At 56.3% G+C, this 437,319-nt stretch overlaps 115 protein-coding genes across 115 annotated transcripts; 62 read left to right on the top strand and 53 right to left on the bottom strand.

Annotated features, from left to right (window-relative positions):
* Window positions 1–1,144: 1,144 nt before the first annotated feature.
* On the top strand, window positions 1,145–2,226 carry E0L32_000115 (uncharacterized protein; the record flags this gene model as incomplete). Its single annotated transcript, XM_031134203.1, has 3 exons — window positions 1,145–1,240; window positions 1,294–1,918; window positions 1,985–2,226. The coding sequence occupies 3 exons, from the start codon at window positions 1,145–1,147 to the stop codon at window positions 2,224–2,226; spliced, it is 963 nt and encodes a 320-aa protein (XP_030997492.1).
* A 1,337-nt stretch (window positions 2,227–3,563) lies between these two features.
* E0L32_000114 (uncharacterized protein) lies at window positions 3,564–5,417 on the bottom strand (the record flags this gene model as incomplete). The annotated part of the gene is made up of 2 exons (XM_031134092.1): window positions 3,564–5,197; window positions 5,291–5,417. The coding sequence occupies 2 exons, from the start codon at window positions 5,415–5,417 to the stop codon at window positions 3,564–3,566; spliced, it is 1,761 nt and encodes a 586-aa protein (XP_030997491.1).
* Window positions 5,418–6,094: 677 nt separating this feature from the next.
* On the bottom strand, window positions 6,095–7,950 carry E0L32_000113 (uncharacterized protein; the record flags this gene model as incomplete). Its single annotated transcript, XM_031133982.1, has 2 exons — window positions 6,095–7,142; window positions 7,502–7,950. 2 exons carry the CDS (start codon window positions 7,948–7,950, stop codon window positions 6,095–6,097), a joined length of 1,497 nt encoding a protein of 498 aa, XP_030997490.1.
* Window positions 7,951–10,921: 2,971 nt separating this feature from the next.
* E0L32_000112 (uncharacterized protein) lies at window positions 10,922–11,846 on the top strand (the record flags this gene model as incomplete). Its single annotated transcript, XM_031133872.1, has 2 exons — window positions 10,922–11,355; window positions 11,444–11,846. The coding sequence occupies 2 exons, from the start codon at window positions 10,922–10,924 to the stop codon at window positions 11,844–11,846; spliced, it is 837 nt and encodes a 278-aa protein (XP_030997489.1).
* Window positions 11,847–13,144: 1,298 nt separating this feature from the next.
* On the top strand, window positions 13,145–14,548 carry E0L32_000111 (uncharacterized protein; the record flags this gene model as incomplete). The annotated part of the gene is made up of 3 exons (XM_031133761.1): window positions 13,145–13,920; window positions 13,990–14,252; window positions 14,367–14,548. The coding sequence occupies 3 exons, from the start codon at window positions 13,145–13,147 to the stop codon at window positions 14,546–14,548; spliced, it is 1,221 nt and encodes a 406-aa protein (XP_030997488.1).
* Window positions 14,549–14,684: 136 nt separating this feature from the next.
* Window positions 14,685–16,128, top strand: E0L32_000110 (uncharacterized protein; the record flags this gene model as incomplete). The annotated part of the gene is made up of 5 exons (XM_031133650.1): window positions 14,685–14,939; window positions 15,013–15,053; window positions 15,107–15,158; window positions 15,216–15,369; window positions 15,425–16,128. 5 exons carry the CDS (start codon window positions 14,685–14,687, stop codon window positions 16,126–16,128), a joined length of 1,206 nt encoding a protein of 401 aa, XP_030997487.1.
* A 1,269-nt stretch (window positions 16,129–17,397) lies between these two features.
* E0L32_000109 (uncharacterized protein) lies at window positions 17,398–18,492 on the bottom strand (the record flags this gene model as incomplete). Its single annotated transcript, XM_031133539.1, has 1 exon — window positions 17,398–18,492. The coding sequence occupies one exon, from the start codon at window positions 18,490–18,492 to the stop codon at window positions 17,398–17,400; it is 1,095 nt and encodes a 364-aa protein (XP_030997486.1).
* A 3,294-nt stretch (window positions 18,493–21,786) lies between these two features.
* Window positions 21,787–22,008, top strand: E0L32_000108 (uncharacterized protein; the record flags this gene model as incomplete). Its single annotated transcript, XM_031133428.1, has 1 exon — window positions 21,787–22,008. The coding sequence occupies one exon, from the start codon at window positions 21,787–21,789 to the stop codon at window positions 22,006–22,008; it is 222 nt and encodes a 73-aa protein (XP_030997485.1).
* A 1,653-nt stretch (window positions 22,009–23,661) lies between these two features.
* On the bottom strand, window positions 23,662–24,547 carry E0L32_000107 (uncharacterized protein; the record flags this gene model as incomplete). The annotated part of the gene is made up of 2 exons (XM_031133317.1): window positions 23,662–24,405; window positions 24,518–24,547. 2 exons carry the CDS (start codon window positions 24,545–24,547, stop codon window positions 23,662–23,664), a joined length of 774 nt encoding a protein of 257 aa, XP_030997484.1.
* An 848-nt stretch (window positions 24,548–25,395) lies between these two features.
* On the top strand, window positions 25,396–26,479 carry E0L32_000106 (uncharacterized protein; the record flags this gene model as incomplete). Its single annotated transcript, XM_031133206.1, has 2 exons — window positions 25,396–25,914; window positions 26,096–26,479. The coding sequence occupies 2 exons, from the start codon at window positions 25,396–25,398 to the stop codon at window positions 26,477–26,479; spliced, it is 903 nt and encodes a 300-aa protein (XP_030997483.1).
* Window positions 26,480–26,683: 204 nt separating this feature from the next.
* Window positions 26,684–27,739, bottom strand: E0L32_000105 (uncharacterized protein; the record flags this gene model as incomplete). Its single annotated transcript, XM_031133095.1, has 1 exon — window positions 26,684–27,739. One exon carries the CDS (start codon window positions 27,737–27,739, stop codon window positions 26,684–26,686), a length of 1,056 nt encoding a protein of 351 aa, XP_030997482.1.
* A 1,311-nt stretch (window positions 27,740–29,050) lies between these two features.
* E0L32_000104 (uncharacterized protein) lies at window positions 29,051–33,314 on the bottom strand (the record flags this gene model as incomplete). Its single annotated transcript, XM_031132984.1, has 2 exons — window positions 29,051–30,168; window positions 30,230–33,314. 2 exons carry the CDS (start codon window positions 33,312–33,314, stop codon window positions 29,051–29,053), a joined length of 4,203 nt encoding a protein of 1,400 aa, XP_030997481.1.
* Window positions 33,315–39,944: 6,630 nt separating this feature from the next.
* On the bottom strand, window positions 39,945–41,573 carry E0L32_000103 (uncharacterized protein; the record flags this gene model as incomplete). The annotated part of the gene is made up of 4 exons (XM_031132873.1): window positions 39,945–40,043; window positions 40,114–40,341; window positions 40,424–41,013; window positions 41,111–41,573. 4 exons carry the CDS (start codon window positions 41,571–41,573, stop codon window positions 39,945–39,947), a joined length of 1,380 nt encoding a protein of 459 aa, XP_030997480.1.
* Window positions 41,574–42,099: 526 nt separating this feature from the next.
* Window positions 42,100–42,924, top strand: E0L32_000102 (uncharacterized protein; the record flags this gene model as incomplete). Its single annotated transcript, XM_031132762.1, has 1 exon — window positions 42,100–42,924. The coding sequence occupies one exon, from the start codon at window positions 42,100–42,102 to the stop codon at window positions 42,922–42,924; it is 825 nt and encodes a 274-aa protein (XP_030997479.1).
* Window positions 42,925–48,853: 5,929 nt separating this feature from the next.
* E0L32_000101 (uncharacterized protein) lies at window positions 48,854–49,761 on the top strand (the record flags this gene model as incomplete). Its single annotated transcript, XM_031132651.1, has 2 exons — window positions 48,854–48,958; window positions 49,159–49,761. 2 exons carry the CDS (start codon window positions 48,854–48,856, stop codon window positions 49,759–49,761), a joined length of 708 nt encoding a protein of 235 aa, XP_030997478.1.
* A 9,301-nt stretch (window positions 49,762–59,062) lies between these two features.
* Window positions 59,063–60,443, bottom strand: E0L32_000100 (uncharacterized protein; the record flags this gene model as incomplete). The annotated part of the gene is made up of 2 exons (XM_031132541.1): window positions 59,063–60,327; window positions 60,416–60,443. The coding sequence occupies 2 exons, from the start codon at window positions 60,441–60,443 to the stop codon at window positions 59,063–59,065; spliced, it is 1,293 nt and encodes a 430-aa protein (XP_030997477.1).
* Window positions 60,444–64,501: 4,058 nt separating this feature from the next.
* E0L32_000099 (uncharacterized protein) lies at window positions 64,502–66,504 on the top strand (the record flags this gene model as incomplete). The annotated part of the gene is made up of 2 exons (XM_031144885.1): window positions 64,502–64,687; window positions 64,786–66,504. 2 exons carry the CDS (start codon window positions 64,502–64,504, stop codon window positions 66,502–66,504), a joined length of 1,905 nt encoding a protein of 634 aa, XP_030997476.1.
* Window positions 66,505–66,922: 418 nt separating this feature from the next.
* Window positions 66,923–67,825, bottom strand: E0L32_000098 (uncharacterized protein; the record flags this gene model as incomplete). Its single annotated transcript, XM_031144774.1, has 1 exon — window positions 66,923–67,825. One exon carries the CDS (start codon window positions 67,823–67,825, stop codon window positions 66,923–66,925), a length of 903 nt encoding a protein of 300 aa, XP_030997475.1.
* Window positions 67,826–73,312: 5,487 nt separating this feature from the next.
* E0L32_000097 (uncharacterized protein) lies at window positions 73,313–78,627 on the top strand (the record flags this gene model as incomplete). The annotated part of the gene is made up of 7 exons (XM_031144664.1): window positions 73,313–73,384; window positions 73,491–76,034; window positions 76,129–76,228; window positions 77,561–77,796; window positions 77,841–77,931; window positions 78,065–78,354; window positions 78,475–78,627. 7 exons carry the CDS (start codon window positions 73,313–73,315, stop codon window positions 78,625–78,627), a joined length of 3,486 nt encoding a protein of 1,161 aa, XP_030997474.1.
* Window positions 78,628–80,306: 1,679 nt separating this feature from the next.
* E0L32_000096 (uncharacterized protein) lies at window positions 80,307–81,980 on the top strand (the record flags this gene model as incomplete). Its single annotated transcript, XM_031144554.1, has 5 exons — window positions 80,307–80,514; window positions 80,707–80,738; window positions 80,851–81,129; window positions 81,210–81,877; window positions 81,953–81,980. The coding sequence occupies 5 exons, from the start codon at window positions 80,307–80,309 to the stop codon at window positions 81,978–81,980; spliced, it is 1,215 nt and encodes a 404-aa protein (XP_030997473.1).
* Window positions 81,981–82,907: 927 nt separating this feature from the next.
* Window positions 82,908–84,466, top strand: E0L32_000095 (uncharacterized protein; the record flags this gene model as incomplete). Its single annotated transcript, XM_031144443.1, has 2 exons — window positions 82,908–83,166; window positions 83,598–84,466. 2 exons carry the CDS (start codon window positions 82,908–82,910, stop codon window positions 84,464–84,466), a joined length of 1,128 nt encoding a protein of 375 aa, XP_030997472.1.
* Window positions 84,467–84,733: 267 nt separating this feature from the next.
* On the bottom strand, window positions 84,734–86,625 carry E0L32_000094 (uncharacterized protein; the record flags this gene model as incomplete). Its single annotated transcript, XM_031144332.1, has 3 exons — window positions 84,734–85,943; window positions 86,007–86,109; window positions 86,187–86,625. The coding sequence occupies 3 exons, from the start codon at window positions 86,623–86,625 to the stop codon at window positions 84,734–84,736; spliced, it is 1,752 nt and encodes a 583-aa protein (XP_030997471.1).
* A 1,722-nt stretch (window positions 86,626–88,347) lies between these two features.
* E0L32_000093 (uncharacterized protein) lies at window positions 88,348–89,942 on the top strand (the record flags this gene model as incomplete). Its single annotated transcript, XM_031144221.1, has 2 exons — window positions 88,348–88,648; window positions 88,882–89,942. The coding sequence occupies 2 exons, from the start codon at window positions 88,348–88,350 to the stop codon at window positions 89,940–89,942; spliced, it is 1,362 nt and encodes a 453-aa protein (XP_030997470.1).
* Window positions 89,943–90,477: 535 nt separating this feature from the next.
* E0L32_000092 (uncharacterized protein) lies at window positions 90,478–92,826 on the bottom strand (the record flags this gene model as incomplete). Its single annotated transcript, XM_031144110.1, has 1 exon — window positions 90,478–92,826. The coding sequence occupies one exon, from the start codon at window positions 92,824–92,826 to the stop codon at window positions 90,478–90,480; it is 2,349 nt and encodes a 782-aa protein (XP_030997469.1).
* Window positions 92,827–95,740: 2,914 nt separating this feature from the next.
* On the top strand, window positions 95,741–99,492 carry E0L32_000091 (uncharacterized protein; the record flags this gene model as incomplete). Its single annotated transcript, XM_031144000.1, has 5 exons — window positions 95,741–95,896; window positions 95,959–96,003; window positions 96,070–98,326; window positions 98,391–99,142; window positions 99,232–99,492. 5 exons carry the CDS (start codon window positions 95,741–95,743, stop codon window positions 99,490–99,492), a joined length of 3,471 nt encoding a protein of 1,156 aa, XP_030997468.1.
* Window positions 99,493–101,276: 1,784 nt separating this feature from the next.
* Window positions 101,277–103,273, bottom strand: E0L32_000090 (uncharacterized protein; the record flags this gene model as incomplete). The annotated part of the gene is made up of 3 exons (XM_031143890.1): window positions 101,277–102,281; window positions 102,390–102,965; window positions 103,271–103,273. 3 exons carry the CDS (start codon window positions 103,271–103,273, stop codon window positions 101,277–101,279), a joined length of 1,584 nt encoding a protein of 527 aa, XP_030997467.1.
* Window positions 103,274–107,092: 3,819 nt separating this feature from the next.
* On the bottom strand, window positions 107,093–110,601 carry E0L32_000089 (uncharacterized protein; the record flags this gene model as incomplete). Its single annotated transcript, XM_031143779.1, has 3 exons — window positions 107,093–109,812; window positions 109,871–110,136; window positions 110,192–110,601. 3 exons carry the CDS (start codon window positions 110,599–110,601, stop codon window positions 107,093–107,095), a joined length of 3,396 nt encoding a protein of 1,131 aa, XP_030997466.1.
* Window positions 110,602–113,415: 2,814 nt separating this feature from the next.
* On the top strand, window positions 113,416–115,050 carry E0L32_000088 (uncharacterized protein; the record flags this gene model as incomplete). Its single annotated transcript, XM_031143669.1, has 2 exons — window positions 113,416–113,840; window positions 114,030–115,050. 2 exons carry the CDS (start codon window positions 113,416–113,418, stop codon window positions 115,048–115,050), a joined length of 1,446 nt encoding a protein of 481 aa, XP_030997465.1.
* A 72-nt stretch (window positions 115,051–115,122) lies between these two features.
* Window positions 115,123–117,009, top strand: E0L32_000087 (uncharacterized protein; the record flags this gene model as incomplete). Its single annotated transcript, XM_031143558.1, has 1 exon — window positions 115,123–117,009. The coding sequence occupies one exon, from the start codon at window positions 115,123–115,125 to the stop codon at window positions 117,007–117,009; it is 1,887 nt and encodes a 628-aa protein (XP_030997464.1).
* Window positions 117,010–118,131: 1,122 nt separating this feature from the next.
* E0L32_000086 (uncharacterized protein) lies at window positions 118,132–120,711 on the top strand (the record flags this gene model as incomplete). Its single annotated transcript, XM_031143448.1, has 5 exons — window positions 118,132–118,538; window positions 118,642–119,477; window positions 119,570–120,170; window positions 120,226–120,353; window positions 120,428–120,711. 5 exons carry the CDS (start codon window positions 118,132–118,134, stop codon window positions 120,709–120,711), a joined length of 2,256 nt encoding a protein of 751 aa, XP_030997463.1.
* A 626-nt stretch (window positions 120,712–121,337) lies between these two features.
* E0L32_000085 (uncharacterized protein) lies at window positions 121,338–123,137 on the bottom strand (the record flags this gene model as incomplete). The annotated part of the gene is made up of 2 exons (XM_031143338.1): window positions 121,338–122,681; window positions 122,877–123,137. The coding sequence occupies 2 exons, from the start codon at window positions 123,135–123,137 to the stop codon at window positions 121,338–121,340; spliced, it is 1,605 nt and encodes a 534-aa protein (XP_030997462.1).
* Window positions 123,138–124,198: 1,061 nt separating this feature from the next.
* On the top strand, window positions 124,199–126,258 carry E0L32_000084 (uncharacterized protein; the record flags this gene model as incomplete). The annotated part of the gene is made up of 4 exons (XM_031143227.1): window positions 124,199–124,484; window positions 125,144–125,242; window positions 125,519–125,573; window positions 125,643–126,258. The coding sequence occupies 4 exons, from the start codon at window positions 124,199–124,201 to the stop codon at window positions 126,256–126,258; spliced, it is 1,056 nt and encodes a 351-aa protein (XP_030997461.1).
* A 2,657-nt stretch (window positions 126,259–128,915) lies between these two features.
* Window positions 128,916–129,388, top strand: E0L32_000083 (uncharacterized protein; the record flags this gene model as incomplete). The annotated part of the gene is made up of 2 exons (XM_031143117.1): window positions 128,916–129,075; window positions 129,153–129,388. 2 exons carry the CDS (start codon window positions 128,916–128,918, stop codon window positions 129,386–129,388), a joined length of 396 nt encoding a protein of 131 aa, XP_030997460.1.
* A 7,309-nt stretch (window positions 129,389–136,697) lies between these two features.
* Window positions 136,698–139,105, bottom strand: E0L32_000082 (uncharacterized protein; the record flags this gene model as incomplete). The annotated part of the gene is made up of 2 exons (XM_031143008.1): window positions 136,698–138,460; window positions 138,553–139,105. 2 exons carry the CDS (start codon window positions 139,103–139,105, stop codon window positions 136,698–136,700), a joined length of 2,316 nt encoding a protein of 771 aa, XP_030997459.1.
* A 1,927-nt stretch (window positions 139,106–141,032) lies between these two features.
* E0L32_000081 (uncharacterized protein) lies at window positions 141,033–141,458 on the bottom strand (the record flags this gene model as incomplete). The annotated part of the gene is made up of 1 exon (XM_031142897.1): window positions 141,033–141,458. One exon carries the CDS (start codon window positions 141,456–141,458, stop codon window positions 141,033–141,035), a length of 426 nt encoding a protein of 141 aa, XP_030997458.1.
* Window positions 141,459–145,779: 4,321 nt separating this feature from the next.
* E0L32_000080 (uncharacterized protein) lies at window positions 145,780–147,124 on the bottom strand (the record flags this gene model as incomplete). Its single annotated transcript, XM_031142786.1, has 3 exons — window positions 145,780–145,954; window positions 146,153–146,573; window positions 146,659–147,124. The coding sequence occupies 3 exons, from the start codon at window positions 147,122–147,124 to the stop codon at window positions 145,780–145,782; spliced, it is 1,062 nt and encodes a 353-aa protein (XP_030997457.1).
* Window positions 147,125–148,536: 1,412 nt separating this feature from the next.
* On the top strand, window positions 148,537–150,085 carry E0L32_000079 (uncharacterized protein; the record flags this gene model as incomplete). Its single annotated transcript, XM_031142675.1, has 6 exons — window positions 148,537–148,558; window positions 148,615–148,644; window positions 148,717–149,289; window positions 149,400–149,749; window positions 149,809–149,982; window positions 150,038–150,085. The coding sequence occupies 6 exons, from the start codon at window positions 148,537–148,539 to the stop codon at window positions 150,083–150,085; spliced, it is 1,197 nt and encodes a 398-aa protein (XP_030997456.1).
* Window positions 150,086–151,800: 1,715 nt separating this feature from the next.
* Window positions 151,801–153,903, top strand: E0L32_000078 (uncharacterized protein; the record flags this gene model as incomplete). The annotated part of the gene is made up of 1 exon (XM_031142564.1): window positions 151,801–153,903. One exon carries the CDS (start codon window positions 151,801–151,803, stop codon window positions 153,901–153,903), a length of 2,103 nt encoding a protein of 700 aa, XP_030997455.1.
* A 1,626-nt stretch (window positions 153,904–155,529) lies between these two features.
* Window positions 155,530–157,517, top strand: E0L32_000077 (uncharacterized protein; the record flags this gene model as incomplete). Its single annotated transcript, XM_031142453.1, has 6 exons — window positions 155,530–155,810; window positions 155,880–156,032; window positions 156,106–156,181; window positions 156,245–156,349; window positions 156,421–156,870; window positions 156,951–157,517. The coding sequence occupies 6 exons, from the start codon at window positions 155,530–155,532 to the stop codon at window positions 157,515–157,517; spliced, it is 1,632 nt and encodes a 543-aa protein (XP_030997454.1).
* Window positions 157,518–159,374: 1,857 nt separating this feature from the next.
* On the top strand, window positions 159,375–161,393 carry E0L32_000076 (uncharacterized protein; the record flags this gene model as incomplete). The annotated part of the gene is made up of 3 exons (XM_031142342.1): window positions 159,375–159,536; window positions 159,703–159,901; window positions 159,982–161,393. The coding sequence occupies 3 exons, from the start codon at window positions 159,375–159,377 to the stop codon at window positions 161,391–161,393; spliced, it is 1,773 nt and encodes a 590-aa protein (XP_030997453.1).
* Window positions 161,394–162,256: 863 nt separating this feature from the next.
* E0L32_000075 (uncharacterized protein) lies at window positions 162,257–162,709 on the top strand (the record flags this gene model as incomplete). The annotated part of the gene is made up of 1 exon (XM_031142232.1): window positions 162,257–162,709. The coding sequence occupies one exon, from the start codon at window positions 162,257–162,259 to the stop codon at window positions 162,707–162,709; it is 453 nt and encodes a 150-aa protein (XP_030997452.1).
* A 303-nt stretch (window positions 162,710–163,012) lies between these two features.
* Window positions 163,013–163,608, bottom strand: E0L32_000074 (uncharacterized protein; the record flags this gene model as incomplete). Its single annotated transcript, XM_031142121.1, has 3 exons — window positions 163,013–163,330; window positions 163,398–163,456; window positions 163,512–163,608. The coding sequence occupies 3 exons, from the start codon at window positions 163,606–163,608 to the stop codon at window positions 163,013–163,015; spliced, it is 474 nt and encodes a 157-aa protein (XP_030997451.1).
* Window positions 163,609–164,200: 592 nt separating this feature from the next.
* E0L32_000073 (uncharacterized protein) lies at window positions 164,201–165,542 on the top strand (the record flags this gene model as incomplete). The annotated part of the gene is made up of 3 exons (XM_031142010.1): window positions 164,201–164,386; window positions 164,449–164,530; window positions 164,596–165,542. 3 exons carry the CDS (start codon window positions 164,201–164,203, stop codon window positions 165,540–165,542), a joined length of 1,215 nt encoding a protein of 404 aa, XP_030997450.1.
* Window positions 165,543–165,933: 391 nt separating this feature from the next.
* On the bottom strand, window positions 165,934–168,978 carry E0L32_000072 (uncharacterized protein; the record flags this gene model as incomplete). Its single annotated transcript, XM_031141901.1, has 1 exon — window positions 165,934–168,978. The coding sequence occupies one exon, from the start codon at window positions 168,976–168,978 to the stop codon at window positions 165,934–165,936; it is 3,045 nt and encodes a 1,014-aa protein (XP_030997449.1).
* Window positions 168,979–170,168: 1,190 nt separating this feature from the next.
* E0L32_000071 (uncharacterized protein) lies at window positions 170,169–174,623 on the bottom strand (the record flags this gene model as incomplete). Its single annotated transcript, XM_031141790.1, has 4 exons — window positions 170,169–170,428; window positions 170,489–174,128; window positions 174,193–174,381; window positions 174,450–174,623. 4 exons carry the CDS (start codon window positions 174,621–174,623, stop codon window positions 170,169–170,171), a joined length of 4,263 nt encoding a protein of 1,420 aa, XP_030997448.1.
* A 1,940-nt stretch (window positions 174,624–176,563) lies between these two features.
* On the top strand, window positions 176,564–178,030 carry E0L32_000070 (uncharacterized protein; the record flags this gene model as incomplete). The annotated part of the gene is made up of 5 exons (XM_031141679.1): window positions 176,564–176,839; window positions 176,892–177,049; window positions 177,104–177,635; window positions 177,688–177,883; window positions 177,942–178,030. The coding sequence occupies 5 exons, from the start codon at window positions 176,564–176,566 to the stop codon at window positions 178,028–178,030; spliced, it is 1,251 nt and encodes a 416-aa protein (XP_030997447.1).
* Window positions 178,031–178,755: 725 nt separating this feature from the next.
* On the bottom strand, window positions 178,756–179,427 carry E0L32_000069 (uncharacterized protein; the record flags this gene model as incomplete). Its single annotated transcript, XM_031141567.1, has 1 exon — window positions 178,756–179,427. One exon carries the CDS (start codon window positions 179,425–179,427, stop codon window positions 178,756–178,758), a length of 672 nt encoding a protein of 223 aa, XP_030997446.1.
* Window positions 179,428–180,600: 1,173 nt separating this feature from the next.
* Window positions 180,601–184,035, top strand: E0L32_000068 (uncharacterized protein; the record flags this gene model as incomplete). Its single annotated transcript, XM_031141456.1, has 3 exons — window positions 180,601–180,660; window positions 180,755–182,669; window positions 182,720–184,035. 3 exons carry the CDS (start codon window positions 180,601–180,603, stop codon window positions 184,033–184,035), a joined length of 3,291 nt encoding a protein of 1,096 aa, XP_030997445.1.
* Window positions 184,036–184,395: 360 nt separating this feature from the next.
* E0L32_000067 (uncharacterized protein) lies at window positions 184,396–186,904 on the bottom strand (the record flags this gene model as incomplete). Its single annotated transcript, XM_031141345.1, has 2 exons — window positions 184,396–186,022; window positions 186,144–186,904. 2 exons carry the CDS (start codon window positions 186,902–186,904, stop codon window positions 184,396–184,398), a joined length of 2,388 nt encoding a protein of 795 aa, XP_030997444.1.
* Window positions 186,905–187,287: 383 nt separating this feature from the next.
* E0L32_000066 (uncharacterized protein) lies at window positions 187,288–188,246 on the top strand (the record flags this gene model as incomplete). Its single annotated transcript, XM_031141234.1, has 5 exons — window positions 187,288–187,374; window positions 187,434–187,841; window positions 187,907–187,941; window positions 188,007–188,108; window positions 188,171–188,246. The coding sequence occupies 5 exons, from the start codon at window positions 187,288–187,290 to the stop codon at window positions 188,244–188,246; spliced, it is 708 nt and encodes a 235-aa protein (XP_030997443.1).
* A 10,951-nt stretch (window positions 188,247–199,197) lies between these two features.
* On the top strand, window positions 199,198–201,686 carry E0L32_000065 (uncharacterized protein; the record flags this gene model as incomplete). Its single annotated transcript, XM_031141123.1, has 2 exons — window positions 199,198–200,415; window positions 200,478–201,686. 2 exons carry the CDS (start codon window positions 199,198–199,200, stop codon window positions 201,684–201,686), a joined length of 2,427 nt encoding a protein of 808 aa, XP_030997442.1.
* A 4,644-nt stretch (window positions 201,687–206,330) lies between these two features.
* On the top strand, window positions 206,331–207,261 carry E0L32_000064 (uncharacterized protein; the record flags this gene model as incomplete). Its single annotated transcript, XM_031141012.1, has 2 exons — window positions 206,331–207,135; window positions 207,224–207,261. 2 exons carry the CDS (start codon window positions 206,331–206,333, stop codon window positions 207,259–207,261), a joined length of 843 nt encoding a protein of 280 aa, XP_030997441.1.
* A 6,508-nt stretch (window positions 207,262–213,769) lies between these two features.
* E0L32_000063 (uncharacterized protein) lies at window positions 213,770–215,029 on the bottom strand (the record flags this gene model as incomplete). The annotated part of the gene is made up of 1 exon (XM_031140901.1): window positions 213,770–215,029. One exon carries the CDS (start codon window positions 215,027–215,029, stop codon window positions 213,770–213,772), a length of 1,260 nt encoding a protein of 419 aa, XP_030997440.1.
* Window positions 215,030–223,726: 8,697 nt separating this feature from the next.
* Window positions 223,727–230,373, bottom strand: E0L32_000062 (uncharacterized protein; the record flags this gene model as incomplete). Its single annotated transcript, XM_031140790.1, has 4 exons — window positions 223,727–223,768; window positions 223,834–229,653; window positions 229,708–229,999; window positions 230,066–230,373. 4 exons carry the CDS (start codon window positions 230,371–230,373, stop codon window positions 223,727–223,729), a joined length of 6,462 nt encoding a protein of 2,153 aa, XP_030997439.1.
* Window positions 230,374–236,298: 5,925 nt separating this feature from the next.
* Window positions 236,299–238,357, bottom strand: E0L32_000061 (uncharacterized protein; the record flags this gene model as incomplete). Its single annotated transcript, XM_031140679.1, has 7 exons — window positions 236,299–236,362; window positions 236,422–236,621; window positions 236,706–237,072; window positions 237,132–237,707; window positions 237,767–237,887; window positions 237,940–237,964; window positions 238,025–238,357. The coding sequence occupies 7 exons, from the start codon at window positions 238,355–238,357 to the stop codon at window positions 236,299–236,301; spliced, it is 1,686 nt and encodes a 561-aa protein (XP_030997438.1).
* A 5,967-nt stretch (window positions 238,358–244,324) lies between these two features.
* Window positions 244,325–247,090, top strand: E0L32_000060 (uncharacterized protein; the record flags this gene model as incomplete). The annotated part of the gene is made up of 1 exon (XM_031140568.1): window positions 244,325–247,090. The coding sequence occupies one exon, from the start codon at window positions 244,325–244,327 to the stop codon at window positions 247,088–247,090; it is 2,766 nt and encodes a 921-aa protein (XP_030997437.1).
* A 290-nt stretch (window positions 247,091–247,380) lies between these two features.
* On the bottom strand, window positions 247,381–247,944 carry E0L32_000059 (uncharacterized protein; the record flags this gene model as incomplete). Its single annotated transcript, XM_031140456.1, has 3 exons — window positions 247,381–247,548; window positions 247,653–247,768; window positions 247,836–247,944. The coding sequence occupies 3 exons, from the start codon at window positions 247,942–247,944 to the stop codon at window positions 247,381–247,383; spliced, it is 393 nt and encodes a 130-aa protein (XP_030997436.1).
* Window positions 247,945–249,262: 1,318 nt separating this feature from the next.
* On the top strand, window positions 249,263–250,657 carry E0L32_000058 (uncharacterized protein; the record flags this gene model as incomplete). The annotated part of the gene is made up of 2 exons (XM_031140345.1): window positions 249,263–249,545; window positions 249,615–250,657. The coding sequence occupies 2 exons, from the start codon at window positions 249,263–249,265 to the stop codon at window positions 250,655–250,657; spliced, it is 1,326 nt and encodes a 441-aa protein (XP_030997435.1).
* Window positions 250,658–251,161: 504 nt separating this feature from the next.
* Window positions 251,162–253,522, top strand: E0L32_000057 (uncharacterized protein; the record flags this gene model as incomplete). The annotated part of the gene is made up of 1 exon (XM_031140234.1): window positions 251,162–253,522. The coding sequence occupies one exon, from the start codon at window positions 251,162–251,164 to the stop codon at window positions 253,520–253,522; it is 2,361 nt and encodes a 786-aa protein (XP_030997434.1).
* A 1,149-nt stretch (window positions 253,523–254,671) lies between these two features.
* E0L32_000056 (uncharacterized protein) lies at window positions 254,672–256,716 on the bottom strand (the record flags this gene model as incomplete). Its single annotated transcript, XM_031140124.1, has 7 exons — window positions 254,672–255,090; window positions 255,163–255,423; window positions 255,486–255,692; window positions 255,776–255,860; window positions 255,934–256,007; window positions 256,074–256,383; window positions 256,681–256,716. The coding sequence occupies 7 exons, from the start codon at window positions 256,714–256,716 to the stop codon at window positions 254,672–254,674; spliced, it is 1,392 nt and encodes a 463-aa protein (XP_030997433.1).
* A 1,646-nt stretch (window positions 256,717–258,362) lies between these two features.
* E0L32_000055 (uncharacterized protein) lies at window positions 258,363–261,422 on the bottom strand (the record flags this gene model as incomplete). Its single annotated transcript, XM_031140013.1, has 1 exon — window positions 258,363–261,422. One exon carries the CDS (start codon window positions 261,420–261,422, stop codon window positions 258,363–258,365), a length of 3,060 nt encoding a protein of 1,019 aa, XP_030997432.1.
* Window positions 261,423–262,448: 1,026 nt separating this feature from the next.
* E0L32_000054 (uncharacterized protein) lies at window positions 262,449–263,391 on the top strand (the record flags this gene model as incomplete). The annotated part of the gene is made up of 3 exons (XM_031139902.1): window positions 262,449–262,696; window positions 262,808–262,975; window positions 263,100–263,391. 3 exons carry the CDS (start codon window positions 262,449–262,451, stop codon window positions 263,389–263,391), a joined length of 708 nt encoding a protein of 235 aa, XP_030997431.1.
* A 1,714-nt stretch (window positions 263,392–265,105) lies between these two features.
* E0L32_000053 (uncharacterized protein) lies at window positions 265,106–265,936 on the top strand (the record flags this gene model as incomplete). The annotated part of the gene is made up of 1 exon (XM_031139791.1): window positions 265,106–265,936. The coding sequence occupies one exon, from the start codon at window positions 265,106–265,108 to the stop codon at window positions 265,934–265,936; it is 831 nt and encodes a 276-aa protein (XP_030997430.1).
* Window positions 265,937–269,092: 3,156 nt separating this feature from the next.
* Window positions 269,093–269,835, bottom strand: E0L32_000052 (uncharacterized protein; the record flags this gene model as incomplete). Its single annotated transcript, XM_031139680.1, has 3 exons — window positions 269,093–269,404; window positions 269,479–269,643; window positions 269,716–269,835. 3 exons carry the CDS (start codon window positions 269,833–269,835, stop codon window positions 269,093–269,095), a joined length of 597 nt encoding a protein of 198 aa, XP_030997429.1.
* A 5,999-nt stretch (window positions 269,836–275,834) lies between these two features.
* E0L32_000051 (uncharacterized protein) lies at window positions 275,835–277,674 on the bottom strand (the record flags this gene model as incomplete). The annotated part of the gene is made up of 4 exons (XM_031139569.1): window positions 275,835–276,247; window positions 276,354–276,458; window positions 276,527–277,224; window positions 277,307–277,674. 4 exons carry the CDS (start codon window positions 277,672–277,674, stop codon window positions 275,835–275,837), a joined length of 1,584 nt encoding a protein of 527 aa, XP_030997428.1.
* Window positions 277,675–278,163: 489 nt separating this feature from the next.
* Window positions 278,164–278,772, top strand: E0L32_000050 (uncharacterized protein; the record flags this gene model as incomplete). Its single annotated transcript, XM_031139458.1, has 4 exons — window positions 278,164–278,254; window positions 278,329–278,363; window positions 278,439–278,496; window positions 278,591–278,772. The coding sequence occupies 4 exons, from the start codon at window positions 278,164–278,166 to the stop codon at window positions 278,770–278,772; spliced, it is 366 nt and encodes a 121-aa protein (XP_030997427.1).
* Window positions 278,773–283,087: 4,315 nt separating this feature from the next.
* Window positions 283,088–286,167, top strand: E0L32_000049 (uncharacterized protein; the record flags this gene model as incomplete). The annotated part of the gene is made up of 6 exons (XM_031139346.1): window positions 283,088–283,132; window positions 283,218–283,906; window positions 284,002–284,226; window positions 284,286–285,263; window positions 285,329–285,971; window positions 286,024–286,167. The coding sequence occupies 6 exons, from the start codon at window positions 283,088–283,090 to the stop codon at window positions 286,165–286,167; spliced, it is 2,724 nt and encodes a 907-aa protein (XP_030997426.1).
* Window positions 286,168–289,724: 3,557 nt separating this feature from the next.
* E0L32_000048 (uncharacterized protein) lies at window positions 289,725–291,761 on the top strand (the record flags this gene model as incomplete). The annotated part of the gene is made up of 1 exon (XM_031139235.1): window positions 289,725–291,761. The coding sequence occupies one exon, from the start codon at window positions 289,725–289,727 to the stop codon at window positions 291,759–291,761; it is 2,037 nt and encodes a 678-aa protein (XP_030997425.1).
* Window positions 291,762–294,501: 2,740 nt separating this feature from the next.
* E0L32_000047 (uncharacterized protein) lies at window positions 294,502–296,376 on the top strand (the record flags this gene model as incomplete). Its single annotated transcript, XM_031139124.1, has 1 exon — window positions 294,502–296,376. The coding sequence occupies one exon, from the start codon at window positions 294,502–294,504 to the stop codon at window positions 296,374–296,376; it is 1,875 nt and encodes a 624-aa protein (XP_030997424.1).
* A 303-nt stretch (window positions 296,377–296,679) lies between these two features.
* On the bottom strand, window positions 296,680–297,881 carry E0L32_000046 (uncharacterized protein; the record flags this gene model as incomplete). Its single annotated transcript, XM_031139013.1, has 3 exons — window positions 296,680–297,039; window positions 297,214–297,504; window positions 297,747–297,881. 3 exons carry the CDS (start codon window positions 297,879–297,881, stop codon window positions 296,680–296,682), a joined length of 786 nt encoding a protein of 261 aa, XP_030997423.1.
* Window positions 297,882–298,993: 1,112 nt separating this feature from the next.
* On the bottom strand, window positions 298,994–301,806 carry E0L32_000045 (uncharacterized protein; the record flags this gene model as incomplete). Its single annotated transcript, XM_031138902.1, has 2 exons — window positions 298,994–301,036; window positions 301,474–301,806. 2 exons carry the CDS (start codon window positions 301,804–301,806, stop codon window positions 298,994–298,996), a joined length of 2,376 nt encoding a protein of 791 aa, XP_030997422.1.
* Window positions 301,807–307,628: 5,822 nt separating this feature from the next.
* On the top strand, window positions 307,629–309,352 carry E0L32_000044 (uncharacterized protein; the record flags this gene model as incomplete). The annotated part of the gene is made up of 2 exons (XM_031138791.1): window positions 307,629–308,935; window positions 309,040–309,352. 2 exons carry the CDS (start codon window positions 307,629–307,631, stop codon window positions 309,350–309,352), a joined length of 1,620 nt encoding a protein of 539 aa, XP_030997421.1.
* An 892-nt stretch (window positions 309,353–310,244) lies between these two features.
* Window positions 310,245–312,135, bottom strand: E0L32_000043 (uncharacterized protein; the record flags this gene model as incomplete). Its single annotated transcript, XM_031138680.1, has 2 exons — window positions 310,245–310,331; window positions 310,456–312,135. The coding sequence occupies 2 exons, from the start codon at window positions 312,133–312,135 to the stop codon at window positions 310,245–310,247; spliced, it is 1,767 nt and encodes a 588-aa protein (XP_030997420.1).
* Window positions 312,136–314,535: 2,400 nt separating this feature from the next.
* On the top strand, window positions 314,536–315,715 carry E0L32_000042 (uncharacterized protein; the record flags this gene model as incomplete). Its single annotated transcript, XM_031138569.1, has 2 exons — window positions 314,536–314,580; window positions 314,663–315,715. 2 exons carry the CDS (start codon window positions 314,536–314,538, stop codon window positions 315,713–315,715), a joined length of 1,098 nt encoding a protein of 365 aa, XP_030997419.1.
* A 267-nt stretch (window positions 315,716–315,982) lies between these two features.
* Window positions 315,983–317,940, bottom strand: E0L32_000041 (uncharacterized protein; the record flags this gene model as incomplete). The annotated part of the gene is made up of 4 exons (XM_031138459.1): window positions 315,983–317,320; window positions 317,401–317,413; window positions 317,471–317,570; window positions 317,652–317,940. 4 exons carry the CDS (start codon window positions 317,938–317,940, stop codon window positions 315,983–315,985), a joined length of 1,740 nt encoding a protein of 579 aa, XP_030997418.1.
* A 1,536-nt stretch (window positions 317,941–319,476) lies between these two features.
* On the bottom strand, window positions 319,477–321,781 carry E0L32_000040 (uncharacterized protein; the record flags this gene model as incomplete). The annotated part of the gene is made up of 3 exons (XM_031138349.1): window positions 319,477–319,941; window positions 320,000–321,391; window positions 321,473–321,781. The coding sequence occupies 3 exons, from the start codon at window positions 321,779–321,781 to the stop codon at window positions 319,477–319,479; spliced, it is 2,166 nt and encodes a 721-aa protein (XP_030997417.1).
* Window positions 321,782–322,674: 893 nt separating this feature from the next.
* On the top strand, window positions 322,675–324,069 carry E0L32_000039 (uncharacterized protein; the record flags this gene model as incomplete). Its single annotated transcript, XM_031138237.1, has 3 exons — window positions 322,675–322,696; window positions 322,771–323,915; window positions 324,016–324,069. The coding sequence occupies 3 exons, from the start codon at window positions 322,675–322,677 to the stop codon at window positions 324,067–324,069; spliced, it is 1,221 nt and encodes a 406-aa protein (XP_030997416.1).
* Window positions 324,070–324,843: 774 nt separating this feature from the next.
* E0L32_000038 (uncharacterized protein) lies at window positions 324,844–325,041 on the bottom strand (the record flags this gene model as incomplete). Its single annotated transcript, XM_031138128.1, has 1 exon — window positions 324,844–325,041. One exon carries the CDS (start codon window positions 325,039–325,041, stop codon window positions 324,844–324,846), a length of 198 nt encoding a protein of 65 aa, XP_030997415.1.
* Window positions 325,042–328,039: 2,998 nt separating this feature from the next.
* On the bottom strand, window positions 328,040–328,893 carry E0L32_000037 (uncharacterized protein; the record flags this gene model as incomplete). Its single annotated transcript, XM_031138017.1, has 2 exons — window positions 328,040–328,714; window positions 328,828–328,893. 2 exons carry the CDS (start codon window positions 328,891–328,893, stop codon window positions 328,040–328,042), a joined length of 741 nt encoding a protein of 246 aa, XP_030997414.1.
* A 1,552-nt stretch (window positions 328,894–330,445) lies between these two features.
* Window positions 330,446–330,778, top strand: E0L32_000036 (uncharacterized protein; the record flags this gene model as incomplete). Its single annotated transcript, XM_031137906.1, has 2 exons — window positions 330,446–330,542; window positions 330,621–330,778. 2 exons carry the CDS (start codon window positions 330,446–330,448, stop codon window positions 330,776–330,778), a joined length of 255 nt encoding a protein of 84 aa, XP_030997413.1.
* A 673-nt stretch (window positions 330,779–331,451) lies between these two features.
* E0L32_000035 (uncharacterized protein) lies at window positions 331,452–334,739 on the bottom strand (the record flags this gene model as incomplete). The annotated part of the gene is made up of 1 exon (XM_031137795.1): window positions 331,452–334,739. One exon carries the CDS (start codon window positions 334,737–334,739, stop codon window positions 331,452–331,454), a length of 3,288 nt encoding a protein of 1,095 aa, XP_030997412.1.
* A 1,670-nt stretch (window positions 334,740–336,409) lies between these two features.
* Window positions 336,410–337,333, top strand: E0L32_000034 (uncharacterized protein; the record flags this gene model as incomplete). The annotated part of the gene is made up of 1 exon (XM_031137684.1): window positions 336,410–337,333. One exon carries the CDS (start codon window positions 336,410–336,412, stop codon window positions 337,331–337,333), a length of 924 nt encoding a protein of 307 aa, XP_030997411.1.
* Window positions 337,334–337,478: 145 nt separating this feature from the next.
* Window positions 337,479–338,690, bottom strand: E0L32_000033 (uncharacterized protein; the record flags this gene model as incomplete). Its single annotated transcript, XM_031137573.1, has 2 exons — window positions 337,479–338,627; window positions 338,685–338,690. 2 exons carry the CDS (start codon window positions 338,688–338,690, stop codon window positions 337,479–337,481), a joined length of 1,155 nt encoding a protein of 384 aa, XP_030997410.1.
* Window positions 338,691–339,520: 830 nt separating this feature from the next.
* E0L32_000032 (uncharacterized protein) lies at window positions 339,521–340,554 on the bottom strand (the record flags this gene model as incomplete). The annotated part of the gene is made up of 3 exons (XM_031137462.1): window positions 339,521–340,049; window positions 340,112–340,299; window positions 340,354–340,554. The coding sequence occupies 3 exons, from the start codon at window positions 340,552–340,554 to the stop codon at window positions 339,521–339,523; spliced, it is 918 nt and encodes a 305-aa protein (XP_030997409.1).
* Window positions 340,555–342,012: 1,458 nt separating this feature from the next.
* E0L32_000031 (uncharacterized protein) lies at window positions 342,013–343,347 on the top strand (the record flags this gene model as incomplete). Its single annotated transcript, XM_031137351.1, has 1 exon — window positions 342,013–343,347. The coding sequence occupies one exon, from the start codon at window positions 342,013–342,015 to the stop codon at window positions 343,345–343,347; it is 1,335 nt and encodes a 444-aa protein (XP_030997408.1).
* A 355-nt stretch (window positions 343,348–343,702) lies between these two features.
* Window positions 343,703–346,111, bottom strand: E0L32_000030 (uncharacterized protein; the record flags this gene model as incomplete). Its single annotated transcript, XM_031137240.1, has 5 exons — window positions 343,703–344,181; window positions 344,268–344,732; window positions 344,783–344,983; window positions 345,169–346,027; window positions 346,079–346,111. 5 exons carry the CDS (start codon window positions 346,109–346,111, stop codon window positions 343,703–343,705), a joined length of 2,037 nt encoding a protein of 678 aa, XP_030997407.1.
* Window positions 346,112–346,452: 341 nt separating this feature from the next.
* E0L32_000029 (uncharacterized protein) lies at window positions 346,453–348,934 on the top strand (the record flags this gene model as incomplete). Its single annotated transcript, XM_031137128.1, has 7 exons — window positions 346,453–346,468; window positions 346,581–346,662; window positions 346,784–346,849; window positions 346,907–347,043; window positions 347,119–348,328; window positions 348,377–348,659; window positions 348,731–348,934. 7 exons carry the CDS (start codon window positions 346,453–346,455, stop codon window positions 348,932–348,934), a joined length of 1,998 nt encoding a protein of 665 aa, XP_030997406.1.
* A 163-nt stretch (window positions 348,935–349,097) lies between these two features.
* E0L32_000028 (uncharacterized protein) lies at window positions 349,098–349,511 on the bottom strand (the record flags this gene model as incomplete). Its single annotated transcript, XM_031137017.1, has 1 exon — window positions 349,098–349,511. The coding sequence occupies one exon, from the start codon at window positions 349,509–349,511 to the stop codon at window positions 349,098–349,100; it is 414 nt and encodes a 137-aa protein (XP_030997405.1).
* Window positions 349,512–350,095: 584 nt separating this feature from the next.
* On the top strand, window positions 350,096–352,747 carry E0L32_000027 (uncharacterized protein; the record flags this gene model as incomplete). The annotated part of the gene is made up of 1 exon (XM_031136906.1): window positions 350,096–352,747. One exon carries the CDS (start codon window positions 350,096–350,098, stop codon window positions 352,745–352,747), a length of 2,652 nt encoding a protein of 883 aa, XP_030997404.1.
* A 3,446-nt stretch (window positions 352,748–356,193) lies between these two features.
* Window positions 356,194–358,586, top strand: E0L32_000026 (uncharacterized protein; the record flags this gene model as incomplete). Its single annotated transcript, XM_031136795.1, has 2 exons — window positions 356,194–358,493; window positions 358,553–358,586. The coding sequence occupies 2 exons, from the start codon at window positions 356,194–356,196 to the stop codon at window positions 358,584–358,586; spliced, it is 2,334 nt and encodes a 777-aa protein (XP_030997403.1).
* Window positions 358,587–359,834: 1,248 nt separating this feature from the next.
* On the bottom strand, window positions 359,835–361,640 carry E0L32_000025 (uncharacterized protein; the record flags this gene model as incomplete). The annotated part of the gene is made up of 1 exon (XM_031136685.1): window positions 359,835–361,640. One exon carries the CDS (start codon window positions 361,638–361,640, stop codon window positions 359,835–359,837), a length of 1,806 nt encoding a protein of 601 aa, XP_030997402.1.
* A 2,705-nt stretch (window positions 361,641–364,345) lies between these two features.
* Window positions 364,346–365,539, bottom strand: E0L32_000024 (uncharacterized protein; the record flags this gene model as incomplete). Its single annotated transcript, XM_031136574.1, has 1 exon — window positions 364,346–365,539. The coding sequence occupies one exon, from the start codon at window positions 365,537–365,539 to the stop codon at window positions 364,346–364,348; it is 1,194 nt and encodes a 397-aa protein (XP_030997401.1).
* Window positions 365,540–369,308: 3,769 nt separating this feature from the next.
* Window positions 369,309–370,163, top strand: E0L32_000023 (uncharacterized protein; the record flags this gene model as incomplete). The annotated part of the gene is made up of 2 exons (XM_031136463.1): window positions 369,309–369,485; window positions 369,570–370,163. The coding sequence occupies 2 exons, from the start codon at window positions 369,309–369,311 to the stop codon at window positions 370,161–370,163; spliced, it is 771 nt and encodes a 256-aa protein (XP_030997400.1).
* Window positions 370,164–371,607: 1,444 nt separating this feature from the next.
* Window positions 371,608–372,339, top strand: E0L32_000022 (uncharacterized protein; the record flags this gene model as incomplete). Its single annotated transcript, XM_031136353.1, has 1 exon — window positions 371,608–372,339. The coding sequence occupies one exon, from the start codon at window positions 371,608–371,610 to the stop codon at window positions 372,337–372,339; it is 732 nt and encodes a 243-aa protein (XP_030997399.1).
* Window positions 372,340–373,286: 947 nt separating this feature from the next.
* On the top strand, window positions 373,287–374,466 carry E0L32_000021 (uncharacterized protein; the record flags this gene model as incomplete). The annotated part of the gene is made up of 2 exons (XM_031136242.1): window positions 373,287–373,400; window positions 373,477–374,466. 2 exons carry the CDS (start codon window positions 373,287–373,289, stop codon window positions 374,464–374,466), a joined length of 1,104 nt encoding a protein of 367 aa, XP_030997398.1.
* Window positions 374,467–378,296: 3,830 nt separating this feature from the next.
* E0L32_000020 (uncharacterized protein) lies at window positions 378,297–380,105 on the top strand (the record flags this gene model as incomplete). Its single annotated transcript, XM_031136131.1, has 3 exons — window positions 378,297–378,378; window positions 378,540–379,722; window positions 379,793–380,105. The coding sequence occupies 3 exons, from the start codon at window positions 378,297–378,299 to the stop codon at window positions 380,103–380,105; spliced, it is 1,578 nt and encodes a 525-aa protein (XP_030997397.1).
* Window positions 380,106–381,674: 1,569 nt separating this feature from the next.
* Window positions 381,675–383,305, top strand: E0L32_000019 (uncharacterized protein; the record flags this gene model as incomplete). Its single annotated transcript, XM_031136019.1, has 3 exons — window positions 381,675–382,563; window positions 382,627–382,804; window positions 382,870–383,305. 3 exons carry the CDS (start codon window positions 381,675–381,677, stop codon window positions 383,303–383,305), a joined length of 1,503 nt encoding a protein of 500 aa, XP_030997396.1.
* Window positions 383,306–383,993: 688 nt separating this feature from the next.
* E0L32_000018 (uncharacterized protein) lies at window positions 383,994–384,807 on the bottom strand (the record flags this gene model as incomplete). The annotated part of the gene is made up of 2 exons (XM_031135910.1): window positions 383,994–384,460; window positions 384,564–384,807. The coding sequence occupies 2 exons, from the start codon at window positions 384,805–384,807 to the stop codon at window positions 383,994–383,996; spliced, it is 711 nt and encodes a 236-aa protein (XP_030997395.1).
* A 691-nt stretch (window positions 384,808–385,498) lies between these two features.
* Window positions 385,499–386,397, bottom strand: E0L32_000017 (uncharacterized protein; the record flags this gene model as incomplete). The annotated part of the gene is made up of 2 exons (XM_031135799.1): window positions 385,499–386,107; window positions 386,194–386,397. 2 exons carry the CDS (start codon window positions 386,395–386,397, stop codon window positions 385,499–385,501), a joined length of 813 nt encoding a protein of 270 aa, XP_030997394.1.
* A 545-nt stretch (window positions 386,398–386,942) lies between these two features.
* E0L32_000016 (uncharacterized protein) lies at window positions 386,943–388,007 on the top strand (the record flags this gene model as incomplete). Its single annotated transcript, XM_031135688.1, has 3 exons — window positions 386,943–386,952; window positions 387,026–387,568; window positions 387,718–388,007. The coding sequence occupies 3 exons, from the start codon at window positions 386,943–386,945 to the stop codon at window positions 388,005–388,007; spliced, it is 843 nt and encodes a 280-aa protein (XP_030997393.1).
* Window positions 388,008–389,081: 1,074 nt separating this feature from the next.
* E0L32_000015 (uncharacterized protein) lies at window positions 389,082–392,285 on the bottom strand (the record flags this gene model as incomplete). The annotated part of the gene is made up of 1 exon (XM_031135577.1): window positions 389,082–392,285. The coding sequence occupies one exon, from the start codon at window positions 392,283–392,285 to the stop codon at window positions 389,082–389,084; it is 3,204 nt and encodes a 1,067-aa protein (XP_030997392.1).
* Window positions 392,286–398,179: 5,894 nt separating this feature from the next.
* On the top strand, window positions 398,180–398,914 carry E0L32_000014 (uncharacterized protein; the record flags this gene model as incomplete). Its single annotated transcript, XM_031135466.1, has 2 exons — window positions 398,180–398,365; window positions 398,432–398,914. The coding sequence occupies 2 exons, from the start codon at window positions 398,180–398,182 to the stop codon at window positions 398,912–398,914; spliced, it is 669 nt and encodes a 222-aa protein (XP_030997391.1).
* Window positions 398,915–399,655: 741 nt separating this feature from the next.
* On the bottom strand, window positions 399,656–400,390 carry E0L32_000013 (uncharacterized protein; the record flags this gene model as incomplete). Its single annotated transcript, XM_031135355.1, has 1 exon — window positions 399,656–400,390. One exon carries the CDS (start codon window positions 400,388–400,390, stop codon window positions 399,656–399,658), a length of 735 nt encoding a protein of 244 aa, XP_030997390.1.
* A 540-nt stretch (window positions 400,391–400,930) lies between these two features.
* E0L32_000012 (uncharacterized protein) lies at window positions 400,931–402,038 on the bottom strand (the record flags this gene model as incomplete). The annotated part of the gene is made up of 2 exons (XM_031134757.1): window positions 400,931–401,451; window positions 401,831–402,038. 2 exons carry the CDS (start codon window positions 402,036–402,038, stop codon window positions 400,931–400,933), a joined length of 729 nt encoding a protein of 242 aa, XP_030997389.1.
* A 3,913-nt stretch (window positions 402,039–405,951) lies between these two features.
* Window positions 405,952–406,785, top strand: E0L32_000011 (uncharacterized protein; the record flags this gene model as incomplete). The annotated part of the gene is made up of 1 exon (XM_031133649.1): window positions 405,952–406,785. The coding sequence occupies one exon, from the start codon at window positions 405,952–405,954 to the stop codon at window positions 406,783–406,785; it is 834 nt and encodes a 277-aa protein (XP_030997388.1).
* Window positions 406,786–408,305: 1,520 nt separating this feature from the next.
* On the top strand, window positions 408,306–409,466 carry E0L32_000010 (uncharacterized protein; the record flags this gene model as incomplete). Its single annotated transcript, XM_031132540.1, has 2 exons — window positions 408,306–408,951; window positions 409,012–409,466. The coding sequence occupies 2 exons, from the start codon at window positions 408,306–408,308 to the stop codon at window positions 409,464–409,466; spliced, it is 1,101 nt and encodes a 366-aa protein (XP_030997387.1).
* A 6,176-nt stretch (window positions 409,467–415,642) lies between these two features.
* On the top strand, window positions 415,643–417,097 carry E0L32_000009 (uncharacterized protein; the record flags this gene model as incomplete). Its single annotated transcript, XM_031143889.1, has 1 exon — window positions 415,643–417,097. The coding sequence occupies one exon, from the start codon at window positions 415,643–415,645 to the stop codon at window positions 417,095–417,097; it is 1,455 nt and encodes a 484-aa protein (XP_030997386.1).
* Window positions 417,098–417,658: 561 nt separating this feature from the next.
* Window positions 417,659–418,237, bottom strand: E0L32_000008 (uncharacterized protein; the record flags this gene model as incomplete). Its single annotated transcript, XM_031142785.1, has 2 exons — window positions 417,659–417,967; window positions 418,076–418,237. The coding sequence occupies 2 exons, from the start codon at window positions 418,235–418,237 to the stop codon at window positions 417,659–417,661; spliced, it is 471 nt and encodes a 156-aa protein (XP_030997385.1).
* Window positions 418,238–418,934: 697 nt separating this feature from the next.
* On the top strand, window positions 418,935–420,858 carry E0L32_000007 (uncharacterized protein; the record flags this gene model as incomplete). The annotated part of the gene is made up of 2 exons (XM_031141678.1): window positions 418,935–419,480; window positions 419,533–420,858. 2 exons carry the CDS (start codon window positions 418,935–418,937, stop codon window positions 420,856–420,858), a joined length of 1,872 nt encoding a protein of 623 aa, XP_030997384.1.
* Window positions 420,859–422,342: 1,484 nt separating this feature from the next.
* On the top strand, window positions 422,343–423,059 carry E0L32_000006 (uncharacterized protein; the record flags this gene model as incomplete). The annotated part of the gene is made up of 3 exons (XM_031140567.1): window positions 422,343–422,463; window positions 422,691–422,899; window positions 422,979–423,059. The coding sequence occupies 3 exons, from the start codon at window positions 422,343–422,345 to the stop codon at window positions 423,057–423,059; spliced, it is 411 nt and encodes a 136-aa protein (XP_030997383.1).
* Window positions 423,060–423,430: 371 nt separating this feature from the next.
* On the bottom strand, window positions 423,431–424,300 carry E0L32_000005 (uncharacterized protein; the record flags this gene model as incomplete). The annotated part of the gene is made up of 1 exon (XM_031139457.1): window positions 423,431–424,300. One exon carries the CDS (start codon window positions 424,298–424,300, stop codon window positions 423,431–423,433), a length of 870 nt encoding a protein of 289 aa, XP_030997382.1.
* Window positions 424,301–425,696: 1,396 nt separating this feature from the next.
* E0L32_000004 (uncharacterized protein) lies at window positions 425,697–426,742 on the bottom strand (the record flags this gene model as incomplete). The annotated part of the gene is made up of 2 exons (XM_031138348.1): window positions 425,697–426,238; window positions 426,286–426,742. 2 exons carry the CDS (start codon window positions 426,740–426,742, stop codon window positions 425,697–425,699), a joined length of 999 nt encoding a protein of 332 aa, XP_030997381.1.
* A 631-nt stretch (window positions 426,743–427,373) lies between these two features.
* On the bottom strand, window positions 427,374–429,289 carry E0L32_000003 (uncharacterized protein; the record flags this gene model as incomplete). The annotated part of the gene is made up of 2 exons (XM_031137239.1): window positions 427,374–427,482; window positions 427,578–429,289. 2 exons carry the CDS (start codon window positions 429,287–429,289, stop codon window positions 427,374–427,376), a joined length of 1,821 nt encoding a protein of 606 aa, XP_030997380.1.
* Window positions 429,290–429,731: 442 nt separating this feature from the next.
* E0L32_000002 (uncharacterized protein) lies at window positions 429,732–435,473 on the top strand (the record flags this gene model as incomplete). Its single annotated transcript, XM_031136130.1, has 4 exons — window positions 429,732–430,193; window positions 430,893–434,540; window positions 434,593–434,812; window positions 434,959–435,473. 4 exons carry the CDS (start codon window positions 429,732–429,734, stop codon window positions 435,471–435,473), a joined length of 4,845 nt encoding a protein of 1,614 aa, XP_030997379.1.
* Window positions 435,474–436,621: 1,148 nt separating this feature from the next.
* E0L32_000001 (uncharacterized protein) lies at window positions 436,622–437,319 on the top strand (the record flags this gene model as incomplete). The annotated part of the gene is made up of 2 exons (XM_031132539.1): window positions 436,622–437,146; window positions 437,206–437,280. Coding segments are annotated over 2 exons (600 nt in total), but the record flags the coding sequence as incomplete, so codon positions are not given.

Below are 437,319 nucleotides of genomic sequence, written 5' to 3'. Positions count from 1 at the left end.
CTTTGCCGCCATGAAGAACAGGCTTTACACGTGGCGTCCATGTTTTGACCAAGATCAGGAGCACCCAGACGTGGACCATTCACTGTCGTTCAACCCACTTTGATATCGGGGCTGGAAGATGGACACCCAGCGCCCGGTTCGTCACTGACCTCGATCCGTGGCATGACATCAGGATCGACTGACCCAGCGAGGTCAAGTGAACTCTCTAGTTCTGAAGTCAGACTGGACAGCTTCCTACTCCCCCCCTGGGGACCCTACGTGCTCCTACCCGCCCATGCATGAGCCTGCGTCAGGGGCTCAGGCATTTCGGTGGACTCGACGTCTGTTTAGGCTGCGACTAGGCAACATTGTGCACAGGAGCACAATGCACAAAGTTCCTTTCAGAGAACCGCGAGCACGAGGGTACCGTGAGGTCAGAGGCATGCAGGATCCAGAGACTTGCAGCACACGATCACGACCCGATCGTGAGGGCAAGCCCAGATGTCTGGCACCTGAAGCAATGCCGGGTGTCACACAACTTCCATCACGGGTCTGCGGCTGTGAAGCTACCGGGGTCCAACTGCGTCTCCTGGGGTCCGATTCGCCATGAGCGTTACGGCGACCGCCGGTCCACTTGGCCTATCTGGTCATCCAAGTTCCTTTGTGGTTCCTGTGAACGAAATCTTGTTGCATGTCTTGTGCTTCCCTTCGACGGTCGTCCCGGCTCCACCGTCCTTTGAACTTATTCTCTCCACTATCAATGACAGCCTGGGTGACAGGTCTCCCCCCTTCTCCTACCCACTCCTCCCCGAACCGCGCCAATCGTCGGCGGAAATCTCATTTGCTTCAGTAACTGCCTTGCTCCGGCGTGGCCATTGACCGCACGGCATTTACTTGACTCACGGGGAGTGTGGAGGGTAATCCGGACCACACCCGTTGCAGGTCATATCATTCGTCCGTGGACACGCATTTGTCCGTGGAAGAATCTGGGTGAAAATGTCTGTAGGTACATGACCTTTCTCAATCACGCCCTGCCACAGTACCTGCCTGTTTCGCCTTTCACGCAACGTATAAAGATCCGGTATGTGGTCTGGGAGCTTTGTCTATTCTGCTCTCAGGACATCTCAAGCATCTTCCGTGAGAACAGACAAGCCAGACAGCCATGATGAGAATCGCGATTGCCGGAGCCGGCGGGCTAGGTTACGTACTTGCCCAACAGATATCTCAAGGAGCTCATGCCCTGTTGGTGCTATCCACTCGGGTAAGTGTCAGAACGCCACCAACTCCCAAAGGCTGACTCTGACGGGCCCATAGGAGCATCCAGAGTATCAAGAGAACCTGGGAGTCCAGGTGGCCGTGGTGGACTACAGCGACGTCGAGAACCTACGATACACCCTTCAGGGGGTCGACCTGCTTATTTCCACTATCGGAGGCAACGAGCAGCTCAATTTGATTGACGGAGCTCGTCGAGCTCGCGTCCGCACTTTCGTTCCATCCGAGTTTGAAGGAGACCTCGCTCATCGTCCGGACGGTAACGACACCCTCGACCGAGGAACCAGTAATGTCTTGGATCTCCTTCGCCGTTGGGCCCAGTCCAAGACGCACAAGATGCAATACACCGTCTTCTCCTGTGGCGTCTTCATGGAACGCTTTGCCTACGGCGGCCTGGCCAGCTTCAATATCGGCCACTCCCAGCCTGGTGGCACTCCGGCCCAAGGTGACTATCTTGTCGATATCGGCTTGGCTTCTGCCGAGATTGTCGACACCAATGCATCGGGGCGCTCTGCACATGTCTCTATGACCTCGGTCTATGATCTGGCCCGGTTCATGGCAGCTGCTATCGAGCTTGGTCTTTCCAACTGGCCACAGGAATACCGGATGCGGGGAGATAACCTTACTCCCCGCGAGATCGTCCAGGCCTGCAAAGACGTCCGGCGAGGTACTTCATACCCTTTCATAGAAACTATTCACTTCGTCTTTTAACATTGTACCTAACTTCATCTAGTGCCATTCACCCTCGTCTCCCACCCTTACGGCAACATTGAGTCGCACCTGAACTACTACGAGCAGGCTGGCGACTACGCCCGATGGATGTACTTCCAGAGACTGCAGGCCACAGCTCAAGGGCGGTACAACATGCGCGACACCAACCTCAACACGGCGGTGAACCGCAGCAGCGCTGTCAATGTGCAACCCTTGACGTTCCGGCGATGGCTCGAGCAGAACTGGGGGCCGGCAGAGGAGTAGAAATTGTGCCCCGGACATGTCTAATACCGCCGAGCTGAGGGGCTTTCTTAAGGCTGATTTTCGGCCTCGCGAATCCTTCCTTCTCTTTCTTGTCTGTTGTTTTTATCAAACTTTTCCAGATTTGGAAAGCAAACCCGGTCCTGACCGCTTCGTTCAGACTTGTTCTGCCTTTTCCAAGTGGCTTCACTTTGTCAAATCGCTCTCTCGGTGGTAGTTGTTGTCTATTTTGGCACCTCGGTGTCAACCCCCAGCTCTTCCCCAGTCAACTCTCCTCTCTAGAATCCAGAACCGCAAGGTCGGTGTTGCCGTATCCACAAAACATATCTTGGCAGACAATTGATGTTTCTGAAAACCCAATGAACTTCCTATTCGGGTCGCTACACGGCGCTTTCGCCCCCAATGATAATCGTGCTAGGATTGAGGCTGTGCCTGGCTGGTCCGCCAAACATTAAACGCTACGCGCGGAAAACGCCCAATTGACCTATGAAATCCTGGCTGTATCTCCAGGGCTCCGGATGACATGTCACAGATGCATGTACCCTTGACCAAAGTGACATTGTGGATGTCTGCAAGGGGTCGTGTATCGGTCATTTAAATCCTTCTGCTGCCAGGGATCCGAGTAAGCTTCGAGTCGGGCTCTTAGTCATGCAGTGGCTCAGGGCGTTGTACAGCAAACACATCTGTCTGTCTCTGAGGATCGTCACGTTCTTGAATAGCTGTGAGCATCATTTGCGTGAACATAGTATATGCCTTGCGACCGTCGAGGTCTACAAACCTTGCTGTCCTCTCCTCCCCCGGCTCTAATGGATCGTTCTGTTGAACCCCCAATCTCAAACTCTGCCCGTATACGCTTCCCGCGGCGTGTTCAAGATGGCATGATACCTGACCAGAAATGCATTCGCCAGATCATGTTGAATCCCCCACTGTTTCGCCTCATCCAACTCTTGGTTGAAAAGCCATGAATGTAGTGCGTGGTTCCGGGCGATCTGCATGACTTCGTCGTAAAGTAAATAGATGACCCAACGCCTGTTTCCGTTACATGCTCATGATGAATGACCTGAGTGTTGCCCCTGTGTATGTTGAAGATAGCGTCCCTCGTTCAGTGTCGAGATTTCCCGTTTCTCGTGTTTGCCACACCCTTTCAAGTGGCAAGAAAGGGACACAAATGCTTTCTCGTTTCAATCCGTATTTGTTTCCACATATCATTTTGTTGTTGGTGTTCCCCCCTCCTCCTTTGCAGCCACTGCAGCAGCTGTGCGCACTCTTATCCAAATTCCCACCCCGATCTCACTGCCACGCCCGTACCCTCGCCGCTCCTCCTACACACACTCCGGTCTCTACTCCTCGTCGCCATCGAGATACTGTTCGCCGTATTCGTCGACGATCCACAGGCAAAACTTCTCCCACTCGACCCCCCACTGCTTGAGGCGCTGCGCCTTGGTGCCAGAGCCCAGGCTCGCCTCGCGGATGTCGCGCGACCACTCGTCGGCGGTCTGGTCCTCAAAGGCAGCCCAGCGGACGCTGTTCTCGGCCAGGGAGCCCAGCCCGGCGAGGCCGAGGTTCTCCCAGCCCTGCAGCGCCTGCCAGAAGTCGTGGGTCATGCCGGCGGCGTCCTGGCCCAGGATGGCCGGGTCGTCGTTGCTGACGGCGCAGGGGACGCCGCGGGCCAGCAGGGCGGGGAGCGGGTGGGACAGGATGCTGCCGCAGAGGCGCAGGACCTCGTTGCTGATGGGGCACGACTCGACGAGGATGCGCCTGTCGCGGACGAGGTCGACGAGCAGGGGGTGCTTGTAGAGGCTGAAGCCGTGGCCGATGCGGCGGGTGCCGAGGAGGACGGCGTCGAAGAGGTTGGAGTCGGTGGCGTCGCCGTCGCCGAGGCACTCGCCCGCGTGGAAGAAGAAGGGCAGCTCGACCCCTTCGGCGGCGCACTGCTTGCGGAACCAGAAGAGCTCCGGGAGGAGGTCGCGCAGGGGCCGGCCCAGGTCCTCCTGCCCGACGAGGTCGTAGCCGGCCACGGCCTCGGGGAACTCCATCTTGATGGTGATGCAGTGGTCCATGTCCTCGACGATGGCGCGCGTGTCGAGCCGGCGGATGGCGGTCCAGATGAGCCGCGCGCCCCAGAAGCCCGGGTGCTCGGCCTTGAACTTGGCGACCTCCTCCTGGAAGGCGATGACCATGTGGCGGTGGTCGGGCTCGGGCTTCTCCACCCCGGCGCGGCAGTAGTTGAGGGCCCAGGTGAAGCGGACCTCGGCCCAGCTGACGCCGTCGTCGTGCAGGTCGGCCATGAGGCGCTGCAGGAAGGCGCGCCAGATGGGCTCGTAGTGGATGATGGTCCCCAGGCAGAGGAAGCAGTTCATGAACTTGCGCCAGATGTGGTCGACGCCGTGGTGCTGCTCGACCGAGTCGGTCTGGGAGATGGTCACGCGCGTCTTGAGCCAGGCGAGGAAGCCCTTGCGCCCGCCGCCGCCGCCGCCCTCACCGCCTTCCTCGGGGAACTCGTCAGCCATCTTGGTGAGGAGGAGGGGCGTGCCGGGGACGTAGTCGGGCGTCCAGATGCTGGGGCAGTCGTCGACGTGGTCGCGCTCGCGGAAGCAGAACTGCACGACGCCCCGCCGGCGGGCCTCGCCGTCGGCGAAGTGCGCGTCGGGCGAGAGGATGTGCATGCCCGGCGTCGAGAGCAGCACGTCGAAGAGGTAGTCGAACTGGACCATGGCGTCGCAGTGGGCGTGGAGCAGGGCGCCCTTGGGCATGCGGCGCACGATGCGCCAGAGGCGGGTGCGCTCCATGAGGCCCTTGGCGTGGGTGAACATCATGCCCGGGTGCAGGCAGGCGCCGGTGGTGCCGGCCGTGCTGGCGAGGGCCTCCTCGAGCGAGGGGTTCCAGATGGCGCGCTTCTCCTCGTCGCGGATGCGGGCGACGACGGCGCAGGCCTTGCGGGCGATGGGGGAGAGGGCCTTTCTGAAGTTGGCATCTTGTCGCGGGAGGTGGTGGTCCTGTTAGTCTGGTGTCTATGCATGAGGGGGGGGGTGGTGGAGAAGCTTGTCTTATGGAGGTCCTCACTCACCGCTGCGTTGCTTCTTCTCCTCGGCGATGAGGGCGTCTCGGCCTTGGAGGTATTTGGTGATGACGGGGTCGGCGGCGTCGGGGAGGTCCTGAGACAGCTCCTGCCAGTCCTCTTCTGTGACGGGCATATTGGAGGTTATCTGGTGCCCGATGTGCCGCAGCCTATTGAGTATGGTAAGTAATATATGGTCAGGGAGAATACGACTGGCAGTCTCTGATGCATATGTCGGTGTCCAGAGATTGCAAAGAAATCAAAAGAGACAAGTTGTGCCGTTTCTGCCTGGTTGATTGATTGACTGAACCAAATGCCTTGAATGGGGGGCTTCGAGTCAACTGGAGCGGAGCAGAACCCTTGCCGAATCAGGCAGTTCAGCGTCCGAGCTGGGCGGCACCATTCGCTGGCTCCGGCGGACGGCGCGGGGAACGGGTGGGGGCGAGGGAAGCTTAAACCCACTGTAAATTGATAAGCTGACCGGCACTTTTTACACGTACAACCCTTATTAACTGACGAGAGGGGAGGAGATCCTTGCCTGGTAGGGATCAGCTACAGTGTTCAAAGGTGTGGAATCGCACTTTATGCTCCAGATGCTAAGAAAGGGATGCTTAGAAAGGCAGAGTATTCTTTTTTTTTTTCATGTTTGCCTTTGCTAAAGTTGTTGATGCTTGCATCGCAGCCCTGATGAAAGAAGACGGAACGAAGAACACCATCCAACTAATCTAACTAGTTAGGTCGTAGACTATCTATAAACATCATAGATTCATTCTCATTCCATCTTCTCACTCTCACTCTCACTCGCCCACTCCCTCACTTGCTCACGCCGCGCTCCTGGCAGTACTTCTCCACCTCCTTGGCCAGCGTCTCCTTCTGCCGCGCCGCGTGCTCCAGGATGCCCGCCACCTTGTCCCCGAGGTCCGGCTCGCCCATGGCCCGGTGCACGTTGACCATCTCGGCCAGCACCGCCGACAGCTGGTTCGGCAGCCACGTCACGATGGGGCTGCCGCCCGTCGCCGTCGGGTGCGACGTCATCTTGAGGATGTACTCCTTGCCGAAGCACCAGTGCCGCCACCGGAAGTCGCGCACCTGGTCGATGATCTGGATCCACAGCGCGCGCGACTCCTTCAGCAGCTGCCTCTCTGCCTCGTCGCCCGGCGCCGACGCCGACAGCGCGTGCCGCCCGAGCCCCAGCGCGTAGGCCTTGGCGTCGACGGCCAGCGACTCGTCGCGCACGTGCACGAGGAACTCGCGGTGGTTGCTGGGCCGGTACTTGCGGAAGTCCTTGAGGATCTCGGTCAGCGGCGTGTCGGGCATGGGCACCTGCAGGAAGTTGTCCATCATGGGGATCATCGAGTCGTTGGCGCCCGACTCGCCGCGGAACTGCTGCGGCTCGTCGCCGTACAGGCCCTCGTAGACCACCCCGCGGGGGAACATGCTCTGCGAGGTGATGCCGAAGATGAAGGTGCGGAAGCTGTGGTACCCGCGCGGCTTGGACTTCATCCACATGGTCTCCATGGTGGCGTTGATGCCCTGCAGCGACGACAGGATGCCCGCGAGCCCGGCGTTGAAGGCCCGGCGCTTGTCGGCGCCCGCGAGGCCTCCTCCTCCTGCCTTGTTGTTGTTGTTGGCGGCCGCCTCGAGGCAGGCGCAGGTCCCCGCGACGAGGGGCCCGGAGTTCTTGACCATGTCGACGTGCACCAGCACGAAGCCGGCCTCGGACGACGTGGGGTCCAGGCCGAGCTCAAAGGCCCGGATGAGGCGGAGGTTGTCGTACTGCAGGCCCTGGGAGGGGTCCTCGAGGCGGTAGTTGTACAGCGCGTAGCTGCCGGCGTACTCCATGAAGGGGAGGAAGCCGGTCCTGGATGATTGGGAAGCAAAGAGATGAGTCTGTGGCTACTAACATGGGGAAGGGGAAGGGAAGAAAGGGGGGAGAAGAAAGGGTGATGGTGGTGATGACTATTTGACCTATCCTCTTGAGTGTCGTGACCACAAACTGCCTACGGCTTTAGGTAGGCACGCTAACCCTCTCGCTTTGAGTGATCTGTTGTATGACTGGACAACAGACTGGGACTGCGGTCACGACACTCAAGGGATAGTCATACTTTGTATAGGACAGGCCATTACCTTTGAAAGTATAGGGTAAGGGAGGCCAAGACGAGGAGACGAAGAGACGAAGAGATGAAGAGACGAAGAGACGAAAAAAAAAAAGGGACTTACAGCTCGGCACAGCGGGCAATGGGACGGGAGATGTTGCGAGGCAGGGTCTGGCGGCCCAGGCCGTAGTCCTCGCCGCGCAGGAACCGCAGGTGGCACGGCTCGAGCAGGTAGGCCGACGCCAGGAAGGAGTAGTCGCGGTAGAGGGCGTTCATCAGCGGCAGGTTGTCCTTGTAGAGGTCCATGGCGTCGGTGAGGTCGGGCAGCTCCCTGGCCAGGGCGTCCCCGAGCTCGCCCGCGGCCAGGAGGCCCGGCTCGCCGTCGAGCCTCTTGATGGGCATGCGCGTGAGGAGGGACTCGAGGGCCCGGAACTCCGCCGGCAGCTCGACGATGGGGTCCGCCCGCGGCAGGAAGCCCCTGGTCTTGGAGACCATGAAGGCGGGCAGGGACGTGTCGTCCGGGCGGGCGTCGTCCAGCACCTCAAAGGTGGGACGGTCACCAAGAGAACCCATTATGTGTGTGTAAGTGTAAGGGGCAAGGACGTGTTTACCAAGAGGCAAGGCAAAGAAAATACGTGTTGTGGGCCAAGGGCGCTGATAAGGGGAACAGGCTTGGGCAGTTGGATTCAGTCTTGAGTTTTCTCATTTTTGGTCGGGACGCGAGCGTCGTTAATATACATCGTGGCCGGAACGATTCCGGCCACAGGACCCAGCGAGAAAACCCTCCCCCTATCTCACTAAACTGCGTTGGTCTTGCGCGAAAGAGGGGAAATTCCAGGGATGATGTGTATCTCGCACCCGACTGGTGAAGGCCAAGGGACCCAAAACGATCGATATCTCCGCGATGCTCAACCACAACGCCGAGCGGTTCACGGCGTCGCCTATCGCGTGTCACTAACACCGCCAGTCAGCTGGGTTGGCCCCGGTTCGGACAACACAAGAGAGCCATGTTCACTTGAAAGGATCGAATATGGGCGAAGGACCGCTCCTCACAGCCCCGAACCGGCGTTCTGATCTCGGTAGTCGTCTGAGCCGACCGGAGACGGTGGTGGCGATGACTTATTGGGGTGATTTCACTCGCGCTTGGGTGGCACCCGTGACGGTGTTGTGGTGGTTTTGGCATTGAGTAATGGATTCCTGGGCCCCGCTTTTTCTGCGTCCGGTCGAAACCGATGGAGGGCATGGCCGGAATTGTGCCGGCCTCTGGGTCGGCCCCGGCGCCGGGTCACGTGACAATACTCGTGACCGGAACCCGGAGCTCATGGGCCAGGCCTTCTGTCCACTTGGACAAGCGACGGCCACAAAGGGGAAGAGAAGCAGGATTGGCAGGAGGTCCGAGGAGCAGACAAACAGATGCACTGGTCGCCCTTGCGCAGGGTTTCGGACTGTACATCGCTGTTGGCACTGACAAACGTGACTGGTGCGACCCGTTAGCGACTGAAGAGACTGTGGAAAAGACAACCGCAGTGTGCGCTCACAGCTTGAACAGCAACGGACGGGCTTGACAGCGGCTGACATATTTCTCTCTCGAATCTGATGTTTAGTAGTGATATCTGATGTCTGACGCTTCCTATTCCAAGGTTCCTCGGTCGTTCGAGCTGTCAAAAGACGTTGCAGGCCTAAAATGGTGCGCTACATTGTGTTCCGATGCATCTACGGCTCTTGAGTAATATCGTGAATACTTTGAGATATAAAGTTCAATGGGTGGATGTCAGAGGCATAATTCATCGATCGGTTTCTCTGCTTCCCATCAAGTGTAACATAAGCGTGTTATAACGAGGTTGAATCCGAGCTTACTGACTTGCTGGTGGACTAGTTTCGGCATGCACTGAAAGTCTGATGGCCGCACATAATGACCCGTCAGGTCGGCGAAGGAAAGGGGCACCGCCCGAGGTTGGTGACCAAAAGCTAAATGAATATGGGTCCAGGAGCACGTTGTTGCCGATGACAAGGTTTGGCGATGGTTAGTGGTCCTCATCAATTGACATTTGTGGGATCGTCATAGGTATCGTGAATGAGCAAGTATTTGCGCTACTGGGTTTGAATGACGCCCCTCGTAATGTGTGGTTCCCGACGAAGCCGCTGAGCCTTTTTTTGTGCTGCTTATCGAGATGACCCGGGAGTGCGGGAATTCGGGTTCAATGCTGGCTGCGGAGATGTTGTGGCGAGCTTTTTAGTCGCCGAGTTGGCCATTTGCGGCCATTCTTGGTCACCAGGTTCTTGTTCCCACGAGACTTGGATGTGAGACTGGGTATTGTCTTGGAGTGCAACGTTATTATTGATAGGAGACAGAGAATGGACGGCAATGTCCAAACCAAAGACATGGATGATGGAAGCTCTGGCGACGCAGCGGAGGATTGGAGGCAGTGAAGAGCAGCGCCATCGCAGATTCAGGCACCGGTTTTGGGGCAACACATTGCTGACTCTTGCGCTGTGGATGCTCAGCTTTTGGAGATGAAGCCCTTCTAGGCTGGGTTGTTGGAGCACGGCATCAAAAGGAAGTTGCGAAGCAGGGGGGCCGTCCTTGGTCTAGCCCATTTCGGGTGGACCTGACACAGGGAGAGGACTCGCTGTGATTGGATGAGAGGCCCTGCACGGATCAGTTTCTGGCATGTGCCCGTGGAGATCTCCTGGCCTGAGGCAGCGGCCAATAAGACCAACCCCAAGAAAAATCAAACCCGCAGCACGGCCCTTCGCTTGTGAGGGAGCAGCGCGCGCGGTGAAGACTGAACACATACTCCAGCCCAGCATTGTGAGCGAATCTGCCATTCTCCTAGGTTGTCACGCCTGGCCGCCTCTTCGCCATGGCCGCACTCGTCGCAAGACCACGGCCCCAAACTTTTACCAGAATGCCTCCCACTCCCAATCACAATAAAATGGAATCCCCCCCTTCGCCTTTCCATCCCATCCTCCCTTCCTGCCATCCTCCCCATCATCCCCATCATCCCCATCATCCGCCAGCCATCACCACCACCATCACCACTTTTGCTTCCCACGCCCGGCTACTGCCGCATCACCACCGCCCCAGGTAGCGCACTCGCAAATACAAATAGACACAGGCTGGCGTGTGTCCACCCGACTCCCACTGGATCTCCAAAACGCACCCACGCACCACCCGTCCTCACCACCACCTAGCCCGATCATCCTGAGTCGGACTTGTCTCTTCCACTGCCGCTCGATTTTCAACCCGTCGCCCTTCACGCACGCTGCCGGGCCAAGTGGATCATTGGTCACCCCCTTCGTGCAAAAGAACAATAGTCAGCCAGATCTCCAAAAAACAAGGGCACCGTCAGACATTAAATGGTAGCCAAGAACAGCGACTCGTGATTACAAAGGAGACCAAATTCCACCGCAGCCGTCGATTTTCTCCAAACCTCTTCTATTATTATCACCGAGCTCCTGCAACACAAAACACCAGCCCTCTGCGCCCTCCCGTTTGACGAAGCCACCGAACTGCACATTTTCGCACCCGACCATCTACACGATGGCTCCCTCCAGCAAGAATGCCGGTCCCAAGGACCGCCGCAAGTCGGACAAGCAGGACAGAGTAGACAAAATCGAAGACAGCTCATCGCAGTCATCACTCGTCGTCACGCTCAAGGTGCCTGCCAAGAGGCTCAAGGCACTGTTTGAGTCGACGCCCGATCCCTCTACCAAAGAGGAGTCGCCGGCTAAGGACTCGCCGGCCACCAGCGCAACGCTCCAGGCTACTGCACCCTCCAATGCCGACAATGCCTCCGACTCTACACCCAACACCCCGGCTGCAGGTGGCACGCCCGCCCCTTCATCAACAATGGGCCCTCCGGTTGAGGGTCCCAAGAAGAAGGGCGTCAAGCGATCGGCCGCCGGAGCCAACGGAAGCAGTGATCCTCTGGCTAAGGTTCGAGGCAAGCCTGGCCCCAAGAAGAAGCAACGACTGTAAGTCTTTCACCCCCCCCTGCTGCGCGCCACGCGTCCGACATTCCGAAACCATCTCAAACGCCTGCGACTAACACAAGCAACACAGTGACGACGGCACCATCGACCCCAATCGTTCGGGTGGCCTCGGTGCCTCCCACAAGCTCGGCCCCAAGGCCAACCAGGGTGCTATCAACGCCGGCCTCCGCGCCCTCGACCGCTCTGGCAAGCCTTGCCGTAAATGGGCCAAGGGCAACTTCACCCTCAAGAGCTTCACCGGTGTCATCTGGGAGATTCCCCGCTGGACTGCACCTCCCAAGCCCACCCCCGAGGAGCCAGCCGTTGAGGAGTCGGCTTCGGCCTCGGCTGAGGGCAGCAACAAAGAAAACAAGGAGAACGACCAAGTCAAGAGCGACCCCAGCAACAGCGGCGGTGATGTCGAGATGCAGAGTGCTCCTCCCAGCATCCCTGCAAGCTCTCCCGCACCTATTGCTATTCCTGCCGCCTCTTAGGGAGACAGCCATCACTGGCTGGGACTGATGTTGTATATCGACACGCATGTTGTCTTTTGTTATGAATATTTGGGATGGCGTTCGGATCGAGGGGGCTACTGTGCCGATGACAGGTGTCCGGCTACATGGGTATCGGAAAACGGAGTTGCGATTTGGGCGCGTAGAGGTTCGATTCTCTGCACTTGGTTGGCATAGCAGGCGTTACGGACGGCATCGCAGATTGTTAGATGCCTCTTGTGAGGGAGGGCATTCACGCTCCACTTTCATGGGTGTACTCTGCGAGATGAATTTTGTTTTGAAACATTGCTTTTGCGGCATGGCACAAAAGAAGAAAATAGAGCTTATTGCCAGTCTCAAGCTGGCATGTTTTGAGTGAGACTTTTCTTGTCAAAAAGTACATGACAATGATGAAGCTGGCTTCCCATACGCTCTCGAGCTCACATGCGAGGGTGGATCTTGTTGCCAGAGACGTCCACACTTGTCTTTGAATACTCACATAGTAGACACTAGCTCATCATGCGTGTTCTCATGAGGCAATCTACCACGATAATGGCAAAATGGTCAGGAAACCAAGGTGTTTCGAGAGTGTCCTCCCGGGTGGTTGGGGTTGGGATGTCGCCATCCATGATCCAGGGCTGGTTCGCCCAAACAGACGAGAGTGTTGGCTCAGGCGCAGGTGGTCACAGGGTCGCTGGGTGGGCGGCTTCAGCGGTCCACTCTCCCTAACTCTAATCGGTAGCCACCAAATGCAAACCCCCTAGGCTCCACTGAATGACGGCGGCTGTCCGTCTGTGTCGCTGCCCCATCTTCCCTTCCCAACCTTGACGGACGGCAACCTCAAGCCGCGACAACCTCCAAGAGCACAAGGCCGGACTCCCTCCTCTCTGTCTTCTCACCGGGCGAGCAGCAAAATCTCGCCAAGGAGCCCTCGACTGCCAGTGATTGTGGCTATTGACTACTGCACGTCCACCTCGACCTCCTATCAGTTGGCTAGATTATCGTCCATCGGATGGCATGTGAGCATCTATCTATGATATAACCAGGGCGACTTCGCAGAGGGCCCGAGAGCTCTGAACCGACATCCCCCCTCCCCCCCATCCCGCCTCCCCGATAGCTCGACGATAACGCACTCGACAATTCTAGACGCGAGAAATCAGTCCTGCAATCCGCCTTGCAACGTCCCGGGCAGCTCTCACTCTGCCCCGGGACTTGGATCAGGGCAACCTGTCATCCCGCTATCAGCCTCCCCCCAACCCCAAACCTAATCACCGAACCAGCCCCCAACACGACCCCTCACCATGGCGAATCCGCATCAACCCGGCTCGCCGAACATCCAGACAGACCCCAGTGCCCTCCCGTGGTTCAGCCGGGGTCGCTCATATGCCTTTGTCGCCTCGGGAGCCATCAGCTACGAAGCCCCGGGCCCCTTCTCCCACCTCCTCAACCCCGTCCAGGACGGTGCCGACGGCCAGGCCCACGACGCCTACACTGCGGACGCGCGGGACGGGGCAGAACAAAACGGCGGTCCCCCGACACCATGGATGATGAGGTATCCACAGCTGCCCTCCTACTCGAGGGCGTTTGAGCCTCTGATGCGCGGGCACCCTTCGGACGGCCTCTTTAGCATGACCGCCAACAACAACACGTTCTTCACGCCATCCTACCTGCAGGACTCGGCGTACGCACAGAAACTAGAGGAGGTCCATAAGAAGAGGCTATCGGCACAGAGGGACGCGCAGCAGGCTGGCGGGCTGGCGAGCAGCGGGAGCAGCCTCAGCCTGCACGGCAGCAAACTGGCGCCGGCCACGCACAGGGGCATGGCCTTCGAGGTCGTCGAGAAGCCGCCCCCGTTCGAGGAGCAGGAGGGCGTGGCGGCCCTGCCGACGAGGTGGAACCACTTTGACAAGCACCCGAGCCTCGAGGTGCTGTCCGACGGCCTGGAGATCAAGTACACCGGGAGCCGGAGCTCGAGCGACCGGGACCACGAGGCGTACGCCATCCGGGCGAACCACTACATGCCGCCGCAATGCGGTCTGTACTACTTTGAGGTTACAATATTGAAGAAGTCCAACGAGTATGGTTTTTTTTTTTTTGGGTCCTTTGTCCTTTTTGCTCACATCAATCAATCTACGTAAACACACAGTCATATACACAGGTTACTGACTGTCGCCGTCTGGTCTAGGACTACTATCGGTATCGGCTTCATGGACGGATCGGTCACACTGACACGAGCACCTGGATGGGAACCTAACTCGTGGGGCTACCACGGCGACGATGGTAATGTCTTCGCGTCGCAGAATGTAGGCAAGCACTACGGCCCGACGTTCACTGCCGGCGATGTCATCGGCTGCGGCGTCAACTTTAGGACTGGTACCGCCTTCTACACCAAGAATGGGCAGCATCTAGGTAAGGTTTTGATCACCAACGGGCAGGCACAACAAGTACCCTTATCAAGAGTCTAACGAAAAACTACTATCACAAGTAATAGATAGCATGCTGACTACTGTGTCTCTATTGTAGGTGTTGCTTTCCGCGATGTCAAGGGCTCGAGCTTGAAGCTCTTTCCCACCGTGGGTCTCAAAAAGTCTGGGGAGCATATCCGGGTCAATTTTGGCCAGACTCCCTTTGTGTTTGACATTGATCGTGTGATGAAGGCAAGTCAAGCCATTCTTTATATCATACTCATTCACATATCACTTTAGGCGTCACTTTACACATCACTTTGCACGTCACTTTGCACGTCACTCTGCACGTCACTCCATTCTTTGTATCCCACTCATTCACGCACCACTTCACGGTTGTACCATCTTCACACCTCATTCGTGATTATTCTCAACCATGGCTGCATCACGCAGGGGTGTCCCAGGCGTATTCAACGAGGTCATGAGCGAGGTTATGGTGTCTGGTGATATCGATGAAATGGCGGCCATGATGCGGTTCGCAAGCACACACGCACGCGAACAGCTCGTTGATATCGGTTCACATTGTTTCGCCAGAGGTGCTTTCAAAAACTACCTCCGCCACATACACCTTGAATCTCGTCAGCGTTTCCTTCAAGATGCAGCCATGTTCGCATTGCTCGAGTGGGGTCCAGTGTGCCGCACCGCATGTTCTTTCTTCTTGTTTCTTTCGCCGGCCAGTACTTGAGTACTAACTGTGATTATAGCTTGAGAGGAAAGTCATCGTCGAGAAGATCAAGGCAACAAGGTAAGCCCGCCTCCAGTTGAGGGAGATCTAGAAGTATCGGCTGACCCGAGCAGTACCGCAAGCCTCGCGCCACCTCTGAGCGAGACCGAGCTTGTCCAGCAATTGGTATGACTCTCGACATGGATGCTGTCATTTGGAGCCAGTGGCTGATACCATTCACAGGTTCTGCAATTCCTCCAGCATGATGGCTATGTAGAAACGGCTCGGGCTTTTGCCGAGGAGATCCAACAAGAGAAGCAGGCTCTGAGCCCGGACCAGGACGCCGAGATCAAGGGCATCAGCATCGCAGATGACGAGAATGCGAACAACAGACAACGTGAGCTTCCTATTTTGCCCACTCCATTCCGACAGGCGAACTAATAGACGTGTAGGCATCCGGAGAGCTATCCTGGAAGGAGACATTGACTGGGCTCTTCAATTGACCCAGAAGTTCTACCCCCGAGTCCTTGAGAACAATGAGCAAGTGCACTTCCGGCTCCGGTGTCGAAAGTTCATCGAGATGATCCGCCGGGAGGCCGAGCTCACCATGACGGGCAGCAAGGGTGTTGTTGGCTCCGCCGGTGTCAAGAGCAACGGCCACCATCACAACCTTGCCATGGATATTGACAGCGAGGAGCAAGAGCAAGGAGATGAGGACGAGGACGATGATGAGGACGATGACGACGACGCGGCTATGCACGGACAACAGCACGAGCAGAAGCACCAGAGCAGCGCGATGGAGCAGCAGATGGCGGCGCTCGAGTACGGACAGAAGCTGCACGCCGAGTTCGGGAGTGACCCGCGGCCGGAGGTTCGCAAGGCGCTGGACGAGATCTTCTCGCTCATGGCGTACGCCAACCCGCTGGGCCAGCAGGAGGTGGCGTACCTGCTGGACCGCAAGGGCCGCGCGACCGTGGCCGAGGATCTCAACTCGGCCATCCTGCAGTCGCTGGGCCTGTCGTCGCGGGCGGCGCTCGAGACGGTCATGGCGCAGACGACGGTGTTGCTCGAGGACCTGAGGCAGGACGGCGGCCCGGGCACGTTTGTCACGCTGCGGGACGTGCTGGGCCAGATTCCTGCTTCGCAGCCGTTTTGAGGCTGCTCTATGAGCTGCTTCCTAAGGTGTTTTATAGCTCTGGTCTTTTCTACTTTGTCCTCGGTCTGTTACATATCGTTTTGTTTCCTCATCATCATCGGCTGGTGTTCTGGCTATGGTCTTTGACGCTCTTCGAAAGCCCGTCTCTGCTAGCTGGGCAGGGGTGTGCCTTTTTTCACACCTCTTCCTGCCTTGGACTGGGGTAATACGTTGTTGGTTTCATTCAAGAGGTGTGGTTCTTGTCCCTTGTTGATTCGTGGTTCTGTTTTGCACAATCCCTTCCGACTGGATCGACCATTCACCGACAATGTCTGGCGTTATTGGTGCTAGCTTTCCCAACCCCCCTCGACCCGCACTGGACGCAATCTAGTCTTGAGTTGTCTTTCCTTTCCTTGTTCTCGTGTGTTTTCTGTGAGAGTTTCCCGGCACATCTCTTCTCCATCATTGAGCACGAAGATCGGCTTTTATCACTTGTCTTCCGCCGACGTATTCGCGGGGGAACAAGGAGCTGTCCATAGATCTGGAACGGCCGGACTACCCTAATTTGGAGGCAGAAGACGTTCATATTCCCACCCGCCGGGTCTCTCTGAAGGCTTGTCTATAAGTTTGTCAAGCAAAACGTCCAAATGTGGAAAATGGGGTGTTTACAAATGGGGTCTCTGGAGCGCAGTCTGATGATACATTGGGGGTTCTTTCTCTGTGGTGGTAACTCTTTCTGCGTTCTATACAAAGGGCGGTGGTGTTGCCGTCCGGATGGCTTGACTCAACTCGACCCGACTCGACTCAGCGCAGCGCAGCGCAGCGCAGCGGTACAGACAGAATAGCAAAAACAAAAAAATACATTTGTTAAGATAGGTTAGCCTTCAGGTCAGCGGGAATAGAACAAGATCATTTCAGTTCAAAAGACATGAGATGGCCATGGTTGTGTTCTTGATGTTTCATCTGTATTTTGTATGTGTTTTACAGTGGCTCTGATGCTCGAAGCATCAGGACCATGCCAGTCTGGGCGATCTTCCGGAGCCGAGATGCCCAGCTGGTTGCGTTTATGCTCATCTATGGCTTGCTATTCGTACATTCGGTGGTTCTCCTCTTGGGACATTATACACACGCTCGGGGAGGACTTGCTGCGTCTCAAGTCTGAACAGGGCCCCCCTCCCCCGGGGCCTTTCATATTATCTTTTTTGCATCTCTATGCTTTTTTCCCCTCCTTCTCTCCCCCAAAAAAACTCGCCCCCCTCCCCACCCTCTTCTTCAGAAAGTAAGTAAGCATCACGCGGACCGCCCCCAGCACGCCTCGTACACCCGCCGCCTGTGCTCCACCAGCGCGGGGAACTCCTCGGCCGCCTGCGCCAGCGAGCGGTCGGCCCAGGCGAGCTCGCCGCCCAGGAGGAGGTGCGTGTAGGCGAAGACGGAGGCGTCGAACAGGCCCGGCCCGCCCTGGCCGTCGCCGCCGAAGAAGAATGTTTCTTTTCGCTGTTGCTGTTGCTGCTCCTGCTGCTGCTCCTCGCTCGCGGTGCGACTGTTGGCGGACAACAGCTCCGCCAGGGCGGCAAAGGCCGCGCGCGCCTCGGCCAGCAGCCTGGCCGGGTCCTCGGCGTCGAGGGGGCTGCGGCCGCCCGACGCCGCGACGACGGCGCGGCGGACCTCGGCCTCGGCGGCGCGGCGCAGCTGGCGGGACAGGGAGGCGCGGACGGGCCGGGAGCGGGTGGACGGGTTGACGTAGAGGTCCTGCATGAGCGGGGTGTTGGCGGTGACGATGTACAGCGCGTGGAGGTAGGCCGGCCGGACGGCGGTCTCGAGCAGGGCCGCGTACAGGGCGGCTCGGGGGTCCTGGGCCGGCTGGTCTGCTGCTGCTGCTGCTGCTGTTGTGGGCGCGGCGGGCGCGTGGCTGGCGATGTAGGCTGGCAGGGCCGAGGCGGCGATGTACTTTGGCTGCTGCTGCTGCTGCTGCTGTGCGGAGGGAGAAGACTTGGGACCCGCGCCCGCCTCCGGCGCCGGGGCGACGAGCAGGAAGGGCAGGGCGCCCGAGGGGGAGGCGTGGTTGGTCGAGGGCACGGTGCGGTGCGGGACGCGGCGCGCGCGCAGGTAGGTCTGCCACTTCAGGCAGGAGGGGTTGAAGCTGGGCGCGCCGCGGCGGGCGGCGTCGTCGGTGGTGAAGACGAAGAGGGCCGGGCCCTCGTCGGGGGAGGGGGAGGAGCAGGAGGAGAAGAAGGACAGACTGGCGGCGGCGGGGAGGGCGTTGGCGGGGAGGGTCCGGAGCGGGAAGAGGTCGAAGAGGCGCTGGAGCGGGGCGGGCACGGGCGGGAGCATGGAGTAGCCCTTCCCTGCGGAGGAGGGGGGTGTCCGGGGCGGTGCCGAGGTCATTGTGTGTCGGTGTGTGTGTGTGTGTAAGAGGTGGTTTATCGGTAAAGCTGAGGTAGACTGGTAGGTAGCTAAGCTACCGGGGAGCTCTCTTGGTGTACTGCTGCCAGAGAGCTTGGTCCTCCCCCCCTTGTTCGCAAGCTGATGCGACAAGAGGCCCGCGGTTGGCCCTATCTCTCTCTCTCTCTCTCACACCGCAACGAGATTGATGCTGGGCTCTCAACACACCTGCCCTTGGCATGTGATGGGTGACAAGAGGCAATTTGGCCGAATGAGGCGGACGGCGGTGATGGGCTCCGACATGTGGTCCCGTCAGCGTTGCGACTGGAGTGTTGTTGATTTTCTCCGCCGTATCTTATCGGCCCTCCTCGCCTGGCTCTAGTCTTGTGTGCACAGACCCGGTTCAAATCGCAGGATAAATTGTACAATACGGTCAGCAGCACGCGCGCCAATTATATTGCACCATCCCTTGACCCAGATGATACGGTGAGCACTTGTGTCCGCCCATGTCACTTCCCGTATCTACACATGGGATATTGGGGAGTCGGTCCTGCATCACAAGCAAATTGCAGAAAACAGGCGCAGGCGATTCTTCTCTGATGGATAGTCTCTCCCGTCCAAGGGCTTTCCCCCCCCCCCGGTCGGGCGGGTGTCGGTCGGCTGTCTGTTGACTCGACCACCACGGAGAAGCCGTTTGCGAACGGGGAGAGACGGCAACCAGACGGGTTGCCAAGCTGGGACGGTCTGGATGTCCAGCAGTTTTAGGGGACCTGTGGAGACTCTGGAGAGCCTCCACTTGTTGCTGACTTGGGGCCCTTGAGGCCTTGAGTGGGCCAATCAATTCCAGAATCCGAAATGTTCCGTGGTCGATGAAGAGCACGCCAGCAATGGCGCCGTTTTCAATGGGGGGTCTGATAGGTACCTATTTCCCTTTTCCGCTCGACGGAGAATCAACCACTACGGAGTACCCCAGCCATCTCGGTGTGTACAAGTACAAGTAGGTATGCGATTACGAGGCTCTGCATTTGTGTCGGGTGTGTGTTTCCCCTGGCGCCCTGTTGCAGGAGCACAGGCACCCCATCCGGCCACGTTGGCGCGCGGAAAGCTTATCGCCTGTGCCTGAGCTGGATGGATGGGTGGATGGGTGGATGGGTGGATGGGTGGATGGGGAGACTCTGTCGATGAGGCGCGAGGCGAGCAATGCGCATGCACTTGTGTGATCCCCATACGAGTTGGAACCAGCGTGACGATCATTCTGGAGAGAGATAGAGAGCGGAGAGAGCGGAGAGAGAGAGACAGAGAGAGGGGAGCCCAGAAGCAAGTCGTCAAATCACAGAGCAATCCGCCCGAAAGGGTTCGCACGACCGGCAGCCGATCGCCTCGGGATTGTTGCGACTGGACTGGACTGGCTGGTGTTGAACAGTGAAGCTGGCTGGGGCTTGGTGGTAGTGGTGGTGTCTGTCGGATGTTTGCTGGCGGTGCTGCCGTGCTGTGGTGGTGAAGAGAGTGAGTGTGGGGGAGACAGGGTAGACAAGCAGACAAGGCCCACGGCATCCCCAGTTGGCATCCCAGTTGGCATCCCCCATCATCCCATGGGACAGATCCGCCAATGCGCGCTAGCAGCACAATTCTTACCACAAGCAGGAGTAGGGCGTGCGCAAGTGCTGAGATCCCGAGGTACCTGGCCTGTACTTGACTCGCGGAGACTGATGGCTCCTCTTCCTTCTCTCTGGTCCGGTCGTCCTCCTCCCGGCGCCCTCTCCCGAGTTGCCGGGCGCATGTACCCTCGAGGTTCCCGGACGCACCCTATCTGTGGCTTTTCGTCATGACTTCCAAGGTTGGGCTGGGCATCGAAAAATAATAACCCGAAGGACGAGGAGCTGGGGGTGTGCTGGAAGTGCTGGGAAATGCTGGGCAAGGCGACGAGCCAGATCTTAATAAGTTAAGGTACGGACGGAGCAGCAGTGCCAGCCTTGCCTCGATCGGCAGCCAATTGCCCATTCACCAGACCAGCGATGGCCTCGGGTCTCACTGTCCCTGAACTGACTGGCCCATCCTTGCCGTGCTTGTGATTCTGCCTGCCCTGCCCTGCCCTGCCCTGCCTATTGTTCCTTGTTTTCTCCTCCTCCCCTCCTGGCCTTCTCTTCTTGCATTCTTTCATTCCATCATCGCCATCGTCGTCATCATCAGTCCATCCACTTCACTCACCGCTCGCCCCACGGGAAAACACACACAAAAGTGATACGAGGAGGCCGACAGTGTAATCAAAGCGCGACCGAGGGTGCTAGTTTACGGTGCAATCATCGGCCGGACATACCTCGCTGTCACCCTCCCCCCCCCCCTCAGGCCTCAGATAGCGACCCCCACTCGACATCACCACCGGCCGGCGAGCCAGCCTTATTGCCCATCTCTGCAACCGTAAAGGAACCGTAACCGACGGTCTACCTACCTAATAATCCCCCCTCCCCACCTTGGCCTTGGGCTCTCTTGAAGTCATCCTACATATAATCCACCACCCACCACCACCACCACGCGAGTGTCCGAGGTCCGGCCCAAAGACAGGCACGCTGGCAACCCAGATATATGCCAGACATCCAAAACTCAATCTCTCCACATTGTCTGATCACTCTGTCTCACTCCCCTCCTCCCTCTCCTCCCTCTCCTCCCAATCCAACATCCAACCCCGATCGGCTCTGCTGCAAACCTGGCTTTTCTTCCTTTCTTGCCTTCTTCCCACCATCATCATCACCATCCCATCAGAAGCAAAGCAAGCAAGCAAGCAAGCAAGCCAGCAGTCAATCAACTGGACGCAGCCCGATAAATACACCACACCGCCCGACATCCTCCCGCGCGCCCACGTTCTATCTATCTCGAGAGGCTAGGCAGACATCGCAATCAATCAGACATATTGCCTTCGGAGTCGCTCTTTAGCCGGATCGCCGCCCTCTTGAGCCACCGCGCCGCATGCTTGTCTCGGTCGTCGACGGACAAAACAGACTGCTTGGAAGAAAGAAAAGAGACCAGATCTACCGTCTCGACACACTTAGTCTCTTATCTAATACCGACCTCGCTTCGTTTCACACATAAGCGCCTCCGCATCTGCATCGGCATCGGCATTGGCATTCATTCGTCTCGCTGGTCCCCAATCCGAAGACCAACAACCAACGACAACCACACCTCGATTTCTCTCTGTCTCTTCCTCTCTCTCGCTGTCGCTCTCGCACGCTCTCTCTCCTCTTCACTTTGTCCATCGCGAGACATCAACTCTTCACACACACACACACACACACACACACAATGGACGCTCCCATCTCTTCCCCACGAACCCATCAGACCTCGGCGGCAACGACCTCGGCTCGCACGTCGCCCGCCAACAAGATGGCGCCGCCCCCGCCCGCGGCCATGTCGTCGCCCTCGACCGACGCCTTCCTCAAGGACTTCACCCTCGTCGCCGAGGCCGCCAAGCGGGCGCAGATGGCCGTCATGATGCGCGACTTTGAGAGCGTCGGCCTGTCTTGATTTCCCTCGCCCGACATTCATCATCGCTCGCTCCAAAAAGGAAAAAGAGGCTGGAGAGATTTCCACTTTTTTCTTTTCTTGCGGCTCTATGGGGCCTTGCCGACAGTCCACGATGGCGCCATAATGCCCACTCCCTCGGATGACACACATTTGCCTACGACAAAAGCCGCCACTTTTTTTTTTGTTTCTCTTTCCTAGAAAAAGGGATCGCACCAAACAAGTCCGAAAAAATGGTTTCACGAGGATAGACTATGTTTTCTCGTCAGTTTTTTTATCGTCGGTCTCGACCTTGACGGCCTCGGGGAGGAGGAAATCGATACCCAGAGCGCGCAACTCGCCAGAGGCTAGGATCTCGGCAAGTGGAGATTCGGGGAGGAGGAGCCCATGCAAATGCGAATTTGCTGCAGGGTCCTCTCTTTTCGCAATGCGTTTTTTTTTCCCATTGTCGGAGCGACGTGAAAGGACACCGTTCGGAAATTCGAGAGTGGCGATGTGGAACCCCCGAGTCGGGCCTGCACCGGTCGGTCGGACGGGAACTTGAAGATGGTGGGTGTGTCGAAGGCGACGAGAGGTTTCGGAGACGGTTCGGTTTGTTCACAGTCGCGGAGGCTTCGGGCGTGATGTTTTCGACTTGATTTTCGTCTTGACACAAGAAGACTCATTTGCATGGTTTGATCTCGGCAAGCGCGATGGAGTTCTATGGTCCTTTTTTTTTTTTTTTTCCCCATCATCCACATTTTCATTGTTCATATATATCTTGCTGGCTCTCATTTGCTATCTCATATATACCCGGGTTCCTTCAATTTGCTAGAACCTCGAGTCCTTTTTTTTTGTCTCTTTTTCCTTTTCCTATCCTCTTTCTTTTTATATGTGTACGAATACAGGGCGGGCGGGGGTGGAGGCAGATTGCAAAGAACTCGGAACGTCACGATAGACTGGGTCGTTTTTCTTGAAGGGCTGTGCGGTGCTTGACGCGGCAAGGAGGATAAATAGTAATACAACCACATGATCGTTACTCGCGTCTGTATGCCCCCTGGGGATGTGTTTATGGAGTAATGGGAGATGGGAGATTGCTCAAATCGATCGTACTGAGAAGGCTCGAGAGCCTTGTGCGGACGACCACAGTGCATACTCATCACACTCGTTACTGAGAGTAGTTGGACGCAAGGAAGTCTCTGACATGATGATGATGATGGGGATTCTCTGTCAATCTCTGATCCTTCTGGGATAATTGAGATTGAGAGTGTACGAACGCATCTGATAGACGAATCTAGGACAATCCTGGCTCCATGAAACCGGATCCCTAACGCTGCAGCATGCTGGCTGGTCTACGCCAGGTCTCACTGACATCTCGAGGCCATAGCCCTTTAAACTTGTTTTTTTAAGACCTTCATCAGATTGGAAGAGTCACACCCGGCGAGACGAACCCACAATCTACATACACACACACATCGCCCTGACCACAGCCCCAGCTCACATCTTTGCCATCAGCGAGATGCCGCCGTCCAGCCTGATGGTCGCCCCGTTGACAAAGGCACTGTTCCCCATCGCACACAAAACGTCAGTCACATCGCAAAACACACACACACATATCAACCACAAAACATTGAGGAAGGGAAAAGCAGAAAAGAAAAGGGGGGGGGGGAGAACAGCTCACCCGGCCCGGCTCGCCAGGAAGAGGCACGCGCCGGCGACGTCCTCGGGCGTGCCGATCCGGCCCAGCGGCGACGTCTCGCGGATCGAGTCGCCCATGTCCTCGAGCACGCTCTTCATCATCTTGCTCGGGAACGGGCCCGGGGCGACGGTGTTGCTCGTGATGCCCCGCGGCCCGAGCTCGACGGCCAGGGCGCGGCTCAGCTGGTGCAGGCCCGCCTTGGAGGCGCCGTAGGCGTAGTTGGCCAGCACGGGGACGCGGATGCCGTCGATGGAGCCGATGTGGATCACGCGCGCCGGGTCGGCGACCGTCCCCGCGGCTGCGTCGGCGGGCACCGAGGCCTTCTCCAGCAGCGGGCAGAGCAGCTGCGTCAGGGTGAAGGTGCGGTGCAGGTTGAGCGTCAGCAGCTTGGTCCAGGCCGAGTCCGGGTGCGCGTCGAAGGGCGCGCCCCAGGCGGCGCCCGAGTTGTGCACCAGGACGTGCAGCCCCCGCTGCGGCTCGAGGCGGGCCAGCTCGGCGGCGAGCCTCTTGCAGGCGTCGAGGGACTGCAGGTCGGCGGGCAGGGCGGCCGCGCTGCCGCCGGACCCGGAGGCCGCCGCGGCGGCGTTGAGCTCCGCGGCGGCCTGGCGGCAGGCGGCGGCGTCGCGGGACGAGATGTACACCCTCGCGCCGTTGGCGACGAAGCCCTCCGAGATCATGCGGCCTATGCCCTTTGCGCCTCCTGTGACGAGGACGACTTTGCCCTGTGTGAGGGGGGGAGTGCCGGGGTGGGGTTGTTAGTATGCAAGGTGTGTTTGTGTGTCTTGATGATATATCTTGGGTTGTTGTGGTGAGAGAGAGGCTGGCTTGGCTTACCTTGACGTCGAAGAGCTGCTTGATGTCCATCTTTGGTGGTGGCGGGTGTTTTGAGTCGCTGTGCTTTTACGTCGGTGCCGGTGCCAGTGCAGGGCTCTTGAAACAACTCTCAAAGAGAAAAGGATAAAAAGACAAATTTGCTAAATGCCACGATATATCAAAAACAAAATGTCGACATCTCCGCAAAGCAAGGGGATGTTGTTGCAGTGAATCTCACATCTCGCCCCCCCAAGATCTCCCCACAGTCCGTATCGGGAGCCGAGGCACGAGGCAGGCATGGGTGGGTGGTACGGACTACGGAGGTACTTGTAACTACGTGCATGAATTCAGGTTCAGTCAGACCCCAGTCCAGCCTTTCCTTTCCGTCTTTCTTGTCTCCACCAAAAGCCATCAAACGACACTAACAACACTCGTTACAGCTCCTCCCTACCTATTCTCTCGCTGTCTTGATCTAAATGCCTCTGCTGGAGTCTTTTAGGTTTCTTGGGCGCTGGCACTGTACATATATCTAAATCGACTGCTCGTCAACGGATGCAGACGACTAGCCCGTGGCTTAGTAGAGCATGACCAAACATCACCGCTGTTCCCCGGGCTCATAAACGGCTCCGTAGTTCAAGAAGCTTTAAACTGCCGACCGCCGGCGGCATCACATAACGCCCTCGAGACGACTGACAAATAGATCCACTGACGCTTCTAACCTCCAGATATTATAGAATACTCACTCCATCTCCATCTCCATCTACATCAACATCTGCATCTCAACCTCCCACACAACAACAACAACAACAACAACAACAACAACAACTTCATCATCGTCACACCATCCCTCACCGCCACCACTCCTCCTCTCCACAAGATCGTTATCACCCACCTTCACAATGTCCCTCCCAGACGACCCGACCCCCCTCCAGACCGCCTTCTACAACCAGCCCCTCTCCGCCCACCTCTCCACCTGGGACAGCCTCTGGGAGGCAAACAACACGCCCTGGGACCGCGCGGGGCCCAGCCCGGCCCTGCACGACCTCCTCGCCGACCGCGCGCACGACCACCTCTTCGCCTCCTGCCGCCCGTCTCCTCCTGCCCAGGGCCAGCAGCGGCAGCGGCAGCGGCAGCAGCCGCGCAAGAAGGCCCTCGTCTCGGGCTGCGGCCGCGGCCACGACGTCCTCCTGCTCGCGGCCCTGGGCTACGACGCCTACGGCATCGACTTCTCCCCCGTGGCCATCAGGGGCGCCCGCGCCAACGCCGAGGCCGTCGCCGCCGCCGACCCGGAGGAGTACCGGCCCCGCGACCCGGCCGTGGGCAGGGGCGCCGTCACCTGGCTCGAGGGCGACTGGTTCAAGTTTGACTTTGCCGCCGAGGTCGGCGTCGACAAGTTCGACCTCATCTTTGATTACACCGTAAGTCTATCTTCTATTTTCTCCCTCCCCCCCCCCTGTCTTTTTTGCCCCCCTCTCTCTTATCATCTCATCCCCTTCTCCTTGCTCTATTATCATCACATGCCATGCCATGCCATGCTTTCCCTCTCTCATTTAAAAAACACCACCCTCACATGGCACAAAAAAAAAAACCGAACAACAGTTCCTCTGCGCCCTCCCGCCCTCGGCGAGGCCCGCCTGGGCCGCCCGCAACGCCGCCCTGCTCCGCCCGGACGGCGGCCGCCTCGTCTGCCTCGAGTTCCCCCGCACCAAGCCGCTGCACCTCGCCGGCCCGCCCTGGGGCCTGCGCTCCCACATCTACCTCGCCCACCTGTCCCGCCCGGGCCGGGAGCTGCCCTACACCGACGCCGGCGACGTCGTCGCCCAGGAGGAGGACGAGCTCGGCGACGACCCGGTAGGCGCCACCGCCGACGTCGCGGGCCGTGGCCTCAAGAGGCTCGCGCTCATCGTGCCGCCGCGGACGCACTCGTGCGGCGTCAGCGAGGACGGGACGGTGCACGACCGCATCTCCGTGTGGGGTCACTAGGTCCGGGGCCACCGCTTCCCTTTCCCTTCCGGATCGTCTTTTCTTGCATAGCACAGCAGACCATCTGTAGCAAGGAGGGGGGGGGGAAACCATACGTTGTCCACCTACACACAAGCTCGTAATATAGTAAATGAAACTTATTCACGCCCTCCCCTCGCTTTGAATGAATTTCCCAAGGGAGCAAAATGTAGCCCAGTATGCAACCTAAGCAGGCGGCGCCTTCCTCAGCGAATTGTAATGCTCGCCCAGCCCGTACCCATGCCGGTAGTACGCCAGCCACACCGTCTTCCTCTTGCCTCCCGCTCCTCCTCCTGCTGCTGCTCCTCCGTCGCCCGCCGCCGGCTCGATGACCTCGGTCCGCCCGTCCTGCAGCACGCGGATCTCGACGCCGTACCGGCTCGCCAGCGCCGCCAGCTCGAGCTGCCCGCCCCACTCGGCCGTGTCGCGTATCCGCGCCGCGTACGTGCCCAGCGGCTCCTCGAGGAAGGGCGCAAAGTCGTCGGCGTGCTCGAGCATGTACCCGGCCGCCGCCCTGCGCACCGCCCGGTACGGCTCCACCTCGTCTCCCCCTGCTCCTCCTACATCCTCGCCGCCGCCGAGCAGCTGGTCCGCCACGGCCGAGAACAGGCAGTGCCCGTCGGGCCGGATGTCCTTCTCGACGAGGCCGTGCGCCGCCATCTCGCGCCGCATGTAGGCGCTCTCGCGGCCGCGGTGGTCCACCATGCCCGCCGCCTCCTCCTCGGCGGCGGCGGCGGCGGCCTCCTGCTCCGCGGCGCGGCGGGCCAGGCGCTCCTTTTGCCGGTTGCGCTTCTTGCCCCCGGCGCCGCCGCCTCCTCCTCCTGCTCCTGCCGCCGCGCCTGCGGTGGTAGTGGCAGTGGGTGACGCCTGCTGTCTCTGTGCTGCGGTCGTGTCGCCGAGCGACAGGCCGTTGACCCCGGCCGTGACCTGTCCTTGCCTCTGCTCTGCCCCGTCGTCCTCCCCATTCTTCTCCTCTTCGTCTCCCTCCCCCTCCTCCCCCTCCTCCTCCTGTCCGCCGCCGAGCCGCCGCAGCTCCTCGGCCTGCCTCTCCCGCAGCCGGCGCTCCAGCTCCGCGCACTCGTCGCCGACGCCCTTGCGCGTCTTCTTGGTCGCGCTCTTCTTCTTGTTGGTCACGCGGCCCTGCAGGTCGCGCTGCTCCCGGCGGTGGCGCGCCTGCATCTGCTCCAGCGTCTCGGCGGCGGCGGCGGCGGCGGCGGCGGCGGGCGTGTCTGACGGCTCCATTTTTTTGCGTTCCTGTCTCTGTTGTCTCCCTCGGGCCGCTTTACGCGTGTGTTGTATGTGTGTCTTGTCCTCCTCCTGACCCCGGCAGACTTCCCTGCTTGTATAGTCAAGGGTGGGAAAGGGCTTTGTTGGGCGGTTGGGTAGGGTAAGAATTCGCCTGCAGGTTCCGTCGTAGTCCCTGCGTGCGGCGTCCGGGGAATCCTAATCTCTGGCTCGCGCTTGTTGCCGACGACTCTCGGGCCACTGGGGCGGGTTTCGCCACCTATGATACGATGGATTCAACCTCTTCTTTCCCGTAAGCTCGCTGGTCAGAAAAAAGGGTCACTCGGCGCGACGAGATTGCGACCTCGAGATCGGCTATGTTGCACGGTTGGTTCCAAGACACACGGCGGGTAGAGCTCTGCCCAGAAGCTATCGAGATTAGGTTGCTGGTGGTGGGGTTCGTCCAGTCCAGCAAGAAAAAAAAAAAGATTAGATATCCGGTGGGGTACAATATATGACATTATGCCGCTTGTCTGGGGGGGGGGGTTTTGCGGGTGTGCACCGCCTGAACCACACTTACACACACTTACAAGACCCAAGACGAACGCTGCATGAACGACGATATTCTCGTCCGCCCAGAGGCGCGCGCAGATCCCGGTTCGCTTCGACGCCTGCTCCCGCTCGTACCGGAGCCCACGGGAGGCCACATACACGAGGACAGGAGCTGAGCCCGAGTTATTAATAAAGCCTACGAAGACTTGGTTGATTGATTGCTTGCTTGCTTGCCACCTTGTTCCTCCATTTCCCATAACCCGGCCAGTCTTTCGGCTTCATGTTGCACACCTACATACAAAGCACCCGCCTGAGAAGCACTGCGTGTCAGAAAAGCCATCTTTCAGAATATTGCACTATATACTACAGACAAAGGTAGATAAAAGTAGATCGTTCGGATCTCTCATTCTTGCTATTTACAACTTTTGATTTTGCTCGGCGTCCTGGGCACGCCTACGAGTCCCTTCATCTGCCCTCCACGCTCTTCAACGCGAGAGGGACGCCGATGGAATAGAAACGAGAGAAGAAAACTCCGATACTCCTTACACTCCCCCAAAGCCGCCCTCGCAGGCCAGCATATTCCTTTGATTCTCCTCCTCTTTTCCCATGAAAAAATAAAAACAAAACACACACTAGAAAAGGGAAAATAAATACAAAAAATGATCGTACAAGGTCGGTGGGTATTCAACAACCTCTCTCCTCCTCCTCCTCCTCTTCCTCCCCTTCCCAACATCTCACTCTCCCCTCCCCCTCTCAACCCAACCGCAAAAGCGCTAATCAAAACCCCTTAAACGGATCATCCCGAAAGAAATAATCCTCCTCCCCAGCCGTCCTGCTCCCGCCGCCGCCGCCGCCGGCAGAGGCGTAGTACTCGTCGCCCCTGGCCCCGCCCCCCCGCGACTGGTAGCTGTCGCGGTGCCGGCTGCGGCTCGCCCGCCGCCGGATCTCCTTGCTGCGGCGCCGCGCCCGGTACCGCATCTCCTCCTGCTCGTCCGGGTCGCCGCCGTCGAAGCGGGAGAAGGCCAGCGGGCTGATGAAGGCCTCCATGCGCACCGTGCCGATGGCGTCGAAGAAGTTATTCATGGCCGCCCCGCTCGGCCGCGACGACGCCTCCGACGTGCGCTGCGAGCCCGTGCTCATCGCCCACGTCATGTTGTTGGTCGAGCCCTGCGACTGCGAGATGTCCGAGTTGCCCGCCGTGCTGTTGGTCGACGCGTGGTGGTAGCTGCTCGAGGCGCTCAGGGGCCCCGAGAAGCCCCGGAAGGACAAGGGCGGAGGCACGTGGCCTCCAGTGTTGCTCCTCTTGCGGCCGTGCACCGTGGTGTGGTTCACCCGGTCGTGGAACCGAGGAATGGCCGGCGGCTCTGCCGTGTCCCTCGATAGGTCACGGGTGTGCGTCGAGGGGGCAGACACGGATGGAGGGACCGACGGCACCGAGTACGGCGCCGAGTACGCAGACGGCGCTACCGACGGAACGTAGGGAGCCGAGTACGGGACAGAGACAACCGACTCTGGTATCCTGTAGCTGGGGATGCTGGGCGGCACAGAGTCTGTGTGGGACGAGGCAGCACTCATGGGACCCCGAGGCGCGTTGGCCTTGCCCTTGGCCAAGCGGATCGAGTCGCGAATGCCCGCCTTCCTGCCCTTGGGCCTCGAGTCAAACTCGGGCAGTTGCTTGGGTGGGTTCATCTGCGCTACAATGTCCGGCACCGCTTGCTGCGAATGGGCCAGGAAGGACAGAGACGTCAGCCAGATGTAGTGGCGTTCGGCACTGGCCGCAGTGAACTTGAGGGCTCGTTGCGGTGTCAGGATGAGGATCGACCGGTTGAAGAGCTGGGTGACGCCCTTGGGCGGCGGGTTGTCATCCTTGACGTCCAAGACCGACTGGATGGTCACTATCGGCCAGGTTAGTATGAACTGAATTGGCCCATCGATCGAGGCGGGTTAGTTACTCACATTTGCGTCCAGACTTGCCCATCAGAGTGCTGTTGCTAGATGGCTGCTTGCTGCTCCACAGAATGGCCCGTTCGTAGGGCGCCAGCCATACCCATCGCTTGTGGCGGTCGTTGCTGCTGTCGTCCTTGCCGCTGTCGGCAACCCCAAAAGACTTGCGCCTCCGGACGTACTTGTGCATCCACTCGCCCACCATCGTCTGGGCGATCGCATCGACCACGCCGGTGGCCTGGTTCGAGCTGCCGAGCGACTCGCCGCCAGTAGTGTTGGTGTTGGTCGATGGCTGGTGCTGGTGCGTCTTGTACTTGGATCCGGGGTAGCGGGGAGAGGTGATGTCGTTGCTGGGCAGGGGAGGCAAGCCTGGGCTCTCCGGCTCCTCCAGCTCCGAGAACGGGGGCGGCGAGCGGCTGCCCTGCCTCCTGCTCCTCTGGTTACGCGGCAGATTCGCGGCCGAACGGACCTTGCGAATGCTGCCGGCCCGGTAGTGGCTGCGCCCGACGCCTCGCCTGTGCCAAGCCTCTCCTCTGGTCGGGCTCTGCTGGCCATCGCTGGGCGCACTGACGCTGACCGGAGGCTTCCTGGAGCTGGCGCGAGTCGGGATGGGGAAGGGAGGATCCTGCGGGTCGGGAAGGCTCGGGCTTCTTGCGCGGCTGTGCGTGGCAATGCCGTTCTGAATCATGGCAGCCTTGCGCATCACGCTCGACTTATTCGAGCTGCCAATCGACGACGGCTTCTCGTATCCACGGTTGATAGCCTTGGAAGACCGACCAACTACAGAGTCTCTGCTATCCCGTCCATCCGAAAGCGAGTACTTACTATACGTCTCGGGACCGCCAATCTGCTTCATGGAGCTCCTTCCAGAGCCCTTTCTGGGCAGGGAAGGTTGCTCCGGCGAGGTGAGTACGGTACCTCCAGAGCTGCGCTTAGCAGACCTGGATGACCCCGACTTCGGCTTGGGAGCTGACAGCGCCGTTCTGTACTCGGAGTCACTCATGTCGATATCGGCAAACTCGTCCACCTCGTCCGAGCTGTTGCCGTCAAAGCCGGCGAACAAACTGCTGATACGGGGAGGCCTGCGCATCGGCGCCTTCTGGCTCGATAGCGGACCGTCATCGTTGTTGCCAGGATAAGTGTCATGCGTCTCTTCCACAGCAGCGGGCGAAGCGGCTGCTGGAGGGGATGAGGTGAGGTCTGTGAGACTCCTCTTGGTCGTGAGGCGCCTCGGGTTTCGTGGTGGCAGAGCGCCAGGCACGGGGGTGAAGGACTTTGTCGGGTCATCCACAATAGGCTCAGGAGCCGCCGGTGAAGTTGGTCTTGATGTGATGGTCGACGGGTGCAGATGCGCAGGAAGTCTATCCAGGCGCGTGTCGACCCGGATCTCCTCAGTCTGGACAGCGGTAGATTTGGAAGGCACTGGCGCAGAGAAGTTGACCTGGCAGCCAAAGTCCTTGAACAGCTGCGGCAGACGGGGCTCCCGGGGCGTTGTGGGGCGCGAAGTAGGGGGATGGATGCTGATGCTCGGGATGAGCATGGGGACTTCGGCGGGAGGTGCCAAGGCGGGCTTTTCCAGCGGCGGAGGCATGTCCGTCTGTGTGGAGGACGACACCATCACCGTGCTCACCCTCTTCACCGACACGGGCGACTCTGGCGCGTACGGAGATTTGGGCGTCTTGGGTGGACTCAGGGGCTCCTCGGCAGTCTGAGCGGCCGACGAGACCATGAGCTTGGTGGCAGTCACCGGCTCGATGGTCAAGGGTCGGGCGATGTAGACCCTCTTTCTCCTCTGATTCGCCTCGATCTCCCAGTCGCCGCGTGGAGAAGTCTCGACCTCCTGTGCCCTGTCCAGCCTGGTAGGGATGGCAGGCGGCTCGGGGGTCGATGGCTTCGAAGGCAGCAAGGTAGGTGAGGGTGGGGGTGAGTACTGCACGGCACTGTCCGCGTAGCTGACTTTGCGTGCAGGCGGAGGCATCTCTTCTTCGTCCTCTTTGATGATGCCGTCTTCGAGTCGTTCCAAGACTGCCTGGTTCAGGAAGCGGCCCCTGGCAACGCTCCCAGGCCGGATGAGACTATCATTGCTGTGGTTGCGCCGGTGAGTCTTTGAGAATGCGCTGTCGCGGCTCGTGTTGCGCATGTGGAAGTTGTTTGCGTGGTTCGACAGAACGCTTTCCCGGCCACCGGGGTCGGTCTCGTAATCTGTCTCTCCGTCAAAGTTCAATTCATCCGCCAGGGAATGGCCGACCGGCCGGCCAGCAGTCACAACAGAGAAGCGAACGCTATTCGTCATGCTCATTGTGCGCACGCTGGCGGCGTCATTGTCCTTGCCGGCGTCGTCAGTCTCGCTCTCCGGGGCGTGTTGGAATCCATTGGCCTGTGCGGCTTGGAACGCGGCGACCTCATCAAGCAGCATCTTGAGCCGGCTCTCAGCAACGTGGACTTTGCGTTCAAATTTGCGCTTCTCCTCTTCCCACTCATCCTTCTCCTTGGCCCACTGCTCATGCACCCTCTGCGAGTCATCTTCTTGAACGCGAAGGCGCTTCTGGACAGCATCCAGCCGCTTTTTCGTTTCAGTAGCAGTGTCTACCGCTTCGTCACGCTCGCGGGCCAGCTCGCCAAGAGCCGACGATGTGCCTCCCTCCAAGAGCGCAAGCTGGCGCTTCAGGGAACGACTCTCCTTGGACGTGGTCGTTAGGGTGGTCTGGAGAGACTCTTGTTCTTCCCGAGTCGTATGCAGCGAGGTTTCCAAACTCTCAATGATCTTTGTCTTTTCTTCCTGGTCCCTCCTCAAGGCGAGTATCTCGGACACGAGATTGGCGTGCAGCGTAGGGGTGAACCGGCGCGGGTCCAATATGCTCAGAGTCTCATCTGTCGCAATGTCCTTGGAGGACCGTTTCGAGCTTTTGTCGGTCTTATCTGTGCCGGGGATAGGCGGGGGCGGCGACTTCTTGCCCGGGGGCGTGACCGATCGCCGGGACTTCTTGGAGTTGCGCGAGGCAGTTCGAAATGGCGTCTCCGGCGAGGTCGGATGCTCTGTCGGAACATCCGTGCCGCCATACTCGTCCTCGGTCTCCCACACAGCCATGCTAGACATTTTGATAGGCCTTGCGAATACGCTTCAAACAAACACGTTAGTCGGACCTTGTCGATTGGGTCATATCGGAATGGGCGTTTCTCGGCAAGTCGTCTTGGACGCGTCGGTGATGTTATATCTTGCAAGATTCGTGACACGGAACCATCACATGCCACAGTCTTGTTCTTTGATGAGGTGCATGGGTCGCGCAGGACGGTTGCACTGCAGCTGTACGCCGTTGGATGCGACTCGGGGTCTGCACGGTACAAGACGGGGGTGCCACTCAGCGCCAGGTTGAGTTCACGTCGTGATACGGCTGCGACGCACCTCCAATTCGGTGCAGACGTCGCGAAGGCAGGCCGGTTGAGCAGAAAGGAGGTTTCGATTTCGAATCGAGCAGTAAGTTGAATTGTAGAGGTGAGCCCTCAGACGTCTATCTGTCGGTGCGACACCCTATTAGCATGGATCGCTTGTTTTATCTCCGAGGACCCTGGCATATATCGGGGCCTCTAAGGCTTTCAGTACCAAACCGGCACTGCGAAATTGCGGTTCAATGCGCACTTACTGAAATGGAACAGACGAGACAAATCCGGGTTGGTACTACAGCAAGAGGGGTCACCGGCGATCAAGGGCGCGACAGACGGCCTCTGAGCTGCGATGCTGTGCTTGGTGGTTGATTTCACTTGTAAGCTGGTTATAAGCCGGCTTAGAGCCCCGCGTCCGATGTGCAAAGAGCGTATCAGGGAACGTGTTGGAGCTCGGATAAGACGTGATAGTGCTCAATTGACGATTTCATGAGATATTCTGGCCGCGGTTCCTCTGGCAGATTTGCGAGGGGGTTGGATGACGATCAATTGGGCCGTGTGTGGGGGAACCGTTGGTGGTCAACTCGTACGCATTGAGCGAGGAAAAAGCAAGCAGAGGCAGCGTTTCGAAGCTGAGATAAGAAAAAGCAAGGGGAACTGGAGTCCGCGGGAGAATGAGTCGGCGATCGAGTAAAGGGGGAATCTTGGACGCGATCAAAGCAGTGGTATCGAACTGAAGACAAATGCTGGACAGGCGGAAAGGGTATCTCGAGCTGTATGGCAGAGCGCGGTCCAAGCAATACGAAGGTATCGGGTTTGCAAGCAGGTTTGAAGGAACGGCGGTGATGCACGGAGAAGCAGCACCAAGCTCACGCACGCTGTGTCGCTTTCACGAGTCGACAACGGCAACGATGACGACGACCACGAGAGGGTATCAGGAGAATGGCAACAAAACGAAGCGGCCTCGTCGCTCGAAGTCAAAAGAAGAGAAAATCGAACGGAGGAGAAAGAGGAACCGACCCCATAGCGAGCAGGGCAGGTGCAGGTGCAGGTGCAGGTGCAGGTGCAGGTGCAGGGCAGCTTAATTACAATTCGGACAGGCCTCGATATCCACTTCTGCTTCGTCTTTAATCGGACCTTTGGGTGTCACACACGGACCAGCTGCAGATTCAATTCACAAGGACGGACAGCATTAGGAACAGCAGAGAGCGTCGCAGCAGGGCGATGCCAATCCATGCTGTAGCACGCTGCCGGCGCCGCCGCCTCGTTGGTACGGGAGTCGATAATAAGCAGGGCTCCCCTCCCGTGGCTCCTTTTTTTTCTTTATTTTTCCCCATCCCCCATCTCGTCCGACAAGGGTCTCCCCAGCTAGGCCTTGGGCAAGGTGCCTGCATGTGGTTCCAGGCCAGGAACGCGAGCAAGCGAGGTCTGCTCACCCCACGGCTAACCCAAATCCGTCGCTCGAGGTGAGGGTACATAATCCGTATCTGCAGGCCCTTTCCACACAGACTCGCAGACACACAGACAGGAAGGAAGGATTGGGGGGCACGGTGATGAACAGATCAATTCCCCAACGGGACTGATAGACTGGGATCCAAGACGGTGTAAACAGAGCTGGATAATGGGGCCTTCTCCAAGACTAAGACCAGACCAGACCAAACCAAACGGGACCACACTGGACTGAGACCAGACCAAAGGAACGGGCCTTCTCGCGTGGCCCAGCACAAGTCCAACCCTCGCCCCGATCCGCATCAGAGACAATGGGTGACGAGCTCCAGTCGTCGGCCCCCCTCGAGCCAGGCCGTTTTGCTAGCTCGAACGAGGTCAAGCCACGCGGAAGTGCTGTCCAACCAGGACCTGAGATGAAGGACGCCACTGTAGGCCCCCCTAAACTCAACATCCTCGAGACGGACGTGGCAGTGTATCGATTGGTTCTCCAGGCTGATCAGCGAGGTTGCAGTTGGGACAAAATGAGGTTTCCTGCCGCAACCGTACAGTGCGCCTTTCAGGGGGGAGGAGACTGCTGCAGGGGTCTCGGGGGTCCTGGAAGAGAAAGCTGGAAGTCGCCCTGCAGAAAGAGGGATCCACTAGGCCTCGTTGGTTCCAGCTTCTTGTGATGGCCCCTAAAAACGTCGAATGACGACCCCGGCCTGTGTTCGCGACTCCAACTGCCAATTTCCTCTGCCGTTGATCACCAACTCCTTTCAGACACGCGAAGGTGCAATGAGCACCGTCCGGGTCCCGATCCTGGCTCTGGCCCTTTCATTGTCCCCATGTGATCTCTCCCCTTTGCAGTCGTACCGCAGGGGGCGTTGCTTGATCGGTTTACGAAGAGCAAATGGGACGGATGACACGAACGAACGACCTGGGGATCTTGCCTGGCCTGCATGGCGGAGAGACTTGCATCGTCACAGACGCCATCAGGGATTTGGGAAACAGCTCGCTGCTTCTTGTTTGTCCTCGGCCCAGACACAAACATCACCACAGCATGAGCCCTTGAAGCGGACAGTGTTCCCAAGCAGAACAACGCGTTTGGGCGCTGCAAAGTACAGTGCATGCAGGCCGGCAGGCTCACGACGCCAGCCAGCGGATGGCAAGCCCAGGAGACGCCCACGCGGCGTCGCATTCCCCCTGCTCATTTCCCTTGTTGGATCTAACTATCTCAAAAAGATTGCGAGCAAAGCAATCCTTGCGCCTGTCGGCTGCGTCTGCTTGGAGAGCTAGATCCGCCTGTCACTCGTCCCACTGCAACCCACCTGTCCCATGCTGCAGGGCCACTAGCCATCTTGGTCTCGCTGAGAGAGCTTTGTCATGATCGCCGGCCAGGTACTGTCTACTACTGTGCAATGCATTTCATATCAGCTCTGTTCGAGCATGGCGAAGCCATCTCGTCACGCTTATCACTGGCGCTCTGTATCCTGCCGGCATCTTTCCGGTGTCAGGGGCCTTGCAGCATGCCAGTAGGTATCCGAGCGTCGTCCGCGTACGTGCGCGCAGATTAGGGCTGCAAAGTGACAGGTCGGGAGGGTTGAGGCACGAACCATTTCCCTCCTTTCCCACGTGAATGAGATTTCTAACCTCGGGTGTCAATATGGTCTATCTCCTCTCGGCCAGGGCAAACACTTCGTATAATTCCATGCCCCAGCAAAGGGGCTTCGAGAACTTTTGGAAATCCCCTCGCAGACCCATTGAGAATGCTACAGTATACAGACGTTGGATGTGTCGCCAGGGGGGGAGAACAATCGTACCAGGTGAGGGTATGAATCGACTGGAACCTCTGCAGACTGCGTCAGTACGGAGTAGGTAGGCACGGCAGAGGAGGCCCAGTGCCGTTTCTGTCAAACAACGGCACAGACGAGATGAGGGTCGACATCTGCAGAGCTGGGTCCTCCGTCTGACCCAAGCGGTGCCAGGCAAATCGTTAGCAACTACTTGTAAAAAAAAAAAGCGGACGCGGCTCTCAAGGATTAGTTTGCTGGCGCGTTTCGAAACAAGGAACCTTCCCCAATACAGTGAGGCGCCCCTGCAAATCCCGCGGTGCACTTTCAGCCCGGCGGTGATGTGTTGCCAATCTTCCGCCCGATAGGCACCCAGCGAACGGTCACGGTGGGCGTTCATCAACTTGATCAGGAAATCCCCCGGGACATGCTTGCTTCGCGGACAAGGGTTTCTACAAGCTTGCACCCTCGTTCGGCCCATGGACAGGCCGTCTCTGGGACCGAGCAGGCTCTGGTCGTCTCGTTTCCCGGTTATTTACCGCCACTCCCGTGGGCTCCCAACAGATTCAAATGGAACGGTGACAATGATCTTGCTCCATGCTCCCACAGAACTGGTTTTAATCGCGTTTATGTGGAAAGCAGATCGTAACTAGTCGAGTTGCAGCAATGACACCAGACGGCGGCTCGGGAAGCGGTCCACTGCGGTCTCGAGGGTTGGTCCGTCCCGTCAGCCCCGTATCGGGCAGTGGGATGTCGGCCCTGGTGCAAAATGTTTTGGTGTGAGGGAATTGGAGCATCAGTTCTCAGACTGGGGCATTTTAGGTACCTAATACCCCGGCGAGGGCCGATCCTTCCGTGCTAAAGTTAGAGGCTGGGAGTCGAATTGCTCGGACGCGGTTTGCTAGGTAGTGAAGACTTGCTTCACTCGATCTGTCAAACGTTTCGAGCGATTCAGACAGGACAGGAGCACAACAATCAATGCGAGGTATCCAACCACGAGTGTGATACGAACTCCATTTCGACCACTTTATCTGAAATCCGTGCCGAATTCACAGTGGTGAAGACCTTGGTCATGGTGTGATATCAATCCTGTCATAATATCACATTCTTATTAAGGGGACCAACGTGCCGCACGATCTGACGTGCAATCTTCGGGTCGATGCGGGGTGCGCGGCTTGTTCTCATAACAGGTATGGAGTGTTGTGCACAAGAGGAGCGTGAAAGGAGACCTGGTTCTGGCCGTTTCTGCCTGTCATATCACATTGCTTATTGCGACGTTGGGCGAACGACACCCACCCACACACACACACACAATTACTTGTACACTTATTGCACTTCACACTACGGAATCATCCCCGGTTTCGTAGCTACCACACCGTTCGACCAAGTTGCACACCCACAGCACACAAGCGCGGAGGTTAGCTCCTGGCCGGCCGGTTGGGCAGAGGCCGTTCATGTCCCCCAACTCGGCCAGCCATCCAACCGTGCCAGCAAACGTTTGTGGAGCATCCGTCTACTTGAACCTACCACGACGTACGCCGTACGGTTCAAGCCGATCACCTTCCGTGTGCCTAGCCCCAGCTTACAACGCGACATGGCTCTCCCTGCCTGCGGCTTAGGTTCCGGCTGGCCAGATTCTCCCGGGCTTCAGGGCTTCCTCTGGTGAACCTGGGCGGTTGAAGGAGCGAGTGGCTCCGCAAATGAGATGCCGATCTTTCCTCACAAAAGGACTGCTACAAGGACGTCTCGTCAACCTAGTAAAGTATGTACTTGTATTCGGTTGGTCAGCTCTTCCAGGATCCTCGTGGCCAGGCTGGGCGTGGCCGTCCGAAGCTACTCGTCCGCCTGGTCGATTGTTCACTGTCAACTTGATCACGCCAAAGGAGGCGCGTTCATCGAAGCGAAGCCACTGGGGGAGGAGTAGATGCCAAGGTGGTGATACCTAGCAATGGCAAAGGTCTGCCTCGACCCCCTCGGGTTGCAGCATACAACTACAACGGACTTGCCCGTTGCATCACCATTGTCTTCGTCGCATGGCGTCGCATGGAGGTAACTACGTTTATGTGCTCGACTCAACGGTCGCATGCGCCGATCAACCCAAACGTGCAGCTACTGCATGCAAGTGCTTCTGCACTGCAGGCCCCCCGTTCATTTGTCACTTCATCTCAACTCTGCATACAGCCCATGCACCCGCCTGCAGCTAGAGCCTAAAATTGGGGAACACCGTGCTAGGGTTCTGGCCTGGCCTCGGGGGGCCATGCATGCATGCAGGACAGGTATGTGATCGGATTGACGACGGGCATCAGCCTTGAACAATCATCGATCTTCAATTGTTCATGACGAACACTTGCCGGGCTCACTAGGTGGATGCAACTCGCTTTCCCGCCTTGACCTATCCGCAATTGACTCTTCGTGTCCTCCGGCCAGTGGTCAAAACACCCGAATCTGGAAGCAGGATGAATGCGAGAGGGGGCCAACGAAGTGCTATCCGGGTTCGGCTGGGTGAACAAGCCCATGCATACCAGGTACCCTTGCTGCACAAGATACGAGCGCCCGTGCGCCGTGGATATCAACTCATCGTGGGGGAGATATCGCGAACGTGCCTCTCGATGATCTCGTCTCTCGACAACAGTACAATTACATTCCTTCTTCATGAACCCGGGGGAGGGTTCTCGAATATCCATGACGCAGTTGCTCGAGTACATCTCTTGGCCAGTAAGATCGAAAGGAACCCTTACGACAGAGCAACTCCCATCACCAGGCTTCTTGGTCTTACAGTTGTACTTGGAGTGGAAGCCCTCGACCTGTGACATGATCTGATGAGTGTGACCTTGAGTTTTGAGGGATATTGAGCATGTTGAGTATTTGAATCAACACATGCATGAGGTGAAGGGTTGGATGCTTCAGACTGCAAGCACTTCTTCGGAAGCGGGATGTACTGTTGACGAGTAGCTTATGGAATGTCGTCTCTTCAGAATCAGCTGGCTGCCACATTCAACAGACTGGTGAGCTTCCATTCCATGAACAAGATGAAAAAAGAACTGTTTCGCTTGCTCCGTATATCTCTAGTTTATGTAGATGTTACAAGATTTTACACAATTTTTCGTACAACCATGCTGCATCCCAACTCAGCTCATGCTTTCTATCCTGGCTATATCCGACATCTTGTCCACGGCGGTCAAGGGATACTTGTCCAGACTTTCATACCACTGGATGAGACTGCCGATCTAGAAAGACAAGACGAAAATAGATTAGTCTTCCCGCTTCAGCACGCAAAGGAATGAAAAGCACACTTACCAAGAAAGCCCACGACCCGATAAAAGTCGACAAGGTAGAGGCATATTGGATGGCATCCCTAGTACCGCCGAACCCGACGGCACCACACGCGGTAAAGCCCAGAGCGCCGATAAAGTTCCAGAAACCAATGTGCCAGCCGAGCACCTTTGGCGCCGGAAGCCACCACTTCTTCTGCGTCTCGAGCATGAAGAGCAGGCTGGACACGATGAAGCCGGTGCCTCCGATGACCTGCGATGCATGCAAAAATCAGCTCCGCCCCTGCAGAACGCAGTGATATCAAAAGGACTTGAGATATGGGGTCCACACGAACCTGAGGCAACCAGAAGATGCCGTTCTGCGCCGGCACGGACAGCGACGACAGAACGGGCGGCAGCCCGGTGAAACCCGAGATCCAGAACACGGTCGCGCCAAACATCTGCGACGAGCAGGCCAGGAACCCGATATCGCGGAAGTAGTGCGTCTTGAGCTCGTACCAGGTCGGCCACCAGGACCACGTCCGCGCCTGGGTCTTGGGCGACTCCTCGTCGGCGGCAGCCTCTTCGTCGGCAGCAGCGGCGTCCGTCTCCTGACGCGGGTGGTGGAAGAGAGACCACTTCGAGCGATGATGATGGGAGCAGTCGGCGCGCTGGCGCAGCACGAACCTCCCAGTCGCATGAGCAGTCGCCGCCGCCGCCGCCGACCGGCGCCTCTCCAGGGCGTCCTCGAGAGCCCACCCGAAGCAGTCGGAGCGGTTCTCGTTGACGGCCTCGAGCATGAGAAGCACGGAGCCGAACTCGAAGATCGTGGCGCCGACGCACGCCGTCACGCCGCCGCCCATCGTCGTCTCGCCGGGGAACTCGGTCCCGGGCGCGGCGAGCGGCAGCCAGACGAAGAAGGCGTTGATGACCCATACGACGGAACCTAGAGCGAGCCAACCCCCGTTTAATCGATCGAGCGTGGCAACAAGAGAGAGAGAGAGAGAGAGAGAGAGAGACAGAAGAGAGGAAAAGGGACTTACCGAGCGTGAAGACGACAGCGACGTCGTACGACACGTCCCACACGGGGAACCGCGCAAACATCTTGCCCACGCCCGCGAGGCACGGCCGCAGCGCGTCCGTGGCCGGCGGCACCTCGTCCGCCCCGGCCCGGTCGCGGTACGCGCGCGTCACGGCGACCGAGTGCCGGCCCTTGCGGTTGTCGCGGCTGCGCCAGACGTGGTAGACCTCGCCCTGCGCGCGCTCCGGGTGCTGCTCGCGCTCGCGCTCGCGCTCCCGCGGCGGGGACTCGGCGCCGGCGGCCGCGGTCTTGGCGCCGCCGGCGATCGTCTTCGCCTCCCCTTCTCGCTCGACCGGCAGGAGCCGGGTCGTCGGGTTGAGGAAGGAGACGGGCCCGGCGACGTGGCGCGCCGCGCCGACGCGGCCTAGGAAGTGCTCGCCCCTGCGGCGACGGCGCGAGCCTCGGCGCTGCTCCGACGTGGCCATTGTGCTGGTGTGTCAGGCCCAAGCGGTCGGGCTGGATATGTCCACGGAAGGGCGCCGCGCGGCACCTGCGGGAGTTGCGCGAGTTCTTTAGTGACGAGAATGGACTGACCCTGCCTGCATATGTGCGGCACGTAAGATGGACTGCTGACTGCGAGTATTATTGGGTCTGTATTTAGTATCTGTCCACCAATTGGCGAGAGACTTGGGTGTTTGGTTTGTCTTGGCAGATGTTTTTGTGTGTTTTGGCTACTTTGTTGTACTTGGGAATTGGCATTTGACGTCAGCAAATGGGAATAGTCAACTCTGTTTTGGTTAGTGAGTAGTGACTCAACTACTGCACTCGGCCGAACCCTTGTCGGAGCATCGGACAACTTCCGAACTTACACCAAATATGACTGATACATATATGTATGAAGCACTTCACAGAGCATGAATTGATATCAAAACATTTAGAACACCAGGTACTATAGTCCTTTACAACTCTGACTTAGTTGATATACCAACTCATCAACTCAGAAGATACAACATGCCCCCGCAAGACGCAAAGGCAGCCCTGGCCGAGGTAAAGGCCCTGACCTTCGACGTCTTCGGCACCGTCGTCGACTGGCGGACCACCGTGACGGCGGAGCTCCAGGCCGCCGCCGCCGAGAAGCTGCGGTCCGCGGCCTTCGCGGCCCTGCCGGCGGACCTGCAGGCCCGCGCCCGCGCCGCGACGCCCGAGGACTGGGCCGCCTTCGCCCAGGCCTGGCGCCAGTCCTACACGGACTTCGTGCAGGGGTTCGTCGCCGGCCAGACGCCGTGGAAGGACGTCGACGCGCACCACCACGACAGCCTGCTCGGGCTGCTCGCGGCGCGGGGGCTGGCGGGCCTGTACGCGCCCGCCGAGGCGCGCGCCCTGAGCCTCGTCTGGCACCGGCTCGCGCCCTGGCCCGACTCGGCGCCGGGGCTCGCGCTGCTCGGCCGCGCCGGGCTCGTGACCTGCGCGCTGTCCAACGGCAACCGCTCGCTGCTGGCGGACCTCGAGGCGCACGGCGCGCTCGGCTTCCGCCGCCTGCTGTCGGCCGAGGACTTTGGCGCGTACAAGCCCGACCCGAGCGTGTACCGCGGCGCGGCGGAGCGGCTCGGCTTCGCGCCGCCCGGCGGGATGGGCCGCGTGGCCATGGTGGCGGCGCACCTGGGGGACCTGCGGGCGGCGCGGGCGCAGGGGATGCGCACCGTCTACGTCGAGCGCGCGCTCGAGGAGGCTTGGGGCCCCGAGGAGCGCGAGGCGGCCAGGGACTGGGTGGACTTGTGGATCCCGCTCGAGGAGGACGGGTTCGTGGAGCTTGCGAGGCGGTTGGGCGTGGCTTGATGGCGTAGTCGTCACGGTGGCCCCTTTATCGTTGGATGGATCGGTGGCAGAGGGCTTGTGTGAATCTGCGATATCCTGCTCGTTCTCCTGGAAAGGAGGCCAAGGAGCAACATGTCTGGTAGACTTGATTTGAAATTGCTCATGATGAGGCCAACCGAGTTGCTACAGCGGTGATATGTGCCAGGCAACAGTTGTGGTACAACCGCCAACGTACGAGTTGTTGATCATTCAGACAATTTCCAGAAAACAGAACCAGTTCTACCGGGAGATCAGTCACACAGTCAACTCGTTTTGGATGGATACCTAGTGTGTACCATGTTCATACGGCACGGGGGTTGTAGGCGCCACCCACTACAGACCCTCTACTGCGACTCCCTTTCGCCGCGGCCTCGGGGCTTTAAAGGCCAGTTGATGCGGCTCGTCTAGAGGTGACTTTGGAAAAGCAAAGAGACACGGCACGCATGTGTCGAACCATGGCTTGAGAGCGGGGACGCACGAGGCGTGCGAGAAAACGCGGCAAGTCTGGGCGAGCCACCCGCGTGGGATAGAGAGGTGGTACACACGAGAGCAAACCTACGCAGCGAAGGGCCGGTGTGAGTTTCCTGCTGCATGCAACCCGAGGCCTGTGCTGGTATCAAGTTGAACAATAATACCTACAGACTTGTAGTCCCGGAGTAGAGCGGCAGTCAACATACTGGCGACACGCCCTCCTCGTAGAGTTATAGAATTCTGTCATGGCTGTGCCCACAGCTATACAAGTGGCACAACTTCGCACCTTCTGGGGGTGAGGTTTCACACCGTTACGTCTGCTATCTGGCAGCACAGTGACAAGGTGACACAGAAGCTGACATTGGTTGCCAAATTGGGCCGCAGAAACACAAAAGACGGGCTGAAAAGGCGGCTCGTATGCCAGAGCTGGGTAACGATCCAGAGCTGACATGTAACGGCTGCAGTCACGAAGAAGCAACGTAGCGCCAAGTACTGTCAAGTCGAGCAAACACGCGGCCGGGACCGGAACCGGGCCTTGACGAAGGAGACAGTCCAGATGGCAACACATGGCCATGGCTCACGGCCCGCGGCGAGCGAATGGCCACCATGCTTCCCGTCGAGGGAGGCAACAGGCACGAGGACAGAGTACGTGCAAGGGTTGCCGGATAAGGCAAGTTTGTGTGTACGAACGACTGTCTCTCGAAAGGGAAAAAAAGAAAGACTTCTGGTCCAGGACACGGTTTGCTCGGGCGGGCCTCCGGACGGTCCATTCATGCACGAGCATCAACCTGATCTCGGGCCTGAGGATCACGGCTAGACGCAGGATCGATCAGAAGATCTCGAGCGCGAACGGTGGGACTGTCATGTTTCAGATGCGCAGCCTTGACGGTTCAGATGAAGCATCCGATCCCCCCAAGCACAAGCAAGCACAAGCAAGCACAAGCAAGCACAAGCAAGCACAGACGTACGTGCACGCGCGGGTAAAAAAGACTTGCAGTCGTCGAGAGCCAGGAAGTGGGAAAAATACAGCGAGCGTCGCGGGGAAGGGCGAGCGAGTTCCAGGTCGAGTCGCCTGAAGAGGGGGCCTTTCCGGATAGCTAGCCGAGGGACGACACAGGCTGGCTGTGACACACGAGGTATTTGAAGTCGCCTCAGGACGGCTCGACAGACTCCGGAAGAAGGGAGAGGGCCGCCTGTAGCAGAGGGTGTGAGCCTGTGTGCTGTACCGTGGATCTTCCCAGGCCAGCGAGAAGATCGAAGGGGGACGAGGACGAGATGGCAAGGCCCTCGTCAGCTCTGGCTCGTCTTGTTCTTTTTCGGTTTCACGTGGTGGACGGTGGCAGGAGCCGGCTCTGGATCATGTCACAGTCAGGTGGTATTTGTCGAGGATGATCGTCTTTTTCGCGGGGTAGCTTGACGATGTCACTGGTCGTGCCGTGCTGTGCCTCTCTGTGCTTTACGCCGAAAGCTCACCGGATACAATTTTGCTTGTGATAATCCTGTCCAGAAGCAGAAGAGAGGGAGCAAGACAGAATGAAAGCTGGTTGTGGTTGGCGAGCTGGACATGGTCGCATGTCGTTCGCTGTCATGAGGGAGGATGGATGGATGGAAGATCGATCCCTCGTTCGTCCTCTCAAAGAGGTACGTACCTACAGCAGGTCCTGCACCTCGACGAAGCCTCCCCACATCTTCTGCCACAAAAGAGTCCAAGAATGGCCGTTCTTGGACATGGCGTCCGGCAAGCACAGATCAGAGCTGGCCCCAAGCACACATCGCCCATCACAGCACTGCACAGAGCATCAGACAGACCCATCCGCCCCTCCCTGAAGCTGGCTGTCCCGGTGGGGATCAAACTGCCCGTTGGGAAGACCAAGCACCGTCCTGGTTAGTGCGAGTGGGCGGGTTGCAGGATGGTGTATCCGCTTTCTCTTGTTCCCGACAGACTCCTTCGACCACGACGGGTGACGCTCCTCGCGAGCTGCATAACGTGCTCCGTACAGGTTCAGCGACGACTCAGGTGGCTGCAGGCCTAGCGGCATTGGATCGGTGAGCTCCTGCTCCGTACGTCGACCTGCTTTGGCTCCGTCCGTATGGGAATGGGGAACAGCGCAACATCGTGTCTCTCCGTGGCTGTCCCTCGCTCCATCACGACACCACGACCCCCCTCTCTCTTTCTCTCCGCCTCTCTCTCTCTGCGGTATGATGGGGTATCACCGCCGGGAATGATGAGGAAGCTCTCAGAGAGGTGCGTGTATCTGTCTATCTATCTATCCACCTAGGTCCCTAAGATGCGCCCGTGCTGCCAAGCCGTCTGGATGCCGGCCTGCACTGCCTACCTACTTACCAACGTTAGTATACGGTCTGGCCTTTCACGCAACTCCATCGATCCCATCCCGTCCCTCTCCCGCAGAAACAAACTGCTCCGTCAGACAACAGGCTAACCCCGGCATCCATGCTCTCTCGTCGTCTTAGTTGCAGGTTGCTTGCTCTAGCAATGCTGCACGGACCAGACGCCCGCAAACCGTCGCTAAAGTACCTAGGTACTCTAGTTACGTCCCGCATGGGTTCTCGCGGCGCGACGCTGGTCTGTGTTTTTGGGTGTGTGGTTGGTTGGCCTGCCTGCCTGCCTGCCTGCCTGCCTGCCTGCCTGCCTGCCAGAGAGGTCCCGCGGACAGCGACTTTTCCTCGCTCGCAAGGTAGTTACAAGTAGACCAGAGACCGGGGCAGGCCAAGACAAAGTGCCATCCAGGGCGCGGTACTAGCAGGCTTCGGGCTCGTTTTAGCGCTCTCTAGGCGGGCTTGCTAAGGCAGAGACCCTGGGCCATGTCAGAGCATGCCCAGTCAAGTAAGGAATTGGAAGTACCAGGTGCAGCTAGTTCCCTTGCAGAAGTACTTGCAGCTTTAGTAGCCGGATGGGGCATCCACCAGAGCTCTCCAGCGCTCTTCGCACCCTCCAAGTGCAGTGGGTGCCGCTGCTGCAAAGGCCCCGCCATCCAGCGAGCCGGCCAGCCAAAGGAGCCCACCGGGCCTGCAGCCAGAAGTCGTCCGTCAATGCTGCTTAAGTAGGTATGAGGTGGAAGTTGAGGGACAAGCAGGGTGTTCATCGTGCTCAATGCTGGTGCTGGTGCTGATGCTGCTGCATCATCTGCATCTGCATGGGCCGCCAAAGTACCCCTGTGATCCTGGGTTTTTGACCTCTGCAGGGAAGTTACTTATTGTACCCCAAACCCATCTAGGTATGTCTTCCCACTGGAATAGGTAGAGAAAACTTTTTTGGTTTTTTTTTATCACAGTGACAAAGGTGTGAGATTACATGCAACATGGAATTTACACCAGCCATCCGGACCGGGTCGAACCGGCTTTTCATCGTGTTTCGTCACAGGACACCTGGATTGACTTTCTTTGCCCACCTGTGGTGGTGGTGTGTGTGTGTGTGTGTGTGTATGTGTCTGGTGCTGTTTTGAGGATATTTTCCCCAGCCTTTTTGGCCAGAGCCGTTCCCGTCTTTTGACCCAGTTGGCGGTCTCCACGGGTATCAAAGCTTCCCAGCCCACCTGCACCAAGCCTACACCCCTCTCTCCCATCCCCAATTGAGTTGAAGGTACTCCGTACAAGCTCGCTCTCTTGTCGAGCAAAGTCTGGTGTCTTTTATCCACCATCTTAGGCAATCCAGTCAAGACTCTTTGCCTGAAGTTCGAGCCTCACGATTGTTTCGGGCCCGGGCTTGCTGCACATCATCATCATCATCATCATCATCATCGCCATCGTCCCGGATCAACCAGAGAGTATTCCGTCTGTCTGCCGTCCAGAAGGGGACGTGCCTGTTCCGAAAGAGGACGACAGACACAGAGAAGGGAAACCATTTCACATTTCACTCCAATCCCTTCCCACCACCCATCCTGAATCTGAACCAAAGTACACTCCCCCCACCCCGTCCTGGCCTTGGGTTCAAGTTCTCTCGTCTTGCCCTTGGGTAGCACGGGTGGGTAAGCCCTTCCCGTTAGGGGGTTCGCCCAGGCTCCTCCAGCTTGGAGACGAAAAATTCAAGGCCCCAGCCAGAAACATCAAGCTCCTCTCCCCCCTGACCTCATCACATTGCGTACGGGAAGAGGTACCTACCTCCAATCCCCCGCTCGCTCGAGTCTTTGTTGGCACCTCGAGGGAGGAGAACAGAAAATAAGTACCTTGACATAAGATAATTTTTTTTACAAAAACAGCGACCGGTATACCTACTACAGGTACCTAGGTAGTTGCCGACCCTTCCCCTCCCACTTCGCAGCACCAAGAGTACCTAGCTCCCTAGTACCTAAGCGCAGCAGGAAATAGCACCAGAGCAACATTGGACAGACTCTTCTTCCCAGACGACCTTCAAGCTGGGTCCGTTCTTTTCGAGCAGCTCCCGCCCGCCGGTCTGTCGATCGCTTGTGCCTTGCGAACCACAAAAATACTCTCTTTACCCCTTCTCGACAAGTCTTGTTTTGGGGGAGGGGGGAGAGAGGCTGCTGCTGCGTCACCCTTGTGTCCAGCCCACGGTGCCCAGGTGCCCCGGAACCCACGAGCGAGAGGAAAGCGAAAAAGGGAAAAACATCGGTAAAAAGTGCGTCTTTTATGTTTTCCACCCGCCGCCGCCGCCGCCGCAACAGGGAACTGACTGCAAGGGAAAGGAAAAGGCAAGGGGTGTGTGTGTGTGTGCGTGTGTGCGTGTGAAAGGGCATATTCGTGCTAGTGTGGTCTTCCCGCCGCCCAAAGTCGAAGACAACTCTAATGACTTGTACCGACCCCAACCGTGAGTTAGTACTCTAGATACAAAGTAAAATCCCGCCGTCCATAAAGTACCGTAAGGTTAGGTAGTTGGAGGAGTAAGGTGAAGCAAGTGGAAGTGATCTTGGGTGCTTTTTACTTTTGGCTGCTTGCTGCTGCTGCTGCTGCTGCTGCTTCTTCTTCTTACCTACCTTACCTACCTAGGTACCTACCTTAGGTATTACTCTTCGCTGGCCCTGCTGGCTGCGACATGCTACGACGCTGTTACCATCAATCGGGTTCGCGCCTCCGCTTCGCCTAGGCCCTGTTGTTCCGGTATCATCTCTCCCTATCTTTTTGCACAAGACGCCTAATCAAAAGCTTAGGCGTGCCCACTTTACTCCACCTCTCCTCGCAATCCTCACTCTTCAGCAACAGGAATCCCACCACCTTCACTACCACAAGCAAACGACCCCCGGCTGCTTCCCAATTTCACATTTCTCACCTCTGGCCGGCCCTGGACTGCAGCCAGGAATTTCCGTCGCCTCCTCCTCTCTTACCACTTTTTCTCTGACATCATCCACCATTCACCCGCGCACACGACGCCTGCCTGTCCGGGCTTCACACTCAAGCAAGCTTCTCTCTTCCAGCAGTCCCTCGGCCAAAGTCCTGGCGTGCCTGCCCACTGTCGCCGATCATCATGGCGGGCAAAATGGTTCTGTACAAGCTGGTGGTGCTGGGAGACGGCGGCGTGGGCAAGACGGCCCTGACGATCCAGCTCTGTCTGCAGCACTTTGTCGAGACGGTAAGTCGATGAAACCCCCTCTCTCATTGCCTCGGTCGCTGAGCCTCGTCGGCCCTCTCCCCCCCGCGGCGCCCTCAAACTGTTGCTGTTCCCTCGGGACTCGGCGCCCGCCTCCCGCCCCCAAGGCGCACCGTCTTTGTGCAGCATTCATCGTCTTCGGCATCTCGATCCCCGCACAGGCTGACATGGATTCGATATAGTACGACCCGACGATTGAGGACTCATATCGCAAGCAAGTGGTCATCGACGGGCAAGCGTGCATGCTGGAGGTGCTCGACACCGCAGGCCAGGAGGAATACACGGCGCTGCGGGATCAATGGATACGAGACGGGGAGGGCTTCGTGCTGGTGTACAGCATCTCGTCCCGGTCGTCCTTCTCGCGCATCAAGCGCTTCCACAACCAGATCCAGCGGGTGAAGGAGTCGACGGCCTCGTCGCCCTCGTACCCGGGCTCCCCCATCGCCGTCGTCAATTCCCAGGCGCCCGTGCCCATCATGCTGGTCGGCAACAAGAGCGACAGGGTGACGGAGAGGGAGGTCTCGACGCAGGAGGGCCACGCCCTGGCGCGCGAGCTGGGCTGCGAGTTCGTCGAGGCGTCGGCCAAGAACTGCATCAACGTGGAGAAGGCCTTCTACGACGTGGTCCGGATCCTGCGCAGGCAACGGCAGCAGGCGACGAGGCCAATGGCGCCGACCAACCGCACAAAGACCACGGGCAGCGACAGGTCATCAGGCCACCGGGGGGACGACAGGCCGTACCGGGGCAGCGGCAAGCGGGACAAGAGCAAGTGCGTCATCCTATGAGCAGCGGCGGCACCGCGGCTGCGATCATCGAGAAGAGCCTGCGTCCTCCTCCGCTGCCGCCACTCGGCGCCTTGCGGACGGACATGTGTGTGTGTGTGTGTGCCAGGACGACGCGGGCCTTTATTCACGAGCTGGAAACGGCCGCACGAGAAACTCTACATTGACGATACGAATACGAACCTCCTCCGACGAACTCTTTCTGGCGTTGCATTACCAACCTTTTTTTCCTATTCCCCTCGCATTCTACTACCTCTTCCATCCATCTCTACATGAACCCGCTACCGATTTTCTCAACGTGGCGAACGGCGTACGATCGAAAAAGAAAAGTGGCATCGTTTTGGGCGCAGGAATCTCATGTCCCTTCCTCTGAGCTGAAAGACCGGAACGGGTCGGGGTCGGGGTCAGGCCGCAAAGACTTTTTATTCCACCAAAGAAAAAAGAGATGATGATTCCGAGATCTCAAACTGACAACTAGCTATCGGTGTTTTGGAGTCCGGATGTCCCCTGGGATTTTGGCGCCCTTGTCTATATAAAAAGAACCATTTTTTTTTTTTTTGGCATTTTATTTATTTTTCCAACTCCCTTCTCTCTGCCAAACTTTTTTGGTGGTGGTGAATCGATTTACACTGGGGAGGGATTTCCTGATCGCTTCATTGCGGGGGTGGGAAGTGGGGAGGGGGGTTTTATGGGTGTTGCAAGCATTGTGTCTCTCTCTCTCTCTCTGGGTGCCCAAAGCTGCCCACTGCTCACATGAAAGGCAAAGGAAAAAAAAGGGGAGAGGGGGAAAAGAGAGGAGGGAGGGAGGGGGGGGGGACCGGCGCTCAGCTTTTCGTTCCCCCGATCAAAGGGGACGCCGGGCAAACAGGAGCAAAAAAGAGGGAGGAACAACGACTTTTGCTTGCTGTTGCATATCTAACTAACTAAAACCCAGCATTTTTTGGAATTTATACGAGGTGATTCGTTCTTTGCGAGGCTAGAAGACCACCACGCCCCCTTCCTTTGGATTGGGCAAGACCAAGGCGGGAGGGATGGGTGATTTATATCGCTTCGCCTTTCTCCCTCTCTCCCTATCAATAAGTGAATCTGTGAACCACACCCCATGCACACACACGCACGCGCGTGCGTTGAATCAAAGAAAAGGGTGCCCCAGCCAAACGGAAGAGTCGAGAGAGAGGCTGGCTTGACCACCACTCTGCGTCGAGGGGTAGCCGCCAGGATTTCGGCAACCTACCTACCTAGCCCAGCGGCTCTCTCTCTCTCTCTCTCTGTCTCTCTCTCTCTCGTTGTGTGTGTGTGTGTGTGTCTTGTCTCTCTCAAAAAGCTGAGGACGAACCGGGAAAAGACCAGCATCCGGCATCCATTGGCTTGCCGCGCTGATTGATGTTGCTTGCCCTGCCTGGTCTGGCGGCCGTTTGTCGCTTAGCAGTACCTCCATCTGGGATAGCTAGCTCTATGGTCTAGTTACGGTCTACCAGAGTCGAACGGGGGACTGGGGGAGGTTGGCCCCACCCTGGGAGGCGGGAAGCTATGGCACCATTGATTGATAGTTAGTTACCTTGGGTTGGGTAGTTCTTCTCGTCATCAGCATTCCGAGGTACACCTTTTTTTTTGTTGCTTCGTGGTTCTTCCGGGACCACTGTCAGTGATGTCCTCTTTCCTTTGCGAGATGTCTTGATGTCTTTGACCCAAAGTTTCTTCTTTTCCCCACCCCTTCGTTCACTACAGGTACATACCTTTTGTGTGAAACCGACTCAGCCTCATTCGTTCCATCCATCGGTGTCCGCGACGGGTTTCGACGAGAGTTACCTCCTGTGGAACCCACAAGGCGTGTGTGTACCTACAAGTAAGAGAGAGAGAAAGAGAGAGAGTGTGTGTGACACCGTTAGGCACGGAAGGGGGCGGGCGGGCGGTGTTGTTGAAGAAGAAGTACACATAGTTACAGCAAGCACAGCGAGACGCGCGGGCCGTTTCGGCGGGAGAGATACGCGCGAGGGGGGGGGCTTGCTTGCTTGGTTGCTGAAGAATAACTTACATGTACCGTACCGAGAGCTTCCGCGTGGCGCGCGGGTGGGTGGGTGTCTTGCATTCGGCTTCTTTCTTCTTCTCCTCTCTGATACGGGGTTTCGGGTGTCTCTAATTTGCACGATTGGTGATTTGTTCTAATCTAGTTACGTTTTGCCTGGCATACCATTCTTCCCTTGCAAGTGACCTACCCTACCTTAGTCTAAGAAGTGGCAAGGCTACCTTTTCTGGAGGCAGCCACCGACGTAGGTGGTGTTCCTGGCGGTGATGATGATGACGACGATGGCAACAGGACCTCTTTTGTTGGTGCTTTTGTTCATGATGTTGTCTTTGTGGCTTTGGGGAGGGGCTGGACTAATGGTATTTGGCGATGCCCGCCGGCCCTGCCTGTAGAGCTGGTACGTGTAGCGGCAGTGGCTGGCTGCGCGGCCAGAGCCGGCTATGATGCCTTAGGTTCCTCCAACTGTGATAGAAGAGTTGAAATCCCGCCCGAAGGAAGCCGTTGCGTTGGCTTGTTAGCGTGCTGCTGCTACTGCTGCTGCTGAGATATGCTGTAACTAGTATGGCATCATCCCAGCTGAGCTGGAAGCGAGCTTTTCTACCCAGTGTTGTGCAGTTAGTTGACTGTTGAGTTCCTGCGTCCCCCCCCCCCACTCCACAGCTGTTGTTGGTCCCGTCCCCATCGCCCACTTTGAGAGCTGACGTCGGGGTGGCCGTTAGTTAGCAAGATTGGGGGGGAGAGGGGGAGAACAAGGTCGGGAACGCCTTGGGGCTTTTTCCAATAGTCTGGACGCAGGTACGAAAAAGAAGCTAAAAAAAAAAAAGACATGTAAAGGGCCCGAGATCTGAGCCGCAGATCCTCCTGCAGATCAGGCTATGGGGGCGTGAAAACGTCTTGTTTAGACGACCTTTCGTGCAAAGCCCCATCGCAGATAGTTCTGCGAACCAACTGCTACATGCAAAAGGCCTCTTCTTTCGCTCTCTCCTCTGATGCTTGTGCTCTTCCAGCTCCCCCCATCAGCCCTTTTCGTGGTTGCATATGATGCAAGGCCTTTGTATCAGGGCCAAAAGCCACCGGGGGGCAGTCCCCTCATCCTATTTTTTGTCCCTCAGCCTCGCTCGTTCTGGTTCAGCTTGTTCTTCTCGACAGGTTGGGCTACCTACGGAGTAGATAGAGCCCGGTTGCAAGAAATGCGAACTGCATCAACCACGTTCCAACCCTCGCTTCCACCGAGCCTTTTCCCGTCGTGGGACTTTTGACATTATTGCCTTTAACCCTGACAGTCATGACTACTAGATAGCCAACACCCACAGTAGGTAGGTAGGCCGTAGCAGCTCTGTTCAGCTCTGCTGGACGCTTGAGGTGGGGGGAGCGGTCTCCTCCGAAAGAACTAGACCGACACTAAAGGCAGCCCGACGCCAGCGGTCCGCCGGGCGCTGTGGCTAGTTCCTCGTCCGCCTGCCGGCCACCGGCCGGGGCAGCTCGGGTGGCGGAGCACGACTGGAGCAATCCCCATTCCTACAGTTCCGTACGGGCCACTTTTGTTAATCTAGCCGGCGTTGGTTTTATCTTCAAAACAGGATCCGCCACTAAACAAACGCAAGGCACCGCCAGAGAGATGCGGACTGACACTCCTCGTTGGCGGCCCCAACTACTTGTACATGGTTTGCTTCTACGCAAAGCGTGCCTTGTCCACCATTGTGCCCAGTGCTTCCTTTTTCATCTAGTTACAGGGCTAAGAGCTCATTGCCTTCTCCAGGATGGAAGACTTGAGCGCTGCTAGGATGTGCAGGTCTGATTGGTCCGGATTCCTGACAGTTCTTTTCCTCCTTTGACCGATCGATTTCTGACGACGCAGGACACGCTTGGAGCGCAACCTGGCATGCATGAACAAACCAGGGTTGCTGCTGCACATCCCTTCCGCGGGGAGATAGCCTCGGCCAACATGCCTTTTTGACCGATGATGGGACCGGGGGGGGGAGGGGGTGTGTATGCGGCGGCATTGACAGGGCATGCACTTGCGTGCTTCTGGCCACGGGTGGCAGATCGTCATTACGAAGAGTCCGCGGACCCCTGCGACGGGCAAGTGTGTTTGTGTACCACTTGTACGTTCTGTCCAACTAGTTACCTGGTCAATTCCATCACACCAACACACCAGACCAGAGTGCTCAGTAGGGCTGCTCGATACCTACTCAGGTACCTACCTACATATTGTACGACCGCTGGAGAGGGCTTCAGCCAGGCAGGGGTGGACAAAGCCGGAATCGACGGTTCTTCCTCTTTCCTTCTGCTTGACCAGGAGGGGGGGTCCAGCACCGGCTCTCTTCCGGGATGTGGCAGCAGGCAAACTACTGGTCCTTGCAAGTAGCAAACCCCCCAACGGTCCCGGCCCCCCCATGTATGCATCGCATTCTTGACCAATTTCGGGGACGATGGGGCTGGGCATCTTTCGTGTATGTGGGTGGGAGCGGCGCCGTTTGAGCTCGGTGGATCTCGACCCTGGCTGCTGGGTTGCCTGACTTCTTCGACTTGTAGTCATTCCGCTGTTCTCTTTTGCATGGTCTGTCCAGTTTGCAGTTTGCCCTCTCGTTTTGCTTGCCCACCCCCCTTGTCTCTCTGTCTGTCCATCATGGTTAGGCATATATTGCTTGCGTTGCTCTGCGTGTCACCCACAGTGTGGTGAGGGCACGTGCGGTGGGTGGCCTTTTCCCAACGGTGACGACGACGACGACGGTCAGAGAGAAGTATATCATGAACTACGGGACTGTGACGACACATCTCCGAGGCCTCCAGATCTCTGGAGCGGATCACTCGTGCTCTCTACTTGTACTACGTACGCACGCGAGTCCTTCCGAAAGGTTGAAGCGGTGAACCTCGCCCTCAGTTATGAGACAATTGCCTGACCGGTGTACTTGTGCCTTGATGTGGATTCTCAAAAGGGATCCCGGTGAGATCCTCTCCCCGAGGCCCTGGTAACAACCTCTTCCGGGATGTGCTTCCGGTGCGGAGACTCTTTCTGCTTCCCACTTCCTCCCTACGAATTACAAGTCACAACTTTTCCACCAAAAAGACGGAGCGAGTCAAAAGGCCCTTCTTGAGAAATTAGCATTGCTGTCTTGCTTCCAAGCGACCAACTGCCGAACGGATTCGGGCCCTCCCTGTCTCTGGTCGATCACCCGCTCCCCCCCGAGAGGCACACTGTCCTCCTCGGTCCCCCCCTTATCCTCTCCCCACGCTCCCCCAAACGCAAATCCCTGGGTCCGAGATGGAGCATACGCACGTAGATGGCTGCGATGCAGGCCCTTGCCCGAAACAGAACAGATAACAAGAAAAGGAAAAAGAGGCTCCATCCATCCAGGAAGCAAGCGCCAGGCCGCGGCCCGCGTCCCGCGTCTCGGCGGCCATAGGGAGGGGGGGGGGGGGGGGGGGGGGGGGGGTGTTAGAGCACCCTCCCCATTCTCTTCATCCTTGCATCTGTACCTCTCACACACTCTCTCAGAGGCTGTCCAGGGCTCTCTCTTTGGAAACGGATGCGGAAGGTCGCTACCTAATCAGAAAGAGCAACAGTCCCATAACTATGCGCTCTCTTCCATCCCAGGCCTGCCCGCTGCCTCTTGACAGGCGCCTCTCTCTGCTGAGAGGACCGCAGCGATAGCCGGGGTGAGTTAGGTCGACAGGTCCGCGTTCTCGGACTCGGCACGCATAACTATCTTGTCTCGTCTGATTCGCGAGCTGCTCGTCTGTCGACAGTGGTGGTTTTGTACACTGGTCAAGGTAGGCAGAAGAGAACTCCGCCTTCTCCGCTCTCATCTGTTTGAGTTTGGGGACAAGCTTCTGATACCACTTTCTCACTTGCTTCCCCTCCCCCCTCTCTGTCTCTCTCTCTCTCTCCGACGCTGCAGACCTTCTCGATGCAGACTAGCATGGCCCAGACTGCGACTCTTTTTTTTGGGCGGCGGGCATAGAGACTGAGATATAAATGCGTGAAGCTGCAAGTGCGAGCTGCATATATCACACATCGCACAGGAGGGAGGGAGGGAGTCCTTGGTCGGCGATGGCCTGCAGCACGCCGACTGTCTTCCGTCTCTGTCGCCTGGCCTTCCCACAGCACAGCACAGCGACAGACAGAACTACAACATCCCGGAATCCGGAAGCCGAAACTCTCGCCCCGTTCCCTCTTCTCGCCCAACGCCAACGACATTTCCTGACATGTGCACGGCCCATTTTCGGACCTGCCCGCTCCAAGATTTGGAGGTCCCATCAGGGAAGAAGAAGAAGAAGAAGAATGGTCGCCCAACTGCACAGAGCTCGAACGGGGGTGAGCAGTGAGAGAATACAAAGTCCCTCCCCTCCCCTTTCCCCCCCACACTCTCCCGATCTGGAAGAGAAAAGAGAAACGCAAACCCCCACGCCGGCCCTGGCGGAGCAAGATGCCTGTCCAAATCCGCCTCACCGGTTTCCAGTCTCCCTGCACGGACTGTCAGACGTTACGATGCGAATCTGACGTACGTCAACAAGGGGAAGGGGGGAAAAAAGCAGCGGGTAGTGGCACGACCGAGCCCAAGACCCCTTTCCGTTCTGCGTGGGGGACGGACGGGAGGATGGATGGGAAGAACTTGGCCGAATGCCGAATGATGAAGGCGAGGCCGTGCCCTACACGGTGCTCACCGCGCGCGCCGGCCCTCGTCACGGGTCTTTGCCGCTGAGCCCCCCTCCCCTATATGTGCGCGAAAGGGAATATATACCTCAAGAAGGGGGACTTTCCCCGATTGCTTGTGGGAAAGTGCCGGGCGCTTCTGTCCTGCCGGTCGCGTGTGTAACCCTTCTCCTCTTCCTCCATCGTGCGGGTCGACTCGACCAGTGTGTCTGACGTCTCCCCCCCGAGCCTCGGTGTGAGACACAAAAAAGAAAAAGTGCCGTTATGGGTATGTAGGGAGGAGGAGGGGGATCCTTTCCAAAGTTCCAACGGCAGGAGCACACCCAGATCTGCGGAACACACAAGTCAGTAGTCGCCGTATGTACATATGTATGTATGTACATCGGGCCGCCCTCCCTCCCGGCCCCTGAGAGGCGGATTGAGAGATGCTGGGAAGGCCCCGTTCCCTTCCGAGGAGCAGTGCTCGGCTGACATGCTCTGCTCAGCTAGGTAGGTCTAACTACCGGCTCACTAGACCGATGGCATTATGCGGCTCGTGTGGTCTCGAAGCCGGCGGATGCTTTTCGAACCGCTAGGAGTCAGGCCGAGGCGGCGGCCCCTATCATTCATGTGGCCCTCGTGCAGAGCAAACCGTCAGCAGTTTTCCGGTGCTGGTGTCCGGAAGTCGCGAACAGCAACGGGGGGGGAGGGGCCTCGTTTGAGATTCCTCAAGGGGTCCAGACGAACGCGACAGTTGGCCGCTCCGGCTCCCGACTGGATCAATGGAGCGGTTGGCTCGTTCAGAGATGTCTGTCTGTGCCGTGGCGGTTGGTCGTGCATGCGTCAATAGCAAGTGCGCGGTGGCCTGCCCGCTCGCAAGATACATCGCGTCTTCCAGGCATCGTCACGTCTTCCCATGAAGCTAGTTGCTTTACCTGAATCGCTCATGCTCCTGTTTCTCTCTCTCTCTCAACTAACTAGGCAGTAAGTAATTAGACTACTTAACTTCAGAGTGATTCGGGATGTCCTTCCCTCACGGCGAGCCACGTCCAAGTGAATCCGACTCTTCTTCGTCTAGACTTTTGACAACCCATGATCATAAACCATCGTAGTACTTGCCTGTCTCTCTGCCCACTGCTGCTGAAAAGTCCACCAGATAAAATACCTTTTTGATGATGGGCATCGCCTGTCCCTGCCCCTGTCCATTGACCAGTCCCTCGATAGATCACGGCGAGAGCAGAAATCGGGGCGCGCGTATCGATCCCGATCCGAGAGCAAAAGAGTCATATGTCACGCGCGTCCTCGGCAGACCCCCCAACCCATATCGCCCCTAGACTCACACACAGACCGGCATCACCACAGGATCTCGGCAGTCGCAAGCAGGCTCGATCATCTTCAGCAGCGCGCAGCAGCCGCAAGCAGTCCGACCCGGCCCGGAACTTCGACAACCAACCAGGAAAACACACAAAACACACACACGCGCGCTCGGGGGGCGTCGGTCACCAGCCCAGCCAGTGCCTTACTCGGCCCTCCGCCCTCTCCCCCTCGCCGACAGCTTCCATGCCACACAGAGGCAAACCGGTCCCCCCCCTTTTCCCCCGATACCTAGGTACCTACCTAGACGAGAGATTCTTTGCTCCTCTCTCGTTGCATCTCTCCCTCGCCCTTTCCCTTTTTTTGTTGTTGCTCTCCGCCCTCCAGACAAGCAGAAATATGTCGCAGAGCAATTAATTACACACCGACATGGGGCCAGAACAAAGTGGTCTCCCGGATCTGTGCCGACTGGGGGCAGTCAAGTGAGAATTGGGGAGAGCGCAGGTGGCTGCACATCTTTCTCGGTAGAGCTGGAGCGCCCAAGATACCCGGGAGGGGAACAAAAAAAGGAAAAGAGCACCAAGATCAGCAGACAATCGCACAACACACGCATCGTCGCCACTTCACGATGGACCATCAGATACACACACACCCGGAGAGAGAGAGGGAGAGAGCCGAGGAACAATCACAAGTCTATTCCATCGAAAAGATAAATCCGTCTCGCTCGCTATATATCGTCGACAACGCAATCCAACGGCAATCCATCGACCTTGAGAAGAGATGATCAGGGAGCAGCGGCCGCAACATGAATAGCTTTGGCATACGTCGTACGTCAACCGTCAACAGTGTAAGCACTAGGTAGTAGTAGTCATCCCAGCCAGTAAGAGAGAAAAAAAGAAACAGTGATAGTCCAGTGTCGTTTGAACGTGCCTGAAGCACCTGGTCCGAGTTCGAAAAGTGTATCCCCAAAGTTTGTACGCCAGGCCATAAAAGAAAAAGCTCAAAAAATATCAGAAGGCTCGGCTGAGGGGTCGTCGTCTCTCCGAGATCAATCAAGACCCCTCCCACCCCTTCTTCATGCTATCCACACAGGCGACTGTTTGGTAGCCAAAGCAGCTCGTGGAGGGCATATTTAAACAACCGGGGCATCACGCGGTCATCTCCATCTGCGCTGGCGTGTTTGACAAGGCAGATTGATGCCGGTCCTGTCCTGGTTCCGATGGAGAGAATAGGTACTGTAGAAGCGAAGATTTTGTGTGTGTGGTATAAAAAGAGATGTCCCGCGGAGGGACCAGAGACGAAAATCAGTGTGTGATATGGCATTACATTCAGTTGTCGTTCGTGGCATGCTCATCCCCAAAAGGACTGCGCTCGCGGCCCGAAGAGGTCCCGAGAGTATTCCTCTGGGATGCTCTCCTGGTGGCCTCTTCGATCACCGCGCTCAGGCTGCCTGTGCTCTTGTGTCCTTTGTGCGCGGGAGGGTCTGAGAAGGGCCCTTGATCGGGTGATGGCGAATCGTCGATCAAAGTGACAGCCGCCGAGGCTCTTGCCTTGTTGTTTGGTGAGGTGGATGCCGAGTTGTCCTCATCGGCCGATTCGGCCTCCTTGACAGTGCCAATCTGCTTCACCTGGCCACTGCCTACGCGTACGACCTGTGGGCGAGCAGTCATGGCGGTGTGGGCACTGGCGTTGTTCAGGAAGGTAGATCCAACACTGAATGTGCTGCCAGCGGGGCTGGGAGGCCGGGCCACCTTGTTGTACTTTTCGTAGTCTACAGAGGGAACGGGGGGAGTGCTGCCGCCCGATGCCGTCGTGGCAGCCGACTTGACGCTGACCATGGCCGGGCGAGCGCGCATGCCAGTCTGTGCCGGTGCGACAATGACTGCGTTCTTGCCGTAGATGGTCGAAGCGATACTGGACCGAGGTGCATACGACGTGCGGGCATACGACGTCCTGTCGGAGTAGCCCGACAGAGCAGAGTAGGTCGAGTCGCGGAGGTCGCCAGGGACGAAAAAGTGCTGCTCCTCGCCGGTAGCCGAGGGGCTGCTCGCCTGGGAGACAGCGATAGGGATTGGGGGAACAGGGGGGACGAGAAGGGTCGGGGAGGTCGGGGTCGCGCGGTTGGTGACGCCGGGGATGTAGGCGATCTGGATGATGTTGGAGGCCCGGGTCAGGACGGTCGAGGCGATCGAGTGAGCCGTGTGCGTCGATGAGCGCTGGTCTCTCCTCGCGGCAAACGACTTCTCGGCTTCCATCGCGGCGGTGTCGTGCTCCTCATCCCATTGCTCGACCTCCATGGGCTGTCTCTTGGCCTTGATGCAGAACCTCCAGACCAGATAGGTGACGGCCGCAATGACGACCAGGCCACCAATTACGCCACCCGCGATGGCACCTGCACTCGGCTTGTTGCTAGGCGCCGGGGCCTGCGTGGGGGCCGGGTCGTTGACTGCGCAGTAACTCCTCGGGCATTCTGTGCACACCAGAGGAACGGTGATCTGACAGCTCTGGCCGGCGGGACAGGTTGGACACTCGGGAGTGGCATCGAGACATTTCACACAGCCATTTTGCCTAGGCAGGAGGTCGTCGACAGCGACTGTACGAATCGTGTTAATGACAAGATAGACAAGAGCCAGGCGGGAGGCCGGGGAGCGAAGGAGGTTCAGGCCCGATGGCTGACTTACCAGCTGCGTCTCGAACGGCGTAGGCCATGGTGAGGATCCGATAGTCTCGTCAACTACGGGGTAATGGGGTATCTGATTGCCCTGAAGAGTACTCGACCCCGGACTACCGTATAGACGATCGGCGTAAAAGGAAGACAGGAGAGCCGGGTATATTTATTGAAGCGTCGATCCGCTTCGTTGTCTCTGTTCCGGCTTGGCCTGGAGAGGGGAGGGGTGCAGGGGAGGATGCGGTTGTATCCGGCCTGTCGAGTCTCAACGGTGCGAAGGCGTCGAAATGAGAGAGGCCTGGCCTGGAGCTCCTGGCGAGAATCCAAGATTGGGCGCCCGACGGGAGACGTCGCGTCGCGAGGGAGTTAGGTAGGCAGAGTGGGCAATGGGACCGGGCAAGAAAGGGATGATCGGTTGGTATGCGGAGGGGAGGGTGCACGCGCAGACCCGTCAGCACGAAAGGGGAGTGAGCGATAAAACTGGAAAGGAACGAGTGGACAGAGAGACTAGCTCAATAGGGAGGGAAGGAAATGCTCGGCTTGAAGCGATGATTTGAAAAGGCTCAGCGAGACATCTGGACGATCTCGCAGCAGCAGCAACAGCAGCAGAGAAGCAGATCGAACGTGACTCTCGGAGTTGTCGAAGGGAGGAAGAGAGTGAGAGTGAGATTGAGTGGGCGTGGGCGTGGGCGTGAGCGGTTGGTCGATCTGCTGGGTCTGTCGGGCGGGATGGAGAGACGAAGAGGGAGTGGTGTGTGTGTGTGTGTGTGAGAGAGAGAGAGAGAGGGACAGGACAACGGGGTGGGCGGCCAACCAAGGGATGGATGGATGGATGGATGGATCCGTCTACGAAGTACATACGGAGTAAGGTAGTCAGTCTGAGCGACGAAGAAGACGGCAGACTGGGAGAGCGAGAGGCGGCGTGAGAAGAGGGAGGAGGGGAGAGGGAAACAGGAAGACAGAGAGGGGGGCAGGGCAGGGCCAGGGGCCTGCAGGTGGTGTGGATGCACCGCAGCTGGGCTAGCCCTTCTCTGTAGGCGCAGGCACGGGACCGCCACCGTCCACGGGTGCCAAAAAGGGGAGACAAAATTGGATTTCCCCTGCCGTTGTGGATGGGATCCTGGGTCCTGGTCCCCTGGAGAAATGAAGAGTCAAAGGTCCTTCAAGGTCCTTGGCAGTCCTGCGCTGTTAGGGGGTCCGGCTGCCCATCATACTGCTGCCTAACACGAACAAATTGAGGGTGACTTTCGCCTTTTAGCGAAACACCGAACAGGGGTTCGCCAGTCCACTGTGCATCGCCATTCGCCCACTAATATTTCAAGCACAAAGTACGAGTGAGCTGGACTTCCCTGACCACGACCAGGGGGGAATCCATGGATGATACCGTATGTACCTCCGTACATGACGGAACTGAACTCTTCAAGGCCTGGTCACGCTTGATCAATTGATTTCCCATCTCCATCAGCCCAATCCAGCTTGAGCCATCCAGCCAGCCATCCAGCCAGCCATCCAGTCCCATCACAGCCATGTCAGCCATCTGGCCAATACATGTCCGTCGTCGTGCTGACAGCTTGAGTTTGGGGTTCAATTCTTACGGAGTACCTGGGCAGTAACATCCATCAGAGAAGAGGCCCACTGATTTCTTCACTGGTCCGGCGCCTGGCTGTTTGAGAAAACCACACCGTGAACCCACCCCCCGTTGCGGCGAAAGGAGGAGCGAGCGCGATTGTGGCGCACTCTTGGATAAACAGCCCCTCCGTCTAGTTATCTGGCCAGGCATTGCAATCTCGATTAATGTGCACCAGACGTGAATCGGGACCAGGTCCACAGCCGAACCGGCGGAGCAGATCGTCCACAGGGGACCAACGCGGATCTGGCAGGCGAATCGCTGCACGGTCCAGCTCTTATTGAACGACGACGTCCGTCAAGCATTGATCGACCCTGGTGACGCGGAGACTGGAATCAGGGTGTCAGCGTTCACGGGCAGACTGGCTGTTCTGTCTGTCGTGCCTGTCATTCGCTGCCAACATGACCATTCATATTCATCTACGCCTGCATTGAGGCCCGCGGCCACGGCTGGGCAGCCCAAATTAATCCCGGGCCCAATCAACCGGCCGGCTCCCTTGCCGCATATTGACCGTCCGTCTGGGGACTCTCTGTGGCCCTTCTTTATTGCCGCCTCTCAAGGGTTTTCGGGGGCGTTTATGCTGCATGCAACGTTGTGCCCAGGCGGATCCGTCATGTATGCAGAGAGAGTGCGGCTCCCGACGACTGCAGGCTTGCGCACTGGGTTCTCATGGGTTGGGTCCCTCTGGATCCCGCCGCGATCAGGCAGAATGCGATGACATCAGAGCTACGCGGGCGTATGCCAGGGAGGGCTGTTGTCGATGGTGATTCAATTCCGCAAATGATGCATCGGCCACCTGCGAGCCCAGTGACATGACATGGCGTGGATGGATCCCACCTCTCTCACAAGTTTTGCGCCAGGTCGATCAACAGTTCCAGTTTCGGGCACCTCTCAAAGTACAGATATCTACAAAAAGATCAACACCGAACCCCAGCCAGACCCCAACAAGACCCTGGTCAAACCCTGGCTAGTCCTTGTGATTCAAGGCCTCGTTGGTGATATTACCTAGATCATTGGATAGGTCATCTACAGGGCTAACAAGCTCCTGTATAGAGAAGTGATTATTTTGCCACTCCGGGCATTTCAGAGCCTCCTATTTGACAGGACCCTTGAAGGTGCCACTTTGCTACGAACAGTCCGCCTTCCCGCAGTTAAGTGGACAAGTATCCTTGAGCAAGACACGGCAATGATCCAGGCCACACAAGCGTCTGCGGGTCTGTCGCTCTGGCTGCTGTGGTCGGGGGGCATCGCCGGTGAGAAACCCCCGGCGAGAATCATGTGCCGTCCGGCGCACAAGCCCCCGAGGTACCCTCACGCATGGCCGGCCCGTCTTCAGACGGTGTATCCCCTTGAGCGCCAAAACGTGGGTTTTTCGTACCGACGTGGTGCCTACCAGGGTTCTATCGAGAGCCTCTTAAACGTTCAAGAGTGGGAAAATAATCACTTCAGAATAGAAGAATTCCTCAGCCCTGTCAATGATCTAGGTGTAATCACCAATGAGGGCTACAACTGCTAGGATTAGCCAGGGTTTGACAAGGGTCGAGCCAGGTATGTTTGTTGTAGATATCTGTACTGTGGAAAGATACGAAAAACCCACGTTTTGGCGCTCAAGGGGATCGGCATAATCCGTCAGAATTTGGGACAGCCAGTATGTAGCAACTGCGAAGTCGGGCTACGGCTTGCCTTGTCGTCAGAGCATTCGGACGGCCGGCTCAATGCCATCCAAGGTGCTGGCTTCCCAGCCTCACAGCCGTCGAAAACACACGTTGATCGCAAAGAACACCGGGCTTTGTTTCTGTTTCAAAACTCCAAATAGGTAGCGTCGGGCTAGCGTAGCACTGAGCATAAAAGCATCACCTTCACGCCTACACGCCTATCAGTCGCCTTTCTTCCTCGCTCTCTTTCCCTTTCTTTGGTCTTCTTTTTTTTTCTTTGTTGCCCGCCGTGTTCTGCTGGCCGTTAGCAAACGCTCCAAAATACGATCCATAGGCGCCACGAAATTTCAGAGGAATATGGTTGATGCTTGCATAAGTTCCTTTGTCACAGTAGTGCATATACACACGAATGCATCCACCACATCCATCTAGCTGTATCCGTCGTTGTTCCTCTTTCAACACTTTTCTTCTTTCTTCCTGCATTCTTTGTGCAAGGTGATAAAAAGAGGAGTAGGGTGCCTCCAGTAGTCGGTTTGCATCAGCTTGCTTGGCGAATTCGCCCGCCATTCCCGCAACATTCGCGCTCTCTTCTTGTATCATTTGCGCCATATTCCTCGACTCTCTCGCCCTCCTTCGTGGGTCACAATGGCAGTCATCTCAGTCAATAGGTAGGGTTAGTAGCTGCAGTGAAAAAAAAAGTATATAATTGTCGCAACTCCCCCCGTTTTCTGAGTTCCGAACATCGCTGCCATCAAACTACCAGATTGCAACTCGACCGTCATAACCACACTGCACTCAACTCACCTACCCTGACATCATGTATCCCCAACTGCCCAAGTCCCCTGCCGACCTGGTACCGTTGCCTCTGTGCGAGGGCCCCAAACTGAAGCCGTTCGACTTCAAGGGCCCCCAGGACATTGAGTTCATCGAGGAACTTGGATCCGGCCAGCACTCCTTTGTCTTCAAAGTCAGGATTCGCAACAAGCTCTATGCACTCAAACTGGTATCTCCCCTTTCCCCTCTTTCTCCCTCCCCTCTTTCTCTCTGTTCTAGAATAAACAAAAAAGTGAAAGCACTTGCTGACCAACACTCGCCATGCAGTTTGTATTCACTGAAGGCTGGCATTTGTCAATGCCAGGAGTTCCGTCCGATAGTAAAGAGGCCATGAGCGCCGTATACCAATACATGGACACCTTCAACCGCGAGTGCCGCGCCTTTGGCCGCCTGCAAGAGTCGGGATGGCAAGACCTCGGCATCGAGTGCTTCGGTTACGTCCTCCTGGACAACAAGCACGAAAGGATGCTCAGGGACAAATTTCCCGACATGAACTGCGTCAGCGACTGGTTCCCTTCAGGGGCCTACGATGAGCCTGTTCTCGAAGATTGTCGTTTTAGACGGCGCCGCGACGCCTGGTTTGACGCCTGGCTTAAAGCCTGCAAGATAGATCAGCAGGCACTGGACCGCCGCTTCCCGGTGTTGCTCGACGGCGACGCCGGCGCCTGCGGCCCGCCCATCCGCGGCATCCTCAAGGCCCTTGGCACGCTCACCAAGCCCGCATGCAAGCGCGACGACACCCGCTATTTCACGGATCTCTGCAAGATGCAGCAGCTCGGCATCACCGGCCTCGACCCAAACGACGGGCAGCTCGTCGATTGGAAGCAAGCCGACTTTAGCATCGCCATCACGACGCCACACCCCCTTCTGACCCCGTTCGAGATGAACCCGCGCATCGGGCCCGAGTGGCTGCCCCTGCTGGAGTTCAACGCCTTCTCGCGGACCTCGTTCGACTACAATTGCTTCAACAACGCACTACATCACCGCCCTGCGTTAGAGGATCGCGACTGGAATCCCAAGACAGACGCGCCGCCGGACTACGACTGCCGGGGCAGGCCAGGCCGGTATGACCTTCGCAAGATGCCGCACCGGCACCCCTTCGCGTTTGTGGACCCGCGCAAGTACGACTGGCGGCCCGCGGTCCGCGGTCGTGCTACGACCCGGGCGAGCTCCAATGGCAGCAAGGCAGGCCGGCCGCGCGGTATCTCCAAAGCCTGCAACCCGGGGAGGCTGCAGCTTAAAGACAAGCCGGACAGATGGTATCTTGAGTACCGGCACCCGACGTACGACTGTGAATTGGCCAAAATCAAACCCAAAATCACCTGGGAGTACCGGGGCGGCCACTTTTTCCCACGCGGGTCGGCCCAAGAGGTCGAGGACGAGTTGATGTGGGATTCGGAAAGTATAAAGCACAGGAGGGAGAAAGACTGGGGGCGGGTGGTGGCCGAGGCCAAGACAAGAAAGAAGTTCGAGCTGATCGCGGAGCCCCAGCCGAGGCGGAGACTCATGTCCGAGGCTGATTATATCATGCGTCTTTACTACCCGAAGTGGTGCAGCATGAGTGCGGAAGAGCAGGCCCAGATTCACGAGAAGACCTGCCGTGAATTAGTTCGTGAGTTTTGGGCGCCGGAGCGGGGCCTGGCCCAAGAGCCAGAAGAGGTGCAAGCGCAGATAGATCGGCTCCGCCAACTTCACTCCTCGCAGCTGAACGCGACCTACCGTGCATGGAGCATGAAACAACGTGTGGACAAGGAGACTGAAGCGGAGAGGATCGAGAAAGGGCAGTCTTTGGAAGAGCGGGCGCCAGGAGAGGGTTTTTGCGGCTGGCTTCTCCAGTACTCTAAAGAGATATGGCATGCGGAGTTGTTGGGTTGGGAAAAGCCTGCGGTTGCGTCGTTCGTCGACTGGACGAAGAAGTATCTTCCCGAGCTGTGGGCTCTTGAGGTGCAGGCTCGTGATGCGGAGGCTCGTGATGCGGAGGTTTAGTGACCGGGAGATAGTTCCTCCCAGACATCGTTCCCACTTGGATAGTTGCCCGTCTAGTTTGTCAAATAATGCCTACGACTACACATACAGGTCCAGGACGCTGATATGGGCAAGGAGTTTGGGGGATTAAAGAAATCCATTTTGTGTCTAAGCTAAGGATAACTAATGAAAGTGTGTCTGAGCTAAGGATAATGAAAGTGTGTCTAAGCTAAGGATAATTAATGAAAGTGTGTCTAAGCTAAGGATAATGAAAGTGTGCAATCTAGATCCAAGTTCCCGTCGATTTCCACCAAGTACAACGCCGCCCGTGCCCTCTTCCTGCGTCTCAACAAAGCCCTACCACCGTCCAGCCACGTGCGCTCCGACCCACGCCTAGATGGGGCCGTGAAGCATTTCCTACCTATCCTGGCCAGCCGCCTCAAAGAGGAAGATATCTGGTGAAGCCAGAGTAGTAATGGTGCTGCGCTGCCAGAAGAAAATCCTCAGAGACGGGGTCACTCCATTTATCGAGGGGTACCATGTCCTGCTCCGCACAGATCCTCCGATTCTCTGGGCCGGAGATGGCGAGCATGCAAAGCCACCAGAGGGCGAGATTCGTGGTCAGGTGGTACTGGCCGTCGTAGTTGGCCCAGGAGATAGCATTCAAGGTCACGCTCAAGGTCTCATCGGCAGCCTTGCTGAAGCAGAACACGACAAGTTCCTCCTCCGTCTGGATAAATCCATAGCGGGTTCCAACCCTGCAGCATGCGTCGGCCAGCTGCCTGACCGGCCATAAGTGATTGGCTCTAATGTCAAGTCCCGCCTTGATACGGGTAGCAAGCGTATTACCGGCCCATTGGCTGGTCAAGCGGCGTAAGCCGACCACGAGATAAGGCTCGTCAAAGCCGGCGAGTTTGATGACGTGGGTTTGACGAGGGGCGATTCCCAGGTGATGGTTTGTGGGCGGTAAATATTCGACGTTGCCGCGGATGGGAGATGGCAGCTTGCCTTTGGCAAAGTCGACACTGCACTTCAAGATGCTGTTGTTCCACTTGCTCTGCGGTTCGAGGTGTTCGGGTAGTTCGGCGTTGGTGATTTTGCCAACGTCTTCAGCCCGGGGGATAGTGCCGTATGTTCCCGCAGGATTTGCCGCGTCGAGGATGTGTCCATAGCTCTGGTTTAGAGTTTCCAGAGTGAATGCTTTCCAGATGGTGGGACGGTTGATTCGTGGCCATGAGTTGTTTACGGCAACACCGTCCGTAGGGCCGAATCCTAAGGTAATGGCCGGCTTCTCTTGGCTCAGGATACCCCGAAGAGTCTCATGTCCCATACGTGCGGACATGTTGGGTGCGTCAGAGCGATGAGGCGCGGGTACAATAGGCTTGAGATTGGCGAAGATGAAGGAGAGAGATGTCTGAGTTGTAGTGATACCAAGAAGGTGAACAAGGGCTGGGAGATAGATAGGACTGAGCTACAGAGGGAGTTGCTTGGGTTTGAGCTGGAAAAAAGAGAGAGTTCTGAGTCCAGATCTGGGAGAGGGATCGTGAGATTTATAGAAACCTCACAGAGTCCCTCATCCCCCATGCCGCTCTGCTCCGTAGTCCTGAGCTGCGCGTGCCAAAGGAAGTCAGACACGCGAGCGCAGTCTTGATTCCCTCACCGACCGGATCTCTTTTCGCAGGGCATGACTCAACACCGGGCTTTCCCAGAGCCTAGAGCCAAGCCACCGAGACAGAGCGTAATTGTGAATCTGATACATCATACTGGGAGCGTCTCGTGATGGAAAGCGCCATCAAGCGAAGTGTCAGAACGAGCTGGCGGAAGTCCACCAGGAGACGCCTCAATACTCACTGATGCATAGCCTCTGCGTGGAAATTGCAAGGGCCATCCCATCACCAAGCAGCGAGGAGGTGGATAGGCACTCAAGCACTTCTGTCGACAGCCTGTCGACAGCCTGTCAACCCATCTACCTGATCCTCGCTTGTCGATGAGCTAGCTCACAGTTCGGGCCTCAGGGAAAGGGCAGCATCCGAGCCGTCACGATAGCGTCGCATATCAAGGCCGAGAATGGAAAAGTCAGGTTTGCATGCGGCTGATCAGAAGGAACTATCTTCTCCTCTTGGCCAGTCACCAGGCGTTCTGCAAAGGCGACATCCCCCACCTGAAGCGGCCGGGGTAGCTCTCCCGGGTCGGCAAGATGCAGATTCCACCCACCCACACAGATTCCACTCACCCACAAACACACACATCCACACACACACACACACCCCTCTCGTAGGGCTAACACCAACTCGCGTGGGGGGGGCACAGAGGCGGGTTTGGCCGACCCAAGGAACCGGGGTCGAGCAGGTTGTACAAAAACAGCTTGAGGATGAATAGGGCATTGGGACTGGCCTATCTCCTTGATGGGCGGGACTGCACTTCCCCCCTTTTCAGCTAAAGTAGGGAGCTAATCTCTGTGAAACGACCCAGCACCAATGACATCGTCCATCACTGAGCGGCCCAGTGGGAGGTGCAGCTCCAGCCACCAAAAGATCAGCACAGCGAACATGTTCTCCAGCGGGGCACAAGTCGCATCCTACCTAAGTACCTAGGTGTGCTGGTGCTCGCAGTCACACGTGGGCGGTGTGCCGGGAGCTTCAACATCCCCAGGGGCTTGGTCCAACTGGATAAAGGACTCTCATCGCATTGGGGCTGTCAAACTACCTACCTTACCTACCTGGGTAGCACGCCGTGTGGAAGGGGTTTTGTAAGCAGGGACCATTTTGAACATGCCAACACAAACATGGTGTGAGAGGAACAGGCTGCTTAGCAAGTTGAAAGTCCTGTTCACGGTATTAGAAAGCCTATGTGAAGGAGCAGCTGTTGAAGTTGCGAAATAGTATGAGCACGGTGGACGGAACATGCTGTTGCAGCCAAAAAAGTCCTTGCCTGAGTCTGGTTGAATGGCTGCCCAAAAGGTCTGGCCGGTGTGAATGCCCGTAAAATCACCCTTGCCCAGTAAGTAGGTAGGTAGGTTGGTACCACAGACCGTCAGATTACCAGCGGTTCTGTGGGAGTTGCAAGTATCGTTGTCAAGACAGAGCGCTAAGTACCGCTGGCAAGCCACAAAAACTAGATACCTGGGGCTCTGGAGCTATTGCGGCCAATCATGTGCAGGGTGTGAACCAGTTGAGGCCGATATAGTGGGGCCCCTGGAAGGACTGTGGCCAATCCTGTGCTGGGAGTGAACCACTTCAGGCCGAGATGGCAGGGGGAGGCCATGAAATACCCACAAAATCAGAGGTACAGGTGGGGCTGTGGATCTGGATCGACAGTGATAGGTACTTATACGCCCCACATTAAGTCAAAAAAATGCGGACTCCAAAGCGTAGTGCCAGAATCAATCAACGATATCACAGCCAAAACTCAAGTAAATTCTATGGAAAGACTTTGTGGGCACCGATAAATGTCTTGTTTCTGGACTGACGGAATTTCTAAGCTTTTGAAGGAACCGCAACGCCCATTTGATGGCTCTTAGACAAGAGCATATCCAGAGCACGGTGGCGTTTGTGACTTTGGGAGTCTGCTCTTTTTGGACATGATGCTCGCTTGCTTGCTTGTCCTGCCAGCCACGTTCTGTAGTAATACACGCTGGCTCCACAACAAGACGGCAACATACACCCTGGCTCGGTGGCTTACTGGGGTTTTGAGAGTTAGTGGTGAGGCCTGGAAAGTCGGGTTGTTGCAGTCTCCGGAACGCAGAGTGCCAAGTGTTGCTGGCCAAATGGAAACCAAAAAAACAATGCTCCCCTTACCAGCTCACGAGACTCATGATCTGCAAGATCGGAGATGCATTAGGATAACAGCACAGATTTTGTGCATATTCCCCTTTCCCAGAGCAATCCCAGCCAAAAAAAAGCACAAGGCCTGGGAGGATGAACTTACTCTTCACAGCTCCTTACCTAGATACGCTGGAGAGCACCGGCTTGGCCGACTGTGGCAGGCGGGCCGGGGCCAATTTCTAAATGCCTACTGGACTGGCGACGGTAGTCTCCCAGGGGCAGCGGCTGAGATCTGACATTCCCTGCAATTCAAGAGCTTGGAGGCGGTCAAGATGAAGCTTGTCTCCATCCACACCCTGTACGTTCGACCAACGGGAAACTCCGTCGCGCGCATTTCGCGACTACGGACTATCACATGCGACCCCGCGACCTGCGACCTGTGAGCTGGGCGAGCTTGTCTGCGTTTTCTCGTGCTTACGTCCGTATGTGCTTTAAATTGCATGAGAAAGTCTATTGCCGCGCTAGACAGGGGCCTTTGCTCACCTCTGCAGTCTTGCCGCGCCTCCTGGATAGTTGATTTCGTGGAGGATTTCTGGCGATCTCTCACGCTGACTGACGTCAATGCACTATGTGCGATGATGCCTACCTAAACACGCATCCCTACTGGAGAAGCTTGTTTGTTTTTTTTTCCTTTTTTTGAACAGCCAAATGAACCGCCCTTCAATCAGGCTCAAGCAAGCCAATTTCTGTTTTGCTATGAGCTTGTCGCTGACTTTTGTGTGTTCGGGTCAGTTCTATCCTCCCAGACAAATATTCCTTCAGTCAGGCTTTTTGACGCCGCGAGCAGAGAGGGAAACTTGCTACACAACCTGGTTTCTTTTTTCCACAAGGCTGATGATGGGCAGGAGAGCATGTCTCAGGTGGTCCCTGTGCAAAGCTTACCGAGCTGCCGGGAATGAGGCCCCACAGAGGGGAGGGCCTGGCCACTTGGCCAGAGATTGATGCGGCTATTTTTGTCGTTTGTCTGTGCTCGTCGCAGTGCGGCGCAAAAAGTTGGAGCAAAGGGGCAAGAAGAGCACGCGAGAGATGCACGACACGACAGCCCTGGCTGGAGTGAGCGACATGATGTGAAATTGCAAAGCTTTTTCTTTTTTCCTTTTGCTTTTTCCCTCCCTTCTCTCTCCTCTCGGGTTTTTTCCCTCCCTTCTCTCTTCTCTTGGGGTTTCGTATCTCCTGATGAAAGCTGCCTGCAGTACTGCGTGCCTGCAGGTGAGGGAGCTAGCGGGATGCTAGATGCCGAAAACGGTCGGGGGATTTGGCTAGTGCGTGTTTTGGGGCGTGCGCGGCTACCTAGCACGCCTAGTAATGCGGCTCCCTCAAGCGTTGTCTCAGCTGCCATCGCTCAGCCGTTTTTCTGGGTATGCCACGCCACGGCACGCCCCCACCCCTACCCCCTCCCCCCTTTTATTTCACGCGGCATTAACTACGGAGTACAGCTAGGTAGGTAAATGTGACTCCCCGAAATGGTGGACCTCAGGATCAAGATCGACACCCATGCGATCGCTTCAGGGTCCAGCGCCATCGATTCGTGGAGGTTCACACGTCGCTGGCTATCGTGTTGCACTCCATGGGAGGAGAGAGGAGAGAGGAGAGATATGCGACCGGGGACAGGCCGTCGTATCTGAACAAAGTGCTGGGAAGAGCCAGAGCCAAAGGGTTCTTCCCTCACAGGAGTCGCTCGAAGCAAAGCTTTTTTGGCAGCTATGAACAGGTAAAGGCAAACACGCTCCTCTGAGCAGTCCAATCTCTTCTTGGGCCAGATTGCTCGGCGCGAATACGAGATGACGACGAGCTGGCCCAGGACAGGCGCGGTTGCCCCACTATTTGTGCGACTTTCAGAAATCACCATGCCCTGCCCCCCAAGTCGGTGAGGTCCAAACAAACAAACCTACAACGGCCAGTGGTGCTCTCAGTCTCAATAGCGAACGCTCCCACGTGTAAACCTTGGCTGTCGTCTCCTCTCGATCTCCTTTCTCCCCTCCCTACTTGACCTTACGCATGGAGCGCGCTGTATTCCAGCGGTGAGAAATGCAACTGTGAGGCAGCCTGGGCTAGTTAGCGTGCGGCTGCGCTGTCGGTGCAAACAACTCTGGGCATTGAGCAGGAATCCTTGGGATTGAAGGCAGCGCATGGTGCGCTCGCTGGGTTCGGGACTGCTTCGTAACTTTACCTTAGTCTATACGTAAGTCGGCGGCCCCGTTCATTTAGATGGTATTGGCCAGTGACGTAGGAGCTTCCAAGGATCCAGGTCGGTTGTTTCGGGGCGCAGACCTCAGACTTCCAAGGTTATTCTGGGATCTGGGGGGGCCGCTACATCCCTCCAGAGCGAGCTACCTGCATGCGCCTCTGCCTTGCTGGGGAATGCCGCTGATGGGGCTCCTCCTGTGCTCCCAATCGTTTACTGGGCTCCGTGCGCGCCCGCCTGCCCGCTTGGTGGATGGTCGGCGTGGCACCCACCGCCAACCCTTTTTCTCCCCTGGACTTCTCCCTAGTGGACCAGAGCCAAGCTAAGCCACCGCCGCAAGTCTCTGACATTGCAATCCACTGAATCTCCTTTTCGCCCATCCCCGTCTTGCCCATCCAAGATCCATCCATCCAAGATCTTTTGCACTTCCTTCCCTCGTTCTCGTTCCCATGATCCTTCAGCATTCTTCTGGCTTGTGACTTATTCCTTTCCGAAAGCCATCTCGCCAGGTCGCCGCAATCCCAGACGACCATAGCCTAGCGCGTCTTGGGCGACCGGCTTTCTCTTTGTTCCAGCACGATCATAGCAGCATTGAGTACCTATACCTGCTTTCTTCGGGTACCTACATTTTCCAGCTTCTTTGTTTTGCAGTAGCTCGTTTCATCGACACTCCCTCCCACCCGTGCCCACTAGACAAGGACGGGCACTTGACACTTTTCCCACGCTCGCATTCGCAGACAGCCATTCCTACATTTCATCGCTCGCTTCACGCCTCGTTCATCATCGCCTCTACTGCCTGAAACAAGCCCATCCTTCCAAGATGGCCTACAACAACGGTCGGGGAGGTGATTTCGAGGGTCACCGGATGCAAGACCTCAACCCCAATGGCCAGGTGCGTATAGATCCCCCTTCCCTCCCCCTCTCTTCCCCTAAACCTGCCCCCCCAGAGAGTAAAAGCCCCGCGAGAAGTGTCCATGTCCTGACGTTCCGGGCTTCAGTACCACATGCCCCCAGGAGAGGAACATGAAGACGATGTCCAACGCTCTCTGCTCGGCCAGGCCCCTGCTGCCTACGACCAAGATCGGTTGGGAGCTCACACTCCCCCGGTCAGACCCGTCTCGGCCTACAGCCTGACCGAGTCCTATGTCCCGGGTGCCCCCACCACTCGGCCGGGAGTTGCGGTGCCCAATGCCCCCTCTCCCTTCCAGAACGAATATGGCCAGTCGAGCCACTACGGCAACGACATGCAGGACCCTTCGGGCGGCTTCGCCATGGGCCGGCCGGCCTCCACGGTTGGCGACGTCGATGAGAGCTGGCTGCAGCGCCAACAGCAACCCGCGGGCGGGTTGAAGCGCTACGCCACTCGGAAGGTCAAGCTCGTCCAAGGCTCCGTTCTCAGCATCGACTACCCCGTCCCCAGTGCCATCCGCAACGCCGTCCAGCCCAAGTACAGGGACGTCGAGGGCAACAACGAGGAGTTCACCAAGATGCGGTACACGGCCGCCACCTGCGACCCCAACGACTTCACCCTCAAGAACGGCTACGACTTGCGGCCTCGCATGTATAACAGACACACCGAGCTGCTCATTGCCATCACCTACTACAACGAGGACAAGGTCTTGCTGTCCCGCACGCTGCACGGCGTCATGCAGAACATCCGAGACATTGTCAACCTGAAGAAGTCGACCTTCTGGAACAAGGGCGGCCCTGCCTGGCAGAAGATCGTTGTCTGCCTCGTCTTTGACGGTATCGAGAAGACCGACAAGAACGTCCTCGACGTCCTCGCCACCATTGGCGTCTTCCAGGACGGTGTCGTCAAGAAGGATGTCGACGGCCAGGAGACTGTCGCCCACATCTTCGAGTACACCACCCAGCTGTCCGTCACCCCGAACCAGCAGCTGATCCGCCCCATGGATGACGGCCCCTCCACCCTGCCCCCCGTCCAGTTCATCTTCTGCCTGAAGCAGAAGAACAGCAAAAAGATCAACTCCCACCGGTGGCTGTTCAACGCCTTTGGTCGCATCCTGAACCCCGAGATTTGCATCCTTCTCGATGCTGGTACCAAGCCCAGCCCCAAGTCTCTTCTCGCCCTGTGGGAGGGTTTCTACAACGACAAGGACCTGGGAGGTGCCTGCGGCGAGATACACGCTATGCTCGGAAAAGGGGGCCGCAAGCTCTTCAACCCGCTGGTTGCGGTGCAGAACTTTGAGTACAAGATCTCCAACATTCTCGACAAGCCGCTGGAGAGTGCCTTTGGCTACGTTAGTGTGTTGCCTGGTGCCTTCTCGGCCTACCGCTTCCGCGCCATCATGGGCCGGCCCCTCGAGCAGTACTTCCATGGCGACCACACCCTGTCCAAGATTCTGGGCAAGAAGGGCATCGAGGGCATGAACATCTTCAAGAAGAACATGTTCTTGGCCGAGGACCGCATTCTCTGCTTCGAGCTCGTCGCCAAGGCCGGCCAGAAGTGGCATCTCTCGTACATCAAGGCTGCCAAGGGCGAGACGGATGTCCCCGAAGGAGCTGCCGAGTTCATCGGCCAGCGTCGCCGTTGGCTCAACGGCTCCTTCGCCGCCAGCATCTACTCGCTCATGCACTTCGGCCGCATGTACAAGAGTGGACACAACCTGGTGCGCATGTTCTTCCTGCACATCCAGCTCCTGTACAACGTCGCCAACGTCATCTTCTCGTGGTTCTCTCTGGCCTCCTACTGGCTCACCACCTCGGTCATCATGGACCTCGTCGGCAAGCCCTCCGAGCCCGGCCAGACCGAGCGCCACGGCTGGCCTTTTGGCGATACCGTGACCCCCTTCCTCAACTCCGTCCTCAAGTATGCCTACCTCGCGTTTGTCATCCTGCAGTTCATTCTTGCCTTGGGCAATCGTCCAAAGGGCTCCAAGTACACCTACATCACTTCCTTTGTCGTCTTCGGCATCATCCAAACGTACATCCTCGTCTTGTCTGGCTACCTGGTAGCCCAGGCTTTCCAGAAGCCCATCGGTGATCAGATCAACACGGACAATGTCTCGGACTTCCTCGGAAGCGTGTTTGGCTCCAACGCCGACCCGGCCGGTGTCATCATCTTGGCTCTCTTTACCATCTACGGTCTCTACTTCCTCGCGTCCTTCCTCTACTTGGACCCGTGGCACATGTTCCACTCGTTCCCCTGCTACCTCGTGCTCATGTCGACCTACATCAACATCCTGATGGTCTACGCCTTCAACAACTGGCACGACGTTTCGTGGGGTACCAAGGGTTCGGACAAGGCCGAGGCGCTGCCCTCTGCCCAAGTCACCAAGGGCGAGAAGAACGAGGCCGTGGTGGAGGAGATCGACCGGCCGCAGGAGGATATCGACAGCCAGTTCGAGCAGACTGTGCGCCGCGCTCTCGCGCCCTACCACGAGGAGATCAAGCCGGAGCCCAAGGATCTGGAGGACTCTTACAAGTCTTTCCGAACGTCCCTTGTCGTCTCTTGGCTCTTCTCCAACTGCCTGCTGGCCGTGGTCATCACCAGCGATAACTTCAACACCTTTGGCATGGGCGTAAGTTCCCTCGTCTCTTGTTCAAAACCCTCGCCTCTCTCTCTTTTTTTCTCTTTCTCTCCCCTACGCAGATGCTGACCTGTTGTATGTCTAGTCCAATGCTTCCAGACGCCAGGCTTGGTTCTTCAAGTTCCTCCTCTTCGCCACCGCCTTCCTGTCTCTCATCCGCTTCATCGGCTTCCTCTGGTTCCTGGGTAAGACCGGTATCATGTGCTGCATCTCCCGGAGATAGAGCAAGCGCGGCAGAGACGCGGAGACGGTGCTGCTCACGAAGCCACGAAAACGTCCTTGTTGATTTGGCGAGCATTATGCAACAACAGAGATTTGCGTTTTTTTTTTTTTTTTTCTTTCTTAATTTGTCACATGATTCTAGTCTTGAAATCCCTTGTATCAAAAGAAAGAAATCGCAGTTCAGCAAAGGTCTGTCAAGCTGGCAGAAACGGCGCCATAGCATGGTGCCACCACCAAAATGTCCACATGTCTAGGAGATATTGACTCGGAAATTTGGGAAGTTGAGGAGGGCATTGGCTCGGGCGTTTTTTTTTTTCTTAATGACTTTTTCCCTTTTCCCATAACTCCGAAGAATTCACACCTATAGTAATCTGGAAAGCCTTTGGTAACTCGACAAGCTGGTGCGATCGATCTCTCGTGGGTGTCACTTCAGGTCAAGAAATAAAAAAAAACACCTGACTGATCTTGGGTGGAATGGTATGGGATTGACAGACATGATTCCTCCCCAGTTACGGCGGTGTCTATACGCAAGCGACCCAACACTCGGAGGAGTAGCATGGCCTGGGTGTGCGGTGCCTAAGGACATGACTACTTTTATCTCGAGATAAGTTGCCTTGGTACTGTGCTTACCTCCAAGTAGATTGGTCGATTTGTATTATACAAATTTGAACAAAAGCGAGCGCGTCATCTTTGACTCAGCAAGAGGTTTTCTTTCTACTAGGTACGATCAAAGTCAACGACGGGCGTGCCGGCACAACCAGGGCGGTGTAGCGTGGTGGCGGGTGGGTGGCGCCGCTGCCGGCTTGGGGGGTGGGGGGGGGGGGGGAGTGAAAGCCCGCCGCACGGGTGCCTGATTTTGGGCTGCACTACGTGAATTCAACGATTCTTCTGGGCCATCCACCCCGCGGTTTCCTTTCCGCCGTCTTCCCCCGAGTCCAGCTTTTGAGGAGACCGACGACGTTTTCACTGTTACATTTCACCTCATATCGAGGAGGTGTGTCGCTTGCTCTTTTCTTCCTCTCCTCTTTCCTTGAGGTTGTGTGTCTGCGTGTGTGTCGGCGTGTGTGTCTGCGCGTGCGTGCGATCGCAATATAGAACCGCGCCCTCCTCGTCATCAACCTTTCCCCTGCGGTTTCGCGCCTCTCTCTGTTTCCCTGTCGACGGTATAGAACTGTTCTCGAACGTGCTGCCTTGGGTATCGCGCCTCGCGCTCCGGCGGCCACAGTTTCGACCTTTTCTTCTTCTTTCTTTACCACCCCCTTTTACCCTACAACAGGCCAACCTACTCCGGATAGGTGTCTCGGGCCGTCTTGAAGAAACGTCGGGCGACTCGGTACATTTTTGTTTTTACGAACGGGAGCCCCGCGCAGTCGGCATCCGCGGGAGGGCAGAAAGCCGGGTTCAAGATGTTGAAGATTTGGTCCATGGTAAGCCGGCGCCGAAGAAACGACGACGGGGCTCGCGGGCGCGCGCACACACACGGCGTCGCACGCAGGCTCCCCTTCCCCCCCCCGGAGAACACGAAGAAGAGGTTAGCAAAGCTGACATGGAGTCCGTTCCGCCCCGGGCATGTAGAAGAAGGAGCAGCAGAAGGCTGAGAATGCTGAGGGCGCTGCGGGCGGCAAGAAGAAGAAGGTGACGGCGGCGCAGCTGCGCGTTCAGAAAGGTGCGTGCTCTCCCGGTTCTCTTTCTTTCCTCCTCTTCTTTTCTGTTGTGCCCATCCGCGAGAAAAGAGCCACCCTCCCCCAACCACGGCCTGACTGCTCAACCTCTGCTGACGCTGCTGCTGCTGCTTGCAGACCTCTCAGAGCTGTCGCTGGGCTCGACGATGAAGACCGAGTTCCCGGACCCCGACGACATCCTCAACTTCAAGCTGATCATCGAGCCGGACGAGGGCATGTACCGCGGCGGGCGCTTCGTGTTCAGCTTCAAGATCAACCAGAACTTCCCGCACGACCCGCCCAAGGTCGAGTGCACGCAAAAGATCTACCACCCCAACATCGACCTGCAGGGCAAGGTGTGCCTCAACATCCTGCGCGAGGACTGGAAGCCGGTGCTGAACCTGAACGCGGTTATAGTGGGACTGCAGGTATGTGGGATCTCGTGGACGTCCCTACAAGGGCCTTTCTTCTTTTTTTTTCTCTTCCTCTCTCGCTCTTTTTTTTTAGTATGCTAACGTTTTGGGGGGGGGTGGCTCCTCCGTGAACAGTTCCTCTTCCTCGAACCGAACGCGTCGGATCCCCTGAACAAGGAGGCCGCGGAGGACCTGCGGGAGAACCGGGAGGTGTTCAAGCGGCACGTGCGCTCGTCGATGGCCGGCGGCTCGGTCAGGGGCAACACCTACGAGAGGACGCTCATCTAGGCCCCGAGAGCGCCGGTCGCTGTCTGCTGACCTTATATTGAACTGTGGGGTTTTAACTATGTGACATGGGAGAATGGGAATGGGAATGGGACAGGGACAGGGACGTTCTGGCACATAAGGGGCGCCACCAGAGGCATGTGCTTTCTATATGGAGCAGTCTGGGGGTGGGATGGGGGGGTTATACCGGGGTGCCCTTTAGACATGAGTGCATTTCATGGCGTTTATATCCCGTCTTTCTGCAAATGCATTATGAGATTCACACGGCTTGGGGTTCTGAGATGCCCACGGAGATCGTGACGGTGACTTTGTTTCTTTGATCTGGAAAGGAGAAGAAGGGGATGTGCTACGACGGAAGTGGTTCGGGAACGGATGTGAGTCGAGGCGAGTCGGGAGAGATGCGCCGCACCTCTAGGGACCAGGACGAGGTTGGACGACTCTGCAGATGTGAACCCTCGTACGGCTACGCAGATGTATGGAGATCATGCTACCTACCTAGGTGCTTTACAATACCTATACCTACTATTCCAAGTTGGTGGCTTCTATCGCCAAATGTATTGTACCTTGCCACAGCACCGACCTGGCCTTGTCCTACGGTATATGGGAGTGATGCTTTAAAGGTCCAACAGTTACACTCCTCCACACACACAATCACATTCTCTACCGGAGTTCAGAATCAGATGCTGGCTCGGCTGGTGGGGGCTGCTCGTGGCCTGGCGGTTGGTGGGATGTCCTGCTGTTGAAAAGTGCCGAGCTACCTCCTTTGGGGCATGCTGCAGCCATGTGCCGAAAACACTTTCCCCCGGATTAACCTCTCTGAGGCGACGGCGGGGCTGAGGGGCGGTTTGAGGCTGCAACACGCCGACTTAGTTCAAGCATTTGTGCATTGCTGCCGGTCGGACAGCGCCGGGAATGGATACACACGAGCACAGCTTACCCGAGAGCATGGATCAAAGACAGCAACAGAGAGGCACTCAAGTGATGGTCAGATTAGTTGACGGACTGCTAACAGAAGTACTTGGGCATCCATCAAGCCCATCGGTTTTAGGTAGTGGGATAGCCCCTTCCGAGTTCCAGGGCCAGGAGGTGACAAGGATATTGACTGTGAACGTTGAGGTAGCTCCTGATGAGCTTCCGTCAACTACAGTATTCAGACGCTCACTTTGGCACTGAGTGGTTCCCCGAAGTCGGTGAGCCCCAGCGTCTCCTAGCCGTTCCTTAGGGGACCCTGCACCCACCGACGCGGCCACCTTTGGCGAGCTCCAGAGGCTTTGGTAGGCTCTGGCGTGGGAAAAGTGCGAGATAAATGTGGGGGCGCCGCGGCCGGAGTCGCTCTAGCCTCCCCGAAGATCCTGCACCCAGCCCGCTGAGCAGCCAGTCTCTTTCCCCCAATTGGGTGCCTTTCCCCACCCCCAAAGGAAGCAGGGCCAGGGTAGGTCCCGACTCAATTGAATCCTCTGTGTGGCAGACTGGAAGTTAGCTTTTTTCCCTCCCTCCTGCTCCGCTCCGGACCAGACCAGATCGGAAAAAAAATAGAGTCATCCCAAATCTCCCACCACCACCACACATATAACCTCTCTTCTTTGCTCCCCTCCTGCAAGCCCTCTCTCTCCAACAACAAATCAACCCCAATCTCCACTCTGTTCAACCTCTTCACCAGCTGCTTTCCTCTCTTCCAGACCATGTCTTCCCGTAGCATGTCCAAGACCCTGCGGCCTCTGGCCCGCCAGCTGGCCACCTCGGGCGCCGCCCAGCGCCGCACCTTTGTCGCTGCCTCGAGCGCCGTCCGCGCCTCGGCCGTCAAGCGGGCTGCCGTCGCCGGCCCTGCCCAGCAGCAGGTCCGCGGCGTCAAGACCATTGACTTTGCTGGCCACAAGGAGCAGGTCTGGGGTACGTGTTTTTCTTTCTCCGACGATATCGCTCAGCACCGCTTGCTGCTTGCTGTTTAGGGCCTTTTTTTGCCCCATTCGTTGCCGAGCTAGCTTGGTGTGACTTGGGGGAGGCGGTCAGGAACAGAAGCAACAGCAGCAGAGCGAATTGTGTGCATCCAGACGACGTGGCTGACTTTCTCTTGTTTCTCAGAGCGTGCCGACTGGCCCAAGGAGAAGCTCCTGGTAAGCAATTGGCCCACCTCCCCCCTCTCTTCCTGACGAGCATCGGTTTATCCTGTCGTCTTGGATTGAAGAAAAACGGCATATAGCTGACTCGGCTTGATGCAACCCACAGGACTACTTCAAGAACGACACCCTCGCCCTCATCGGCTACGGCTCCCAGGGCCACGGCCAGGGCCTGAACCTCCGTGACAACGGCCTCAACGTCATTGTCGGTGTCCGAAAGGGCGGCAAGTCGTGGAAGGATGCCGAGCAGGACGGCTGGGTTGCCGGCAAGAACCTGTTCGAGGTCGACGAGGCCATCTCCCGCGGCACCATCGTCATGAACCTGCTGTCCGATGCCGCCCAGTCCGAGACCTGGCCTCACATCAAGCCCCAGCTGACCAAGGGCAAGGTAAGAAACGATATCCCGCATTTGCCAAGTCCCGACTATTGGGGAAATATGTGCTAAACGCCAACCCCCCCTCAATCTAGACCCTGTACTTCTCCCACGGTTTCTCCCCCGTCTTCAAGGACCTCACCAAGGTCGACGTCCCCAAGGACATTGATGTCATCCTCGTCGCCCCCAAGGGTTCCGGCCGCACTGTCCGCTCCCTCTTCCGCGAGGGCCGTGGCATCAACTCTTCCTTCGCCGTCTACCAGGACGTGACCGGCAAGGCCGAGGAGAAGGCCCAGGCTCTGGGTGTCGCCGTCGGCTCCGGCTACCTCTACAAGACCACCTTCGAGAAGGAGGTCTACTCTGACCTGTACGGTGAGCGCGGCTGCCTCATGGGCGGTATCCACGGCATGTTCCTCGCCCAGTACGAGGTCCTCCGCGAGCGCGGCCACAGCCCCTCCGAGGCCTTCAACGAGACCGTCGAGGAGGCCACGCAGTCTCTGTACCCCCTGATCGGCGCCAACGGCATGGACTGGATGTACGAGGCCTGCTCCACCACGGCCCGCCGCGGCGCCATCGACTGGACCCCCCGCTTCAAGGACGCCCTGAAGCCCGTCTTCAACCAGCTGTACGACGCCGTCAAGGATGGCTCCGAGACGAAGCGCTCGCTCGAGTACAACGGCCAGAAGGACTACCGCGAGAAGTTTGAGGCCGAGATGGAGGAGATCCGCGGCCTGGAGATCTGGAGGGCTGGCAAGGCTGTCCGGTATGTTCTTTAGTTTCCCTTCCTTTACTTGTGTGTGTACTGCCTGAATCTTGCTGACCTGCTCTCCTTCCACAGCTCTCTCCGCCCCGAGAACCAGAAGTAAACAGCAGCTGGTCGATGACAGTCTGGTCGAGGGAAGGTTCAGTTGGTGAACAAGGTCGTGCTTGTTTTTTTTTTTGTTATTAACGGGTTTCTTACGGGTTTTACAATCTGGGGATCAACGCTTTTGTACTTGTATATCTGGGTTCCGGGACGGGACCCGGGGGCTGCCGGTCCAAAAAGTACTTTTGATTGCTTTTTTCCCTCTCGCATTCCGGTCGCTCATGAAATACCAAAGAAATTGAGTCACGCTGTGCAAAGATTACGATCAATGTTGATTGAGATCAGAGTGAGAGTGAGTCATGGGCCATAAGCGGCAAGCAAATTCGACTTGCAAGCCCTGCAGCTCGCGTGTCTCGGTGTCGAGATGAGGAATGGTGATGATCTACCTACTGCGTAGAATCTGTAGTGAAGTGCGTCTCTGAGCTTCCACCGTTGTCGGCCGTCGTTCTCGTGCACCGAATCCGACCTAGCGCTGCCCCCCGTTTTCCCCACCTTGCTGGACGACATGCATCCATGGGTTGGATACAGTCGATAAGACCGGCCGGACGTAACTTGGGACTTGACTTATATGTCGGAAGTTTTCGCGCATCAAACGCTTTAAAGTATATATATAAAGTCTGGGAATCGAGGGAGAGGTTTTTTTTAACGACTGGTTGAAGGAGCTTCTGGGAGTCTTTGGCTATTCTTCTCACTGTCATTGTTCCCCTTTCGTTGAATATCAACCAACCGCCTTTCCCCCATTCTTGACAAAAGAGAGCCCACGAAGAAGGGAAAGGTTGCTGAAAAGAACGGGAGAAAGAAAGAGAGAGAGAGAGATAGAGGCATCCGCACAGCCATGGCCGACATATCCACGTGCCCGCCCCTGACGCGGGAGTCAGTCGTCGCGGCCCACGAGATCGTGCGGCCGCACGTCCACCGCACGCCCGTGATGACGTGCAGCACGCTGGACCGGATGGCGTCCTCGCCCTCGCCCTCACTCTCGCCGTCCGGTACGGCAGGGGCGGAGGCTGATGCTGAACCGCCGAAGCCGACGCCGAATATCCGGCTGTGGTTCAAGTGCGAGAACCTGCAGCGCGTCGGGGCCTTCAAGGTCCGGGGCGCGTTCCACGCCGTCGAGCGGCTGCGGAGGGAGCCCGGGCTCGTGGAGAGCGGAGGGTGGGAGAGGGGGGTTGTTACGCATAGCAGTGGTGAGTTGGATTGTTTGGGGTTCTTTTTTTCTCGCTTTTTTTTGTCACTCTTGTTAGTGTTTGGGGTTGTGGTTTCTTTTTCGGTGGTGTGTCGAGATGATGTTGGTTGGTTGACTGGTTGGTTGGAGGATGAGGTTGTGAGCTGGGTGGTGTGGCCGAGTGGCTATCTCGCATGATGAGGTTCGGGCTTCTTGAGGTCCTGATGTGGTGAATCTCTGCTGGGTTGGAGTTGTGGTCCCAGTCATTCTTTGCTTACCCGCTACGGGAGAGTCACTTGTATGATAGATGGACCAGGCCGAGTAGTCCTCACCCGGCCATTCATCTCAAACACTTCCTATCTCTTCCTTTCATCTTCACCCCCCTCCTCGCACCTGAAGAACCAAAGCAGCTCGACTCCCCCTCTTACTCACCACAAATATACACACACACAGGCAACCACGCGCAGGCGCTCGCCCTGGCCGCCCGCGAGGCCGGCATCCCCGCGCACATCGTCATGCCCGACATCTCGCCGCCCGTCAAGATCGCCGCGACGCGGGGCTACGGCGCCAACGTCGTCTTCTCGGGCCCGACGGCGGCCGAGCGCGAGGCCGTCGCCGCCCGCGTCGTCGCCGAGACGGGCGCCCGGCTCGTCCCGCCCTACGACCACCCGGACATCATCCTCGGCCAGGGCACCCTCGGCCTCGAGCTGCAGGAGCAGGTCGCCGAGGCCATGGAGGCCGCCGCCGGTGGTGGCGGCCACCACGACCCGACCACCACCAAGAAGAAGCGCGGGCTCGACGCGATCATCGCCCCCTGCGGCGGAGGCGGGATGCTCTCGGGCGTGGCGCTGAGCTGCGAGGGCACGGGCATCCGCGTCTTCGGCGCGGAGCCCTCCTTCCAGGGCGCCGACGACGCGCGCCGCGGCGTCGCGGCGGGCCGCCGCGTCGAGGCCGTCCGCACGCTGACCGTCGCCGACGGCCTGCGCACGCCGCTCGGCGCGCACCCCTGGTCCGTGCTGTACGAGCGCCGGCTCGCGGCGGGCTTCTACGCCGTCGGCGAGGAGCAGATCCTGCGGGCCGCGCGGCTGCTCTACGAGCGCGCCAAGCTCGTCGTCGAGCCGAGCGCCGCGGTGCCGCTCGCCGTGGCGCTGTACGACGACGAGTTCCGCGCCGTGGCGGCGCGGGAGGCTGGGCCCGAGGGGTGGGACGTCGGGATCGTGCTGTCGGGCGGGAACGTGGAGATTGATAAGCTGGGGGATCTGTTTGCGAGGGTCGCTACTGGCAGGGAGGGAGGGGAGGGAGGGGAGGAGGGGGGTGCTTGATGGAGAGGTGGAAGGGGGAGTAGTGGAAGGGTTGAGATGTGTGTGTGTGTATGTGTTTTCGTCGGGGTGCCGTGGTGAGTTTTGAAGGGGGAATAGGGGATGGGACGGACTACAGATGGACTTTTTTCAGACTTTTTTTGGCTTGATAGATACAGAAAAAGTAATGGCTTCATATTTCGTTTCTCTTGACACGAGTATATGAGAAGATGCTATGCCTGAAATGCTATATACAACGCAGGACTACCTACCAACCCCCTGTCGTCATCATCAGTCCTGATGGTTCAGCTTCTCGTCCATCTCCTTCCTCCACCGCGGGCCCCACCTCCTCAGCGCCCAGATGGAGGCGTTGCCCCCGACGAACGCGACGATGGCCAGCATGGTGAACAGCCAGCCGGGCCCGCCCATGGCGTCGAGCAGCGGCTGCGTGACGATGCCGCCGACGCCCGAGAAGATGTTGCGCACAAAGTTGTTGACGGCGATGCCGCTCGAGCTGCGCCGCGGCAGGAACTCGGTCAGCATCGTCGTCGCGGCGCTGAAGACGAGCATGCTGCCGACGCCGAAGAAGAAGTTGGCGACCGAGGGCGCGGCCCAGTGCACGCCGCGCTGCGCCGTCCAGCCGAACCAGACGAGCGCGGCGGGGAACAGCGAGGCCGACAGCCAGGCGTTCTCGCGCATGCGGTCCTCGGGCAGGAAGACGAGGCGGCCCTCGCCGTCGTAGCGGCCCGCGCGCCGGGCCTCGCGCTGCATGATGTTGTCGATCCAGCGGCCGCCGAGCAGCGAGGCGAGCAGGTAGCCGAGCGAGGCCGGGATGTAGAGCAGGCCGACGACCATCTCGGAGAAGGCGTAGGGCGGGGCCGAGAAGACGGCCTGGACGGCGACGTTGAGCACGTAGAGCGCGCCAAAGGTGACGGCCGCGTAGCTGACGGTCAGGGCGATGGGCGGGTGGCGCAGGTAGCCGAGGATGCAGAGCGGGTCGATGAAGGAGCGCTTGAGGAAGACGGCGGCGCGGCGGGTCTTGATCTCGACGGAGCGGGCGGTGGAGATGCGGGACAGAGCGGCGGTGGTGCCTTCGGGGCCGGTGGTGGCGGCCGGCTTGCGCTTGGCGAGGGTCTCGGGCAGGCAGAAGAGGATCATGACGACGGTGACGCCGCCCTGGATGGCGAGGAACCACATGGTGCTGCGCCAGCCCCATTTCAGGGCCAGGGCGCCGCCGATGATGGGCGAGAAGAGCGGGCCGAGGAGCGGGCCCAGGTAGAAGATGCCCATGGCGCGGCCGCGGTGCCTGGGCTCCCAGATGTCGGCGATGGTGCCGGCGCCGACGGCCTGGACCGAGGCGCCGGCGCCGCCGGTGAGGATGCGCATGATGATGAGCATGGTGATGTTGACGCTGACGGCGCTGAGGACGGCGAAGAGGAAGTAGAAGACGAAGGATATGACGTAGATCGAGCGCCGGCCGAATTGCTCCGAGAAGGATGACCTGGGTGTCTGTTAGAAGGTACTCGGAGTGAGACACGCCCCGTGGAATAGAAATCAAGCATACCACCACAGCGGGAAGATGGCCATGCCGAGCATGTAGGTCGCCACGGCCAGGTTGATGACGGTTTGGGAAGCGTGCAGGTCGGTCGACATCTCCTTAAGCGCAGCTAGAGCACGAGAATCATCAGTAAAGGCTGCCTGTCTGATATTCCCCAAAGAGCCGTAAAATTGGTGTTTGACGTACGATAGAAGATCCCCGAACCAACGGGCCCGGCCGAAGCTGCCACGGCAACGACGAGGGTGATCATCCATTTCGTCTTGTCCGAGTACTCCTGTGGCCTCTCGACCTCGGGGATAAGCGTGATTTGTGCGAGCAGCCCCCGGCGCTTGGACCGAGGCACGATGGTGACGGCCCTGGATCTCGTCGACGAGGCCCTGGACAACGGCGGCTGTCCGAGTCCCAGCCCGGTGGCCGGACCTGCTGTGTCGGTCGGCTCGGCGTCCGCGGCTCCGGAGTTACCCTCCGCCTCGGCAGACTTCTCGTTGACTGTCTCCGGCTCCCGGGCGGCGACATCTTCTTCGCTGCTCACGCTGACTCGTGAGCTGGATGAGCTGCTCAGTCGCCCGGCAGGCTGCGCCGCATCGTCGAGGTCCCCTGGCCTCTTCTCCGGGTCGCTGGCCATGGGGACCGAATCTCCACTGATAGCTCGAGTCTCGTCACAGATATATCGACTGCCCAAAAGACAAGTGACGTTGTTTGTATGTGTGTGGTGTGTTGACTCGCAGAACTTTTATTCCCACGGTTGGACCCGGTCTAGCCTCGACAGCATTTCATCTGTATTTCGGAGACACCACGGGCTCAACCAAGCAGGTTCGATGCGTAGCAACCCAGCGGGAGGAGGGGTGTAAGAAGGCATCTCAAAAAAACAGCAGGACAAGGCGAGATAAGTGCCAGGCGAGAGAGCCCCAGGCAATGAGGGTCGGCACTTTGGTAGCATTCTGTCGCCGGGGTCGGGGAGTTCACACCCATTTTTTAGTGACGCTTAGCCTACTCGAGAAGAGGCCGGCGCTCTCCATCGACAGAGAGCCTTTGGGGTCAAGTTTCGGCCGAGGTTGGTCCCCCATCAGCACTGATTCACACACACACACACACCAGACAGCAGCACCCTGATGGGTCAAAGGGTGGTTGGAATCGCCCGCGCGGGGGGCGACCACACCTCGCGCCAATCGGCCCCTTGTCGAGCTCCGGTTTACGGGGAACTTTTGCAGACGTGCGCAATCGCCCTCTCGGCCCACAACCACTAGACGTGTTTCTTGATGGTCATGCATCATTATTGACTCGACTTGCATGGCATTGCGTTGTTACCCCATGATAGAACATGGCAGAGAGCGGTACCGGTCCGGGGTAGCCGGCCAACGGACGGGTGAGGCTGGGGTTGATGATGTTCCCTGGTCGTGCCGCCGATCAATTCCCGGAGCCAACGTCCAAGTGCATCACCATCGCCTTGCGCACCGGTCTCTAATGCCGGAACAAGACTTGTTCACTTTATTCACTTGCTAGGTTCAGACAACGCCTGGCATTGACACCGTGTTGTTCCGGCTTTTAATGGGACAATGTTCTTCTCAAAGCTACCAAGCAGCAATCCTGCCTTCGGGAATAAACGACGGTAATGGGCTGGCGTCTGCCCGTGCACAGAAGGCATGCACGGTTTCCATCAGGGCCCCTGTGCTCGCAATTATCTGAATCCCTGTACCTTCAGCATGCCTCACTATTGCGAGCTCAGGCGTCGTGTCTCGTTCCGTAGGAGTCGGCAGTGCATATTTTCAAAGCCGCTTATTGTTTGGTTTCAATCCTTGCTGTGACAGTTACCTCTCGACTCACGGGCAAGTCAGGCTGTCGAACACAGCCCGTACCTACCAGGGCAAGGTCCACAGGATTGCAGGAGACTATGCGAAGAAGTCACAAAGGGAGGACAATTAAGAAACGGCTCTGCAATACACCCACGATTCGTCTTGTCCAATCGTTCAAGTGTCTACAAGATTGAAGGAGAGCATGGGATAAATTAACGTTAGACCAACTACAGCCGCCTCCACTGTACTCATCTACTTGTACCTATTAGTGCGAGAAGGCTAGGTACAAGTAGACCTGTCTCCACGAAAAGTGCTACTTAATATGGGGAGAGACGGAGCCAAGCCAAAATTTTGGCCACCCGCGATATAGCACCTTCACCGGAAAGGTGACTCAGAACGACCCCGTCTACAACAATATCAAACTCTCAATCCGCGCCACGACATCCCGCCTACACTGGCACGCAACATACAGCGGCAGGCCCGACACAAGCTCTGGACTCTCGATACAGGCCTCGTCAGCGTCAAAGAGCTGCCGCCGGTTAGGGCTTACAACCATGTCCCTCACCAACGCCAGCCCCGCCGACGCCGCGTCCGAGGCCAAGTCGGCATCGCACGTGCTCGCCGCCCTGCCGGCCTCGGCCCGCAACGATGCCCTGACGGCCATCCACGCGGCCCTCGGCGTCGCCAGGGACGACATCCTCGCCGCCAACGCCCGCGACCTCGAGCTGGCCCGCAAGGCCGCCGCCGACGGCCAGCTGAGCTCCGCCCTCGTCTCGCGCCTCGACCTGGGCAAGAAGGGCAAGTGGGAGGACATGCTCAAGGGCATCCTCGACGTGAGGGACCTCGAGGACCCTGGTGAGTCTTCTTGTCTGTCTTGTTCTGGTCCTGTTGTGTGTAGTGGTGGCAGTTGGTGATCCATTTGGTTCATTTCACACCGCGACTCACTCACCCACTCTCTCAACTCTCATACGTCCTCCATGTCTATGTCCATATCCACCCGTCTCACTCACCTCCTCTCATAACCCCCCCTTCCTTTCCAACTCATCATACTCATCAGTCAAACCGTACACTAACCAACACTCGTAAAGTCGGCAAAGTCACCCTCCGCACCCGCCTCGACGAGGGGCTCGACCTGGAGCGCGTGACCTGCCCCATCGGCGTCCTGCTCATCATCTTCGAGGCCCGGCCCGAGGTCATCGCCAACATCGCCTCCCTGGCCATCAAGTCGGGCAACGCCGCCATCCTCAAGGGCGGCAAGGAGTCGACCGAGTCCTTCGTCGCCATCGCGCGCGTCATCTCGGCCGCCCTCGCCGCCACCCAGGTGCCCAACGCCGCCGTCCAGCTCGTCACGACGCGCGACGTCATCCCGCAGCTGCTGGCGCTCGACGCCCTCATCGACCTCGTCATCCCCCGCGGGTCCAACGAGCTCGTCCGCTACATCAAGAACAACACGCGCATCCCCGTCCTCGGCCACGCCGACGGCCTCTGCTCCGTCTACCTCGAGGCCTCGGCCGACCCGGCCATGGCCGCCGACGTCGTCGTCGACGCCAAGACGAGCTACCCGGCCGCCTGCAACGCCGTCGAGACCCTGCTCGTCGAGGAGGCCGCCCTCGCGGCGCCCTTCCCGGCCGTCGCCGCCGCCCTGCTCGCGCGGGGCGTCGAGCTGCGCTGCGACGCCGCCTCCAAGGCCGCCCTGCTCGCCCCCTCGTCCGGCATCCCCGCCGACCGCCTCGCGGCCCTCGTGCGCGACGCCCGGCCCGCCGACTTCGACACCGAGCACCTCTCCCTGACGCTCACCGTCGGCGCCGTGCCCGACCTCGCCGCCGCCGCCGCGCACATCAACGCCCACGGCTCCAAGCACACCGACGTCATCCTGACGGCCGACGCCGACCGCGCCGAGCGCTTCATGAGCGCCGTCGACGCCGCGGGCACGTACTGGAACGCGAGCACGCGGTTCGCCGACGGCATGCGCTACGGCTTCGGCACCGAGGTCGGCATCAGCACCAACAAGATCCACTCGCGGGGCCCCGTCGGGCTCGAGGGCCTCATGATCTACAAGTACAAGATCCGGGGCCACGGCCAGGTGAGCGCCGTGTACGGCGAGGGCGAGGGCAAGAAGAGGTTCTTGCATCAGAGCTTGCCGTTGTGATGGTGGGGAGACAATACAAAATGACAGGAAAACCGGGTGATTAGACAAAATATAATTCGGGGGGCGTTCTGTGGTAGCTCAAAAGAAGAGAAAATAGTGGCTTTTTGATCAATAGATGAGTTTGGGACTTGATGAGACCAAAAAGCCAAGTGAACATGACGCTGCAGAAACCTGTCCCGCAAGTATGTTTCACTGACCATGAAACCACCCAACGTTCTCTCATGTGCAAAAGGTTATTGTAAAAGAAGCCTCAATTCCATTGGAAAAAAGGGCTACATCCCCATGGGGAAGGAGAAAAAAAAAGAATAAGACAATAAGCAGTCATACTTCTTGACTCCCAAACGTAATAGATACAGGAAGGCAGGCAGTGGTTCTTCATTATCATACCCCGTTATCCAGCCGGTATCTCATGCTCCTCTCGCTCCCGCTCTCCTACACACACACACAAACACACACACGCAGACACAACCAACTCATGAAAATCATGGGCACGTTCCAACCTGTAGTTGTTCATCCCCTTCTCTCCATTCCCTTCTCACTCTCCCCTGCCCCGATAGGCGCCCATCTTCTCGATGGAGCTCATGATGCCGCTCCTCGACCCGGATCCGCTACCCGGCCTAGGGATGCCGACCGGCCCGCCGCTGCTGAACTTGCGCTCGTGACCGGGGGGCCGGATACCCGACCTCGCGATCGAGCTCGGCGCCTTGAGGCCCGAGATGCGCTTCGCGCTGCGCGGCGCCGCCAGCTCGGCCGGCGCCGGCACGGGCGCGACCGTCTGCCGCCGGGAGGGCGTGCCGATGACAGAGTGCCGCTTGTTAGGCGTCGCCCGCGCGGCGGACGGCGTCGGAGCGGGCGCCCGCTCCCGCTCCCGCTCCCGCTGTTCCCGCTGCTCGCGCTGCTCGCGCTCCTGCGTCGTCGCGATGAAGCTCTGCTGCTGCATGGCCATCATCTCCTCGGCCAGCTGGACCAGCTCGCCCTTCTCGACGCGCTCGGCCTCGAGCAGCGACCGCAGCTCGCCGTTGTCGCCCTGCACCGTCTTGACCACGGCCTCGAGCTTCTCGACCTCGGCCTCGAGCTGCTTGATCTGCGCCGAGTCGCGCGCCGCCCGCGCCTTGCGCTCCTCCTCGGCCTCGGCCTCGGCCGCCGACGGCACGGCCACGCGCGTCATGGTCGCGTCGCGGCCCAGGCGCAGCTTCTCGTTCTCCTCCGACGCCTCGACGATCCTGGCCTCGAGCTCGCGCACCCGCTTCTCCCAGCGGCTCTCGTAGCTCTTCTTGAGCGCCGCCACCTTGGTCTCGTGCTTGGTCTTGTAGGCCGCGTGCAGCTCGCGCGCCACGCGCTCCACGGCGACCTCGACCTCGCGCTGCGTCGAGGACGCGCCGCCGCCGCCGCCGCCGCCGGGACTCCTGACCCTGTCTGGCGAGGCGGCCGCCTCCGCCGAGGCCTTGCCGGCGCGCATGCCGGCCATCTTGGACTCGGCCTCCTGAGCCATCATCTCGGCGGCCTCGCGGCGCTGCTCGGCCTCGGTCAGCTTGGCCTCGAGCTCCTCCCTCTCGCGCGAGCCGATGACGATCTCCTCCTTGACCTTGCGGAGGACGTTCTCCATGTCGCGGCCGCGCTTCTCCCAGCTGTCCTTCTCCTCGCCCAGCGCCTCCCGCAGGCTCCTCTCCTCGCGCAGCTGCTCCATCGACTGTCCCACGCGCTTCTCGGCATCGCCGACGGCGGTCTTGAGGGACTGCACTTCGGCCTCCTTGCCGCTGAGGGACGCCTTGAGGCTGGAGATCTCCGAGAGGAAGTTCGACTTGAGGCTTTCCAGCTCTCGCGGCGTGATGGTGGGGATACTGCGTGGTGTGGGTAGAGGCGGGATATCAAAGTCGAGCAGGTTCACGAGGTTGGATCGCTGGGGCGTCTGGGGGACCTGACCGGGAGCGCTCTTGGAGGGAGAGACACGTCCATTCCTCGGTGGAGACTGATTCCTCTGGGCGACGCGAAGCTGCTCTGTGAAGTCCATGAGCAGGCTTGTCGTGTTGCCCGTTGACTCGTAATGGGCTGTCCTGTTGGGCAACGGGCCCGCGCGGGGTGTGCGTGATGGTGAGGGCGGGCCCCTCGGTGCTCGCGGGGTGAGTCCGTCGCCAAACTTGGTTGGGCTCTGGCCGAGTTTGGCAAACATTGTGAGGTTGGGCAGGGCGGAGAATGTGCTGAACGTGCTGACCATGGTGTCATCGATACCGGCAGCAGCATCGTCCTCGTCCACCACCTCGTCAGCTGCGTGGTGAATCACCGAGTCATCGCTGCCGGCGTGGTCATCGTTGTCAAGGACTTCGCTGTCGTCCTCGAGGATATCGATGGCATGCTTCAGGCCGGGGTTCTCGTGGATGATCTCCTCCAAGTTGGCTGTGCGCTCTTCTGCTTGCGCCGCCCGGGGCGAGGGATGTTGTTGCTCCTGCTGTTGCGGGGCCGGCGATTGCGGCGTGGAGGGCTGCTGTCGCGGCGCCCTCGGGGTCTCGTCGAGCGAGACCTTGACGGGGAATCGTTTCTCGGGGATGAACTTGCGCGGGCTCCGAGCAGGAGGCAGAGTGGCGCTCCCGGGGACGCTCAGGTCGCCGGCGGACGGAGCCCGGTCCTGCAGGATTTTAAGGGGGGAGAGCTCGGTGCCGGACATGATCCTCGAGGCAGGGCGCACCTTGGCCGGGACGATGTTTTCTTGGTTGTCGTCCTGGACAGTGCTGACAAAGGGGGAGGAGTCCCCCTCGTCGTTCCCTCCGTCTGCCATGTCGGAATAGGTGGTGTAGGCGCGCACTTCGTAATCGTCGTAGCGGCGGCTGGTCGCGGGAGTTGCGCAGTTCAGGGTGGAATGGTGGGCGGGCGTCAATGGGGATGCCATGAGTCCTCTTTTAACGTAGGTGTGCGATGGTTGCCCAGGGATGCTTTGGATCCCCAACAGTCAATTGAGCGGTTCTGCGGTGGTGTGCGGGATCAGTGGTCCATTGCCGGTGTTTGCTTGTTGCTGGCATCACCACGCACGCCCTGCAGATGGTCACGGCGTTGACTTTTGTTTCGAAACGCGGCAGCGGTGTGTGTGTGGCCACTGGCGGGCCACTTTAGGGGGGGAAAAGTTGGCATGGCAACCCCCTGTCAGTTCTGGCCAGCCGATTGGGGGAGTCACGTGAAGGGTAGTTATTAGTTCAGGGACAGAAGTCATGCAGGCAGATCCCCCTGAGGCCCTGGCATTAGGTAATCACCCCTCGCTTACCTCATGCCCTTTCTTGTCCTTCCTTACCTTAGTACCGCCACCCACCTTACCTAACCCCCTCTCCCTCCAGCACTCCTTAGTCTCCAGGGCCCCTCCTCAGCGATCGAGTGTGCAGATGCCCATGGACTAGAAGCGGCTGACGTGCCTTACGTAGCACTCAAGCTCAGCCAGACAAGCTCTCGAGCCAAGAAACCCCGTCGCAAACCGGGCCGCACGTCACCCCAGACTTGGTGGTGTATCCTCCTTCTGCATCCGGACGATGCGTCTTGGATTCTGGGTCGGCTAGTTTGCAATAGGTAGGCCGTTTCCAATGCCGCCGGAGTTGATGTCGAGCCCGGGCTGAACCACGCCGACTTATATCCGTCCCCGACAACGCTTGATAAGCTTTTTGTGGCGTGCGACGGAGCCATTTGCTGAGGGGGAGAATTAGCTTCTACATGGCCGCTCGGCGGTGTTGTACGAAGCACGAGGTAGGAGGGCAAAGAGGAGCAGGTCTGGGCGAGAAGCTCAGTCGCATCAATCGCAAGGCGCCTTCGTCGATGCTCCTGGTCTCTTGTCACCCACAATCGGTTGTACGGCACTCCAGCCCCAGCATGCATGTCGTGCTTGCATGCTGTCTTGCATCCCTTCTTTCAATCACCCCATTTCAATGCAGCTTACTATGGATATGAGGGCCATCATATACTTCCCGCTGGGGGGACCGAGGAGTCCTGGGCCGATCGAACAGGGCACGGAACGTCAAATTGTCGATCTGTGCAAACAAGGTGCGGGAGGGACAGGGCAAGGGCAGCGGTGATGCGCCTCGCCAAGCGGTTCTGGCATGCCTCGAGACATAATATTGAAACCATGAGCTGCTGTCGAGGCCACCCACAGCACCAGGACATAAACCATTCTCCTACTCCGTACAAAACTCAGGGGCACAAGGTATGTATGAGGGAGAAAAGGGGCCGCACACGGCAAGCAGACGGCCATCCCATTGGCAAGGGTACGGCAGATTGAAGCCGAAAATGAGCCCCCGTCCGTCGTAGATTTGATACAAGCGGGCCAACGAATGGAAAGCCACGATCCTTAGAGCAAAGCTGCAGGCAAAAATAGAGCCCATTATTGAGCCAACCTGTTTCGAGAACACCCCTCCTTGCTCAACTGGAAATGACGCGTTAAGCTGGCTGTGGACCAGGTTGAGCAAAGAAAAGTACGGAGTAGGTAGCGTGTACGCGCGCATAAAAGCCACGGAGTTAGGAGAGGCTACCCTGCTGACGATCTCTCTCGATCGCCCGAGCCCCCCCCAGAACCCACAGAAGGGCCGTAAGACACGAAGTGTTGGGGCTCTCTCGACGAGCTTCCATCCCGAGCCCTGCGAGGCCATGCTACAGGCTGCATCGTACCTACAACCCCGCCATATCGGGTAGCGTCAGAGCCAAGAGTCGCCGCCGTTAACACGGGGCCGCAGCCTACCCGTACTTGGTACTTGGCCATGTGTCGGGGCGCTACAGCACAGCCAAGTAGACTACCTGGCTGGGGAGTTAGGCGGCTTCTCAGCTGTGGTGGTGGCATTGGCGTTGGGGGCTCAATGGGTGTAGGTACCTAGGTAGTAGCCTGTAGGTAGGCTGGCAGCCATAAGTCCCATGGATGTGGGTGGGTCGTGTGTTGGTGTGGGAAGAGTCCAACCTGTGACGTTACTGATATTTGCACTGCCAAAACGGGGAAAATCCTCCCCACCCAGCACTTGCTGCTGCTTGTCAGACGGCAAAGCCTCACTTCTGTTTGCTATTTTGCCAACTCCGCGAATTCATCGTCGCGGATATAGCTCTATGTGCAGATTTCCCTCTCTTCTCATCGTGACGACCTTGACTGTTTCCCCAGGATTCCCCGATATCCCCGAAGCGGAAGTGTGGCTGGATCTATTGCCACGACTCGTGGGGACTCGTCTTCTGCAAAACCCCATAACCACTAAGTGGGAATCAGCTGCGTCTCTACCAGGTTAGACATATTATCCTCCAACCTCAACAAGCCCTTAATCCCTCGAGGCGGTATGGGCTCCGAATTACCCATACCGACACTTCGCTCAGCTGTATCTCTGGTTCCCTCGTACAAGTCTGGCATGGCTGACCGTCTGAACAATTGATCCAGCAGACCTCGAAAAACCCCCCCCTAATTCTCCAATCTAGTGGTGACTTCCCCATCCGCCTCTTCCGCCGGCCTGCTTCCAAGAACTGGAGCCAAGCGGGGGGGAGCTCTGAGCTGGATGACGTTCACCCTTTCCCGACTTCCGAACTGCACCTCGACCAAGTAGGAATCTCCGTCTGAGCGATATACAACTCGACGACTGCCTCTCCTCTGCTCCTCTTCGGCAGTTCGATCGCCAATCACCGTCTCCAACTCTATTCCTCCAAGATCGGCCTGCCTGCCTACCTCCGTCTATAACCTCCAACGCCTCCTGTTCGACCGAATTCGCGCACCTGGCATTGCTATAGCCTAATAACGTGTACCCTTGGGGTCGAGCTTGACAAAGGCACAAGATCTCGCCCGAAGCAACTCGATCGCCATGGTTCGCATCATCCCCAGCCGGCTCAAGCCGGGTGCAGGTCACTCGGCAGCCAATTCCACCACCAACAGCCGTAGTGCCAGCCCGATGAGGCACCCCGCGAGCCCAGAAGGCCCCAAGGACACCGGCCTAGTTCTGGCGGTGGTCATCATGAAGGTAAAAACACTCTGAAAGAGTACATAATGAGCTGGGCAGGACTAATATGCTGCTGTGGATAGGCACGGAACCTTGCAGCTAAGGATCGTGGAGGCACTTCTGACCCGGTGAGTAGCTTCCTGACCATCTCAGTGTAGGTTTCCTGCTCTTGAGGCTAACACGGAAATGCACAGTACCTCGTATTGAACCTCGGCGAAGCCAAACACATGACGCACTCCGTGTCCAAAACCCTGAACCCCGAATGGAACGAGATCTGCCAGCTGCCCATCACTGGCGTCAACAGCCTCCTCCTCGATGTTTGCTGCTGGGACAAGGACCGGTTTGGCAAGGACTACCTCGGAGAGTTCGACCTCGCTCTAGAGGAGATCTTTGCCAACGACAAGACGGAGCAGCTGCCCAGGTGGTTTCCTCTGAAGAGCAAACGTCCCGGGAAGAAGTCGAGTCAGGTCTCGGGAGAGGTTCTGCTGCAGTTCAGCCTCTACGACTCCACAAACAAGCAAGCAACGGACGCTCAGATCTTTGAGAAGCTCTACACCATCATCAAGAGCGCACCAGAGGCGGATATCCCCTCGCGCGCCCCTACGCCTGCGCTGACTCCCCTGAACGCGCCCACTAGTTCCCCTTTCCAACCCGGCCCGTCACCATCTCCCCCTCCGGGCGGGGCGACCACCGACGACAACGATGATGATGACTTTGAAGTCTATGAGGACGACATGCCCGAGGACGAGGACCCCTCCAAGCCCGAGACCATCGAGAAGAGGAGGAGGCGACTACGGATCAAAGGCCTCAAGCGCAAGAAGAGAGACAACCCTTACGAGTTCGTCAACGGCGGTGTCGACGTGCAGGGCATCATCTTCCTCGAGATTCGCAACATCACAGATCTGCCTCCCGAGTCGAACTTCACCAAGACTAGCTTTGACATGGACCCCTTTGTCGTCGCATCACTCGGCAAGAAGACCTATCGCACCAAGACGATCCGCCACAACCTGAACCCAATCTTCAACGAGAAGATGATCTTTCAGGTTGCCACTCACGAGTTGTCGTACTCCTTCTCTTTCACGGTCATCGACCGCGACAAGTACTCTGGCAATGACTTCATCGCCTCTGCCAACCTTCCCATCAAGGAGCTGATGGACCGGGCCCCCAAAGCAAACGAGATGGGCCTCTACGAATTGCGCGACCCGCCAGAGTATCAGCCTTCGCAACGTTCCAGATTCGCCCGGCTTGGACTGTCTCGAACATCTTCCGCCCAAAGCCTGTCCAAGAGTGCCAGACCCTCTCTGAGTAAGACGCCATCTGCATCTTCCACCATAAGTCCCCCAACCTCGGTGCCTGCCCCAACGTCCGCACCGGCAGTGTCCCAGCCGAGCGGTGACTCTGCCGCTGACGTAGCTGCCGCTCCGCTGCCGAGTCCCGGTCTTCTAGCTCCGACAGATGTTGCTCCTCCGTCTATGGCTGCAGCTGCTGGGGAGCTGAATCCCGACTCGGACGACCCTGACTTCAACAACTACACCCTTGCCTTGAAGATGAAGAATATTGACAAGTGGGAGGACAAACACAACCCCCAGCTCTACATCCGCGCCAAATATATGCCCTACGCGGCCTTGAGGCAACAGTTCTGGAGGGCCATGCTGAAACAGTACGACACTGACGAGAGCGGCTGCATTAGTAAGGTAGAGCTCACGACTATGCTCGATACGCTTGGCTCGACCCTTCGCGAGTCCACGATAGACAGCTTCTTTCAGCGGTTCCCACACAAGAACACCAACGGCGAGAACGGCATTGGCGATCTGACGGTCGAAGAGGCAGTAATCTGCCTCGAGGACCAGTTGCAGGCCAAGTCGAAGCCCCAGACGATGACTGATCGCATGAGGGCCATGCTTCCCGACGCAAGCAAAGTCAAGAACTTGCTGCCCGTGCCCGGGACCACTGGCGGCGACGGCACTGCCACGCCTACTGAAAGCACGGTGTCTGACGATGCGTCGAGCACTCTGGCCATCCCCGAACAGGGTTCTCCCGGGGAAGAGGGCGAGAACTTGAGGAAGGAAGACCTCAACGATGACATGGGCGAGGAGCACGTCGTCGAGATCCGAGAATGTCCCATCTGCCACCAGCCCAGGCTGAACAAGCGCAAAGACACGGACATCATCACCCACATCGCGACCTGCGCAAGCCAGGACTGGCGGCAGGTCAACAACCTGGTTATGGGCGGTTTTGTCACCGCCTCTCAGGCGCAGAGGAAGTGGTACTCCAAAGTCGTCACCAAGATCGGCTATGGCGGCTACAAGCTGGGTGCCAACTCGGCCAACATCCTGGTGCAGGATCGCATCACTGGCCAGATCAACGAAGAGAAGATGAGCGTCTATGTCAGGCTGGGCATCCGCCTGCTCTACAAGGGCCTGAAGTCCAACAATATGGAGAACAGGAGGAGTAAGTCGCTTGGCCCTCCGCGTATCACATGTGCACTGTACCTCTTGTACTGACATATATCTAGTTCGCAAACTCCTCAAGAGCTTGAGTATCAAGCAGGGCAAGAAGTACGATGACCCGGCTTCCAAGGCCGAGATCCAAAAGTTCATCGACTTCCACGGACTGGACATGTCGGAAGTGCTCCTGCCCGTCGAGGCGTTCAAGAACTTCAACGAGTTCTTCTACCGCGCCCTGAAGCCCACGGCCCGCCCCTGCTCGGCGCCCGACAACCCGAACATCATCGTCTCGCCCGCGGACTGCCGGAGCGTGGTCTTCAATCGCCTCGAGACGGCCCAGAAGATCTGGGTCAAGGGCCGCGAGTTCTCGATCAAGACGCTGCTGGGCAGCGCGTACCCCGAGGACGTGCAGCGGTACACGGGCGGCGCGCTGGGCATCTTCCGCCTCGCGCCGCAGGACTACCACCGCTTCCACGTGCCCGTCGACGGCGTCATGGGCAAGCCCAAGCCCATCAGCGGCGAGTACTACACGGTCAACCCCATGGCCATCCGGTCGGCGCTCGACGTCTACGGCGAGAACACGCGCGTCGTCGTGCCCATCGACAGCGTGGCGCACGGGCGCGTCATGTTCATCGCCGTGGGGGCCATGATGGTCGGCAGCACCGTCATCGAGCGGCAGGAAGGGGAGCACATCCGGCGGGCCGAGAACCTGGGCTACTTCAAGTTTGGCGGCAGCACGATCCTGCTGCTCTTCGAGGAGGGGCGGATGAAGTTTGACGACGACCTGGCCAACAACTCGGCCGGTGCGCTCGAGACCCTGGTAAGCAAGCCCTCTCTCTCTGGAGACCTGGGCACATCTATTCTCTTTGATTTGGGGCTAATTTTGGTTTGTTTGAAATCTCGTGACAGATCCGCGCGGGCACCTCGATCGGCCACTCGCCCAACGAGCCGCAGTGGACGCCCGACATGCGCACCGAGGACAGGCAGCTCACCGAGGAGCAGAAGCGCGACGCGCGGCGGCGCATCCAGGGCAGCGTCGGGGGCGGGGAGTACTCGCCCGACGACAGCGGCGAGGGCGACGCCGACGTTGACGACATCGACGATAGTGGCAACAACGGCGGCGGTGGGATCCCGCCGGCCTCGGCGCACGTCGCGCAGTTTGCGGCCTAGGAGGTCTGCATGCTGACGAGGAGGTTGCGTACGAGTGAGTGAGTGAGTGAATAGGGGGGTCGAGGGAGGGGCTGAGAGTGTAGTGAAGATGGTTGGGGGTGGTTGTGTTAGATCTGTTGTTCTTTTTGAGGGAGGGGGAACAGTGGTGATACATAAAAAGAAAGAGAAATGGAAAAACACTTTAGAGAGGAGAAGCGAAGCATTCTTTTGGTGTGTTTGAACAGGTCTCTCAAGGACCTAGTTGGGCTCTGCTATCGTCTTGCGGCTTCGAGTTCCTGCGAAGGGAGTAGGCGGGCGGGCGAGGTTGTGTCAGCTTCTTCGTGTCGTTGTGTTTTGGTCGTCTGGGTGCACACATACATACATAATGTACTTGGGCAACGCGCATACGTGCTTTTCTCGGAGGTTTCCTGCTTGGTTTTCTTCTCCCGTTCTCGCTGGACACTTGAGTGTGTCGATGACGGAAAAAAAAAAGCAAAAGATGATTTTGCATGATTTTTGCAACAGGTACATAACTTTATATGCTACACAATGCAATGCTACGTACGGAACATTACAAGGTATTCATGTGGTACCTATCCAAGAGAAACGACGAGGAGTGGCATGCAGCCAGCCTACAGTGCAAATATCGGTCGTATATATGCTGAATTGGCCTACCAGGACGGACTGCTCTCTTGAAAAGGGGCTTGGATTGGCATGCATGACAGAGCTTTCCTTCTGCTCCCCGTCTCGTCTCCTGGTATAGCAGGAAAGTGAGCCTGGGCAAGTCCAAACTCCCGCATACGGCTGGTCATTTCTCGAGCAGTCTCTCCGAAATGCGCCTCGAGGAACCATGGCCAAAAGTGACAGTGATGTACGGATAGGTCGCATATCCCGGGGAGCCTGGACCGCCGTCGCCGTCGCCGACCGCCGGCGGGTAAGAAGACCTGCAGGTACCGCAGGTAGGCCTTTAGAACCACAATTTCCATCAAACAAAGAGTCTTCCCCACCGTTCTCGCCCACCTGGACTTCTTGGGGCCTTGGCCGCCTGTTATCTGATCCGACGACTTGAGGTTCCCCCACAACCCAACGGCCCACCCGGCGTCCAAGCCCCTGGCCAGCCAACCGACCACCACATCAGAGCATCAACTTGCCGTCTTCCCGGAAGAATTTCTCGGGATGGAGGCGTCCCGGGGGTTCGAAAGGTGGGTCTGGTGACCCGAGCCCAAGTTCCACCAAGAAAAGCTCCTGATCAGATAAAAAAAGAAACTCGCGGATGCTTCCGTTCAAAAACAACACCCACAGGGAAGAGCTGGGTTAAGCCCCGTTGGGATCAGCGTTCAATTACGTAAATCAGGGTGTAGTCGGGGAAGGGACAGGGCCAGCGTGGGCCCGGGAAGGTCAACGTCCGGGTGGATGCCGATCGCGCCATCTCGATGTTGTTGTTGTTGTTGCTGGCCTGGTTTGTTTGGGGATCCATCCTTTATACGAGTAGATGGGCGCTTGCCTGTTCTCGCGATGCTGAAAAGACTCCACAGTGACCCCCGAGGGCGGGCGCATGTCACACCTCTCCTCTCAAGCCAGGGAATCGTCCATCTCTGAGAGGCCAGAGCGTGCATTTTGAAACCCCCTGTCCCCATCCTTGCACAGGTGCGCGTTGTCCCCTTTCCGGCGCTGTGGCGCCGATGGAGATGACATGCCCAGGACTCCCGGTCCTCACACCAGGCTTATCCTCCGGATCTCCGGGCCCCGGTACTCGGGCCCCGGCGTCCCGTCGCCCAGAAGCCCCGCGCAAGCCTCCCCCCGCATCAGGCCGGGGACGACCGCGGGCCCGACCACCAGGTATCGGCCAGTCCGGCTTGGGCGCAGGACCACGGGCATGGAGCAGCCGAGCAGGACCCAGATCTCGTCCCCCCGGCTGCGCGGGGCGGGCCTTGAAGGCGGACCAGGAGGCGCCCAGCCGCTTGTTCTCCGTCCCGATGAGCCAGCCGGTGCAGCCCGAGGATGAAGAACTTGAGGGTCCTGTTCTCGGGATGCTCGAGGTCGGGCCCCAGCGAGGACTCGACGTCCATGGGGTCCGAGTCTTCGAGGCCCTCGGAGGAGACCAGCCCGATCAGGTCGACGACGTGATCCCTAAACTCGTCCCGAGACAGGTCCTCGAGCTTGACATCGCCGAGGGCCCACGACTCGAGGAGTTCCAGGAAAGGCGCGCTTGCGAATGGATCGCTTTCAACACCGAGCTCCGCAGATATGGCTTCGAGTTGCGTGATCAGTTCCGAAATGGTCATAGAGAAATTCGGGTCGGCAGCCCTGCATGAAACTCTGTTGCATCTGATACCTCGTAGAGCCATCAGCCTGCCATCAAACTCTACGATGTCCGAGCTCACAGGAACAGCTGTCGACTTGGACGCGAAGTCGGTCGTCAGTAGAAGGGCTTCGTGCATTGGAAGCCAAGTCGGCAAGGACCGGTCTGTGCTTCCCGACAGGTAGTAGCAGAGGAAGTCGACAGATTGGTATTTGCGTACGTAGTGTTTCACGACCAAAGAATAAGTCTGGAAGCGAGTGAGGGTGTAATCCGGCGCAAAGTCCCCCTCGTGGTAGCCCAGAGCAAGGCCGACAAACCCGTACACCCAATCCCTAGGGTCGCTTGTCTTGAGGCCCATTGATCTCAAGAACAATCGAAGTAACGTCGGCACGGCGCTGCGGACTTTGTATTGTTTTCTCATCACCCAGAAACCAACACTCATAGTGTAGAAGAGAAGCTTTCGAGCCTCGCGTACTGAATATACGTCCTCGTTGTGCCGTAAAAGGTGCTGTGAGGTCAGCCATTCAAAACGGATAAGCACGTCCGGATGTAAACTGCCTCGTGGGAAATGAAACCGTAAACTGCGTGCGAGATACAGCTCCTGCTGAGTCTAGACTCTTTCCCAGTATGTGTGAGCGAATATCTTGTGCATTGGGGCCCAGAACTCCGGCTCATGATCTGTCAGTTCCTTGGTCTGGCCAAGGTCCGAGGAACGAGAGCTTTCATCATCGAATTGAAAGCAGTTCCGTGACGCCTTCAGCTGCTGGGCAGCATGGAAGGCCGGGGATGTGAGATCGACATCGACATCCATCCAGATCCGTACGCAGCGGGCCCTGGAGTAGACGTCCTTCATCATCCCGACCTGATGACCCCGTTCTTGATCATCGCCCTGGTTGATGCAGATGGCATCGATCCAGAGCACCCTAGGCTCGTCCTTCAGCCGCAAACAGGGGAGGGCCACCTGTAGGCTTTCCGTGATCAGGATGGTCTGACCGTCGTTGATGATGAGCGGGAAGCGGAGCTGGGGATCGCCCCAGACATAGCTGACTGCATCATACTGCGGGTTCGCGTCCAGCGACACGGTCGTCAGGCGCCCGCGCAAGGCATCGTCTTTCTCGCCGGGGAGGAGCTCGAACAGGCGAATCTCGCGCTGGTCCTCGTCAAGAGTCCCGTAGCAGCTGGTGTTTTGCCGCTGTGTGGACAGTGTACCGATGCATTCTGCACAGGGATCAATCTCGGCCTTGAGTCAGTCGTGGAGGGCGACTGGCTGTGGCGGTGAGCGCTGAGGTCTGCGCCTTTTGACGGGACATGGCGCGAATACCAGTGAAAAGACGAGATGGGTGTTGGACAAGTGTATTGAACTACGATTTGAAACCCACTGCTTTTGAGCAAACAATCGAAGAACCAACGAATTGAAGAACGGCGCTGCGAATCAATTGCAAGAAATCAAGATGCGAAGCTGGCTAAGCGCCGCCCTCGAGGCAGCCAGCTGCCTACCATGTGAAGGTTGCGATGGATTCATGCTGAGGCTGCAATGTCCCAATTTGGGGGCTTTGCTACCTCCATGTTCCAAATGCGGCACAGGCCCTCCAGCGCGTCTCCTGTCATTGGGCAAGGCACACCATTCCTGAAACAGACAACTGCTGGACTACCAAGTATGGACGAGACCTCTCCATAGATGCTTGCAGCATGTCACCGACTGACGGTGTTAGACGTTGTCCTAGGATGTTCATGGGATATTTCTTGGATTTGGACCTCAAAAAGAGCTAGGGTATCTATGTAATAAGAAGAGAAAAAGTAGGAATTAATGTCGTGCAGGGTGAAACTCAACCCCTCACGTTCTCTCCCGACAGCAAGACCGGGGAGTCTGTCCCGGGTTCGGCGCTGAGGAATGACCAAAAGAAAAAGCGAAACTCCAATTCCCATGCAAAGACTCCCAAGGGGGAAAAGATATAATCCCAGTTGTGAGGTTGATGTCGTCATCTGCTCGCCGTGGCACGGAATGTCCCAACGTCCCCTTTTCTCCCCGAGGACAAGCACCAAGGAGGAGCCCCGCCCAACTTGGCGGTGCAGAAGGTGGGCATCTCCCCGCAGGACACGCGGATGGGCAGCCGACGACCTGACGACGGGCGGAGACCCGACTCCCGAGTCGTTCGATGGGAAGTGGGCGTAGACCGGCGGAGGGTAAATCAGAGAGCAGAGTGGAGTCCCCACTCGCACCACCACCCAACTTTATCGAGAAGGATGGATTGGCGGTCTGGTGGGCCAATGGCGTGTAAGACCGTGGGACCAGTGGTGCCATTCCGCCAAAGAAATGTACAAATTGCACATTCTAGTCACAAGGGCCCCTCCGAGGGGAGGAGAGGAAGGTGTTGTAGCCTCTTTCTCTCGCTCGCTCGCAACGCGTTGAGTGCTTGTTGACGGTGGTTTTCGTGTTTCGTGTCGAGATTCGTAGTTTCGTTGCCAGTATCCTAGCATGCTTGCTTTCCATAAAGAAGATCGACGGTAATGTAGCAATGGCAGGCCGGGGACAGCGCATATGCATGGCTAGTTCCCGGCCGCCGCTGTGCGACTTGCAGCCTCCCGTGTCCGTCTTCAACGTCATGTCGTGTTTTTCGCTGCTGTTACACCCCAGAAAGTTCCTCCCGCAGGATTCCTCGAGCCACTCCGCCTCTTTAGTGGCCGTTGAAGCGCCAACTTGAGTTGGAGTTTGGGCGCGGCATCGGGGCGGAGGTGTCGCTGCGGTCGCTGTCCATGGAGCGCTTCTCGGGTGAGGGCGATCGGCGCTGCTGAGGTGGGAAATAGCTGCCGGGAAGCTGAACTTGGGGCGAGGTGAGCTCGGGCGAGGTCTGGCGAGTCTGACGCCAAGAAGAGTAGATTTGTTTGCACAGATGTGCCGACATCGTGTACGTGGGAGACATGGTGAGGCGGGTGGCAGTTGTGACTGGGTGGTATAAGACGGGTCAGGGTCCCGGAAGAGGTAGACTGGTATGGGTTCAAGGCGTCAAGGGCGTTGAATGCTTTCGTTGTTTGTGAGCTGGTGCAGGGTAAAGTAGAACAGACAGTGGTCACGGCTTTTGGAGACAAGCTGACAGAGATCCAAGTGGAAGAAATCGTGAATGGGAGGGGAAAACAAAGGAAGAGAGTGTATGGAAACCGGGGAGCACCGCCGTTTTATTTGATTGCCAAAGAAAGTACAAAGTAACATACAGTAGGTAATGCACGTATTGTGTCTGAAGGGACGAACTAAGGGAGGAAGGAGCAAGTGACAAGGCAGCGACAGAAAGGGCAAGAGGCAGTGTGGGAACCGGGTACCTGAATTTCGTACCAAGTACGGAGTATGGTAGGTACCACACTGCTTAGTTACTGGATTCAACTCGAGAGTCACAGCCCACAGCCCAGCCAGCGAGCGAGCAGGCACAACTGGCGGGAGGAGTTGGACGGGAACAAAGATCCACCTGGCACATCCATGGATGAAAAACCGACCCATGAGCACCTAAAAACAGGCCACATCGAGCCACCACCAGCCATTCAGCACTCATATCTGCACTACCAGGCCCACCCACACCCGCCCAACTCTGTCCTCTATCTCTTCTCCCCCCCCATCAAAATCTCGTCCCAACTGCGGACCGGTTCGAGAACAGGCTCGAATTTGATCCTGTCGGCCCCTCCTGTCCTGCCTTGTCAAATATGGGCTTGGAGGGCATGCTGGCCAATGAGGGCAGACACATTGTCAGCACACCGTTCGACAACGCACCGCCACAGGGTGCAAATGGCCTGATGCGTATGCACGTCGATGTACTGGGAGTGTAGGGTCTTTGCTGGGCATCTTCAGTGCCTGTTGGTGGTGATCGTCCACTGTAGCTAACTGAGATCCGGTCTGGCTCCAGGGCTCTTGGGTGGGTCTCAAGTGTCCGCTCAACTGCTTACACTTGGTGACTTGCGCGACCTGAGAGGCTCGACGGATTATGAAATTCCGAGCCCAGCTGCTGCACAATCCCACGGATACCTGTCGTTAATCTGGGATATTACGTAGCCTGTGGCTTGGGAGCTCCTCTCTCTCTCTCACTCCTATGGGCAAGTATCAGCCACGCTCTGAAACAACTACAAGTAGAGATGGCTCACGAGGAGCCCCGCGGGCATGGGGCCTCAGCGGCGGATGGATCGCCTGGATCGGCACACCGCTGGGGATGAACCAGTTGTCCCAAACCCGCTGGATCACCGTCCGTAGCCGACGCCCACTCGCATTTCAAGGGCTGGTCAAAACAATGCCGGGGCTCCTCTTCATAATGCAAAAGGGTGCTTGTCTCGGAGAGGACTACCCCAACCCAGACTTCTCAGACATGACGGCCGCATTGACACATGCATGCATCGACGGATTTCCCCCGCATCTGGCAGGGAAATACTCTTTGCCGGGAGCACGACCAAAGAGTCTAAACTGTGCCGGCCCCGCCCTCGTCCGGGGAGTTCAACCCCAGCTGGAGTTGATGGCCGACCTCGCCGCACCCGCTCCTCTCCCGAATCAAACCAATGGCTGGCACCTGGACGCCAAGCCCGGGGAAAGAAGTGAGCATGTAGAGGAATCCTAGTCGGATTGCCCGCCCTTTGTGATGTTTGAGAGTGATCTCGCCAAGGCCGGCGCCGGAGGATAGGTTTCTACAAGTAGCCACCTGGACGCGGGAGATGACTTCATCGTGCCTCAAGGTGAAGCACCGAGAACAGGGGGGAGTGGCAGGGGATGCCCTCGCCTCGCGGGGAGATGCTGTCATCTTATCAGATCTTCCTACGCCGATCTACAAGTCCCTACGGGCAATGAGCCCACCCACTTTCCAGACGATGGTACCTTGGAGTGGTCAGGGAGTTACTTAGCCTTCTATGAATTGTAACTACATCATCAACCTGACGCGAGGATACTAGGTAGCATACTTTTACGACATCATGAACTACCTTGCTTCACAATCCGGTATCAAAGAGTCATAGCTTCTTTGGCCATTGTCATCAATCATCAGCATGTTGACATGGCATCTAGCTATCAAAGTATATCGTATCAAAGCCATGTATCCAAGCACCATTCATAATGAAGAAGAAAAGTAGTAAATATAGATTATCAAACATCTCCCATACCAAAGAATATAGTAAAATTGGGGGTGAAAGAGCATGTATATCTAATAGGGTTTCCCATAACCCATTAAAAATATTGTTGTAAGAAAAAGAAGAAAGTCAAACCCGTCTAATGAACCCTCTGCACCATGTTGTCTATATGCCTCCCCACCGCACATACCTCATGAGTAAATGACTGGTAGCCTTGCAAAATCACGACTACAGCAGGAAAACAGCAACAGCACCGAGCACGACCATCAGGCCGGCGCTGGCGCCACCCGAGGACCGGACGCCGGCGCCGCGGACGACGCCGCAGTCAGGACCCTTGCAGCCAGGAGCGGCGGTGGAAGAGGAAGAGCCCGTGGTGCCGTTGCCGCCGGAGCCGTTGCTGTTGTTGAAAGTGCCGCCGCAGTTGGCGCCAGTGCAGCCCGACGCCGACGAGCCCGACGCCGACGAGCCAGACGCCGACGAGCCGGCGGTGCTGCTGGCCTTGGCCGCGCCAGACGTGGCAGAGCCGCCGCCTGGCGCGCAGTTGGCGCCGCTGCAGCCGCCCTGCTGCTGCTGCTGCTGCTGCTGCTGCTGCTGGGACGGGGACGAGGGGCTGACATTCTGCGCGGTGGAGGCCGCGACGACCTTGGTCTGGATGGTGGAAGCACCGCCGCCGACGCCGTTGTTGTTGTTGCCGGGGTTGCTGCCGATGGGGCAGACCGTCGTCGTCGTGTACACGGCCGAGGTGACTTTACCGACAGGGCAGTCGGTCACCGTGGGCTTGCACGAAGTGATCGTGTAGGTCTTGGTCACGAGGACGGTCGAGGTGGTGTAGCCGCTGGGCAGAGGCGTGCTGGCCGGCTTGATCGGGCACACCGTCGTGGTCGCGTACACCGTCGAGGTGACCTTGCCGACGGGGCAGTTGGTCACGGTCGCGCTGCACGACGTGATAGTGTAGGTCTTGGTCACGAGGATGGTCGAGGTGGTGAAGCCGCTGGGCAGAGGAGTGCTGGCGGCCATCGAGGTGGGAGTCGCCACGGCGGTGACCGGGCAGACGGTCGTCGAGATGGCGATGACCTTGGTGACGACCTGGCCAACGGGGCAGTTGGTGACGGTCGACGGGCAGGCCGTCACCGTGTAGACGGACGTCGTGAAGATGGTGCTCGTGGTCATGGCTCCCGTCGACGTCGGGTTGCCGGCGCCCGTCTGCGAAGCGCTGCCGCCGGTGGTGACACCCGAGGCAGGTTCGTTGCCGTTGCTCGCTCCAGCAGTGCTGCTGGATGAAGAGCCCACATTCGTGGCCACGGCAGCGATCGAGCTGACGGATGAAGAATCAACACTGGTGGCCACGGCAGCGATCGAGCTGCTGCTACCAGATCCGCTGCCGGAGCCGGAGCCAGAGCCAGAGCCGGTGCTCAAAGGAACGCCGGTTGAGGACGCCTGGCCATTGGTACCGTTCGAGGTTCCCGTGGGCAGAACGGTCGCGGAACCGCCGGTTCCAGTGATAATGGGGTGTACAATTGTGGCAATGGGAATGATCTCGGTGGTCAGTTGGCCCAGGCTCTTGTAGCAGTCACTGATGGTTGTCGGGCAGTAGCTGATGGTGAAGATCGAAGTGGTATACAGGATCTCCGTGGTGAGGTTCGGGTCACCAGTCACAGTCGAGGAGGAGACAGTACCGCTGGTGACGGTCGTGTTGGCAAAGGGAGGCAGAACGGTGGAGCTCGAGGACGCCACTGATGTGGTGCTCGCGCCCGTGGGAGTCGTCTGCGTCGAGGTCGGCAGATCCGTCGACGTGGCATTGATGACCTGAGTCTGAGTCTGAATCTGAGTAGAGGAGACGATGGTCGTGGTGTTGGTGAACAGCGGAGCGGTAGAGGTCTGGTTACCAGAGGGGTTACCGGAGGGGCTTCCGGTGGGACCAGACACGCCCGTGCTGAGAGCAGCCGAAGTAGTGACAGCATCTGACGTGGTCGAGTTTCCGAATGGAGCCGTCGATGTTGGGCTAGCCACGATAGTCGTAGACAAATCAGTAGCAGTTGAGTTGCTAGGCAGCGTGCTGATGGGGTCCACAGTCGTCGTGTTGGAGAAGGGTGGAAGGCTGGTGGTTGAGTTTCCAGATGGGCTACCAGTAGGACCAGACACACCAGTCGTCAACGGAGCACTGGTGGTTGAGATTGGATCCGATGACGTTGTCGAATTCCCGAATGGAGGGAGGCTGGTGGTCGAGTTGGCCGCAGGTAGGCTGGTAGGATCAGACACACCAGTCGTCAGCGGGGCGCTGGTAGTCGAAGCCGGATCCGCTGACGTCGTCGAGTTGACAAAGGGAGGGAGGCTGGTGGTTGAGTTGTTCACAGGGACGCTGGTAGGGTCAGATGTTCCAGTCGTCAGAGGCATGCTAGTCGTGGTGATCGGATCCGTGGATGTTGTTGAGTTGCCGAAGGGAGCAGTTGTCGAGTTCGTGGGCAGAACCGTGGCCGTGGGATCCGTCGTGTTGGCCGGGATGGACGAACTAGTAGTAATCACAGACGACGTAGACGACGTAGACGACGAAGTAGTCGCCGTCGTGGTGGTGCTGCTCTGGGTCGTGTTGGTGACAGGAGTGTCCTGGAGCTTGAACACCTTGATGCCACCGATCTTGAAGAAAGCCTGGTCGAAGGCCTCGGGGTTCTTGGCAACGTAGGCGGCACAGGTAGTCTCCTTGGTCGCAGCCTCGCACCCACCGTAGTGCCAGATATCCTTGTTGCCAGCTGTGACACCGCAGAAGTCGATGTTGAGGACAAGCTTCTGCTGCGAGATGACACCGTCAAGGTTGCAAGTGGACTGGGAGATGTAGAAGGCGGGTGTGCCCCATGAACGGGGGTTTGGAGAATCAGTGAAGGCATCCGCAGGGGCGGAACCACGCGGCCAGCTCCAAACGCTGATATTCTGGCTGCTCCACTCCATAGCATCTGATCCATGTCGGGTTAGTTGAATGATCCTAATGTGGTCTGGAAGGAAGGCACTTACAAACACTGCCACTATCGTAGAACTGGGGCGCCAGGGGCTCGTTGGCGCTGCAGCCAGAGCCCGCATACTGCACTGGAGGGTTGCTGACATAGTTGTCACAGTTGGGACCACCAAGGACACCAGTCTGTCCCGTACCGGTGAGCGTGCAAGAGCCAACCTTGGACGAGTTGTCGGCGTGAAGTGTGATCGAGTTGGCACCAGCCAGGTTCCAGTTCTCGTAGATGTCAAACTCGCCGACAGTCGGCCACGGGTCACCATACATCCAGCTAGAGTTCTGTGTCAATAACAGGTCCGAAGTAGAGTGAGCTGACCAGGACCTACAATGCAGGCCACAGACCGCAGGTAGGCTTGGGCAGATGCGTAAAGTCGGCGATGAAAAGGCCGTGTGTGTAGCGGTCGATACTCTCGATCCGGACACTATCACGGCCCTTGCCGTTCGGATCGGTGTTGTTCAGCACATCCTTGTGGTTGACACCCATGAAAACTTCGGAGCCCTGGGTGGCAATCAGGCCGAGGTCGCTGGCGTCTTGCCGGCTGCGGTAGTTGATGTAACCGCTAGAGAGGTCGACGTCGTTGTAGTTTCCGGTGCCATACTTGGACTCAACGAAATTGAACTTGTCGAAGAAGTTGCTGGCATTGTACGAATCAAACAGCTGGTAGGATTCGATGGCAGCCACACTTGTGGAGCACGCCAGGACAGCGGCACCCAACTTGAGGAGAGAGGGAGCCATTGTGACTGGAGTGTGTATATGCCGTGAAGGAATGACAGGAAGTGGAAAAGATGGAAGGAATGACTTGACGTGCGATACGTCAGAGGACGAGCAAAAGGGATGCTCAGGGCTTGCTGGAAGCGCAGCAAAAGGTGACTTGTCGAGGGCAGAGGCGCGGTAGGAGAGAAAAGAGAGATCACCAACCTCGAGTCTTCCCGGGTGGCAGCCATGTCCCTTTTACATCGCCCATAGATGGATGGCCAACCTACTTGGCGATGCGGTAGCCGAGAACACAACCCCTGGCACAAGAAAAGAAAGCACCGGAAGCTTGACGCGAGCCGGAGTGGCTGGCTGTGGCGGCTCTGCTATTGATGTGCCCTACCTCGACTCGTTCACTTGATCGAGATGGAGTTAGTGTAGGGCTTGCCGGCCTCAGCCCAGGAGCACAGCACAGCCCATATCAATAGATGCGCGAGTTCTGCAGGGAAGAGCCGAGTGGCTAGACCCGCAGCGTAGATTACACGCGGTTGTGGATGGGATGGCGCGAGGATGCGAGCGTGGGAGCGTGGGTTCTCTGCAGAGTATGGCGGGTGGTAATTAGGCAAGAACAGGCAAAGAAGCACCTTCGCCCATCTCCTTTTCGATACCCGGACCCCCTTTCGAGCATGGAGCTTCATCGTCACAACGCGGGCCGGGTCTGAACAGGGATAGGGCGATATCGATGTTGGATAAGTCCAGGGCCGGACCGCATGGGCGGCAGGGATGGCACCGACCATTTCCAGGCTGACGGTGCGATGAGGTCCACTTCCATCTTGCCATCCTGGTCTCTCGCCAATGGCAAAGGGGCCCCTGAGCCAACAAGGGCGCTGGAGCTGAGGCACCGGACTGGATCTAGTGATTTTTAGTGCCGGTTCCAGGCCGCATTCTCTCTTATTTTGACAGCCGGATCGATACCTTGGTGCCTGGCTTTTGCCCTACTGCAGGAACCACAGCACGACGACACATTGGGCGGATGGGATTGGATTGGCGCTGCTGAACAGTCGAAGAGGTTGACGCCGCGTCTCTAGCCTGTGCGTTTTTGCAGCGGATTCTCGCGCTGGGGGGCTTGGTGCAATTTCCCATCCTGTGCTGAAGGGATCGAATGGGGATGGATTATTGGCACAGGATGGTGTTTTGCTTTGCTTCGCCATCCTCTTGTCCTGTGGCGTCCGCAAAGGAGGCCATGGTGTTTGCTTTTTGGTGTTAGCAGTAAACAAGTGCATCGATGAGGCTGAGGGACAGCGAGTCGAGACCATCTCGGCGCACCAGACGGTTCTTCCCAATCTCTTGGGCTAGCCAGGGTCACGCAGAGTCGCCGAGGGAAGGGCGGGTGGCCTCTAGTTGGCGATGTGTTAGACAGTTCTTCATCCCTGAGCGGTGTTCGACCTCACCACTGTAACGACCGGCTGCTGAATCAACCTCCTTGCATTCTCTAAAACCAGTCAAGGGATCATGGAAGTTGGTTGCAGACTCCAGTCAGTGGCACACCGCTGCCGAGCCCAGATGCTATGGGGGCACAATTGCACTGAAGGAAACAATCCACTTGGCTCGCGGCAGAGGCGATAGCGCGGTCCGACCTAACCCCTTCGCCGGGTCCAAAGCTGGCGTTTCGGGCCTAACCGTCGTCAGTGATTGCGCGTTCAATAGTGTCGCAGGGCCGTTCTTCCCGGACCCATTTCATTTTATCACGCCCTCCGGTCGTTCAAGGCCCAATCATTGCGTGTTGTTCTGTGTCCCGGAAAGCATGCTAGAACGGTGGAAAAGGTGGAAGGCCACAGTATGTGAGCACAAGCGATGTTCTTGTTGATTAGTACCGGTCTCTTCTCCGGAAGAGTTGCAAAGGGACCGCAAATGCGGCGCGTTGATTGAGAAGCGGCTCAAAGTGACAGGCTTCTCCGATAGAGAAAGCTTTGATGTGTGCACATGTGGCGTGTAGATCAAGCTTCAGGCCGTTCTATTGAAGAAAACGGTGCATCACTATCGAAACCATGAAGCAGCAGAGGTTGGTGCAGCATGGTGAGATGATTATCTTATCACCCGAAAAAACTAATATCGAGGCAGCCACATCACCCGCTCCCGAGGAAGAGATATTGGGCGAAAGGGCAAGTGCGGCACCTGTTGCCTCTGATTCGTCTACGAAATGATTGATGATGGGCCAGTGTCTCGGAATGCCCTACGGCTTATTCAGAAATCGAACCTTCGCTGTCTTGTGTGAAAAGCTTATCTTGGGGTAATTGAACACGGACTCGTCAAGGAGAACGGCCCCCAGGGGCCTGTCTTGATGTATCTGAGTGCCAGTGATGCTAATTCGGCTCGACTTTGCAACTCTGTTTGTTTCTTTCCAGCACGGTGTTCCGTATCTTCCACTGCACCTCATCCCGCCATGGTAGACATTGGATCATCTGATGCTCTGGGCAGCTCTTCAACCGTGGCTCCCATGTTTACACTACTGATCCTGGATGCTCAATGAGCACAGATAGGACTTCCCCGCGACCAAGTCCTGCCGAGGCAAGTAGTGTGCAGCGTGCCTGCCGAGTTGGTCAATTCCGTATTTGGAGTCACGCAACTGTTGCTCTCAACTTTGGGTATCAAGTGATTTGGACAAGCATGTACAATTTGACAGTCTACCACCGATACTCCCTATTGATACTCAAGTGACACCTCTGAATTCCATCCTTCAATTTCCTACAATTCCACCCGTATATCCACCTGCTACAAGAAGCTTCGTTCAACGAGCCGGGAACTTGATTCATCTATAAGGATCAACACAGCGCGTTGTCCAATCTGCAGAGCGCGATGCCGCAGCGCTCGGAGTTTCAACGCGTCCCAGGTCTCAGACACCGCTTCCTGAAGGCCAGACAGGCCAGCACCACCACTATCCCAGCTACCCCGATTCCTCCACTGCTATCACCGCCTCGAACTCTGTCGGGAGGAAGACCTAATCATGGAGATCTCCCTTCCAAAGAGCCCGTTAAGGAGGGACCTATGGGAACATCCTCCAAGTCGGATCTTGTACCTGCTTCTGTTGGCATGACGACACGCACAAATACTGTTAGCAACGAAAACGAAGATGGAGGCGCAAGCAACCAAGCTGATCCAAAGACTTCTTCATCTTCTCGCTCCAGAAGTTTGACTCGTGTTGATACCGCTCGTTCGGTCAGTGGGGAGACCGGAGCGGCGCTCGTCACTGGCAAAGATGATCTGTCTGAAGAGGTCCAACAGTTCTTACGTGATGTGGAATTCGTCGCCCGACGTGCTCGAATATCTCTGGACTCAACACCTGAATCCCCGTTCTATTCTGAAACCTCGGACCCTCAGATAGACAACTAGCAGTCGACGTCACAGGAGTCGGCCGAAACAAGCGGCAGTCAGGAGGTCAGATCACATGCGAACACAGACTCTAGATCTAGACCGCAATCTTCGCAAACACGACCAAGGTTTCAATATGACGACTCTCAACTACAGTTACTCGAGCCCATTCCAATCGACACTGGGGCTTATCCATTCGGTTTCGTGCCTGTCGATGCTCCAAGTCCACGAGAACCCCGCCGCCGTAGTCAAAGTCGACAAGAGAGCGAATCGCAATCAACTATCAGAGCAGAAGATTCTTCTGGCCGGGGTTCACCATACCATGTGCCTACCAAACCTTGTACTCCAACTAGCGAAGTCACCGCTGTTGTATTACGACCGAGCGGCAACTCGCAAACAGTGATGACGCCAACGAATGAGGAAGAAAGCGCTACAGGTGACCGTAGACTCGACTATCGGGCCGTTGCGAAACACACAGTGTCGCCTTTAGGATCAGCAAACAGTTCGATCCACGATGGGTGCTGCGGGAGTCAGTCACTCTGGCAGAGATTGTGCGAGCGAGGGCATCTGAGGAACAGATTGGAAGCACTTCAAAAGGGCAAGTCTCGACAACAACAAATACTCACCAGGAGGCCACATTGCAATAGAATCAGGAAGAAGCAAAGCAAGGTAGTTGCAATTGAAAACCCCCGTTATCCTACACGAGAGACCAGTACGCCTCCCTATCGAGATCCAACCACTGCCACCCGGCATTCAACATCTACAGTACTGCTGTTTGAACAAGATTTCCAGATCGCTCTCGAGCGCCTAGAGGGGCTCATGCATCAAGCGCTGATTCTAGCCGATACTATCCAGGCTCACGAAGGGCAAGACAATGCCGACAAGCATACGTCAGTCCCGAGTGGCGCTGAAGGCAGCTCTTTGAAGCCTACTGCCGAACTGATCAACTCCGAGGACAGGCGTGATACAGCCCAGCCGCAAGCTCCCAATACGGCAGCATCTACCCATGAGCGGAAGCCTACTAGGAGGCCGAGGGACATGGATGGTGCCCTGCCAGATTCGGGCGATCTAGCATCCGAGAGCGACAGTCGCAGCGGGTTTCACTCTGCTATCTCACTCTAGGAGGACCAGTACAGCTATCCTGACCCGGAATCGGGAAAAGTGCAAGACTTGGAGGGCGGTGATCCAATCGATATGAAGGGGAGATCTCACGTCAGTCTAAAAGAAACCCAGGGAGTCAACGTTGCGCATCTCTACAATGACCGAGGAGTGGCTCGAGATTGGTCACCACAACGGAAACGATGTGTTGCGACTGTGGCCTGCATCAGCACGGCCATGATCGGGGTGCTCATTGGTATCTATGCTGGGCTTGTGCCAGCTCTTCAATATTACATCGGAGACGACAAGCATTACACAATCCTCGGCAACGTCTTCTTCTACCTCGGGCTGGCAGTCACCACATTGTTATTTTGGCCCCTGCCCTTGCTCCACGGCCGCAAGCCTTACATCCTTACCAGCCTGATCCTCGCAATGCCGCTGCTCTACCCACAGGCCATCTCTGTGGCCGAAATACGATCCCCTTTCGTGCACACCTGGAGATGGTGTCTCTTGGGGTCCAGGGCTTTCATGGGCTTGGTGCTTGGCTTCGCGAGCATGAACTTTCACTCCATCTTGACCGATCTCTTTGGCGCTTCTCTGATGAGTTCATATCCCCACCAGGAGTTGGCGGACAAGTATGATGTGAGACGGCACGGCGGCGGAATGGGCGTGTGGCTAGGTATCTGGACTTGGTGCTTCATGGGCTCTCTCGCTGTTGGGTTCTTCATCGGAGCAGCCATCATCAACACACAGCACCCCTCCTGGGGCTTCTACGTCAGCATTATCATTCTCGCATTTGTCATGGTGCTCAATGTCGTTTGTCCAGAGACAAGGCCATCGGCGTACAGAAGATCAGTGATGGAGGTAAGAGACGGGGACGAGATCTCGACACGTATTGCCCGCGGGGAGGTCATGATGCATCGCGTCAAGACTGGACCGAGGTGGTGGGGAGAGGAGGTCTACCACGGTCTGAGACTCTCGGTGGAGATGATCTCTCAGCCTGGATTTGCGGCCGTGGCTCTCTATTTTGGCTGGACGTATTGCCAATTCGTTCTGATCATCATCTTACTTGGGTCGTTGACCTCGCGGTACTACTCACTACGCTCTTCCCTCGTCGGACTCTGTGTTGCAGGGGTGGCGGTGGGTGCGCTCGTTGGCGTGCCGTTTCAAAAGGCAAACATCTTCTCCAGAGCTCGATATCGACAGAAAGATTTGGCTCACCAATCACGCGCGAGGAGAGTGGCCTGGACATCGCACCTTCTTCGCCGTACAGTCTTTACGGCCTTGCTGCCGTTGATGAGCATGGCCTACTCTCTGGCGTCCCGAGGCACTTCTACCCCTATTGTCATCCCTGTGGCTCTGGCCGCCGTCATCGGTTTCCTCTCCTGTCTCGCCGTGGCGGAATGCAACGGACTCATCATGGAGACGTTTGACTGTTCCGACCTGCAGCCTGCAACGAGCCGGCGCAGGCGTACTGGTTCGCCCAAGCGCTTGAGGAGGAACTTCTCTTCTTTTCCTCGTGTCACGGCCGGCTTCGCCATCAGCCACGCAATTGCGTTCATACTCGCCGCTGGGACGACTGGTGTTGGCGGCCTTGTCCGACGCAGGCTCGGTCAGCAAGCTGCCACGGGCGTAGGCTCGGGCATCTTGGTCGCACTGACGGCTCTGTTCTCTGCCGTCCTCGTCCGGTTCAAGACGGTGCAGGTTGTCCCCGAGACGGAGACGTCCAAGATGGAGAAGTGGGACGAGGTCCGCCGGCACAGCCTGCGCCGACGTTCGGCCGCCCGCTCGGAGGGCGGTGGACGCACAGCTGGGGATGACTTGCAGGGGGCGCTGCAGGATGCAGAACCTTGGCGGCCGCCGCTGGTCCTCGGCAGCCCAACACACCCGACGCGGCGGATGAACCTGCTGGAGCTCGGGTCGATGACTCGGTGGAGCGAGATCCGGCGCAAGAACAGGGTGATCGATGAATGGAGCAACTAAAACTACGAGGGAAGTTCCGGCTCGTTGTCGAGGAACAAGTTTGCTGGGGGATGCGCTGGAGCCTTGTCAGATGTCAGACGTAGAGGTGAGCACGCAGAGTGGGTTTTGCTCAAGACTCAGGGGGGGGTCGATCATCTGCAGGTCTCACCCAGCCTGCATTATCCTAAAAGCACATGCAGCTCTAGTAAAAGAATTGCTAATTCTGAGTTATGCGGTCTTCGAGATGGCCCGGCTATGCGACCATTTCCCCTACCGTGGTATGCCCTATCCACCGGAGCCTGTCCCGTCTCGCCAAGTGCTCTTGCAGACTTGTCAAAGATAAGAAGAAGGTGTTACTCGGCAGGATGACAACGTGCAGTCAGTACTCAAGATAAAGTTGATGGCATCAGCGCACTGTCCACTGCATATCCGTAAATGACAACCCGGCCAGTTGCGTAATCTGGTCCCTCTACTCGGCAGTCGGCAACAGGATCAGATGTCTGGTTGTCTGTCCCCCTTTAGGTTGGATCTGCTGGGCGACTAGGATTAGTTAGTTGGCATGTGCAAGTGCCAGCAGCAGGTCTGAGTCTGTGTCGCTCAGATTTAGGCTTCATGACAAGGAAAAGCCGGCAGGCTTTTAGCGGGTCTGGCAACTCTGAAGCCCGCCAATTGAGCACTCGCAGTTGGGCCCTTGTAGTGGCCCCGCCCCCGCCCATAGGTGCTGTTACGTAGGTGGGATTGGGCTGTCGCGCGCAGGAAAAGCTGTAGGGTCTCCCAGCAGCACAGGTCTCACTCTGCCAATTTTTTCCCGCAGCTTGCATCGCCAGTCACTGCTTGAGTGGGGTTGCATGCTCCCTCCCTCCCAATACACCCCCCCCCCTCTATGCGTAACTAACTGCGTATGCGTGAGTGAGTTGCGTCCCGCCCTGCCTTTCCCGCTTCGCATCCCCAAATCCACACCTCACTCAACCAACACGCATTCTGATCAGCCAGCCAAGCGAGCTGCGAATCCACCTTTACCACGTCCCCAGTGCCCGATACGGAACACCTTGCCTGTCCCTGGGGCACAAGTCATATTTTTTTTCTGGCTCTGGTCAATTTAAACTGCCCTGCCCGCCTCCTCGCCCTGGTTCTCGGCCCACCATGGCTCCCCGTCCCTTCGACGACGAGGAACTGTCCATCTCCCTCACGCCTGCCCAGAGCCGCAGGACCAATTCCATCAGCCGCCCGACCCCCGAGGTCAGCGTCACACACCACGGCGATTCCGGCGGCGCCATGAGCGCGGCTCCCTCCCTCGGCGGCCATGGCGGCGCCCCGCACGCCGACCGCATCAAGAGCAGCGACACCCGCCTCGACCAGTACTCGATCGTCAAGACCCTCGGCGAGGGCTCCTTTGGCAAGGTCAAGCTCGCCATCCACAAGTCCACCGGCCAGAAGGTCGCCCTCAAGATCATCTCCCGCAAGAAGCTCATCAGCCGCGACATGACGGGCCGGGTCGAGCGAGAGATCGAGTTCCTCCAGCTGCTACGGCATCCTCACATTATCAAGCTGTACGTGCCGCCTCGCGCCCCACAAGCAACACCTCGTCGCGACTGCTCCGCCCCTCCCCAATGATGGCATGATGGACCATGACTAACACGCTTTGTCCTATAGATACACCGTGATTAAGGACACAAATGATATTATTATGGTGCTCGAGTATGCAGGCGGAGAGCTGTTTGACTACATTGTCCAAAAAGGAAGGATGGACGAGGACGAGGCAAGGCGCTTCTTCCAGCAGATGCTCTGCGCTGTCGAGTACTGCCATCGGTACAGAGTGGTGCACCGCGACCTGAAGCCCGAGAACCTGCTGCTGGACGAGAACCTCAACGTCAAGATCGCCGACTTCGGACTCAGTAATATCATGACGGACGGCAACTTCCTCAAGACGAGTTGCGGCAGCCCCAACTACGCCGCTCCGGAGGTTATCGGCGGCAAGCTATATGCCGGTCCCGAAGTTGATGTCTGGAGTTGCGGAGTCATCCTTTATGTCCTCCTGGTTGGCCGACTCCCCTTCGACGACGATCACATCCCGAGCCTGTTTGCCAAGATCGCGCGTGGTACCTATGTAATCCCGAGCTGGATGAGCCCCGGGGCGGCGGGACTGATCAAGAAGATGCTGGTCGTTAATCCCGTCCAGCGCGCGACCATTGAGGAGATCCGGCAGGACCCGTGGTTCATGAAGGACCTGCCCGAGTACCTGAGGCCGCCAGAGCAGCCCTTCTTCAACACGGGTATCGATCCCGAAAAGTCCATCAAGCCCAGCGACATTGCGCCGCATGCGCCTGTCAAGGTCCAGGAGAAGCTGCACAACGAGGTCACCGAGAAGATCTCCAAGACGATGGGTTACGGCAAGAAGGATGTCCAGGAGGCGCTGGAGGCTGAAGAGCCCTCGGCCATCAAGGACGCGTACATGATCGTCCGCGAGAACAAGCTGATGCAGATTGCCCGTAAGTTTCATCACTCCTGCCCACCGCTACATTGCATGTTAGACTGGGTAGGATGCCCATGCACAGGACGTCCTTGACTGACTTGACGACAGCACATCTTGGAAGTGGCAGTGAAAACCCGTACTTTGCGACATCACCACCCCCGGCCGAGCCGGACATAAGCGCCCTCGCAGCAGGCATTGGTGCTTTGAACAACAACGCAGAGACCGGCTCCCAAGCCAGTCCACTTGCTAGCATGTCGTCCGCGCGCTCCATCACCTCCGCCAGCACCAACGCTTCGCCGCGCCAGTACGTCTCCAATATCGGTATTCTGCCCAGCAGTCTGCCTACGTATCACAAAGACTACATGGAGCGTGAGCGGGCAGGTGGCGATGATTCGTACGACGCCCCTTCGGCACCAAATGAGCCACCCGCACCGGCGAGGACTCAGGCGGAGCAGGAGGAGACGGCACGGCGGCTCCGACCTCACTCACGCGGCAGCCAGATCCGCCTCGACCAGAGTAGCCGGCCGCCCCAAGGTCTCACGCCAGTGAACCCGCCCAAGAAGTCAAAGCCTGCGCGCTGGCAATTTGGTATCCGGTCCAGGAACGCGCCTTGGGAGGCCCTTGTGTGCATTTACAAGTCGCTTAGCAAGCTCGGCTGCTCTTGGGTTCTTGACGAGGAGTATGATAAAGTCCACGGACCCGAGGATCAGTTAGTTCTGCCTGTCTTGACGAACATTGTGCTTATCACTGACATGAGTTTACAGAAACGAGGAGGACAATTATGTCGGATCGCCACACTCACGTGGCCGTGAGAAGGCGCGGAACGACCCGACCAAGACCTACAAGCTGCCAGCCGATCCCTGGCACATCCAGATCCGCTGGACCACCAATGGTATGTCTATTCTTATCGGTTTTCGGGACAATAGTACTTGAGCTGCGGGCTGACAAGATCTGTGCCCCATGTAGAACTCCGCCGGCAGGCAGGCAACAGTGGGATCTTCAGCTCTGACGACTTCTCTGCGGAAAAGACGAAAGTACGGACGAAAAACGATTCCGAATACCAAGTCGTCTCGATGCGCATGGACATTCAGATCTACGAGATGGACCACGGCGTGTATCTGGTCGATTTCAAATGCGATGGCTACGAGACCTCGGACGGGACGGTCCTCGAGGAGAAAGAAGTTACCAGCCCCTTTCCCTTCCTGGACCTTGCCGCAAAGTTGATCATGCAGCTCGCCGACGCCGACTGAGCGAGCTATTGTGGCCTACTCCGACGTTTATGTCAGTTGTTTGACTATTAGCCATGCTTCCGTTTGGCTCTTAGACTCAGACCACACAGCGGGAGTCTCCATTCCATTCACCTTCTTTCCCAGGGCCATGCATGGGCCCCTTTATCACTGCTTCGATATCACTTCTTTTCCTCAACTTTCCATATCTTGTCGTTTGTTGTCCACGAACTGGCTAGAATGTAATTGATGGACCTCATTTTTCTTCTTTCTTTCTATTTTCCTCCTTTTGTTGACGAGGGCTTTGACTTGGCTGGGCAGCGGGCGGAACTTTATGGCGTTGGGAGGATATAGCATGATGCGTGGCGGCTTTTGTCTTGGGATACCCATTGTGGATCTAATGAGGTTCAAACATTTGTTGGTTTGGGGGGTTTGCGGGTAGAGAGCGGGTTTTATTCCTTTTGCGTTCTGGTCACGCCGCCTATCATATAAGCACCATATTCGCATTTTCGGAACGGTCAATAGAAGGGAAACCCTTGGGCGGCTCTCCTGCGCCGGCCCATATATGGATTCTGACAGCCTCTTTCTTTTGGCTTCTTGTAGATTCGTCCTGCCAAGTGTGTTTCCTAGAATGGTAGACACCATCTTTTTCAAGTACTCGAGACCAGGCTCACGGGCTTTCCTGCGATGACCATCAAACCTTTCCTCTCAAACTCGGCTATCGTGTCCCACTCGTCCCTCGCCCGCCGCAGCCTCTGTTCCGTCATCACCCACGACGCCGGGAGCTTCTCGGGCTGTTCGCCGCCGTCCCCTGGTGTCGTTGTTCCCGTCATCATGTTGACCACGGCGCGCGCCGCCAGCGCCGCCACGGGCATCCCGTGGCCCGTGTACGCGGCGCACAGGTACAAGCCGCCGGGGCCGTCGGTGCCCGTGCCGGTATCGGTGCCGGTGTCAGTTGGAGGCTCGGGATAAGCGCAGGCCGGCACCGCGCCGACCCACGGCCTGTGGTCGCGCGAGAAGCCCATGATGCCGGTCCACTCGAACGTGGCCTCGAGCGGCGCGTCATCGCGATCCCGGACAGGAGGCGCGGGGGACCCGGGGTCGGCGGACATGTCGAGCGTGCCGGGCAGGGCGGCGCGGAGGTGCGCGCCCACACGCGGCTCGACCTCGTCGTCGCGCCACTCGCCGACGGCCATGTTGCGGGCGTGCTCGCGGCCGCCGCCGAGGATGAGTTCTCCTCCGCCTCCTCCTCCTCTTCCTCCTATGGTGGTGGTGGCGGCGGTGGGCTCCTTGGACAGGGGCCGCTGGATGAGGTAGTCGTCGCGGCCGTGGGGCGGGTCGGTGCCGAAGAAGACGTACGAGTGGGATATGTCTGCTACTCCTGTGGTGGTGGTCACGGGGGGAGGGGTGAGGGCGGCGACCTGGGAGCGGCACGGGGTGATGATGTCGGACAGGCAGGGCAGGAGGCGGGACGTGTAGCCGTTGGTGGCGAGGAGGACGGTCGCGGCGGCGACGCGGCCCCGCGGGGTGTGCAGCGTCCACGGGTGGGTTTGGGAACCGGCGGCCCGCTCCAGGCGCGTCACGGGCGTGGCGGTCTGGAGGTTGAACGACGACGGCGACGAGGGGAACTCGGCGAGCAGGGACTCGAGCACGTGGGCGACGAGCTTGTAGGGCCAGAGGGAGGCGGCGTTGCGCTGGACGACGGCGGCGCGGGCCGTGGGCAGGCGCAGCTCGCCGGCGAGGCGCGCCCCGTCGCGCACGAGCTCGACCTGCGAGGCGATGTCCGGGTGCGTGCGCTGCAGCACGGCGATGTGCGCGGCCACGAGGCCGACGAGGTCCTCCGACAGCAGGGCGTGGACGCCCGGGCGGGACTGCCAGTCGCAGGGGACCTGGCGGGCGGCGACGAAGTCCCGCAGGAAGCGGTAGGTCTCGAGCTCGAAGTGGGCGGCCTCGGGCTCGGCTGTGTAGAGGAAGGGCTGGCAGTGGCCGCCGTTCTAAGGGGCAGGGGGAGCAAGGGAAGGTTAGTTGGTGGGTAACGTGTGTTGCTGGGATCTCTTGAGGTAAAGAAGCTGAGCAGACGCGGCCGCCATGGTCTTCTGCGACTTGGTCTCGTTCTCGCTTGAGAAGGCACTTCATATCGGTCTTCAAGCATATGTGTTTATATGATAGCAAGAAGAAAAAAAGCATACCCGTCCCGTAGCACCCCAGCAGGCCTCCCTCGCCTCGAGCATCACCACGCTTGCTGCCCTGCCAGCGCCGTTCTTGAGGAAATGCGCCGCGAAGGCGCCGGTGATGCCGCTGCCGACAATGACGTAGTCGGCCTTGTCGGGCAAGTCTGCGGTCGTGCGGTGGCCCAGCAGCTTCTCGGAGGGCTCCTTGTGCCAGTACGACTTGGTCGAGTCCGGGGTCGGCAGTCCGGCCTGGCCGTCGACGACTTGGCGGATGGCCATCCTTCTCTCCCTGATCCTAGATTTTGAATGACGTGGTCTCGGCGGTACGTCTGAGAGCGAGGAGATGCTGTTCTACAAGAGGCAAGATGGGAATGCTCCCATGTCAGGGCTGTGAGTTGATACGACATACGACTGATCCATATCTGTCTATCTAATCTGGGTCGAGTGTGTTGACGCGGGGTTCCCAACGGCGACCCGACTTATAAGCGGACGGCTTCCCCACGCCGAGGTAGCTACCTGCACACGTCGAGATTTGGAAGGTGGCCTGGCACAGAGAACCATGCTGATTTCGTGTGGAAGTGCGAATACCAGACGCAATAATACGCTCTTCTTAGCACTCCGGTCTTCAATGCTTGCCAAGTATGTACCTACCCTACGTGTCTCGGCGTCAAACCCAAGAGCGAGCGGTTGGACATCGCAGTAAATTTAGATGGGCGTGAAACCAGCCATTTCTTACACAGTAGCATGCTGAATGTTTGGCATCCCTCATATCTTGATTATCATTATTATTTAACTACGTTCCCAAGTCTTTGCACGTCTCCGTAACCAGTGGGAGTCATCTGAACAACTGCAGGCCGGCTGTTCTCAGCTGCTCTGGGTTGACCAAAGCTACAAGTTAGTCCAATTTAGGTACGGCAATCTTATCGAGCCAGCGCTCACTCTGGCGTGTCTGGTTTGGCCAGTGGGTCTCGTTGAGCCGAAACGTCGTCACCGCCCGGGAAGCTCCCTTGGACGTTACCGACCCGTACCACGTCGAACCCATCGAATCGCCAAAAGAGGCATCGCAACGGCCCTATTAACAGCGAGGAACCGAACATCTCGTCGCGTCGACTCTAAAGGGGGCAACGGATCCCACAGACCACCCGCTCCAGCCTCGTCCGACAAAAGCCGACTCCGAAACCGCTCGCAATCCCCTCCCCCCCCAAAACGCTGCGCAGCGACCACATGCCGCGTCCGACCCGGCAATAGCGACCAACCTTCCTCTTCCCTCCCTCCTCCTCCTCCTCCTCCTCTTCCTCCTTCCATCAAACCTTCAGGCACACACTTCCGGACGCACAAAAATGTCCGCCCCGAGCTCAGACTCGTCCTACATCATCCCGAGCCCCGTGGCCCGCGACGCCGCCGACGCCGACGACGCCGCCGACGACGCCGACGAGCTCGACTCGCTGCCCTCCATCTCGACGGGGGTCCTGGACGAGGACGACTCGAGCTCCGACGGCGGGCGGTCCGTCGACTCGGACGCCCAGCGCGAGTGGGAGGCCAGCCTGGAGCAGCTGCAGCTGCTGCTGACCATGGTGCTCATCCCCTTTGCCGGCAAGTACTTTGGCCGCAAGTTTGCCTACTGGAGTGAGTAGTCGCCCTTCTCCCTTTTCCTTTTCCTTTTTCCTTTGCCACGCAGCTTTTTTCTTTCCCCGCCATTGCCCGTTGCGTTACCATTTGGTGTACTGATGAGAATAACTCTCTCTGTTTGTTTTACCAGGCTGGGCGCGATACATGGAGTGGACGCACGGCGTCGAGATCCGGTGGACCAACAAGAGGCTCTTCAAGGCGGCCGGGGCTGTCGAGGCGGCGGCGACGTTATAAGACAGGCGAGGGACGAGGAGATATTTGGATGGGATGGGACTCGAGAAAGGAAAAGGGCACACCAGAAATACATACACGAGGGTGGCTTGTCTTGCAATTCCACGGCAATAAAAGGCATATATCTGGGCGTTTCTGGATTTTAAAAGAGACAAAAATACACCAAACTATCAAGAAAAAGGCGAAGGAGGAATGTTACCGGTTGTGGCTTCATGTCCCAGTCAGGGGCAAGGCTACGACGATAGAGCATCAGCAGTTGGGTAACTTGTAGATACAAATTTGTCAAGAACAGACATGGCCACTTGAACGCGATTTCGCACACATTGAAATACCAGATCAATGTTGGACTCCTCGAACTTGCTTTACCATCCATTGCATTTTCCTTCGCACTCTGCACTCTATAGACATACACCAACTAACCACAGTTCTGCCAAATACACATAAAGACACAGTCCCTCCCGCCCAAGGTCTCCCGCCCACTCCCATTACCGCCCAAGAAAACCTCATTGCTCGTGATATCAAAAGTAAGGACAGACCCAGAGAAACCCGTGTGTTTCGTTTCGCAAACGCCTTCTCCGAGAATATCAAAAAAAAAAAAGAAAGGATTCAAAAATTAGGTGGGGTATGTTGAATCCGATGACGACCCATGGTAGAGAGACCTTGACTCAGACCAGAATTCCGACGCTTGTTCTGCCCCATCGCTACCTGTCGATGAAGAGAGAAGAGAAGAAGAAAAAAAGGATGCGAACCCTTCGCAGAATTCAAACTAGTCAAGAGCCCACAACGGTGCGCATATCAAGTGGTCGCCACACCCACACAAGCCCCGCGCCTTGACCCAGACTGGGGCATTGTGTGGTTTGTGCGGGCCTGCTTTCAGTCCCCCGCCGCGGCGCGCTCTTCAGACGCGGACCTGTGACATACCAGGCCCGCTAGAGCGGACGGAGCCGCCGGAGCGGCGCCAGCCGAGGGTGGTGAAGAGCAGGCTGCCGGCGAAGCAGGCGAAGAGGAACCAAATGAAGGCGGTGCTGGCCTGGATCTCGCGGCAGCGCTTCTCGTTGTCGGGGGAGCCGAAGCCGATCCAGCCGGCGCCGAGGCGCTTGGGGTCGAGGTCGCCGCCGCAGTTGGTGGCCTTGAGCTTGGCGGCGAGCACGATGCCGCCGATGAGGTTGAAGAGCGTGGCGAGGCCGTCGAGGGCCAGCAGCGCGAGGGCGACGGCGGCGGCCTCGACGAAGCCGGCGACGAGGCCGTAGATGGCGGCGATCCACGACAGCACGGCGACGAACATGGCGAAGTTGATGGCCGACATGGGCCCGTTGACGTTGGAGGCGATGACGTTGCCGATCAGCGCCGTGATGAGCAGCGTCCAGAGCAGCTGGAGCACGCGGAGGATGACGGTGATGAGGCCCTCCATTGTGTCTTGTTTCTAGTGGTCTCGTGTGTATTCGATGGGAGTGGATGGAGCGAGGCTGGATTTTGGTTTGATTGGGGAAGCGCGGCGCACGTTTCGCAGTCGCGAAGAGAATGTGTTGATGAGTTTTAAGAGGTCTGTTCTTGCGCAGTTGGGCTTGGGGAGAGCTTTGCTTGCGAAGAAAAGTTGTCTGGTTTGTCGATGGCGGGACGGAGAGGTGTTTTGGGGGTTGTTTGCTCGGCTTGTGCTGTTGATGGAGGGATGGATATATTATCAAGGGTCTTGTTTGAATTAAGAGACAGCGGTAGGGTATTAAAGGGCGTCTTGGAAAACAAGGGTATGCGAGCAGGCGCTGTGGTTTTGCATCGACAGGATCAAGTGATAATGAGTCGTTGGGCTATTATCCGGCAGACTCGGGGCGGGAACCTATGACGTTGTCTGGGCGGCACACTTGCATCGAGCACCAGGGCAAGGAGCGGGCCCAGAGAAGCCGAGCTAATCAGCAAGCTTGCAGCTGCCCTCTCTGCGAGATGGGGAGATGGAGATGGGTCCACGCGCTAGGTGGCCCGGTGACGGTGCGACGGCAGTGGTGAGATCACTGGGAATTTTTAAGATTTGCAGACCTGACTCTTTTTCTTTTCGTTCCTTCTTTCTGTCGGGCGGAATGGTAAGTACCTACCTACCTAGGTAGGTAGTAGCTGGAACGGGATGCACGCGATGCTTGCTGAATTACCTAAAGTACGTACAAGAAAGGTGTTTTAGATGTAGCCTCAAATGAACCTTGTGTGTCTTTATTCCCCTTGAATGTTTTAAGAGAGCACCAGCGATGCCTCGAAACGGCAGACCAGGCAGGATCTGGTTCGACGTCGTTGACCCGCCAATCCTCGGCGCCAATAGCAGCGACCAATCCCTGCCAGCACCTGCACAGCATAACTACAGGGACGGGGTACAGGGAACGGGTTCTCGACCTGGCGGGGCAACAGCCAGCCAATTCGCTCCCTCGTTTGTTACGGCGCCTCCGTGCTTGTATGACGACGACTGGCTGGCTCAGACAGAGCCCTGAGCAGTTACTTATTCCTCGGAACCCTACGGAACGGAACACCTGGACTGGACTGGACAGAGCCCGTGGAAAAGAGCATGACTGGTGGCCATTGAATTTATGGTTCGACTTTCAGCTTCAAGCACATTCGCAGCCCCATCTGCCCAGAAAGTATCATGTGAAACAAGCCCTAACAAAAAGTCAGGCTGGAGCTGCACTGACTGCTGACTGCAAGCACCCCACCCTGCACCGTTGAAGCGCCTGGTCCCGGTCGCCTGGAAGATGCAGGTGTGATCTATGAGCTACCTAGGTAGTCAAGTCCGCATCTAATTATGTAGCTTGGGGCTTGACATCTCCATCATTGTCTGCATCAACATTCCACATTGGCTTTAAACCTAATTCCATAGCAAGTACAAAAAATGTGCTCAAAACCCACTTACTCTGCTGTGAATAAGGCAAAGGCAAAGGCGATATTCTTCCAAGACCAAGACTTTAGAGCAACTAAACTAACACGTACGACCATAGAACAAATAGGAAGACACTTTTAACGTCATTGAAACTGATTTTAGTTTTATACTACCTGCGGGTCCATCAGAGTTGCGACGATTCTTTATCCTGGTGGTGGCGGTGAGATAACCAGCGAGGTCGACCGTACTCGATGGATCACAGGGGCTGCTCACGTCACACCTACTCTGGAAGTTGAACTCGAGGAGGACATACTGAGCTTGTGAAGCTTATTTCGTCATGGCCGTACCATCTTAGGGGAGGAGCTTATAGTTTTCAAAGTCTTACGGGGTATTGCAATAGTGTCTTGTAAGTGATGCAATGGGTATATCAGTCGTTAGGAGACTCATCATTGCAATGCGGTATTATTGTCGAGTCTCTCAACACTATTTACTCCAGGACTACGGTCCACCAGCTTTTGTCTTGACCCAGTCGACATCGCGCTTCTCTCAGACATGCGTCGTGATGATCCGAGAAGCCGATGAATCTCGCTTACACGTTCTAACCAAAGAAACACTGCTCGGGTGTGAGGATATCTGTCCTCACTGTGCATTACCCCGTCACGTCTGCCATGTGCTACACCCTGAAGCCGTCATTCACCGTGAATGATCTGAATATAAATGAGCTCTCGTCAGAAGTTGACGCAGAACACCATCCTATCCTGTTGTGCTATATAGAATGTAGCATTGCACAAACAGAATTGGAAGGAGGCAAAATATCCCTCGGGTCCTGTACCCCTTTCTCGCGTCTCTGATGCTTCTTGATCATCATGGCCGAGTTTGCATCAATTCGCTAACCCGTCCGGTTATATTGTGAACGTGCTCGTTCTGTGTCGGCTTTCGGGGAGCTCCGGTAACACAAGCCAAGTCTAGTCAGCAACACGCTTCGACTACAACTATATTCATGCATATCTCTTGCATGGGGAAGCACAACTCGACTCGAAAAAGTGCCAACCAGTTACATAATAGCCTACTCGAGTAGAGGAACTTAACAGGCATTGGTCTTTCATGGTCGAAATGTTGGATGCATTGAAGGGATGGGGTGGTTTGGATTGGCTTGGCATCAAATGTGTTCTCGATGTCCTTGAGCATTGCTTGACATGGCTTATGACTGACGATGGCGGTTCTCGGATATAAAAACGGCGTCATGGCCTTCGTCCTTGAACTCCAGCATTTCATATTTGAGCTCCAAGCCCGCAACCAGAACACGGTAGAAGACCAAGAACCGAGCAACCCCTGCCACCACCATGAAGTTCAGCCACGCTCTTATCGCACTTGTCGCGACCATCTCCCAGGCGCAACCTATTGAGGATGTTTCTGCTGCTTCTCACATTGAGATCGTGCCTGGTTGGAAGCGGTCTTTGGACAAGCGCGCCGATTGTACCTTCATCGTCTGGACGGGCGAGAGTACGGCTTTATTGTTTCCTTCTCACTCCCCGCTAGTTCGAAGCCATCGATACTGACAAGTACATGCACAAAAATAGATTGCGGCGGCACGCCCACTTCCATTTCGGTGAACGTCGGCGCCAAGGGCAACTTCAGCCCCAAGCAGAAGAGCGTGATGGTCAAGTCGATGGTCTCTGGTGCGCACCTCAGCCTGTACCCGGATGCGAACCAGCAGCCCTCCAACTCGCCCTCCATCCGTCTCACCGGGCTCAACAAGGACGAGTGCTTTTACAACCCCGCGGCCTGGGGGAGCTACGGAGTCTACAACAACTGAGTGGATATCATATGGGCTTCGTACCAGGGCGCGATGATTGGGGCGCTCTTCTCCCCACTGGGAGTTTTCCCCTTGAGCCTTTCGTGATAGTGGTTAAACGTGGACTGCCAGCAGTCATCCATTCGTTGCTCGCCACAGCGTTCAGCCTGCCGAAGTTGGATTTTCCACTTCATATGTAGCTATGCCAACTATATAGTCACTCTCTCTGTTTTGGGTCTAAGATTGAGTTGCAGCGGAGGCCGCAGTCACAAACACAATAGCTAGGAGCCGTTATAGTGTATTGCCCAGTCTTTACCTAGGTACTCCGATCTCGATTCTATATATGCCTCAACCGAGGATGACATACAGATCATCGTCCGCCGTGTTCTTTTGTAGTTTATTGCTGCCGCTCAACAATCTGGTGAGTTGGGCGTAGGCGTTGAGGGTGAAGATCAAACATGGGTAGGTTTCCCAAGCAATCGTCCTTCGTAGAAAGGAGCTCGAATCTGCCCGACCTTTGATGACGTTGAGTGCTTACAACTTGTCCATGCTGGACCTCGCCAAGAAAACCCTCGGACTTTGTACATAGTTCATTCCTTACTGTTAGTTGAGCTTGGATGGTAGATGACGGTGTCGCAGTTATAGGCTTCATAATTCTGGAGATCAGCTCAAGTTGATAGACTTTGGGCGGTACCCGTCTTCTTATCATTCTTGTGAACGTAGATGCCGTCCGGGGAGCCCTCAGGGGTGGATGAGAACCTCTAGTAGCAACGGTCCCAAGTATAAACAATTTGTCATGGCAAGTGGGAGAATAAGCTGTTTAGGAACTGGTTGATGGCCGGATCGAGGCTCTCAAGAGAAGCCATTCAGTTTATGAATCAAGAAGTCTGATTCGGGAAGGGAACTCAATACGGCAGGATGTGTTTATCTATTTCTCGTCCAAATATGGGAACTTGAAGCATGATAGGCCTACATGGTCTGAGCGCGACGAGCTGATGAGAGTTGTGCAATGTTCCTATTTGCCAAGACACAAATGATCGATAAGGTCGCAGTGAACCAGCACTCCGTACCCAATTCATGGTCTGTCCTGATTCTGGCTCTCTTGTGAGGCTCTGCCTTACAAAGACAACACAGCTAACATTGATTCTTGTAGCAACCCTCCCACTGTCCAAGTCGCGGACCTCCATGGAAGACATATCCAAAGAGCGAACGACAATATACCATCGCCCAACACGCCGTTACATTAATCTTTTCAAGAAGGAAGTGTCGGGGAGTTGCCGGTCTTGAAGCGGGCAGTTCGTGGCATGAATTATCGTTTTAAGCCAGAAAGCCTCGTCTCCAAGGTTTTCAGGGTCACATCACGTTTGTAGCGCGCGCACAGACCGGTATATGAAAAGGTCAGCCAAGTACACACGCTCGAGCGCTTGACTGGCTGCCAGTGGTCTTGGCGATGCCGTAGATCACCTCTTCACAATGTCGAGTCCGTGGCTGTGGCTGCATACCCGCAAACCAGTCTGGCATGTAGCGTGGCCACGAGCACTCTGGACCCCCGATAGACCATCAGCCAGCTCTGCCGGACTTGCTGCACAATCAAAGCATCCAGGTTCTATTCTTCCAGACTAATGCATCGAGACAAAGCCCACTCACTCAACTCCCTCCAAGCCGACACGTCTTCATCACACCCACCCGGACTCATCGTGATGAACATCTCCTAGGAAGAACAGCTTCTAGACCCCCGATCTTGCATACACGTGGCCATCTGCCGCTATGATGAACGAGTCACGCATTGGCACGCGGCATTGCGTAGTTCCCACGAGGGTTCGAGCCATGATGTCACAGTCACCACCCTCCGAAACTCTCGTCCACGCAACATAGAGTTCGTCGGCATGTGTAGTTCGAGTCAAGCCCCGAAGGCCACCAAAGTCCAGACCGCCCACTCCCCCCCCTTTCTCCAGCGCGCGCACGTTCGGCAGTGCTTCCCCCCCAGGTTTGTCGGCATTTTGTCCGGGTGTGGCTGATACGGCTGGTCCGGCAGCCCCTTCTCTCGCGTGGGTTTCGAGGGTGGGTTTACCTAGCAACTTTCGGGCTTCGGCGCCGGCCAAAGGCTAAACGACGATAGAAGGCCCCCCGTACAGTCCCGGCTGCACTGTGCTACGAATAGCTTCGGTGCGCCCAACTACCTCGGGGACTGACTCGAAGCGTACTCCACCACCCACCGTATACCGTAGCATGGCGCACTCCCGTTATTAATTTGGGCCAAAAACGGGGACAAACGGGAGCAAAAGTCCCGGAGACATGCCCAGTACATCCCTTCTCGTCTTGCTCTACCCAGCGGGCCCACCCGGTCGCACAGGCCGGGTCCCTGCTACCTACCTGCTACAGCTTCGCTTCACCTCCCTGGCCGGCTATCGCCCTTGGCGGGAATACTTTGGGCAAAACGAGAGTAGGAAAGTTTACAAAAGTATCTCGCTTCTCATAGGCATCCACTTCTTCTCCCAATCCTCTGGTAACCCTCCCCACTCATCCCCGACCGGAACCGGATCCGCCTCCAAGGGCAAGGGAGAACGAGCTCGCTTGTTGTTGCGCAGAGCTTGTACACCGTTTCGAGTCGTTCACTCCATCATCGTCGAACGGCCGGTAGGTAACTATGCTTTAGCGATCGCTACGACAACGCCAAGGTTCCCCAGACCCCATCGACAACGATGCCCATCCATCCCGCCCTATGGGGGGGCCGCTCGATGCAACATGAAAGGGTTCCAGAAGGAAAGAAGGTTCGAGATCGCAGCCCTGCCCTCGTGGGCTGGGCATCACACTAGGTTTTCAGTAGAGGGTTAATTTCGTGCCATACCTGATTACCGCCCACCGTTGGTCCCCGGCTTCAGATGGCCTACCTTACAAAAGTAAGATCACGCAAGTACGGAGTCGGCATATCCCCGGGAGCCCGAGAGGCCAGGTCGTGCCATCTCCGAGATATTCAGGCGTAAGCTGCGAGTTAGCGGGCAAGTGATTATCACTGCAAGGTTCGAGACAAGCTCGAAAGTCAACGGGCCTTCGCGATGGCGGCGCGCTACAAGTCCACATCATGCCAGTTTCCAAATTTCCCCGGGGAAGACTTGGCTCGGAGAGGGAAAGAGAAGGGAAAAAGAAAAGGCGGTGAAAGTTTAAAGGCAACCCATTTTGCTGCGCCCTTCTGCCCGCGGCACAGCTAAAGTCGAGGGTAGGGCACCTGCTCTGGCAGGTATCAAGCAAATGCAAGGGAGCCCGAAACGAGGTACGCCGGGTAGAAACGATGGGGGAGTGGTTTTCTCAAGGCTGCAAGGCGCGATAATGGCAGGTGGTTCCTACGTGCATCGCGTGCGCGCGCGCAGCATCGGGATGCAAGGGGAGAGGCTAACCTGCGAGACTCGCAGCTTGTTGGACGCGAAGGATCTCGTACGGAGACGAGGAAAGGCTAAAGGAGAGACCAGCCCCCAGCTACTACCTAAGTAGCTATGCAGCTCTCAGGAGAGAGCCAAGCTGTAATCGGCGCCTGTCCGGCCGGCCTACCTTAGCTAATGACTCTTCATGCAGGGCCAAGATCAAAGATGGACAAGTCTGCAGTGTCCTTCTGGGAGCCAGAGGGGTTTTAAACTTCAATAAAGAAATGCAAGTCGCATGTCGATCGGTCATGCCATTTTCCTCTTCCCTTTTGGCGCCCCAATGCGACAGCCTTTCTCGTATAGAAGGGGGACAACTCAAAATCACCTGTCAGAAAGCCGGTCGGGATCGGCAGTTGTCAATCTGCTGTACGGGGTGCCGACAATGAAACCTAGATTACCCGCGAAAAAAAAAGTATCGTGCAGCTCGCATGCATCCTCCTTGTTGGCATCGAATCGATGCTGCCCGTTTGACGAGGTCCGGCCGAGAGCTTGTCGGGATTCGGGCGGGACACCTGCATGAACCAAGCCACCTAAGCGACCGCTACCAACCACCATCAAACTAGGTATTGCCTACCGACCGACACGAAGACATCATGAACTTTGTGTGTGCTTTTTGACTGAACAGATCAGATAACTAGCACACCCCCAATTCAGCTCCCCCACATTCCTCATCTCCCTTTCCCCAACAAAAATAAAACCCGCGAGACGGACGCTGGCGCCTGGTTTCGACCCGGATGACCAAGATCGTGGGTGGTGTCGGGAACAGAAATCAAGTTTTTTGGTGCCAACACACCGAGACAAGAGCACCAACAACAAGGATCACCCGAGCGCTTGCGTGCAAAGTATCTTTAAACTTTTTGGTTTTCGTGTTTGTGTTTGTATGGTGTGTGTGCGTGGGAGAGGTGTTTGTGAGGGAGGCAGGCATTCTCCCCGTTTGACAGCAGATACGATACCCAGCAAACCGGCAATGTCTATGGAGTAGTCAGAGGCAGCCAAGAAAATACTTACAAAGCAATTTTTGATTGACCCGGCTCCGCAACATTACGCTCTCATCTCATTACGGAAGGATGCTTGGGGAAAGGATGTCAAGTATCGACAAAAAGTATAAATCTGGCAAGCGCGTCTGCAAAGCTCGTTTAGATGCTGACGTACTTGGTCCAACGTATCCAAGGCAAAGAAACGGAAAAAGAGGGTTAAATACATCGCGTCGCGAACTCTGTTTTCAAAAAGTAACGGGAAAGAAGATGGAGCAAAACGTGCGAGTTTGCCGCCCAAACCCAAAACCGAAACGGTGCCAGGAAAGGCGTTGTGCTCCGAACGTATGAACTTTACGAGTGATATCACGAAAAAAGCATGACCAAAGAATCAGTTAGGTAACGTTCCCTGATGCCTAGTTATCTGCAGCAATGGGGGGGCACTCAATCACTGACATTTGCGAGAAACCCGCGATATCCGCTGCCGGATCCCAAACCCTTGCCGCCAGGTGCAGGGGGCTCGGGCTCCAGGGGCAGCGGGGTTGGAGCCCCTCGGAGCTAGCCCGTAAGCGGCCTAGCCGCAAACTTTATTCTCGCTCCATCCTAAAATGCAATCAACGGCGGGCGAGGCTTTCCCCTTTGGGCCCTTTCGGGGGTTAAATTGCTCAGCAATCAATGTCCCAATTATCCACCACCGGCCTTTCGGAATCCGGAGTACCTAGTCGCCAGTTCACAAGCGACCTTCCCAAGGGACCCGTGGACTGGACCCAGCTCTCGCATCCACTGAAACCACTATTGATCAGCGATTGCCCGTGGCGGCGGAGGGGCGTCCCAGAGAAAAAGTTCCGGGCCCCACAATGACCGAGCGGCCGGAGCTCACACCGGGTCTGCCACGAGACAGGTGGGGTCTTTTTTGACTCGAGCAAAAAGTTGTGTTTCTGAAAAAAGAAACGGCGAGTTCCCTCTTTGATCGCACTCTATGGAGTCCTGTTTCAAAGTAAAGCAAGTAGGTAGCTAGATAAGGGAAACGGACAGAGACATTTCACGTAATAACGGGAGAGCTAAAATCCCAAGAGTCTGGGAGTCCGTATGGGGAGTCGTACGAGTTTCCTGACGCACAAGTCAGTTTTCCCCGTCGGGCAACCGTTTTATGACAGAAACCAGCTAGCATAGTGCTTAGGTCGCTAGCTCCTCTCGATTTGGCTGCTAACTGTCCCTATTACCTGCATTTGTAGTGGGAAGTAGGTGCGTAGTCATCACCTTCCTTCCCTTCCCTCCCCTTCTAGAACAAAGTGTTCATTCTTTGGCACAGCCTCGGGTCTAGAAGGGCGGACGGCGACCCTGATGCAGAAATGACACCACTCACATGCCACAAAGTTAGAGTACGAGGTTCGGTCTTCTTTGGGCCTTGACACATCTCCTCCTCGGCTCTCTCTACTTGTACGTTGCAAATGCCGGTGCAGATGCCGAGCCAATCTAAACAAAGCCAACCGTTCCCTCCCTCCCAAAAAACATCTCATCCAACGGTCTCCAAGCCACCACCCAGAAGAAAGATGAAAGCGAAATGACGCGAGCCCTGACAAGCTCTCTTCCCATCGCTCCCATTGGTCGGAGACACACCCGGCGTCACTGGGTGCGACGAATGAGAGCTGGACTCGGACTTAGTGCCCCCTTCCTCTCTAGAAGTGAGACACTGCTACAGGCTCCGGCTCCTGCTCTCCCCTCCATCACTACCTAAAACCCAGCGAGCCGGTAACCGGTACCTGAAACTATGGAGACCAGCTCGAACCCCCCCTACCCTGGTCCCCCATCCTTGGATATGATGAACCAGGAGCATCCCTGGGACCTTTTCCTCTTTGAGGGTAAAGTCGAGCCCCAGGTATGTCTTGCCTACCTTGGGAAAAGCAAGACAGCGGAAGGGCGAACTGGTCTCGTCTACGCCTTCCCTTTCCCATAGCCAAGCACCACCCAGCCAGTCGATGTCGATGTCGATGTCGATCACTCTCCCAACAGGCGTGCGTCCCTCCGTCCAAGTCCGCCCCCCCCCCTCTGTCCTGGACATACTCTGAAAGTGTAAATATGCGCACTTTTGTCAACATCAGTCCATCATGAGCCCGTCATCCCTGTCAGAAACACACCATCATCTCTCTCTCTCTCTCTCTCCGCGTTGTGCGTTTGTTTGTCTGTCTGCTTCGTTGTCAAAAATGCCAAGAAACCTTATTACCAGCAAAGCCCATCGTCACTCAACTCTTATTAGGGATGTTACCCTAGGCAGACATGTTCGAACAAAAGTCCTGATCATGATGATGGACCCTACCTACCTAGTCTAGGTAAACGTGCAGTTGCCGAGACACCTCTCGGACGTTATCCAATGTGGTGAGCGCGTCCCCCTTTTCGGGCTGCACAACTTGTCCGCGCCTCCCGTTCATCATCTCCTCTTACCCTTTGCAGCTTGGGCTTTCCTTCTTCTCGTGCGCCGTAGGCACTCGGTGCGCACAAACAAGCCACCGAGACGCGTTGGGCTATGCCCTCTTGGTGCAAGAACAAGTCCACCCCGCGCTGTAAGTTCAGGCGGTGTGCAGTCGATCAAATGCATGTCTCACTCCCAGTTAGCCAGCCCTTCAGCCTCGACATCACCAGCTTCCCGCCTCCCCCTTTGGATCGCACCAAGAAACGACCGGCCATGATGCAGGTCTCAGACCCCTAGACAGGGGGAAAACTCTAAAAATGTTGGGCAACTTTTCTTTTTTTGCGTGAATTTATTTATTCTCATTAATCCATTGACTGTGTATATGCCCCTAATACTGCTGCCTTCGGAGGGCTTTGCCAGCAACAGGAAGGTGGGGACGTAAAGTAATACCGAGTAATCGTATACATGTAGAAAGAATCATGTTGTGTAATCATGCAGAACAATGTCATGTTTGCCAGCCCGCAGCCTCACCGCCTCATTGGAGATTGCTCGATGCCGAGCTGAGGAGTCGACCCGTCGGCAGGAGCCCCTCTCCCGACACCTGCGCTGCCCTTGACGGCCATCGATGCCCGTTGGCCTCTGGTGGGCACCTGGGCGAACAAGCCCCTGAAGTTGGAGTCGGCTGGCAAGGGCGAAGGCGGTGCCGACGAGACCGTCTCCGGCGCGCCAGCCACCTTCTCTTCGTTGAACACCACGGTGTCATTAACAGCGGTGACGTTGCGGAAGTACAGCTCGACGCCTTCCGAGCCACCCGCCGTACCACCGGAAGCCAGACCGCCAAAGCGGAAGACCTGGTTTGTGTGTCCAGAGCCGGTGCTTCTTTTCTGATTGCCCCATCTGTTGTACGCAGCCTGGCCGTAGCGATGTGTCTCCAGAAGCGACCCGCCTGCGAACTCTCCTTCCGCAGCAAACGCCTCCAGGCCTGTCGGGAAAACAGAGGACCCGGAAACCTGCAACCTGAGGCCCTGGTACAGGGTGGCCTGGATGGTTAAGTTACCCTCATCCGAGACACTGTAGGTCTGGCCGCAACTCAGCGGGTAGCTGTACGAGGAGCCATAGGAATAGAGCCCGGACGTCCTGTCCTTGCCCTCGATGCTGACATCGTTGACCTGGTTAAAGCCAAACCCTGTGACTCTGCCTCTGTTAGAGTAAGACAAGTCTTGTGACCAAGACGCAATACCCGAAGACTTTTGAGACGCCACCTGGGCGCTCACCCCAAATGTCCGCTTGACGTTGGTGATGTACCGGAGAGTCTCGTTAGAGCCCGTGGCGTTCTTCCCCAGAGCATGCGACAGCTGAATGGCGGGCAGCTCCCCCATGATGGCCGGCTTCGACCCAGTCGTGACTGAGCCTTCGTCGTCCAGCCAGACAAAGATCTTGCCGCTGAGCACCCAATTGGACAGGACCGTCTTGGTCAGCGTAGGGTTCTTGCCGTTGTCGTCATCCACTCCCGCAACCCGCATGGTAAAAGTGTGGGGCGCCCCATCACACAGCAGCGGGAGCCAAGGCGTGATATCGATTTCATGTTCTCGAAGATCGAAAGCATCCAGTCCCACAATAGGCCGATGGAAGCTGGGCACAACACCTCCCGTGAAGATAACAGGGAACGGCCACTGTACACCGGCCAGCTGGCCGTCGATGTAGACTTGCACCTCTCGGAAGGGGCTGTATCCGGGGAAAGCTTCGCCCGTGGTAGCGTTGAAGGCCCAGATGTCACTCTGGAGGAGGTTCTGCCACCAGAACTCCTCGGCGGCCTGGCCACAAGCAGATACCGAGAACACGGCCCGGTTGGCGTTCTGTGGAAATTGAACCGTGTCTGTAGCGTCGCTCTCGGGCACAGTGAATGCGCTTGGCTCGTTGGTGCCCGATTTGTGCGCGGAGACCGGTATGATTAGATCGCTGGGAGGAGCATTTCCGGGATCGACATCACTCGTGAAGAAAGTGGCCGTCAGCGTAGTGTTGAAAGTACCGGTATACCTGTCGTCGACGAGATTTCCCAGATCAAAGATGAGTTTCTGAGGCGACTTCCAAAAATAGAGGTACTCGGTCATGTCCTTGAGGTACACCCATCGAATACCCGGGTGTGCAGTGGGCTCTGCAGTCGACGTGCGCCATACCTCGGTATCCCCGAAGTACATGAGCGCCAGGCGGTCATATTGCACGCCTTCCGAAACAACCGTGAAGTTGATCACAACGCGATTGAAATCGCAGCTTGGGGGCACGTATTCGCCTTTGTCGGAGAGTGAGGTGTGTCAGCAAAAAGAAAAGACTGTTCTAGCCAAGCGCCTTTTTCCCGCATTATTGGATGATGGGCTGACTTACCAACGAACGGCTTCCCGTAGCTCCATGCAAATACGTGGTCCATTAGCTGGACGGTGCACGACTCAGCTCCTCCCCGTCGTCCCCCGTCGCCGTCTTCGGTGCGCAGCCCATCACTCGTGGCCGGTCCGTCTGGCATGAGCACGGGCTGCGCGACCTGGAAGCATTCGAGCACGGTCGGCGCTGCAGCGTCAGCCGTCGCGGCGTCAGACGCATCCCTTCCGTCCAGAACTGCTGAGTCGTCGATGCTTTTCTGACGCACGCCGTCGTCCCTGGCCGCATCAATCAGGACTGCAGGCTGAGAGGACCCGCCGCGGAAGCTGCCGTGTGGTGTAGCATGGCGAAAACCTGGGCGAATGGCTGCCGCCCGCGCGTTGTCCCTCAGCGTGCGACAAGTCAGTCCGTAGAAGGGGACGGTAAGGGCCAAGACTGTCAGGAGCACGAGGCACGCGAAGACAAGCTTGCGAGAGCGTTTTGTTACTTTGTGAGCTGAAGTATTGACATTATCTTGATCATCATGGACGCGTAATAACTTTTCTAGGTCTGGCGAGGCCATGGCTCTCGCAGGGAGGTTTACAAAGAAGCCTCCGTAGAGACAGAAGAGCAACAGCCAGGAGCAGCCCAAAGGAAGTAGAGATTCTAATAAAGTCCTCTTGAAACTCCCAGGCTGTGCGAATGCCGGCTTGAAGGCAGACACGAAGACTGCGTTGAGCCCGTTTCCTAGCAAAAGGAAATGGAACGGAAGAGAAAAAGAAAGATTCAATGCTGGGCCAAGATTGAATTTTGACTTTGGCCCGGAGGAACCCACGGACTCCTTCCCAGTTCTTATACCAACAGAAAGGCAGGAAAGTACATGGAGGAACCCCTCTGGAAAATAGGAAGGTGGTATCCAGTGCGACCGATAAGTAAAACCATGTGTACCTCGCAAGAATAAAGAGAAACAAGCAGTGAACCGTGCAGAAATCAAAGTCGCTCTTCTATGAGGTATATGAGTAAACAAATTTAATCTAAATGGTCGTCAAGCACGAGAGAAAGAGCGCTCCAGGCTGTATGCCCGCAATCTGCCAGTGCGATGCGACGGAGCATGTACGACCAATGGGGCAGGTTCGGGGGGCGGGGGGGCGCCTTGGCTCTCTGAGCTTTGGAGCCTGTAGTGTGTTCTGGCGGATCCCCTCAGCATTCCCCAGCGGCGGGGTACCCCCAAAGCTTCAGCTGCAAACGAAATGGTCTGGAAGTGCAGCCTCAACAGGACAGCCAGGCTGGCTCGCAACATCGCAGTACAGAGTCCGATGCTCATGTCAAGCATCCCCGACTAGAGACTTGTGTGTTTCATTTAGGTCGCTAGGTCAGCTCCATTGGCTGATTGATGCGAGGAGCGAGTGCTTGCTTCTGCCGCTGGGGGCTTTTCTGTCTTGTGCCAGGGAACGAGAAGAAGACAAGATCGAGACAAGGTGCAGCGATCGATCTGTGGTCGGAGCTTGCCGTGCGGAGAGAGGGACCAGACTGGAGTTTTGCTTCCGGGGAAACAACATCCCTGGTCCCGCGTGTAGCAGCGATTTGATAACGCCCCCCTGCCTCAGCCTAATGAGACTGAAGCGTGAAAGAAGAAGAAATTTGGCGAAAGACGTTCGTAATGCGATGCCACGCCATGCAAGATAAGAGTCAATAAGGTGATATGCTGCCGGCGCTGACCCCCGCTAAGCGTGGGTAGGCTTGCTTTGAAGGGGTGTGAGCAGCGCAGAAGCCCACTGGACGAGGGTGCAGTGACCGTCGCGGAAGCAGAGTCGTCTTTACCCGATAGGTGCGACAGCACGCAGATAGGCATGCTGTGTACCCGTCGATGAGCCCTGTATTGTTCCAAAAGAGACGCCTGCAGAGCCCGGCCCCGGCAGGGCAAGGTCTCACTGGCGTGACCGGGCCGAGGCCAACGTCCAACGTCCAACTCGACGTGCCGCTGTACTACTCAACAGAGCGGTCAACGACAAGCCAAGCCTCGGGTGACTTTATGCCGTGCACCGTGACTGACGAGATGGACAGGCATAAGCTGGACAAGGTCGACCAGTCGGCACATTCTGGTCCCAACACAGGAGATGTGCGAGATGCTGCCTCCTTTCGGACGCTTCGAGAAACTTGTTTTGCTTGTAGCACCGGCAGCCGATGACACAATGTCAGAAGGTCTGACGTAGCGTCAAGATCGAGAGGCGGTCCCGACCCAGACCGAAAAGCCTCCCAAAGGGATCATCACTCGCCAAAGGAGCAAGGAATGGTCCCTATTTGTCAGACGGAGTCCTCTCACTGGGTCTCAGACTGACCGGGCTCGGCTTGGCGTGGAGGTTGTAGTTGGAGGATCGTCCTCAAGAGGCCAGCTCGGTGTGACGAAGGCGAGGAGGCGTGTATCGATCGGGGATGTTGGGAGGGACCTCCCAAGAAGTGAAGAATGTGAAAGTCCAGCTTCCACTCCCAAGTCTGTCGTTGGGTTCCCTTTAGGGTGTGCCGTAGCTCCAGTATCTTCCTCTTGCTTCGGCGGCGAGCTCGTTGCCAACGTACTTGGATCCGTAGTAGTTGAAGACAGCGAACTCGTCTCTGGTCATAACGTAGGTCTTGGGCTCGGCCTCGATGCTGGCCCATATCCGTGCCATCTCGGCGTCGAGCATCTCACGGACCTTGGTGTCGGCAGCGCCCTCTGGGGTGTCCCGGGCCAGCTCGAGAGCCTCGGCCACGGTCTTGGGCGTGGGGATCTCGACAGCCGTCTTCGTTTCCTCCTTGGAGTCCGTCTCGGCCTTGAGGTTGCGCATGCTTAGGTACTGGAACATGAACGGGTTGGGTGGTGGCGGTTGTGAAAGATTGTCAAATTTGCAGTCGACGAACTCAAGGGACCGCGGGATATGGTTTGCGTGTAAGGCCAACATCTTGACGGTATGGAGCCTGGCGGTGCCAACAATTTATACTTGTGTGTAGTGGTCGGTGGACGCTTGGTAACACTGGTATGGAGTAATGATATTCAGTATGATACGTGGAACTAGATGTGATCCTCGACGGGATGATCTGGCGTAGATGGCAGCAGGGTGACAGGGTGTGTGTGTTGGCAATGCTTGCTATGGGGGGGGGAGGGAGCCGTGATCCTCGCAGGTCCAGACCGGGAAGGGGGAGCGTTATATAGAAATGTGTGTTCCAATATCTAGCTCCGCAGACAGAGGCAAACAAGACCGTATCCCATCCATTGCCTACCGTCCGGCCCCCCCTTAGAGCCAACACGACTTAGAGTTATCCTTTTCGTCAGTAGTGTCGACACACACACACGGATCGGCAACCAAGTCCGTTTGCGCGCGCTGCTCAGCAGACGCAGGCCCCATCCCGGAAATAATGGGCTACCGGGGGCGACATGCCAGAGTGTACACGGAATGGCAAAGGTCATTTGCCTTGGGTCGCCAAGCACCTGCCTGTGCCATCATCTGGGCTAGCATACTTTTCGAGTGGACATGTTTCCAGGCAAAAAAAAAGTATATCGCAGGAGAGGGTTGCCTCCACCGGGACAGAGGTACCTCGCCGAGACGTGCGGGCCCTGGGAGGCCGGGGAGCTTTTGCCCTGTTTGGATTTGGCCGGGTGGGTCGCGCGTTAACTTTTCCAAAGTGTCCGTAGCTCAAAGTCAACTCTACCTGACCACCTGCCACCCAGACCTCGACCGGCTCTCGCTCTAGCTTCGGGAAGAGGGTGTGAAGGGGTAAAATACTTGACCAAAGTGCAATAGGTAGGTAGCTATGAAAGGGCGTACGGAGTACAGTGTCCCCGTTTGGCCCGGGACGGAGAGAATGGGCGCTTCGATCGGGGCTAGAAACCCGCTGGAAGGCCTGAGTGCTTCCGTCGTCGCATGAGGTGTGACCACCGTTCTGCTGTGGCCAGACGGTGCTAAGAAAGGCGAACGGTCAAGTCAACGGTATGGTCTTATGAGCCCCTCCATCTCGCCGTCGCCCCCAAAGGAAGGGAGACAGATCCTCGTCTAACTACTCCTTGGAACAGCAGCGTGGAGGCTACGTCGACCCAGGCATGCATGTGCTGTTGTCATGATCTCGCTTCTGCTCCTCTCTCCCCCTCTGGTGGCCCTCGCTTGGAACGCTAAGGTTTGTCAATTCTCATCTTTGGTGCGGTGACCAGCCACATCTTCATGCATCCGGACATTGGACGGCTTCGTCACACGCGCGCGGGAGGAGGCGAGTGGGCGTTGGGTACCAGACGGTCAGAGAAAGGCCGAGTGGACGTTGACCCAGACTTCTGAAACGCGAACCGTGGGTAGGCAAGTGGCCTGTCGAGTCGTTGAACCAGCACAATGCCTACCCAACTTCGAGTAGGTACCTACCTTACTTGCGAGAGCCAGGAGCCCGGCGTGTGCTCACGCGTGCGCACGGGGAACAACCGGCGATCTCACTCAAAAATACCAAACCGAACCGGCCAGGCTTACTGTGAACTCGGTACGCCGGACCTCTAGCTACCAAATGTCCACCACCTCCGAGATCCACACCGTGCCCTTTCTTTTTAAACTTTGGCTTGCTTGTTCGCATTCTTGTACTGTACGGAGTAGGGGGCCAAACCATTGGAATTGATCGCTAAACCTTCTTTGAGTCTGCCGGAACCAGCGTGGCTGGCATCTTTGGGAAGAGGTCATTCGTTCACTTCTCTCCGCCCTTGCCGTTGTAAATATCTTCGTAAAGCTGCATATGATGTGAGGGCCTGCTGGATGTTTGCTTGTCTGTCGTTTGCTACGACACTGCTCACCACACTCCAGGTCATGCATTCTTCGTCTGCTTGCTGCTCCGGGCTTGGGTCGGACAAACGACGCATAAGCATGTCACAATCAAGGCATTAGGTTTTGGCTGCAAGCAACACCCTTGCGCTCATGGATCGACAGGCAGCTGCATGTCTCGCAAAAGCATGCATTGGTGTCTGCCTAGGTGCAACTGGTCCTCCTGTGAGATCTGTCTGGTGAGGGACAGGAGGCGCTACGTGGTGAAGATGAAGGTTCCAAGTGGGGGGTTCGGGCGAAGCTCTGGCGTTTGTCTACCTAACTTTGTAAGCCCTGAGAAAGAACAGAGCCGTACCTCTAGTTATTCTACCTATGTCGACCCGCTTGTTGGTTCAGACAGTGACCGACACAAGAGGAATGGGTTTCGAAGTCAAAAAAGGTGGTCCTATGCTGGTCCTCGTGTCGAAGACACAGTTTGTTCCCTCTCAGGTTCGTGTTTGTTTCGAGCAGATACCTACTTGTAGATTGTCCGTCCAGCCCGGTGAGTGATCAGCAAAGCAGCAAAGGAGGGGGCAAAGCGTCAGATAAACCTCGGGCTTGGTGATGATGACGATGTCAACACAAATCGGTTGGTCGACACCGGCCGCATTCGCCCACGATCAGTCTGATCCATGGAACGTTGGTTCGTGGGTGGGCAGCCCCCGGCCGTGCCCCTGTCTTTGCATCAAAGACAACATGAAGGACATGGGTTTTTGCAGGGCAATTCGCTGGTTCCGGGCATCGGCTACTGGGCGACATCCACGGAGCGCAAAATAAAGTTTTCGGTTCATCCCTGTCACCGACCTCCTACCCTTTTCGCACAAACGCTTACATGTACGATGTACTCCGAACACACGGCATATCAAAGACTGATTCCTCCCTGCGCACAGCTCTTCGGGTTCCGGGGAGATGAAGAGGGTCTGCAAACTACCTAGGTAGCACCGCACCCTCAGTGCGAGTTTCAACGAGAACCATTTAGGCTTTGATAGACCGTGGCTTCCACATGGAATGTCAAGATCGAGTCAGTGTCCCCGGTAGAGCACGCGCCGTCCCACCTCGGTGTGGTTGCATCCCATCTTAATAATATCTTAATACACTACCTCTTAATGGGCCACCAGGCGGATATCACGCTGCACAGAGGCCGTCTGCCCCCGCGGGCCTTTGGCTTTTGTGTGGCATCTAGAAGGATTCTGTAAAATTGGGCATCTTGGTCCGCCCGAGCTGAACTGTTGCAATAAACGGCCTAACGCTCCTCCCAGTCAGACAGGCCAGGCTAAATATCGATAGTTACGGCACGGTCAAAAGCCCCCTGGCCCTGCGCGCGCTGTCCGCAAGCGAGAGACGGCGATTTTGCCAGACCACGCCACTGTCGTCCCCTTTGCTCGTTTCGGTGAGCCCCAATTGAGAATGCCGAGGAGAACAAGACGGGGATGGCATGAGCACGCCGGTTCGCAGGGAGCGGTCACGCAAGCCCGGAGGCTGAGTGGCTTGTGCCGGCCACCCGTCCGTGGGGAACGGCGTGCCTCAACCAGAGACATGCATTCCAGGCTGGCGCTTAGAACGCGACAAGAGCGCACTGTCAGTCCCGGAACGGTAAGCCTCGATGGACCGGATTGGTCTTGTTGGGGAGCAAAAGGACAAAAGAGAAAAAAAGTGAGTTAGAGACAGCATTCCGATCAGTTTTACGAATGGCGTGCTTCGTAACAGTCCCAAGCGAGCGGCGGGCGGCAAGGCTTCCACCCTTTGCCAGCAGCGCGTGCAGGGAGCCCCTGCCTACCGTGACCAGTTGGCCCTACATAGCCTGAACTTTATTTCAGCAGGGGTCTTGACAAGCTGCGTCACCATTTCAGGGATGGCGGCCAGTTGCATGCATTATGGCAGGTCGGACGGACATGCTGCTTTTTCAAAAGGACGCTCAAGGATGGGCAACTGATCTCGTTTTGCATAAAGCGGCTGACCGCAAAAGGGGTGTGTGGAAGGCGAGTCTGGAGCCTGGCCAGGTCAAAACGACGTGTCATGGCTACGATCTCCCTGCGGGCCGAGGTGCAAGATCTGAAGCCAACTTAGTCTTCACACCTCCTTCATGAGTAGCTCTCCAACTCGCATGTCGACGTACCGAGACTGCAAAGTCTGTTTGCTTGCATCTGTTGCCTCTTGAACATTCCGGTGTCCTTCCACTTGCTCTGAGTGTGTGTGTGCTGGGAGCTGGAAGAGGAGCTCCTTTGAGCCGTTAGACTGGTCCCTTGCACACGGAGTTCAATATTCCGTTCTGGACAAAAGCGCCTTATTTTCGACGGTGCACGCCCGGAGCTCAGGCTACCACCGCACTATGTGTCTTTTAATGGACGCTGTCTGTTTCTCTTCACAGTAGACCCTGAAAAAGGAGTGGCTAGTCGCAGCTGTTCTCTTCACCCTCCACCAAGAAACAGTTCTTCAGATCTTGTCACATCCCCTAGAGATAGCGAGCCACGAGAAAGGCGCCACCGCGGTTTCGGGCTATAAAACAGGACGAGTAGTCGGGCGCAAGAGCGCAATCTCCTTCCTCAATGGGCAAACAATCGACGCCAACAGAGACTAGAGGAAACGTGGCGCCAACGGTCAGGTCGTAGGAAGAGTTAATCTCCATCCTGCGCCTCACAGTTGTGCTCTTTAGTGAATTAACGGCCTACAATTATGTGTACAGTGTATGTTTTCTATGAGTAGTGACCCCTTTACCGTGTCTATGCAGCCATGCTATGCGTCGATTCCAAATCCCCGCCACGTGTTGCGTTGATCGTACAAGCCCAAGACAACCCATTCTTTGATGATATACAGACGGATCTTACCGCTTTGCAGCCTTTGCAGCCTTTACGGGGCGCTTGCCGATCTGCCAACCCCATGAGCGCAAGACCTTGACCACCTTGGGGGTGATGGCAGCGGTGAGGGGGACTCGGAGGAAGATGAAGCTCTTGTGAATAGCGTAGGCTAAAGCTAGCTGGGTGGCCAGACCTGTGCAGCAGTTAGCGACGCCGCGCTCGACGAGATTGTCTAGGGGGTACGGTGAATGCTTACTAGCTTCCGATTTGTGCGCCTCCTGCGCCTCCTTGACGCCCCAACCTGCCTTCTCGATGTCTTCGCTGATCCTGTTGTCCCCAAGCTCCTTGGCTTCTGCGGTCTTGAGGGCCCCGCGGTACTCATGCCACCAGTCCTTGACCCCTTGCGGGATGACTTTGGAGACATTGCCCATCACCCACTCCTCGAGTTCAGCTAGAGCGCGATGTTCGTATTAGCAACCATCCGCACATCATGACAAATACTTCTCTGCGGCAGAAATTCACCAGGAGGAACTTACCGATCCTGTCCGTGCCCACCGCTCTTACAAGCAGGAAACAGAATGGGAAGTCCAACACGCTCAGGGCAAAGTAGACGCCAACAGCAGACCACCCGTACTCTCTTGAGAGCTTCTTCAAGCGCTGGCCCAGCGAGAGTGACTGGGTGGCCTCTGCATTTGGGGCGGCCTGCGACCACCTCGACTTGGAGGAGTGAAACATTCGCCGCAAGGGGCTTGTAAATGTCGATCCCGACTGTCTGGCCCTGCTGAACTGTGCAGCATCGCTGAACATGCCCTTGGCCGCAGACGGTCCGAGCCTCCCACTTCTGAATCGTGCCTGCTGAAGCCAGGCTTTCGCCACATGGCTACTAGTGAAGGATCGCCTCCATGTTTGCCTCAAGTCCTTTTGAAGATGGGGTCGCGAAAGGCCACCGCCCCCTTCGATGATCGCTCGAAATGCGCCGAGATAGCTTCGTAGCGTTGCCATCGTGACCGAGATTTAGAGACCGGCAGGCCGTGCGCGTTCGCGAAAAGGGAGGGTGGTTTGGTACTACAGGTGTAAGCGGTCGAAGTATCGCCCTCGGTGTTCGAATGCGACTTTAGTTCTCCTTGGAAGCATAGGCCGCAGGAATCTGTGTTCTGCGAGCTTCTGTCCCCGGATCACGCGAGTGCGTCAGCTGGGCCGAGAGTTCCGCTTATTGCCGGAAGCGTTGCCGGAAAGATAAGAGCAGAGCAGTTGGATGTTGATCGCAAGAGGTATCAAGGCACCCGGAGGATGATGCAAATAATCATGCCTGGCTGCTGTTTGTTGAGACGAAGCAATGGCTCCTGGTCATGCGATGTAAATTTTTAGGACGGGCTCTCGACGCATCGTGATGCAATCCGGGAGCTTTTGGCCAGGGATGCATCCTGATTGGCCGGCGCTTTCCAGGGTCCCGAGAGCCGGCCCATGACAAGGTGGCCCGTGCATTGGGTCTCCGCTCAGGCCTGGGCGAGTCGAGTCGATTTGATGTTCAGAGGACAAGGGCATGAACATCAATGATAATAATAGAAAATCTCTTGGTGATGAATCCTCTCTCTCGTCCTAGCACCCTTCTGCGCAGTTATTTTGTGCGCATAGCGTGCTCCAGCGATGAAAGAGCGAGACACCGAGGAAGCCCAGCGTTCAGGATAGTGAATGCTGCGATGCCAGGTGAGGTTGCTGGGCCTGGAGAATGGACATAAGTCATCGGGATGCCTTTCATATGCTTAGTTAAGTGCAGCATACGGAGTACAGACAATACGTGAGTATTTTCTTCAACACAGCCAAGCCCGAGGTGGCCCCTTTGCTAAGCGCCGACTTCTTGATGGCCCGCGCCTGATGAGGAGCTCTCCAAGCTCACCCTGGTTGATGATCCCGGCGTCAGCTCTGCTGATTGGCACAGCGCACCTCTCGCCTAAATTTAGCACAGCCTCTTCCTGGTGCGCCAAGCTCCTGAATGGCTGTCAGCAGCGAGCCGTAACATCAAATCGAACCGCATGCACAGCGGGTGCTGCGGCCACGGGTAGCTCCTCATCCTCTTTATATCTCCCGACTCTCATCAGGCGGGAGTTCTCTTGATGTCTGCGCATAACCACCACGCTCATCAAGCTGCGCTTTGAGTAAACCTCCTCCAACTATCGCGATCTTGGGGCCTGCCATCAACTGTGTTTACAACTCACTCATTGAAGCAAGGAAAGCTCATACCCAGCTGCCAAGAGATGTAAGTGCGGGGCAGCTTCCTCCAACAGACCGGCTGTTGACAAAGAAATACAGCACGGCTGAGCGCAACACGACAAGATCACTCTTTCGCATCATATCCATCTTCCCTCTGTGACTTTTTCCCCTAGTAGCAACACACTTGGGAAGCTATCGCCGTTATGTCTGCGCACTATTATCCCCGTAAGGCTCCTAAGCCCGGTATTCACCTGCAAATTAGCCACTAACACAATGCGCAGCTCCGCCTGGCGCACCCCAGCAGGCTGCCGGTATGTCAACTTCCACGTTGGAGTTATGAGAAGTTATAGAACATGGACTGATTTCACTCCGTGGATGTCAAGCTCCCCCGCACCAGCAGAGCTATCCACCACCTCCCCAAAGCCCGCCGGCCAACAGGACCAACTTCTCATATCCCCCGCCGCCTCAACAAGGCTCGAGCCCGGGCAGGACTTATCCTCCTCCGCCTCAGTCAGGTCCCACGCCTACGCCGCCTCCTCAGTCCTCCACGCCATCTTATCCGCTCCCGCCCCAGCAGCAAGCTCAGTTCTCACCACCTCCGCAGCAGCAGGCCCATCTCCAGCCCGGTCAGCAGACCACACTTGCCATGCACGGCAGGACGCCTTCGCAGACGTCTCAGACTGGTTCGCTCTCGGGACCGCCGCAGTATTCTGGACCGCCTGGAGCAGGCTACCCTCCGGAGAAGACCCAGCATGAGGACGACTCCCCACTTGACACCAGCAACCCTGCCAACCTGCAGTCCGGGGCTCCTCCGGCAGGCCACTTCGTTGGTGCAAGTGCGACAGTCGACGATGTCGGGACCTTCAACGGAGGTAGTTACCGAATTAGCCATCGGGACTGTAACACGATCCTCACGATTCAGCTCGCAATCAATTGTCCTCTCGATGCGAAGCCAGGTATGTCGGCCCTCTGGTAGTTTATCACTCTGCCTCTACTTCTCTCACCGTCCAGTTTTGGACAACTCTTGCTACAATATCCGCCAACAGGAAGCTGACCTTGATACCAGGAACCATGATTGCCATGTCGCCATCGATCCACCTCAAGGGTCAATACAAATTCAGTATGAAGAAACTGGTGGCTGGTGGTGAGATGGGCAGTTCAACTTTCACGGGCCCGGGAGAACTGCTGCTCGGACCCCCCATGCTAGGTGATATCACCAGCCTTCGGCTCACAGGCAAGGAGTCTTGGTCTGTAGGCCATGACGGGTATCTCGCCTCGACTCAAGGTGTCACCAAGGAATACAAGCGGCAAGGTATTGGAAAGGCCATGTTCAGTGGCGAGGGCATGTGGGTGTACAGGATAGGTGGGACAGGTCTGCTATGGCTCACAAGCTTCGGGGCCATCATTCGCAAAGATGTAAGCCTTCAAGACCACAAGTGCCCACAAATTGTCACCCCCGCTAACTCTAGAAATAGCTGGCCGACGGCGAGAAATATATCGTGGATAATGGCCATCTCGTTGCGTGGAACACGAAGTACATCCTCGAGCGAGTTGCCTCGGGCGGCATCATTTCTGGGCTAGCCTCAGGGGAAGGCCTTGTCTGCAAGTTTACAGGACCTGGGACTGTATTCCTTCAGACCAGAAACGCGGTAAGCTCCTCGTTTGCTTCTCTGACACATCCCAGCGTACTGACAATCTCTGTAGAAAGCCTTCAGCGCCTACATGTCAGGCCAGGTCAACCAGACCATGTGAAGCAAGAATGACCAGTCTCATTTCCCCACTGCGATGTCGGCTGCGCAGATTGACACATTTTCTATTTAGCGTGGAATATGTGCAGTTATTCTTTTGGAGGTATAGTGATGTGGGAGATGGGGAACACCGGTGAACAAGTTCTAGAACTCATATCAAGTCTGCAGGCCCCGTGTTCCATGTGTTCGATGCTTCCACTCCGTCGTTTCATACATGTACTTTTCCAGGTCCCAAAATCAAAACATCTTTGGTCCAGACTACCTACCTGAGCAAGATTTGGCCTCTGACGTGCTCATTCCTGGACTGGAGGGACGACTGATTGTTAGGGCTTTGCTCTTGCCCCTCATCGTGGGATGCCTACCATACAGCAGATCAAAGAGGAGAGCAGTGGCGCCTCGCAAAATAGGCCAGGGGCAATGAGACAGACTTTGTTGGCGATGTTGAGTGTTTCGCATTCGACATTTCAGGCCCAACCCACTGAGGACGAGAAATCCCTCAAAAAGACCATCATTAATACCTAGGTGTGTATCTGTGAAGGGGCACTTTGGTGCCAAAGTGGCGATGCCACAAATGCGCGCGTTGATAAGCCCGTAGGACTTTTTGTAAGGATTCTCGATCCGTGTGCTGGTCGGGGCAAGTGCGCGTCAGTCGCTCTTGGTCCTCGTTGAAAATGAGGTGCAATAAACCAGAGAGATGTTGTGCTGAGCATAGTTTCCTGATTAGAACATCGTGCCTTCTTCAAATCTAGTGCAGCTGCCGAGTTGAGTGCGTCTTTCAAGCAGGTCTCTTGGCCCTCCTCCTAGATCGACCTAAGTAGCCACGAACACCAACGTCCCCTTCAATCCAGCCAGCGTGTGATCATTGAAAGCATCTGTTCGTCGTTTTTGGCCCCCTGGTCGATCTGCTTCTCCCCCTTCGGTAGATGATCCGGTAGCCATCAAGCACTTCGGAGCCAGCTTCGAGGTTCAGATCACTGCTTGCCGAGCTGTGAGAAGCCTCGAGGCGACAGACCCCTTTCCACCAGCGAGATTTTCTCTTCGCCCCAGCGATATAACAAACCAACAGAGGAGCGTGTCGACAACACCAGCGGAATCATTGCTCTCTAGATACTCTGGACTCCACGCGCAGAGCGTTACGACCTCCGTCTCTTCGCTCTTGAGAGGCTTTTTTGGATATTGCCGTGAGCAAACAGTCTCTTCCTCCTTGGCCGCCTATCAACTCCTTGAAACTACTACGAGAGCCTCATTGCCCAACACCTTGTCGATCGTGGACAAGCTGATATCGAACTGCATCAAGCTGGCTATCGTCTGACGACTTTGGAATCCGGCTTCCTGACATTGCATCTCAGCCAAGAAAGGCTAGCTATCAGGTGGTTTCTTCGAACCATACCGGAACTTGCAATTATTTGACTGAACGTGAGTGTTATTCTTCTCTCTACCCACCCTTTGATCCGTTGCGTCCAGAGAGCTCCGAATTCCTCGGGTGTCAGATCGGGCCTTGGAAACATTACGAGCAGCCGAGCATATTCGGTCCTCAGCTCTCGGGTCAGAGGTTGACAAGTCAATAGCACTCTGCGTACTAAACAGTCCACGGTCTCTGTCAAAAGCCTACGACTTTTGTGTTCCACCGGTCGAAATATCTTATTCTCAAACGAGGCACAACACGTCGTCTCTCAAAGAATTCGGGTTTCACCGTCACACACCTGGAACTCGTCAGTCATGTCGACGAAGGACTCCTCACAAATCTGGCACCAGTTCGCTGCTGCTGCTGGCCTACCAGTCGATGGTCAACATTCTCGAGCGAGTAGAGGTCGAGCCAAATTATTTCCGAGAGAGTCGTTTCCTTCCTACCATATGGCGGTCAACAATTATCCAGTACGCAGGTCTCGAACAGATGAACATCACAGACAGAGTGACGGGTCTTCCGAAACAGATAACAAATCGATGCATGAAGGTTTTCAAAAAGAGAATGTCGTTCCAGCAATCGATACAAGCCATCATCAAACCGTTGATCCGGCCAGGGTCCAAGGAACTGTCTCAAAGAAGTTTGTGCCGGGCAGGCTGACAAGACTCAGAAATCTCACCTGGTCTGATGGCTGTCGGGAGCATACACGCATGGCGTTTGACTTGGAACCAGTTTTTGCAGACTCGAGGCATAAAGATGGCTTCTGGGTGGAGATCAGGAACGCGAGCACACACTTCTCCAGTTCTCCTGAACCTTCCGTCATTGAAATCGATGATGTCCAGGATGAGACAGGTCTGGAAAGCGATGTTCAAAGCCGGCAACATGGACACAGCCGCCAGCCTTCACGAGAGTCGGCATCGTCTCAGTCCGAGAAAACCCCACGATTCGTTTCCCAGACGCAACGAGAGCCTTTGGCTGAGATCTATGCTCGAAGCTCGCCCGATCAGTATCAGGAAACCTCGAGAGCGATCCAGCCCACGCCTCTCATAGATAACAAAGAACTTATGCCTGGTACTGCGTCCCAGGCCAGTGACGAATATTCAAACGAGGCAGGCAAGGCAGGGAGGCCTCACAATATCAGCGTGCAGGATCCAGCAATTGTTGAATGCCGCCACTCTGATAATCACGTCGAAAAGTCCCCTCACAAGGACCACCATATCCAGCCTTTGACGAGTACTGAGCGTGGTCGGTTTGAGGAGATAGTGAATCGTCTTCGAAATGCAAAGAAGATGGACAAGCAGGGCCTATCTTCAACTTGCGGACGGTTGAACCCCAGAGCGTCCGAGTTCTGCTTCCACCAAACTGGCCCAGCCACAATCGCAGGAACAGTCCTTGAGAAACCGTCTCGTCTTCCTCTAGCGATGGATCTTTTTCAGCAACCAACGACTCAAGAGTATTCCCAATACAACGCAACCGCAGAAACCGGGCCTGGTATAATGCCGAGCCTGCTCGACAATCCTTGCAGGATCGATTTGTCAACTCAGCCTTCTTTCCCTACGAATTCCAATGCTCTGCCCGTGCTGCAGAACGATATCCAAGCTGGCCCTTTTCCTGGAGCAACCCAAAGCTCTTATGTCTTGGCTCCTCCGCTTCAGGCCTTGCCATATGCCGCTCCACAGCCCGTCACATATGGGCTCTTGACCCCAACTCCAGGGTCACTTCCTCCCATCCTTTCTACACCATACCTCCCGCAGACCCATGTGCCGCAACTTGTGCCTCTCCCGCCAGTACAACCTGTTGCACTGGCGCAACCTGCTCTGCCTATGATGGGCCTTACGAATCCAGTAGCCAACAGCATCGGCGCCGGCCCAGGACCTAGACCCCCACCACGTCCGAAACAACCAGATACGGCAGGGCAAATCAATTGGGAGCGGTGGCATGAAGAGTTCAAAGCCGCCAACCCTGAGTACGCGCGGAAGTGCCGACAGCGACAGCAACGGCGATACGAGAAGGGGGCATGCCCGGGACTGGTCCGGAACAATCCCGCCGCCAAGTCTACACAACTCCAAACCACTCAAGAAGGTCCAGTTTCGACCAACGACCCTTCGCAGCCTGGCTTTGAGAGAAACACTGCGGAGGTTTCAAACACTGAGACTGTTGCCAATGTTACCGCCAGGGAACCAGCCAACCTGCCGGGCTCTGGCGACCCCGTTACAAGTGATCGCAATGCAAGCTCAACGGAAGGCGGCATTCCAAGGTCCTCAGCGGCTGCCTCCACCTTAGCAAGCAGTAATCGAAGCACAAGCATCTCGCAACAAGAACCGGCACCAAGAGCAACACTGGAAACGCAAGCTGGTGCTGGTGTCGCGAAGGCCGAGAGCCACGGTGCGCCTGACTATGAGAAACATGAGGCATGATCTCTCGGCTTCGCTCCGGATGTTCAAGATTGCGAAAACATTGATTATTTTGTTTTCGGTTAACATGAGGTTTTCTACTTTCTTTTCTTGGATGCTGATATTTTTGTTCAGGGTTTGGATGTATTCATTTTTGTCAAAACCCAGGAAGTCTTGTCTCTTATATCGGGCCACGATCCCACTCTTCTCAGTCATTATTTTCACAGCCAGGGCTACTTGATCAGAGCTCTGTTGTCTATATCTGGACTAGAAGGAACAACTGCTATTGTTCTTGTGCTCGAGGTTTTGTTGGGGTTGTAATATTTAGATCCAAGCCTGACTGTACGTAGGTCGTTTGTGGATATTATTCAACTGGAATGGATGGGGCCTTCAGGCCAACCCCTGACCGAAGGTAACATGATAGATGGCAGTAATGCAGAATTAACTGAGCACATGACGAAGAATATTTGTAGTGGGCTCAAACTACGCCAACTCTCCTTTCTGAGCAAAAATTGACATTTCCAACTGACATTCCCAACCAATGCTCGGACGATGTCTCTTCAAATGCGGTGTCGTCTTTGCATCGCAACCATTTCCTACGGCCAAGACCTCTAGGGCGGTAATACCCACCACCTCGCTACTTAGCGTGCCGGCATTTCCAAGTATGACGTGGAGTTGAGCAGGACACACGACACTAGATGACTCTGGGGTTAGTGAGGGAAGCCGTCGTGGCTGTTCAAGGAACATCACATCTTTGGAAGCTCTCTCAAGATGGGGCTGGATGGCCTGATGATATGTGGATTTACGACCGGAGTGAACTCGGGCATCGCGGTGGAGAGGGAACCGAGGCATCTTTATTCCGTGGTACAATGTCACTCCGGAGCCATGTAACCATGACAAGCCCATGGGTACAGCTCCTAGAGGACCACGCTCTCTGCACGTTTCGGTGTCGGATTGGGAGGTAGAGCTTCGCGCATATCCCCAATAGGTTGTCCTGGAGAGAACATTTTCCCCAGTAAAAACTTAAGGTACAAGTAGAAAACAAACTCCGCCTGCTTCCCCGACTAGCAGTTCATGGAGGAGAGATCCGCACTCCACAATTATGACAATCACCTGGCCTCCCCCATCCCCCATCCCCGCAAAATAGACGATACACTCGTCAGTGGCTTGGTTCCGTAAGGAGCAAGAAGGGAGTGAAGGAAGCCTGGTGGATGGGGGAAAAGGCAAAAGAGACTTTGCCGGGTTATGTTACCGCGACTCCGACCACCCCAGACCTGTCGCGCCCAATGAGACGCTGTCGCGAAACTCGGATCTGCAATGACCAATGCCTTTTGGATGAGGGGTAGCAGGTAGAGTGGAACTGTAGACGGATGCGCAAGAAGGGAGATGCTCGTGCGCTGGCTCGATGAGAAAAGGCTGATTGTATTGTTATGTTTCTGGTTACGGTAGAAAAGTAGTCGTTTGCCCGCCTGTGACGTCCGAGTACTCTGTAGATCCTTCCTGACTGTCATAGGACACTGTAAATATCGGAAGGACTTTTTTTGTCTGTGATACTCTGCCCATTGACTAGGCTTACTGAGAAAAGCTTCACTTATACCCTACTCTTTTTGTCCAATTCTTTTGTACGGACTGCCCGTTAACACTTGTGCAATGGCAACCGTGGCACCACTGGCGGACGACTCCAAGCACGACAGGCTCGACGAGCTCGAGACTTCGCCCGAGCTCCACCACGCACACAATGGACACGACGGCGGGGAAGGGCAGAAGCCTGCTGTGGCCATGGAGGAGGCGGCCGGCATGCAGGCCCCCGAGTTCCTGAGGCACATGTCGATGGAGGATAGGCTGGAGATGGAGAAGAGACTCAGATGGAAGATAGACCTGAGGCTGATGCCCGCTGTTATCATCATGTACATCATGAATTACATTGACCGGTGCGTCTTTCTTCTAACCTATTAGGATTCGGTGCGCAGGGTTTGTTGACAACCGATCTTCGGATTCAGGAACAACATCGCTGCTACCCGTCTGGCCGATATCGAGAAGGATATCCCTCTGGCGTCTTCCGAGTTCCAGGCAAGTCAACCGTCATTCGACATGAAACCAAGACCAGAGTTGCTGACAGGCAAGTGCTTGATACGTGATATAGACGGCTGTTAGTATCTTATTTGTCGGGTACGTACTGCCTTGCAAGGACGTTTTAGTTGCTGCTTGTACTGATCAACTGTGTAGTTACGTCTTGATGCAAATCCCGTCCAACTTGTTTCTCAACAAGACTGGAAAGCCAGCTATCTACTTGCCGACATGCGTAAGCCACTGCCAAGTACACATATACCAAAGACTCAACATGTGTTGACAAGGAGCTTGATAGATGATCGTTTGGGGCGCGATTTCTGCTGCGACCGCCGGCTGCAAGACCGTCGGTGGTCTCTACGCCATTCGGTTCTTCCTTGGTTTCATCGAGGCTGCGTATTTTGTAAGCAATACCATCTCACTGGCGGAGAGAGAGCGGGAGAAACTCTGCGACAAAGCTGACAGTATTCGCAGCCCGGCTGTCTCTACTACTTGTCCTGCTGGTACACCCGCAAGGAGCTCGGCCTGCGCACGGCCATCCTGTACTCCGGGTCGCTGCTCTCGGGCGCCTTCTCGGGCCTCATCGCCGCGGGCATCACCAGCGGCATGAACGGTTCGGGCGGACTGCGGGCGTGGAAGTGGCTCTTCATCATCGAGGGCGCCGTCACCATCGCCATCGCCGTCATCTGCTACTTCGTCCTGCCCAACTTCCCGCGCACGACGTCGTGGCTGACCGAGGAGGAGCGCCTGCTGGCGGCGTGGCGCCTGGCCGAGGACATCGGCGAGGACGACTGGGTCGACAGCAAGCACCAGACCTTTTGGCAGGGCGCCAAGATGGCCTTCTCCGACGTCAAGACGTACGTGCTGCTGGTGCTGCTCTTTGGCTGCGTGGCCAGCGGCAGCGTGACCAACTTCTTCCCTACTGTAAGTCGGAAAACATCTCGACCTCGACACTTTCTGTCCACGACGCACACGGATGCACTGCTAACACGCAGGAAAACTAGGTCGTCGCCACGCTCAACTACGGCAACGTCGAGACGCTGCTGCTGACGTCGCCGCCGTACGTCCTGGCCGTCATCACCAGCTACGCCAACGCCTACCACGCCGACCGCACGGGGGAGCGCTACTTCCACATCGTGCTGCCGCTCTGCGTCTCGGTGGTCGCCTTCATCCTGGCCGCGTGCACGACGGCCACGGCGCCGCGCTACGTGGCCATGATGCTCATGGTCCCCGGCGTGTACACGGGCTACGTCGTGGCGCTGGCGTGGATCAGCAACACGCTGCCGCGGCCGCCGGCCAAGCGCGCGGCGGCGCTGGCCTTCATCAACGCCGTGTCCAACTGCAGCAGCATCTACGCGAGCTACATGTACCCCAACTCGGCCAAGCCGCGCTTCGCCGTGGCGTTCGCGGTCAACTGCGTCACGAGCGTGATCGCCATCGCCGCGGCGACGGTGCTGCGCTTCATGCTCGTGCGGCTCAACCGCAAGCTCGAGCAGGGCATCTTTGTCGAGGGCGCGATCAACGCGGCGCCGGGCCAGGCGGCGCAGCACGGGTTCCGGTTCAAGGTGTGAGTGCGTCAGTGAGGGAGAGAGGAGGAATGGTCACATTGTGATGCTTGGCTTCAGGTTGGAAAGATGTGCCCTTGAGTTTGTTTGTTGCTTGGCGCTGGTTTGGTAGAAGGGGAGAGAGACAATGCGAACTGGCCCTACCTTACTCACTGTCAATATGTAAGGCCTTGAGGTAATACCAATAGCTCTCTCAAAACATGACATTTCTGATTGGATGTTGCCAAGAGACACAACAGAACCTTGTGGGTTCATTAGCCCGTAGTGTGCCCGCCGCTATGCAGAATCAGGGAGTTAACAAAAAAGTTGAAACGAGGTTGACGTACCCATACAAACGACGCCACGGGATTCGCTGCCAATGTTGATCAAGCCTTTTGGCCTAGGAAAAGCGTCTGGGCGGCACGGCAGTGGAGAGGAGCTTTCTGCTTGGCGCTATTTCAAGTGAAGGTCGCCGAGGATCTGGATGTTTGTACTTCGTACGGGTTCCTGGCTTGGACTCTCCGACACTGTTACGGTCTGACAAGCTTTGTCCTCCACGGAATGAGCCTTTTGGAACTTCCCATGGATTGTTCGCAAACAGAATGAAACCAAAAAAAAAAGCCAATTACACACTTTCTGACCAAAGACTCGGTTGTTTGACAGCAGGGCCATGGCAAGACAACGCTAGAAAACAGCGTTTGGGACGGTGTGCCAATGATAACAGGCCGAGGAGACCCCACGACCCCATGCAATGTACCAGTGAGCGGTGATCGCTGATCATCCCCTCTCTCAGAACCATGTACCTTCTTGACTTCCCACCCTTGTGCTCAATGAAGCACAGAATCCTGCATACAGGTGGGCAGCTGGAGAACCTTTCGGTGTGTGTGTGGTGAGGTTGCAATCTTGATCGGCCATCCCGAGCTTGATCAAGATTCGGAAAAGCCATCTGGTTGTACTTGCAGCTCGTCCGTGACGCCAGTCAACCCCCTGTCAGAAACTGGAAAGTGGGACATGGTTGCAATCTTGCAGGAGGGCTTTGCTTGCTTGTTATCTTTCCATCTTTCCATGGTCTCCAGGGACCCCCAGAGAGAGGCAACGCTGCCCGCTTTATGGGGGAATAGATGATAAGAAGCACTGGGGTAGAAGAGACGAAGAGGACCGGGACGCAGGAGAGAAGCTGGTAGTGAGCACCATTTCCAGCAAGGGCCATTGGCCATTGGACGACAGAAAGATGATGGCACCCCGACGCGAACGCTAAGCAGCGCCGTAGCGGCCGTGTGGTGCACCGATGCGGGTCCCAGGCCTCGGGGCGGATTCCTCTCCAACGCTGGCGTCGTTGCTTGTTACCTTCCAGGGCTGGCTGCAAATCTCTTTTTCCGCTTGCCTTCCTCTCATTTGTTGTTGCAGAGCGGCGCCGCTCTTGCCCACCGAGCTGGTGGCTGATGTATCCTTGTTCCTTGTATCTACCCTCTCCACCTCCACCAGAAACAGGCTGCTACTTCCAGAAGCAGCAGTACTTCCCTTCGTACGGACGGCAACGGCGTGCCAGATTTGGTACCTGCCGTATCGTGTTCTCGTGGGCAGAGTCCAGTTTTAGACGGAAAACTCTGGCGGAAGCCCACTGCGTTAAGATGGGGTCGTTCCGTTCCCCAGGATGGCCCGTCACCTCCATCTCTTCCTCTCTTTTCTTTTCCATTCCCGTCCTTTGCTCTCTTTCCGTTTGTTTTGTTCAAACAGCAAGCAGAGAACCCTCTCCGAGATTTGGACTTCTCGTTGACAGACCTTCGTGACACTGCCGCGTGCTCTCCGCTCTCTCCTGATGCGCATGGGTGATTGTGTGTGATCCCGCATTGTTTGTCATTGCTCTATAAACAGCAAAGAATTATGGCTACCTCCGACCGAGACGGCGTCGGTAGCATGACTACCGGCTTTGCGCCGGCCGGCGAACCCGTACTCTCGAAGCGCGCCGACCCCGACGCCCCGGGCCTCAGCAGCGACGATGCCAACGACTCCGACAGGGAGTTGGCCGCCATGGGATATGCGCCCGTGAGTTTCTTCGACTTCTTGAATCGTCTTTCTCTTCCGTCCGGACCCTCTGTTTGCGCCGCGCGATGCATGCGCACGCGACACTCCCTCCAGAGCAAAAGAAAGCAGTTTCTGACCAATGGCCCCGGACTGTCTCTCCGCCCGCCGCCGTGAACAGGTATTCAAGCGCCACTTCTCATTATGGTCGCTGTTCAGCTTTGCCCTGAGTATCTCGGGCCTCTTTGGCACGGTCATGACGACCTTCTCGTACCCGCTGAGCGCGGGTGGCGCTGCCTCGGCCGTCTGGTGCTGGCTCATCTCCGGCCTGGGCGCCCTGTGCATTGCCTACTCCATTGCCGAGATCGCTTCTGCGTATCCTACCTCAGGTGTGCCCTCTGCGACGAATCTTTTGTGTGCTGGCGTGTTTTTGTTGTGGCTTCTAACGCGAGGTGTTCGTTTTTCAAAGGCGCGATGTACTTCACGATCAAATATCTGGCCCCTCCGAAATACGTCCCCATCATCGCCTGGATTGATGGCTGGCTCAATCTCATTGGCCAGATCTGTGGCAGCGCTTCGTCCTCGTATGGAGCTGCTCAGATGCTGTTAGCCGCTGTGTCAATCAGCTCAGACTTCACCTACTTCCCAACCCAGGGCCATGTGATCGCCGTGATGACCGGACTCTCCATCTTCCACGGCCTCATCAACAGCCTCAACACCAAATGGCTGCATCAATTTGCTAAAACATATGCTGCCTTTCATATTACTGTGCTGTTAGCACTCCTCATCACTTTGTTGGTGATGCAGAAGGACAAGCATACAGCCGAGTATGCCTTCACCCATGTCGAGTCGAGCTCTGGATGGTCTCCCCCAGGCTTCTCATTTCTATTTGGCTTTTTATCTGTCAGCTGGACGATGACAGACTACGACGCGGCTGCACACATTGCTGAGGAAGTTCGGAATCCAGCAAAGACAGTACCATGGGCTATCGCTTCTGCCCTGACCTTCACATATGTGGTTGGGTGGCTGTACAACATCGTGCTTGTTTTCACGATGGGGGACCCGGCGGAGCTCCTTGCAAGCCCTATTGGGCAGCCTGTTGCCCAGCTCTTCTATAATGTGATGGGCAAAGGTGCTTCTATCTTCTTTACCGTGGCGGCATTTATCATCATGAACTTTGTCTGCATCACGGCCCTGCAGGCCGGGTCCCGCACGGTCTGGGCGTTCGCTCGCGACGAGATGCTGCCTGGCTGGCGCATTTGGTACAAGATCTGGAAGCGCACTGACACGCCGGTGCTTGCCGTGTGGCTGTACACGCTCATTTGCATTCTGATCAACCTCATCGGCCTCGGCAGTGTCACCACCATCTCGGCCATCTTCAACCTTTGCTCGATCGCGCTCGACTGGTCCTACGTCATCCCAATTGCATGCAAGCTTGCCTTCAACAGGTTTGAGCGTGGTCCGTGGCACCTAGGGGGCGCGAGTTTCGCCATCAACGTATGGGCTGTGGTCTGGACCGTCTTTGTGTCGGTCATCTTCGTCCTGCCGACGGTGATGCCTGTCACCGCTCTGAATGTAAGACCATCTATCATTGCAACTCTAGAAAGGGCCCTTCACACTGACATGGGGAACCAGATGAATTATGCAAGTGTCATTCTTGTGTTTGTCATGCTCATCGCCACTGTTTACTGGTACGCGCGCGGCAGATTCTACTACACCGGTCCCAGGGCCAACGCCCACATCGAGAACGGCCACATCGTCGAGGACGAGAGCCCCTCCGCTGTTCTGGATCAGGAGAAGGCTGTGTCGCAGGACAGGCCCGATTCGCCTGGCGTGTTGGCACAAGACCGCAAACAGTCGAACCCATCTCGAGAAAGCTAAGGCAGGCATGACAAGAGCTCCATGTATCTAGTTCATCCCTCAATTACTTGCCATAGAAGCCAAGAAACCAGTCATGGCTCACCAAAGCAATAGTTTGGGATAAGACCAATTGAATACTAGCCTTGATTCCAATCCATCAAGAGTGCATAGCTACTGGCAAGGCAGGTGCCTGTCAAAATTGAAATACACAGGAGCCTATGCTTTCAGGGATTTAGGGCGCGGCACGGGTGAACGATGATATCGCGAGGGAGGACCTGGAGGAGGTGAGAAGGAGGACAATTTCAAGGGCAAGTAGACGAGATTAGCGAATTCGACCTGTTTTAGCTCGATGGTGCTCCAGCTGCCCGACTCCAAGGGAGCTGGTATCCAGCCTTGAGGCAGGCTCTTGATGAGGATGGGATTGGGTGGTAATTCGAGATCAGGGGTGCCAGGACAAGTTGCCTTGGAGGCTTCGCAGGCAAGGAGAATGATTTCCTTTGTGATGTTCATGAAGGGTTGTAGGGACGCTGTGCTACAGTTGTGTCATAACATGTTGCTTTCTTTGGACCTTGGGCGGTCGACTCTACAGAATGACAATGCACTCTCACTTTGTTGGGTACGCTACCATGGACGAGAAGGTTTCTTTCTTGGACACCGAGCTGGTATTGTTACGTGAAAGCAAGGGCGGCTGATTCTTGAACAGACTGTTTAGAGTGGGAGCAGCTGCATTGTCAGTAGACAAAGACGGAGTGGAGTGTCAATGTCTTTGTGAGTACTGGGGAGGATGGCTATTTAAACGAGCATGAGCCTGTGTAGAGGTCAAGCATTTACATTTCGACTCACAGAAACTTTTGGAAACCGAATCAAACCACTTGCTGTCAAGAATGAGCGACTTCACTGACATCAAGATGCTCGGAGCGAAAATAGGCGTGCAGGTCTTGAGGCTCCAAGATACGAGGGAGGCCTTTCTCAAGTGGGCCAGAGACATCGAGGTTATTGCCAGGGCCAAGGGCCTTGGTTACATTCTTCGCAATACGGAGGTCCTTGCCGAGGAACCGCAGATCACAGACTATATCTTTTTTGCAAACGATACCATGACCGGTGTGGAGATGTATCGCAAGGAACTCGAGGAACACAGGGATCTGGTACGCCGTTCTCGGTTGGCCCGTTGCCTCCTCGATTTCTGGGTCGACGATGCCGTTCGAAAAGCGGTGCACGATGTCGACGACCCTTACGATGCTTGGGATGCGCTGCACGAGACGTTTGGGGTGGCCTTGAAGCGGTCGTCTAAGAAGGAGGATTGCGGAGCAGATGCAGGCTTAGCGAAGATAGAGTGAGGGCGAGTAAATCTCGAAGGCGAACATCATGATTGAAAGTTCAGATGTATTTCCTTGGATCAGAATAGACTCAGCGGCCAGGTGACGGCCAACTATTTCGCCCCATGCATGTTCATGCCCTTCCGAGAATCAGATCGACAAATCAACCGTACGCCGTGCCCCTTTGGTGCTCAGCACCTGCAAAACCGTGTGAAGTCATCGCAGAAACAAACCCCTGACCAGTGTTTTTCCGCGCGCGCGCATTATGTTACAGTCGTGAACCCCTTCCCCTCCCCTCCTTCCAGGTTCGCAAGAATACAGCCCTCACTCCGAGTCCTCATCACTAGTGGCCTCGATGTTGGCCTTCTTGACGGGCGACTTTGCCTTTTTCTTCTTGGGCAGCTTCTCGGCGGCCTCGGCTCCCTCCTCTCCGGCGGCGACGTCGTCGACCGGCTGGCCCTGGCTGCGCAGCTCCGCGTTGATGGCGGGGATGGCCTTGAGCAGCGCCTTATACTGTTCGATGGAGAGGGAGATGCCCTTCTTGCCGGGCTTCAGCTCGCCGTCGTTCTCGTAGTACTCGCGGATGTTGATGAGTGTGTTGTTCCTGAACTTGGAGACGCCGACGCGGCGCATGCGAGAGAGCTGATGGGTTTGTCAGGCGGATTTTCAAGTCAAGTTACAAGTCGGAAATCGGTAGTAGCTAGCTTACCTCCCAGAAGGGGTTGCCCTCGTTGTCCTTGCCGCTCGCAACGCCACCGGAGCTCGCGACTGTCAAAATGTCAGTACAAATGTCCGGGCTGAAGCTGGGGTGGACAGAGCTCACCAGACGTCGCCTTGGCTTTCTTCTTGACCTGGACGTTGTCGTCGCCATCCTCCTCCGACATGGATCGCGCTGCGCGCTTCCTCTCGAGCTTCGGCATGGTGGGTAGGTGCGACTTCAAAGGTACCAAAGTTGCGCTTGAGTTGATAGTGAGATGAATTTCGAAACTCGAGATTTTGCGATCGCAAATACCCGAGAGGAAGATGTTCTGCGCTGCCGCACCGAGACTGAAAGCGAGTTTGGGTCAATCAATCAGCAGTCGCGTTTGCTCACTTTCCTTCCACTATCACGAAGCCATGACGCGCCTGGGCTGGTTGGTGGTGGGAGACATTCCTTATCGATAAGATTTTTTGATGACGGTGCGGGTACCTGAAATAGCCTGTGACAGCCCGTTTCTCCACGCTAGAGCTCTCCACTCCTGGCCGAAGCCCGCCAAAGCCGCATCATGCTGACGCCCGTCCCGTCAGCAGGGTCCAACTTTCATCTCGTGGACACTGTCGCGTGGCCATTCTCACCCAGCACGCAATCTGCGAGATACTCTGTTGACTCTGTTGAGATATTGTTCGGGAGGCGGCCTCTTATCTCATAAGCGGTGTTCATTGTGCCTAGCTCCTGTCTGCAGCAAAGGTTCCTTGTCGTGAAACTCGAACTACACACGGATCCGACATCCGGTAGTCCCCCGCGCCCTCATCATGAAGGCCGTGTATGCTGTCCCGGCGACGGTAGCCCTCATCTACCGCGCCTGGAGCAAAAAGAGTCTGACGCCGCTGGGTATAGTCGCTGCTACGGCCACGGCTATTGTACATGCTCTGCACCCGTGGAACCTCCCTTTTGTCCTGCTCGCTGTCTTCTTCTTGGCCGGCACGAGGGTCACCCATGTACGTCATTAAACCAACCCGCCGCTCCTTGCATGCAACAAAAAGCTCATGGGCCCTCGCAGATCAAAGAAGACGTCAAGGCCCATCTCACCGTGAAGTCTAAGGGCACTTCCGGAAAGGAAGGCCCGCGTACTCATGTCCAAGGTGAGTTTCTACCATCATGACGAGCCTCTCAGCAACGGCGAGACAGCTAACAACAACACCCCCAGTCTTTGCCAACTCCCTCACGGCCTCCATCCTCATCCTCCTCCATGCCCACCAGCTGCACCAGCGCCAGGCCGCCCTACTCAGGCCGGACGCCAAGGACGCCGGCACCATCTGCTACTCGTGGGGCGGCGACCTCCTCGTCGTCGGCATCATCGCCAACTACGCCTGCGTCGCCGCCGACACCTTCTCCTCGGAGCTCGGCATCCTCGCCCGCGAGTCGCCCCGCCTCATCACCTCGCCGACCCTGCGGCGCGTGCCCCGCGGCACCAACGGCGGCGTCACCCCGACGGGCCTCGCGGCGGGCCTCCTCGGCTCCATGATCGTCGTCACCGCCTCCATGCTCTTCCTGCCCTTCTGCACCGGCGACACGGCCGGCCGCCTCGGCGGCGGCGACGCCGCTTCCGTCTGGACGGGCTCCCGCAAGCGCGAGCTCATGTGGTTCCTGACCCTGTGGGGCGTCCTCGGCAGCCTCGCCGACTCCTTCCTCGGCGCCGTCTTCCAGCGCTCCGTGCGCGACACCCGCACGGGCCGCATCGTCGAGGGCGAGGGCGGCGCCCGCGTGCTCGTCTCGCCCCCGCCCGCCGCCGCCGGCGTCAGCAGCAGCACCCGCGAGACGCACACGGCCCGGCGCGCCGAGATCAAGGCCGCCCTGCTGTCGGGCGAGGGCAAGCACGCCGTGCCCCGCGCGCAGGACGAGTCGGCCGTGGCCGACGCCGACGCCGAGGAGGAGCACGAGGCCCGCGCCCACCGGTACGACGCCCACGACAAGCACCGGCGGGCGAGCTTTGGCGACGGCGAGCCGAGCCGCGTCGTCGAGAGCGGCTGGGACCTGCTGGACAACAACGACGTCAACTTCCTCATGGCCTTTACGATGAGCTTTGGCGCCATGGCGGTGGCCGGGTGGTACTGGGGCGTGCCGATGCAGAGTATCATGTCGGGAGTATTGTAGCTCTGGATGGTTTATTAAAGAATGAGAACGACGGGTGTAGCTCAATAAAGTTGGGGGGTTAGATATTACAGCCTGTTGTAGAGTGGTTCGACATGTAAAAGTAGCAAAGACGCGCATGACGATAGAGATTCTCTCACTTCAAAACTAATCATGACTTGCAAGAGTGCAGGAATGTTGTGTGAGAGAAGACATCTATTATCTGAAAAAGAGTCAAGTCAACAGCGAGCGCTCTCTCGACCTCTTCTTCTTCAACTCCTATCGTCCGCATAGCGTGTAGGCTTATTAACAAGAAACCAAGACAGCCATATCATGGCTCCAAACACACCAAATGATCATCCACACACTTTCTCTCGCTCTACAACAGAGTCCCCCATTCTCACTCTCTTCATCATCACGCGTCAAAGATATCCTCCACGCCGCTCCACCCGGCCCCGCGGGCCCTCTCCTCCCAGTACCCGTCCTTGCCCGTGCGCAGCTTCCACACCTCGTCCCCGTCAGCCCCCTGCGCGACCCGCACGAACCACCGCGCGCGGTGCTCGGCGCCCTTCTCCTCGAGCTGCCGGCGCCGCGCCCGCTGCGCCTCCTCGAGCCTCGTCTTCCACGCCTCGGCCTCGTCGAGCCTGCCCTCCTCGGCGAGGCGCTGGTCCGGCCGCAGGCGCGAGTCCGTCGGCGGCAGGCGCCCCCGCTCGAGCGGCGTGATCTCGTTGAGCGCGGCGGCAAAGGCCGTCAGGCCGTACACGCTCGCCGCGTTGTCGACGAGCCGGCCCGCGCGCCAGACCTCCTGGTTGTGCAGGTGGTGGTGGTGCTGCGAGTGGTGCGTCTTGAGGCTCTGCGTCCACGTGCCCGCCAGCGTGGCGCCGGCGGGGCTGCCGTCCGGGTTGAGCGCCTCGACGTGCACGTCCTCGCCGCGGCCGCCAAACATGCCCTTGGAGCGGAACTCGATGACGGCTTTCGCGCCCGTGCTCTCGTTGGTGACGGTAGTGCTGCCCACGGGCTCGACGTACTTCTCGCCCATGACCACGTTGCGCAGGAACATGGTCGCCACCGTCCACGAGTAGTGCTCCTCGCCGCCGCTGCCGTCGGCGAGCCGCAGCGACAGCCGGATCCGGCCCTCGGTCGTCAGCTCGGCCGACTTGCCCCAGAACTTCTGCGTCGGCGCGGGCGCCTGTGAGAAGGACCAGAGCGCCGAGTCGGCCTGCATCGCCAGCCGGACGGGCCGGTGCGAGACCTTTTCGACGAGGAGGCGCATGCCGCCGGGGACCTCAGTCTCGGACTGCACGAGCTCGAACGTCTCGCCCAACAAAGGGTTGAAGGGCTTGCGGATGGCGCGCTCCTTGGCCCGGCCGTTGGAAAAGTATGTCACGGCAAAGGCGGCGACGTAGAGGAGACGATCTCTCGGGTTCTTCTGCTTGGCCGCCTCGTTGAGCAGGTGAGCGTATTCCATCTGCTCTGCCGTGCGCTGCAGGAGTGAGAGTGGTTCGTTGGCGGACACGGGCATCGAGATGGTGGACAGATCCTTGCCGACGTTCTTGCGTACGAACGCGATGAGACTGGGCGGCAGGACCGTTGCTGGTGGTATAGTGGTACGGCGTTGGATCTGGTCGGTGATTGGTAGGGGTGTGAGCGTTTTGGGTTTGCTAGGGAAGAGACTCTTCTCGTCGTTCTTGCTGGTCATCTCCTCCTCGTCTTCCACCGAAGAGACAGACGAGTCGTCATCGTTGCCCATGTCATTCTCGACGTCCGAACCAGGAGTATCCTCTTCGCTTTGGTGATCGATCATGAGAAGCTGCGACCGATCTGCATCTCCCTCGGCTGCGTCAAAGAACTCATCGGTCGACGTTGAGTCCATGCTCTTTCTGGAAACGGCGGAGCCGGGGAGAGGCATCCGGCGGCGCTTGCTATTGGACAAGAGATTCGAGAATTCGTGGACCACAGAGTCAAGGTCAACCAAGAGCGCATTGCAGTGGTCCTGCACGGTACGCTCCTCTTGAAAACTGTTACGGGAGGGCTTTCTTGAGTGCCGAGAGGAATTCCGCGAAGGGGCAGTCCCCGGCGATGGTACGGTCAACGTCGAAGACGCGGGCGGCGTAGCGACCGGGGGGCCGAGGGGCGTCGCGCTCGACTTGCGCCTCCAGAAGGGCCGCTTCTGCTCAGGGGCCGGCTGGAAGTAGCTGTCCGAATCCTCGACGACCGTCGGCGTGGCCGAGGCAGGCGATAGGGTAGAGCTGTTCGGCTGCGCATGCTTCTGCGCCCCAATGTCCTTGCACAAGCGCCGTAGCGCATCTCGGGTGCCGACAATGCGACTCACCAGCGCCTCGACCTGTTGCCACTCCCTATCCTCCTCTTGCGAGTTGTTTGGCGGGCTCTGCACCGACCGCCTAACCTGCAGTCTCTCGGGAGACGGCTCATGTACTTCCTCCAGGCCCCGCGCGACTCGACTTGCCCTCTCTAGAGCGTGCGCCCACTCGGTGAACTCCTTTGCGTTTGAAGCTCGCAGGTGCCAGACCTCCGCGCCAGAGTCGATGCTGATCTCCCGCCTCCGCTCATCTGCTGCAATAGCAGCGAGACTGAGAGGTATGGCACCGCGCAGGGCTGAGGAGTTGCGGTTGTGATAGTATGAGAGGGTGCAGGTGACGTAGTCGAGGGAGAAGAACCGCCGCGCATAACCCTGGCCCTTCTTTCGGCGCCGCTTGTGCAAGATGCCGACGTGGTAATTGGCAGGTGCAGACGACTTCATCGAGGTTGCGGCAGAGGTCCCGGGTCGCCCGTTCATATGATGGCTGTGGAAGCTGTCGACCGACTCGGAGGCAACGGCACCGAGCCTCGGGCTGTTGTGCTTCCCCAGGCTCGTCTTGCTCGCGTTGGCGTTGGGTCCGGTCTGGAGGTTAGGTAGGTGATGCGCCGTCTGCGGTGGCGCGCCGGTTGGATATGTCAATAGGACGAAGGTCGCGTTTTTGGACGTCTGCTTGGAAAAGGTGTTGTCGAAGACGAGCCCAAACATGCCGCCCTTGCCCGGGGGCACATCATAAGTGCCCATGGAAACCTTATCGGCCTCGCATTTGCCATGCCACTTGACGGGTATGAACCCCTTCTTGCCCAGCTGCTCCTGGGCATTGCTGGCATCCCTCTTTGCGAAGAGGCCCGGCTTAGTCTCGCTGGCGCCGTCGAGGGACTGGTCAGGGGTGCTGAACTCGGTCTGGTCCAAGGTATAGTTGGTGCCTCCGGTGCCGGGGTGCTTGACGATGCCAAAGTTGCTGTTGCGCGCGACCCATGTCAGTTCATGTCGTGGTTCTGGCCGCATGCTGGGAAGAGCAGGCTGCGGGCGAGTCATGCTTACATCGACTTCTTGTGCGGCTGAACGCTCCACGAGATGGTATGCCCTTCGTCGACCTTGACCCATCGCACAATGTAGGACTACATGTGGTGAATATTTCATGGTTAGCTCTGTGTCCTTGTGTGTGCTACGCGCCTGATGTAGAACCTTGCTGTCTGTGGGCGTCGTGGCCGGCGGGAAGTCGACGGCATACGAACCTTGCTGTGTATCTCGAGCTGCTCGATGCCCGCCATGATGCTTGTGTGCGCTGCGCGTGTCGTGGGAGGCGGAAACGGAGCTAGCTACAGCGTTGCGAATCAGGAATAACGATTTACAAACGTCCCGGGCAAGTCTCCATCGCATCCGCAACTTGGCATGGGTACGCAGTTGTTTCAACGAAGGCAGAGTTTAAAGGCCAGAGCCCCGTCAGGTCCGGACGCCTTCTCAGGGATGACGAGCAATCGGTGCTAGGGTAATTATTGATGTTGGAGGGCCACAAAAGAGCACCACGTTGCCTTGGTGGGTTATTTCTTTGGGGCTCCAGTGCTGCCAGATGGGGCCGACACACCCGGGAAGCCCGTCAGCATTAGGCCAATTACTAGGCAGATTTAGTGCAGTCAGCAGGGAATTCTGGACAGCAAGGAGCCGAAATGCCTCTAGCTATCCGTGCAAATCCTCCACCCGCAACGAAAACATTCGGAGGAATTTGAGGAAAGCCAAGGCCTGTCTGTGAGGAATGTGACCTACGACTCTGAGCGTTGCTGTTATGCAAAGCCGGCGCCGCGTGTTCATTACGTCCTCCTGCCGATCCGACATGTGAACGACGCTTCTCTCGCTCCCTTCGCATTCAAGTACCGGCATGAAATTGCTGTTTGGGACCAAATCCCGCGGTTTCTTGTTGCCTACTCCGTACAAGATATTTGTGGATTGCATGTCTTTTTCTGGATGCAGCTTGGCCCACTACGGAGCTCCAAGTGACGACATTGGGTGGCTCGTCTCTCGTTTTCCGGACTAGCTGAATACGAGCTCGGATTGTTGACCCATTGCACACGTTCTCACGTAAACCTCGCTCTGGGGCTGAGACGTTTCAACCATGTCTTCAATTCCAGATAGCACTGCATCGCCTCGTTTTGATAGGATATGCTTTTGATGATTCTAGTTTCAACGCAGGCCCGAGCTCTCCTCACCTGCCAGCGGCATTGAAATCTAATACAGAAATACACTGGGCAATCAAGAAGACCACCCTCATTAAGGAGTATCAACCTAATGCCTCATGCCCGAGATTCAACCGCCTTCAATATCTCCCTCGCCCACTATCTGCCACCCTGCTGCATCCGCACCAGCTCGTTGTTGTACCGGATCTTGAATCCGTTGGTTAGGGCCCGCATGTCCGGGTACTCGGCCTTCATGAGCTCGTAGGCATGCGGGATAACCCGCACCGGCCACGAATTAACCTTGGACCCGCGGCTTGCCTTGAAGCTCAGGTAGAAGTACCCAGGGTGCTTCGCGTCAATGCAGAACGCATAGGTCGACCGGTTGGGGTTGGCATCCATGTAGGTGGTCAGCCATTTCTCTGTAAGACTTGGTTAGCAACATTGTCAAGGGCGCTGTGAGAAACCCCCACAAGACTTACCTAGATCTGCTCTTGACCCCTTCTGGAACTTCTCGTGCTGCATGAGCTCGAACACCTTCTTAGCCATCGACTTGACGTGATCCACTATCAACTCGTCGAGATCGCTGTAACTATACTTTCCGCCGACCTTGAGCAGCTTGCCCACCGAGAACTCGTTCTCCTTGTGCAACTCGAGTACGTCAATGTGCTGGTATACGCCGTCGGCCACCTTCCACGTGACAGCCAGATGGTCATTGCCTTTAGACGACGGCCGAATAACGACCTCGCCTGGTGCTTGAGAGCCCAGATACTCCTCGGCTTGGGTGGAGTTGAAGGGCTTGAAGAGCGGGTGGTTGATGACACGCTGAGTCCGGCCAGTCGTCTTGTCCTTCTCGGTGAGGGCGTCTTTGTCTTGGTCCTCCAAGCGGAAGTCCCACACATCGCGATCCCGGTCCCGGTCCATCAGTTTCTTGTAAGGCCGCCGAAGAGCGTCCTCACGCATGGTAAGCTTGCTGATGAAGTCTTTGCGGTTAAGCTCAAGAAGTTTGGCTTGCGCCGTCTGTCCCACATGAAGAGCTTCCTTGATCGAGTGATGGTAGGACACCTCGTGGGCTTCCACGCGACCCTCGATACCACAGTCCAACTTGACAATGGCAAAATCATCCTTCACGACCCGCACGTTGACTGCCAGAATCATACCCTCGGCGAGTGTATCCTTGGTTTCGCCAGTGAGCATGGTGAAGATCTCTTCAGCACCGAGGATGGCAAAGTTCCTCCTGAGTTCTTCGTACGGAGCCTGCAGCTCGGCACGGATAGTCTCGAGTGTGGCGCGTTTGCGCTGGCTGTAGTTGCGCTCGAGCTGCTCGGCATACTCCTCGAGAATGAGTTCATTGACCTTCTCCTGTTCTTCCTCCTTGAACAGCTTGCGGACGATGGCTCCGGGCCCATTCTCATCCGTCTCCGCCTTGACATCTTCCTCGTCCAACTCAAGAGCGTCAGCAGCCATCTTCCGGCCTAGCTCGTAGTCTTCGGGATGGACGCGGGTATTGTCGAGCGGGTCCGAAGTTAAACTGGAACTGTCGTACTCGATGTAAAGGAAACTGGCGCAATTGTTCCACACCCTAGGACCAACGACGGGGACCTTGCCACTGTCAGGATCGCCAACCAACTCATCACGAGAGCTGACGACGCCGCCGTTAGCGTTGATGGCTTTGATGACTGCAGTCGCCTTTCTGGGGCCCAGGCCGGCAACATAAGGAAGGAGATTTGCATTGTATGCGTTGCCAATAGCCTCATTGATGTCGACACCGCACAGGTTGACCATGTCGACCATAGCAGTCTCCAGGTGCTTCATCAGCTTATCCTGCGGCAGCAGGTGCTGGCAAGGGTGGAAGGATAGAGAGGTGATGTCCTTGCCAAGCGCAGCGTATTCCTTCATGGGGTTCTGGAGGTATTTCGCCAGGGCAACACAGTATCGAGTGATCGAGTTGAGATTGGGAAGATCAGCTGTTGCGCGCTCGCTGTCTTTGTATAACCTTGCAACCTCATCGTTGACCACCACAACGTCGAGGAGATCACTTCGGTACTCGCTCGTCTCGGGATCTTCGTACTCGGGTCCCATCAGACCCTTGTCGTGAATCAGGCTCTCAAGATCTCTGATGAGCCTATGGGTGTCTGAACTCCAACCACTGACTGCGACAACATCAGGTCGTCGGCGCTGGACAATCTCAACGAAGGCCTCTCGCTGGGCCTCATCACGGGCCAGGTTACCGAATTTGCCATGTTCAAGCATCTTGCCATCTTCCTCTACCCACGTCCAAAACACAGGCTCGCGAGATGGATCTCCCATTCCGTTAGAAAGGGCGAGAACACGTGGGGGCGTACCGAGGATCAGGCCCTTCGGCTTGTAAGGCGCCTGGTCCAGACGTCGTGAGTACTCCTCACGGCAGATTTTGAGAAGTTCTTCTTGGCAAGCCGTACGCATGGAATCCTTGACACCCTTTGCAATAATCTTGTTAAGGCGTGTGAATGCAAGATCAAGCACCTTTTGACGTTCCTCGTTCCAGCGATCAGCCCGCTCGCTGAAATTGTCGGACGCAAACTCGTTGAACAGCGACCTCCGGAATTCGCGCTCGTTCTGCAGCCTCAACCTGACCTCGACCAGGCCCTCTTCCTCGGCTTTCATCATCTTGAGATAGAGGTCTGGGCGCTGGGCAAGGTCGGGGATGGTCTGGTTCATGAGATACTTAATCTCGTAGAAAGGGTGCGATTCGTCGATCTTCCGGAGGCCCTTCTCTGTCCTGTGACAGCTGGCTACACTGTTGCCGTAGTATGCAATGCGGAAGTGTCGTCGCATTTTTGGGTTGGTGAACAGCTCTTCTGCGTAGGTCTGGCGAGCCGCGGTGATGACAGCATCTCCAGTCATGAAGTCACCGTCCGCAAGCGAGTCGGCCAAGTCCATCGGCAATTTCTCGTCGTCTTCCGCCGAAACTTTTCCGCCTTCACGCAATGCGTTCTTGGCAAGTCGGTCAGGGGTGATGCCATAGGCGCGGACAAAGTTGTAGGCCTTTGCTTTTCGGACCCGGTCGAATAGTTGGCTGCCCTTGGCTCCGGGCCTCTTGGTCTCCTTGTTGGTAGCGCCCATAGCAGCCATATCCTTGAGCTGTGCTGCATACTGGAACTGCATGTAATCCTGAAGATCCTGCAGCTCTTCCATGGTAGCTGCCTGACTGATCATGTCCTCCAGAATGTTGTCCTGAACTTCGGCTTGAGAGCGAAGGTTCTCGTATGACTTCTCCAGCGCATTGCGCTTTTCGATCAGGGAGCGGAACTTGATGTCCAATTCGAGAATGCGCCACAAGTCGTCCTGTGTCAGGAGCTTCTCAGCATTGACGACATATTCAGGCGCATCCTCGTCACGATCACGTTCTGGATTCCGTGTCTTCTTGGCGTGGATGAGGTAATCCTTGCGATGTTGAAAGACGTAAGGCACTTCCACATCATCAACGACGAAGAACTCCAAGACCTTCCCAATCGCCTTGGTGAAGGGTGGCAGCAGGTCTCCCTGCAGACCTTTCTGGGGCCACATGAGGTTGGTTATCCATCGCGCTTCCTCCTTGAACTGGTCGGCGGTAATTTGGAGTTGCTTGAAGGGCTTGCGATCGAGCTGGAACCGCTCAGGCTCATCCGTGTAGCGGATCAAGTTGTCTTCGTCAGTGAGCAGTTTCTCCTTCAGCTGCGACGGTTCGAAAACATCCTTGAGCTCAATGGCCTGCTCCTCCCTCTCTCGATCCTCTTCGTCTTCCTCAATCTGGAGGACCCAGTCGTATTCATCGCCATTGCCAAAGATTCGATCCATCTCGTCCAGAGCATCCTTGTCAAGACCGGTGGTATCGAGGATGCTGCCAGCAATACCACGATCACGAGGTCGCGCCACCTCAAGGTCTTCTTGTCGCTGGTTTCGTTCCTCCTCGTCTTCAGGATAATCCTCCTCGATGAAATCGTCAAACTCATCGGCTTGGGCGCGATGGCTCGGCCGGCCGTAAGGCCTCTCGTCAACCATGTCATCTTCCTCATCCGAGAAGATCTGGGCGAGGTCGCGACGGTCGGGGCCACGGTCTTCATCGTCTCGGTGGCCGCGTTTGAGCCGCTTAAACTTTGACTATAGAACGGGGAAGGGGTTAGTATCTGTAGCCATCTTAATCAGGGTATGTGTGCATATTCACCTGCTCAGCCGACTTGCGCTCCCAGTCCGGATGCGCCTCGCCAATAAGGTCCAAGTCTTCCTCGTCTAGCTGGGCCTCCTCTTCGCGCTCTGCGCGGCGCCGCTTTCGTCGTCGCTTGCGCTCGCGGTCGTCGGAATCGTCGCCCTCCTCCTCGTCTTCGTCTTCGTCGACAATGAAGCCCTCGCGGATCTAAATGAAGATATAGTTAGCTCATAAGATGCTCAAGACTTTTTGTCACCTGCGATTGCAGCACATACCTTAGCCGCCTCCTCTTCGTCATCATCGTCATCTTCCTCTTCACTCGAATCCTCGATATCGCCATTTCGTTCTCTCTCACGGGTCTCGCCCGTCTCCTCATCGAAGGACTCGTCGTCTTCCTCATCATCGAGCTCTGCCTCCCCCGAGATCAAATCCCGCATCGAATTGCTCATGTTGGTGAAGCCTTGCTGCGCTGAGGCAGGGTCCTGGACTTCGCCTTTGTGTATGTAGCAATGCAAACCTTGGCAAAAGTTTGTCAACGCCCTGCACAAGCGAAGCCGAGGATTTTCACTACTGCTGCGACGATGGTGAGAGAGATGTGAGCAAGAACAAAGGCGGGAGGAGCCTTTGATCGATGTCAAAAGGATGAGATGGAATTTTTGGCTGGCGCGAGTGGACGCGGCAATCACCTTGGTACCTCCCCCTTCAGCCTCGCTCACAGGTGGGTCCAAAGGTCGAGAGCTCCTGAGCCAATCACAATTGGTTGTTGTTCATACAGTGGCTAGCTGGGCACAGCTAGCAGAAATAGGACAGTGCGAGGAAAAGCAAAGGCCTTCAACCTTGGTTCTGATTAGAGAACAGATATCAGAATGAGAAGTGACCAGACCAAGAAGCACGAATTGTTTTCGTCGTAGCAGATTTATCACCGGAAATTTGCCCATTCAATTTTGGGAAACAGCGGTGGTGGCGAAACAGACCAGGGCTTTCCAGATCTGGAAGTATCAGCCATGGCCCATAAATGGGGATACCAGCCCAAGATATCTAAATCTCCAGCTCGTTCACGCTTTTTTTTCCCTTCATTGCTGCTTGAAATGCCTGCTACCTTGCGATCGGGTTATATGGGCTCTATTATCAGGCTGGAATGATAAGGTAAAAGGTACCGCTTAGGCATAATCATCTAGGCGCCGAAACTGGTGACTGTTGATGTGTTGGTGTGAACCATGGCTGCCATAGGTCGTGATCTTCCCACTAAGATCTCCAGATTACACGGGGAACCAATGGCGCCTCAGATCCCTGACCTTTGCCTCGGGTTCAAAGGAGCAAATGTGTTTCTGATTTATCGTAGGTCCTGTACAAATCCCTTAGGTGCCCCTTTCTCAAGTAAGAAGACTACATTGGTCTTGCAGCCTTTTGGCTTTGTACACATGTAGGTAGTTTCATACTGAGGTGGTATCACTTTAGTGAGAGTGCCTCGAGGACTATCAACCTTTCAAGTCCTGGACGATTAATCGAAGCCCAATATACACACTTCCAGTCGGTTCTAGCAGTAGAAGAGCTGATATACCCCTGATTCTCATTTCCTCTAGCATGCAAGAAGGAACCTTGAATCTCAAAGCAAAAAGGAGCCCTCATAATCCAATTAATACCCGTCATGAGCGGCGGCTTCTAGTCGTGTTGGGATCAATCAAACGAACTTTAGGTGCGTAGTGGCCGAGACCCGATTTGGTCACTGCTGGCGCCCCCTTCTGAGACCGAGCCCCTCCTTCTATCGCTTGGTATGTAGGCGCTGAAGCTGTCGACTTCAAACCCCTGACGCATCACGCCCCGAACCCCACCTCAACCCGACAGAAAGAGGGCAGCAAAGCAACCCCCTGAGAATGCAACTTTCATTCTGCAACCCTCAGCTCTAACATTTAAAAGTTGAGCCCTCTTTTCCCAGGCGCAAACAGCTTTTGGCCAAGTGCGAGCCGCTTGAAGAAATTCTTTATCTTCCCCCAGCGCCCTCATCACGACCAGGCCATCTCGCCCCTAGTCTAGACCTTTAGTACGACGCCACCTCCACCTCGCCTGTCCCTCCAACTCCAACCCTCCAAAGAAGGCCACCCCGCTGTGCTCCCTCGAGCCATCTTTCACCCCCCGCCAGCCGAGCAACGAGCGTTTGCAACCTGTCGGTGTATCACAGCGTCAGGTGAACCCGCTCGTCACAGGCTTGGTTTCGCTGTCGGCGACTGAGCTACTGGCGCGATATTCAGATCGGTTCAGAGATACAAGCGCGAATCCAGTAGTGGCTCGACTGTCTTGCAGCCGAACCTGTATCGCCCACGTCCGCCTCACCGTACCGAGCGATTCTCAAGCCTCTTCCTCCCTCGACCAACCCGACACCAACGCAGCCATGGCAGACGGCTTTGCACCCCGCTCTATGAAGCGGAAGAATGTCAAGGGCCTTGCTCTCACCCCAGCAGCGCCCAAGCCTCCTCCGACTGCCGAGAATGCCAACCTGGGAGGTCACCGAGGCGATGACAATACGGCGCAGCTGGAAATCGGCATAGAGTTCAACCTCGATCTGAGGCCAGAGGACCTTGAAATGATCAAGGAGCTGGGTTCCGGAAACGGCGGCACTGTCAGCAAGGTCAAGCACATTCCGACCAACACAACTATGGCCCGCAAGGTACTGTTTCCACCAGCTTTTCTGTTCGGCAGGCCCGCTAATCCTGTCATAGGTCATTCACGTCGAAGCGAAGCGCGAGATGCGCAAGCGCATTGTTCGAGAATTGCAGATTATGCATGGCTGCCATTCCGACTACATTGTCACCTTTTATGGCGCCTTCCTGAATGATAACAACGATGTGATCATGTGTATGGAATACATGGATGTTGGGTAGGCTTTTCGCACTTAACATTTACATTGCTCTAAGCTGACTTGCGCCTGCAGATCATTAGACAGAGTGTCACGAGTCTTTGGCCCGATCCGCGTCGATGTTCTAGGCAAGATTGCAGAGGCCACACTCGGCGGACTTACCTACCTGTATTCGAAGCATCACATCATGCACCGCGATATTAAGCCGTCTAATATCCTTGTCAACTCGAGGGGATCTATCAAACTGTGCGATTTTGGCGTCTCGGGAGAGCTGATCAACTCTATCGCCGACACCTTCGTGGGAACATCGACGTATATGGCCCCAGAGAGAATTCAGGGAGAACGGTACACGGTGAAGTCGGATGTTTGGAGTTTCGGTCTCTCAATTATGGAACTCGCCATCGGAAAATTCCCTTTTGCAGCCAGCGAACAGCTTTCGGATGCTGAGAGCGCACCAGCTGGAATCCTTGATCTCCTTCAGCAAATCGTCCATGAACCGGCTCCTAGGCTGCCCAAGAGCGATGCTTTCCCCTCCATCCTCGAGGACATGATCCAGAAATGTCTATACAAGGCCCCGGACGAGCGGCCAACTCCGCAAGAACTATTTGTGAGCTTCTGGTAGGATCGGCTGTTGCCCATGCTTTCACTAATACGTTTAGGATCATGACCCGTTCGTGCAAGCGGCCAAGAGAACCCCGGTCGATCTACGAGAGTGGGCAGTCGGGCTGATGGAGAGAGACAACCGGAAGTCTCACCTTGCGCCGCAGCTTTCGCCCGCGACGCAAGAGCTTCTTCGTTCAAGCGACTCTCCTACTTATCATGGAGATGATCGGACGACGCAGACCCCTACCTCAGGTGAGATTCCCATTGCGGGTGCTATTATGTCACCGCATGGTGACCAACAGTATGACAGCATATCGAATCGGAGCCCCACGCGAAACGGGGCCGGCGGGCTTGGCCGAGCAGGTGGACAAGCTGTTCATCCGGGACTGGGACGAGTAGCCACCACCAATTCGATACCCAAAGTGACGGCGAAGGCGGCTGGCGAGCGGTCCGCCCCAGCCAGCGCCAGCAGAGCCACATTCGCTCTCCCGGTGCGGCCGGCGCCGATGAATGCTCCACCACCACCTCCGCCACCAAAGGACTCAAGTGATGATGTTAGGCAACAACATCAAATTCGGCGAAAAGCCACGTATGGAGGCAGCGGGACGTCTTTTGATGGATCGTATAGCTCAGGCTATCCGACTCGATGATGGCGATGACGACGAAAGGATACGAAAAAAGCAAAGAGATATGGCATAATGAATTTTCCATCTAGACTGCAAATGCATTCTCTGCCTTGTATTTCCGCATATTTTCGCAAAAGCACGTTGTGTTCATATACCTAGCGATCAGTCTGATTCGCATGCATGCCAGTTCATAGCAACAGACCACGGTATCATGTCGTAGATCCTCTCTAACATCGAATGGTCGTACTCGAAACATATCTTGTTGAGACTTCTTATTGATTGACCATCTTTGATCTTGGCTCACAACAGGCTCGTGACTGTATTTCCGTTGTTTATGACAAGATTTTCTGTCGAGGCTCATACCCAACCCCAAATGATGCTGCCATCTGAGTCTATCTTTATCCACGCTCATGCAACCCTTGCGCCTCCTGAAGACGCGCTTTTGTCCCCAACAGATCTCTATGCTGGCCATCAGGAGCAATCCTACGTCACAAATACCTACTCCTCTGTCGGCACTTCCCTGCCGACGAAACCCTCTTCCAAGATGTCAATGAGTTCGTCCAGCCTAGAGATGACCAGATCTGTATGCGCATGCTCCGCAAGATGAGAGTTCACGTCATTGACAAGCAGCACCGTGGCGGCGCCAGCCCTGCGGCCCGCCGTCATGTCGTCGATGGAATCGCCCACCATGATGAGGCCGCTGGCGTCGGCCTCGTCGCCGACCTCGCGCCCGGTCTCCTCGCGCTCCTCGCGCATCTCCTCGTCGACGGCGCCCATGCGCTCGGGCGACGCCTGCCGCCGCCGCTCGCCCTCGAGGGCGCGGGTGAGCCCCCAGCTGCGCGCGATGTGCAGGATGCCGGCTGGGTCGGGCTTGGGCGGGCGGAAGTCGCGCGTGACGATGGGCGCGAAGACGCTGCCGCCGAGGAACTTGCCGAGCAGGTGGTGCACGGGCTGCTCAAAGTTGCGCGTGCAGATGCCCTTGGGCACGCCGCGCTCGTCGAGGTAGGCCATGAGGCGCTCGAGGCCGGGCTGGGCGACCTGGTCGGCCATGGCGCGGCGCTCGACGGCGCGGACGCGCTCCATGGCGTCGTGCTGCTCCGACTCGGTCGGCAGGCTGTAGATGTGCTCGAGGATGTCGACCGACTTGGGGATGCCGAGGGCGGCGCGCATCTCGCCGAACATGTAGGTTTGGGGTTTACTTTTCTCAATATGAGGGGTCAGTTGCCTTGAGCGTTGCACAGAGGTATGAGGAGTGATATCTTGTAAGTCAGTGATGGGTGCCCGAGCACTTGCCTGGCACATTCAAGACTGCCTTAAGCACAGAAAGAAGGAAGAAAAGTACAGTAAAAGACCGCAACCCGTGTGCTGGCATGTTGAGTTGCGTCACGAACATCTTCATACTCATGAACAACGATTTCACCTCCTGTCATCCATCCCAGGATAGAGCCGAGGCAGTAGGTAATCCGGTGACAAGACAGGGCATGTATGAAAACAGACTTACCATAATGTCCCGTCGACGTCGAACACGACACCCCTCAGCCGGTTTCCTGCGTTCTGCGGTGCGCCCTGCCTCAGCGGGGCGAACTGCCTTGGTGTTGACGAGGCCATGATGGAGCAGAATCTCCGCATGAGCTGTGGTTGTGTGGCACGAGCCGTCCCAGTGCTCGTGTAAGTCTTCGCTTGCCGCACCGGCCAGTTCCCGACAGCACTACCGGGCGATGAACGTAGATCCAATCGATTGATCGAAAGAGCGTCCTTTTTGGGGTATCACCGTTGCGTTCAAGCGATGAGTAACATCTGGGCTTGAGGCACAGTTTGGTCAATGACGGTTTCGATTAGATCATTCACTAGCTCCGTAGCTGGAGCACTCAACTTGAAAGCTCTACTTGTATGTTTCCGAGGAGGTCCACGCTAGTGCATCTCGAATTTAGTGCCCGTGATTAGCACTCGAAGTGATCAGCCTGCTGGCAGTTAGAGCTCTGGAGCTCGCTGGTGCTAGCCCTGGAATAGAATGGAACAGCGGCTCTCAGCTGCGGCGTCCCGTTGGCCTGCATGCGGCCTCATGCCAATCACTGCCAACGATTTTTGGCAGCTCCACCTTGACAGCCGCCCAACCTGGACACTCATAGGGTGTTCGTCACTGACGTCGATCATCCGGCGCATCCCATGTGTCCCAAACTGCTATCCAAACGCACCTTACCCACTGTTGTCCACCACCATCACGCAACTTCCATCTCCTCTCTCTGAAGAGGGAACTTTCCTCGACTCGGCATCGCGACCGTCGATCATGCTTGCCAGACACACCATCTCTGTCGGGAGCCACGCTGAGTCCGACAATCCAAGATGAGTTCCGCCAATAATTCGGGTGGCTTCTGGCCGCCTCGTCGCCCTTCGAAGCGAAGCGTGAGTCCCTTCCCTTGTCCCAACGGCATTCTCAATTTGCCTCCAAACACATGCACTGTCGCCGCAATAATATGGTAACACTCATCTTTTACAGAAGCTTCGGAATGGCACGTTTATCATCCCGTCTACAGGCGAGAGGTCTAGACGTCAGTTCACCTTGCGCCTAGCACCAGACTCGACCGAGCCGACTGAAGACAACGCCGAAGAAAGGCGACCCTTTTATACAAGGGCGGGCATGGCCCAACGATTCCGGGCCTTGGGGGGGCGCACCCGAGACGGCGCAAAGCACTTTTGGCAGTGGCTCCATACGTCGCAGGGCAGAGGCGTCATGAAGTGCACCATTGCCTATACTCTGGCTAGTCTGTGGACATTTTGGGGTCCTCTCTCAGATTCCCTTGGAAGACCGGATGGAAAGCATGTTTGCGCAACCATCACCGTCTACTTCCACCCAGCCCGGACCGCCGGATCCATGATCGAGGCCGCCTTGATCGCCATCATCGCCGTATGCTATGCCGAAATCATCTCCATCCTATCCATGGCCGCGTCAGTATTCTTTGGATCAGTCCTCAGCTCGCCTACAACGGCATATGTCGTTGTCTTGATGGTCTTCATCGGTGGTGGCTTCGGGTTTGCTGGATGGGTTAAGCAAAGGATGAACCACCCGTCCGTCAATGTTGGCGTGACGCTGGCGTCTTTGGCTATCATCGCAGCTGTAACAAAGGAGACGACGGTGTATACAAGCGTGTTCTCGAACGAGAAGATCCTGCAGATGCTACAGATCCTGGTTATTGGAGTCACGACGACCACGGCTGTGAACTTACTTCTTTGGAGGGTGTCCGCTCGCATCCTCCTCCGCCAGTCCATGATCAAGGCTTCTACGTCGCTCGGGGACATGCTCTCCATGATCACACACAGCTTCCTGAGTGGTTCGGAAGACGAACTTTCCATGCCCGAGTTTAAGGGCGCTGCCAACGCCTGGCGTTCCAACTACGCGGCGATGACGAAAAACCTCAAGGAATCCAAGTACGAATACTATGCAATCGGGCGTGAAAAGACTTACCAGTTGGACAAGGCTGTCTACAAGTCCATGGAGAATCTTGCCCAATCGATTGGCGGTTTGAAGAGTGCAGCTCATACACAGTTTGAACTACTGAAAGAACTCCCCGAAGCTACGTCAGGCCTCCTGTCACCAGGTACTGAATTTGCACCCCAAAATCTGGGCCGATCTATCGCTACATTGCTCAAAAGTGGCAAGGATCGTACCACAGTTCTGTCGGCCATAGATGAAGCCACGGATGAAAGCAGCAGCGATGATGCCAGTCGCAAAAAGCCAGTCCGTTCAGCATCGCAAGGCGAAGCCACTCCAGCCTTCCGGGCGCCATCTGACATCTTTGAGCTATTCATCGAGCTTTTAGGACCTTCTATGAAGTCCCTTACATACACACTGTCAGAAGTACTCCGCGAACCGCCGTTTGGAGGCCCGCCCAACTATGAAATCACCATCCATGATCAGTTCCGGCAAAGCCTTTCAGACGCATTGGGTTTGTTCAATGGTGCCAGAGCAGATGCACTGAAGGAACTCTATAGGAGCATTGAGCTTGGCCGTCCCCGATCAGAAAAGCTCAAGGCAGATTTCGAGGAGGTTGCAGCAGCTTGCGGTCATTTCAGTTTCAGTCTTCAGACATTTGGTGAAGAAATGTCCCGGTACTTGGACGTTCTAGACGACCTGAGGTACATCACGGAGCATGGAAAACGCAGCTGGAGATGGGTTCTGTTTTGGAGAGACCCCAGCGCTATGACGCAGAACATGTCGCTTTTGCCATTTGATGACCCCGATCGAGAACCCGTGAGGCCGCTTAGGAAGTCACAGCTACCACGGGGCATTCCGGATTCTATGTTGCAGCGAAGAGACACCTATAGTTGGCAGGCGTCTCCGCAGTCTAACAAGATCGTCCAAACATGGTCGCAATGGCTGTTGAAGGTGTTTCGAGTCTTGCGACGTGAAGACAGTATGTATCAACACCCCTTTGTCCACTGCATTCGGCTAACCATGAGACAGTCCGTTTCGGCTTGAAGGTCGGTCTTGGCGCCATGCTCTTCGCGAGTCTTGCCTTCTTCAACGCGACGAGACCTACTTATACACACTGGCGAGGCGAGTGGGGACTTCTCTCCTTCATGATCGTCTGCTCTATGACCGTAGGTGCTTCGAACACATCCGGCTTCACCCGTTTCATCTCGACGGTCATTGGCGCGTCGTACTCGGTAATCAGCTGGGACATCACCCAAGGCAACGCGGTCCCTCTTATCTTCCTTGGCTCGTTCATTGCTTTCTGTACCTTTTACATCATTATACAGTACAACAAGGCACCCCTGGGCCGGACCATTCTACTGGCGTACAACGTATCCACACTGTACGCTTACAGTCTATCTCAGCAAGTCGACGATGATGATGATGACGAAGGTGGTGTTCACCCTCTCATCATGGAGATTGCCAAGCACAGGGCTTTCGCTGTCACGGCTGGCATTGTCTGGGCCCTCATCGTCTGCCGCCTTGTTTGGCCTATCTCAGCTCGTAAGAAGTTCAAGGAGGGCATGTCGGTGCTCTACCTCCAGATGGGCCTTATCTGGAAGCGAGGACCCCTTGCCATCCTTTTGAGAAGCGACTGTACACGATCTTACCTCAAATCAGGCGAGCAAGCTGCTCTGCAGCGCTACGCCTCTCACCTGGACGTACTTCGAACCGCGTCCACTTCTGAATTCGAGCTCCGGGGGCCCTTTCCCTTCGAGGCTTACGGCCGCATCATGGCGTCGACAAACCACATCCTCGACGCATTCTATGCGATGAGCCTAGTCACCCAGCGCAGAGGTCACTTGACCGAGGGTGAGCGTGCGTTGTTGCGCGCTACAGCTGACGAGAGAGCTCAGCTATGCGACCGCATCTGCCACGTGTTCCAGGTGCTAGCTAGCTCCATCATGCTCGAGTACCCGCTCACGGACGCCATCCCCAGCATCACGAGCAATCGCGACCGGCTCCTCGGAAAGACCTTCCAGTTCCGCAAGGAGCACGCTGCAGCGCTAGCAGCGGCCTCCGGCTCGTCGCTACCCGGTGGCGCTAGGGCGGTCAGTAGCCCCGGAACTGAGTCAGACGACGCGGGCGGCAGCAGTAGTAAGGGTGCTGCTGCTCCGCAGCCGATCCCGCCCCAGGGCCTTACCACGGTCGATGGGAAGCCGGTGCTCGTGGAGGAGCGCGACTACGCGCTGCTGTACGCGTACGCCCTGGTCACTGGCCAGGTTGCTGAGGAGCTCAAGATGGTGGAGAAGGAGATTGAAGGCTTGTTTGGCGTTCTACACGAGGAGTCGCTGCTGCTGCAGTGATTGCCTCTCGGGGACTTGTCGGATCTCATATCTGCATGCGTCAGTTCGCTCTGGACATGTCACACTTCTGTGTCACTGGCGTCAAGACTATGGCAATACAGGCAATAAAGGTCGTTGGATTGGGAGCAGCACATAACACTTGGTTGGATTCGGAACTGGGTAAAAGGAAACCGGAGCAAAGCATGCTTATTTATCATTAGTTTATCGTGCCGTCACTGACGATTATACCCTAGCAACAAGCAATGTTAATCCTCATGAACCAACTGCGCCGGTGCTCCGTTGTCAATGATTCTTCCTCTGGTACTTTTCTGGCTGACTTCCAGATTTCAGTGTATATGCCTACTTCGCCAACATGGCATTCTAAAACAAACACTCCCTGACTCGCCCAACTCGGCCAATCTCGTACTCGATCCACCTCGCCACGCCCCTGCGGCCGCTCACGAGCACGGCGCCGGGGTTCATGACGTGGCAGCCCTCGTACGTGATGCAGAAGGCCGGGGCTGTCGTGTCGACGAGCGCCATGGCCGTCGGCAGCGGGTATATGTGCAGCGCGCCGGCGTAGTCCCAGTGCACGGGGCGCACGGGCTGCCGGAACGGCGCCAGGTAGCCCTGGTCCAGCACCGTCTTGACGAGCTTGCGCGCCGTGCGGATGTCGTAGGGCACCGCGTCCGGGCCTGCTTCGCCTGTCTGCTGCTGCTCCTGCTGCTTCTCGGCGGAAGCTGCTATCACGGGCGGGGAGGACGGAGCCTCGTCGTCGAGGTCCATGGCGTCGTTGGTCGCCGCCGCGGCCTGTTGCGATGAGCTGTCGTTGTTCTCGTCTTGCTCGGTGGGTTTCCGCGTCGTCTTGAGGCGGACGGCTGTGCGGCGCAGGCGCGCCGAGACGTCGTCGCGGAAGAGCACCAGCTCGTGGCTGGGCCCGAAGAGCGTGAGGCGGCTGGGGTTGGTGGTCCACACGGCCTCGCCGCCCTGGCTACTGCCGCTGGGCCCGAGTTCGGCGTTGGCCGAGGCGAAGGCACGGCGCACGCGCGACGTGAAGAGCTCGGGCACGGACTTCCTGGGCAAGGGGGCCGCCGCGCCGGCCGAAAAGGCCGAGACCCAGCCGTCGTTATCGCCGGGGACGAAGACGAACGTGGAGCCCTGGAGCAGGGTCGGGAATTCGGCGAGGGTCGAGGCCAGGGAGTCGAAGTACTCCTTGTATTCTATGCTGCCGCCGCTCTCGCTGCGCGACATGACGGCGTGCTGGGTGAAGTTGCCGGTCAGGATGAAGCTCAGGGGCGTGGACCCTTCGGGCTCGGTGGCGTAGGTGGCGAGGATCTTGCGGACTGCCTGCAGAGTCCGGGGCTGATCTAGGTTCAGCTCTCCGAGAATGACCATGCGGCCGCGGCCAGGCATGTCGGGCGTGGAAGGCTGTCTCAGAATGCGCTGCTCCAACCGGCGCATGCGGGATCCCACGGCGCGCTCGCTACCAACGCCGAGGAAATCGATCCAGCCGAACCCACCTCCTATGGTGTGGTCCGGGCCGCCGTCCGGGCCGCTGATTCCGAGTGTGACTTTCCTCTTCTCGCAAGGGGGCTGTCCGATGAAGAAGCCCTGGAAACGGCCACCTATCGTGCCGCCGACACCGCTGCTCCCGCTCAAGCCTTTGCCAACTGACTCTTCCTCCTCCTCGTACACACCGTCGACGAGGACTATCATTCCAGGGGTAAACCATGCGGAATCTTCAGGAATCGCAGCAGCTTGGGACAGGTCGAGGGCGATGGCGCCAGTGAGGTCACAGATCGCCAGGTTTCCAGTAGGAAGGATGACCAGCATCCCGAGAAGCATGTGGTGAGTACCATGCCTGCCTAGTAAGTTGGCGACTGGCGTGATTTTATGGGCTTGATGTGACTGAGACGCAAGACTGGAGCGGCCCGATCCCCTGGCGTCGGCTACTGCTGAGGTTTGAAAGGACTCGTTGCGGAGGAGTCTCTGATGGATGACATTGTACCTGTTCCGGAACACAGTGGTTTTGTGTGATGCCACTGGTAGTAATGATGGTTTTGATCCGTCCCTGACCAAATCTTGTTAGAAGATACCTCCCGCAGGTCGGGGACAACTGCAGCGCATACCTTTCGAAGTGTTTCTTGTTGACATTGTACAACATCCGGGGTTGCTCATACGCTCCAACAACCTTGATCCATTTCCTCGGGTCCTTGACCTCCTCGTCCTCATCATCTTCCTCCATGGCTAGTCCAGACATACCCATACTCGTTTGGCTATCGTCCCTCGTCAATAAGTTGGTCGGTCGAATGCCCAACCTCGTGTTGGAAAGGTCCTTCTCCTGCGCAGATTCCAGCAGCAGACTATTCTGCCGGCTTAGTCCTCGAGGACCGGTCACGATCTTTCCGCCACTCATGTTGCCTTCTAACGTCTTCAGAATGTCTTTCAACGCTGGATTCGACCCATCAACCATAACCCCTCCATTGCGATTCTTCCAGCTCTTTGCGACCTCTTCAAGCACCTTCTCCGCCAGGCCTTCCTCGCGCCATCCTGAGCCACAGTGCCTCCCAATAAAGGTAGCAAGCTCCTGCAGAGTAGACGAGGTGAGGGTCAAGCTGTGCTTCTTCGTGAATGTGCGAAAAGCCAACGGCCTGAGTGTCGCTGGCGGTAGGAGAATGGGGAGGATCGTCTGCTTGGTCGGCGCGCCGACATTGAAGGGCTTAATGGGATGAAGTGGCGTTCCGAAGGCCGGAGAAGAGGACGGTATTGGATTCTTCGAGGCCGGGGTCTTTGCGATGCCCTTTGCGCCAAAGAAGGAATCGCCCAGTGGTCTGCTCTGCCTTTGTTTCCGCGGGCTGATCCGATGAGGAGTGAGCGCCTCCTCGGTCATCTTGAGCCTGAGGGCCTGTGTGAACTACAGACAAATGAGGAGCGGGACAATTGACGGTACGGAAATAGTCAAAATACGACCGCTACCTGCAAATGAGTGATATCTTGTGATCGTGATAAGCTTGAAGAATATGGTCCTCAGAAAGCCGTGGAGACGCGTAAAGTGCATTGAGAATCGCGTCGAGACGCGATTCGATTTGGTGGTGGGGTTTATCGCTACAGCGCTTGGGACCCCACTGTAAAATCCATTGGCGGACCCCTGTCGCACTAAGAAAAAGATCGGGTCTCCAAGCTCAACACCATGACGGCATCGCTCGAGCCGTCGACGACAGAAGTCTTCAATCGTGGACAAGTCGCAGTTTGCATGCTGGATTGACACACAAGATGCTAGCTTCAAGATTCCGGGCGCATGCGCAATTGAACGGCGTCCTTCGTCGGACCGTCACTACATTGTCCAACAACTCAGACATCGTACGTCCAGCTCCCCCTGACCTTCTTCCACGTCCACCACACCTGACCCAGCCTGACAGAAAGCATTCCCGGCACCGCATGCGCCGGGCGTCCATATCCTGACATATCTCAACACCGACCCGCCGAACTGGGACCTTGCAATTGGCACCACGAACGAGCTTCCGCCGACGCCCAAGTCTTTCAAGGGCAACGACCGCTTCCTCGAGATTCTCAACGACGTCCTCAGGCAAAATGCACACAAAGATGACGACCTGAAGTCCCAGGCTCAGGCCTTTGCTTCCCCGGGTGGGTCGACTCTAGGGTCCGGCGGAGTCTTCTTCCCACAGCAACGGAGGCAGCGCGGCTCCAAGGTGTCCGGCGCCGGCCTCGGTGGCGGAGGCGGTGCGGGGGGAGGCGGAGCCGGCGGTGCGAGTGCCCAGGGGGGTGCCGGAGGTGGTGGCGTAGGCGGATGGGTCCATCTTAGCGATGTAAGTCAAAGCGGTCTGTTCTCTACATGTCATCCAATCCCATTAACGAATGCCTGTGTGCACAGCGACGGAACCCCCCTGACTTTGGCAGGATAGCATGGTAAGTCACTGGTATCTGGCACGCGCACATCCTAACTGCCCACTAAGCCCATCATGACCATGCAGGCCAGAAGATATCCTCGGGAGCGTCGAGGTCGACAGTCACGGCAATTTGCAAGACAATTTCCAACCGAGTGGCACGTATCGGGTTGTCACCAATGAGGGAATGTGAGCTGCACTGATCTACTTGAAATTAATAGCGAGCACATTGCTGACATTTTATGAACTAGCTTGGGGCTGACTCCCTTCATCAAAGATAAGCTTGTCCAGCGGCTTAGGGAAGAGGAGAGGAAGGCACAGAGCTAGAGATTACAAGGCTTCAGCATCTGGCCTGCTTGGAATGGACCAGTCTTGATTACATCTCGTCCCCCGTGTCCCAACTGCCGTGTGGAAATCGGTCCAATTCTCTGTGTATAATACCTGTATCAACTCGTGAACAAACATCACATGTTCAACTCAGATAGAAAGCTAATCATTCTGGACGCACGCTAATTTTAGCCAGGCTGTTTGAAGGTCGAGGAAGTAAGTGTTGCGGCTCTGACGTTAAATGTCCGACGTACTCTACTTGGTAGATGGCTCTCGGCACTGGAGGTCGGCAATATTGAGGATATGAGGTTCTCGACCTGCCTCTCGTAGACATACACCATCATGAATGATAGGAAAGGACAGTTCTCGTCTAGCACAGAGTGACTTATGCGGTACAAAGGGAGACAGTCATTCATCCATCTCGTCGGGTTCTTACTAGACCCCGACAAGGTAAACAAAGATCAGGCTTGGCATATGTGACGGGAACATATTATGCATATGTGGAGAGCAAGCCTGGCAAGGTTCAACAAGCTTAAACAGAGTCCCAGGAGCTTAAGAGTACCTGTCACACCACCCGGTAGCCAGGGAATGCGAAGAGTGCCGAGCAACACGGACCGCAGCCTATTTCTCGACCAATCTATCTATTTTCAGCTGCAATTTGGACACTGCAAATAAGATATGTGCTCCGTTAAGAGAGCCGTTCTCGTCGCGCGGGCGGGGGCGAACATTCATCGCGATATTTGCCACTTACATGTGGGCTGCAGTCTCGTCGGACAACAGCGGCACGTTGTCGCACTCGGACGCAGCAGACGACGGTACGGCATGGCTCTTCTCGTAATCGTTACCAAGAAGCCGAGAAAAAAGCATCCCACGCAATTTACCATGCAAGAGATGAATATGCATCAAGCGGGACGAGCGATTTCATCACGCATCGGACGCATCCGAACGTGCGCGCGCACTCTCTCCCTCTTTCTCTCTCGGCCGGACACCTGCTCAAGGCCTCCTCGCGTTGCCTTGCGGCAGCTTTTTACCCGGCGATATTGCCCACACACGCCCGGAAGTCTTGCTCCCACTCCCAGCAACCCCTACCGCGCGAGTTCTCACTGACCGGCCGGAAGGTATCTATTTCGTGCTTCTGTCGGACAAGCTCATCGTATATTAAAAGCGGGATGCGACTGCGTGGAACGCAATCACGACATGCATTTTCTGGGAGGTGGTAGGGGGCGTGTGATGCAGAGTTAATAACTTCTCTCCTGTCCCTCGACTTTGGATGGTGCTGAATAATAGATGAAAATGTTGTGGACGAGGGACGGGCACGATCAACAGTCCGAGCATACTAAACTCCTATCCAAACAGACCTTGGCAGAGCCGAAAGCTGTGAGATGGGCCACACTGGCACTGTTCAGCCGAGCAAGAGGTCATTAGGGAGTTGGGTTAGAACACCGCTACATCGAGTGGGCATCCCTCCTCTTGGCTTCTCGGAAGTTCCTGTCGATCTCGGAGCAAAAGACGTCCCGATGTGGTGGGCCGCAGAGAAGGCCTCGGGTGTTTCCAACTGTCCTGGGCAGACCTATGTGCGTCACTTGGTCCTTCATCCATTGTTATCGTGCTCTCGAGAATGGTCTCCATCCGGCCTCCTAGTTTTTCATCCGGTCGATCATGGGCCGCTGTCATAGTCGAGCTTGTCCACGCATACGCAAAACACTGTTGCCACTGAACTTGCCAACATATCTTAATAAAGTTGCCCTCCGGTAGTCAACCTCCCCAACTGATCATTTCTCCCTTGACTGGGACACCCTACCGGCTGCCCCATCAACTTTCGTCGTTTGGCCCAAGTAAGATGCTGCATCCTTCGCACTGTCGAGAGTCCAGTCATCCTCGTTCTTGTACTGACACAAGATGCAGTGTCAATACTTGGAAACCTGCCCGACTTAGCCTGAGCCAACTAAGTCTAGTTGTGTCGTCCTCAAGCTTTGTCATCACCCTGCATGTGTGCCGCGATATGCATGTTGTGGTCCTGAGTCTCATAATGTTATTCATTCATCCACCCAGCGGAGTTGTGTCCTTGTGTCTGGAAGGAAACGGCGTGATGGACATATGCCGACCGGTATCTCGAAGTGTTCGTACTGGTAGACCGATGCGTTCTGAAATATGCCTTGGTTTCCCAGAGCCCTTTTTTCTCATCCCTCATTGCTCTAGCCTTTCCCATTCTTTTTCAAGTTGGAGCCTTGTAACGACAACCCTGGCTCTCTTTCTGGTTCCTTCTTCATCACCCTGTCCTTTGACCCCCAAGCTTCAAGTCCTTCATCGTGGTAGGTGTCTTTGAGTCACGCTGAGTTGCCGGTAGTTGTCGTCCCTGTCGAAGCATTGTCTGAGCCAACATCACTCCAGCTAAATAGGACCACTGGTATAGCCAGTCATAACGCCATGATGAGGAGGAGGAAAGAAAATATCAGGTCGGTCAATGTGACTCCCAGTGTTCCCTGGTGGTTATCGAGCTGGCAGGACTTGGGCTAGGGACAACACGCCATCCTCGAACATACAAACATCGAAGAAATGCTTGGAGGAGGAGCTCGGGTCTTTATGTCTCTAGGCCCTAGCAACTACACAGTGCTCAAAGAAGTCATGGGATAGGGTCATGAGAAGTATTGAAGACGAGGAAGTTGGCAGTTAAAGAACAAAAGAACCTACATGGCTTCATGATTTCCTCGTACTGAGCGTTTTGAAACAAATATACACGCCCTGCCTTTGGTGAAGACCGAAGCTCGCAGCTCCAGGTTGAGGCCATCTTCACTTTGTCCTGGTCCCCTCGGATAGGGAGAATGCATTTCGGTTCCGAAGGTCTCGTCAACCCGTTGCCCGTAGAATGGGACTACTTCATATATAGCAAATATATGGGGTTGTCCCCTCTTCGGGGGAAACGTAGACGAGTCTGACATCGTAAATGCGCCATGCCTCCGGGGGCAAGGGTGCATTCGGATGGGGAGCCTGGGAGGGCCTTTTCTTTTTCGAAACTTACGTATGCTGCCCCCTTCCCGGCTTCCCCAATGCCGTAGCAGTCCGCCATAGAGCGGACGTCGATCTCCATAGACTGTCTTGTTTCTGATTTCCCCAACCCATTGCGAGTCTTCTTACAGGCCAGAGCTCGCCGCTTCCGCGCAGCGGCGCTGTTTCAGATCTCTCTGGTGTGCGGAAGCCTCAGACTTCACATTGGTCATGTCCGGCCGCCCTGCAGGAAGGCATCGAGGATGGAGACGGTGGCGCAATCCCCCGTCCGCGTAACGTCAAGAGAACCAAGTTATGCGACCGAGTACCACCGTGAAGGCCGGAGTTGCCGCTGTCAATGCACCAGACTACAATCTATTGCTGGTTTGTCGATATCAAGTGATCTCTACGTCAAAGTTGTGGCTGCTTACGGCAAATAAGCTTCTTCGATGACGGAAAGACGAGAAGTCGATGATCGTGCTGAGACGGCTTGGTCATGATCACCATCTTCTGGGGTTCTGTAGGGCATGGAATGCAACGATGACTTTGAACAGTCAAAGATCCAGGAGCCAAGGTGCCGCCAAATAGATTGCCTCGGTGCCGAAGCAGCGAGTGACCGCTGCGGCCTCTGCGGATGCTACTGGGATACGGCAGCCGGGGGCTCGTCACGATGACTCTGGTCTCTTTAGGCTGTTGTCTACACAACCAGCTCGGTCTCCGACTTGGTATTGTGATGGAACTATAGCTGGACTCAAATGTACGAGGGAACTTTCCGCGGCACCACTCGGTCATTGATCGTCACCGAGAGAGGATTGCAGAGAGAAATGCAACTTCATCTCTGAACGACATGATGTGGCCCTCCGGCAGCCCCCAATCTGGGGCTCATCCCACAACAGACGCGTTAAGGGAACCAGGTCTCATGTATGCGAAGCTGTACAAAGGCCAACACGCCGACTACCTATCTTGTTAGTGGTGGCTCGGAGTCGGTGAACTCTGTTGGACCCTGTAAGACCGCATGATGGTTGAGACGATGAAGATGCCCGAAATCGCGCCACCCCATACATAGGTAGTAAGTTTCCCAGCAGGAGCTCAAGCATGGCGCCTGCAGATATCCGTTCGGAGAATGATCCCATACGTAGACAGCAAGGGTTGTGGTCACTGAATTGACAGGGCGAACGGCTGTTTGCCACCAAGCCTGGACTAAACCATTTGACTTGATGTCCCCCAGAGCCCACAATAGGCATATTGATATCACGGTAGTCCCAAAACACATCTACAACGCTGACGAGAGTACAACAGCGGCCCTGGATTGCTTACCATGCTGTCTCAAAAACCACCAAACTTGGCTTCAAGTCTGCGAGTCCAGGGTAGTTCCAGCATGATTTTCGGGGTAAAGCCCGTTGAATCACAACCGAACTCCGATGCGCCTTTGTGCCGATGTCACGAACTCATTTCCAGGCAGCACTGCCGGCCCGCTTCGTCACCTCGGAAGAAACGTCTTGCGATACCCGAGCTTCCTTTGAGGGCGCAAGCTGTGTTCGTTGGGGGTCCGCCGACGACGACCGTCAATGTTCAGACTTGGGGTTGTCCACGGTCGTGAAACAAGATATAAAAAAAAACCAAGAATGTTTCAGACTGAGATAAATGCAGAGTGATCATGATCGACAGAATTACAAAGATCCGGGTTTCTGGCAAACAATTGTATTCAAAATAGCAGAACTTAAAGGGAAGAAGTTCTCAATGGCAATCATCCTTCAGACTTGTAATGACCGTGTGACAAGGACTACACCTGAAATAGACGCAGTAACTTTCATTGCTGGGTCTATCATATGCTGTCAAGCAAGTTGTGACGGCCGTCTTCGATTGAAATAGCGTCAAACACCTCGTAAGCATGGACTTCCATTGCATTTGAACGAACACCTTTCTGATCGTGTATCCAGATCTCAAGCGTCACTCCCGCCAAGAGAAACCCGAGCCTGGTTTCAGCGATGTTTTCGCCTTCCTCGGTTTCCTTGAACCGCAGACAACTTTGCACTAAAATTCAGTCTTCGAAAGCGTACCGTTTCAACAGACAACTCGGAAAGATGGTAAAAGAACATTCTCTTCATCGTTACCGCCGTGGTCAGTGACCAGCCGAGCCGTGGGCGGAAGGCTGCAAAGATGAACAGTCTGACCATACAAAATTGTGCTCTGGTCGGGTCCCGGCCACTCTGCAGTGACTAGCTGCCGAGTTTGAGACGTCTATTACGCCATCGAATCACCAGAGACAACAACCTTGTGATGAATTCACGACTCTGCCCGAGCAACCGGCCGGTGACGAGGTGACATGAGGCGTCTAGCGCTGCTAGCTTCTTCACAAACTAGCTCACGTACCGGAACTTTGCATGCAGCCGGCCCTTGGTACGGCTTGGTTGGGACGTGGGGTGTGGGTGCGCGCGGCTTTGCGTCCTCCTTACCTGACCCAGACGGGAGAGAGACCTGGTTCAAGTTCTCGGGGCAGATCACATCGGTCTTGGTCTGACACGACACGTCGGCGATGGTTAACGCTCGCTTATGTTAGGCTGTCGGTATGACGGCCCAAGAAGGTTTAGATTCGGCCAGTCGTGCTGGTCTGTCTGGTCTCTTGATGGGGCCGAGGCCTGCAGAATGGTGACTTGTCCCACCGACCGCCGATGCAATCACGGCCGAAAGGTGGCACTTTCGACGATCGATTGCGCCTGGTAGAGACAAGCTTTGAGGCCAACCGGATCAATTGGAATTCGGACAAAAGATCGATGATATTGCGTGATTCCCATGGCGCATTGGCGGGGCCCTATCTCGTCCGTCTCGGGCAGAATCGAGGGAGGGCTGAGAAGTATGCGTGCTCGTATCGCTGATTCCCCGAACGCCCTCTACACACAACTGTGTGTCGTGCCGGGAAAACGCACTATCGACTAGCTGTGGACATGATGTAGTTGAGCTGATTGGCGACAGAAAGCCTCATGCCGAATTATGCCTACGACAGCAGAAGTGTGTACGACGTCGGTGGCGCAAGAAGTGCATTTGGCCCAAGGATATTCGTCGCTTCATCGGCGCCATTGCACGTTTGGTAGCACCTACGGTGGGCACATAACGCGAGCTGGAGACTCTTGATTCTCCTGCAGAAGCTCTGCTCTCAAAGGGCATCCGAGCAGTAGTGCTACGTGGACAGCCAATTTGACGGGGACGCGGGACAGCCCCCGGTCCCGAGACTGATCGATGTCTCCATGTTCCGCTGGTCAAGCACACTTGACTACTCAGCATGAGCCCAAGGTTCTCTGACAGACCTCCTCCAAGATACTCTTGAGATGTATTATGATCTAAACATGCATCGCCAGACCATCCCTAGGTTCTTTGCACACTGATGATTGTCAACAATAGATCCATGGTTGTCTCTGGCGACCTGGAAGGATACTCGACCTGAGACGAGATCGGATGGCAAGAAACACAACAGAAGAGGAAGCCCAGGAGTGCCTAGAGGGGAGGTGTAGTTGGAATTAGAGTGAAGAGCGCTAATTCTCGCCAGATTTTGGGGGTTGGTTCCACTATTCCCACGCTATAAAGGAGGCTAGAGAACTCCACTAGATACTCCTCCGGGGCTAGAATAGGGCTGAACGTCAGGGAACGAGAGCCGTGGAGATCTTGAAGCTTTCTCCTACCCAGACCAGCAAAGCCACGTCTACATCTAGCACATCCAATTAGTGGCAATCGACCGAGCCTCCCTGCCTCTTCAGTCGTCTGTCTCATGTGGAGGTAGATTTAGGTCGCTGATTGCAGCTATGTTGGATTCCCGGGAATTAATGATGCCTTGGCCATGCCCCTCATACTAAGATAATTAAGCTTGCCCTCTTGAAATTCGTTTCTATTTATGGAACCGTCCCAATATCGACGAGGTTGCCTTGTCATTTGTCTAGCTAGCCCTCTTCGACGGAGCATGCTATACTGCGAAAAGTTGACATGACTGATTCAATTTGTTGAAACCAGTTGGCGAAGAGCGAGATCTCGAGAATTACTCATTCACGCATCGGCGCGTCTGGAGCCCAAGTTGAAGCCGCTTTGGTAGTTGGGCAAGTGCCGCCAAATCCCACAGCCAAGTGACCAAACCACAGTGCTCTGTTGCACTGGCCCGTCTCTTGGAGTACAAACAGGAAATCATTACCTAGCTGGGCCGCGCAGCCGAGGTGGTCTGGCTGGTCGGAAAAGAAAGCATACCTCCTCACCCTAGAGAACAACGGTACGGCTGGTAGTTATGGCTGGTCCTCCACAGATTGGCAGCTAGAAATAGGCCAGTCTTGCGGCGAGCGGTCTTTGGCCTGCGGTTCGAGGAGGCTAAAATCGGAGAGTGTCGCCCGTAATCTAGTCCACCCTGCAGTACATCCACCCCGGAAGACATGACACTGGTCAGCCCGTGATCCGGGCGCCAGCCAAACAGCTGGTCTGCAATAGAGAAAGGCCCGCGATGGTGGTTTGAGTTCACAAGAAGAGCTCGAGTGCGACGGGCCTTTTGCAAACGTACAAACGTAGCTGCGAGGACGGGTCCGTCTCGTCCTGACACATCCGGAGCAACCTTGGACGAAGTGGGAAACGGTTCCCGTCTCGCAGCTTGAAACGGCCACCAGACCTTCCAGTCTCGCCCACAGTCGAGAGCAAGACGGTCGGTGAGAAGGTGGACGGTGGGCGGTGAAGCATGACTGCAGAGCGAGGTCCGCAATCGGATGCCAGCCGGGGTGAGTGGCAGGTTTGGGGGCAGTTTATGGGAGGAAGAAGGGACCCGGATAGGGCAAACAAATGGTACCCAAGGCAAGGCACCGCCCACCCAAGTCTCTTTCAACAACGAGGGACATCAACCTTGGAACCTTCAACCCATCTTCCCGTAGCGTCAACCCACACCACACCATCTCCACGCACCTCGCAGGCACGGCAGACGGGAGCCAGGGGCAGGGACATGGGTACTAAAGCACCCTTGAGCTAAGGGCGTACCCGTATAACCAGCACCCACGCCCTTTCATTCATCGCCCAGCCGCGCGCCCACACTCCTCGGCCACAGGTCCGGCGTCGCATCAGTAGTTAACCAGCAGCAGCCCCAGCCCCAGCCCCAGCCCCAGGCCAGAGCCAAGACCGACGGGATAAACACGCGCTCGCTCGCTCTTAACCCCGAATGCGGTCACCATGCTGATCACCCTTTAGATGAACAACCCAATCTCTTGATCACCGAAACTTGCAGCTCTTAGCTCGCTTTCTTGATTACAGGCACATACCCAACGTCGTCGCCCTAGCACGGCATAGAGGGAAGGGTGAAACGGGAGAACCAAGTTGCTCTCTCTCACCTTTCAAGCTTCCTCCGTCTCTTGCTGATTTTGTCATGCCTCCCATCGAGTCTCGTCTTCACGCTATGATTGGACCATGCAGAGAACCCTGATTGCCCCCCTAGTCTCGCCTGTATCTGCTCGCAGGCCGTGAATCATTACAAGCTCTGATGTCTAGTGTGGTATGTTGTTGTTGTTGTTGTCGTTGTCATTCACCTGCCATACCACCAACCCGATTGGAAGCCCGTATTCTTCAAGCATGCTGTTCAGCATGCGAGACACAGGGAGCAAGCTTGGCTTGCTGGTGAGGCGGATCTCGGCTCTCACGCTGGCTGGCTGCTCCACAGCTCCACACTGGCAGATGCGATAGATTGCACCTCATGTCACCTATACAAGTGCATACACACTGCAAGATGACAAGGACAGGCCTCCTCGTCCTAAGCCCCGGGGACCCTGCGGCACGTTGAATTCTTCCCAAGCAGATTTCATCCTGCGGAAAGCCCGGGATATGCACATGACACACGTCGCCGAACATGGTCCGCGCTTGAAGCGTGGTGATTCGAGCAACGCTCGTTCAGATGTGCGTGTGTGAGTTGGTGGCCTAGATGCCTACACACCCAGGGACAGTATCATTGCCAAAAATGGCACATTCTTCATCAAACTTCGACGTGCGCTCCAGTCGAGAAGATCGGGACCTGGGTGCCGCATGTGAGACCCCTCGAGGCAGAGCCCTACAATTTGGCATCTATCTACCTTACCCACGGTTAGCGTCGAGCCTATGGGGCTAAGTGAATCTTACTCTTTTGATCTCAAAGTACCGGAAAAGTCCATACGTTCGCCGTCCTGCGTAGCGTTGCCCTGCAACCAACCTTGCATGGACCTACCCCTAGTTACCTCCCTCCCTTGTGGCAGACCCTCCCACGACTGGCCTGGATACCTGCCCCTTGTCTTGTCATCAAGTTGAGAGAAGTTTCAAGAATGATCAGCAATACCATCCAATGCACTCTGCTGGCGCCAGGAGGCAGGGAAGCCTATTGGCGATGTGGTCCCCGTCTCACTCATCTGCACGGCGCTGGTTGATGGACGGCGCAAGACTGATCCACGCCCCGAGCTGCATATTCCTTTCCTGTCATGTGCAATGCCTTCGGTTGGACAAAGGCCAGCCCAAAACAGTTTTGCGGCACTCCCAAGTGTGGGAAGTCGGCCTAGCGTCTTTCTGGGCTTGATGAGGAGGCACACCAGATCCTGGTCAATGTTCAGCCAGGATCTGTACCCATCCCCATGCTCCTCGTTCCGCTCTACACACGCAGCCCGTGTTCCCAGTGTAGCTATGTGGGAAGATACCTACTCCGTCCTCGTCTTCTTAGAGGTACACCGCCCGCCACCTCGAGGGCCAGGGCCGGTACTTGGGCCGACGAACCCTGCGCATCACCTACACCATTCGCTCCTGCCACCATGGCGGCTGAACTACATGGTAGGTACTGCTCTCTTTCTCTCTCCTCTCTCCCACATGGGAACAGCAACCTGGTCGACTTGCCTGTTGCTCTTGGCCATGTCTTGGATACAGCCGCTACCCTGAACATCCATGTCATTCACCCTGGGACGGAGGACCCGCTGCTGTTCATCCATACAAAGCTTGGAAGTATCCTCTGCTCTGTGCCTGGGCAGGCACTCTAGTCAACCGAGCTTGTGTACATGATGGTCTTTCATATATCAAAACCTTCTCTTCTTCCCGCATCTCACCCATCCATCTGTTGTCGTCCTGTGTACATTCTTGGCCTCTGCTCTCTCTGCCGTGCGTCTACATAACTGCCCTTGGTTCGCAACTTGGAGCTTTCTGAATTCTTACTCCTTCACTTCTCGGAGTCTTGCCTGGAGGTCTTGTCTGTTCTGACCAGCTCAACCTCAGTCTTTCTATCAAGCATCCTTCCCACCCCTCCTTGCTCATCCGGATTGTGTGCCAGACTCTTTGCCTCTTTGGTCACCACCTGTTGAGGGACTTTGGGTCACTCAACGGCCTTTATTGTCGATTGTGTCTAGACGTACCCTGAAATTTCGGACAAGTTCCCTGCCGAGCGCGTCCCTTCACCTACCAGATCAGTCCTGGCACGATGATCTTTTGTACTTACTGCGGTAAACAATTCACACGGAAGGAGCACCTAGAGAGGCACTTGCCTACCCGTAAGTCGCAGATGGATGGCCCAAACCCCAGATCTCTTCCCTAGCTGATCAATCCCTTGGTTAGATACGAACGTCAAGCCTCACGTATGCACTGCGTGTACCATCTCATTTACTCGCAAGTATGTGTTTTTATCCACAACCGAGGAGAAATCTCCAGTGCATTAACGCAGCCGCCGTGCAGAGACCTTCTCCAAAGGCACTATTCCACTTATCATGAGGTCCGCGATCCGGCAAATCCGCTTCCCAGCGGAGCGCTAACAGCTCCCGGACGCACCCCTATTGCCTGCCAAAACTGCGCCAACGCGAAGACGGGATGCGACAAGCAAGTTCCTTGCACTCGATGTCAAGAGAAAAAGCTGAGCTGCGAGGCGCGGTTTGCACGGAGGACGTCTAAAGCTGCCCGAGTGGCGAGACTTCCGACTTTGCCCCAGCAGCCCGCAGATACCATTACACCAGCCCTTATGGATATGCGCAACCTCCACAACCAGGCCTCTCCAGTCACGTCGTCACCAGGCTTGGATATTTCCGGCACGATAGATCCTCGCATTCACGATGCCCTGCAACATAATAAGTCTTCGTCTGGTCTCAACGCCGATGGCTTCCCCTCGCCGTCAATCGACATTCCCACCCCCATGGACGGCCTCATGCAGATGAACAATGAAATGGTGGCTAATGATGCCTATGCTTGGGCTGAAGCGGGACTTGCTCCCTTCGACAACCTGTTCTTTGGGACGTCCTTCACGTTCGATCACAATGACCTTTCTATGCCTTCCCTTGGATCCATAAGCGACATTTCCACTGCCTCAGAACCCATGATGGCCTCCTCGTCAAGGGGCTCGATTGATCGCACCAATGATACAAGCATGGCTGCAAGTCTCAACAACGATCCGGGTCCCTATAAGATGATCGACATGAGTCTGATTGTCGAGGCTGAGAACTCAGTGGCTGAATTCAGCGCGGTCATTGCTGCCGAGGCCGCCTGGCCGATGGCGCGATGCAGTCAGCCCATGTACAGCGGCCGTTGCCCTCGGACAGCCATTGTGCACCTCGAGGCCTTGGAGTCAAAATCAAGGGAAGAGGGGACATGGACTGCTTTACAGAGCTACCTGAACCGTGCTGCGCTCGACGGTGACTCGAACGCCCTTCCTCAAGTCAAGCCGCTTTCAGCAAACTCACGAGAGCAGATGCTGGCCATCACCCAGAGTTTCTTGCACAAAGCCCTCGAGATCCACCGTGGAGGATTCAGCATGTATGCAAAGACAAACTTGATGCAACATGGTCGATTTCCATTTAACTTCATTGTTCTTCCGCCCTCCAACATTGTGGAGTACTTTCTCGGCAGCTATGTCCGAAGTCTTACGGTGTACTTCTCCCTCGTTCAATGCCATATTATCGACCCGAATGAGATGTTGTACAATACCCAAGCCTCGACATTGCTTGTCCTTCTCATGATCGCACAAGGTGCAGCTGCCGTACCGATGGCAGAGGCGAGGTTTCTCTCTGGTGGTCTCATTGAGACGTGCCGGATCTCTCTCTTTGACATTATCGAGAGAGACGTGGAGCTCTCGGCAGATCCCATCGTGCTACGATGCGCGCTGCTCTTTACCTTACTCGGTGCGTGGTCCGGGGATGCATGGCTCATGAACATAGCTATGGGCCAGCGGGGGATGTATCTCTCGGTAAGTACCGCTCACAACCGATGACCGTTGTCGGTGCAAATGAAAGCTGACCTCGAGTCTAGATGCTTAAGCACGCTGGGATGCTGGATCAGCAACCTTCCATGATCCCCACCCTCTCGACTGCGACAAGCCCAAGCCTGCAGTGGCGATCCTGGCTCCAGCGCGAATCGCGGAATCGCCTAGTCTACAATTTCGTCATGATCGACCAGGAGCTCAGTCTTTTCCACGACTGCTCTCCGATTCTCTCCATCGCAGAACTCCAGTGTCCACTTCCAGGCCCCGAGGCGTTGTGGCAATCACCAGATGCCGAAAGTTGGTACACCAGTGCACAACACCTGTATGGCTGCACGGCAAATGTGAACCCTCAACTTCTTTCGTCAAATTCACTCACGCCATCACTGTACGACATTTTCCAAGATTTCCTTCATGACAATTTAACCCAGCGACGATACAACTTTTCGCCTCAACACTTGAGGCTGTTACTACACCCGCTCCAATCGCTCCTATTCCACTTACGGCAGGTTCTCTCCTGCTTCTCAGATGTTTATGGCGTCCGTCGCTCTCCCACCCGGACGATCTGTAAGACCTCGACTGCAACGCGTCTGGACGAGGTCCAGGAGCTACTCGAGAAGTGGTACGAGCTCTGCATGGAGCTTCACGCCTCGAACCCCGAGTGCGAGGTTACCCGCTGCAACCTGGTGCTTTATCATCTCGTCTCGCTCAACCGGGTCGCCCACTTTCCAGAGATCGAGCGCCTGGCCCGGCGCGAGGCCTTTGATGGCACCCCCTGGGAGTTGAGCCTCAGGCATAAACGGTGCATCTCCCACCGCGAGGAGGCCATCTTCCACTGCGGCCAAGTCATTCGCCTGATCGAGGCCATGCCGGTCGATAGGAGACCCCCGTGGTGGGCTGCGGCGCTGTACCGCGCCACACTCATCCTGTGGACGGATTCTCTCGTGCGCGCCGACCCTAGCTTCAAGGGGGCCGCGAACAGCGGCAACGGGCCGGGAATGATTATCATCAACAGGGTCTTGCCTGAGGACCCTAATGGGATCCCCTATATGTGGGGAGAGTACCCTTCAACGATCGTGCTGTCGTGCAGAGACGGGTCTACAGTCAGCTTGGATCGCCCGACTGAGGTTCTTGCCTTTGGCGTGGACATTCTCAAGCAAAGTGCAAGCACCAGATTCGTTGATGGCCTGAAGCGAAAGCTTGTCGCCCTGGCCGAGACCTGGGAGCTTCCTAGCTATGGTGTGGCCTTCCCTCCCTGATTGGACACATCCCCAAGGATCCTGTGCACATTTCTCTTTCTCTTATTTGCATCTGTATTGATACAACTTTCTGGGTTTTGAAGGGCGTTTGGAGACAAGATAGTTCAAAGGTCCACATGGACATCACGAGCAGGAGTTATGGACCTGGTGGGACAAAATGGTGGCGGTATGGTACATTAAGCATACAGGAGGTAGTCTAGTCTTTGCTAGTATCGTTGTTTTGAGTAATGGATACGTTTGCGAATTCTTGCCGTGGTGCTCTGTGCCGGTTCTGTATTCTTGTTCATCTCGATGCTTCGAAGATGCATCAGATGCACGACTGCTAGACAGTCCTTACGAAAAGCGCCATCAGCCTGTAGAGTCGACAAAACCGAACAAGCCAATCCCTGCTAAGACCACACGGGTCTTTCGCGATGCTTCTCTACGTGTTACTACATCGGCACTCTCTCAGATTCACGGCATTTCAGCCCGGGGACGTTGTGGCTAGTGCCGGCATCAAGGGATCTGTCCCAGATCTGTGACACACATACACACACACACGGCCTTCTGTCTCCCCCGCCTTTTTCGTCGCGCATTGGATTCCTGTTGTGCACTGGTGGAACTTCGCCTCCCCATTGTCGTCCCCGAGGCACAGGGCCTGGTGGTTCATGTTTTCCTCGGCCGTTTGGCCAGAGAGGGTTGGTCTAAAAATAACAAGAGAACGCCCCACGTCTGTTATTCTGTTATGATCTTATCAGAGAAAACTAGCATTAATTGAATTGCCCTTTGTCAACTGATCTACTACCGGTTCCTCACGATAACGGACATGTCCAAGTTTGATTCATCATGCTGACAGGAAGGCAAATGTGTTTGTTCGGATCCTCTTCCCTACACCCCTCCTTCTGATGTTTATGTTTCCGCAACTTTGTCGTCTTTGCCGCCGCGTGCCTCTCTCTCACCTGCTCGCTTCTCTCCCCTGTAAATTGGGCAAAAGGTGGTGGGGGGTGCGATATGCCTCGCGTGAGATCAGATTAAGCTCACAGGTCAAAGTATCTCCTTAGCCGCAAGGACCGACAATCACCCCCCAACACAACGCAAGGTTCAAGGGGTGAGAGATGGCGGCATGGTGGTAATAGCAACCCACCATTAAAGCTCCCAGACTTTCCTGATCAGGATGTAAGCGAGGGGAAGTATAACTGCAGAAATAGATTGCATGAACCCGGTTGAGGGGTGGTGGGATTGGGGTGTGATCGAGCGTGATAAGAGAAGCAGCGAGGCTGCCATTCACCCCCCCTCCTCCTCTTCTCGCCTCCGCCGAGCAAGTCGGGCTGTGGGTGTCGTCGTTAACGGCATGGGATAATAGCAAAAGAGGCTTGGTAGCGGAGAGGGGATCTAAGGCAGGGGGGTAGCAATTACCAGCCGCCCGGGTAGGCTACCCCAGACGCACCTCGACAACGCACGTCATATTAGACGGCGACGTCGCCAGCCTGATGGCCCTGATTGGGCCTGCCCCTGTCAGCCGGTCCTGGGGCTATCTAGATGATGCGGATGGTGAAAAAGGCACATCTGCCGTGCGATTGGTGAGCGGTGTCCAACCTTGAGTGATCCCCTTAAGGGCCGATTGTCCACGTTACAGTAGTCCAAACACAAACCTTCTTTGGTTTCCTTGTAGCGTCTACCTCCCTCCCCCTCGGGGACCAATTATCGCTCCGTGCCACCGTTTGGCCTTTCCTGCTGTGTGATCCACTGTTACCGTAGACGCTAGGATGGCAAACTCCTTGACGAGTACCGGGCACACCATCTGCGGAAGAGGAACAACGTCCGAGGGATGATACGGGGCAAGGAGGGGAGGGGCACCGCGAGGGATTGGAAGCAGCGGGAAAAAAAGCTTGGCCCAAAGCCAAAATATACGGAGGATGACTGACTGCTCGTTCCGTGTCTCGATTGGCCGGGTGCGGTGGTCTTGTGTCTGACTACGTACCGGGATCGCAACCAACCAGATGGCTGAAGAGATGTTGGTTTGCGAACGCTAGACGCAGATCGCAGACTTCGTGAATTTTGTGACTGGACTTGGAACTACAACTCAAGTGTGACGACAACTCAGTCGGTAGTCAGTCAGAAAGGGTGACAAGTTGCGAATGTACTGCGACCTGCTGCCGACAAAAATGATACTTCGTGATGAGAATGGGGGAACAAAGAAGGTACATAGGATGTTCATGCCAGTACATCGGAAGGTCTTGACGGACACGAATAACACTCGATCCAGACTTGCGATCTGGAGCGTCATATTGCTTCTATTTTGGACTCTTCCGGGGGAGATCTCAGACCCAGCTCCGATATTAGTCCCAGGCTTGTGTGGAAACGCAGTTTCTCTTTCATAGACTCTACCCAGTCATTGGTTAGAGCGCGCAGCTTTTGGATTCTCGCATCTGAAGCGGCGGGATGTGGCTCCGGGCCGCTGGATGTCGATGGTAAATTCATGGCCTGACTCTGAAAGCAATCTAGACTCGAACTCGGAGATATTAAGGTTGACAAACTATCCGCACAAGGCAGATCAGCTTGAGTCGAGAGCTTGGTGATTCTATGTGATCGGCGCAACTATCTGTCCGCTCTGATGTCCTCGGCCGCCTCCATGGTCGAAGGGGGTAAATTGTCTAGTTGCTATTCACACTGCAGCAGGGCGGGCGGGGGTTGTCGTCTCGGCATCCGTTTCCGGCGACTGGGTGCCCATCCCACGCTCTCAACGCTGAGTCCCTTGGGTCTGCATTGGGTGCTAGAAAGGGGGATTCCCGGAGAATTTCTTGGGTCTGGGTTGCCGTGCAGCCGTTTACGACCCGCGTTGCCTCCCCTCCACCACACGACCCGGCTAAACGGTTATGGTATCCTCACCAATGCTTGGCAATCAGACGTCCGTGATTGATACAGCTTGACCTGAGGTGGTGTGTGCTCAATCTGTCATCTGAAGCATGGCGCGCGTGTACGTCCTAGGGATGCTTGGTTCGACTGCAAGACCGAATTGGGGAACAGACCTGGGAGCACCTGGTTAGCTTCACAATGGACACTTCCAGATACGGCTGTGGGAACATATTGTAGGCAAATGTTTGTTAACAGAACATCGAGAAAGGGCTTGGAAGTAACCTGCGGAGCATTCTCTTAGACCAGACAAGCGTAGAATGACTCCTCCGTTTTGGCAACATGCCTGGTGCCGCTCCAGTATTTGATGAAGTACTCTCATGCTTGGCTGCAATCAAGAACAATCAGTTAGCAATCACAGCACCATTTTGGAGAGAAAATGAGACTCATTCTATCTGGACTCTCCTCATCCTGATTGATCTCATGCTTTTAGCTTGACCATGACGTCCCAATCATGGCAGCTCGCCGACCTGCTGAAGCCGCGGTTGCTTCCGTTGCCACTTGCATATTCTTCCGAACAAGGGGAAGGTAGAAGTCGACCAATTGATGAGATCTGAGGCCGGATAAGGCAGGCGTTGTTACCATTGGTGTTCTTGTCAGCCTCGCTGCAGGCTCAATTCTGACAGGCGCACACTGCGTCTCGAAGCTTGGAAGCAAAGGAGCATTGATTGCACCATACGTGTAATCGCTCGACTGCAACGCTAATCAATACTGAATCAATTCAATGCCGCAAGATTGTTCCTCCGCGCTGCCTCGATCATAGATGGTGGCATGGACCTCTCGCGAACATTTGATCCCCCTCACGGACATCCGTTGGGGAAGTGGCCGACTCCGTCCTTCGCCTTGGACAACCCCACGAGCACCTCCACCTGAATGCCGGTAGTCCACCACTTCCTTCATTTCACTGTGTATCTCACTGCTAGTTGTGGCTGAGTGTGGGTTGAAGGCCCGGCCTCAGTAGCCCAGCAGCTGAACACCACCACGGGTTGCTAGTCTCCGGGCCTGTTTCCATAGCTGGAGCAGGTTGCTTACTGGGGCCGCTGAATGCACTGTATTTACTGTAGCTAGAGAACAGGAAAGGCCGTGAAGGCCTCTGAACGAAGGAATGGCCTACTGATCTTTAACATCAGTGCCTTCTTTATTTCAATTAAACTTTGAGGGAAGGAAGTTACTTGCGGCTCAACACATTCGACCCTTTGAGTTCCAAAACCTCAACGCATCGGTATGCCCGTTCAATGTGTGGAGGGTGTATCTCAACGTCCGCCGCAGACACAGAGGGTCTCACCCGGAGCCCGGGTCTGCGCCGCTGCACTGACTGAAGTAATGTCCGGACAGAATTCTGCAACGATCTTCAGCTGCTCTCAGCTCCTGAAGGGCCTGTGGTAAAACAAGTCGGTCCGTAGCCACCCTGCGATGGACTTCGGACGAACGTCCTTGAAGAGGCGGAGGTATTGGCGGTGCTACTGGTGTTCTTCTCCATGCCCCTATCCGCCGCCGGAATCATCCCTGTTACCTTCATGCCAGGGCCCGGGAGCTTCCCCAATCTCAAGGATGATATTTCGGACGCCTTTTCGGACTTGCCTTCAGGGTTCCGATATAAGACGATGTTCCTGTCCCAGACTGTCTTCAAGATTTGCATTATCATCCTCATCATCCTCAATAGTACAGCAGTAGAGATCTAGTCTGTTTACATTGCATTCAGCAACATTGCCACCGCATCATTGCACAGCGTCACACGTCTCACCAGATAAAATGGCTCCCACCGCAACTGCCGATCTCAACGAGAGCGCAGCGCCCGCTGCCTACGACCCCGCCCGTCCTCTGGCAGGCAAGGTCGCCCTGATCACGGGCGCCGGGCGCGGCATTGGCCGCGGCATTGCCATCGAGCTCGGCCGCCGCGGTGCAAGCATCGTCGTCAACTACGGCAGCAGCGCCAAGTCGGCCGAGGAGGTCGTCGCCGAGCTCGCCAAGCTCGGCTCCAAGAGCGTCGCGATCCAGGCCGACATCAGCAACCCGGCCTCGGTCGTCGAGCTCTTCGACAAGGCGACGGGGCACTACGGCCACATCGACATCGTCGTCTCCAACTCCGGAATGGAGGTCTGGTGCCCCGAGGTCGACGTGACGCAGGAGCTCTTTGACAAGGTCTTCAACCTCAACTGCCGCGGCCAGTTCTTCGTCGCCCAGCAGGGCCTCAAGCACTGCAGCCGCGGCGGGCGCATCATCCTGACCTCGTCCGTCGCCGCCGTGCTGTCCGGCATCCCCAACCACGCCCTGTACGCCGGCTCCAAGGCCGCCGTCGAAGGGTTCTGCCGCGCCTTCGCCGTCGACTGCGGCCACAAGGGCATCACGGTCAACTGCATCGCCCCCGGCGGCGTCAAGACCGACATGTACGACGAGAACTCGTGGCACTACGTCCCCGGCGGCTACAAGGGCATGGACATGGCCATCATCGACGAGGGCCTGGCCAAGATGTGCCCCCTGAACAGGGTTGGCGTTCCCGCTGACATCGGCCGCGCGGTCTCTACTCTTGTCAGCGAGGAGGGCGAGTGGATCAACGGTATGCATTTCAAAACCTGCCCCCCCCCCCCCCCCCTGTCACACTCCTGAGATTGATCATTGCTTGCTAATCATGAATACTCGTATAGGTCAAGTCATCAAGCTGACCGGTGGCTCTGCTACCTGAGTCATTTTCACACGGAGATAAGATGGCCGGGAATGCTTGCTTGCATAGAGGGGGCGCATTGGGATATTGCTGGAAAACAGGGGGTGCAATGAGTACAGGACTATCATGTTCTTCATAATTCGAGTTTTTCTCTTGCGGCAATTGCCCTTCCGGACAAAGCGTGATCCGATGTGAAGACTTGTGCTTGTATTAAAAAAAGTGACGAATACCCAGGTCATTTTACCCGAGATCCGGCCTTGCTTTTGTTGACCGCCATCAGCATAGAAGCAACTGGACCTGGTAGCGATTAAATCCGGCCCGTCACCAGTTCAGGCCAGGAGATTCGCTCTGCCGTGTCAACCCTTGACCTTGGAGTTCGGCACATCCTTTAGTAGTGCTTCTTGTAATCCCCTCAAATTTGTTTGCTTGTGTGTCCAGGTGTAGAATCCAACCGGGTCCCCTTCGAGGAGAGCATGGGCTGTTTCTGTCTCTGCCCGAGCACAGTGACAGCCTTCGTACGAAGTAGGTCTGAACACGAATTAAGGTAAGCTGTCAATGTTGAACAACGATCCACTTTACAGAACGCATCGTTCCGCAGTGGGGATGTCAAGGAAAAAATCCTGGGGGCCCGGGATATGCAACACCGGGTAGCAATAGGTAATGTAACTCGACCCCCTTAGAGTGCTAGCTCAAGAAATGACCCTGTGAGCTTTACGAATCTGCTCAGCCTCGGATTGAGGCAGAAGAGGTTCAAGACAGGAGCTGCTATTTCAACCCAGGAACAAGACTGTACGAGAAGACCATGTACTCTCAATTACCGCATTAGGAAATTATACCGTAGTTTGGCCTCTTCTTCGCCCCCACCGCCGAACTAGGTAAGTAAGCCTTGGCAAAGGACACCCCCTGGCCCTTGTACGGAGGAGGCCTGGGGGTGGGGTGCAGTGGGTGCCTCAAGCTTTGTAAGGAGCCGCGAATGGGGGGCTTGCAGCACATTGCCGGGAGATCGACATGGCCAGGGTGCTAATCCTATTGCGACGTTGTCAGGTCTGTCTCCATCAAAAATACAATTGCACCCCCCCTACTTTTCTAATGGCATACACCCTCTTACCCCCTTTGTTGGTGAACCGTGCACATCTAGAAGCCCCCGGGATCCCGAATCGAATCCGGATGTGAAGGGGTGACAAAATAGCTTAATGAGGACTTCATAACCGAGAAGGGATCCAAGCACAGGGGCCAAGCCGGAGGATGTCTGGCAGGGGCTCCAAATGCCGGAGTGAGGTTATGTCTTTGTATTACAAATCTGGATAGGATGTCCTGACCCGGGGTCCAAGGCGGCGTTGCTTCACCTGGCAGGTTGCAACTCGTCTTGGAAAGCCTGCAGGGTTGAAGGGTCTAGGGTAGACCAAGAATTTCGGAAAGCGACAGGCCATGTACCTATCGAGGGCGGAGCGTTGCAAGGTCGAGCCTCCCAAAACCTGTTCTGGATAGGCTGGGCACGACTCTCCCCTGATGGCAAGTCTGCCGTGGCAGAAAGGGATGCAGAACCAGGGCTTATCTCTGGAGCTCCATTCTCCTCACACAAGATGCTTACTCCTGAAGTACCTTGGAGGGTACTTTGCAGGACGAGGAGACACACAAGTTTGCTCACGAGACCCAACGACTGTAAAGGAGACGTGCAATCCTGCTCAGCCGATAACATCTCCGATCAATGCTGACAGGCTCAAAAATACCTGTCACTCAGCCTTGTCGCTTATTAGCGCTTGCATCAAGCCGCGGCGGGCGCAAGACACCTTTCGGGGGTAAGCCTCAGTGGGGCTAGATGTTGTCGTTCCAAGATAAACTCAACCGAGAGGGTACGAGAGGCCAATCACACTGGTCCAGACAGGTTATTGGGCCAGGACCAGGTAAGTCGTCAGTGACGACTGTAAATCTTGAATGACGGCCCACAGGGTAGGCAGTGACTTTGCGAAAGCGAAAACGGTCCTTATGGCTCAGGAGTGATCGCTAGTGCCAATTTCCATTGGAGGAATAACGGCGATGCAGAGAGTCCAAACGATAAACATGGATAACCCTGGTTTCGTAGCGCAAGAAGGCTGAGTAATGGGCTTGCCTGAACAGCCTGTGCGCTGGCTTCAGTAGGTCAGTGTTTTGGGCAAAGCTAGTTGGGTACATGGCTGAAGACAAGGACGCCAACTGCAGTAAGCATTGCGTTTTTGACTTGCAGCAGCTGTCGTCCTCGTCCAACGAGCGTCCTGTGTGACCATCACGACACCTGAAAGTGCGAGAAAGTCTGCCAAGAAGCCAACGAACTCTGCTGTCGGAGCAATGTGGCTCCTTCTTCCTGTAATCTCTGAGCGGAACTACACAACGGCTCCCGGTTTGTCGAGTCGGAACTAGCGATGACATCGAGACTTGAAATCGGGCGTAAGCTGAGACTGAACCGACGAACCTGCAAACCACATATAGATGGCGATCATCAACTACTTGCGGAGTAGTCAAAGGAGAGGCTGCGGGGCACAGAGTCATCACAGGCTACGCTCCAGCAGCTCTGACAACTCACATGATAAGAACACCACAGTGAATTCCCCGGACTGAATGTTATGCTTTCGATCCGCATGTAAGCATTGCGGATGCCCGCATACATCAGTGATGGGGAGATACGCCACAAGAGCTGACATCTGCAGCCCAAAAAGAGGGGGATATCGTAAAGCAGTCAATGGCTTGGTCGTCGCTTTGCCAGCTAAACAGTGCCAGCAGCTCTGAATGCCGAACAGTGCATATCAGGCCCCTCAACCAAGAAGCTATCGTTATCAGAACGTGGCTGTATGGCCCAGACACGGTGAATGTTGGTGCACTTTGAGAGCCTGGCGTGCGGTGAGAGACCCAGCAGTGGAAATGATCTTCAGAACACGAGCGACCAGAGCTTGCTGGAGCTCTCCAGGTACGTACCCGATAATAAGGATAGCAGAAGCCTCAACATCTGGGTGGCTGTCATTGATATCCGTATGGAGTGGGCCTGCCGCTGGTGCGTATGCGATCTCGACGTGGCAGACAGAGCGTGGACGACGAGGACAAGGTTATAACATCAGATAGGCACATCGGTCCCGAGAGGTTTCCCCGCCATCAAGTCCTTGCATGCTCCGTAGGGCTGTGCCGGTCTGAAGCTTCTCGCAGGGCTCCACTCTGCTGCTTGCGAATATTGATTTTCTCAACCTCTGTATGGTCACTGATGCATGCGGGGTGGTACCCCCCATGCAGCAAGGAACTCGCAGGCGGAGCTGATCTGCAAAAAGAAGAAAGTTTGAGGAATATTCGCGGAGAAGACAGCTGTAAGCCTGCGCACGCAATCCCGTGTCGTGTTGTTTCTATGATCATTGCGGAGCCGGCTTGGTGACCAAAAGGTGCGCTTGCGTCGCCACGCCGAAGCTTACGAGCTGGCTGCACAACGAGGGGCTGTAACCGTAAAGCATGATAGCCCATGGAGGAACACCTGACCAGCAAATCTGCAAATTTGGAGTACTGTGGGGTAACACACAGGGTCCACGATGTTGATATGCTGGTGTGTTGTATCGTCGAAGGGTGGGTTGTATCAAGACCGGTAGGAAATGTCACCAAGGCTGTCTGTGTCTGGTGTTGTTCCGAAAATAAGTCGGTAGTTTCCGAGAATACTGCCGAGAATAGGAATCGACGATGGACACACACAACAAGAAGACCCAGGGTGTGTGCTGCCTGCCTGGTCGTCGATGGCCATTGTCGTTGTATGCACACGATTGGTCGCGATAGCTCTCAATCGGACTTTCGTCTCATCAGCCCAGGCACTCTGGGCAACCCCCACCCTCAGCCTGGCTGACGTGCGGTGATATCGGCCGACAATTAAGCCTTGGAGGGAGTACTGGAGGCGGACGTGATTTGAGAATGCGGTTCTTGTGCAAACTGGTGTGAGTGAACTTGACGCAATTTCACATGTTCAAGGGTGTGCCATGGCGATCTTCAATTGGCATGCTGGCAACAAATTAGCACATCTTGTCAGGCACAGCCGCAGCAGCCCAGAGCAGGAGTTTAGATGGTGGGAAACCTGCGGGTTGTCGGGCCAAGGATCATCGCTCGCAATGGAGGAGGAGCGGGATCGAGAGCTATGGGTCAGGGCCTACCTGAGCCCCCCACTACATGCCCTCCATAAGGCACACGTACACTCTCCATCCTTTCTCGAAACTGACCGGGACTTGGCCTCGGGTCCGGAGCATCTGCCGGATGGCACTCCAAAGCAGGTTTCGCTGCCCTCCTTGGTCTGACCTCTCGTATCATCCAGAGCATCATTACTCAGACCACCAAAGCATGAAGTGATGTCGGAACGCTGGGCATGGGCAATAAAGGACAATCTTAAGAGCAGGAGGACGGGCGCAATCAGGTCATGTAGCCATGTACAGGTCATCAAATTAAGGTTTTGGGCGTTTGGCGACGATCACGACCAGTGTGGGGTTTTGTTTACAGCAGCCATGTCTCGCTAAAGCCCGCTAAGCCCAATGGATCGCCCCTTCCCGGCTCTTTCGAGCACTCCCTATGTTGGTCGTCCGGGATTGCCAGAAAGCCTGAGTCTGATGTCTGTTGTAAGTGATCCGGAAATAACTCGAACAGGCCATCCCTGAATTCTCAAGTCTTCCTCGAAGGGTGTTGTTGTCCATGGCAACTTGACTGGGTCTGTGAAGGTCCAGATAGAAGCCCCCGAGTCGGATACGAGATCTCGCGAGACTGATTGGCTCCAGCCCCCGAGTTGGTCCGATTTCTGACCACAGGCCGCTCGTAAAGGACGGATGGCCGGCTGTTTGGGTGGTGTATTTCCAGGCCATTATAGCCGGGTAGAGCCTGCGCCCAGCCTGGATGGGCCTTGACCAGCCGCCGACCAGCCACTGATGTTCGAATATGAGCCCTAGAAACCTCACGACCACAGGATTAGTGCTGACCGTTTGCAAAAGGCCCTCTGTATCCTCGCCTCTGGCACGCCAAGCGCAACGTGGTACCCCTGCAAAGAAACAAGATCCATGCAGTAGTCCATGAGGTGAGATGCGGCAGGGTTCCCTTTTTGCTGGTTGTGAATGTGGCTCTCAACGGACGACAGTAGCCTATGTGTGCATGCCAGCACTCCCGGATGCGCTGCCGGCCCCGTCACGAGAAGCATGAGACAAAAAGAAACTTCCTCGTTAATTGCAGCCCCCAATCGACCGGGAACGGGGGACTTATCCCCGCATTTGCATGGTTCAGGTTTGTTCTGAAAATAGAAACACAGGCATACCAAACAATCAAGCATTCGATCACAGACGGGTCGAGAGCGGAAAATATTGGGCGAGTTTAAGCGGGAATAGACAGAGGAAGAGCAAAAAAACGCCAAAGCAACTTGGATCGTGGGAAAACGGGGCCAATCACGGAACCCCGAGAGGGGACGAACGGCCCAAGAGAGCGGCTGCATATTATGATTAGAGTGCCGAGCACGTCATCAAACATCGCACTTCCGGGCATAATGTGATACATCTCTATGACAGGATCCGGAAGCATGCCGCGTGTGGATATCTCGACCCGCCTTCAAGATGCGCGGCAGTCCGCTCTGTAGTAAGCGTATCTTTGTTCGGGAGGCCGGGCGGCGGACAGCGCCGAAACCCATTCCAGTCGATTACACTCCTCGTATGATCGGCCGAGAGTGACAACGAAGCAGTCCAAGACCATCCCTGGTTTGCCAAGATCTGACGGTCTGTGCCTACTCATCACCAGGATGAGCGTGAGACATACTAAGAGTAAGGTCCCTTGCGATCGGTGATGCGAAATCGAAACTAGATCGCGGAGAGATGGGCGTACGCTTATGACCAATATTTGCCTAGATGAAGGAAAAGACCTGCAGGGATTGAGGACAGTACATTATTGATCCCCTCAGAAGTTTGCAGATCAGTCACAGGGGCAGAGATTTCCTTCGGATTATTCATAAGAGATTGCTGATATTGCATGAGTCTCGTAGATAGCTCCCTTGAAGACAACTTGCTGCTTTCATTTACCCGAAGACCGGGTTAGGCAATCGACAACCAGAGTTCCAGTAGCGCCGCTTTGTAGTCTGATAACAAGCAACCAGAATGCCCTCGGATAAAGGCTGACAGGTGATGAATTCCATGGCAAACATAATACCCATTGTATGCAGAGCTTCAAGACCGGAAGCACATTCCAATTGCAGTCAAGCATTCTACTTGCAAATCCCGTGATAAAAGATAAAATAAAACAAAAAACGCGATGTGATGCTTCGGAGAAGAGGGAAGAAACAAGAAAGAAAACGTAAGAAATAGATACATCTGAAACTCCCAAGGGAAATGAATGAGAGGACGTGTGTCTAGCGAATTGAATTAGACAGCCCGTCTTCCGTTCCTGAATACATAGCTCATAAACTCATTTTTCGATGCCGAATCGCTCAAAAAGAATGGTTTTAAGGAAATGACCAGACAATATTATGAATAGCAATAAACTCAAACTGCCGTGTGACCGAGGGAGAGGGTCATGCAAAGGGTACGCCTCCCTTGCTGTGGCTGACGACTTCCAACATTGTGTCGAGGTTCTGACTCAGATAGCCGATCATGGCCTTTGACATCTCCGCATCCTCGGAGAGCTGACCGCAGACCTCGCTGAACCTCGCATACACCTCCTTGAGCTTTTGGAGCTCGCATCCCAAGATGTGCAGCTCGAGGGCTCTGCCGTGCTCCCCATCAACTTGGTAGGCACCTAATCTGACGCCGAGACCGGGACTTGACCCGGAGACGGGGCTGCTCATGCCTCCGCTGTCAAAGTGCGACTGCGACGCATTCTTATAGAATGACGTAATCTTCCCAATGACCGTGGCGAGTAGCATGGCTGCCGTGTGCGTGCCGGACCTGCTCATGCACCGTGAGCATGCCAGCATGGCCGCACAGCCTTCGACCGCTTTCCCGTTGAGCTGGAGCACCAAGTCAAGAGGGGGAGATGCCGGCGATGATGCGTTGTGCAGCGCTTGCAGCGACTGCAGGCACACAGTAAAGCATGTGCAGGAGCCTGTGCTGGCCATGGATGCAGCAGATGTTGATTTGTGTCGCGGTGGTGCCGGCCGTAAATGCGGCGTGGTCGATGGGCTCGGAAAGTAGTTGGAGCCCATGCTCGCAGGTGTGGGCATGTGAGTCTGCTCATACCCAAAAGCCTCCGCCGTGCTTGTATCCTGCTGCCACGACCCCAAAGCGGTTGACATCGCCATGTCATGAGACCGAGAACGGCCGATGCTCTGCATCATGGCCATGGCGACGGGTTGGCAATCGCCGTATGGGGCACAGGAAAAGTCCGTTGGTGGTGTCCATGGCGATATCGAGGGATACATCTCGCCCGTAGTAGCTATTATGTCCAGTTGCTGAGAAGCCATGCTGGTGTCGACTCCCAATAACGCAAGTTCGGACGCTATTGACGGACTTCGACCCATGTCAATACTGGTCGGAGGCGTGTGCCAGCCAGCTATCGACACGACTTGCTGGCCTGCCGAAGAGAGAAGAGGTTTATCGTCGATATTGGATGTAGTGGTACTGGCATCCGGCACGCGCGTGCTGTGCTGAAGGTGCTTCGATCCATCCGACTTGGGCTTTCCAGCCCTGCTTGACGGTGAATACACGCAGTGAATGCCGCAAGACATGCATCTTGTGCACATAGGTCTCTCCTTGGAGCATTTGACCTTGGCGTGGAAGCAACCATCGCAAGAGGCGCGGAGCCGAGTCTGTCGAGGCTTCGACGATGATGCCATTGTGGAGAATGTGAAACAGGAAATAGAAATTATATCTCTCTTTCGTCGTTGTCTTCAACCCTCTTTGATATAGAGTTAGGTCTTCAAGGGGTAACAGACAAAGTACCAGATGTATGTGCCTCACTGGGGGGGAAATTGGCTGGTATTATACGAGCCGAGTGACAAACAAGGGCTGGAGTGGTGCTGTGGGATGGAAGGCCTTGTATGTATCAAGTGTGATCTTCGGATGGAAAACGGCATATGTCAGGGTGAGTGCAACAGAAGAGAAGAGGGAGCACGAAGGAGAAACGCGGGCCGTCCTTGCCAGGAAGTGAGAAGCAGCTCCAAGTATGAATGGGAAGTGATAAAGTAACCCAGCTGACAGCTCCTTGACAAAGCACCGTTGGTAGGGAAAGGTTCAAGGACATGCAGATTGGTTGACAGTAGGCTCAATCGGACAAGACAGACCGGGTAAAAAGAGACGACCACGCCAGATGGCTCGTAGAGAAGGTTCTGAGCTGAGCAGTGGCTCAGGGACTGTGCCTCTTAGAGAACGGGGAAGAGAGTGCGATGCCTTGCTTCAAGAGACAAGAGGTATTGGTAAGGTTCGTGGGGTGTCGTGGGCAAAGTACCGTTTTGAAATGGATTGTACACGGCGCTACCCAGCTGTACATACTCAAAGCCTAGTCGACGCTAGCTGACAAGAAAGTGTGTAGGTGGATTGGAGGAGATCGTTAAATGGCAGTGTGTAGGTGGCACCAAGCGGGTGACTGGAGTGGTACGGTGGTGCAAAGCGAGTAGTGATGACCATGAGATCCGACCGGGGGCTGCAAATAGGCCCTTCCGGCATGGATGCCTTTCTCGAAGGGGGGACGTGGCAGCCATCTTTGGGCGGCCTACTATCCCAACGGACTGAGAAGCGCTCGTGTGGGAGTGGGATAGGCGAGAGAGCAAGCCGAGGACGGGGTACTGTGAGCATCAGCCTGGCGGCAAAGGGGGGCAGTGGCATTTCTTGAGCAAAACATCCCGGAAGAGGGTTGGGGAAGTAGGATGCTGATGCGATTCGTCCCGCCTCTCCGATTCGGGGGTGGTGGAGATTGGGCTTTTTGACCACGATCCCGGGCTGAACAGCGTGTGTGCCGTCACTCAGAAGAGCAAGCAAAATCCCTGACGCTTCGTCGAGGTGGGCCAAGATCCATGCGTGACGGAAGACGACTTCGCCCGCCGAAGGCTTTCAGCGTGCGCCTTTGGGGTCTCTTTTGGAGGTTCGTCTTCGAATGGAGGCGCTGGCGGCAGGTGGGAGGATGTGGTTAACGGGAGAGCGAATCGACAGGGATAATGCGATTCAGCTCGCCAATTGAATACGCCCTGAAGAACTGATGCTCCAAACCCGGTCCAACGCTCATCTGTGTACCAAGTCACGGAAAAGGTTACCAAGAATACAAATTTTAGTATGAGATGGACTCATTTGGGTAGATGAAGAGGTACCTGAAGGTGGTTAGGATGGTACCTATGCACACCTCATGCAAGATACAAATAGTATTGAAGCCGCCTGCAAGCTGTAACAGGGGTATGCAACCTTGGCCAGGTAGCGAATAAGACAATGGGTCACGCCTACTCGATGCTCAGATTGCGTCGACGGGTGTTACAGCGTTGTGAGCCTCGTTTTGCTGATGATTTGTAGCATTCAATCAGCACTGATCTTTGCAAGCAGAGATTGTTTTGAAATGCCATTACTCAGACTCAGGCCAAGGCATCTGAGTTCAAGTCATAAGATCGATCATGCTATCGAACTTGAGCACTTAAGGAGTGTTTTGAGCGAACAACGCCCTCGGAACCGGGTTAATAACCTCTGCCCTGTCAGACGAGAATGCCAGGCGATTTCCGTGCTTGACTATTGCAGTCTCGCCCACTGAACTATTTCAGTGTGTCATCTGGCACTGCAGTAGTTCTTCTCTTAGTCATGCCATTTCCATTCCGCTTCACGTCAGTTCACCGGTCTGCCGAAGCATCGCTGCCGGAGACGATCCCCTTCTTTTCTCGCTCGGAGAAAGGTGCCAGCAGATGGGGTTGAACCCATATCGAGGGTCAAGGTTGCCATGCAAATGCACCACGATGATCAGCGTTCATTGTTCTCTGCTATGTTGGATGCTGTTTTCTCAAACACGGCAGCGCCCTTGGAGTTCTCCAGTAGCCCCTCTGGTAAGCTGCTGATCGGTTTTCCTCGTATTGTCTAGGTAGTGTAAATCATGTTAGGTCTTCCTCAGCGGAGTGATAAAGATAAGCAAAAACGATGCTGCACGGCATGCATACACGAAAAGTGCTTGCCATTGAAAAACGGCCTACCCCGCATGGAGAGAGAGACCTGCACTGGAGTAGAAGCAGACCGCACCAGCAAGAATGCCTGTTAATGCACTTGTGTTGCATGCCTGCTCCAGTCCTGTGTGCAACCGACAACAGCAACTTGCAGAGCCTCGCCTTGCATACACATTGTAGATCTCGTCCTTGATTGGATTAAAGCACATGCCGCAGACAGCATGGCAGTGGCGTCCACTTGAGCGGCGATCATTGCAAGTGGAAGATAAGGTGACCATCCCCTCGACTGTACATCGTGGCAGTGGAGTCACTGAGCCCTACCAGGACAGGACGGGATGCGTACCAAAAGAGGAAGCCTGTGGCGATGATATCATCTCAAATCTTCGGATCAGTCAACTGACAGCTCTCAATTCCGTTCAAGCTGGGTATTCCTCATGCTGAACGGGGAGAAGTGAGCAAACACATGCTCATTCTCACCGCCTTACCAACCTGCGTGGAGGTCAGTGAAGAAAGGCGGACTCACTTGGCCTCTACGTCACGGAACCATTTTGTTGTTGGTGCTCAATTCGGCCATCAGCTCTCGAACCTGAAAAGACGGTCAGTGGGGGAGAAGAAAGAGTACCAAGAACAAAAAATGCCAGTTTTCTACGACAATTCCCGGATGTAACCCAGGGTGTTAGGCCGCGAGGCGGTTGCATGGAACAAGTGGACACTTGCTCGGCCACGTTGAGACACGTTGAGACGCCAGCCGAAGGTCGCGGCTCTACAAGTAAGATTCATTCGCAGCCCTTCATTTCAGATGCCCGCTGTAAGTCAGACCCGATTCCAGCTTGAGCCTGAACGGGATGTGTGGTTTTGGCAAACCATCTGGTGATAAGTTGACGGATGACCTCATAGCTCGCAGCAGTAGCAAATAATCGAAGCCTCCAAGTGTTGTCAATGTTCTTTTAGGCTACAAAGCATCGTCGAGCTACAAGATCGCTCCAATGGCACACAATGGCCAGCTCCTCCCGGAGATACGGTGCTCGAGAGCGGTCCGTGAGCTCCGACAAACGCTCCGCCGTTAGTATCGCTAATAAACCCTTTTATGGTGCAATAATCCCGGCTGCTCACTGCCTGAGCGTGCATCCTGTCTTGACTTTCGCCAATGCTGTCCAGGTAATGATCGACACACTGGGCTGGGCTGAAAAGTGGTTGCGAACTGGCGTAAGAAAACCCCTGGACGTTGTTGGATTTGCGCTTGACGGAAGCTTCTTCTTATCATACTATCTCTCAAACTCTCGTCTTCCAGCCTCGGTTGCCCCTAGGATCTTGATCTACCAACATTTGCTTCTGGCGATCTCATAAACGTGACCGTCTGACACCTGCGTGGCTCAAAGTGGCGTTCGCACCTCCACGTCTCTCCGGACAGCCTATCGGACCCTTGAACTTATCATCACCAATCCTCTGGGTTGTCGTGGGGGCCAATCTGCCCCGGGGGTCTATGCCTACCGCTCAGTGTTCAAGACGGTTGGGCGCAAGTATCATGAGAATACTTGGGCTCTCGATTCAAAAGGGGAAAAAGGGTTCCATGGGCAATCAGCTTTCTGCTGTCGCCCTGCGTGCATGTGGACAATGCCGTGATCTAAAAGCGCACTGTTCTTGCCGATCACCGTCAACTCTTTGGAACGGCTCCAGGCTCTCGGCGCCTCAGAGTTGCATTCGGGCCCGGAGCTCTGGGCAACTCGTGTGTCTGAAGATCATGTGGTAGATTGTCACCATGGCCCCACAGAGAACAATCACCAAACTACAAACTCGTGGCAAAGGAGCACCGCTCGTCAAGCCAATCGTACCAGTCGATAGCACAAGAAAGCTCCGGACTGATGCTTGTGACTTTAGCATGACCATATCTTACAGATAAGAGTTGTAGATATTAGCCCAGAGATGCTATTCTGCTGACGACGGCGGCACCTGTGGCTCGTCCAAAAGGCAGATTGACAACAGTGAGGAGGTTGCATTGAGGGGATTCATACCAATCCATTTCGAGACAGCTGAAGCTGGGGTCTAGGGCGCCCGAGTCACACGTAGGCGACCCAAGAGGGAGGTTGACAGGGGACTATCCCTGTTCTCCTCTGCCTTTGGGCTGAGACGTCTCTGACTACCGTTGCACTGACCGGTAGCTGAGACCCGTTTCCAGCCTTGATATGAAGTTGAATCGCTCACCGTTTTCTTTAGGGGATGGTATTTCCAAATTCGCCATACCAGTTTCGTTGTGGGAGAGCCTCGCTTGGCTTGAGTCTCGGCCAAATATCTCGCCACAACCCCTGTAGGGAGCTTCGAGTCAACCTCTAAATACCGTAGAAAAGCGCCTCAAATCACAAGGACAAGGGTAGTGACAGCGGCTCGGAGATCATCGCCGATTGCTAACGTTGGAGTCATCAATATGTGAACAAATGCCCTCAAAGCATGAATGACTACCGAAAGCTTGGCTTCACTAATGGACCTGAGCGCCTCCGGACTGTCCCCAAATTATGCTTCGAACCAGTGGGCAGCAGGATCACCACCTTATTTCCTAGCCCAGAAGCGGCAAGGCACATTACTAATCACTTTGAATATTGAAAACCATTCGCTTGATTTGGATTCGCATTCGAGACAGCACACCTGTGTTGGCAGGTTCCAAGTCACGAACGTGCGAACAACCGCCAAACGCAATTTTGCAAGCCACTGTCAATCAGATCAAGCTTGCCACGTCTTCCTTGAGGCTTCACATCCTCTTGGTTTTCTTTCGCATCGTATTGGAGGAACTCCACAGCCTTTGCTGCCCAAGACGAGTTCCAGATGTGAACAGGCAAACACCTTCTCTCCAACGCTGAAAGAGGTCAGCAATGCGGTAAGCTCTGTAGATGTGGACTAAGCCACTCCTTGCGAGATACAATGTTCTATGATGAGCGAAAATATGTGGCATTAAGACTCGTAAAGGGTGTCTTATTGTAATCGTGTACAATTCTTAATTCCAGAACCACAGCTTACATCCACCATGAAGCTGGTAGGTACACCCTTTGTTTCGATGTCATAGACAGGCTTTTCTCAACGGCTCAAACCCTCCATGGTATTTTTGAAGTCACCAGTCTTTGAGGTTCTGTTACCTGACACAGTTGTGCTTAAACACGGCACGGATCAAGCACCGGTAGATTCTTTGTCCCGCGTTTTGCCGTCTCATGACCCGACGCTTCCCCGTGCTCTGCTCTGCTGTAGTTTCAACGCGTGTTATTCGCGGAGTGGGACAAGGTTGTATGAAGGGATATAATCTTAAATCTAAATTTGGGAGCCAAAAGCCCGTCACTAAACGAGCGTGCAATATGTAGAACCTGGATTTATGTTTCTCCAGTCAAGGGTGCCAAAGTTGGTCAGGGTCTAGGGGAGACAATACCATCATGTGATTCAGGGGAGAAATTGCGGAGAGCTTCTGACTTACCGACTAAACGACAACAGGATGTTCCTCTTTCAGGGACATAATATATGTTGTGGTAATTTATCTTGAGCTATCTATAGTTTGCTTCACTCGATTTCTACGCATTACTTATGACTGGATTGTTCGGAGGACCACCCTTGTGACCGATATTTGAGACGGCCGGGGGAGCATGTGCTCCGCAAATTCGTCTTAAAGTCCTCGTTCTCTTTTGTAATAGTCTCTTGTCATCTAAATGCTTGTGATCCTCTGAATTTACATGTCTTGATACCAAGAGGAAACTGGGAAGCGTTCATGCTGTACCCGCGTTCATAGACACGCCATGCCATCGACTGGTGTGGTGCCCTCAGGTCAAGAACACGAAGTCCCTGCAGTCCACTCTACTCGTTGGCCACGAGTAGAGTGGACTGCAGGAATATCGCTTCTAAAGATCTAGCGAGAACACTGGTAGAGCTGGCAGCAGACCAGATGACACTTCCCCCCTGTCTGAGTGGGCAGCGTACTCTTTTGCTGTGTCTCACACGACGAGAGCCGCTGTGGTGATGGATCCTCTTTCGAGACCACGGGAAGGTACTCCCAAAGAGGGACATCGATTCTGCCGTCAAATATGGAGCCTCAAAAGGAACCGACTAAAGGTATCTACAGGAGAGCGCGTACCAAGTTGAGAAACCCATTTAGCTGCTTAGTCCGGCAGCACATTTCTTTTGCATCTTAGGGGGGTCAGTGTGGGCAAGTTGAGTCCCAAGCTGCTCCATTGGGTGATTGCGATCGTACCACTGGCAGATACATCAGGTGCCTCACATCCCAGATGTTCTAGTAGAATGTGATACCATTCATGATTTACTGGCCAGAGACGAGTGCGAGGAGCGTCTTGATAGGGCATGTGTCTTAGCAGATGGGTCGATCGGAACAGTTCCCCAGGTCCCAGGCACCGTCCTCGATGTAGTCTTGCATATTGCTTCTTTAAGAGCGGGTGCATCCCGTGCCTATAACAATCTGCAATAGGGGCCATGTACTTGTTGATGGAGGGTTCATGTACCTCACTAAGACCTGGGAAGTTGCACACAAAAGGGACATGAGAAACCAAATGGGACGAACAAACATCAGCGGATCACCACCCGCCTGTTCAAGCGAGTCGGACCCCTGAGATTTGGAAGAAGACATCCAAGAAGTATCAACAGGAAATTTGGATACGCGCTTGGCACATTCGGTGAGGTGACTTCTCGAGATCAACTACGTCAACGATTCCTGAGGTGGCACACTTGTCGGTGAGGACGACGGTCTTCATCCGCCTCCCAAATGCAAAAAGGTAATTGATTCCTCTTTCGATAGCGTGTTTGCGGAAGACACTCAGTGATCAGCCTGTAGGGTGGGAATGTTGAGAGTGGGTGATAGGCTGATATGGTCGATGGCACGGGATGCAATCGAAAGGCAACCGGAAGGCAACGATGGGAGCTAATGCGAGACATCTCGTCCACTCGCATCGCATGTCGTGAGGTCCCCTACCTCGGAAGGCTCGGTTGGCTGACCGGTCAAAAGCCCGGCACTGAGACAACTGTTGCCGATGTGTGACAGGCCTTAAAAAGGTTTCCGGTCTGGCGGTGTCGCGAAGCTCGACTGAGTATCGAGACTTTCATTTTCTCACCTTGTCCATCTCACTAATCTTCATCGCCTTTAGACGATATGCCACGCGTCAAAAAGCCATGTGAGCCCCCAGAAAGATGTCCCACGTCTACGGCTCAGGGAAATCTCAAGTGAAATTACAGCTGCGCCGACTCAACGGTAATGTCTCGGAAGCGGTCTCGCTCAGCCGAGCGCCAAGGAGTCTTCTGACCATGTGCCATCTGTACACAAAGCATGTACGCACACATGATATTCACTTATTAGCAATTTGCTGTGCGTGCGTCGCTTTGCCGGTCCAGCCGCACGCACACGAGCTGGTTCTTCCCGCCCGTCCCGCCTGGACCCCTTTTCTGTTCCCTGAGGAACGCCCAGGGCAAGCTTCCGTCGGACCATCGAGGACATTCAAAGACATATCTAAGACATGGCAAGTCGATCATGTCGAGTGCTACCTATGGATGATATCCAATACGAGGGCTTTTTGGTCTAGCGTAGCCAAGCTTCTCGCGAGCCGTCCCGTCGCCCACATGCAGCCAACATCGCCTTTGAAGGCGTCAAGTTGCGCAAGCCAGACCCAAGACATTGGCATCACTTTCCCATCATCGCCGACCTGTCTCTAGTTCAATTATATTTGCTTTTTCTGGCTACAGATACGAGGGTGCCCGCGCCATCTCTCATTAAACCCTTATCACGTTACTGCAGATCGCAAGCAAGATTGCCGACGGCGAGATCTTGACAACCCTGTATTCCTGGAAACAGAGAGAGACATTGCCAATGTATTGGCAGAATCTAAGGGTCATGGACATTTGGTGGTTGTCCTTTACCGCCGTCCAAACGACGGGATCACCCACAAGGTAAGACATGGAAATTCCCGTCTGAGACACAAAGGAAGCAACCATCCAGCTTCCCGGTTACCAAAGCGTTGGGTGAGACAAGCAGCCTGGGCGTACGTTTTCACGATGTGAAAAGAAATCTCAACCAGAAGGATTGTTGAGGTTGTATTGGTGCACAGCATTGTCGTTGCGACCCATGAAGATATCCAGCAAGAGAGTCTTGGCTGCCTGGTTGGGGGACGACATATTCAAGTCAAGGAAGACAAAACGTTGAAAGAGTAGCAATTTGGAAGAGTAATGTCTATGAACCAAATACAATCGCTAGAAGGTCCCAATGCCCAAATCACTCGCGCCCACCACATGTTCCATCGTAGTGATATCCCTGAAACAACAAGTATCCGAAAATGAGCAGCAGATAAAATAGTATGCTAAAAGTTTTACAAAGGAGAATGATGACCGTAGTGAACAAATCAGGTCTCTGAAATCCTGCTTCATTCCATTTTACAAGACAGCCTCACGAATGAATGCTCCAAGCTGTTTGGCCTGCGACAGGGTTTAAAGTTAGTTCGCCAGATCGTCGTCCCATATGAGTAGGGAGGGAAACATACCAAATCGCCATGCATCATGGAGAAGTGATTGCCAGACATATGTCTGAGCTTCATCTTGCTGACATCAAGATACTCATCCCACCTGTTGGGACCAAAATCTGTCCTGTTGTCAAGTAGGAACAGTGCGTGCCCGGTCGGGTAAGGCTCCGGACGGGGATCAGTGGGCAGCTTGCAGACACCATCTTCACACCAGATAGCCATGACATTGGGGCACTTGTCTTTGGGGATGGGCTCGGCTGTGTAGTTGGACAGAGCCGTCACAGAAGCCGCGAAGTGTGGTAGCAGCCATGAAGGAATCTTGCTGTCATCACCGTCGCCAAGGAGACCAATTGACGCGAACCATGCATGAAGGCCCTTGGGAAGGGGCTCAATGGTGATGGGGCACGGCGCATCGATGAAGATGATATGCTCGACCCTGTCGCCAGCCTTGGTGAGCTGATTGACAATCTCGTAGGCAATGACGCCGCCGGCAGACCAGCCAGCTAGGCTGTAAGGGCCGGATGGCTGGCGTCGCTTCATCTCATCGATGAATTTTGCAGCCATGCCATAGACACCGCAGTGGTACTCCTCGGGTGTCTTCATAAATGGTGAGAAGAGGCCCCAGACGGCCCACTCCTCTCCAATGTCAGAGATCTCCTTGTAAGAAGTCGCACAACCACTGCCATCCGGGATCATGAATAGCTGCTTAGTGGCTGTGCGGATGCTTCCTTGAAGCAAGACTGACGACGCCTTCCTGTGGGGATAGTTATCCACGATATGTTGCGGGGGCGGGTCCTTCTTGGTAACAGGGTCTGCAGGTTCCAGCCTGATTTGAGGCTGGGGCTTGGCTCGCTTGGGTTCAGATGGACGCTTGGGGGCGTCACTAATTCCAAGAGCACGCTCGATGTCTTTCAGGGTAGGGTTGGATACGAAGAGATCCGCGGGGATGGTCAGGCCGGTCCTCTCTCGCAGAGTGCCCAGGATCTGGAGGCTCATCAAAGAGTCAACACCCAGGTTTGCCAAGTCAGGGGCGGCGACGATTTCATCGACATCCATCTTCATCTCGTCGGCAATTGTGTTTCGCACAATCTCTTGAAGCGAAGACGAGTCTCCGTCGACACTACCATCTCCCTTGAGCGAGAATGTTTCACTCTCATCGAGAGGTGTGGTCACGTTCGAGTCGGACTCCAGTATCTGAGAGCCGTCGGAGTCTGAGCTTGAGTCCTCGGAGAGAACCTCCTTGGGAAGCGAAGACTCGAAGCGAGCTAGATATCCTCTGAAAGCACCAATTGTTGGGTAGTCGACGAATGCATTAGAGTCAAGATCGAGCTCAAGTTCCTCACGCAAGCGGCCGCTGACGGTCAAAGACATGAGGGAGTCGACGCCCAAGTCAGTGAACGCAATATTATCAGCAAGCTCGTCATGCGTGACGCCCACTTCCTTTGCGAGAATGTCAAAGACTTGTGAGACAATAGAGGTCAGTTTCTGGTTGACCTTGGCCAAACCGCTCTTGGTCATTGCCTTGGACTTGGTTGCTGCTGCCTTGGTCGCAGCGGGAGCAGGGGCCTTCTTCGCGGCGGCGACTGGTGCAGCAGGGGCTGGCGCACCACGAGGAGGCAGCACGAGGTTCAACACCTTACGGGGGATGTTCTTGAACCGAACATCTCCACAGACTCCAATGACGCGCTCGCCATCAAAGACGTAGGCGTCGCCAGCGTACATGCCGGTGTCGCGCACGGGTTGCATGCGGATATAGCTCCGGTATGCCTTGGTAGGATCAGGCTTCTCCACAAACCGCATGGAGCCCCAACCGTGAGAGATGAAGACTTGCTCTCGCGAGTCGACAGAGTCAGTGGCGTTGACGATGAAGCCAGAAATGTGACACATGCTGTCAATCCAGTAGGGGTTGAAGAAGAAGCTTCCATCATTCTCAGTGGTCTGGAAGGTCACCTTGGCAGTGGCTTCACAAGTCTTGCTGTCAAGGATGACTTCCTCCATACCCCTGTACCGGGGCGCATAGTCGACAAGAGCAGTGAAGAGCTTGTAGGCCAGTCCTCTACCAATCTTGGACGTTGTGCCCTTCTGCTCGCCTTCGACGAGGGCATCGATGCGAGACTTGATCAAGTACGCAACACGATCGAATTCACTGCTCCAGTCCTCAAGGTCACCATAGAGGACCTTGCAGGTGCAGTGCTCAGTACGCCCGGCGCCCTCGCCAGTGTGGAATACGAGATCTGCATACCCAAGAGCAGCGTTGGCAGTAACGGTAAGCCGCAGAATCTGGCTCTTTGCCTTGTCGTCAAAGATGAGAGTCTTGGGAACCTCGACGTTGGCAATGTTGGTGCCAAACTTCTCAGCCTTAGGCCGCAGTAGTCGGTAGGCATAGTCTGAAACGGTCATGGCCATATCAGCGTACAGAGTGGACGGACAAAGGGGAGCGCCATTGACAAGATGGCCCTCCAGAACGCGGCGGAGATCTTCGCGGCAGAGATCGGATTCGATTTCAACCACCGCGACGTCGCCTTCGACCTTCTCTTGGGTAACCTTGTGGATGCTGGCTGTCTCCAGCTTGGGCTTGGGAGCTTCGGCAATGGCAGAAACCATCTGTGCGCCGCGGTTCTTGGTCAGACACCAGTCGCCAGTGTACTGTAGCCAATAGTTCTTCTCGTCGAACGAGTAACTAGGGAGATCTAGCAGACGAACCGAGGTTCCGAAGTCCCGGTGAAACTCGTCCCAGTCAATGTTGAGTCCTGCCGTGTGAAGAGTGCACAGACTATTGCTGAGAGTCTTGTAGGCAGGCTCATTGCGGCGCAGCGTAGGCACGGCCACGGTTGCAGCCCCAAAAGAAGCCTTGACCATGTTGGCATTGACTGGATGGGGTCCAATTTCGAGCCAGACAGTCTTCTCGTCGATGAGACGAGACTCCTGGGCCGAAGTCAGCCCACCCAAGAAGTTGACAGCCTCGCGAGCATGGTTGCGCAGGTACGCAGGAGTGACAGGCTCACTGCCAAGTAACTCGCCCAGCAAGGGAGAGATGACTGGGACTTGAACAGGCAGGAAACGAACAGCGCTAGCTACCCGCTCAAAGTCGTCAAGGATGGGCTCGACCTGTGCTGAGTGGAAGGCAAAAGGAACTGGAAGAGTGGTGCACTTAAAACCCGCACCGCTCAACTGCTCCTTGACCTCTGCCATCTGTGCGGTCTCGCCGCTGAGGACGGTCTCACGTGCACCGTTGATGCAAGCGACATTGACAAGACGTGAACCAAGCACCTCCTTGACGGACTCGACAGAACCAGAAATGGCGAGCATGGTATGTGTACCAGCAGTACACTTCTCAACCAGTAGCTGTGCTCGAGCTCCAACCAAGAAGATGGTATCACTCACGGACAACACGCCAGCCACGTTCAGGGCGGCATATTCGCCCAAGCTATGGCCCAGGACTGCGGCAGGCCTGATGCCCCAAGTAGACCAGAGTCTCGCTAATGCCATTTGGAAACATGTAATGCCTAGCTGCACAACAACAGGAGACAGCTTTTGTATATCTGTCTCGCTGCCATCGATGAGTGGCATGAACGACGGGAAGCCGTGGATCTGAGCGATCTGATCAAACTCATCAATGCTCTCACGGAAGATAGAGTAGTGGGCATAAAACTCCTTTCCGAGACCGGCATAGGCGGTTCCTTGGCCGGTGAACAGAAACACGACCTTGGGCTGCTCAGGCAACACGGGAACGAAGGTCTCTTTGAGGCGGGCCTGAATCAACTGGCGGGCTTCAGACACGTCTGTGGCGGCAACATTCATCCGCCAGTAGTGCTGGATGCGACGTGCCGTAGTTGTGTACGCCACATGCGACAGGGGCGTTTGAGGGTTCTTTTCCAGGAAGCTGACGAGCCTCTCGGCGTTCCTGATCATGGCAGACTTTGATTTGCCCGTGATGGTTACGACGTGAGAACTGCGTGGGTCGGCAACAGGGGAAGCGTCCTTCGGCGCATCCTCGAGCAGAAGCCCAGTATTGCCACCAGCAGCGCTGAAGTTGTTGATGAAGACGCGGCGAGGTCTACCGTCGCTGCGCTTGAAGGGAGTCATGTGGAATGCAATGTTGACGTTTCTATCCGAGAGATCTTGAGGGAAACCTTTGTTGATCTCATTCTTGATCCCCACATGCGGAGGGATCGTGTTCTTCTGAAGCATGAGGAGCACCTTGATAAGGGCAGTCACGCCAGATGCAGCCTCACCGTGGCCGACATTCGCTTTAACCGCACCTAGGTAAAGCGGCCGATCCCTCGGTCGCTTCCTCTCGGCCGGTGCAAAGACGTCCGTTACGGAGACCATCTCAGTGCCGTCACCGGCCTGGGTCCCAGTTCCGTGCATCTCCACGTAATCAACGTCAAGCGGATCCACACCAGCCTCGTCAAGAATAGCAGACGAGAGGATGGACTGCGTTGGGCCGTGTGGATGGGTGATGGAGATGGCATCTGCGGAGTGGTTGGTCGCTGTGCCAAGGATGACGGCAAGCACGGTATCTTTGTCTGCGATCGCATCGTCAAGACGTTTGACAACTACAGACGCGCAGCCATCACCTCTGCAATAACCGTCGGCACCATCATCAAAGGTGGCACAAGGTCCCTTCTTGGACAGGAATTGTCCACGGCTCAGACCAGAGAAGATGTCCGAGTTGGTCATGCACGATAGACCGCCAACAATAGCTGTATCACAGTCCCGAGCCCAGAGAGAAGAGCAAGCCACGTTCATAGCGGCAGCACTGGACGAACAAGCCGTGTCAATGTTCAGACTAGGCCCACTGAATCCCATATGATAGTTGATTCGGCCCGGACCAAAGGCACGGACACCTCCAGTAATGAAGTAGGTGTCCACCTCCTGCGCGGCGTTGATTTCACGCCAGTCGTCAGAGGTCTGGCCGTAGAATGTGCCAATGCGGTCGAGGCGTGTCGAAGGTGTTCGGTTGGGCACGTAACCTGACATCTCCAGAGCTTCATAGGCTGTCGTTAAGGCCATCCTCTGCATGGGATCCGTCTGGAACGCCTCACGAGGCGACATGTTGAAGAATCGAGGGTCAAAAAGACCTGGCTTCTCAATCCAGCATCCATACGGTGTGTGACTGGTGTTGATGGCTTTGCCCGTTGGGTCCACGTGGGTGGCCACTGGAAAGCGATCTGCTGGGACTTCTCGGTGTACATCGAGGCCACTCGCCAGCAGTTCCCAGAGCTTTTCATGGGTAGCCGCGTCGGGGAAACGCCCTGCCATGCCAACAATGGCCAGCTTGCACTTGCCTCGAGACCCATGGTTTCCTATAGGCGAGGAAATGCTCTCCGGGGCAATACCTGGATGTTGGCGGTGCTCAATCTTGATGCCGGACTTTTCCTTGAGGTGGCTGGCAAGGGTCAAGGAGTTGTGCGCGGGGCCAAAAGGCAGCACTACAGCACGGCTGCAGCTGGAGGAGAGCGCGAAGTCCAGACAAGCATTGATCACATTGTCGAACTGAAGTGGCTTGGTGAGTATCTCGCTCGCAATGTTCCGGAACAGAGATGCCGTATCGGGAGCTTCCAATCGCAGACCAGAACTGCAAGAGAGAATGGTGGACCGAGGCTTTGTTTTCGTGAACGCATCGATGATGAAGGCGTCATCTAGGCGCAGCATCTTGTCGATGTCTGTCGTTGAGTAGAGATGAGGAGCATGGTACGGGCCATAGACTGGGGTGGTCGAGCTGGTAGCGAACTTTCCATTGGCGAAAAGCGCCTTCAGGGTTGAAGGCGGGCCAGAAATACCCAGGTTGTCCAGAGCCGACGCACTGATATAGGCCTGGTTTGCTTCTGGGATTCCCTGTGGCAACGTCAGTCTTGAAGGCACGAGCCATGATGAAGATATTACACTCACGTTCGTGTGGTGGAAGTCAGCTAGGATAGACTGCGCCTCCTTTATTGAGACGTTGTACGCGATGTACGTCCAGCTCTCCGTACTATCTGACGATTGGTATATTCTGTCGGCAAAGGTTCCGACATGACGGCCTGTCCGGAAAGCCAGTAGGACAGCCGCGACGGCAACTGGAACGAGTGTTGATAGCGAAGGAGTGGATGCGATGGCAGCCGCGGCAAATTGACCAGTGCAGAGTCCCGTGAGGCACATCCGCCCATGGTCTGTGACATCTTCGAAATGAGACTCGGCATAGCTACGCGAACAATTAGTACGAGTATGACTTTCTGCAGGGGTTCTCGGACCAGAAGCTATCACATACTCTATGTAGTGAGCGAGTTGAGTGATACAGCACAGCGCGCTGCTAACCCCGGGATGCTTGATGGTTTGTGCGTGGTATCTCTGGTTCAACTGCTGAAGGTATTGAAACTTGGGTAGCTTCTCTCGCTCCAACTTTGGCAATCCTTCAATCTCTTTCCTCAGGCTCTCACAGCTCTGTGCAAGAAAGGCCTTGGCCAGGACGCCTTGGGGCCCCCGCCTGTACAAGTCGGCGAGGAAGCCATGGGTGTCGAGGGACTGATCTCCAAAGAGGAGAAATGCCAGCTGATCCGCCACGATATTGTCGGCCATGATGAGGTTGGTCGAGCGCAGTAGCCGTCAAGACGAGATCATGCAGTGGCTACTAGCAAGCAATGAGAGTTGCATAGCATGCTGTATGTAACAACAGATAACTCGGGAAGGTTCCGTCGACGAGGTCCCGGTAGATATATATATTTATATCCACACATATAGTTCCCACAGCTGCATCGAGCCAAGTTGCTGGTGTTTAAAAATATGCTGTCTTGTACGGCTTGCAGAGCCGGTCTCGACAAAGAAGGTTTCCCAAGCCGCAGCTCCCGTGGATGATCAAGCACGCATGTAGATACACGCCCCGAGCTGTTTGATCCAGCCCACCATCGACTTTTGCCGGCGTGTACCGTGAAGGTAGTCCGGTATTTACAAGTCTTCGGTCACCGAAGACTCGAGAGTGATAATCAAGTACTTGCCGTATTGGGGTCATCCCAGTCAGGGGCTGCACCCCCCCCCCCCCCCCCCCCCAGAAACAGATGGGTAAAACGACCCTGTACAAGGGAACCTGCCGACCAGCCGCGAAGTGGTATTTGGCCCCTGCAAGCAGTCATCAGTGAGATGTCCGGCAGCACAGTAGCAAAGCACCTTCTGACGTGGAGCATGGCAGTACGTGCAGCATGTCCATCCACGGCTTCCTTCCATATCAGTCCTCGTTGTGAACACTCGAGCTCCAAGATCCGAGTCGCCGCTGCTGTGACCTGCTGGCGACACCATGTGTAAGCCGAGCGCCTTGATGGTTCAACGCCATCATCGCAGCACGATCAGGCGCTTTGACAACTGGTCCTGGGAGTGCACGGCACCCCACACCAACGACGGACGTTTTTTTAGCAAGCATCGTATGAAGCGAGGTGCGGCCGGTAGGCTTTCCGCGATATGAGCACAGATGGGTCTGTACCTCACAGAGAGCCAGGGACATGGGTGTCCTGCCGCTGCCGGGGGGCCTAGATGTCGCGAGCATGACATGGGAAATCGTTGGCCATGCTTGCAGGGGTGGGTCTCTAGGACAACCTTCGGACTCCCCCATCCATAGCGAAATGAACCTGACGTGAAGTCACTTAACTTCAGGCAACACGGAATCATACAACCCAGAACGATTCAGGTCAAGGAAAATATTTCGAAACGCGGTGGTAGCTCAGAAATCGCTTTCCCATAGCTCGTTGAGCAAGACTGTTTGACCATGGATCGCGAGATGCTGTTGCATGTCGTCACCATGAGCTAGCCGCCAACGGCAGCCTTACCTTAAAGGAGGAGCCTCAAGGGGGGAAAAAGTACGACCAAGACAGGGGAAAGAACTTTGCCCCAGTAATAAGACGGGAGGTAATGGAGCTTGGTAATCAGGATTGATTTGATAGCGGCACGCCCATCCCATCTTACCCCCTGCACTGCATCATCACATGTATCCCAGAACAAGTAAGAAAGAGAAAGCGAACGCGAGAGACACACGCAAGAATACGTCAAGACTTCAGCTTTGGGCACTTAGAGCGGCAGAATAAATTGGACTTGGGGAAATGCCGTGCTGGGAATCGACCGATTAGTCGATGACAAGCGATGGCGATGGCGACTGTTGATGGCCAGATGCATCAACCACTGGCTTTCGCCAACTACATCGCTTTGGCCTCGCTTGAGCAGCACAGCTATCTATCTTTATCTGGTGTAATTTGAAGATTCCGTTGGCTCCCTTTGATCTCGATGGATCGATATATCAAGTGGTCCGTCCCCTGTGCTTCAATCACATGCAGTCTGGATCTCGCCCCGGGGTAGAACAGCCACTGTGTTAACATAATGCCTTTTCATAGCCAGTATATCGTGTAGCTGTAAACGCAACAAAGTACAGACGCCAGTCAGGGCGGTGCCAATGGCTTCCTCCAGAACCATGTCGATATAAGGCCAGTCTTTTCCAACATGTGCACCAACGCACACAGACAGACATTTACCGTGAAACCCCATGAAGCGGCATCAACATGTCTAGCTGTCCATTGTTATCTGCCGCATTCTTGGGCTACACCAGTTGCTTATCTCTGTAGTGCTGGACCGGAGACCACAAGGTCTCGAACATCCGGCTTCTGTGGCCTCTTGGCCTGTATCACAGGCCCTGTTGGCCCATTGCCGGGTTCGTGTTTCTGTCCCGGGGTTGAGATTTTGACAGAAATAGTTGAATTCTGATCAATCATGTTATTGCGGTGGCAGATTCGCCGAAGCTGGGCTGGGCAGCCAGCCATACCCGCACGGGATGACCATTGCCTTGGTACTTGAAGGAGGCTGCCTGGGTGAGACCTGCCAAAGCTCGCCGGGCGCCAAGCGTCCGGCTTCACAAAGTACTTCCACCAAAGGAATACCACCGGGTATTGCGAAGGTGTCACATAGGCCTGGATAAGGAGAGCTCACGCGGTCTGCCGGTCGGGGACCTGGCAGCCGTACTCAGGTCTCCATCATCCTGCAAGAACGCCACGATGTTGATGCCATCCAAGTCCAGGTGCTTGTCTAGGCTGATCTGTGATACAAGGTTGAGAAGGATTTCTCGCAGCTGGGAGATCAATGCGGCATCTTCACCACCATGACAACACAACGTGGAGGAAGAGAGGGAAGAATGGAGGCTAACACATCCTCGGCGGTGATCTGCAGAAGCTACTGTCGCACAGAGACTTTTACCAGAGTGTAGTCAATCTAGAGAGAGAAAGACTTGCATGGGCTTTCTTCAGCTTTCGTGCCATCAAAGTACCTACGTGCAGAGCATGGTTGTTGGTGTGCTGCTGGACGACCTGACTGGTTAGTGTTGAAGGTTTCTTGTTGGGCATCGGATTGGGCGCATTAGCGCATCGGGCCACTAAGTTCCCCCGTCCGGGGTTGCATCAGCGCGCTAACGTCAGCCCAGGCTAACTAAAAGTAGTGGCTCTGGATAACCGCAATGGTGGGCTTGCCTCGGAAGGCACAGCAGTCAAATACAGCAACTGGGATAGCACTATGACGTTAGGAATCAGCCTGGGGATCCGGGAAACCCCTGATGAAGAAACCAACCTCCGCCGCACTTCGTCAATTATGCCCAGACAGAGTCAACCTACGTCAAGACAGTGGAATGAAATCAAGTATCTCGGCAATGATATACAGTTAAGGCCATGTTTTCTCTTTCTCGCAAATAGTTTGTCTGAATGTTGTGCAGCATTGTCAGCCGCACGCGCACACACCTCCGAGCTGGTCTGTCCGGTGACGACCAGTTCACGACGTCAACGGTTCACCGTTCGGGTCAGCCCCGAATCCCTGAGTCTCGTTTGGCCGGAATCATACGGTGGCAATCAAGGCAGCCAAGATATCAGCCTCCCGAAACTTTCATGACACACCCCTGGGTATCGTGGCGTAGTGCTATCTTCCGGAGTCCCGGTATTGTTGGCAACCATCTCTGCGTTGGGCGGCTGATAGATTATCGACCAGCCAGCTGGCCGCGGAGCAGGGCCAGAAGAGGAATCTTCTTAATTAACCTGATTAAACAAGCCTGAAGGTCGCAAGACAAGCCTTTCTTCCTTCCCGGGTCGTCCACTGGGAGGCAGAAGCGGCTTAACTCTTAGCCCGACTGCCGCTGCAACTCGACGGATGTCCGGTTGCATGTCTACAGAGGGCCTGCTGTCTACTCAGAGGGCAGAAGGTTGTCAACCGTTATCCTGATCATCCGATTACTAACCATGCATGATGTGGTGCCACTCTGCCATGTTGAAGTGCACAGTCGAGGCCTTCTCGCATACAGGCTGATGCATTCCACAGAGTCGGGATACCCAACTCGGCAATGCTCGCCGAAGAACCATTCGGGCTTCTTTCCGCTGCTAAGAGAATCATGTACGATCAAGACCAGTCAATGTCGCTCGGCCGAGTGGCCAAGGACGCAAAGGGTGTGTTGTCGGGTAGACCTTGAGCACCGTGAGCATGGTAGGCGCGGCATCAGGCGTCCTGTTCATGTCAGTATCACTTACAAACAGGCATGTGTAATCTACGGCAGTAATGCTACTCGACTGGTACTTGTTAATAGCTGCCACAGCACTTCACTAATGCACAGCTGGTCGGCACTCTTCCGTACCCCTTTCTGAACATACATGGCATCATGAGATAGCAACTATCTTCATGGGCTGTGCACTGAGATCTCGAAGCCGAGACTACCAGGTTGAATTTCGCCTCAACACTTGTTATGACTGTGGATGCTGTAGACTGATTTGGCTTCTCTATCACAAAGTCTGTCGGTATCACTTAGTTTGTTCTGATCTCAATCTAGTCCATTGCGGTGCTGAACGGCTGCTCCGAGCCTTCTCATAGCACGTCACAGACAAGCATTCTCGATTGTAGCAGACATCCAAGAGCTGCCATCACTGTCTACTGTTCACCTCTTCACCCGTCCTGCTTGCTCTTACCGCCGTGTGATTAAAATGCAGGACCATCGGGATATTGACGCTTGGCACATCGCTCAGGCTGACTTGATGCTGAGAAACCGGTATTGCTTTTTCGCCGCTAAGGTCTCATGCTTGGCATTGCCGGCCAAGCGGAAGCGAGTGAATACCACTTCCTCTTCTCGTCACCCGTCCGAGAAGCAAGCTCGGTCCTTGCTGAAGAAAAGATGGCTTCGGTTGTCCTACCCCCGTAGACGCCTTACGGCTGGTGAGTCCTTCCATCACACGGAGTCACAAGATGGCTAGCCCGCTACCTGTCTGTGCCTCCGTCGCAGCTTCAAAGTCCGTCCTCGAGTCGAGGCCCTGGTCGCCCTGCTGTCCGTATAAGCTTATTGCTACACGGGACGAGGACAAGCCACGCACACGGCCTGTGTCGGAACTCGTCCGCAGCTTGTTCGTCGAGATGCCTCGTCTCTCAACAGAGAAAATAGGCATAGACATGCCGGGTGATTCTTGTACATCGTGGGGAGCCGGCCACAACTTCATGCAATGTTGACACAAATCGCCGAGCACCATCTGCATCCTGGACGCCTCATTGGCACAGTCCCTCCCTTTTGTCAAACATCCAGTCCTTGACCCCGAGTTTTGGCCTGGCTAGCTGAAAAGGGTATCTTGCTCTGCACCTTCTCCACGCCGGGGACTCTCGACCTCCTAACTTGCTTCATCCTCCAATACCTCCGACCTCTTCTTCTTCCCCCTTCCCCCAGCCTATGGGGAGTCAGTGCTCCCGATCCTTCTTACCCAACGAGACCTTCCCACCTGTGAGGATCGAGCAAGGTCAAACAAAGACCGAGCCGTACATATTCTGATACACGACGTGCATGCATAACTAGCTCTTCTTCATCAGCCACCTTCACATCTGAGGCATCGCAAGTGATGGACATACTCAGTTGTCGTCATCGCCTCTGTGCTGACTGACTACAAGAATAATCGCTTGGCCTTCATCCGCAGGCTCAACCCTCAGCTTGGGTATTTCTACAGCACACTACATTCATTTCTCTGGCAACACCTATTCTTATCTGCTGATGAACCCTATGCCACAGGTCCAACCCCTGGCATTCCTTATACATGTCTTGGTCCCTTGTTCTCCTAGTCATATATGTATTACGACGACAATGCCATCACGAAAACTAATCTCATCACCTTGCGCCATGACATAGCGCACCGACATCACATTCTTTACATGGACAAGTCACAGCGCCAGGGACAAGCAACGTCAAACGATGGCTGGTTGTGGAAGGACTTTGTCATAACAATCTGGCAAACCGAACGCAGTCTACTCCTCTCCAACCCAGGAAGACAAAAAGAAATTCTTCTCGAGCATTCCGCTTTCGAACATGAAGCAGAACGGCTCGACCCAGTGTTCCTACTGAGACAACGATATGCTCACCAAGACTCTGGAACAACCACAAAAAAGGTACGTCTTGACTCGAATCATTTATAGTAAGTAAGGAGAATGAATTAGTACGAATTAAACGCCAACGACATCTTCCAGCATCTACAGGCTCTTCCTCACGATTCGAGACCTAAGTCTCGGTGTCGAGGCAGGTGTGTACATGGCACTGGGTCGAGCGAAGTCAGTCTTCAGGCGGCACGATATAGAAGGGTGCCTGAGACTTACCCATTATATGTGGTATCAGGCACGGTCTGCATGCCACTCTGGTCGAGCGGATTCTGCGTATTGCCAGCGGCATTGCCTTGGTAGGGAATGTTCATCTTCCGGCAGTTGTCGAGGTGATCCTGTGGGAATTGGATACCACGCAGCTGCTCAGGGGCTTCGATGAAGGTTGCAGTAAGTCCCATTTCTACATGCCATTCAATCTTTCCTTGTGTCAGCAGCATTCATCCCTGTACGGAATACGGGGCCAGAGGGTTGAGGGGTGCGTATCCAAGTGCTTTACGTACATGGCAGTGGAAGAGGTAAACACCGGGCCAGTCAACCTTGAAACGGATGACGACATACGAGTTCGCATTGACAGAGACGGTGTCGCGCCGGGGTACCGAGCCCGTGGAAGACGTGCTACGTCCAGACCACCTGCCAGCGCCACTGGCGGGACGGTCAAGGACTTGGAACTGGTGGCCGTGCAGATGGAAAGGATGAATGGCGGCGTCGATGTTGTTGAGTGCAACCTCGACGATGTCACCCATCTTGAAGATGAAGGGGTTGACGGCACCATAAACCAGAGGGTTGGTGTTGTCATTGCCCGTAGTTGCAACAGAGTACAAGGTTGGCACCTTCTGGGGAACCATGGGCTGTCCATTGAAGCAGGCACTACAGCGATCCGTCAGTCCACCGCGCCCGTCCTCAATACCCCCCATGGCAGAACTTACCGAGGGATGCCGTTAGCATCAATACAAAAGGTGAAGTCAAGCTTGACGGTCTTGGTTACAGGTCCAATTGGCGGCTCCGGGACAAGTGGACTGAAGCGCGAGTCATCGGCCGGGCGCCACTTCGTAACGACGTCCTTCTGGGTGAAGTCACCAGCTGGGTCCATGGCCAGGTAGCCGGTGAAGTTGTAGGGCCATCGCAGCGTGGCGTCGTTCGCGAAGTCGCGATTGATGTCCAAGGAGACCAGGAAGGGATAGTTGCGACGATCTCTGTCGATGGCAGAGATGAGCACGTCGTATCTCTGTGCTGGTGATACACGGAGTTGGTAGGTATCGGTTTTCTGGACATAGGAGGCATCGTTCATGATAACTCTCATAGTGTGAGAGTCGAAGTGGATCATGGCAGAGCCCAATGCCGCAAAACTAATGATCCGCACTCGGTAGGTCTTGCCCTTGACAAAGTTGATCCTCCCGCTGCGGCCCTCGTTTACAATGATTCCGTTCGGAATCGGCGGCTGGAACTGTGTGTTGTTGGGCGAGAGCATCTTCCGCACGAGATCAAGGCTCTGCGAGTGGTACCTTAGCTGACGTCAGTAGCTAACTTCGTGACAAAGGCAGTCTGTGAGCCGAGATCTTACCAGTCAGACACGGTAAGTATTACTTCCTCGTCATATTGTCCTTTGTATGGATCAACAGGATCGTGCACGATCATCGGGCCGCGGAATCCGTCTGGGTACTGCCCCATGTTGTGGGAATGATCTATAATAATGTTTAGATCCGTCACTCGACAACACCCATCACTATTGCTTACACCAATATGTTCCTGGAGCATCGACCTGTCATTCACCTTGTTAGCCAGACGACTACCGACAGCTCAGTTTTGGCCGTTGCCATACCGTGAAGGAATAGGTGATGGACGAGCCTGGAGGCACTGGACATTGAGTTACGCCACTAGGCCCGTCCATATAATCGGTATTGACCTGGTTGATCCCATGGAAGTGAATGCCGGTCGTCTGGTTCCCAAGCTTGTTTGTCAGCTGAACCACGACAGTGTCGCCGACTGTTGCTTCTATAGTAGGGCACGGCCAGGCGCCATTGACGCCGATGACAGGCCTTGAGAAGCCATCAGGTGCGGCGTTGACCCAGCTCACCTCCCACTGGTAAGTGACAGTGCCTGCCTTGACACAGGCAGCAGCCAGCAGCAAGAAGGGGTTGGTGAGGAGACGCATGATGACAACGGAACGACCAGACGAGGGGACAGTGAAACACAAATGAGAGAAGACACAACGCAGAACGACACTGCGAGCCAAGACAACGAGAGAGACAGTAGAAGAACTCCTTGGGGAGATCGTCCTACCTTTGTGCATCGCACGGGGGAACATGGTAGTTTTAAGTGATGTACTCAGCTCACGCGAGCTGTACAGACCACCATGCGGAGTCACCCGGAGAGGGAGCATTCAGCATCATCTGAAGAAAACCTTACTTCATCCGGTCTGCTGAAGGACTCCCGGCAGCATCTGGGAGCAATCATTCTCTCGGCAAGCCCCTGAAGGGCAGCTGTCTGGTGGCTTTGGGAAATTGCAAGTGGGATTGGAAGAGCAGAAAGCCGACTGGTGCAAGGCATCAGCAAGCCTCTTTCGGCGATTCTCGCCTGCGTCTGGAGTAAAGGACGTCTTGTCACTCGAACGGATGCAGCCCGGAGGTCCGTGGCTTGCACCCACCAGGGGTGTCATTTGATGACATGGCTGAGGGGACTTCAGCACATCGCCGCGGCAGCTGCCATGCAGTCAAAGGATCAAAGATTCTCAAGGAGGGTACTCCTATACCTCGTTTGATGCAACGAAAAGAAAGTGGTGCCATTCGTGGCTTCAAGAATGTGGAGCTAAAGAGCAAGTGCTTAGGAGTAGTAATCCATCGGCCACCGTTTTGCGCCTGGCTTGCTGGTACGAGGCTATGACCCCGACCAAGATCTGGGACCTGATTGCATGCTACACAGCATGGAACGAGAAGCCAAAAAAAGAAAAGCCCAAGTCCTGTATACTACAGGATTATTGCGAGCTGACAAGAGACAGGATCAGCTACGCATGTTTAGTGCCGAATAGAACTATGTATTTGGGAACAAAAGAAGTGCAGACCGGAAAGTTCAAGACCGCCATCTCACACAGTCGAAGCAGCCAAGAAAGTGCGCCAGGCCAGGAATACAAAGGGAAAAGGTCATCACACAGGATGCGCCAAGGTTCACGAGTGGTGCCAATCAAGATGCAGGGTTGGAACCATGCTTGATGCGGCTTATGTGAGTGCCAACAGCACGTAAGTACTTGAGAGATTTCCAGTTCAGCGAAGGGACCTTTTCGTCAGGCTACCTAGGTCAACATTAGCGGGATGAACAAGACAAAGCTACACATGTATAGTTTGGTCGAATAGGGAAGCTAAAATGGTCTGGCTGGTCAAGCTCGCGGGTGCAGCCACAGAAGAGTAGGGAGATTGCATGGAATCAAATACGAAAGTGCGCTACTGCAAGAGCACGGCTTTTCTCTTGAGGGAAATCTCCACAATCCAGTGGCAGGCGGGTGAATGGGGTTACTCGAGAGGAACGGGGGAAAAGAAGAGATGGCTGCTATCCACGAGCATGGAGTGAGTGACCTCGCCTTCTTGGTGGCGTGGGGAGCCAGAGTACCGAGCCGTTTTGATCAGCGGTGAGGATTGACAGATCCACATGGCCGCCCATGTCTTGCTCCGTGAGCTCGGTGCCGGCGGTGGGCCGATGGGCGACTGGGCGACGGCGCTCGTGGAGACCAATATCATGGGATGAGGTTGAAAGAAGCATGGTGATGCCACGCTCATTAGATTGGATTAGATTGGGGTTGCTACCGGCCTGGCAGTACCGAAATGGTCGGTCCCGTACCGCGCGGGCCAACCGCAGATCCTAGAATTTGGCGAGCACCCACTCCCACTAGGTAGTTGGGCACCCGAGGGATTGTTCAAGTCAGCTCCAGGGCTGAATACCGAACCCCAGTGTGAACCCAGCGCACCCACTCAGTGACTGATACGTCCTCGGGTGTGCTTGGTCCACTGCAGGGCCAAGACTTGGGGGGTTGTGATACCCTCATCGTAAGCCAGCGACGTCCAAGATTGATCTGATCGGGGGGCTCGTCATCGAGAAGCACGACTTGAGCTTCCCTGATAAACCAGTTACTTCAACGGTACCTGCAAAGACCGATGGACCGAAGGTTACTTGGTTGATATCATGCAGATCTCCACAGGCATGCATGCGTCTGTAAGACTGCCAACATGCAACAGGCTGACCTTACTACTAGCTCAGTAAGTAGACACTTTCTGAAAGTGATCAGCCGGGTAAAGGTTGGGGCCCTCCGCGATCCAGCTCTTGGCGTAGTCCAAGGGACTTGGCATGTGAAAGAAAAAGGCGGCGTCCAACATGCATGCTACTGGCAACCGAGCTGATGGTAGAACAATTGCTATGTGCTCGTCTGGAGTGATCTCAGGTGTGCTTTGACTGGGCAGTTTGCTTGGCATGTTCCGCTAGATGTTGCCCGTCTTTCAGCTAGAATCCGGAGCGCACACGACCCAAAACAAGGATACACTCTGACAATGGGAGGGTGAGGGATCGATCCAAGAGACCCCTGTTCTGTCCTCGGTAGTCCCATCACTGGGCCGCCACTTGACAGGGGTCCGACTTCAATCGCCGAAACTATTGAGGTGTCAACGGCGTGCAGGTCCGATCCCCAGCCACTCACGGCCCTTTTACTTCAGCTGCCTGCTCCAAGAATACCTTTCGGTTGGAAGGATGACATCACCTCGGTCTTGGGCATTGTTACGTGGGCAGGCACGCGATTTTTCTCAGACTGTTGCTGGTGAGCAAACTAGCAACATCGGCTTTCCGTCATGTAGACAATCAGATGATAGCAGCCCTCAGGTATGTGGTGTGAAGTTAACGAGGAATTTTTGGCGGAGTGTGTTGTGTCTTGAACTCGGCCATTGAGGATGCTCCCCTGTCAATAGATCCACGCAGTGCATGGTGCAAGTCGCTGCTGGCCATTTCTGGCGTGAGACGCAGCAGATACGAGAAACTGCCAAATTGCGTACTCAACCGTTACACGGACGTTCAAGCACCAGACCGTATGACTGGCCGTCCCCAGGCCAGCTGCCGCCAAGTTGACGCGGGTCACAGCGAGTGACTCAAGCCACATGCGTTATTGAAGCCTCTTGAGCGTCGCTTGGCTTTGCATGAAGACTCAGCTGCCAAACAGTCGGCGACAGCTTCGCTTGGCTCGTGCCATTGAGATCGGGATGTTGCACAGCCAGCCACCTGGAAATTAGGGAACATCTAACGCAACGTCCCACTCATGCCGTAGACGCGGCTTGAAATGGACCTCAGGCATATCGTTCACGATCCGAACACTCGTACAACCGATTTTTGTTGAGAAACCTCAGAGAGGTCACTGTGCTGTCGTCCCTCATTGATGACGCTCTTATTCGTGTGCACATGCACGTCTTGTGCTACGTAATTTATTTCCCGAGTAGATCCTAGCTAGATTGCAAGTGCTCTTTTGGTTGCTTTTTCGTCACGGGAGGGCAGCCACAAGCGTTCTGAGGGTCTAGAACTCGAGAGATGACTTCCTCGTCGTTTAGCGGAAACATACCTCCAGGCATTTGCTTTTCTTCGAGATTGCCTGCTTCCGACAGACAGCATGCAAGGCTGATCCGCTGCTCAGCCGCTGTTGCACGGTGAGCCCGTGAATATGGACATGGGTCCGTCACTACGCCGGAGACATATGATTGGTATATGTCGCACCCGCTGGTACCGAGGTGTGAAGAGTTCGGGAGGTCCATGTATGTCTCAAGCCTTGCCGTGACTTTTCGTCAGCCGTAGGAACTGCACGGAGAGTAATTAAGCGACACGGCATTGCGCGGCCCGGAAGCATGCGTCGTTGAGTAACAGCGGTTGTTCGACGTTGATTTAAGGCGGGAGGAAATAAGAAGAACATATGACCCGAGGCTTCCGCTCGCAACACAGTGCCATGCATATGCCATGCAGGCAGCCGTCTGTGTGTCGTGGTAGTGGAGTAGTCTTGGAAGATTCTGTACTACAGAACAATCCCGTGGTTTGAATTTAGACCATCATCGTGAAGGAGCCAATGTACACCCTCGTTTCGAACTTCCTTGCAGTGATCGAAATTGGCCAGTGACATGATGTTTGCAGATTGTATCTTTTGCAGAGTATCAGAAACTATGAAAGTGTCGATGGGGGAGATGTTCCGCTGTACCTTAAGCACAAGATTTGACAAACTGCCAATTGCTGTTAAAAAGGTTTACAACGAGAAAACGTTGGAGTAAAGACGTGAAGTGCATCTCTTAGCACAGAGGCTAATGTTATCTTTGACAGCAACCAATATGTTACATATCAAGTATCCAACTAGTTTGTTTTCTCAACTGCAACAGAATGCCCATCAGTTAACATAGAAGGAAAACGCTAGAGTCCTTCTTGATTTTTCTGAAAGATTGATAGTTTTGACTCGTACATCTTATGCTGTCTGGAGGCGTCGCAGGCTCTCTCTATCCCTTGATCTGAGCACAAATATAGCAGACAGAGCCTCCCCTGCTTTAGAACGATGAGACTTGTATCAAGCTTCCTGCAGCCGTTTTGAATCTGACATCAGGTACACTCAAACAATTTAATCCATAGACCTCAAAACTAAACTCATCGAAGCACCTTTGCTTTCTTACGAACAACACAATAGTTTGTCAGTAACTACGATATCAAATGCAATGTACTCGTAGTTCAAGTTCAATGATAATTCGTCATTTTCCTATTGAGAACGAGGAGGGAAAGCACCTAACAAAACCAACCTAAAACATCGTCAACTCTTATGTAGAAGCATCAACTCACTTAGTCGAACAACAGGTTCAACTAGCTGATCAACCTAAGACCTAGCTCAAGCACTCCAACACTTGAACAACACTGTCTCCTTTTGATGAGAACGAAGCTTGATTGATTCTCCTCTAACTCTACAAGAACCTCCCCTCTCTCTATTTCTCTAGGTGCTAGGACGCCCCTAGCTTGTGTAGGTCGTCCAGCCAACTAGTGGCGAGATTGATCAAGCGTTTGAGGAGTCTCTGAGCCCGGACACACTATACATTTAAAAAATGCAATGTAAATGTACATAAGTCGATTAGAATCGAGATACAGCAATTATTAAGCAAAGTCTTCTCAACTCTAAGTTGACCAGGATGACATGAGTATATACTAGAGTCGCTAGGATGTAATATACTCTCTTATCAAGCATGGAGCTCAATCTACTGGTTTCATTGACATAGACATTCCCGGTATCAGTGAAAGCTCTCGAAACTAATCTATAGATATGTCAGTAACATAAGTCACATCTTTCTGCAACTTGTGAAGGCATGAAGTCTGGACCTGTCCTCGACTGTGATTCATGTCTTGTAAGACCAACTTTGGAACTGTGATGTTAGGCTGGCCTCACCAATGGTGACTCTGTTCAATTTGTGCCACGTGATGGTTAACACAGCAGCCAAGCCTGGTATAATTCTTCAAGCACGAAAACAACCATTGGTGTAAAAGAACAAATAGTCTCTCGTAAAGAACATGCACGAATATAGAATTCAAACAACAGTATGAATGCATAGAGTGAACTGGCCAAACAGATATCAACTGTCAGACACAACGAAAGCTTAGGTTGTCTCAACTAAGTTGAGAACTACCATGATGGACAGCACTCCCCACCTCGTTGTAAGTTGTGGGTGGACTGGGAAATTGATCTCCTGCTAGCGAAGGGTATTTTTCTTCTTCTTTCAAGTTAACATTTTGACAAATCTGCACTTTAGGTCAGTGTGCAACTCTAGATTTGATGCTTCAGTGGGAAGAAATAGTAACAAGAGCCAAATCAGGTATTCAAGAGTTTGAGACTTGAAGAATCTATGGATAGACCTGAGGGAGCGCATCTGCGAACTTTGATGTTGCAGTAGGCATTAATTGTGGGGCACAGGACGCTAACACACAGCCTAGACGTCGAAGCTCAGAAGCTCAGGCGCCACTTATCAGCCTTGCCGACTGGAATTTTTGGCCTTCCGTCTTTCCCCCAGCTTCATTCTCACTCTCCCAGCGACAGTCCTCTCGGCATCCACGCTGCGCCCACGGCTGCAAGGCATCCAGCAATATGGCATCGAATCGCCGCGACTTTCTCAGCCAGCCGGCCCCCGAGAACTACGTTGCCGGTCTCGGTCGCGGTGCGACAGGCTTCACGACGCGATCCGATCTCGGTCCTGCAAGAGAAGGTCCTAGTGATGACCAGATCAAGGAAGCTGTCGCCAAGCGCTCAGCACAGCTCGGATTGACAGAGGCCAAGGACGATGGCGGCGACGATAATGACCCTAGATACCAGGATCCAGACAACGAGGTTGGCCTTTTCGCAGGCGGCATCTACGAGAAGGATGACGAGGAGGCCGATCGCATCTGGCAAGATGTCGACGAGAAGATGGCTAAGCGCCGCCAGAAGCAAAGAGAATCGCGCGAGAAAGCCGAACAAGAAGATTACGAGCGCAAGAACCCCAAGATCCAACAGCAATTCGCAGATCTCAAGAGAGCTCTCGGCACGGTGACCGACGAAGAATGGGCGAATCTACCAGATGTCAAGGACCTGACGGGGCGGAATAAGAGAGCGCGCGCGGCTCAGCACCAGCGCTTCTATGCAGTTCCCGACAGCGTGCTTGCAGCAGCTCGCGACTCCTCCGAATTCGGGACAACGGTTGCGGAGGACGGCGCCGCATCTGCCCCTCAGGATGGAGCCATGACGAACTTTGCCAAGATCGGTGCGGCCAGAGACAAGGTGTTACAAGCTCGCCTCGACCAGGCCTCACAGAGCAGCGGAACCAGCACGTCGGTGGGGACTGCCACAAGTGTTGATCCGAAGGGCTACCTAACCTCTCTCGGGAATGCGGGCATCAACGAGCAGACCGCTGTCAGCGATGTCGAGTTCGCTCGCAAGCTTCTCAAATCGGCGGTCGATTCCAACCCTACGAATGCGCCCGGCTGGATCGCAGCAGCGCGTGTGGAAGAGCTGGCTGGCAAGCTTGTTGCTGCCAGAACTATCATAGCCCGTGGCTGCAAGCACTGTCCCAAGAGCGAGGATGTATGGCTGGAAAACATTCGCCTCAACGATAACCGCAACGCCAAAATTATTGCTGCCGAAGCCATCAAGGCGAATCTGCGCTCCGTGCGACTCTGGGTCGAGGCGATGAAGCTCGAGACCGACCCTCGGTCCAAGAAGAAAGTCATCCGTCACGCGCTGGATCACATTCCCGAGTCAGAGGCACTTTGGAAAGAGGCGGTCAACCTGGAAGAGGACCCTGAGGACGCCCGTCTACTCCTGGCCAAAGCTACAGAGCTGATCCCGGCATCGATCGACCTCTGGCTCGCCCTTGCGCGACTCGAAACGCCCAAGAACGCCAAAGCGGTGCTCAACAAGGCGAGAAAGGCTATTCCAACATCACACGAGATTTGGATTGCAGCCGCTCGATTACAGGAGCAGCTGGCAGAGCTGAGCAAGGGCAACGTTATGAAGAGCGCGGTTCAGGTCCTCGCCAAGGAGTCGGCGATGCCCAAGCGAGAAGAATGGATAGCCGAGGCCGAGAAGTGCGAGGAAGAGGGCGCTGTCGTGACTTGCGGCAACATCATCCGGGAAACGCTTGGATGGGGCTTGGACGAGGACGACGACCGCAAGGATGTCTGGATGGAGGATGCGAAATCGAGCATCAACAGGGGCAAGTACGAAACCGCCAGGGCGATATATGCCTACGCTCTCCGAGTGTTTGTCAACAGCAGAACACTATGGCTTGCAGCGGTGGACCTCGAGAGGAATCACGGCACAAAGGAGGGCCTGTGGCAGGTCTTGGAGAAGGCTGTCGAGGCCTGCCCTCACAGCGAAGTCCTGTGGATGATGTTGGCAAAGGAGAGGCTGTTGGCCGGGGAGCTCGACGAGGCGCGCCGTGTGTTGGGCCGTGCCTTCACCCAGAATCCCAACAACGAGGATATCTGGCTGGCTGCTGTCAAGCTCGAGGCTGACAATGGCTTCATCGACCAGGCTAGGGAGCTACTCAATACGGCACGGCAGAATGCTCCTACGGACAGGGTATGGATGCGCAGCGTCGCGTTCGAGAGACAGCTGGACAACAAGGAAGCAGCACTGGAGCTCGTCCAGGAAGGCCTACAGATATTCCCGGGTGCAGCCAAGCTGTGGATGATGAAGGGGCAGATCTACGAAGACATGGGCAAGGTCCCACAGGCCCGGGAGGCGTACAGCACCGGCGTCAAGGCCGTGCCGGGCTCGGTCCCGCTCTGGCTCCTGTTCTCGCGGCTCGAGGAGCGCAGCGGCGCCATCGTCAAGGCGCGCAGCGTGCTCGACCGCGCGCGGCAGGCGGTGCCCAAGTCGCCCGAGCTGTGGTGCGAGCTCATCCGCGTGGAGCGGCGCGCCGGCAACGCGGCGCAGGCCAAGAACCTCATGGCCACAGCGCTGCGGCAGATGCCCAAGAGCGGCCTGCTCTGGAGCGAGCGCATCTGGCACCTCGAGACGCGCACGCAGCGCAAGCCGCTCTCGCTCGAGGCCATCAAGCAGGTCGACAACGATCCCATCCTCTTCGTGGCCGTCGCGCGCATCTTCTGGGGCGAGCGCAAGCTCGAGCGCGCGCAGAACTGGTTCGAGAAGGCGCTCGTGCTCGACGCCGACATTGGCGACTCGTGGGCGTGGTACTACAAGTTCCTGCTGCAGCACGGGACGGACGAGAAGAGGCAGGACGTCGTCAACAAGTGCGTGCTCAACGACCCGAGGCACGGTGAGCACTGGCAGGCCATCGCGAAGGACCCCAGAAACGCGAGGAAGAGTGTGGAGGAGATATTGAAGCTCGTCACAGCGTCTCTGCCAAGCTAGGTCGTTGGCGTCGCAAGAGCAAAGTTGTAATTTGTATACCTAGATACCAAGGGTTGTGGCGTTTCAAAAGATATCATTAGGAGACAGAATAGAACAGACAATTCTTCGGCAAATCCTGTGCAATGCGTCAATTTACTCCCTTGGAACCCCTGATGAAACATGATAACTTCAGACCGAATTTACAGTTGTCGGTGATGGTCGGTGAGACGAGAGAAGACAGAACTAGAAGGCAGGCCCAGAGTGTACCATGGATTAAACAAGACGAGTCGCGTCCCTCTCTCATTAACCATTTATTTGCCGCCAAACCAGCTCGAGATACCGCTCTTCGCCTTTGCAGCCTCCTGCTCCACCTTGCGATCAAACTCGTTCACCTTCTTCATGGTGCTGGCGCTGGTGTCCTTTGCAAAAGCCTCGGCCTCGGCCTTTGCCTTGGCGGCCTCGCTCTCGACTCTCGAGACCTGGAGAGTTGGTAAGAATCAAGAGTCAGTCTTTTTGTCTTTCTCGGCGTCTGAATTGCTTCAAGGGCGAGAAGAGGTGGTCAGCGAAAGGGGCTTTGACTTACAGCAGAGTCGAACTTGGCACCGGCTTGAGCACCGAGCTTCTCGGCGTCCTTGCGCGCTTCGGCGGCGCGACCAGGCAGCTCGCCCCGGATCTTGGCGGAGGCGGCGTGGACGTCACCTGTAGACACGGTCAGCGCGTTTCGCTTTGGTGTGGGCTTGGTGCAACAAGGTAGACTATTACTCACTCTCAAACTGCTTCTCGGCGACCTTGGGGCTGCCGCCGGACTGGTAGAGGTAGTAGCCGACGCCTCCGGCGACACCGAGGGCGGCAACAGTGGAGAACCGGGGAGCCATCTTTGCGACAAGGGTGAATTGATCTGAGAGAGAGAGAGAGAGAGAGGATTGGTGGGAAGACTTTGAGTATCTGATAATGCGAGAGAAGATGCGATTGCAGATGGTCGTGGACAGGTGAGTCGAGCTGTGTCGTCGGGTGATGGAATGTGTTCACGATGGGTGATTGGAAGAGAAGAGATGAGAGGGTGGCAGGCAAGTTATGTCTCAGCCCGTTTTATTTGAATTACGAAATTGACACCACCTCCTCCTCTTCCCTCCTGCCCTCACACTGACCAACCGGCCTGCTGTTACGGCCATCGTGTCGCGCAGTCACCGGGTGCTGGGGGGGCTGCAACCTCACCGTGCCATACAGTTTAATGCGTGCTGCTGGGCGGATTGCTTGTGATAGATACATGACGTAAAGTGGCATGCGTTGCGGGGAAACAGGTACCCATCCAGTGCCGTCTACAGCTGCCCCACAGCCATTTTAGCTTTCGCGAGCTGGAGCTCGCTCGCTCAGCTGTTCCAATGTTTGATCTAGTCATTCAAAGGGTACGCGCCCAAAGGTCGCGATTGGCAAGGCTGGCTTGCGTGCACATTTGATCTTCTCCGAAAAATCATCACCAAACAATGTATGGCTCATCCCACTGCTTGTAAAGGTGCCGGGGCTGATAGATGATGAAGTACCTGACCATCCACTTGATTGTGCTGAAATGCTAGCCTGGGAGCCGAGCTACTTGTAGAGCCTACCTAGGTACTTGTACAGCGTATTTTTGGAGAACTTGGTCCGCCCACAGGAACAATTACATCATAGGAAAGAGCTTCTGTTAGCCAAGGCTAGCAACGGAGCCAGAGGCGTGCAGAGGCGTGACGAGGCATGGATGCAAATTTTGTGAACATCGTCCAGGTGCCTCCCGTCTCCAGAATCGCGATCTGTTTTCCTGGCCTAGTTCCCGAGTGATCGGTGTAGACTCTGCTCCTTGAGCTCGGTCTTCTTTGGAGCCTCTGCATGCAATTGTGTTTTTGGAGATCCACGAGCGCACCCACACACTAGCCAAGCAGCGCCAGATCGCGCCATTTCCCTGTTGCACAGAGCTCGTCTGGAACCTTTTCTCAGCTTCATTAGTCTCTCGTTTATTCTGCCTTGTTCCCGGGCCATGCTCTGTTGACCGCTTTTCCTTTGTAGCTTCAATTTCTAAGCTCTTCTGGGCTGTCTAGCCATTCTGCTAGACTTTGTGCCCTCCGTGTCGGACCGCACTCTGGATGGCCTGGGGTTTCGTCGCACCCACGAGTGGCCAGCCCAGGTGTAACGGCACAGCGCCGACGCGCCGCCGTCGCCATGCCCAAGATCAAGCCTCGCAGTTCACGCCGGGCTCCGGGTCTCAAGGATAGCGACTATGATCACGAGATAAACCTAGTCGATCATGCTGCCTCGCCGTCGGCGCAGAGCCCCAATCTGGAGGCCAGTCCCTCGAACCATGCCTCCAAAAGGGACGCCACGCAGCGAGCTGAGGCCTCTTCTTCTCGGGCGCCCGAACAGAGGCAAGATGCGCCGATTCCGAAGATAACCCGGCAATCAGACTCTTTCCCCAAAGGACGAGGTCCGGCCGTGGAGGTTGAGGGTACGGTATACCTGTCTGTGGTGCATTCACCACCAACATGTAGTCTATGCTCACACTCTTTTTATGTAGGAGCAACCCCCGTGGAACGTCCTCAGTCGCCCGAGGCCGCCCAGCCCCGAAAGCCACCCCGCGAAGAGCCCGAGACCGTCATTGATATCCTATACGAGAACGAAAGGGGCGGGTTTCTCTGCGGCGTGGCTCTCTTCTCCTCCAAAGCTCTGGGCAACCTAGATCCGACCCCTTGGACCAACGCCGCGCATAGACCCAGTCCGACGGATATCACGACGGCACAGGTCCCCGACCCGACATGGGAGTGGGTCTGGCCCGAGTGGCGGGTCAATCACGATGACGATACGGACGAGGGAGGATGGGAATACTCGTTTATGTTTGCCAGGAAGTTCTCCTGGCATGGCCCGAAGTGGTGGAATTCCTTTGTGAGGAGACGAGCATGGATCCGCATGCGGGCCAAAAAGCAGACCAGTGCGCAGTCCGAGAATGACCCGCACCTGCTGAATCCCGAGTACTTTTCCGTGCAGCCGGCGGCGAGCATCACCCGAACCTCTAGCAGAGCTACGAGCCGGCTTAGTGGGAAGGCCAGTGCCAGCATGACATCGAACGCGGCTACTGATGCGGAGGAGAAGCCCGATATCGAAGACATTCCAACGCTGATGCTCGTGTTGCGGGAGTCACGCATCGACCGAGAGAAGATTGAAGCCATCGACAACTTCCTCGAGCATGGAGAGGAGGAGCTGGACAAGCTGGAGCACGAGATGCACGAGATCATGTCCTTGTTTGTGTTTCAAGCGTCGCGCAAAGTCCTTTTATCCAAGCTCACGCATATGTACGACGAGACGATGAAGGAGAAGGAGAGGCCGGACAGCGGGCCCGAGATCAAGCGGAAGGCAGACGCCCTGTCGGCTGCCGTCAAGCATGCGGACGAAGAACTGAAGAAGCTGGAGTACTGGAGCGATATCAAGGCCATGGCCGAGAGCGGAGAGTCGAGGGGCGCCGTCGACACCAAGAAAGGGTGGGACGAGAGCTGGCAGGGAGTGGACAAGAGTGGTCCTGCGCAACCACCGGCGCCTGATACCCCGTCTGAGGAGCGTAAATGAATATCCACGAAGTGTAATATTGATTAGATGTTGCCTTCGCAGGGCTTTCTCTCTTTTTGCGCACTACGTAATGAAACACAGCATCGTAGGGAGCAATCGGGGCCCCCGATGAAAACCTATCAACACGCTTGCAATAATTGTGAAGTGCTCTGTCGAAGCAGATGCTTGCACATTGGGTTTCGGTAGAAGAGATCATCACATTCTGTTGAAGGACGGCAAGACCGTGTGCGATATGATTTGCACTGTAGAGGGACCCACTTCTCCCAGCTTTCACAGCACTGCCAAGACGGTGCCAATGACGGTGGATCAAAAGAATTTCGAGATTCAGATTCAGGACAGCACCTACACAACCACCCAGACACAATTGCTCGGCACAGGATGTCCCGCTCATAGCAAATGTCCCTGGGAATCAACATATCATGGAGAGCCCAATCCCGTTCACTCGGAGTTGCACGGCTCTCCTTGATTCCCAGGGAGTTCCTCACCTCGAGCCGGCCGGCACTCATGACCACTCATAGCCCGAATCGCAGCTTGCCGCGTTTGGCTGCTCATCACGCTTCACAACACAGTGCCGCTTCTGTCCATACCCTTGCCGAGCGTACGGGGTCCGCCGCGGACAATAATTACTCTAAGTCCTCGACCTCGAGCGATGCGCCGGACGAACGCGACGACAAGCCCGGGCTGTCCCCGGGCTCGAACCTGGTCGCCCGTCTCGCCGATGTCCCTATACGACAACACGGTCGGCAGAGCTCCGTCCTCGTCGAGCCGCTCCTGATATACTCGCACAAGGCCGAGACGCATCGAAGCCGCATGCGACACCACCAGAGCCTGACCAGGCAGGCGCGTCTCGAGGCGATCCGTCAGGCCCAGCTGAAGCCGCTGCCCGACTGGCGAGTGATTCTCCGGAACCTGACGGCTTGGACGCCCGATGCGACTCCCCCAGACGGTGCGAAGGCAGACGTGAGCCCGGCGGAAGTGTACCGCCGAGATGCAGTCAAGGTCGTCGTTCCCGAGACTGCGGTCGCGGAGCTCCTCGGCGGCGTGGACCACAACCTCTGGGACATTCGCAAGCGAACCGGCTGCGAGCTCAAGCTGTATCGCTGTATCGAGCAAGACGGCTCTTCAGCACTGCTCCTCTCTGGAACCGATCGAGCCATTGCTCGGGCAGTGACCGAGTTACTGCGACATACAAAAGGGGCGGCGGTGACGCCGTCGGATGGACTCGCATTGTCTAATCAGGACGGGAAGGCGGATTCGAAGTCTGACAAGTCTACATCGGCAATCATCTCCACCGAGATAGACCGAAAAGCAGAGTTCGAACCATATCTCCTCACACGGAGCGCAAACGACATCCCGAAGCCGGCAGTCTGGACCAAGGAATCTTTCCTCGGTTACGTCGCCGCCTTGGTCAAGGGTCAACTGGCGCCTGAGCTCGCAGCCAAGGTCTACCCAGGAGGCGCCACACACGACGACACCGTCATAGCACTGCTCCACGGGGTTTTCAACGAAGAGGGCACGCGCTCGGCCCTTTCGACATCGGCATTCAAGATGGCCCTGGCCTTCATGGCGCAGAGGGGCCATCGGCATCGCCCAGACGCCCGCGCGCTGTACGTGCGCATGGAGATGTTCGGCCTGCCCATGGACGTCGAGACGTACAACATCCTGCTCGCGTCGACGGCCAAGGTCAGGGACCTGCGCAACTTTGACAGCACGCTCCGCCTGATGAACGGCCGCGGCTTCGCGCCGGACCTGACTACCTGGATCCTGTTCATGCGCGTCATGGAGAGCGAGGAGGTCAAGCGCTACATCATCCACTCGATGAGCTCCAAGGGCCTGCTCGACGCGCCCGCCGCCGTCCGCCTCGTGGCCAAGGAGATGGTGGCCTTTGACATCGACCGCGCCGTGCAGCAGAACATGGACGTGCCGGCCTTCCTCGCCGAGCAGGAGTCCCGCTACGGGCCCGCCTGGCTCAGCCGCGACGCCGGCAACAAGGTCCTCGAGGTCCTCGGCCGCTACGGCAGGTTCGACGACTGCTCCGCCTTCCTCGACGTCATGGCCCGCGCCGGGCCGGCCGCCGGCCCGGACGTCGTCTCCTTCAACACGGTCCTCACGCACTGCAAGGTCCAGCACAAGCTCGGCACCGCCATCTGCACCCTCCGCCAGATGGAGCGCCTCGCCGCCGCCGCAGCCCAGCAGCCGCGGCGGACCGCCAAGAAGAGGAAGCCTCTCGCGCCCGACGCGACGACGTACCACCTGCTCTTCGAGCTCGCCTGGCGCCGTCGCATGGTCTCCCTCGTCGGCGCCATCTGGCGCTACGCCTCCCTCGCCCGCGCCACGAGCTTCCGCATGCGCCGCCGGGCCGCAGCCGCCCTCTCCTCCTCCTCGTCACCGGCGGCCACCGGTAGGATGATCACGGCACGAGCCATCCTCGACGACGAGGCCCGCGCCGACGGCGAGAGCGCCCGCCTCCTCGCTGCCGCTGCCGCCGGCGGAGGCGGAGGCGCAGCCAAGGGCAACAGCAGCAGGAAGAACAAGAGGGGCCCGTCGTGGAGCCGGCTCGGCGCCGCGGCGAGCCGGTACTACGCCGAGCGGTACGCCGGGTGGGAGCCCGCGGTGCCGCTGGGCGAGGTACTCGCCGAGGCCCTGGCGCGCGACGGCGACTACCTGCGCGCCGTCAAGAAAGCTGCCGCTGCTGCCGCCGCCGCCGAGGGCGAGGGCGCCGATGCCACAGCTGCTGCTGCTGCTACAGCTGCATTGGTGCGGGAGCCCATGTCCATCCCTCTGAGAGAGGTCCGGGGGAGCGATGACGGCGGTGAGAATGGCGGTAATGGCACGGAGGAGCTGACTCGGAGGATCTATTTCTGAGGTCCTTGCGCCTACTACCCTCTCTCAACCGGGGACATTATTCCCAAGGCGCCACAAGAAGCATAACAACCTTGTACACAATGAGCAGCGATTCGCAAAGCGAAGACTTTGGACGGGCGGCAACTTCTCACGAGCTAGCTAGTTTTGGCCCGAGTGAGATGAAGAGTGCTATATAACCAATGATTGAGAAAGGATGGCCGGGTAGACGGGAGAGAGAGCTCCCCATGGATATCTCATGTTTCAAGACACCGAGCAGTGCGATCTCATCTCTGGAATAGGAGCTTTCACTGTTCACAGTAGCCAGAATATCACCACACTTCTAATATAACATCATTTTAGCGATACCACACACACTCACACAGATTCATTCTATGGCGGTGTTCCTCTCAGATCCTCCGTGTTGCCCAGGACAAGGACATTTTCTTCATGTCAACGATTACATGCCATTCACAGTCCGTTTATTATCACGATATGTTTCATAGTTTCAGGGGAATCCGTTTTTCTTTCGTCAATAAAAAAAAAAAGAAGTTCTGCTCAAGGTTCACATATAAAAGACGTTTCCTCCACGCGATGATGCCAGCCCATGAATCCATCCTCCCTTCCTTCATTCCCTCCTTCAATCCCTCCATGCTCCCTTTCACGCCTTGCTCCGTTGCTCTGTATATCGACTAGGCCAGGTGAGGGACCACTGTGTTGGCAGCAGGGCACAAGATCCAGCAGTTGCTGTTGTCCTACCTCTCAAGTCCACGACACCTCTCATCTTCCCCCCTGACCACATCCCGCCACTACTCAGGCGGCTCTAGAGTCAAGAGAGGATTTCTGGAGCATGTGGCGCAGAGACTGTATGTGTAGCGGGAAACGATGATGAAGAATTCTCAAGCAAAGCTAGCCAGCCAACAAGCGACCCTCTCCAGCCCAGAACATATTCCCAATTCTAATCCGACAAAAACTCGTATGTTGTTATTGCTGCAAAATCAAGGGTACCACGGCAGATTAGGTATATCCGCTGCGGTGAGGGGGTGGTGAGAGGGATTCATCAGTCGGCCATCAACTTCCTAATAGTCGTACAATGGCCAGACTAGACGAGTCAAATCCAGCTCGACAACAAAAACCGCTGTCAGGGTATTCATCAAATCGAGAAAATAAAATTCAAGCTTCCTCCTTCGTCTTCTCGGCCTTGGTGTCCTCGGCCTTGGTGTCCTCGGCCTTGGATTCTGTCGCCTTTGATGCGTCGTCGGTTGTCGATGTAGACGTGCTCTGAGCCTTGTCGGAATCGCCCGATTTGGCCTCTGCGCTGGCGTTGGCGTTGGCAGAGCTGTCCTCCTCTGAGTCGGCCTGGTCGTTGCCGGAAGAGGGCTTGGAGACTTGGCTCTCAAGATCCTTGTTCTCCTGATCGAACATCTCCGTGTCATCTGAGTCGGTCAGAACTTCTGTACCGTCACCAAGGAAGATTATCCGACCTCGGTAGCCACCAATGCCGAAAGGCTTGCCCTTGTTGTCCATATCGACATCATAACCGCTGTCGCTATCATCGAAGTTGTGGTGGACTCCCGGACCGCGGAACTCGGCTGTGGAAGACGCCTGCATTAGCCTCGATTCCGGGGAGAGTTTGCACAGCGCACTTCATGATGAATCCTCACCGTATTCCGGGGGTGCGCAGGGTCCGTCTCCGGCTGCGACTCTCCTGGCGATCTCCTCGTACCACTCCTCCTTGGTGCGTCCTCGCAAGAAGCCAATGATGACCATGGTCATGTTGTCGCAGCCTACACCACCAGTCTCGGAGTTGGAGGCCAAGCAGTTGTCCATCATGTTCTCGCAGATCTTATCCAGGTCCTGCTTCGCCGCAATGCCGCGTCGGACGAACTCGATCACAGCCTGCGAGGACTGGCAATCCCAGATACCTAGACCCCGGCCGGTTTGTTAGTATATGATCTCAGGGTTCTGGTTGGCTGCGAATACTGACCATCACAAGCAATGACCAGGAACTCGTCATCATCGCCAAGATCGTGAACAATGACGTCGGGGTACGCGGTGACAATCTGTTGCTCGGGAGCCAACTCGTGGCTCTTCTTGAACTCGAAGTCGCCAATAGCCCGGGAAAGGGCAAGGTTGCCGTTGACTCGGCCAAAGTCGACGAATCCTCCGGCAGCAGTGATACGTGCCTTCTCACCTGCAAGAAGCGAAGGGCGTCAGTCACAACCCTAGAAAGCTACTGACGATGGGTTTGCCACCGCAATGGACGTGAACTCGTACCTTCGTTCTGAGGCTTGTGGTCAAATGACAGGGGTTTGGCTCTGCCTTTGACACCCAGGACGCTCCTCGAGTCGCCGGCATTGGCCTAGTCCAGCAGTGTTAGTGACAAATTCCCCAGTCGGCGTAGGTTTGAACCCTGTCAGAAGGGGTCCACCAACATTGTAAATCTTGTCATTGTTGATCAAGCAGACACAAGCAGTGCAGCCTGAAACCTCCTCCTCGTACTTGGGATCTGGTCAAGGCCGGTAGTGTTAGCAGCCGTGCGATGTTGGGTAGGGCGGGGGATCGGCTCCCATACCGTTGAGGATTGCGCGGTCGGTGGCCAGAAAGCCGTCCTTGAGCGCCTGCTCGTAATTGCCAGCCTTGAAGGTATCCTGCTTCGCCACAATGTTGTGGATGTTGTCCCCAGCGAACAATGCAACTTTGTCACCGCCGTGGCCGTCGAAGACACCAAAGAAGGACAGTTGAGAGGAATGTTGCTTGAACGCCTCGGCATTGTTGGCGAGAAGATTCAGGACTGTGGTGTGCGAGTCCTCCATGCTAATTCGCCAGCCCTGCATGGCGGACACGCCGTAGATGAGTCTGTCATCCTCGCCTGAGGCGGACGTCTAAAGATGAACGCGCTTGTGTCAGCAAGGTGGTTGTTTGATGGAGTGTGCATTTGGTGGTGGGGGGCCAGGGAGACGAGGGGAGAGATGAGGAAATGGCGCTCAGCAGCGATCGTCGGCGTGGAAAGTGAGCGCCGAGTCAGACCGGAGGGCCAAGGCGATATCTTGCGAGAGAGGGAGATAAAACACAAGTTGACGCGCGCAGACATTGCGTGCACTGCAGCGATATCAAGGGGAGGGAAGAGGTGAGGCCGAGGCACACCGGGGCTGGTTGAGAGGGCACACGAGATGACGCACCTTTTCGACGACAGGCTCCGAAAGAGTCTGACCCATGTTGGCGACGTGTTAGACTGGCAGTAACACGAGGCTACTGGAGAGTCTGGGGAGGAGAAGAGGACGAAGGGAGGGATCTTTCGAATTTTTTCGTGTCGAGTGGTGACAACAATGACGTTGGGCAAAAGGAGGGAGGTCGAAGGCGGCGTCGGATGAGCTGGATTGGTTGGACGAGGTTTCTGCCTTTCTCTCACAAACCCGGTGCTTGCTCTGGCGGCGGTTGGTAAGGCAAAGGTGGTAGGGTAGATTGGTAGAGAAGGACTGAGACTGCGCAGGGCAGGGCGGGGTACTGGGTGGTGGATTGGCCGGAGTGGTGGAGCCTGGGCGCTCTGCGAGTCGGAGTGCGCGATCTCTGGCTCACAAAAACACCCACAAAGAGAGGGCGGCAGGCGGGAGAACTGCTTGCTGACAAGGCTAGGCCGACCTGACCTAGTCCAGGGCAGGGGTTAGCACAGAACCCAGCATTTTTTTATAGCTGTTTGAGGGTATTTTCTACAGATACAGTGGGGAGAGCGGTCAGTGCTCACCTGTCTGCTGGGGGGGAAGTTACGGAATATGCCTGCTGCCACAGGGATCGCTTTTGGTGTGATTGAACCGGGTCTGCACCGATGAGGCCTTCTCTATCTTTACCAAATCAAACGATATCAAAGAGACTAGCCCAATAAACGGGAATTGTTGATCTGGAGAAAAAACTGATTCACATCTGATCTCGGATCCGATCGTAAGGTGCGGGCGAACTAGGTAGCGCGTGCAGCAAGGGAAGCGTGAAAAAATCTCTGCCCTGGTCGCGTGGTGTAGGTCGGTCCAGAAGCCTCAGACGTGCTGCTCGTTGCTCTTTTGGGGCGAGGGATGGGGGGGGTTTAGAAAGCACAGGCCAAGGATGGACAGTGGGCGGATGGCTTGCACCTGTGTGCGCGGGTAGTGAGCAAGCTCGGTATTGGCCTTGCTGCAGCGAGCTGCAAGCCTGTGTGGGGTATCTCCAAGATGGGTGACAGTGGCGGCTAAGCACGAGTTGCACAAATCGCATGTTTTGCTTGTTTCTGCTACTCCAGGAAAACAACACGCAACGCAAAAGGACCAAATAGTAAGCAGGCTAGCAGATCATAATAGAGACTTGAACAGAGCCAGCAGTCCATGACGACGACGACAAGCAGGGCCACAACTCACTCAAGGTTCATCTTCGTTTGGACCATCTGCAAGTGGTCAAAACCAGCAACCAAGGGTACCTCAGATCTAGTATGCAACCCTAGTGCTCTCGAGGTACACAATGAAACACCCTTCCCCATATCTGTTGGGGTCACCAATCATCTCTTGCAGCCATGCGTCGCATATGACCATCCTTCACAACAGCCATCCAGTGCAGTGCATATTGAGGTATGCCTGGCCATCCATCTAGGCATTTTTACTTCAATCAACATGGTGAACTGGGCCGCAATGGGCTTCCCACACGAAATGCATCATTGACTCCCACTGCCCGGACAAGCCGCCCATTATTGCAAAAGAACATCTATCATTGATTTCTAAATACAAAAATCTGCCCGCTCGTGGTATCACTCTATCTCGAAAATACGTATGCATGACATTAAACACATTAAACACGGTGGAAGAAGAACCTCCCCGACCTCTCAATCATCCACCCGCCCGCTTCATATGTAAACTGCAAAATCCTCGTCCTCCTCGCTGAGACGGTCGATCGACCCGCTCCGGCTAGACGCCAGCTTCTCCAAGTACTCGTTCTCGTGGTATCCTTCGTCGTCTCCCAGCATGTTATTGTTGCTCGGCCTCGAGTGCCGTGAGCCCGGCTTGCCTGAGCCGCCAACGCTGCTGCTCATGGTCCGCGGCGACGTCACCTGCACCTCGGCCAGCGGCGCCCTCCCGGACGCCATCCACTTGCCAGACCCCTGAGACCCGCCGAACGGCCGGCCACTCTCGTCGCTCCCGGTGCCGCTGGCACTCATCAGCGCGGTCGCCGTGGGGCTCTCCACCACCACCGTCCAGTTCGGCTCCGACGCGGACCCGCCGCTCGTCCCGTCTCTCGCGCTGCCCATCTCTTCGCCCGACGCGACCGTCGTCCACGTCCGCGACGGGTGGAAAGGCGAGTTGCTGACCAGGTCCTCGTAGCTGATGTCAAAAGGGTTTCTGCGAGTCACGGGGACGCTGAGGGAATCGGTGGTTGTGGTGGCCATCGTGTCGCCCCTGGCCAGCCTTTGCCTGCTGAGTCTCGCCGTGCTCAGTGGCGGGATCTCTGGCACCTCGTCCTCTGGCGGAGGAGGCAGCTGGCCGCTGTAGGGCCCGTGCTGGGGGCGGTGCCTCTGAGAACCGCCAAAGAAGCCACCGACGTCGCCTTCGCCGCGCCGGCTGACAGGCCGAGAGATCGTGCTCTTGTCCACGATGCGGAGCGGGCGGGGCCTGGCGAGTATGCTGTCCTGCTCGTCGCCGTTGCGACCTGCCGTCTTATCGGCAAAGGTATCGACGGTTGTTGCGTTGGCTAGCTTGCTGTGCTTGAGATTGCTCATGAGCTTTGCCGCGTGTCCCTTCATCCACGGTTTCGGCGGAGGCTGCTGCTCAAGGTCGCGGGGTCCCTGTGGTCCAAGCCTTGAGGCTGGCCGAGTGGGTAGTGCTTCTGACGAGGCAAAAGGCGAGTTCTCGTGACGAGCCCCCACACTCTTAAGAGACAGAGGAGCTGGGCTGTCTCCGTACGCCATGTCCGGGGTGTGCTGTATGCTTGACGTTGCCGGCTCCATGACCGGGACATTGACCTCAAGCCCATCTCGGAAGGAAGTATCTCGCGAGCCATTGCCGAGCAAGATCATCGAGTTGGCGTCTGACATGTCCTCGTAGAGGCTCATGTCAGAGAGCTCACTTCTTGACTGTGTTCTCTGCGCCCGCGACAGTGATTGAGGCATCACAGCTGTAGTAGCCCAAGATCCCCGCTCGGATATGTTGCCTTCACTGAAGGAGCGCATAGTGGCCGACCTTGCGGTGCCTATGGGCAGTGGTGGTACAGGCGGTATGTCCTGGTGAGACAGCGACCTTCTGAGATTGTTGGGCCCCGTTGAGATGGCTAGACCGGTTGTATCAGCTCCAGGTCCCTGCCTTCCGAGGTCATAATGGCGGTTCACTTCGTGCATAGACGAAGCGGCCTCACTACTGCCACTCGTGTACACGAAGCTGCCAGGGACCGGACCAGAAATATCCTTTCGCTCCACGGCCTGCTTCTGCTTTTGTCGGCGTCTGCGGCAAAGACAAAGGAGGATGGCTATCAGGGCAAGCAGTAGTAAGAGAAGGGGGATGAGCACTGCCAGAAGAATGGTGCGCGTACTCGTCGACTTTGACCCTTTGTCTTGAGACGGCTCTGAAGTCGGTGAAGAAGACGAGCTGCTTGTGCCTGATGTTGCGGAGCTAGTTGGGGTGGCGGTCGCAGTGGAAGAGGTCCGGGTGCTGCCTACAACTTGCATGGTCAAGGTCTCTGTTCCAGTCTGGCTCGAGCTTTTGGATTTCGCCTGCACAGAGACCTTGATCTGAGAAAGTTGGAGAGAGCTCGGGGCATCGCCAGATAATGTCATGGACTTGGCGTCAAACTTGATCCAGTCCTGCGACGGCTCACTCTGTACAGTGACATCAACATCTGACGGTTGGCGCAGGTGCGTACCGATGTTGTAGGTGAACGATTTTCCGGGCTCAATGCTGATACCGGGTAGGGCATCGAGAAAGAGGTCGCTGATCATCGCGACCTCTACCGTCACGTTGAGGGTGTTGGAATACGTGTCCGAGAAGATGATGGCAAACGAAGTGTCTGTCGCACCGGCGGGAGGTGTGCCACTAATCACCCAACTGCTCTTGTCGAAGGACAGCCAGCTTGGAATGCCCGGCGTCTCAATAGAGGCGATATCCGCGGAGGTTGCAATCTTGCCATCGATCTTGACATTCTGCTGAAGGCCCGTATACGTAAGTGGAGCTCCAGCCGTCGCATTGAGCTGCACCAGCGTGCTACTGCCGGTCGATATCTCACGATTACCGACGACAATTGAGAAAGGAATGGCGACGCCTGCAAATCCAACGATATCGGATGCGACCAGCTGAAATCCAAACGTCTGCGGAGGCTCTACCAACGAGCTCAGCGGCGGCGTCGTTCCCTTGAATGCGAGGTTGCTGACATCAAAGGTGATCCACGAGGGCAGGGGCGCATTGTCACCCGATACCGCATAGTAGTTCAAATCTGGCTTTGAGAAGGTGTTCTTTGCGAAGGCAAAGGAAAATGGCCTGTCGGGGTACGAGATGATGGAGGACGGGCTTGAAGTGTTCCCAAAGCTAGAAATCTGCTCAGACAAGGGCACCTGGATCTGTGGTCCTGCGTTCCTGCACACGACCAGAGTCGAGCTCATCGTCGTAGAGCCAGAGTTGTCGGTCGCCACCAGTTCTATGGGCACTCCCACGACCTCGCCTTGGGCGACATCGCCATCCTGCGGCGTGCCATAGAGTCGCCGACCGCTGCTGTCGATGGAGAGCCAGTTCGGAGGGTTGGAGAGAGTATAGGTGATTGCCGACTGGGAGGTGAAGGTTATCGGCGAGAAGACAAAGGAGAATTGCTGCGCTATCCTTGCGACCGGCGGCACCTGAGCATTGATGGGGAAGTTGAGGGTCGGAGCTGCCTGGCCGAGCGCAATGATAGCCATTGCTATCCAGAGGACCGAGAGAGATGCCATCACGACGACGAGGTGGCGATAGCAGCGCCCACGATCTCCAAAGCTGTTGACGACAAAACCCGGGACGGCTGTTTCGTATGATTCATACACATGCACAAACAAAAGAAAGTCAAAACATCATGAACCACGAGAAAGACAAACTCCTTGGACAAACACTCGTTCCGCCAGAGGGGAAGTGGCTGGGTATGATGCGTGCACACCGGCGCGGAGCGCGTTGCCTCCCTTGTTTCGCACGCCCGAGGGAGGCTGACGGAGAGCAGAGGGGGTGAAGACAATGAACTACACATCTTCGCCCCTAGAGAGCAACCTCTTTGGGAAGGAGGGGCGGCTTCTAGTTTCTTCAAGGCGACAAGATCGACTTGGGAATATAGAAGAGCCATGCCCAAGCACGAGACTATGGGCCGGAGTTGGGCCAACATTCCAGCGCCTCGAGAGGGCTGGCGCCCCTTGCCACGCCTGCCACGAGCGCTTTGTTGCGCATCATTCAGTCGTCAATTGGACTCTGGCAGGTCAAACCCAAAGAAAAAGGACAAAACAAACTCAAAGGGCCTTCGGCCGATGCCGAACAAGAAAATGAGCCTCCGACATTGAAAACCCATCTATCTCATGAGGAAGAGCTTATCGAGGTTGAATGTGATGCCTCACGACAGCGGCTCCACAGCGGGTGGAAGGACAACTCAGCGCTGGAGCAGCCCTCCGCTAAGCCTAGACCAGCCTGAGCCCAGCACGCTCTTCGGGGGGTTAGTGATGCTTTAGGGCTAGCGTCTTTTGCATCGTGTGCAGCAGATTCGGTTGTCCCCATCTCACTTATCGGTAGACACACAAAAAAAAAAGTCCAAGAAGGGGCGCTTGAGAAATGTCTCAAGAGATAGTGTGCAGATAGGTCAGCAGAGGAGTGAAGGGAAAAGCATGGCGTTCATTTACCAGACTGGCAGGCTTCTTCAATAAATTCCCAATACCTCATCTCCCCGCCCTTACACAGTCAATTCCCCCTTTGGGAAACTCCACCCTTTGCAGTTCTCCAACATGGTGGATCTTGACAGGACACCCAGCCCAGAGTTCTCTCCCTGGGCCATGGGAGAGGACTTTGCGCCCTTGCCCGAGTACAAGGTCGCCACTGATACAGTCCTCGATTTTGGCGGCCTGCTCCCCGCGCCGTTGAAGCTACATGAAGATCTATCCTCAGGATGTGGCGGCCAACTCTGGCCGGCCGGCATGGTGCTTGCCAAGCACTTGCTCCGATACCACCAGAAGGACCTGCAAGAGGCAAGGATGTAAGCCATCCTCTTCTTTCTCCTTCGTTTCTCAGAATTTTCCTCATTTGAAGCTTTCTAGCGCCACTGTCCGTTGTGACTAGCCTCTGACAGCCGCTGACAGTGAGGTAGACTCGAGCTCGGTGCGGGTGGCGGTCTCGTAGGCCTGTCGGTAGCCCTGGGGTCCAAACTCCAGAATCCCTTGTACATCACCGATCAGGAGGAGATGTTCGCTCTCATGGGCCACAACATCGAACTAAACAACCTGCAGGGCCGGGTCGAGGCCAGACTGCTCAACTGGTAGGTGTCTGGGTGTTTGCATCCAGCCGGGTCATCTCTTTGGCCTCCCATATCCCATATGGTCCCACGACTCTTGCATCCCTCTGTTGTGACCCAGGTTTCTAATGCTAATTCTTTGCTTTAGGGGTGAACCATTGTCGCAGGAGATTGTGGACTTCAAACCGGATGTCATCTTGGCTGCTGACTGCGTCTACTTTGAACCTGCCTTTCCACTACTGCTTGCCACGTTGACAGAGTTGTTGACGCTGTGCCCATCGACTACCATCTACTTTTGTTTCAAGAAGAGGCGTCGAGCCGACATGCAGTTCTTGAAGAAGGCACAGAAGACCTTTCATGTTGTGGAGGTTGAGGATGAGGACAGGCCCATCTTCAGTCGTCAAGGCCTTTTCCTTTACACCTTCACCAAGAAGCAATAAGCGGTCTTACCTTGGCATTCTACATGGAGTTGAGCATTGGATCGCCGGTGTCGTTCATGAAGTCTTGTTTACCAGCATTAGATTCCACATAGCGCGTCATTATGAATTGAACGAATTCTGAATCTGATATCGGGATAAGTGGCGCTTATTCTAGTGATCAAGCCTTCTAATTTTCCTGACTTGGCTGTATAACTGGGTATAGAATTAATCTTAAGATAAGTATATGGTACTGGCTGGACTTGTGTATTACCTTGCAACCTTGAGAGAGAGGAAAACTCGGTTAAACATGATTGCACTTTCAAAGGGGGGACACAAGCATGTAGACAGCTTTGACGGCCAAGTCAGACCTACCATAAGGTGGGTGCACAACAGTGAGGAAACTAGGTTGGGCCACTCTCTTCTCTTTGATGCACCTGGCACTTTGCATGCTGCAAGAGGGTTGGCCAGTACTACCAGGCAAAGGCCAATCTGAACATGTCCAGGCAATCACAACTTGAAGTGAACTTGCCTAGCTGCATGCAAACCACGAACTGCACATGCCTTGCATTGAGCCATCCATCACTACTTGCTTTACTGGAGGAAGGGTGCATGCTTGATGTCGCACCGTCCTTTCATTGAAGGGAGCAAGAACATTGATATGGAGAACCAATCCAGTGATTTCGCTCCGCCTTTACGTCCTTACCTGACTGAGGTACCTACAGAGCTGCCGAGTCAAGTCCTACAAACTTGCATGCAGGGGCTACACGTGATTGATGCAGTGTCCAGGCCAGTCACAACCGTGTGTGTCGAGGGACCGATTTTCCCTCACGGCTGTGTGTTTTGAAACACGCGGCGTGCTGGCAGGAGTTGTTGGAGGGAGCCAATCGGCGCAAGCTGGAAGTTGGTCGTCGGCTACCAAAATAACTGCTGCATTGAAATTGTTGGACGATCAGCTCAGGGGAGGGCAAGTGGTGCCCTGGTGCCCGGAAAGCTTGGTGTGGGCGCATTCCAGGAACACCAATCACAGACAGGAAATCTGCACCCAGCCCCGTTCAGCCAGTTGGACCAAGCGGAGCAAGCCTCGTAACCCCCCTGTTCAGCACGAGCTTCCAGGCCTTTTTTCCAGGGGACACAGTGGGTAAGTGCGAAAGGGGACTGGTGGAGATGGGGCGTTGTCCCTGCACTTGGAGAGCCCTTACAGGTGGTTAGGCCAGCGCTCGGCAGGTACCAGCCAGCCTAAAGCGCAAATCAGGGACGGGTAGTGGAGCCTGGGCTCCACCACCTCCCACACTGCCTGCCATTGTTACCCACAGCAGGCCTCGTCTCGTCCTTGCCATTCGTCAGCTATGTCCTCCTCGCCCTCTCTAGATAAATCCCGGTCTCCTGTCCTTGGACTTCGGGTTCTCGACGCTCTTTTTCACTCATCATCTTCCGGCTTCAGTTGTGCTCTTCACTTTCATTCACTTCCTCGAGCAGGCTCACTGAACACCACATTCATTTCCACCACTGTCTCACAGACCTCTGTGAGCACTTGATCACTCCTTTGCCCAACGACTGTCTTTTGAAAAGCCCAGCTTCGACCAGGACCCCACACAGCCGCACTTGACAACTGACCTACATTCCTCAATCAAGCCTCAGTCAACTTTGTGGTTTATCTGCTATTTGCCCAAAAGTCCTTGTGTGTCTTTCGCCAGTCAAACAATCATTTACCAAGTTCACAATCCAAGCTACCAACATGAAGTCTGTCGCTATTCTCTGCGCTGCTTTGGCCTCTGTCGCCATTGCCAAACCCCATGGCAAGCATGCCGCTCATGTCAAAGCCCACAACAAGCGCGCGCTTGTGACTGAGTGGGTTACCGAGTGGAAGACGGAGACTGTCGTCGAGTTCATCGACGTCACTGCCACTTCGTACCTCACCCAGGGTGCCGCCGAGACTCCTGCTGCCAGCCCTGCGGCAGCCACCAACGTTCCCGGCCAGTTCTTCGAAGGAGGGCACAGCTCTGTTGCTCCTCCCCCTCCCCCTCCCCCTCCGCCTGCCTCTCCCTCTTCTTCTCCGGACACCGCAAACACCCCTTATGTCGAGCCGCCCAAACCCTCCACCCCTCCGGCCGTTCAGAGTCCTGTTTACACACCGCCGGCCCCGAAGCCTGCTCCCCCTGCAGAGACCCCATCCGTCGCTGCACCACCTGCCTCGTCGACCTACAGCTCTGGCGGCTCTGGCAGCTCCGGCGCCTCCAGCAAGGGCAGTGGCTCTAGCCTCTTCACAGGCGCTATGACTTACTATACTGTCGGAATGGGCGCATGTGGCTTTAATGACGCCGGCAAAGACATGACCGAAAACATCGTCGCCATTTCCAAGGATCAGATGGGCGAGCAGAGCAATGGCAACCCGCTCTGTGGCAAGACCATCACCATCACCCACGGTGGCAAGTCTGTCCAGGCCACTATCCGCGACAAGTGCATGGGCTGCGCCTCTGGCGAGATCGATGTCAGCGAGAAGGTCTTCATCGACATCTTTGGTTCGCTTGACGTCGGACGCAGCCCCGTTGACTGGACCTTTAACTAAGGGCGTCATTCATCGACCATGCCTTGCCTTGTCAGCCAGACGTGTTTCCGCCTGCACCCAGGCCTTGAACCAACAACACGTTGCAAGCGACGTGCTTATGCTTTTATTCGACAATGAGTATATTTGAGCGTCAAGGATGGTCGGTCTTGATCAATGAAATGTATGTATGGGCGGCGCTTTTTTCCAGATTTTGGCCAGCTTCTGGCATCTTCACACGACATGAGCCCAAGAATGCTCCGGGCACAAAGAAACAGAATGGGAAATCTTTGGGGGGTTGCTTACCTTTTGGACTGGGCTGGGCCTCAATGACGATATAGACTTCACTTCTGCTGTACATACCTAGGGACCCCAATCAATGAAAACAAGTCGAAACATTGAAGGCACGGTTCCTCGTTCCTGGCATATCTTTCGGTGTCCATGCATGCCTGTTTCTGCCCATGCCTAATGGAGTGCCCACTGTCTATGTGGCGATCACTTCCAAGGAGGGCTCCTACCTATGCTTCCAGCACTACCAAGGTAAGAGCCTGGGTTGATGCTTCCAGGGCCGTGGGGATAATTAAGACCTAAGTCGAGTAAATGGGCAGAGGGGATCGTTCCAGCATACCCTTGCTTGGTTGAATGATGATGACTCGTGAGATAGCATCGACGGAATCGATGGGATCCGAGGTCTCCTTGACCTATCAACATTGCTGATCAGATCTAGTGTTGCCGGGGTACAAAATCCTCATTCGGGCTGATCGCTGTTCTGAATCTTTGAGCTAGTGAAAGAGGGCACTTGTATACCTCAAATTCCTTCCGAGTACTCCTGCGTATGTGTCAGGTGGGTTGGTCAAGGAGGAATTCATCCTCAAGGTCTGGCAGATTAGATCGGCAATCCTGACACTCGCCATATCCGTGATATCTCATCACACATGCCAAACAACAACCAACCCAAGAAGGCCTATCATACCTACTGATGGAATCAGAAAGGAGGTACTGGCAGCAAGGGACTGGCTTACTCGGAAGCGTTAGGCGGGCAGCATGCTGTCGAAACTGGCGCTTTTGCTCACATGACCCGAGGAAGTCGTCAACCGGGACGCAAAGGACAGCAAAAGGAACGGACGATGAGCAGGTGAGAGATACTGGCGTCAGCTGAGCCGGCACAAATGCCCTCTCTTAGGGACATCCTCGAGTCCTGTACGAGCCCGCCAAAACATGACTTCGGAATACCCTGTACGAGCACCGCCCTACTCCGTAAAGGGACTATCTGAGACCCAGCTGTGAGGTATGGTGGCGTAAGAGTCTAGTCATCTTGGCATATTTGGAAGGTTCTGCTTTTTGTGTGAACGACTGGCTGATCATGGTCAAGGAGTGAGCCTCAACTATACCGGTATGGGAAGACGCTCAAAGATCATAATCTATCTAGGTACTCTTACAGGTCTGGGAAAGCAATTACGTACAAGGCACTTGGCCTGGCCTGCGACGCAGCTCAAGGGCGTGTCCTGCCGAGCGTATTCTATGTGAGATCGTCCAAAGTCTCCTCGAGTAGTCCTTCATGTCACTGGCTCGGTCTCAGCTCTCGAACTACAGCTTCGACTTGCGACTCAGACAACGGTGGTCCAGTAAACTTTCTTACTCGAAGCTTGTACTTGTTAGATCGGCGAATTTACATGCTCGTACGTGTTGTGTTGGGGGGGCCATGAGGTGATAAGTTCGGTAATAACGGTTGTATCCACCACCACTCATGGACATATGGGCAACTTTACTCCGTACAGTCTAGCAACTTCCTGACAATTCTACGAGGCTCGAAAAGCGCCGTCGTCCGTTTTGAGCGCAACCAGCGAGAGACAAACGGCTGATCTTGCTTTTTTTTTCTTTTTCTGACCGTCATGTCATGCTTCAGAGACATAGGCTCTGACAGGTGGATCAAGCTGGTCCTCATCTGGAAAGTTGTCTCGAGGCGTAAATTCAGTGTGGCTGGCATGGACTGGCGCCACGAAAGGCATCCATATGGAGTCTCATCATTATCGCCCCTGCTTAGTTACATGGCCTGGAACGCTTGCTCCACCAGGGACGAACTGTTCGACTCATCATGACGAGAGCTTTTTGCTCAACAACATGCACAATCCACCTTGGCAAGCAAAAAGGCCTGAGCGATTGGCAATCGTATGATAAAGAGCAAATCTCAACAGCGGTTCTCCATGGCGTAGACAGACACGCAATATAGGTTATCAACGATGAAGCCGTTTCGTTTTTGGCTTTGTATTCTGAAGCGGGGTCCGGAGAAGTCTAAATTCCAGCTCGTTTTCCTATTCCCGGCTGCTGCACCCGAGACTCGTCCGTACTTGGCCCAGGGAAATGCCGACACGGACTGCCGTTTGTTGGGATGAAACGCCGGTGTTCTCCGGCAAACTCAGAAGGAGGATGTTTGTTCAAAAGTCTGGTCGGCGCCGTCTCGGCCGAGCGATGTCCAATCCCATCCCGCGAGTACCTTGCTGCTGCACGTGGTGAACTCATATATATGTACTTGTTGATGTATTGGAGATAGCAAGGGAAGAAGAAAGAACAAAAGCTCGTTGGGGATCGGCGCATGACGCCGTTGCGAACCAGCTCCAGTTGCCCCATCCGTTGATGCCGCCCTATTGCCCGCATACCACCCGGCCCCTAGATGTAGACGGCGCTGCGGTAGGGGCCGGTAGACTCCAAAACGGAGGGTGACTAGCGTTCCCTCTTTTGCGGGATTTGCACCACTGCAGGGCACCCAACGCCTAAAAACGCCCCGAATAACCTTCTTGTGAAGAGAGTAGTTCCGTCCGTCCCAAGACCGAGCCAAGTCTAACCCAAAAACCCACCAAAGACGGTTCCGCTCTTTTGCGTTTCCCACTCGATCCGAATGGCCCGCCGTGCGCGCCCTGTCGTCTTGCCTCTCTGTCCTCTTATGCAAAAAGACCGTCATAGTTGCAAAGTTCAAACAAACAGGTGAGCCCCCATCGAGACGCCGTACGCGAGCACAAAGACCAAAACACTAGATGCCGCCGCCGGTGATTATGTCCGAAAGCTGGGGGAGCTAAAGTCCGCCGGGGTATTTTCGCAGAGTAGTAGTAGTAGTAGTAGTAGTAGTGTTGTAACACCGATGCCGTTTTTCTTGTAGACGAAAGATCTGGTTTATACACGTTTTCACATCTGATAGTTTGCCGTCATGTTTGGGTACGTGAATAGGTCCAAGTCCAGGCCCACTGGTGCTTGTGCTTGTACTGCTGCTGCTGCCGCCGCCGCCGCCCTAGGATCGAAGGGCATTTCTGCGTAGGGTTGGTCTTGGTACTGGGTGCTCTTGAGCTTGCCGTACTCGGCCTGCAGTTGTGCGTAGGCTTGCGTGAGCGTCTCGTTGCGCTGCTTGGCCTCTCCGAGCATCTGCTCTAGGTCCTTGATGCGCTGGTCCTTGCGCTCGCGGTATGCCCTTTGCGACGCTCGGTTCTGTGCTCGGCGGCGCTACAAGAGGCGGGGAAAAGCCCAAGGTCAGCACGAGTGACGACTGGTGAGAGTGGCAAAGGCGGCACACTTACAGATAGAACTGAGGGAGGCGCATTCTTGTAGCGGTTTTCCCTCTTCCTCTTGGCCGGGGTCTTGGCTGGCGCTTCCGTCGGCGTGTCTGGGGAGGCCGTTTCCCTGTCTGGGCTGGGATAGACGTCTGCCGCGCTGAAGTCTGGGATGTACAACTGCATGTCGAACTGTTCATGCGGAGCAGGAGGGTCAGTCGTTGTCTGCCCCCGTGTGGTTCTCGTAGTAGCAGTTTTACATACCGATGAGCTCAGCGGGCTCTGGGACTCGGACGAGGTGGTGCTAAGATATTGCTCCGTGTCACCGTAGATGTAGGACATGGCGGGGTCCATGGACGACCTTGGATCGTGAAAACTGTTCATGGCTGGAAGTAGCGGTTTGGTGGCAAGTTGTGTATTATTTGTATTCCCGATCGTGAGGTGGTCTTCTTCTAGAGTTGCTAAGGACAAGATGGTCTTGGTAGTATGCTATGAGTGTTGTATTACAGCTGTGGTGAATGGGGTGAAGCGAGATGGGTATATATATGAATGTATGGGTGGTTGAATTATTAGGAGGGGTGCAAAAGCGATCAGGCTGTTGGAGGAGACGGGGGGCGAGGTTATATATATTTGTCTGGCAATGTGATGATAGTGGAGGCGCGAATGCGGTGGTAGGTAGCTTCACTAGTCCAGCATGCCAGACTGAGTTTAAGCTCGATCAGTGATGAGGGAGGTGTTCAGTAATCGATTTTATGTCCACCTTCTTCTACATCTGCAACCTCCATCTGACGCACACCAAGCCCAAAAGATGCAGGCAGGGTTCAGACGGGACGACATGAGGCGATGTACCCAGGTCAGCGAGGTACGTACCTCGTGGATACGGACCCGACCCTCGAGAGAGAGTCAGACCTCCAAGAAGAAGAAGGGTGTGTGTGTGAGGGCCACCTTTTTTTTGTTGCGGTGGATGTCGTGAGTGGACCTTGGGAGCGGACCTTGGGAGCGAGGTCTCTTGACACCACCCTCCTACTTGTAGCTTTGTTTCGCGAGGCCCGCCCGCCGGCTACCTTAAATTCCTACGAAGCGGTGCTGGGGTAGCTTTTGGGTGTCGGCCAGGGCCCGCCGAACCCGCATGGCAAGCATCAAATCAGACGTGCCTCAGGACCATGCCTCTCTCGTTTGGGGACACCTGGAAGAAGAGATGGGGACACAATTCGAGGCATCGTGGCAGGGTCATGTATTGTGCTTTGTCAGTTTCACTACACACTACCTAGATGGTTTGCTGATATCACCCTGTCCGGCACCCCACAGAACAGCCCGATTTGACATCTCAGGAAGGGACGCAAAGCCGTATTTGTGACGTCAAGGGCCTTTGGTCGGAGCATCGCGGATGGCGGAGGGCTCATGCCTGGGCTGCTAGACGCGAGCGCCGAAGAGCGCCCATCCCGGAAGGCCGAAAACGCCGGGAGCGACGCTTGGTCGTCTTTTGGCGTGCAAATTCCGGGTTTTAAGCGGATGTGTCTCTCCCCTCCAGGCCATCAGTTCCTTGCCGAGCCATCACCGAACAAAGCACAAGCTGCCTGAGAGAAACCCAATCACAGCTTTTGGCAAATGAAGTGATGGAGGGGGTGGCAGCTGTCTGTGTCCGTCAGCAACGACGACAGTGTAGAATCGTGGTGCACTGTTGCTTCATCATCATCATCATCAACAAAAAGAGAATAATGATCGAAAACTGCTTGCGACACCTGGTAAGACGGCCAGAAAGGGGAAATCGAGCTGACACCGAGGTGCATCCCCCACAGAAAAGAGTAACCCGCCGCCCTGCCTGCCGCCCACCATCACCCACACCCACCACGAGATGGAGGATCTGCAAACGTGCAGCGAGGGGGACACGACCTTTCCTCGGCTGCACATCACACCCTGCTTTCCGCAACTCTTTGTCAGCGATTCCACTGAGCTGTCCGAAAATAGCCCAGGACTTCACGGCGTTAATAGGCCCTCTTCGTGATCATTATCAAGCACCGGGCGGTGTCTGGATCAGATTTTAAGTAGGGTTTGTTCGTACATTGCGCCACTGGACTCCCGGGCTTCCATTCCCGCTACCTGCCTCCAATGCACACTCACTGACCACCAGCCGGGGTCTCGCGCCAGGGGAATTCGATTTGGGGTTTACTGATCTGCGAGATGCGAGGCTTGGACAGGTTGAATTCGGTCTGTTGAGGGGTCTCGATGGGATGCCCTCGCGCCGGTCAATAGCCTACATGGAGCCCGACCAGATGTCGAGCTGAGCGGCACTGCCCTGTCCATATTGCTGGATCTGACTTTGATGCATCACTCATCACCTGCAAATCTTGGTTGGCGGGTCGTCTAATCTTTCAGACGGACTGTCTCGACTGTCTACCATGCACTCGTTTGGATGGGAACAGTTCTGTCCAGACCGTTGCTTTGCATTGACCGGTTGCATACTTGATGATTGTAACCGCATGGAGACGCCGATCACCATCAAAAGGTCATGAGCGGTTGCTGCTAATGTTTGGATGCTTCTAGTGGCCTTCTAGGGGTGCCAGAGGAGTCTACATGCTGGTAGAATGCTTGCCCTACTTACAAGTACTTCGTTAGCGCCTGAACATGGCCGTTTGCTCATACAGTATTACCTAAAAAACCACTCACTTACACCAGCCGCCGTGCATCGGAGCATAGAAGACGATGAGGGGGCCCTTTCCCAAACCCCATGGCCAGGGTGACATCGCTTTTCCTCACCGAGTGTTCTTCCTTGAGATCATGCAAAAATCCTTACAGGCAAGTCGAGACTACTATGGATCTACCAAGTGTCGATAAGTTGGCCAACAGCCCCCTTCACTAGACTCCACGTCGAAGGCCTTAGTTATTTGCAAGCACAAGGCTTGACAAATGACCCATTGTAACTACTTGAAGTAACTTCCCTTAATACTTAATACATGGGCGGGGGGCTTATGTGCCTGCATCATGCCAAGACGGGTATGCCAGTGACATCCCCCCCCATGGCACCGTCGTCCTGACGCAAGACACCTCCTCCCCAAGTGCCCACCACCCAGTGCCGTGGGTGCCGTGGGTGCCATACAGATGATTTGCAACCTGCATCAGTGAATTCTGACCTGATTCCACTCCATGCTACTACCCTCTTAGAAACATCCCATTGCCCAAACTCTGTTGCATTATGTGCACAAGACGATCTCGATGCCCTCCAGAGTCTACGTATCTGAGAAAAAGCCGAGACTAGCGCGGGTATCTATGGTTTTCTGCGGCTTTGCAGGATGCTGCGGGTATTGAGGATGTTGCGGATATCAGCAGAGCTCTGGTGGAGCATCAACCGCCGTCTCTCTCCTACTAGTTGGGCACTCTCCGAGATCGTACGGCAATCGATCGACGGCATTTGTAGAATTAGATTTTTTTTTTTTTTGGCTCTCATTTTAAAGCACCCGGCTTCTTGCCTATCTGCTTGGTAGAGTACGTGGCTAAGGAAGTAATTTCCACGAGGACAAGATGGACCTGGTTTTCGAACCGTCTCATACCGGCGTTCCGCCCCCACAAGCGGCCGGCCGTGGTCCGGCTTTGTCTCGGCGGGCTTGCGCAGAATACACAAGCACATACAAGCCTTCTTCAGGCCCGCCAAGCCGAGGCCTGAGGCTTGGTCAAAGGAATGCAATACGATGGCATCAACATGCCCAAGATATTTTGAGAAATCCCCTTTGCAGACCGTACCTAGATAGGGAAAGGCCAGGGGGCGTAGGCACTGCCTCCACGCCTTGGGCTTTCTTGTAAACGACAGCGGCAGGTGCGGGCCAGGCCATTTTCGTCCAGCCCGTTTTGTGTTTCGTGAGCTTCGAGTTTCGCCGTCGCAAATCCTAAAATTGCCTTGCCCCAAGGATGTGCAACGCTGTTCACTCAATATAATCTCTCCCTCGGCCCCCAACAAGCTCGAGACCAGCGGCCGCTGATGAGAACGACGATGGTCAATCAACGGCACTGAGACCGCTTTGGCAGTCTCGATCAACCGTAAACTCCGCGGAGATCGTTGACGACTACCACTGACGAGGCAACCTACGTCGCCTTCTGCCAAGCACAGGGTAGCCCTGAAAATCGACATCACATGGCCCAGGGCTTCGGGCCACCAGGAAGTCTAGGATTACAAAATGCCTCACTCTCGAAGCACCGCAAACAGGGTTCCTTGGACTAGGGCCCTGCCTGCTGTTCGTTTTGAGTTGGAAAGCGTCCCAGTCGCGTCGCCCTTGCGAGGACAAGGGCGCGATGCGATCCGACTAATTACCGTGCCAGCGATCCCGGAAGCTCCACGCCGGTGCTAGCTTCGTGGGGAAAACAGGGCGTCGAGACCTTCTAGGGGCCTTCTGGAAGGGCAGCCAAAACAGAACTCACCTTGGGTCTCTCTAGCCTAAATGGCCGCACTCTCGTTATCTCCAGCAGCAGGCACCAGGAGGTATCGGCTTTGCTCGGCGAAGTGGACCACAACCAACGGTAGGGCAGTGGTCAACGGAAGTATCTGTACCTCCAGCACTTTGGACTGCCACGAACCATGTTCCTGTTCTGGACAGTTGGGAAGGGCCGTGTCTGGAGGAAATAGAGCGACTGCAGGCTTGCAGGCTGTCGACATTCCCGTGCGAATTCGTCATATTGCTTGTCACCGGTCTGTCCTCCTCCTCCCGCTTCAGGATAAGGTAATCCTACTATGGAGGCGAGACCGGAGACGAGGGAAGCAAGCAGCAGCATCATGACGTCGCAAGCTAGAGTTGCTTTGCATCTACAATCTCGCCCATCCTTCAACGAATACGGACATTCCGTTGGCATTGTCAAGCCCTTTCTCTTCCCAACGAGGGCCAACGCACATCCGTCGGGCGTCCTCGTGCTGAACGCATCCCTTCCCGTGCCTATCACCAACGAACCCCTCCAATCCCATCGCATCACAGAGCCTCGACACACCTTCCGGCCTGTGACAAAGAGTCTCAGGCTCCCCCATTTCCGCTCTCCCTCTCTCTGTCTCGCTCGCTGGCAGTGTCACCCTCCACCACCTTCCCGATTCCGACTGCCGACAAGACACGTTTTTCTCTATGCTAAAGGCTCACTCAGAGGGCCGCGGCCGAACCGGAAACCTTTGCGGACGCGCGCCCGCTTCCTGTCGTCGATTTGTTATTCGTCTTTTGTTTGGCCTGCGCCTCTCCCGCTGTGCTAGCTCAGTCCTTGGGGGCCAGGACTGGCCCTGCCCCGGGTCCAAGGTGCTGGGAGTGAAGACAGACCTCCCCTTGGTCGCAAAAGTGGCAACGCTGACAATACCTGCCGCTTCGTCTGACCACCAGGGTACGGTTCCCGAACGGCAGGGTTGCAGCGCATACTATTGGCCACCTCCCCTCTGGGCGGCATGACAATTCACTCTGCACTGCCACCCCTGGTCGAGAGGAGCGCACGCCATTGGCGCGCGAGGGGTGTGAAATGGTCTCGCCATGCATATGTATGCGCTTCCCGCGAGCCTTTTTCCCAACTCAAAAAGGGATCCAAAAGCTTGCTATCAATGCAGGTCAAAAAGACACACACACACACACCCAGGACCAAAAGGAACGACAAGCAGGAAGGAGCGGTCGCCGCCACGTGCGCCCTTCTGAGTCAGAGAAACGGGCAAAGATTGTCTATCTGTCTGCGAGCCATCCGGCGGTGAAGCTAACATTTCACACATCCGCGTCCGACGGGGGGGACGAAGGAGATATCAGGCCATACCCGAAGGGAGGGGGGAGAGGTGATCTACCGTTACAATACTGCGTGCAAGCCAACCACAAAACGCCGTGACATGATTGGGGGCGACCCCGCCATCGTTCTGGTCCGGAGATTGCTCCTAACAACGTGCCATTAACTTCGTAAGTCCAACGATGGAAGCAGCTGCCTGATCAAATCCCGCGCCGCATGCTTCTGTCAAGAGCAAACGGCGACGGTACCCGGCCCCCCCCCCCCCCCCTCCTTCGTAGGCCTGGAGCGTCCAGGAAACACCCTCCATGTTCCGCAGCAAAGGCAGCGGAATTGTTGGGGTGGCTCGTCCACCGCAGTGGGCGACTGACCGACTTCGTAGATAACAAGGGGTCCTCGACGGAAGCTGTTCATGCAGGCGGCACAGCCCGCATGCTGCACAACTCTGTGCCAGCTCCGGAGCTTTTCTGGCAAGGCGGCCTTCCGCAACCTCCGCCTCCCCCACCCTTTCTCTCCTCGTCTCCTCTGTTGCTACTACGCCCATGTCCCGAAGGCGTTGGGGGAAAGGGGGGGGGGGGGGGGGGGGGGGGGGGGGGGGGGGGGGGGGGGGGGGGGCGCCTGTCACACAACGAGGATGGTAGCTCTCTGCTCTCCTTGACTCATTTGGGGAGCTTGCGCAGGCCAGCCTGGGCCTGGCTCACGCCCGCGTCAAAGCCGATCTTCTTGCTGAGCTCGGCGCACTCGAGATACCGCCTGCGCGCCTCGCTGGGGCGGCCGGACAGCGCCTCGACGTCGGCCAGGGTGCAGAGCGCCACGGCGCACGCCTGGTCGCATTCCGGCGTCCGCAGCTCGCCCTGGGGCTCCCTGGCCTGCCTGCGGGCGTTTTGCGCCCACCTTCGGGCCGACTCGACGTACTCGCTCCGGTCCCTGGCCTGGGGCACCGTCAGCTCGGCCGGCTGGACTGTTGCACCGGCGGCTGCTGCTGCTGCTGGGGCGGAGGCTGTGCTGCCCGCTAGCGCCTGGCCCGGGGCGAGGACCGGGTGCTGGGCGTAGGAGACGGCGAGGTTGTTCACTAAGGTTGCGGGGGCGGAAAACGATTAGCCTTTTTTTGCTCGTTGCGGCATGGCGGCATGCGCACAGCGGATAGGGGTAGACAGGTATATATAATCAGTGCTTACTTAAGACGGCGCTGTGACAAGGGTCGCGGCAGAGGTTGAGCGCCTGAAAGAACAAGGGGATCGCGAGGTGGAACTGCGACCGCGACTCGTAGCTGTGACCGAGGGCTGTGCTAGAGAGTTAGTTTTCCACCGTAGATCGGTCGTGACCCGGGTAAGGTTGAAGGAATGCGTACCTTCGAGAGCGCCGCCGATCTCTTCGGGGCTCATCCACTTCCCTTCGCCATCCTTGGTGCCCTCTGTATTCCTTCGCTGCTGCTCCTTGAGGGCCGTTTCGACTGACCATGTCAGCCGCTCGTGTGCCAGGTCGTACTCGAGGACATGCTCGTCCGAGTAGAGCTCGCCCAGCTTGACGCTGATACCGACAGCCTTCCCAAGCAGTCTTGCCCTCTTGCCCCACATGGTCTCAACCGGGACGTCGGTAGCCTGTTGCTCCTGTCCGTTCGCAGAGCCGCCTCTGTCTGCGGCGGCAGGGAGAGCGGCGGGCGGCGGCGGCGCGGCGGGCTTGGGCAGCGTGCCGTCCCTGGCGCTCTTCTCCATGACCTCGACCCAGCGCCTGCAGTCGCCGAGGAGTACCTCGAGGATCTTGATGGCGCCCCTGAAGTTCTGCGTCTGCTCGAGCCACGCGGCCAGCTGGATCTTGATGCCCATGACGTCGTCGGAGAAGGGGTCCATGCGCAGCTCCTCGCACTGCTCCAGAGCTAGCTTGTAGTACTTGAGCGCGCGCGGCGGGTCGGGCGAGTAGTTGCTGAAGTAGAGGGCGCGGCGGAGCGACTTGGCGACGGGGGCCGGGTACCGCGTGAACTGGCGCGAGTAGAAGTAGGTGAAGTAGATGCGGACGACGTAGGCGAAGATGAAGATGAAGGCGGCGAGGCTGCGTGAGGAGAAGGGGGGAGAGGGATGAGGTCAGCAGGCGGCGAAGGAGCTGCAGTTTCGCGTGGGGGTGCTAGACTTACATGGCGAGTGCGAGGACGAGTTCCTCGGGGTTCTGGCGGTAGAGCGTCTTTAGGTTCCGGCCGCGGAATGCCGAGAAGAGGTTTCTGAAGCTGCCGCCGACGACGCGCAGGAGTAGGCGGCCGAAGGAGGGTCGCGGGGGCGGCGGCGGAGGAGGAGGCGGCGCTTGGCCATGGTGACCGCCGGTTCCCGAAAGCGATTGATACCGCGCATGGTGAATTGAAGGAAGGACGACCGTGGCTGTGGCTCTGAATGGCGCGGAAGCCAGTCTCGAATGCGATACTTGGACGTGGAGCTGCAGTCTGTGGGCGCCGCAGGGGAGCGGGCGGATGGCCACCCGAGCTCGGACGGGCTCGAGTGTTCTCAACATTGCTCACGGGTGGCGTTCATGCAGAGTGCGGTGCGCTGGTTGTGCCGGGTTGGTTGCGACGGGTTGGTTGTGATGTAGTTATGTTGGGGCCGTCTGCCGAGAGGGGGATGAGCTTCGGTTCAGACACTGGCACGGATGGATGACGATGCCGACGTGCGCCGACGAAGGAGCTTCCCATACTCTCCAATTTCTTTTCGGAGCTCCCTAAAACGGACCGTTTCATTGGCTGAGTTGGGTCCGCGATACCCGCTATGGCGTACCTGCGTTCCCCATCGATCCCACATGCTAAAACCCCAGGTCCCGGCATCGACCTCGACTTCACCCCAATTGATTGTGAATCGTTGATCTTCCGGGGCTCCTGAATCTGTACGATTTATTGAGAGTTTTTACTCTACTCATACTTCTAGTGCTGTACGGCTGAATCTTAGAACCCGTCTCGATATCCCTTAAGAAAGTCACAGTGGTACACCGCACCGCATTCTCGGCATCATGGCTGGCAAGTTCGAGCCGAAGACCCCCGTCAACCTTGATCCTCCCAAGGATGACCCCATCACCCTCGAGGAGTTGGCAAAGGCCGATGGTATGTCCTGATATCTCGCTTGATGTCAAAAGGGCACTTATCTCATGAAGGTTCTTCTGACTTTCTGACTCTAGGAGTCAATGGAGGGAAATGCTATGTCGCCATCAAGGTGTGTGAACTCAAGACATCTTATAGCTCACCACTATGTTCAATTGGGAACCTCATCTCCTAATACAGCTTGCAGGGCACGGTCTACGATGTTACCGGTAACAAGGCATATCAGCCTGGAGGCTCGTACCATGGTAAGACTGTCATGGAGGCTGGCCAGGGGCGTTGTGTTTTGCATCTTCGAGGCACACACACAAACACACATACAAATACTAATTTATATCGCAGCGTTTGCCGGGCATGATGCGTCGAGAGCACTGGGCAAAGTATCTACCAAGGCAGAAGACGTCAAACCCGAGTGGCACGATCTGGACGACAACCAGAAGAGCACTCTGAACGACTGGGTAACATTCTTCAGCAAGCGCTACAATGTGGTAGGAAAGGTGGTCGGTGCGACGAATACTGAGTGAGCGGCTCCTCGTCATGTCTGTCCTGCAGAGTAGACCTTTTGTACTCATGGCTGGCTTCATATGCAGGTCGCAATCGAGACCTGTCACTCACCGCATGTGATGCACGATCTGTGTCAAGATATGTATGTGAGATAGCAAAAAGGTCCAATCCAATGCCTGTCGACATAAGTGGTCGTAGGAGATGCGGTGAGAGACTTTCAAGCAAGCTGCCGCAAGCATGAAGCGGATTGTAATTACTGTTGCTGCACTTCGCCTTCTGGCTACATTTGTAGAGAGACGTGTCACACCCCAATGCATGGAATTTTCTGGATTCTGCGATCTCGAGTGGTACAGAAGATCATCTCATGCAGTTTGATGGACATCGCTAGCATTACAGCGGCTGCCAACACCACGCCTCGAAGCTATCGGGCATTTTCCCCTGCTGTGCTGCCGAGTTCGAGCACTTGCATGCTGTCCCTTACCGGATATCCATCTACGGCATTCTTGTGCATTCCGAGATTAGCGAGAGTTTTTGCAACTGTCAATGTCCCTTGCCACTGCATCGACATGCTTCAGGGTTTCGAATGCTGCCACTCAGTCATGGCTTTGCTGTACGCAATCATCGATCACAATGTAAGTCAATTTTCTATGCCAAGTAGGTGCCTAAGTCTTGCTTTTGTCCCCGAATTCCTGTAGCCATGTCCAAGCCATCCCTAGGTCCAGTTGGCTTGAGTCAACGTCGATGTTGTCGGTTTCCTGCAAGACGATCCCAGTGTCAGTACTCCCTCTTCTTACACGGCTCTGCCCCTGCTGCTTCCAATGCAAAACGACGGCGACTGGCACACCTTGACCAACAGTGGATCACCGACAACAATTTACCACTGACCATTGTTGTGGCCCCTTCTCTGCTGCGAGGCGGCAATGCACTGATCGCACATCACCCCCTGTTCCCAAATGTAGCGGAGGCGCTTGACGCCAAAACACTGGTGGTTTGGGTCGTTGCGAGCAAAGTGGCAGTAGGATCTCAGCCGGCGCACCGAGCAGCCACAGGTGAAGGCGAACTCTTCCCAGTCGCACATGATGATGATGATATTGTAGTGTTTCGGGGTCTGACAATGTGTGGTGGTGTGTTGGGTTCGCCTGGTAGTTGGAACGTAGTGAGCATAGATAACTTTTGCAGGGTGTTTCCCAATGAATGGATAGAGGGAGTGGTACCTTTAGAGAAAGCTTCTTCACTCGAATAAGACTTCTCACAGCTTGTGGGAGCTCTGGCTGGTCGTGAGACTGAAACGGCTTTGTCGAATGCATTTTTCAGGATTCACTGGCAAGGGCTCCAAGCTACTTATATTGTTTGTTCGTCAATGGTACTCCCCTGCTACGAAGCATACTGGCTAGTGGCGTCTCGAGAGTGTGTAAAGAGCCGTGCAAACCTGGTTGAGCAGCTCAAAGTGTACAACTCTTGATACAGCTTGCATGGAAGTGAAGTGGACCGCGCAATTTTACTATCTTTGAACTCTTCTCTTCGAAAACGAACTATCACATTGCTCTAACTCCACATCATGCCGGAAGCGATCCCCGTGCCAGTTGCAGGAGACCAGGTGTTGAAAGCGGCCCAGGTACTTGATCTTGCCGCAGAGAGTATCGCGAGAGTTACTTGAACCTTACGTACGTTGGTTCTTTAAGTCGACACACGCGCTAAATTGCTCTTGCGGCTCTCACAGTTGTATACACGGCTGTTTCAAGTAAAAATTACGCATGAAATAAGCGACGTCTTGTTCATCTTTGCAGGATCTAGACCTGCGTGCTGGCGCGGATCTCCTGTCATGATGCATCGAGTGTACACCATGTCACCCTTTGATCGACCTCCGTGTACCAGGGACTCGGGCCTGGACAATAACGGCCTGGGCTTGCTGCCGCTTCCTCGGCCCGGGCAGCGAGGCGTGTGCAGGGGACCAACGAGCAAGCAAACATCCGGCAGCTGCCGCTGCGGGTACGACTCATGGTGACAACCGCCTCGCTTGCCTGAGGAGGATGCTCGCTAGAGGCGTGCATCTGATTGGATCCAGGACGTGTTGATACGCTCACAATTGCAAAGGGAGAATCCAGTTTGACGACAACCCAAGAGGTCAATCCTCGAGGACTTGCACTGGATCGAGGGGACGACATGATGTGGCCCATGATTTCCGTATGACCAGCTTCTATCATCCAATGTCTGCAGGATACTTAGCGAGCTCATCCGCCGTGATCCTCTTTCTCGGTGTATGACTGCGTCATGTAGGCAATGCTGTCAATGTCAAAGGCGCAGGACTCTTGGCGAGGCCGGATGCTATCCGACACCCTGTCTACCTCGTACAAACATACAGTCAGCACTCAGTTTGCCAGCTTTGATGCAAGCCGTCCAAACAAACCGCAGATCAAAACTTCACCGCTTCGGCTCTGGGCATATCCTGTCTAGCATATACGTCGCAGGTATGATCACGGAATATCTATCCACTTGGAGAAGCTCATGTAACGTCAACATTCACAAGCTACGGCCGTAGATCCTTCAAATCTGGGTTCAAGTATCCTAGAGTCTTTCAGAGTACCTTGGATGTAATGCAATGGACGTGGTTCGCTCTCTTCGATGCAACACAGCGGTCTCTAGACGTGCAAGGATATCGACAACACTTCTGCTGTCCGACGACATAAGCACATGGGTTGTGCTTTGCTTTTTTCTGGTCGACTTATCGTCTGGGAAAAGTGGCAAACAAGGGCACGATGCCCGACATCTAGCATGTTTGCTTGATGCCGTGACACAGGATGATGGGGCACGCCCTGGTTACAAACAAAGCCCTCACTTGCCAGGAAACACCCTCGAATCAAAGCAACACTGCCCCCTGGACAATTCTGATGAAGGTGGCTTGCGCAGGGTCAAAGCCCTCCTAACAGCGGCAGTTTGCCTGCAGTCAAGTTGTCTTTGGGTGATGACTGGTCTGCGACTTGCATGACATTCGCCCTTTGACTACGAGACTCGGCACAGTGGTGTTGAGAGTGATCGGGCAGCACTCTGAGGGTTGCAAAATGCGATAGTACTCTGACTTGCTTGATGATTTGACAGCATCTATGTGAAGGACAGTGATAGGCTGACTAGAAAGCCTTGTTCCAGAGGCCGACCTCCGCGACTTTGGTCAAGAGCTCGATACCAAGATACACAGAAGAAATGATGGCTTGGCCATTGTTCTCGATGACAAAGCAGAGCACACCGCCTATTCTCCACAGTCAGCATTTTTTTCATGTGTTTGTACTTCTGTGCAAGGGCTGGCCGGGTTTCCGAGATCCGGATGCAAGGGTGTTGGGATGGCTGCGCGGCCCTGTGGAAGAATGATAGATCGCGGCTCTGCAGAAGGACTACTCAGTCTACTCCTCATCACCGCTCAAGCAGAGAGGGTCGGAAAGGCTCAAGCTTTGCAAATGGACGGTAGATTTCAGGGGGGGCTGCCAATCGACGATCATGCTTGAATTTCGGTGTGAAGAATGCACTGGCCAATAAGACTTGTCCACACGTTTAGGCAACCAAGGCAACCACATTGGCCGCCTCACTTTCAGAAATGGGCAGCGAAACTGGGCAGGTGTCCAATCTCCCAAGCATCTCTGCAATCTCTCCCTACTCCGTACATGCCCTTCGCGGCTCTCTTGAATCTGGCCTTCTTTCGCAATCCGGATGATCGGGCAGCTACTGCTGTCGCTCTGGTCCTCTGGTTCTCTAATCAGGCCTCAATCCAGAGCTGGCCTCGCACTCGGCATCTCGCCGCCAAGTCAATCAAATGCTCAAGACATCTGTTCTGACTCCAGGATATTAGCTTCTTTGCCCGTTCTTCGATCTATGGTGCGGGAGGACATCCTTTCCCTCTATTAGTGCTCTCTCCGACTGGATCGCGAACCATACTTGCCTACACCTATTTGCACCAGAACAGCCAGCATTGCGTTGGATGTGGGCTTCTCGCCCTTCTCACGCATTTCTCTCAAGTCTGCCTCGCCTTTCCCAATCTTTTGGGCTGCTGTTGTCTCCTCTTTCTGTGGATTTTGGTCTGTTTTCCCACCGACTAATGCTTGCTCCCGCGACTTAAATGCCCATGACATCCAACCCATATCTCGACTCCGGACCCCTGGTACTGCATTGTAATATGTGATCGGATCGCGCTTTGAGGCTACGGCTTATTGCAACCTGGAAAGACCGGACACAGCATTACACCACCCTCCGTCTCTCTCCCGGCCCGGGCCTCCCCTCTGCTCGCCAGTGACCACGATCCCAAAGTGGCCGCCCATTTCTTGACGCTCGTGCTACCAAGTAGAAATCATGACGATGCCTCCCTTTTCTGGTCCCTTCCGGGACAATAGGATGGTACGGAACACCTCCCTTTCTGTCGTGTGTCGGTGTTTCGATCGCGCCCTCACGGAGGTGGCCATCCAGCACTAACAGATGATAGCCTACCTCTACCCAAAGAGATGACCAAGCGTTTCGCATTCCTAGCATGTCGTTAGCATTCGGCAGCATGGATCAAACAAGACTGGCCGAGAGCAACAGGGGATCTTATTCCACCCCTAACTATTTCCAACAACTCGCTTTCTTGGGTTCAAAAGGGACTACCGGCGGGTTTGGGTTGCATCTCAGCCGGTCAATGAACAACAGCAGCAACAGTACGGTGATCGACTGGACCAACCGCGATGCCCCTTGGAACCCGGTGAGGGGGTCGGCTCTACCCTCCCGTATCGATGAACCACGCTCCAGCAACTTCCCAAACGGCCTCCAGCACAGGCCCTATCACATGCCGTATGGCCCATGTAGGGATGGCACTGTGTTATCAGACTGCGATTCCAATATCATCACTCCTTCAGACTCGGGATATGGGAGTGCTGCAAGAGTGAGCGTTGGCAACCCCTCTATCCCTGGCGACCTTGATCGTGGCCCTGAGACACAAAGCGTCAATGAAGATCTTGCACAATTCTCCTTCCAGGATGCTAGCTCTCACCCTTCCCAGGTCGGCGAGAGGGACCGCCACCACTCTCATTACAATGACTCAAGAGCCGCTCAATTCTCGCTGATTCCACCTACGAGAGATACCAATCTATGGTGTCAAGAGTGTAAAAAGCTTTTGAAGACCCCATCCGAGAAGAAGTAGGTAGCCCTCCTTCTCCCATGTAGCTTAATCAAATTCTGATTGCGAGGTCAAGGAAGCACATTGCACGGCATACAAAACCATTCCGCTGCAGCTTTCCCGGGTGTGATCGCAGCCGTGAAGGATTCGGCACAACGAACGATCTCGATCGGCACAGGAAGAGCAAGCATTCCAACGGCGATGAGGGCTACAAGTGCCATCTTGGTAATTGTAAAGCTAAGAAGCCCTGGCCGAGAGCAGACAACTTCAAGAGCCATCTAAAAAAGGTGCACAAGGTCGATCTCGACCAGGTGAACCTGGATGAGTTTTTAGTGACTAGGTATGTCAGAACCTATCTTGTTCTTCTCCTGTGCAACCTGTTCAACTTACTCCGTGCAGTCGAAATGCGAGTCACATGTCGGACAACCTTGCTGGCCTTGGCACGTCTATGGCCTACCCTATGATTCCAGAGGACCGTCCTGGATCCGTCATACTTACTTCAGGCTATCCGGATATGGATCAGACCGATCATCTTCCCAACAGCAGTATAGCGGACTCGAAGGATCCCCTCGGGGGCCAACACTTCGTCCGACGCGACGATTCAGGCCAGCTCCTGCCCCCTCCTTTCACCCTCTCTCTGAGCCCAGAGGAATCAGAACTGCAGGAGAGAGTGAAAGCTCCCTCTTGCATCCAAGCAGACGACGTGCCGTCTGAGGAACTTAAATCTTGCAATCCACAACGAACGGACGATGGTAGACTCAGGGAAGAGTCATCTTCATTGCAGGAGAACGGGCAAGAAGTCTCAGATACGTCATCATTCATTGACTCTGATGGCCCCGATGTTTGGCCAGAGACCGCCAAAAGGTTGGACAGCGATGCCCTTTGTACAAGCGCCCAACAAAGCGACCAGATAGGGGTGTTCTCAGATGATCACGAGCAGACAACGACATTTGTGATGGGACCCGGCGATAACCAGGTGCATAATGACTTCGGGAGTACCTCGGATGACGCAAGAGCACCATCAAATTCGACGGATGCTGAAGGGCCGGTCGAAGCACAGCAGGCCAAGCAACCGCAGGCGGAGTGTTCTGACGTGGAAGACCCGGCAGCAGAAGCTTCGCCAGCTCACTCCCCCAAGAAAGAAGGCCTGTTGGCGGGGCTGGACGCAGACGCCGTATTGCACGAACTCAAAAGCGTGGACGGACCCATCCTGGAGCTAGTTCTCAAGAATCTCAGCGGCTGCGAAAGGCCGAAGCCTCTTCCCGGAAAAACAGGCCAGGCAGTCCCGCCTACACGTGGTGCCAGCAGCAGCAATACCAGCGGTGATACTGTGTGCCCGGAGTGTGGGAGCCGGTTTTCTCGACCGAGCGAGTTGAAGTGAGTATAGTATCCGAAGTCCTCTACATGTTGGGGAGTCCCGCACACTAACACCTTTATCCTAGGAAGCATATGAAGCGCCATAGCAAACCCTACGGCTGCACGTTCCCACAGTGCGTCAAGAAATTCGGCAGCAAGAATGACTGGAAGAGACATGAGACCAGTCAACACGTCCAGCGAGAGGCATGGAGGTGCAGCGAAAGCGAAACGCTGGAAGACGACGCAGCCATTTGCTGTGGAAAGGTCTACTACAGCCGAGACTTGGCCAAGGAGCATCTTCGCGAAACGCACCTGGTGGACGACGCAGCCGCTGTCGAGGAGAGGTTGGAGAAATGCCGGTTCGGCAATGGCTGCGAGGACAGGTTCTGGTGTGGCTTGTGCCAGGAAATTGTCGAGATCACGTTGAAGCATGCCGGAGGCGGCGCGTTGTCCAAGAGGTACGATCACATTGACGACCACATCTGGGGCCGAAACGGCTCTGTGAAGAAAGAGATGTCGGAGTGGGTATATGTCGATCAGCAGCACAACTCCTCAAACGAAAAGGCTCCCTCTAGTTCAACTCAACGCAACGCCAACCCAGATGAATCTACCAATCATGCCTCCCGCCGTGGCAACAAGCGCAAGCCCTCGAGGGATGACCGAGCAGCGGCCGTTCCGAAAAAGAAGAGGCAGGCGAGACATCCGAAGCAGGAGACATTCTGGAATTGCGTTCGTAATCCCAAAGAACTTGACTTACTGCATATACTGATCGCTACTCTAGTGCTCCTGTCAAGACCCCGTTCTAATGAACTGGGATACAACGCTCAGCTGTATCACTGCAGGATGTGGCCATGAACGTTGTAGGTCCTGCAAAAAGGAGTACCATGATCCGCCTGAGGATGGTCCATCAAAGGCTTCACATTGAGCTTTCTGGTTTCTTGTCCAATTCGCAACGGAGGTTTACTTGTTCTTTTTTCCCGGAATTCTGGCTTTGATCGTGTTTGGATGGGCAGCCTTAGAGATACCATGATGATCTAGTTTCTACGACGATTCTTAATAGCAATGCTGATGACCTCCTTCCAATAAAACAACTTGAAGCCTATCTGCTTGGCGATCCTGGACTTGTGGACCTGGACTAATACACTCAGTGCCGGTCTGCCAGGATTGTTCCCCTCGTGTCGACCGGATAGATAGATGTTGGGTTTGTGGGACGGGTCGAAGAAAGTGGTGTCCTTGATGCCCAGTGTAGAACAGAGACATTGACGTGGAGAGAAGAAGCACGCTGACTTGTCCTCCCTAGCGCATGGTAGACTGGTATCCTGTGTGGGATCAGGGGGCAATCGAAGAGGGAGACGGACAGAGCACGACAACATGGCACGGATTCGGCATGCAGAGCCGATGATAGGCTGGCCCTCTGGGAAGGCATCTAGCTAGGCAACTTTGTCAGGCGGTCGCCCAAGGTCGCGAGCAAATGGGAGGGTGGCAGCTTGGTACAACACACACATGGCGTCTGCTTCACCGCCCGCCCTGGGTGGTGCGCAGAAGGCTGCTTGGCTGCGCCCCGTTTTGCCTGTGCGAAGGGGAAAATAGATCGGGGGGGTATACGATGGGGTGGAGAGAGGCAAGAAACTGAAAAGCAAACCTGTGCAATCACGGTGACGATGATGGCGCTAGGCAGTCATCCCTCTCGGAAGTGAGAGCGTTTGGGCTGTCAGACAGGTAGATTACCCTCTTGGTGATCATTGGGAGACTCTGGATCGATCTGCATGTCCATGGCTTGTCATGAATACTCTCGTACGCGCACTCTCCTGGCTCCGACAGTCTAGACTACGGAGACCTTGTATTGTAGCTGGTGACTCCCTGGGCACTCTCTCTCTCTCCATCAGTATTTGAGTTAAAGGACCGGCCCGTCCATACCACCCGCGTGGCTCGGGCGAGTGGGTGGGTGAGCGAGTATGTCACTGCTCTGGCAACACTCGTCGCCTTTTGGGCGCTTCTCTGCATTAGCCTCCCTCAGATGACATTGCTTTGTGCTTCACACGCAGAACTATTATTAACAGGGACCGTCTTGAGGGGCAAGCAAAAGGAAGTTGCCGTCAATCCCGATGGTATGTGTAATGGCGGAAGAGGTGTTGGGCGTCTAATTGCCCATGAGGCGGTGGGGTGTGGGTGTAAGTGCTGAGGGAGTTCTGGCTAACCCTGGTGTAAAAAAGAAAAATCACAGGATCCCGCGGTGATGAGAGGATGCGGAGGAGGGCACGCCACGCATTGAAAGTGAAGGTCTCAGCTTACCAGCTGAGAGGGTGGCCTGGGGAGAGGGAACGGCCCGGGGGAGACAATGGGATGGTTGGATTGATTGGTGGGAGGTGCCTAACAAGGAGGAGGGGACAGTCGTGATTAGGTAAGGCAGAGCGCTGGGCCATGGGCGGCTACCTAGGTAGGTCTGTCCAGCAAAACAGCCCCGAGGAACGACGAGGAGAGGTCGAGGGCATGCCGAGTGGGCGATGAGGACCTCCCTGACAAGAGAGCAGATGAGGCTCTGCTCTTCAGTGGCAGAAGGGACTGGGGGGGGGGGGGGGAGAGAGGAGGGGCTCCAGTCCATGGGTGCTCTAAGCGAAAGACCAGCTGAAGGGCGATCCTGCCCGAACTGGGGCCCGGCCAGGCCACTCCACTGAGCAGGAGCAGGGTTCCAAATCGGCGAACAGCGACCTGACCTGCAGATGATGGCCTTGGTTTGGCCCCCGCCGCAGGCCTGCCCTAAGAAACGGGGCACACAGCACTCTGAAGACCCCTGTCGTGCCTCTTCCAAGGTTCCCTTCCCGGTCCCAACGGAATGGGGTATTGCAACTCTGCCTGTGAGGTTTGCGTTGCCGCTCTTTCGTCTGAGTCGGCAACCCGTCTGACCTGCTTCATTCATGCAGGCCCGTCTGGGTCTGGGATTAGTCGTCGACGAATCTTGGACCATCACATTCTTCGCCGTGCGGTGCGGTGCGTTGCGGTGCCTGCGAGAGGAGGGAGTGCCTGCAATGTTGCCTCGTTGGGACAGCCACTCATCACCGCCCCCCCCAGGCCAGCCGTCTTTGTTCGGGGGTGCATTCTCGGATTGTTACTTTGGGGAGAGACAGTGGATGGGGCTCATCTCTAGGCTCATCATCATCCCAACTCGTTGACGTCGTTCCGTGCTGGGTCGGACAACTAACACGACTGCGATATGTCACTGCAGGGGGGGAAGATGCAACACTGCCACTGCAGAGACAGGTGACAGTGAGTGAAGTTTGTGCATGCTACCCATGACAGCATTGGGACCAGAAGTCCCGGTAGTTGGGGAGGGACCCTGGTGATGGGCAATGGACCGCGTACCAACAGCCCCAGGGTCATCAGCCAGACCACAGGCCGGAGCGTGGTGCGCGCGCCACACGGCCAGCAACTCCCAGAACGTGTTTGTCGTCGTCCTCCTCCTCGCACCCACACACGTCACGGCCTCCTGGTCATGATATCCGCTATCTCGTGGAAGCACAGGCGCTTAGACCGCCAGGAGGGAGTCTCTCACCCTTTCAGCACGCACGACCGGAGACACACAACAGAATTCTATTACACAGGATAATCCTATCTTGGACCCGACTAGCTCGAGAGTCGAGAGGGTGGTCGAGAAGCCAGGTTCAAGGGGTCATCCTGCCCCAATTTCTGGGGGCCGGCGCGGCAGGGAAACCGGTGGGTGAGAGAGTGAGTGGAAGGTGTGGTGGGCCGCCAGGGAGATGGGAGGGGATGCTGCAGCTCGTCCTGTCTGCAAGACGAGAGAGACTGGAAGCCACCACAGCGCTGCTGGAACATGCACAACTGGCCAGGGTCTGCTCAAGTCACCATGCGGTATGAGAAAGTACCAGGTAGATGAGGCTCTGCGTCTGCTCTGCTCGATGCTCCTCAGTCTCCCCCCCCCAAGACTGGCCTCCCCTCGCCAGACACACCCACACCCCTCCCCCCCTTCGTGTAAGTTGATCTGTTAGGCACATGGGAAGTTGGCGTTCCCATTCTGTTTTCCTTTTACTCTTGCCCGTTTATAAAGGCCTCTCTCCTTTTACTTATGAAAGCAGAGCATGCTCCGCCTCCATGATGCCCCTTTCCTTTCCATATCCATCTTCTACATTTTGTGTCCTCCCTTCAGGTGTGTGAGTAAGAACTCGAATGATCGAGTATCTACTACCAAACTCGACTCCTCCACGACCACCCTGCATTTGAGAGTACTGCAACGGCCTGCCCCTTACCGCTGTCACGCTGGTGGCACGCCCCTTTCGCCAACCAGGCTCCCGGTCCATCTTGACTGGGCGTAAGGCTACCTATAGGTAGTACCTTCGGCACGTCTTCGTGCGCGAGACTCAGTGTATACGGCAGGGCTATTTGCTACTCCAGGAACGGCCTTTTTACGTCTTGTGGAAGACGCATATCTCTGGACCAACCCCCCTTTTCATCGTCTCCCAATCCACCATGGGCAACTCTAGCTGCGATAAAAACTCGGTCCGCTTTGCAGAGGGCACAAACTTACCTTCTCCGCCATCTCAGGACATCACTGGAGAATTCCTCGGCAACATTGATCCTCTACTCGATAGCACCTGCTCGCCGCACCTCATGGCCGGGCAGTGGAGCCACCAGCAGGCAATGCAGCAGTATCTCGGGGACGGCCAAAAGACTGCGTTCCTCCATCTCTCACTGGCTTCACAGCCCTATCATCACAACGCTGCGCGGCCAGTGCCAATCATGCCAGCGGCATCACAGCCCCGTTACACCTCGCCTTTCTCCTTCCACGCCACGTCCTCGACCTGCAGCAGTGCCCTCAGCCCCACGGGAGGAAGTGACTCCAACTACGAGGGCAACATACCCTCGACGCCTCCCGATCATAACATGACCACGTCCGCGCATAACGGGTTCCTTGCTGAGATGCAGCTGCACCACCCTGTTCTCTATCATTGCACGGGCATGGCGACCTGCGTGAGCCTGGACGAGGTCAACCCGAACCAGGAACTCCCCGTGGAGAGCGTGCCAAATGACAACAGCTTCTTCGAGTACGCTCCTAGGAGCTACAGCTACCACAGCTACAGTAGCCAATGCGAGCTGGACTACGGGAGCCAACAGGCACCAGCCGACTTCGAGATGAAACGAGCGTCCAGCCCGGAGGACATAGGCACCGATATCAAGGACGAGATCCGGATCCCAGATCACAGACCGCAATGGGACAACTACCCTCCTCCCCAGCCCGAGGAAGATCCTTACCCTTCCAGTGCCGAAGAGGTCCCCGTGCGGAAGCCCAAGAGGGAGCATGACGACGACGACTACAAGCCCGGCAGACGATCTTCCAAGCGACGCATCCAGCCTGCCGCAGCGCCCCGGAAGCAGCTAGGCCGCCCGAAGAACAAGCGCCTCGTCCCTTCGCGTTCACAGCAGCCGGATACGAAGGAGAGGAAGACCAAGATCGACAGCCTGCCGACGGCGGGCAAGAGGCACAGCTGCCCCGAGTGCCAGGGTGGCGAGCGGTTCCGCAATGTCACCGAGCTACAGAACCACATGAACCACAAGCACAACCGGCACTTCCGCTGCGTGTTCGACTTTGCCGGCTGCTTCTCGACCTTCTCGAGCAAGAACGAGTGGAAGAGGCACGTCATGTCGCAGCACATCGTGCTCACGTACTGGCTCTGCACGCAGGGCACGTGCGCCGAGATCGCCAACCCGCCCTCCACCACCACCTCCTCCTCCGGCTCGGGAGAAGCCGGCGCCGCCGGGCCCAGCCTGCCCAACGGGTCCATCTTCAACCGCAAGGACCTCTTCACGCAGCACCTCCGGCGCATGCACAGCCCGGAGAGCATCAGGCGCGCGACCAAGGCGCTGCAGAAGAAGACGTCGTCGTCGACGGCCGCCGCTCCGTCGGCCTCGTCGTCGTCGTCCACGGCCGCGGACCAGGCCGAGATGCAGGAGTACGAGGACTCGCTGCCGGACTTGCAGAGAATGGCGGAGAGGTGCCGCTGCAAGTTGCCGACGCTCATGGGCTGCCCGTCTGCGGGCTGCGGCCAGGTCTTCGAGGGCAGCGAAGCGTGGGACCAGCGCATGGAGCACGTCGCCAAGCACCTGCAGCGCGAGGGGCGCGCCTCGTCTTCTTCTTCCACGACGGCGAACTCTGGCGCGTCGGGCAGCGATGCCGGCACCGGCCGCGTCAGGTTCGGCGGCGAGAACGACGGCGATCTTGTCGCGTGGGCGTCGAGGCCCGACGTCGCTGTCATCCGGAGGGTGGCGGCGGCGGCTGCGGACGGGAGCGGCGAGCAGCAGTGGGAGCTGAACAACAACCGGCCCACGAGCGCTGAGTCCGGGCCCGGGTCGTCGTCCGCCTGCGGCGGCGGGAGGTCTTCCGGGTCCAGGGGCAGCCGGGTTGTGCCCCGGGTCATGGCTTCCTCCACTGTTGTGGTTGGGGGAGTTGGCGGCGGCGGCGGCAACAACAACGAGGATGTTGATGCCGAGGGCGAGGAGGAGGAGTGAATGCAATGGTTGGTTGAGTTATTGGATGCGTGCACTTGAATCCCTTTTTTTTTTTTTTTTTTTTTTTTTTGCGTCTGGCAGTTTGTTTGCTTTGTTCTACGACTGGTGCGCTGGGCGCAAAAGGGGGACTTTGTTCTCCTTCTTTCCTTGACTGGTTTTCTGTTTCTGATGCTCTATTTCCTTTTTGATTAATGTCTGTTGTCTATTGTCTGTTGGATTTGCGGGAGTCATGTTTAGGATATCTCGGTTCTCTTTTCTCTTTTCCTCTTTCTGCTTTCTTCATTACTTTTTTGGAAAATTGTAATCAGATAGATTAACGACTCTTCACGGCCTCACTTCCCCATAGCTTTCAATGAGACTGAAAGATATTGCCTGCTCAATAGTACCACCGTCTTTTTGATACAGATCCTCGAGTATGGACGCCTTCAAATCTGGCTTGTGATCGCTGATGAAAGGACACCCTCAGGGCTGCAAGTCTGGGGCGTAGATGCCGAAAGGAGGTTCGTCTCCGAGCCCAGGGGTCCCAGCTTACGACAGTGACAATCTCCTTCCTCTCTGTTGGGTCGACTGCATGCAACCTTGATACCGTGATGCTCGGGCCCGAGCAAGATTTTGACAGCAGCGATAGTTAGAACGGCCGGGCTATCTGCAGAATGATGTTGGCCTGATTTGGGGGCCAGGGGGGGTTTCTCACCTGCAACTATGTGTGGTGGTCTCGCAGGCACTGCCTCGGCGGCTTGCGTTGGGATTTGCTTGTTGTCTCTGTTGCTATTATTGTCATTGAACACCGGCCACCGTCCATAACAGGCCGGTCATCACCAGAATATGCAAGGGGCTGGTTTAGGTAACCACAGGATGCTGCTACGTTTCGTTTTCCTCTCTTTTCTAGAATGCAGAGTCGTTCCGGGGACGGGGCCACCCCCTCCTTTGTTTCTTACACCCCCCGACGGCCCAGCTGATCAAGATGCCTGCAGTGGGCGGGCAGGGATTCCAAGGTTTGCTAAACCCTCCCCAGCTCGGCGCCGGTACTTGTGGGCTCGGCTGCCTTGTCCCAAAGGTGATGGAGGTGGACGACCACTGCGAGCTGTTGTTTCGTCGATAGTGTAAGCGCCCGGGAGGGGAAGACGACTGACCGGCTCCTACACCCCAGGCGTGGTTTGCGGGTAGAACGGCACTTTCCACTCTGCTGTTCTCCATTGTGGCTTGCCGGGGAGGACGGAAAAGGGACTGGCCTATACCTGGAATGACGAAAGTTGCGAGAGGGAAAAACACATGATGGGCGTATAATTGGGGTTACTCCGGGGGGCGCCGCCCATCTAATGCAGAACGAGGAAAATGTGAGACATGAGGATTATCAGCTTGCATTTAGCGCGCAACCCATATCGACGACCTTATTGTCTCTATTGTTCAGCTCTGGGTCCTCGTTGGGGAAAGGTTAAGAGAAGTGGCGTTCTGGTCGCCTTTTCGTCCGGTCGCAGAGAGAGAGAGGGCGTGCCTACATACATGTAGGTATGTCACTTGCTTGCTCTTGCTGGGTGCGCCTGCCGCCCCGCGGAGATGGTGTTTTGCTATCCCTGGGGAGAAGAAAGGCGAGGCGCAAACACCACGCTCCTCTCTCTCGCAAGAGGCAACGAATGCCGAACAAAAGTGCGGACATTGACGCCCTGTCAGCTTTGTGGCGCTGGCGCACAACACCTCCGCCGCCGCCAGGCGATTGATGAAACGCTCTGGAATCGCATGACAAGCTGTCGCCGTACTCCATCTCGGAGAGCAAGGATGGGGATACATGAGGGCATCTCTGAGGTACAATGAGATACTTCGGCTGGAGATGAGATCCCACATGAGGCCACCACCACCACCATCACCAGGTAGCAGACCGGTGTGGGCAGGGGGGGTGAGCACCACGAGGCTGGTTAAGCATTTTCCCAGGGAACCCTGGTGGCCGGCGATGAGACGAGATTACTCGATGTCGGGTAGATCTCCGCAGGTAGATGTCGGGCCTGGCCGGGGCGGCGGGCGGCAGTTTACAGTAAGGTAATGAGCTTGAGCTCCGGGTGTTTCTTTAGCGTTGCCGACGGTCCTGTGTTTCACTAGGACGGGCACCTAGCTTTGGGCAGTGTCCGTGCTGAACAGAACCCCTGTGGAGCACGGTCTAGGCCTCGACCTGGCTCAAGGTTGAAGAATCAAGCGACGGCGTATGCACTCGACAGCCAAGGTACAGCACAGTTCCAGGACTAATCGGAGGATTCGATATTGGGATTCACCTCCTTGGCTATCAGGTTGCCAACTGATTCGGAACTGGAGCTCAATTGCCTCTAGTCACCTACCTTGTGAGCATCACAGGATATCTCCAAGGGATGCCCTCGGATTTCTCGTGTTGGGTCGGGGTCTGGTAGTTTAGGGACCTAGACTACCCCGCAGCGGCCGGACCCTCGCTGGAGCTTCCAAGGTTGTCGCACCATCAGCAGATAGTAGGTAGTTAGCCAGGCACCAGGGCGGCCTCGATGCACTGATCTGGATTCTCGTAAACACGAGCTCCCGGATACGTCATCAGCACTGCCACAACCTATCAATCCAAAGCTCTCACCTCCCAGAGGAACCTGGCTTGACCCTCTTCACCAAAAGGTCTAGCTGCTGTCTCCATCGGTGCATCAGCTTTCTTGAGAGTGATCCAGAGGACAAAAGAGAAATCCATTGAAGAAAGATCGGAAGCAAAGCCAAGCCATCAGGTCTCACCATCATGGAGTCCTTCGCCGCCCTGAAGCGTCGGACCACCGACCTGCTCCAGAACCTCCCGCAGTCCATCCCCAACCCCATCAAGGGCCACGGCGGCCAGCACCAGCAGCAGTCAAAGCACGGCCGCCGCCCCGCCATGAAGGGCACCTGGGAGCGCATCGCCATCCCCAGCCTGCCCCGCTCCTCGCACTCGCTGGACGTCGTCGCGGGAACGGCCTACGTCTTTGGCGGCGAGGCCCAGGAGGGCGGCGCCGCCGTCGACAACGACATGCACGCCATCGTCCTGCCCTTCAGCAGCGCCCCCGCCGACTACTACACCATCAAGGCCGTCGCGGCCCCTCCGCCCATACCCATCATCCAGGAGCCGGCGGTTCCGGAGGGCGACGACGACGGGGAACAGGAGGACAAGCCCGACGAGCTGGAGACCAACGTCCCCGTCGGCGAGGGTGGCGCTGCTGCCGATAGCAAGGAGCTCAGCGAGGTCGACCTGACCTCTGGCGCCGGCGACGAGACGCCCACGCAAGCTTCCTCCTCCGCCGCCGCCGCCGCCGCGGCAGACAAGGGCAAGGGCAAGGCAGTCGCCGCGCCGGAGCCGATCTCGCTGGGTGACGTGCCGGCTCCGCGCGTCGGCCACGCCACCGCCGTCATCGGCAGCCGCATCTTCGTCTTTGGCGGCCGCCCCGGCGGCGCAGAGGAGGAGCCCCTCGACGAGCGCGGCCGCGTCTGGGTCTTCGACACCAAGTCGCACCAGTGGTCCGCGCTCGACCCCGCGGCGCCCTCCCTGCCGGACCCCATCGCCCCCGGCGCCGTCACCTCGCCCGTGCACACGGCCCACTACCCGGCCGCCCGCAGCGCGCACTGCGCCGTGGCGACGGACAAGCCCGAGGACTTTGCCGCCGACGACGGCGCCAGCAGGAGGCGGAAGAAGAAGCCCGAGACGTGGAGGGAGTGGGCCGAGGGCGACTCGGCCGAGGTCGGCACGCCGCAGCGGCCCATCGTCGGCAACGTCGGCGCGCGGGCCCGCGACCACGACGCCGACGGGTACGGCACCTTGATCGTGCACGGCGGCGTGCTGGCCGGCGGGCGGCGCGCGGGCGACACCTGGGCCTTCGACGTGCGCTCCCGCGTCTGGCAGGAGCTGCCCCGCGCGCCGGGAGCGCCCCGCGCCGGCGCCGGCATCTGCATCAGCAAGAGCAGGCTGTACCGCTTCGGCGGGGAAGAGGCCGCGGACCACCATCGCCAGATCGAGTTCCTCGAGCTCGGGGTCGACACTTTCGACGACAGGAGCACGGCCCAGGGCGAGGTCACCCTCTCGGCCCGCGGCACGTGGCAGACGCTGCTCGGCGGCGGCGGCGAGACGGCGTCACGCCCTGCCGCCGCGGGCGACAAGACGGAGGAGGAACCCACCTCGCCCCTCAAGCGAGGCGCCTCGTCCTCGTCGGATGGGGAGGACGCTAACGGCGATGACTGGCCGGGCGCCCGGTCCGCGGCGGGTATGCAGGTCGTGACCACGGGCGGCGGCCGCGAGTACCTCGTCCTGCTGCTGGGCCAGAAGTCCGACGGCAGCGGCAGCGGCAGCGGGTTCTGGGACGACGCGTGGGCGTTCCAGGTGCCGCCGCTGGGCATGAGCGCCGCGAGCGTGACCGACGCCGTCCTGCACGCGCTCGGGCGCCGGTCGGGCGAGGGGACGTGGACGCGCGTCGAGACGGCGCCCTACGACGACGAGGACGACGACGCCTCGGCCGGCGGGCCGGGAGCGAGGGGCTGGGTCGCCACGTCGCCCATGCTCGAGCTCGAGGAGAACGGCGTCGTGGTCTTTGGCGGCCGGGACGGGTCCAACACGAGGCTCGGGGATGGGTGGATCTTTAGGCTGGGTTGAAGCAAACCAGGATAGGGGAGAGAATGAGATTGTGTGTAGTGATGTATTGGGCAGATTGGATTGGGACGGGATACACAAGGATACGAAGACATGACATGACATGCATGACACACACATGCACCAAGAAAACAATTAAAACGATCAAGAGCTGTAAACTGCTAAGCAATTGCTTTCCTTCGGATCACAACAATTACACGGTGTATGTACAAATAGGTGTTTTCCCATCTTTCATGACCCCTCCTCTCGCCTCGTCCTACTGCTCTCTCTCTCTCTCTCTCTCTCTCTCGTCCCGCCGCCCCAATTCTACAGGTCCGCCCTCGTAGTCTCGGTGCTCCACGGCTCGCCCTTCAGACTCGTCAGGCCCGCGCTGTTCTCGCACGTGTCGCGGCCGGTCAGGGGCCCCGGCTTGGGGACGGCGGCGCTGGGGTTGGCGGCCGACTCCTTGAGGGCCGCGAGGAGCGACTTGACCGTCTCCGGGGTCAGGTCCTCGTAGTAGTCGTCGTTGATCTGGATCATGGGCGCGTTGACGCAGGCGCCGAGGCACTCGACCTCGATGAAGGTGAAGAGGCCGTCGGCCGTCGTCTCGCCCTGCTTGATGCCGAGGTGCTCCTTGATGGCCTTGACGATGACGTCGCTGCCGCAGCCGCCGAGCTGGCAAGGGGTCTGTCGGAGGGGGTTATTGAAGTTAGCAGAGTTGGAAGGATATTAACATGTGTGGAGCTCCCAAGAGGCGAGCAAGGAGTTGTCCGAGAATCCGCAACAAGGAGATGATATATCAAGGGGATTGTATTCGGGTCGGGGGCCAGGGGCAGGGCCGGGAGGGAGGGGACAACTCACAGTCGTGCACGCCTGGACAAAGAACTTGCCGACGGGCGTCCGGTTGTACATGGTGTAGAAGGAGGCGACCTCGTAGACGCGCATGGGGGGCATCTCGAGCAGGCGGGCGACCTCGTTCATGACGCTGATCGAGGTGAAGCCGTGCTGGCGCTGGCCGAGGTCGAGCAGCGGCATGACGGCGGCCTTCTTGTACTGGGGCGGGTAGCGCTTGAGGATCTCGGCGGCGATGGCCTCGTTCTGCGCCGTGAACTTGAAGGGCAGGCTCGCGTTGTTGTCGGGCGTGTCGCGGTGCTGTAGTGTTTTCCGATTGGGAAGTCGTTAGCGAATGATCCTTTATGTTTCTTCCCTCCCCCCCGTCTTTGACATCTCGTGTTCGTCCCCCAAATCGACGACTCCTGGACTTGGATTGGGGCCTCCATGATTGCCTGCGCAGGCCAAGAGACACACACACGAGGTGCCCCAATCCGTCCAATCCGCATTCCGGAGGGGCCATGAAAAGGGAGCCGCAAAATGTCCCGGCATCGAGAACGTACCACCATGAGGTTATCGCTTCTCCTCGCCGCCGAAGCAGAGATTGTCCTGATCTGGGGCTGCCATGACGGCTGTGATTGCCGGCAGGCGGAGCGCACGGCTGTCCGGAAGATGAAGGGAGAGAGCTTGCTCGCCATGGCGTGGGCTGTGATGTGGTCGTGGTGTCGCAATGGCAAGCTCGGGAGCAGGGCGATGAGATCGTATCGTGGTCGTCAAGAGTCGAAAGCTTGCCCAGTCGATTCGGCTGCTTGCTTGACAAAATGCCACGCGCTGATTGGCCGACGCTCTAGCCCGAAACGGCCGGAGATTCGATTTAACCGAAAAATTATTCTCACCTTGGACCCTAACCCTGGAGATGGTTCGGACCCGTCTTGATGCGATGTTGGTGGACGTTGTCACCATGTGTCTGAGTTATTCTCTTCCAAACTGATTTGTAGCAATCACATATCGTCATCGCAATGTGTCAAGAATACAGAGGTAACCGATGGAGCCAAGATATCTGATTTGAATGTTGATGATTATCGATTCTCAGTCAAAGATGTCACAGCAAGCAGAAGCTGCTGCCGTGCCTAGATCAAAGCTATGTACATTTCACGAAGCATAAACCCCGGGGCCATCTGTTCCCTCATGCTCGCGTCCTCAATGACTTCGTTTCTCTGGACAGCAGCACGCTGTCCTATCCATTCCCAGATGCGCACAACTTCTAGCGCATCCAGACACCAGCCAACGCCGTTGCACCTGCGGGCAGCACCATGGAAAACACAAAGCAATCCCGCCAATGCCATCCAACTCCAGGGTCACCGTAGAGGCGGAACCCGATACAGGGCTTTTGTAGATGCAGCCGCAATGACACACAAATAGACCAAAAAAAAAACTCAGAACGAAAGATCAGAAGCCACACAATGGCTTGAGGGTATATGTAAGAGCAGAACGTCGGCCAACGCACGTTCAATGGAAGGGGGGGTATAATATAAGCAAGCGAATCCAGATTGCCGCGAACGACTGACGGTGGACTCTTCCCATCGATAATATGGGATGTACGAGTCCCTTCGTCGATATTATGTATGTGTATGTCGTGTGTCAAAAAGATGTCGGGGAAATGGCAGTAGATGTAGATAGGTGGTGCGATATATGCAAAGGCGGTCGTAAATTGTGGCGCGGAGGTCCCGATCGTAAATTTCATCCCCGATTCCAAAGCAGACTTTTTTTTTTCTTTTTTTTTTTTCTTTTTGAGTCTGCCCTCTCTTTCTCAGCCCATCATCCCCAGGCGCGTCATGCGCTTCTCCATGCGGGGCATCGGCGCAGCGAGCCTGTTGCCCATGGGCAGGCCAGGCCGGGACGGCAGTCCGCCCATGCCCATGCCCATTCCGGGTCCGCGCGGGCCGCCGGGCGCGGGGGACATCCGCCGGCCGGGCGGAGGAGGCATGCCGCGGCCGGGGCCAGGGCCAGGACCAGGACCAGCGCCGCCGCCGCCGCCGCCGCCGCTCAGCCACGGCTGCTGCACCCTCCTCCAGGCGTCCTTCTCGCAGTAGGCCCTGCCGCTGACATCAAAGTAGCCGTCGTTGAGCACGACGCCGCAGTCGCCGCACCGGAAGCAGCCCGGGTGGTACTTCTTGTCGCCCTCGTCGGCGAGGTACTGGCCCTCGATGCCGCCGTCGCAGCCGCCGCACAGGCTGCCGTTGCGCTCGTGGTAGTGGTGGTCGCAGTAGGGCCGGTCGCCGTGCACGTAGAACTCGGCCGACGCGAAGGGCGCCCGGCACGTCGTGCACACGAAGCACGCCTTGTGGTAGCGGCCCGTCAGGCGGCCGTCGGCGCTCGAGATGGACTTGCCCGTGATGGCCTCGCCGCAGGCCTTGCAGGCCCCGCGGGAGCGCTGCTGCTGCTGCTGCTGCTGGCGGTTGCCGCCGCCGCCGGCGCTGGGCGCCTGGACCGCGGGGTCGTTGCGCGCCGAGGACGGCGACGACGAGTCCCAGCTGGGCGAGGCGAGCGGGGAGCGGGGGCGGTTGCGGCCCAGGCCCTGCGGGGCCTGCACCGCCGGGTCGTACCTGTCCCGGCTGCTACTATTACTAGAGAACTGCCTGTCCAGGGAGGACGGCTTGAGCTCGTCCATCGACGACTGGATGTCCGACATGAGCGTGTCAAAGGTCGACGTGTCCGAGGGCTTGCGCCCGGACCTGTCCGACGCGACCGACCGCGGCGGGCTCGACTGCGACGAGTTGGTGGGGCGGCTGACGCTCGAGGTGCTCGACGACATGGACTCGGAGGGCGTGTGGTACGGGTTGCCGATGCCGAACTCCTCGGCCAGGTTGATCGCGGGCACGGAGCCGCCGTCGCGCCCTGCGGTCCGGGGCCTGACGACGCTGGTCCTCGGCGGCGGCGGTCTCGAGGTGTCCGCGCCCATGCCGGCGGACGGTCGTCGAAGTCGATCCGTGGGCAGAGGAGGCTCGTCCGAGATGCTCGAGGAACTCCGCAGCCGGTCTGGCCGCGGCCCGGGCGCTGAAGGGGCGCGTGCCGGCGGCTGCTCCGTCGGGTCGCTCGGTCGGGGAAAGGTGCCAGCGCGCTGGCCGCCGAAGGGGCGAGGTTCGAACTCGTCTTGCGGCCGTTCCGGCGGCCCGAAGCCGCCATAGCCGTCCTTGCGAGGCATCCGCGGAGGCGGCATGCCGTTGGACCGCATCGAAGCAGACGTTCCCGGTCGCTCATCAGGAAAGGGCGCTCGTACGGGGCCGTTGCCGCCCTCTTCGGACGCGCCCGCGTTGCTACCTCTCGCGGCCCGAGCCTCCGCTCTCCTCTTCATCTCGAAAGGACCGGGCGCGATGCTGTTCATTCGTTGCAATAGGTCCGGGCCACCCAGCTTGGGGCTGGCCGGGTACATGGGCTCCGCGCCGTAGCCGTTTGGCTCGTCAAACTCGCCGTAACCACCAGGCCGTCGCGGCTGCTGCACGGCGGGATCATAGTCATCTGCGATCCTGGGTGCCGCGTAGTCGTCGTTCCGTGCGCCGCCCGGTCGTCCGACGGGCGTCTGTGGTGATACACTGCGGGAACCACTTGAAAGGCTGTGCGGCGTGAGCTGGCCAGCTCGGTAATAACTGCGGTCTGTCCTCTCGTTAGCACCTCGCTCCGTGGGCACGTCCAGGCCGGTGCTCATACTGGCTGCTTTGGTGTCCACGCTGGGTGGCGGAGGTACTCGTCCAATCTTCTCGTGGACGCTTTTGTTGAAGGGCATGAAAGCATCCAATGAGTCGGATGAGGGAGCAGAAGCTGCAGACTCGGTGTTAGTCACGACGGGCTTGGTCTAGGGGCAAGAGAGCTGACGGAAGCGCATACGCTGAGGTAGTGGTGGTACTGCTGGTGCTGCTGCTGATCCTTGGCCGCAGATGTGTTCTCCCATCAGGGAGATCTCTATTTGTTGCCCACATGATGAGCATTTTATCGTCGGCAGGAAGCTCGACTGCCTCGCGAGTCCCGCCATGTTGTATGGCTTGTTGGAGCTATGCCTCCAAGCTCCAAACGTGTACCGTCCTGAAGAGCAATGGGTTTAATGGTCTGGCGTAGGCTTGCGGAAACATGGATCGGTCCTGGACAAGTCGGTGACGGGAGGTCCAGGTCGACCCTTCGGCACGTCTGCGAGACGGACGGCGAAGGAGCGAGTAGCCAGGAGTCTAATACAGCTAATGCCTCTTTTCGTTCCTAGGTGAAGTCGATGTCGTTGAACGGCGCCTAGTATCTCACGGGACAGTCGGATAGGGGGAAACAGTCGTCCAAGACCAAACGAAGCAACAGGGGATACTGGGCACGCGAGAGATCGTGGAGAAAGATGCAGTTTAGAGATGGGAAGAGTGTAAAAGGAGCCACACTGGGCGCAGGTCCAGGGATAAGATGTTTCGATCCGTATTGCGGCACAGAGACTCTGAGGGTGAAAACAGATCGAAGCGAGGAATGGACAATGCACAGACCGAGATCCCCAAGAGCCCAGAAGGTCGGCGAGAAAGGACTCCGTCGAGGTACGGGGGTACCTGGACTGGTGATGCGACTTGTGTCTCGAAGGTAGAGAGAGGGTCGCATCCTGGGGTGTGTGGGCCCCGGATAGGATAGTCGGTGTGTGGGCCAGCAGCAATTGGAGATGGCGAAGCGGATCCCCCTTGGCCCTTTGGCCCTTGGCCCTTGGCTCTAATGTTTGAGTACCTACAATAACTAGATACAAGCAAGACCTAGGCCGGCCGCGCTGCTCTTTCGCCGTTTTGGGGACCAGGCTGGTCAACGGTTGGATACAAGTACAAGGGGCCTTGAGGGGTGATGTATCAGCATTTCGCTCAAAGGAGCAGGACGCAGGAGCAACAAGAGGATCGCCGGGATATCTAATGAGGGGAAAACAAGACTCTTCCTCCTCGCCTTTGCTGACCTTACCTTGCCGACCTCGTCTCCCTGTTGTAGGCTATGCAAAGAGTCTATGTCCTTGGCAAAGGCTCGGTGCTCTCTACAAGAGATTCAGAGACACACCTAGGCGCCAGGCGGCGCCCTATGCTAATAAGGCTGCCCACGAGTTGAGCCGACCGATACGAAGTAAGTACTTGTAATAATCCCTCGTAGCTCACCTCTCCTCCCATCCAAAACAAAAGGTCACTCACCTCACCAGCCCATCCACCCCTTCTTTAGCGCGGTGACAGGCGTAGCAGAGGGACCCCCCTTTGGGAACCCGTGGCCTCCCGCCTCTGTCCGCCAGCCAGGGGGTGGCCGCTCTCCTCAGGCTACGCTAAGACGATGGAAGCTAGCACGGCAAGGACGGTCAGAGCCGCCTAAACCAGCGTCGAGGTGTGTGGGCGGTGGAGGCCCGGGACCCCTGTGGTCCTGCGGTCGGTGGGCTACCTAGCAGTGGTCTAGGTCCCAGCTGGGAAAGGTGAGATGTGTCTGAGACGACTGACGAAAAAGAGCGGAATGGGCGATCATGAGCTGCATGAAGCGGCGTGGGGATTGTCGATTTGCGGTGGGCTCCAGTCGCTGAAGATGGGCATGAGCTGCAATGCAAATAACATTGAATACACAGATAGGTATCCTATCTCGGCGAGCAATGGAGCGCGACATTCGTACAAGTACATACAAAGGGAGCAATTGGGCTTAGCACGGGCCTCTAGTCGACGGCGCTGGCATCCAAGCCTGCCCAAGGCCCTCGAGCCGCATTCTTTCTTATTACTCTCACCTGGGCGGGCCCCTTCTTCCAGAAGCCGAAGAATGTGCAAATAAGACAATGTAATACACGTTACGCCCGCGTTACGGTTTGATCATTTCCCCAATGCCCGTCTCCCGTTCGAGCTGGCATCCGGCAAATCGCGTGGCAAAAGGGCAGAAGGGAAAGCTGAAGGGCATGAGTGAGGATGGCCCGGTGTTGGCCTTTAATCTTGGGAGAAAAGGGGAATGATTGATTGACGTTGACGTTAATAAACCCCCCACGGATCATGTCGGTAAACAAGAGAGAGAGAGACAGAGAGATACTGCGGTCGGCGGTACTGTTCGTTAACAGCAAAGAGGCCGGTAGCCACAGTGCCCTGGTGTCATCGAGGCAGCTTGTGTTAGACGAGCCAACACCGGCTCCATCTCAAATGATACCTACCGCAATGTTTCCAAGGTTTGCTTGCGCCACTCATCAATGTCACCGTCCTATCACGCCCGACTGCCGGCGAGGAATTACCTGCTTTGCTTTATTAGTTATTCCCGAATTGACTTGTTTGACCTGTATTGCTTGATGTAGATAGAGCCAAGCAAGCCAGGCCCCCTTGCCCGGCCCGCCTTGCCCACGGGAGGTTCGGTCATTGCAAGTACAAGTACTGGTTCGTCCTGCTGGTCGCGGGCGATATGAGTTGCTCCCTTGCCGGTATTTGATCCAAGATGAGCTCTCTCCCAGTCGTCGCCCTGGTTGTGTGTGATTGGGCTGGACTGGCGGTAGGCAAGTCAGTCGCCAATTACACGCACACCGAGTTCCCAGCCCAGACCAGTAGCCTGTTCCTAGCTGAGCAGTCCGTTGGCTGGCGGCGTTATTACGTGCATGGCTGGCTAAACCCATCGCGGCAGCCCAGAACTGAACCCGCTCGTCTGAGGCACGCGAGGAACTCCGGCAAGCAGAAAAAATGCACTTCCCTCTTTGCCTATTCCGTCGTCTATTCATGTGGGAGACTACGGGAATTTTCACAATAATGCCTGTCTGCCGGCCGCCACCATTTCTTCGGCCAGAAGAAGCCGGCCGCTGTCACGAGAAAAAAAAGGACAGAGAGGCATGCAAAACTGCCACCAACGAACGGTACTCGTACTGCTGGCAAGCCAATTGGTCCGTGGAAGGAATTGGAGGTCTCATTTCCTCGACGAATGGGGCCCAAGGCCATGCCAAATCCATCGCATGCACCCCGGTCGGCAGCCCCATTCGGGACACCCTTCGACCGCGAGGGGTTTAGTCTGCACGTTTGACATATCGATTTAATTTTAAAACGAAGAAATCATCTCTCGCGCATCATTTGACTTGCCCTCGAAACGTACGATGAAGAAGAAAACGTGACAGCCATGCCCCATCGAATCGACCGCCTTCTTCCTTCCTTTCCTCCCCCCACCGTTGTACGAAGTACATATGTCGTCACCAGGCCGGCCAGCATGGATGATGTATGCAAGTAAACCGAAAAGAAAGCCGCCGAGAAGGGCGATCATGGGGGAAACGGTGTGGAGCGGATAGCACAGGTATGCAGATGCAAACCGCCTCCAGCAAGTTCCTTCAAAGTACCTGTAACTAGACATCGTCGGCATCGTCGGCCACGCTCTCTCTTTCGCTCTCTCGCCCTCTCGCCCTCCTCTGCTTGAGACAGCGCTTGACTAGAGTCGGTCTCGTCTTGTGATCACCAACTCAAAATGCGCCTCCCGCCATGCCAATGCCGTCGGCCTTGTGACCGCCCCATGAGGGGACAACATGTGGCGACCCGTCCGTGTCGTCCTCGTCAAGAACAAGCGAGCGAGGAACGCAGGCTATGGACGAAAGAGATGACGGCCTATTCCTGAGTAGATTCTGTTACAGATAGCTATACATAGAGGGGCCGGGCCTTGCCTTGGCTTGTTTGGTGGTTTCGTTTTTTGCGGTCAGGGATCGTCGTGGCCAATGCTACCGGCGAGGTGGTGTCGGGGGTCTGACAGTTGTAAGCGCCGCCGCTTTCTCTGACACTTCTCGTCACAGAGTGCCTTTCACGCATCTGCTTTTGTTCAGCTGAGCAGACAGCCACACCAGATCGATGGAAGGGGCATGGCGGCCAGTCAGGACGCAAGCTGAACCTCCGTCTCCTGCATGGTAACAAGGTGGCTGGCTGGCTGCTGTTAATTTCCGCAGAGGATCTCTCTCTTTTTGTCATGTCGCACATCCACACGCAACCGACCCTGCATGTAGTTACTTGTACGGAGTAAACGTGCTCGAGCCGCTGCTTAAAGATCGCATTGCGGACCTTGTTTAGCTTCATCAGCCTAGTGCCGTCGTGTCTGCGTTTCGAGTCTGTCTGCGTTGCAGGCAAGTAGTCATCTACGGAGTACATGCTCGGTATCAGCCAGAGCTGCTGGGCTCGTGAAGAAAATGGGGCATGTCCCGGTGCTCATCATAACAGGATGCTCCAGCTCGGCCCCTTCTTGGATACCTAGCTATCATGATGATCAACGCCGCCACATGGAGTATCGGAATGAGCATGACGACGATTCATAGGGGGTGATGTTGGCGTTCACCGCTTTCCCCAGACATGCATGTGCACCGCATCTGCCAGGCACTCAAGCACTCCCCAGCCCCTCGTGTATCTATCGGTGATTAGGATCCTCGTCACCTCATCACGAGGGTCCGAGGGGAAGGGTTCGAGGGTGGGGTGCACTGACAATCCTCATCTATCAAAGATCCTTAGTGCGAGGTCCCCTCCCCTCGCCGCCGACCCTTGCGGGCTGGTGCTGGTGCTGAGGGGCAGCAAACACACAGACAACAACAGGAAGATGACGAGGCTGTGGCACAGACCAGCTCTGTTGTCCCGCCCGTTCCCCCTGGCTGGCGAACCATTGCGAGATGCGATGTGCGATATGCGATAGGGGATCTACCCCAGGCTGAATACGTCAAAAAGCTTACGAGACTCCTGGGTGCAGATCAAACCATGACTTTGCGGAGGCGGCACCTCCAACTTACCGAAACCACTGAGGCGCACTTCCCGTGAGCTTATTCAGGGCATGAACCGTGGGCGTCGGGCTTCCTCATGTCTATGCGGGGCACGGCACGGCAAGAACAGAAGCCGGGCACTTTGTCTCTTGCGCGCCAGAGTCTCGACGCTCGCTTTGAGGGAGGCGCCGGAGATCGTGAGGACCAGCTCTTTCGGCTTCATTGGCATCGAAGCTACGGCCCCCGATCTCCAGTCCCAACGTCCCTTGGATTGATACACGGGATTCTTCCGGCAAGCCAAGGCCACAATACGTTGCAGGCGCAAGTGCGCAAAACTGCACGGAGCAGCGGCATCTTCATTCAGCAAGATCAACGCTCAAGCGAGGCTCGGTTGGCTTTTTCTTTCGGCTTGCGAACCTGAGTTGCTGGGGAGAATCAATTGCTGAACACATCGCCCGTCCAGTCGCACAGCTGCCTACACCTGCGCGCACAAAGTTGTACGCGCTGCGATCGTCCTCTTATAAGTTAGTTACTGTTAGTGACAGTCTTCACATCACCTCGGCCGGGACTGGATTGATTCTTTGGCCGGAGTTCTTGCTCCCTTTCTACCCCGTACGGAGTAGCAGTCGGGGTCGCTGGCCCAACCCAACCCGACATCGGCCGCAGGGCCCGGGTTGATTGCAGAAGAGGGAGGCCAAGCCGTGAAAAGGCCAGTGGCAGAGCACGACGGATTCATGGCGCATCCGAGTTGTCCGTGGGAGCCAATCACACGGGGCTGGTGCCTCGAACGGACCCTGGGAGACAAGTCGACCACCCCGCCATTCTGCGTCGCGCACATGCAGAAACGGTGGGGCAATTGACCTGTCTCTGCACGCACATGCATCTCTTCACGATAAAAGCTCTTGCGGTGCAGTGCTTCCATGGATGGCGTTGAGGGGCAGCAGCAGGCAGGGACAGCGAAGCAAGATGCGCGAGGAAGGGGGACACTGGAAGGGGCGGATCTCGATGCCTCGCCAGCGTCCAATTGCTCTTGAGGGAACATGTTGAGAAAGAGACAAGACACAGACTCCTTCCCGGATGGGATGGGCACAGGATGGGGATGGGCTCACCGATGTTTTGGCATCCCCGATTAAAAGTGCCCACTGGGCGGGCTGTCGTCGTCCTCCTAAGCCTCCCGAATCACGCGAGCTAATCTATTGTCAGAGGAAGCGTTGAATCAAGAGGTCCACCACCTGCTGCTGTTGCCGCTGCCACCGCCGCCGCCGCCGCCGTCTTCTCCCTAGTGACCGAGAGTCTCAATTTAAAGTCCGAGTCTTATCGCCCTTGAATCGTGTTTTCTCCCTCTCTCCCTCTTCCTCTCTTCTTCGTAACACCACCACCACCACCGGTTCCTCGCTCTCTCGTGTAAAGAATCAAATTGAACACTTTGAAGATCGCACTTTCGGGTCGCGATCACCACAGTCGTCAAGACGTTCTCCAATCTCCTCAACTCGTAAGTAGTCCCGGTCTTTCCCGTGGGAGGCGCGAAATGCCTCCCTCCCTCTTGAGCACACACGAAGCGTTCTCGCGATGCTAACATCGACTTCCTTCCAGGGTTCACCACCCGTTCGCAGGAGCCCGTTGCTCTGCCGCCCCAGGCTGCGCACCGGACTCGGTCTTTACTCATTAAAGACCTGAATATCGCCCAGACAAGACAAGCAACCAAACCTCAAGCCACCTCTCTCTGATCAAAAAAATGGCTCCCCACGCCGAGGTTGGAATGGGCTCCTCGAACGGAGTTGGCTACGCCGCTGCCGCTCCCAAGGACCTCTTCAAGGTCGACTCCCCCAACGTCGTGTACTCGGACACCGAGATCAACACAAAGTACACGTACCGCACCACCAAGGTCACCAAGGGCGACGATGGCAAGTACACCGCCACCCCGACCGAGACCGTCTACGACTTCAAGGTCGACCGCAAGGTCCCCAAGGTCGGCATGATGCTGGTCGGCTGGGGCGGCAACAACGGCACCACCGTCACCGCCGGCATCATCGCCAACCGCCGCGGCCTGACCTGGGACACCCGCGAAGGGCCCCGCACCGCCAACTACTACGGCTCCGTCATCATGGGCTCGACCATGAAGCTCGGCACCGACGCCCGGACCAACGAGGAGGTCAACATCCCCTTCCACGACATCCTGCCCATGGTCCACCCCAACGACCTCGTCATCGGCGGCTGGGACATCAGCGGCATGAGCCTCGCCGACGCCATGGACCGCGCCGGCGTCCTCGAGCCCACTCTCAAGTACCAGGTCCGCAAGGAGATGGCCGAGATGAGGCCCCTGCCCAGCATCTACTACCCGGACTTCATCGCCGCCAACCAGGAGGACCGCGCCGACAACCTCATCCCGGGCTCCAAGGCCTGCAACGCCCACGTCGAGCAGATCCGCCGCGACATCCGCGACTTCAAGGCCGCCCACGCGCTCGACAAGGTCATCGTCCAGTGGACCGCCAACACGGAGCGCTACGCCGACATCATCCCCGGCGTCAACGACACGGCCGACAACCTGCTCCGGGCCATCGAGGCCGGCCACGACGAGGTCTCGCCCTCGACCGTCTTCGCCGTCGCCTCCATCCTCGAGGGCGCGCCCTTCATCAACGGCTCGCCCCAGAACACCTTTGTCCCCGGCGCCATCGAGCTGGCCGAGCGGCACAGCGCCTTCATCGGCGGCGACGACTTCAAGTCGGGCCAGACCAAGATGAAGTCGGCCCTCGTCGACTTCCTCATCAGCGCCGGCATCAAGCTGACCTCGATCGCCAGCTACAACCACCTCGGCAACAACGACGGCAAGAACCTGAGCTCCCAGAAGCAGTTCCGCTCCAAGGAGATCTCCAAGTCCAACGTCGTCGACGACATGGTCGCCGCCAACTCGGTCCTCTACAAGCCCGGCGAGCACCCGGACCACACCGTCGTCATCAAGTACATGCCCGCCGTCGGCGACAACAAGCGCGCCCTCGACGAGTACTACGCCGAGATCTTTATGGGCGGTCACCAGACCATCTCGTAAGTGTTTTATATATATATATATATATATCTCCCTCCTCGCTGGAAACCTATGCCCCCTTTTTTTTTGGCTTCTCTCTTTTACTAAATCACACACAAAACAGGCTCTTCAACGTCTGCGAGGACTCCCTGCTGGCCTCGCCCCTCATCATCGACCTCGTCCTTGTCGCCGAGATGATGAGCCGCATCCAGTGGAAGGCCGCCTCCTCCGACGGCGCCGCCACCACCAAGGAGTTCAAGAACTTCCACTCGGTCCTCAGCATCCTCAGCTACATGCTCAAGGCCCCGCTGACCCCGCCCGGCACCCCCGTCGTCAACGCCCTGGCCAAGCAGCGCGGCGCCCTGACCAACATCTTCCGCGCCTGCGTCGGCCTCGAGCCCGAGTCGGACATGACCCTCGAGCACAAGCTCTTCTAGGGTCTCTGTCTGCCTGTCTGCCTGCGAGCGGCTGAGTATCTCGGATAGATCTTCTCCCCCTTGGATTTGAAAGGGTGAGATGAAATCCGAAGTGCGAAAAGGGGGGGATGTTTCCTGCGGAGTGGTTGTCCTTGCTCGTTTTTTTCCCCTTGGACTGGGCTCGTCTATTGCGAGAGAGTATTTCCAACTATAGTCACTCATTTGCACATATACAACACACAAAAAGCCGGAAGGCTGAGGCAGATATATTAGGCTCCTAAATTGACAGCTTTCTTGCTTCGATCATGAAATTCTCCTGATATGTGTGTGTATGTAATCGATGTATTTTTTGCCAGTTTCCAGATGAGAGTCGACCCGGTCCTTTTCGACGCCGTGGACTATGATACCTCGTGGGCAGGAAGCTCATACGTACATTGGGCTGGTTTACGTCACATGTCAAGCTCAGCTGCTTCTCATACGGCGTGTCTACCACACCAGGATGCAAGCACTACGAAATGGAGTGGGAATCTCATCCCTGGAGACTACTGTAGCGTGATCCCCCCCCCCCCCTCTCTCCGTGAAGACTCGAGGACTATGATAGGTCTAAGAACCCAGCAGTGAAGGAGCGGACTCGTGTTTCACGTAAGCAATTTGGTGACCTGATGAGGATGTTGCAAGCATTTTGAATCCGCCCAGAGAGAGAGAGAGTCAAATCGATACAAGTCCAGCATCTTCAGGGAATCATAACAGAGTCTCGCTACACATAGTTCTTTCTCAGTTTCTACAAAGTCTTATGGTAGATAAAAGAAAGGCTTCAAACAACCAACAAGATGTATAAGCCCGAGAGCTTTGAGAAGTCTTCACGTGGGAGAAAAACAACCCACCAACCCGACAACCGCAGAATGTGAAACTCTCAAGAGAGCCTCGACGCCTGCGGAGGCCTGTCCCCGACCTCCTTCTGCGCCTGGTCCCGTAGGATCTTGCGAAGTATCTTACCGGACTGTTTTTGTTTTTATAACAAAGGTTAGCATGATGCCTTCTTCCCAACGACAACTCAACTGTCCCATGCACCCGAGACCTAGTTGCTGTAGGATTCGAGACAAAAAAGAAGGAAAAAGACTTACCGGGTTCTTGGGAATCGCCTCGACGAACTTGACCCCGCCCCGGAGCTGCTTGTACCGCGCCACCCGTCCCGCAAACCACTGCGCGATCTCCTGCTCCGACACCCGCGACCCGGCCGCCCGCACGACGTACGCCCGGGGCACCTCCTCGCCCTTGATCGTGACGCCGACGACGGCCGCGTCGGCCACGTCGCGCCGGTCCAGCAGCACGCCCTCGAGCTCGGCGGGCGCCACCTGGTTGCCCTTGACCTTGATCAGCTCCTTGAGCCGGTCGACGATGTGGAACAGCGTGCCGGGCCGGTACTGCTCCACGAACGCGACGTCGCCCGTGCGCAGCCACCGCGTGCCGTCGGCGGCGTCGACGACGACCGTCTCGGCCGTCGCCTTGGGGTTGCGCCAGTACCCGCGCATCAGCGTCGGGCCCGTGACCCACAGCTCGCCGGGACGGCGCGGCTCGCGGATCTCGACGGCCGGGTTCGTCTCGGGATCGGTGCCCGTGCCGACCTCGACGATGCGCGCCGCGCAGTTGGGCAGCAGCTCCCCGACCGCCGAGCTGCCCGTCTTGGCCGCCGGCTGCGTCGGGTCCCACGCCATGCACGTGCACGTCACCTCGGTCATGCCCCAGCCCTGGTGGATGACCGTCTCCCCGGCGGGCCAGAGCATCTTCTCGACCTCCTGCGCGACCTCGCGCATGAGCGGCGCGGCGCCGGACCCGATGGCCTCGAGGCTGCTGAGGTCGTACTTGCGCGCGAGCGGGTGCTTGGCCAGCGCCACGACGATGGGCGGCACCGCGGCCAGCGACGTGATGCGGTACGTCTGCACGTGGCGCAGCATCCTCTCAAAGTCGAACGAGGGCATGACGTAGACGGGCAGCTGCATGCGCGCAAAGTTGGCGATGAAGTAGGTCTGCCCGTAGGCGTGGTAGAGGGGCAGGAAGCAGAGGAGGCGGGACCCTTCGTGCACGCCGCGCCCCTGCGGGTCCAGGTTGCGCAGCGCGACCACCTGCGCGCCGTTGGCGACGTACGAGTAGTGGCTGACCTCGACGCCCTTGGGCACGCCCGTGGTGCCGCTGCTGTAGTTGAGGCAGCACGTCGTGTTGGCCGGGTCGGCGGGCTCGACCCAGTCCCAGGACTCGGCCCGGCCGGGGTCGCCGGCCAAGAGCTCGGTCCAGTGCCTCGCGCCGTTCTTCCTGCCGTTCACACCTGGGCCGGGCTTGGCGGAGCGCACCTCGGAAGGCTTGTCAAAGATGAAGACGCTGGACCGTGGCAAGCCCACCTGCTGAGCGGCCTCGAGGGCCGTGTCCAGAGCAGCAGCAGCCGTAATCATGAAGGTAGCCTGCGAATTGTCGAGCTGGTACGCCAGCTCCCGGGGCACGAATGTGGGGTTGGCACCCGTGAAGATGCCCCCGGCCATCAAGATGCCGAGAAAGACCGACGGGAAGTAGATGTTGTTGCCGGAGAAGACGAGCACGCGGTCACCAGGCTTCAGACCTGCTTCTATGAGGCCCAGTGCAACACGCTTCGACAACAGCCGATACTCGGAGAGAGTGATGTAGTTATTCTCGGGGTCATCGGCGTCGAGGAATTGCTTCTTGTCCGGAAGCGGACTTCTGGAGGACTCGAAGATCCATTGCTGAAGAGAACAGCGCGGTATGGGAGCCGTCCAGCGCGATTTGATGACCATTGCGTTCTTCAAGAGGAGGAAGAAGGGTGTCTGGCGAGTTCAGAGACAAAGGAGGGATGTGAGGGACAGATGGGTACAAGATGAAGCTCCTTAGATTAAGGAGAGGATTGGAGAGCAAGCTTCGGGGACGACGACTCGACGAATAACGCAGGGGCGTTTGGATTTAAGCAACCCAAGGCGTATCACAAGAGGATGGACAAAAGGCAAAAGGAATGATGAAGCTGGGATCTTTTACCTCGTCTCAGACCTACCTGGATAAGTCATACAAGGGTGTCCACGCCGCAGGTCTAATGTCCGTGGGTACCGCCGCAATTTTGCAACAATCGCCGGACGCCGCCATGACGAGAGGAGCGAGATCGCATGCAGGCCCCCCAGCCCTCGCACCTCAACAGGAGCGGGGGTCCAAGGCCCCGGGAGATCAAGACGAGCGGGGATCTGGCGTGGACCCTACTCGGCAAACTGGGTGTGTTGGTGCGCAAGACCTACTCCTTCGAGTAAGAGGGTCAATTATTGGGGGCAGCCAGTGTGGTTGAAACACAGCCTGTCTGCGCAGAGGTCAGAGTCAGGGAGCTTCTTCCCCGCATTTCGCACACATTCTCGTCGCCATTAGTGTTGAACTTCTCCGCGATTTGGGGCGACAAGCTCTCGACAAGCCGAGGCACTGCCCAATCTGTGTAGATCGCGGGGCTAGCTTTGCGACGCTTCGCTGTTTGCTAGTACCCCGTAACAGATCTCACGGGTTCGTATTTCGGCAAACTTTCCTGGGTTTCCCCCAGTGCGATTTGGTGATCATCCTCGCGTGCCTGGACGCCGGGCTAACCAATGAGCTGAGCTCGTCATAGCCTCACGACTGTCGGTCTCGCGTACCGTCGCTTGACTTGGACGAAGGCGCCAAGGAAGGCTCCGGGTAGAGGCAGTTTGCAGGTCAAGAGGCGACGTGGTTTGTTGTGGGTGGGTAATGCAGGTGGCTGTCGTCTAAATCTCGGGCCCATTCCTTCTACTTCTTCTTCTTTTCTTTTCGGCCCTTGCAGCCCATCGGCATGTCCTCAGACAATTTTCTTTGTGCCATTGTGTGTAAGAGAAACAAACACGTGGACATGGCGGTGCGCAGACACACGTCCGGATCTCTCTCGGTTCTCTGGCGAGTCAACAGGGCTGGATCGCCGTTGTTTTGCGCTTCTCTGTGGCGACAGAACCGCAGCGTTCTGCTGTCCTAGATCCGATGCAGCACAGCAGGAGACATTGTCATATCGTTGGTGCAGCCGTCATTAAGATCGTCACACGTTGAGATTATCCCGGCGCACATACTGCCGCATCTCGTGGCATCCGACCCTGCTCAGGCTCCGATTACGGGGTACCACCAAGAGCTTCAAGGCTGAGGCTGTGGCATTCCGACCGAATATAGGTGTAGATCATAGAAGAGGCGCTCGTGCAACGTGAGGCTCGTCCCGGATAGGCTTGGCGGAGAGGCAAGCAAGCATGGGCCTTGCCGAACGACGCCCGTTGCGCATGTGCTGTCAGAGCAGCTCTCGCCAATCTCACGGGCCGGACGCCATGGGTCGTCCGCCTCGTTGCACAGTGGACGCCTAAGCGATTCCCGAGACAGCTTGCTGGATGCAAGTCTCCGACCCGAGCCGTCGGCGTTTCTCATGCTGAGCTTAATCAATCAACCATCTCAGTCGGTGGTGTGTTTCTGAGTTTGTGCTGGTCACACGGACTATGATCACTAGTATCAAATGAAGTGACGCCGAAGGGGACAGAGCCAAAGTAATATATGTCAAAAGCTGGCCAGGAGATGCGCGTACTCTGGGAATATCGATATTGTCTGATTGTTGCAAGCGAAGGTGGCACCTTTGCGTCAAGCGAGCAGCCAGCTCTGTGATGCTTTGCACTTGTGTTTGGTGATGGCAAAACGGCAAGCTGATTGGAGACACTCTGTCTCGCTGGGATGACCTGCACACACGTATGATCGTGCCAATCAAGGATGACTCTGGTACGTGACAAAGCCATTCATTCAATCCATAATCTGTCTGGATTTGCTTGTCCTTCCATACTGGTAAGCGCTGCATCAAGAAAAGGAAAGGGCAGAGCAGAGGCGAAGCTGCCCCCGAGTTGGACTTCTAGGGTTAGGGTTCTAACCGGTAGCTACGTCAGTGCAGTGTGCAGCCAGTGTGCTCTTTGTTCTATCTTTGGTAGCGGTCGCGCCTTTCTCCTATCGCTCGAGAGATCTGGACACTTTTCGCGACATCAGCAGCATCAGCAACTGGACCACAACACACGGTCGGTTGCAGTGAAGGGGCAACAAGTTTGCATCTGCCTGCCAGCGGTCTACTTTGCTTTTCTTTCCTTCTTGATCTTCTCATTCCACGGCATGAGCGCATCTGTCTCGCCGTTGACAAGATGTCCAACCTCCTCTCCTTGATAGGATGGACCTTCCTCCCTAACGTGAGTACCTCTCCTGCCCCCGTTCCCACGGCCAAAATATGTCCACTTCTTGAGCTGACTCGGCTGCTCCCTCGCGCACAAGCTGGTCACCGGCTGGGTTCAGACAATCCTCTACTCCATCTTCATCCGCGCCGGCGACCCCAAGCCGCAGCCCGGCACCCCGCGCTGGGCCGAGCACCGCCGCCGCCTCCACATCCTCGTCGTCTCGCTCTACCTCGCCTACACCGTCTACGAGGCCGACTACGAGCTGCGGCGCGCGGGGTCCTTCTACGCCGACCTGTCCCTGCCCCTGTCGGCCACGGAGCGCGACGTGCGCGCGCGCTTCCGCCGCCTCGCGGCCCTGCACCACCCGGACAAGACGTCCAACCCGGACGCCGTCGCGGCGACCGCCTTCTTCGTCCACCTCAAGACGGCCGCCGACACGCTGGCCGACCCGGCCAAGCGCTTCGCCTACGAGCGCTTCGGCCCGGACGTGGTCGCCTGGGCCCACTGCGCCACGGTGCGCGACTACGTCATGCGCGGCGCCCAGGTCCTGGTGCCCTACTACGCCGTCGGCGCCGCCGCCATGTACGCCCTCGGCCTGCTCGGCTACCTCGACTGGGGCCGCTACTGGCGCTGGCTCGCCCTCGCGGGGCTCCTCGTCTTCGAGCTGCACACCGTCACCCGCCCCAGCCCGCCCGCGCTCTTCGACCGCGTCGTCAACCCCCTGCTCGGCTACCTCGTCCCGAACCACCCGCCCTACCTGCCCTTCCAGGCCATCTCGCTCGCCCGCAAGGTCTGCCTGACGCTGTACATCGCCCTGTCGCAGATAGGCCCCATGCTGACGGCCGACACGTCGGGCGGCCGCGTCGTGGTCGCGCAGCAGGGCGGCGACGACGAGGCGCTGCTGCGGCAGGGGCTCGAGAGGCTCGAGGCCATGGCCAAGAGCGTGGACCAGGACGCGCAGCGGCTGCTCGAGATGGAGCTGACGCCGTTCTCGGGCGACCCGGAGGTCATGGCCGGCATGCGGGCCAAGATGAAGGAGTGGCTGGTGCAGAACACGATACGGGCCGACCCCATGGTCAGGGACGCCCTGGGCCAGTCCTTCAAGAAGCGCAGGATCGATGCTCCCAGCGGCGCGCGAGGGACCAAGTAGATCAAGGTGGGGTTCTTCTTCATCTACGGCATATAGAAAATCAAACATTTCTTTGTATATGTGTGTTCCATGAAGCTGTCCGCACTTAGTACCACGCTCTGGGGTCTACAACGTTCCATGTCATTGCAGCAACCCTTGCTCGCCATCCCAGCTGTCCTGGAAGTTTCTTACTCAGGAATATCCATCCACCACAAGTAACCTATGATATGTTTCTATATGCAACCACCCAGTCTCAGTAATATCACTGCTAAAAGATATCTGTAACATCTACAACCTCTGTCGCCCCCTCGTCTCGATCGGTATCATACACATGCCCACAAAGGCAGCCAGGATCAGCACCGCCGACAGGTATATCGGCGCCGTGTTGCCGTCGCCGGGCATGTTGGCCGCGATGACGGGGGCGACGAGCCCCGTCAGCCGGTTCAGGAAGCTCGAGACGCCCGTGCCCGCGCCGCGCACGGGCGCCGGGAAGATCTCGGGCGTGAAGGCGTACAGCACGCCGTACATGATGTTCTGCGAGAAGGCCTCGATGCAGGAGAAGGCCAGCTGCGACGAGGGGGACGTGCCGAAGGTGACGAAGATGAAGAGGAAGACGGCCGACACAAAGGTCGAGATGGCCAGCGTGCCGCGGCGGCCGAGGAACGGCGAGTCGTGGTCGACCGTGTAGGCGGCGAGCAGGCTGCCCGGCACGCCGACGATGCTGGTGATGGCATAGCTCCGGTACGTCTCTGCCGAGATGGGCAGCGCGACGTCGTCCTCCGGGGGCAAGGAGGCGCCGCCGTGGGAGAGGTACTGGGGCAGGAAGGCGTTGAACAGAGGGTATCCCATGCCGATCGTGGCCCACACAAACCAGATGATGGAGGTGGCCAGGCCGAGCTTCTTGGTCTCGAACAGAGGTCGGATGCGCTCGCCTGAGAACGAGGCGAGCTTGCTCTTCAGCACGTTGGTCGTAGAAACCCTGCTCCGCCTCGGCGCGACAGCGACATCGTCGACAACGGCGTTCATGACATCCTCTGTCAACCACGTCTTCGCTCCGTTCCGGGAGGCGATGCCGTGGATGACGGCGATGGCCTCGGTCTGGCGTCCCTTGGACAGCAGGAATTTCGGTGACTCGAACAGCTGGAAAATAAAATATCGCACGAAGAACATGATGAAGGTCACGACGCCAATACCCCAAAGAAACTTCCGCCAGCCTTCGTCGGCCGGCCAGTTCGCGATGAAGAACCAGGCGAAAAGGGAGGAGCTCAGCTGGCCGATGGGCCACCAGACGGAGAGCAGCGTCAGGAGAGAGCTGGATGAGTCTGGGAGAAACTCGAGAAACAGAGCTCCGTCCACGGGCAGATTCCCGCCCACACCAAAGCCCAGTGCTGCGACGAGGATGCACACAAAGCCCCAGCTTGTCGCGTAAGCACACGCCATCCCGAATATGCTGGTGATGAGCAGAGTGCAGTTGAAGGCGATGCGTCGGCCCACAATGTCCGATCCAATGCCCCAGACAAAGCTTCCAAAGCAGAGGCCGATAAACAGAGAGCTGGTCGTATACCTGACCGTTTTCTCTGATACACCAAACTCTGCGGATAGAGAGGGAAGAATGAGTGAGATGCCCTGGGAGTCAAAGTCAGCAATGAGCTCAGATAATCATCTTGTCCTTTCCTTCACGGAAGGTCACGGCACGGATCACTGACCTGCATCCACAGACTATAGAGGACTATTAGTATCAAATTGCCAATTTCAACAGATCAGAACGGTACTTACTTGTCTGCGAACCAGCCAAATCCACAAAGGACAAATAATTGCCAGTTATACCTGCCCATTCCAATATCTTGGATGGCCTTGTTTATAAGTTTTGATCTCACTAAGACATCCGTCAGCACGTATTGCCATGACATAGAACTATGCCGAAGGGAGGCCCGAGCCCTCCAGGGAGCAAACTTACTCTCGTAGTCGGAAACCTGCCCCTTCTCCCCACGCCGCACTTCCCTCCGCAGCCCTTCGATGCTGTACTCGGCAGCCCGCATCTCGAGCATTCCCCGGCCCTCATGCTCGCCGTCCTTGCCGTCATCGTCCTCGTCGTAGCCTTGGCCGGGAGAATCCTCACCCGGCGGCTCTTCGAACTCTGTCCTCCCTAACCTCGCCGAGTGGCTGTGCAGATGGGCCTCCTCGAGCGGGATCAGTACGTCTGAGTAGTCCTCCGCAGAGGCTGGCCTTGAGGTGCCGGGCCACATTCTCAGGATCCTCATGCTCCCTTGGCGCAGTAGCGCTCTTCCCTTCCAGCGCGGTACAGATAGAGGTAGCGCGGGGGGGCCTCTGGTTAAATAGCTGAAGGCGAGTGACTGCTATTCAACAATTCAAGACTGGGTGGCTCCAAGAATGGTGTTTAGGTATTTGTTGATAGCGATCATGTAAATGCCTGATGAGAGTTGCTGTAGACAGACACGTAGACTGGTAGCTGGGATGACCAAGACGACTCGGCTGAAACAGCCACGCGAGGCAGGGCGACTTGGGATGAAATAGAAGTATGATATGATGATAATTGAGAGGAAATCAAAGAGGCTCGTGCAAAATGCAACAAACAATTTGGTGATCCGGGAGGAATTCCCAACAAAGATTTGATGCGCCCCGTATGTCTCAGGACGGGATATCAAGAGAGTTGGAAGGTCCTGAACGTGAAGCTGACAAGTGACGACACTAGTACCGGACCCTCCTATTGTGGACACGGCGGCGGAATGTGCGGCAACTGGGGAGGCGAGCGCCCCAGGTGGAGAAGCTCTCTAACGTCGCTAATCTCCAGCCCTGCCTGAATTAGACAGCGATGGATGAAACACCGTGTTCGAGGTCCGCTACTACATCGTGGGATTCCAGGACATGAATATACTCAAAGCACACAGATACCAAGGTGATAGCTCAGGAAGATGGCAGAGGGTGGGATGGCACTCCGATCTAGGAGGAAGAAAAAAGAATTAGGAGATTAGATGCAAAAATGACGAGAAACGTGCATGCATGCAGGTGAGCGCCCCAGATGACCAAAGACGCTGTGCTCCCCCAGCCCAAGATATGCAGGCCACAAACCCGCTGCGCCTCTGTGTGTAGCAGATTCATGGTTGGTAATCATCGATGTCTTGCAGGCCTCTAGCCTCGACTCGGAGTAGCAACACGCACTTTGCCCATCCAAACGAATTAGAAAAAGCGTCCATCTGCACCATTGCATCACCGTTTTATACAAGCCTCTCGTTAGAGACCAACAAGACCTGCAACAACCTTTCGAAAATGAGCATTCTCAGTTGGCCCCCTGGAATGTGGGGATAGGGTAATCCGGGGAAATAGACTTAGTCTATGTACTTGAAATTACAGCAAACAATGGGACAAATATACCTCCGCGGGAGTTGAGGCGTACTGGTATGGTATGATAAAGCCTTCAGGCATGCTAGATTTCTCTGCTGCCTATCATGAAGATTTGGGAAAGAGTTTCATACATAATTCCCAAAAGCCTTGCCCCCCTCTTGTCCATGTCCAGATCAAATCATCGCGAAACTCCAAAGTCATCCACTCTTGACCAACACTCCTTTTGTCCATGCAGGGTTAATAACAGTACATGATGCGCTCTTGTCGCACCTTTCGAGCGTGCCTTTCTCTTCAAGAGAAACCACTAGGGCCAGGGAAGAGAAAGAAAAAACATAAACACGTGTTTCAATACCAACACAAAAGCACCAGTCATTCACGCACGCCCCCAGAACCGGAGACGAAGAGCACCATCGGATAGCTCAAAGTACCACCGCCTCCCCATCAGAAGTCCCCTCCTCCTCGCTCCACTCCAGGTCCGCAGCCATGGCCTCGGCCCTCTCCTGGATCTCCTTCAGTCCCGACACCTCGGCGACGTAGTCGCGGTTCTCGAGGGCCCTCTTGACAAAGCCCCAGCTGTCCTGCTTGAAGGCGTCGAGGATGGGCTTGCTACAGGCGCTGCAGTTGGGGTACGACTGGCCGCGGATCAGCATGTTATGGAAGTTGGCGAGGAACCCCCGGATCTGGTGAGGCACGATGCCGAGCGCATGGTCCTCTGGGTCGCGCTCGAACGAAGAGTCGGCCTTGGCGACGGGCGCCGCGGCATAGTGCTTCTGCGGGTGTTGGAGAATGCTCGTCATGAGCTCAACCAGGAGCGCGGATGCGATGGTTGCGACGCCGGGGCGAGTGACTGTGCACTGCTGGTCCAGAGTCTGGTCCTTGACAGACTATGCAAGCCATGTTAGCGAATGCATTGACTGACTAACGGAATCAAGGAAAACTTACGTCTGCTGGCGCTACTACATCGTTACAGAAGTAGCAGCCCAGGGTGTCCTCGCTGCCGTCCTTTGGCGCGGCGCCATGCCGCATGACGACAAAAGTATCGAAGCCAAGCGCGGCGTTCATCACGATCTTGCCCTTGGCCTTGCCCATGACTGTAGGCAGCCACCGTGACTCCCGGGTGTCCATCAACAGGAAGATGACATCGTGATCGTCCATGAGCTCCTCTAGCTTCTCAAAGTCCTTCTTCGTCTTGGCCTCATCCACGATCGGGTGACCGAGCATGGGTACCGAGAGGACGTGGCCCTCGGATTCGACGCCAGGGAAAATTTGCTGAAGCGCCTCTGCGGCGCGCAGCGCCTTGGGAGCACCGCCCTTGAGGCAGTCCTTGAACTCAAAAAGCGGTTGGCGCACGGGATTCGAGAACGAGACCGAGCCGTTATCGACAAAGGTGATCTTGCGTACACCCCACCCCATGAGGTTTCTGGAGACGTAGCTACCGAGGGTTCCCGAACCCAGAAGCAGGCAGCGGGTGTTCTTGATAACGTCCAGGTCGAGCGTGGGTGTAAGCCGCCACTTCATCAGCTTGAGGTTCAGGTCTACGGCCTGGTCGGCCAGCCGGTTCGGATCCATGTATTCGCCCAGGTTGACGACCCTCGCCGCCAGCTTGCCAGCTGCATTCCTTTCCCATCCCGTGATCTTGGGCATCGTCGAGATCTCCAGCTCGTCAACATCCTCCATAGCCAGAGGCAGGATGATGCTGCGTGACTCGTGCCTGGTCTCCCGTGTGTCCCTGTAGCACAGAATCTGAACCTTGGTCATGTGAAACCTCTGCCGGATGAGGACCAGCAAGTTGCGTAGGGGCCATGATGGGTTCTCTGGGTAGCTTGACGAATCGACAAACCCCACAAAGCGGTCCTTCTCCTCTACCCCGTCAAAGAATCCCTTCTCGAAGTCGCGCAGGCACCCAACGACCCATTTGAAATCAAGTCCATCATCATCATCGTCCTCGAAACCACCGTCGTCGTCGTCACCATCGTCATCATGATACCGTGACTCATCATCGTCTTCCTCGTCTGACCTTTTGGCCCGCTTGGCCGCCTCCTTCTGCTTGGCCAGCTCGGCCTTGGACACCTTCTTGGCGAGGAAGAATCCGCGCTGCCTGACGTCGTTGGCATAGCGGAAGGTTGTGTATTGCTCGTTGAGCTTTCCGCTCTCGGCAAGGGTGAGCTTGCCGATGTCTCCAACGCGCTTCCACTGCGGGTCCGAGTGCAGCGCCGGGTAGGCAACCCAGTAGGTGAACTTGTACTTCTTGAGGTCGGCAAAGGAGATGATGTTGAAGGAGGAGAGTAGAGAGGGGATTTCGTAAATTGTGCCGTCCTTGATCGCATCCCAGATCTGCGAAGGAGCACGCGATGTTAGTCACACCTTTGCGCATGCGACCCGCACTTCCAGTGAGTCACCCGCACTGGAACTTACCTGCCGACCGGCTGTCTGGAGTATCGCAGCCTTATCTGCCTGCTTGAAGTCCTCGATCGTATTGAAGTTTCGAATTATACCCTCTGCGCGCTGCATGTGCAAGGGCACTGTGTTGCTCGTGAGCGCGTTGGCAAAGAGCTGCATCCTGGTGCTCTCCGTCGGGTCCTTCTCGCCCTTGGCCTCGTAAAGTCCCAGCACGTAGCGGGCTGAGTCGTCGAGCTTGTCATGGTCGAGCTTGGAGGCGAAGAGCGATGTGTAGAAGGGCAACTCGATCTGCGACGAGAACGTCGCGAACTGCAAGCCCGCCATGCTGGGCTGGAGGGGTTCCTGGTCGCTGATGTCACTCTGCGCTCGCGTCACCTAGGGTCAGTCGTTTCGTTTGCTGCAGCAACCACACACACACACACACAGACTCAGACAGGTTATGAAAGAGGAGAGAAAAGCAAGGCCTTTCAGTTCTGAGACTGGATCTGTCCGGGTTCCATGAGGGACTGGATTGCTGCCTTCCTGCGTCGCTGATGATGTGTGCTTCTCTTATTGCCGAGGGAAGGTCATGCGTCACAGCGGCGTGCTTAGAGAGAGGCGCTGGGGAAGTGGGATGACAGATCAGTGGGGTAAGCGCTGTATAAGCCAGCGGAATCGAGGAGCACCTCTAGGCAGGCTGTGAGCTGAACGGAGCAAGCCTTTGTGCGGCAGAAACGAGAATAAATGTTCAAAAGACCTCAGGCTTCAAACTTGATCAGCTGTTTAATCAAGGGTCCTGAAATTGAAGCCTGACATTCATTGAGAAACGCCTCATTCAGGAAACAGCCAGGTTCTTGTTCACACGACCAGATAGAGAGAGGGGTGACATGACCACCTGGGCACTTGGCTCTGTCAGGCACTATTGGGCTAACTAAGTGCTGCAAGCAATTCTACCCCACCGGCTGATTTTCGGCTTCTAGCGCCTCCTCTCTTAGTGGCCGAATGACCCTGCGTGGTGAAGCCTGAGAACGCGTCAAAATAGTCGCGTCAATGCGCCAAAAAGACAGGAAGTTGAGTGGTCCAAGTGGTCCAAGCCAGGACCACTACATCAAGAGCAGGGGTCTTCACAACGTCTTTGACGACATTGTCTCACCTCTAAAGCGAGCAATTGAAAGCGGGCAAAGGCTGATATACTGAAGAATATACTTGAGGAACTGAAAACCCCAAAGTCAGACAAGATGCTCATTGGTATCTGCGGCAGTACGCTACCCACTCATACTCTTATCCCCTCAACCAACCATCCACAGGGTACTAACCCAACCTCCCCTATGTAGGTGTATGCGCTGGCAAGAGCACAGTTGCCCAGTACCTGGTAGACCACCACGGCTTCAAGCGGCTCCGGATCGCCGCCGCTCAGCCCCCGAAGCCCGCGCCCAATGGCGCCGCCGCGGGCGTCCTGGACCTAGCCACGCCCGAGTCGGAGGTGCCCCCGGCGGCCCTCAACGGCGCCTACAAGCAGCAGCAGGTGCTGCTGCCCGTCCACCCGCCGAGGCAGGCCGCCGTCACCTGCGCCTCGGCCGAGGAGCTCCTCGAGTTCGTCACCAAGCGGTGGCGCCAGCGCTGGGTGACGACCGACATCCCCACCGAGGCCGTGCTCGACACCTTCGCCCGCCGGCCCTTCTTCCTGCTCATCTCGGTCGACGCCCCGACCACCGTCCGCTGGCGCCGGTACCAGCAGCGCCAGGCCGCCCGGCGGCGGCAGCACCAGCACCAGCACCAGCACCAGCACCAGCAGGCGCAACCAAGCAGCAGCTCCGGCTCCGGCAGTGATGAACAGGACGGCGCCGGCGGCGGCGGCGGCGGGGGCATCTCCCTCGAGTCCTTCCTCACCCAGTCGGACGCGCACCTCTACGACCCGGCCCGGGGCCACATGCCGCTCATGTCCCGCGCCTCGGTGAAGCTGCTCAACACCTCGACGGACCTAGCGCACCTCTACGCGACCCTCGCGCGCGTCGACCTGCCGAACCCGGACCGCCTCCGCCCCGGGTGGGACACCTACTTCATGGCGCTCGCCTCCCTCGCCGCCCGGCGCTCCAACTGCATGAAGCGCCGCGTCGGCTGCGTCCTCGTGCGCGAGCGCCGCGTCATCTCGACGGGCTACAACGGCACGCCGCGGGGGCTCCGCAACTGCGACGAAGGGGGGTGCGCGCGGTGCAACGAGGGCCTGCTGACGTCGGGCGTCGGGCTCGCGACCTGCCTGTGCATCCACGCCGAGGAGAACGCGCTGCTCGAGGCCGGCCGCGAGCGCATCCGCGAGGGCGCCACGCTCTACTGCGACACGTGCCCGTGCCTGACGTGCAGCATCAAGATCGCCCAGGTCGGCATCTCCGAGGTCGTCTACAGCCAGGGGTACAGCATGGACGGCGACACGGCGGCCGTGTTCCGCGAGGCCGGCGTGCGGCTGAGGCAGTTTGTGCCGGTGAGTGATTTTAATCTGGTTTTCTCGTCTCGACTTTGTCTCGTAATCTTGTGCTTGCCGTAAGGGATTTCTTCAGTCTGCTGACATCTGTATCTTGCAGCCGGCGGGAGGTCTGATCCATCTTGAGAAGATGGACATGTTCGAGCAGGAGTAGGGCGGAGCGGTAGTTAGAACGAGCCCCTTTTGTGTCGGTGACGGTGTGCTGCCGCATCGCGCGAGGGGGCGATCTTGTATTAAAGCCAGAGAGAAATGAAGTTGTAGCATAGCGGAGCGAATGAGATGAATAATGTCCACGCAGCATACACATCCCCTTTCCCATAGCGGTTTCAGGAAAGTATCTGGGCGTGGAAATAGACTTCTGTTTTGTAAGTACATCACGGTCAATGTCAACGTCATGAGACACAACATGAGCAGCCGAAAGCAAGCAGAGCTGTTCAAGATTGGTATCAATAGTATTAGGAAAATAGTAAGAAGAAAGGGAGGCACAACTATATATGCAGTGTTGAAACCTCCCCTTTGAGAATTCCCGCGTTCTCGATAAAAGAGGGCACAGCTTCGGCAGGCTGGATCGCCTGCATCGTCTGATCCACGAGATCGCCAGGTTTTGATGTCAGACCAATAATGCCCCTCTCGTCTGTATCCGGTTGTCGGAACAAGACAAGGTCCCGTGTCGACCAGAAAGCTGCGTACAGACTTTGGTTCGTCGGTGAGGGTCCCGGAGCCGTGCAAGGTGAAAAGAGCCCGTTCCGGCGGCGGGGGGGACAAAAAAGATTTCCTTCCGAGTCTGCACCACATCACCACACACACACACACACACACACGTCTTCTATAAAAACACATCGGCCACGCTCCCCGGGGCGGGCCCGACCACGCCATCGCCCAATGCTCAATCCTCCCCCCTTCCTTCCTTCGCCAAGCGTCCCCCCGCTTAAACAACAGAGGCCTTGGCCGCCCGGCGGGCGGCGAGCTTCTTGTGGATGAAGAGGGAGATCAGGCCGATGGCGACGACACCGACAATGCAGAAGACGACCATGACACCGGCCTCGCGGGCGGGCCAGCTCTTCTCACGCTTGACGAGCTCGCTCATGACGGCGTCGCGGATGGCAATGGTGTTGATGGCAGGCATTGTAGCTGGCTGCGCGAATTTCATCTGTTAGCGAACAATGTCCGGACCCATGGATGACCACTTGAAGAAAAGAAAAGAAAAAGAAAAATTGCCAATTGGACAGGCGACTGCAATTGACTCCATCCTGACGCTGTTTCGGATCCGAAATATGGTTTCGTTGAAACAGCTCCGTTTGGAGCTTCGTCGTCTAGCTCTGGGCTGTTTGCGCCCAAAGCGAAAAAGTCTTGGCATCCGTCATCCCAAGTTGTGCAACTGAGACGACGACACGACGAGAAAACGCAGCGGGTAGAGTCAAAAGTCATCGCAGGCCTCAGGGACCGAGCAATTGAAGGGCCGCAGGGCTCGTGCGACGTCGTGATGGCTTCAGGGAGTGCGGAATTACCTTTTTCTGTTTTGAATTGGAGGTGGTGATTCTCAGGTGATCGGATTGGCACGCGTTGTTGTTATTGCGCTGGGGGCAGAGTGGAGAAAAAGACGGCGGTCGTCGGGTGGTGGAAGCGAACAGCACACACGGCAGAGACGAGTCTGAGCAGGAGGGAGGATTGGGGATGCGATCTGAAGCTGGCGAGCAACAAAAAGAAGAAGTCTCTTGTTTTTTTTCGGCGTCGAGTGCGTTGGAGGGGAAAAAAGGAAGGGAAGAGGAGAGAGGGAAGAAAGCTTCGGGATCGGTGGGAAATGTGCGGTAGTAGTAATCAAGTCAGTTTTCTGGTCAGTGAGTTTTAGCGGTGCTGCAGTGGGCCCCAGGACCGGGGCTAGTGGGCAGAAAAAAAAGCTTGGTCGGGAAACGGCAGGGAATCTGAGTGAGATAGTGAGAGAGAGCGCAGAAAAAAAAAAAAGAGGCCCCCCCAGTACTAGAGGAGCTCTGTGCTCTGTGTGCTGTATACGCCCCAAGCAGTTAGCTACTTGTAGTTCGTGGGTGTGTCGCCGTGGCCACCAAAAGGCCCTTGTGGCTCTCTCTTACGTTGCCCTTTTTGCGCGAATTATCCCCATTGCGAATGCCGCATCCATCAAGCAGGGATCCCCAAAAGGTGGGCACTCGCGAAGTGACGAAATATGGGGGCATCAATCTGCTTCGGTGCTCGAGCTACCCACCTGCATGACCGGTGCCGAATCAGGTACTTCCTAACGCCTATCGGTACCTGAGAATGAGCGATGCGATGCTTCACCAACTTCACTACTACTTGTACATGTATCTGGGCTCCAGTGGGAAGCTGAGAGCTCGCTCACAGGCGCAACTTGACTGGTCAAACAGTGCCACCGTGCTCTGTCGCTCGAGTCAATGCTGCACTCCAGGTCTTGGCACTCTTGCTAGACAGCGGGAGGCTGCGATCAGGGTAACTACACGAGCTGCGTTCGTGTCGAGCTACGAAGTATGACGATACCCAAGGTCCCGTAACTAGTTGTACCATGATCGATGGTCAAATTCGGGGCGAGCTGCAGGTAACTAACTATATCATCAAAGAGACAGCCCCAGACGCACGCACTCAAGGGCCAGTGGTGCCTCTCGCCTGCGGCTGGGCCGAGCCTGGGCATCTACTTCGGACTTCTTGGAGGGCGTGCCCAGAGCTTCCAAAGTCCAATGGGAGTTATCGCAAGTACCTGCCTACCTTCCTCGGGTTCTCCATGGGTCGGTGTGGAGGCGGATAGAAAAATGCGTTGTTTTGCGATGCTCTTCAATTTGCTGGGGGATAGGATGCGATGGCCGCCCGCCGCTCAGTCCGCCTCGAGCAGCAGCCGGCCGAGCCCACGAGATGGATCATGGAGCGGATGACTGATGCGCACCCCCCTACCCTCTTGTACATACCCTTCGTGCGGTTGTTTCCTACTCCCCGGCGCATTCCCTGCCCTCTCCTCTCCTCTCCTCTCCTCTCCCCATTTGTTTTCGTTTGCCGCCATTGTTGTTTTTTTTGGGGCGGGTCTTCTGGCTATGTCCGTCACAATACCGATTGCCGAGCCCAATCTTGTGCTCCGTATTGCTGATGAGTGAGCGATTTGATGCCCTCGCGACGAACATGGATGGCGATACTAAATGGAATAGGTTGCTGTCGCTTACTCTTGTCCATCCCCCCCGGACAAGCCCGTAGCGCTCCATATTTCTCATGCATCCAGAATTTTCTTTTTCCTTGGTCCCATCACATCAAGCTGCATATCCAGAAGAAAAAAAAGGTCGTGGAATGCAACGAGACACCGCAAGCGTCGTCAGTCAAAATAGACACATTTGGTGCAAGGCTCAGAAACAGCACGTGTTGCTCGAGTAGCCAGCCAGCCACCACGTTAATGACTGGTGCAATTGCTCGCCTGGGAATTGGCTCCAACAGGGCGATCCTTCTGATACAGCTGAGCCCACCCGGCCGTTTCGCCTGGCCTGCTGGGGGGGGGGGAGCTGACTCGCGGCCTACCGCGCCCTCCGCGCTTCCGAGCATTGGCCGGCCTTATCACCGCTAGCTCTATCTCTGTCCGCGGATCTCGGGGCCTCGCGTTCTGCGCCATATCCAGTTGATATCCCCTCACGATAAATGTGCCTGCCAGTCCAGTCCCTCTCTCTGTCTTGAGACTCTACACACGCAAAAATAACGGTAGTGAGGCGAACCGGATTTCCCTCCCATCGCAGCCTCGAGGCGGTGAGAAGCTATTCAGAACGCCAATGCTTGGACCCGAGCCAGCCAAGCATGCCCAGCACCTAGACAAGAGCATTCCTAACCAGACGCGGGCGAGATAGGCAAAATCAGCTTTGTGATTAGACACTTTCCAAGAATCTCTACATGGTAGTCACATACAACTACTTGTACCTAGGCTGTTCAATGTGGCTGCGCTGTGTGATTGGTGAATGCTATTGACATTTGAGGTGGGACAGGAGCTATTGCTATGCCGTGAATGCGAAGCGGACAAAAAATGGTCATTGTTCTCACGGCCGACGGCCAGCCTGCCGCCTCACGCAATGGCCACCCTCCGAAAGCCCCCCTGGGCCGACCGGACTCCCACATTTTGCACCACCGTTCTAGCACTGGATCACGTCGGGACCCGGCGACTTGTACTGCTTGCCGCCGTTGTCGGGCTGGCCCATGGGGCCGTAGATGTTGATCAGGATGCCCGGGTCGTTGGCGCGGTACGCCCCGGGGAAGCTGACCGTCTGCGACGGCGCGAAGCTGCCGCTGCCGGACACGCGGACCTGGGCGCACGACTGGTAGAACTGCGCCTGGCCCTGGTTCTTGGCCGAGTGCAGCGCCAGGATCTCGACGCGCAGGAGGTACTGGCCCGGCGCGATGCACGCGGGCATGGTAAAGTAGGACCACCCTTGGTTCTGGATCATGCGGTCGACCCCCCACGTCTTGCTGCCCGTGTCGAAGCCGTCGTCGGCGATCTTGAACCACTTGAGCCCCTGCTGGGCCGCCGAGGCGGCGTTGTCGACCTTGGCCAGGTAGGCCATGACGGGGCCCTTGTGCGAGTGCGCGATCGGGTTGTCGCGGTCGCCCTGGAACTGCGCGCCGCCGATGACGTGCTGCCAGAGCGCGCCGATCTTGTCCCCCGGCGCCACGTCGATGACGTCCTGCGAGGTCGAGCCGGGCTGCCCGCAGACCATGTTGTTGCTGTTGACGTCCTGCACCGGGTTGTTGTTGTTGGGCGCGCGGAGGCCCTTGAGCAGGCCGGCCGACTTGCCGTTGACCGACATTTGCTGTTGGTAGAAGAGTCTCTCCGTCAGTACACGCGTACAAAGACAAAAAAAAATGGTTATTATTCTTTCGTCACGCAAAACAACGTGAATGCGAAAAAAAACGGGTGACAAACCTGGAAGATGCAGTGCGCCTGGGCGGCAGCACAAAACGCCACGACGGCTCCCAAGGAGAACTTCATGATGACCCGGTAGTTGTAACTGACTACTATCACGTATCTGGTCAAGCGGTATCTGAAGGCCAGCAGAACACACGAGTTTCTGGGAAATCCGAGGATACAGCCTCTCCTTTATATGTATATCATCCCCCGTGCAGGTTCGTCACGCCGCGCAATGTGCTCGGCAGACGGCCACTCGACAACAGCACAACACCAATATAACGCCGGCCGCCCTCTCAAGCACAGAAAAAGCGCCGAGGGCGTCAACTCCCGGACAGCGCAGAAGTGCGCAGAAGACGATTCCCATAGTGCCCAGGCGTCCCCCATCCCTGCTTGGGGGAGCACGGCGAACGCCTCCAGCGAATCGCCGCGCTGCCGAAACACGGGGCCGCTGCAGTCGGCAATCTGACATGGCGGGGTCCCCAGGCCTGCGAGGGAGGCCGGTTAATATAAGCGTTATATTCGATACATTGCGCACCCAGATTGGGCACGCTCCGTAGGGACGCCGAGAGGAGAGCACCTCTGGAGGCGTACGCACGCAACGAGGCTCTTCCATGTACCGCGTGTGTGGGGTTGGCCAGCAGACCGGCCGGCTCCAGATTAGGGACAAGGCGGAAACACTCCCTGCGACCCGAAATGGCGAATGGGGTCACTCGACCACATATTGACATGCAACAGCAGCATGACGACGATCACTTGACAGTGCCTTGAAGTGCCAGCGGGTTCACGCCACAGCGTCGCAGTGCCGAAGTACGTGTTCACCACGGCCGCACTCGCTGCCGTGGTGGGCTATGAGGATTTCCAGGTTATGAGAAATGCTCCGAGTCGCCGGGAGGAAGAGATGAAGCCATTGTAAAGTAGGCGAAACAGATATTATGCAGCCATCTAGTCATCAGCACATTGTCGGAAATCAGAGCCCAAGTTTGCTGTGATAACACGGCATACAGAAACCAGAAGTAGAAATAGGAGGGAAGAACATGGAACAATAGTCGAAGCGCACGAGGTCAGGAGCCCGGATGTTTTCCAGGCCACCCATTCCCGGAGCTTACCGCTGATCTCCTACCTCGGGAAGGCGTATGCGGCGGAGCAGCAAGTCAACCCCTTTCCAGTATTCAGCCTTATGGGCTCGTTCAAGCCACTCGGCATTGTCCTTTTCCAGCCATATCGCGAGGCTGTTTCAAGATGTTGTGCACGGAGTTTGTTGACTGTGAATAGCGCGTTGTACTCAACTATGTTTCCCGCTCTTAGCTCACCCGAGGTCTGGCCCAGGGTTAGGGTAGTGCCCCAGGCACGGCCTATCACGCGGCGCCATCTCCGCAAACCCCAGGAAAACAAGCCGAGGTCCGCCATGAGCCTGCCCCCCCCGATCTAGCCAAAGGCGTCGCTGGGATTAACAAGCCTCGATGACCTCAAGTGTGACCTGTTCTCCAAGTTCTCGGCACGCTCAATCTTGCCATCTCACGACAAACCATCGCTTTGCAATCCGCTATACTGCTGCTTCACGGCCTGCAACTCTTCTCTGTACGCCATCGCATAGAATCGCTTCAGGCCCTGTCCACAGTCCAGATCCGTAAACATGTCCAAGTCGTTCACCAAGGCCGAGGTCGCCAAGCACAAGGACGAGAAGGAGGGCATGTTCATCATCGTAGATGACGGCGTCTACGACGTTGCCGGTTCGTGATTAAACCCTCTTCCTGCCCTCCCCTCAAGGATTTCGCGCCGTTTACTAAGACAACTGCCAACCGCACAAGGCTTTCTGGAGGAGCATCCCGGCGGCGCCAAGATCCTGAAGCGCATGGCCGGCAAGGACGCCACCAAGCAGTTCTGGAAGTACCACAACCAGAAGGTGCTGGACAAGTACGCCGGCAAGCTCAAGGTCGGCACTGTGGCCGACAGCGCCAAGCTATGAGAGAAGCAAGTTGTCGTCTAGACCATGGTGTGTATGCGGACGAACGACGATGTGATGCGTGTGCTCGTTGGGCTCGGGAGACTCGGGTTTGCATCTAGACAGGTCGAGCTTGGTCATGAGAGGGCATTTGTTTTCATTTTTCATTTTCGTTTTCTTGCCAATTCTTGTAAAGCATCATGATGTCACGGCGTTCTGCGCTCACGATTACAGTCGTCGAATCGAGAAATACACCCATAATTGGATACTCCTACATACATTCCGACCAACAGCTTGACTGTGTGGACTTTTCGTCGTTGGCCTGCTGGCTCTGGCTCTCACTGACATAGATCATCTCCTCCCGCGCCGCCTGCCCTTCGTCACAGTATCACCATCTCTCACAGCTACCACCCCACCAGAGCTCTCCTCAACATAACAAGCCCTCGCAGGTATGAAAAAGAAACGTCGCCAAAATCATTACTTTCATTCGCTCGAGAGCCTTGAATCAGGGGTATGTATGCAGCTCAGATTAATCCCTCCGAACACCCGCCCTAGGTCCCATCGTACCAAAAGGACATGTTCTACCAGATATTTTTGTAGCCCTCCCAAATGTGATCATAAGACATGGCGACATGTGGCCGCACTCTAAAACATCAGAAAAGCATAACGCCGGATGTTGCTTGGTCCCCCATGGTGACTATCTCCCTAGTGATATGGTCCGCTGATACTGTTCAACTTGTTGCTTGATGTGCGGCATGAACAGGTTCTCAGCCTGTTCGAATTCCTCCTTCTCAGTGTCGTTCGCCGGATGCATGATACTCTTGTCGGTGAAACCGAGCACACGATCAATCGCAGAAAGCAGCAGAGCTTCCGACTTGGGCTGCCCAAGCTTCGGCTTTAGCGTATCGACCCAGCCAGCTTTGAAAGTGGTCAGAATGGAGATCAACTTGGGATCCAGATTCTTGCTGTCAGGAAACTTCTTTTTCGCAGTGTCAAAGACACCTGAAATGATCTTCTCGATGTTTTCGTGCTCCGGGACGATGCTCTCAGTCGAGAGTCCAATACCCCGATTGATGACGGACATGGCTATGGCCTCGGCCTTGTTGAAGCGCTTCTCGAGTTGTGATATGACTTGGTTCTTGAACGTCTTGAGGAAATTGAACAGCTCCGGATCGACCACAGGTTTGAGCGTGACCGCTGCGCCATTAGACGCACCCGCGACAGCCGGGGTAACCGTCGCGCTGCTGGCTGCGGCAACACTGCTAGGTTGACCCGCAGGTACCCCAGGCTGTGGCATTTGTCCCTGTGGTCGTGGAACGGCGGTCGCTGGTTGCGCAGGCCGTTGAATGACCGGTGCTTGTTGGCCAGCAGCGCCGCCGGCCGCAGGCGTCTGCGGTGGTTTGGGCGCATATGGGGAACTATACGAGCCAGCTTGCGCACCCATCTGCAATTGGCGCTGGACGGCTGCCGGGCCATACCCTGGCAGTTGGGCAGGGGCAGGGGCCTGTGGTGGAAGCGGAAAGGCAGGCCGCGCCGGGTTCTGACCCTGTGGCGGCGAGCCCGCCAGTCCGGGCTGCGGCTGGAAGTTGGGCGGATTCGCCATAGCCTGGTTGTTGACGATTGGCAGGCCATGTGTTGGAGCTGGTAATGGGCTTGGTCTAAAGCCATGCGGTCCTGCAGCCATGTGATCGCCGTGGAATTGAGGGTGCGGCATCTGTGGGTTCCATTGTGGGTTGAGGTTGTGAAGAGCGGCGGTGGACTGATCAGGAGAGTTCGCTTTCCGCTTCTTGCCCGCGTCGAGCTCAATACCCGGTATACGACTCCAGAGATGTGTTTCTTCGTTCTTCCTGAAAGCATCGTTTCCAATGAGATTGTGACGGACACTGCTCTCCCATCCTTTGGTCTCGACGTTGAAGTAATAGAAGGGGTACTTTTTCTGGATCCTCTTGTAGATCTGTTTGAGGGTAAGTCCCTCAGGCGGTGCTTCTGAGAGTACTTCGTCGATAAGGACGCCATAGTTCTTGTTGGGCTTTTCGAGTTGAGCAGGCGTAAAGTCCTCCACCTTGAGCTCGAGTGGCGGAGTCTTCGGCTTCTCTCGTCTCTTCTCCTTGATGGCCTTCTCTGGATCGGATCCAGCACCGTCCTCGGGGTTCTTGGGTTTGCGAGGCTTGTACTTGCGTTTTTCCGGCTTGTCGCCAGCATTTTCCGGCAGTGGGTGTTTTCTGGGACGACCGACCTTCCTCTTGACTGGTGGCTCTCCGGGAGGCAGCTGTGGCAAAGTCTTCTTGGCTTGTTCCTGAGCCAGCTTTTTGCGAAGTCGCTCTTCTCTCTTAGACATGATCCCATTCTTGGGCGGCCTACCAGGTCCTCGCTTCTTGGGGGGCATCGGTAGACCCAGTAGAGGGTCAAGGAGAGCTGCCTTGTCGCCGCCCTGCTCATCCAACTCAACGGTTTCCATAACCTCGTCTTCGTCTGCTTCTCGCTCATCGCCATCGGCGGATGCTTTATCACTCTCTTCTCCTTCAGCAGCTTCTTCTTCATCGCTGGTTTCCTGTACTTCTCCCGCATGTGAGCTTTCGAACTCGAAACTCATTTCCTTTCCGCCTTCAGAGTAACGTTTACTCGAAGTCTCTTCTTCCTCGAACTCGTCCTCTGCTCCCGTGCACCCGTGCTTGACGCCGTTGATAATGAAGGCAAAGTCGACATCCTTGATCTGGAGCCTGTCACCGCTTTTGAGGATGACGGGCTCGTCCTTGTAATGTATGTCATCTCGAAAAAAGCCATTTCTGTGGAGTGGAATTGCCTCAAATACACCCTTTTCACGATTATATCTGATTTTCAAATGTTCTCGCGAGATGGCCTTGGTCCGGCTTGCGATATCAGGCCCGGGGGAGTGAATGCCAATGAAGGGCACGTGGTGAGGCGAGGGACGGAGAGATTCCAGGTCAACGGTGGCAGCACCAGGTGTGTGGGAAACATATTGCCTATTTGAGATCAGATTCTGACTCTTGGCATCGGCGGGTTGCTGGGCTTCGACGGCATCTTCCTGATGTTGATGTGAGTTGTGGGACGATGAGCCCGCGGCGCTGTGAGTCTTTCTCCGTTTTGATGGTCGTGGGTTTTCGTCGCCGTCGGACTCGGGACCCAGCATACCGCCCTCCTCACTGACGTAGGATTTACTAAACTTGCCACGCGTTGGAGAGGGTGGCGCTGGTACAGGAAGGCCCTTGGCGGTGTATTCCTCAACCTGCCTGTTGTATTCTTGCTTTCGCTTTTCATCAAGACGTGCCTGGTTCAGAGCACGTTGATCACGGCCGATGATGACGGCATAGGTGGTCATCTGGAAGACGCTGTCGGCGAACTCTATGCGCGCGAACGACTCCAAGCCTTGTGACATGGCGGCGGCAACAGCAGTGGTGTTGGCGCCATTCCCCATGGTCAGGGGGTCGGCCATCTCGTGGCTCGGGGTCAGCATGGACACCTCGGCAGGAGTGACAGTGTTGCCATGGTGGCGGCTCATGACTTCGGCATTCGCAATGCGGGCCAGCTGGATCATGGCCATGACATCAGAAGACATGCCGTTTGCGGGATAGAGCGGCATGTTCTGAGGCGTGTTGTAAAATGAGGGCAGATTCATGGTGTTTGGCTGCAGATCTTGCGGCTCGGTTTTCGGTACTGTCGCAACGGGCGTAGAGGGAGTCGCCTCTGTTGTTGCGCCGGTATATTCGGCAGGCGCGCTGTCTGGCTCGGGTTTTGTAGGAGCCACGGCCGCTGAGGAAGCCTCGACATTTTGTAGCATCTGCTGCTGGTCTGAGGGCCGAGCCTCGCCCTGGGTCTGAGTAGGCTCAACCGGCGGTGGTGCGCCGTGGTAACTGGAACCAGCATCGTAGGTGCTGGGCGGTGACCCAGGTTCGGGCTTAGGCGGGGGCGTCGCGGACTTCGTCGGCAGGCCAAGCTGGCCGCTGGCAACTGCGGACGAAGTCATCGCTGGTCGGAGAGGGACAGCTCCTTCGTCTTGCGCCCCGGGAGGCCGGTGGATGGGGGATGGAAGGGCCTGGGTCGATTTGCGACTGGGTTGGGTGGTGAGAGGAGACGATGCGAAAGTCGTCGCTTCGGCGGCAGCAACAATAATTCTGCCCCGACTCTAACCTGGCCAGGCGAGGGAGCGACCCAGTCGAAGCCAGTCCTGCCTGCCTGCAGCGTCCAATCGCGCATCCCAAAAAAAGTTTAGCTGGGGCAACCACCTCAACTGTACCGCACCTCCCTTGCTCCTGCCCACGTTTGGCTGTGCTGATTGGCTGATGACCCTCCATTGTCTCCACTACGAATTGGAAAAAGCGGGACTTATCCTTGGTGTCCGACCGATGGGCGCTCCTTCCCCTCTTCCAGACAGCCAGTCGCCCTTGGTACGAAGTTGAACTGAGCAGATAGATATTACTCTTACTTATCAGAGGCGGTTTCCTTAAGGCAAGTACTGTAGGTAGGTAGGTATTAGTGCAGGGGATCGCTGCGTTCCTTCTACCTAGGTACCTACCATCAACAGAACCTAACTAACTGTGATCCTCGATGTCATGATCGTCTTCTTCAACATTGTGCATCTCTTTGGGTGATCACTGCAGTCCGGAGTCACCTCAAATCACTGTACATCAAGCCATGGGAAGTGGGAGCCCAGTCGGAATGGCTACCTCTCTATCTTTTTGGATCGAGACTTGAGGTCTATACTCCACTCAGTCACTCAGTCGCCTCGTAGCATGTAAGATGTGTGGATGGATCGCGGTCACCACCATGCGTCAACCACGGGAACCCGAAGGAGAATCTTAGCCCGACCCAGTCCTGACCAAGCCCGAGATCACTCGAGGTTGGTACCCAGGTGGTACCTTCTTTTCTCCAGACTGGCTCATGCGGTCCGTCATTGACCAGACCTGCAGCTTTCCTCGTTGTAGGGCAGTTGGTACTTGTACAAGGCATCAACGGCCCAAGCATCATGCAATGCGCACCTATCAAGTATCGCCAAACACTAAAGTCAAGACGAACAGGGACAGCGCTTCCCCCGGAACCCCCCACGGGGGCAGCCAGTCAAATCGTGTCTGGGAGAACGGGTTTCGGCATATGCAAGCAATCGCTGTCAAGAGGAGCCTATGACGGGAACATGAACACTCCGTATTGGGCAAGTTTTGGGTAGGTATGAGAACCACAGCCAATCCGCACCAACGAGCCGACGTGTCAAGGAGTCTATCCGGGTTTGGGCCGTCAACTCTGATCTGATGCCACAGCATCGCGAACTGATTCGATACCCGTCAAGTGCGGTTTTGGGATGCGCCACATGTCAGGTTCTCTTCCATGGACCTTGCTTCAGCCCAAGCTAACCTCAACCGTTCACAACGGCTACGCTCCTTTCAGGAACGCAATGTCGTTCGTAGACACGCGTATATAATGTGCCTCCTTCCGACGGTATCTGGATCATTCAGACATCCTATTTTGATCAGTAACTTACACCTACCTTGCTAAACCATCCAGCTTCACGCATTTGACACCCTGACAACAAGAACTGCTACAACGTACTGAAAGTCCCTCATCCACAGGCTACCCATTGCCTTGAATCGATGCTATTCCAAGCACGCCCTCCTTTGTTGCCTCTTATGTACGCCACTGACCATGGAGCAATCTTCGACACCGGCTCAGACCCCCCAAAACCCTTCCGTATATCCCAGCGGCCGCCAGTGCGGCTCAAGAGACCTCGGCCGCCAGTCTCTGCGCAGGGACCTGCTCATTCAACTTGAATCGCCCTGGCCTCTGCCACGTGTCCGGCATAGCTTGGGCCGTCCCGAGCGCGATGTGCGGCGTGCCAGCGCCGAGACCGGCACGACCGCGACGGCGTTTTCTCAACCCGGGCGCACCATCACGCCCTTTCCCATGCCCCTGGGGACTTCCGGCCCCGGCATATCCGCCTTCTCTACCTCGAGCCGGCAGACGCTCGCCCATACCAAGTACATGAGCATGCTGCTAGCTCTGGACCGCATTCCGCGCCTGCACAATATCATTGCCTCTCTCCTCACGTGGATCCTCCTCGCCGGCTTCATCATCTCCGCTGGGGCTCTCAACTCAATCCCCAAATCGAGTGACGATGCCTCGACCCAGAACGATTCGGGGTCCAATCTACGCCTGGCGGCTGCTAACAGTACCCCCTTCATCATTGTCGGGGTTTTGTTCTGCAGTATGGGGGGCTTGGGCATGTTCTGCTTGGCCTTGAGGTGGCGACACAACTACATCTGGCTGCTCAACAAGCTGTACATGCCCGGGATACTGAACGGGATCGCCGGCCTGCTCTCGACTCTGACGATCGTTTACAGCCAACAGCGTGGTGACTGGGGCCCCTCTGCCACGGTGGTTGCCATTGTGGAGGCGAGTGTGACACTGACATGCATGCTGCTCTTCTTTGTATACAACAACCTCCTGCTGAACAAGGTCAAGGAGCAGCACCGTGACGGACTCGAGATTGGGATTGACGAAGATGGCTTCCTGAAGAAACTGGAGAGAGTGACCACGGATCGTTCCTTTGCCCCCGGGAGTATCGTGTGAAGACCCCCAAGTGGAGATTGTATGCCTCGAGAGTGAATGACAACCTGGTATGCCATGAATCGGGACGTGGGATTGATTATATGCCTAGCCAATAAACTTTTTATAATCATGTTCGTGCCCTCTTTGGCCAAGTAACGTCGTTGCCTCAATGCAGTAGCGGACGAGACTCGGGAGCAGACAGACGGCCCCCAGTCTTCCGGTCCAGCCAGTCAGATAGCCTGTATGCCCAAAAGCACAACATACCAGCAGCAAAGCCCACGCCGTCGTTCTTGAACGCGAGGATGCCCGCCGTCGTCATCAGCATGACCGTCCACCGCTCCCGGCGCTCCTCGTCCGAAATGTCTCTGTGCCTCTTGAACCCCGCGACCATCCTCTGCGCCGCCGCGGCCGCGTCGCCCGTCCCGCCGGCCCCGTCTGCCGCCAGCGCCTCCTCCCACAGGTCAGGCGCGCCGTGGTTCAGGCTCTGGCCCACGGCCGCCAGCTCCAGCCCCGCGGCGACGACCATGACGCCCAGGACGGCGCGGGGGAAGCACCGCATGAGGTCCAGCAGCGTCTCGCCGAACGCCAGGCCGAGCGCCACCTTGGACAGGCCGAGCAGCGCGACGCTGGCGCCGCTGCGCGCCCCGAAGCGGTACTGCGCCGCCAGGCCGCCGGCGCCGTGGCACACGGGCATGGCGCCGAACCAGCAGCCCGCGAGGTTCATGGCGCCGACGCTCAGGCCCATGGCCGTGACGGACGGCGCGCGGCCGTAGTCCGGGAAGAGGTCGGCGGCCAGGCTCGCGACGGCGACGACCGAGTTGAGCGTCGTGAGGGGCAGCTGCGCGACGGCCATGGACCAGGCGTCGGCGGAGGCGAAGGCCGGGAGCAGGGCGCGGGGCCGCCAGAGGGCCGGGGAGGGCAGGCGCGCGCCGCGGTGGGCGGTGGTGCCGACGACGACGGCGACGAGGGACAGGACGAGGCCGAGGAGGAACATGACGAGGGCGTAGGGGAAGCGCCGCGTGGGGCGCTTCTGCGTGAGGACGAGGGCGAGGAAGGCTAGCAGGGCCCAGAGGCGGTTGTCGAAGGGGTCGGCGACCCAGGGGAGGTCCCGGAGCAGGGTGGACCCGGCCGAGATGATGAGGGACAGGCCGGCGCCGAACTGGATGCCCTTGACGACGGGGACGGGGATGAAGTCGGTCAGCCGGCGGAGGAGGCCGGTGGCGCTGAGCAGAAGCACCGCGGCGCTGACGAGGCCGCCGGCAGCCACGGTATCGCGCAGGGAGGAGTGGGAGGCGATAGCTGCCGCTGCTATTGCCTGCGAGTGTGGTGTTAGTAAAACTGAAAGACTGCTGTTCTTGGCTGCAGAGCTTACCTTCATGGGCTGGACGGGGAGCGGTATCCCAAATACAACCCCCGTCACTATATTGAAAAAGCCTGAAAAGACAAGAGTGGTCGAGAGGGATATAGAGCCTTGTATGGCGAGGGCTATCATGAGAGGTAGGAGAGTGCCTAGATCCCCGAGAGCTCCCGAGATCTCGGCCAGGGGAGACCGTCGCAGTGTCTGGACATTGTTGCGATGAAACCTCGGGATATCTGTCAAAGCCATGCGGAACAAACTTTACGATAATGCGAAATAGAACCAAAAAGCAAAAGACGGCTAGGAAGGTTGATGAACACCAATGCCATTCATGCCCGAATTGGATGAAGTTGATCACCACTGCGAATGTGGGGTCTCCACCACGAGCTGACGTCGGCCTCCAAGTGTCCCAACTCCGAGGAAGCGGGCCTCGATGACCGACTCTACCACCAGCGATTCGACTCAGCCTCGGGGATATTTTGGCATAAAATGCCATTGGATTACTGAGGTGATGTGTTTACAGGATTGCTTTGGATCTAGTGGCGCCTGCTGCAAGACAAGCCTAGAAAGCCAGAGAGAATCAGTACCATCTTCGACTGATATGTTACAGATCTTCACGTTATACCTCTTGGTGTATTTCCTGGTATTCGATGTTTTGCTGATAAATGCGGCGCTAGCCTATTCTATATCTATGTCTATAAGATTAATCCCGTCGAGGTGTGGTGAGCCAGTTTCACCAGAGCTCTGGTGTTGGCCAGTTGTGTGTAAGATTGGGCAGCAAACATTCTTGCGAGCGACAAAATTCCAACACGATTGGTAAACGTTCCTCGCCTGACGATGAGACAGTAGCCTCAGCTTGCAGTAGAAGCTACAGGGCTCTTCTCGCGTATCTTCTTCCGCCCAATCTTGATGTCCCTTTGCGATGTGCAACAGCAACCCATGCCGGAGTGGATGATGAAGCTGAGGCCAGTGAACCCCACAGCCAGCCACATGAAGACAAACATCTTGACGCCGACATAAGCGTGTATGTTGAGCTCTGACTGAGATTCGGCGGCGATTTTAAACACGAGGCTGATGACGGTGCCGATAACAGTTGCGGCAAGGACGACGAGCCCGGCGAGACAGGAAATGATGCCAAAAGGCAGGCTGACCCAGCGCGAACGGACAGCCAGGAAAGAGGCGAGCATGAGGACGAAGTTCAGCACAATTCCGGCCATGAAGAACCCAAACATGAGTTGTGAGGTGAGCCGCAGAATGTCCAATATTTGGACGACCTGCGTGGGAAGCGCGATGGTCGCGCCTGCAAGCAGCTCATTCATGAGGATCTTGACAGGATTGAACCAGTACAGCCTCTGGGGCTTTGAACAATAAGTGATGCCGCTTCATAGATGTCAGCAATTTGTATCACTCGGCCTGAGAGAGTCCCAAGAATCAAGACTTACGTATCAGCATAGCCCTCACAAAAGTTCCAAAGGCCAACTTGGTAAAAGTCATGAAGACCAATGGTTCTCGCAATGGAGTTGATCAGGTTGGCATTGGGTGCTGACTGGGGGATAATGTCCGCCAGGTCGAGCTTGAAGAAGTAGATCGAAGGAAGAGCACCAGAACCATTAATGTTGCCAATGATCACCTAGTCTCTGGTTAGTTTCTTGGGCCGGTGCGGCGTGCTGTCGTGTGTATTTACCAGGAGAAGAAAGATGACGGATAGGAGATATGAGAACGAGGCGATCATCGTCGCAATGCGGCGCGTCTTGGTGGCCCTCTTGAGATCTGCCTTGGAGACATTGCCGTAACGTGTCGATGCCGACTGGGTATCTAAATTTGTCGAAAGTTGTCCGTTGGTCTGATGGCGTTTTCGAATGCCGAGTATTGACGGCAGCGCCATGATGAACGGGTATCTATGACGTGCGCCTGAAGCTCAAGACGATGCCTGCGAAAGGCTGGCAGGCCCCTTCGCCGAGATCAAGGACGATGCCCGGTTCAGAGAGGAAGGTATGAAGATGTGGAAGGAGAGCCAGAACCAGCTGAGCAGTTATCTGAAACGAAAGAATTGGGGTCAGGCTCACGATGCTCAACAGGTCAGCAGCTTGAACCTGGTCATGGGAAAGAATCCCGTGCTGCTCGATCGGAGCCAAGGCACAGGACCACGGCAGATCAAGATTCTGGGAGTGCTGATCGACAGGCCAGCAGGACAGGTGGGTAGCATGTGGGTTCAGCACGCTACCCATTGAGCCATTCTTTCCCAGGGCTCTTAGAGACGAGGAGGGAGTTGCTGAGGAGAGCCGCCCAGATTACAGCGCCCGGATCTAACAACTACGGTCTCCGGATTGCAAGTCCTCCATAGACACGCGTCTGGTTCCACTATTAGGTCGGCAAGACCATGGGACATTTGAGGGAGGGATGGGGAATTGATCGTGTAAGCTTAACTGGGCGTTGAACCCTGCTCTGCTCAGTGGCGCAGCCGGATGTTTTCCCAGGGCTGTTTTGTGTCTCACGATTGACAGGTCATGGACGACATTAAACATGTTTCACGAGCCGCATGACTTCTTTCTTCAGACATTTGGTGAGGACTGAATAACTATTGAATGAACCACAGCAACAGTACCACTCCCGTCAATCATCATCTCCAAGCTGGGTTTTTTCAGCGGGTAGCTGTCGATCGCCAAGAGCCGCCGGCCCATCCCTACTCCAAAAACTTCTCGGTGGACTCAGGGGAGATCGACGTCATTCAGAAGCAGTCAAGACTCTAGAAACATGAAGTCATGCCCTTGGCTGAATTTCAGCCCTGATATCGTTGCAGAAAACGCAATAGTCTCCCAGATCATCGTATTTCTGAATTAATCAACTAACGCATCTTCCACACCCCTCACTCTGCCATTGATTCTTTACGAGCTATAGCGGTCAAAACCGCTTTAGATTGGATGGAACTGCAGTGGTGACATGGCGTCCGTCCAGGTGCCAAGCACAGCCCTCCAGGGCTGGGTACCAACGATTTCTAGCGGGTCTTGTCAGTGGGGCCTCCCCCTTAACCCACACATCCTTCACTAAATTTTAGCGAGCCAGGAGTCGTCAGTCCAGATGCCGAAGCTCCAACGGGGGGGTGAGGGCTGACGTTGACGTTCGATGACGGAACTTGGGTCCCAAACATCACACCTTCCTTTGACAAGTCATTAGACTATCGTGTTTTTCTTTTACCATATCTCGCGGCTGTTCCATGCAGCCTTGGGACTGACCCTCGTCCGTCCGTTTTGTTTTTGTTGATTTCGTAACTTTATCGTGCCCTGCCGATGCAGGACTGGCCTCACCTCCCGAGCTTGTCCTCTATGTCTCTTATACCGCCATAATGTATTCTTTAATGTTCCTACCTCTCCTCGTATTGTCCTCGCTGGCGGGTGCGGCGGCGCAAAATGCAAAGACAGACGAGACAAGTATCACAGTGCTCACCGGCACCAAATCGGTGTCAACAAAGGCGCCGGCAACAGGCACTTACCAGTCCTTTCCCTCCAAGATCACCTTGGCCTCGACGCCGTCCGGCTCGGGCACATCGATGACGTCCAACTCTACGGGCTCGTCGTCAACAGCTACCTCGCAAGAGGAGACTGTGACGCTCATCACCGGCTCCCATACCACTACTGTCACGCGGCCGGTCAACGGGACGGGCACGGCATCTTCCACGGCGACGCAGCCGGCCGTCACCAACACCCGGCCCTGCAATAACTGGCCCGAGTTTTGCGCTCGCAAGTACAGCAATATCACCATGGTTGCCGCCCACAACTCGCCCTTCGACCGTGCCGGCAGCGCTGCCTCGAACCAAGAACTGGGCGTCGTCACGCAGCTCGATGACGGCATCCGCTTCCTCCAGGCCCAGATCCAGTGGCCTACCAACGGCACCCAGCCGCACTTCTGCCACACCTCGTGCGACATTCTCGACGCGGGGCCCATCACGGACTGGCTGACCAAGGTCAAGAACTGGGTCGCGGCTCACCCATACGACGTGGTTACCATCTTGCTGGGCAATGGAAACTATTCCAAACCTGAGCTGTACGCCCCGTACATCGAGTCGACTGGTATCGTGGACTTCGCATACGTGCCGCCCTACCTTCCCATGTCGCTAGACGAGTGGCCTACCCTCTCGGACATGATCCTGACGGGCAAGCGCGTCGTCATGTTTCTTGATTACAACGCAAATCAAACCGCCTACCCCTGGCTGCTCGACGAGTTCAGCCAGCTGTGGGAGACTCCCTTCGACCCGGAGGACCGGGCCTTCCCCTGTACCGTTCAGCGCCCGCCGAACTTGTCGGTTGAGGATGCCAAGAAGCGCATGTACCTCGTCAACCACAATCTAAACGTGCAAGTCTCGCTTCTGGGCACCAGCATACTCGTACCAGCAACCACGCTGCTAAACGAAACGAACAACGCCACGGGTTTCGGAAGCTTGGGTGTGTCGGCGCAGCAGTGCAAGGAGCAATGGGGACGCCCACCAAACTTTCTCAATGTCGACTACTACAATTACGGAGACCCCCCGGGATCGGTATTTGAAGTGGCCGCCAAGATGAACAATGTAACCTATGACCGAGTGTGCTGTGGGAAGAAAGCCAACGCAGCAGACATGAAGATGCTCCCTCGAGCTTGGCCCTGGTACATCGCGCTGGTGGCCGCAGTGGCCGCGTGGATCTAGTCGAATTACCACACAATGAGCGGGTGCAGAGCAAGATGAATGGGCGGATGCTTAGTATCATCTCCATTCAAGATCACTTAGACTGTATTTCGGCGTTTAACAGATAGACGGTTCATTGTCAGGGCGTCTGGCGTCTTTACGATCTTGATACGGTGCTCTCGCGGTTCTTGAGAGTGCGTACATATACTACACAGTATCATAATGAATAAATTATATCTCATGTCAAGTTCTCATAAGTATGGCCTAAAGCACTGTGACATTGTCACGAGTCAATCGCCTTGACTAGGATCTCTGGGAGCGTCGATATGACCATACCATTCGCATTCTCTTTTCGTTCTGCGCCCCTGACATGCTCTCAGGAACTGTTGACTCGAATGATGACTTTACCGACGTGTGCTCCGCTTTGAAGATATTTAAATGCGTCTTTCCCTTCCTCGAAAGTGAAAATGCGGTCAATGACTGGATGAATCTCATGTTCCTCATAGAATTTCAACATCTCCAAGAAGCGATCCCGGGGCCCGTTGATGATACCCTTCAGGGTGGCAGTGCGAAGTAAAGCCAGAAGGTTGATGCTGGTCCGATCTCCGGCTTCATCGTCTTCTTTCCCCGAAACGTAGCCGATGCTGGCAATCAGTCCCCCAAAGGCGATCGATCGAAAGGACTTTCGCAATGTCTGAGCCCCTCCGCATTCCAAGATGATGTCGGCACCGTTGCCGTGCGTGATTTCCATGACGGCCTTGTCCCAGTCCGGAACGCTTCGGTAGTTGATGACATGGTCTGCCCCCAGCGCCTTTGCCTTTTCCAACTTTGCATCCGAAGAGGAGGTAATGATGGCTAATTTCTCCCTGTCAGCCAGTGACGTCCTCACGAGACTAATCCCAACCCGACAGAATGAAGGTTAGAGAGAAAGCAAGACTGACTTGTTGCACCGGCCGCATGCGCAATCTGCAGCCCGCTGACGCTCACCCCGCCGGTGCCCTGGAGCAGGACGACCTCGCCCTTGCCCCCGGGCTGACCCAGCGGCCGGAACTGGTTGATCGCCATCCACGCCGTGAGGGCGGCGATGGGCAGCGTGGCGGCCTCCTCGTCGGACATGTATCGCGGCGCCGGCACGAGGCCCGTTGAGGGGAACACGCGGTGCGTCTGCAGGACGCCGTCCAGCGGCAGGCCCAGGCCGTGCCGCATGGTCTCCGCGCTGACCTGCCCGGTCAGGTGGGCCTGGTTGAAGGTCGACACGACGCGGTCGCCCACGGCCCAGTCGGCCCCCTCGCCGGCCTCGACGACGACGCCGCACATGTCGGCGCAGGGCACGACGGGCGGGGCGTCGGCCGCCGATACGGACTGGTGGTGGTTGTACTCGCCCACGGCGACTGGAGGTGCATGCTCTGGTGAGACACGTTATTCGGCAGACTTGGGGGCATAGGTTGCCACGAACCTTCGACGTCACGGTAGTTCAGGGAGACAGCGTTGATCTTGACCAGCACTTCGCCTCTGCCCGGACGAGACAGAGGTGCCTTGTCCCGGAAGAGGTTGTCTACGCCATCTTGCCGGGTTACCCAGCGCTGAACCTCGGTAGCTGGCATTGTGTCGGCGAGTGCTTTGGTGTGCAGGTTGTAGTTTGAGAGTCGCTGGTAATCTAGTGTATCTGTGCCAGTTCACAATCGTCGTGGCTTCGAGCGGGATGTTGCTTTATGTACTAAGTGGAGAACGCTTGTGGAGTGGACAACGCGGGGATCATCATGTTTAGATCTCTAAAAGCTACAACTAACTCGATGAAAGGTTGGAATGGTTGGCACTATCGTAACCATCTGGTTCACTGACCATAAGCAGCCGCAAACTTTGCATCCAGGTCCTCCTCGGTCAGGAGGGGCAGGCCAACCAGCTCGTTGTCAACCCGCTTGTACGCAGCGCCGAACATCCCGCTTCCAACAACTGTAATGAGAAGCTGCAGAAGTTTTTGGGGGTCGGCACCTTGTTCCACCTCCTTCATGAGCCTATCATACTGAGCCTTGGAGTCGATGGACGTTTCAGTCCACTGGGTGCCAGGCGGAGAGTACTTCTTTGCCAACGAAGCAAGCTGCCCTTGCGACACAACGAGGTCGTTGATGAAAAGGTTTCGATTCTTCGTCTCCTCGGGTTTCTTCAGAGCCGCAGCGACCGCCTTGCCGATATTGGCGACGCTAGTAGTGCTGAACCGACCGTTTCCGTCGTCGAAAAGTTGAATCGTCTTGTCAGCAAAGTTGAAACCGATGATACCCTTCACGACGTATTCCGTGAAGGCTCCGACAGAGAAGATGGTGTACTCGATCTCGTTCTTTTCAGCCTTTTCCGTGAGATATTTTTGTGTCTGCTTCATGGGAACGAGGAAAGGCAAGTGGGCGGCCTCGGGGTCGGTGGTGACCGAACCCCAGTCATTAGGGATGTACCGCTTGACACTGGCTCGGATGCAGGCGTCGATGGCCAGCTTCTGGCCGGAGATGGCTGTCATCCCAGCAGTCGAGATAGCTACGTCGTGCCCGCGAAGGGCAGACTCGAGGCTGTCGATGGACTCGTAGTCGACTACGGCGAACTTGGCGTTGGCTGGAAGGCCTTCTTTGGACTTTTCCGAGCGCCCCAGAACTGTGACCGAGTACCCTGCACTCAGCAGTTGCTCAAGGATAGCGGATCCGAGGAAACCTCTCTGGGCGTTTTGTTAGACATGATTGACTCTTCTGTAGTGGTTGACACTTACACCCATGAGGGCAATCTTCTGGAAGCCAGTCATTGTGTAAAGTGCGAGGAGAGGTGTGATTCCGTGAATTTTAAGGAATTTCAGATTATACTTGAAGGGAAAATAGATCGAACCTGTTGAAGTATTGAGATATCTCCATGATTTCAAAATGAAAGATTACAGCTATTTTATACTACATCTGTAACCTAGCCGTTTGCTTCCTGGAGGATCTATACTGATTTGAAAGACGGGTTTAGAGCGGACCCAATCTGTATCCGACCAAGGGATGTATTCGAAAGACTTCCGATGTAATTATTGTTCCCTCCGGGTGAGATTTTAGGTACCTAAACCACCCAATTCCCCCGAGCTAGTACATGACTTTTGCATTGGAACTTATGTCTTCAGAAACGGGTACGTTAGTAATCAAGTGGATCACACTCCTTCCCGAGCTTCGGATGACATACTACGGCAACAAATGCCCTCGGTTGTGGTCAGACACACAATAATGATGTTGTAACCATAGTTGGAAGAACATGGAAGAAGCCAACGGCAACCAATCAGGCTCGGTACGAGCAGCCAACAGAGCGCAAGGAAGGATCACAAGTGTCAGTCCCCACTGCCCGCTAAAGCAACAATTTAGGACAGTTGTGGTTGACTATGGCTGTAGGCTTGTCTACAGTGCCGGAGGCGCAAGAAGCGTTGTGATGGAACTCTACCAACCTGCAGCAACTGTTCGGCACTGACTCTCACTTGCCAATACACCCAAAGGAAACAAAGGGGACCAGGAAAGAGGTGTGTGACGCGTCGCCAGATGGTTCGCGGAACGCAACTAATATAATTGCATTATAGTAAAGCCTACATTCAGAGTCTTGAAGATCGTTTGGAACGACTAGAAGCCTCCTTTCAAAAGAGCACTGAGAGCCAAGAAGATTCAAGTGTCGCTGGTGAGCAGCAAGAGTTGCCAAATCCAAGTCAAGCGGACAATGGTAGGTTATTTCTAAGAATGTTCGACCTTGATATCAAGTCATAACAACTGATTATTATGCTGTTGCTCATGCTAGTGTCGCCGACCACCCAAAATAACATTGAGCTCAACCCGATGATTGGCCTGCATGGGGTTGCAGGAGGCCATGTACTGGACTCCGAGCCAGGAGAGACGTCATCCACGGATCTAAGCAACTCCAACCCTATGAGAGCATTAGTTCAAAAGTTCAAGGACCTGAATAGGGTCCGTCAGCGGATAGAGGACCATCTAGACCGTGAACCATTCAGGAGGCACATATTCTCACCGCGTCCCCCGGAGTCCGAGGCGAGAGCTCTGGCATTGATACTGACGGACGGCGAAGACAATTACTCTCCGCTTCTCACAATCCTGACAGACCGAAGCATAATCGACAACCAGTACACAACGAATGATGACACAGACGATGATCCTGGCCGATGGGCTCTATTCAATACACTATTGGCCTCTGGGGTCCTTCTGAGAGCTTCGAATGAATCCCTCGATGTGTTGTCTCCGATGGCTTGGGGATTCTTCAAGAATGCCTACTCGACTGTTCCGGAACTTCTATTGTCCGGAACTGATACTATCGCCTGCGAAGCTTTTGTATCCATGGCGATCTTCCTTCGAGCAGTTGGAGACGCCCGAAGCTATTTGCAACTGACGGGGGCAGCCGCCCAAGTTCTGCGGATTATCACATTGACAAAGAGACAGGAACAAGCTCCGAACACTAGCCCTCTTGTTGAGAAGCTTCCACGGGCGGTATGGGTAACTCAAATTGCTAGTTCCGATGCGACAATGAAGTACGGGGTGGCTCCTATATATGGGGACAGCGAGCTAGAAGAAGCAGTTCCCACCACAGGCGACGGCAAGTCGATACGCTCTCTACATATCATGGCAAACCTTTCCCTTATCCAGTCACGCATACACAAGCAACTCTATCTCTCTGGCGATCGAAAGGAGGACGATGCAGAAACAGTGCGGTTACGATTAGAACACGATCTGGATGAGTGGTTGCAGGCTGTGCCTGCCCTGGTTGATATCAACAATTATCCGGACGAGCAGAACTGTATACATGCCGTCTGGATGCATTTTGAGTACCACAGTGCGATGATCAAGATTCATTCCGGCTCAACACTGCCTCGACCGCACCAAGACTCCAATCCAGTCGGGAAAGGGGCGCAACGAGACTGGCTTAAATGCACCAGTGCAGCACGAGCCATCATCGCCCTTTTGCGTAACTTTCCAAGGGTCCCTTTCATAACCATGTGGTAAGAAGGTCTATCCTGATGTTTCTGCAGAATGACTAAGTAGTTTAGGGGATTGATCTGTCACCCACTTTCGGCAACTCTTCTACTGCTAGCGGCTGTGCTCGACGATCCGTTTTCAACGGAAGCCCTTTCGGACGTGAACTTGATGAGGCAGTTCGTCGTATTCCTACGCAACCAGCAGGCCAAAGGATGTGGCATCGAGAAGATAGTCGATGGTTGTTCGAAGCTACACTATATCGCAGCTCATGCTATCAAAGGGGAAGCTTCGCCGGCCGAGACCATAGCTTTAGCCACAAGGTTGGGCCTTTTTGATGTGGACGGTGTTATCCCGGTGCGTATGCCTTGTCCAGGAGGGGAAAAACCTCTGCAAAGGACCCTATAGCTGATGGTTTCTGCCCATAGCCTCTTCGTCTCGAGTTGCTGAAAGTCACCGACTGGATGCAACTTGCGCAAGGTCTACTGACCAACCTACCCGGATTGAAGTCCCGAGCGGACGCCTTATTCTCCAAAGTGCTCAAGATGGAAGGAAGGGTGCAAGGGGAGTTTGGAATGTTTGCTCCTGAGGTTTTTGATCCTCGTAGATACAACTTCTTTTTCAAGACTTGAAACCGGGGACTTGTGTGTAGTTGGCAAGTGGATTATCCCACTACCTTACATCTTCTCCATTGCAAACACTGGCTGTGATTGTGTGGGGATGTGGGCAGCCAAAGCTCATTTCAATCCCCAAGAAAGTTCTTACAAATGCTTGGATATCGGGGCATGCGAAGGATCAATAACCCGTCTTACTGCCCTCCCTGTTCACAAGCACCCCAGTCCATTGGCTGGGGCTGCCACCACTAGCGACCAGCTGCTGCTTGGGCTGCATTAGTCTGGGGCTCTGTTCCGGAGGATCCTCAGCTTGGTCACGGCTGGCTGGGGAAGATCGGGAGGGCTCCCATTGCCTTCTGCGACCAAGATCATGATCGCGGACGAAGAGGATGCTCGGTGCACTCTTTGAGGCGTCTCGGTGAACCGGTTCTCTCGATCGCGGGGGCTGTACATCTTGGGTGCCGCGCGGTGTCCTTGCCGATGCCTGTTCCAAGATTCTTGGCGCCAGGACCGAGCACCGTCTAGCATGAGGCGTATTCTTGCGGTTGTACAATAGGGGAGAAGGAAGACCAGCGTTGCCGAGCGTGGGGCCCATGCGGGTAGGTTACATAGTAGTTATGCAGTCATGGCGAGTCTGTTGATTTTGGCTGGCTGCCATTCAACTCCAGCCTAGGTGTTCCTGCATGCTTTTCCTTCTGGACAAGGTGCTGGGTAGGGCTAGCCTGAGTTCCAGGAACGGTGGCACAGGCCCGCGCGTCTAGTGGACAGCTGCTGGATCCCGACACTAGGGCCCGTGCCTAATTGGATCGTTAATAGCTAGAGGCGACGTCCCGCTGGCAGGTCCTTTTACTCCGTAAATCAGCCGCACCAGGCAGGGTCCCTCCAACAGAGACTCACTAAAGTACCTATAGCGAGGGGGACGCGCTTCTTTGGGGGCCGTCCCGTTGATCACTTCAATAGGTAGCTCTCGATCCAGCTCTTCTGGTTTTTCGACCCCAACCTTGCCTGCTCATCTTCACCCCAAACTCCTCGACTTTCATGACCCTTTTTTCAGTTCTCAGGAGCCCGGTAGTTGTGGAATTCGCAGCGAACGCTACGTTGAGATAACCTTCTGCCTAGCGTACCCGGAGAACCACAAGAGTGCTCCCTGGTCGGGTCGCCTAATATGTTGAAGTGATCATGGACTCCCACGGCACGGGCTCTCGCGCCTGGCAGCCCTATTCGCCTCCTTCTCCTTCTGATCAGCACCTCAGTCACCGAATATCAAATATCTCTGACATCACAGACTACGATACCTACTCAAGCCCAGCAGAGACATATAATCCTCCTCTCCGAGGCAGGGAGTCACTCGTTTCACTTCCGTCATCGCACGACTTGAGGGGCAACACATATGCCCAGCAGAATGTATCGCGATCCTCTTCAAATGTCTCCGGCTGGTCCTTGCCCTTCGCAGGTTACGGCGGTGGGGGCGGTGGTGCTTATCAGCCCGTAGATGGGGGCGGAGGATCGCATTCGCAGCCTCCCCGGAACTTTGGGCGCGGCTACTCGCTCAGAAGGAACCACGGTACCATCGTTGAGGAGGACGACGGCCCCCGAGAGAGCATCGATATGGCAACACTGCTCCCGGCCGCCGCCCCCATGGGCACCTCTGATGCATACGCCCCGCTCGCCAAGGATGACCAGAACGGCTTTGACGGCATGCCGTACGACGTGACGGGCTTCGTGGGACCGGCAACAAGCCAGGATGAAGAATTCCTCAAAAGGCGCCAGCAGCAAGAAGCAAGCGGGCACCTCACCGGCGGCCTGGGCTCTGGCTTTCCCTCATCCGGGGCCGTTATCAAAGAATCTGACCTGCTGGCGACCAACAACACGGTAGATCGCAGCCTTACGCGATCGTTTACAAAGAGGCGGCCAGTGGGACGGCGCGCTACCATCAAGGCCCTTGCGCAGGACGAGGCGAACAAGCGTGGCGAGGTCGTCGAGGTGATCATGGAGGAGTCCGAACCCATGCCATCAGATGTTGACCTCAGCCTTATGGTTGGCCCGAACCCGGACGACGCCTACCCGGGCATGCGGCGCTCAACACTGCCGGTCAAGCACCAGAGGACCGAGGTCTTCTTCCCCAAGCCCGACTGGAAGCCCTTCTCCATGAGGTGGCCCTATCTCCTGATGCTGATCATCCTCTCCATCCTCCTCGGCGGCACCCAGGAAGTGGTCTACCAGGTATCCACCAGGAACCCTCTTCTGACCTTCAAATCGCCCAACGACATCAACCCTTTCAACTATTTTGCCTTCAAATTCGCGCCGACGCTACTTTCTGTTTCGTACGGCGTGCTGTGGCAGATTACCGACTTTGAGGTGAAGAGACTGGAGGCATTCTACCAGCTTTCCAAGGAGGGCGGCGCCCTTGCGGCCGAATCTATCAATGTGGATTACATCACGCACTTCAGTTTTCTCCGCCCCTTCCGGGCCATCTACTGCAAGCACTATGCTGTGGCGGTGTCGTCCATTGCGTCCATCCTCGCCATCTCCCTCGTCCCGACACTGAGTGCCGCCTCCATCTCGTTGCAGCCTGATCGCGACGAGCGACAGCTTCATCCGGAGGCCGAGAAGTTCATCACCATTAACGCGGTGTGGTCGCGCTTCTTGACGGTCCTTCTCTTCATAATCGCGTTCCTAGGGTGCATATTGTTCTGGCAGCTCCAGACCAGGAGGTCCGGTCTCCTGGCAGACGTGAAGGGCATCGCCGGCCTGGCCTCGATGGCTGTCTCGGCCCACATCCTGATGGACTTCAAAGACATGGACGTGGCTACGCACCAGGACATCCATCACAAACTGAAGAACCATCGCTACATCCTCAAGAACTCCACCCTCGCCCCCGACGACGAGAATCCCGTCTCGTCGCAGGAACAGGAGCGGTACAAGGAGAACCACCTCTCCAAGAACCCTCACCCTCTCATGCTTACCATCTGGGGGTTCGGCCCCTTCATACTGGGCATCATCCTGTTCGCAGGCCTGATACCGGCGTTCCTATTCACCCCGGTCAACGCCCTGACGGACAAAGCGCCCGGCGTTGTTACGGCCATCGCCGTCTGCATCAAGATCTGCTGGGGCGGCCTCGACACGTCGGTCCGCATGATGGAGCCCTACTACATCCTCTCGAAGCGCCACGCGCCGGCCACGACGCTCAGCCTGGACTACACGGCGATGCCGTTCGCCCTGGTCCCCGTCAAGGCCCTGAGCAACAGGCACATGCTCGTCTTCTTCGTCGGCTTCGGCACCGTCATGACGGAGCTGCTCACCGTGCTCGTCACCTCGCTCGCCACCGTCGAGGGCCGCGCCTTCACCTCGCTGCTCGGGGCCAGCGGCAGCCAGGGGCACCCCGGCGGCGGCGGCGGCGGCGGCAGCGACGCCTCGGACAGCATCGAGGCCGGGCAGGAGACCGAGGTGTCGTTCTGGATCACGTTCGCGCTCGCGAGTTTTATACTGGCCTACATGGCCGCCGTGGCCGCCGTCGTGTTCGCGCGCCGGCGCCACCCGTTCCTGCCGCGGCAGCCCAACACCATCGCGTCGGTGCTGGCCTTTATCCACCAGAGCAAGATGCTCTACGACTTTGTGGGCACGGCGGGGGTCGGCGGCGCCGAGATGGTGCGGCGGCTCGAGCGCGCGGCGCCGCGGGGCAAGACGTACGGGCTCGGCTGGTTCGAGGGCCGCGACGGGCAGCCGCACTGCGGCGTCGACCAGGAGGAGCTCATGAGCAGCTACAAGGTCGGGTACGACTACGCCAAGAGCAACCGGCCGTGGGTCGAGCAGCCGTCCGAGTGGCTGTGATAGAATTGTGACTCTAACTTTTTTTTTGTTTTGGGCTGCCCTTGCAGAGAGGAGCGAGGGGGGTTAGAGTTTCTTCAGTGTGCATCATTCACAGGCGTCTACGTGTAAGGTGCATTAGGAAACCAGCATTTGCAGAGATGATATTGCTTTCCTCTGGGTCCTCATAGCATAGCTTGATCTTTCCATACTTGGGGAGATAGATAGAAAGGAGGGTTTGTCATGGTAATAATTGTACATATCGAAACAATAGACATTCCGTCGTTGATGATGTTTCCGTCAGGGACAACACACGCCGGGCTGTTGTTGTAGCGAACAAGGCAGGCGATCTACACTGCTACTGGGCCAACTTCATTGGGCTTATATTTCCTTCCATGCAGGATGACAACATCAGATTGCCAGATCTGGTAATCGCCAGCGGGAAATCAAAAAGCTTCTTTCCTGTGTAGATCCCCCGTGTCCTGTCCTGTCCTGTTCTTGTCTTGCCCTGGCTCGCATTGACGGCGTCGGCATGCCCTCCCGTCCTAAAATTGATTAACCTTAAAACGGATCCTGATATATGCGCACCAGACACAGGGCAACAAACAAGTCGTCATGGGCAAGGGGGGGTTTGGTTGGGACGGGAGCTTTGATCTCACTGCTCCGAGCCCTTTTCGTTACATCAGTGTCAAGCACATGAAAAAGAGAACCACCAGATCTTGCACACAAAAGTGTAAACCCGGGAAGGCTATCTACAAGACACATTCCACCGGCGCGCATGACGATTCAAGGGGACATGATGTGTGGTGGCGGCGGTGGTGGTGTGGTAGGCATCCCTGGCAGAACCTGTGACAGGCCCGGCGCAAGAGGTGTTGATGGTGAGACTTCCCCAGTGGCCAGTGGGATGGATGGTGCATGTGGTGTGTGCAAGCCCAGCACCGAACCTCGTGGTTTGCAACTCTGGGTGGTGGGTGCGAACGGCGGCGCCGGTGGTGTTCATTAGTCAGGGCGCCTTGCATTGTCTGCACACGAGATCCAACGTTGCAGGACCGAAGAAGAGGTTTGGAGGACGTTCTTATTTTTAACCTCTCGAGCGGGTTGGACGCTTGTCTTAGATCGCCCAGCTGAATCGCGAGGACGCTGGATGCAGCCAATTTGGCATCTTGAAATACAGTTTTCGGTTTTCGCCCTGCCCGACAAGGGCTGAGAGAGAAGCAGAGCAAGCTGATGACGTCTGTATCATGGCCCTGGAACACAAAACCGCAACGGCCGGTGCCGGTCGGTGCTTCAACAGGGAACAGGTTTGGGCGGGACATCGGATCTGCATCGCGGCCGGGGTAAGCGGTTACGGCGATTGGCACCCAGAGGGGCCAAGAGGCACTCCCACGACAGTGAGCAGTGGCAGTTTTGGTCTGCTGCTCGCCTGGGATATTTCCCAGACAGGCACGTACGTACAGGGACGGAGCAGAAGAATGGGGAATGGTGTCGCACCCTCATTCGGGACAGGGTGGCTGTGCAAGACGAATGGCAGATTAGACGGGTCCCGCTACAAAACACTGCGTGTCTCGAGATGGCACAAGAATTGCCCGCCAGTGGCCCAGTGTTGCAAAGATTGGCTGGGCGCGAACAAGGTACCATTCGAAGCCGAGAAGCTGTTCCAAGAAGCTCCGAGTCAGATCTTGTCACGGATTGCTCTCTTGTGGCTCTCCCAAAAATAACACATCGGTGGTGAATACAGAGCTGTATCTCCCCTCGTATTTGGTAGTCGTCGTCGTATGTCTCTGGTAAGCGACTACAGGCTATTGCCCATCAGGATCGAGTGGACTGTAGCGCCTGGGGCCGTCTTCGCTAGCCCGGAACCCTCTTCGATGTTAGCGCCTCTGCGACGGATCCCCGTACTGAGATGGTAGCGAGCTAGAGCGAGGGGTGTATCCACTATCAGGGGCAACTCTGGTCCTGTGGTCGGTAGAGACATGAGGTATTGTATGGGAATATTTTCACAGGAAGGCAGGCATTTTATTGCTTCAGCCAAGTGCACTCGGCACTCTGGGCATTGTTGCTGGACCCTCGGCGCGGGAAACCTTGATTGAGTGTCACCCGTCCTGTGTCCTTTGTCGCGGAGGCCACATCCGGTGTTGAAGTCTTTCAGGCACCGTATCGGTCGAACGGTTTGTCGCACACGCACGCGATACCAGTGATGACCTGGGATTGCTGTACAGAGTAAGGCGAAAAGAGGCAAGAGAGGTTTCGTTTCCAAATTGCCAGTGTGAGCAGAGGAGGGCTGTGCAAATCATCCAGGCACGAAATTGCATCCGTAAAGTGCTGACTGGATGGGAAACGCGAAGATCCGTGCCATCAAGAGACCGACGCCCAAAGGCAATACGAGCCTGTAAATGGCTAGGCGCCAAGGACAAAGCGGGCATGTACAGACATTCCACACATTCCACAGAAGGGGAGTCGAGAGCGCGCGGCGGGCGCTGGTCCCCCAGTGAGGGAGGGAGAGAAAGAGAGGTACGGAGTACGTGTAGGACGTGGTGCCAGGGGTGATCGGCCAATGTACTCTCGTATGGTCCCTGCAGCATCTGCACTCTGACACAAAGTACCGTTGTTAGCGGTGCCTTCTCCGCCCGGACCACCAGGTGGGTGGGCGGTACCTCAGCGGGGCCGAGAAGTGCCCCAGACCTAAAGTACCTGGCTCGTGCGCCAAGATCTAATTTGCGCATGAATGCTAAGACAGGCTACGCAAGCTCCTGATGGCGGGTGCAACGTAATGGATGGGGAGGTACATTCCCTGCCCGTTGCTGCTCCCCCATTCTCGCATTGTTGCCAACCCTGTTCAGGCCCGGCTGCTCTCTCTCGTCCATTCCCAGATTTCCCCTTTCGTTGACGCATTCAATCACAGCACGCCAGGCCGGCCGTCAACTCGATCGCCTTCCTCTCTCCTTGTTTCTTGCACACACTCCACCACTACCTCACCACCACCCTCTTTTTCTCTCCTTCACATCCCACCTTGATTTGATCCCTCCCAGGCCTTCCGTCGCTGAGGGATTGAAGACCTTTTTCCACTCTACCACCGTCGTTTCGATTTCCTTTTCTACCTCGCAGCCAGCGCTGGATTGATTCCGGGAATCCAATCTAACCTGGAATCCGTCGGCAGCAGCCTCTCGCTCACCACCCACCCCCTGCCTTCGCCATCGGCCCTCTCGCTTTTGTCGACAACCGACAACGAATCCCGTCTCGTCGCCTCGATTTATACACTCGATACCCGGCCGAAGATTGATGTTCTCGGTGTAGGCCGTTCGTGGATCTAGAACCGGACGAATCGACGACTTCCCACTGAGGACTCTGTGGACAACTGCTGGCGATCCTCGACGCGCGTCGGATTCCTCTCTTACTCGTTCACGCCCGTCCGGGCACAGCATCAACACCAACAAAAACCACTGCAATTTCACATAACGAGGCTCGCAACTATGCGGTTCTCTCTTGCGCGGCCGTTGGCCGTCCTTTCCTCATTAGCAGCCGTGCTCTCACCCGTTGCTGCTGAACAGCTCCTGAAGTCGACCTCGCTCAATACGTGCCAAGAGGACTCCGGATTCACGGCCAGTCTCTTCAATGTTGTTTTCTACCCTAGCAACAACACTGCCTCCGTCAACATTTTGGCCGTCTCGTCCGTTCAAGGCCACGTTATCTTCGATGTCGCCATTTCGGCCTACGGTTACGAGTTCATTCGCACCACCGTCAACCCCTGCGATGCCAACCTCGCTGGCTTGTGCCCCATGACCGCTGGCAAGATCCCTCTGCCCTTCAACCTCAAAGTCGACCCCAGCGCTGCCAAGCAGATTCCCGGCATTGCCTACACCTTTCCCGATCTCGACGCCAAGGTCCGGGTTCGCATCAACGCGACCGATGGCGAAAAGGCTGGCCAGAGTCTGGCCTGTGTCGAGGCTGATATCTCCAACGGAAAGACGGTTGACCTTGTCGGCGTCAAGTGGGCCACCGCTATCATCGCTGGTCTCGCTCTGGCTTCCTCGGCCGTCGTCTCTGGTCTTGGCCACTCGAACGCCGCTTCCCACTTGGCTGCTAACGCGATGTCTCTTTTCGGGTACTTCCAGGCTCAAGCCATGGTCGGAATGAGCAGTGTCCCTCTCCCGCCCGTCGTCCAGTCGTGGACCCAGGATTTCCAGTGGAGCATGGGCATCATTCGCGTCGGTTTCATGCAGAAGATCTTCACCTGGTACCAGCGGGCTACTGGCGGAACGCCGTCTACTCTGTTCGACTCCTTGACCACTGTCTCCGTCCAGGTCGAGAAGCGCGCTCTGCTCAGGCGAGGCTTGGAAGCTGCCGCTCCCGCTCTGAACATGTTCAAGCGGGCTGTCGCCATGATGCCGAGGGGCGCCGTTGAGGGAGCCAACACCCTGGCCAAGCGTGGAAACATCCAGACCGGTTCTGGATCTTACATTGTCTACGGTATCCAGCGTGTGGCCTTCCGCGCCACCATCGAGTCGACCAACCTCTTCATGACCGGCCTGACCTTCTTCTGCATCTTTGTCGTTCTCACCGTTCTCGGCGTGGCTGCCTTCAAGGGCTACTGCGAGCTCGCCGTCAAGAACAAGTGGATGAAGAGCGATACCTTCCTCGAGTTCCGCAATGGCTGGTTCACCGTTCTGAAGGGTATCCTCTTCCGCCTGGCTCTGATTGGCTTCCCTCAGATGACCATCCTCTGCCTGTGGGAGTTCACCCAGGTCGACTCGGCTGCCGAGGTTGTCCTTGCCGTCTTCTTCTTCTTTGGCCTCCTCGTCACTCTGGGATGGGCTGCCTTCAAGGTCATTCGCATCGCCCGCCGCTCCGTTGCCATGCACCGCAACCCTGCCTACATCCTCTTCTCGGACCCCCAGGCCCTGAACAAGTGGGGTTTCCTCTACGTCCAGTTCCGTGCTTCGGCCTACTACTTCATCGTTCCCTTCCTTGGATACCTGCTCATCAAGGGAATCTTCGTTGCCTGCGCGCAGCACAACGGCACTGTCCAGGCTATCGCTTTTGTTCTGATTGAGGCCGCTGCTCTGATTGCTGCCAGTGTTCTGCGCCCCTGGATGGACAAGAGCACCAACTCGTTCAACATTGCCATCTGCGTCATCAACTTCCTCAACGCCATCTTCCTGTTGATCTTCTCCGACGTGTTCAACCAGCCCCCCTTGGTCACTGGTGTCGTCGGTGTCGTTCTCTGGATCGCCAACGCAATCTTCGCCCTGGTTCTTCTCATCATGCTGATCGTCACAACCGTGATTGTCTTCTTCCGCAAGAACCCCGATGCCAGGTACCAATTCATGGCCGATGACCGTGCTTCTTTCATGAAGTCGCAGACCGGCCTCACCACCACCACCGAGCTCGACGCCCTGGCAGCGACTGCCCGTGGTGACAAGGCCGGGTACAAGGGTGGCCTCGACCTGGACGACGATGCGGACTCGATCTCTTCCGACTCTCTCCGCCGACGCGCCGATCCCGCCAACCACCCTCTTCCTCCCTCTACCGCCAACTCGTACAGGGATCCTCCTCGCTCGCCCGTGGACCCTTCAATGCCATTGTTCCCTGCCGATGGCCGTCGCCCGCCTCAGCAGCCGCATCAGGCCCAGAACCCGTACAACAATGGGTACGGCAACAACCAGATGAGGTCACCAAGCCCCTACAACGGTTCTGCTTCGAACCTGTCCTCTGGGTACCGGTCGCAGAACAACGCTAGTCCCGCTGGTTTCAGGTCTCAGAACAACGCCAGGTAAGCAGCATCAACATGAATTTCACAGCTATGCATACACCGTACTAACAGTCCTGCAGCCCGTGGCAACGTGGTGCCGGTTATGAGCACTAAGTTCGCGATTGCATGGAGAGGCAGGTCGTCAGAGCCTTGCACAGTGGCATGTCGCATTGTCAGCAATGTGACAGCGCTACCTGGCTCTAGCGACTTCTGCTTCCAGCCGACCTCGCTGTACCTCCATGGGTCATTTACGGGATTGTTGAGAACGGCATAGGCGAGGATCTGGCTGTGCCAGCGAACCAGCTACAACGTACATACGCCACACCGAGTACTGTATGTTGCGCTTTGGTTCGACTGGAACCATCATCGCCTCTTGGACGGAAGGTGATAGAGGAATATGTGGATTGCATCCACCTCCTGAGAGGACTTTTTTGTCCTGTTGAATCTACAAAGCATCATGACATGGCGTCGGATAAGAGGTCACAACCCTGGAATTTTTCTCTTTTTTTATTTTGTTTTGTTCTCACGTGTACCACAAACGTCAACCCGGTTTGGCGAACCCACAGCGAATCGGAACCCGCTGGGATTGTTTTTTTGTATATAAAATCCCCAGTCCTTCTAGAAGGTAGCAGTCGCTCGAAGGAAATGACCGGCTGTGACGGATCCCGCAAAGTGTGGGCTGGTTTTTTGTAAGGATTCGACCACGCATGTGCCCCCCTGGGCTTGTTGGTTTGGTGAAGGGAGTGAAAGCGGTTTTTTCAAAGCATCTCACCGCGCGATACACACACACGCGCGCGCTTCGGCGACCTGTGTGTTAGTTTTTTCTATCGGGAATCAGGGGCGGGGCAATTCTACTTTTAGGGAAGTGATATAGCTAATCGTACTTTTTTCTCCTTGTTCAATGAAGTCTGAACTGTGATCGTGAATAGTGCTCTGCCAAACGCCTCTTATGTATTAATGACTACTACATGTGGAAACTTCTCTCATTGAGAAACTTTGATATCAACCTCGAGCACGGAAGACAACAAAACAGAGCATTGAGGGGGCAGATATTGAGACCGAGTTATATTCATAATACACCGCCAATACCCATTTCAAATGTCAAGGTGAAGTCCCAAGATACTCATATAAGACGCGCAAAAGAGAGAACAAAGGGAAAAAAGGCAGCCATTCAGACATGTCATATACCCTGCAGAATCAAACCCCAACTATATGTATAATTCCATTTCATTCCGTCTGCCGCTCCCAAACGTCCCTTGACCAACCACCCTTCAAGCCAGACAAACAAACCAGAAACTAGCAAAATATCTCTTGCCTTTCTTCTACCAACCCAAGTACCCCCCCAAAAAAAGAAAAAAAGGCTTAGTACATCGGCGAAGGGTGGTGGTGGTGGTGCAGGCCGACGGCCAGCGCGGCCTGCCGGTAGGCCTCGCTCATCAGCTGCTGCTTCTGCTCCTCGGCCTCGCGGTCGCGGCGCGCGCGCGTCTTGCTGCTGCCGCTCGGCGCCACGCCGGCCATGAGCCGCCGGCCGTCCTCGGGCGTGAAGTTGACGAACCTGATCCCTCCACCACCGCCACCGCCACCGCCGGAGGCAGCGGCAGCAGCAGCAGGAGGAGGAGGAGATGAAGGAGAAAACGGCGGTGACGAGACTTCCTGGTGCTGTGGAGTGCTGCTGCTGGCGGTGGTGACGGCGGCGGCAGAGGAGGAGGAGTGGCGGACGCGATTGCCTGTGGACTTGGGCTTGCGGCGGCGTTGTCTCCTGCTCGAGGCCGGCGCATGATTTTGTGCTGATGCTGGCGCTTTGGGCCCGGGGTGCACACCTGCCGGGCCTCTGAGAGTAGAGCGGTGTCTAGAAGAAGCCTGGTTCCGCGCGCCACCGCTGGAGGTGGTAGTACGCTGATGTCTGGGTTGGCCAGACGTCGTATGGTGGCGATGGCCAGGAGCGGTGGGCTGATGTTCCTGTACGCCAGTCCAGCTCTCGGGTAGGTCATGGCCGTAGCCTCCGTTGTAGCCGTGAAACCGGCTGTCGAAAGGATGTGCCAGGCTGGTCGTCCCCAGGGGGGCTGCCGACGCCGAGGATGGCAGTCTGTTGTTGTATTGGCCACCGGCGGCAGTCGTCTGTATGTGGTTCGGTGCCGAGGCGTGAGAAGGAAAAGGAGTTGGTAGTTCGGCACCGGGCAAAGGATACGGCCAGGGCTCAGAAGACTTGGCGACGAGCGCCGGGCTGGCAAAGTCAGTAACAGCGTTGCCAATACTCAAACTACTGAGGCTCCGTCCGGGAGCGGGAGTGTTGGCAGGCGTGGTGGGCTGGCTCCTATAAGGCGTGTTCGACTCATCACTGCTGTTGTGCCCCGAAGACGTGAGCTCGGCCGGGTCGACGCAAGTCTCATTCATTGAGCTCATGTGCAGATACACGGGATGGTGCTGGTTTGGCTTCACCTGGGGCGGTGCAGGGTGGCTTGGAGACAAGGTCCCGTAGCAGTGATGGCCGTGTGTGCCCATGGAAGGAGCCTGGAGTCTCATTCCGCCGTTTGACTGTGAAGGCACAGCCGTGACAGGAGCAGCCAACGACTGCATTGACCTGCCGAGAGCCCTGGGTGTTTGACTTGGGGTTGTTGGGTTGCCTTGAAACATTCCTGTGTCCTGAGGTAATACTGTGGTGCAGGGTGAGCACCTTGGTGAGGGTTGGTGATATGAATTGCAATCCCGATGAGATGTCCATGGGACAACTTGTAGGGGGTTGGATCCTCGACCGTAGTGTCGTGCCTCGAGACTTTTGCTGTCTGTACGGCCGGAGGGGTGGTGGCCGCCGGTTTGGTGATTTCTTTGTCCTATGCGTTTGCCAGCCAATATGGAGTGTTCTTTGTGTACAGGCTGCGCGGGGTGGAAGAGAAGCTGGCCGTGGCTTAGGTCGCCGCCAGTCTCGGCGAAAGAGGTCGAAAGCTCCGTGGATAAGGAAGCGTCGTTTGCCAGGTAGGTGTAAAAGGGGTCCTGAGGGTCCGCAGCAACACCGTCGTCAAAGCTGATGTACTGCTCAAAGGAGTCGTCCTGGATAGTTGCGGCACCGCCGTAACTGGAAGCCGGGGACGTGCCAGCAAATGACAGAGAAGGGGGTTCCTGGCTTGGGGTGCTCATTCGCGATGTATCCCACGGAATTTGGATTGTCATGGTATAGAAGGCGTGGGCTATGAGAGGGTTGCTTGTCCAGACTTCTGAATCGTGTTATGAGGTGTTGGCGAGTTGGAACCGAATGGACCCAGTTTCGCTGAGGTATCAAAGTTGTAAAGAGAAAGAAATGCACGTTGAAAAAAAAGTTGGTAGCAGTCAAAGCAAGGAATTGGGATCGTCAGGAATATATATACCTGGGTAGTTTGGCCAATAAGTCTCAAGGCTCCAGATTCAGCCACGAGCACAAGGTACTGAATACTGAACATAGCTGCTGATCTGAATATCGAACGGGGACCACGATGTTGTATTAGCGTGTGGGGGGCCGTTTCCCTGTTCCTTGTTTCTTCTCTTTCGGTCATGAACAACGCCCGGAATACCTTCACCCTTGCAATCAATCTACCAATGACAAGGCTAGATGACACTAGACACCGCCCTATGAGGAGAGCTACGCCAAACATCATCATAGACCAGGGCCTGGCGGGACCGACAACGTGCTGGAAGTCTCCTAGCAGCGTGTCGGATCCAGCCGCCTGGGAAGGCCAAAAGTATATCTTCGCGGCATACAATGATGGTCAGGCTTTGTGGTCGCCGAGGGTGCAGACTAAGTGGAGAGAGCAAACGACCAAGATAGAAACAGCCAGTGCGACTGCCATCAACATAGAAGAAGCACAGGCCGGACATTTTGGTGATGGCGATCTTTCAAGCACTTGCTACGAACGACATCCCATCACGCTCCGACGTTGTCCATACGGCACCAGGAGCTTGGGCAGAAGGAGACACTTGTATGCGCAGGAAATTATCCTGCCCAGTCTCTGTGTGTGGGTATCTTGTCCAAAATATGCTGTATCTGTTTCCCAACTCTCATCCATTCAATAGTGTTGTTCATATGAAGAGTGTCGAGGTATCTTTGCTTCATGGTACGGCAGGTATTGTGTATGCCCTTTGCGACAAAGCCATCCATCATGGAGCTAGCCGCAACGCGGGCCAAGGCGTACGGACAAAGAGACAAAGAGACCCTCGGGTTCTCCATACGAACAGAATAGATTCTTTGATCCATGCAGGATGATGGCATATTTTGCCGTTGACCAGAAGTCGGAGCCATCGCTGGATGAGCTCAACACAATGGGCAGCATAAGGAAGGGATCGCGATAAATCCCCTGCTCGTTCATCATCTCGCCGATGTCTTCCATGTTCGATGCGGTGTACGGTAACCGGGCATAGGACACTAGTCCAAGCATTGCATGGTCTCTCACGGACGAAATATCGTAGACAACGGGTGATGACGAGTGACAGGGTGGGCGTGACGACAAGGGCAGGGGTAATGGCCAAGACGAGGATCACAAGGCCCACGATGGGATGTGATAGGGCTGAGGATTGAGATCCCCGGCCGTGGGGAAGTAAAACAAACAAGAGCGTTGCGGGACCGAGAGTCGTCGTCTCTCTGTCTTGAGAGCTGGGCTTTCGGCGACCTCCGCAGCACACGGGGGAGCCTCGATGGAGGATGCCGGCCCCTGTCCCGCCCATTGTGAGTCTAGCGGCGAATCGTTCTTGTTCGACGTTGACAGAAAAGCAGTGACAAGACTCCGATATCAATTCAATGACATGTCGAGTTTGTGATGTCCACGGCAGAGAAGAAAGCAAACAACGATGGTGACGGGGGTTATTTGCCCTGCAGATGGGGTGAAGTCGGTGAAGTTGGGCCTGGGCAATCCCAGTGCGGCGGGGCATGGCAACTGGGGGAAGGTGCAGACAGGCCGAGTCTCTCTACAAGTACAAGCAAGTACGGGCAAACATTCAGCGGGCTCGAGGCAAGCCGCCGCCCCCAAACTTGCGACCCGAACAACAAGCAGCCCTCTGTATTCTCAGCCGACGCTGGATAGCTGCAATGCCCTCGATGTTCGCTTCGATTGTGTCTCTGTTGAAGTCTTCCTTGGCCCTCTTAACGCTGCCTCTTCTGGCAATTCCCAGAGGCACGGTACAAGATCCACTTAATCCAATGCGACGAAGCTTGAGCTGCAGATCAATGGATAACAGAGTTTAGCTGCATGATGCTTGAAAAATGGGCCGGAATGGGATGGGCACAGCACAGGGCATGGGACCGCCGTTCGACCTCAGCGCTGCTAACCCTGGAGAAGGGGGGTTTGACTTTCGGTGTTCGGACAAATTGAAGTATTCGTTGCCAAAAAGAAAAGAAAAAAAAAAATACCATCAATGGGCAAATGCAGTACTGTAGATGCACAGATTCCTTGACGTTTTCTTTGTTCAATTTGCTGAGATTACCGGCCTCGCAAACAAGACCAAGAACAAATAAATGCCGTGTACACTACGAGGTAGCTAGGTGGTGGGAAAATGCCCACCACCATCACAATGCCTTGGACGCCCAGAATCCTTCCTAAAAAGAAAAAAAAACCAATTGTGTACAAGCTGCTGTGTGTCTATCATGGGGTATATCCACCTTATCAACGCCGTTTGTCAATGTGTGTAGTGGAAGAATTCAAAAACCAAATGCGCCCAACATCCTTCTTCGCCCACAAGAACCAGTGTGGTGCGAGGCCTTTGTTTCCCAGCCCTCCCCCCGGTAACGCCATGGAAGGGGAAGGAGTCTGCCTTTCCCTTGTCCACACCCTTCTTCGCAACTGAGACCCCCCCGGCCGACGATCCATCTCGATATGTTCCAATCAACTACTCCCTCCTCCCTCTTCTTCTTACCCAGTCACCCGGGACGGGCTCGCGGTCGGGACAGGCAAGGGCGGGCACCCGCTCCTCGACGACACCGAGGGCTTCCGCCGGCGCATCCTCGGCTTGTTCCGGACGACGTTGGGGCACTGCAGCGCCACCTCGGCCGACAGCCTGTACCGCAGGGGGCCGATCTTCCTGACGCCGCCGGGCGTGCTCGCCCTGCGCAGGCTCATCTGCTGGTCCGCCTGCTGCTGCTCGCCCTCCTCGCCGCCATGACCCTTCTTCGCGGGGCCGCGCCGCGCCGCAAGGGCCAGCCCGAAGTAGCCGTCGTCCACCCCTTCGGACCCCTCCTCGACAGCGGCGGCGTCAGCATCGTCGTCCGGCTCGAGGGCGGGGAAGGCCTCGGACAGGGGCGACGGCTGCGGCGAGACGACGTTGCACTGCTCGCCGCTCGAGATCATGCCCTCCACGAGCTTCTGGATCCTGCTCGCGTTGTCCGGGTCGTTGTGGAACTTGGACGACAGCTGCCGCCGCAGCCTCCTCGAGTCCGTGTAGTGCGGCGGCGGCGGCGCGTCGCTGTCGCTGCAGAAGTCGGCGCGCCACGGCAGCGGCAGCGGCGCGCACCAGCGCGAGGGCGAGTCCGGGGACAGGTCCGGGTCGACCTCGAGGGCCGGGCACGGCTGGTAGTCCGGGTGGTGGTGGTGGTGGTGGTGCTGTGTCGACGGCGGCGATGGGTAGCAGGTGTGCGGCGCCGGCCTCTCCGGTATGTCTTCTAGTCGGAGGTTCTGCTTGCTCAGTCTGTTGGTCAGCGAGTCGATGCTCGCCCGCCGAGACGAGGCCTGCCCGTCCCCGGGCGTGTCAATCGGCGAGGGGAATGGCCTCTCTGGCGAGAAATGTCGTTGTTGTGGCGGTTGTTGTTGTTGTTGTTGTTGTTGTTGTTGTTGTTGTAGTGGCGCACTTGTTGTGTCTTCAGGCGGTATCTGCTGCTCTTGGGGACGGGGTCCCTGAACCCGCATCCCCAGGGCGTATAGCTCAAACATGAAGGGCTGGCTCGCCGCCTTGGTAGAGGTTAGAGAACCATCAATGCGCTGCGACCTAGTCGAGCCTGCAGGTTGATGGGTTGGGTATGATGTTGGATCTGGTGAAAGGATGGGGGGTGTGACAGGTCCGGCAGTGAAGAGAGACTCGGGGGAACAGTCGAGGGCGGATCCCCAGTTCATAAATGGGCTTGTCAAACGGAGTGAGTGCCGGCGGACTAGACGATGGACTGGGCCAGCGCTAAGGACGCCGGCGCGGGCGGGCGGACACGATCGGTCGATGCTGATCCTGCCAAGCTGTGTGGGTTGGAGCTTAAGATGTGGCTGTAGGCCAGATTGACGCCGCCGACTGATTGAATGCCGTCACTGGAGCCGACGGACGACCATGCATCGCGAGCCGTACGTGAAAGCCGTGAGGAGGAGATGCGGCGCTGCGCTAGAGAGGGGAGTCTACGGCTGAAGGGGGGAGCGGGCAGACCTGGCAGATAAGACAATAGATTGTTCACTGCGCAGCATCGAGTCTTATTGACCCGCGGGGAAACAGGTCCGTGGGACGGCGGCGGGCCAAGCAGAGGGTTATAAATGGGGAGAGAGCCCATGAAACGGTCAAAAAGCATTTGTCGGGGACAGATGCAGGTCCAAGGGCAAGGTTATGAGCACATGGAAGCGAAGCCACAGAGTTGCTCTGTGGTGGCGAAAGCGTCACACCCAGCAAATTGCAGCCAAGCAAGAGAATCTAAACAAGGCCCCGGGACCAACGACCGGGTATGAGCGAGACAGATGACAGCAGCGCCAGGGCGATGCGCGCGCTCAAGCCACGGCTTTGACAGCGGGGGATGGTGTGAGAAGGTAACCTCCTGGACGACGAGCAGAGCCTACGGAGTAGCTAGCTGCTTGCTGGGTGGGTAGTTAACTACTCCGTTCACACACATTCTGCCGAGTCGGATGGATTTCTGCAGCACACCCAAACCCAAACCTGCCAGCCTGCTGAAGGAAAACGCGGGCGGAATCTGGCGCGGGGCGGAAAGATCGCGTACTGAGGTGGTATTCGTGGGTACGTACCTGTGGGGGGCAGGGATGCAAACTGCTGAAGAAGAGAATGGGAATCGAACCCGAGCGACCCACGCTGCTGAGCCAGTAAGCCAGGCGGGCGTGCCGACCGCTGGGCTGGATCCTCGACACGAGTCAAACGCCTCACAGCTTAGCGATAAGGCCTCCACCGGAAATAGAGTTTTTTTTCTTCTCGCCTTTTTTTGACACTTCTTTTTTGACACCTCGAGTCGAGCACTAGTTCGGCGGAGAGGAGATTCACCGGCGCAATCGAACCATTCGATCGGTTCTTCCAGAAAGAAAAACGGACCCGGGCAAAGTTCTTCGAAGACAGAGAACGGGGTCGGGAGTGCCAAAGAGCGGGTTGGATGGTGTTCCAGTCCCAGAAGCAAGCACCCGGAGCTGCGGCAATGTCACACATCAGCAGCGCCTACTAGGGTGGTTAGAGAACCTGCAGATTGCATGGAACCGGGGTCCAGGAGTCCAGGAGTGACGGCGGTTCCCAATCCAGCAATCGAGCAAAGCCTCTGCCAGGGGCACGCCAGCAACGCCATCATCAACAGGCCTTGTTGCTGCAAGCCCAGTCAGTGGCGGCGGCGCACACTCACTACCTACGCGCGTAGGTATGCTTTCTTCTTTTTCGTTGACAAAGAAACATCTCATTGCCAAGCCAACCTCGGGTAAGCAAGGCGGGCGGGCTTCAAACCCTTGCATCCACGCAAGCCTTTCTTTCTCTTCTTCACCGGTATGGATTCTCCAGGGCAGACGGAGTGAGCGACCCAAGCATGTGGTGCAGAACCTGCGATTCGTGCGACATGGTGTGCCGTGTCAGACAATGTCCCAGTAACTACCGCACCGCCGGCCTGGGCCTCCCGTAGACCCAGCAGATTAGAGTCCCTGGCCTTGCAAACGGCGCTTCTAGCGCAGCATGGATTCTCGTACCTAGCTTTTGCCGAGCCAGTGCTCTGGATTCCAGGCTGGAATGCGCGTTCCCCACGCCCCGTCCAATGTTGCAAGTTTGCTTGGCGGCAACGCAACCGCTCCGCTTCTCCTTCTCCTTCTCCTGGCCGCCTTTTCAGGCCTCTCCCCTCAGAGCACGACCGACGCGCTGCCATGGACGAGGAGGAAGTCTTACCGAATCAATCTGCCCAGTGGCGCATTGACTTCAGCTCGGCTGGCTCGTCACGCTGCATGATCACGGCCTGACCTCGGTGGATGCCCGTCTGCAATAAGGACATACCTATTCTAGCAGTTCCTCCAGGCGAGATCTCTCCTTCAAGCCCTCGATCGGTGATCTGTAGAGGAATCTGCGAGGCGCTTCCTATCTTGAGTCTGTCGATATGCACTTGGCGTTGAACCCTCACCTTAGTTGCCTCTTTCGCTAAAAAGAGCCAAGCTAGCTTAGCCAAGTCAACTTAGGGCCGACAGCGCCCTACCTAGTCAAGCTTGATGAAGCTTGACACATCTGTCAGTGCGATCATACATGGCGTCGATACCTCGAGTCACGTCCCTGCGATCCAATGCACTGGCCGGGAGCAAACTCTTCGCGACAGCCACCTCTTGGTCTGGGGACAACTGCCGGCCTGAAAGAAATGCTCTGTCGGGCTTCGTGATTGGGCCTCTTGATACCGGACTGTTGCACATCATCATCCCGTAACGAGGCTTCTAGAATCTCAATCTCGGCTTCTCTCGTCGGTGCTGAGAACTCGAAGTAAATACAAGTAGGACAGCGAATCATTCAAGAAAACCGGCACCTACCCAGATTGAGATCCACAGCAGTTCATCACTAAAGTGGCCAGTCAGATTTGCAGAAGCCGGTCCCGCGATTTCGTCGGCCACGGGGGAGTGTGTCCCTTTCGAGTTGGGACCCCTTGCTGCCCCAGAATATGTCAGATGTCACGTCGAGGACGGTATTGTTACCGAGTATCTGGCACCTTCTGACATTGGTTTCATACAACGGCAGAGCACCTCTGTGCAAACCAAACCATAGGATCTGACATCGATAACCTTGTCATAGCCGTCTATCATAAGCTCTACTAAGCCTAGGCTGCATAACTATATGCAGTGGAGTCAGGCCCCTGCATGCAAGGCCCCTTACTCCCCACTAGTTATCTTCAGCGCATGTTCCGAGGACTGCCTGAGACGACATGCCCGGCCTAACGAGCCGGATCGTCATTGACGTCCCAGGGACGGGACATCTCCAAGGAGACATGTACTTGTAGTAGGCTTGGCGATGTCTAAGAGCAAATCACATAAGTATTAGGAAGGTGCATTCGGTTGGACAGGAACTTCTAGATACACTCCGGAATAATCTGCCAGGACGGAGATTTTGTCGGCGACTCTCACATGCAAGGTTGGGGGAAACGTTACCACTCGAAGATGCAACTGATGTCTCAGAAGCTGTCATATATCGTTCGACTTTGAATTTCAGTTATTCAGTCATGAACTTTCGAACATTTATAATTAGCACAGAGGTTGAAGTGTGCTATTACGGGTTTTACTCGAGTTCAGATCAAGAGTTGTCCTTTAAATAGCACTTGTCGCTAATTGCACTTGACTCGATGGCGGCTGATAAAGGAGGCAGAACACCAGGCTTTCCTTTGTGATACTGGAAGAAACAAAACCAAAGTGTGCCAAGATATTCAAAAGGAGAATAATTTGCCTCCTTATCCATGACCAAACATTTATTCTTGTAAAGAGAAACAAATTGACTGAAGGTTAGAGTGGTGTAGGAAGCGGAAGTGTGCTGTTAATACTCTTCGTAGACCAAGCTCTTATCAATGTCGTATCTTTCAGTGTCTCCACTAAAACTCCAAATTTCTGGGGATTCACGAACGGAGCAGAGCTTCGACTGATCGCAAGTCCAGTGCAACCGATCATTGCCTCAATTGCGCAAGCAGCCATGTCTGTAACCTCTGCTGCGGCTCCTCTGGGCCGCATCAAGCCGGGACTAGAGAGTGCAAAGCTAAGATCGCTTTTCATCCGTGTGCGACCGGCACCATCGAACTTGGCCGAACGTCGCGCCGTCCTCCGGGCGCTCCAACGATACGCAGACATCGAAGTCTTCAAGAAGCTAGCTGTGAGTAGGCTACTCATGGCCAAACAATGGCCAATGCAGGAAGTGGAAACTTGTGGGCAGATATCTGACTTTCTACTACTTTAGGAGGACACCTCGTTCGTCTCGATCGTATCGTCACAGTCGGCAGCTCAGAGCCTAGTCAACCGAAGCCCTATGAAGTATGAGTTCGTCACCTCCAGGTCCGACTCAATCCAGCCATGGGGTGCGCCGGGGATCACTTCGCCAGTCGAACCAATTCTGGCCTCCACGCCATCACCAAACAACACCTCCAAGCATACGACGGATCACCTCTCCCAGAAGTCGTTCGAGATGCACATCTTCCCCAGCCCGGGATACAAACACAAGACAACGATTAGGTATGCGCCTGTGCACGGACCTTGGCCGGAGGAAGACAGGAAAGAGAGGGACTCTTTCGTGTACAATGCCCTCCGGGCCGTGGTGCCCAAGGGCATAGCTGCTGAGGCTCTGTGCGACTGGGAAACGGGCGGGCAGCTCTCGGACGAGGCCCGGGTGCTACGAGCGCAGAGTGACGCGCCGGCGGAAGCTCATGTCCTCGAGAGACAGAGGCGTAGGAAGCTACGGCAGAATTCGGGGCTCAATGCCAGCAACGGGTCGACCGATGTAGCTGAGAAGAGATCATCATCACCCTCAGCCACGGAGACCTCCGAACCTTCTTAGAACATTCACCGCCAGACGACGCGCACCCCAACTCCACAAATGCAGTGTCGTGATGAAGCTCCGGAATATACAATCTGCAGAAACAAACCTAGAAACACGAAACAGATTGGCTTGGCAGCTTTACGAGTGCCGTGCGATAGCCATCCAAATACCGAGCCATGCGCGGCGCGCTTTGACCAAGATTCACACAAGCATCTGCCAGCGCACCCATTAGGTCGCTCTGGCCATCTGATATAGGCTCGTGGGCTGGTGGTTGTCACTTCTGACGCGTTCGGTTTCATGGAAATGGAAGGACGGGAAGTCAAACTCGGGAGGCCGCCTTCCAGGAGCTAAGAGCACACGGACCCTACCGACACTTTTCCCTACCTTGTGTGAACAACCTCAAGGCGAGACGAGTCCTCTTGCGGCAGCATGCCGCGCTTATGGAGCACCGTCGGCATGCAGCAGCGCTACACAAGCGCAGGTGTTGTCGTGTGCGGATTACGAGTGCGCGAGGCTCATGCCCTCATAGACTGGACTACATCGTTCTGTTCTATTGGCCAAGGGCACAGAGGATGATGGGTGGGCGCAACTGACGTTGGGATTGAATTCTGGGCCTGGGGTCAAGAACTGGCCAAAGGGGCAGTGCCGTCATTTCTTGGCATTTGTTGCCAAAAACAGGGCACCGGCCCCCCACAAATTAGAGGGCTCGGAAGCGCTAGCCACGGCTAGCATACGTCACAACAGGACCCGACAGGGAGCCAAAAACAGGAAGTTCGACGAATTTCAGACCACATCATAGGTTGCATTTTGAGCCCATTTTTGGGGATTCTCTCTGTGGTGCGGGTGGTGCGGGTGGTGCGTGTGGTGCGTGTGACTGTCTACCCTGGCCCAATGTCGATTCGAGCCACGATGTGCGCCGAGCTGGAATGCTCTGGCCGCATCACACTCGACCAGGGGGGCCCGCCGTCAGATGAGTCCCCTTCGGACTCTGCGTCCCCTTGGTCCCCAGATCGTCCCCTGCTTCCCTGTGCCATGCTATGGCTTGTTTGCTGATGACGTCGCATCTCACCACCGGCGCCGCGAACTACTGCCCTAGGCTACACCGTAACAGGCTGTGAACCACGGTTGTTATGCGTCAAGGGGCCGGCACCGCCAATATCGCACCCTGTGCCATGATGATCACATCTACCCATGTCGTGCCGACCAGCCGTCTGTCTGGACTTGAAACAGAAGTTTATATTCCGTCGTCTGCCCTCCATTCCTTTGTATTCAGCCACATCTTCTTGTAACCTCTCGTTCATCGCATCGCCCAATACGCAGTCCCCCACTCGCTCGTGGCCCTTCTCGCCCAACCACCCACCGCAAGACTTGCCATCGTCAGGCAGCCCGGTCCAATAGACTGCAGTCTTCCCAAAAGAAAGTAAAGTAAAGTAGTATACGACAGAAGAAAAGACTAGTCAACATGGCAGTCGTCGGCTTCTTCCACCACATCGGCACCTTCCTGATCCTGGTGGCCGTGGCCCTGCTCATCGTCACGACCATCTCGGCCCCGGTCGTGCACGACATCTCCATCCTGCGGGTCAACATGCGCAACTCGGACCAGAGCATCTCGTTCGGCACGTTTGGCTACTGCGTGCTCGACGCCGACGGCAACGGCAACGACCGCTGCACGGGCTCGCACGTCGGCTACCAGCCCGCCGACATCCTGGGCGAGCAGCTGCGCGTCGACTTCTCGGACGCCGCGCGCAGGACGGCCAACGGCCTGACCAAGACCATGGTCCTGCACCCCATCGCCACGGGCGTCTCCTTCATCTCGTTCGCGCTGACCCTCGGCGCCGGCGTCGTGGGCTCCTTCCTCGCCTCCGTCGTCGCCGTGATTTCCTTCGTCATCACCTGCGCCGCCCTCGTCTGCGACTTTGTCCTCTTCAGCATCGTCAAGCACCACGTGTCCGACGCCAACGACAACGCGGGCGGGCCCAACGGGAACGGCCGCGCCAGCGCCAGCTACTCGGTCGCCATGTGGACCATCCTCGTCGCCGCCATCCTCGAGCTGCTGGCCGCCATCGTCATCTTCTTCAGCTGCTGCTCCGCCCGCATGCACCGCCAGCGCACGGCGCGCACGAGCAAGCACGCCGTCCCCGCCGACGACTACGGCACCGCCGTCGCCCCTCGCCGCCGCCGCCGCTGGTTCTAAGTTGGCTGGGGCAAGTCCTCGGGATATATGAGCTGCGACCAGCAAACCGTTCTAGATTTTTGTCTTTCTTGGAACAAAAGAAAACAAAAACCCAACAATCGTGTGGAGGATGTGAGGTGGTCTTTTTGCTATAAGGCGTTTTGACCTCGACAAAGGCGTTTTTGAGTCGGTGGTTTCATTATCAGCCGCTGTTCCTTTCCTTTTCTTTAGCTGTTCTGTGTCATATATATGATGATATCCCACGAGCTCCATGGCTCACAGAAGAACAATGAGACTGTACAAAGGCCCCTGTACGAAGAAATGCGAACATGATGCAGGAGAAAATACCTTAATAAATACCTTATCTAAATCATACCTCCAAGTGCTAGCGTTGTGTTGTATATCATGTGTCGCCATTCCGTCGTCAATGAGTTCTTGACTTACACAGAGGAAGCCATTTCAATCACTTACATCCACCAAAAACCTTAATAGGACAACGTCTGCCGGTCGGAAGTACGAACCGAGGACCTAGCTTTCAGCTCGAACAAACATGCCCATCGTAGAAGCCTAGAAGATGCAAGTATCTCGTTAGTGGCCTAGCTCTATGCGGGCGTCCGGTGTCGCATTTGCCGGCGTGAGGGGCCCCGCGATTGATGACAAAAGCCAGCCGGGAGCCGAGGCACGCGATTTGGGATGTCTCAACCTTCTCCATATCTTCAGCTGCCCTGAACTCCCAGGTTCACCAACTATTGATGTGGACTTTAGAGAAGAGAATTTCGAGGTCAATTGTCATCGTCTGTAACCCGCAAGCAAACTGCTCCGAACTGGCTTCAAAGCAAGCACTTCGCCGGATTGGCACTTACGGTCCGCTCACTTACACCAGTGTCTCATTACGAGCATCTTCCACGCGGCTCAGGACAACTACACCTTTGATCTTCAAGAGCAATCTGGTCAAGCACTTCGCCACCATGACGGACCTAGATAACAGCCTACCAATCGTCCTCTACCACTATTACTACTCGCCTTACGCCCAGAGAGTAGTTTGGTATCTCAACCTCCGCGGCATCCCATACAGCCAATGTGTAAGTGCTTCTCGCTCATCATACGCACATATATGCAACTAAAGAAAGCCATGCGCATACTCACCAACGTTCCTAGCTCCAACCGCCCATCATGCCCCGCCCAGACCTCGCCAGGCTGGGCGTCAACCACCGGCGCATCCCCATCCTCTCCATCGGGCGCGACGTCTACCTCGACACGCGCCTCATCATCGACAAGCTCGAGCAGGCGACCGACCTGCCCTGCGCCCGGGGCCCGCTCGGCAGCCCGGCCGGCGGCGGCGGCGGCGGCAAGGCGTCGTCGCCCGAGCACCGCGCCCTCGAGCAGCTGCTGCGCATCTTCGTCGTCGACGGCGGCGTCTTCGCCCGCGCCGCGCAGCTCATCCCGCACGACCTGCCGCTCATGCGCGACCGGCGCTTCGTGCGCGACCGCAACGCCTTCTTCCCGGGCGGCGTGGCGCCGCGGGAGCTGCAGCCCGAGGCGCTGACCGAGGTCCAGGCCGCGATGCGGCTGCTCGAGTCGACGCTGCTGTCCGACGGCCGGGCGTGGCTGCTCGGCGGCGGCGGCGGCGGCGGCGGCGGCGGCGCCGAGGAGGAGGCCGAGGGCCCGAGCCTCGCGGACCTCGAGGCCGTCTGGCCGCTCGTCTGGCTGACGACGCTGCCGGGCGCCTTGCCCGCCGACCGCGTCTCGGCGGCGCAGTACCCGCGCGTGTGGGCCTGGATGGACCGCTTCAAGGCGGCGGTCAAGCGGGCCGCGCCGGGGGGGAAGCCGCCCACGATCAAGGGGGAGCAGGCGGCCGAGGCGGTCGTCAACTCGCCGTTCCGGGAGGCCTCGGGCGCCATCGACGGGGACGACGCGACGGTCCGGGCGGACGGCTTGGCCAAGGGCCAGGTGGTGACGGTGTGGCCGCTCGACTCGGGCTCCTCGGGCAGGGACGTGGGCAGGCTGGTGAGCATCGACGAGAGGGAGGTCGTCATCGAGGTGGACGTGCCGGGCTCGTCCTCAGGGGCGAGCGTGCGGGTCCACGCACCGCGGCGTGGGTTTAGGGTCCGGCCTCATGTCGCTGAGCCGGCGGCTGCTAACCTGTGAGAGTCATGTCGGGGCTTGGTCAAAGCCCGCCGAGGAGGAAGAGATTGTGTCTATAGTTGAGATGGGCTCCGTCCAAGTTTACTTGCTAAAAACTCAGTGGATTCTGAGTTGAAGAATATCACGTCTGGAGATTGTTTACGGTGTCTTGTTCTGGTACTAGCATCCATCATAACCTACTCTTGGGAATAGTTACTCTATCTTGCCCGTGGTCGAGCTAGATTTGTTCCGATGCGAGTTTGGCATTGTCTATCTCAATATGTAAGAAAGCTTTTTGTGTGTTTGATACACTCTTGAAGGACGTGACAACCAAAGGTCTCCTATGGCAACTATATGGTGTCTTCGCCTGATGCTGTGATAATCACGGAGTGAGGCTTGCAGTATCGGAGCTGTAATGTTGTGCTTAACCTAGAACAGTCTCGCTATGGAGGTTTCACCGCATGCAAATCACTCGTGTCCAAACCTCACAAGCAGTGCATGCATGCCGTTTGCAAGCCATGCGCTGGATTGCAGGGTTGGTCGGGATGTCGTTGCCGGTGATCTTGGTAGCCTCACCGATCTGGACAGATCTAACGTCGGGAAGACGTCATATTTCAGGAACCGCAACTCCACCTGACAGATGTCCTGGATGTTGTGTAAACCATTGCGACGTGCCGGTAGGTATTTGGAAGTTTAGATGGCTAAGCTGGTCCAGTCCCGAAAGTCTGGTCGCTATTAGCAAGAAATCATGCAAGCCGACACGGATACCGGCAGGTCTGCGAGTTCTTCAATTAGACCAGTAAGATATTCCAGGTCCATTGAGAGGCGCTATTCTTGGTTCCTGCAGCACTTGATCTTGCGGTTGAGTAGTGAGTTCTGTACAATGCCGTCGTCTTGTTGAATATATACGCAAACAAGCAGACAGCGGAGGGAGCTTGAGAAAGACTTCGTGACCAGAGCTTGACCGTATTGCAGAACAGCGTGCCGTCCAAGCTTGCGGACGTATCGTGCCGTGCTTCTTGGAACGGAGGGAAAGGGGAGAAAGAGACAGCAAATGTGACAGGACTGGGACGGGTCCGTACCCATGTCAGACCAGGGGGGCTCCCCCCACCAGGCACGAGGGCTGATGCAATCAAGAGCAACAAAAGAGCAGCGAATGCGTCATAGAATATTGTGCTAACCAAAACGTAGCCAATGCAGGCTCCACGCCCCGGCATGACGCTAGCCGCACAGTGCGCCGAGCTACCGACGCGACATGGACCTGGGCACCCGCAATCCTGCCACTCTGACTGGAGGAGCCTCAAGACTGACCTGGCGTCGCGTTGCTTGTTACGGGGCGCCACGGCGAGAAGGGAGAGAGACACACTCCTTCCCGTCACCGTCGTCGTCGCGTGTACGCACGCATCCTTCACGGAGTATGGCGTGCGTTGATGGAAAGCGAAATTGATCTTTTCCCTCGCGGTAAATTGCAACTGCAGAAACGGCATGAGAAAGAAGATGAGGGTGTCGGTCTGTCGCGTCCAGACAGAATGTGTGACAGGGCGTGCATATTTCTCGACCACTCGCCTGTCTACATTATTACGTCACTGCTTTCGTCACACCTCATCTACCTACAGACGACCCAGCCGCTGTTTTGTCTAAGACCAAGCGGCATGTAGTCTAGGAGACGGCGGTCAGGAGTCTGCACAAAATGCAAGATAGCGGGACAAGGGAGAGAGTCGAGATAGAAAAACAAAAAAAAACAAAAAAAGACCGGTCTCTTCTGGTTAAAAATGCGTCGAATGATCGAAGGACTGCTTGTTTGCGACCATGTGTGTTGTGTGTGCGCTATCGCTTGCTTCTACAAATACAGTGGAGCTGGGATTCCTTGTTCCTTGATGGCCTCGATGGCCATGGGAAAACGGCGATGCAACAGAGAGACGGTATTGCTGGGGCTGCTTTCCTTCCCAGGACTAGCTGCTCACGCAATGCTGCCAGGCGACCAGGATGCAGACGGTGATGAGTGGATAAAGCAAGAGACTCGCAACCTCATTTGACCGTCATCAACTCGATATTGCTACGAGCATGGACATTGTTGCGCTCCATTGGCTTTCATCGTTTCTGCTGGGACAATATGACTGGTGCAGCAATACGGTCGGATAACCAGCCCTTCCCCCCTGAACGAATTGCACTCCACACTCGGAGGCCGAGGTCTTTGGACAGCTAGCTCGCGGTTGTAACAGAAGTTTGCACTCTCATTCCGTAATTGAAAGTTGGTATGCAGACAGTGGAAGGGCGAATTGTTGCCCGGCTATGTTGAACGAAGTCATGTCTTGTAGCAGCGCTAGATCCTCAAGTGAGTGAGAAATGTGGGATCCAAAGCCTTTCGGGGAGAAAAAAAGTTCTTAGCATGGTTCGTTCAGTGGGCTGGCCAGGGAAAACGAAGCCACACCGAGAAAGAAGACATCTATTGTCGACACCGAATCATCCCAACGATGTAGGATGCCATGGTATTGTGGAACGGTCTGTAAGCCGAAGAAGGGCTGTCAGGTCAGGTATCGAGAGCGAGCTTCCATGATATCAGCTCGACAAGGCGAGTTCTCTGCAATAAAGTTGAATCTTCCCAGAGTATCCATGTCAGCACACACGCGCTACACGGGGCAATCGGTGGGGAACACGATGGCCCAGCCCGCCAGCAAATCCCTGCTTTATCATCCACACCCCAACTTGTGCCATTTCTTCTTCTGGATCATGGCACCATTCATTTTCTTCTTCCGGAGCCAAAAGAGCGACAATACGGACTCGAGGGCAAAAGGCACACTGTGAGGATACCCACCACCACCACCACCACCACCACTACCAAAAACCAGGCACGCAGTGACACGGCACAAGGCGACGGGTAATGAACGGATGGGGGTGAGATCTATGGGGGAAGTGTTTGTGTGCATCAACTTACCTAGGTACTTTGTAGTTTTGCTGGGTCAGGTTAAAGCGATGTTCGATTATCGATCGATCGATTCCGTTCCCGTTTTTTATTACGGTCGCAAGCAGTTCGTTCGCCTCTGTCTGCTTAGAAATCTGAGTCTGGAAGGGATCGATCTTCCCCCCATCAGAGTGTGTGTGGTGACTGAAAGGAGAGCTCAATGTAGGCCGTGCGCAGGCCCGGGCCCCACATCTCTTCTGAGATTGCCCGTACCGGTACTAACGGTCCTTGCCCGGGCCAAAACGTCCTGGCTCTACCAGCGTGCCCCAGCGCCAACAACGGCCGGCTTTCAGGGGCTACAGCGCTATCCGTTGCAGTCCTAGAATTAGGCCAAGGTAGAGTACCACAGTGCCCCACCACCCTGTGTACTGCGACAGTGTCGAAAACGGTAGCGACCAGTTTTTGCGTCCTGGGGCCTCGACTTTTCCCCCTTCCTCCCTATGAACTCCCGGGACCATTCATGGGTTGAGGCGGGTGGGAGGCGCCTGCCTCTCTGGCTTGGGGTTGTTGCCAATGCCCAACTCTTTTTATTTGAACCTCCCACCCCGAACCAAAAATGACGTCTCCTCTCTGACTTTGATCTCTTTTCGTACGTCATTCCCTCGCGACTCGCAAAACTTCCCCATCACCGTTTGTGCTTCTCCAAGTCAGTCAGTCAGTCAGGTCGCCTCACTCACCACGGCGACCCCCCAGCGACAAGCCGCCCATTTTTTTTCTTGTCTCTTGATGACTTGGACTCGAGGTGCTCGCCGGCCATCCTAGCGTCGCAACGCTCCCCAAGCCTCCGTCCTGGCTCTGACCTCATATCGCCCTTTTTTACTTTTTTCGCTCTCCCGCCCTGTGTCGCCCACTCGCTTTCACCCACGCCACAATATAATACATCATCGTCATCATGGGCAAGTCTCCGACCACCTCCGCTCGAGGTGAGTCCAAGTCACCTAAACAATCACGCAAAGCATCGCCGGTCAATCAAGGTAAGCCTCATCTTTCACCGTTTCAGTGCTTCCGTTCCATCATACCACCTCTCTCCACTATCTGTCACCCTCGGTGTCTTCACCCTCCCACCCATTCCCGACAGTCCATCCATCCATCTTATCTGTTCATCCTTTGCCAACATATGATGCTTCTTGAATAGATACAGCCGATGCAAAGGCGGATGCCATCAAAGCCGACCCGTCAGCCAATGCCGAAGCCGCCAAACCCCTTGCTCCTCCTCCGCGACCCGGTCAACAACAGACAACAGGTAACACACCCGACTACTTCTCCAACAACCTCGGCGGCTCTTTAAGTCTGGAGCCCAATCCCTTTGAGCAGTCCTTTGGCGGTGGTGCCACTACTGCTCCTGAGACGCCTGGTGGCACCAAGTTGCCCTCCGTGGCTGCCCTCACATCACCGTCGTCGCTCCTGCCCGGCAGCGGCGTGACGCCGTTCAACTGGGGAGGCGGCTCGCTTCGCACCGGTCCTCTCAGCCCGGCCATGTTGTCGGGCCCGACAAATGATTACTTCGGTGACACACATCATCTTCGTGGCGGGTTCCCCACCCCTAACGAGTCTTCCTTGAGGACAGGCTTGACTCCCGGTGGCAGCGGGTCCATGTTCCCGGCCCCGAGCCCCAACTCCCAAGCACTTTTCGCGCAGTTGCAAAGCGGTGGCGCGACCCCGAGCACACTTGACTTTCATCGCACTGCCCTGAGCGCTGCTGCCGCCAAGCGGGAACAGCAGGCCCAAGCGCCACAGGCCGTCACGTCACAACCACAAGAACAAGCAAACGGCGTTGCTACCGTCAAGTCTGAGAACAAGCCTGCGTCGGGACCCTTTGACCCGCACGACAACGACGCCGCGAACGGGCTGTTCATGCTGGCACAAGGTCGGAACGGAACCCAACAGCAACAACAACAACAACAACAGGCCCAGTTTCCTGTGCAAAACCCACAGCAACCCATTCACGCTCCCATGCCAGTGCAGGCCAACAACACCTCGCCTCAAATGAACGGCGCCAGCTCAATTGCTTCCGGTTCCGCACGAGGCGTCAGCGAGGTGGGCAGTGCCGCCTCCGAGGAGAGCGAGCAAGCCCGCCCCAACACGCGAGGCAAGGGTAAGCGGAATTCCACTGCCGGGACTGCCACCACCAACGGCAGGCGGAAAGCGGAAGATCCTCTTGCAAAGGCCCCTCCGGCCAAAAAGGCAAAGACAAATAATGCACCCCCGTCCCTAGATGGCATGGATGAAGACATGTCAGATGACGACAAGAACCCCGACAACCCCAAGTCGAAGATGACTGATGAGGAGAAGAGGAAGAACTTCCTCGAACGTAATAGGTATGCAGCAGTGTGGTTCTTGCGATATTTCATGTCTGCATCAGTATACTAATCTATTTTCCCTTCATAGGGTGGCTGCTCTGAAATGTCGACAGCGCAAGAAGCAGTGGCTGGCGAACCTGCAATCCAAGGTTGAGATGTTTAGCACCGAGAACGATGCTCTGACAGCTCAGATCTCTCAACTGAGAGAGGAGGTTGTCAACCTCAAGACACTCCTCCTTGCTCACAAGGATTGTCCAGTCACGCAACAGCAGGGTCTCCACGGCGCCTTTATGCAGCAGGCCATGGAGCCTTTCAACCCCCAGATGAACCCTTACGGCATGGCGGCGCCTATCCCACAGCCTGTCATGGCTGGGCAGGTCGGCCAGCGAAGGTTCTCATAATGAGGAACGGGGTTTTTTCCTCCTCACCACCCACCGTGCACCCGAGGTTACCCAAGTAGCCGGGTGATGCCATGGTCTTTGACATATAACTTTATTTAGCTTCAGCTCTCGCGGGCTGAATCGTGCTGGGTGCTTGTCCATGGGAGATCGTTGGTGACCGGCCTCGCAGCCGCGTGCTACGGTCTTTCTGTGGCCAGGCTGTCGTTTTTCGGACTGTGTAACATCATAACGCATAGGGTTTTTTTTTCTTTCGCGACAACCTGACAGTTTTCGTTGATTTGTGGTGTTTGATGGGATTTCGTGGCTGTACAGTAACAAAAAACAGCCTGGCAAGGTTCGCATGGCTAGCCCGCGTGGGAGGAGGAGAGCTTGAGTCTCGCTCCGTGACCCTGGCCATCTCCGTTTCTCTGTACCTATTTTATACGGGGGCGGGGGCATACACACAAAATGGGAGTTTGGCAGGCGGATGGTTGCTTTCAGTACGGCGGGCGTTTCGGCGTGGCTACCCACGATGGTTCTTTTATACGCGGTGGATCTACTGGAAGGTAGAAGCGAATAGCTAGCGAGAAACAGGCTAGTTTATGATCTTTTGCATGATGATCTTGGTCTTCACTGGCGAGAGTAATGAGATTATTATGAAGTGTGAGTCTGATGTAATAGGGCCCGACCAAGTGTTGGCCGGCCGTCTAGATGATTTGAGAGGTTGAAGCCTGGTGGAGAGACCTGAACAAATAGATGCGTGGCCACCATCTGAGAGCATTGTATACGGTCTAGAAAGAAAAGAAGATAATAGCCATACTTGAGAGACCAAATTTCGACCTAGGAAGAGATTCGTTAGAGTAGACTGTGAAGAAGAGAAAGGGAATGATCGTGGCCATCCATACATAGCATGGCACGCTGGGAGGAGAGCCTCGTTGCCCGATTGGGACTAGTGCGAGCGAACACCCGGCAATTTTGGACTCAGATGTAAACAATAATCGGGAGGAGACGCACCCCATCCGCCCTCCCACTTCCTCGCGCGCGCGCAAAAGAGTGACCACCACCTCCGCCAGGCCAATACCCCCCATGCACACCTGCTTGGTTGCCCGGGATAGCGATCTTTAATCGTGCACAAGCAACGCCGTAGCCTCCCACGCAATCGACTGCAGACATTCGCCTTTTGTTGGACAATTGAGCAGGACAAACGTGTTTCGCGTGTCGCTGACGACGGTGGGCACTGCTGCCGCATACGCGCGCCTCGCCCATTTTGCGACGGACAACGGGTGGAACGCACCTGCCCCGGACACACGCGCCGTTTTTTGAGGAAGCAATCACCACCGCACATTCACCCGCCTACCGCTTTTTGGTCTCGCCCACGTTTTTCTCAACGCACGAAGAGCTCATGCGAAGCAACGATACGAATCATACATAATTGGTAGACACGGTGGCCAGCAGTATCTGCGATAGAAGTAGTGCTGTCGGGCCCCAACAACAGACAGACCGACGACGACGGCCGACGTGGTTGATGCCACACCCGCGACAAAACACGAACAAGATTGCAAGCCACGAACAAATCCACACCCGCCATCCATGACGACCGTTCTGAAACTTCGCCAGCCCCTTCAGGACCTTAGCATGAGCAACCAGTCGGAGCGCAGGTACAGCAAGCGCCTCGCCGCCGCGTCCGTATACGACGAACAGGATGGCGACTTTCACTTTACCAGAGGCTCCAAGCGGGTCAAGACCTCCTCGGAGAACGAGCCCGCGCCCAAGGACGTAGAAGCTCCGGCGGCGGCCAAGGCACCTTCATCTAGGAAATCTACGGGGCGGGGGAGGTCGACTGGCGGAGGCAGGAAGCGCGCGTCATCACCGCCGGCGCCCAAGGAACCTGAGGAGCCAATTGCAACGACAACGACGAGCAAGAAACCGACGCGCAGGAGATCATCGGCACAGCCTGCAGAAGCGGCACCAGCACCGGCGCCTAAGGCGAGGGCAACCCGAGGGAGAACGCGTACCTCGCTGGAAAAGGTCGAGGAGTCTGTGCCGGAACCACCCAAGGCCTCAAAGAGCAGGACAGCACGGAGCAGGCGCGACGAGCCCCAAGAACCGGCTGTTGCAACGCCCGTCGACACGGTTAAGGCGGGCGGCAACACCAGCGAGGGGGACTCGGAGTCGCGACAAATCGCGTTGCCTTTTAGCGACACGCCCATCATCAATCGTAATAAGGAGCTGAGGAAAAAAGGCGGGCAGCGGAGGAGCAGCCTGGGGATGCGCGGGCGACGGGCGAGCTCGCTGATCGAGAACGGCCACAGCGCGATACCGCACCGAGACGTGGACCCCAGCGAGTTCTACAAGCACATCGAGGCGGAAGGGCTGAGCGAACCGCGCCGGATGAAGCAGCTGTTGACGTGGTGCGGCGAAAGAGCACTGCCCGAGAAACCGCCACACGGCTCCAAGAACTCGAGTGCCGCGCTAGGAGGTGAGTAACATGTGTCTGAGATCATGTTGAAGAAAACACTCGATACTAACCTTTTGACAATAGCGCGTGCCATCCAAGATCAGCTGCTCAAGGACTTTGCCAACAAGTCTGAGTTCTCCGACTGGTTCAGCAGAGAGGATGAGCCGCAGGCAGCTCCCAAGAAGCCGGTCGTCTTGAAGCCAAACCCTCGGAACATTGAGCACGAGGAAAAGATACAGGAGCTAGAGGAGAGGATAAAGCGGTATGTAGCACCGAGGAGACGCTTAGGTATTGTGGATGCAACGACAACTAACGATCAAAAAACAGGTTAAAAGAAGAGAAGAAAAAGTGGCAAGCGTTGAGCAAGCCAGCAGAAAGGATTCCAGCTCTTTTCCCCGACGGCGACCCGACCAGGGCACCTTTACCAGACGAGTCGCTCCTGGACTCGGCGGAGGCAAATATGCTCCATTTCCTCACGGGGGCCGAATCGTCCTTCGGCGCCCTGAAAACGCAGACGCAATCACGCTTGCGGGCGATCCAGTCCTCGCTGGAGCTCAAGGTTGACCACCTGGCAGACTCAGTCCTTAAGCTCGACCAGCGGATCGCCACGGCCGGCAAGGAGGCGGATCAGGTCCTCGGCCTCAGCGCGGCCAGGTTGCGGGAGAGAGAAGAGAAGGAGAAGGGTGCTGCCGGGACCAAAGACATGCCCGTCATGGAAGTGCTGAGGAGTTTAGGGAGGATATTGCCGGAGGGTGGTGGCTGATATCCCTGGGTACTCTACTCCCACCGGTCTAACTGAGCCTGCACCTCTTCTTCTTTCTGACGACTTCGTCCCCCCCCTTGACGCACTGTGTGATGAAGGAGGTTTTTTTTTCTAGCTTTTTACAAACGGATGACATGATGAGCGTTGTGATGATTACACTGGGAGGGAAATGAGCTGCTTTGCTTGGCGTCCTGGCTATGGGCATCATTCTTTTCTCTTTGGAGAAAAAGGAGTTGGCCTTGTTGTCCTTGAAAGGGAGGGAAGATCTTGCTTGAGAATTCAGATTCGGGAGGAGCAAGCTTTGTATGCATCGGCTGTGGTGCCCTTTTCACTTGCTTGGGATCAGGGGGTGAGACACTTGATTTGGGAGTTGTTGACCATTTTCGCTTTGCATGGAGTCGGAAATACCACCACTGCTTTCGTACAAGGAGACAATACAAAGAGACGGATCCGTTCTACATCTCTTCCCCTCTAATCGTACAGACTCTAATATGTCCTTGTTTGCTTGGGGGCGATGGGCTCCCCGAGTCGTACATGCCTCCTGGCCGCGCCCTCCAAGTGTCCCCCTGAGGTAGAGACTCCCTACAAGACTATACTATATGCATGACACACAATTTTGCCTCTTTTGCAATACAGTGTAACAGACAGAACGTTCGCCCTTGCTCTCTCTCTCTCTCTCTCTCTCCCCTCACTTGTCCAGCGGCGGCATAAACGCCATGCCGCCGCCGCCGCGGGCGCCCTTGAGCGTGCCCGCGGCCGACTTGTCGCGGACGTGCTCGCGCAGCAGCGACAGGACCTCGCTGCCCTTCCACCGGGCGGGCACGGGCCGGTACGCGGGCCGGAAGGTGCCCACCGTCTGCGCCCACTCGCCGGCGCGCTGCTCCCGCACGGGCACGTCCTCGCCCCGCTTCGCGCCTTCCTCTGCTGCTGCGATGTAGGGCTCCGAGCTCTGCAGGGTGCCGCTTCCGACGGCGGAGGAGGGGGGCGAGGAGGCGGACTCGTCCTGCGTGGCCCAGTAGTAGATGTCCCAGTCGTTCTCGTCGAGGAAGCGGTCGTACTGGCGCAGCTGCTCGGGCGTCATGGCGGGCAGGTTCTGGCTGGCGAAGGTGGAGAGGAGGAGGTCCGACTCGAGGGTGCCGCGCTTGCGGGACTGGTCTGCGGGTTTTTTTGTTGTATTAGCTTCATGTTGTGTATCTGAATTGGGGGGGGGGGAAAGAAGGCCAGGGTCAGGGTTTGGGATGATCGAGTCTATACGTACAGAGGAGGCGCGCGCGCATGGTCTCGGGGTCCTCGCCCACGCGGCGCAGGGGCTCGATGCGGAACTTTGCGCCCTGCAGCTCGCCGACCTCGAGGTCGCGGTCGGGGATCTCCTCCGGCACGGGGCCGCGGCTGGAGGAGGAGGAGGAGGAGGAGGAGGACGCGGCGCGGAGGCACTGCCTGGCCGGGCCGGCGGCGAGGATGCGTCGCGAGGGCCGCAGCAGGTGCTGGGATAGACTGGCCATTGTCTCTTTGTGTGTTTTGTGTCCCGCTCGATTTGTAATATCAGGATTTATAAAGAATCGGGCTTGTACAACTACGGAACAAGCAGGAGCGAGAGAAGACGGGTGACAAAAGCACAAAACGGCAGTGGTCTAATTATTGGTGAGCAACAGTTTCCCTTGTCAGAGGACGTCGGTCCCGGCAGTCGTTGACGTAAAAGATTAGTGATGGAGGCCGGGCCGAGGATTAGCTAACAAGTTCTGCCGTCCAAGCCCGCTCCCGGCCCCTGCCGGGCTCTGTGGGGGGTGAGCTTCAAAACACATCGTAGTTCCTTGTCGATTGCGCATGGCGGAAAAGCTTGGCTTAGCACTTGAGCTTGTCTTGAATGATCCTGAAAAGACCGTCCTTCACCTCATTGTCAGACTCATTGATGCTTACATAGATGTAGATACGCCTCCGGAAGACCAGGACAAACTGCCCATGAAGCCCCCAGAGACAGTCGAGATCATTACATCCAAGAGCCAAATGCAGAAATGGACCTATCAAGCTTGATCGTGACATGCTTTCATTCATTTTGATAACCGTAGTTTATACACTCGCTCCCTCGAGCAAAGAGTTTTCCCTGGCCAATTAAACAATCCTCCAAACTGCCCGTTCCTTACTCCTGCGCGTCCTATAATCCATCGTCCGTCCAGAAAATCCCCAAGCCGCTTTCTAAATAAGGTGCTTGGACCTAGAAGAGAGGAGAGAAGGAATGTTAGCGGATGATCGTCTTGAGAGAACACGGCGCATGCTCGACGCCGCTGCTACACACCTGAAGTAGGCCCTCAGGTACATGATCTGCCAGGCCCAGAGGCCGATGAGGAGGAAGGTGGTGCCGAAGCCGAACCACTTGACGCGGGTGTTTGTGCTCTCGTTGGTGTCGCGGAGCTTCTGCTCGCGCGAGCGCAGGTAGTCCATCTCGTTGACCATCTCGTGCACAGCCTCCTCGATCCGGCGCAGCTCCGTCTCGACGGGCTTGAGCTTCTCCGTGGCCTGGATGGCCGACCAGTCCTTGGCATCGGCGCCAATGTCAATGTCCAGCTCGAGATTGCGGTAGGCCTTATCAAGGTATTTGCCTAAAGAACGAAGACGGGGAGTCAGTGGGGGAGATGCCCGTGTGAAAAGAGAATAGAGAGGGGAGGGACTGCCAAACGTACCACCAGACAGGTTGTTCTCAAAGCAGACGTCGAATGCAGCATCGGCATGCGACGTGAAGACGGTCCTCTGCTCGCCGACAATGTCCTTGGCGCGGCCGTAGTTATTGCCAACGGCGTCCCTGATCTGCGAATTGTGTAACGGCAATTGTTAGCCCGAGCTGGCCTCTCCTTTCAACACTGCAAAGGGGCACTGCAAACGACAAGACACACGTTCATGTTGACGACCATGCCATCGCCCTTGTGCCCATCAACAGTGGCCGTGACGACGACCAGGGTATCCCTCGCGACGAAGTTCCTTATGCACCGTTCCCGGTTGGCCCCCGCGGGCAGCTCGAACTTGAGCGCCTCGGAGCAGCAGGCGAAGAAGAGCAAGATGCTGCAGGTGTACTGCAGCAGTGACCGTGATGCCGCCATGGCTGCGTTGTTGTGAATTGCCCGACTCGAGACGACTTGAGACCAAGAGGAGGGGGACGGCGAAAGGGGGGGAAAGAAAAAAGAAGGCTCCTTCAAGTCGAGGGTCGTGTGTGGCCAGGAGACATGTGCTGTGCTGTGCTGCTCGTGCTTGTGGAAATGTGTCTACGGTAGCGAAATCGACAAGGTAAATCTGTCGCGTTTTCCTGTTTGGTTAGCGTGTAGCCAGGTACCTCTCCTCTCAATTCTAGGTGCGGAGTACTTTTGTACTCACGCCCCTGGATTCGCAATTGGACCACCGCAAAGTGGAGACGCTGCTGGCTGGTCCAGCCTGGGCGCGATTCCCTAGCCTCACGTGCAAACCTCCAGGGCTATCAATCACGCTGTGGGATAACTATCGCAGCGCAGCCTTGCCTCATTTTCCGCGACCACCTAGGGTAGCTATTGATCAACGTATCGGACAATCACCCACCACCACCACCAACCACCCTTCGATCCCATTCCCCGGGCAATACGCAGGGTGCAAGACCTGCTCGTTGACAGTCAAGATGCCCAAATGTGAGTTTCTCCAATCTACCCCCATCCCCCTAGAGAAGAACGTCGATGGCTAACTGCACCACCAACAAAACAGTCTTTTGCGACTACTGCGATGTCTACCTCACCCACGACTCAATGAGCGTCCGCAAGGCGCACAACAGCGGCCGCAACCACCTGCGCAATGTCGTCGACTACTACCAACGTGAGTACCGCCTCCCCCCGGGCTCGCTTCCCTCCTCCTCCTTCTCCTTCGCCGGGCGTTGGACCAGGAGGAGCAGCCCCGAGAGAAAGAGAACCAGCGAGCCAACAACGGCATGCCCGACAACAACAGAGATCGGCCACGAAAAGGCCCAGTCCGTCATCGACTCCATCACCTCCTCCTACGCCGCCGAGGGCCAGGCCCACAACAACCCCATGCTGCCCCAGAACCAGCCCGGCGCCGCCGCGGCCATGGCCGCCATGGCCGCCCACGGCGGCGCACCCCCCGGTGCCCCGGGCGCTCCCGGCGCGCCCGGCGGCTTCGCGCCTCCGCCCCTGCCGTTCGCCTTCCCGCCTCCCGGCAGCGGCCTGCCGCCGCCGCCCTTCCCCGGCATGCCAGGCGCGCCGCCGGGCCAGTTCCCCCAGGGCATGATTCCTCGTAAGTGGCGTCCCGCCCCCTACCACCACCAGCACAACCACCCCCACCTGCGGCAGCCCCGGCGCTTGCAGCAGCCGTATCCGCGCCGTCATCACAGCAACAAAGACGCGTATTAACCACAAGTTTTCTTTTTCCGCCCGGATATACAGCTCCCGGTACAGGCGGTCGTGGCATGCCCATGCCTCCCTTCCCACCAGCCGGCGCCAACGGCACCCCGCCCATCCCGCCGCCGGGCGGCCTCCCTTTCCCTCCGCCGGGCGGTCTCCCCTTCCCGCCTCCGGGCGGTGCCGGCGCGCCGCCTCCCAACTTCCCCGGCTTCCCCGGCATGCCGCCTCCCGGTGGCCAAGGCGGGTTCCCGCCTATCCCGCCTTCGTTCGGCGGCTCGGGGCCTACGCCACCTGGTGCTGGCCTCGGTGGTCCGCCTGGCGACAGGAGGTGAAAGCAGGCAATGGCGAGTAGGTCCAGAGGTTTTTAGATGGGCGGACGTTGGGTTGTACGACAGACATAGCGTTGGGGGAAAAAAGGGGAAAGTAGGAAAGGTGAGAGCTTTGCGATTGTCTCATTATCAGGGAAAGCGGCGCATAATCGGCGTTTTAATTGTTGTCATGGTTTAGAGGTTAATACCAAAAGAGTTGGGACTGAGGCCCTCAGTGGACTGGGCCAAATGAGTTTCCTCGTCACTAGCATCACATAGTTGAGAAACAACACGACGTGGCGTGGCGTGTGGCTTGGTCCCTTTGCCTAACGTGCCCGCTCGAGTCGAAGAAGCGTGTTTTGAAATAGACATGAATCGATTACTCTTCGACATGACCTCCACCGACTGACTCTCAGGGGATAGGGGTCACAAGTGCCACAATCAGATCTATTGCTCAACAATATATAAAGCGTGAAGAACAGTTGCGCATTCGGTCTATGAGTTACATCTCTGTCAAGCCCCTACCCACCAGCCAGCCAAGTCATCCATCCGTCCGTCCATCCGTCCATCCATCCATCTGCGCATCTCGTCAAAAGCAAACCATCCATATCGAGACCATCTTGCTGTTGGTTCAAGATTCAAAACGGACGGAAAAAAGCAACTCTGAGCTTGGTCTTTCATATAAACAGAAAACAACAAATCACTGCGTAAACAAGGCCAATATACCAACCCAACCAACCAACCAAAATGCCGCGCCTCCGGGACGTGATGGTCATCGCAAAGTCGTCGAAAGAGAAAATAGAGGTCCATACCAGGGAGTTTTGTTCCCTGGTCCTAAAAGAGAAGGAACAGCCCGGTTTGATTCAACCAGTCTCGCTTCCTCTTGATGTGAATGCTCTCATAGCTTCGTGATCTGGGGGGTGGGGGGGTATAGTCATAAAAGTCATGATGGATCATGAAAGCCCAACCAATGTGTCCAAAAGCCCGAAAAGACATCCATCCATGTCCCTTCCCTTCCCTTCCCTTCCCTTCCCTTACCTTACCTTTCCTTTCCTTTCCTTTCCTTTCCTTCCTTTCCTAACAGCCCTTGCTCGCAACCTAGGCTGCCTGCGCCTGAGTATACGCGTCCTTGTAGCTCCTCCTCCGGATCACGTCCCCGACCCCGTCCCGGACCTCCCGCGGCCCGCTGATCTTCTCCCTCAGCTCGCGGGTCCTCTTCTCGCGCCGCCTCTCGCTGATCCTCCGCGGCAGGTTCGCGGGCCCGTACTCCACGAGCTTGGTTCCCAGCCCGGGGAAGATGCGCGTCCACTTGTTCTCGCGCCGCGACGACGACGACGACGACCGGTTCCTCGCCAGCAGCGTCTGCGGCTGCCAGAAGTACCGGCGTGATCTTCCTCTCTGCTCGGGCGCAGTGAAGGGGCGCCCGTCCTCGGCAGCGTAGCGCCGCAGCGAGTCCAGGCTCGCTCTGTGCTTCACTACGCGCAGTGCTCCACTGGGCGTGCGGCGCACGGTCCTCCGCTCAGGCCCATCAGGACTCGCAGATAGATAGTCGTCGTCAGGATCGTTGATCGGCAGGATAGCAAAGGTCCGCTTGACACGAGCACTGAAGCTTCGCCTCGGAGGGGCCGCCGCTCTGCGTGTGATGGGAGGATATCGACGAGATTCACCCTCTGCATCGCGCACGAAGCCCTCGTCGTCGTCGTCGTCGTCAAAGGCCTCCTCGTACTGGTAGGATGACGCTGGCCGCCAGAATGGGTGCAGTCGCGTCTCGTCGGCCGGCTCACTGCCGGAAATCGAATACCGTACAATGACAGGTCCCATGTCGTCATCGAGATCGCCGCGAGTACGCAAACGCCGGTGTGTCCCCCTTGTCAGAGACAATGTACGGGTAAGAAAGCCACTTCTGCGTGACGCCGAGGGGCCATACTCCGAGTATCGACGTTGGCCAAGAGCCCTGCGAACCAACGATACGCTGCGCTTAGGCTTCTCCTGGGGCACCTCAGGTTCCTCGAAAAAGTTCCCCAGTTGCTTCTCTTTCTCTTGCATGGGCGTCAGGCCAGAAGGCGTCGCGGGGATCAGCTTGAGCACAGGTGGTTCTGGCGGTGCTCGCGGGTTCCTCAAGGGCGAATCAACCTCGTCCTGGGACGATTTGGGTTGAGGAGGCGTCACGGGCAGCTCGTCATCTGGCGCGGTAGTCTTGATGACCGGAGTCTGTACAGTTCCATTGGCCTGTTCATCCTCCTTAACATGTCCGGATTGCCAGACTTCAGATGGTCTATTGGAATGATCAACCATCAGGACGGACGTGTTCTGGTGTGGGTAGATATTGACGGCCAGTGCCTCCGAGACTTCGGCGTGCGAATGATGAGACGTGCCATTGGTCTCGACAGATATCTGGGAGAACGGCGTGTTTTTGGCAGAGAGTCTCCCGAAATGAAGCTCGCGATGCGCATCGGCAGTGAGTTTGTGCGCATCAGGGTGATTCTTCGCCAAATGCAACGAGTCGGCCGAGGGCGCTTCGCGGACCGTCACTTCGGGGGCCTCTCTAGCCGTCGGCGTCTCCTCGTCTTTCCCGACCTGGTTCTGTCGAATGTGCATTTGATTCTGTAACACATTGTGAGCCTTCAAGCTTTCAGCAGTAAGGGACCCCGCCCTTGAGCCAGCGCGGGACGTATTGCGACTGGTCGGAGCTGACAAGGAAGACGTCCGCCTTGGTACTGCTGGTGGGTAGTCCATAGTCCGTTGATCGCCAGGCGCCGAGCCATCAGACTCGGAATTAGGCTTGCCTCTCCGTGACGGACGATCAAACAGTGGTGTGAGATCATGGCTCTTGGAAATCTGTGACAGTGGCACCGAGTGCAGACTTTGGCTTCTCTTGGATCGTCGACTGCTGGTAGATCGCAAGGATGGCTCGGCGCTCGATCTCACGGACGACTGGCGTTCAGGAACTATGACTACGGGGATCCCGCCATTCTTCCACACATCGCGCCTGGCCTTTCGGCTCATGATAGAATTGACCGTGCCAGTTGACGCCAAGCTGTCATGGCGGACGTCATGGTATCGCCGTGGTGCCGGGCGTCTCCTGATCCATTCGTCCTGGCCCACGGAGGTCGGTGCGGAGCTTGTAGGTGAGAGATCCGAGTTTGAATCACGGAGTGCCATGTTTTTCCTCACATGACGCAGGGTCCTCTGCCGTTTCGGTGTGTTGTCAACCAGTACTGCTTCAACAACGGTGGAAACGGTCGACTTGGAGGACATGCCCGAGAACCGTCTCGTGTCTGTGCTGACGGAGCTTTCGGAAGGATTCGGGCCAGACGCAATACGAGGCCTCATCCTGCCGGGTGTGTCTTGTGGTGGCGAGGGCAATGCCATGATACGCTCGGGAAGCGTCATCGACCTGACCGCTTTGGCGGCATTGGTAGGCGAGACAGTCACATCTTCGAGCACTTCTTGATGTCCATTCACTTGGTTCCGTACAGACCGTTTTCGGACGGTCACACTCCTCTCAAGGTTGTAGTCCCACTCTTGTTCAACCTCGCTGCTCGATCCGCCCCATTCCCCGTCAAAGGCTCCAAACTCGCCCTTGGACCGTGGGGTCAGGCTCTCATCAACACTCGACTCCAGTCCGAGTCCGAGTCCGACAGGTTGGATCTTCTTCCTACCCTCTCTTGGCGACTGGCGAACCGTACTCTGAGACGTTTTGGCGGAGGGCAAGACAGCTCGGAGGGTTGATCTTCCATCTTCTTCATCTGAAGTCTCTGGGTTCTCCCTCGCGGTTTTGAAAGATTCCGTCCGGGAGTCCGTCGTCGTCTTTGACGGTATCCTGTCGGTGATGACGGGGCGGAAGAGACGCGGACGGCGCTCAGGCATGGCTTGTGGTGGGGTGACGTCTGGTGTCGGTGGGCTTCTCTGATTTACGGGGGTGGTGGGCTGTTTCCTTGACACATCATCCGTGCTTCGCGCGGGACTCTCGATACAAGTCGGGCTCGACGGTAGCGCAGAGTGGCTCGAGGACGAAGTGCGTGAATGCGCGGGAGGCGTCGGAGGCAGGTCTGGCCCGCTGCCTATCCTCCTCGCTTGGTGCCTCAGTGCACGGGGACTTGGGGGCAGGGAGCCTGAATCCGTCGAGGATGTCGTATCGATCCTCAAATCGTACTTTTTGGGGCCAGCTATGCTGCCGTTGAGGCTCGATAGACTGCCCTTGGTGGGATGGGGTAAGATTTTGTGTTTCTTGAACCGATGTCCCGGAGAGCCATCGGTTGATAGGCCCGCAAATGAGCCTGGTGATGGCGCGGTGGGCATCGTGGCCAGATGGCCATTCATATCTGCGTTCGCTGTCATCGTTCCTTATTGGAGCCTTCGACCTGAAGTATGGCAGGGGTCTATGCTCTATGCTTCAGTTTGCAGACGCGCGACGACCACAGGGAAGTGCATGGTTTGGGTTTGGAGCTTGAGAGAATCGCGCGAGGAATTTAAGAGGTTGCCGCGACGGCAAGTCTTCGTACTTGTTGCAGTGCCGTTATTTGGTCGGCGAGCGGACGTGAAGCGTGCGATCGAATTCCAGTGGAGCGAGGAGAGACGGGCAAGCAGCTGTCGGGGGCGCATCCGACACTCTTTCAGGGCCCTTTGTTCGTGAAGACGCGGATCCAATGACCGCAGAGACAGACAGATTGGGTCGGGCAGACGAGTTACTGCTTTCCATCTATTCTCGATCCGGACGGCAGCTCAATTCCCCCAAGCAAGCAGTGTATCACCAAGGCCGAATGTCCAGCCAGAGGTCCGAAGAATCCCAGCGCATGGCGCAAGCAAAAGACGCTCCCTCGAAAAGCGTTTGCCCCGTCGAGGACAAGACAGGGTCGGCGACGGCAGGAAAAGAAATTAAGCAGTGCAGCTCGAGGCTTCACGAGCGGCAGGACTATTGAACAACGGCATCAAAAAGACGCAGACCCGAGGGGAGATTGCTTCCTAGTGGCGGTTGAGAAGGAAGTGCGCCGGGAGGAATGAAGAGGTTTGGGGATCTTGATTGGTGAACGCGGGGACGGGACTGACGCAAACCTGGAAGCAAGGGAATAATGGGCACAAGTAAGGAAGAGGCTGGCAGAACGGTGGGAGAAGCCCTGGAAGCACTGGCTGGAGAGAGGTCCAGGAGGAGGAAGAGGGGGCTAAGCCAGGATGTGGTACTGCTAAAAAAACCCACTACGGCAGCTAGGTACAACGAGGGCCCGCGCCGTGCGCCTTTTCAGCATGGCAAGAGCAGACAGGAGGGAACGTCCCGTCCGTCCCCTTGGCCCTAAAACTGCAACTACTTGGCCGCTAACTTCGACCTAGGGAAATCCGGCATGGCGGACTGACGTGCAAGACTGGATGAGATCAGTCGACACTCGAGTGATTCGCCCATTCTCTTCGTTCTTTTTTCATAGTGGCGGTCCCTTGCTTTTCCCAAGTAGACTTTCTTCCTTCTCCGTCCTCCTCTTTGGCCCCGGTGGTCGACTCCCTGTCAGAAAGAGAGAATAGGGGGGGGGGGGTCAAGATCTCCCCAAGGATGATTGGATTTCTCCGACGATTTCCTCAGGTCTACGCGCGGTCATCCTTCCAAGAATAACCTACCATTTCCCAGCCATGCCCCGCTCACGACGACACTCCTGAGCTGCTTCGGGACACTACTTGTAGCCATCACTAATCAGAACCCAGCAAGTGTCCCTTTGCTTGCTTGCTTGCATGCTGCTTCAGGTATGCTGCAAGCCACGGCCACGACAGGACCTGCGCAAGTCTCGCCAGCCGTCCGGGCTGCACAAAACAAGGACTGCGAGAAGAAAAGCCAAAAAGAAAGAAAAGAAATGCGGAGAATGCCATGCACAACCATGTACATGGGCACACCTCGATGAAACCGCCATTGACTCGAAGCCCCAGCCCCCCAAGAAGCAAACCATTGCTACTCGATCCAGAGTTCCGAGCTACTCCTGCGCAAAGGAAAACCGCAGCAGCAGGACGAGGACATCTGCTCACAGGTTTCCCACCCTGCAGGAGGAGCATCTGGTCAGCTGCGAATCAGAATGCCCGAACAGCCCAAGTACTCATGTGCCCAGGCCCCCCCTCCAATCTCTTAGGTCAGTTACCATCATGCACCTAACATGTCCTGCGACTTGCACCAGCGTCGCCGCCGACAAATCAGAGGCGCTTGCGCCTACACCTTCACGATCTCTAGCCCTCGGGCACAAGACCATTTTCGACGCGTGCAGAATCGATGCAGCACACACTAGCAACCAAAGGTGGTCGCGCATCTTGCTTTTCCATCAATGGCTGCGCACGAGAGTGGGGGGAGAAGGGGGGGCAGACGCTGGTCCCATCCTGGCCCCTCCCACCCATCTCACTTACAGGGTTTTGTCACTTCATCCAGCCTCTCTCAACCACGTGCGATCGGCTCTTGAGCGTTGAATGAAACTATTCTTGCGGCCTCCAAACAGGCCTTGTGCTCTTAATAACGGGCCATATATCTCTCGTTGTTAGGAAGCAAGTGATCGATGGCTGTCTCACCTCTCGGAGCGGCCCTTTCCTTGTCGCTCGCTCCCCACCTCCTGTCACGTCCCTGACACATTCCGGAAGACTTCTGGATAGGGAGCTCATGTCGCTCCACCAGGTATCATCTGTAGGCGATCCTGTGATAGATTGCTACCTGGCAAGATCCGGTTCTGCTGGCTCGTAGCATTTGGAGGGCCTTGCAATGAGGGGTCTCCGGGCCGGAGGAGCTAGCTACCTCGCAACGGTTCCGTCCTCTGTCCGGCGTCTGACCGGCAGGGTTACATTTGATACGATACCATGTCCGCACCGTTGGTGACCTTTGCTGCGCTGGCACTAAGTCCAAGCGGCATTAAATCGGCATCAGTGTACCAATGTCGGTCTTGTATAGGTTCTCTGCTTGTTCAGATGAAGGACTAGCAACAAATGAGCCATAACGGCGGACCCAAGAGTTCGACGTCCCGACCCAACAACACATCCATTTCGAATGGGATACCCTTCAGAGAGAAGGGACGTCTTTGCAGCTGGTATAACACAATCTCGCCGTGCCTTCTTCTGCAGGTGTTCGGACCATACCGTGCTCGGTTGTTGTTTGAAATCAACCTGTAAAGGCCCAAAGGTTGGATGCCAGAAACCAATTTGAGTAGGTTTACTACGAGCCCTTCCGGAGTAAAAGCGACAGCTTGAGGACAGTATTGGCCAATGAATTCCCTCTCTCCTTGCCCAGCCTCGGGCGAAAACCCACAAGGGGTTGAGCTTTCTCCCCATGCAGCTTATAAAACCCGTCATGTGTATTGGCCCGAGACTCGGGATACAAAGAGAGGGCTGTCCTAAGTAGGTATTGGGGAAGGTCGATACGAGCAGTTGGCTACGGTCGTTTTGGCTTATCTCCAGTTCGACACAACCAAAAGCGTATCTCGATTACGATTCAGTCCTGGTCTGAGTGCCTCTTCGTCTATCAGAGGTTCATTGGCGTCCTCGTCCTCGTCATTGATCTAGCCTACGTGCCCCCGGAGGCTACAAATCGTGATCTACTCTTTAAACATGTGTATGCTTTTAGGTACCAGGGTAGTCCAACTTGACTAGACAGCCTGGTTTTAAGACAGTGCCGACTGACGATCCCGTGGCATCTTCGCAATAACAAAAATGTCGAAGCTATGTGTAACCAACCCAGGACAGAGCCTTATCATAGAAAGGTAAAGGACGCCGAATTTTGGAGGATTTGCTGTCCCTGCGTTGCCGCTAGCCAGAAAGCATGCGATCATCTCGGATATCTCAAGGCGAGGAATGGCGGACAAGGTTCATGACAACGGCACACATGGCAAACCTTAAAATGGCTTCAACATATCTCGTAGCTTCTTTGTTTTACAGAGAGGAGCCCTGGGTACTAACGGCCAGTGCTGGCAAAAATAGGCGAGGAATTCTCTAAGATTTCATGGGGAAAGATTGGCATGCTGCTCTATGCAACCTGGACATGTGGCGCCTGTAAACCCCACGATAGGTATCCTCAAGTGCAACTCTCCTCTAGCTACCTAGGTAGACAAGGCCCGAATAGGTAGAAGGGTAGGTAACCAGGACACTAGGCTCCAAAAGCAGGTAAAAATAACCTCTTTTCGGGCTTGCCGCACAAAGCCTGCTTTGGTTCAGCCCTGCGAAGGGATAGCAAGGATCGATAAACCTTAGCACAAGCGTAGTCTGGGGGTTATGACGTAACGATGGATAGCACGGACAATGGCTATCTTGAATGCTCAATATGGCATTTTGAGCAGAATAGCCAATCGATACCTAACTCCCTTTTGGAAACCCCGAACAGATGGACAGGCGGAGCAAGTCCGCCCCGAGATGCGCCGATGAAGAGGGAGAAAAGCTTGATGCTCAAGGGTCCTCAGAATTTGGCAGTGTTTGGGGGATTTTCCAGTGACCTTCTCCAGGCCCCACTTTGCCGAGGTCAAAAGCTATTTTCAGTTCACGCCGCGCAAACCTTACGACAGGCCTGGACTCATGCCGCCACCACAGCATGTGGCAGTGCCAAGCCAGCCATGAGGCCACCAACGAGCAGTCTCTGGTCAGAGGAGCGACACCGGACCTCATTCGCTGGATTGCACCTTTGCGTTGCCCTTCCAGCGCTCCACCATACTTCGTCACCTCTTGCGGCTTTGTTCAGCTGTAGTGTGCGACTCGCGCAAGCTTGAACGTGGCTGGAATGAGGCAGAGGCTGCTGGACGACGGATTGGACGGTTATCTGGGCAAACGATCTGCAACAAGGATCTACTTGCCGGCCCGCTCTGACAGCTTCCTCGCAAGCTTCCATCAGCCCAAGATTCGTGTCCATGACCGCATAATTAACTACCTATCACTGATAAACCCGATGCTTTTTACGTGTGAGCATCCATCTGAAGAGTGGACTCGGTTGATGGGTGGATGAATCTGTCTGGTGGGCAGGGTAATTCGTGCAATGCGAATCTCGAGATCACTATCGTCCAGTCTCTCGTGAGAGACCGTCTGATGATGTGGTGCTACAGGAATACTTGTAGATTACCCCGGCTCCGGGTCATACGAAAGCGTGACCTGGGGAGCATGGTCCCTTCCTTGGCTCTGAACCGCCGGAATGGGTCATTTCGTTACCCTGGATAGAATAGGCCCGTGGAGATATGCCGAGAGGGACGGCGGGTTTTGCCTGTTTAGTGCATGCGCGAGCAAGGTGTTTACCGGGTGCGTACAAGCATAGCAGGTATGCACATGCAATACCGGTGGACCGGCGATGGTAAAGTCGTGGGCGGCGTGGAATACGAGAGAGCATGCCAAATGCGAACAGTCCATTTTGGCGTGATGAATCCCCTGTGACGTTACCTCCAGCAAACACCGCCAGTGCTTCTGAACGAAACTCCCGCCAGTCTTGCTTTCTAGTTGCCACGGCAAGTCCGTTGGCAACTAAGGAGGACCCTGAAGCACTACTAGCAAAGTGACAAAAACTTTAACAGAATGCAATCTCTTCTAGGGCATTTCTAGCGGCCATCGCCGGCGAGTCAGTTAAGCGATCTGTTAGCAGTCGCTCGCATTCCCAGCCTCCCCAAAGCCAGCTGTCACTGGCGATTAGCCTGTTGGATCAGCGAACCAACCTCCCGTAAGCTGCCGGGAGAAGCGACGGGCGCAGGGGATTGGCCAGAGGCCCGCTAAAGAAGGTGGCCCACTAGCCCACCGCGCCCACACCAAGCCCCATTACGAGTTCTCGCCCCTCCACTGCTGCCATCGCTGCCGTCACTCCACTGGAGGCCGCTCCACAGTCTGCTACCAGGATAAGCTTAGACACCAATCCATGAATAGCATCCCGTCTCTCTCACGACAATCACTCTCTTGGTTGCGGTGCATGACTAAGGAACATGCTGTGAGGGAAAAAAAGGTTATCATCCATTCCCTCTGTGGCATTCCTGATATTTAAATCTCGAGCCCTTTCTCCATCCATAGTTTGAAGCTTCTCCTCCGTCACTTCCACATTCAGCCAATACCTGTGTAGCAACTTATACAAAGTTTGACACACGCACACATACCGATCCGTCTCATCCGTCCACACATATACAAACACTCGACGAGACTGTCTGCTGCATAGCACAAACGCTCGCTGAAACACATCAAACACATCACCACCACTCGTTAATCAGAGATCCACAAACCCGCACACAATGAAGACTGCTGCTGCTCTTCTTGCCGCTTCGGCCAGCCTGGCTGCCGCCCAGGTCACCTTCAACAACGGCACCTACCAGTGCGCCCAGGCCAACGTTGCCTACTGCGCTGGCAGCTCTCTCGGCACCGATATCATCATCCGCTGTGATGCCAACGGCAAGGGCCAGCCCGGCCGCTGCACTGATGTATGTCTTGAGAGATAACCCACCAGATCTGTATCTAAGAGAAAGACGGACTAACACGCGATATAGAACCTTGCCGGCGAGCCCCCACTAGGTGTCCAGCCCGCTCTCTGCTACCAGTCCAGCGAGACCGCCGGTGACGCCTCCTGCGAGAAGAACTGCGTTGTCTACGGAAGCTCCGGCAACGGCAACGGCACCTTCACTCTGCCTCCTGCGCTGTGCACTCCGTACTACACCGCCACCACCTCCGCACCGGCTCCCACCAACACCACGGCCCCTCCCGCCTCCAGCACGCTCGTGACCGTCACCTCGGTCTACAACAGCACCCTGCCCTGCCCCTACTGCACCGGCGTCACCTCGGTCCCCACGGGCAACCCTACCGGCAACCCTACCGGCAACCCGACTGGCAACCCGACCAAGACCCCCGTCGGGCCCACCACCGTCACCACGGGCACCGGCAGCCCCACGACCATCCCCACGGCGGGCGCTGCCGCCAAGGAGGTCAGCGCCGCTCTGGCCCTCGTCGGCTTCATCGCCGCCGCCGTGCTATAAGCGGGCACCTCGCTCCCTCCTTTGTGTTTTTCAAAGCATTGCTGTACCATATATCTTCGTGTCAGACATCGCCTGCGTCGACAAAATCACTTTTCGATTCTTCTGTTCGCTCACATCATTTCGAGCTTAACGCGGCCGCTCCCTCGCCGGGTTTTTCATATATATGCCCGCTCGCGAGGTTGTACTCTTGCAGGCTGAGCGACCCTTTTTATTATTTAATCATAGACGCATCTTGGGTGGTTCATATTAGAGGGGGTTTCTTCGGTGTTCACGGGCATGAGACCAGGTTTGGGGATAAAACCGGTCTGGAATATATCTGGTCAGGGATTGACTCGGCGTTCTCATGCGGCTTGGGGTTTACATTAGTTGTCCTTTTTTTGTTTGTCTTTTTCCAAAAAGCCGGGGGGAAGTCGCATAGCTGTCAGCTGGATCAGTACATGCAAATCGAGCTACCGATGAGGTAGCTCACACATAATACCACAAATAATCTGAATCATCTGCCTGCAACTTCACGTCTCGTGTGTGCAACCGTCTCTTGATCTTGAATCATTGCGGAATTTAGGACGCTTTTTGACTGGCCTCCTGAACAACTGCCCGGTAGCCACTAACACCCCTTCCCAAGACCCATTGAACCCTCTTGCTATCTTCTATGAATCGTCAGAGCCGTAGAACCTCTACTTGATGAATCTCTCGTCTAATGAGCCTTGTGACGCCAACCCCACACCTCAAAAAGTCCGCGCATCACTCCAGTAAGTCCGCCGCCGCGACGGCGCTCTCCTCCGCCCACCACTCCCGAAACAGCCGCAGCCTCTCCGTCCGCTCCCTCGCCATCCGCCTGCCCTCGCCCGTCTTCATCCGCGCCTCGATCCGCAGCAGCTTGTCGTCAAAGTGCCGCATCGTGTCGCCCAGCGAGCGGTGGTCCGCCCCGGCCCCGGCCCCGGCCCCGGCCGCCCCCATGGCGGCGCCGAACGCGAACGTGCGCCCAACGCCCACGGCGCCGATGGCGTCGAGCCGGTCCGCGTCCTGCACGACCGCGAGCTCCGGGTGCGCGGCGAGCAGGCCTGCCGCGCGCGCCGGGTCCGCCTGCTCCGCGGACCAGGACACGCCCGCGCAGACGGCCTGCACGCGGGCCGCGAGGTCGGCCGGGCAGGAGAGGGAGAGGAGCAGGGCCGAGACCATGGTGGAGGGGTCCTGGCCTGGCTTGAGGTACTTCTTGTCGCCGACGTCGTGGAGCAGGGCGGAGAGCGTGACGACGAGGGGGTCTAGGGGCTCGCTGCTGCTGTTGTTGTGGTTGTCTGGCGAGGATGTTGTTGTTGCTGTTGCTTCTACTTGGTAGATGTGGCGCGCGAGGCCGACGACGCGCTGGATGTGCGCAAAGTCGTGCGAGGCGTCGTAGTGCGACATGTACTCCCTGACGTGGCCTGTGACGGCGCGCAGGAGGGCGGCCGTCTCCGGGTTTTCGTAGAGGGCGTCCATAGTTACTTGTGGGCGGATGAGGGAGAGACAAGCTCACTGAGTTTTCGTGGCGATTTGGTGATGATGGGGTTTTCCTCTAGCGCGTCCTGTGCGGTATCGCCTCGCTTTATTGACGTGCTTACAGCCGTGGACACACAAACTTCAGGGTCTGATTTGGAATGATACCGGAAATCAATTCTTCGTCAATCTCTCAGGCAGCAGGACGGGTATCGCGAGTGGGAGTGGCATAGTGGGTCACCATATTTGATCCACGGCGGTGCCGAGAACAGGAGCCAAGCCCGGTCCCCGGTCAATGGTGGGGCCCGCCGTTGGCTTCCAACGGAGACAGAACACTCCGAGGTAAAGAACATATTTATGCGACACAATCTTCGAGAAGGTCCCCTTGATTACCGGTCTGCTTCTCTCCGCCGACAAACAGACCAAGGATTCGCCTTGGTGTATGGCCCTCGCGCCGTTACCAAAAGCCCGGCCCGCCGTCTCGGAGCGGTCCGGCGTCCCGGCAGGTTCGATTGATGTCAAATTTCCTAGTGTGATGGTTCTCTAAGTGACGTCCTTGTCGTGAGGTAAAGCCTGAATTACTTCCTCTGCCGTGGTGAATGTCCTGTTCCAGCAACTCTGGATGACCGTACCACAGTCAAGATGATCAGATGCGGGGAAATCCGAACTTGCAAACCGATGTTCAACCTCATCCTCATAGAGGTCGCTATAAGGCTCCTCACCACACATGATAAAGTACAACACAGAACCCAGACTGAATATGTCATCTGACGCCGTTGGAATGTAGCCTTTGTTCCATGCACAGAGTTGATATCTTGACCCCGAGGCGCCAGTCGTGGAAGAATGTCCAGGAAACGAGCTGTGTGCGAAATCGCAGATCCGAAGGTCCAAGTTTTCATTCAAAAGATAGTTACGAGGCGTGACATCCTGGTGGATTATATCAATAGCATGGAGAGCCTTGAGGGCTTGAGCTGCCTGTAGAGCCCACTTCTGACGAGTTTTGGCATCTGTGGCACTGCCTTGACATCGTAAATAGGTCTCCAAGTCTCCATTGACCGGATTCTCTTAAACCACCATAACTGAGAGTATGGAATAGGGTGATGCGATGGCAGAATTCACTCCCACCTGCCCAGCAGCATGTGTTTAAACGAGGTCATCATGATCAACACCGTGTACAGAAAAACGAAAACCTATCAGCGGAAGCAATGGCCTTTACTTGCGGCAGATAGTACAGCAAGAAATGACAAAAGGGCATTGTCCATTCGACTGTTTCTGGCAACACCCTTGCGGACACCCGGCTACTTTCCCACAGAACGCATTGTTCGGCTGTTCAATGCAGCAGACGCCACAGATACACTGAGCACCGTCCTCTTGTCAGTCTCACATGTTAGCACCGCGGTCACAGAATCAGATGGATCGCAGCTGCTCGACTGGCTCCCTTACCTGATCTTTTCCACATGCCACTGAGCCCCGTGAGGTCGGGCCTTGGCTCAACCTCAAACTCCGTGTTTCTGTACTGGTGGCGGAGCTGTTCAAGGCTGGGTAGCACGGAGCCATCATCACCCGAACGATATACTTCTTCGAGTTCTGGGACCTCCCCGGCACTGCACAGCATCGCAGACGCGGCAATGAGAAGTTTTATGACAAGCATGTTGAAGCCAATCAGGAAGGAGCTGGCTCTTGTCTGCGAGATTGGTGTTGCATGTCGTCCAGAACAGTCAACGGGCTTGGCGGTCGAGCTTCCCTCCTTTTATATAAGTGCTGGTCAACCCTATTCAGCTGGCAAACCAGCTGGGCTGTCTTCATGTAACGTGAGGCATATACGCAAGTCATTGGAAGGATTCTTGTCTATCCTGGAATGGTGATCTGTAGACCGCGACGCATTAGCGGCAACAACTCTGTGCTCTGAAGGCAAGTGTCTCGCACCTGTAGGATTGCGGCATAGATCCAATAGTCTATTGACATGCATCAGAAAGAGACTCACGATCTCCCAAAATCACCTCGTTACTAGGACCAAAGCGGAAGGTGCATGCCTCTGTTGGTTGCAAGATTGCTGTGTCTTGCTCGTATTCGAGATCTGATACCCAACAATATTGCAATATACCAAACCAACAACACCGCCTTCGGCCCGATCATGATAGAATCGACGTTAGAACAAGCTTTTCGGGGGAAGGACAAGCTTTTTGACGGAACAAACTCCTCCTTTCCATTGAGCCATCATGGGACGGTTCGATCAATCTGTTTAGACGAGAGGGGACTCGTGCGGGGCGCAGCAACCTTCTGCTTTTGACATGGACGTGATTCCAAAAGACACTAGTCTGTCGGGAGAGCCTCGTAATAGGACCTTTGCAGCGGTAATTCTGCTGAGAGCACGACTGTCGTCCGCAGACGGCTATGGGTCAAGTGGGATAACCTCGGAGTGTAACGGGATGAGCCCTTTTGGGGAGCTGACCAGGGACTGGCTTCGGGGGCCGGGCCGGGCCCCGGATAACATAAGAGGCCACCCGAAAACTGACTGACAGGCAGGCCTTTGTAGAACTCTCTCCGCTTGTCTTTGATCGAATCCCTAGGTACTGAGATCCCGGCTATCCGCAAAGAAGGCAGGCTGAACCATTGCAGGCAACCTCATGGTGCATTACTGCGACCAGATCAATGAGAGCATCTAAAAGAAGCTCCAATATGTCTGAATAGGTATGGAACTCCCCTGAGATCCGGACGCCCCATCCCTACGACTTTGGATTGACAAACGGCATACATTGCTGTCTTGTTCAACCTCCCAGTGCTGCCTCTAATGTGCTAGTACATCCGTATAATACATAGATCAGAAGCGCCCAGTCAGAGCTAGGTTTCGACGACTCCAAGCGGACAGGTGCCTTCATCATACACGGGACTAGATTTTCGGTCTTGACATTGGCCGTCTAATCCCAAATATGTGTGAAACATATTTATACGATCGAGAACGAAGGCAGAGATTTTATCAGAGCACCTGACGGGCTGTGTGGTATTCCTTGCTCGTCTACCTCAAGTCCAGATTGGATCTATACGGTTCCAAGGGGGCGGTCCCGTCCCTCTCACAAGCCGACCGATCCTCTCTGGGATGATGATCCTCTTGGAGAATGGAGGGGCAAGCAGGACCATAAAGATAATGTACTGGTGCCTTTGTATCAGGGGTACTTGCGTTCCATTAAAACATCCTCCCAAGCCGGCCGGATGCTACAAAGATGGCAGCTATGACAATACTGCAAATTAGATCATCCAAGCTTATCAAGAAATATCTGAGGCCGCGTTTATCTTTGGGACGGTTTCTCTCCGCTGAACAGCAGACCAAGAGCCTCTCTCCAAGAGACCCTCGTGACACTACCAAGAGCCGGGCCTGGTCCTCTCGGAGCGGTCCGGTGTCTCGGCGGGTAGAGGCGGGGAAAGAGGAGGGTGATGAGAAGCACTACCGCAGTAGATTCAATAGACTTTCTCGGCAAAAGGACAGCTGCTTGAGAAGAATTGTGGACATCCAGTTAGTGTTGCAATGCTTAGCCGCCGTGTGCTCGTCTGCCTCGCCCAGCTTGTATTGATCACCCTGCGCATACCTGCATGCTCTAAGACACACAGACGGTTCTCCTCCGACGTCTGTTTGGCTGCACCTTGATAGACGGGATGTAGCCGGGTAAGACAGCAGAGGTGCGTCCCGGAGTCGTGTGCCCAAAGAGGGCAGACCGTGCAGAAGACGATCTCGGCACTCGATCAGGAAATATTGTACAGAAGAAACGGTCCAGGACCCGCACGAGCCTATGGGAAGGTCGTCTGGAAGCGACAGAGTGATCAATGTGACCGAGAACGAGGTCTCACGCGCGCATACCCGCCGAGACTAAGGACTGCATGCATTAGACCGAGCAGTGAGGGTGGTGAGCAGCCCATCAGGAGTGGACTTGTGGTTCTTCCGCGAGACCAAGGCAAGGGACGGCACGCAATATTATCTATCACCGCAATATGGACCAGGGCCTCGGGAGCTGAAGACGAATTCCAAGGCCGATTCCAGGCAGTCTTCGTCACACAGCTGACCAGAATCTCGCCGATACTCAAGGACAGGGTGCGCTGGCAGATGGGACGAATGCCTTGTTCATGCATACGGAGTACGGGAGTGCATGGCAAGTACAACACAAGGACTTTCTTCTACGTACGGGCTTGACCAGTAGTCTGAGGCCGTCCAGGAATTGATGACTTGTAGCGAGTCTGCCCATACATACAGACATTTGGCATCCAATTCGGATCCAGGCATCTGAATTGACCACCCCTGAATTGAACCGATCGCACTTCCCATCACCACTGGCCAGGCCATCTCGATGTACATACATCGCATGGCTCCCCTGCAAGAGCAACAGGCGACATGCTTACACGATGTCGGTCTGTCTGTCCGTGTGCTCACGAGACGACCGACATTGCAGCAAAGCCTGCATGATCCTCTGCGCGCCGGGGGTCAACCAGAAAGTTTCTCTCCGAATGGGAACGCGACCACTCACAGAGGACCGTGTAAAAAGGCAGGCTCTTCGCGACCTTGATTGTCATTGGCCACAACCGGGAGGGCTTGTCTTGTTTCTGCGTGATGGAGATGCATCCCAAGGCGGATCCTGGACGGCGATTGGCGGCCGTGGACAGGGATTTAGACGCCCAACGGGCCGGGGGTGGGACTAGCTCGGTCCCACCCGTCACATCTCTCCTCTCTCTTCTCTCCTCCGCTTCCACCTCCATCATCATGACCATGAACGTGAATCGCACCCTATTTCTGCCATACCGCATAGCCGCCAGGCTTGCAGTAGTGCCATGACAGGATACGCCGTGCTGCCATTCGCTGACAAGGCCAGCACAAATCAGGGAGGAGACGGACGAAGGCCTGCCTTGCCCGCCCGCCGTCCTGCTTCAGAGGTGATATTGGTATCTGCACCCCACTCGACGCATGGCCGTCACTGCTTTTCCACTACCCAGCCCGCCTCTCATTGGCCTCTGCAGTCATGCTCGGCCAGGTAATGTGCAGCTTAGCCAGCTCTGGTGGCTGCGTGTGATGATTGCCGAGCGGAACCTGCCCTGTGGCTGGCCCGATTCGCTTGTGCTAAGGACACTGGCAGGTGCTTGGTGACCCTCTCTTCTCCTTGGACCGATCTCGTTGCTCTGTGCTGTGAGGTTGGCCCCCCGTCCCATCTCGCACCTTGTCGGATGGCCTCAATAACGGGACGCAACCGTATATAGGGCGCCGGCCTCTCCCACCCTTTCCCTTGACCTTTCTCTTTTCCCTCTCCTCAGCAAGCATCCAATCTTCAAAAATCAGTTTTTGTTTTCCTTTACCCCTTTCTCTTTTTTTGCCCTTTCCTGTTTCAAAGAGCTGTGCTCTTCTAATAATACCAAAATCAACAAAATCATACTCACAACAGCGTAGTTGCCGGTCTTCTACGTTTGTATCCCCTCGCAACCTCACGTCCTAATAAAACAAAAACTGGTTTTTTGTGCTTGTTCGCTGAACGCCACCAAACTGATCTTTCCAAAACCGATAACTTTCTCTTAATAACAAGTTCAACATGTCTTCCTCGCTTCAGCTTTCTTTCTCCCTGCGCGTCTCTTCCGGCGTCAAGACCGTCCACCTTCTCGGCTCCTGGGACGGCTACACTGGCCAGCTCCCGCTCTCCAAGGAGAAGGGCTCGACCAAGACGTGGAAGGGCACCTTCCGCTTCAACAACTCGACCCTCGAGGCCGGCCAGCGCTACTGGTACTACTACATCATCGATGGCTACCACGTCGCCCACAACCCCAGCGAGGCCTCGACCAAGGAGCCCACGACCGGCCGCGAGCTGAACATCCTCGACGTTGCCGGCGACAAGAAGAAGTCGTCTTCCCACTCCTCGTCCAAGTCCAAGAGCTCTTCCCGCTCGTCCAAGGAGAAGTCCTCCAAGCGCTCGTCCACGGCCGACATCCCCAAGGGCCGCCCCCTCTCCGTCTCCCAGATCAAGGCTCCCAAGCCCGTGGCTCCCCACGCCACCCGCCACATCCTTGACGAGGACTACGAGGTCGACGAGCTCTCCGACCAGTTCGCCAACACCGGCATCTACGAGTACGACGAGGACATCATCACCGACTTCGGCGCCTCCTCGCCCGTCTCCTCGACCGGCTCGTCCCTGTCCTACCGCTCCGACAGCTCCAGCCCCAGCTCCAGCCTCTCTGGCTACTCCACCCCCGGCTCGGACTGCAGCTCGTGCACCTGCGAGCGCTACGGCATCACCCGCAAGGGCGAGCGCGTCCGCCTCGACTGCGGCGGCTCCCGCTGCGGCTACGACGAGGACTCGTGCTCGTCCTCCGAGGACGAGGAGTACGTCAACCGCTCCGCCCGCCGCAACGGCATCGTCGTCCGCTCATGAGCGGGTCGCCCCTGCCCCGGGCGAGGGACTGAGAAGAACAAACCATAGACGAACGCTCTCCCCGGATCCCGAGGGACCGGAAGAAGCCTTAATCATTCATCACGCGCAGCGGCCAGTTCGACTGAAAACTGAGCCATTTTCCGCTCATTGCCGGGCCGCGCACGGCGTACTCCTTTTTGCTACGCCGGCGCCGTGCCTCCAGACTTGTTATTAATTGCAGCCGCTGCGAGTCTGTTCGCGCCCGATGCGCCCTTGCCGGAGCCCGCTCAAGCTGGTCTTGGGGGAGTGCTCCGTGTCTCTGGCCGGGCCTGCGACGCTCGTTCAAAGCGTGCGCCGACAATCTGGGCCGATGCTGCGGCCCCGCGTGACTGGGAACCACACCTTTGGTTCCCGGTCGCGCGTTAAACCCCCCCTATTTCGTATGTTTCCAAGCTTGGGTCTTATCCCAAAGATCCTTTCTTGTCAACAGCCAAAGCACTGCCGGGGCTGCCTCCTCTTGGGGGCCCTGGCAGACCTGCTGCGGATTTGCAACCTTTGTCAAGCATGGGTCCCGAGCTTATTTCCCACCTCTGGTCGGAAGTGGATAGGTTTGGGCCAGCCATACCGGAAGGAAGGAGGTGGAGGAGGAGAATCCAGTGTTTTGGTAGACCTGTTTCAAGCATTTCACTGCCTCACGCTGCCATGGGTAATACTATATAGATGACGATATTGAATCTATTGGTTGATCGCCCGGTACTACATATATTGCTTCCGTTCTCTGTCCCCCACTGTGATACCCGCATTCATTTCCTGGCCCTCTGAAGGGACCTCTAGCCTCAGATCTAGGTCGATGCTAGGTTGGCGTGCGAGTACCGTACCTTAAGGACCTTGAGGTCCTCGAGGAATTTACCCGACGGACATTTCGACCCCGCCGTGACGTCCTCTCGCTTTTCGGTGCAAAGATTGGAGAAGCTAGTGGGGTGTGTTGGTAAAAAGTGCCCTATGACAGGCCTTTAGTGGGAATCTCTCGACGCTAAACCCCGCCGTGTCGGTGGGAATTAGAGAGTTAGGGGCCTGGCCGTTGGAGCTCTGGGCTCGGCAAGACTGTACTTAGGTGAACCTCCACATATGAATGAGGGGGGAATTGTTGGAAACCCGCAGGGTATCTGCGTGTCGACCAGACGGGCCCAACATGGATGCATTCTCTTCTTGTAAACTATTCCAATGAAGACCGTGACAAGGCTGTGTTTCCCAATCGATCAGGTTCAAAAGGACTGTATGAAACAGGTGCTGTAACAACTTCTTCCTCTCTCCTCTTCTTCACCGACCTGAGCACCCCAATTTTGTTTCCACACCGACATAGCAAAAGCCACACAAACTGGCCCTACTCTTTCCTCTCTGCCAGAAAGACTTTTGTTTGAGCAAGTTCAGATACCGCTGCTGCTCTCCAGCAGCCTATTTCGAATTGGTCAATTCTTGCGAAGCTCTATCATCTAGCTGAATCCCCCCATCCCCACATCACGAAACCGCAAGCAGCAACCATGGCCTCCAAAACCATCCCCATCGTCGACTCCCACATCCACCTCTTCCCCGCCGACGAGCTCGACAACCTCGCCTGGTGCAAGCCCGGGAACCCCCTGGCCAAGCAGCACTCCCTCGAGGAGTACCGCGCCGCCGCCCACGCCGGCGCCGGGCCCGACTCGCCGCCCCTGCGGGGCTTCGTCTTCCTCGAGACGGACCGCAAGAACGGCGGCGACGGCACCGACTGGTCCGGCCCGCTGATGGAGATCGACTGGCTCCGGCGCATCGCCGAGGGCAGGCCGCGGCCGGGGCAGGGCCACGCCGCCGCCGACGCCGCGCTGTGCCTCGGCGTCGTGCCCTGGGCGCCCGTGCACCTGGGCCCCGCGAGGCTGGCCGAGTACCTCGCCGAGGCGGAGAGGGCCGCGGGCCCGGCCGCCTGGCGGCTGGTCAAGGGGTTCCGGTACCTGCTGCAGGACAAGCCGGACGGGTCGATGCTCAGGGACGAGCTCATCGAGGGGCTCCGGCTCCTCGGCAGGAAGGGGTTCGTGTTCGACCTGGGCATCGACCAGCACCGGCGGGGCAGGATCCAGCTCGAGGAGGCGGTGGAGATGATTGACCGGGCGCACGAGGGCGTTCTGGAGGGGGAGAAGTGCGTCTTTGTCCTGAGTAAGTCTCTTTTGCCCATCACTCTCTCTTGCAATAAGCTTGGTGAAACTCTCCTAACAGCGAGGCCCCCTCACACTCTAGACCACATGTGCAAGCCCGACGTGACCATCATCAACACGGCCGACCCGGCCTTCATCGCCTGGCGCTCCGCCGTCTTCACCCTCGGCAAGTGCGACCACGTCTACATGAAGCTGTCGGGCCTCTTCTGCGAGATGAGCGACGCCATGCGCGCCCGCCCCGCCGACGAGATCTTCATGGCCATCCAGCCCTGGCTCGCCGTCGTGCTGGCCGCCTTCGGCCCCCACCGCATCATGTTCGGCTCCGACTGGCCCGTCTGCACGCTCGACATGCCCCGCGGCGACGGCGACGGCGACGGCGACGGCGCCGCCAGCCCCTGGGTCAAGTGGCGCGACGTCGTGAGGAGGATGTGCGACCTCGCGAGCCTCAGCGAGGAGGACCAGGCCATGATCTGGGGCGGCACGGCGGCGAGGGCGTACGGCCTGGAGATCGACTAGTGGACTTCTTCCCCCCTGGGAAGGGAAGGATTCTTCGCCATAGAGAAGGACGAAAAGGGCCTGTGCAGCGGCGCTGGTTCGGCGCTTTACCAGAGATTCAGCTATCGAGCCTCGTGTGCTCGGGAGGTTTGCTACAAAGATATTGTTTGCGCTATCAGAGGCCTACCTAGTACGTGGCAAGGCTGTGGGTGATCATGGCCCAAGAGAAAGGCACAGGCTGCTACAAGTATGCTAAGAGCAAGGTGTCTCACTTCTAGTGACGAATTGAAGTCTGGTCCATCTCGATATAGGGATTCCTGGAACGTCTACTAGGGAAATACCTCCCATGTTAAAAACTAGGATGAGTTCCTACAAAAGAATATCAATTGCTAAGGGGTCCAATGGATCTCAGGCGAATGCCCTAGAGGGCTTGAATTGAACATCGCAATATACATGCTCACCATTACTCTAGCCCTGGCTTGATCCTGCTAAATTGACCTGGTGACGTCGAACTCGAGCTGTGTGGAGATCATTTCAGCTCTCTCGACACTGTCATTGTGATCATTACTCATTCGGGAGCCAGTGGTGCAGGGAGAGCGGTGAGACAGAGGGTTGGAAGAAAAAGGGGGAAGCAAGAATAGGGAGATGCAGCTGAACGGCGCGACAAGGACCAATGGCGAAGTCGGTCATGCTGCGAAGCTGTCACAGCGGCATTTAATGTTAGCAAGGCCAGTTTTGACGGCCAGGCACGGGTGACGGCTTTTCACTTATTCACACCGCAACTTCGCAGCGACAATCTCCCTCGTATATGTACCAACTTTTCTCGGCGCGCGCTGCGGACGCGAGTAGCCGTGAAATCGGGAAGCTAGCTAGTCTGGATTCACCAAGTATTTGGGGTTGGAATAGAGCCAAAGGGGAGTCAACAAGCCGGTATGAGGACTTGTGGCGCACCTTCAACGCAGAAAGCCTGTAGACCACAGTGAGTGGATAATCTTTGAAGCTGTCAAGGGCGGCAAATTGTCTTCAAGCATATCCAAGGAATGAAGGCTTCCTCCCGCTCATACCAAGGACTTGGAAAGTCTGGGGAACGGCATATCGCCTCTTAACACGGCACATGATAACACCCATCGGAGTGTTCGGGAGCCTCTGCGTGCCGTGCGGTCTCACGTACGCGTCGTCGTTTGAATTCCAATGCGGATTGAGATTCAGGGAAAGAAAAAGAATCTTGGGGGATGACACGTGTGTGAGTTGTGCAATGGTCTCCGGGCCAGACAAGTGATCTCCACGGAGCATCGACTCTAGGCCCTTGTCTCGGGCATCCAGCTCGACGTCAGAGGCGCTGGCGACGCATGTATTCCCAACAAGTCACACTGCAGGCCGCCGTTGAGGCCCCGAGAGATGAGTCAAAGACGCAGCGTCCAAGAGCCCCGGGTATGCCTCCTCGTTGTGCGTCGCCGATGGCCAATGGCCGCTGAAATCTCCAGTCTGATCGAGTCGTTGCCTCCGCTCTACTTCGTTCCACGGGTGTGGAGTGTGCGACAGCCCAGAAAGATCTTGTGGTTTACAAATGTCGGGGTGCTGCGGCAGATGAGCGGTGACCAAGAGGTGTGTCACACTGCGCAGTTCGGGACTTTGCTTTTTTTTCTCTTTCTCTTGCCTGCTGCTTTGTCTTGGAGCCCATCAATCAAGAGCGCAAATGCTTGCTGGACCCTCTCACGATATGCGACTGGGTGGGCTTACAAGCCCTGCAGTGTGCACAGTAGTCTCTCGTAGCTCCGGACTGGAGAGCTGGGGGATGGACAACGAGCAGCGCGCCGATCGTGGATCGTGGGGGGTGGCCCAAAGGTCGCCTTGCCTGCAAGCCAGCTTGGCCAGGTTGGCAACACGAGCACTTCCCCACACATTTCGCATTCCGAGAGGTTCCAGAGATGTTGCTCAAGTAAAGTGCCGAGCGATCCAAGCGTAGAGGGTAGCGTAGCATACAACAGAGACAAGATGGAATGCATTGTCCATGCTGGCGGCGCTTGTAGCAGGGTGTCAGGGTGAAGGAATGCAGCTGGTACTTACATTGTTCGAGAGAGCACCGCATGCTGGGTATTATTCCCCGGGTGTTGTGGCCTGCCTGGCCGATATTGCTTCGGGAAAAGGAGCACGAGATGGATGGATAGGTACCGGTAACTAGCAGAAGGCTTCAGAGGGTGGCAGGATCGAACTGTCTCATCTGGATGTACAAGTACGAAGTACCAGCGAAGCGCTCATTACAATTGTGCTAAATCCGGACAAGTCTGACGGGTAGCCAGTCCGGGGAAGTATCCGCTTCTCCTGATTGATGATGTTCATGGATGGGTCAGCCAAGCTGACAAGTGGAAAACACGAGGTACCTGTGTTGTAAGATTACGGAGTGACTCCCAAGCTACCACAGCAATGCTTCGGCTATTTTTTTTTTCTTTCTTGTCTCTTGGAGCTCGGTGTGCCATACAAGCCTAGCTACTTGCCAATGCCAGTCCGTATGAAGCTACCTAGGTAGGTATTATTATTCTGTGAATCCACCATGATGTTGGGGGCTCCGGGCAGGGCAAACAATCTGGCCACTCGCCTGCGACAAACAGCCTTGGAAACATCGGACTCCAGGGCTGTTGTTTGTGCACTTGGGGGCCGCCAAGTGCGTGTGCCACGACTGCACGATTGCTTCACGGATACGTGATCTTCCAGCACTCACGGCATCCTCCCTCTTGTTCCCCGAAGGCGGCAACCCGCGATGTGGATGGCTGTCGTGGCATCATTCTGATCCGCGATAGGCAAAATGCAGTACAATCCGGTGTTTGGGAAAATTTTCTTCGAAAGACGGGAACCAAAAGCAGCAGCCCGTGCTCAGAAAGCCCCAGGCCCTCGTCGGCCTTTTTTCGCCTCGGTCAAAGTACTCGTACTTCGTACTCCGTACTTCGTAGGAAGGTGATGCGCTTGGCCGACAGACGGGCCAGGGGACCCCTAACATGGAACCTTCCATGGACCTTCTGCTGGCATAATCTGGCGTCGTCTCCGAGCGAACGCAGAACATCCCGGAAATTTTAGTGTTCGGTGGAGTGCTTTGTTGAAGTACGGAGCAAGTACCCAAAGTACCTAACTTACGGAGTACTTGCAGGGCTCTTTGATCACTGGTACCCAGGGCGACTCGTCCCGTCCCGAGTCTCCTTTGAGCCAGAATGACTTGAGCAAAAATTCTCCAGGGCTTCCAAGGTTCTCTCCCGTCTCATGCAACACTCGACCTCGCAGCCAGGCTCCCATCACCCCGTCCGGGCAGATTCAGGTCGCAATTGGATCTACCGGCAACGCTCACTGTGCCACAAGGCTTAGGGAGGTGCCTAATCCGGCCAAGTCGGGCATAAAACTTTCTGGGGGGTGACCCGGCTGAAGCGATGTGACAAGGTACTCAGACGTCCAAGCCCATGATTTACATACCTCGCGGATCAGAGCCGGTCCAACTGCATGCGCAGGGAGGAGGGCGAGGAGCAGGCAAGCAGGCCATCCCGTCGTGTCATCCATCCATCCATCCCATCCCCATTCCCAGTCCCATCACTCAGTCACCTTTCCGCCCTCGAGGCTGGCTGCTTCGTACCCCCAACCTGACACACACTCTCTGGGGATGTGCTTACGTGCCTTTGTTTCTCTCTGTCCTTGTTGTTCCATTCCACCTCATCATCAGAGAATCATACCTTAGGCAGATAGAGCACACGTCGTGCCTGGCCTGACGCATTTTCAGATAGATACAAATACCATCCCATCGTGAACTCAGCCGTTCCCCAGACTCTCCCCCAGATTTTCTCCTCCTCTGACCATAAGGTCTCTCTCTCCCAGTGCTGTTGTACACCTTCCCTCCTCGATTGAAAAAATTCATTAGTGTCTGCACTCCTGCACTCCTGCACTCGTGCTTGCTGCTGCTTCCCGTCAACTACCACCAAACGGATGCAAACATCCTGCCTTCCCTGGCCTCATTAGCAAATCAATTATTGAAACGGGCAGAGAAGAAAGAAAAAGAAAGGAAGTTTTATTACTCCTCCCTGTCTGCTTGCCTCTCGCATCCCTGCCCGAGGTTGCAATTTGTCGCAGCTACTTCGAGGCCCTCTTTCCTGGAACCTTGGTCCCAGATATTCTTCTCCACATCGCAAGGGAAACTTCCCCGGAACCCCAGGAAGCAACTTCCGCCAACGGGGACACCGTGAGCGAGGCGAGCAAGCCCAAGCCGAATCTTTTTTTCAACGCTTTTTTAAAACACGGCCCATTACCCTCCCCCAGCACCATTTTCTTCGAGCCTGGCCTCATCCCATCAAAGATTCTCTGCCTCTCTCTGTCAATACAAGATCCATCCTCTCCTCGATCTTAGACTCATAATCTACCATCAATACTCCTCCTCCTCGACGTAGGTGTTGCCTGTAATCCTCCACGCTTGCACATGCTAATCTTATTAGACCGGAAGCAGCCTTTTTGTTGCAACTCCAACACAAACAATTTCAACTACAGCAGCCAAAGACAATGCCGACCCAAGTCGTCGCACCCATGCCCGTGGCCCCGGCCCGCAAGCACCTCAACATCTCGACTTCTCAAGATTTCTTTGCCAGCCTGAACGCAACACTGGCGTCGAGAAGCTCCCAAGGCGTCACCACCTCGCGCAGCATTCAGGAGGACGATTACACCGTCCCGGCTCCACCTCCACCGAGCCCGGTCAGCTTTCGGACTGAGCAGTGGCACACCTCTCTCCGCCGCTGAGTTTACTTGTCACGGCATACTTCTACTTTTCTCGTCTGTATGAAAGGGCCGGCATCGCTGCATTTTAGGGTGTTCTTGTCTGTTCTGTTTGCTTGCTGGTTCCCAGCCTTGTTTCCGCATGGTCCTTTGCGTCTTGAGCGACGATGTGTGTTTGCTTTTTCAGGTCAGGAGTTGGAGGGCTAAAACATGGGACCGAGGAGATAATCTCGGGGGATCACTCGATGGGAAGGGATTACACCAAAACGTCTTAGAGCATGAACTGGTCAGCGCACCCAGCCAGGTTCATTCATAACTCAACGCCACCACCGGCTGCCGTTATGAACAGCAGGGGCATAATTTCGATTTTTCATGTGTATCTATAACTCTAGCTACTGGTCTGCCAGCGGGCGACTCTAGCTCGCTGTTGTCGTGTTCAGAATCAAAGCAGCTTTTCTAAAAGCCTGGGCCTGTGATGGGGGGTATCATCACTTGACGACATGTGAATGTGTGATGATCCTTGTTGGCAAGCTTGGCTCACATGCCCGTGAGTGTTGGGAGCCGCGGAACTGATCTGGCTTCCGTTGATTTCACGGCTATCGCCATTCAGGCCCATATCAGAGCTCTGGCCGCTTCTTGTCCGATCCAAACGCCCATCGTAAGCCACCATAGATAGGTAGGTTACTCGGACTCGCACGTTCAGTCAATGCAGGACTCGAGGCATCTGGGAACATGGGAAGAATTATAGTGGGCCCTCGCTACAGGCTGTAGCGAGAAGCCGAGGTAGTGGAAGCTAAATGACAGACACCAAGCCAGATATACTGAATAATTGCCTATGTGAGCAGTGAGCATGTTGCAGCCTGAGCTTGGATATCCTCCATGCAGCTATCAATGGATGGATCGTGAGAAAATCATCGAGTCTGGTGGCAGCTCGGCAGAGTGTCGAAGCAATCAGACTCGGATCGAAGGTAGTATTTGGAAGAGATGATCACCAACATCCATTCATCAACCATGTACCAATCATTTCTATGTCGCTGCATTGAAATCGACGTCAAGTCCTGAATGACGTACGCCAAAACTGGCTCGTTCTCATCACAGTCAAAAAGAGCGTGTGTGCGCGTATGGGCGGGTGGCCCAAGAACGCGTCCCTGAACGGGGAAAAGAAATCCACTTTACGCGTCGGGAACGCGTGCCACGCGAAAACGCACACCCATGTGTCGCGCGGTTAACCGACCCGCATACCAGGCCAGCTCCTAACCTGCCACCATATTTCACCTTCCGCGATAAGATCCAGACTGCTTGACTCCTTCTTCACTGTTTCGAAAAGTTCCATTTCCATGTACCTTTGTTTAGTCCCTCTCTTTCCCTCAACTCGACAAAGTTTGTGCGCAGCCAAGGATCCTGCTTTCCCTTGACGCATTTCTTGTACATCTATCCCTTAATTCTGTCCTTTCAGGATGCCAGGAGCTATCATCCGCAGGAGCCGCTCGTCGAGAGTCGGTCCTGCCACCAAGCCCATCTCCGCTACCGCGGGTATCAACAAGTTCACCCGCATCTCCAAACGCTCCAATGTTGGCAAGGACGTCGTTGAGAAGATCGTTGCCGAGAAGATTGCGGAAACAGCCATCGAGGTCACCACCCCGACTGTTGCTCCTGCGGCGCCACCTGTAGCAGCACCATCAAAGAAGAGGAAGGCCGAGGACGAGTCATCTGAGCAACCACAGACCACGCGAGCTGGAAAGCGGTCCTGCCGCCAACCGCTCGGATCCGTGCCCGAGGCTCACCAACAGCTCCCGCGCACCCCGACGCAAACCAAGCCTCAATCATCCCGGCCGGGCGTCGACCTCACCGCCGCACAGCAAGCCGGCGCCCTATTCGAGCGTCTCAACCTCCAGTCTCCGTCCTCCACGCGGACATGGAGGGCAGACTCCACACCCTTTCCGCAGGAGCTCACCGACCTCATCAACCTCCAGGGCGCCTTCCTCAAGACGGTCAGCATCCACTATGCGCACAACGGCAGCAACGTGCCCATCGACGTCAAGATGGTGTGCCCCGGCATCGCGCAGGCCTGGGGCAAGCGCAGGGTGACGCTCGACGACGTCTGCCGCTGCATCGGCGTCATGGGCGCCGAGTCGCCCTTCTACGTGTCCGACTACGGCCGCGGCAAGGTCTGCCTCGAGCTGCACCGCCCAGGAGTACACGCGGGCCCGCTCCCCGAGGAGCGGCTCAACCGGGTCTTTGAGGAGCAGCTGCGGCGCGCCTGGGCCGCGAGGAGCTCGTCCGACGCCCGGCAGTTCGTCGCCGGCCTGCCCCGGGCCCTCGTCAAGAAGAGCGCCGCGTCGCTGGCCAAGCCGCCCGCGCTGGCAAAGGGCCAGCGCACGCTCGAAGAGCTCAAGCACGGCATCGCCCTGAAGAAGCAGGAGAAGGAGGCCAAGGAAGAAGCCAAGAAGGCCGCCTCGTCGTCCTCGTCCTCGTCCTCGTCCACGTCGCCCGCCGCCCTCAACCCCGACGGCACAAAGATGAGCCTGCTCGACCGCATCCGCCTCCGCCAGCTCCAGCAGTCGCAACTGGAGGCGACGGGCCCCTCGGCGGCGGAGCTCGAGCGCAGGGCGGCCCTGCAGCGCGCCGACGACGTGGCGGCCGTCGTCACCATGCTGAGCCGCGCGACGGCCGTGGGCCAGAAGCGCGTCTCCTTCACCATGGGCGCCGTCCTGACCAAGCTCAAGGACTCGCTGCGCCTGCCCATCTCGCGCGAGGAGGGCGCCGCCTGCGTCCGCACGCTGGCCAGGGAGATCGCGCCCGAGTGGCTCAAGATCGTGACGATTGGCAACAGGGAGAACGTCGTCGTCCTGACCGAGTTTACGCCCAGCAAGGCGACTATCCAGGAGAGGGTTCAGAAGGTGGGATGTTAGATTAAGTGTATCGGAGGGTTGAATGGACAGAGCACAACAAGATGGTTGGTTGAGTCGTTCTGAAATTCATTGATGAGAGCATAGCAAGCAAGCATTCACTGTCTGCATGGGTACGGCATGGCGTTTCGGAGGGTTGTCACTACTAAACATCGTTTAGCGATTTGCACTTTGATAATGATGTCAAAAAGGCCATTTTTGACATGGTCAATACAACAACAGAATTGCAAGCAAAAGAAGAGGTCTATTTCCCGTATGCGAAGAAAAAAGAGCATCTATAAGCCGTGATCATAACCAGCCATGATTTTGATTTCCCCCCAAGAGAAGCTTTCGTGCCATGCAAATCATCATGAAGGGTACGCGCTCTCCCATGCCCTTCCAAAATAGTCGTGTTGCGAATTCAAATGACTGTGGAAACACCTCTCGAAGGCAGAGAGTGCTTTGTACCAAACTGGTCAAAATGCGAATCCAACGCAAACACAAACTCATCAGTCCGCTTCTCCACACCTCTCGACTCGAATGATTTTCATCAATTTGCCCCCTTTGGGCGGGCAGTGACACCCTTTATTTGCCCTTCTTCTCAAACTTGGGCTTGCCAATGTCGCTGCCACGCAGCTTGACGTTGAGGACGCGCTCCATGGCCGACAGCACCTTCTGGTCGGGGGCGGCGGTGCCGCGCTCAAAGTCGGCGACGACGGTGGGCGTCGTGTTGCACTTGGTGGCCAGGTCCTTCTGCGTCATCTTGGGCTCCATCTTTTGCCGCGCCGCCGAGATGACGTCGCCGACCTGCTTGCCGACCGTCTTGGGCTTGACGATGTCGTCGGACCGGTCGACCTTGGTCAGGTGCTGGCCCTCGACGGCGGGTCTCGCGGCCTATTGTTGTGAAGGGGTCAGTCACATGCTCGAATTTTTCAATTCTTTTTCTTTTTCTTTTGTCTTTTTCATGCTTCAACCCGCGGAGGGAGAGGACAGGATACGTACAGCATTGCCGGTGGCGTACTTCTTCTCGGTGCCGATGACGGCGCCGCTGCGCTGGGCGGCGTTGAGGGCGCTCCGACCGCGGACGACGCTCTCGCGCTCAGAAGCGCCGCCGCGGACACGGCTGCCGATCTTGGTCGTGGTCTCCCAGTCGAGGTTAGACATCTTGTCTCTGTTGGATGGTCTGTGTGATGACGAAGGTGAGGATGAGGGGCGGTGTGGCGGGGGGGCTGTTAGATGTCGGTTATCGTCGATAGGGAATTTTGAGGGGATCGAGTTGGATGATCGGTGAGGGAGGTTTGGGCCGGGGGTCGGAGATGCGAGTGGTGATGTGTGGCTTGTTCTGATGAAGCACGCGACTGTCTGTGTGTCGTCTTGCTAGAGAATGGGTAGGTATTTAAATCGATCACGGAAGATGGTTATGGCCAGAGACGAGAGAGTTTATGGGGAGGCGTCCGTCCTCTAAAGTCCGTAGAAGGGAATAGAAGCCCACAGTGGAGCCAAGATTGTGCTGGTGACGCTGAGTCAATCGGCAAGCACGCCGCATTAGCCAGGTGAAAAAAATATTATTTTGGGCGCTGTGGCAGCTGGCTATCTTTGGCGGTGGCGGGGCGACAGACCACCTGTGTGTTCATCAGGGTAGGAGCCATCCATTGACTACCTATGCTTAGTCATCAAAGTGCTTCATCGATCATGACGCTCTCATTGAAACCTCACGATCACAAGGGGGCCCGTGAGTGGCGGTGTTTTGGAAGGTACATCTTGATCCGCTCTCCCACAATGCATTGAATCTCATCTGGACATGAGAAGCATTCTGCGGTATCTCTCTCTCTCTCTTTTCAATTGACGTTATTATGATATGATGATTGCCTCTCCGAGTGTCCTGGGCTATGCGCCTCTCGGACTCGCTCTTGGTCTCTCCTTCTGCTACGGTGGACTCCTTGATGCTGTCCTGCTGTCCGGTTCACTCATTGTCCAAAATCGACATGCTCTGTCTTCTTTGTTGGACGTGCAAGGTGCATTGAAGTATGCTGCCTACTCGGCGGCGCTGTTCGTCGGATTCCAATTGGTTCGACTGGGCTTCACGACCTTGGACACACACAGATGGACTGGGCTCGGGAAAGTGGCATTATTCCCTTGCAAGACCACTCATGCAAGGCTGTTTCCCAAGAAACATGCATTCACTTATTCGTACCTTGTGGTTGGGATTCCCGTGGGATGGGACGGTGCCGCGGGCGGCATGGTCTCTTCCGGGGTAGAGGAGGACGCATCGACCTTCTCCAGATGGTTCTCCTTCAAACGAAGGACGCGCAAAGCGTGGTTTAACATCGATGCTGCAGACTACCTGGAACGGGGTAATCGTGAGCTCGGCCTTCGGGGCAAGCTGGATGCGTTCTTGAGGTCACAAGTGAGTACTTTCATGCCCTTTTGGAAATTTGCCATCAATGCTAACCAACAAGGACGTGGATCCTTCCAAATACCCTCACGCATACCTTGTGACGGCGGCGAGGTTTCTGGGCTATCATTTCAACCCGGTGTCTTTTTGGTATCTGTACGGCGCCGATAAGAAGCTGGCAGCTATGATCCTCGAGGTAAACAACACCTTCGACGAGCGTCGAATGTATCTACTTGTGCCAGATCAGCAGAACCAGCTCGAAGGGGTCCCAGGAGCCGAAGCGGAAGCCGAGTCTACCAAGGGACCTATGGTCTTTACGCAGACTTGGCCCAAGGATTTCCATGTGTCACCATTCAACTCCCGAAAGGGCTCATATTCCCTGTCAGCACACGACATACTGACTACTGGAGACCAAAATCTGGGCTTGATTGACAACACAATCGTTCTCAGGTCATCCAAGGTCCATGGCAAGGTTGTGGCTCGCCTCCTGTCGACGGGACCCCCTCTCGACCCGACTACCATGACTTCCTGGCAAAAGCTCTATTTCCTCGCATCCTGGTGGTGGGTAGGTTTTGTTACCTTTCCCAGGATCGTCAAGGAGGCCGGGCTTCTCTTCTTCAAACGCAAATTGCATGTGTGGTTCAGACCCGAGCCCCTGAAAGAAAGCATGGGGCGAAATGCAGATGCCCTGGAAAGGCGCCTGGAATTGGCCTTCAGGAAGTATCTGCGATATCTCGTCGAACAGTCTTCGGCACCTCTGGCTGTCAAGTACATCCCGAGTGGTGTGCCCGAGAACAACAAAGAGCTGATACTCTCCCCCACGGCCAGGCAAGGCTCCGGCCCGATCGAGGAGCTCGAGTTCAAAGTCCTGACACCAGTCTTCTACGCTCGATTCGTGCAATATGCGCACGACCTGGAGGCGATGTTTTGCGAGTTACGAGAGAGCCGCACGGTCTGGATATCGCGCCCGGACCTCCTCCCCAAGTTCATCTTCAAGAAGCAGTCTCCGGCGGTGCAGCTGTCCAACCCGATAGACTTTGTCTCCTTCAAGGCCATCCAGTACCTCCGGCGCCGGCCCGAGCGGATAGAAAGGCCCATGACCTGGCCATCATCGTCAGCCGGCGAGTCAAAGGCTGCTAGCACGCACTCTGTCATCGACATCCGCGACTTCCGCATCTCGTCGATGGATGGGTACGTGCTCGAACACGAGACCGCCGGGAACAAGGCATCATATCGTGGAGCGGTGCTCAAGCTTCTCTTGGCCGAACGAATAGCCTTTGGTCTGGCTCCTCTGTTCGTCGCCCAGCTATTCGTATTACGCGCAGGATTCGCATGGGTGGTGGCATTGGCGCTGTGTAACCTAGCTAATCTGCCATCGTTTCTGGCTTGACTGTGTTATGCGCTATTCTTGCTTCTGCTTCGTGTACCTAGGCTTATCTGCATGACAAATTATGGACATGCTCGTTCGGAGTTGGGTAGCCTACTGGGGCTATCGTGGGCCGTTATGACAAGTTTGTCACTTCCACGTAGACCAGAAATAGCATTGTATCAGCGAGGATAGGCAGCCTAGCTTTTAGTGTCATTGGAACTAAGTCTCCATCGTCCATCAACAGAACGATTTTTTGTTGTTGTTGTTGTCGAAAGGTCGGTTAATGGCTTCCAGCGACAAGACTTGGCAGAAGATATACTCCGTAACCAGCAATACTCCCAGAAGTAAATTAGAAACAGCGCATACACGCCAGGGTTGCTTGCTATGGATGAGATAGTCAAATCTGATGATGCCCTGGGCTGAACTACCATCTTTCTTGCCTTGACAGACAATGACAACTGTGGGAAATTCTCCGACTTGTTGGCTTGCAATGTCAGCGTCTTGGCGTTTCCAGGAGACAAGTGTGAAACGTCATTGCTATTCCAAATACTCGCATCGACGCAGCTCGCCCACTAGGCCTCACTCGGGATAGACCGCGCCCCGCCGCCATGCAGGAGCTTTTGCGTATTAGTCGAGATCCACAGCATGGAGCTGACCCTTGCCAATTGAGGGGAGCTGTCCTGTCCTGTCCATGTCTCTCCAAGTAAACAGTGACAAATCTGCAAGGTGCAGGATGGTCCCCGAGGCATGAGTACTTCTGACAGGAGGTACATCAGCCCATCAGCGTTGATGGTACCCGGTTCGGAGCCTTGCTTTTGTTTCATCGTTTCCCGGTGGGAGGTGCTCGACGGGAAGGCCAACCTGGAACTTTTCTCTCGAGCGCACGAACCTACCCCGCGTATCGGGAGGAGCTCGAGGCAGTCGAAGAAAAGAAGGTGAATCGAGCTCACGAGAGCCCTTTTTGGCTTCCAAATAGCGAAACGGGAGGGGGGTCCTAGAGCGGCCCTGGTGCTGAATTCTGCGTGTGTCGAAAGCGTGGGACATCCGTTCCGTGCCCCTCCTTGACGCATTGGTACCGTGAGGACGAGGGAGAGAGAGATCCGCCCATGATTGACCGTGAGATAGTCCCCCCGTTGGTGCCAATCTTACCCACCGATTTGGGCGACCCGTCCGTTCGCCCACTCGTGTCTCTTGCAAAAGGTGGAAACCGAATCAAGGCCGGGGAGCGGCATCCCGGACGCAGGCTGGCCTTGTTGAGGCGTTGGAGTCTTGTGGGGAGGAGGGGGGGCGGCAGCTCGAAATATTTAAGACATCATCCTGCCGGACCTGTCAGACATCGTCAGTGTTTCCTCTCTCTCTCTCACTCTCTCAGACATCCTCGTAGAACAACACGTTTTGCAAATTCCCCGGAACAACGCCCTCCATCGTCCCACCGTTCACAACCCACTTCCAATTTGAAACAGTAACACCGGGCTCTTACCAACCAAGAGCACTTCTGCCCAAAAATGGTTCTCACTGGACATTGCCTCTGCAAGGCCGTCACCTACACGGTCGACGTTGACGCCCCGATCATCACCGGCTACGACCACTGCGACGACTGCCAGCGCCAGACCGGCTCCACATACTGTGCGTAGAGGAATCTCTTTCCCCCCTTTCGTCCTTGTCCAATTTGCGTCGCATCCCCAATTTTGGCGTTGGCCGCTTCGCTTCCCGTCATGATTCATCCCCATTGTCGTCACTCGCAGCTCGCCGAGAGAGAGAGAGAGAGCTTCCCCACACCCCCCACCACCCTTATGACGTCCCGTCCTCGTTGCCCCTCCAAACAACCAAAATTTGGCTGACCACAAAATAAGCCCTCGTCTGCGTCGTCCCCAAGGACAAGCTCAAGATCAACGGCCCGACCAAGTCCTGGGCCGGCAAGGGCTCCTCGGGCAACGCCGTCCACCGCATCTTCTGCTCCGAGTGCGGCTCCCCGATCGCCCACGACCCGGATGCGGCCCCGGAGATCATCGCGCTCAAGGGCGGCACCCTCGACTCGGAGATCAAGAAGACCCTGAAGCCTGTGAGTCAAAAAGGGACCCAAAAAATACCGCCGTGGGTTCAATTGATTCATCAAAGTTTGCTGACACCCTGCGCCCCAGGACACCGAGATCTGGACCGTCGGCAAGCTGCCCTTCTGCCAGGAGCATCTCGCCAAGCCTTTCAAGCACATGCCCGAGTAAAACTACGAGCTTTCTGATGATATAACGAAGGGGTAGATACTGGGGTCGAGGCATGCCCAACAAGTTAAAACTGTTGTAAGGTCTTGGATTTCAACGAAAGGAATGCATGCGGCGATAGGCTCAAAATGATAATGAAAAAGGTTCTCTTTCACCCATATGCCAATGGTCTTGTGTGCGAAAGCTTTCGTTACTCTGAACGCCTCAAAGCACAAATGCACCCATGGTAGTGGTCTTTTTTGATGATATTGACGCCGTGTCCAACTCCACGCTTGTATTCGCCAACACCGCTAGGACGTTATAACATGTATATAAGAGAAGGAAGATGACATTAGGTGACAATCTCGCTGGAGCCTGTTTCCCGTTTCATTCATTCAAAGTAAAGAAAGCACAACACCGACGGCAGCGCCAAGCAGCGCCGTGCCCGAGCCGGCGGAGATAGCCACCCCTCCCGAGGTCTTCAACGACGTCTGGCTGGTGCTTGCGGCCGTAGTCTGGGAACCGCCGCTATTCATCTGTGTCGTCTGCTGGGAAGAGCCGCCCGAGCCGGACTGTCCAGAGGATCCACCTGACGTCGTAGCCGAGCCCGAGTTGCTGCCGCCGCCGCTGCCGCTGCCGCCGCCAGACCCGGTCTGAGTCGCAGACGCGGCGCTGCCGGTGATGGAGCCGGGGCCGAGGGACCCGCTCGGGGTGAAGTACAAGCTGATAGCCGTGTCCGAGGGCGCCCGGTCCGAGGTGGCGGTGGCGCCCGTGGCCGGGACCGAGGCCTGCGCCTGCGCGGCGGTGAAGATGTCCTGGAACGCGGCCGTGGGCGGGGAGCCGCCGCCGGCGCCGCCGGCCAGGAAGCCGCAGAGCGACGACGAGGCGAGGCCGATGGCCGACTGCCAGTAGCCGATGTCGCGCTCCGAGAGCTGGCCGTGGACGTAGAGGCACTGCCGGCAGGCGGTCCACTCCTGGAAGAAGGAGCCGTGGCACATGCACTGCGCGTGCGCCTCGTAGTCGACGGGCGCCGTGCCGTTGGGCGAGCAGGCGACCTGGATGTTCTCGATCTCGACGCAGGGCGGGAGGGTGCTGCCGTCGGGCACGACCGGCTTGCAGACCTGGTCCGCGTACGAGGTGCCGCCGCCGCCGCCGCTGGCGGTGGTGGTCGCGGCGGCGGCGAGGGGCACGAGCAAAGTGCTGCTGCTCAGGAGAGACAGCAGCAGGGCTGCATTGCGCGATCGCGTAGGGCTATAGGGCTGCATTGGGGGCGTAGGGTAGGTAGGACAAGTTGCGTCGATGGCGCTCCGACTTGAGCTAAGTGACTGCCAAGCACTTTTGACAGCTATCAAAGCTTGGGGATGGTGCCGCCAGGACGGTGGATTGGGCCCCCGGTGGCATTTTAAAGGGACGGGAGCGCTTGCGGGGAGGGGAACGAACTCGCGCACAATGGCACGCGGAGGTGGCGCGAGTCAGGAGAGAAACAAGGGTGACGACGCCGATGGCCCGACAGGTAGAACCAAAGCAGTGGGACGAGACAATAATAGGACTAACTAGCCGCATTAAACAGAGGGAAATTTGGGTGGCAGGTCAGCACTTGCTGCCATGAATGACCCGACTTAGCCGGAGTGTGTAGGTGGTCGTTGGCAGTCACAGGAACACGACAAGGGGGGAAGGGGGGGGGAGTCAACTTGCAGTTGGCGATGCCGAACCCGATATCGTGAACCGTGCTGGTGCCGTGTTGGGTCTGGTCTGAGGGCTTACGAACTGGGTGTCCGCCAGTGTAAGTGATAGAGCAGCGTCCCATTTCCGGCTAAGCGGCCCTGTAAAATTGCACCAACAAAGACAATGCTGACTTGGTAACCAGATTGGGCTCTTCAAGCCATAAATCCGGGTCCTTTTGCTGAGCAACTCCGAGCGAAGGAGTTCCATCTCGGGGTCTGCCCGTACGCGCGCTCAGACTCGAACTAGCTTCGTAGAAGCCTAGCGGCAGCTTTGTGTAACCAAGATTTGTGTAACAATGCGACGTTGTGATTTCCGCGTAAGCGTATGGAGTCCTTCGCTCCCGAGCCGGGGTATGTTCAAGGAGGAACAGCATTGTGGAAGAGGTTTGTGAAGAGTTGGCGCTCGGCCAATTGAAGAACAATTGGGTGTTCGAGCTTGACTCGACATTTGAGTGGGAGGAAGCTGAAGTCATATTAATCAACCTGTCCATCAAGGTGCCTGCTCATCAAGGTAGGAAACACGTACCAGACCTTTTGGCCTCCGTAGCGTCATTCCGGATCAACAACCGGGTCATGGTGCCGATGACAGTGTCACATCGAAATACACTGTTAGAGGAGCAGATCTTTCAAAAATGAATCATTTCACAGACGCCCTATCTACTTCTGAGAAGCTAACTCCGCCCAATGCAAATGCTCTCGATAGATCAACTCAAATGCAACGCCACCCCGATCTCTAAATGTGCATGTATACGTACGAGAAATGAACTCCATTAGCATTTCACATCACAGGAAAGCTAGAACAGCAACAGACGCCGCTAGGACTGGAAGCAAATCTACGGGTCTCCCTCTGCGGGAAACCGCACCGTTTGTAGGGAATTTCTTCTCGGTCGTCCCTGTGCTGCTCGGATTCACGACAGAGCAGCTCGCTGTCCCGCAGTCATACCCACTCGGACAGCAGCCTGGGACGGGCCCGGCGCTCGCCGGACAGAGGAACCACCCGTCGGCGCAGGTGGATGATGACTGTGCCGCAGGTAGGTTGGTCGCCGGTACCACAATGGTGGCGCCGTTGGATATGATAGTGGTCGACGCCACTGGTGGGCAGCTCGTCGTCTGGCAGTCCCGACCAGTCTGGCAACACCCGCCGCCCGCAGTCGCCAGGCAGCCGTAGTAGCCAGTCGGACAGTACCCCGGAGGCGTGTTTGGCGATGTGGCCGTCTGATCCGACGATGCCGTCAGGGTCGGCTTGACCGGTGCTATCCCGCCCGTCGTGGAGCTGCCGCTGGGCGGGACTGTCGTCTGTGTAGTCGTGCGCGTCGTCACGCCCGGCGAGGGCGGCGTCTGCGTGACTATGACGGTTACCACGACCGTGGACGGTTCGGCAGGTCCCGAGAGGATGCTGGTCGATGTAGTGGTAAAGGTCGTTGGTTGCGGCGCCGGCCCTGGTGCCGCAGAGGAGCTGCGAACGCCTTCGTAGACACACTAGTCAGCAACGTGGCTCAGAAACCAAGTTTGAAGACGGAACTTACATCCGACCCCCTCACACACATATCCCGCAATGCAACAACCGCCCCCAAGGTCCTGAGGGCAAGCAAGGTCCTGTGAGCCACACGAGGTGATCTGACCTCCACATGTCTGGCCGCTGGCACAGCAGCCCACCGGTCCCAGCCCCGTATCCTGGATCCTGTAGCACGTCGTTCCCTCGTGACAACAACTGTAAGGATACCCAATTCCCTCGCAACTGTTGGTGCCGGTAGGGCAGCCCCATTGCCGCCTCTGCAAGCGAGCGAGAACTTCCCAGCCTGAGCGTCTCTGTTCTGTCCGATGGGGCGCAAATGCGGGTCGGAACGGCAGGATGGCTGAGCTGTTCGCTGCTAGCAGGTCTGCTTCCTCTTCCAAGAGATGCGAGTCCCTGAGGACCGGCGTGTTTGACTCTTCAAAGGCGTAGAACTCGGCAAGGAACTTCTCACCGCTGTCGAGGCCCATTTTGCGGACAGCTGTCGGGAGCGCGGTGGTCGGCGCATCTTGCTGCGCTTCGGTATGGCCAGTGGCCAAGAGAAGGAGACTTGCTCGGAGGCATAGCCCTCTTGGGGAGATATACATTCTTTCGACGGGGATGCGAGACCTTGACTGATTGGAAGGAAGGAAGGCGCAGGTTCCGGCGGTGTAAACGTGTCGCAGTGATCTTCAGGATGGACTCACGGACAAATTCGCCGAAGATGGAGCTTACGAGCTCAAAGAATCGCAGGCGACATCGCAGATAACGTCATGAGGCTGCTTTACTTTCGAGTACCAAGCTGATTGGAAATGGGCGTCATTGGATCGACAGGACGAGATCGTATTTGCATCTCAACTAGCCTTGTTCGCCCAGCGACGTGGACGGGGCACGGAAAGAAAGGAAGTGGTTGGAGGGCAGCAGGGGTCTTCCTGGTCACAGCTACACCCCTGTCACCCCATTTGATCTTAGTGTCTTGTCCCTCGAGGGCTTACATCATTGTCCTCGGCATTGTCTCGACTCTTGATACGAGAAAGCCCTTGAAGCTTTCAACGGCGGTCACTTGAGTCACAACGGTGCGAAAACGGCGCGACCGAAAAACTATGCATGGATAGATCAATTTCAACCGTACATTGGGTCCCAGAAATGGGGATCCCGAGGAATGCGGGATGTTCCATCCCTAGCTCCGCGCTTGTTTCCGTCTAGGATATCAAACTGTCGCTTTCGTTTCCTGTGAATCAAGTCATTGTATTACAGAGGTATTGTACATTGAGATTGGGTATCACGTCTAATAGTATACATAATCTTCTGTAGATCTTCACTTACCAGATCCCTAGGTCGTCCTGCCTGTGCTCCTTGAATAGCGACTTCGTCTGCTGCTTCAAGAACGACGAGCAAAGCAGTGCCGTCGCTACGCTGACATTCAGGCTATCGACGACGCCGGAACCTGACTGATTCGGGATATTGACCTCGTAATCCGCCTGGGATTTGATCGCTCTGGGTAGACCTTCTCCTTCACTGCCCACAACAAGAACGCAGGGATCTTCATGCAGAGGGTCTGACGTCTCCACATCCTCAAGGTCGACCTGTTTTCTACGCGTCGACCTCGTTGCAGCAGGCACGGCCGCGTAAATCTTCCATCCCGCCTTCTTGGACTGGGCCAGAAAGTTCGCTGGCGCCTCGATCGAAAAGAGGGTCAAAGCCTCGCAGGCTCCTGCTGAAGCCTTCAACGCCACGGGTGTCAGCGAAGCAGAGCTCTTCTTCGATATCGCAACCGCGTTGACGCCGAGAAAGCTGGCAGTCCGGAGTATCGCACCGAGGTTGCCTGGGTCCAGGACCTGATCGAGCATGAGAACAAGGGGCTTGTGGGTACTGGAAGCCGTAGGGACGAAGTCCGCGGTACCATTCACAGCAGCCTCTTCACTTGATTGATGTCCCAGCTCAATCTTGTATCCGGATCGGCCTCCCACCTTGGCCGCCTCCCCAAGGCTGGCCAAGGGCTGTTGCGGCAACGGGGATGCCTCGAGAATGTACCCATTGTGCGGACGACCCAAGCTCATCTTTTCCATCATCCGCTGCCCACTCTCATCGATATTGACAATCTGGACTCCCTGTCTCTGAGCGAGCTTCTCGATGACCATGTCGCGTTGGACATTTTGACGATTTGCTCCACTGTAAATGTATAACTTGTAAAGCTTGCGCCGAGATGTCTGCAGAGCAGCTTCCACGACCGACTTTCCGTACAGAAATTGCGATGCAGCCGTTGTGTATGGGATGGAGACTGGTGCAGGTGTGTCCTTCACGGGCCGGCTTGGGGTATCGCCACGATTCTCCCTTCCTGCTCTTGTTCTCCGACCCTCTGAATCTGCTCGTGGATCCCTCCTTGCATATGTTCTGCCGTCCTGTCGTGGCATTTGCCGTCTCGTGTCGTCGTCGGAGCGTGAGAAGCGGTCCAGGAAGTCGCTGCTTTGAGAATTTCTCTCTATCTTCCCGTAGGCGCTCTTTTGCACATCCAATTTGCCATCTTCCCAGTCCCCGCGCTTCGCTGAGCCGAGCCGTCTCGTCGTATTGCGTTCTGGGCGTCGAAGACCTGCAGAACGACTGCCAAGGCTGCTATCCCGACTTGAAGAATCTCTTTTCGCGCCGAGTTCTTTCAGTTGTGCTTGCAGCTGGCCGCTCTTCATTTGGTAAACGAGGCTTTTCTTGCCGAATCCATCTTCCGGGTCGTAGAACCGAGCTCGTCGCGTCTTGGTCTCCGGGCCGGTCTTTTCGGTGATGTCTTTCTTGCCCCTTAGGAGGCGAAACGTCGGCGGTGGCGCCTCTCGTCTTTCGCGACGCTTTTCAACGATTTGCTGTGCGGCTCGAGAGAGTTGGGGACCTTGGGGCCTGGCCCTTTCAGAGCGTCGAAGTCCACGGTGTATTGCGGAGAGGGACGAGTTGCGCACAATCAATTGCCCAACAGGCTTGGTAGTACACTGGCCCAAAAAGCCTCTTGCAGACAAATGGAAGCCCAATGGGTGCCGGTATGTCCTCAACATGGCCGGTCGCAAGTCGAAGTTTGTACAGAAATTAAGGGGATGATGTTGCAAGCATTGACGATCTGCAGAGGACGTCCAAAAATTATTTAGCTTATCGGCACTTGGATACTCGATCAGACATTATCGGAGTCCACTCATGCTCATCTGCAGGGTTCACATGCACTAATCAAGTCGGGTTTTAATGGGAAGTGGACGCGTCTGGTTGCCGCGTCCGATCTCAACACCACCGCATTCCGGCACTACGGACTATCTTTGCGAAGAAATTCACCTTGAGCAAGCAGTGCCACGCGAGCGCATAGCCATGCTATGATTTCCGCTATGGTCGGTTGTGTTTCGTCGGCATGTCTGCTTATGTTCAAAGGCTAACATTGAAGTCTGCAGATTGCTTGTCGCAACGACGATCTCCCCGACCCTACCGTATTGCGCCTCGCTGAGCTTCGAAATGGAGGTATCCCGTGATCATCCCGAAGAAGAGCTGTCGCTTGAGGACACCCGGATGAGCTTTGACTTTGAGTCTGCCCCTACAGATGCAGGAGAAGACAGCGACAATGCCTCGGACGAGTCACCTCCGCCTGTTGCGGCGCCATCACCACAGCCGCAGGACCCTGAGCAGAAGCAAGATGCTGCGCATCCGGAGGTCTTGAATAGTACCGAGGATCATGAGCAGGTCGTGATAAGTTCAGATGTGGTGGAGAGCGCTTGGGAGACTGGCAAACACACGCTGCCGATAGGGAACATCTCAAATTTGTTCGAGATCGCGCTTCGAATACTACCGCCCGACGTCGTCGAACAGTACAGACGACCGCCGCCAAGCGACCACGTACTTCAAGTCCTTGAGAGGGTCGGTGTTTCTCGGGGTGCAGAGCGGTACATGGTTGAATTTGATGACGGGAGGGTCGAAGAGGTGAGTGTGTTGTGAACGACTGGACTTTTCATTGCCCCTCTCGATATCTTGCCCGCACCTATTTCCTATAAAATCAGAGAAATTTCCCAAGAACTGCCCCCTTCCACATTCTTTACTCAGATCTACTACGCAGAGGTCTTCCGTCTTCTTTCGGAATTCCTTCATTAACCTCTCAGGTCTCTGCCACAAACGTCTCACCTTGTCCTCATCCAGCTCTCCCCTGTGTGTTAATATCTACCTCTCGCTGATCACACTTTATCTTCCCATTCACTTCTCGTCCTTCACATTCTTCTCGTCCTGATAGGTCCCTTGGTTCCATACCTTCTTCCCGAACTCACTTTTCTGCCATCAATTCCTACCCACCTGCAACCTTCTGTGCTTCCTCATTCCTCCTTTGTCAATCCAAGGTTCTCGAATCAAGACATCCATCCCGAGAATCGCAACGGTTTCCCCAACTGCTCTGCTCTTTTCCCATCAGCTGGAACATACTCCCACCTTCGTTGGCAATTCTTGCACCACCAAACTCCACATCACATCATCATCACTTCCTGGTGGCACGCAAATCCCATGTGTTTCTTACCCTATCATTGCTCTTGAAAGCACTTCCTCCAGTACGATCACTTCTATCTTTCATCATCCACGAGTACCGTCTTGCTCCCGATTACGTTCTGAATGACTAACTAATGATCCACCTTCAAGATGTCATATGACGATCTTGTGAACTTCAGAAACGGACGGAATAGTCTCAAAGCTTTCACGCGGTCTGATCCAAGGCTGGACCAATACGCCAACATGTCCAAGAAGCGCAAATTCAACCAGGACTCTGACTATGACTCCGACGCATTGTCGGAGTTGTCCGAGATGGACGAGGAGGGTATTGGCGGATTTGATGATGGAGAATCTGACGAAGAGAATGACAGCGACGTGGTCAAAGAGCGAATGCGATCTCGTGGCAACCGTCGGCTCCAGGATCTTCTAAACCCCCGCAGGAGGAGTTCTCGTCAAGCATCCCTGCAGACCTCGGCAACTGGCACTTCTGGCGATGACCATGAGTCTGACTCCGGTCGACGTCGACTTCGGTCGCGCAATACGCTGCGATCCGCCAACAACGGGACGCACAATGGTACCTCGAATGCTTTTGATGACGATGCCGATGAGCTTGCGGGCGATGATGACGACGGAGACTACACCCTCGTGAGATCCGACCTCCAGCCTATCAAGCCTAAGCGCCGCAGGAAGACTGCCAGAGGTCGACCTGCTGCTGCATACCGAGCCTTGCGTGACGACTCGATTGAGTTTGAGGCAAGGCGCTCCTCCAGGTCGAACAAGAACACAAAGAACATGGCAGACATGGTCAATGTGGACGATGACGTCTACGTTGAAGAAGACAGGGCTCCAGCCGCGCCCAAGGTCGTCAGCATGAAGGAAGTCTTCCCGCTTGTAAGCGGAGACTTCAGGGATGTCCACTCGCATAATTGTGATACCTGCTACGGTGGCCCTCATACTGCGGGAAAAGGACCTCTCATTCCCTGCCAAGGATGCTCGCTCTCTCATCACAAAGCATGCTTGGGTGTTCGCAGCCTCCGTGACCATCTTGTGACCAAGATCGGCCCGGAGCACTTCGTCCTCCAGTGCCGTTACTGCATCGGACTTTATAAGAAGAAGGATCCGACTTGCCCGAGTCATGATATGTGCCAGGCATGTCATGAAAAAGGTCTTGCCTGCGCCCCGTTCTCGACCAAGAAGACCCCCAAACAGGAGGAGAAACTGCGACAGGAAAACGGAGGTGTTGACCCAGTCACCCCCGTCGATGGTGCACTAGTGAACAAAGCACAGAACGTGCTTTTCCGGTGCAAGGCCTGCCATAGGGCCTATCATGTTGAGCATTTGCCAATGCCCGCTCACGTTGGTGGCGACGTCGAGTCCGATCTCCGTACTGACTGCTTGGAGGAGTATGCGATCGAGTGGAAATGCAGGGACTGTTTGGATCAGACAGAGAAGGTTGCCGGTCTTGTCGCTTGGCGTCCCAGGGACCGTCAATCTTACCAACCGGGCCAGCAATTCTCCGACTTCAGCGAGGACGACAAGGAGTACCTCGTCAGGTGGGAGGGAAAATCCTATGCACACTGTACCTGGAAGCCTGGAGCCTGGATTTGGGGCGTGACCAATGCACGGATGCGGACGGCCTTTGCCAAGCACAAGGGCACAGTGCTTCACTTCGAAGAGAAGGATGCAATCCCAATGGAGTACCTCCTCGCAGACATCATGCTTGCCCTCAAGTATAACCGCAATGTGCGTGCCACTAGCAAAGAGGAAGAGATGCAGCACATCGTCAACATCGCCGAGGCCAAGCTCAAATTCCAAGGCCTGTCCTACGACGAGGCTGTCTGGGACAAGCCCCCTCCTCGCGATTCCGGGCCGCTGTGGACCGCATTCGAGGCCGCATACCGCGAGTACCTTAGCGGCAAATACTTTGAGAACGAGCCGGTTTCTGTGATGAGGGCGCGGATCTCGGAGCATCTCGAGCGTGCTGATGAGTTTGTTGATCTCAAAGTCCAGCCTGCCGGACTCAAGCACAAGTTGCTGAGCTACCAGATGGACGGTCTGAACTGGCTTCTATGCAACTTTTACATGGGCAAGAGCGTTGTCCTTGCAGACGAGATGGGACTCGGCAAGACTGTACAGGTGATCGCTTTCATAACGTCGCTTGTCCAAGATTCGCCTCGTTGTTGGCCATTCTTGATTGTCGTTCCCAACTCGACTTGTCCCAACTGGCGCCGCGAGATAAAGACTTGGGCCCCGGATCTCAGGGTGGTCACATATCACGGTGGCAAGGCCGCTCAGACCCTTGCTTACGAGAATGAACTGTTTCCGGGAGGTTCAAAGGACATGAAGGCCCATGTCGTCATCATGTCTTATGACTCTGCACAGGATGATGAGACGAGGCGCCTCTTCAAGTCTGTTCAGTGGGCGGGCCTGGTCGTCGATGAAGGCCAGCGACTCAAGAACGACGGGAACCTGCTTTATGGTGCTCTTCAGGCGATGAAGATCGATTTCCGACTGCTACTGACGGGTACACCTCTGCAGAACAACAAGAGGGAGTTGTTCAACCTGCTGCAGTTCATCGATCCGACCAAGAATGCTGCTGTCCTGGATGCGAAATACGAGGACATCAACGCCGAGAACCTCCCAGAGATTCATTCCCTCATTCGTCCCTATTTCTTCCGACGGACAAAGAACGAAGTGCTTTCCAAGATCATTCCTCCTATGGGCCAGATTATCGTCCCCGTCACGATGACTTCGTTGCAGGAGAAGCTTTGCAAGTCTATCATTGCCAAGAATCCCGACCTGATCCGCTCAATTTTTGCCAAGGGCAAGATGAAGGCCACTGAGCGCGGTAGCCTGAACAACATCCTCATGCAGCTGCGCAAGTGCCTCTGCCATCCTTTCGTGTATAGCCAAGCTATCGAGGAGCGAGTCTCTGACCAAGAGGCTCTACACCGCAACCTGATCGAGGCGTCATCTAAGCTACTCTTGCTGAACATTATGCTGCCCAAGCTCAAAGCGCGAGGCCATCGAGTCTTGCTGTTCAGCCAGTTCCTTACGGAGCTTGACATTATCGAAGACTTCCTGGCTGGTATTGGCTTGTCCTACCAGCGCTTGGACGGAAGTATGTCCAGTCTCGAGAAGCAGAAACGCATTGATGCTTTCAATGCGCCCGGGTCTGAATTTTTCGCCTTTCTTCTTTCCACTCGGGCCGGTGGCGTGGGCATCAATCTTGCCACCGCTGACACTGTCATCATCTTAGATCCTGACTTCAACCCCCATCAGGATATCCAAGCCTTCTCTCGAGCGCACCGCATCGGTCAGAAGAAGAAGGTCCTCTGCTTTCAACTCATGACGAAGGACAGCGTGGAGGAGAAGATCATGCAAATCGGTCGCAAGAAGATGGCACTTGATCATGCACTCATTGAGTCAATGGATGTCGAAGACGATGCAGGAAACGACCTCGAGTCCATCCTGAAACATGGTGCCGAATCCCTCTTCGACGGTGAGAAGAAGGACGTCATTACTTACGACTCGGCTTCGGTGGATAAACTTCTGGACCGATCGCAGATCGAAGAGACAAAGACGGATGTCGAGAAGTCTTCCGAGTCGCAATTCTCATTTGCCAGAGTCTGGACTAACGATGCGGGCGAACTTGCTGATGATCTCGAAGTGCGTGAGGTAAAAGACACAGGTGATACGAGCGTCTGGGATAAGATTATCAAGGAGCGCGAGGAAGCAGCTCGCCTACTTGCCGAGCGCGAGAAGGTCACCTGGGGTCGAGGTGGACGGAGGCGTCAGGTAAGCGCTCCTCCTTGTTCAACCGTGACTCCTTTGCTGACCTGTGTTCCAGGCTGTTCGATACTCTGCGCCAAAGAACAACTACTACGGTCTCGAGGATGGCCAAAATGATGGTCTCGACCCCGACGACGAAGAGTCCGATGTCGATGCTGACTTCATTAATAATGGTGTCGACTCGGCCGAGGAGAGTGACCCTGATGCCATGAAAGGCATCGAGCGTGGCGACCAGGGACGCAAGCCAGGAGGCAAGCCACCAAGCACCAAGTCTCAAGGTACGACACCAAGGAAGTCAACTACTGTCCCCAAGTCTCCAGCCACCAGGAAGACAAAGAGCCCCCAGAAGTCGAAGTCGGCTTCCCCCAGCAAGGCTCGATCCTCACCAAAAAAGCCGCGGCAGCAGGCTGACAAAGACAAGCAGCCCCTAGGACCGTCGACCTCACAGGGCAAGAGCCCCAGATCCAGAGGCGCCAAGGACAAGTCGTCTCCGGCCGCGAAACTCCCGTCCAGGCCCCCAAGATCCCCTACCGAGGAGCAGGAGGAGGTGGCCAATTAGGGCCGACCCTACCCGCGAAGCAACCCGGACCCGTCCAGACAATGCCTCCGGTTCCTCCTTCTCATGTACAACAGCAACCGATACCGACATCGAATTTGCCTGCGCCATCGAAGGCGAAGCAGGCCATGCAACCGCCCAAGGGCCAACGCCGACCTCGCAATCCTACTTTAGCCCCCTGCAAGTCCTGTTTTTGTTTGCATTTGCCAACCGCCAAGTGTCCGGACCTCAGTTCAGAGGTGGACCTGCGGCTGGCCATCGATGCCTTTACCTTTGTGCCACAGAAGTACCTCAAGTTTCCGGAAGCCCAGGAGGCTCAAGAGGCCCTCCGGAGCAGGTTACGCGAGTTGGTCACACAGGGTGGAGGCTCAAAGGGATCCTAGAACGGATCGATCGTGTGGCTGGTCAGGGGCACACCACATGATCCGTTCCTCTTCGACGATGCTCTCGTCGTTTGTTTTTCTTTTCACTGCAGATACTGCAACGTTCGACGATGAAAAGGCGTTGAATTACTAGACTCAAAATGGAAGGAGGCGTCTTTGCGTTTTCTCGGTAGATGACAAGGGGTGTAGGGGATGGTGGCTTCACTCATGATGCGTGCGGTGGCAATGCAGGGCAGACTTGCTATTCAAGAGACTCGAGCATCGATTCTCCGTCATGACTCTTTAGAGGTAGTGCAGGTAGATGACAATCCACTTGAAGCATGTCATCTTAATTGCCCGCTGTCGTGACATGTCCAGGGCCATGGAATGCAAGACGCAAAACATCAATGCTGTCCCACGCGGACTGTAGTACAAGTCGCCCTGACCCTTGAAGGTAAACTGACAAAAAGAGGAATACTGTTTGTTTGTCACGTGGGAAACACAGTGGCCTAGCTGCACGTAACCGTCCTGACGCAAAAGGGGTGCCCGTGGTGGAGAGGGACTTAATATGAGTGTTTGTATGAGGTGAGGCTGGCCCAGGCTCTGCTGCTCGATAGGGATTTGTTTCCTTTAATTCTAAACAACACTCCCTCTCTCCACCTACTGCGAGCAGGCTTGCTTCCCGCCCTTTCATTTATCTGTTTGAGCGGCCATTGTCCGAAAAGGGTCGTTGGCTTTGGCCTTGATTCCTCGGGCCCCCTTGTCAATCAATCTATCGGGCAGAGTCACACACCACTGGCCTACACATGTGTTTACTCGTGTTGTCACTGGGGGGTGTTTGAATAGTGAAACCGAGAGAAACAATGGGGTCAAGTTTTCCTCACCTTGACCTGACACTCATGGGAGAAGAGCTATTGTTCTTTTCACTTTCGATTTGTTTCCGACTCTTGACTCCCACCTCTTGCAGATCCATTTAAGAAGTCCACCGCGTCTCCTCTCTCCCATTTTTCTTCCTTTTCGTATCATGGATCGGTTGCACTCAACAACTTGCAACCAGCTTTCAGTCACTCTAGATCTCTCTTATTTCACCAAGCAACCGACCCGTGAGCCCTTCCGCGAGACACATCTTCAGATCATTTCACACAACACTTCTCTTGTCCATTCAAAGCATGGATCACCAAGACCCGTTCAACGTCTTCAACCATTCCTCCCCTCAGAGCGGCCTGACATCCAGTATCTGGAACCCTGCTCCTACTCCCACGAGGTCTGACATGTCCGATGACATTCATCAAGTCTCAACTCGCGACCTCATGGGCCCCAGCACTATCCCAGTCGGCAACTCCCGGGCCCAAGGTGGCAACTTGGTTGGAATGTCATCTTCTCTGGCAGCTGACCTCGGCACTCTCAACATGGGCACTCACCACTGGCCTCGCAATGAAGTACATGTCCAGCCTGGCTCTGGAGCAGAAGGGGTTAGAGTCGTGGTCAACCAGGACATATTGGACAACTCGTATGCCTTCTTCCTCGACCGAGGCAACGGCCAAGTTACTCGCCTGATCCCGGCCGATATGCTCCCTCCTCTGAGAGACATCCGCGCAACCGAGCCGGCGGCTGCAGGTATGGCCATCCTTTGCCAGCCGTCGGGTCGTCCTCCTCGTGGAGAGCCGGCCATCTCCTCTCCTGTCCAACTACAAGTAAGTGGAATCTACTGCACACACGTCCCCGCCATACAAACTGTTCATGCTTGGCAAAGAACCTGCAAAACCTGGCTGGTGATGCTCACTGGGCCACTGGCCGATATGGTCATCCTTTTTCGGATGAGGTCCAGGTAAACACAGTTTCTCTTGCAATGCCTCCGCCTCACCGT

The sequence above is a fragment of the Thyridium curvatum genome, assembly GCF_004353045.1.
Source record: "Thyridium curvatum strain D216 chromosome Unknown NODE_1_length_1224711_cov_81.814160, whole genome shotgun sequence".
Taxonomy (NCBI): Eukaryota; Fungi; Ascomycota; class Sordariomycetes; order Thyridiales; family Thyridiaceae; genus Thyridium; species Thyridium curvatum.
This window is presented reverse-complemented; position numbering and strand designations above follow the sequence as displayed.